The following is a 522,450-nucleotide window of genomic DNA, read 5'->3' on the forward strand; positions in this document are numbered from 1 at the left end:
GACTATTACACTATGCCAAAAAGCCAAAGACCACTTCTTTCCCCAGACTGTTAAGAATTAGAGAGATGTACTATTTAGCGACAGATTTTGAAGAACCATTTACTTAATTAAAGTTTTCTTGAAAAGAGTACTTTTCCCCCCAGTTTTTTTGAAATATAATCACACATAATATTGTATTAGTTTAATGTGTACAATGAAACAATTTTATATATGTATATATATGGCAAAATAATTACCACAATGTTAGTTAAAATGCATCACCTCACATTGTTACACCTTTTTTCTTGTGAAGAGAACTTTTAAGATCTACTCTTTTAACAATGTTCAAATACACAAAACTGGCATTGTTAACTATATATAGTCACCATTCATTGAGAGAAGATGGTACGAAGACACACAGGGAGAATGCCCTGTGAAGATGGAAGATAGGAGGGCTGCATCTGATAGCCAAAGAGTGTCAAAGATTGCTGGCAAACCACCAGAAGCTAGGAAGAGGCAAGGAAGGATTCCCCTACAGGCTTCAGATGGAGCACAGCCCTGTCCATACCTTGATTTTAGATTTCTACCTCCAGAAATGTGAGGCAATACATTTCCATGTTTTTAAGTCTCCCTGTTTGTGGTACTTTATTATAGCAGCCCTAGGAAACTAATATAACTTTCTAGTATTTAACCAAAGTTAATTATTGTTTTTTGAAGGGCAGTTAAGCATTCATCTAATTTTATCTTTTACCCATATGGATAGTTATTTATCTTGTTGAATTGCCCATCCTGCCCACTGATTTTTTTTTTTTTAACATCTTTATTGGAGTATAATTGCTTTACAGTGTTGTGTTAGTTTCTGCTGTATAACAAAGTGAATCACCTATATGTATACATATATCCCCATATCCCTTCCCTCTTATGTCTTCCTCCCACCTCCTCTATCCCACCCCTCTAAGTGGTCACAAAGCATGGAGCTGATCTCCCCGTGCTATGCAGCTCCTTCCCACTAGCTATCTATTTTATATTTAGTAGTGTACGTATGTCCATGCCACTCTCTCACTTCGTCCCAGCTTACCTTCCCCCCTCCCCGTGTCCTTAAGTCCATTCTCTGTGTCTGCATCTTTATTCCTGTCCTGCGGCTAGGATCATCAGAACCATTTTTTTTTTCTTTTAGATTCCATATATATGTGTTAGCATAGGGTATTTGTTTTTCTCTTTCTGACTTACTTCACTCTGTATGACAGTCTCTAGGTCCATCCACCTCACTTCAAATAACTCAATTTCATTTCTTTTTATGGCTGAGTAATAGTCCATTGTATATATGTGCCACACCTTCTTTATCCATTCATCTGTCAATGGACACTTAGGTTGCTTCCATGTCCTGGCTATCGTAAATAGTGCTGCAATGAACATTGTGGTACATGACTCTTTTTTTTACATTTTATTATTTTTTTAACGTCTTTATTGGAGTATAATTACTTTACAATGGTGTGTTAGTTTCTGCTTTATAACAATGTGAATCAGCTGTAAATATAAATATATCCCCATATCTCCTTCCTCTTGCGTCTCCCTCCTACCCTCTCTATCCCACCCCTCTAGGTGGTCACAGAGCATGGAGCTGATCTCCCTGTGCTATGTGGCTGCTTCCTACTAGCTATCTATTTTACATTTGGTAGTGTATATATGTTCATGCCACTCTCTCACTTCATCCCAACTTACCCTTCCTCCTCCCTGTGTCCTCAAGTCCATTCTCTACGTCTGCATCTTTATTCCTGTACATGACTCTTTTTGAATTATGGTTTTCTCAGGGTATATGCCCAGTAGTGGGATTGCTGGGTCGTAATGGTAGTTCTATTTTTAATTTTTTAAGGAACCTCCATACTGTTCTCCATAGTGGCTATATCAATTTACATTCCCACCAACAGTGCAAGAGGGTTCCCTTTTCTCCACACCCTCTCCAGCATTTATTGTTTGTAGATTTTTTGAAGATGGCCATTCTGACTGGTGTGAGTTGATACCTCATTGTAGTTTTGATTTGCATTTCTCTAATGATTAGTGATGTTGAGCATCCTTTCATGTGTTAGTTGGTAATCTGTATATCTTCTTTGGAAAAATGTCTATTTAGATCTGCCCATTTTTGGATTGGGTTGTTTGTTTTTTTTGATATTGAGCTGCATGAGCTGCTTGTATATTTTGGAGATTAATCCTTTGTCAGTTGCTTCATTTACAAATATTTTCTCCCATTCTGAGGGTTGTCTTTTCGTCTTATTTATAGTTTCCTTTGCTGTGCAAAAACTTTTAAGTTTCATTAGGTCCCATTTGTTTATTTTTGTTTTTATTTCCATTTCTCTAGGAGGTGGGTCAAAAAGGATCTTGCTGTGATTTATGTCAAAGAGTGTTCTGCCTATGTTTCCTCTAAGAGTTTGATAGTGTCTGGCCTTACATTTAGGTCTGTAATCCATTTTGAGTTTATTTTTGTGTATGGTGTTAGGAAGTGTTCTAATTTCATTCTTTTACATGTAGCTGTCCAGTTTTCCCAGCACCACTTATTGAAGAGGCTGCCTTTTCTCCATTGTATTTTCTTGCCTCCTTTTTCAAATATATGGTGACCATATGTGCGTGGGTTTATCTCTGGGCTTTCTATCCTGTTCCATTGGTCTATATTTCTGTTTTTGTGCCAGTATCATGCTGTCTTGATTACTGTAGGTTGGTAGTATAGTCTGAAGTCAGGGAGCCTGATTCCTCCAGCTCTGTTGTTTTTCTTTCTCAAGATTGCTTTTGCTATTCAGAGTGTTTTGTATTTCCAGACAAATTGTGCAATTTTTTTTCTAGTTCTGTGAAAAAAGCCATTGGTAGTTTGATAGGGACTGCGCTGAATCTGTAGATTGCTTCTGCCCACTGATTTTTAATGCTTCCTTTGTCATATTCCAAGAGCTTCTTTTGAGAATTTCTCTTTCAGGTTATCAGTTCTGGTCCATTGATGTATTCTTCTATTGCTGCATTAATATCAAAGGGAAGGTTCAAATATGGAAGGACACATCCTCTTTTATTCTTCACATTCTTCCTAATTTTCTTGTACCTTCATGGCTGTTTATTTTTGCATAAAATTTTTAAACTCATCTTTAAGTTTCTCAAATGTGGTGGGGATTTTTATTTGAAACACTGAATTTACCAATTAATTCTGGCAGATTGTCGTCTTTGTAAGCGTGGGTCTTCCAATATATGAGCACATTGACTCTATAAGTCCTCATTTATGTTCCACAGTAAAGTTTTATACATATTCCTATACAGATCTTATTCATTTTTTTTCAGGAAAATATTATACAGATCACATTTATTTAACAGTGTCAGTGGGCACACACAATTTTGATATATTACAAAATCTCCAGCATATTGTAAAGCATCAGAACAACATCTTTTTCTCAGTGTCTCCATCCTCTCCAGCAATCATGTAACATGAATTCATATAGGCAAATGGAATGCCTTTGAGAGTTAATAATTGCAGAAATTACTTACAAAAGTCTCCCTTGTTAAATTTAATATAGGTCTTATGTGATTTGAGGAGGACATTTAAATTCAGCTGGAACCCTTGGAAATCTAACCACATTTTTTTAATATTTGTTTTTCAAGTGAATTTCATTTACCTTTTTTTTTTTCTTTAAACATCTTTATTGGAGTATAATTGCTTTACAATGGTGTGTTAGTTTCTGCTTTATAACAAAGTGAATCAGTTATACAAATACATATGTTCCCATATCTCTTCCCTCTTGCATCTCCCTCCCTCCCACCCTCCCCATCCCACCCCTCTAGGTGGTCACAAAGCACGGAGCTGATCTCCCTGTGCTATGCGGCTGCTTCCCACTAGCTATCTGTTTTACATTTGGTAGTGTATATATGTCCATGACACTCTCTCACCCTGTCACATCTCACCCCTCCCCCTCCCCATATCCTCAAGTCCATTCTCTAGTAGGTCTGTGTCTTTATTCCCGTCTTGCCACTAGGTTCTTCATGGCCTTTTTTTTTTTTTTCCTTAGATTCCGTATATATGTGTTAGCATACTGTATTTGTTTTTCTCTTTCTGACTTACTTCACTCTGTATGACAGACTCTAACTCCATCCACCTCATTACAAATACCTCCATTTCATTTCTTTTTATGGCTGAGTAATATTCCCTTGTATATATGTGCCACATCTTCTTTATTCATTCATCTGTCGATGGACACTTAGGTTGCTTCCATGTCCTGGCTATTGTAAATAGAGCTGCAATGAACATTTTGGTACATGACTCTTTTTGAATTATGGTTTTCTCAGGGTATATGCCCAGTAGTGGGATTGCTGGGTCGTATGGTAGTTCTATTTTTAGTTTTTTAAGGAACCTCCATACTGTTCTCCATAGTGGCTGTATCAATTTACATTCCCACCAACAGTGCAAGAGTGTTCCCTTTTCTCCACACCCTCTCCAGCATTTATTGTTTGTAGATTTTTTGATGATGGCCATTCTGACCGGTGTGAGATGATACCTCATTGTAGTTTTGATTTGCATTTCTCTAATGATTAGTGATGTTGAGCATTCTTTCATGTGTCTATTGACCATCTGTATATCTTCTTTGGAGAAATGTCTATTTAGGTCTTCTGCCCATTTTTGGATTGGGTTGTTTGTTTTTTTGTTATTGAGCTGCATGAGCTGCTTGTAAATCTTGGAGATTGATCCTTTGTCAGTTGCTTCATTTGCAAATATTTTCTCCCATTCTGAGTGTTGTCTTTTCATCTTGTTTATGGTTTCCTTTGCTGTGCCAAAGCTTTTAACTTTCATTAGGTCCCATTTGTTTATTTGTGTTTTTATTTCCATTTCTCTAGGGGCTGGGTCAAAAAGGATCTTGCTGTGATTTATGTCATAGAGTGTTCTACCTATGTTTTCCTCTAAGAGTTTGATAGTGTCTGGCCTTACACTTAGGTCTTTAATACATTTTGAGTTTATTTTTGTGTATGGTGTCAGGGAGTGTTCTAATTTCATACTTTTACATGTACCTGTCCAATTTTCCCAGCAGCACTTATTGCAGAGGCTGTCTTTTCTCCACTGTATATGCTTGCCTCCTTTATCAAAGATAAGGTGACCATATGTGCGTGGGTTTATCTCTGGGCTTTCTATCCTGTTCCATTGATCTATATTTCTGTTTTTGTGCCAGTACCAAACTGTCTTGATTACTGTAGCTTTGTAATATAGTCTGAATTCAGGGAGCCTGATTCCTCCAGCTCCATTTTTCGTTCTCAAGATTGCTTTGGCTATTCAGGGTCTTTTGTGTCTCCATACAAATTGTGAAATTTTTTGTTCTAGTTCTGTGAAAAATGCCAGTGGTAGTTTGATAGGGATTGCATTGAATCTGTAGATTGCTTTGGTAGTAGAGTCATTTTCACAATGTTGATTCTTCCAATCCAAGAACATGGTATATCTCTCCATCTATTTGCATCATCTTTAATTTCTTTCATCAGTGTCTTATAATTTTCTGCATACAGACCTTTTGTCTCCTTAGGTAGGTTTATTCCTATATATTTTATTCTTTTTGTTGCAATGGTAAACGGGAGTGTTTTCTTAATTTCACTTTCAGATTTTTCATCATTAGTGTATAGGAATGCAAGAGATTTCTGTGAATTAATTTTGTATCCTGCTACTTTACCAAATTCATTGATTAGCTCTAGTAGTTTTCTGGTGGCATCTTTAGGATTCTCTATGTATAGTATCATGTCATCTGCAAACAGTGACAGCTTTACTTCTTCTTTTCCGATTTGGATTCCTTTTATTTCTTTGTCTTCTCTGATTGCTGTGGCTAACACTTCCAAAACTATGTTGAATAATAGTGGTGAGAGTGGGCAACCTTGTCTTGTTCCTGATCTTAGTGGAAATGGTTTCAGTTTTTCACCATTGAGGATGATGTTGGCTGTGGGTTTGTCATATATGGCCTTTATTATGTTGAGGAAAGTTCCCTCTATGCCTACTTTCTGCAGGGCTTTTATCATAAATGGGTGTTGAATTTTGTCGAAAGCTTTCTCTGCATCTATTGAGATGATCATATGGTTTTTCTCCTTCAGTTTGTTAATATGATGTATCACATTGAAGAGGATAAAATAAAATAAAACTATTACAATAAAAAATAAGAAAAAAAATTAAGAATAAATTTATTAAGAAAAAAATTTTTTTAATTTTTAAAAATAGATTTATTAATTTTTTATAATAAAACTTAAGAAAAAAATTAAGAAAAAATTTATTAAGGAAAAAAATTTTAATTTTTAAAAATAAAAAATATGAAAAAACTTATTAAAAATTTTTTTTTTAATTTCTAAAAATAGGAAATAAGGAAAACATTATTAAGAAAACATTTATTAGGAAAATAAATTTTTTTTAAGTAAAAAAACAAAAAACAAAAAACGGATGGACCTAACCCTAGGACTAATGGTGAAAGCAAAGCTATACAGACAAAATCTCACCCAGAAGCATACACATATACACTCACAAAAAAAGGAAAAGGGGAAAAATTAATATATACTGCTCCCAAAGTCCACCTCTTGAATTTGGGATGATTTGTTGTCTATTCAGGTATTCAACAGATGCAGGCACATAAAGTTGTTTGTGGAGCTTTAATCCGCTGCTTTTGAGGCTGCTGGGAGAGATTTCCCTTTCTCTTCTTTGTTCGCACAGCTCCCGGGGTTCAGCTTTGGATTTGGACCCGCCTCTGCATGTAGGTCGCCTGAGGGCGTCCATTCCCCACCCAGACACAATGGGGTTAAAGGAGCAGCTGCTTCAGGGGCTCTGGCTCACTCAGGACAGTGGGAGGGAGCGGTACGGAGGAGGCGGGGCGAGCCTGCGGCGGCAGAGGCCGGCGTGACGTTGCAGCAGCCTGAGACGTGCCGTGCGTTCTCCCGGGGAAGTTGTGCCCGGATCAAGGGAGCCTGGCAGTGGCGGGCTGCACAGGCTCCCGGGAGGGGCGGTGTGGAGAGTGACCTGTGCTCGCACACAGGCTTCCTGGTATGACAGCAGCAGCCCTAGCATCTCCTGCCCGTCTCTGGGGTCTGAGCTGATAGCCGCGGCTCGCGCCCACCTCTGGGGTCCGCGCTGATAACCGTGGCTCGCGCCAGTCTCTGGAGCTCGTTTAGGCGGCGCTCTGAATCCCCTCTCCTTGCGCGCCACGAAACAAAGCGGCAAGAAAAAGTCTCTTGCCTCTTTGGCAGCTGCAGACTTTTTCCCGGACTCCCTCCCGGCTAGCACAGAAGCCCGAGCCTCAGCTCCCAGCCCCGCCCGCCCCAGCGGCTGAGCAGACAAGCCTCTCGCGCTGGTGAGTGCTGGTCGGCACCCATCCTCTGTGCGGGAACCTCTCCGCTTTGCCCTCCGCATCCCTGTGGCTGTGCTCTCCTCCGTGGCTCTGAAGCTTCCCCCCTCTGCCACCTGCAGTCTCCGTCCGCGAAGGGGCCTCCTAGTGCGTGGAAATCTTTCCTCCTTCACAGCTCCCTCCCACTGGTGCAGGTGCCGTCCCTATTCTTTTGTCTCTGTTATTTCTTTTTTCTTTTGCCCTACCCAAGTACGTGGGGATTTTCTTGCCTTTTGGGAGGTCTGACGTCTTCTGCCAGCGTTCAGTGGGTGTTCTGTAGGAGCAGTTCCACGTGTAGATGTATTTCTACTGTATCTGTGGGAAGGAAGGTGATCTCCACGTCTTACTCTTCCGCCATCTTGCCTCGTCACCTGATCTTATTCATTTTTAATTAGACGTTCATAGACACTGACTTGGCTCTGTTCCTCTGTTAATGTTCTTTTTTTTTTTTAATTACATGTTCTTTATAAATTGTCTAAATATTTGCTGCTATTGGATTTTTATTTTTTGGTCTTCTATCTGGCACTTAACAATAGTGTTAATTTATCTGTGGAATCTCTTGGGTTTTCTATGAAGGCAATCAGATTGTCAGTAAATAATAACCTTTTCTTTCTTTCCAATACTTTTATATTTCTTTGTCTTGTCTTTTTGCACTTGAAAGGACTACCGATATGTGTTGAATAAAGTCTTAATAGTGAGTATTTTTTTCTTTTGAGAATTTTAGAGGAATAATTTGGTTTATTATGGTTTTATTTTTCTGTGTTATAAATGTTTAAGTATGCTATTTACTGTAGGTCTACTGGACATCATTTGTCATATTAAATAAGCTGCCTTCTATTTCTAGCTAAGTTTGGATCATAAAAGGGTGTTATATTTTCTTCCGCATCTATTAATGACTTAGAGATTCTAACGTTATACTGTTTGCTTTCCTGTGAAACACAAAGTTTTCAATACATTCTATGATTTCATACATTGCTTTAGTGTTTTGATACAGATTTTTGTATCTATATTAATTTTTAAGAAGTGAACTGTACTCTAAATTTCCTTTTTCTAAAGACTTCTCTGATTTGAGTGCCAAAATTTCACTGGCCTAATAAAATGAGTTTGAGGGATATTGCCTATTTTTCAATTCTCTGAAAATTCTCTGTTCCTTGAAGATTTAGTAGAACTTGCTTTTAAAATTTTTATGGGCCTAGAACATTACAGTGTGTTCATGAGGGTGGTAGGTTTTCTCAGTACTGATTCAATTTCTTTAATGATTATAGGTTTATGGTTTTAAAAAATGTGTTCCTGAGCCAGTTTTAACAAGTTGTATTTTTTATAAAAACAGTTAGTTTTGAAATTATCGATTAAAATTTTTCATTTTATGCTGTATTTTTAATCAATTATGTATTCCTCATTTCTTTAATGTTAATTTGAGTGGTTCATTTTTCTAGATTTAATGTGCAAGAGACTTTGTTTTAATTTTTATTATTCTTTTCAAGAAGTAGCTTGGCTTTTGTGATCTTCTGTAACATTTATGTGTCCTGTCTCATTAATTGTTTTTCCCTTGTCATAAATATTCCTTTCATCATTTATTTGGCTTTTTCTGGTTTTCTTTTTCTGTCTTAAGATGGAGGCTTACCTCAAAATTTAACCTTTCTTCTTTATAGTCTGTACTTTAAAGTCTATACTTTCCCCTCAAGTTAATACTTTGGCTGTGGGGTAGGCAGAATAGTGCTCCCTGCCCCCCACCAAAGGTGGTGCATCCACATTCTAGTCCCTAGAACCTGTGAATATATTATATTACAGAGCAAGGGGAAGTTTACATGGCAGATGGAATTAAGTTTGCTAATTAACTGACCCTGAGTTGTGAAGATTACTCTAGATTAGCCAAGTGGCTAATCCCAACATAATTGCAAAGCTCCTCGTAAGTGAAAGAGAGAGAAAGTCAGAATCAGGTTATGCAATATGAAAATGACTCAACCGGCCATTTCTGGCTTTGAGGGTGGAAGGGGGTCATGAATGAATGAATGCAGGTGACCTCCAGGAACTGGACAAAGCAAGGGAACAGAGTCTCTCCTAGAGCCTCCAGGAGGGAATGCAGCCCTCTGACACAGATTTTAGCTAAGACCCATTTCAGACTTCTGACATACAAAATAGTAAGATAATAATTCATGCTGTTTTAAGCCACCAAGCTTTTTCAATTTGTTACAGCAGCAATAGGAAACTAACAAAGGCAGTATTCTATGAATTATTCAGTTTTGAATATTATGACTCATCTATTATGACTCATCTTTGAACCATGAATTTCTTAGAATTATGTTTTTAATTTCTTAGGTATGAGTTTTTAAATTTATCTCTTTGTAATTGGTTTCTATCATTATTACATTAAGATCAGAATACATGGCCTGTATAATACCTATTTTTGAAACATATTGAGAATTGCTTTTTGTCCAAAAATATGATCAATTTTCAGAATGTTCCATGTGTGCAAGAGAAAAATGTGTATTAATTGTAGGAAGCAGAATTTTTGCAGCTTTATTGAAGTAATTGAAATATTAATACAATGAACTGCACGTATTTAAAATGTATAATGTGTTCTTTTTTTATTGAAGTATAGTTGATTTACAATGTTGTGTTAATTTCAGGTGTACAGCAAAGTGATTCAGTTACACACACACATATATATATATATTTTTTTTTTTCAGATTCTTTTCCCTTTTAGGTTATTACAAAATATTGAGTATAGTTCCCTGTGCTATACAGTAGGTCCTTGTTGGATATCTATTTTACATAGAGTAGTGTGTATATGTCAATCCCAAACTCTCATAGATATGTTCATTTCTGTCATATTTTAGGTTCCACATATAAGTGATATTATATGATATTTGTCTTTCACTGTCTGACTTATTTCACCTAATATTATAATCTCTAGGTCCATCTACATTGCTACAAATGACATTATTTTATTCTTTTTTTTAATGGCTGAGTAGTATTCTATTGTGTGTGTGTGTGTGTGTGTATATATATATATATATACACATATATACACACCACTTCTTCTTTATCCGTTCATCTGTCGATGGACACTTAGGTGGCTTCCATGTCTTGACTATTGTGAACAGTGCTGCAGTGAACACTAGGGTGCATGTATCTTTTTGAAATATGGTTTTCTCCGGGTTTATGCCCAGGGGTGGGATTGCAGAGTCATGGTAGCTCTATGGAACATTAATCTCATCTTGCTTTATAACCACCTGCCTCCCCACACATCAACATGCATATAAAATTTCACTATTATCTTCTTCTGGCTCCTTCTTTCCATGTGGACAGAATGACACTATGGGGGTGTTTCTTGCCTTACCCCCTCACTCATTCCTCCTTTGGTAGGATTTGTATTTGTTCAGATCAAGTTTGGCTGTGTGAAATTTTAGCCAATGGAATATAAATAGGTATGACTTGTGCAGCTTCTCAGTGGAAGAGCAATCATGCGGTTTGCATTTATTTGCCTTCTCAGCCGAAGAGGCACCTCTCCATCAGCCAGTAGTGAGACCAGGCGTGAAGTCATTGAGTAGGTCTACAGCTGAAAAACAGTGGGTTTTATAAGATCAAAAAAAATAGAGCCTTCTTACTGTAATCCAATGAGATTTCTGCATTATTTGTTACAGCCACATAACTTCTATTTATCTTGCTGATATACCTTCCGAGAGAAGTGGTAAGTCATCTGATTAGTGAATTTGGGAGAAGGAGTTGAGAATGGTCTGATATGCTCCTTGTTCTTCTTTTTGGCTTTAGGCTGCTTGAAAATGTACAGTTGCTCTTGGCTGATTGTAAATCTTGGAGTGGCTACCATTTTGAGGAGTAAGTTTGTTTCAGAGTAGATTTTCAAGCTGGTCTAGTTCTACACCTAAACCATATATTCCAAGATATACTGGTTAATGAAAACTGTTGTTTTGATCTCCATCTGCCCAAATCTTTAAAATATTTGTCAACGTATTTCAATTCAGATGGAGAAGAAGGATATTATATAACTCCTTCTGTAACAAGTATTGTTATGCTACACAGTTAATGCTTGTTTATCTCCTTGTTTACCCATGTGTCTGGCATTTCTCTCCCTCACTCTGGATTCAAATGCCTTCTTCATGAAGTCTATCCATTATTTATTCTTTCAGTGAGGATCAAAAAGGGTAAATTATCTCCATCTATATTTGTCTATATACCCTTACTCTTGGATGATGATTTAGTTGGATATTTAGTTTTTGTTGGACAATTTTCTCTCAGCACATAAGAGAGAGTGTCTTCTCTCATATGTTTTTGCTACTATGAAGCTTGTATTCAATGAAAGTATCATTCCTTTTTGGATAAATTTTTCTTTTAATTTAGTTCCTTTTAAAGAATTTTTTTCTTACTTTTGCTTTTCCTCACTCTCCTTACTTTTATCTTACTTGATATTGATAGTTTTGAATCTGAGGATTCTTTTCTTTCATGAATTTTCTGAAAAAAAACCTTTTTCTTATCAAATATCTCTCTCCCTTTTTTGCTCTCACTCTTAGTCATAGACTCTACTTTTTCATTAAAAAGCTACTATTAATGGGTTAAAACCTATCATCCAGGCTTCTGGATGATATTTTTTAAAATATTTTCTATATTTTAAAAATCTTTTTGATTCATTGCACATCATTCTGTTAATTTTTCTCAAGTCTAACTTCCAGTTCAATAGCTACCTCCTCAGCTGGTGTCCAATTTCATATATCACCCATTTCTTAGGGTTTTGACTCTTCAATAATTTTTTAACATGAATTTTTATTCTTTTACAACGATGCCCCTTTAGTGCTTCAAGTTCCAGGATTTGATTTTGCTAGTGTTTCATATGTGGATTGGTTCTTCATTTTTTTATTTTGGGTTCATTTTCAGTGAACTTTTTTTTTTCATTTGTGAATTCCTTGTGGTCTTAGTTATGAGTATTTTACTTCAGAGGGGTTTTGAAAGTAGTTCTTCTAGGAACCCTTGGGCTATCAGCAACTCAGGAAAAAATATTTAAATTATTCCTTGGTATGGGGCTTTCCATTCTACTTATCTATAAGAAATTTGAGTTTAGACCCATATGAGACATGGGCCTCGAGTTCTGTATTTCCTCAGGGCACTAATCTTTCTCACCAAGAGCCCTCACAGAGACAAAGGAGCTTCTTGTTATCACCCTGTGTGAAGACTAGAGTTCTTCCTAGTGAACATTTTACTGAGTGTCAAGCCCTTTAAAGTCCTAACTTTATTGAAGGTGGCCCAGCTTCAAATCTTGACCTCATGTGCGCTCAAGATCTATTCCTAAAGAAAGTTAAAATCCATGCCCTTGGTTTCCCAAGCTGGATAAAGACCACGGCTGCTACATTATCACTTCATTTTACTTTCCACATTTCTTTATTTCTTCTTAATTTCTGTCATCTTTGTGTTTTCCTTTCTTTCTTGCAAGCTCAGCTATGCATTAATTTTCACATGATATCCAGCATTTCTTAGGTTTGGGGTGTGTTTTCAGTTATTGTACTAGGTCATTTTGATAAAACTATAGTTTCTACTGTTTTCCTGTTTACCCTTTGTTATGAATCTAACTTCTTTCCTCACTATTGTCTCCTCTGTGCCAAATTTGTGACACTTTCTCTCTCTTTTTTTTTTTCATTGATCTTACATTCTCTGGGTGATATCCACTGAATACCTCCTTGGATGTGAGAGGCCAAAGGATGATTGAGGAAACATAAGCCTTGGCTTCAGGCTGATATAGGTCTCCAAACAGTTCTATCACTTACAGATGCTGACTGTGTGGTACTTATATAGATGCAAGACAATACATATCTAAAGTATTACACCCTCCACATGCCATTTCTTAATTATCCTGTTCTGACCTTTTCCTTTCCATGTCATAGGAGTTGCGTTTTCCAGACATCCTCTTTTTCTCTTGGGGCTAACCAGTAAAATTCCAGTTCTTAGTCTTGAAATATAAGCCTTTCTAATTGCTGGTTTAAAAAAAAAAAAGACTATTAAAAAAAAAAAGGCTATAAAAAGTAAGACAAAATATTACCTCTGCAAGAAAAACAGATAATATTCTGCGTCAAAACATTGTTCTTAAGAAGTTTAAATCCAGTAAGGAGACTTTGTAAAACCCCCAAACTTCTGATATTGTTGTTGTGTCTTATTAAATTAACCCTTAAACTCTAAGAGGTGTATAATTCCAACTGATTGCTTTACTTAATAACATAGTGTCCTGAAATAACATTTAAATGGATATCTCTGTTTTCTCAAAGGTATAAATACTTGAGGCTTTTCTTTGAAAAGCCAGAACTTGATTATTGGTGTTTCCTTTTTTCTCACATGAATGGAAGGAATAAATGAAATGACACATTATATTTTTTATTTAAACAGATTTTGAGAGTCTTATCGAAACCCAAATTTTAATCTCTATATGTTGAAAAAAATTACCTTCCACACAGGGCAGTTAGATAACATAATGATAAATTGATAGAATACATAGGAAACACCTCGGCTGTAGCCGACTTGTGGTGGATGCTGTTTCATTCTCACCCCGATGCTTGTTTGTTGATGGTACTCTTGTGACTTCTGAGCCGTTTCTCTTTCTCAGTTCTCCTTTTATTCTGACAATTTATCTTTTATCAATAGTTGTTGTTATTGTTGTTATTGTCTTTGTTCTGTGGAAACTTCTTTCTTTTCCTTCCCCTAAATTATATGTGTCTCCCAAAGGAGGATATTGGCTTTACATGCTTCTTTTTCCCCATCTCGCCTTTGGAAAGATGTTCAAAACTATAGTTCAGAGTTATTAGGAGGAACGGATGACACCTCGCCCCCAATTCGTGTTGGATGTGTGTCATCTCACCTGCTGTCATTTTGCATTTGATGTCACTAAGGGCCCATGTACAATGCCTCCCAAAGAAACATTGTTTAAACATATAACTATTCAGCAATAAAAAATTAACTGACAAGATAAGACTTTCGGTGAAGAGGATTTTTTGCTCTTAAAACACAGAACATCAAACAGGACTAAAGGAGAATTTTTTTTTTTTTTTTTTAGGCTGAAGTGCAACTAGGTACAAACTTCCATCACCTTTATGGTGAAACCGCTTCTGGGCTGAATGTGAGTAAGTAGCTGTTCTTTTGAAAGTCTATGAACTTAGTTAAGAAAAGGATAATGGGTTTTGTCCCTCTAGTGACTCTACATGATTAACATGAAGCTAAAATGCGTTATTTTCTATTCCTTAATTTTTTACTTGGCTGGGAAAGTGAACTAAGTTTTCTGAGGTTTAAATGTATTCACCTTGTGGAGAGGTTACCGATTATTTTTTCACCATAAATTATATATCAGTGCTTTATTACTGGCCCTGAAATTACAATTCATAAAATTAGAAAAACAAAGTCATCAATCACTACTAAAAATGACAAATAAAAGGTCAATAAATCAATAGTTGTATTTTCAGAATGAGATATTAATTGCCAAAAACTCTAATTCTAAAGCACACTTGTTCTTAGGGTGAATTGTCTCTGAAGTATATTCTATGCATACTTTGCTGTGTAAAAAGGGCACTGAAGTGCAGGAAAAAGAACAAAAGCATACATAGAGTATGTTGATTTCTCTAGGCTGGTCTTTCTATGTATGGCCCTTAACATAATCATGGTGTTGCGTCCAGCAAAAAGCTTTCTTCAAATACACACAAAGATGATTTTAAGTACAGGTAATTTAACTTTGCATAATTGGATGTTGATCACATTAATCAGTTGTTCACAATTGGGATTCCACCTTGGAGACACCTGGGGAATATGTTTTTCAACATATTTATAGCAAGAATCCATCCCTGGGTTTTTTACTTGACAGGCCTCCTGTGAGGTTTAGCCAAGGGTATTTTGAAAAATTTCCCATATGTTTGGCTATACACTAGAGATTAATAGCATGGGTATAAAATTATTCTTTCAGAACATATATCACTACTCTTCTCTTTTGGATAAAATGGTTTATTTTGAAAGGGAGCAGTGAATTTTGCATTGGATAACCTTGGGTATGTTCTGTTTTTTTTCAAGGGCAACATTAATATCCATCTGTATTAGGAAGAGAAAAGAAAAAGGAAAACAAATTTGAGGGGAAATCCACTATTTTATAAGTTTAAAATACCATGACATATTTTAGACATTCAACATGTGTAGAGAATGATATAAATTATACATGTATATAAGTATAAATATACATTCCTATTACTCAGATTAAGAAACAAAATTTTAAAAATCACATGAAACCTCTTTAATTCACTACTTCAGTTGGATTTACCTTCCTCTTTCAAACGAAAAACACTGTCATAATTTGGAGTTTGTCATACTTTTTTATATATTTACTAAATATGTATGAATTCATAATCAATATAGAATAATGTTTTACATGTTTTTAAATTCACAAAATAGAACCTGAATGCATCTTCTTCCAGTTTATATCTTTGTGCTAAATTATGTTTGTGAGAGTTATCTTTGTTGATAGAAAGAGTGCCAGGCCATTCAATGATCATTGCTACCTATTTTTCATTAGATGAATTGAGTATAATGTATATATCTATCTTTCTTTTTTTTTTTTTAACATCTTCATTGGAGTATAATTGCTTTACAATGTTGTGCTAGTTTCTGCTGTATAACAAAGTGAATCAGCTATACATATACATATATCCCCATATCCCCTCCCTCTTGCGTCTCCCTGCCTCCCACCCTCCCTATCCCACCCCTCTAGGTGGACACAAAGCACCAAGCTGATCTCCCTGTGCTATGCAGCTGCTTCCCACTAGCTATCTACTTTACACTTGGTAGTGTATATATGTCCATGCCACTCTCTCACTTCGTCCTAGCTCACCCTTCCCCCTCTCCGTGTCCTCATGTCCAGTCTCTACGTCTGTGTCTTTATTCCTGTCCTGCCCCTAGGTTCTTCAGAACCAAATTTTTTTTTTTTTTTTAGATTCCGTATATATGTGTTAGCATATGGAATTTGTTTTTCTCTTACTGACTTACTTCGGTCTGTATGACAGTCTCTTAGTCCATCCACCTCACTACAAATAACTCAATTTCATTTCTTTTTATGGCTAAGTAATAGTCCATTGTATATATGTGCCACATCTTCTTTATCCATTCATCTGTCGATGGACACTTAGGTTGCTTCCATGTCCTAGCTATTGTAAATAGAACTGCAATGAATATTTTGGTACATGACTCTTTTTGAATTATGGTTTTCTCAGGGTATATGCCCAGTAGTGGGATTGCTGGGTCGTATGGTAGTTCTATTTTTAGTTTTTTAAGGAACCTCCATACTGTTCTCCATAGTGGCTGTATCAGTTTACATTCCCACCAACAGTGCAAGAGGGTTCCCTTTTCTCCACACTCTCTCCAGCATTTACTGTTTACAGATATTTTGATGATGGCCATTCCGACTGGTGTGAGGTGATACCTCATTGTAGTTTTGATTTGCATTTCTCTAATCATTAGTGATGTTGAGCATCCTTTCGTGTGTTTGTTGACAATCTGTATATCTTCTTTGGAAAAATGTCTATTTAGATCTTTTGCCCATTTTTGAATTGGGTTGTTTGTTTTTTTGATATTGAGCTGCATGAGCTACTTGTATATTTTGGAGATTAATCCTTTGTCACTTGCTTTGTTTGCAAATATTTTCTCCCATTCTGAGGGTTGTCTTTTTGTCTTGTTTATGGTTTCCTTTTTTGTGCAAAAGCTTTTAAGTTTCATTAGGTCCCATTTGTTTCTTTTTGTTTTTATTTCCATTTCTCTAGGAGGTGGGTCAAAAAAGGATCTTGCTGTGATTTATGTCATAGAGTGTTCTGCCTATGTTTTCCTCTAAGAGTTTTATAGTGTCTGGCCTTACTTTTAGGTCTTTAATCCATTTTGAGTTTATTTTTGTGTATGGTGTTAGGGAGTGTTCTAATTTCATTCTTTTACATGGAGCTGTCCAGTTTTCCCAGCACCACTTATGGAAGAGGCTGTCTTTTCTCCATTGGATATTCTTGCCTCCTTTATCAAAGACAATGTGACCATACGTGCGTGGGTTTATCCCTGGGCTTTCTATCCTGGTCCATTGATCTATATTTCTGTTTTTGTGCCAGTACCATACTGTCTATCTTTCTTTTAATGGACAGTTAAGTTGCTCTTTTTTCCAGTTTTTCCTATTATAAACAGTGTTACAATGAGCATTTATGTACATGTCTCTGGCTATACATGTAGAATTGGATGTGTTGGACCATAAGATACAGGTGGCTACAGCTTTATTAGATATTAGCCATCTACTCTCTCCCAAGGATGATGTGTAATTTGCACTCTCATCAGTGTGTAAGAATTCATATTGCTCCACATCTTCTCCAACGTTTGAATTGTCTGACTTTACGTTTTACCAACTGAATGAGTAAGAATTAATATCCCATTTTGCTTTGAATATCAAGTTACCTGACTACTAGTGAGATAAGTATGTTTTATATTTAATGATCATTTATATTTTCTCTTTATAAGTCAATTGTCTATTCCTGTAGTTTGCATATTTTTCTATTGTTTTTTTCTTACTGATTTACAGGAGTTTCTGATACATTTCTATCTCTATATATTACAAGATTGGTTATTTTCTGGAAAGGTTGACTTCTTTCAAGATTACTTTTATTTTAAAGAATTCATCATAGCATGAGCTTGCTCTCTGTAAGTTCAGATTTTGTTCTAAGAGTGTGGATCCAATGGTCAGGGATGAACCCATATTAACCAAGCTCACAATATTTATAAAGTAATGTAGAAACGTTCAATGTCAGTGTATTTATTATTTCATAAGGCGTGACCTTTAGAGTTGGCAGAAATACGTTCAAATCCTGATTTTACATCACACCAACTATAGGACTAGAAGTTCAGCTCCATGAGGACAAGAATTTTTGTCCCTTTTGTTAACTGCTCTGTACCTAGAACTCTGCATATGCCTGGCACATAATAGACACTCAACAATAATAATTCTCTGTATGGATCTGGTGTGCAGGTACCTTTTCTCATTTGTTTCACTCATGGAGCCTCTTGTGCATGGATACAGAGAAATTCTACATTTTAATATAAAAAGTTAACTTTCTCTTTCATGTGGATTATATTTTCCAACATCCTTTAAAAAAACCTTCCTTAGACCAAGTTCATAAAGATATTGTTCTGTATTTTCTTCTATCAATTTCACTTTTCTCACAATTAGCTCTTTCATCCATCTGGAATTAATTATTAATTTATGGCAAAATAGGTTTCCAACTAGTCTTTTCCATATGCTAACAGTTACCCCAGTATCATTTTTTGATTGGTTTATTCTTTTCCACTCCCATTAACCATATTGCTGGAATTTCTTCTGCTATAATAAGACAAAAGGAATAAATCAAAATTGTAAGGAATAGAAGCAAACCAGAAAAACAAAAAATCAAGAATGTCATTGTTTGCAAATGACAATACAAAAGTTCTGGAGACTCTACACACTACTTATGAGAAATAAAAATAAAGTTTATCATGGCTGATGGCTAAAAAAGTCAGTGTACTGAAATCATTGTATTTCTATATCCTGACAAACATTTAACATTAATGAATTTGTTTAAGGATATCATTTATAAATAGACATATCACAGAAAGAAAAGCGGCCCTTAACTAGATGAAAAGATGCTCGGCTCCACTCACAAATAAGAGAAATGCAAAAAACAATGGCAAATTAAGGTGTTTGAGAAGTTTTTAAGAAATGCTTAAACAAAATGGTAAATATCTATATTTAATATCTATAACAATATTAGATGGATACTATAATTTCTGAGTCTTTTCATTTGAAAATTAAATAAAGAAAAAACTATTACACAATATTAAATATCTGTTCATTTAGAGAAAAAATATTTACACTCAGGATGTTTCCTTGTGATTCACTGACCTACTATGTGAGATTGACTTCACACAAAACCTAGGAAAATTGTCTTTATTGATCATAGTTATGTATGGGTTTAACTAAAAATAGCATATAAATCAAGACCAGTTTGATAGTGAATCAATATTTTACCCAACAACTAAGCTGAGCTAAAATCTGAAAAGAAATTTTCAGAAATATTTGGCACCATACAGAGAATTGCCCTCTTGTAATCTCTAGATAAAAATGGATGCTGTAATAGATTTTATCATAATGGGGTTTTCCCCAAGCACTGCAATACCTGGCATTTTTCTATGAGCAAAATCAGATTAAAGTAGACATGTGGTCAGCTTTAGAAAGGGATTTGTATGGGAGTACAGAGTGGGAGGACAGGAAAAGGACATTTCCTCCAGGTTATGCCTTTGGAAGCCTTAAGAATATTAGGGCTTGCTTGTGTTCCTTTCTCCCTAGTTTTTGTGTATCTAGTGTAGGTTTTTAAAGTATGGTTACCACGTGGTTTATATATGATGACCTACAACTATATCTATTTTTTTTTTTAACATCTGTATTGGAGTATAATTGCTTTATAATGTTGTGTTAGTTTCTGCTGTACAACTGTGTGTGTGTGTGTGTGTGTGTGTGTATACACAAGTTGATCCTTGAACAACAAGAGGGTTAGGGGCTCCGACCCTTTGCATAGTCAAAAATCCTCCTATAACTTTACAGTCATTTTTCCATATCACTGATTCAACCAACCTTAATAAAAATAATATAAATTGTAAGAAAAAAAAAAAGAATATTAGGGCTGATTTTATGACTCTGAGGCCCAGACTGGCTGACTCTTATAACTTGAGTCACCACTCAGATTCCTGGGCCCTATGGTAGTGCAAATTCCTTAGTGCATATAACTTTGGCTGGTCATTTTTTATGATTCACCATTCCCTAAAAATAGCATTATTTCAGAAACTTTTAGGCACAGGTATTTGTACCATTTGGGATTGCACCATGAGTATTCTATATATTGTTGGCTTCAGCTACTGGCAAGCAAATTACTTATTCTCCAGTTCTTATGTGAACAACATCGTATAAGCTCCCCCTAATTGGATTAGAAAATAAAGCTCATTTTCACATCTTGGAACAAGGCAATTTGATTAAATTAAATTGTGCATGGCAAAAATCGATAAAACTCATCAATTCAAATCAATCAGTTCTAATAAACAGACAATCTGGTTAAAGGAAAAAAATAGGAAAGCAGTTAAAACCATAGCAATTTTTAACCTGTCCTCTGCTGATTCATTCAAAGTTTCAAAATCCAAAATGTATGTAGAGGAAAACACAAGGTAGTTTAATTGTGGTTCTTTCATAGTCATGATGTCTAGCTTTGCTTCTGCGATTATTAAAAGAAAGTTACTGTCTTTCACAAGTAGCTATAACAAATATGTGCAGGAACAGAATTAAATAGAGAAATCCCAAACTGTAACTGTATAGGATATATACATTAATATATATTATATGTATCATATATATTATATAATATATTATTAATATATATATTTTTACTAGAACCTCATAATCAGTCAACTAAGTAATTAATGTCAACCCACCTTGTTACACCAGCTTTACTACATAAGTGGTCCTTTATTAATTAATTGTTTTAAAATTATCTAACATGGACAGAGACAGTTTGGGTGTATACATTAAATCATGACCTAACCTCCACAAGTTACATATGTGTTCCATTCAGGCAGAGTAATAACAAAAAGCCTTCACAGGTACATGTTGTTGGAAATAACTATTATTCTTCTATGCTGTTGTGTTTTCAGAAGCTGGCAAAGGATTGATGTCAAAGGTTTGATAGTTGGTGGGGTCAGCATGGCAGGGCCTGAGGACGAACTGAGTAGACTGAGGCAAGCAAAGCAGTTACTAATGTTGAAACCAATATCCCTACAAGCCCATATTCCTCTATTTGGCTACCTGCTTAGGTCTATAGGAGCCATCAATTTTTCTTTTCTGAAACTGATCGTTTATCTAAATTGATATATGTCAACTTTCAACTATGCCTGTCATTGCAAAGATCCTTTACTTGGATAAAAATTGACAAGACAAAATAGACCCTGTGCCAAAGATCCCTGAAAGGCACCTGGTAGAGATGGTAAGATTTCGCTGACAGTCTGGCCAGACCCAAGACATCAGGTGGGCACAAGGCATTTTGCCGAAACCCATCTGCAGCCTGCCCTGCTCGTGGCAGGTATCGCCCTAGCAAATGCTTCAGTCAGCCATCCCCTCCACACCCCCATCCCCGTCCAGCTCCTGCTTGTCCTTTCCTGCTGCCTCCTCCTCCTGGGACACAGATCATTTCTCTACGAAGAGTACCCGGTTCACCAAAAGCCATGTCTTTTTAACAGTGTTTCAAAGGAGGCTTGATCTAGCTGCTTTTCCAAACAGCAATGCAGATATGAAACTCTGCAGCTGAGAAAGGATTTCGCCCCAGGAGAAGCTCACCTCCAGAGCACTTAGTGTGGCTCTTTTCTTATCATTTTCTCAGCTCCCAACTGTAAGAGACTTAAACCCCTCAAGTTGCTTTGGGATTGAAGAAAACAAGCATGAATCAAAGCCATGTCTTTTGAAGAGAAGGCTGAAAACTAAAATAAAATTTCTTAAGAGGAAGAAAAAGTAATCTGGAAATGAAAGTCAGAGGATTAAGAGCCAGAAGAAAAAGATTAAGAGCCAGAATGACTTGACTTGAAAAGTCAAGTCATTCATTGTCCTGCTGTCAGTAGAGACTTTCCAGACAGAAGGAAGAGAATTCACATTTATGAACGACCTACTATGTAGCCCATTGGCTCTCTCTGTGTGATTTCATTTAATGCTCTCTACCAGGTATTTATTAATATCCCTCAGATGAGTACAAAATCACAGGCTTAGAGAGGTTAAGTACCTCGCTCAAAAATCATGCAACTGCAAGATATTGGTTCCATTAAAATGCATCTTTCTTCTATTTTACACGATGAGAATAGAGCTCATTTATCAAATGTTAACTTGCTATAGTATATTAACAATTTATTGCATGTAGGGCTCCTATTAATATCTGTGATAATAAACTATTAATACTATTACACCCTTATTTATCAGCTCTAAATGGAGATTGTCACAAATGACTATACTATAAACTAAAGGACATAATATTCAGTTCCAAAATGCCTATCATAATAAGTAAAAGTGGCAAAAAATCACAAATCAGGTAATAAAAATTCCTTATAAAATGTGGAGGAACAAGGAATCTACTTTTGGTAGAAGTGTCCAATAGCGTATTTAGAGCATAATTTAACAAGACTTAGAGAATTTACATATGCATATACCTAACATGACCATATAATATATTGTTAAAACTGAAACACTGTTTCAGAGGGAATAGTAAATATAATACAAAGTAAAAGCTGTTATGGACTGAATGTTTGTGTACCCACTAAATTCATAATGTTGAAGCCTTAACCCACAGTGTGTTTGTATCTACAGATGGGACCTCTAAGGAAGTGATTAGGGTTAGATGTGGTCATAAGTGTCGGGCCCTGATCTGATAGGATTAGTGTCCTTATAAGAAAAGACACAGAGAGCTCCCTCACTTTCTCTGTGCACACATAAAGGAGAGGTCATGTGAGCACAGAGAAAACAAATGTCTGCTACCCAAAGGGGAGAGTTCTCACTAGACACTAATTCTGTCAGCACCTTGATTTTGGACTTCCAGTCTCCAGAATGGTGAGAAGATAAATTTCTCTTGTTTAAGCCACCCGATCTATGGTATTTTATCATGGTGGCCTGAGCAGACCAAGAGTGAAAAATAGAAGAGAACATAACTGCCCCACATGTACCTCAGTACCTAGCAATCATGGCCCTGGGTATCCATTTCTGTTAAATTTTCACTCTCCATTAGGAGAGTGAGGTTGATTACTCATCACAGCATTGTTTGGGGTAAGGTATGAGAATTTCTGAGTTAAATTTATACACAAAAACATGACTAGATCTCAAAAAACAAAATGATGAGTAAAAAAAGAAGGAAACAATAGAATTTATACTATGGTATCATATTTATAAATTGAAAAATATACAGCCAGAAAATCACTAGGAATATAATATTGATCTATCTACCTACCTACCTATCTATCTATCTACACATGCACATGCACATGCACACACAATATTATATTATAGGAAGAGATGGGAACAATGGATGAAAAATAATAAAATAATTCCCTAAAGAGTCTGACATTAGTATGACCTGAACAGATAATGATTCACTCAATTTCATGCACCTTAGCTCCACCTCCACATACAAAAAACAATAAACTATTAGTTTTTCACAGTGTTCAATGTTATTAGAGACACGAAAAATGAACTAAAAGAAAAAGCTTTAAGTAAAATTTGTTGATTTATTGATAAAGTATCTATAACCCCCTTGTAATGCAGTACAGAGTATAGGAGGTCAATACATTAATAATTGTTTTTGATTTTCTGTTGTAATTTTCAATTTTCAGTGAGATATATCACCAATGACAATTCATTTCTGCAAAAGTTTTATGAAAAATGCAAGTAGCAAGCAGAATAGATTCTTGAAAAATTTTTCATAAAACCAAGATAGCTAAGTCTCAAAACATATTTGGGGTTTGGAATTGTCTCAATTATGGGCAATGTAAGTACATAAGCCATAATCACAGACAGTTTATTTGTTTGTTTGTTAACCTGGAAAGGTACTATCTAAATTGATGGGCTATCTTATTCATCACACATGCCTTTAAATGATGTTTTGATAATTACCAAAATCAAAACCTCTTTTGTTGATTGATTGCAAAATTGCCCCGATTCTTCAACTCCTCCTTATCCATGGCCTTTGAAACGTGACTTTGCAGCTTTCTCCCATCAAGATGTGGACTCTTTTCCCTAACCCTTGAGATGGAGTGATGTTATGACATCTTTAACCAACAGAAAGCAATGGAAGAGGCAATATGACAGTTTCAAGCCAGCTGTGACTCTCAGAATCCCGCCGCTATAATAGCAACAAGTTCGGGCTAGCTTGCTGGAAAATGTTAAGACCGCATGGCACAGAGACTAGCCATCCCAGGTGGAGCCAGACAGACCCCCATTTTCATACGATTTAGACTCTTGATGACAGGACACAACACAATGACACTCAGAAGAAAAGCAAGTTTTTTGTTGTTGTTGTTACTTACAGCTCCAAACAAGAGAAGGCAGCCATGCAGAGCTTAATCATAGACAGCTAGAGGAAGCATTTGGCACTTTAAATAGTCTGCCTGAAAATTTCTAGCCAGATCCATGATTTCTTTCAATTTTTCACGTTATCTGCAGGTGTTGGTGTAGCCAAACTTTCTATTACAACATAGCAAGTATTGCTTTCTCACCAGCCTCCAAAAATTATAACCTCCCTTTCTTCCATTTTACACCAACATCTTCAGCTTCTGCTTACTGCTAGCTTCCAAGACAAGAACATGGTTTAGGTATGAGTTATGACTGCAACCCACGTCTAAGTATAAATTTCTGTCCAATTATCTGATGCCACTCAACAGCCTTATTATTAGGCTAGTATACCATTTCGTTTAAGATATTTAAACTTTGAAGATAGTTGATGGAGATACTTTGAGACCACTATGGTCTGGAAAAGTAGTTTGGGAAATACTATTTATTATACACCTAGATTAGTAGATGGAAAGTAGATATTTCATTGTTTCCTGTTAAACTGCCTTCTGTTCAGAAATATCATAGCTGAGGTTGCATCTGTGTAAGAGGAGCAGTATTCTTCTTTATTTTCATTCCTTTCCCTGAAATTTATCACAGAATTTTTTAAAAATATGCTTTACAAAAAGAAATAAGATGTTCTTTCTTGTCTGATGAGTAATTTCTAGAAACCCTCTCAATGACATTTGATCAATAGAAAGAGTTTTAAAGAAGATATTTTCCTAACATAATAAGATCAAATAAGCTTCAACTGTGAGATGGCACATCTACTAAATTCTATTTCTCTTAGTTTGATAATATATGCCCCTGGTATCAAGCAAGGCCAGAATACACCAGGTGGTCGTTAATGTAATTTCTGTCATTTATTTCTCTTGATAGTCAGTCTATGAGGAGCACTGGGAATTTCACATTGGAACTGAAAATTGGTTGTTTTATTTTTAAATCATTAACTTTTTAGTGTCAGTCAGAACTTAACAGATGGCCTCTATAAATTAGTCTAGGGATGTAACAAAAAAATACTTTAGTATAAAGCCAGATGGTTTTGACCTCCACAGCCATGAGTTGGGCTAAAATAACAGAAAAGAAATCTAGAAACAAGAAAGCAAATGCATATTCAGCTGCAATCTGTGGGTATTTTTTGTGTGTTTGTTTATGTAACAGTTTATATGGAGCTGTCATCTGAATGAACAAGGGACAGCAGATGATTTTATAGAGTTGGAGCCATACTGAAACATTTTTTGATGATTTAATGATTTTTAGGGAAATTAGAGTGTTCTTTTTCAGTGTACTAAAAGGAAATATCATACTAAATTTAGGGACCACATGTCAAAGAGTATGGAACTCCAGATCAACCCTTAAATGGCACAGGATGAATAGCGACCATGTATGTGCACTTAAAGTGTGCTTGAAACTGTGCTAAGAATATTACATAGTACCTCATTTAATCCTCACCTGATTTCATGTATATTTATTTTACAATTGAAGAAACTGAGACCACAGAAGCAAAGCATGTGCCAAAAGTTACACAGTTAGTTAACAGCGATGCCAAGATTTGAAACCAAGTTTGTCTAACCTCAAACCTAGTGCTTTAACCATTATTTCATAGTTATTGTCTTTGTAGATCCTTCGCAACCTCATTAAAATATTGACACTTGTTGAGTTTGCTGTCAATTATATTTGTCTATTTCACAAGTGTTGTACTTGCCTCTTTTCTATGCAATTATTTTGTTTTGTTAAAATTTAACTTGAACGATACTGAGAAAATGGACTGAATCCATTTACTGCCACTTCCCTTGCTCTGAGAACTTTGATTTACAGAGTATCTCTTACTTTGTCTCTCCATTCAAAAAATGGGAATGACAGTATCGATACTCACCTCTAGGCCTGTAGAAGGGCCAAGATGTTTATCTGCTTTGTTCACTGATGTATTTTAAGCACATAGTGTAGAGCTTGGTTCATAGTAAGTGCCAGTAAATAACTGTTGAGGGGGTTACTATGATTAAAAGAGATGTTTTATGTGTGTACTTAGCACTCTACCTTGGATTAGCATAATACCTTTTACTCTCAATAAATGGTAGATATTGTTATTAACATGAATTATCAAAATGTAAAGAACAACACGTATGTTTGTTGTTATTTTTAGATTATTCCTGTAATTCAGCATATTGAGATAATGTGATTTTTGATGTTCTCCTGCAGCATATTTATCAGTGTTTCTATTTCCATGTTACCTGAACATGCCTCTTATATTTTTTTCTAAATTACTTATAAAAACATAAAACTGGACTGGTTTTAGAAACAGAAGTTTGTAATAGAATAGAAACGCTACTCCAGGCTAGGAGTAGACTCTGAATTTAGGCTTCTATCTAGAAGGCTGTTTATTCTTTTGGACTCCTAGAGATTTATAACTAACAAGTGACTGATAAGATAAATCATCGATATCGTAAACCAAGCAGCCAAACAACTTTTAGCAAGTGGTGACCCTTTCCTCACTGTCTCCCTCCTGACTATTCTCACCAGGCCCCTGAGTGTCAAAGAGCACCTGGTAGAAGACAGAAGATGTGTCTCCTGGGATGTCTTTTGACCTCATTTGCCATTTGCAGTAAAGATTTACCAGCTCTAAATTGAAAGAAATAGGAATTGATTGTAAAGGCAAACATCAGGCTTTCATTCTGAAAGAGAAGCAAAACATCCCTAACTTCAAGAGAAAGTTTTGTCCAAATATTATAAAACACAAAGACAAAGACCCAGATGGTTTTCTTCTTATGTTGCTCATTCCAGATCACTGATAAAATTGAAAATTCTTTTCTTTTTTTCCTACTTAACTGACTTTAGTGATGCCTATCCTAGTCAAAACATATAATAGTTTTAAAATTTATCTTCCTTTTCAAACATCCTATTATAAAAAAATTTTTTTTGAAACTTTAGAAATGGCACTAGAATCTCATTTTGAAAAACCAGTGAAGAGACATGGTTAAATAAGGTAGACCGACTGTATGAATTTATCTTCTCTCTTCTATAAACCCATTAAAATAGCATAAATGAATGACCAAGAAAATCAACTACCCAGGACAAAGACAGTGAGAGATGAGGCAAGAGCACAGGAAGATTTCGAATAATTTTCAGAAGACAGAGAATGGGAAGAGTAGTCATAAAAAAGTCAGAGAGAAGAGGAAGTTAAAGGCTGCGTCAGGGATTTCCAGTGAAAATCAAGTTCTCAGAATCCCTGAAAAAAGAGGTGAAGAAAGGTGCTGGAAAACCAGTGGACCTGATTGATAATTCATATACAAAAGGCTGAGACATTCAGATTCCCACCCACATTCTAAGGAGCCAGGCAATTATGACTCTCCCATCTGTAGATCTCCCATCCCTACAAATTCTTTGTACAAATTAAATCAGCACATCTCTTGATGCTGAGAAATCAGGTTTCATGGAATACAGATGTAAGGGGCTGGATTATACACTAGAGAATTTAGGAGTGAGGTTACCCTAGACCAGGTTGCATGGTCCTGTGGTGGCTCATTGTTAAATGCTCAGTCTAAGTTCTAGAAGCAACCAAAAGTTTTTTCTAAAAAGAGTAGTTATCCACAGGGAATAGCAGGGATTTGCTCCCAAATCCCAAGTCTTCACTGTGATTCACCTCTAGGGGCCTGTCAAAGTCTCCAAATATTGTCTCTAGGTGCCACTGACACTTCAAGCACCATTGAATCCACTAGGTCATGTGGCAGAGCCTTCTCTTGTTCTGGACTCCACTCAAAACTAGCAGCTTTTTGGATCAGTTGGTAATGGGCCAGAGTATGACACTCAACGAGGAATAAGTCACCTCCAAAATCCAAACAGCCCCACTAGGCATTGTGACATTTTTTTTTTCTTTGTATGTTGTGTGAGGGGCCAGATACTACAACTTTGACTTCACTTCATTTATTTATTTATTTATTTATTTAATTTATTTTTTTACTGTTCTCAAAATTTTATTTTGTTTTGTACAATATTTTAAATTTTTAGAGTGTGTTTTTACGTTAATATGTAGTGAATGAATTATTTTATATATATTTAATTTTTATTGGAGTATAGTTGATTTACAATGTTGTGTTAGTTTCTGCTGTACAGCAAAGTGAATGTGTTATACATATACATATATCCACTCTTTTTTAGATCCTTTTCCCATTTAGGTCATTACAGAGTATTGAGTAGAGTTCCCTGTGCTATATAGTAAGTCCTTATTTGTTACCTATTTTATACATAGTAGTGTGTATATGTCAATCCTAATCTACCAATTTATCCCCCCCCCACTTTCCCCCCTGGTAACCATAAGATTGTTTTCTACATCTGTGACTCTATTTCTGTTTTGTAAATAAGTTCATTTGTTCCATTTTTTTAGAGTCCACATATAAGCAATATCATATGATACTTGTCTTTCTCTGTCTGACTTCACTCAGTATGACAATCTCTAGGTCCATCCTTGTTGCTGCAAATGGCATTATTTTGTTCTTTTTTTATGGCTGAATAATATTCTATTGTATATATGTACCACATCTTCTTTATCCATTCATCTGTCAATGGACATTTAGGTTACTTCCATGTCCTGGCTATTGTAAATAGTGCTGCAGTGAACATTGGGGTGCATGTGTCTTTTCAAATTATGGTTTTCTTCAGATATATGCCCAGGAGTGGGATTACTGGATTATATGGCAGCTCTATTTTTAGTTTTTTAAGGAACCTCCGTACTGTTCTCCCTAATGGTTGTACTGATTTACATTTCCACCAGCAGTGTAGGAGGGTCCCCTTTTCTTCACACCCTCTCCAGCATTTGCTGTTTGTAGATTTTTTGATGATGGCCATTCTGACCAGTGTGAGGTGAAACCTCATTGTAGTTTTGATTTGCATTTCTCTAATAATTAGTGATGTTGAACATTTTTTCATGTGCCTCTTGGCCTTCTGTATGTCTTTTTGGAGAAAAGTCTATTTAGATCTTCCACCCATTTTTTGATTTTTTTTTTCTCTTTTGATGTTGAGCTGCATGAGCTGTTTGTATATTTTGGAGATTAATCCCTTGTTGATTGCATCATTTGCAAATATTTTCTCCCATTCTGTGGGTTGTCTGTTTGTTTTGTTTATGGTTTCCTTTGCTGTGAAAAAGCTTTTGAGTTTAATTGGGCCCCATTTGTTTATTTTTGTTTTTATTTTCATTACTCTAGGAGGTGGATCTGAAAAGATCTTGCTGCGATTTATGTCAGAGAGTGTTCTTCCTGTGTTTTCCTCTAAGAGTTTTATAGTATCCAGCTTTACATTTAGATCTTTAATCCATTTTGAATTTATTTTTGTGTAGAGTGTTAGGGAATGTTCTAATTTCATTCTTTTACATGTAGCTGTGCAGTTTTCCCAGTACCACTTACCACTCAACCGCCAGGGAATTCCTTGCCTTCACTTTAGAAGGAATATCTTTATATGCTCTATACCACGGGGACCCTAGAAATTTCACTGAGGTGGAAGTTCCCCAATTTTTTGTTTGTTTTCCAGCCTCTGACACACAAATATCTTCCCAATAATCTAGAGTAGTTACTTCTTGCTCACTAGGTCCAATCCATATAATATAATCAATGTAATTGATTTAATGGAAGGGAAAAAAATAATCAAGTTCCCTGAGCACTAAATTATGACATAGGGTTGAAAAGTTGATATACCCATGATGATGGTTACATTGCTGGCCTTGCCAGTTGAAAGCAAACTGTTCTGGTGGTCTTTACTAATAAGTATCAGGAAAAATTATCTTGCCAGATCAATAGCTGCGTAACAGGTACAGGGCATGTATTCATTTGTTCAAGAAATGAGACCACATTTGGAATAGAAACTGCAATTAGAGTCATCGTCTAGTTAAATTTATGATAATCCATTGTCATTCTCCAAGATGTGTCTGTTTTCTAGACAGACCAAATCGGTGAGTTGAGTAGGGATTGGTGGTAATCACCACACCATTATAGCTCTAACTCCACAGGTCAGAAAACTACTGCAGGAATTCTGCTAGTTCCTGAGTATGTCTATTTTAATTAGGCATTCTAGAACTTACTCATCATCTTCAGGTTTTTGCTGTAATATCACAGTATTAGTGAGTCCTTCCATAATAACTTTACTTAAAAACACACTTTATCCCCGATTTTACCAAGCCCAGGCACTCTCACCTTTCCAAACTTTATTTTTTCATTTTAACTTATCTCCATTTATTATGTTATATATTTATTTAATATATTGTCTCCACACAATAGAAGCTTCATAAAGACAAGAATTTTTGTCTGTTTTATTCATTATTATAGCCTAGAAGTGTTTAAACTTTTAAGTAATTGAAATAATTACCTGGCACAATCAGAAATAAAAGGGTAATATATTCAATATTAATGATAATAATTATAATAGAAACTACATATTGAATACTTTATATGTGACAGGTCCTTGTACCAAGAACTTTTCCATGTATTTTATCATTTAATTCTCAAAATAACCCAATGAGGTAAGGGTCATGCCAGATGGGGCCTCTCAGTGCAATTCCATGTCACATGACATGGCTACAGAATAGCTTTTATAAGGGTAAGTTTAGCTGACATAACCAAGGGTCACCAGGCAGAGCACCCATAGTTACCCAGTCTTCCCATTACCTTATGTCACAGCCAGGAGGTCTGTAATAGGCTCTGATTTGGAGAACCCTCTACCCCCATCGAGTGTTTTCCTTCTAAAAATATGAGGAAGTGACCTCATCAGTGGAGAAATATATAGGGTGTTTAGTACAGCAACGTCTGGATTCGGGATGCCAACACTTTATAGAGTTTTCTAGGAAAGATAGCTGTCCTCTAGCCGGGACTTTGAAGCCAGTAGGGATCTTGGAGACTATAGACAGTCTTGGATCTCCTTGCCAGGGGAAGAAGCCTGGAGAAGCTGAGGTCCAGTGCCACCCTTCAGGCTGGGAAAGGAATACTCATGCCTCATTCCTAAGGGCAGATTTATTGAGATGTGGTTTGGGGAGCAGAGGGAGAATTGTGACACAGTTGCAAGAGGGCTCTCAGAACAACCATGGCAAGCTCTGGAGCTGGGAAGGCCCTTCAGAAATGTCTCGAATGGAGACTGGTTCTGGGCTTTTGTACTCTCAAAATGACCAGTTTGGGATGCAGCTTACCCCAGGAATAGGCATAGACTTGGGTAAGGACGCTCCTTTGGTTGAGAGCAAGGGTTGCTGATCTGAGGGTTGCCAGCAGCATAACTTGCAGATGGAGAAATAAATTCCTCAGTGATAAAGCTGGGAGATTTGGCCAATGCACCAAGCATACACTACAGTCTCTGTTGCTCTTGTTAATCAAAATGTGTCACTAGGATTTATGATCCTAACAACCTACAGTTGATTCTCTAATCCCTTGGTGCGGTGAGTACTTAAATACTGAACAACCAGAAACACGATTACACAGAAAAAAAAAAACAACACTGTAGGTCTATCTTTGTTGAACAATAAACAATGAAATCATTTGGGAACACTTTTATAATACAGTGCTCCCAATAACTCTAAGCACATAAAATTTTATTGAGAATTATAAATATTTAGAGCTGAAAAGTAACACCAAAAACTCAAAAGTGATATGCAAATAGTAATTTATTCATTGCTTAAGGTAGCAGGTGAATTATTATAATCTATTGTATTAATTTGTCATTAGAAAGTGATTAGTTAGGAAATTGCTATTAAACAATCTCTTCAGTTACACAAACTAAATTATTGCTGTGTGATAAATTTGTGTAGCCAAGAATCTTAAGCAGAACTCTGTGGGAATTGAACCACTGAGTTATATGTCAAAAGGACTGAATTCTTACAATGAAAAAGTATGTGAAGCTGGTTTATTACTATCACTACTACTAATTCATGGAACACTAAATTATACTTGCAAGGTATTGGATTTAGTGACATTAAGCAGGTGACTTAATTCTCTCCTCTTTGCTTCACTTTCTTCATCTCTACCACTAAAATAATGATCATACCAACCTCTCTTCTATTGGACAATCAAAATGAGAATATAAATGTAAAGACTTTGAAAATGGAATAACAATAAAGAAATGTAAAGTGATAGTAGGAGTAATATTTTTAGATAATTCATAATGTTGACAGCTTGGAAACTCTCTAAGTGTGATGTAAAGCCAGAAACTAATCTTTAAAGACTATTTTTAAAGAGCATTTTAGGTTCACAGAAAAATTAAGAAGAAAGTACCGACAGTTGCCATATAGCCCCTTAGCTCACACATGCATGGCCTCCCTTATTATCAACGCCACCCCCCCCAATCAGAGCAGTACACTCGTTACAACTGACCAACCTACACTGATGTATAATAATCACCCCCAAAACTAATTTTTCCTTTAAAAAATTTGAGTCATGTCTGAAGCTGGGTGAATTATTTAATCTTTTTGAACTTTGTTTTCTTCATATGTAAATGGGGATGAATATCTATCTCACAGAACTATGATGAAGAGCTAATACCAATATGAACACTTATTCTAAAAATATTACACAGTTGTATTGAGATCATTACCATTACTGTTTCCATCACATCATCACACAATCACCATCATCATCACCATTCAACACGATGGTGTCATATCACCCTTACTATGGCCCATCAAATGTGTAAGAAACAGAGGGAGTGTCATATTTAATTTATGCAACTGAATTGTAAATTTCCTTTTGTCCAGTTTGAGACAAGGAATTTGAGGCAGTTGCTTACAAGTTAAGGAAGAAATAACCATCACAGAAATGTTCTGAGTGAAACAAATTAGTTATAGAACAGAAGTTTGTGAATAAGGCAAAGTGAGCCTGACCTGGATTTTTAAAATTTAAGAAAAAACCTGATAAACAGTAATTCTATTCTTATTTTAAGATAATCACCAATTATCTAGAGTAATTAAAATTTTCAGGATAAATCCACACAAATCTTGATAAATAAAGATTTAACAGATTAAACCTTACTTTTATGATGACAAGTCAGTAGAACTTACTATTTATAACCCCTAAGTCATTCAAGAAAAACATCTAGTTTTGTTATTTATAAAACGAGATATCTTTGCTCTCAAGGACATTTCAGTGATGGCCTCAGTAAGATTTCTCAGGATGCCCAGAAATGTTTTGCAACATTTGATGTGTCAAGAGTCCTTTTTATAAACAAACTTTTTGCTAATATCTGAAGTCCTTGTTTCAAATGAAGTTCATAAACACATTGGTCCCAGTATTTCTGAGAGTTGCTAAGCCCAAAAGATGATTAATGCCCTCTTCCTACATCTAGTAGCTAATCCCCAAGGTGGCCCCCGTTGATTCATGCTCTGGCAAATGCCATATAGAATCAGTGTTGTCTCAGCCTCTGTGTAACCCATGGAATACAGCATAAGTGAAGATGTGTGGTTTCTGAAAGTAAGTTATAAAAGGCATCGCATTGTAGCTTTGCTTTGGTCTCTTGGATCGCTCATGCTGGGGGCAGCCTGCTATGAGGCCATGAGGAAACTGAAGCAGTCTCTTGGAGGGACCAAGCTGGAGAAGAGCTGATATCCCTTCTCACAGCCAGGACCAATTTGCCTGCCATAGGAGTGAGGCAGCTCACAAGTGGATCTTGCAGACTCATTCAAGCCTTCAGATGATGCAGCTCCAGCTAACATCTAACTGCAATTGCTGAAGAGAACTGCAAGTAATAAAATTCCCACTGTGCCTTTTCTGCATTCTTGACCCATCAAATCCATAACCGCAATAAATTATTGTGTTATGCCACTAACTGGGGGGAGGGTGTAATTTCTTGTGTAGCGTTCGATAACTGAGACACTATACTTTTTTCAATTCCAAAAGAAAATATTCCATCATTTTATTGCTTTGCTTGAGAGGTTAACAACTATTCTGTGTGTGTGTGTGTGTGTGTGTGTGTGTGTGTGTGTGTGTGTGTTTGAAAGATATAAGAGAAAGAACACAGTTTATGAGGGATGTTGCGAAGAATTTTTGAGGAGGATGTCTCCTCAAAAATAATTAAAAACCAAAAACAACACCTTAAAGAGATTAGAGCATTTGATGAAGCAGAAATATCTACTTGTCCACCAAAACCTGTTTTCCCCTTTCATAGAATATGATTTCAGTTAGAAATTGGCTTTGGATTCAGATACTACATGTCAAACAACTATCCGCTCCCACCCCGCCCCCATGCCTTATGGCTCACTGTCATCACTGCCACTCCTCTGAATTACCCCAGAGGAGACAGACACTCAGGAAGCAGGAATAACCATTTTGGACTTAGGACAGTGAGACAAGAGTTTCACTGGGTGGATTTCATTACATATTTGGAGAGACTATTTGTTTCATAAACTTAGTATACCAGAAAAAATATATTTGAATTTGTAAAAATACTTGACTTTCTGGTTTACCTTCTATGCTCTTATACCACTTTCTATTTTCATATACCTTGCAGGTTTCTTAAGAAACCCATCCCATTAATAAAGCCCAATGCTTGTTATTTACTGATGACTCACTATAGATTTTTTAAGAGTAAGATGAGCTCATTTTGATAATAGAGCAAATAGTGGTTTAAAATGCAAATAAATTATATTTTAAAAGCCTAAAAACTAGGATATAAAACAAACATCAAATCCTTAAGATTTTAATCCTTAAGATTGATTTTGTGCATCAATATAAAAAATTCATACTGGAAATCGAGAGCTGTATACTCTGTATGTTCATCTGCCCATGATTAAAAAGGTAGATATTTATTCCATAAGAAGAACTTGCATATCAAATCTTTTGAAAATTTTTTAAAAAACATCTTTATTGGAGTATAATTGCTTTACAATGGTGTGTTAGTTTCTGCTTTATAACAAAGTGAATCAGTTATACGTATACGTATGTCCCCATATTTCTTCCCTCTTGCGTCTCCCCCCCTTCCACCCTCCCTATGACACACCTGTAGGTGGTCACAAAGCACCGAGTTGATCTCCCTGTGCTATGCGGCTACTTCCCACTAGCTATCTATTTTATGTTTGGAAGTGTATATACGTCCATGCCACTCTCTCACGTTGTCCCAGCTTACCCTTCCCCCTCCCAGTATCCACAGGTCCATTCTCTAGTAGGTCTGTGTCTTTATTACCGTCTTGCCCCTAGGTTCTTCATGACCTTTTTTTTTTTTTTTTTAGATTCCATATATATGTGTTAGCATATGGTATTTGTTTATCTCTTTCTGACTTACTTCACTCTGTATGACACACTCTAGGTCCATCCACCTCACTACAAATAACTCAATTTCATTTCTTTTTATGGCTGACTAATATTCCATTGTATATATGTGCCACATCTTCTTTATCCATTCATCTGTCGATGGACACTTAGGTTGCGTCCATGTCCTGGCTATTGTAAATAGAGCTGCAATGAACATTTTGGTACATGAATCTTTTTGAATTATGCTTTTCTCAGATTATATGCCCAGTAGTGGGATTGCTGGGTCATACGGTAGTTCTATTTTTAGTTTTTTAAGGAACTTCCATACTGTTCTCGATAGTGGCTGTATCAATTTACATTCCCACCAACAGTGCAAGAGGGTCCCCTTTTCTCCACACCCTCTCCAGCATTTATTGTTTGTAGATTTTCTGATGATGGCCATTCTGACTGGTGTGACATGATATCTCATTGTAGTTTTGACTTGCATTTCTCTAATGATTAATGATGTTGAGCATTCCTTCATGTGTTTGTTGACCATCTGTATATCTTCTTTGGAGAAATGTCTACTTAGGTCTTTGGCCCATTTTTGGATTGGGTTGTTTGTTTTTTGATATTGAGCTGCATGAGCTGCTTGTAAATTTTGGAGATTAATCCTCTGTCAGTTGCTACACTTGCAAATATTTTCTCCCATTCTGAGGGTTGTCTTTTTGTCCGTTTATGGTTTCCTTTGTTGTGTAAAAGCTTTTAAGTTTCATTAGGTCTCATTTGTTTATTTTTGTTTTTATTTCCATTTCTCTAGGAGGTGGGTCAAAAAGGATCTTGCTGTGATTTATGTCATAGAGTGTTCTGCCTATGTTTTCCTCTGAGAGTTTGATAGTGTCTGGACTTACATTTAGGTCTGTAATCCATTTTGAGTTTATTTTTGTGTATGGTGTTAGGGAGTGTTCTAATTTCATTCTTTTACATGGAGCTGTCCAGTTTTCCCAGCACCACTTATTGAAGAGGCTGTCTCTTCTCCACTGTATATTCTTGCCTCCTTTATCAAAGATAAAGTGACCATATGTGCGTGGGTTTTTCTCTGGGCTTTCTATCCTGTTCTATTCTGTTTTTGTGCCAGTACCGTACTGTCTTGGTTATTGAAGCTTTGGACTATAGTCTAAAGTCAGGGAGCCTGATTCATCCAGCTCCGTTTTTCTTTCTCAAGATTGCCTTGGCAATCGGGGTCTTTAGTGTTTCCATACAAATTGTGCAATTTTTTATTCTAGTTCTGTGAAAAATGCCAGTGGTAGTTTGATAGGGATTGCATTGAATCTGTAGATTGCTTTGGGTAGTACAGTCATTTTCACAATGTTGATTCTTCCAATCCAAGAGCATGGTATATCTCTCCATCTATTTGTATCATTTTTAATTTCTTTCATCAGTGTCTTATAGTTTTCTGCATACAGGTCTTTTGTCTCCTTAGGTAGGTTTATTCCTATATATTTTATTCTTTTTGTTGCAATGGTAAATGGGAGTGTTTTCTTAATTTCAGTTTCACATTTTTCATCATTAGTGTATAGGAATGCAAAAGATTTCTGTGCATTAATTTTGTATCCTACTACTTTACCAAATTCATTGATTAGCTCTAGGAGTTTTCTGGTAGCATCTTTAGGATTCTCTATGTATAGTATCATGTCATCTGCAAACAGTGACAGCTTTACTTCTTCTTTTCCGATTTGGATTCCTTTTATTTCTTTTTCTTCTCTGATTGCTGTGGCTGAAACTTCCAAAACTATGTTGAATGATAGTGTTGAGAGTGGGCAACCTTGTCTTGTTCCTGATCTTAGTGGAAATGGTTTCAGTTTTTCACCATTGAGGATGATGTTGGCTGTGGGTTTGTCATATATGGTCTTTATTATGTTGAGGAAAGTTCCCTCTATGCCTACTTTCTGCAGGGCTTTTTATCATAAATGGGTGTTGAATTTTGTCAAAAGCTTTCTCTGCATCTATTGAGATGATCATATGGTTTTTCGCCTTCAATTTGTTAATATGCTGTATCACATTGATTGATTTGCGTATATTGAAGAATCCTTGCAGTCCTGGGATAAACCCCACTTGATCATGGTGTATGATCCTTTTCGTGTGCTGTTGGATTCTGTTTGCTAGTATTTTGTTGAGGATTTTTGCATCTATGTTCATCAGTGATATTGGCCTGTAGTTTTCTTTCTTTGTGACATCTTTGTCTGGTTTTGGTATCACGGTGATGGTGGCCTCGTAGAATGAATTTGGGAGTGTTCGTCCCTCTGCTATATTTTGGAAGAGTTTGAGAAGGATAGGGTGTTAGCTCTTCTTTAAATGTTTGATAGAATTCGCCTGTGAAGCTGTCTGGTCCTGGGCTTTTGTTTGTTGGAAGATTTTTAATCACAGTTTCAATTTCAATGCTTGTGATTGGTCTGTTTATATTTTCTATTTCTTCCTGGTTCAGTCTCGGAAGGTGCATTTCTAAGAATTTGTCCATTTCTTCCAGGTTATCCATTTTATTGGCATATAGTTGCTTATAGTAATCTCTCAGGATCCTTTGTATTTCTGCAGTATCAGTTGTTACTTCCCCTTTTTCATTTCTAATTCTATTGATTTCAGTCTTCTCCCTTTTTTTCTTGATGAGTCTGGCTAATCGTTTATCAATTTTGTTTATCTTCTCAAAGGCCCAGCTTTTAGTTTTATTGATCTTTGCTATTGTTTCCTTCATTTCTTTTTCATTTATTTCTGATCTGATCTTTATGACTTCTTTCCTTCTGCTAACTTTGGGGATTTTTGTTCTACTTTCTCTAATAGCTTTAGGTGTAAGTTTAGGTTGTTTATTTGAGATGTTTCTTGTTTCTTAAGTTAGGATTGTATTGCTATAAACTTCCCTCTTAGAACTGCTTTTGCTGCATCCCATAGGTTTTGGGTCGTCGTGTATTCATTGTCATTTGTTTCTCAGTATTTTTTGATTTCCTCTTATTAAGTAGTGTATTGTTTAGCCTCTATGTATTTGTATTTTTTACAGATTTTTTTCCTGTAATTGATATCTAGTCTCATAGCATTGTGGTCGGAAAAGATACTTGATATGATTTCAATTTTCTTAAATTTACCAAGGCTTGATTTGTGACGCAAGATATGATTTATCCTGGAGAATGTTCCATGAGCACTTGAGAAGAATGTGTATTCTGTTGTTTTTGGATGGAATGTCCTATGAATATCAATTAAGTCCATCTTGTTTAATGTATCATTTAAAGCTTGTGTTTCCTTATTTATTTTCATTTTGGATGATCTGTCCATTGGTGAAAGTGGGGTGTTAAAGTCCCCTACTATGATTGTGTTACTGTCGATTTGCCCTTTTATGGCTGTTAGTATCTGCCTTATGTATTGAGGTGCTCCTATGTTGGGTTCATAAATATTTACAATTGTTATATCTTCTTCTTGGATTGATCCCTTGATCATTAGGTAGTGTCCTTCTTTGTCTCTTGTAATAGTTTTTGTTTTAAAGTCTATTTTTTCTGATATGAGAATTGCTACTCCAGCTTTCTTTTGATTTCCATTTGCATGGAATATCTTTTTCTATCCCCTCACTATCAGTCTGTATGCGTCCCTTGGTCTGAAGTGGGTCTCTTGTAGACAGCATATATATGGGTCTTGTTTTTATATCCATTCAGCCAGTCTATGTCTTTTGGTTGGAGCATTTAATCCATTTACATTTAAGGTAGTTATTGGTATGTGTGTTCCTATTACCGTTTTCTTAATTGTTTTGGGTTTGATATTGTAGGTCTTTTCCTTCTCTTGTGTTTCCTGCCTAGAGAAGTTCCTTTAGCATTTGTTGTAAAGCTGGTTTGGTGGTGCTGAATTCTCTTAGCTTTTGCTTGTCTGTAAAGGTTTTAATTTCTCCATCAAATCTGAAAGAGATCCTTGCTGGATAGAGTAACCTTGGTTGTATGTTTTTCTCCTTCATCACTTTAAGTATGTCCTGCCACTCCCTTCTGGCTTGCAGAGTTTCTGCTGAAAGATCAGCTGTTAACCTTATTTGGATTCCCTTATGTGTTATTTGTTGTTTTTCCCTTGCTGCTTTTAATATTTGCTGTTTGTATTTAATTTTTGATAGTTTGATTAATATGTGTCTTGGTTTGTTTCTCCTTGGATTTATCCTGTATGGGACTCTCTGTGCTTCCTGGGCTTGATTAACTATTTCCTTTCCCGTATTAGGGAAGTTTTCAACTATAATCTCTTCAAATATTTTTTCAGTCCGTTTTTTTTTCTCTTCTTCTTCTGGGACCCCTATTTTTCGAATGTTGGTGTGTTTGATGTTGTCCCAGAGGTCTCTGAGACTGTCCTCATTTCTTTTCTTTCTTTTTTCTTTATTCTGCTCTGCAGTAGTTATTTCCACTATTTTATCTTTCAGGTCGCTTATCCGTTCTTCTGCCTCAGTTATTCTGCTCTTCATCCCTTCTAGAGAATTTTTCATTTCATTTATTGTGTTGTTCATCACTGTTTGTTTGCTCTTAGTTCTTCTAGGTCCTTGTTAAACGTTTCTTGTATTTTCTCTATTCTATTTCCAAGATTTTGGATCATCCTTGCTATCATTATTCTGAATTCTTTTTCAGGTAGACTGCCTATTTCCTTTTCATTTGTTAGGTCTGGTGGGTTTTTGCCTTGCTCCTTCATCTGCTGTGTTTTTCTTTGTTTTGTCATTTTGCTTAACTTACTGTGTTTGGGGGTCTCCTTTTCGCAGGCCACAGGTTTGTCGTTCCCGTTGTTTTTGGCGTCTGCCCCCAGTGGCTAAGGTTGTTTCAGTGGGTTGTGTAGGTTTCCTGGTGGAGGAGACTAGTGTCTGTGTTCTGGTGGATGAGCCTGGATCTTGTCTTTCTGATGGGTAAGTCCACGTCTGGTGGTGTGTTTTGTGGTGTCTGTGGCCTTATTATGATTTTAGGCGCCTCTCTGCTAGTGCATGGGGTGTGTTCCTGTCTTGCTAGTTGTTTGGCATAGGGTGTCCTGCATTGTAGCTTGCTGGTCGTTGAGTGGAGCTGGGTCTTAGCCTTGAGATAGAGATCTCTGGGAGATTTTTGCCGTTTGATATTACATGGAGCTGGGAGGTGTCTTGTGGACCAGTGTCCTGAACTTGGCTCTTCCACCTCAGAGGCACAGCCCTGATGCCTGGCTGGAGCACCAAGAGCCTGTCATCCACCCGGCTCAGAATAAAAGGGTGAGAAAAAAAAAGAACGACAGAAAGAAGAATATAAAATAAAATAAAGTAAAGTAAAATAAAATAAAGTTATTAAAATAAAAAATAATTATTAAAACATTTTTTTGTAAGTAATAAAAAAAAAAGAAGAGAGCAACCAAACCAATAAACAACTCCACCAATGATAACAAGTGCTAAAAACTATACTAAAAAAAACCTGGCCAGACAGAACCCTAGCACAAATGGTAAAAGCAAAGCTATATAGACAAATCACACACAGAAACATACGTACACACACTCACAAAAAGAGAAAAAGGGAAAAAAATAATATATCGTTGCTCCCAATGTCCACTTCCTCAATTTGGGATGATTCGTTGTCTGTTCAGATATTCCACAGATGCAGTGTACATCAAGTTGATTGTGGAGATTTAATCCGCTGTTCCTGAGGCTGCTGGGACAAATTTCCCTTTCTCTTCTTTGTTCGCACAGCTCCCAGGGTTCAGCTTTGGAATTGGCCCTGCCTCTGCGTGTAGGTCTCCTGAGGGTGTCTGTTCCTGCCCAGACAGGACAGGGTTAAAAGAGCAGCTGAGGGACTTCCCTGGTGGCACAGTGGTTGGGAATCTGCCTGCCAATGCAGGGGACATGGGTTCGAGTCCTTGTCCGGGAAGATCCCACATTCGGCAGAGCAACTAGGCCCATGTGCCACAACTACTCATCCTGCGCTCCAGAGCCCACGAGCCACAACTGCTGAGCCCGCGTGCTGCAGCTACTGAGGCCCACGCACCTCGAGCCTGTGCTCCGCAACAAGAGAAGCCACCTCAATGAGAAGCCCACCCACCGCAGCGAAGAGTGGCCCCCACTTGCCGCAATTAGAGGAAGCCTGTGTGCAGCAACCAAGACCAAATGCAGCCCCCAAAATAATAATAATTAAAAAAAAAAAAAAAAGAGCAGCTGATTCGGGGGCTCTGGCTCACTCAGGCCAGGTGGAGGGAGGGGTACGGAGTGCGGGGCAAGCCTGCGGCAGCAGAGGTCAGTGTGATGTTGCAACAGCCTGAGGTGCGCCATGTGTTCTCCTGGGGAAGTTGTCTCTGGATCACGGGACCCTGGCAGTGGCGGGCTGCACAGGCTCCCGGGAGGGCAGGTGTGGATAGTGACCTGGGCTTGCACACAGGCTTCTTGGTGGCGGCAGCAGCAGTCTTAGCATCTCATGCTCGTCTCTGGGGTCCGCGCTGATAGCCGCGGCTCGCGCCCGTCTCTGGAGCTCGCTCTTAATCCCCTCTCCTCCCACACCATGAAACAAAGAGGCAAGAAGAAGTGTCTTGCCTCTTCGGCAGCTCCAGAGTTTTCCCTGGACTCCCTCCCGGCTAGCTGTGGTGCACCAGCCCCCTTCAGGCTGTGTTCATGCAGCCAACCCCAGTCCTCTCCCTGGGATCCACCGAAGCCCGAGCCTCAGCTCCCAGCCCCCACCCATCCCAGCAGCTGAGCAGACAAGCCTCTCAGGCTGGTGAGTGCTGGTGAGCACTGCTCCTCTGTGCGGGAATCTCTCCGCTTTGCCCTCCACACCCCTGTGGCTGTGCTCTCCTCCGCGGCCCCGAAGCTTCCCCCACCGCCACCTGCAGTCTCCGCCTGCAAAGGGGCTTCCTAGTGTGTGGAAACCTTTCCTCCTTCACGGCTCCCTCCCACTGGTGCAGGTCCCGTCCCTATTCTTTTGTCTCTGTTTTTCCTTTTTTCTTTTGCCCTACCCAGGTACGTGGGGAGTTTCTTGCCTTTTGGGAGATCTGAGGTCTTCTGCCAGCGTTCAGTAGGTGTTCTGTAGGAGTTGTTCCACATGTAGATGCATTTCTGATGTATTTGTGGGGAGGAAGGTGATCTCCACGTTTTAACTCTTCTGCCATCTTGAAGCTCCTCTTGGAAGTTTGTATACCAGATTTTGTACCAGTGCAAAATTTGTGTGTCAGATTTATAAAGCATTATAAGATCCAACACAACTCAACAAATGAGAACCCCCCCACCATGGTATAAGCACAAAAAGAAAACTTAAGAAAAATGTAAAACATCCCCATAGACTTAATTAAATATACTCAAACAAACACTCAGAGTTTTGAAAAATCACCTTGAAGCAGAAATTCAGGAACTAAGAATGGGAAAAATATAAAGAGAATAAGAGTGAACTCAGGAAAGAAATGGAAGAAAAACAAAATTGTCTCAATAATGAAGACTGTGAGTTGCCCTAGGGAAAATATATTCAACTATTAAGTTAATATTGGACATTAAAGAAAGGAAAGGAAATAAGCAAAAGAACAATAACAACAACAACAACAAAAATAGAAGTCAAAACAGTCAGGGAAAATATGGTGAAACTGAAGACAGCAAAGAAGGAATAACATTCATAATTGCTATCCCAGAAGAAGGAAAACAAAGAAAGCCACAGCACTAATATCCAAAATTATAAATCAAGACACATTTCTAGAAATTAAAAAAGACCTGTATCTATGTATTGAAAGGATATGTCTGAAACTTAGAAAAATGAACTGGGAAAGATCAACTCCAAGACATGATCTAGTAAAATTATTAGACTTCAAAGATAAAGAAAAGATACTCAAGGCCTCCAAGCTAAAAAAGAAAAAAAAAAAAAATGTAATAACTTACAAAGGCTAAAGGCGACATTAGAGCAGCTTTAAAAAAATACTCAATGAAAGAAAATGTGAACCAAGGCAGAGATGTTATATCCAGGCAAGTTATCCCTTAAGTACCAAGGCTGTAGAAAACATTATTTAACATACAAGGACTTGTGCCTTTCTTGAGGAATCTATTAGAGCATAAGCTTCACCCAACCAGTAGTTGACTGGGAGAACTTCAGCAAATAAACTAATTATGAGCATTTTAATGTATATAGATGGAAAACCAAGAATTAAATCGGGATGGGGACAAGAGTGGAAGACTAAAGTGTAAAATTACTGATGATGGGGTGCAGCAGAAATAATGGAACTAAAATGAGGAGAGAGGTCAGGGAGAAAGATGAGAATCTCTGACTTCACTGTTTTATAGCCAGTAGTGGAGGCTAAAGGATACCATTCAACAAGACAAACAAGACAGCTAAATACTGAATAAGAAATCAAGGGACTAAAATTTTTTTAAAAGTATAAGTACAAAGGAATAATATTACTAATCTTTTCAAATACCAAAATAGATAAAGCAAAAAGAATAAACACTTATAGGCAAATCCTATGGCAAATATAACAGAATAAATATAATTATAAAATGATATGATGGAGCTATGACCAAACATATCAGTCGTATTAATAAATGAATGATCTTAACTCACCTATTTAAAGAAAATGATTTTTAATTTGGCTCACAAAGCAAGACCGAAATCTTTGCTCTGAAAAAGAGATATTCTAAAACAAGTGAATCCTAAAGACTATAAATAAAGAGATGGGCAAAGCATAGCAGTCAAATGGAAACAAGAAATCTACGGTAGTGATCTTGATATCTGACAAATTAAAATTTAAGTAAAATGCATGAAATGTTAAAAAGAAATATGCTTTTAAGCTAAAAGTCATAATTCAAATTAAATACAGCATATAGGTATTCATATATAAAAATAAAATAACACATCAACCACCTCCATAAAGCAAAAACTACAAGAAAGGCAAGGAGATAATAGGTAGAAGAACACTAATATACAAGACAGCAAATGGACAAAAAAAAGAAAGTTGAGGAAAACATTTCTGTAATCAAAAAGACAGACATGTATCAAAATTTATACTATAGTAGTAGAGCATTTAACATCTTCTCATGTGCTAAGGGAATATTTTCAAAAATTGATTTTATGTAAGATTACAAAGAAACCATCAGTAACTTCCATAACATACCGATATTGCAAATATTGTGGTCCCTCAGATCACAATGCAATAAAGCTATAAATTATTTTAAAACAGCAATATAAAAGACATTTCCACCTGGCAATTTTAAAACTTTCTATTAAACAAAGGGTAAGCATAAACTAAAAGAAAGTTTCCAAATAAACAAAATACAGAATGAAAGAGGAATAATTCACAACAGTGAACTGATAAATAATACAGAAGTATTATAAATAACAGTAGGCTAATATTTGAAAGCCTAGGTAAACTAGACACATTTTCTCCAATATATAAAATGATAATATTTGCACATATTTTCCTCAATAAAGAAGATATTAGATAAAGTCTAATCTACATATAAAGAAAATACCTTACAGCAAGTTTTACTTGTACAATAAAAATCTATAGCAAATCATATCTTTAATGAAGAAGTTTTTGAAATATTCACTTTAAGTTTTGGAGCAAGATGAAGGTCTACCCTAACACTAATGCTGGAGCTTCTATCGAATGCTATAAGGAAAGAAAGGGAAAAAATGAAAGATGTAAGGATGAGAAAAAAAAAGAAGAAACTACCAGTATTTAGAAGTACTATAATTATCTCCAAAAATTATTATTTCTACTTGTATAGAAATAATAAATATTATTAGAACTCACAAAAAATTAGGTAAGTTTACAGGGTATAAAATCAATTTACAAAAATTAATATTGTTTCTCAATAATCACAATAACTATCTAGATAATAAACATATACCATTTATAATGGCAACAAAACCCATAGCATATCTAAGAGTGTACTTAACAAAAATCACTTCAGCTTTCTGTGAAAGCTTTCAGCTTTCTGTGAAAAAATATTTAAATTCTATTAATGGATAAAAAAATATCTGAATACATTGAGAGAAATTACATGTTTTGGAATGGGAACCATTTAATAAATAAAATATTGGATCTCCCCAAATTAACTGAAAATTCAATGTAACCCCAAATAAAAATATGTCTATTTTTTCGGGAATTTTTGAAACTCATGCTAAAATTTATATGGAAGAAAACTCAAATAACAAAGCCACAGTAAATATGAAACTGTATACTTGGGGAAAAACAGACACATATTCCAATGGAACATAATAGATTCCACAAAAGTATATGTGAATCTAATATATAAAAAGCATAGCATCTGAATCAGTAGGGAAATAAATAATTTTGAGTATAAGTTGCTAGGAATATGGGTTCCCTGCATGGAGAAAAATAAAACTTCATCCTAACTACACTGCACAGAAAAGTGTATCCAGACAGATTAAAGACCTAATTGACTCATATAGAGGAATATCTTTCAACACAGGAGTTCCCCCCCCCCCAAAAAAACACCAGAATACAAATCATATGGCAAAAATGACTAAGGTTAAAAATCATAATATTTAGGAGTTTCTTTTCAATAAGTGATACAATGGGCAAAATTTAATAGAAACGATAGAAAAGATATTTATCATTGATAAAACAAACAAGGAATAATATTTAGGATATAGAAGAAATACCTAGAAATCAAGAAGTAAAGACAAGAACACCCCCCCAAAAGAAGCAAATGATATCAATAGGCAATTCATAAATGTTGAACCCCAGAAGGTGAACAAACATGATATTTAAACACAGTAATTAGAGAAATGTAAATTGAAACAATAATGAGACATTAGTTTGCACCCATCTGATTGGGGAAAATGAAATTTTATAATGCCAAACATTGACAGTCCAAAGGAATATTAAATATGCATAGACTCTATGATGTAGCTTTCCACTCCTGAATTTACATCCTTGAAATATTCTCACACCAGTTGAAAGGGATAAGGGTTGTTTGTGACAGTGAGCGGTTGGAGGCAATCTCGTTACCATCACTAGTGAATGCAGAAAAGTACATCTTAGTGGATGCCATTGTGGAGAACTGGGTAGGTTTTATAGGCAATGTACTAAACATACAATATATATAAATCTTCAGATACATTCCTGAGTTAAGTAAGAAAAACAATGAACTCTATAACACAATTATATTCACATGAATTAGTCATTTAAAAGTTCAATGGAAATTTCACAATAATACATAAAAATAATACATATCAAATATATTACAGTGGTCGCCTATAGAAGGCAAAAGAATGGACTTGGCGAAGGGAATAAAAGGGAATACATTTGTGCACACATCCATGCATTCACACATTTGTGCATATACACATACTCATAAGCAAATATACATGCACACATGCACAAAATAAGAACGAGAGAAGATACACAGACTAATGACAGTGTACTACAAACTGAGGAGCTGATAAGCACAACAATCCACATCTGAGTGTTAAAACTAACAAATAAATCATCCAAATCCAAAGTAATATAATCATATGAAAAAAGGAAAAGAACAATCTAAAATGTTTTACATTCATTCTACACTCAGACAAAATTTGCTTTTGATCATTTTTTAAGTGATCAAAATAAAATATTGACATCTGCCTTTAATTTAGTTAACTTGCCAAACCATCTTGCAGTTTCTTGGCAGGCTGACAGTCATAGTAAAGCAGATATCTTTTTACTTTAAGAGAAAGATATTCTGGAATTCAAAGCACTGGAAGAATATTTACAGCATGGGCAAATTTTCATAAGACTCACACTTAAATATGTTACATCTCATTCACACATCAATAACCATTAATAGAATTGTTTGCCCCATTTTGTGTATGACCATGAGGCTGCATCATAATGTGTGTGGGTTTTTTGTTTTTTGTTTTTTTTGTAAAGGTAGGTTTTCTTCAATGTCTTATTCAATCACTTCATTTATTGATTTATCAGTTAAGTACATCATCACCTACCTAAATGTAAAGAGATATATTTATGTATATTAGGAATTACTATGGGGTAAACAACACACTTCCTTTAGTGATTATATAACAAAAACATATCACATGATAAGAGAGTATATATTCATCTCTTGTTAAAAGAAAATACACATACTCCTACAGGGTTCTGCTCCTTGGTCTTCATTTCACTGGGTTCTTCTCAGATCTCAACACCGAAGCCGTATCCTTACCTTAGTGAGTTCTTCTCTGATCACCAAATCCAGAATAAACCCTCACCATGCTAATCTTAATTAGTTTCCTTGCTAGCATGTATTATTTGAAATTTTCTTTTTCCTTCTCTCTCTCTCTCTGTCTCTCCCTCTCCCCCTCTTCCCCCGCCTTCTTGCTTATAGTATCTAGAACGTAAGCCCTGCAGGAGCAGAAACCTCACCTGTCTTATTTTCGCTATATTCTCAGCCCCTAAAATACTTACTACATAGCAACTGTTGAATGAACGATGGAATAGTAAAGGAAAAACTAAATAAATTAGATTTAACACAATTTCAAAAATTGACCCCTTTGGGGCTGTTGTCAACTAACATATACATTTTACAGCTTTTAAAATTAAAATAGTAGATGCACTTGATTAAAAACCAGCAGATTTTATAATAAGAAATAGTCCTCTGCCTTACTCCTCTCCTCTCCTAGTCCCAAGTCCCAAAGACAATGATTTTCAGCATTTCTGTTTTTAATTTTTCCAGTAGGTATTTTCATATCTTCCATATTATGCTTGCACTGGTATATATGGGTGAGACTTCAAAATTATTTACTGATTTGCTTCTGAGATAGATAAAGATCTAGATCACTTACACCATTATACCTTTGCTCTTTGAACCCCATCTTTAGTAAAATTCCATCACAATTATTATTTTCAACACCAGTGAAACCTGCAGTTTTTAAAAAAAAATTATTAAACCTCAATGTATTTTCCCATCTCCTCTGAAGAGCACCTTCCATTTGCTAATCTTCCTTCCCTGTCTTCCACCATCTCTTGCACTTCCAACTCATCATCTGTACATTTACTTTGATTTGACATGGTTGATAACACTGCATTTTGTGATTTAACCATAGGTTGATTCTAAGAAAAAAAACAATAAATAGTGTTTACATTTTTATGATGAATTTACCACAGAGCCAAGCTTTGTATACAAATATTACAACCTTTTCTACAGATTCAATGTCACACAATGTCAAGTTGGAAAACAGTCATATATTTATTAACCCTCCAACTAACGTGTTCAACACTCCATCATGTTTTCAATAGTTTTGTATATTCTAGCGCCTCCTTTTATTTACCGAATACTTTCCACCCAGAGGCGTCCGCCCTCCACTGCTGGCTTAAATTGGATGCTCCTAGTTCTACTGCCCACTTGTCTCACTGCAGTAGGAACTAATTACCCTCTCTGGTTCATCTAGTGGTTTTTTTGGATATCATGACTGTCTTCTTTCTTGATTTATTCCTTCTTTTTTCCAAGAGTTTATTCTCAATTAAATGATTAAGACAATGTCTATGGAAGAAATTTAGTTTGGTTTAGCTTTAGCTTTTCCATGTCTGAAATGCCATTTCCGCCCTCACATTTCTTTTAATAGATCTTTATTGGAGTATAATTGCTTCACAATACTGTGTTAGTTTCTGTTGTACAACAAAGTGAATCAGCCATATGCATACATATGTCCCCATGTCCCCTCCCTCTTGAGCCTGCCTCCCACCCTCCCTATCCTACCTCTCTAGGTCATCGCAAAGCACCAAGCTGATCTCCCCAAATTCCAGACCCACATATCCAACTCTCTGCCACATTTCTATTTGAGTAACAAGTAGGCATCTCAAACACAATAATTCATCCCTCCAAAGCTGCTACTCTGAATCCAAGAGTTGCTGAACTTCACTCAGGAGCATAATTTTTTTAATCAGATATCTGTGGGGCATTTTTGCTTGTAGTTCTGCAGAAAACTCAGGTTGAACATAACCAAAACGGAAGTCATCTGCCTTTAAAATGAGGTTTTCCTCTTTTATTTCGCAATTCCATCAGTGACATCATCGTCTCGATCCTCTGTACCATATACTTGGGGATTGCCCCATACCTCTCCCTCTCCCTGCATCCCCTACCCAATCAGCAAATGTATTGGATTAATATTTTTAGACTTCATTCTAATTGATTTCCTTCTATCCCTGACCCTTCTCTATTACCTGGCAAGAATCCTAACTCTTTAGTGTGTTATTAAAGGTCCTTTCCTTCTGCGGCTCTGCCCCTCCCCTCCCAATCTCTCCATCCTGTCATGATTAGGCAAAAGTAACTCAATAATTAAGACTCATGTTAATCATTATTATTGAATACCAGACTAACATTTCCTAATGGGTAAGAAATGTATATTGCTCTTTTTGCATATTCCAGCACCTAGGGTGAGGTCTGACACGTTTGTATATTAAAGATTTAACTAATTGATTATTCACTTTAACACAGAGAACACCAAAAAAGCCAGGACAGCATATACATGTAAGCTTCCAAACTTCCATCCTGGCTAAGCAATGATAGTAAGAGGTTACAATTAGAAGAAAATTTCTGTATTCTAAAAAATAAAAAAGGAAGTAGTTATATGCATGTTTGTGGAATTTTCAGGTGAAATTATGTTTGTGGTCTAAACTGATTGCATAGAGTAAACCATTTTTCTGTTTCATCATGTATCCAAGCATTTAATATTTAAAATCAGGAAATATGGAGTGATAAAAGTGTGCAAACATCAACATAAACAAACATAATTTGAAACAAAAAAGACGGAGTAGTTGCTGGTGAATGTTTTGAAGCAAAGAAAGGCTAAGTAGAAAAACAATGGGACTTCTGTGCTCCCAGGAAGTCTGATGATTTGTGAGAATTATTAGGTAACTAATCCTCGTACCAGTTCACATGATGGATCCAATGTGGTCACTGTTCTGTTGTGCAAGGACCAAGAGGAGAAAAAAAAAGAATAATTATATTCATTACTTATGGTGAAAAATGAATTATTCTGTTTATTTATTACTCATGAATCATTAGAATAGAATGAAATGAGAGCTACATAGGAATAGTTTTAAATGATTCAATTTCTCCACTTCCAAAAACTGTTATTTATGTTCACTTTTTAACTGAAAACTTTCCTGCACTGCTATTTAATAACTCTTCTGCAACGTCCTTTTTGTCAAGTTTGATCATTTCATCCTCTTCTGACTTCAAAAGCATACCAAAGTAACCTCCCCAGCACTATGCTCACACTTTTAGGTGAGAAAAAAGATTAGAAAGGTTTGGGTGGGATGAATGTTTAAAAGGTTCTAATAAGAATATCTGTTTTCAGATAGCTATTTGCCTGATACTGACACATTTTTTTTTTCTTATTCTGTGCTGTCCCTCAATATTTGCTCTACAAAACTTTTCTTCTTTTCTTCCTCTCTAAGGTTCCCAGCACAATGAGACTTGAGCTGATTAACTCCTTAAGCAGAAAAACGGTCATAAGACGTGGTACAGAAAGGTCAGTCTTGAATTTCATTGAAATATTTTGTTAAATCAGTAACAGCAAAGGTCAGTTGGGCTCCGAGAGAGGTTTTTGCATTTATTTTTCTGCCAGCCTCAAGATAGTTCATGTTTGTAGACTTCTATATTTGAAATGATCTGATTTCAATTTTAAGTATTGTGTGTGTTCAACACATAGACACAAAAGATAGGAGATTACTGAGCAATCATTAGTTAATACCAGTTTTGTTTAGTATATGATGGTAAAGTTCAGTGAAGAAATAGTTGTTATATCCTCTAACATTTTAATATAAATATTTTGTGAAATTATGTGGTACTAAGAAATTGGGCAGAATGGACTTACAATAAAGAACACCGTTTATTGATGCAAACATTAAAAAGTACTCAGTGGTCAATTGGCCTAATTCATTCACTTTGCTGATAAAATAATCCATCCACTGATGTTAAGTAACTCTATTTACGCAACTTTCTCATGGTCTACAGAAGCAGCAGTACTCTGTCTAGTACATTAGCAGTAAACCTCCTGACTCTTTAAGAGGCCATTGCCTGACCACATTTATTGTTTACAATAAATGTAAACAATACACTTGTTTACAAATAAGATCTTATTTGCCTTGAAGTGTTTAACCCATCTTATTTCCTTATATTATTTAAAAGTCCTGCTTGCTTAGAAGGAAACTTCTACTGTGGCCAAGATGGGATAACAGAGTCTGAATTTTTCCTCCTATTAAAAACAAGCCAGAGAGAGAGGTAGGGAGAGATTGAGAAAGAGACAGAGATAGAGAGATGGAGAGAAACATACAAACCAATGGTTTTCAAGATACTGAACATTAGGCAACAAAGGGCAGTGAACCCTGAAAGATGGGAAACAAAGGAAGTGAGCCGCATGATTGCTACTGCTTAATGCCTGGAGTCTGTAGACCATGGCAGAGTGAGGAAGAACCCAGGCAGAACCCAGCGGACTCCCTGATTAAAGGAGGTGAACCCGACAGTACAGGGGGGCAAGGCATCTATGGTTTACAACCCACAGTAATGAAGAGGAAAGACCTGTACAAAGAGCTGACTCTGGAGCTCTTCAGAAGGTACTCGTTGGTATTCAGCAGAGTACTGATGGGCCTATGCATGTGTAGAAACAAACTAAGGCTAAGGAAAGAACCATCTAAGGCGATTAGAGGTGGAAGTACCCAGCACCCACACAGTGCCTCAAAAAGTACCAAGTCCCACCAGACAGAATGGAAAACCTCATAATTCACAAGGTATTGAGTAGATAATTCAGAAAGATCTTACCTTAGCCAGAGGGAAAAATTATCCCTAAACTAAATGCTGCTCTGAGCCACACTAACAAACCTTAAAAGCAAGACAGGAATTGCTTTCTAAGTAATTACACTTAGAAAAAGTTTAATCTGAAAAGCTTAAGAATATTTAGAGAAATTCAAAAATATCTAGTAACCAAAAAGGTAAAATTTGTAATGTCTGGCATCCAATGAAAGATGCCAGGCATCTAAAGACCCATAATGAGGAGGAAAATCAACCAATCAAAACTGATCCAGTACTGACACCAATATTAGAATTAACAAACATTAAAAAAAGTATTATACCTGTTCAAGATGTTTAAAAAGTTGAATATAGACATGTAAAATATAACAAAGACTTAAATAAAATGTCTAGAAATTTAAACTACAATGAAATGAAAAGTACATTGAAAGGAATTAGCAGAAAATTAGACATGGTAGAAGAAAAGATAAGTAAACTTGAATACATCACTCTAGAAACTATCCAAAATGAATACAGAGGACAAAAAAACCAAAAGAATGAAACAAAATTACATCAGTGAACTGTGGGAAAACGTGAAGTGGCCTAACGTGAATGTAATTGGATTTTGCAAAGAAAAGGAGAGAGATGAAGGAACAAAAATGTTTGAAGAAAAAAATGAACAAATAATAGAATATTTACCAAGATATGCCACAATATAGGCCAGAAAACAGGTCTCATTAAAGTTCAAAGGATTCAAGTCATATATAATATGTTCTCTGACCAAAATGAAATTAAATTAAAAATAAATAAGAAAGATGTCCCTGGAGAATCTCCAACTATATGGGATATATGTAAAATATTTTACTTCTATTGATTTCTTCTTTGACCCATGGGTTATTTCATTTTGACTTGAATGAAAATGAACATTCTTTTATCAAAATTTGTGGAATGCCACTAAAGTCAGAATTTAGAAAGAAATTTATAATTTTAATCATCTATATTAGAGAAGGAAGGTCTCAAATTATAGATCTCAGCTTCTACCTTAGTAAATTAGAAAAAGAAGAGAAAAGTTAAACCCAAACTAAGCATAAAAAAAATAAATAATATCAAAATGGAAATTAGTTACAAAGGAAACCAAAGAGAGAGAGAGAGAGAGAATGAATGAATGAATGAATCATGGATTTTATTTTATTTTTTTGCTCTTTTCCAAGTAAAAATAATTAAGATAATTTTTAGAGTGAGAAAGACTTTGCAAAGATACACAAGTTCTTGTATAATATAAATCTATTTTCTCAACACGTCATTATTAAGTGTTGTTCTTTGTCCGGCTAAGTGTTAATGACAAACTGAAGCACTGAGACAGAGTCACAGACCTCACGGAGATCACAATACAATAGCTGGGAAAGGAAGAGTGCCCAACTGCTAGCAGCCAGATGAGTCCAAGTCTCCATCAGTCTTAGTTAAATGACAGCAGAAAAAAGCTGCGAGTACTCAGCTGGGATTTCTGGAGTTTGGCGATATTTGAAGGATATGTCAAAAAGAAAAAAGGTACAGAAGTTCTGTTCAAAATAAAATGGGAAACTAGAGCTAAATTAAGCAGGGATGAATGACTCACATTAGTCTTAGAAATAAGCATTATTTAGACCAACAAGCTCATGAAAATCGATATATTATAGAAAGCTAACTTACTGTGGGTTCTTGTGTTACCCTCAGTAATTCATGCCTTGTATAGTTCTAGCCTTTTCACCTAGCAAATCAAAGTCAGATACCTGTTGGCGGGTTGGTACTAAATAGTCATGAATTCCTCATTCAAATTAGCATAACTCAAAATCTTCTAAAGTAAAGCAGTTTTTAAATTTTTTATTCATTTTTATTGGAGTATAGTTGCTTTACAATGTTGTGTTAGTTTCAGCAAAGTGAATCAGTTATACATATACATATATCCACTCTTTTTACTCACTGCTCTTTGGTGACCTAAATGGGGAGGAAATCCAAAAAAGCAGTTTTCATTAAAATTCCTTCTCCTTTGTCTTGTCCATTGTCATTTGACTTTCATGTAAGTCTGTAGAACGACTACCCCTTTTTCAGTACTGTGGAGAACAGTAGCAGGTAGAATATTTACTAATAAAAAATATTTAAAGAGAAAATATTTTAACACGTATGTGAGTTCAATGAAAGTCTTTGTGATCAAATGGAATTTCAGTTGACCTAAATGCTTTCAATTTAGAAAATTATAAACTTGGTTATTTATTGTGTCTTGCATTTTCAAGTATTATTCTAATATTTGCTCTTGATAGCGTCTTGTATTTTGTAACCTATATCTACTATGGCTAAGTGTAATCTGGATGTACTAATCTACAAACTTGAGATGCAAATGCTTAAATTTTTGAAAAATAGTTCCAATTATTGACTCAAGACTTCACCTACCTCATTAACCAAAATGTCTCTAATATTCTCCTTTGATGATTCCATGGTCCTGAGTTTTTAAGAAGTCTGAGGACTAAGGTGTTCTCTCAACATGGGTTCAGCTTCCATGTCTGAGCTAAGAGAACGCAGTTGGGTACCCAGCTGCATTTGAACTGGTTCACTCACCTTCCCATACTGTCCTTTCCTAAGGCTGGCATTCTTCGATCCAAATCTTGACACTAATGACAATATGTCTCTGTAAAAGCAAACCTACATTCTCTGGGTGCTAATTTTGGCCACAGGCCTCCATGCTTGAACTCTAGTCCTTATGTGCTGCCACCTTGCAGGGTGGCGCTCTAGCAGCTTACCAGTCAGGGCTGGTTTCAGATGTGATTCCCTGTCAAGACATCCACCACTAGGGGTCAAGAACATTTCCCTTCTAAAGCATCGCCTATTAAGGTTCTGATTACTTCCCCCTTACTCGGAAGGTGAGGCTTCCAAAGGACTCTCTGAAAGAAAGCAAATTCAGTGTCTCTGGAAAAACTCGTGTTCATCACTCAGGGGGATTCCAAGGTGATTATTTTTTAGCATATTTCATTCTGGCAAATTAAAAAAGAAAATATTCTGTCAGAGCATCCTGCGTCATGAAGAAATTGCAGTCAACTGCATTGATTGGTGATCTAACAATTCAATTTCACTGTGAAATAACCCAAGCAAAATATATTTACTATGATTAATACAATGGAGCCACTAATCATTAAAATGGTAGTAAATATATTAATTTAACTACATTAAAATAAAATGTCATAATATGCATATACTATTCTGAAATTAGATGCCTATTGCTTGATTTCAGGGGCTGAATGGACATTTATCATTCTATATTTTGCATATTGACCTAGTATACATTAACTTTGATTTTCACATGTTGGATGAATCTTAGTCTTGATGTGATGTAATGTATTTTTGAAAATATTTTTGAAGTGTTAACTATGTGCTGTGCATTTGAGAAGCAGTAAAATAATTCTTGTTTAGGTGTTAGGGATATGATGGGGAACAAAAAAGACAAAAATCCGTGCCCTCATGGAGCTTACACTATAGTCATTTATACTTTTGCTTGAACGGTGTCCTTTTATAGTTTCTTCTGTGGTCTCTTATGTGACCCTAAGTAAGTCATAACTCCCCATCCATAGATGGTGAGATTCTACTCATTGCTTTGTAAGAGTATGTTCTGAAGTGTAAGTCCTAAGTAGCTTCCTATAGGTAGAATTTAAGACTAATATCTTACTTAAATTTTAGAACATCAGTTACACAGGAACAACACTACTGTTCAAAAAAACTCATCTCCAGCTATTTCCTTATCCCTTTTGATGTGGTTCCACATCTGAGAGGAGACTATAGCTTCATCTTCTTCTGAGGAAAGCTGAGGGAACGAAAATATGGAAATGCCACCAAGTAGGTAACTGAAGGTGTCAAACACACAGTAATACCGTTTGCAACCATTTTAAAACATTCTCATTAAAGAATGATAAAATCTCTTATAAATGTTAATATCTTCCACAGCAAGTAGCTCTTAGGAATTAAAAATAAAATGTTTGCTAGAGAAATCCTGGTGAATGAATGAGGTGAAGGAGACCACAGGTTTCAAAAGTGTATATTCCATTGCAAGCAACTCATACTCACTTCTTTGGTCCATTGAGAAACAGTCAAATAATTCTTGTCGATAGGAAGCTCAACTAGTTCTAACTTATTCCTTATGTTGTTTGTTAGAGATCTGTCTTCAGCCTTCTGACTAAATATAAATGCAGAATACGGAATTTATTCTAACAAGTTCTCAAACACATTTTGCTAGAGCTGTGATTCTTATAGCAGCATTAAGATCCAAGAAAATAAAACACGAGTCTGTGGCCTTTCAATAGTATTTGTTTCCAGAAGGATGACTATTTATATTTGAAAGGTTCTGTACTAGAGATAAATGAACATATTAATATAATTTTCAGAAAGGATATCTGAGGTCAAAGTTATGAAGCTTTATAAATCACTGTGAGAAAAATTATCTGGAACTTGAAAATAGGGAAAGTTTACTAGGTATTCTCTCAGTGAGGGGCTTGTACTTTCGATTAATTTTATACTATCTGGACTATTTTACAACTTCACTGGAGCAGAGGTAAATTTGAACATTTTTGTCTGGTGGTGAGGCAAATATTTTCACTTTGGTATGACAGATAAACCCCCAAATTATAGTTTATTGTAACCTGTGTTCTATCAAACTCAGCTATCTTATTTTAACATTCCCTTCCTAATCTGCCTTTAAATAGCTTCTCAAATGCTCTTTAGACTGGTTTAACCATTTTAATGGCTCATTAATGTAATGAATTCAATACAATCTTGGACATACGCTCATGTTATAGTTGTATGAAAATTATGTTTTTCAATCTTTTGAAAAATTTTGCTTTAACAATAGTTACATTTTACTTACTACCCTTTTTATTTCAGTGGGTCTTGCAATCCTTTTTTAAGAGGCTCTAAATGGATAGGATGGCATGAATTCTATAATACAAGACTAGTCCTATCTCTGACTACTTGTGTAACCCTGAGTAACTCATTAACTCCTCATTCATAAATGGTGAGAGATTGTACTGGTTGGCATATAAGTGTGAATTCTAAAGAGTGAGTGATAAGTAGGTACGATTTGAGACCTATTTCTTACTTAAATTTTAGAACATCCACTGCAGAGGACAGACATGACCATTCATTGGATATTAAGGCTTCACTTCCTCAGCACATGTACTGAAACTGGAGCAACACTAAATATATTGGCATGAGCCCGACATAAATAATTTTATGAATCAGTCCATATTTCATGCTACCTTCCCCACAAAGCTTACCCTGATTCCTCCAGCCCGAAGCAGTATCTCCCTCCCTCAAAACTACAAGTGTACTTTATATATATCCCTTCCATGTTATATGACTTTGTGTGTGTGTTTACCCCCATCTACTCAATTACAAATAGGAAGCGGTGGGACCACGTGGTTCTACCAAGGCTGCACTTCTCAGTGAGGGGAACTTGGGACCTACCATTATCTACTTTTCTATATAAATTAATATAAATACTGGGAGGGTATAAATTGTATCAGCAGTGGCTATCTTTCTGGGATATAATGCATGTAAGTTGCTCTCATAATCATTAGAAAAAAACAATTTTGATTTGGGTTAAAACAAAATAAAAATAAAACAAGCAAATAAAACTTCAGAGGCCTCCCTTATTACACAAGGTAACATCTGAACTTCTTGGATGTCCTATAATGTCCTTCACCATTTGGCTCCAACCTGTATGTCGAGACCGAGCTCTCATTATCTTTTCCAATAAATTCTATTCCACAGCCATGCTGGAATTTTGTGGTTTCCTGAGCATGTCATATACTTTCATACCTTTGTGACTTTAATCATATTGTTCTCTTGGCATCAAAAACATTTCTCACCATCCTCACTTGAAAAAAGTAAAATAAGCCAACATGAAAGTCTAAGCCAAACTAAAATGTCTTCTTTGTGAAGCTATTTTCTGTTTCCAACTTCTAAAACATAGCACAGACTAAAGGTTAATTGTGTATTTCTTCTCAACCATATAGCTTATGCAGAGTAAGGAATGTCTTATTCCTTCATACCCTCTGGAATTAAATAATAATAATAACAATAATAATAATGATATGTGAATGAGTGGATGTATGTAAAACATGGCATATACTTTTCCACTAAGGATTGGCTACCTACTTACAGTTTACTATTGCCTGTTTATACAATAATCTTCTGTCCATTTCTCATCTCTAATTTCTTATTAAATTAGGTACACATTCTAAAGTGTACATGGTCACATACTTTCTTCTCCTTCGTTCATGGTTTCAGCCTTGTTTAATAATTCACAAATTTTCCACCAAATCATTCTGTTCCCTAGTTAGTACTCTGGTTCCTTTACGAGAATTCTGATTCTCTGAGGTCTCCACCATCTCCCACTTCTCTCTATCCCAAGAGCAACCCTCCTCTGTAGTACTTCCTCTCCCAGACACCATTTGCCTTATTGTGAAATGCACAGCATCCTGGATGTAAGAGATCTTCAAGTCTTGGTTCCACACAGCTGTAGAAGCCTATTCAATCAAGTACTTTCCTCCCACCCAACTTCCCAATAGCACATATCTATCTGTGAAGCTTCCTTCTGTGTAAGAGCAATGGTTCTCAATGGCCCAGAGAGATGGAGGGAGTATATAAGATGGTATTTTTCAAGGGTAGACATATCAATAGTTGCTAACCCACTACCTACCAAATTCAATCCTTAGGTTGATACATCTCTGTTTTTCCCTTCTCCTGGGGAAGACGTGGTCCCTAGTAACTATTAGAGACATATTATGAGAGGAGGTGCAGATATATACAGTACTTGGGAAAAAAGGAATGACTCTTTAGGGAAAAAAATGGGAAGTGAATCAGAACTGATGTGGCCACTCATCAGCCACAGAAAGGTTGAGATCAGGTCTACAGGTCTTCTTATGTAATTGGATCACAGTTAGAGAGTATTCAATCTGAGTTACAAATATTAGTGTGAAGAGTGAGTATTATATAGAGAAGAATAAGGAGCACACTAAGCCCAGCTTTCTCAAATGTTAAAAATAATAAATGGAGTTAATAAAGTATCTGCTACTTACTAGGAGCTTTATTTTCACAACAAGCAAGAGAGGTATGATTTTCGTTGTATGGATAAGTGAACTGAACTTTAGGAAGGGTGACTCTCCAGGCCAAGGTCACACAGAGAGAGAGAAGCAGAGCCATGATGCAGACCCAGGTCCATTTCTGCTCTTCGCCTTTCACTCTGTGTTTTTTATAGCACTAACTAAATTCATGCTAAGACTGAAGGGGCCCCTAACCTTCAGAAATCATGACTTTAGTCTTGGTCACAGAAACCACAGGAAAAGAAAGTGGAGTCTGTGTACTTAGATTGTGCTACTACTAAAATTTCCTCAAACATTTTGTTGAGAATGAATGGCTCATTAGCCAAAATTAACTAATTAGTGACAGGAGAAATATTGAAGTCAGATGACTAATATTTAAGGCCATAAACATAGACATCTCTGACTATTTCAAGGGCTGACTTAACTATTTCATATCCACAGTCACTGATGAATTTCCTTGGCTTGCCTGAAAGTGTTACAGAGTTGATTATCAACAGTTCGTTCCATACTAATAGTTGGCAGTTATTGAAATTTGCCCTGGGCCAGGGACTGTGTTCAGCTCTCGCATGGATTATCTCATTTAATGCTCACAAAACATGTATGAGTTGGGAATGTTATTATCCCTGCCTTACGTATTGTGTAAAGTAGGCTCAGAGACTAAGTAATTTGTTTAAGACTCTACAGGTAAAACTATATTGATTCACAGTAATAATTGGGCTAAATCACACACTTAGCATTTCAAACATTAAGAGGATGTCATCTCCTTGAGAAGAAATGCCATTTATAAAACAAATACATTGAAACCACCATTCTATGAGCAAAATTCAAACAAAATGAAGAATAGTTCAGCAAATATTACATGCTTAGAAGGCTGCTTTTGGTAGATTTTTTAAATTCTACATTACAAAAGCCAGAGTGATAGAAACCCCTAGCTATTTAATTTAACGTATTTTTACATAAAGCCAAATCATGTATGTGGAACAGTATAAATTACAAACACTGTATAGGTAGGTAGTGGTCGGTAACAGTGTTTAGTCTCTCAGCATGATTGGGCCATTTTTACAGTTCCCATCAGGGACAATGATTATATCCATGGCAACAGGTACTGCAAATGCATTGCATTGTTATAAACTCTCCAGGCTTAACGATTTCATTCATGCAGATTAAAAAAAGTCATATAAACAAATAAATACACATATGCCTCTACATCAATATGAAAGTGGTTCAGTATCTTAAGGTTTGTTTTGGGTTGGCTCTCTCTCTCTCCTCTCTCTCTCTCTCTCTCTCTCTCTCTCTCTCTCTATATATATATAGTATTTTTAGGATTTTTGAGTAAAAGTGTTTTTCCTTTATACAAAAATTCACTTCATCCTACCTCAAATTTTGTTTAGTTAATTTTAGATATGCATGATTGTGTTTGACTTTTAAAACATGAATGTGGATTCAATTTCTGACATCAATTAGTTTCACTGGTTCTTGTGTAAATTAAAAGTACACCACAAAAATGTAATTTAAATGCTATTGCCAATTAGCCTTTAGTACTTACTTACAAACCCCAACTTAGAATATTTTCTTCAATTTTAATAGTCTTGTTTTGAAAATCGCATTTCTCAAATGATAGTACTTAGTTACTGAAAATGTTATCCATCGTGATGCCGGTAACACATGCTGGTTTCTCCTTTCTGTCTTTCATATCCTGTCCACTTATGAGCACACAGGGGCACATAAGGACATCCGGGTGCTGGAATATGCTGGGTTCCTCCCCCTCACCTTCTTAGAGGAAAATCTCATCAGCGGTGTTTTTCTTGAGAATCTGGTGATGTCAGAGCCCCACTTGCAGCACCCCCAGAAATTCTTGTATTCCAGTGCTGACTGCCTCCTTATCTACCTCTCGCCATTATGTTTTCTTTCTAAAGGTCTGGGTGAGGAGGAGGGCTGCAGAAGATTGGGGAGAGAGAGGGAAAAGCATGTCTTCACATCCATGTGATTAATTTTTCTATGCAGGGGCAAAACAGCGTTTAAAATTTTTGTCTGTAAAGCCACGGCTTGTACAAACTTCTAACTAGCTTCCTTCTCATTATGTGTATGTTTTAGTTTCTTGTGGTAGGAAATGACTTAATATCACTTCGTGTACAAACTTCTAACTAGCTTCCTTCTCATTATGTGTATGTTTTAGTTTCTTGCGATAGGAAATGACTTAATATCACTTCGATTATGGTTTTTTTAATGAGAATTTCAGAGAAAGGAATGAAGAGAGTGAAGGAGGGAGGCGGGGAGAGAACGTGTTCTCTACCCTCGGGTAGCTGAATAGAGAGCGAGCATGTGGAGGAATCCTAACCCTTTCCTGCACTCCGCCCACGTCAAACTCATCCAAGCCTTAGGTCAGTGTCCCTGGTTACCTTGTGGCCGTCAGGGACCTGAGGCCATCAGAGTGTGGGAATTGGAGGGACCGTCCTACAGCAAGCGATTTCAGCAGCTATTCAAGAGGCCAGCACCAAAGAGAAAATTCTCAGCCCGGCCAAGCCCTCCTTTTCTACCAATGTGCTTTCTTTCTATCAATTTGCAATGATTCCTCTTCTGTTTGACGAGGGCTGTGATTATCCTGTTTTTAAGTATGGGTTGATGGGTATGAAAACTATGAATTAGAAAATAGCTGTATTAGTGAATGAGCTATAGGTTAACCAAACAACTTGAGCAAAACTGGGGACTGAAATAAAGCTCAGGGGGGAAATGATCCAAACACAGAAGTACAGGGTGCAGAGGGGAAGGGCGGGCACACCCTGAGAGGGAAGGGACTGCCCGGAAGCCCCATCTGCGTGGCGGATGGAGAGTTCAGGTTCTAGTTCACAGTTCACATGTCAAACTCTCTCCAGGCTCCCAGCACCCTGAGGACCAGGGCAGCACAACCCACACCCAGTTATAAGCACATCTCATGAGTTTTAGGAGATCCTGACTGCTCAGCGCTTTTCAGACTTCTAGGGAGGCCTTCCCAGACTCTTGTTCAGGTCAACATCTTAATCGGTACAAAAACCTTGCAAGTTATACCTACTGTCCACGTTTAACGAGAGAAGAAACTGAGGCTCCGGAGAAGTGCGGCACAAGCCAGGACTGACGCGAGTCCAGGGCGGAGGCTTCCCCGCGCTGTGCGGCCGCTTGACGACGCTGCTAGCGCTTCTGAAGCTGGTGGCGGGGACTCTCGGATGCTTTCTCACCTGGAAGAGGAATTCATTTTCAAAGAGAAAGACATTCCATGAACGTATTTATTCACCTTATTCTACGTACGGCTGATTTCTTAAAAAACCAACTGCGCAACCCCCTACACACACGACTTTCTTCACTGTGGCTGTTGATACAGCTTATAAGCCACACAGTGGAACTGAACGTCGAAAATTCATGCCAGATACAAGTTAATGCTAAATGCCAGATACAAGTTAGATAAAATATTTGCATAACTCTAATGATATATGCTATCTTGAGATACAGTGATTTTTTTATGTTGGAAGACGTGTATAAGTGTGTACATATACATATATGTATATATGTATGAGGGATGAATGAAGTTGCAGCACATACAGGGTCATGAGTAGATCTCACTGATATTTAAGAAAAAAATTAAAACTAACTGTGTCCATAGTGTTCAAATGATCACCTGTTGTACACTTACAATACCTTACAATTTTATTTATCAATTATACCACAATAAAGCTGAAAAAGCGTGGTAAAATGAAACAGTGATATAAACTATGAAGAAAATGAGTGTTAGCAACATAAAAAAGAACAGCCAAGAAATGTGAAAGACTTAAACTTTATACTAGGCTGTTATTGGCCTATTGATTTCAGCAATAGATGGTGAGTTCATGAGAGTCATGAATGAAATAGGTCTTTTTTATTTTACGCCCCTCTTCCCCCATCTTCACCCCTAGCACAGTGACTGACAAAAAGGCACCTGATAAATGCTTAATGCGTAATTGGTTGATGTGAACCAAGTAATTTAGATTTATCCATCTAAAGTGGGATGGGCTCTGTCAGACCTCCACTGTCTAACTGTAAACACACGCCCAGAGGTGAAGGATGGCTATCAGGTGGTAGAGAAATGTCACTAGCCGGAACTTATTCAATATAGTCTAAGATGCCTAGGAAGGATTTGAAGTTCTTGAACATCTGAAATATCAGAGAATGTAAAAGAACACCTATATATAAATATATATGTTTGCAGGAGGCAATAGAACAAGAACTAGTTTAAGTATTTAAACTAGTCTGAACAGTAAGGTTAATGCTAGGAGGAAGAATTTAGTCAAGATCAGTATGGAGAAAAATGGTTAATAGCATCTTTACTTTTTTGAACCAAACATGAATAAAAGCAGAAATATAATTTTTCCTTGGAGTATTTTTTCTAAAGCGGTCATAGATTCTATCAGTCTTGTCACGGTCCCTTGCAAACGCAGAGCTGTTAACTGGGCAAATTCTTGGCGGCCTCAGGGGCCTCTCTCAAACCTGGACTCTAATCCTCCCTTTCAGCTAAGCCTTTACTTCAGATGCCATGGTTCTCTCACTGCTGTTGGGAAAAGAGAAACGTGTACACACAGAGAAAGGCAGCTGAGGTGTTGCATGGCTTGCTGTTCTCCAGTGTTTTCTTAATCCACTAGGGTCTGCTGCTTTTCCTTTCAAAAGAGAAAAAAAGTCAGCTGGGAATAAACCCACAAGCTATCTAACTTTCTTTTCACAACATTGGAGATTTTAAAGTAACCAGTGGCTGGCAAGCAAGCAAGCACTGTGTTCCTTAACTATAGATTTTGGGGACCCTGACGGTCTCACGGGGTGCAAAAGTTCCTTGACCCTGACCCCTAGCTCTGCAGAGTGGTTCATTGATCCAATATAACACTTTTCTGCAACCACAAGGAGAGTACTGGGCTTCTCTTATGTGCAGTGACAATTTCTTTCTCTGAGTGCAGGTGGTGTGAGGTGCTGAAGATGGAGAAATGCCTCTACAATTTTCACAAATGAAGGAGCAGCAGGTCAAGAAGAGGGAGCCCCCAGTTCTTGTCACCAGTGCTATCGCAGGTGACAGCCTGTTCCTATGAGAGTCTGGCAGTTTGGAGGTAGCTGTTGGTGGGAAGAAAGGGATAAATAAGGTGACTTTTGAAATTCCTATCTAGCAGAAATTTTTCCTTAGCCAAATGAAATGATGGGAAACACCAATTCCTGCCAAATGTAGTGGCCATCTTGGAACAATGAGATAAAGCTGTGCATTCATTAATACCTAGGTTTTGTCATTGTCGAGGCCAGGTCCTCAGCTCCACATCTCCAAGGGGTTGGGAGGGTAGAGGCACCTGAGACAGGTGCTAGATACCAGGCTGGAGAGGACAATCAGGCAAGCTAATGTGTTACGGTTACTAGTCTGGTCCATAGACAAGCAGCAGAGTTATTAACTGAGTGTGTGTTAGACGTGCAAAATCTCGTCCCCTGCCACCCACCGCAGGCCTTAGGGAATTATAATCTTCATTTTAACAAACATAATTCCCATTGACTTGCATGTACACTGAAGTTTGATATGCAATAATTCATGGTATTCAAAGAACTGGGCAAGCTTATACATGGTTTTAGAGAGCACGACCATGTAGAGAGGAGATCCAGCAGGCAGAATGCAGTGAAGGAAGAGGTGTAAAGGGCGACAGTAATCCTGGAAGCCAGGCAGCCATTCTGATTGGCCGATGGCAGTAGGACGCCTGCCCCCTAAGGCCTGAGGGAGTCAGGGTTAGGGATAGGGGTTGAGGGGAGGCTAAGAAGAGCAGAATTGGGCCTTTTTCCCTCAGTAGGTGGTCAAGTTCTTGGCAGGATTGGTTCTCAGGAAGGCTAGACTTCAAGTCAAGACTCCATTACTAAGCAGGGCATCAGGAAGCTAGTGAGAGGAAATGCATCTTTATTGCAAACCTGTGGTTTTGAATATGTGAGCTTGAGAGGATTCTGAATTTGAGAATTTTGAAACTCAGAGTCAATTCAAACACCTCCAAGAACCCATCTTTGTCAGACCTGACAGATTTGCAGCAACTCTTAGTCATCAGAGGGTGTCTCTGCATCTCCTGCTATACTTCTTTCTCTAATCAGGGTTGCCACTCCAACCTGAAGGCAGGGGCCATCGGCAAGGCTCACAGGATCTGTAGAAGAAAAGGGAAGGAGAAGTAAGGTGGGCAGGAAATAATAAAATTCTAGGTGTTTATAAGGTAAGCATCATCATGTGTTTAGAACCATTCCTTCCATCATAAGTACTTATTTTACTATGAGAATTTTCGAAGTATAAAGTTTTAGACAAGTCTTGTGAGAACAATTTGCCAATGATTGCTGGAAACTCAGAGAGCAAAGACGGTACCCTTAAAAGTCCTTTATGGTTGTTAATTCTGGACACACAACAGAAAGACCAAAGGAGCTTTTAAAAACGGCAAAGTCAGTGTCCCACCCACAGAGGTAAGTATAAGGTACAACCAGAGTTGACAACCACTGTCTTGTGAGATGCTTGGCTCTCTTGGGCGGGCAGAGTAGTTGAGCATAAAAAACATTTTTTAAAAGTATCTATCTATGCACACACACTTGAATTTCCTTAAAGGACTCCTGACTGTGCAAATCAATAATAATAATATATTGTGGGTTTATGACATAAGTAGAAGTGAAATATATAACAATAAGAACACAGAGGAAGGTAGAGGGTAAAGAGAATTATATTGTTGTGACGTTTGCTACATTGTTCAACTAATATTATTTGCAGATAAGCTATAGATATACACATAGTAATCTCTATGACAACCACCAAAAAATAACACAAAACGTAATAGCTAAAATTTCAGCAGAGTAAATAAAAGAAGACAGGAAAGGAGATACAAAAAAAAAACAGTGACAAACTGAGATATACAAATAATTATATTAAATGTTAATAGACTAAATGTTCCAATTTAAGGCAGAGTTTTCAGACTAGATATAAAAGAGCTACATTCAGCTATACACTGTTTTTTAAAAAAACACTATAAATATAAGGCACTGACAAGTTGAAAATAAAAGGGTGGAAAAAAATTTTCCACTTAAACACTACACATAAGAATTTGGTGTGGCTATATTAGTATCAGACCAAGTAGATGGACCAGAATTGTTAGAAATAAAGGGAATAAAAAGACAACAAAGAAATAAAGAGGAACATTTCATCATGGTAGAGGGGTCAAGTCATCGAGAAGATGTAACAATCCCAAACGCTTTTGCATGAAAAACAGAGCTTCAGGACTTCCCTGGCAGTCCCGTAGTTAGGACTCCATGGTGCGACCCGGCATGGCCAAAAAATAAAAATAAAAAAAAAAAGAGCTTCAAAATACATAAAACGAAAATTGGTAGGATTAAAGGAAGACACAGACAAAACCACAATGGTAGTTAGGGACTTTAACAACTCTCTCTCAGTAATTGATAAAACAAGGAAATAAAATCAGTGAGTATGTAAAAGACTGAAGCAACATATCCACCAACTTGCCCCAGTTGTCTTGGTTGATACAGTAAACGCAACGACTGCAGAGTATGCATTCTTTTTGAGTAAAATATTCATCAAGTTAGACTATACACAGGCCCGAAAACAAGTCTCAATAAAATTTAAAACACTAAAATTTTAAAAAATATCTATAAGAGAACAGACAGATATATTAAACTTGGAGGGAGAAGATACCTCTAGATATTTGAGATAAGATGATTACCACAACTGCATCCTGAACTAGCTAATATTCCTAAGAGTGAACACGGAAAGAACTATATAACTAATTTTTCTTACATAACTTTTTAACAATAAAGAATATACAACTTGATTTGTAGAACAGATTTTTGATAACTAATTATAGAAATGTTTATTACATAGTAATTCATAAAAAGTAATTTGTAAAACACAGAAAACACATTTTCAAACGTATCTTTACAAAATTCTACAATCTTAAACTATACCTGTTATAAAATTGGAGAAAAATCATGTAATTAAACTGTTGATTTCTTTATGTTAATTTAATAGTCCAAATAAAGGGAGAGATATAAGTGTGTATTTTAAGTTAATGCATTAAGACAAGGTCATCACACTGAAGTTGTATTTCAGGATTGTGTGTGGAGTGTGTGTATATGTGTGTACCTGTGTGTGTTTTCAGTTGCGTTCCCATGCCTTTAGGAGTATTAACACCCCTATAGCTTTATACGTATCATTTGTCTGACCTTGAAGGCATCCAGTATGGTTTCCTCACATTTAGAAAGATGTGCTTTTAGTTCATTTGTGTAAGAGAAGGCACATGGTTAGCTCTCAAGTCACAGCCCAGAGATAGGTTCAGGCATCAACTCTGCTCGCCAAGCCGTGAGACTTCAGCAAGCTTTGGACACAGTTTTGTCAGAGGGAAAAAATAAATGTCTGTATTTGGTAGGATGACATTAACATTTAAATAACATAGATATAAACAAAAAAGCACTTTTTAAGTCATTAAATATATAAATGTCACTTACATAACTGGAAACAGTGAAATCAAGATCAAATCTAATAACCAAGATTAAGAGAATTGTACATCCATACAATTGAATATTATGTAACCAGCAAAAATCATGCTTTTGGAAAACAGATAATGATAATGGGAAATGTCAATAATAAAAATAGCATGGAAAATGGTCAAATTTTAATTTGAAACACACAGATCTATGGAGTCCAGAGGTGTCACAAACTTCCCCTGCACCCACAGCTGAACACGTTACCCCAATTAGTTTCCATTACAATTAGCACATCCTTTTTCTGTTCCAGTTCCCACCAGCTTATGTGGAATCCTCAGCCTCCTGTGAAGAGACCCCCTCTCACATGTAGACCCCACGGGGGCCTCATATGTGATCACAGCCCATCAATTCAGTCTGTCATTTCAAGTGACCACACTATCTACCTTTTGTTTTTTCTGCTACAGATTCACCTTGATGCTATTCTGTTCTCAGGAAGCTCCTTGAGAGACTTCCCTGTTGCCAGCACAAGCTCCTTAGGGGGCATTGTTTCCAGACCCTCCATGAGAGGACAGCCTTGGGGGTGGAGAACGGCTCCAGGGTCCAGTGGGAAGTGGGTGGAGTCAAGTCTGTGCCCACATTGTCGTCTGGCCCCAGGGGAGCACTAACGTTTCCTGAAACAGTTTCTCCAGCTTTTGATCCACACCAACTCTCCTCAGTGGGGCCCAAAACCAACTCAAAAAGCCAGACAGAGCACAAATTCCAATCTCCTCCAGCCATATATATCTTCACTTAATGCCATGCACCAAAAGTACATAACCTAAGCCCTCTGTCCCTCTAATTCCACCTTTGCAGAAAACCTTAAAGCCCTCATGTTCATTAGCTTTGCAAAAAGACATGAGGCTTTTCCACAACCCTTTAACCCTTCCAGGTGGATTACAGCCTACCATTTCTCCTAGAATATACGTGCGTCTGTTACACCAGTCCTGGGAGTTTCTTCTTCATCATGTTCTTATTTTCTGACATATCTAGAAGGAACATTCAAATTTAATTCTATGATAACATTCCAGGAAAAAAAGGGAGTGAACTCACAGAAAAGAGAGAGAAAATCCAAGTTGATTTAATTTTTTACTACCATAGTTTTCTGTTTATTGTTGGAAATCTATATATAAAATCAATATATTTGTCTGTTTGTTTTAAACAAAGAACCAAGGACATTTCAATCCCTAAAATTTGGCCATGTAAGAAATACAAAAGAAGGCGCATACCTGAATTTCTATTTATACCTCTCAGATGGCTATGTTTTGTTTTGTTTTTTTAATATATAAGACAGAATAATTCCTCACTCCTCGTGGATTTATTTGTTTTATAAAATAATTCACCTGGGGAAATTCCAATTCCATGGGAACATGACCAAACAAAATCATTCTTCATTCTAGTTTAGAGATGGCGTTCTGAATTAAATTTGCTCTAAATGTCATTTCAAAAGTCACTAAAAAAAATATACATTTCCCTTTGCCATTTTAAATGTTGCAATTGACTCTTTAAAATACATACTTTCTTTTGGGATTACATTCTCATAAATGGTAGATTTTAAAAGCCTCAGAGTTAGAGTCTATAATGTGCTGGCTCATACAAAGGAAGAAATTTTAAATACAGGCTGAAAAGGAAGTGAGAGCATTTGAAGATTGGGTGGTGGAGTTACTGGATACAGTTTGCAAAAATCTGCACAACTTCTAACACTTAGTAGCCACCTACTCACCACAACAAACACACACACACACACACACACACACACACACACACACACACACCCTTTACATTTGCCTTCATACATCTCTGATCTTTACAAGGTTAAAAATGCCTTAACTATTTTTTTTCAAAGGGAATATTAATGTGGACAAGGTTAAAAATGCCTTAACTATTTTTTTCAAAGGGAATATTAAGGCTAACTCCTTTATTAGTGTGGAATGTGAATTTGAGAAAAGTATCACTAGCATGAGGGGGACAGTTCAGTATATTAAATGCATTAACTGCAGAATCAGACTAGTGAAGTTTGATTCTACATCTGCTTCTCCGATTTTGTGTGTGTCCTTTGGCAGTTTTCTTAGTTTCTGTCAACATCAATTTCCTAAACTATAAAATAGAGGTAATGTTGGTACCTGCCTCGCAGGATCATAGTAAAGATTAAAAAAAAGAATGCATGTAAAGTATCTAACACATAGTAAATACACTAGAAATGGTCATTGCTATTATATAAAGTACAATATAATTAAGGTTTAATATTTACACCACATAAAATCTGTGTGGCTTTTATACTGATAAAAGGTAAGCAATCATTTTATAAGTGGGGATTGGTAATGTGTGGATATTTTTAATATATCAGAGTTTAATAAGGAAGAACAATAAGAAAGAACATTTTATTAACAATCATCAAAAATTATCTTCCAGTATTTCTGCAATTGAAGTGCTTCGTTGTTTAAATTATCAGCAAAAGGGTGATTTTTTTCCTAAACAAATGAAATTTCTACAATATTAAAAAGCCTATCATACATGTTATTATTATTCACAGTTTAATCTACAATTTATTATGGGTTTACTTTCTAAGAGGTTTATACATGATTCCTTCCCTTTTATTTAAAAAAGGGGACTTCCTGGCGGTCCAGTGGCTAAGACTCTGTACTTCCACTGCAGGGGGCATGGGTTCGATCCCTACTCAGGGAACTAAGATCCCGCATGCCGTGCAGCACAGCCAAATAAATAAAATTTAAAAAATAAATTTTTAATAAAATAAAATAAAATGCTATCAGTTACAGCATATGCAATACGTCAGAACTGTTCTTCAGAGGCAACTCAAACACCAAAATGTTGCTCAACTTTTTAAAAATTAACACTGCTTATTTCACAGTTCTATAGGGAAAGGCACTGTTTTCTAGTGTATTTGCATAAACTGTCCCTATGACTTAGCTATGCATTTTAGAAAATGTATTCTCCACTCATCATCCTGGCAAGATAATTGAGAGTATACAGTGAGTTTTCAAATAAATTTTGGGATCGAAATAAAATGATAGCCATTTAAAGCCTCATTTGAGTCTTCACTGCTTATGTATGGTTTAAAATGTTGATTAGACGAGACCGTGTCGTTCCCCACCTGGCTGAGTTGCAGCCGAGTGTGGTCCACTTAAATAGAGCTTTGGCCAAACGTCAGAAACCATTTTGCACGTTAATTAAAATATGAGTGGCTTATTTGAAGACAATGTTAGGACTGTCTCCAGAATGGATAATTAATGATTCTTTACAACCATGGAGTATGCCATTTGAACAATAGCATCAAGAATCATTTGTTTGTCTACCTGCCTCATTGTACAGGCTGGAACAGACACTTCTAATATGACGTTCAGTTTAAGGTCAGAAGAACAATCTTAATCTTAGCAGAGCTTCCCAATTCCTACTTATTATGTTAAGAAGCAAGTGGTAAAGAAAGCTAATGTGTAAAGAAAACAGGAAAGGGCTGAAGAGATGTTAATTAACATGCTTCTTGGCCCATGATATTATTCCTATTATTCCATTCTTAAAATCCTATTAAGAGGAAATAATGGTTCATGGCAGTTTTTCTATTTCCCTCTAGTTGACTGAGTAAACTCCTTGACTGTGCTCAGTTGACCAGTCTCAAATCTCATTCTTTACCAGCTTAGTCACCACATCCATTTTGCTTCCTTCCTAATGTCTCTCAAACCTGTCTGCTATTTCTCTCAGCAGCACTCCAGCTCCCCTGGATTTATTACCTCCAACCCAGCCTTTTGTGTAGCTCTATAATAATTTATCTTATAGACCTAAAGTCGCTTTCATTCATCATCCATCTTCTGTTTTCAACAACTTTCACCAGTTCTCTATTATCTATAGGCTTATGTTCAAGAGCACCTATAAATTGATGTCTATAAACTACTTGCCAAGCCCTGCCATTCCATCATATGCCAGACCATTCTTACTGTGCATTCTCACTCCCCTATTTCTACCCTAACTTGACCGTCCTCAAAATCTACCAAGTTAATTCTTACCCAGCTCTTATAGGTCAAATTACATTTCATGTCTTCAGTGAGCTATCACATGACCACAGTAACCCAATGTAATTGGCACTAATCATCTTTTCTACTGTCACAGAACATCTGGGGTCTTATATCTTTACAGCCACCCTATCTCAGTTCTCTCAGCAGATTAAGGATGTCTTGAGGACAGGTATGTCTTCTGTCATTCTACTGAGTAATTGAAATGAACATCATGAGACTAATCGATAACTGTGGTATTATTATCATTTTTTTAATTTATTAGCTTATTTGCCTAAAAGACTCCCTTAATACTTTACACAGAAGCAGGAACATTGTTCAAAAATATAGACTCAAAAAGTGTTGTAAAAGAGGAAAGTAATGAGTCTTTCATCACACGAGATAATTAAAAACTGAACATGAATGGACTTTTGTCAGATATCCTGCACTGGTGTTAGACTCAACCTCAAAGTTCCCTCTAAGATAAAGAATCGTATCCTCAAGAATTAGAAGGAGGGAGGGTCTTTTTTCTTAGAAAGGTCTTAACAGTAGCCCTGATTACCAGGAATTTAAAGCAGAGGCCAATGAAAGCACACTCATCATTAGCACACCTTGCTATTAAGTTCATTGTAAATATGACTGGGTTTTTCTTATTCCTTCTTTTCTGCAGACTTTTTTCTAATTTCTCAGATCCAGAAGAAATACTCTTCTGAACAATACAAAGGAAAACCCCTCTTGGTGCGGAGAGGGATTACAAGCGTGAAATAAAATTCATATTTTATGGCAAGACAAGAAAAATTTAAACAAAAAATTTTCTCTGCCCTTTGGCCTCCTCTGTCCCCCCGCTGCATGGTGTATGTGCATTAGGCATCGACCAAACGTCCCCCATGGGCAGAAATACCTGCCCAACCATAAAGAACAACATTCTCCTAGCATCCATAAGACAACTCCTTAAAGATAACAGTCTTTCTTGATCTTGTAAGGGGTCACATGGCGCTTAGATCTGGATTATGTAAACTATTTGATGTACAGCCCTCTGTCTCAAAAAACTTCTATAACTGTGTCTTTACTTCTAATGGGTGGAACAGTTCTCAGAGCTTTCTTTTTTTTTTTTTTTTTTTTTAGATTCCATATATATGTGTTAGCATACGGTATTTGTTTTTCTCTTTCTGACTTACTTTACTTTGTATGACAGATTCTAGGTCTATCCACCTCACTATAAATAACTCAATTTCATTTGTTTTTATGGCTGAGTAATATTCCATTGTATATATGTGCCACATCTTCTTTATCCATTCATTTGTTGATGGACACTTAGGTTGCTTCAATGTCCTGGCTATTGTAAATAGAGCTGCAATGAACATTTTGGTACATGACTCTTTTTGAATTGTGGTTTTCTGAGGGTATATGCCCAGCAGTGGGACTGCTGGGTTGTATGGTAGTTCTATTTTTAGTTTTTTAAGGAACCTCCATACTGTTCTCTATAGTGGCTGTATCAATTTACATTCCCACCAACAGTGCAAGAAGATTCCCTTTTCTCCACACCCTCTCCAGGATTTATTGTTTGTAGATTTTTTGATGATGGCCATTCTGACTGGTGTGAAATGATATCTATCTCATTGTAGTTTTGATTTGCATTTCTCTAATGATTAATGATGTTGAGCATTCTTCCATGTGTTTGTTGGCAATCTGTATATCTTCTTTGGAGAAATGCCTATTTAGGTCTTCTGCCCATTTTTGGATTGGGTTGTTTGTTTTTTGATATTGAGCTGCATGAGCTACTTGTAAATTTTGGAGATTAATCCTTTGTCAGTTGCTTCAATTGCAAATACTTTCTCCCATTCTGAGGGTTGTCTTTTCATCTTGTTTATGGTTTCCTTTGTTGTGCAAAAGCTTTTAAGTTTCATTAGGTCCCATTTGTTTATTTTTGTTTTATTTCCATTTCTCTAGGAGGTGGGTCAAAAAGGATCTTGCTGTGATTTATGTCATAAAGTGTTCTGCCTATGTTTTCCTCTAAGAGTTTGATAGTGTCTGGACTTACATTTAGGTCCTTAATCCATTTTGAGTTTATTTTTGTGTATGGTGTTAGGCTGTGTTCTAATTTCATTCTTTTACATGTAGCTGTCCAGTTTTCCCAGCACCACTTATTGAAGAGGCTGTCTTTTCTCCACTGTATATTCTTGCCTCCTTTATAAAAGATAAGGTGACCATATGTGCGTGGGTTTATCACTGGGCTTTCTAGCCTGTTCCATTGATCTATATTTCTGTTTTTGTGCCAGTACCATACTGTCTGGATTGCTGTAGCTTTCTAGTATAGTCTGAAGTCAGGGAGCCTGATTCCTTCCTGACTTCAGACTATACTACAGGTAACACCTATCCTTCTCAAACTCTTCCAAAATATAGCAGAGGGACGAACACTCCCAAACTCATTCTACGAGGCCACCATCACCCTGATACCAAAACCAGACAAAGATGTCACAAAGAAAGAAAACTACAGGCCTATATCACTGATGAACATAGATGCAAAAATCCTCAACAAAATACTAGCAAACAGAATCCAACAGCACACTAAAAGGGTCATACACCATGTTCAAGTGGGGTTTATCCCAGGAATGCAAGGATTCTTCAATATATGCAAATCAATCAATGAGATACAGCATATTAACAAATTGAAGGAGAAAAACCATATGATCATCTCAATAGATGCAGAGAAAGCTTTCGACAAAATTCAACACCCATTTATGATAAAAACCATCCAGAAAGTAGGCATAGAGGGAACTTTCCTCAACATAATAAAGGCCAGATATGACAAACCCACAGCCAACATCATCCTCAATGGTGAAAAACTGAAACCATTTCCACTAAGATCAGGAACAAGACAAGGTTGCCCACTCTCACTGCTATTATTCAACATAGTTTTGGAAGTTTTACCCACAGCAATCAGAGAAGAAAAAGAAGTAAAAGGAATCCAAATCGGAAAAGAAGAAGTAAAGCTGCCACTGTTTGCAGATGACATGATACTATACATAGAGAATCCTAAAGATGCTACCAGAAAACTACTAGAGCTAATCAATGAATTCGGTAAAGTAGCAGGATACAAAATTAATGCACAGAAATCTCTTGCATTCCTATACACTAATGATGAAAAATCTTAAAGTGAAATTAAGAAAACACTCCCATTTACCACTGTAACAAAAAGAATAAAATATCTAGGAATAAACCTACCTAAGGAGACAAAAGACCTGTATGAAGAAAATTATATGACACTGATGAAAGAAATTAAAAATGATACAAATAGATGGAGAGATATACCATGTTCTTGGATTGGAAGAATCAACACTGTGAAAATGACTGTACTACCCAAAGCAATCTACAGATTCAATGCAATCCCTATCAAACTACCACTGGCATTTTTCACAGAACTAGAACAAAAAATTTCACAATTTGTATGGAAACACAAAAGACTCAGAGATTTCTGAAATGCTCTTCCTAGGTTGTAATCCTCAAATTTGGCTCGAATAAAATTTTCCATTGCTTTCTTAGATCAACTGATTAATTTTTCATCAACACAAGAGATCATTGAAAAATCATAGATAATTAAATTAGATGCAGGTCAATGTTCTCTTTAAATCTTAGATTCCAGGTATCTTTAGACATACAACTGTGAAAACCTAAATACTGACAAAGGCATGGAAATCAACATATAATCTGAAACATAGCTGTACTCTAAGCTCTGTAAGGTCAGGGACTTTGTTCATCTAACTCTGCACTTTATACTCAATACCTAAGACAATTTCTGACACATAGCAGGCATTCTTAGGCATTTGTTAATTGAATGAAGGAAGGATTATGAATGCATTTTACTTAGGTTGCAATTATTTTTATGATACTTTGATAAGCTTATGATAAGTTTCAGTGTCATTTATCATGATTTTAGTGACATATATAGTATTAATTTTTCTTATTTTTGTAGTGGAAAACTAGCCATGAGAAAATTTCCATTTCATATGATAGAGTTTTCTCTTCTCCTCTGTCAATCACACCAATTGCTTACCAGTTACAGCTGGATGATGCTGGACTTCTGAGTATCCTCTGTGTGCAACTCTCATATGTTTTTCATAGGCCCTTTGGCCTATGTGATTAATAATAATTTTTTATTAATTTTCCTTTCTTCCTAAGACATAGCTATTCTTGCTTGGCAGTCACTTGAGAAAACAGGGAGACGGGAGGGGAAGAAAAAAGAAAAGAAAACAGTCCTTTGTTCAAATCATCAAATTCTTAAAACCACCTCGCATCAACAGGAAGATGGTACATGCTAAAGAATTATATAAAGAATTATTATATAAAGAATTATATAATTGAAAGAAAGGGGACAAAGGCATTAAGAGAAAGGGCTCCATAATGAATCTTCTGGCAGGTTTCAGAGAAAGAGCAGCTGGGTCCTCATGGCAATAAAACATAGTGGAACCTATTGATAAAATATGGTGACGAGTGCTTTCAATATGTTAAAAAATATGGTCGTTCAACAAACATATGTTTCAAAGTGCTAGAAGATGTTTAACTGGAGAATATAATGATCTGAAAGACTACATTTATGAGTCAACAATAATAGCTATATTTTAAATACTATCTTTCTTAGGATTTAAGAAATGAGGAAAGTTGTTTCTGTACTTGTAAATTATGCTGAAACCTTTTTTTTGTTTGTTTGTTTTGAATGACTTTAGGATTTTTTAAGTAAAGGGTAAAATTTTTAGGAGCTTGATACCATTTCACTTAATGCTATGATTTGAACATTTCGGCACTATTATAAAAAATGACCAAAACAAGGGCAGGGTTACAAATGTAAATGCCAGAGCTAATGACTGTGATACAAATATACTGTGGAAACAGCATGGCTCAGCATGGCTCTCTAAGCCACAGATTAGAAACAGATTTACCATTTAATTCTGATTTTTCTTTTGGGCAAGTTAGCTTTATTTCTTATCAGCAAACTATATAATACCACATTAATTTATCCAGGTGAAGAGTAAAAATGGTGCAAACAAGCCAAAATAGCTAATAACTTCTCATTATATTTAATTTTTAAATTGAAAACTGTTCAATTTTACATCAGAATAAGTTGAATATAGTTGCTATCTTAGAGTATCGCAACACCTCACAAATACATGATGAAATTACGCATAAGACATCTGAAAAGCTGTTTTTCTCTTTCTACTACCCAGTTCAACCCATCTCTGCAACAGCACCACCTACCCAACTAAGTGCCAACCTACATGGAAGAAGCTGCCTTTTTCTGTGTTGTCTGGCTCTTTGGTTCAAACACCCCCAAGTTGAAAGAAAACATAATTTTAAACTGAGAAAATATTTCAAACTTTCTACCTTTCATATTCTAGTCAGAATAAAATGGTGATAAAGGAATTAAAATCAGGGTCTCACAGAGACAGCTGACCCCCATGTTCACTACAGCATTATTCACTACAGCCAAGATGTGGGAACAACTTAAATGTCCACAGACAGATAAACAGATTTTAAAAATGTGGTATATACATGCAATGGAATATTATTCAGCCTTTAAAAAAAAGAAGGAAATACTGCCATTTGTAACAACATGAATGGACCTGGAAGCCATGCTGATTGAAACAATCCAGACACAGAAAGACAAACACTGGATGATCTCACTTACATGTGGAATATGAAACAGTTAAACCCATAGAAGTGGAGAGTACAGTGGTGGATGGGTGCCAGGGACCAGGGGGACGGGAAATGAGGAGGTGATGGTCAAAGGGCATAAAGTTTCAGCTACGCAAAATAAGTTGTAAAGATCTACTATACAGCATAGTGCCCATAGCTAACAATACTGTTTTGTATGCTTAAAATTTTCTAAGAAGGTAGATCTTATGGCATAGTCTTACCACCCACACACACAAATCATGATAATAATAATAATAATAAAGGAGGTGGGAGGAAATTTTGGGAGGTGATGGATATGTCTATAACCCTGGGGGTGACAGTTTTATGGGCGTATACTTATCCCCAGACTCATCAAGTTGTATATGTTAAATACATACAGATACATACAGCCCTTTACATGTCAATCATGCCTCCATTAAGTGTCTTCCTTTATTTTTTATTTATTTACTTTTGGCCACACCACGTGGCTTGTGGGATCTCAGTTCCCCGACCATGGATTGAACCCAGGCCCTCAGCAGTGAAATCGTGGAGTCCTAACCTCTGGACCGCCAGGGAAGTCCCTAATTTTAAAATTTATTTTTTTAAGTTTTTAAGTGTTTTTCCTAAAGAATGAAATGGTGATAACAGCAAAATACTTATAATAGAGAATATGGGATAGGGAGGGTGGGAGGGAGACGCCAGAGGGAGGAGATATGGGGATGTATGTTTATGTACAGCTGATTCACTTTGTTATACAGCAGAAACTAACACACCATTGTAAAGCATTTATACTCCAACAAAGATGTTTAAAAAAATGTTAATAACTGTTGTTACAGATGAACACATGTACATCCCTGTTTCTTCAGTTTCCCCATTTGAAAAATGAAAAAGATAACGAGGTTAAAAAACCTACCTATGAGCTAATTGTGGAGAATAACCAAGGGTATTGTCATTCAGATGCTAGCAGAATGCCCCCAAACACTAACTGTTGTACTCCACCTCCAAAACTTCCATTTTTCCATAAAAACTGGAATGCAGTGGTATGATATTTGTCATCAAGCTTTCTGGATGCAACAGTGGTATTTCACAGTTTCTGCAAATGTCACTATTGTCTGCTGATAACTGGAGTCATTGAACCATTTGGTGGATCTGGGCATTATCTAGTGAGTGTGTAACAATTTTAACTTAATGTTATGTAAACTGACGTAATATAAACTAACGTCGGTTCAGTATGTATCTTATGCTGATGTATAGAGTCAGCAAGAGGGAGATTTTTAACTCTAGCTCCTGTCCTCTAGTACATTATAGATGTAAAGTAGTACATTACTCTAAAGGAACAAAACAGTAAGGTTATAAAGAGTGGTTTCTTTGTTAAATCTTATGCCTTATTGTTCATTCATTTTAATAAACTTATCTGTATTGATACCAACTTCTGAGCTTAAAACAGAAGATGCCAGGATAAATGAGATGTAGCCACTTCAATCAAGGAACTCTCAGGGAAGTGCAGAGATAGACATTTAAACAAGTAGGTACAATATAAGGAGTTAAACACTGTAACGGAATCATTGTTTTAAGTGTAATGGAAACGGAGAGGGAGTTCATAACTAGATGTTAGGACATTAAGTAAAGCTTCACTGAAGATGAGGCATTTTAACTCTTCCAGCATCAAAATAGTCAGGACCAAGAAGGTAAAGTTAGTAAAGGGGAGAAAATTCTAGACAAGAGGAGCAGGGAGTGTGTGGGAAGAGGCTGATAGTGAGTTTTGATGCTGTTTTAATTTTTCTTTGCTCGTAGGAGAAGAAACAGAGAAAGCAATAGAGCCAAGAGATGTGAACTACAAGAGCTAAGATATAAGTTCAGAAAGGGAGTAACTTAAGGAAAGACTAAAGGGCACATCTGAGGCTGCCTAGGGATACTTTGTTCCAGCAAACTGGCCACGTACAGAAATAGAGGCTGAGGAGGTGGGGAAACTGCTTATGACAGAGACAAAATAATTAAGACATGAATCCCAACAGAATGAGTTGATCCAGAAACTTCATCCTAACTTACAGATGCTTCAAGCCGAGTGGTTCTGCAAAACACTAGGTAAATAACAAAGACTCCAGAAATGCAAAAGGATATAGGAATAGGAATAGAATAGGAATCTAAATATCATATAGAAAAAGACTATAAGGAACATCAAGAAAAATGAGTCTGTCAAACATGTATATTCTAAAATTACATAATTTCAATGTTACTATTTCTGATGGAACCTAAATTCCTTTAGTTCGCACTTTGACATTTAGAGTGCTTTAAAATTTTCACCAAGGCCCTAGTGATTCAGTCTCGAAAGCCCTAATTCTACAGAATGTATAGCCTTAATTCTTGGCTGTATTCTGGAGCTGCCTTGCTTCACCCGTCTGACCTTCTGTGTCTGAGTTCAACCATGTGTAAGCTAGGGGCAAATCTCAGTGCGAACGCCTAATGTGGCTCAAGACGGGCCGCTGGAGTCCAATAAATATTGATTGACGGTAATAGAGACAGTACCACTCTTCTTAGATATGTTGTCACTCTGCCTTCAGGAAATCACCGACAGTCTGTGCTCTTCAGGACAGTTTCCATGGCAGCAGAAATTAAACACCAGAAAACTCGAAGCTACACAAAAGTCATGGGACAACATCACTCAGAACCTTGCATCATTCATGACTTTCTGTATTGTCTTGGCACAAAGAACAGACTGAGAATTTTCAACATGTCTGTGCTGTGAGCAGTAAAACTCTGGTGGCCAGGCCATGGCTCTCAGGGGATGACAGTCTTTCAAAGCTAAGTTACAAATTCTTGGAGTAGAGGATGGTGAGGCTCATGGTCCCTTCTCAAGTTTCAGCCTCAGTCCAAGAGGGGAGAACTTTTCTGGACTCCTTGAAGCCGTACTGGAGAGAGGATGTCCAGACTCTCAGTACACTTCTTTGCACCTTCCCAGGGTTAGAATGGCCGATCTTATTGGGCAAAATTTGACATATTCATTGGGCTACATTATTACTAGTTGCGATACCATTCTCCAAAAGGCATCTCTCATGCGCAGTTTCCTCCTGAACTTTCTGTCTCTTTCATCATGGACATTGCACTTGTGACTGCTTGTGTGCCATCCTCACTACTGTATCGATGGCCTTGACTCTGCTCTGAAAAGGGCCAGTTTTCTCTCCCTGTTTGTCTTCACATCCTCCTAAAAATGTGAGGACAAAGACAGATCTATTCCAAGTTTCACTTCATCTTTAAACCTAAGCCAAGACTTTTTTAAGTCAGCTTTTGCCAGTACTTTCCTGTCGTATATGATACTTACATTAATAAAATGAGCAGTTGATGATTCTTATGGGAGGGGTAAGTGTAATATCTGTATTTTCTGTTTAAAATTATTGATCCAGTATATGACAATAGCAATAACAGCTAATACGCCAGGTATTCCTTTCAGCACTTTACACATATTAAGTAATCCACTCCTCCAAACAATCCTATGTAGCCAATTGCTATTATTAGAGCCACTCTATTGAGGCACAGAAAAGCTCAGTAACTCGCCCAAGATCCACAACAAGTAAGTGTCTAAGTCAGGAGTGTAAACCCAGGCAGGACTCAAGAGCCTGAGTTTTCAAATACAATACTATTGTATCTCTTCAAATACTACAGCATGAGTAAACTAAAATATACGGGGACTTCCCTGGTGGTCCAGTGGTTAAGAATCCGCCTTCCAATGCAGGAGATGTGGGTTCAATCCCTGGTCAGAGAACTAAGATCCCACATGCCCTGGAGCAACTAAACACACGCACCACAACTACTGAGCCCGGGGGCTCTGGAGCCCGTGAGCCACAACTAGAGAGAAGCCTGCATGCTGCAGCGAAGAACCTGCATGCCTCATCTAAGACCAAATGCAGCCAAATAAACAAATAAATAAAAAATTAAAACAAAGCCAGAATCAGAATCTACCATCTCCATAAAAAAATAAATAAATAAAATATATGGAGATGGTGAACCTTATATAAAAATCACAGTATACGCCAAACATTTCAAACTTTTCATTTCAAACATTGCTGAAGTCCAGGCAAATGTATAGGATGGATGAAGACTTTAAAACAATGGTTAATACATTTGAAGAGTACCCACAGGAAGCATGAAGGAATCTGGGGAGAGTTAAAAAGATGAGCACTGTACTTTCAAGTACCTTAAAAAGGTAACTGTGCCTCATGAAGGGTTCTTTGAACCTTTGGAGGCAATATTATGAAATAAGTTGGAAACTGCGGCCACAGTTTGTTGTTCTGGTAAATTACGAAAATAATGTACCTCGATAATAATTCCTACGCTCGCCTGGATCCGGCTTGAGGAAGTTGAGGGGCCGTTAAGCGGCTGCGCCTTAGCTGCGCGGGGCCGGGCCGGACCTCGAGGGGTCCCCTCCCTTTGCCCCCAAAGTCAGCGGGGAACAGCCGCTGCCCGGCAGGAGCCTGGCCCCGGTGGATGAGGTCCTGACCCCCGGAAACTCCAACCAAAGAGCATCGGCAAGAACGGAGCTGGTCCCCACAAACCTCCCAGCGTCCAGGGGAGGGTCACACAGCGGCTCTGGAAGGATTCCTGCGAGTCCCTCTGGTTCCCACCCCACTCTTTGACCCTCTCCTCTTCTGGTTGGACAATCGTTAAAGCCTCACGTCGAGGAGACAAAGCCGCAGCTGGGCCGTGGTGGGTCCACTGAACCTTGTTACTAAGGGAAAATGCAGCCATGCTGTGTGAAGAGGGGGGTTTGTTGTTTGTTTTTAGTTTAAGAACCTCTTTTCACAAAAGAATGATCGATACTGGCCCAAAGTAAACTTGATAAATAAACTGGGCATAGCGTTCCCACAGAGGTATTTGTTCTTTCAATACACAAATAAAGAGATTCAAAAGTAATAATAATAATTTCCACAGTTGGTTTACTAGAGAGGAAATTTTTAGCCCTAATATCCATTGTTATTAGTATGTAAGGAAATGTGAATTCTACACTTATGGGGAATATTAACAGGTACAACATTTCAAAACCTTAAAATTCTCTTTGACCCAGGAATTCCACGTCTGAGTATTTACCCTAAAGAAATAGAGATGCGTAAATTATTTAAATACAAAAGTGAGTATTGCATCAGTAATATCTGAAACACTGAATAATTGGAAACCATATAAATCTCCAACAAGACGAATGTGGTTAAAAGAATCAAAGTATTGCATACATGTAATAGAAGACTATGCAACCATTAAACCAGGACTGGAAAGAATATTCAATAACATTGTACAGTTAGGTTTAAAAAAAAAAGGCAAACAGAAAACAGTGTGTACAAAATGATCTCAACTTTCAAAATGCAAATTTGTTTAAAAATAAGAAACACATAAAACAAAAAATCAGTAATACTCTGAGTCTTATGGGATATTTTTATTCTTTCTTAATGTTAATCTTGATTCTATAAATTTGCATCAAGTACACTTATTTTCCTTGACTTAAATAAAAATGAATATAACTTGGTAATGAGTTGCCTCTAAACATAATATTATATTTCAAAGCAAAAAATGTGATTGTAAAATTTGTCATAGTTTGTTTGCTCTTATAGGCTATTCATAAACTATGACATAAACCAAAAGTAATGTGAATTAAAATTGTGTGAGTTGCTATGGATTTACTGCTGAAAAGTAAGGCAAGAGTAATAGACCAATAATGATCCAATAATGATCTTTAAGTATTTTAAAACAGAAGTCAATTCACTGAATAATATTCTTCAAAAGTGGAGGGAGGGCTTCCCTGGTGGCGCAGTGGTTGAGAATCTGCCTGCCAATGCAGGGGACACGGGTTCGAGCCCTGGTCTGGGAAGATCCCACATGCCACGGAGCAACTGGGCCCGTGAGCCACAATTACTGAGCCTGTGCGTCTGGAGCCCGTGCTCCGCAACAAGAGAGGCCGCGATAGTGAGAGGCCCGCGCACCGCGATGAAGAGTGGCCCCCGCTCGCCGCAACTAGAGAAAGCCCTCGCACAGAAACAAAGACCCAACACAGCCAAAAATAAATAAATTAATTAAGAAAAAAAAAAAAAGAAAAAAAAGTGGAGGGATATACCATGGACTAAAACTCAACCTTTAGTAAAAGAAAAGAACGAGAGAGAGAAAATAGAAAGGATAAGGTGATATAGAAAGGGTAAAGATCTTATTTTCCTTCCTTTTACACCCATAATGGCGATGTTGTTAATAAGTGTACCATAAAACTTCCCTTAATTCTACTCATTGAATCAAATGAGTTGTTTGTTTCCAAAACCTGTATCTGCAAAACATGTCCTCTGTGAATAAATACAAGGGACATCCAGAATTAATAGGCAAAATATCCATTTTCAGCAACCCAGAAATCCAGACATCTCCTTTTAATTACATATATCCATATTGATAGCAATATCGATATCGATACAGGTATAAAATGCTAGAGAAATATTTGTAAACAAGTCTTTTTGAATGCATTTGTGAGCTGAAAGAAGTAATGAGCTTAAACTAAAAACAAGTATATAATAATGGTGGGAACACAGAATTAAGTGGAAGAGTAGAGTCATGCACACTTGAAGCCTTTTGTTGAACCAGAGAAAGTCACGTTTAGTTTTTTTCTCATCTTGTGGGTCTTGAAAGTACAGAAGACAAAACAGAGACACCCTCTGCCTGGAAAATAATAGAAGCAACTCCTCCCTCTTGGCCCCCCTTCCCCTTAAAGCAAGAAACACAAAGGGGGTTTGTGTGAGTTTGCAGGAGAGGAGGGAGGAAAGACCACTACCCCACCAGGAAAACTCAAGTCTTGGTGTTGATTCCAGAGTAAAAACACCTTCCCTGAGAATGAAAACCTTCAGTAGGTCTCACGTGGGTTTGCAGCCAAACTTCAAATTTATTTGGATTTTCTGAAAAATTTCAGGCCAGGAACTAAGTGTAAAGTGGCCTCCAAGGATATACAAGGTTCTGATCTAGTAGCGGTGCTCACATTGGGAAACGTGGATTGGACAGAGAATTTCTAAGATTGACCCCTTGTGCGATTTGAATTTTGAAACGTCTGTTTATAAAATTTTTGAAATTAAGTGATCCTAGACTGAGAGTGTCTGTAGTATGTTCCTGGTTAAGAATTGCTAATAGATATATTCCCAGAATCTATGGATTTATGAAGAATGACTCTTTAGAAAATGTCACAAAAACTAGAGTCTAAAATAAAGACATTTCATAAACTAAATGCTCCCTACTTTGTAAAATAATCACACAGCAGCTCACTTGAAGACCTCATCTATTATGCTGAACCAGAGTGGCTGTTTTTTATAGTGATATGACCAATTTTCTTCTCATGCCATTCTTAATTTCTTTGGTCTCTGAAAGATAGCTTGGAATCAGAACTGCCTCTAAAAATTAGGAATGAAGGACCAAACACTTCAGAGGCCTATGTATTTACTTGTTTTCTTATTTTTAAAGAGCTCACTAGTTTCAGAAACAAAGCAAAACAAAAAACCTAAGGATGGAAAAGAAACATTCAGGCATGAAAGTACGTAATATTTCTGGATGCAAGAAGGATGTTGATACCTTTGCTTCAAGTTTAAAGTCCAATAAAGGATGCCTTATAATAATGAATTTTAATTTCAAGCTAACTGTAATGGCTTTACACATGCACACACACACACATACACACACACCTTTGATTCGCAGAAGGTGCCAGAGTATGCGTAAGACAGAGGAAAACATTTGGAACTTTACATATACTGAGTGATGGGTCTTGGGGAAGCCAGGATATATGAAGCAAAGGGTCTTAAATGAAAAAAAAAAAAAAAAAGAGTATCCACATGAGACAGCTGAGGTAGAAGCCTGCAATCCTAGCTGATGTAAAGAACAATGGCAGTTGAACTAGAGCAGCGTGTCCAGTCTTCTATCTGTGACTCTGTCAATTATATTTATTACCAGAACCCCTGAGTAAAAAGCTGGTTGTACATTTCTAATGCTAATTTGTCTGTCCACACTTTGGGGAAGAGATAGCAAGGTGATATCTGGAATTGAAAGATCTGTGTGGTTATCAGAAGACTCAGAAACACTTTTCTGGTGGACACTGGGTCAGGAAGAGGCCACATATGCTCAGCTATAGCAATAGTCCCTGCCCCACTTCACAGCTAGAAACATACTCTGTGGAGAGGAGCATGGAAAACAGCCCTACTCACATATAACGTATGCATGTCAACTGAAATATTATCCTCTTCAAATTGTACTCTTTTCAATTATTATATTTCTCAAAGCACAACTAAAAAACAAGGGTAGGCAGAAAAAGACAATTAACATTAATACAATGCTTACTGCTTACCAGATACTATATTGGATATGTTTATTGTGTCATCACACTTAATAACACACTAGTGTCAGATTTGTATTCTTATTCCCATTTTGCATACAGGGCAAAGTGAGATAAATTGCCTAAGGTTTTTTTAAAGCTATAAATAGAAATGTAGAGATTTGAGTCCATTCCTCTTTGACTATAAATGAAGTGCGCTGTACAAACACAACAGCTGTCACTCATTGCGTGTATCATGTGCCGAGCCTACAGTAAATCAGTTGCATTGTATCCTTATAACAATGCTGTAAGTGTTTTTATTTCCCACTTTTATGGAGAAGAAAAACACTGTTTAAGAGATTAAGTAACAACCAAGGGCACAGAATTTCAATAGCTGGAGCCAAGATAAAAATACATATCTGTGTATCCAAACTCTAAGTATTTATCGCTGCACTCTCCTTCCTCTGTATTTACAATTCTTGCCTGGAAACTTCTACTCACACTGGGACTTGCCAGATTATTAGCTTTGATCCCTTGGGGCCTTAGGCTAACTAAGTAAAATAAGCTCACAAAATCTACGACATCTCATTGACCTCAGGATTTCAGCACCATGGTAGGGCTTATAACAGCCTGTCTGATAATAACTCCTGAGACCAACCTGTAGTTTTAAAAATTAGGGATTATTGGCTTCTTGCCATAAGGCAGGACACTCTAAGAAAAATCTGGAATGCCTCTCCCCAAACAAAGAACTAGATAAGGTTATTATAGAATTTGGGCATGGGGGTAGGGAAGTGAGAAGTTTAGATAATTTTATTAAGCAATGTTTGGCTCAAGGTAAAGCAGATCTGTGTGTAAATACCAGTCCTGGGCTACAAAGTAGATTTGGGCTATGTTTCCTTGGAAGATACAATGTTAAGGTAAATAAGGAACGCCTTGTCTGGAAATCCCTTCTCTGGAATCTGCAGGACTGCTTCTATGCATCTGAGACTCAGATAATTCACGTAAGAGTAGGCTGTTCCGTTCTTAGTGAAATGGTATCAAGCAGCAAAGTTTCTGAGGGAAACAGTTTTAGTCTTCACAAAACTAAGTCCTGTCCTTCTGTTAAAGAACAAAATGAAGTTTTTACAGGTTTACAGGGTTGAGCAGGCAACTTTTCAAGACTAGTTAAAAAAATGCATATCTCTCAAGATAAGTCACGTCTCTTCTCCAAACTGCATCATTTCCCAGCACCTTCCTAGTTTAACACCGTTGCCACGGCCTCAATGTCTGAGATCCCATGACAAGCAAAAGGACACTCCAGGCAGGATGTGGAGTGGAGAGCAGGAAAGGGAGTCACTGAGGAAGGTAGAAGGCTCCCTGGGGGGGCGGGCGGGGGAGCGGTGCCCAGCAATGGGCTCGGGGCGACTGGGAACCGATGGTATAGCAGATAGTCATCTGATAGGACAAAAGGAATAAATGCAAAGAAGGAATATGCCGACTTCCCTTCTCTCTGTGAATTAGTGGGAAGAGAAGAAGGAACGGTCCTTCACTGGAAAGTTCTTTAAGGGATGTTTTGGTGCCAAGGCAATGTTAGCTTCAGGTAAAAAGCAAAGGCAGAAAACACTGAAAAAGAAGATGAAAGTTTTCCTCATTTACAAAATTCTCCTAATGGAAAAAACTTCAATTCCCTGGAAGACTGTAAAAGGCACCTGGAACAGTTCTTTGCTCATGGGAAGATAGAATTATGAAGTTGCCTGAAAAATGGCAGAACGTAGTGGAAAAAATGGTGACTACATTGTTCAATGAAGTTATTGGTGAAAATGAAAAAAAAACACATAGCAGAAAAAAAACTGGCAGGAAAAATAACAGGAGTCCAGTAGTCTTTGAGAGGGAAAATGAGAGTAATGGCGGTTAGGGTTTGTGCCTTGGATTATCTTTCAACTGCACAAGGGTTTAAGACTTAGGGTGTTGGAGATGTAACCAGAGGAAACAATTGCATGTAAGAGGAGAGATTGCTAAGGTAATGAAATTTAGTTATTAGAGAAGTTTGTAGAATTCACCATTTCCCAAGTTACAAATGGAAACTCAAGAGTTATGCCCTGGATGTGACAGAAACCACTAGATGTCTCTTAACACTTGCTCTCCACTCACCCTTTCTCTCCTGTAATAGAACCTTCAATTTCAGTGGGGCACAAGGCTGTATAAATAAATACTACATTTCCCAGCCTCCCTTGAAGCTAGATGTGTCCATGTGACCAACATATGGACAAAAAGACACAAGTAGAAGTGGACTGTAGAGCTTCTAGGAAATGTCCATTCTGGGCCATTTTTTTCAATATTTTTGCCTGTGATGGCTGGAACCTGAGCCACATCCTGGATCATAAGGTAGAAGTCACGTGCCGAGGAAGGCAAGTCAGCAAACTAGAAGGAGCCCTGATGATTCTGTGAAGCCATCGTACCAGAGCTGGACTGCCAATCATTTTTCATGAGTGAGAAATAAGCATCTTATTTAATCCACTGTCATTTGTGGCTCTTTGTCACTCACAGCCCCATGCAATCCTAGATGACACATCGGTCCTTGGCTTTAATAGCAAAGCCCTAGGATTGGACATTGGCTTTGTTATATTGTGCCCCCCACTAAGATGCCATGTCACAAAACTGTGCATCGGTTACAGAGGCAATTTGAGATTAAAACATAATAAAATAATATTCTTGGACAAAAACATGGCACTATATTTAAAACACATGAAGATTGAATAAAACTGTCATGAGGCTAATTTTTTTTTAATTGGAGTCAATGAAGTATAGTGGTCAAGAGTGCACATTCTGGAAATCAAATCCTTTCTCTGCCACCTACTGTGTAAATGGGGCCAAATTACTTTCCTTCTCTTTGCCTCAGTTTCCACATCTGTAAAATGAGAATAATTACAGAACCTCTTCTCTAGGGCTGTTGTGAGAACCAAATGACTTAATATTTGTGAGATGCTTAGAGTAATGCTTGGCAAATAGTAAATTGCATTAACCAACCTACCTAACCTAAAAAAATATTTCATTTCCATGAATAGCTAAATTTAAGGTTAGACAATAGAATGCACTCTTTGATGAGGAGAACAAAGTTAATAGGAGATGGCACTTGATGTTACTCCATACAGTAATGGAAAGAGAATTTATCACCCAAGAGCTATCCTTCCCATGGACCATTCCAAATATGTAAGCAGAACTGGCATAATTCAATTTTAGGGTTTGCAAATGTCACTACAACTGTCAATGAAATGGAAAACTCTGTAATATATTTAAAGAAATAACCTGAAGTATACTGAAGTATCTTTATTTCCATTAATTTTCTTGCCTCCCAATGCTGACTGCTCTAATTAAATAAGGAATAACTCTTAGTAATTATCTGATATAATTTTTCTATCTATTTTTTGATATATAACTAGGTCATAAAATAAGTCTGGAAGTAATAGACTAAAATTTTAAAAGATCTTCATGCATTATTTTTAATTTCCTGCAAGAGGAAAAATTGCAATTTTCTATGGAACTTTCACAGAAAGTTAAAAATGTTACAGATATGGAAACCTTTCAACAGTTCTTTTAGCCTATAAATTTTTGGATAAACCAAACAGAGATACGAGAACCTCTTTTCAGTAAAGTAAGTAGGTTAAAACATTATAATTGATGTAATTGTCATCCACGGTCAAGGATGCTCCTTTTCCCTCACCTTCCCTTATTGTCAGGTTTTATCTTTTTCCCTTGATATGTTATCTCAGTCTTTAAATGGCTTCTCTGCATACTGAATGAAAGTATGCCGGCCAGTTCGAATCTTTGTCACCACTCAGCATACTGAAAATAAATTTATAAATAGCAAGCTTGAAAGGTCTAGCTGGGAAAATACAAAAGCTCAAGGAGGAATCATGCAGGATGAGCAGCTGGCCTTTCTTCTCCTCGTAGAATTGCAGTTTATAAACTTCCTCTCTCTCTGAGGCTTTTGCACCATACTGGGAAACTTCCAAATATAACTCCATTACAGAGCCATCTGAAGAAGCTAAAAATCATCCATGCTGATCCACAGTGTAAAACGTATGACGTCCAGTATTTGTCAAAACATTTCACCTCTGCAGCCACTGAACCTGTAATGACAAGGACTAAGAATGGGTTGACAACAAGAGCACAATTAGTACTCGCTGGAGAAAACTGAAGGGATGTTTGAAATAAACCTTTAAGAGTAGAAGACATACTTTAAAAAAAACAGTGTTTTTTTGACATTTAAAAATATACTATAAAATTTCCCATCATTAAATGCCTTAAGTATTCTAAAGTTTTGATTTTCTTTTTCCTTAGCCCACAGATCTTGACAACCAACAACACTTATTAAGATCCTCTTGTACTTGGAACTTTACTGGGCATCATCTTGTATTTTATTTTTGCTCAGAGATATATTCTATCAAATTTTGCCCATTCCAAGTCTACAAACACAGACTTGTAGACGCTGAATGAGCACCATCGTTCCTGGTCTGGGCAGACAAGATTTGGAAAGATTTAATGTTGTGCTGTTTAAGGTCAAAAATGAGTATGGGGCAATTAACTGAAGGAGTTCTTTTAAAAATCAATATAAGATAACTCAATTAGAAATCACCAGCGTATACCTGAAACTGTTTTTCTCCCTGTTTGTTTTGAAAATTTCATCGGATGAGATTTTATTTTTACATTCTGTTTCCATCTGTTCTCATCAGAGTTCTGCCTAAGTTACTTTGGTAACTAAAGAATACCAGAAATCTCACAGACTCAGTACCAAGGCTGAAGAAGCAAGTTTGAAAATGGACCAAAAGCAATGGAAGCCAAGTAACTGAAACTTCAGTTGAAATCATGCCATCTGATGAATCTGGTGAAAATGCCACTTCCTCTACCACTGGTATGGCTGCCACTAACAACACAGGGGATGTTGATGATGGGGGAGGCTATGCACGTGAGGGGGCAAAGGGCATACGGGAGATCTCTGTGCTGTCTGTGCAGCACTGCTGTGAACCTATCACTACTCTATGAAGTCTATTTAAAAACAGGAGTAAAGTATGGAAAGGGAAAAACAGTTTAACTTTACAGTGGCGAAACCTGGCAGACACCATCTTAACTAAGTGATCAAGTGACTTTTAAAAAATTTTTTATTGAGATATAACTGACTTATATAGTGTATTAGTTTCAGGTGTACAACATATTGATTTGATACATGTATATACTGGAAAGTGATCACCACAATAAGTCTAGTCAACGTCCATCAACCATTACACATAGTTGTAATTTTTTTTCTTAGGATAAGAACTTTTAAGATCTACTCTCTTAGCAACTTTTAAATATACAATAAGTATTATTAACTACAGTCACTATGCTGTACATTACATCCCCAGGACTTATTTTTTTACAATGGAGGTTTGTATCTTTTGACCACCTTCACCCATTTTGCTCACCCCTGCTCCCATCCCCCACCTTGGGCAATGACAAATCTGTTCTCTGTATCTATAAGTTCTGTTTGGTTTGTTTATTTTTTAAGATTCCACAAATCAGTGAGATCATATGGTATTTGTCTTTCTCTGTCTGACATTTCACTTAGCATAATGCCCTCAATGTTCATCCATATTGTCACAAGTGACAAGAGTTTCCTTCTTTTTATGGCTGAATAATATTCCATTGTGTATATATACCACATCTTCTTCATCCATTCATGCATCAGTGGACACGTAGGTTGTTTCCATGTCTTGATTCTTGTAAGTAATGCCGCAATGAACATGGGAGGTATCTTTTCCAATAAGTGTTCTTATTTCATTCAAATAAATACTCAGAAATGGAATTGCTAGATAATGTAATAGTTCTATTTTTAATTTTTTGAGGAACCTCCATACTGTTCTCAATAATGGCTGCACCAGTTTACATTTCCAGCAACAGTGCAAAAGGGTTTGCTTTTCTCATATCCTTGCTAACACTAATTTCTTGCCTTTTTTTTTTCTTTAGCATCTTTATTGGAGTATGTGTTAGTTGCTGATGTATAACAAAGTGAATCAGCTATATGTATACATATATCCCCATATCACCTCCCTTTTGCGTCTCCCTCCCACACTCCCTATCCCACCCCTCTAGGTGGTCAAAAAGCACCGAGCTGATCTCCCTGTGCTATGCGGCTCCTTGCCACTAGCTATCTATTTTACATTTGGTAGTATATATATGTCTATGCCACTCTCTCACTTTGTCGCAGCTTACCCTTCCCCATCCCCATGTCCTCAAGTCCATTCTCTACGTCTGCGTCTTTATTCCTCTCCTGCCCCTAGGTTCTTCAGAACCATTTTTTGTTTTTTTTAGATTCCACATACATGTGTTAGCATACGGTATTTGTTTTTCTCTTTCTGGCTTACTTCACTCTGTATGACAGACTCTAGGTCCATCCACCTCACTACAAATAACTCAATTTCGTTTCTTTTAATGGCTGAGTAATATTCCATTGTATATATGTGCCACGTCTTCTTTATCCATTCATGTGCCGATGGACACTTAGGTTGATTCCATGTCCTGGCTTTTGTAAATAGTGCTGCAATGAACATTGTGGTAAATGACTCTTTTTGAATTCTGGTTTTCTCAGGGTATATGCCCAGTAGTGGGATTGCTGGGTCACATGGTAGTGCTATTTTTAGTTTTTTAAGGCACTTCAATACTGTTCTCCATAGTGGCTGTATCAATTTACATTCCCACCAACAATGCAAGAGGGTTCCCTTTTCTCCACACCCTCTCCAGCATTTATTGTTTGTAGATTTTTTGATGATGGCCATTCTGACTGGTGTGAGGTGATACCTCATTGTAGTTTTATTTTGCATTTCTCTAAAGATTAGTGATTTTGAGCATCCTTACATGTGTTTGTTGGCAATCTGTACATCTTCTTTGGAGAAATGTTTATTTAGGTCTTCTGCCCATTTTTGGATTGACTTGTTTGATAGTGTCTGGCCTTACATTTAGGTCTTTAATCCATTTTGAGTTTGTTTTTGTGTATGGTGTTAGGGAGTGTTCTAATATCATTCTTTTAAGTGGAGCTATCCAGTTTTCCCAGCACCACTTATTGAAGATGCTGTCTTTTCTCCATTGTATATTCTTGCCTCCTTTATCAAAGAAAAGATGAGCATATGTGCATGGGTTTATCTCTGGGCTTTCTATCCTGTTCCATTGATCTATATTTCTGTTTTTGTGCCAGTACCATACTGTCTTGATGACTGTAGCTTTGTAGTATACTCTGAAGCCAGGGAGCCTGATTCCTCCAGCTCCATTTTTCTTTCTCAAGATTGCTTTGGCTATCGGGGTCTTTTGTGTTTCCATACAAATTGTGAAATTTTTTGTTCTAGTTCTGTGAAAAATGCCAGTGGTAGTTTGATAGGGATTGCATTGAATCTGTAGATTGTTTTCGGTAGTAGAGTCATTTTCACAATGTTGATTCTTCCAATCAAAGAACATGGTATCTCCATCTGTTCATTTCATCTTTAATTTCTTTCATCAGTGTCTTATAGTTTTCTGCATACAGGTCTTTTTTCTCCTTAGGTAGGTTTATTCCTAGGTATTTTATTCTTTTTGTTGCAGTGGTAAATGGGAGTGTTTTCTTAATTTCTCTTTCAGAGTTTTCATCATTAGTGTATAGGAATATGAGAGATTTCTGTGCATTAATTTTGTATCCTGCTACCTTACCAAATTCATTGATTAGCTCTAGTAGTTTTCTTGTAGCATTTTTAGGATTCTCTATGTATAGTATCATGTCATCTGCAAACAGTGACAGATTTACTTCTTCTTTTCTTATTTGGATTCCTTTTATTTCTTTTCCATCTCTGATTGCTGTGGATAAACTTCCAAAACTATGTTGAATAATAGTAGTGAGAGTGGGCAACTTGTCTTGTTCCTGATCTTAGTGGAAATGTTTTCAGTTTTTTACCATTGAGAACGATGTTGCCTGTGGGTGTGTCATATATGGCCTTTATTATGTTGAGGTAAGTTTCCTCTTTGCCTACTTTCTGGAATGTTTTTTATCATAAATTGGTGTTGAATTTTGTCAATAGCTTTTTCTGCATCTATTGAGATTATCATATGGTTTTTATCCTTCAGTTTGTTAATATGGTGTATCACATTGATTGATTTGCATATATTGAAGAATCCTTGCATTCCTGGGATAAACCCCACTTGATCATGGTGTATGACCCTTTTAATGTGCTGTTGGATTCTGTTTGCTAGTATTTTGTTGAGGATTTTTGCATCTATATTCATCAGTGATATAGGCCTGTAGTTTTCTTTTTTTGTAACATTTGTGTCTGGTTTTGGTATCAGGATGATGGTGGCCTTGTAGAATGAGTTTGGGACTGTTCCTCTCTCTGCTATATTTTGGAAGAGTTTGCGAAGGATGAGTGTTAGCTCTTCTCTAAATGTTTGATAGAATTCGCCTGTGAAGCCATCTGGTCCTGGGCTTTTGTTTGTTGTAAGATTTTTAATCACAGTTTCAATTTCAGTGCTTGTGATTGGTCTTTTCATATTTTCTATCTCTTCCTGGTTCAGTCTCGGATGGCTGTACTTTTCTAAGAATGTGTCAATTTCTTCCAGGTTATCCATTTTATTGGCATATAGTTGCTTGTAGTAATCGCTCTTGATCCTTTGTATTTCTGCAGTGTCAGTTGATACTTCTCCTTTTTCGTTTCTAATTCTATTGATTTGAGTCTTCTCCCTTTTTTTCTTGATGAGTCTGGCTAATGGTTTATCAGTTTTGTTTACCTTCTCAAAGAACCACTAAAAAGTAAACTAAGATAATCATATAAATCGAAACTAGTCAGTCACATACAGCAAACCCCAAGTCTACAGTTGGTCCCAAATTCCACCACCTCAATTTTGGGATGATTCGTTGTCTATTCAGGTGTTCCACGTATTCAGGGTACATGTAGTTGATTGTGGAAATTTAATCCACTGCTCCTGAGGCTGCACGGAGAAATTTCCTTTCTCTTTTTTTTTCACACATCTCTTGGGTTTCAGCTTTGGATTTGGCTCTGCCTCTGCATGTAGAGGTCGCCCTCTGGTGTCTGTTCTTTGCCCAGACACGAGGGGTTTAAAGGAGTGGCTGATTAGGGGACTGTGGCTCACTTAGACCAGGGAGAGAGAGGGGTACAGCATGCGGGGCAATGCTGCGGTGGTAGAGGCCGGCATGATGTTGCAACAGCCTGAGGCATGCCATGTGTTCTCCTGGGGAAGTTGTCCCTGGATCACAGGACCCTGGCAGTGGTGGGCTGCACAGGCTCCTGCAAGGGGAAGTGTGGATAGTGACCTGAGCTTGCACACAGGATTCTTGGTGGCTGCATCAGCAGTGTTAGCGTTTCATGCCCATATCTATTGTCTGCACTGATAGCCGCAGCTCGTGCCTGTCTCTGGAGCTCGTTTAGGCAGTGCTCTGAATCCCCTCTCCTCATGCACCCTGAAACAATGGTCTCTTGACTCTTAGGTAGTTCCAGACTTTTCCCCAGACTCCCTCCTGGCTAGCTGTGGCGCACTAGCCCCCTTCAGGCTGTGTTCATGCAGCCAACCCCAGTCCTCTCCCTGGGATCTGACCTCTGAAGCCTGAGCCTAAGGTCCCAGCCCTCACCCGCTCTGGCAGGTGAGCAGACAAGCCTCTTAGGCTGTTGAGTTCTGGTCGGCACCAATCCTCTGTGTGGGAATCTCTCCACTTTGCCCTCTGCACCCCTGTTGCTGTACTCTCCTCCATGGCTCCAAAGTTTCCCCCGACCCCGCCCACCCCCCTCCCCACCAGTGAAGGGACTTCCTAGTATGTGGAAACTTTTCCTCCTTCACAGCTCCCTCCCAGACGTGCAGGTCCCGTCCCTATTCTTTTGTCTCTGTTTTTTCTTTTTTCTTTTGTCCTACCCAGGTACGTAGGGAGTTTCTTGCCTTTTGGGAAGTCTGAGGTCTTCTGCCAGCATTCAGTAGGTGTTCTGTAGGAGTTGTTCCACATGTAGATGTATTTTTGATGTATTTGTGGGGAGGAAGGTGATCTCCACATCTTACTCCTCTGCCATCTTGAAGGTCTCCTCTAATTTCTTGTCTTTTTGATAATAGTCATTCTAAGTCTTCACACTTCTAGGTGTGAAGTGATGTCTCATTATGGTTTTGATTTGCATTTCCCTGATGATTAGTGATGCTGAGCACCTTTTCATGTGCCTGTTTGCCATCTGTATGTCTTCTTTGGAAAAATGTCTATTTAGAATTCCTGCCCATTTTTTAATCAGATTGCTTGGGGCCTTTTTTGCTATTGAGTTGTAGAAGGTCTTTATATATTTTGGATATTAGCCCCTTATCAGATATATGATTTGCAAATATTTTCTCCCATTTGGTACATTGTCTTTTCACTCTGTTGATGGTCTTTAAGGTTTGATATAGTCTCAATTATTTATTTTTGCTTTCGTTGCCTTCGCTTTCAGTGTCAAATCAAAAAAATCATCACCAAGACTGACATCAAGACACTTATTATCCATGTTTTCTTCTACTTTTGTGGTTCCAGGTCTTACATTACGTCTTTATCCATTTTGTGTATGGTATAAGATAGTGGTCCAGTTTCATTCATTTTGCATGATGCTGTCTAGCTTTCCCAACACCATTTATTGAAGAGACCATCTTTTCTACATTGTATATTCCTGGTTCTTTTATCATAAATTAACTGATCATATATGCAGGGGTTTATTTCTGGGCTCTCTATCCTGTTATATTGATCTATGTGTCTGTTGTCATGCCAGTACCATACTGTTTTGATTACTATAGCTTTGCAATATAGTTTGAAATCACAGTGCATGATGCCTCCAGCTTTGTTCTTCTTTCTTAAGATTGTTTTGTCTATTTGTCTTTGGTGGTTCCATACAAATTTTAGGATTGTTTGTTCCATTTCTGTGAAAAATGCCATTGGAATATTGATAGAGATTGAATTGAATCTGTAGATTGCTTTGGATTGTATGGACATTTTAACAATATTAATTCTTCCAATCAATGAGCAAAGATTATCTTGCCATTTATTTGTGTCTTATTCAATTTCTTTCATCATTTCTTATAGTTTTCAACGTCCAGGACTTTCATCTCTTTGGTTAATTTTTTTCTAAGTATTTATTTTTTTGGTGCAGTTGTAAATGGGATTGTTTTCTTAATTTCTCTTTCTGATAGTTCATTATTAGTGTATGCAAATTCAAATGATTTTGTATACTGATTTTAGAGAGTTTTACTTTACAGTAAAGAAACGTGGAACATACCACCTTAATTAAGTGATCAAGTTAAATATTAGTGATGTCATGTGGATCTTATTGCGGCCCCTAATATGATGAGATGAGGGGGCACGTCATCTATGTGATGTTCTCTGTAGAAACCCGTAGCCCAGTCTATCATGAGGAAACATCAACCAATCCCAAGTTGAGGAATGTCCTACAGAATACCTGACCAGTAATCTTCAGAATTGTCAATGTCTCGAAAAACAAGAAAAGACTGAAAACCTGTCATAGATTGGAGGAGACTAAGGAGACAGAAAAACTAAATGCAATATGATATCCTAGATTAGATCCTGAAACAGAAAAGACATTAACTTAAAATTTAGTATAATTCAACTAAAGTGTGCAGTTTAGTTAATATGATTGTACCAATGGTAATACCTTAGTTTTGACAAATGTACCATGTTATATAAGGTTCCATCATTAAGTAAGGTCTTCCATTAGGTGAAACAAGGGGAAGGGAATATGGAAATCCTCTGTACTATCTTTGCAAATTTAAAAATTATCCCCAAATAAAGTTCGTTTTTAAAGAATAAAACATAAATTCCATTGGTATAAAAAATTTAAAACATAAGACATTAAAATTAAAGATTAACTTTATGAAATGAAATTTTAAGACTGTATAAGTAGAGAAAGTTTGGAATTACTAGGAATTAAGAATTTTTAAAGGTTAATGTGTATATATAAATATTTATATATGTGCATAATATATATGTATATTTATATACTACATATAAATGAAAGATTAGAGGAAATATTTTAAAGGAAATAGTAGATGAAGTATTTTAAAATTTAAATATTTTAAATATCTAGAGATGAGAGAGAATTGAATGAATAAAAAAAATTAAAGAACCACCCAAAAGTAAAAGCCATCAACTAATATTATTTGAAAAAAACTTTAAAAACCTTCAATGGTTTTTGAATATCTGCAAACAAAGCAACCAACAAAGGACTGATCTCCAAAATATACAAACACCTCATGCAGCTCAATATCAAAAAACCAAAACACCCAATCAAAAAATGGGCAGAAGATTTAAATAGACATTTCTCCAAGGAAGACATACAGATGGCCAAAAAGCACATGAAAAATGCTCAACATCACTAATTATTAGAGAAATGCAAATCAAAACTACAATGAGGTATCATCTCACACTGGTCAGAATGGCCATCATCAAAAAACCTACAAACAATAAATGCTGGAGAGGGTGTGGAGAAAAGGGAACCCTCCTACACTGTTGGTGGGAATGTAAATTTGTACAATCACTGTGGATAGCAGTATGGAGGTTCCTTAAAAAAACTAAACATAGAGCTACCATATGATCCAGCAATCCCACTCCTGGGCATATATCCGGAGAAAACCATAATTTCAAAAGATACATGCACCCCAGTGTTCACTGGAGCACTATTTACAATAGCCAAGACATGGAAGTCACCTAAATGTCCATCGACAGAGAAATGGATAAAGAAGATGTGGTACATATATACAGTGGAATATTACTCAGCCATAGAAGAATGAAATAAAGCCATTTGCAGCAACATGGATAGACTGGAGATTATCATACTAAGTGAGCGAAGACAGAGAAAGACAAATATCTTATGTTATCGCTTATATGTGGAATCTAAAAAAATGATACAAATGAACGTATTTGCAAAACAGAAATGACTTAACAGATATCGAAAACAAACTTATGGTTACCAAAGGGGAAAGGTGGGGGGGAGTGATAAATTAGGAGTTTGGGATTAACATACATACTACTACATATAAAATATATAGTCAACAAGGACCTACTGTATAGCACAGGGAAGTCTACTCAATATTCTGTAATAACGTATATGGGAAAAGAATCTGAAAAATAATGGATATATTTATATCCATTTTATATATATATATATATACGTGTATATATATATATACACACATATATATATATATATATATACACGTATATATATATATATATACATATATATATATATATATATATATATATAAAACTGAATCACTTTGCTGTACACCTGAAACTAACACAACATTAAATCAACTATACTCCAATATAAAATAAAAATTAAATTAAAAAAATCTAGAGATGAGAGAGAATTGAATGAACAACAACAACAAAATATTAAAGAACCAACCAAAAGTAAAATCCATCAACTAAAATTATTTGAAGAAAACGTCCAAAACCTTCAATGGCTTTTCATATTCTACAGAATAAGCCACACGTACATCATTAACATCATGAAATTCTGAATCATTTTTTAATTAGAAATTACAGGAAGATCATTCTTCTGGTTTGAAATAGAGTCATATTAGTTGCTCTTAATGCAACTATCCCAAATTCTTACCCGAAAGATAAAAAATTAAGTAAGGTAAACTAAGATCAGGAATCAACATTTTGACAAAAAAAAAAAAAGGATTATGTGTAAAGCAAATGAAACAGACTTAAAATATCTAACTTTGGACTCTTTTATTGGGCTTGTGAGGCAGCTCACTAAATGTAAGGTCTTAATCCATCTCCCCAGTCTGTTCTTGGATCAGCAAACAGAAAATGACATTCTGATTCTTCTTCTCTGGGAGGGCTGCTTTTGAAGTTGCCTCCTCTCTATCCCACGACTTTTCTCTTTATTCACCTTCCCAAGTATTAGAACTTCAGAAATCAATTCATGGTAAGCATCAGCTCCAGCAGAGGTGACTTAGGAGGGGATGGTGATGGATGTGTAGTTCAGGAAGTAGTTGCAGTGGTAGAACATTGAACTCTGGGAACTATAGCTCCTCCAAGGCAAGCATCCTCAGGGGAGGAAGGGGAAGAGTTAGAGAATGAGAGATCTGTTAGCAATTCTATTAATATTAGATTCCGAGATTGTAATTCTTTCATATATTCATCTGCTCAAAACTTCAGAAAGAGATAAGTAGAAGTAGAAGATAATTCCAAAGATATGCATTATCTAGACTGTTCTGGAATACATCAACTTTTGGTTCAGTTCTCAATATGGAAAGAATAACAAAACAGAAGCCGATTGAATTTAAAAATGGACCTAAGGCAATATATAGAAGTTTATCTGTTTGAAAACACTTGACGATGGATAAACAGGGGGAAAAAAATATGAGGTCTATCAAATATACTGTAAATAAAGAGAAATAAGCATCATTTGAGTTCCCCAAGGAAGAGTACACTTCTGAGATTAACCACCTATTTTCAACACAAGAAATTCTTAGAAAATGTGTACTCTAAAGGCCAAACACATAAAAAGTAAGAGATTTAGAATAATAAAAAAGCAGAAGGAGATTCTTTTTAAAATTTTATAGTAGATGTCTGCTGTTTTGCTTGCTCAGTGTCACTTTCCTTTTTCTGTGATAACAAAGGCCATTTTTGTATCTGGAGATGCTCTTCTTCCACATGGCAAGACTGTGAATCACATGCTGGTTTCCATGCCTTCTGAAACGAGACTGAGTCATCTAAGTGTCCCCATAACCTTGAGATGCACTGATGGGTCCAGGGGTGGCCATGTCCAGAGCAAAAGTCCTTTTTTCAGGCACAAGTAGAATCCTGGAGAGAAGGAATCTCTCTCTTTCTGAGACCATGGGTTGCCAGGAATCACATGAGCCAGGCAGTGCTTATGCACTCATAATTTATCTCACAATATGAGATTTAGGCATGTAAGCTGCAGTTCACAGATGAGATGAGGACTCAGACTAAGAGCCTCTTCAAGTTCAATCAGGAATTAAGCAGAACCTTGGGAGCTTTCAGAAGATATCATTAACTTTTGATTAGTAAGAAAAGGACACAAGATTCTTTTTTTTTTGATTGAAGTATAGTTGACTTACAATATCATGTTAATTTCAGGTGTACAACCTAGTGATTCGACATTTTTATAGATCACACTCTATTAACAAAATTCTTTATTTTTACTCTCTTAACCGATAGCTCAACTTTTGAAGATCGTATACTTCTTAACACTTTATCATAGAAAAAATAAAAGGTCAACTATTCCCCATTCAGTCTTGCTCAGACTCACTTTTCTAGAGTCTAGAAAAAGACTCATGAGAAGAGAATAAAATAATTCCCAATTATCATGTACCATTTTGAGTAAGCGCAAGAATGCGTATGCCTTAGATTTAAATAGCGCCTCTGTATCAACCACATTGTCTCACACTTTCCAAAGGAAAACAGATGTCTTCATTTCAAGCCCATCAGAGATGGTACTTGCAGTATTGTTACTACTGCCATGCACTCTGTCACAGCATATGTCAGTGGCAGAGCAGTTACCTAAGCAACACCTGCCTTGAATGTGAGCAACAATATTGGAAAAATCCCTCTACTGCTTTTGCCTTGATTTATTCCACCGACTTATTCTGTGTTCACTCTCCAGGCTGGGATGATATGTGAAAATGTGGCATTGACCCCAATTTATGCAATCCGCGTCAGTGGTATGCCAGCCCCTAAATAAGCCGAGAATTCAGATTCTCTGTCCAGGTCAATAATATTAGCCATAAAAACAAAGTTGTCTCCAGCAGCCCACCTGTCATTAAAATGTATGTGACAGACTCATACTGATTTGCCATCTGTCAATGAATCATTTGGCAGGAAATTTTCTCCAATGTTATAATGTAATTTTCACATACACCCACAACACCCAGGGTCTAAGCAAAACAAAGGTCTGTATTAAGAACTAATACGTGCCAGAAATATTCATTAAAAATAACTCTGTTGGATTTAGTCTTGCCAGATATCCTATATATCTTCTCCCTTTTCAAATGAGAAACTATTCAGAGAGATTAATAAATTGACCAACGTCACCAACTAGCAAGGGACAGAGGTGGGAATCAAACCCAAGCCTTATAAACCCAGGGCAAACCTCTCTCTGTATTACAACTACTTATTAGAGGTTTATGATGTATGTCCTAACTCATCTTTGTTGTTGTTATTAATGTACAAAAGACGTTTAAAAATATATGCAGGTTCTATAGGACTACGAAATTTACAGGCTCTCCAAACATGTTAGACCATAGAGCTCATCCGTTTCACCTCCAATTCAGTGCAATAAGCTCTTCCATGATGGCCTGACTGGTGGTTGCCCAATCTCTGAGCACTCCTGGGGGCACAGTGACAAAGAACACACTGAGTTATAAAATAAGTCATTCAATGTTTGGAAATTCCCAAACATAAGAAAGTTTTAAAATCTACATTGAGCAAAAATTTCCCTGTGTTAGATGTCTATCTTTCATAGTCTCAAGACACACTGAATAAAGTGAGTACTTATTTCACATAATGATCCTTTCAAAATCAAAAGACAGTGCTAATTCCTCTGAAAGTCTGCCTCTGGGTGGGATTAACACTGCATCTTTAAATGGTTCCCCCACGACATGGTTCCCAGTCCCTGCTTCTCTGGCATCCATGAAAGAGCATAATATGTCAGCTATGGACTGACTAACATAACAGGGTAAGGGGGGAAATGTCTCACAAATTGCTCTAGGCACTATATTTATGTTTACATAGGCTAACATTAAATCTGTTATTGTTCTATATGTCAATCATGCCACATTGTTGACTCATAATGAGTTCAGGCTCATTTAAAACCCTTGATCTCATATAAATAGCTAACAAGTCAGAGCAGTGCATGACAGTTAATATTTAAACTAAGATTTAGGAGTTAATTGCCTATATATTGTTAGTTTCAGGATTAACTTAACATTTTTTAAAGATTATAATTCTTTAAAATCATAATCCTTAATAATAACTAAGAGATATCTTTTAATGTGTCTACAATTTTTCAGGTATTACAAGTCTTATCTAATGAACGCTCACAACCACTCTATGAATTAGATATTATTATTCCCTTTTTATGTATAAGGGAAGCTAGAGTCAGACAGATTAAGGTCCCACAAAACAGGGACATGTTGCAATGAGATTTAAACCCAAGTGTGTCTGATTCTAAAGTCTTTGTTCTTTCCAGTATCGTACAGTCCTTCTACAGCTTTATGTCACTCCACAAATGTGATACATTTGTCTTCTATAACTTTATTCATTAATGATAAAAGTGTAAAATAACAAAATCAGACTAATATGCAAGTAAAGACTCCCTACAAGGATTAAAAAATGTAGACATCAAAATCTTCACAGGATAGAGAATTGAATCATCTATGAATCCACTTAGCATTATTATTTCATCCAGCTTTATCTTTCTTATTTGCAAGGGTATCACAATAGTCTTGGCCAAATGCTTTACAGACTCTCAATTCTCTCTACTTATTTTGTAGCTCTATGAAATCATTAACTTTATTAAAAGAGTAAATGTCAGCAGGTGTTATTCTGATTTATTTTAATAAATTCATGTTGTAGTCCAATTATTATTTACTTCCATTTAAAAATATTTAGAAACATGTATTTAATAACCTGCTCTAAAATTTTGCCATTTCAACATTAAGAACATTGTTTTATATTTCCAGAATGCAATTCTTTCCTTCCCTTCTTCCTTCCTTCCTTTCTTCCTTCCACACATAAAAATCACATTAAATACCTGCTGTATACTAGGCAATATGCTTGGTGCAGAAAAAACATACACACAAACAAATCAGAGTTTATCAGATTAGTGTAAGAGAGACACGTTAACAAGTAAGTATAGGAAGTTAGCTTACACTGTAATAAAAATACATACAAAGTGTTATGGAAATACAAGAGAAGAAATGCATAGTCCAGTATGGAGAACATGAAATATATATTTAAGCAAGTCTTTGAAAATAAGGAAATGCTCTCGAAGTGGACACACCAGAGAAAGGACAACTCAGACAGAGACAACGACAAAAGTAAAATAACAGAAGCAAATATCAGTGGGCTGTCAGCTGAGGATAAGACATGACAGTAAGTGACATATTTTGAAGGATCTGGTAACCCATGTTAAATATCTGGTACTTTATCATAGGTCATAAGAAGCCATTGAAAGATTTTAATGAGATCCTATTTATCTTCTAGAAAGATAACTCTGGTAGCCATGTGGAGGATAGATTGGAAGGAGATGAATATAGAGTTAAGAGGACCAATTAGAAGAGTACTGTACTAGATCAGGTGAGAAAAAATGAAACCCTAGTTTAAGAAATTGGCAGAGAGACTCATGAACTATTGTGCCATGGGTGTTATGGTTAAGAACATGGGCCCAGGAGCCAAACATTCACTTACTAGCCACACAATCTTGGGTAAACTATTTAACGTTTTTCTGTCTCACTGTGCTCAGAAAATGAAGTTAATAGTGATCAAGTATATTAAGCAGGATAGTCCTCAAGAGAGCTTAACTATTTACATTATTAATATTATTAAGATGAAGGATCAATTTTGAGGCTCAGATGCAAGACAACGAATTCCCAGACTGAATTTGAAATTTACAGAATATTCACTGGAGCTCCCTAGAAGGCTGGAGACATTTGAGTCTCAGGAAAGTACACAGTTATATCTCTATGGCTCTCAAAACCATCAAGATAGAAGAGATAATCCAGTAAAGATTAGGAGGAGGACAAGGTTAAGCTTGGCACTTGGAGGGACACTATCACTCAGAGGCAGATGCAAGAAGAGGAACCTGCACAGGAGGCTTAAACAGAGGATTGGGAAAAGAAACTGGAAAGAACACTCCATAACTCTCAGGGAGTAAAAAGGTTGAAGAACAGAGAATGGCTCAACACGACCAAAGGTGAGAAAGAGGACAGATAAAATGAACACAGTCAGGGATGTTGTTGGTAGAATAATGTTGACAGAATGTATTGTGTTAAGGAATCAGTGGGATGAAGGAACTGAAGAAAATGGACATCGGTGATGCTTTTAGGAAGCACGGCTACGAACGAGTAGTGGCTGGAGGGAGAGTACTTTTACAACAGAAAATGGGAAGAAGACAGTGAAGAAGAAGTTAATGCCTTAGGAAAGAGAAGATGATTTTAAGTTGCATAAGAGATTAGAGGTATGAGGATCCAAGACACCAGGGCAGAGGATAGCTCGATAGGAAGAAAGGTACATGTTTTCACCAAGAAGGAAGGAAATGATATAAAGACAAATAAAACTGCAATTTGGTAATGTGGGCAGACCCTCTATTTTCTCCATGATGTAAAAGGTATAGTCACCTCCTGATAGTAAGACGAATAGGAACAATTTGCGGACCATGTGAAGGATTGTTATACATTAGGAGTTGTCCATGTAGGAAGAAGAAAGCAAACGGAATAGAAATCTATAAAAGGCTGCCATGTTGCATGGTGGACCAGATCGAGATTGGAAACCATAAATTTGTACACATATCTGTACTGTTATGTCATTTTCTTTCTTTTTTTTCTTAAAGGAATTTCCCAGTCATGTCTTTTTTTTTTTTTTTTTTTAATTTATTTTTGGCTGCATTGGGTCTTCGTTGCTGTGTGTGGGCTTTCTCTAGTTGTGGCGAGCAGGGCTACTCTTTGTTGCGGTGTGTGGACTTCTCATTGCAGTGGCTTCTCTTGTTGTGGAGCACCATGGGCTCTAGGCGCACGGGCTTCAGTAATTGTGGCACGTGGGCTCAGTAGTTGTGGCTCACGGGCTCAGTAGTTGTGGCTCATGGGCTCTAGAGCGCAGGCTCTGTAGTTGTGGCGCACGGGCTTAGTTGCTCCGCGGCATGTGGGATCTTCCCAGACCAGGGCTTGAGCCCGTGTCCCCTGCATTGGCAGGCAGATTCTTAACCACTGCGCCTCCAGGGAAGCCCATGTCATGGGCTTTAGTAATGTTTGGCCACCAGAATATAGCAACATGTACCATGCATTTTAACTTAATTTTTCTCCTGAGATGCCTAAAAATGTGCCTTGCATATATTTGTTCAAGTCATGGTCATAGATGACTCTACAGCCTTCATGCTTGAATATTTAATTTCGAAGAGACAATCTAGTGCCATTTGTTTCTCTAAATCCTGGCTGTTAGATATGCCTTAAAGCCCTCATGAGAGAATGATGCTGATGCATGGAAATGAAAGTGAATCTCAAATTCCTGAAGTGTTATTCTTATAGCATCAATGATTATTGAAATGTATTCTCTGGTAGTTTTGCTGTGCCATCTGGAATGGCTTCCAGCATATGGAGTTACACTCCTGTTCCCAAGTCATGGTGGTCTCAGCCTACTAGAGATAAGGCCATCTGTAAATTAATAATTACCATTTTCCTTGTATTACTTCTGCTCAATATTTGCTATTATGTCATTAGCTGATTTAGAGATTTTATATTTTTAAACAAATATAGACTTTTTGTAGACATTTTTTTGCATATTTCTATATATTTTTGCTATCACCCCCCCAAAAAATGTTCTATTTCTAGTAGTGTTCTCATTATAACTAGCTTTGCTGAGTCTATTTTTCTCATTTTCTACTCATGTTCATGCAAGTAGCTAAGAGGCTAAATGTAATTGGGAACCACCTATTACTTTTTTTCCATCAGGGATGAGAAATTAACAATTTTTGTCTCCATAAGAAGGAAGTTTTTGCCGAGTCAATTTTATAATATCTGGGAGTTTTTATCTTTTATGACTGTAAAATATAGTCTGCAACCTTTCTGTGATCTTAAAATAAAGTTAATAGGATTGTTTATAACTAGAGAGAATGGGCTCATAGGATAATTTCACCCAAGGTAGGTGCTCAATATATTTGAATGAGTGGCTAAACGCTTTATCACAAAACAATTTGCAATTATCAAAGGATTGAATATTTACAATACTTTCCATAGGGAAAAGAAAATTATAGTTGGGGTAAAAATTTATCTACAATTTAATATTTGAAGTTATATTTACAACTCATCAGTATTGTCCAGTTGTTAATTCAAAGCTCTATTTTTTTTTTTTAAACATCTTTATTGAAGTATAATTGCCTTACAATGGTGTGTTAGCTTCTGCTTTATAACAAAGTTAATCAGTTATACATATACAATATGTTCCCATATCTCTTCCCTCTTGCATCTCCCTCCCTCCCACCCTCCCCATCCCACCCCTCTAGGTGGTCACAAAGCACCGAGCTGATCTCCCTGTGCTATGCGGCTGCTTCCCACTAGCTATCTATTTTACATTTGGTAGTGTATATATGTCCATGACACTCTCTTACCCTGTCACATCTCACCCCACCCCCTCCCCATATTCTCAAGTCCATTCTCTAGTAGGTCTTCTATTTTTTTTATTACTCTGACTTTTCCAGAGTAAGAGAAAACATAAATGTAAGTAGTTCATTCAATAAGCAGAAAAGGCACACCTTTCAAACTAAGGCTTTCTAATTCATCTCTTCCAAATTGTTAATTAGTTCATCTTGGCTATCTTTTCCCCTTGATATGAAGATTAGGAAAAATTCCTGTCAAAAAAAGATGCCCTATAATGATGGTATTGGTCTTCCTTAAGGCTAAGACGTTATCTGATAGAGGCTTGAATCAGCTTGGATCAGACCCAGACCCACTGCTACCACAGACAGTGCTAAATAAATACTTCATGATTGCTATGGATTATGTTAAAAAATAAAATTCAACTCAGTAAACTTGAGGATCTAACTGGCTTTATTCAATGATTCATGAATAGGGAAGCATCCCATGTAGAAAATAGAAAGGAGCTCCAAAGAACTGTACAAAATATGAGAGTTTCATAGTCAGAAGTGGACAGCAATGAGGAAAGAGTGGACTATCTCATCTTCCTTTGGGTGATAGAAAGAGTCTATCAGGCAGATTGCCTCACTATGGCTGACTAGGAAATTTCAGATTAACTGGTTTAAGATAACATTCCTGGGAGAGGTTGAAAATGCAATTAGTTTGGGTATTAAGTCTTGGTTCACTTACATGGGGCTTAGAACAAGTAACTCCATTTGGGGCCTGTTTTCTCTTTTGTTTTGTTTTGTTTTGTTTTTTGTTTTGTTTTCTCTTTTTTAATGATTGTATTTCTAGTCTCAGTTCTGCCAACAACTACCAGTGTGACCTTGACAGATAAAGGAAATTTGTAAAAAGATCTATTCAGTAGGAAGATAAATGTTTGTGTGTATCTACATGTATAGCATCAAACTGCATAGAGCAAACATTTTAAAGAGGTAAAGATAAATTGCCAAATACAGAAGGGAATCTTGGCACAGATTTCTCAGTAACTGATATAATGAACAGGCAAAAATATCAAGAAAGATATAGAATATTTAAACATTAAATAATTTATACATAAAATACAGAATCCAACAGCTGCACAATATATATTACTATCAAGCACACATGGAACACTTGCAGGAACTTTTCATATACAAAACTATAAAGCAAGTATCAATAAATTTCAAAGGAGTGAAATAAAACAGATATCTCTGATGTCAGTGGATTTAAGCTAAAAATTAATAATATAAAGGAAACTAGAAAACCCACAAATGTATGGAAATTATGTAATATATTCAAAATAACCCATAGGTCAGAGAACAAATCAAAATGAAATTTCAAATGTTTGAACTTAGGGAAAATTAATATATAGCAAGTCAAAATGTGTGGAATGCAGCTAATGTTGTCTTTAGAGAAAAATTTATTGTATTAAATAACAAAAACTGAAAATCAACCATCTGACGATTAATTTCAAGGAGCTAGAAAGAGATTGGAAAGTTCTATCCAAAGAAAGTTAAGAAGGAAAATAAAAGAAATATAATAAATCAATAAAATGGAAATCAATAAAAAATAAATCAACAGAGCCAATAATTGGCTTCTTAATAAACAGGTCACAAGACTGATCAAGGGAAAAAAATAAGGCACAAATATTCAATGCCAAAAGTTTAAAAAGAGAATATCACTAAAGATTGTACAGATATCTTCTAAAATTCTACATACATATATATATGAAATTACGAAAAAATTATGTCAATAAATTTGAAAATTTAGATGAAATATGAAAAAATCATAGTTAAACATATTTTCAACTGACACTAGGTAAAAATAGAAGAGTCTTATATCTAGTAAAGATATTGAACCTGTAATCAACCTTTAAAAAGAAAACCTCAGGCCCACATACTGGTAAATTCTCCCAAATATTTAAGACAGAAAAAACACAATGTAACACAAGATCTCCTGCACTGTGTAAAAAGAGAAAATACCGTCCACCTCATGTTATGAAGCCAGTATTACCTAGATGCCAAAGTCTGACAAAGACACTACAAGAAAGGGAAAACACATACCAAACTCTTCTTAATACGGACTCAAAATTCTCTAAATAAAACACTAGCAAATGGAATATAGTTAAATATAAAAATGATCATATATAATGACCGAGTTTGGTTTTGGTTTGTTTTTGTTTTTTGTTTCTTTCCTTGGCCAGGGCTGAAAACTTCTGGTAATATTCAAAAATCACTGTGATTTATGCCATTAAAAAAATAAAATATCAATATCTTATGATAATGTCAATATGCTTATAGAAAACATGTGACAAATTCAACATTCACTAATAATCTTTTAAAATCTTTTACTAAACTAAAAATACAAGAGCACAGCCCTAATCTGACAGTAAGTATCTTCCAAAAAAACTATGGAAAACATACCTATTGAAATTTTGAAACCATTCCACTGTGATCAGTAAGACCATTAAGGATGTCTGCTACCATGACTTCCATTCAAACTCTCTGAATTAAGGGGTGAGATTAGGAAGGATGCTTGGATATTAGTTCCGTATGCAAAAATAAATCAAACTCTTATTTACCAGCTACAAATAAATAGAAAAATAAATACTAAAATTATACCATTTGCAGTTGAATCCAAAAAGTCAAATACCTTGAAATAAATCGAACAAAAGATGAGAATTACCTTTACAGAAAAAACTACATAAAGTTACTAAGATAAAGTAAAGAAGACCTAGATTAATGGATAAATATACTTTATTCATAGATTATAAAGATATTCATTCTTCCCAAGTTCTTCTGTAGATTTAACACAGTCAAAATCAATACTCCTAAAGGCTTTTTATTTTGTTGTTGGAAATTTACATTCTGATTCAAAAATTTATTTTAATTAAAAGGTTCAAGAATAGCCAATACAATTTAGAAAAATAAGAACATCTTGACAAAACACATGTCAAATTGACCTTATAATCATTCTCAATTAAGTGCTATTAAACCAATTAGATTTTAGACAAGGTGTGAGATATATTAGAATAGTTTTACGAAATAATAGAAGATGCCCAAAAAAAGAAAAGTTGTGGGGTTTGGCAAAAAATGAAATGATTGAATGTGTGTTATCCAGAGTTATTTTTATAAAATATTTCTTGCTGTTAATATGTTTATAAAACATACCAAAAAAAGCCAAGCAGATTCAAGTTTTACTCTAACTTTTAATATGATTTTTAAAATACCAGTTAAAAGTTTTTGACACAAAAATTTCCTAACTGGAAAGAGACTACATAACTATGCAACAAAAGTGCCATCCCAATCAAATTTAAATAAATTAGAAAAATAAAACAAAGTAATTTTCACAACTATAAAGTAAAAGACTTATGTGCAAATTACTTGGAATCGATAAAGATTATTTTCCAGCTATATAGACAAATATAGTTTCAATTTTTAAAAAAGATTTAAATTTAAAAAAAAGATTTGAACAAGTGAAGCTACAAAATGCTATTTTTGTTTTATTTTTATTATCTCAGCATTGTAATTTTTTAAAGAATAAAAACTTGAAGAATGCTTTATGGATCTATATATTGCTTTAAAAATAGTAAAAATCACAACATAGGTAATAGAAATTTATGCAATAAAATTAAAATAATTTGTAGTAATTTCTTTGGTTAGGATGATATGTCATGTTTGACCCTGTTGCAATGTTTTGAACTATGTAAAATAATGGTTTATTTCCAAACCTAAAAATTGTTTTAGAAATCTTATTGAGAATTCCAGTTGCTACTATCTTAGCAGATCAGTTTCTTCACATTTTGCTGAAATATAGTCAAGGAAAAACACTTCAGGAAATAAGTGTATAATAATTAATGATATGTATACTTTTATTTTACTACTCATCCTAAATCACCTTTCTGTAGAAACTTTAGACATAGGCAAGGGTAAATAGACTCAGTAATTTTTTATAATTTCCTGATTTTCAATTATATTCAAACCATGGATTTTCACAAATATTTTTATAAATTCATAGGGAAGGTATATTTATCAACTTATGAGAACAGAACTATACAGTTTGCTAACATGATTGATGATTTTTAAAATATTTAAACATCAGAAGCCTCGGCCTCTGTACTCTTACCTGCTGGGCCCCAAAATGTTAGTAGTGATCCTGCCTCCAGTTTTCAAACTTTTCTCCACAAAGGAATCATGCCCCTCTCTTTCCATCCTTGAATGTCACTGCTGCTGGAAGCCGACTGTTCTTCAGAATGATTTAGAAACCTTTGGTATTCTGGGATACCATTAGCTTAAAATCCTACTTACAAGTGTGATGTTTTTGATATTATATAGTGAAAAGTGTCAGCTTGTAGAACATCTGCATAACTTAGTGAGCCAATATTTTCCAAATGACCAAAACATTTTGACACAAAATCTCACACGGGTAGGAGAGCCATTCAACATATAAAATAACTCAGGGGATTTTAATGTAACAGAGAACAAAAATTTCATTGATAAGATATCAGATTCCATAGCACACCTTTCCTTTAAGAAAAAAAAAGAAGATGAGTTTTGGTGTAAAATCCAAGAATATTCACACCTTTTCAAAAAAGCCATTAAAATACTCCTCACTTTTCCAACTATAAGTGTGGGTGAGTCTGGATTTTCTCTGTATAATTAAATGAAAACAACATATTGCAAATGATTGAATGCTGAAGCAGATATAAGAACCCAACTGTATTATAAGGTAGACATTGTAGAGATTTGCAAAAATGTAAAACAATATCACTCTTCTAAGTTTATTTGTTTAGGAAAATATAGTTCTCATAAAAATATAGTGTAAATATATTATTCATTTTAACTTGTACTAAATGTAGAGCTTCTTATTTTAAAATAAATTCATAAATAAATATTTTTTAAAATTTCCTAGTTTAATTTTTAATATAGCAAATATAGATATATGTAAAACCACATAAAAACCTTTGCGGGTTTTCAATACTTTTTAAGAGTGTAAAGAGGTATCTATATTAAAAAAATACAGAAATGTTGATTCAACACATTCCTTCATTTTTTCACTGAGGAAACTATAAAAAAACACAGAGACAATGATCCACATTATCCAAATCACAGAATTAGTAGAAATGCTGAGACAAAAATCAAGGTTTTCTGAATTCTAATTATACTGGTCTCCTGAGGCTGTCCTAACAAAGTACCAAAAACTGGTGGCATAAACAACAGAAATGCATTGTTTCACAATTTCAGAGACTAGAAGTCTGAGATCAAGGTGTCAGTAGAGTGGGTTCCTTCAGAGGTCTGTGAGGGAGAATGCCTCTCTCCTAGCTTCTGATGGTTTGCTGTCAATCTTTGATGTTCCTTGGCTTTTAGATGCCTCATCCTGATTTCTGCCTTCATGTTCACACGGTGTTCTCTCTGTGTGCATATCTGTGTCCAAATTTCCCCCTAGTCATATTGGATTGAGGATCCACCCCACTCCAGTCTGACCTCATCTTTACTAATGACATCTGCAATGACCCTATTTCCAAATAAGGTCACATTCTGGAGTGCTAGGGGTTAGGACTTCAGCAAATGAACTTTGGGGGACACCATTCAACCCATAATACAAGCCCAGTGTGTTCTTCCCCCAATCCTCCTATATATCAAGAAGTATTCTCTTTCCTAATTTCCTTTCTTTTCTCCCTACTGCATTCCAGTCTCACATTCTCTCGATATACCGACAGAAATACTCATATGAAATGCCTATAGGGAAAATTGATTCTCGGGAAAGCAACCATTATAATGGAAATAGAAGTTCAAAGTCAAGTTGGCTACAAAGAGGAAGTGCAACTTAAGATCAGCCTCAGATGATTTCAATAAACAGAGGTAAGACAGGTAACATCTCAGGAAATTAAAGAGATGTCTCAGAAAGCTAACACATTTATGAATGAAGATCACAAAATGTTATCTCGTGCATTTACAGAATGTATTAAAACCTCACATGTAAGGAAAATGTGATTTATCAAAAATTCTTGAGTAGCTAGAATGAAGCTTGAATTCCAGCCATGTGCCTTTTCTCTCCATTGACTATGATTTTGGATATTGGTGAAATGTATTCTTCATCTGAAGTGATGGATATACTGGTGGAAAAAGTGATATGTCCTATTCCCAATTCTGATAGAACTTGGTCCTCATCTGCATGACAGTGTGTAAGCCTTGCTCTCCTACTTTTATAACTGCCTTCTTCTCCTTTCCCCCAAATTCCCAACAGCTGTTCTACTGTGAAGTAAAGGAATCAGAGCAGTCCCCAAAAGATTGTGCAAAGTATTAAGAATACAGTAAATTCAACAAAAAGACTTTATGGAATTGAAATCACTTAATAAGACACACTATCAGTCTGAATTCTCCAGAGAAACAGAACCTATAGGAATAGGAAGTTTTATATATTTATATTTAAAGAGATATCTTATAAGGAACTAGCTCACATGATTATGGAGGCTGAGAGTCCCAAGACCTGCAGTTAACACGCTGGAGACCCCGGAGAGCTGATTGTATGGTTCCAAGTCCGAGTGCAAAGGCAGGAGATGCCTGATGTCCCCGCAGGAAGACAGTCAAGCAGAGAGAGAGTAAATTTGCCCTGACTCAGCCTTTCTGTTCTATCAAGGCCTTCAATGAATTGTTTGTGGTGCCCAACATTGAGGAGGGCAATTTGCTTTATTGTCTACTGATTCAAATGTTAATCTAATTCAGAAAAGTCCCTCACAGACACACCCAGAATAATATTTAAACAAATACCTGGGCATCTTCTGGCACAGTCAACTTGACACATAAAATTAATTATGACAGGCGCATAATAGTCAACAATGTTCTGTGCTGAGAGAGATTAAATTACTAATGCAGTAATTACAGAGTTTTTAGCCAGAATACTTTATTAAAATCTCAATTTAGATTTTTCTCCCTTTATATGGCCCTCTGCCAATAGACACATGTGCGCACACACACACACACACACACGCAGAGGCAATTTTGAAAGACCTTTACTCAGCAATTTTTTGGACAGATAGCAGGGACAGTTTGAAATAAGTTGGTGCTCTTTCCCTCTTTTGTAAAAGACTGAGCACATTGAGGAGGCTAGTTAGCTTGCCCAGGATGGGAGGAGAGAAGAAGACAGGAGGACAAGATGGGAGTGAGAGGAAAGGTGCCCTAGACCATGAGCAGCATGCAGAGGTGGAAAGGCCTCAGCAGCGATATAACTGGATACACAAACTGCTAGAAAACAGGATAAAATACATAATTTTTATATAAAAATAAATCTATGACATAATAATACAAATAGATAAACCAACTATTTTCAGACACTTTACCACAGGTAAGACAGGATTGTGTTCCCTAAAAGAAGAGAAAGAAATCGGCTGAGCCAGGAATAGCTTTCTGCCTGGAGGCATTTTCCAGTGGGAGCACAGGACAGGAGCCCAAGCAGAGGGAGCTGCCGTCCTGAACTGAGGAAAGAGAGGTCAGCGGCTGTTCCGGTGGCTGAAGCATCTAGGCAGCTGCCCAGGAAGAAAGCTCTAGAAATCATCATGAGGATATTTAAATGTATGCTGTGCTTGCAACACTGAGGCCATGCTAGAAATGCCCTCCCAAGCTTAAAAGCAAGCCCTTAGACTTGAGGAAATGTGACAGAAACTAAAATAGATTTGGAGCTAGCAAAAAAAAAAAAATTCCCAGTATGATTTCTTCTTTGATCTGTTATTGAGATGCCTATTTATAAATTTCCAAACATATGGACTCTTTTGTTATCTTTGCCTTGTTGATCTCTAACTTAATAACACTGTACTGAGATAACGTGGTCGGTATAATATTTGATTTACTGAAATATGTTGCAACTTGTCCTACGGCTTAATATATTATCATTTTTGGCAACTGATTAATGCGTGTTTGAGAAGAATGTAGACTAATTGTAGTCTGAACTACAGATATACATCTGCCAGTATATCTGGTTACCTTTAAGAATAAAAGATGCATACTTGGATTTTTTTAATGTCAATAAAAAGCAGTAACCTTACCCTTTAGGAATGGTCTCACCTTCAGCTGTGGGTAGCTTAAGTTGGAAACACGAGAGAAGAGCATATACTAGCTGGCAAGGTCACATGTCCACATCTGTGGCTGCCTGGTCTCCCAAATGCTGCTGATGTTATTTCCAGTTGTATCTAGACCTCAGAAAACACACAAAAAAGTCAAGAGAATTAGAAAACCCTTCAACAGAGGGGAAGGTAGCTGTGACAAATAGACATTTCAATAGGGGGAAGAAAAAGCTATTAAGATAAACTGAAGATCAAAGTGTCTGAAAGTTTCCTTAATACTAAGTTGACTAAAATAGTTTAGAAGAGATAAAGATTTACATAAAGAAGCATACATCTCCAAAGAGAATTGACTCAGTTTTGCAATTGAGTGGCGGGTGTGCTAATATTTGGTGGATGAGATTCAGAGGAGCAAAGGAAAGGCATTGTCCTGGGAGATGCCCTAACTTTCCTACAGTCCTGGGATCATCAGTGTAAAGAATGAGACCGTGAAGTAGTCCTGACAACAAGCTCCTTCTGCCCCTCAGGACTTAGACCACAGTCTAAGCCACATTGTCCAGTACGATAGCAGGGAGGCCACATGTGGCTATTTAATTTAATTTAAATTTTAACTTTAATTAAAATTAAAGTTTAATAAAAATTAAATTTCAAAAAAATTAAATTTTCCTTTAGTTATTTCTTAAATTAAAAATGGAATAAAATTTAAAATTCATTTATTCTGTCACATGAACCTACTTGAAATGCTCAATAGCCACATACATATTAAAGAACACATCCTCCATCACAGAATGTTCTTCTGGACAGTACTGGCCTAGAGGGCACCTATGGCCTCCAGGGGGCTCTCTGTCTCCAGAGCAGGCTCAGCAGATTCTGGACAGACAGCGGGGCATCAGAAACTCTGTGCTTATTCTCCTGAGTGAAGTTTGAGGGGGATGGAAATGAGGAACGGGTCTAAGAGGATGCTGCTGTGTGAGAAGATGATTGCCTGAGGGAGAACTAGCTAAATTATGAGGGATGAAAACAAAGGAAAAGTAGAGACCTCGGCAACTGAATGTCCCCCTGAGGGAAGATAAAGGAGTCAATGAGGATAAAAGTATTCCTTTTTCTACCACTGGAGCCCCATTGGGCTATGTGGTTAATCCCTAGCACAAAAGAGGTTATCAGACAATGTCAACAGACAGAGGGTGAAGGGAGAGAGGGGTATGGAGAACCTTGCTTTTATACGGTCAGAGGGTTAACTGTTCATGACTTAGACGGGGGGATTGGAAGATGATTAAACTTTTGGCACAGAAGACTCATCTTTAAAATTTTTAATTTATCTTATGAAGCAGCTATTTGGGGATTATGGCAATCGACATGATGGTCTAAGGTAGAAACTAAAATGTAAAATGAGAACTGTCATTTACATATTCTTTCATGATAGTTAAGTACATTAAGGAAAATTATGACAGGCATTGCTGGCAAAAGCATGCTGGTGATTTTTGCAGTTTCCACACAAAAATGAAATTATGCTTTCAGTAATGTTTTTCTGGTTATTGCTTTCTCTCTTTCTGAGATTCCAATTTGGTTCAGATGAATTTAAGAATATCCCACCAGTTGGGATTGACATATACAACTACTATGTATAAAATAGATAACTAATAACGACTTACTGTACAGCACAGGGGACTCTACTCAATACTTTGTAATGGCCTATGAGGGAAAAGAATCTAAAAAAAAAAGTGGATATATGTATAACTGATTCACTCTGCTGTACACCTGAAACTAACACAACATTGTAAATCAACTATACTCCAACAAAAATTTTTTTAAAAAGATTAAAAAAGAAAAAAAGAATATCCCACCAAACAAGAAGACTTGAAGAGTTCTGTGCTTTGTTTTCAGTTAAGAGCAGTGGGCATGATCCAAGATCCTGAAGAGCAAAACGAGCTTCGACTTTTGGCAAAACCATCAGGAAACGCTTTCTACCAAGACCCATTCCTGCCTCTCCTGAGCAGTGAATCTTGCCTGATCCTTCCTGCAGAGCTGCTTTAGATATCCTGGATTTTCCCTTTTTGTGACTGTGATAATTTTTGAAATCTCAGATATTTATGATAAATGCATCCAGAAATTCCTTTTGATTCCCCAAGATTTGAGTATATCACCTCTTAAGGGATATATATATATATATATATACTTATTTATCACAGGGAAAAAGTACAGTGCATTCTGATAATGTGTTTCATCCTTCACAATTTATCCATTTGGAAACCTCTGTTGGGGAAAATCGCATAAACAAGGTTATATATGATGAATATAAACTCAAAGAAATATTAAACTTTTCTATAAAGATGAGATGTTGTGATTGATACCCTCTAAGGGGATCTTTCTGGATAAACTGACATGACTTTGTTATCAGAATTGATTTCCATTTAGGAGGACACGAGCTTTGGCCTGATGACTTGCTATAGATGAATCATCATTCCACTACCTGCCGGAAAAAAAAAATGCCAAATTTCTTGTTCAGCTTAAGAGCATAAGAACTTAATTTATTGCTAAATCCATAAGAACAAAAGTAGTTTTCTATAGCAAGCTTTATTGTCAAAGATTGCCTGTCTCTTTTCCTTCTATTTTTTATGCTCTTCACGTTCAAGGCAATACAATTGACAGTTAATCAAGGGGCTTAAGAGCTGGATGCCCCCTATGGTGCCTGGGGCACCTGGCAAACATCTTTCTTGGGACCCTTGTCTACATGCATAATTTGAGTCACCCCAAATCTAGAAGCCAGAACCATTCTGGTGGCCTAGACTCATATGCCCCAGGAAATAAATATTGTCCTGCCTAGTGGGAGAGATACATTTGCCTGGGAGCCGTCCTGGAAATGGGAAGACCAAAATAATGCCATAGATGCAGAGCTAAGAGCTGCTCGGGGTATCTGGTGGACCCCATGCCTGGGATAGAAGGTAAGAGAGAAAGAAAGAGCCACAAGGGAGAAACCAGGACTAGAGGACCCCATAGATTCTGGACCAGGCCCAGGTAGCCCTTCTTAAACAGCACTGACACCTAGCAGTTTCCAGGCACCCAAAGTGGACTTAAGACAATTTCCAAATGTTATATTAAAAATAATAATATATTTGATATCTGTCATAAATGTACATAACGGATGATGTATCAATGAGAATATTTAAATAGAAACAATGAGAAAATATAATAGAAATCTACAGAAATATTATGTAAAATGAAATATTCAGTTACATCTGTCAGAAGAGATTGAGTAACCAAAATATAAGGATTTTGAGAGACAAACAAAATAATGATATATATCAACCTATGTATACTAATAAGAAAAATTAACTTCTTTTCAATTATTGTGAAAATTTAAGAAATTGATCTGATATCACAAACACATGGACAAGCTCCAAAAAGTAGAATAGTACATAAAGTATTCTCTGACAACAGAACAATAAACTAGATGTTATCAAAAGGAAGTAGGAAGATAAAGGAAGGACTAATTTAATTACTTAAAGGGGTAAATGTAATTATTAAAAAATCTTGAGTAAAATAGAAAATCAAAATAGAAAGTACAGAATAATTTTAACATACTGGTAACAAAACAGGTTATATTAAAATATCTAGAAGTTTCACTTCTGGTTATGGTTAAGATCCTACTGGACAGACCTTCTTTCAAATAACAGCTGTAAGTCCTGGTCATTATAAAAAGATAGCTTCCTGATGACACAGCAGAGTTAAATGGATCAGGGACAATTCTGGTAAGGAGTACATAAATAAAGGAGAGAAGTTCCATGTTGTGCATTCACAACTTTTTTTTTCCCAGACATGTGGGCTAATGAGATCACTGGTGGAAAATTGACCGGGGTTCCAGAAGAATAAATCCAGGAAAACAAGGGCATTTGAGAAAGAGTAATCCCCAAAGGGAAAGAGCCAGACTGTGGTCACCAAATTTGATCTACCTAAATCTATGTGTGACCCCAGAATAATAAACATCCAGAGTGAACTCAAAGCCACCAGCTAACAGATCTAAACTCAGATCAGAGCTGCTATCTGAAAAGCAGAGTTTACAGTTTAAGTCTTATCAATAATTGCCCGATAAGACAAATGAAATAGCATTCATCACAGAAAAATAACAGAATCCAGTGCCCTCGTAACTTAAGTATCATAATATCCAACATGCAATTCAAAATTAGTTGACAGCTGACAAATCAATAAAATGATATACAGAAAATAAAAATCAATGGTGTGAGTGAATCATATATTGGACTTAACAGGATTTTAAAAGAGCTACTATAACCATTCCCAAAGATGTAAAAAAAATAAAGGTTTGTGATGAATCAAAAGATATAAAATATCTTTAGTTAAATAAAAATCATTTTAAAAAGACCAAATGGGAAGTCTAGAAATGAAAAATACAATGTTTGAAATAAAATATTCACTGGAGAGACTTAGCAGATTAGAGGTAGCAGAGGTAAGAGTAAATGAATCTGAAGATAGAGTAATAGAAATATATAATATGGAGAACAGAGAAAAAATGAGCCTGAGGGACCCATTATAGATAATATCAAAGTGTCTAACATATAAGTAATTGGAGCCCAAGAGTAAGATAAAAGATAGAATGGACCAAAAAAAGTATACATATATATTGAAAAAACAATGGCCAAAATTTTCCAATTTTGATACACATATATAAAATTTAAGATACCCAGTTAACACCAAGCAGGAAAAACATGTAGAAGATCACATAAAGACACATTATATTCAAACTAATGACAACTCAAACTAAACAGCAAATGAGAAATGAGGAATTCAGTCAGATCATTTTGTTTTTTTTGTTTTTTTTTGTTTTTTTTTCAGTCTTCAAATATTTTTTATTGGAAGGCCATGCATTGCCTTCATTTATTGTATTTCAAATCACTGTACATTTACTTTTGTGAAAACACTGCCTGCATTTTCTAGTACAAAAAAAACCTAAAATTTGTTTCAGGAATGTAGAGAAATATCCAACTTAAATAGCGAAAAAGTGCACCATAATTACTGCTGCACTGCAGTCATTTCTGCATTTCCCATGTTTCTTAAATAACTATCTTGTCTGATAACACACGATATAAAGAGCAATTATGAAAAACAGACATTTACATATACTTCTAAAGTCTTATTGAGAATATCCTGTTGGCATTGGATAACCAATCATAGGCGCAGCTGCAGTAGCAGGATATGCATATGCCTGTTGGTTCATACCATTGTGCATATTTGGAACATTACTTCCATATTGCTGAGTGCTGTCATAACCATTCTGGTAAGTCCCTGTTGGATTACCAGTCCTAAAACTGGTCTGTATACCAGCAGACACAAAATTACTTCCAAAGCTCCCATTGGTGTAATTTGCAGCACTGTAAACACCATTTTGAGTTTTTGCCCCAAAATCTCTCTTAAGCAGACTAGAGTAACCTCGGTCATAATTTTCCCTGTCTCTAAATGTATTAAATCCACCCCTTTTGCCCGCAGAGTATCTGTCCCGACGGTCATCCTTCATGCCTCCTCTACCCCTGGAACGACCTGAACCTCTGTCTTCGACCAACTGAAGCAATTTGGGATTAATTGCTTGATTAGCTTCACGAAGCACAGAGATAAGGTCACTCACTTGCTTTATGTTATTAGGTGTAAAGAAAGTGTATGCTGTGCCTGTTTTGGTACTGTGAGCAGTTCTTCCAATTCGATGAATATAATCCTCTGAGGAGTTAGGGTAGTCATAATTGATGCCAAATTTCACATCTTCCACATCTAGCCCTCTGGAGGCCACATCTGTAGCAATCAGAATAGGAGCCTTTCCATGTTTGAATTCATTTAGAACCCAGTCACGCTCCTGCTGACTCTTGTCACCATGGATACCCATGGCAGGCCACCCATCTCTCCTCATTTTTCTAGTGAGTTCATCACATCTTCTTTTGGTTTCAACGAAAACAATGGTTTTATTCTCCTTCTCACTCATGATCTCTTCCATTAAACAAATAAGCTTTTCATCCTTTTCTACGTCATGACACACATCCACAATCTGAAGAATGTTGTGATTTGCACTCAGTTCTAGTGCACCAATGTTTATATGAATATAGCCTTTCAAGAAATCTTCAGCAAGCTGTCTTACTTCTTTTGGCCAAGTAGCACTCCACATTAGGGTTTGCCTATCAGGTCTTATCTGATCCACAATCTTCCTTATTTGGGGTTCGAATCCCGAATCCCATATCAAGCATTCTATCTGCTTCATCAAGGACAAGGTAGGTGGTTCTTCTTAGATTGGTTTTCCCACATTCTAAGAAGTCAATCAGTCTTCCAGGTGTTGCAATACAGATCTCCACACCTCTCTCCAAATCACGTATCTGTGGTCCCTTGGGAGCACCACCATAAATACAAGTGGACTTCAAGCGACATGCTCTACAGTATTCAGCAGCTACTTGCTGTACCTGTTGGGCCAGTTCCCGAGTTGGTGCCAGCACCAAGCAAATAGGCCCATCACCTCTCTCTAGAAATGGCTGATGATTGATGTGGACAATGGCAGGCAGCAAATAAGACAATGTCTTCCCAGATCCAGTTTGTGCTACCCCAACCATATCCAATCCACTTAGAGCAACTGGCCATCCCTGAGCTTGAATAGCTGTAGGTTCAGTGAAGTTCTGCCTTGCAATCACATCCATGACGTTTGCAGGGAAGTTCGCTTCATAAAAATTCAGTACTGGCTTTGGACAGTTGTGACCTCTGACTGTAATTTCCTTGCTTCTTCTGTATGTCTCTACCTCTTGTGCTGTACGCCTAGCCAAATCAGGGTGTTCCTGATAAAAATTCTTCTCAAATTTGGGCAGCTCATCAAGATTCCACTTCTTTTTAACCAGTTTCTCCCCAGGGTTTCCAAACTTCTTTCCAGATAAGGGCCCTGCCCTACTTCCTCCAAATCGAGGGGCACCAAACCCTCGATCCCGGCCGCGGTCTCGGTCACTCGAATAACCCGACATGGCGTCAATGGTTGCGGTTGGCGGGGAGCGAAGCGAAGAGAATCGAGTGCGGCGAGTCGCTGGAAGTGGCTCCGGCGACGGCGAAGCCTTGCGGGGGCGGCAGCAGCGGACGGACGGCGATGACAAGAACCGGTGCTGCCGACAAAAGACCGGTGGAAATGAATGAGGTCCAGATCATTTTGAATTCCCTTCCAGAAGAAGTGGTCAGAATCCATAATTTGACCAACATCTCTCCTTCTTAATTCTATCTTGGCAGATTTTTCTTTGCTTTTTTCTTTCTTCTTCTTTTATTTTTTTTTTTCCTTTTTTCCTTTTTTTTTTTTTTTTTTTTTGTACAGGGTTGGAATCAGGAAATTGTGGATGAGAACATATGTAATTTACTAAATTAGAAATTTGGCATGCTGAGGTAAAAGCATAACAAAAAATTACACTTGATCCAAAAAAAAGGAAGGAGGTTATCACCAAGAGTCAGGTGAAACAGCCAATCTCCTGCACTGCATATTTTAAAGCTCTTTCTTAAAAATTTACTTACTTACTTACTTACTTATTTGCTTATTTATTTACTTATGGCTGCGTTGGGTCTACATTGCTGCAAGGGGGCTTTCTCTAGTTGCGGTGAGTGGGGGCTACTCTTCGTTGCGGTGCGCAGGCTTCTCATTGCAGTGGCTTCTCTTGTTGTGGAGCATGGGCTCTAGGTGCGCAGGCTTCAGTAGTTGTGGCTCATGGGCTCTAGAGCACAGACTCAGTAGTTGTGGCATGTGGGCTTCAGTAGTTGTGGCTCGTGGGCTCTAGAGCGCAGGCTCAGTAGTTGTGGAGCACAGGCTTAGTTGCTCCGTGGCATGTGGGGTCTTCTGGGACCAGGTCTCGAACCCATGTCCCCTGCATTGGCAGGATGATTCTTAACCACTGCACCACCAGGGAAGTCCCCCATTGCATTTTTTAAAAATCTCTTCTTATTAAGTAGAGACATTGGAGGTAGGGTGGTAGAGCTAAGAAAAAATGTCAGTAGCCCCACAGTTTTCTTTCCATTTCTCAATTCATTATCTCAAGCCTCTTGCAAATTAGACTTTAAAATGTCTCTCTGTGATCGAAAATCCAACTGTCTTTATTTAGCCAAGGTAAAGGCAGCGAAATTTGATTTTTTACTATAGAATATTATAACAAATCCTGTTCCATTATACTTTATGAAATCTGCTTTATAGAAACCTCTACCAGAAATTTAAATGTTTCTAGTCTCATACATAATTTCTTTCTCTCAACATTATTCTCAGGTAAAAATGGATGCAAGTATAAGTCACAATGACATCCATAAAAAATGTCTCCTGCTCATTCCTATAAAAGATCAGCCTTTGGTAGCTTCCATCTTAGAGACAAATTCAATAGTTTACTTTTATAGGCACTGCAAATTGCAGTGGTAACATTTTTCAATTTATTTTATTTGTTTGCCCTTAATAGATGTTGCTTTTATTTTTTATTTGTACCTGTGATCTGACATTTCCTCTGCATCCATTTCCAGAACTTCTGAACCATAAAGCAATCCATGAGCTGATCCCAATCAAATTGCTGACCACATCTGCCTGCAATCAATGATAGTTTCATGTCACTTGAATTCTACAGAAGCAAAAACAAACAAACAAAAACAACCAAAATTTGTTAAGTCAAGAAATTCTTAAGTTGGTATTAGCTATTTCTGAAAATTCATTTTCCTATGGGCTTTTGACTCCAAGCTCTCTGTGGAGACAACATAGGCAAAATGTCATGCCGGCGAAGTCCGTTTTGCACTAGTCCCTACTTCCTAATTCTGTGTTTCTCTCATCTAGTGGTGCCTCCTGGCCTCACCTGCTCGTCACCGATTCTAGTTCTGCCTTAGAAGGTTTAAAAATTTTTGATTGTAGACATTTTCCATATTTAGTTGGAAATAATGAAGAAACTTTGTACAAATATGTTGCGTACAATCTAAAAGAGAGTAAAACTTTCAACCACAGATCCAGCTCCAAATGGATAATTTCGGGTATCAAATTGAATGATGTCTCTTGATTCCCCTGATATCAATCTGGCAGTGCAGCTGAACTGTGGGTTATGCTGCCACACTTTTGTGGATGCTAGGAGAAGACACAGGTTTCCTGAGTCAGAGATGAAGTAACTTTTATTATTCAGTAGCAAGAGTAACATGATTTTTTCCACCAATTTTGCAAGCTCCAATTTCTCCCAGGGTACGCGAGGGAGACTGGGTGGTATCTGCACACACAGTGGGTTGCGCTATAAGAAAGAAATCCGGAGCATAGGTAAACCAAATGTTTATAGTAGTAAGAGGAAGACATTATCATTAACTTGATTGCATTAGACAGTAAGCATGCCTACCCATTGCTCCAGAGGGAGAGACACTACTTCTAATTTCTAGGGCTATTAGCTAAACATCCTTGAAAAAATAATCAATAATTAAAGGCAGTTAGTGCCTTGCTCATAAACCGGATAGAAACAAGAGAGATCTGTGGATAATTATCTTCCAACAAATACTTAGAGGCTTTTATTTTACAAAACCTTTTAAAATTTTTGACAAAATACCATCAAAATAAATCCATAAAAAATTTTGAACACATTCAGGTTTCAGGCTATTTTTTAAGTCATTGAAATTAAGAAGGTTTGAGAGAAGAGTAGTTTGCTTGGCATACATGATGGGATTGTTTCCAAATAATACCAAGTTCTCTTGTCAAGTCCATCAGAGAGTCAGTGACTTCAGCGAGACAGGAAAATGTAGAAATACCTGCTGATGAGTCAACTAGGTTAAAGTTAGCAGGGAAGACCCAGATGTAATAGATGCCATTGTTCTCTGAGAGAAGAGACCTTTTAAATCACGATAATGGGAAATGGGGCCTGAAAGACAGCAATACCAAATCCTAATTGGTATTAGGTATCCAATCAAAATTGGTCCTAAAACCATGGGACATATTTTCCTGTAAAAATATGTAATGTTTGTTTCAAGTCTCCAACAGAACAGGAAGTATATTACATAATTTCAGTAGCACTGAAGTATTAAGAAAAGTGACTATGGGGCTTCCCTGGTGGCGCAGTGGTTGAGAGTCTGCCTGCTAATGCAGGGGACACGGGTTCGAGCCCTGGTCTGGGAAGATCCCACATGCCGCGGAGCAACTAGGCCCGTGAGCCACAACTACTGAGCCTGCGCGTCTGGAGCCTGTGCTCCGCAACAAGAGAGGCCGCGATAGTGAGAGGCCCGCGCACCACGATGAAGAGTGGCCCCCACTTGCCGCAAGTAGAGAAAGCCCTCGCACAGAAACGAAGACCCAACACAGCCAAAAATAAATAAATAAATTAAAGTATTTAAAAAAAAAAAAAAAGAAAAGTGACTATGTACATTCATAACAAAAGGCCCAAATTAAAGCTTTTTTATAAGAAACCATTTGGGTAAAATTGATTTTCAGCATTATCTCTAAATTGCAAGAAAACTAACTTGCAGTGGGGAGGATAAAAAGATAAGTAAATGTGCAAATACTTAGCTTTGTTTTTCAAATACCTGAAAAGTTGAGTTTTCCTATTTTATATGAAAGTGTGTCTTTAAAATGTGGAGCCTAATTAGCAAGCAATAAAACTGTCTTGCCAAGTGGTTCTAAAGGTCTAGCTCATTAATAATATAAGAAGAATCTTCATCAAGCTAGAAGACATTGCTACTTTAAATATATTACACATGATCTTATAATTTTGGGTTTTATAGTTTTAATTGAATGTTTGCACCACTTATAATGTCACAGCCTTTAAGATTTCACTTAACAATTGCCATCTGAAACTTTTCACATTATCCTGTAAGACTTAACAAAATTTTTGTGTGTGTGTGTGTGTGTGTTCACCTAGGTTTCCTTTTTAAATGAAAAGATTAGGCTTTTAGACAGGCACAACAAAAAACATTATTTTCTGGTTTTAATTTTCCTGCGATGACATTAATTATTTATTCCACAGTTACTGAACACTGGATATATATAAAATATCATGTTTGTCACTGGCATACTTAGATAAATATGTCACAATCTTGCACTAGTGAAATTTACAAGCAAGTAATTGATTCAGATATGCAAACAATATTTTCCTAAGAACAATTTTTCCTAGCTTGAGCTACATAACTCCGAAATACTTTTTTATCAGATAATTTTCATTTTTAGAGCTAAATGGGTCTTTAAAACTCATTTAATATAACTCCTTCAGCTTTTAAATAAGGATAAAGAAGTCCAGGAAGATTGTTATTTCTCCAAGTGTCCCTATAACCCTGGAATTAGAAATAAATCTCCAAATTCAAGTCTAAAGCTTTTTCTGTTGGTAAAAATATCTGAAGCACAATACTTATGGTAGATCACCAAACCTTGAAATATTTGTGGTAAGTAGCAAAGACACCTCCTAAGAATGATTTTCTCATTTTTATATAAAATATGATTTTAAATAAATATGAACAAATTTGATATTATTAAAAATTGTGGTTTGTTAATAACATTTTATTTTTAAATTATCATTTGTTATAGTTACCAGTTTGCCAAACTACTTTAAAATAATTTTAATTAATTTACGCTCTATAGAGTTCAACTTAATTATACATATTTATACTCACTGTATACTTATTTATATTTATATATTATACTTATTTATACTTATTTATCAGTATACATACTTATACTTATTCCTGTTTTGTACTCCCCTGAAAAAGTATTAAAGGACACATACTAGAAAAGTACTTCAGATATTTAGACGAGGGGAAAAAAGTCATGAAACTCAAATTTGCTTACATTTGTATCAATAATTATAAAAACATTTAGCCTGGGGCTTCCCTGGTGGCGCAGTGGTTGAGAGTCTGCCTGCTAATGCAGGGGACACGGGTTCGAGCCCTGGTCTGGGAAGATCCCACATGCTGCGGAGCAACTAGGCCCGTGAGCCACAACTACTGAGCCTGCGCGTCTGGAGCCTGTGCTCCACAGCAGGAGAGGCCACGATAGTGAGAGGCCCGCGCACCGCGATGAAGAGTGGCCCCTGCTTGCCGCAACTAGAGAAAGCCCTAGCACAGAAACGAAGACCCAACATAGCAATCAATCAATTAATCAATAAATCTTAAAAAAAAAAAAAATTTAGCCTAATGCACACAAGTTAAGGGGATGTTACCTGCCTAAAAGACATCAGTGCTTTAAAAAAGGGCCAATGTCATGTCAAATATACCTTTTGTCTGCTCTATGTATCAAACACTACTACTAAATAATAGCTCTTTTGTCTCTATGGTCCGTATGAATAGAACATGTGTATTGAGAGTTTTTGTATTTTTGCTTTCATCTCTAGTTGTAAGAGGCACAGAATGTCTCCCCATTACCAAGGGAAATGTCAGAAGCCAAAATATACTTGATCAGTATAAAACGGCTACCTGTCTAGACCATTAAGGCCCCCAAAGGTCCACATCCAGTAATATGTTTGACTGTGTACTTTGAGATTTCATATACTTATATTGATCAATTATCAACTATATATTACATATAATATGTTTAAATATGCACATACATAACATTATTAATTATAATTATCAATTATATTATCAACTGATCAAATATATATCAATACATAATTGATCAAATATGTATTAATTATAAAGAAATACATATACACCTACACACACATATATGTATTCAGTATTTATTTGAAATATTTACATCTAGGTCCAGAGAGAACTCTAGCAGAGAATATCTGAATTTACCTTGCAAAGGAGTGGTTTAATTATTCTTTTGGTTGCTAAAATGGATCAGAGACCAATTCTAATGTGCGTGGGGGGTGGCTTTCCCCCCACACCACCAAGAAATGCTTAGGACACCAGCTGGGTTTCCTACAATTCAACACAGTGCTGACACTATCTACCAAGAAATAGCATCTGTTCCACAGGTTACGGGCTCAGTCTCACAAGATCACCCTCTATCTCAGGGGCCAGTCGCAAGCCTAAGTGAACACGTGTTCATCTGACCAATAGGCTATACGCTGAAGGTTGCAAGGATCCCCCTCCTTGGATTTCAGATGCTAGTTTCAAGTCCAGGCTGTAAACTGTACTTCTGACCAACTGGCTCTAAAACAGAGGTTCCCATGACCTCCTCCCACTTTGGATTCATTTAATTAGCTAAAGCAACTCAAACTCAAGGACGCATTTACTTACATTTACCAGTTTATAATAAAAGGATATGATAAAGGACACAGATGAACATCCAGATGGAAGACATGTGTAGGGCAAGGTATGCGGGGAGGCGCGTGGAGCTCCCCTGTCTTGCCAGGGCTCATCACTCTCCTGGCACCTCCATGAGTTCACCAACACAGAATCTCTGAACCCTATCCTTTTGGGTTTTCATGGAGGCTTTATTACAGTCATGACTAACTAAATCATTGGCCATTGGTGATTGATTGCACCTCAGCCCCTCTCCCCCTCCCAGAGGTTATGTGCGGGGTGGGTAAGGAATTCTGAAAGTTCCAGCTGTCTGATTACAGGGTTGGTTTCCCTGGCAACAAGGCAGCATTCTTAGGTTACCTAAGGGCTTTCCAAAAGTCACCTCATTAACAACATAAGATACCTTTATGGCTCCCATCACAGGAGATTACAAGGTTTTAGAGCTCTATGCTCTAAAATAGAATGGGGTCAAAGTCCAAGTATAAATTTTTCTTGTTATAAATCACAACATCCCAGTTGCAAAGTACAGTCCAGCACCAATTATATGAAAAATTCTTTCCAGGATAAAAAAATATATGCCAATCAGAGGATTAAGATTTTGGAACTAATGTTGTTTCCTCTGTCACCTGAACTGAACAACATGCTGAAAACAATACAGAGCAGTGATGATTCAGATGGAGGCGTTTCCTAGGCTTGGACAGCAAGCTGGATGGCATCTGACATCAGTAACGTATTGATCCCACAGGAAATACTCTGTTATAGTCAATATCACAAACTGAAGGTTTAAAAGCTTACATTCTCTACTCAGCCAGCAACTACTGTGTACCTATGTGCTAGGCACATTTCATTTATCATGAGTGTAGGCATTATTTACCTAATTTTGAGTATAAATAAATTGACATTGACCCCAGAGTGGTTCAGTGAATTGCTTAAGGAGACAAAGCGAGTCACAAAAAGAAGTTCTTTCTAGACATAAAATTTAATGTCTTTCCCTATGTTTGTTTGCCCAGGTAATTTGAGGTAGTAACACATTCCCTTGGCACTTTCTCTGCTATGATATAGACCCCTTGATCAGCAGCAATACTCTATGGAACACTCGGATGGTGGCCAGGGCCTTCTGTGAGCACATGGATGTGGTGCTAGCAGAAGCATTACGGCAGGGAAGACAGATCCATCTGCAGGATATGTGTCTCTCTCAGTGAGGATGGATGAATCAGTGTAATCAATCACCCACCAGGGGGATGGCTGGTACCCCTGGGAACAGTGCCACATTAGGGGCTCAATAGCATTTACTGTTAGCAAGTTAGACACTCATCAGTAGTGGTAGCCAGGTCAGTTAAAGGAAAAGGAAGACCGTGCTGTAGATCTCATGCATCACTGCCACCATGACACTTCATTCATGAGCCTATTATGCAAACACTGGGTTGGCTGATGAAAGTGGTTGACTGACATCCTGAGAGTGCTTCATTTTGTCCTTTTAATTATTAACAGCTTTCTTAAGATGCCCTTTTTTGGTATTCACGAGACACAAATATCTTCACACTGTGCCAACTCCAAGTGACCCATCTACCTGCTTCTCCCCCAGACTTCCTTTTTACCCATCTTACAATCCTGTTCCTTCCAAGTCCCCGACCATCCAGTGCAAAAGGAAAATCAAAATGCTAAGAGAGTGCTCTGAAATGGAGCCTGGAGACCACTGAGGAAGTGTGACTTATGCACATCTCAGCAGGATGGAATCTGACCTTCTGATCACTTATCTTCTTATGGCAGACATCCAGAACATCTGCACAATGTTCCAGAAACTCAAGATACTCATCAGACCCTTATACTAAAATAACTCAAGGTAGCTTATCTACTTATCAGACCCCTACCCTAAAACAACACAGGACAGGCACCCCTTAAGGACAAATATTTCCTTTCTTGTGTCAGAGTAGAGCCTCATGGTTTTTGCAATTTACAAGCCCTGACTCTATCTCTTCCCTGGAACACCTTTTCATTTTTACCTGGATCTGTGTCTCCCAAATTGCAATTCTTAAGACTCCAAATAAACTCTTTTCTTACTTGCAGCCTTCTGTTTTTCTTTCTTTTTCTTTGGTTGACATCAGTCAAACTCTTAGCGACTTCCCTCAAAACATTGTAGATATATATTCTGGCAACTCACTCCAGATAATCTAACCAAACAAATTTTGGCCAATGGGAAAACGTTTCCTTTACTGCTATCCTTCAGCATCATGTCTGAGTCGAGCTATAATGCTGCAGTCACCCATTTTCAGTTGGTATCAGCATTTCTTGCAGGCCTACTTATTTTCAAACTATACCAAGTTTTTTCTTCTTCTGTTACCTGGTCATAAGCTACTTCCTATGACAGACTGAGAGAGAGGAGGCAATGTAACAGGAATGGTACTGAAGGAGTCTGAGGCACCCATCACATAATGTAGTTCTGAGTTCATTGCCTTTCATACAGCCTTTCCAGTTGGTGATAGATTGCTACTGCTTATACCCACCTGTATGGCTTACTGAGTAAGAAAACGTCCAGTTCATGACAGAAAACTTAGGCTGCATGGTCAACTGCATGGTGCTCCACAGTTAAGCATTCACTCTCTAACAATGCCCAGTAGCGAACGCGGTAGCTTTTACCAAGCCCTGTAGCAAACACAGCACAAGGCCCAAATACAAGGAATTTGTGTATATCTGTGCACACAGAACAAATACCAGAAATTTAAAACAGTAATATTAAATACATTTAATGATTTAAAGGAGTAGGCATAATAGGAAAAGCATCATGAATAATTCCACTCTTATACAATTTTCCCCAAATTGATCTATAGATTTCACACAATGCCAATCAAAACTTCATGAAGCTTTTCATAGAGATTAACAAACTAATTCTAAAATTTAAACTGAAATGCAAAGAACATAAAATAGCTAAATAAACTTTGAAAAAGAGGAACAAATTAGGAATCAGCAGCGATTAGGAATCTACCTATGGAGAAATATGAAATTAGACTCCTACCTCTTAAAATAGATAAAATTTAATTCCAGTGTAATGAAGATCTAAATATGAAAGGCAAAATTATAAAATATTATAAGACAATAGAAGAAAAAATGCTATGACCGTGGGAAACAAAAGGATTTCTTAAACAGGACACCATATCATATATTGAGGAGGTCACAAAACGTTGAAGTTATAGCATTAGAAGGATCTTCCACGTGGACTTTCAAATATCCCAGGATATATGGAGGACATGGAGTAGAGAAAAAGAGAGCAGTGGCTAGAAGAAGGAAAGCAAAGAAGCAAAGGCCAAAAGCCTCTATGATTTATGAAAGTAGCCATTAAATTCGAAGATGACAAAAATAGAGTGGAAGATGGAAGTATGGTGCATGGCATGGGCCTCATAAGAGGATAAGATTTTGCACACAGGAGGAGGTATAGAACCTAAGAGCAACAATGGAGTGCTAAGACAATGGCTGCCTCTTTGTGGTACATTGAGTATGGGGAGAAATAATAAACCAGAACTCAGGAGTGCTGGCTCCCTAGGAGATTGTACCTTGGGGGAGCATTGGACTTCCTTTCTGCCAAAGGGTTAAAGAGGACAGAGGAGGACTAAGAAAATAAGTGTATTTATTTATAATGGTTTGCTCATCACAGAGGCCATAGTAAAATGGAAATATAAATGGGAAGAAGATAGCAGTGGAGGAAGTACATAGTATAAAGACAACTATAGGGACTTCCCTGGCAGTCCAGTGGTTAAGACTCCATGCTTCCACTGCAGGGGGCATAAGTTGGATCCCTGGCTGGGGAACTAAGATCCCACATGCTGCGCGGTGCCAAAAAATAAAATGTATTTTTTTAATTTATAGAAAAAATAAAGACAACTATAACTGAAATCATTGCAGACCTTAAATAATAATAATTATTGCTAGTATAACATGACAAGATGAGAAGCACTGCAGAGTTAATTGACCCAGTTCATAGTCACAGGCAAATCCCATGTGTTGTGTGAAGTATAACAAGGCCAACAGTGGGAGCACTTGTTTAGATGTTCCCAAACAGGTAGCCACTATGGACAGTGAAACGACAGGAAAACTGGGCTCTGAAGAGGACTCAGCTCAAATGAGGGAAGAGGTGTGCATGAAAGCAGAGCATTGCCCTGTCAGACGCATGCATCTGGCATCTTAAATTTTTCACCACTCTGTGCATGTTCACAAATGACCATGAAAGTGTTGCAGTATTTATTTTAGGTTACAAATAAATTTTAGCAAGTAAATGAATTATCAAATATGAAATGTATGGAATATTTCCACAAACAATGAGGATAGACTGTATATACTAATGGTCTGCAAGATTTGGTCTGCAGATGTCCTTTGTTGTTCCTAATAATGATTATCTACAATATGCTAAAAACAGATCACATTCTTTACTTGTTTAAATACTTTTATATTTAAATATTTATATATAAATCTCTTTATATATTTTAAAATTGGAGATTTAATACTTTTTAAATGATGGGTTTTAGCTGCTCTTTAAAATTTGGAGGATGTGGCAACAATTAGGTCCCAGCTCCAGTATGTCAGTAAAAACCACTAGACCCAAATAGTGGCTGAACATTTTGGAGGGGCAGGGCCTGTGCTCTCCAGTTCCATCTTTTGAAACACCTGCCTGCTACGTTAACTGACATTGGCCAATGTTGGTGTTGAGTTTGAAATCCCTGCTTTAGAGGTCTTTAGCACAGTCTTGTTTTTCTCCACAAGCAAACGACCCATACCAGTAATTCCAAATCATGCTTGCCTTAGAATTTCCCAGGAGTTGCCATTTCCTGAGGATTCACGCACTGATGGCTGAGCAAGTAAAACTCTTCAACTGAAACACTGCCCTTTACTCTTTGTTCAGGAAGACTTGATTTCCTAGGAAATGTGTCTAATATTATTGGATAAAAAACACTTTTCAACTTACAACTTTACATATAAATTTCTTAGGCTCCCTTAATTTAGTGAGTTGATACAATTCTGAATAAATTTAGTTCTGCCTCTAGGACAGCCAAGTCTTGAAGAGAAAATTCTTCCATTATTATAATTCTAATCCCAGAGAATCCTATGTCATTTCCATTGGTTTGGGTTATTTCAAATACTAACTACACCTCTTATCCTGTTAATACCCAACCCCTTGCACTGTAATTCCAACATTTGAGTGGCCATTGCAAAGCTGTGCTTCGAGCTCAGTTTCTAGGGTAATGATTTTATTTAAAATGTCACTGAGTCTTTGCCTGATGTCTAAAATCCAATATGGTGTTCCCTAAAATGAACACCAATTAGAGCTAAGTCTAAAGTGGCCAATCTGAGCATAGGAAACATTCAAAAGAAATACAAGTCCAACACAAGAAGCCTTAAAAAATAATTTAGATATTTATTGTATTTTTTTAGGAGGAAGCATCATGAAGTAAAACTATCTTAAAATCCTCTTTAGATATCTCTCCATCTTACTAGAGGTTCATACAAAGCACTGCTTTTAAATACTGCCATCTTCTTTCTTCAGTCTCCCTTTTCAATGCTGTGAGGCTCTTTCGTTGACATCCTTCCTTTTCTAAGCAGTAGACAAGAACTACTTCAAAGTCTCACCAACCAATGTACAACATCACTCTGAGCCTCACTCCTTTGAGTCTCATCACACTAATTTTGAAATTTAAAAAATGTACTATGGTTGAATGCCTATCTATTTCCTCCACTACACTGGGAATTATTTTAAGTCAGAGACTATGCCTTTAGCATCTCTTGGGACAAGCTGATAGCAGGTACTCAACATATGTTAAAATTGAATGTCCACTAGTACCAGGTTATTGCCAGTGGAACACATGTATGTGTTCAGTAGAGATTTTCAACACTTACATGTTGCTTCAATTTATTAGGCAATGGCATGGAAGATTCAGAGAAAGTGGTATCAACTTGAAGACTTGGATTGAAGAGGCTTAAAACTTTTGCAGCCCAGGCAGTTAACCTTGAAGATTGATGGAATATTATTTTTAGATCATGAAAAAAATATAGGCAGTTGCTTTATTTTTTTAATAGTTATTAATGGTAGCTGTCAGGCATACAATTATTGACTGAAGATGAGTCAGATTGGCCATAAAAAACATTTGTGTCCTGAACACAAACGGAAGAAAAAAGGTCCTGTAATTGTTATAAGCTCAGCAAAGAGAGTCTACTAATTAAATAGTAGAGTGTTTACCTGCGACAGCCATTATAGGAAACTAATGAACTTGTTCAAAGGATGCAAACAAGTTCTCACCTGCTCTGTCAGTCAATAATACTGGAAAGAAGCAATTTCCATCACTGTAGGGACCCACAAGTTAATTCAGAAACCACCAGATTTTAATGAGCCTCAAAGCCAACGTACTGGGTGGTAAAGTTCAGCCATCCACCTTTTTGTCATATAAAAGTCATTTTTTAAATATAAAATACAGCACAAAATTGTACAAGTCTCTACATCATTCATTCTATCTAGAAAAGGAAGGGGAGAAAAGAGAAAAAACAGAGAGAAAGGTGGTCTGTTTTGCTAGGGCTATACTGCATTCAACAAAAAGCAGAAGAAACTGATTAAAAATGAATGAGTTAATCAAAATCTCATTGTTTACTGTATATTCAATAGTCTTATCAGAAAACATTAACCATGGCACATAATGAGAACAGAGTAAGCAAGAAAGGTCCCTCTGCCCCATGTATACTAGTACATGATATATTAGTACTCTCAAATGTATAGCTGTTTCTATAAAAATGTATTGTTTTAGAATAGAAAACTATAAAATTACATTCAAAACAAGTATTTAACACTGAATTATATGAATAGTTGTGATTACTGTAAAATGAAGTGATGTAGAACAATTGATTTATAGTTAATTAATATTATGTTATTAAGGAGAATAAATTTATTATATTGTTACAGGGAGGAAAGAAAAAATTACACACCTAAAAGTGCAATTGGGAAGGAAAACTTGGAAGCTAAATAAGATATTTGTCTTGGGATCCAAAGCAATGAAAGAAGTTTCCTCCAAAGCAAATTAAGAAATTGATTCTTGGATACATTTCTTTCCCATGCATCCAAAAAGTATCAATACGAACATCTACAAAACAGTCACAAAATCATGAATAAGATTCCTTAACTTTAGATTGAGCTTCTATTTCAGAAAGATTTTTTTTTTTTAATGCAGGAGTGGATATTTGGATTATTTCTAGTCTTTGGCCATTAAAAATAAAGCTGCTATGAACATTCATATACATGATATTTTCGGGTTTTTAAATTTTTTTTGGATTATTCATAGTTATTTCATAGAAACACAACTGGTTGTGTTTGAGTGTTGATTTTGTGCCCTTTAATGTTGCTTAATTTAGTTATTAATTTCACAGGATTTTTTGTGGAACCTTTAGGGTTTTCTATGTATAGGAGTACGTCACGTGTAAACAAAAAAATTTTTACTTCTTTCTTTCCAAATTAGATGTCTCTTGTTTCTTTTTCTTACCTAAGCTCTGGCTAAAACTTCCAATACTGTGTTGAATGGAAGTGGTAAAACTGGGCATGTTTGTCTTGCTCCTGATCTTAGGGAAAAAGCTTTCAGTGCTTCAAGACTAAGAATGATATTAGTGGAACTTCCTTGGCGGTCCAGTGGTTAAGACTCCGCACTTCCACTGCAGGGGGCATGGGTTCAATCCCTGGTTCCTCATGCCACGCAGTGCGGCCAAAAACAAAAGAATGCTGTTAGCTATAGGATTTTTATATATGTCCTTTATTATTAAAGGAGGGATGTCTTGTGCAGCCATGATGCTTATATCATTCACGTGGCCTTTATTATTTTGAGAAAGTTCCCATCTATTCCCAGTTTGTTGAGTGTTTTTATCATGAAGGATGTTGAATTTTCTCAAATGCTTTTTCTGCATCAATTGAAAAGTTAATTTGTGGTTTTTTACTCTATAACATATCTTTAATTAATTTTTTGTAATATGATGTGAGGCACTGGTCAAAGTTTGTCTATTTGCATATGGATATCCAATTGTACCAACACTATTTGTTGGAAAGAGTATCCTTTGTCTATAATTGCCTTTGTAACTATTTCAGAGATCATCTGTCCATGTGTGTGAATCTATTACTGGATTTTCTATTTCATTGATTGATTGATTGATTTTTATACCATTACTTCACTCATTCCTAGGACTGAGAGCAGGAACGAAGGGCTGGGAACTAATGGAGTCCCAGGAGGGTGAAGGAAGGGAGTTAGTGTGGGGTACTTGCCCCAGTTTAAATAAAATTATTATTGTAGCTTTTTAATAAGTCTTGAAATCAGATAGTTTTAGTCTTCCAACTTTGCCCTTTTTCACAATTATTTGGGCTATTAGTGGTCCTTTTTATTTCCATATGACTTTTATAAGTCAATTTCTAGTAAAAAAAGAAAAAGCTTCCAAGATTTTGACCAGGATTGTATTGATTCCTTAGATCAACTGGGGGATACTTGACTTTTTTTTTAAAATTGAGTCTTCCTACCCATGATCATGTTATAGCTTTCCTTTTATCTAGGCTTTTTCAGATTCTTTCAACAATGCTTTGAACTTTACAGTATATAAGTATTACATATCTTTTAATGGTAAATCATATATTTTATTTTATTTTTTTGATTGTTGCTTGTACGTAAAAATACAGTTAATTTTCATATAGCAATCCTTTATCCTGCAACTTTGTTAACTCACTTATTTTTAGTCGAAGTACTTGGGATTTTTTTTTTTTTTGTACATTCCATTGGATTTGCTACATGGATGATCATGTCATCTGTGACTAAAAAAGAGTTTTCCTTCTTCCTTCCAATATTGTAACAGAGAAAAACAAACCTGACTCCATATTGAATCCATTCCTTTACTTCTGACCTTTGTGCTCTGTTGTCTGTGCCTGAATTCTAACTCGGGTATGATGGTTCTCTGAGACACTAGTCCACCATCTTCTTGGTCTGCTGGCTTTTCAAATAAAGTCACTATTCCTTTTCCCAACTACTTTTCTTTCGATTTATTGGCCTGTGGTGCAGGGAGCAGTACTAGCTTGGACTCAGTAACAATATGAATTCTTTTTATTTTTTTTTTCCTGAGTTTTTGCACTAGCTAGAACCTCCAGTAAAATGATGGATAAAAGTGGTGAGAGAGGACTTCTTTACCTTCTTTCTGATTTTAGAGAGAAAACATTTGGACTTTACCCATTAAATTAAATGTTAGTTGTGAATTTTCATAGATGTTCTTTATCAGGCTGAGAAAGTTCCCTTCTATTCCTAGTTTCCTGACAGTTTTTGATCATAGTAGATGTTGGATTTTGTTAAATTATTTTAGAAAACAACATGAAATAATCATATTAATTTTCTTTTGTAGTTTCTCATTATGCTGAGTTACACTGATTTATTTTCAAATGTTAAACTAACCTTGCAATCCTGGATAAAACCCATTTGGTTATGATGTATTCTTTATATAATGTTGGATTTGATTTGCTAAGTGTTTGTTAGGAAATTTTTCATCTATATTCATGAGGAAAATTGTTCTGTAGTTTTCTTTTCCAATCTCTCTCTTTATGGTTTTGGTATCAGGGTAATTCTGTCCTCATGGAATGAGTTGAGAAGTATTTCACCTTCCTTAATTTTCTGCAAGACTTAGGGCAGAATTAATATTATTTTCACTTGAATGTTTGATTTACTAACGAAGTCTTCTGAGCCTAGAGAGATCGTTTGTTTGTTTTTGTGGGAAGGATTTTAACTATAAACAATTCTATTAATAGGTACAGGGCAGCTAAGATTATTCATTTTTTCTTGAATTAATGTTGGTAAATTTCTATAGTTCATCTAAGTTGTTTAATTGCATTTATCAACAAACAGTTGCTCATAATATTCCTTTACTATCCTTTTAATACCTGTAGAATCTGTACCAATGTCACCTCTCTCATTTCTGATTTTGGGAATTTGTCTCCTCCTTCTCCCTCTCCCTTTCTCTCCATCTCCCCCTCCCCCATCTTCTGTCCTCTGTCTCTTCTTCTTCTCCTCCTCCTTTTCCTACTCCTCCTCCTCCTTCTCCCCCTTCCCCTCCTCCTTCCCTCCCTCCCTCTTCCCCTCTTTTTCTTCTTCTTCTTCTCCTTCCTCTTCCTCTCCCCCTTCTCCTCCCCTTCCTCCTCCTTCTTCTCCTCCCCCTCCTCCCCCTCCTCCTCTTCCTCCTCCTTCTTCTTCTTCTTCTTCTTCTTCCTTCTTCTTTCCCTCTCTCTCTCTCTCTCTCTTGTCTGCCTGGGGTCTTTGCAGAGGTTTATCAATTCGAACTTCTCAAAGAACCAGTTTTGGGTTTCATTGGTTTTCTCTCTTTTGGCTTTTTCCCCCCTATTTTATATTTCATTGATTTCTTCTCTCATCTTTGTTATTTCTTTCTGCTTGCCTTGGGCTTAATTGACTCTTATCTTCCTCCCTTTTTCAGATAGAAGTTGAGGTCCTTGATATATATTTTTGTTTTTTTTTTCCCTGAAGTTCTGTAGGTTTGACGTACTCATCTCTCTTTGTTTCACTTGCATACATCTATTTAATTAAATATCTTGAACATCAAAAATGACTTTAGAGAAGAATGCAACATTTGCCCTTCCTGGTTAACCCAGAAATAACTTAAACCATTTTTTCTCTAGTTTTGAATATTTTCCAGGAGTTTTCTTAATGAGGGGGATGCTATAAATAGGTAACAAAGATGATCCAATCACCCAGAATTCTCAAAAAAAAAAACCTTTAAAATTTCTCCTTTGTCTATATCAAGATATAAATAAACTTAAGGTAATCCTCTTGATCACTTTCCTAATATTGTTTCTTAGATGGTCCTTAAACTTCTTTAAGTTGATTTTCTCATGATTTTGAATAAATTTTGTCAATGCTTCCCCATCTTTTATCATTTTTCTCTTTCTCCTTAGACTTCTTGGACTTATGTTGTATCAGTTTTATAAGTATATACTGAAGTTAGATTGCTTGGATTTATATGGTATCTCTATCATTATTCATGGCTGGACCTTAACCTCTTTAGCTAATGCTACATAACACATCACTCAAAGCTTAGTTCTTTAAATAACAATTTATTATTATTTTATCTCTTGATTTCATAAGTCAGGAATTCATTCAGTGTTTCTCTCTGTTCCATGATTTCTGGGGCTTCATCTGGGATGACTTGAGTGACCGGGGGCTGCAATAGCTGGGTGATAGCTGGGGGTCTTCCTTTTCCTCCATGTGTTCTCTATAGATAACTAGCACATGATGGCCTCAGCAGCTCAAGATAACAAGGAAGACATTGCAGTCCTGTTAAAGGCAAGCTTGAAATTGGCATAGTATCACTTCTATCATACTCCATCATCAAAAAAGTCACAGGTTCAAGGAGAAGGGAAACAGACCCCATTACTCTAGGAGTGTCAAAGAATTTGCAGCCCTTTTTAATGCATCTCTATGTATATCAATAGATACTAGTATTCCTAGACAACTCCGTAATTATGTAACATTGTCATAGTCATTAAATTAAGATGGCTTTTCCTTATAAGCTATCTGGACACCACTACTTTTTTTTTTTTTTTTTTTTTTTTTTTTAAAGTTTTTATTTATTTATTTATGGCTATGTTGGGTCTTCGTTTCTGTGCGAGGGCTTTCTCTAGTTGCAGCAAGTGGGGGCCACTCTTCATCGCGGTGCGCGGGCCTCTCACTATCGCGACCTCTCTTGTTGCAGAGCACAGGCTCCAGACGCGCAGGCTCAGTAGTTGTGGCGCACGGGCTTAGTCGCTCCGCGGCATGTGGGATCTTCCCAGACCAGGGCTCAAACCCGTGTCCCCTGCATTGGCAGGCAGACTCTGAACCACTGCGCCACCAGGGAAGCCCCGACACCACTACTTTTTAATAAAGGTTAATTGTTGACTGATTATAAAATTTAGCCATGCATTCTGTTGGAGATTTGAAAAGCATAGCAAAAATTGAAGAGGAAGAAAAATTTGACCATAATCCATCCAGAGGAAGCCACTCTTAATAGTTTGTAAAGTTTCTGCCAGTGTTTTAGTTTCTTTTTAAAGTTTATTATTATTATTATTATTATAGAGATAAATGTTAAAGTTTTGTTGATAAATGTAAAAGAAAAAAACCCTACCTTAGAAATAATCAAGGATAACATTTTATTATATTCCTTCTTAACCTTTTTTTACTACACGTATACTATTATGCCTCATTGAAATAATACACAATATTTATATCGTGCTTCTTTTTGTAGTATCTCTAAGCATTTTTCTCCTAACTGAAATACAATTAAACTCTTTCACTTATCAAACATATGTTGAGAGCCTCATATTTCAGAGAGTCTTCTAGGTTGTTGGGAAACTTATATTCTAGTGATGGAAGACAAACAACAAACAAATTAATGAGAAAATACAGGAAGTGATGATTGCTGTAAAACTAAACAGGGTGCTGAGACTGGAATTGGCTGCTTTGGCTGGACAGTCAGGAAAGCTGTCATTTATGAGATGCTATAGAAGTTGTGATCTGAATGATAAGGAGCCAACCATGAAAAGATATAAGAAAAGAGAATCCCAGGAAGAGGAGGCAGCAGATGGAAGTGCCCCAAGGCATTAATGAACTTGGTCTGTTTGAGGAGAAGAAAGAAAGCTATTATGGCTGGAACATGCTGAGCAAGGAGAAGAGAAATACATCATGTAGCTGAAGAGTCAGAAAGAGCCAAGACCACATAGGACCTTGGAGACAGGGTAAGCAGACTTAGAATTTTATCACAAGTGCCATAGGGATCCCGAAAGGATTTTAAACAGGGTTTTAATATAACCCAATTTATTTTTTTAACATCTCTCTGGCTACTGTATGAAGAATGAAATATCGGAGGTCCATTGAAGAAGGCAGGAGACTAGTTCAAAGACTATGATAGTAGCCTAGCTGTTGAGTGTTGGAAATAGGGCAACAAGCATTTAGGAAAAGTAGTCATACTTCAAATATGATTGGACAATTGACAATACTCCCCTATGCATTGGATCCGGCAGGAGCAGGAGGGAAGGAAATGTAAATGTAATGATTACGAGAACTAGATTACCATAGCATATTTCCATTCTAAATGAATTATCTGTGCATAATATATTTCTATTTTTTCTAGAGCTATATGAATAATAAAGTCATATATTTAAATATCATCTATCTTTAAGGTTCATATGCTCTCATTATTGGTATTTTTTAATTAATTCAACTTCAACTGCTCTGTTGAGGAAGCCGGGAAAGTTAATGTCTTGCAGATGAATGGACTGTCAATGCAGAAACTCTCTACCACATAATATTAAAATATATTGATTTCTTTTAAAAGAGAAAGACACCAGACTTGGTAAAATGTGACAAATTACAAGCTACTAAAGTAGTGATATTTAGATTTTAGTGTCATGTGGAAAAAAAAGAGTCAATAATATTTTGCATTTACTATATAATGAGCTCGGGTACTTTTTTGTTAGTAGTTGAAGGTTCAAAAGCACTAAGCAGGGGTTTCAGCTTGATCTAGAGAGACATGGTTTGCACAAGAGGAGAGAGTCCTGAACTCTGTTCACCTGGATTTTACACAATTCTTCATGTCTATGTGGAATCTCTTAGCTACAGAGCTATGACTTAGAAAAGAAGCTCAGAAATCTTTTTTATCAAATCAATTTTTACTGGAGTAGTGTTGCTTTACAATGTTGTGTTAGTTTCTTTCAGAAATCATTTTGAGGGCTTCCCTGGTGGCGCAGTGGTTGAGGGTCTGCCTGCCAATGCAGAGGACACGGGTTCGAGCCCTGGTCTGGGAAGATCCCATATGCCGCGGAGCAACTGGGCCCGTGAGCCACAGCTACTGAGCCTGCGTATCTGGAGCCTGTGCTCTGCAATAGGAGAGGCCGCGATAGTGAGAGGCCCGCGCACCGCGATGAAGGTGGCCCCCGCTTGCCGCAACTGGAGAAAGCCCTCGCACGGAAAAGAAGATCCAACACAGCCAAATAAATAAATAAATAAATATTTTTAAAAATCATTTTTATCTATGAACAATTAGCACTCTTTCTCATTCCCAAGCAAATCACAATGGTTAAGCACCTGTTGTTAGTCTTTAGGTGTTCATAAATTGCTAGTAGGTCATGATCAAAAAGCCAACCGTTATGCATTTCATTGCAAGAGGCAGAGCAAACAAATAATAAGAAATTTTCTTTGGCTTTCTCAGCGACAGAGACAAGAAGGCAGGACTGTAAAATTAAAAAGTAAAATGTTGATTTAAATGGCCTCTTTGAACTCTTATGTAAACCTCCTCTAAAGAGTAACTGAACTTTGCATTCCCACCTAAATTTTTTTGTAATCTACCCCCACAAACATGAAATTCCATAATTAACATCAGATTTGATAGGTAAAGAGCTGCAGAATCATCATGTACTTAGTTTTATTTTGATTTTTAAAATTCAAGTGAAAATAGAAACAGTATTCAATGATTTCTAAGAAATGTGGCAAAGTGGGGTGCGAATCCTGGGCCTGCTAGGAATAGCATTATGAACTCAATATTGTCAATAACCCTGTTTTTTTTTTCTCTTGCAAAATTAAGATAATAATGGAGTCAGCCTCACATACATGGTAAAGATTAAATTTAAAAATATATTTCAGGTGCTTAGCAGGACACCGTGAGTTGTGCTTTCTTTGTGTTGGTGATCCCTGTCAGGCACCATTCTTTGCTGAGTGGTGGCGAAATGTCTGCCAGCAGCTTACATTTTACATCTTAGTCTTCATGAATCCCACCGAAAAATAAGAACGATTCTTCCCGAATGTCTTCATCAAAGGCCCTAGAATTGATCTCACATGCATGGATTGAGTCACTGAGAACCAGAGACCCTATGTTCTGACTGAGCCGGACAGGACTACATGCTCACCCCTGGATTTAGGAAGGAAATCCAGAGGCTTCCAAACCCCATGGACTGAGGAGGCTGGGAAGTTGTTTCCTCAGAGAATCATGGGTGTCTGACACAGAACCCGAATTCTACAACTCTAACTCAGTATTCCCTAACTATGCATATTACCTTGAAGAATTTCTAAAGTTCTCTGCATCTCAGGATTCTCAATTGTAAGATACTCTACTTCATAAAGTTACTGTGAAATTTTAATGAAATTGTATACATGTACATTAAACTAACTCACATTGGGCACACGGTAGGTACTAAATATATGTTAATTCTTTCTCCCTGTCTTCTCTCAGGAGCGATACAGAATAAGCATAGCATGGATTGATGTTTGAAGACAGCTATAATGTCTTCGCTAATTTTTTTTCACTATTGCAAGCTCAGAGCCATCCGTTGTTTTTCTAATATCTTGGTTTTAAGCTAGTTCATCATCCTGGTCTCTTTGGCCTTTCATCATCCCACTTGAAGTGTAGTGCCCAGATCAGAACACAGTATTCTAACTCTTCCATCACGAACTTGGTTGTAATCTCCTTTGAGATTGAAAGTGAAAATACTTTCATTTATGACATGAGATTGTGTCATGATAGTGAGTGCAGCATTTTATTTCCGCAGGTATTTGAGCCAACTAGAGCCCTAGGCTTTCTCCACAAGCTCTGCTGGTAACCTATACTTCTTCTGACCTGTGTCTGTGTAATTGCCCTTTGGAGCATAGCCTAGGAAATTTATTCCTATCCAGTGTTATCCTCTTAGACTTTGACAATTATTTATGCTTATTTATTTGATTAGTGACAGCATCCTTTTCGGTATGGATCAACCACTCATCAAAGCTTCATGGCATATACAAATTTGACCAGTGTTCCCTGGTATCTTTATTCTCAATTTGAACAAAGTCAGGACCAGCAGGTGATGGAGTCCTTCAGCACAGCACACATTTCCTTCTATGTTGGCAGTGGTCTCATCAACAGCATCCTAGTCATCCAATCCATTTTGAATCCTACTCAAGTACTATTACTAGCCAATATGTATATACGTGTTTATACAGGATTGTGGCAATTAAAATAAGCACAGAAAGTTCTATCCAGTTGCTGAAAACATACAATTTTGTTAATTTTATCATTCAACCAGCATTGCCTTATGCCTTTGTTTGTCACTAATTTCTTAATATTTCTTTCATAATAGGAGCTTCTTCATGTAGGAATTCATAATGTTAATCAAAGTAGATAGCATCTAGGCTGTGGAAACAGAGGCACATCTAAGCAACTAAATGTCAGGAAATAAAGGTTATGGCCACTAAGACAGTATGTCAAATAGATTTCAGATAAAATCAATAAAAATCACATGTAGACAAGAGGGCTGAAGAAATTTTGAGTTTCCAGTGATGGCTGTTAATTGATTCTGTTCCCAGTGGAACAACCTGCTGGCCTCACTGTCATGGGGAAGAAAAGGTCATTTATCAAATCTGCCCTCTCCCACAAATAAAGAGGGTTGACTCACCTGTGTAATATATTGCAATGCAAAGAACTCTGCTGTGAGACCTTTCCAGAATGATGGTACCTTCAACAGTTGAAGGTGTTGAGCATAATGACATGGGGACATGTACCCAAAGACTCCCACACAAAATCCAGAGCAGTGACGGCAGTGAATCACTCAGAGCACATGAAATCTGCCCTCTATAAGCATACTAGAAAGCATACTAGAGCATACTAGAAAGGGAAGCATACTAGAGCATACTAGAAAGGGAAGACTTGCTGGATAGAGGGCTTGGTCCCTAAAGCTGTACAGGTGGGAAAGATGCCACAAAAACTGAGCATAACTGATAATATGACCTTACTTGTACCTCTTAGCCAGGGAGGACTTGGGGAAGTTTGGAGATATACACATTATCTATCTATCTATCTATCTATCTATCTATCTAATCTATAGATATATAGATATAGATATGTATATCTATATATGTATATTTGATTAGTATAACCAAAATGCCAACAATGACTATGGCTAAGGCTATTTATGGGCACTGAGATTGTGAATAATGAGTAATTTTTTATTTTATGTATCTATTATCTATATCCTTTTAAAATTTCCTATAATCAGCAGGATTTTTTAATCACAAAAATACTCATAAAATGAAATATATGACTTACAAAAATATGGTAGGATTCCCACATGCTGCATTATTTTACATGCTTCATTATCAATCTGCCTATCCAATAGGCAGAATGGTTTAGTCTTGAAGATTCTGCTCAGTGCAGAAGAAACAATCTTTTGAAACAAAGTTGGAAGTAAGGTGTTTTATTTTAGAAGAAGAACAACAACAATAAGCAACAGCTAATAAGGACACTAAGCTATCCTTGCCCATGTCCAAATGCACTGTCTTATTCCCTCTCAAATACCTACTTGCTGTCATGAGCATGCAGTAACTTTCTGACAACATGCTATGAGTCAACTGCTATTGTATACATATAGAAGTGTAATTACAGCAATATAAAACAGGAAGGGACAAGTAGTAACTAAGTCACACTGGAGTCTTGCCTGTGTGGGAGACTATATGAGGATTATAGATGTGATGAACCCAAAATAATTTCTATTTCTATGAATGCTAATTCCTCAAGACTGGTTCTGAGTTCTATACAAAGCAGCAAATTGTAGAACAGCACAAATTAATAATTTAGGCAACATGTATGAAATTTCTTCTATGAAGAAACAGGAGTGAGCAGGGCCACTGGCCAAAGGATTTATGAAATAACAAATAGTAGAGTAGGCAGTATTAGAGTGTGAGGGATTTTAAATGGAAGTTTAAGGAGTTTGATATAAAACAGTGTGTTATTTTGTTTTTTTAGGAAAAGGGTCTGGAATCAAAATCAAGATCTAGGAAGTTAATTTGCATTTCATGATGAATTGAAGTGGAGAGCAATTAGAAGTCACATGACCCTCTAGGAACAGGACTACAAAGAGGAGTGAGGAAAGTTGGAACTAGACTTGGGCAGCAAGAATGGATGGGGGAGTGAGGTACAAGAAACTGATTGAGGAGGATCATAGGCCAAAAATGAGAGAATATGAAAAAAAAAATCAGAGGCCTGAATTCTTTGGAGTAATAGTTGGAGCTAATCAGATAAATGACAACTTATAGAGAAAACATGTAGTAAGACTGGAAAAAGGAAGTTGAGGGAAATTTTGGGGGAGGTTGGGAAGGCAGAGATGAAGTCAATGATGGGGAAGTCAGAAAAATAGAAGCATCACAGTCATAGAGTTTGAGAGAAGGCAAAAGTCAAGAAGCAGGTAGTCAATAACATCCAATAAGGCAGAGAAGGCAAGAAGGGTGAATAGAGAAAAATACAGCCATCAGATTTCATGAATAGATAATCGCTAACTGTTGAGTAAAGAGTTTTGTATGAATTGTGCTTTGTGGGGGAGGGGAAAGCCCAGAACTCCAGGCAACACTGGTCAAGCCAGGTGTGGGTTCTGAGACTGGCCCAGTGATTACAGCACAGGTAACCTGACAAGGTCCTGTGAGAGGAAAGGGAAATATGCTGAAGAGAATTGGGATTTCAGAGGCTAAAATGCAGCCAAGCATAGGCAGCAATATGGAAAATGGACCACGGGGACTAGAGGTGGACGTCTAGCAGAGACCAAAGGAGATGTTGATAGAGATCAATTGTGCAAAATTCAGATTGCAGTTGCATTACTCCTTTTGCATGTGGTTTAACATTTTCATTCTGGAATATGAGTTTGACCTGAATCTAGGGTGGAGGATGAGGGAGCGTAAGCAGTATGTATAGGGTACAGTTCTGTGAAGTTTTAGAGTGCAGGAAGGGAGAGAGTGAATGATTTGCAATGGCCAAGAATTTTCTTAAGGCTATCTTTTTTATTAAGGTTTTACTTTTAAAAAGAGAGAAAATTTAGTTGAAAGGAAATTATCATATATGCAAACAAGAGAGGAAATTAATTTCTGAAGCAAAATTTAGATGAGGTCAAAAAAAATACGGATTATGATCTAGCACAGAGAGCAGAACTCACCTTGAAAAGGAAAAGGGATTAAAAAGAAAGAATACTGACCAGAGTGTTCTTTGTGGGGAAGGCAGGTGGGAGCAAACATTTTGAAGCTGAGAGAAAAGAAGTTCAGGTAGCCTTATGTTTCTCAGTGGAAGTGGATTTTACATCTGCTAAGATTAATAAGAGACAGGATGGAGCTTTTGGCTTGAGGTGAATGGTAAATATGAGGAACAACTTGTCAGGAAAGAGAAGTGATGTGAGATGAATAAAATGAGGTGAAGTAAGGTAGCAGGAATTTCAGTGGATGTAGCCAGAAGCACACTGGTTTTTCCCCTCAATGCCTGACAGCCCAGAAATAGCACTGAGTTTGCTCCCGTTTAGTGTTTAATTCTTCTGGATTCACCATTTGACCCTCTTGTGTCTGAACTGTAATCTGCATGACTGCTGCCACTTGGTTTTCTTTTGTGCTTTCCTTTTTATAGTCACATGCTGTGGTTTTATTTTATCAAAAAAAAAAAAAAAAAAAGCGTTTGACTCAAGGAAACATAAGATTAGAGTGTAAACAAATTGCCCTCCAGAGAGGTAGGGGCTCTCTTTCTGTGACCAGTAGCACAGGAGCAGGCAGGGACTTAAAGGCACTGAGTAAAGCTGATTCTCAGCGTCTGGCTGGAGTTTTGGGTGAAGTCTTCAGGTATTGGGGAAAGACTCTATAGGCTTGGGTTTAGCAGACCAGGCAGAACCTTATTCTTTTTATGTCAGCTTTGACTGTTGCATGGAATTTCTTTCAGGAATTTCATCCACACCTTTTAATAAGGCTTATGGTTAGACAACCTCACTTGTGTTTTTAAATCTTCACCAATAGAGTTTCTTTGGTTCTTGGGGGAATGCCCATTGAAGGCCATCGGGGCCCTGAGGTTCTGTCAACTGTTCTCTTCTCATGAGTACAAATGTGTAAACCCATGTGATGTGGCTTTATTAGCATGAGGAAATTAGCTCCAGCTTGGTAATGAGCTACCATCTTCCCTGAGACACAAGGGAATACAGATTCATTGGAGAATCATTTGCATTTTTGAGCCATTATTAGGAAAGTTATACAAAGAGAAAAATAAATCTCGGAAGAGACAACAATGAAGGTCAGCTATAAGGCCCTTGGATAAAATTTCTGAGACGATCTTAAATTTGTATTTTCAAATAAAATGTAGGCTGGAACTCCAGTTATGACAACAGAAGTATCTTTTGAGTCATGGTACCCCCACCAAACAACAACTTACATTTTATAGTGCCCTTAAAAATGTGGAACATTTCACAAATATTTTTAGATTTTATTTTTCAGGAAGGTATTATTATATATATTTTACTGGTGAAAAGTTGAAATCTGGAATGGCTAAGTGGCTTGCCCAAGTTTCCATGACTCCTAAGTTGTAGAGCCAGCATGAGGAAGGGACAGTCGAATTTCCACACGAATCTATAACAAAGTCACGGGTACAATTCTGCAATCACCTTACTGGCCACTATCCAGGCAGAGTGGGTCACAGGTCAGAGATGTGGATTCTAGCTTCAGTTACGTTCCTAGTGAGGTATGTGATCTTAGGAAAGTCATTTTTTCTCCCTAGACACCAACTTCAGTTTCAGTTAAAGAAAGAAGGAAAGGAAGGAAGGAAGGAAGGAAGGGAGGGAGGGAGGGAAAGAAAGAGAGAGAGAGAGAGAAAGAGAGAGAAAGAAAGAAAGAAAGAAACAAAGGAAGAAAGAAAGAGAGAGAGGGAGGGAGGAAAGAAGGAAGAAGGAAAGAAGGAGGGAGGAAGAAAGAAGAAAAAAAAGAGACTAAACTAAAAGCTACTTCATTTAAGAACAAAAAAAGGAAAAAGGAAATTAACTTGCCCTCCAATTACCTAGAACCCTCCTCCAAAGGACCAGTCACTTCTGATTTCTTCTTCGCTGACAGTGGATTTGAAATGAAAGGACAATGAAGCTGGATGCCTTCCACCTCACTTCCAAGATGTTCCAAATGGAAGATCACATCCATGGTTGGGTTGGCACACGCAGCCAACAGTCCACAATAAAATTCTCCACTTGCTCTTAATGATCACTCACGCTCTGTGGCTGTCACCAGTGGCCTTAGAAAGAATACCCCAGGATGGGAAAACCTTCTCTGACAGAAAGGAAAAAAATGAGAATTCTTGATGAAATTCCTCAGGATCTGCTGTTCAGGGATCCACCACGAACAAGAGGCTTGCAGGAAGGAGATGGGACAAGAGATTGTCACCTGGGAAAATATCTCTGGTTATTAACAAGCTTGGAGGAAGTTGCCCAGGAGGGGACAGATTTCACTAAGGGAGAAGATAAGCCAGCACCCAGGAGAGTAGAAAGTAGCTCAGAACAACGAACACCTTACAGCGGAAATATTAGATGATTTTATCCAAGTAAGGCCATTTCCCTGACTCTCTTCCTGAGACAGAATGGTGAGTTCAGGGTGACACAGAACCACTACCTGCCCAGTTACGTAGAGCAAAGAGTGTGGGAGGCTAAGACATGTTTTCCATGTGACAATCGTCTTCCCTGGGAAAGAAATCGTAGCCAAGGGGAACAAAAAGAACGGATAGAACTATCCTGTGAGCCTCCACAAGGAACCACCTCTTGTAGGCTTATGTGGTCACAGGTTTTAAAATGAAAAGTCGGATGTAACATGATTGATGATGTCCTCAGCCCAGTTTTATTAAAAAATAAAATGAGAGGATATGAGAGGTGCTTTCCATGACCAGTGAGGAAACAGAAACAGACTAACCTCATAGTGTGTAAGATAAATAATATCCAGAAGATGAGGGTGAGGAGGACCCAGATTACAAAATTGTATATTCTTCACATGATACCAAGGTCGCAAAGTGGTCAAGCAGTACGGGATTGCTTCCTGGGGGGTGATAGTTAAGGAAGACATTTTGACTGAAAATGCACAATTCAAGAGTTAAAGGGATGATGAAACTTACTGTTGGGATATCCATCCATCAGCCAATTAACCAATGAAATGTCCTTCATTCTAGATATCCCTTCCACACTTTTCTTTATTTCCTTACTATGATGTTCTCAGCAGTTGGGGAATCTTAACACAACGTCCATCAGCTTGCAGATGGACTCCAATCTTCAGGCTTTTCTTTTCTGGGTAGCAATTGATTGCCCAAAAGTCCAGAGCTGAAAATATTACCTTCACCCTGTCTCATATAATTCGTCTGCCCTGTTGTGTTCCTGACCTCATGCTGCAGCTGCAGAGCCAAACTTGTCCACAGAACTCTGTTGCTACCACCTGGCCAGCCCCACAGCCAGATGGACATTTTCCAGCCTGCACCATGTGCTCCTTGAGCTTAGGGGTGCGGACTAACAGGTAAAGGTCAACTTGTTCCACTTGATTCTCTGATTTCCTGACGTGGACATACCAGAAAGGGAGTCAGCAACTGGCAGAGATCCAGAGAAATCTGTGACAGCCATGTGCAGGCCAGCAGTCAAGGCAGATTGCTGAGGTTATGACCACAAGACCTGGACTCAGCCCCTGATCAGACCAGGGAGGAACTGCTGCTTCTCCAATCATCCACCCCTAGTCAGATCCTTCTCCCAAGGTCTGACGTCTGGCCCTGCTAGATCCCTGTGCACCGTCTGGGAAACAATGAGCAGCAGAAAAGCAGACACTTCTTCCCCGTGCGTTTCTCCTAATAAACACTCTTCCAGAAAGCCTGGTGCATGCCTTCAGGTCATTAGCTTCAGTTTCTTCAACAAAACTCTCTCTGTTTTAATTAGTTCCAAGGATTTTGAAATATTTTTAGGTTATGACATAAAGTCAAAATAACAATGGATAGCAACAAAATAATTAATGATGGGTCAAACTCTAGAACCAACACTCCATATATTTTTTCTACCTAGAGATTCAATTGGTCCCCAAGCCTGGTGGGATGCTGAACAGAAGGTTTGGGAATTAGTGGAACCATAGGCAAAAACCAACTTAGTCATCTCAATACTCGGAGTGTTCCTTTACACTCATTCATTCATTTCCTCATCCTCTATTCATTCATTGAACAAACAGTGAGCCAGGCTGCTAAGTGCTGGGCCTGAATAAGCTAAGAATAAGATGGCTAAGGTTTCTGACCTCCAGGAGCTGTGAGTCATGTCCCATAGAGTAGTGTGACACCTTTCTCTGGGAGGGATGTTCTCCTCACCCTTTTCTTCTTGGGAATTGTATACACATGCCAAAACAGCAAAACAGAGATGCCCTGTAGACACCAAACATGCACGCGAGAAAGGCAGATTAAATACAGTGATGAAAGCAGAATTTCATGACCTGAGTACTGATTCCTGAAATTCCCACCATGAAAAAAAAAATGAGGAAGGGCTATAAAATAATGTGAGTGAAAAGCAAAATAACATGGACACTCAGACTTTAAAAAAATTTTCTCCTTCAGAGGCCCTGGCATCAACAAGAATCCCCTGTTGGGAGGTTGCAAAGTAAAATATACTGTTTGTAGCCTTAGGGAAAAACTATAGGACTGTATCAGGGACTTTACCAAGCAGATTGAAAGAGGGCAACTGTGAAACTTGAACTATCTTGAGCAGAATGGAGATTCTCAAAGTAGCTGGAGAATCATCCAGGAAGAATATTCAACCTCCAACTATAGGCTGGATATTAGGATCCAACATGAAAGAATGCAAAGGAAGAAATAAAAGCACGTTTTCTCCAAAAGGCTCTAAAGGAAGAGGACAGGAGGGCAGGGCTAGGCAAACTTTCTGGAAGGGCTAAATAGTAAATATTTTAGTGTTTGCAAGCCACAATATCTCTGTCACAACTACTCACTTCCACCATTGTGGTGGGAAAGCAACTCCAGATAATATATAAGTGAATGGGTGTGGCTGTGGACCAATAAAATTTTATTTCCAAAACTAGGCAACAGGCCACATTTGGCTCACTGGCTGTAGTTTACCAACCCCTGCAATAGATATAGCTCTTTTTGCAATAAATTTAAAACTCAAAGATCAACTCAAATGCATGACGTGTGCTACTATCCCTTGCTGCCATATTTATGGCAAAATTTCTCTATGATGTTGAGCAAGTAAGTTAACTTTAGTCAGCCTCTGTTTTCTCATCTTGTAATAGTAGCTACACCATAAGATTATTGTGAAGATTGAATGAAGTGGTGTATTAAAAGAGGACCATGCCTGACTCATACTAAATAAATAACAGATGGCAGCTATTGTTGTTGCCCTGGTCATTACCAACAATTAATTATTACACTCTGCTAATCAATAATTGTGCTCTTTCCACTGCTACAGGTGTCATTATCAATTGATCTACTCTGGTACTAAAATTCAAGCCCTGTATCAGTTCTGTTCTTTGTCTTTTTTTTGCGAACTATTCAAAATTCTACACCTCCTCCTTCTTGTGTCACACCAGCTTGTTTTCTTGCCTTTTTAGCTAACTTTAAAAGCTTTGAAAAGCCAAGGTAGTTATATAATAGCTTGAAGGACACAGCAGGCTATAACCAGTGTTCTAAGAGTTTTGTTCTGATTTAAAAATAAGCCTGAGGTGGGAAATAAAGACCTCAACAGAAATAGTCTGTGAGGACAGGGAGAAGGTAAACAAGCTATTTCCAGTAGCTAGAGAGCAAACCAACGGCTACAGAAACAGGCCCAGGGACTCCAGGCCCAGGGCATTTCTGATGGTAATCATGACATCACAGGAATGCCGTCCTCCTTTTACATTTTCTGTAAGCCTCCGTATAGACTCTGATAAACCATTACAGATAGGACACAGGCATGCAGGGGGAGGCAGATGCTGCCTTTTGAAGTTATTAGTCTTTCTGGCACAGAAAAAGAGAATGACAGGAATTTCTTCTCATTACATATATAAAATTCTTTTCAGGCCTTTGGATTCCATCTTCTTAAAACCCAAGACTGGGTGTAGAAAACCAAGGAATAAACCTAATTTGGGAAGTCAATGTTCACCTAGTGTGTGTGCCCAGAAGCTCCTCCTCTTCTGTTTCCCCCACATGGGCCACCCACTCCACCAACAGGGGACATTCCAGGGGTGGGGTTAGAGCTGACTGACCGCTGGAGGGAAAAGCTCGAGCTTCATCTCTGGGGGTGTCTAGATGTCTGATGTTTGATTCTTGGCCAAGATGAGAGCAATGGGATTTATAATGTGCTGTTTAGGATTTCTCACCACAAAAAAGAAATGGTAATTATGTGATGGGATAAACATGTTAGCTAACACTAAGGTCCTACTCATTTTGCAATGTACAAGTGTGTCATATCAACACATCATACACCTTAAACTTATTCAATGTTATATGTCAATTATATCCCAATAAAGCTGGAAACCACTACCACCACCAACAAAAATATATACAAGGAGCAGGAAAACAATATCCCAAACTCTCTTGGAGACCACCTCATTCCAGCCCCACATTCAGCACACTACAGGCTTCCTGGACCACGTGGGTATCCTGTGAACTTGAATTCATGTGAGGCACAGAACTGCGAGTAGAATACGCAGGGGAGAATCTCTTTGTCCACCCAGAGCTAAAGCAGAAAAGGTATCTTTCTTTGGTACTTTCACTGAGTCCAACATATTTTAATGCTTTCATTGGTGATCAGTTCTAACATTTTCCAATTTACAATGTGGTACATTTTGACCCATGAATTATTTCATAAATATATGAAGATGTTCCACTTCTCTCAAAATCAAGGAGAAAATAAAAATGAGATATCATCTAATTTCCTTCTAATGGGTAAAAAATAGCTTGGGTGGCATGTGGAGCTGAAGAGATTCATACACAGCTGGTGAAAAGGTAAATTTATGCAACCATTTTCAAGAACAATTTTGAAATACCTAGTAAAGCCAAAGATGAGAGGCACAAAATCTATGTATTTACAGTTCCAATTCTAGAATGTTTCCAGAAAACATGCTCACTCAGGTGCACAAAGATGTTTCCCTCAATCTTTGTAATCACAGAAAATAGTACACAACTGAATATGGACGACAACTTATTCTTGCAACAGATACTACAGATTACTTAAAATGAATCAACTATAGCTGTGAATGTCAACAAACGACTCAAAAATAATTTCAAGTGGGGATAAAATAGAAAATTGGAAAATGTGTGCATCCTATGATACAATTTATGTAATATTTAAGTGCCCCCAAATACAGATAGGAACATTAAAAATGATATGAGAGGATTCAATCTCGCTTCCAACTTAGAACCATCTAGACTGAGCCAACTCTGCACCCCCAACTAATCACATAGAATACTCACTTCTAGTTAGTCTGCATATATGTAGCTTCCCCAGCCAACAGCCTTCAATCAGAGCATGGCTGAAGCTTTCTTTTTTTTTTTCCACTATAAAGTTTGCCTACTGCTCTGCCTGCATTTGAGTCTCTGACAAAACACAAGTGATGGAGGCTGACTCCTTAGCAATCTCTGAATAAATAACTTTTGCAAGTTTTCAAAAAAATTCAGAATAGTTATTATTCAACATAGAGGTGCAGAAGGGCTTTAGACAAGTATCACGAAATGTTAATATAAGCTAAATCATATATATTGAACGAAGTTGATACACTGATAACCAATGAGGCATTAAGGCAAAAGATGTAGACAGCAGTAGCCATTCCTGGGCCCACACATTGCTTCAGTTCCTTCTTGTGGTCTCATCCTGGAACCTGGATTACAGAATATACTCCTGTTATCACTCTAAAAACTCCTCTTTGTTTTTTAAGCTAGGTTGAGTTGAATTTCTGTCATTGGCAACCAAAATAGTTCTAAGTAATCTTGAAAGCACTGGAGGTTTTAGAAAATTCTCCTTTCCTGCAACCAACATGCATTCTGACCATGCTGGTATGCCTGTTTGGGGTGTAGGGGAAGCATATTTGGGAGTGGCGTATTCTGCTACTCTTCATTGGCATACAACCTCTGAGTTGTCCTATTGCTTCAGGATTCCTGTGCAAGTTTCTAAGGAGGATGAAGGATGTCAGAGACTTGAAGATCTAAACTCAATTTAGAAGCAGACAAGATCCAGCTTGACCAAAAGCAGAAGTAAGACATGTCAGCTTGTGAGGGGTCTATGGGCACGATTGTCTCCCCTTCCTGGGAGAAGAGTCAAATGCCTGCCTGGCTAAGGCCCCCTCCAGTCACCACATCATTGGTGTGTCCCCAGGTCCAAGGCAAAAATAAGCCCCCTGCAGTTTCCAATGAAACCAAGTCCTAAAGAGTGTCTGGAATTCTGTATAAGCTTCTGCTCCAGGTGATGGAGCAGCCTCTGAACTATTCTTATCAACCAGACCTTTATTTGGGCAGTCACCCCAGGTAAAACAAAACTGTCTGAGTGAGGGTATGTCCCCCTTCATTCTCTAATGTCCCTTTGGTCAGACGGTCCTCTTAAAACACCCACCTTCACCTCCTAAGTACCACTGTATTGTAACCCTGCTTGCTTATGTTTCCGTCCAATAACACCATAACAACAGATAATGTTTAGTTACACCTTTGAATTGGGTATTTCTGCTCCCAGTACAGGTAATGAACATAAGATTCCCAAAGTAGCTTTTATTGTCTCTCTATATCCAGTATTTTACAACTCTCATCTCAGGATGATTTTGCAGATGTGATGGTGAATTTTATGTGTCTACCTGACTGGGCGAGGGGATGCCCAGATTGCTGGTAAAACGTTATTTCTGGGTGGGTCTCTGTGGGTGTTTCCAGAGGGATTAGCATTTGACTGAGCAGACTGTGTCAAGGAGCTCACCCTCCCCAGTGTGGGTGGGCATCATCCAGTCCATTGAGGGTCCAAATAGAACAAACAAGGCAGAGGAAGGACGAATTTGCTCTGTCGCTTGAACTGGGACATCAACCTTCTCTTGCCCTCATACGTAGGAGCTCCTGGCTCTCGGGCTTTCAGACTCAACTCAGGATTATACAGCTGTCTCCCCACATCCCCCATTCTCACGCCCTACAACTCAGACTGAATTTAACTACTGACTTTCCTGCAGACAGCAGATCATGAGACTTCTCAGCCTCCATAACCACGTGAGCCAATTCCTATAATAAGTCATATATATACATATTCCTATAATAAGTCATTTATGTTGGTTCTGTTTCTCTGGAAAACCCTGATTAATACAGCATAAAAATCTTCATTTTTAAGAAGAAAGTACTATTTTAGAGTACTTTTGTCATGGTTTCTTTATTTGTAATCCATTTAGTCTCATTGTTTTGCTCTGTCTTTTACTGGGTTCAAGCAAATTTGTCACGTCATTTGCATGTACTTTTATCTGAAAACGCACTCCTCTTTGTTTCATATTTTTCTATTGTTTTCAACGTATTTGCAGAGTCGATTGCTTTTCCCAAAAACAACGTGGGATTTTTAGAAACCTTATCATTCAATTTTTCTCAAGCACATCGCCCATATTTCATGTAAGTTATTTCAAATGGCTTTTACAATATGCACAAAATAATTCATGCAGAATGTTTTCCTAAGTAGGTTCTCAGCGAATTGGAGGATAGGGAAAATGAAAGCACGAACATACATTACAGATAAGACTACAACTTTATCATTGCACATCATTTAGGGGAAATTCTTGGCCAAAAATCAGGGAAAGGGGTTGTTCTTCTCCTTCCTGGCCCTAAATTGATTAATTGGTTAATTTTGAAAAGCAGGGAATGAAAAAAAAAACTCGAAGAGTTAAGCATGAGTCACAGGGTTTTTGACAAAGTTTTTTTTTTTTTTTTTTTTTGAAAGGAACTTGATTAGATACAAAGGGTGGGGGAATTCTTTTTTTTTTAGACACCAATTGTACTTGAACATTTGTTATTTTATTTTATTTTATTTTTAATTAATTTATTCATTTTTGGCTGTGTTGGGTCCTCGTTTCCGCGCGAGGGCCTTCTCTAGTTGCGGCAAACGGGGGCCACTCTTCATCGCGGTGCGCGGGCCTCTCACTATCGCGGCCTCTCTTTTTGCGGAGCACAGGCTCCAGATGCGCAGGCTCAGTAGTTGTGGGTCACGGGCCCAGTTGCTCCGTGGCATGTGGGATCTTCCCAGACCAGGGCTCGGACCCGTGTCCCCTGCATTAGCAGGCAGATTCTCAACCACTGCGCCACCAGGGAAGCCCCCCAAAGTTTTTTTTTTAATTGAAGATAATATTGACTAATAATCAGGTATTGGCCACACTGTTTTCTCAGCCCTCTGCTCATGTGGTTTCATTCCCTGATTATTCTGCACATCTGGGTAGATCTGGAGGCCCTTCCCACACTCCAGTGCACGTGTCTCCACGCGGAGGGAGGACAGAAGAGGTCTGCGTGCCGTCAGCCTCAAGGTCACAATTAGGACTGTGCTTCTTCCTTACAAAATGGCCTCTCTCCCTCTTCCACACCCTCAGTCATTCAGGGTAATGACACCCACTTACAAATTTCCCTTCCTATTTAGGATGCTGAAAAACTATCTATACCAGTTCTCTAGTTCAAAATTACTACGAAATAGTAAGTATACAGAAATTCTCACTATACAGTAGGAGATATACAGAATGATAACTATTTCATTCTTTTAATTCTTTGCTTTAGTTAAATTAATTGAACTAAAGCCAAAGACCTGGCACACCCCTGACCTCAGTCCTTCCTCTCAATGGCTGCGGTAGTCTTCAGGTTACATTAAATTCCTGCATTTGACCAAGTCAACTGTCTATCGGGTTTGACAAAACTCACAGTCCCAGTAAAATAATGGCATTCAGCTTGAAAATGACAAAGATCCCAGTTTTCAGCCATGGTACATCACCCTAATAGCTCAGAGAATACCATTCACAAGTTGTATTTCAACAGGTTACTAATTTGTATACAATTTCTGCTTTGGGGTTGTTTGTTAAATGTCCAACGCTACAGCCTCCCCAGTTTTAATTAACTTTTTAACTTATTGCCAGAAAAGAATGTTTAATTTCAGAATAAAATTATCTAAAGTGAAGTGAATCCAAGTTTATCTCCACTCATAGGGTCCAAGAATGATGTTCTTGGCTCTAACCATCTATGACCCAAACACCGAGGAGTTGTAGAAAGTTACTTCTTTCTTCAGCCAATAATAAAGTGAGTACTACTAATCAGGACCCCTATATCTTAAGAGATGTGGCCCTAAAAAGGCACTGACAGTAATAGTTGCTTAAATTAAATTTCCATACACAAGTTTTGATGCATTGTTAGAATTTTCTAGCCTTTTCCTTCACTGTCAGTGATGCATGAAAAGTCATATATTCTTACAGTCTGCAATGATTAAGGCTATAAATTTAATAAAATAAGTTAGAAGGATAAAAAGTCACCTGACATTTCCGACAGTCCTACCTTGACATTATAAATTTTCATCCAGTTCTCACTACTGTACGCACATTTGCATCTCTGTGAATGGTATGATAAATTTCGTAGGCAGAATTTTGTTCACACTTCTGTTCTTCCTCTGTATACCTGAAAATTAATTTAAATGACTCATTTTAAAATATTGCTTTCCCCTTTTCTAAGCCTCCAAAATAAAGTTTTATTATTATTATTATTATTATTATTATTATTATTATTATTACTGTGTATATAATATACAGTTTCAGCTGAGGTGGCTTTTTGACAACTAATTATTATAGTATTATTATAATCTGATTATTAATTAATATGATATTTTTGAATAGCCTTCTCCACCACTGTAACAAAATGTTATCTGGCCTTGGCGTTGTAAACCATGGCTGTAGTTATACCATTGTTTTTATTCCCCTCGCCATCTTCAGTATCCTGAATATTGTACCCTGCTAATAGAAAGATTAAATTTACACTCACATTCATATTTTGCTAGAGGCACCTAATATACTTAATTAATATGTTCACACACCAATCACCCAAAATACATTGCAGTAAATATTGTTGATGCCTTACCTACATCCCCTTGAGACTTATGTAAAGGTCTGTTAACTGCCTAAGTGCTTTCCCTTGAAGAGGAGGGCTCTCTTCCCCTTTCCAGAGTAAGTCAGAAGTGCCAGAAAATTTAAGCTTCCTCCACCACTCAGGAACAACCCTCAACAATACTTGATGGAGATGGGTGTATAAAAATCCCAACTCCCTACTTCATGGATGGAGAAAAAACTGAGGCACATGTTATACACAGAATCGCAGAGTTCTGCCATAGGATTAAGCTCCAATTAAAAAACAGTTGTACTGGGCCTTCCCTGGCTGTCCATTTAGGGCTCTGTGCTTCCACTGCAAGGGGCATGGGTTCCATCCCTGGTTGGGGAACTAAGATCCTGCATGCCGCATGGCATGGCCAAATAAAATAAAATAAAATACCTGTTTGAGTCTTTGTCTAAAAAAAACTCACTTGTCAGTGCACCTTTTTTGGCTGCCCTAGCTTCCTTGGCTCACTTCCCAGTCCCCTACAGCTGTCTTGGGATTATCTGCCAGATAAATGCTTTAATTTAAATTTGTGTCTCAAGGGTTGATTCTGGGGAACCCAAACTGACACAAATGGCCTAGAGTGGCAACTGTTGTTAACATTTGTGGGAAGGATGAGGGGATATACACCGCCATAAATCTTTCATTAAAAACATAATTTCAAAAGATTCTATCTGCAGAGCCAATTCAAACTACCATAAGTTTTCCAGAGAGAACTTAAGCTGAAATTCACAATGTCTAGACTCTGTATTGATTTAGTGTAGTGAGAAAAATCAGACAATCAATCACTTGAATTGGTTGATAAATTCGGGGAAAACAATGTAACTGGAGACCTAAGAAGACACATTGTAAGAATAAAGATAGAGGTCCAGTATATAGCAAGAGATCTCATTTTAAAAATCTGGATCTGCTAATTAATCTTGAAGATTTTACCTGCTAGAAGTTCTGGAAAAAAAAATGTATTTATCTATTCTTACACACTAATTTTTAGCTTTACTATATGCAGAAATTTTTCTCACAATCTTTTTTGCCCTAAAAAATTGTATAGACATTGCATCATCTTCATCTGATTATGTATATAAATATATTTTAACAGAGAAATATGATGCTCCAATTTTTATATTTCCATGGTAAATAAGCTATTTATTTCTGTTTATATTCTTGGGTTTTTTAATCCTAAGGGATGGATGGATGGTAAAACTGTCAGTCAATGCATATATTTTAATGATTTTTAGCTTTATATTTGGGGATTCTCTTCAATGTGAAAGCTTAAGTTGTTGAGAATTTTCTTGCATAACTTATTTGACCATTGCTTCTTTGCATCACATCATTTATTATTTCATCATCTTCTCTTTATATCATGTATTTTAGATCTCCTGTTCTTTTTATATGTATATAAAAATCTTAATGTATGTATATAAAAAATTTGTATATGCATTTTAGTTTTCTATTCTCCAAGTCTTTTATCCTTTTATTCATGATTTCATTACTTTACCATTTTCTTCTGAATTCTTGAAGAAGTTATTAATCCCAACTTGAAAATTGCTAATGTGGATTTCTGAAGTCAGAGACCTCTGATTTAATTCTGTGTTGTCTCTTCTTCAACCCAAGAGGGGAAATGCAGGGCAAAAGAAGGGAATCAGAGACAGACAGGCTGTTCAAACACGGGCTCTTAACCCTAAGGTTGTCCATGGTTTGAATTCAGGATTGTCCATGAACAGGGGAAAAGTTTACTGCTAATAAAACTTAACAATCTTTCCATCATTTATAACCAGAGTACAGTTAGCAATGCCTGTGAGTTTTTTCAACAATAGAAAGTTAGCTATGTTAATGTCAAATACCTCTTGTTACATATCAAAAAATCATTTCCGCTTTCACTACTTTGAAATTATAGGCATCATTTATCAACTCTCCACATTAATGTAATTCTAATCAACATGTCAGAAAGGTTGCTTGTGGAATATGAAAACTGATGCTGAAATACATATAGTAGACTGAGGGCGAAGAGTAGTCACAAATATTTTGAATAAGAAAAATAAAGAGCGTAAATCCTCTCCTAGATTCTAAAAATATTTTTGTAGTTTTGTGGCTTCATTTGCCTGCCTAACTGGATCAAACCAGAACCATTAATTCAATCTGGTTAATCTTTTCTATTCTCTTGGGTGTTGGAAAAACTAAATTTTTTCTAGATCACAAAAGGCAAAATTCATGCTTCCAGAACCAATTGTAAAGCTACCACCAGCTCCCAAAAGTACGAATGTGAAATACTAAAAAGTCTCAGAAAACTAATTACTGGGCATGCTTGACTAAAGTAGAATTTTTTTCTCATTTGAAATAATTGTCCTCCATGTCTCCATTTTATATTAAGTAATCCAAGAACTAGAGGATATGTCAACACTTCCTGTCAAGGTTAACCAGTAAGGTGTCAATTTTTTCTCTTAAAGAGGGCCTAATATTTTAGGCTATGCCTATATTATACTTGGTTTTTCAAGAATCCTAGGAATTACAGAGTTTATGTTAAAATACACACATATACACACAAACACAAATGCACATATTCAAAATGTTTAAATGATCACTTTTGTATATATGTATCCTTTTATGTAACCCAATTATTAGCAAACCCCTGCTTGCATTGAGCCCCCAATTACACAGCTTGTGAATTATTCTCCCCTAATTGTAACTCCTCTAATCATAACTCTCCCCAAGGAATTTCAATACCACGGATATGCTGCATCTTGTACACACTCTCTGCAACGTCCCCAGAACTTGCTTTCTCCTCATCTCTCTCCAACTTCCATGTATGTGTGCTGTCTCAATTTTGCCCATATCAACTTGCACGGGGAAACAAATCTTCACTGTCCTCTACCAAACAAACAAACTTGGATAAAACATTTTAAAGGTTTAGTAATTTTACCATTTATTCACACACATTACTATGGGTAGGAACCCATCAAATACCACACGACCTCCTACCACCTCAACTCTTTCAAGCCCTTCTCAAAAGCTTTGACCCCGGCATACAGCCACTCTATTTCAAGTGAACTGATCAAGTCATCTTCCTAAAAAGGGTGATTTTCTCACTGTGAGAAACTCTTATACCACCTGGTAAAAAATATAATATTCTTCACTTTTTGTACACAAATATCAGGTCATAGAAAGAGAGAGAAATACATAGCACGTAACATTTCACTCATAAATCATAATACTGGTAACTTTAAATGTTACAGTGATTTGACCAAAACCACTCAGTACCAAAGTGAGCAACCAGGACTGAACATCAGCATTTGTATTCTTTAGCCCTGATTCTCTACATTATATCACACTATATTTTTGTATGTATTATTGAAATATTTTTAAGTGAAATGCAAACTTGAAGTGCTAAAAGAAACAAAATTCATCAGTGTTCATTAGTCCTCCTGAATCTTTCCGTGATCAATAAGTAAAATAGTTTCTCAAATACCAAAATGGTTTGCTTCATAAATGATTTATAATTGGAAGTGAGCAAGGTAGTGTTAGATACCAACTCCACTAGGTATAGTCCTAAACATGTTTATAATCTCTTTTTTCCAAGAGATAGGAAATAATAATGTGTGAATAAAGGATAAAAACTACGAAACGATGCATTGATTACCGCCAGCAGGAGTCCAAGGAGCAGTGCATAGGCTCAAATACTCACACACGGAAACAAGTCAAGCTGTGAGGCTATAGGGACAGGATTCTGAGGCACCACACCAAAACGCTCAGAATAAAATTTCGGCTAACCACTCAATTATTTTATACAATGTACTCAAACATCTGGCTATTTGATATTTTTTTGTCTTGTTTTGTCTTAATAAACCGTATTTAATAGGTTTTATTTTTTAGAACAGTCTTAGGTTCACAGCAACATTGAGAGGAGAGCACAGGGATTCCCTATACACCCTCTGCGTACATATATGAACAGCCTTCCCTGTTATCAACATCACCCACCAGAAAATGATGAACCTACACTACTAACACATCATTATCATCCAAAGGCCATAGTTTACATGACAGTTCACTTGGGGTACTATACATTCTATGGGTTTTGACAAATGTATAATGACATGTATTCACCATTATAGTATCATACAGAATAGTTTCACTGCCCCCAAAAATCTTCTGTGCTCCATCTTATTCATTCCCCCTCCTTCCTCCCCAGAAATCCCTGGAAACCACTGATCTTTTTACTGTCCCCAGAGTTTTGCCTTTTTCAGAATGTCATATAGTTGGAATCACACAGTATGTAGCCTTTTCAGATTGGCTTCTTTCACTTAGTAACATGTATTTAAGTTTCCTCCATGTCTTTTCAAGGATTGATAGCTCTTTTTTTGTGTGCTGAATAATATTCTATGGTTTGGAGATATCCGTTTATATATCCATTCATCTACTGAAGGACATCTTTGTTGCTTCCAAGTTTGGGCAATTATGAATAAAGAACTATGAATAAAGCAATTATAAACATTCGTGTACAGGTTTTACGTGGCTTCAGTGGCTTAAGTTTCAACTCATTTGAATAAATACCAAGGAATATGCTGAATAGTATGATAAGAATATGATTGGTTTTGTACAAAACTGCCAAATTGTCTTCCAAAGTGGCCGTACCATTTTGTATTCCCACCAGCAATAAATGAGGGTTCCTGTTGTTCCCCATCCTTACCAGCACTTGGTGGTGTCAGTGTTCTGGATTTTGGCCATTCTAATAAGTGTGTAGTGGCATCTCATTGTTTTAATTTGTATTTCCCTAATTACATACGATGTGGACCATTTTTTCTTTTTTTTTTTTTTTTTGCCATCTCTGTATCTTCTTTGGTGAGGTGTCTGTTCAGGTCTTTTGCCCATTTTTTAGTCAGGTTGTTCATTTTCTTATGTTGAATTTTAAGAGTTCTTTGTATATATTTCATAACAGTCCTTTATCAGATATGTTTTTGCAAATATTGTCTTCCGGTCTGTGGCTTGTCTTTCTCATTCTCTTGATGCTACTTGACACTGTCAAAATAAAACATCTGGATGATTGACTAACATTTTTCTTTCTCAAATATCTGGGTGTGTTTACCTGTTGGCACTGACTATATTACAGATAAGCTAAACTAACTTTAGGTTCTTTTTTCTTATTGCATATTCAAAGAATACAATGCATTTGGGGGTAGGAGAGGAAGAAGAGGCTTTGGTGTAAGACAGCTTCTGCCAACCTTTACTTCATTATTGGCTCCCTATAGAGCACTTTTTTATTTTCTTCCCCTAATCATAACATGAAACGAAATTTTAATATCATAGGTATGCTATACATCTATTTATGTACTGTACATATATCTGTGTTTTATACATAAAAAGAGCAAGCTTTTTTTTTTTTGCCTTTGCATGAAAAAAAATTGTTACCACCCTGAGAATAACACTATTCCTATTGAAAATGTACAGTTCCATGTTTTTAGAGAAAGTTTTTTTAGCTGTTATATGTGGTTCTAATACACATGTGTGATAATAAATAAAATTTTGAGGTGTTTATGGATAAATTTATAAAGATGTTTTACTTGTCATTTAAAAGATGTTTTAAATATCATTCTTAAATTTTGGCCACTGTGAGTATAAGCAGTCTATCTAATCCACTCTACTAGGGGAGAAAAATAATTGACAAGTTTATAGTACCAATTTGTGGAACCTAGTTTTCTCTCTTACTTGATTTTCCACCAATACCTTAACAGACTCAAAAGCAAGGAAATAAACCAAACTCTATGTGATTTGCCCATGGAAGGAAGGGTCATATCCCTAACACAGAAAAGTTAGCCCCTGATGCAAGGAGAGATGTCAAAACCTAAAGAAGTTCAAGAAGAGATGGAGTCCTGGACTCTGCTGCCTATGGAGTCAGGGAAGCTGACAGATCACTTAAGAGAGAAGGAGAGGCCCATCCAAGTGAAGCCCCTGGATGTAAATCAGTCAGATTTTGAATCCAAGATTTCTTGATATTCAGTCTACAGACCTAAATCATTTTGATACTATGCAATTACACATAGCAGCATGGAGATAGAAAAATATTACAACTCATGTGCATATTTTTACCTCTTCATCTCACTTAGAACAGACAGCAAAATTCCTAAGCATATTACAAATTATTAGAGTTTCACTTGCATTTGCCATTTGGTTAAAACTCACAGCTGGTTTTGTTGTTGCTGCTGTTGTTTATTTCTTTTTAATTTCTGGAAATAAAACACCAGATATTATTAAGAGGCACTTTAATTTTTACAGATAAATGTTATGAATCTGTCTAATAATCCTTCTGTGTTATGAATAGATCAACTTCTACCTCTGAAGATTCTATAAGAGATTTTGCAATATCTCTGACTCTTCATTGATTTCCTTGGCATGTGACAGAAAATTTTCTGGGAATGCATTACTTTTGAATTTTTATGCAGTCTCATTGGTATAATTTTAAGACTTTTTGAAAATAAAGATAAAATTTAATTAAAAATTCCACCATATGTGGTCTAACAGTGCAGATAATCCAACTGATATTTAACCAGGACTTTGCACAGTTCACGTGGCATTTGTGAAGGTAATGACAATTACGTTGGAACACACCCCTCTCTCTGACTAGAAAATTTCTGTGGAAACTGATTGTAAGATGCAACCAAATACCAGAAACATTACAATGTCTTAGATTCAAAGAACTGCAACATATCTTTGAACATTGACTCTATTTCAATTGTTATGAGCTCTCTTGCAGGAACATATAGTTTATTCATTCCTGGGCCTCTGCTCTTTGTCCTCCTTACCTGTTATCTTCTGTTATTATTATCTTTTCTCTTTATCCTCTATTTTGTGGTGGTGGGAGTGTGGGAGATGCTCAACAAAATCCTTGAGCATGGTTCATCTCTTCTAGTTTTATTGAATCATCTTATTAGATACAGAACAGATATGGGTGAAAGAGATTCTCACAGGCAATATTCAAAATAATAGTATATTTTTATGCTTTATGTCCTCCAGCTAAAGAGAAAAATAAATAAAAGGAAAACAAAACAAAACAAAGACACAAACAAACAAAAAACCAGCCCAACAACAGTAGTAGTCTAGAGCAACAATGGAAGACAGTGCGCCATATACAAGCTGGAGAGCCAGTCCAAGTTTCCTTTTCCTTCTTTTCTAAGAGTTGTTACTGGTTTCATATTTTGTATGGTTCTATTTAATTAATTTCCTGTCTTGGAAAATCATGTATACTTTTTTGTTTAATTCTTTTAGCAGTTGCCACAGGATTTACAATATATATTATTAAATAATCTAAGTGTACCTTCAAAGTACACTCCACAGTTTCTTGTTTGGTACGGTTACCTTAAAACAGAGTATTCTGGAATCTTCCCTCCTGTCTCTTGTGATACTGCTTTTGTTTGCTTCACTCATCCACATGCTTTAATCCCCTAAAGCACTGTTACTAGTGTCATTGCAAACAAACTGCTATATTTTAGACCAATTAAGAAGAAAAAAAATATTTTTAACCTTCATCAATTCCTTCTTTGATGCCCTTCCTCTTTTTTTAAATAGTCAAGTTTCCAAGCTATATTATTTATCTCCTGCCTGAAGAACTTCTTTTAACATTTCTCATAAGGTTGGTCTCCTAGTAATGAATTTGTTTGCCAGAGAAACTCTTTATTTGTCCTTTACTTTTTAAAGACAGTATCACTGGGCATAGATTTCTAGGTTGGCAAGTTTTTTGTTTTTTTCTTTCAACACTTTAAAGATTTTACTCCACTCTTCTCTCACTTGCATGGTTTCTGATGAGAAGTCTGCTGTAATCCTTACCCTTGTCCTCTATAGAGAAGGTATTTTTCCCCTTTTGCTTCCTTCAAGACTTCATCTTTGATTCTCTACAATTTGAACCTGATATGCCAAGGTGGGGATTTTTCTTTTGTGTTTACCTTGCTTATTGTTCTCTGAGCTTCCTGGATTTGTGGTTTTATGTGTGTCATTAATTTGTAAAGTTCTCAGTTTTTATTACCTCAAATATTTCTTCTGCCCAATTCTCTCTTTTTTCTCCTGTTGGTATCCCAATTAGGTATATTTCATATACATATATCTGATAATATCCCATTGTTCTTAAATGTTTTGTTCTGGGATTTTTTTCCTTCTCTTTTTCTCTTTGCATTTCACAGTTTGAGAAGTTTCTATTGACCTATTTTCAATCCTTTCCTGAGTCTACTGATAATTCGAACATCTACCTAGGTCTGTTTGATTTCTTTTTCTCTTCAGATTGTATTTTTTTCTTGCCTTTTGAAATCCTTTGTAATTTTTTGTTGAAAGCAGGACATTTGTGTCTTTAATAGCTACTGAGGTTAAACAGGCCTTTTGTGTGAGGATTTAGTTAATCTGGTCAGGAATTGGGCTGTGTTTGATGTTTGTTTGACTATAGGCTTGAAATTCCTCTAATGACCTTGTTTTTTTCTCCCACATTGGCTGTGGGGCTTCCCTTCATTCTACTCCTCTGAGAGAGCCTTTGTTTTGCAGCTCTTTCAGCTAGACTCCACTGTTATTACACTGGAGACTGTTTGCATGGTGGTGGAGTGTAACAGAAGGGAAGCTTTCTATAATCTGATTAAGTCTCAGTATTTAAGTGGGCCTGTGTCTCGGAGTGAGGCCTTTGCAAGTGTTTCTGTCCCTCTCTAGAACTATACCTCTTTCCTGCTGGCCTGCTTCTCCATTCCCTGGTTACCACTGTTCCAAATCTATTTTTTTGAAATCCTGTACCCTGTTGATGTTGTTTGTAACCATTTAGGTGAGGCAAGAAGTCTGGAACCACCTCCAGCAGGGCAGTAATCTCTCCCTTTATACACTCCCCTAGCTGGGATAAAGTTTCTTTATTGCCCCCTGGTGAATTAGTTTTCCCTATAGAATAAGCCTTGGTTATGGAGAAGAAACGGGGAAGATTACACAGTGGCTACTTTTCCTTTCCTTGTGCCAAGACCGTGAGGGGATTTTTTCTTGAATCCTCAGCCTGAGAACCTGGTAGCCTTTATGGTGAAAAAGCACATCAAAGTGTGAGGTACCCCCAGGATTGTCTTCAGTGGTGCCTCACTTTCCAAGAGGTCCACACTCTGCCTCCAGCAGTTGTCCAAATAACTAGTGCTTCTACCATTTATAACAAGGAGGATCACCTTCTGCTCAAGGGAAACAGATGTGTCTCACTGGATATGCCTGTCCCTCCAGATTTCAGTGTGGTGGTTTGTCCTGAAAATTCACTTCTCTGATGGGTCCAAGAAAAGGCATTGATGGTCCATTTTTCCAGCTTTCCTTTGTTGTGAGGATGGGCGTGATGAACTCCAAGATCTCTACCTGTTGGAGCTGAAACTGGAATTGGAATGATTGGTTTCATATCGTTTGGCAAATTTTACAGCTTTATTTCACTTTTTCTAGGATTGCAGGTTTCCCAGCATCAGTAAACAGTACAATGAAGTACAATCTGGAAATATGAATGTTCCACAAAACAAAACATTTGACTACCAAAAAGTATCAAAATTGTCCAGAAAATTAAGCTGTCTCAACCATTTTAAGAACTGATAAGAGAAAGGGAATTTTTATTTTGTTTTTTATGGATCATACATACTGGAAGTAATGCTTGAAAGCACAGTATTTAGTTAAGAGAGTTGATTCCATTTTAGCACTGTAGATTCTGTAAGAAATTGTCAACTTCCATCATTAATTCAATTTTTTGCAGAAACAATTAGGCTCCTAATTGACTGAAATAAGGGTTTAAATTCCAGTTTGAGATTTTAGTTTTCATTTCGATACTTCTTTATTTCATCCAACTCATTTTCAATTTTTAAATCTTCATTCATTTTCTTCTTTCACATCGTGAAGGATACCAGTCTTCTGAAATGCTTCCTTAACCCTTCATCCTTCATTAGATCCTTCTTAGGAGTATATTCTTCTTGAGTTTTCCAGATGGTATGTCCAGATTCTTTGGTTGTACTCTTTTGCTTTGTTTCATAGTCTCTATGTTTCTTTCTTTGTTTTTGCTATTGTTTTCTTTAATTAGCTTCAAACAAAGCAAGATTCATTTAGATACAGAGGGCACTTATTCCACAGAGGGTTTTGGAACACTTTGTCCTTGCCCTCTGCCCACTTATAGAATAGTAGGATCATTGTTTCACACCTCAGCTCTGAGAATATGTCTGGGGTCAGACTGAATGAATCTGAGTCCTAGATGCTGTAGTGTGTCCTGGGTAAGTTCCATAATGCACGTGTGCCTCACTTTCCTCAACTGTAAAAGGAAGAAAATAATTGGCCCTACACCTAAGGTTGTTTACAGGATGATGTGAGATAATGTATGCTAAACACTTAGAACCATGCCTGGTACATAGTAAGTACTCAAAAAATGTTAGCTATTATTATTATCTAGCAACCAAAGCCAGGACTGTTGGAGCAGACTGCGCCAGATATGCAGGTGATAAGAGGTGTCTGCACCCTGTGCTGACCACCCCTACTCCTGGTGTGACCCACTCATGCATGAAATGGATAGAGGGATGAGTCTAATTCTCTCTTTCTAACAAGCTTTCACCTTCTACATCTGTGTTGCACTAAGGGGGTACGCCTCCTTCCCTGTTACCTGGCTTTGACTGATACTCCCCACATATGGAATAACTAAAAAACTGGTATTTTCACATTTACAGCTACCAAAAATATTGCTATCTCTGTCTCATGTATGAAGGTTTTACTGTGCAGGCTATAACTGTCTATCTTCTCCCGATTTTCCCACTTCTATGATTTTAAAAGTAGTTTCCTTTCTTCCTTTCCTCAGATGTTCTCAGACTTGTCAGATGAAGGCTGGCTTTTTTTCATTTTTTTCTCAAGTCAGTTCAGTTCAGATCTATCTGCTTCATAGCAAGTAGGAATTTTGCCCATATTCTGCAATAAACTTATACTTGGGCCCTTGATCTAGGTGTGGTTATGTGTTTTCACTTTGTTGTTATGGTTATTCATTTGGAGATATTTTAGTGGAAGTTGGAAAAGCCTGCACTGCCATATGCCTTTAAAAGCAGAATTTGAACTTAAATTTTTAAAAAACAGTATAAAGAAAATATAAAAATTTAAAGTAATTTCTCTGTACTTGCTCTTAACATATTTCAATAATTCAGGTATTGGAAATGAAAGAATTCTTTTTTTCCAGAACTTTTATGTGATCTGTTAAAAAGTAATTTCTAGAACTCAATCAGTTATGGCACTAAGACTACTCCTATACATTTTTCATTGTGTTATAAGGGTTTCCAGTGTTTATTTGTATCTTTTTAAGCCTAAAAGACCTTGTATTTTATTCTCAAATGATTCTACAGAAGAGAAATATAGGAGGTTAAGTAACCTTTCTAAAGGTTACACATAACCAGTTAAAGGCAAAGTCAGAACTAAAACCCAGGTCTCCTTGAGTCACTTTTATTAGAACAACTTGCTGAAATCCAATTACATATACTAATTTTAATTTAATATTTTCTTTTGATCTTAAATCACTCTATGAGTCCCATAAAAGGAAAATTAGCATTTGTTCTATGTAGTTTGAATTCTCAACTTCTTCATGCTCAATGTTAAATTCTGATTTCACACTGAAAGACCTAATTTGTGCTAAAATGGTTCTGTTTGCAGGACAAGCTAACCTAACCGTGGAAACCATCTGGTTCTAATGGTATCACCTGCCTGGTTTATCCCAGATAAGATTCAGGATTTCCAGCTATCAAGTGTAGACCCTCTACCCCCACCTTCCTCTCAGATGAGAACCTGAAGGCCGGTACCAGTCTCGACATGACTGGTATGGAATGAAATTTCTGCTCATTATATTTTATTTCTCCCCTCATTTTAATGTAAATTACCCTGCATTCAGAATGAACTCCCAAAAGATGCTTCCTTGTGACTATATTCTTATAATGGATCCTAAGTTATCATCCACTAATGCATTGAGCTTTGAGGATGGAGACAAGAGTGCATATATCCAATAATAAGTTGGAAAAAAACTCTATTGCCCTTTTGAGAGATAAGTTTAAAGCTCACAAGTGCAAGAGTAAGAATATACAAAGGTAAAATATGTCCTCCCACCAGCTAGTTGAAATGCAAGGGCCCATTAAACTCAGAGCCATAAGAAGGAAAATGCAAAGCGTCCTTCCTCTCTTCTTTTATTGTGGCAGCTTCAGCAACATGATGTTTGCTGGCATATTTAGTACCAGCTGATTCATTCTCATGCAAACTTCCTCTTTATGTCTTACTTTTAACTGACACCTACTCCAATTTCCTGGTAAGAAACGTTTTGTTGTGTTTAGAGTAAATTAATAAGATGATTAACTTACTAATGAAATAAAACTACAAATATCAGTAGTTTCTGAGATCGGGCTTTGAAATCACATTTTTGAGGGATTAGACTGTTCTAATAGAGTGTGAAATGGAATAAAAATAATGTATGTCATAAAAACTGTTAGCTTCAACCATAGAAAGAGGCTGTTGGATTGATTTGTTGGGGCTGTAGTTACCTCAAGCTGGGAAATGAAACCAAATGGGTCAGTACCACTCAGGCACACTGGGCCAAACAACTGGCAATGACAAAAACAGGTCCTTCATATTCAGAGAGCCATTTAAATCAGGTAAAAAAATATGGTGGTGAAAGAACAATGCCCTTGGATTGGGTGTGGAAAATAAGATAAAGATTCAAAAACCAAAGCCCAGAGATGCTATGTGTCTAACTGCTTAAGAAACTGGCCATTCTCCATGACTAAGGCAATTTTTCACTTGCACCATCTCCTTCTGTTATTTGACCATCTCATCTCTAATTTGTCATCCTGTATATGGGAACCAAACAACCCAACTTAGGCAAAGCTCCATTTACTTATTCAAAATCATGAGGCCACGCATGGCTTTTGTTCTTATGGAGGTGTCAGTCTAACTGTATGATCCATACAAAGTACCACGTACTTAGTAGCTTTAAAAATAATACTTGGGGACTTCCCTGGTGGTGCAGTGGTTAGGACTCCATGTTCCCAATGCAAGGGGCCCGGGTTCGATCCCTGGTTGGGGAACTGGATCCCACATGCATGCTGCAACTGAGAGTTCACGTGCCACAACTGGGGAGCCCGTGAGCTGCAACCAAAGAGCTGTTGAGCTGCAACCAAGGGGCCTGCCTACCGCAACTAAGACCTGGTGCAACCAAATAAATAAATAAATATTAGAAAAACTAATAATAACCATGTATTAACTCACATTTCCATAGACAGAAGTCTGGGTGGGCTTAGGTTGGGTTCTGTGCTCAGGGTATCACAAAACCAAAATCAAGGTGTTAGCTGGGCTGAGTTCTTACCTGGAGGCTCTGGAGAAGAATCCACTTCCAGGCTCATTCAGGTTGTTGGCAGAATTCAATTCCTTGTAGTTGTAGGACTGAGGGCCCTGTTTCGTCACTGGCTATTGGTTGGAATTTGTTCACAGCTCCTAGATTCTCTCTCTGGTCCTTATATGTGGCCCCCTCCATCCTCAAGATGACAGTGTGCCGAGTCCTTACCATGCTTCAAATCCCTCTGACTTCCCTTCTGCCTTCCCCCTTGCCACAGGCCAGAGAAAGCGTTCTGCTTCAAAGGGCTCATGTATCAAATCAGGCCCACCCAGATAAGCTCCCTATCTTAAGGTCAACCATGCCATATAACATAACAGAATCCAAGGTTCATAACAGAATCATATTCACAGGTTCTAGGGATTAGGGCATGGAGTATTTCCATATTATACAAGAACATATATATTCAGCATCTTGTAAAATATTGGAATTTAATCACTATTGGGTAGCAAGTTGCTGAAGTCAATAAAATCTAGGCAGAGGTGAAAACTAAGCCAGAAGACATGAAGAGTCAGTTCATTAGGAATAGTCAGGAGCCAAAGTAGATGTGATCTTGCTCCAAGAACAGAATCTGCAGGACGTCGCAAGAGCTGTCACTAGTATTTCATGAGTGGGTGAGTTGAAGAGAAACTACCAGAGACATTCTGAGAGGAGCGATCCAAGGAGGGGACCGAAATCAGAAGCTATGGAAGGCTGCGATGGTTGCCAAGAAGGAGCCTTTCCCCATGCCTGGCTCTGTGTTTGCAGGTGTGCCCATAGCTTACACGTGACACAACATGGGATAAAGAGGCCCTGACTATCCTAGGCTCAGACAAATATTTTATGAAACATGTACGTATTTGCCTTTTATTCTGGAAACCAACCCATCATGTGAAATGTTCCATGCTATTGGGTTGGCCAAAAAGTGCCTTCAGTTTTTAAATAAAAATAAAAGACGCATTTTTCATTTTCACCAAGAAATTTATTGAAAAACATATTCACCCTTTTGTTCCACTACCTTCTGCCATTTTTCAGGCAACTTCATAATTCCACCTTCCCAAAACTTTTTATCTTTTTGAGCAAAGAACTGTTCCAGGTGCCTTTTACAGTCTTCCAGGAATTGAAATTTTTTCCATTAAGAGAATTTTGTAAAGACCGAAGTAAATGGAAATCTGAAGATGCAATGTCTGGTGAATACGGCCGATGAATCAGAACTTCCCAGCCAAGTTGTAACAGTTTTTGCCTGGCCATCAAAGAAACATGCGGTCTTGCATTATCCTGATGGAAGAGTATGCATTTTCTGTTTACTAATTCTGGACGCTTTTCGTCGAGTGCTGCTTTCAGTTGGTCTAATTGGGAGCAGTACTTGCTGGAATTAATGGTTTGGTCTTCCGGAAGGAGCTCATAATAGAGGACTCCCTTCCAATCCCACCATATACACAACATCACCTTCTTTGGATGACGACTGGCCTTTGGTGTGTTTGGTGGTGGTTCATTTCACTTGCCCCATGACCTCTTCCATTCCACATTATTGTACAGTATCCACTTTTCATCGTGCATCACAATTTGTTTTAAAAATGTAACTTTTTCATTACGTTTAAGTAGAGAGTCACATGTGGAAATACGGTCAAGAAGGTTTTGTCCCTTAACTTATGTGGAACCCAAACATCAAAGTGATTAACATAACCAAGCTGGTGCAAATGAGTTTCAACGCTTGATTTAGATATTTTGAGTATGTAGGATATCTCCCGCGTCGTATAACATTGATTGTTCTCAATTAATGTCTTGATTTGATCTCTATCAACTTCAGCTGGTCAACCAGACTGTGGAGCATCGTCCAGCAAGAAATCTCCAGCATGAAACTTCGCAAACAACTTTTGACACATTCAATCAGTCACAGCACCTTCTCCATACACTGCACAAATATTGTTGTGTGTTTCAGTTGCATTTTTACCTTTCTTGAAATAATAAAGTATAATATGCCAAAAATGTTGCTTTTCTTCTTCCATCTTCAATACTAAAAGGGCTACACAACAATTCACCAATTTTGATAAGTCTTTTTTAAAATGTACCCTGATATGACAGCTGTCACATAGAGTCTAACAAAATTGTTTTGAATGAAGTTAAAGACAACTGAGTGCTCCTAGAGCCATCTTACGGAAAAAAACGAACAAAACTTTTGGCCAACCCAATAGTATTTTATCTAACTGAAAGAAAATTTCTTGACCCTAAAAAGTACTATCAATAGGTGTAATATTCATTGCACAAGCAATATCTATCCCCTCCTCTCCCTTCCCAGCAAACCCCAGACTGTTGCTTTGGAAAGCCATCTCTCTCCATAGGAACTGCAGCTATGTGGTCTGACGGGATATTTACCCTACCCCTTTCTCCAGATGTAAACGAATCCTCCTTGTCACAGTGATAGGATCAGAGACAGGAACTTAACCAGGCCTGGGTTAATTAGCACAATGCATTATCCTAGGTTAGCAGACACAAAAATCTCTTGTCCCATGTTTGTAAGAAGAAAAGATTTTTTTTCTCTTGCTTTTTATAGATTAGTATACATAAGGTAGGGACATTTTGCTACCAAGAGGGTAAAGCCATCACATGGAGAAAGTAATTGATAAACTACAGCAGAAAAATGGAACTGAAGTCCTTATCAAACTATACTTGAAGCCTGTCCTTCCAGTGGAGTCCTTCCAATTACATTTCCATATAATTTAAGGTAGTTTGTATTTGGTTTTCTCTTATTTGTAACTAAAAACTTCTTACCTGATACAATGAGGCAAATAAAAATGAAAAAAAAATAAAGAATGAAGTTAAATATATGAGATCTGGTTATTTAGTGTCTCTTTGTACCATGATTATAAAAGAAAGTAATCTGGTGTCTAATAGCATTTTCAATGGAAACCATTACATTTGAAGTGAAGAGTATTTTGTTAATGCAGAGAAAGACCACTATAAAATTAAGTTTAAGAAAGCAGTAAGGGAGTAAGAAAACTTTCAGTTTCTAAGCTCACTGAAGGGAAAGTAATTTCCATTTCCATTTTCTCAATTTTTCTTCATTACATTTGATTTGTTAGCAATGGAGGAGGCTCCATTTTTCAACCGCTGTGCAAGCTTTATGCCACTACATGGCGTATATGGAAGTTAGTATTTTGATGTTGGTAATAAAGTGTTTGAAACCCACAAGAACACCTACGTAATAGTTAAATTGCCCTGACATTGTGAAATTTCATTTCTGCTGGGTGCTAAGTTCAGGTATCACATTTGTCAAATGGTATAATCATCTTCTCACCTGAAGACAAGAGCCCGGGGAACTTCACAAATGCCATCCAGCACTTAGCCAGCAAAACCTGCTGAAGGTTAAGGTGGCCAAAAGTCACGTCCCATGAAAGAAATGTGAGCAATCATTCTTTTTTAAAATTAGCTGAAAAACTCAAATGTTTTGGCTCATCAGCATAAAGAGACAGTTGGATTTATAGCCTAATTTGAAAACTTCCTCAAAATGAAGAAAGCAGAGTCTTGGATTGAAATGTGTGAGCCTTTCAAACTTGAGCAAGTAGTTAATCTCCTTAGGCCTCAGGTCTTTTTTTTTTATCTGTAAAACTGGGATATTAGTATCTACCCAATAGAGTAGTTATGAGGATAAAATAAAATCTTATAATGTGTTTCTAAAATAAGGAAAGCTTACCTGAAACTTCAATATAGATCTATGGTTAAAACATTTCATATGAACAGGAAACTACATTTATTACAACTCTTCTAGATAGAACATAATGTTCTAGGAAGAAGGTAGATTGTTCATTGTTTATTCTCAGTATTGTCAAGACTCTTGGGTTTTTTGTTTGTTTGCTTTTTGAGGTCCATCTTTTGCATCTTTTGGACATTTTGTTGCCTGTGAGAAGGAAGTTCAGAGAGAGAAGTTAAGGCAGCAACAGCTACCTCTATCCAAGCCCCAGGCCCCTGGCTGAGGCCTGATATGTGCTGAATGTCATCTCTGTTGCTGACAACCTGAGCTCCTAAGTCTATGAACATTAGGCCTATATTTCTAGTAATCAGCTCTGTCGACCTGTGCTGGAGAACCACTTGGGATTATCCACAGCTAAACCCCAAATCGCCTCTGAACACAGACTGACTGACTCACCAAGTTTTCCTTTTTCCCACAGGTCCCTCAGACTCAGCCAATAATCCTTTCCTCTTTCATGCTTCCAGTACTCACTCTACTCCTTGGAGCTTATGGAAGATATGGCAGTGCTCACCAAAGATTCCTCCACTATCCTACATTCCCAGACCTTGTGGCTGGGTAGGGTCATGTGATTAGTTCTGATCGCTGGCTCAGGGGAGGTGATGACATGTGTCACTTCCAGTTCAGAGCACTGAACTGATGGTACATGACTCCTACATTCCCATTCCTCCACTGTGGCTGCCAGCTACATTCCAGATGGTACAATCTCCACCAGCCTGGGCTCCTAAGTGACTACATAGAGCAGAGCCCCCAACAAACTTACAACAGGCATGCAGCCTAAGTGAGAAAAAAATGTTTATGTTTTAGATGAGTGGCATATTGAGATTTATTTGTTATTCCAGCATAATCTAACCTATTGTAATTAAATCAGGGCTCTTCATTTGAAATGTGAGTAACTATTATCCAAGACATCCTCTTCTTAACTGCTCCCAAAAGCAGATACAGAGGCTATTTTCATTTTAGGGAATATAATACTAATCATTATATAAGTAATAATTAAATATTGGTTAAGTTGAACTGCAGAGATAGAAAAGCATTGGATGAATATAGGAAATCTAAAATAATAGATATAATTTGTGAGAAGAGGAATAGATGTTTCTCTCTGGGGTTCAATGAAGAGAACCACAAAAAAGGGAGGGAAGTTGGAAGAAGCAGGGAAGTGCTGGAGGAGATAACTAAACTAAGACCAGATTATGATTAGCCTTGAGTGTCAGAGTAAAGAGTTAGCCTTGGTAATGGAAATACATGCATGAATTATGAGGCCATTTGACATTAAGCAACAGAAGACTGAGGCTACAATGGATTAAAGAAATAGGAATGTATTATTTTTCTTATGATAAGAATTCTTCAAGCAGTTAGTTCATGTCTTGTGCAGTTAGTTCATGTCTAGCTTCTCAAAGATATCAGTAAGGACCCAAGCTCCTTTTGTTTTTCTGTTCTGTCATCCTGACCATGTATCTTTTGTCCTCATGCTCTCAAGATAGCTGCTACTCTCCAGACAGCCAATCCTCAAGCCAGCCTGAGGCTTTATTGTTTTTGTTTTATAAATCAATATTCACTTGTATTTACCTAAATATTTATATTTTCTGTTGCTCTTCATTATTTCCTGCATTCCTGTGGATTCATCAGCTTACAGTCATCCTGAATGAAAGATTCCTTTTAGTATTTCTTTTAGTATAGGTCTCTTTACAATGATTTCTCTCAATTTTGGTCTGTGTAAAGATTTCAACTAAATTTTTAAAGGCTATTTTTTTTCTGGGTAGAAAATTCTGAGTTGCCATAATTTTCCTTTAGTACTTTAAATATTTAATTCCATTTTCTTTTGGCTTCCACAGTTTCTGCTGAAAAATCAACTATCAATCTTATTTTTGTTTCATCAAAGTGTTTTTTTTTTTTTTTTAATCTCCAACTGCCTTGTCTACTTATAAAACTTTTTTCTTTGTTTTTGGTTTTCAGCAGTTCGACTATGATATGCCTAAGTGTGATGGCATTCTTTGTGTTTCTCTTGTTTGAGGTTTGCAGCACTTCTTGAATCTATAATCTCAGCCATTTCTAATATTACTTCTGTAACATTTTTTTCCTCTCTTCTGAGACTCCACTAACTGTGTTAGATCTTTTTACAGTGTCTCATAAGACTCTTACACATTTTCTGTATTGTTCATCCTTTTTGTTCTCCATATTTCTATTAACCTGCCTTCGGGTTCACTTATCCCATCTTATTCTGTGTCAAAGTCTGATCATAAACCCATATATTGAGTTCTTGAGTTATTGCATTACTCATTTCTAAAATTTCAAACTGATTTTTTTAAAAAATACCAATTCTTTGGTGAATTCTTCATCCTTACCTCTCTACATATTTCCCCACAAATTAATCATAAGAATTTTAAAATCCTTGACCAATATCTGGATCACCTTTGGGTACTTTCTATGTGTTGTTTTTTTCTCTTAGTTTCTGGTCATGTGATCTTGTCACTTTGCATACCCGGAAATTTTTTAACTAAATAAAAAATGATATGTATGAAAAATTATTGTTGTGGACCATGTTATCTTCCTCTAGAGAAGGTTTAACTTTTCCTTTGATAGTGTAAAGCTGATCACCTTAATCCTGTTGGGAATTTAGCTGTCTTGAGGTGTGATTGCTACTACCTTGAGTTCATTTCCTACTCATAGGATGTGGCCTTCTAATGTTTGCCATATGGAGTCTGGGGTATTAACAGTGTCTCTTTCTCTGGGATGTCCTGAACTCTAACCCTTGTTACCACAACTGCTGTCAACTCTGCCCTGCATGTCAAGGGCTTTCTGCTTATTAGTTTCTCACTCTGCTTAGCTATCACACACAGCTTTAGAATTACACAGAATGTCTTTAGGGAAAAATTGGTATTGTTGTTGCCAGTCTCTTCTCATTGAAATCCTAGAATCTCAAGACTCTACTTTTTTCCTCTGTATCTTGCCAGCATCTCTGTTTGTTTTTCTGCCTTTCACTAGTAGTCCTCTGCATAAGCCCTTTAGTTGGATGCTCAGCCTAGGCTTGCACTGAATATCAGCAATATCCTAAAAAGAAAAGTGACTACAGAATATCAACTCATCTCTTTGCGTGGATTCTACTTTCCCAAGATTTTGTCCCCTGAAGTCTTGAGGGAGCTCCTCGAAGCTCTCTTATGCCTTCAAAGAAAAGTTATTTTTTGTATTTATTTAGCTTTCTTAGTTGATCTTGGCAGGACTTACTACAAACACCTCTATCAGAACCAGAAATGAAAATCCCAACATTGCTTTTCAAATTTACAGAAGTCTTCTGAGTTTTGGATGATGCTTTATAATATTAAAAGACATTTTAAATCATGGGTATGTTTTTCCTTAGAGATGACATAATTTTCTTCTATGTCCGTGGTAAGCATTTTTGTTCTGGCTGTTCTTTCAAGACAACTCAAGTCTATGTCCACAAATCACAAATCAGCTTGTGGGAAAAGTAAAATTCAAACAATGGCATTTTAAAATGTTTTAAATGAAATTATATCAGTGAAAAATCAACAAAGTGGTTGTTTTGCATTAAAATATTTAAACAGTTTGGGGACTCCTTTTTCTCTCTTTGATGAGTTATTCTAACACTATAAAAACTGAACACTAAATATATCTTCATATAATATCAAATTTCTACCATGTAATAACTTAAATTCATATTTCTTAAGAATCAGAAATAAGAGATCATTCTTCTTGAAAATCTCCATTGTTAAACCCATATCTAATAGGTTATATTTCTTTTTTAATGCTTAAATCAATACTTTTCCTTTCCTTTTATTCTTTTTACAAAGAAGATAGCTTTTATTAAACTATAAGAGTCTCTGCAGCAACAGGGAAGAATAAAAAGCAGTAGTTTAGAGGATCATTTAACAAAAGCATTCCAACTTTTAAAATAATCCATATAAAACTGACATAAATGTCAAGGAAGTTGACATCAGTTCTTTTAAGGCAGACTTAGAGCATTTAAACTAAACCTTAATATATACAATTTTATTTTCTCTGTTAATACAATGTTTAAGTATCTATGACACAATTTGTGGTTTTCATAGTGCAATCTGTATATTTTACAAGTTTTCTGAGTGTAGAAAAAGCCCAAATACTAAAAAATAAAGAAGAAAATAAGGGTTCAGGTAAAGATTGACTTGGTATTTGAAAAAAAGATTTTAGTTTCTTTATTACCTCCAATAATTTTTTAACTGATTAGTAAAAATGAATCATTTTCACATTTCAAGTAACTGAAAATGAATCACCAACTAAAAGGAGAACAGCAAAGATTTTCCTTTCCATCATGACTTCAAGGACACAAGTTCCTGCCCACTGAGATTCTAGTGAGACCTCCAAAGATCTGAGAGGGGTGCTCATCAAGGTTAATTACTACTCTGCAACCAAATAATATATGCACAAAGCACGAATAAGCTATTCTATTAGTGTAATTTGGCACTCAGCCCTATCATCAGTTTAGCACAAACAAGTAGTTCTTTTAAGTCAATCATACAGTCAGATTCCCTGGGACAGTAATAAGAAAGAATAGTTCTAATTCCAAATGACCACTGGGTAATCGAAAAAGAAATAACAAGCCCAAATGGAGTCATCTGTCCCCCACAACAGCACACCAAGACTTAATTGCAGTTTCAACCTCTCCCAGAAATGTGACCTTTGAAACAGTCAATCAGAAATATCCTGATCCACACTAATGAGGTAATTTGTATGATAAAGACCGCCCCCCCCTTCCCTTCCCTCAAAAGATGGCCTGGCCTGAAACAACCCTTTCTTTTCTTTTGCTGATACGTTCTTGCCCTACCCTTTTACTGCCTATAAAACCCTTCCATTTTGTACAACCCCTCAGAGTGCCCTTCTAGTAGCTAGATCAGACACTGCCTTAATCATGAATCTTTCAATAAACCAATTAGATCTTCAAATTTCCTCCACTGAATTTTGGTTTTTAATATAACTTACCATCCTCTCTATTGCTTCATCTACAGAAATCTTTGGTAACTAGAATAAATAATTGTGTTATATTTATGATGTTTTAAAATGCTTTTAAAATGACTATGAATCAAAAGAAATGTGATTTTGAAATGTTTCACTAAATTCTTTTCAAAGTGTTTTCCATTGTGTTACTGCTAAACAGAGACCATGAAATGATTCAATATTATCTCACAGAGGATTCTGTGCATTATTGAAAAACATAACTTGAAACATGTTCAGTATAAGAAACCAAAAATTAACACAATTACTTTAATTGTATATAATGTCTTTTCAGGTTCAGTCTCACAATTATAATATTTATGTATTTTGAGTTCTGCTTTATTTTACTTAACAATTTATCATAATTACTTCCACTGTCATCATAATCATTCTTTTTAGTGAATGGGTAACTCCATTGAATTGATGTACCAGATTGACATTAGCAGTTCCCCTTGTTGGAATCAAAATTATTCACATATTTGTATAAATGCTCTTCCGATGCTTATTTTCATGTACAGAGCTTCCCTCAAACCTGTAGGGTAGAGTTCCCAAAGGATCAGTCTTTAGTTTTCTCTTTTCTATTTACATTTACTCCCTTGATGAGCTCATCTCATCTCACGGCTTTTAATGCCAAATGTGTGTCAATAACTTCCAAATTTGCATCACCAGCCAAAGATCCGACTCCCAAACTCCATGCTTTTATACCCAACTGCCATTCATGTCTCCATTTAGATATCTAAAAAAGTCTCAAACCCAGTGTATCCAAAACAGAACTCCTGGTTGCTGCTTGAAAAAACTTCTCCACATGCAAATTTTTTCATCTCAGCTGGTGCAAAATCATTTCAGACAACAATTTTGGAGCTATCCTTGACTCTTTCCTTTATTTCACATCCCACTTTTGATCTGACTGAAAATCCTATTTATTCTACATTTTAAAACTTATTCAAAAATGCAGTTCTTCTTACCATCTCCATTTTATCATCCTTATGTGAACTAACATCATCTCTTTCCTGGAAAACAGCAATAGCCTCCTATACTAGTTTCCTCAGTCTGCTGTAACAAATTACCACAAACTTGGTGGCTTAGAACAACAGAAGTGTACTTGAGGCAGCAGACAGATGGGGCTCCAGGGCAAATGGTTTGAGTTCATTCCTTGTGGACTGATACTCTGAGACAAAAATAATGAGACAGTTGAGAGAGGAGGCCGGGCCCTGCCCAGATAGAAGATAAGAGACAACATATTCCTCATTCTCGAAGTCAGGAGACCTTCCCGACTACACATGTGCAGAAAGGCTTCTTGGAGGTCAAAAGGGGAGGGACGCCAAGTGGCCAAACCTACCCATAGGCCTCTTCGGTAGAATCCATGTTGGCTAAGACATGCGCGCACACATGGGAAAATCCTGAGATACACCAAATATGGACTCTGAACCAGGCAAATCAAAATGATTGGTCAAAGGAAACACAGAAGAAATGCCCCATGTAAGTGATTTAAACTGCCACGAGGGCGCGACTCTCTCTCTGAGCCCGCCCATGTGTCTACCCACATGTACTCTTTTTCCTCCTAATAAACAATTTACTTGTTTCATGACTTTCCGTCTTTGTGGGAATTCTTTTTTCTGCAAAGCCGTAGGGCCAGGACCTTGTCACTGACCACTGGTGTAGTGGCTAGGATTCAGCGCTCTCACCGCCACAACCTGACCTCAATCACTGGCCGGGAACCAAAACCCTGCTTCAAGCCGCTGCAGGCCGAGGCCACCCGAGATCACATTCTCTTTTTTTTTTTTTTTTCACATTCTCTTATAGTTCTGGAGGCCATTCGTCCAAAATCAAGGCATTGGCAGGGCGGTACTCTCTCCAGAGGCTGTAGGGAAGAACCCATTTCCTTACCTTTCCTGTTTCCTTGCCATTTCCAGCAACTAGAGCTGCACACCTTATATTCCTTAGCCCATGGCTTCTTCTTCCATCTTCGAAGCCAGTGTTGTAGCATCTTTCTCTGACTGTGTTTCCATCACATGGACTTCTTCTTGTCTGTGGTCAAGTCTCCCCGCTGCCTGCCTCTCAGAAGAATATATGTGGTTGCATTTAAAGGTCCTGCCAGAATAATCCAGACAATCTCCCCATCACAAGATGCTTAATTTCATCACATCTGCAGTATGTTTTTGCCATACAAGGCAACATTTGCAGGTTTCAGGGATTAGGATCTTTGCGGGAGTCATTATTCAGCCCACCACTCTTCCTAACTGGTCACTTGCCATCAATCATTTCCTCCTTATGGGCTATTCTCAGCACAAGCAACAAGAATGATCCTTTTAAATGTTAGATCATGCCATAATTTTTTTCTCAGAACCTTGCAATGGATCTTCATTTCATTCAGCGTAAGAGCCAAATTCCTTACAAGGTCAGCACAGCTCTACATGATCTGGCCTCCCATTTCTGCCAAACTTCACCTTCCACTCTTTTCTTCTTTACTCACTCCACTGCCTCCAACTGGCCTCTCAGCTCTTTCCAGAACATGCTAAGCACTTCTCTACCTTAGGACTATTGCATATGCTGCTCTATCATCCTCCCACAGATAATCGTGTGGTAACCCTCTCTCTTCAATGCTTATACAGGACTTTCTCAATAAGGTCTACCCCAAAGCCCCATTTAAATTTTTTTACCTGAATCCCATATTCTTAATCCTTACTCTGTTCTTCTTTTTTTTTTCCAAAGCACTCATGCACCTAATATCCTGTATAACTTAATCATTTATAATTACTATATTTATTATTAATCTGTCATTCTTTTTTAGAAAATAAGTTCCATTTTGTTCAGTGATATAGGTCAAGTGTCTACATCAGTGCCCAGCATATAGAAAGTACCCGGTAACTGTTCGTTGAATAAATGAATAGCATTTTCTGTTGAGAAACTATTTTCTTAGAATAAAACTTTTATTAGTATAGTGGTAAGGCCAGAAAGCTTAAATACTTTTATGGATCCTGAAAGATCTTCATTTCACTCAGCATAAGAGCCAAATTCCTTACAAAGAGCCATATTGCTGTAAATGACAGAACAAAATGTTCACATTATCTTATATTTTCCCTAGTAATATGAGTTTACCTGTTTCACCATCATCTCATCAGAACTAAATCTGTATTACTTCTCTTTGAAACAAATTGCAAATGCAATGCTTTGGACCAATATGGTACAGATCTACTTCCAAGATAGTCAACAGACATATACTGAGCATCTACTAATATGACGGATTAGTCTATGTATTCATAAGGGAGGTATAGGGTAATAATATTTTTAAAAGCATCATCTCTGTCTTCAACAAGGTCACAATTAATCCGGAAGAGAGGGGACACATAAATGAGTAACTAACTGGCATGGCAAAGGGTGAATAAACATTATCAAAAATTTCACAGAGGTTACTATTAAAGTTCAAGTTGAACTATTGTATGTTGTAATTTGATACACTTAGATAAAGCTCAACTGAGAAAAGAGGTCCTTCTTCTTATTCTGTTTCTACAGGGGCATTTTATTCTGCTATTAATTTCCTGACATAAGACAGAAGTGGTGCTTCAAGGAACCTCTCTAGTCCCTAAGGGTATAATTAAATAACATAGAGTAACGTGTAGTAACTGCACTTTTATTCAAAAGAGAAATATTTATTTTTTAACTGCAAAGACTCATGCACTATTTCTCCAAGATTTCAAATTCAATAAAAACAGACCCAGAGTTTGAAGTGAGCATGGGAAGATCCCAGTCAGACTTGTCTAGCTTTGCCACGACTCCAGCCAGATCTTCCTGGGAGAAAATCGGGTCTATAAACAGCAAATAGAGCTCATGAGGGTGACAATTCCCTGATGAGCTGAATTGTATCAAAAACATTTGGAATTGAAAAATCAAACACTGCAATAGAAAAAAAATGATCTTAAATATATAAACTTCCAGGTATAAAATAAATATGTCCTGGGGATGTAATGTACAGAATGGTGACTATAATTAGTGATACTGTATTGCATATTTGAAGTCATCTAAAATTGTAGATCTTAAACATTCTCATCACAAGAAAAAAAAATTTTGTAATTATGTATAGGAGATGGGTGGTAATTAGATTTATTGTGGTGATCATTTTGCAAGGTACACAAATATCAAATCATTATGTTGTAGACCTGAAACTAATACAATGTTATATGTCAATTGTATCTCAATTTTTAAAAATCAGCAACAATAAAAGCAACAATTCCAAATACTTCTTTGGCAATTCCACTAAAAGGATGTATTTGTTTTGCTTTGTTTTGTTTTTTTAATTTATTTCTGATGTTTTCTTTCTCTAAAAAAAAAAAAAGGGGGGGCTTCCCTGGTGGTACAGTGGTTGAGAGTCTGCCTGCCAGTGCAGGGGACACGGGTTTGAGCCCTGGTCTGGGAGGATCCCACATGCCGTGGAGCAGCTAGGCCCGTGAGGCACAGTTACTGAGCCTGCAAGTCTGGAACCTGTGCTCCGCAACAAGAGAGGCCACGATACTGAGAGGCCCGCGCACCACGATGAAGAGTGGCCCCCACTTGCCACAACTAGAGAAAGCCCTCGCACAGAAACGAAGACCCAACACAGCCATAAATAAATAAATAAAATTAAACATCATTTAAAAATATATATATATAAAAAAAGAGACAGAGATTCAAATTTAAAAAAATAAAAATAAATTGCACTATCCGAAAGTCATGACATCAGTGACCTAGAAAACAAGGCCTTTATTCAAGGCCATAATAGCACCAAGGCTTATAGTACACTTGATGTGAGACCAAAAAGTAAATTTGAAATTTACTAAAGGAATTTCCTATTTCTAATAAACTATCTTTTATCTAAGATTGACTAGAGTCACTTTTAAAAAGACAATTTTTGAGAATTTTACTTTAAAGAAAACATGGAGCATTTTAAAGCAATCCTCTCTTTCCTATCATTCTACTCCATTAATTTCTAAATTTCACATTTATACATAAGAAACCTGAAAGAACACACTGCTCATCTCTTAAAAACTACAAAAATGTAAAATATACTGTGAGTCTTTGAAGCGTACTGGTAGTAGTTAAAAATGTAAAAGTATCTTGGCAAAAGCCTTCAAGTTGGAGTCAGAAAGCCTGAGTTTGTGTACAAGACACTCATGCTTTGTATAACTCTGAAAACACTTAATTCCTTAAAAATAAAGGGTTTAAATAGTAGCTACTTCAATACTTATTATAAAGATTAAGCAAGATAGTATATGCAAATAGGTTTTGCAACTATAAACAGCCATTCACAGATAAGAACTGCCATTATTGATAGCTTACCTTATTCATTTATTTAGTTTAGTTTACTACATAACTAAACAAATACGTAGCAGCCATCTAACAAACTATTTCAAATATTCGATTGTACGTTAAGACTGTTCTGGTTTTCAAAGACACAAAATCCAATTCAAGCTTAAGCAGAAAAAAAGAAAACATAACGGCTGGCATAGTCTGAAAAGCTCAAGGGACAGAGGGATGCTTTCTGATGGCTTAATCAAGGCATTAAAATATACCTCGCACCCACGTGCTCTGACTGCGCATGGAAGCCCCATGTAGGCTTTCCTCTCAGTCTAGCCACCCTATCGTAGAAAGACAGCTCAGCACGTCCAGCCTCACTCCGTCACTCCGCTCAATCCAGAAGTGAAAGCTTCCTGGTCGTTAATGGGGTTGTGTGTTTCCCATAGGGAAAAGAAGTCACTGAGACGACAGAAGAGTAGAAACGCTGACTGTCATAAGACCCCAGAGCTGGGGATGGGAGTCAGTGCCGCCCAAATCACATGGATAAACCTGCGGGAGAGTTGATAACCCCAGCGGGGCGCTGGGGATGCAGTTACTAAGAGAAGGGTAAATGAATACTAGATGCCAAAAACAGTGGCCACTGACAGAGCCCTCTTCAAACTTTTTGTTTCATCAAGCAAGTTTAATGATAGCCATCCTTGTTGGACCCTAAGAAAATATGGCAGTGCCTAGAACGTCTCAGGATTCCTATAGTACCTGCCGACCATATTTCCCCTGAAGGGTATCCTATATCTGGTTTTTATCTCACCTTCCTTTGTCCTCAGTTCTCTAAGCTCCTAGGGTCTTATGTTTCAATCCTCTTCTATACATGTTCAGTGCTATTTGCATTCTTAAACTGCTTTTCTTTATTTGTCGAAGCAAGCACTTTCCTTCCTGAATATTCACCACTCTTCAATGCTCGCTGTGACTAAATGTTGATGAGCAGCATCCTCTATACGAAATCCTCCTTTAGACTAGAAAACAAGGAAAAGGAAAATGATATATACCAAGAGCCCTTTAAATACAAGTACAGGAGGAGTATTAATCTGTGGTACGTCGATCTTCCTATGTGCCCATTTTTCCAGCCTCCTTTCCTGCCATTGACCTCACGCCATGTCACACACGGCAACACCGAACTGCCTGGAGTCCCCATGCTCACCACGTGTGGGGTGAGGCCAAGGACTCCTCTCCCACCTTTCTTTACCTGGCTAAATATTCTTGTTTCTTCCACTTGGCTCACGTTCCAGTACCTCAAGGTAGCTTATCTTGAACTCATCTCTTTGCTTCCCTGTCCCCTTATGCAAATCTCTCTCAGCAATTACCTATTCTGTTGACATTTTTGGTTCGTAGGTCAGTCTCTACTACTGGTCCACACAATCCTTGAGAACAGGAACTGTCATATGTATCTCTTAGCACAATGACTGACAGGGAGCAAGCAGTCATTAGTGTCACTGGTTGAAATATGTATTTATTGATTAATTTGCTGTTGCCATTTTAGCCTATAAACTTCGTGAAGGTACAGTTACATTCTCCCTGAGTCTAGCATTGCAGACTCTACCTATAACCTATCAATGTATAGTAAATAACTGCTGGTGATGTTTTCTTCTTGGAAAACACATTCATGAGTGATTTACAGAGAGAAGATTTAATAATAAACATAGGCTTTTTAATATTCAGCCTTATCTTTAAAATATATTAAGAGAAAGAGGAAAAGAGTGAGATAGAGGAAGATGCAACCAGAGAAAGAGGAAATAAGGTAAAGGGGGAGAAAGGATGAAAAAGGAAATGATATGAGAGGAGGCAAAAAATCTGAGATAGGATTATTTGAAAAATTGATTTTTAGAATGGTTGTACACATTTTTAATGCTGTTTACTTGAAAGAAAAACTGAAATGAAATTATCTCAAAAATGACAAATGAGAACCATAAATTATCGACATTTCCAACAGTCAGAACATCATCCTGAGTGTCTGCAAGTGATTTGTATGCCGTATGGCAAGCATGCTCCATTGGGTACAATTATATGATTGTTTATTGAATAATTGCTTTCCTTGTCAAATGTTTGATTGAATATTTGCCTGCTCCCTGTAATATTTTCACTGAGTAATTGTCTGCTGTGGGTAATACCTTCACTCAGTAATTGCTTGTTCTGAATAATATTTTCACTGAATCATTTCCCATTCAGCATATTTTATCAAACGATTTTCTTGTTGTGAGTCATGTTACTATAAGTTCACTGAGAATTACTTGCTGAATTACATATTTCCTTTGCATTACTTGGCAATTACATCTGAGTCCTTGCCCTGCACCTTCCCCAGGCTGTTGAGAGATTTTATAACAACTTTCTAAGTTGTTTTCCTGTGGTGCAGAACTCTGGAACTCAACTCTGTGCCTCAAGTCAAATACAATAAAAGTTCTGCTTTTGTGGGAGCAAATAACTTATTTTAGGGAAAAAAATAGAGAAAGTTAATGAATCTTAGTGAGATAGGTAAAGATTGATATGAAATATGGGTAAGCTGTCTCAGAGACTCATGTGGAGGTTTCTGGAATCAATTTTAATGAGACTTACGTAATAGTGACCAATTTAACAAAGTACCAACAGATCTATATAACTCCAAATTCAATGTTTTTTGTACTAAACCCTGCTTTCTCATGTCAGTTATACTTATTTCTAGTTAACATTCAGTCATATAGATATTTTTCCTATTGGTACCACTTTGGATTTTTTAAAACACATTCTTGTATCTTTACCTTGTACCATGCGTGAGTTCAAGATTATATGGGTGGAGCACATCATCACTGATTCTTCTTTTAAGTAGATTAAAATATAGATAGTCCCATTAAGATAGCCATACATTTTGATGGTATAGAAACCCAAACTTATGCCCTCAAGAGTATCATAATTCCTCTAGTTTCGATTGGTGCCTGGGTTTGGTTCAAGATGAAGCTCATCCTAGACTTCCATTAACTACTGCAGTGTGGTAGTCATGAGTGCTATTTACCAAATACTTCTGATTCTCCTTCAAGGCAGATAGTAGTGTTCCTCTTTGAAGATAGGTGTGGCCATTTGACTTCCTCTGTCCAATAAAATGTGAATAGAAGTAACGTGACTTTTTCTGGGTAAAAGCTTTAAAAGCCAGTATCAGATCCAGTAGCAGGTAAGATGGAGTAAGCATGCTGCACCCAGCTCCCACACCTCATACAATTATAAAACCAGACAGAAATCATGGAGCAGCTATTTGAGGTCTCGGCAAAGTTAACTGCAGCAGGCACATTGGGGTAAAACACAAGAATCTGAAGTACCATTAAACTAGCAATGAACCTACCATTTTTTCCCTCCAATACCAGCCAGCCTAGATAAGACAGAAGTAAGCACTGTGTCACAAAGGGAGCTCCAGAAGAAACCCTCTAGTTTTGGCTTGAAGAACAAAAAGGGGGAACTCCTAAAACTCAGAGACAACAAAGAAATCCCCCTTTTACTCCTCTCTCCCTTTTTCCATTCTTTCACAGTCCACCCCTCTCCCTACCACCAAACAGGTAATCCTCCTGCGGTGGTGGCAGTGACCAGTAAGGGGACCAGCAGGAGCCAAATCAGCATAACCTAACCTATCTTAGCCAATAGAGCTCAGTATTCTGAATTTTATGACATAATAATATCCTTTATGTGTTCGTACCCCGGAAGTGGAAAGTTGGGACCAAAATTGGGACCAAGATTTACTCCTTGTTAAATCTTCAGATAAATTCCATAACTCTTCCAAGATAATCATCTAATTGCTGATCAAGCCTCTCCTTAAGAGATACCTCCAATACATACTGCTTCTAGATCTCTTATTTAAGTAGATAACTTTTTCCTTTGGTGGTGTCTACAGTGAAAGGAAACCAAGAGTTGTCTGAATTTCCAGCTTTAGTAATAATAATGATGTGCCAACCAAGATTATTTTGAACCTTGGTAAAGAATCTGTAAAAAAAATTATGTAATATTATACATTTAAAATAAATTCAATTAACTACAGTTTAATGTAGTGCATTCTCTCCTTGCCAGGTAAAATTGCACTTTTTGTTTTTAGACACCTGATAAGTATATTATATTTTAAAGCCATTAATGAATCTTTACTGTTAGACATTCACCCAAAAAATTAACTTAAAGTGTGGTTATCACTGCAAGAAAGCAGTAACAAGGTAGACTACATGAAAAACAGCAGATAACATATTTTTGCGTACTGTTTTCCAGGTTCCAGAAACATGTACTCTATAAAACAAAGTGGAGTTTTAACCTAACTGAACTTACATTGTACTTATACAATAAACTCAAAGCATAATCTTACTTGCTTTACCCAAAGCTTTAATTGAGTTTTAAAAAGACTTGGGTATGATATTTAACCTAATTATCCATGTCCACTTATTTACTTAAATACTGTTTCTAAAAATTCTGAAAATTCAATGGCCAAGAGTTGCTGCAACCCAGCTTATGTAATATCTGGAATGACTGCTTTCAAGCATGTCAATGCAATGTCTATTTTAAGTCACATGATAACCAGGTTAGAGTTATGTTTTAAAATTAGTGGCCCGATTATTCATCCCTTTGTTATGTATTTTAATAACTTTATAGCAGAATGAAGTTGACTCATGAATTACTTAAACCAAAAGAGTATAATGTAATTGTCATACACCATCAGTAAGTTCTATTTTCCCTCTCAGGCAGATTAGGCTTTATTTATGAATTCTCCCTCTTAAGCAGGGAAGACAAATTATTCTTTCTCCACCCTCCACATCCTCTACTAATGTTTCCAATACTTATTCCAATAAGATTTACATGGGGATATTAACAATGGGAAGTCTTATAAGAGTTCTTTTAAAAATTCCTCACTTCATTATTATCATGAATGGGTAGGAAAATAGAGCTGTTTGGGACATTACTCACTACACTTTACATCTTTAAGTTGTTTACGCCAGAAGTATGTATCATCATCGCATCTCTCAATAACCTTTATTTTAATCCATACAGCTTAAATCAGGTTGATCAATTAAGCTTTCATTTTAAAATATTCATTTTATACTATTCATCAGTAAAAATAATCATAACTTTTCAAAAATAGTTTTATCAATGGAAGTCACATGCTGTTAGGGAGTTACGAAGGAAAATCATGGTTTGCAAATGGAATTTATTCAGTTATCTGATAAAAGTCACCATGATTTCTTCCCCTCTCTGTGCTTCCTGGTCTGTAAGTAAGGTGTTACTGAAGATGTGAGGAATTTTGAAAAACTCCTTAAAAAGAAAATGGATTGGTGCAAAAAGCAAGGAGTTATTCAACCAGAAAGAAGCCTTCTAGGATTGAAATGAACTGGTCACATGGAATTATGTCTGAGAGGAGAGACAAGGTTCTAAGACCAGGTCTATCTATTCCAACCAAATGCACAAAACAGGGAAGACAGAAGTACCTAACAAGAAGATTAGAAGGAACAATTAATGCCATCATAATTACCATGAAATGGAGTTTAAGCATATAAAAGGAATAAATAGTAAACTATTGGGAACAAAACCAGGGAGGGATAATTCCTACCTGACTTGCAATACCAGATCCTGGGCATTTAGATGAGCCCACCTTGAAAAGGACGCTTCTATAAACTCGAAGATCCCACAGAAGAACAAAGCCATGCACCCCAGCTGTTCCAAACAATTGATAGATTTCAAATGGATATTTTTCACTCAGTGATTTTTTATGTTTGGTAAATTTCATGTGCCATAAAATGGTCTCTGAACTTTGTTTACAGTTTTAAGAATTTTCATGTTTTTTTTTCAAAAACTCTATTACTTTGTTATTTGAATATTTGTACACTCTTTTTTTTTCACTTTTCAGACAGTTTTTTAAATTTATAACCTGTTCTTCAACAGTTATGTATGCTCCACTCATTTGGCAATGACTTCACGAATTTTAATTTTTTTTCTTCACATTTTAGTCAATGTTAATGTATTGGTAACTCTGGACTTTGGATTGCTTTTATAATTTATAAAACATTTTTAGAATGTAGTTTACTTTCTATTTTACATTTTCATTTTAAATTCATTTTCATCCAGTAACGCCAAATTTAACTATTTAGCAATGTTTTTGCCATTTTTGAGTATGTTTCATTTATATCTAAACAGCATTCCTCATAAAAAAGCTAACACTTGTAGTAAGGAAATTTTTTATTGGATTTTCCTAAAAGGGTAATAAGATTTTAAATGCTACTAATTTACATGAGAATGTTAAATAAAATGATGAGAATCTGTCCAGATCCTCAAAATTCTTCTACTCAGATGCATCATTATATCTTACATCTTATTTACACTAACATGTGGTCAGTGTTATTTCCAAAATTTGACAGAGAATACTATATGAAGTGAACAAGGGATCACAGACTGAGAGGATGCAAAATGAATGACTTAAAATACAACCCATGTGTTGTTTTATCAATTGAATTTTTACAAATCTACTTTTTAACCTTTCAGCAATTTTCTTCAGACTGCCATTGTCCCATAATCAGCAATGTTCATACAGGGTTTAATGATTTTAAAAAATTGCAGAAAGAAGAAGCTTGCATGATCACAGCAGTGAAGCCACAATGACAAGGCAGCATGTTATAAACAAAAGTATAAAGGCTTTATGTTAGACAGCCTTGGGTCTGATCTCTGCTCTGTTCCATACCAGCTACATGGCCTTGGATAAATTTCCTTCCTCTATAAAATGAGAGAAAAGGATATCTGTTAGCATTGATTAAATAATATATGTAAAAATACTAATACACAGTATCCTATTAATGCCAATTTCTTTTCCTTCTCTTACTCACATTCAAGAAATACATATATTAAGCACTACACAGTTAAAACACCGTGGTGGGTACCCTGAGAGATACAAATGTGAATGAATAAGATGTGATTGAAAGAAGTTTACAGACCAAATGAGGAAGTTAAAAATATACACCATCTTTTTAAAAGACAAATAAACCATTTGGTTTAAAGACATGCAATAAATGCTTGTTCCCTGCTGAATTGGTCAAGTTGGCCAGCTAGTTAATGGAAAGGTCTTACTTTCCACTTTACAGCAGCTCTGCCCTGTAGGTGGAAGGCAGGCCAGGACTGGGCCCGGCAGGCGGCAGGGATGGGAGTGAAGGGCAAAAGGGACCTGGTGGGATCACCTAGGTGAAGGAGGTGAGGGAAGCTGAACATCAAGTCTCTGTGAACAAATGTACACAAAACCAGAAATTAGAAGGAAGGATTGGTACCAGAAAGCTAGCCCCAATGAACTAGCTCTGAGGGGATCCTGGAACAAATTCAAGGACAAAGGAGTCCCTGAATGAAGACTAATGAGCCCATGGTTCAGGAGTAGTTGCCCTTAAAGGTGCAAGGATCTTTGGATGAATTCATTCATGAATTGCAGCGAAGCAATTCCCCAAATTAACTAGAAGTGATTGACTCTGAGAACCCTGATGTGTTACTGCTGTTCAGCTTGTTCCATTTTGTGAGAGGATTTACTCACTGATAGAAAAGAGAGGTCTGACAAAAGCTCTAAAATACATCCCCACCAACTTACATGCTGAATGTCACTGGAGGACGGGGTTGGGCAAAGTTTTACTCAGAAGAGCCCAATTTTCTTTCTTTTTTTTTTTTTTTTTGTGGGATTTTTTTTTTTTTTTTAATTCAGACAGAAAGTCACAAAAATTATACTCATCCTCATCAGTTCACTCAGTCCCGTGTAATTAATTTTTTTTTTCATCTTGATCTTTTGTTAGCACTTTTATGAGTTCATCAGTTTTTCATTAGAGTTCTGAAAATGCTTATTCATTCAGTTCAGCAGTACAGTCAGTTACCAGAAACCTGTACTTGTCAGAGTCTTTTCCATGAATTTCTTGAAGATGAAACCCTTTTATAGGAACATATTTGCAAAATCATCAGAGTACACCCAGAACTGTCTGTAAATGACAAAAGACTTAAAAATGACCACGGTTAAAGATTTGATGAAAGTTCATAATAATGCAGTTGACAAGAAAATTAGTTATTTCTGAGATATACATTTTAAAGTAATAACTAGGATTATTACTTATAACATTATACCAGAACATATAAGATTTTTAGAAATTTCATGTAATGTCTGAAACATTTATATTAACATATTTCCATGCAAATAACCCAATGAAAGTTTAGTATTAGTTGTTTTGTTTGTTTTTTTATACTGCAGGTTCTTATTAGGCATCAATTTTATACACATCAGTGTATACATGTCAATCCCAATCGCCCAATTCAGCACACCACCATCCCCACCCCACCGCAGTTTTCCCCCCTTGGTGTCCATATGTCCATTCTCTACATCTGTGTCTCAACTTCTGCCCTGCAAACTGGCTCATCTGTACCATTTTTCTAGGTTCCACAAACATGCATTAATATACGATATTTGTTTTTCTCTTTCTGACTTACTTCACTCTGTATGACAGTCTCTAGATCCATCCACGTCTCAACAAATGACTCAATTTCATTCCTTTTTATGGCTGAGTAATATTCCATTGTATATATGTACCAAATGTTCTTTATCCATTCGTCTATTGATGGGCATTTAGGTTGCTTCCATATCCTGGCTATTGTAAATAGTGCCACAATGAACATTCGGGTGCGTGTGTCTTTTTGAATTACAGTTTTCTCTGGGTATATGCCCAGTAGTGGGATTGCTGGGTCATATGGTAATTCTATTTTTAGTTTTTTAAGGAACCTCCATATTGTTCTCCATAGTGGCTGTATCAATTTACATTCCCACCAACAGTGCAAGAGGGTTCCCTTTTCTCCACACCCTCTCCAGCATTTGTTGTTTGTAGATTTTCTGATGATGCCCATTCTAACAGGAGTGAGGTGATACCTCATTGTAGTTTTGATTTGCATTTCTCTAATAATTAGGGATGTTGAGCAGCTTTTCATGTGCTTCGTGGCCGTCTGTATGTTTTCTTTGCAGAAATGTCTATTTAGGTCTTCTGCCCATTTTTGGATTGGGGTGTTTGTTTCTTTAATATTGAGCTGAATGAGCTGTTTATATATTTTGGAGATTAATCCTTTGTCCGTTGATTCATTTGCAAATATTTTCTCCCATTCTGAGGGTTGTCTTTTCGTCTTGTTTATGGTTTCCTTTGCTGTGCAAAAGCTTTGAAGTTTCATTAGGTCCCACTTGTTTATTTTTGTTTTTATTTCCATTACTCTAGGAGGTGGATCAAAAAAGATCTTGCTGTGATTTATGTCAAAGAGTGTTCTTCCTATGTTTTCCTCTAAGAGTTTTATAGTGTCCAGTCTTATATTTAGGTCTCTAATCCATTTTGAGTTTATTTTTGTGTATGGTGTTAGGGAGTATTCTAATTTCATTCTTTTACATGTAGCTGTCCAGTTTTCCCAGCACCACTTATTGAAGAGACTGTCTTTTCTCCATTGTATATCTTTGCCTCCTTTGTCATAGATTAGTTGACCATAGGTGCGTGGGTTAATCTCTGGGCTTTCTATCTTGTTCCATTGATCTATGTTTCTGTTTTTGTGCCAGTACCATATTATCTTGATTACTGTAGCTTTGTAGTATAGTCTGAAGTCAGGGAGTCTGATTCCTCCAGCTCCATTTTTTTGCCTCAAGACTGCTTTGGCTATTCGGGGTCTTTTGTGTCTCCATACAAATTTTAAGATGATTTGTTCTAGAAAGAGCCCAATTTTCAAATCTACTCATAAATACTAGGGCTGGCATGATATTAGCAAGACGTAACTGGGAGAAAGCTCCTTTATCCAAGCTAAACACTGTTCCCACCAGAATACATTAAAGCTTGCTTGCCCTTAATCATAGCTCTATTCCAGATAGATAGCGTTAGTGTTCAGCATAGCTGAAACAGACAAAGCTACATTAGCTTTTCTATATGTCTACCTTTCCTCTGAGATACAAGGATACAGCAGGTGAGGGAGGTGCCAAATATAGCCAAAAAAAAAAAAAAAACTGATGGAGATTATATAAATTTTATATGCTAAGGGGATGAACATAGTTGTCTTCCTAAAATCAAATGTGGTTTATAATTTCTATCCATTGGAGATTCCAGTGTATGCAAAATCCATTAACTACTAGATCAGGCTGAACTGAGATGTGAGAAACTAGAGGTGAGCTTCAGAATCCACATGAAAAAGAGCACGGTACAAGATTGCTAAAGGAAAGAATGTCAGTAGATGAAGAGACAGTTTCTCCTACTTTCGTGTTTGCCCTGCATCACTACAAGAAAGAAAAACATAGACACTACAAACTGTGTGTCCCCCAAGTGCTGGGCAATCAACATTAATTTATTGATTCCCTGTTCATTTAAATGAGGAAAATAGAGGGCTTCAAAGGCTAAATAATTTCCTCCTAAATTACAGACCTTACACATAGCACATTGTGTGCTGAAACCCTGATTTTCCAAACTCCAAAACTTCCATTTTTCATCATTTTACCAATCTTTTTTCCCATTTCCCTACTTCTTACTGGTCCCTTTCACTACCTCTCCTAATATTTGTTAGACAGTACGTAGGCATGCCATGTACCTAGAACAATTCACAGAGGGTAAACAGGAATGTCACATACCTAGAACCTTTAAAACCACAAAACTCATTTCGCAAATGTGGAGGTCTTCTTCTACATAAATTCTCAATTATTTAAGTTCTTATTTTTGACTGTAAAGATGAGCCACTGGCTTTCAACTGGACAGAGGATAGGAACAAGAGAGGTGATTACATCAAGATCTCCTAAGGAATATGGTCAAATGTTTCAAAATCCAAGGCACAATGCCAAGTTACTGGGATAGAGGGTGGGCAGGGAGTATGTTTATGAGAGTAATTTTAAGAGATCCTGCATTCATTACATATTGCTATATAACTCAGTTACTTAAAAAAACATGCATTTATTATCCTATAATTTATGCAGGTTATGTATTGGGGCACAGCTTACCTGAGTTCTCTGCTTCAGGGTTTCTCTCAGGGCTGTGATTAAGATGCCAGCCAGGGCTGGTCCAGATCGCATCCAAGGGGAGGGGTTCACAGAGATGTGGGTACCAGGAGGTGGGAATCACTGTGAGCCACACCAGAAGCTGCCTATCACATCCCCCAAGGACCCTCTTTCTGGTCCCCTTCCTTATCTTTGGTTTCTTTTCTTTCTAAATGACAGGCTGGTTCATTGCCTGCTTAAACCTTGATTGAAACCACTTGGGAATACCTGTACGCAGAAAACTATAAGACACTGATGAAAGAAATCAAAGATGACACAAACAGTTGGAGAGATATACCATGTTCTTGGATTGGAAGAATCAATATTATGAAAATGACTATACTACCCAAAGCAATCTACAGATTCAATGCAGTCCCTATCAAATTACCAGTAGCATTTTTCAGAGAACTAGAACAGAAAATGTTACAATTTGTATGGAAACACAAAAGACCCCGAATAGCCAAAGCAAACATGAGAAAGAAAAACGGAGCTGGAGGAATCAGGTTCCCTGACTTCAGACTATACTACAAAGCTACAGTAATCAAAACAGTATGGTACTGGCAGAAAAACAGACATATAGACCAATGGAACAGGATAGAAAGCCCAGAGATAAATCACACACCTATGGTCACCTAATCTATGACAAAGGAGGCAAGAATATACAATGGAGAAAAGACAGCTTCTTCAATAACTGGTGCTGGGAAAACCAGACAGCTCCATGTAAAAGAATGAAATTAGAACACTCCCTAACACCATACACAAAAATAAACTCAAAATGGATTAAAGACCTAAATGTAAGACCAGACAATATAAAACTCTAGAGGAAAACATAGGCAGAACACTCTATGACATAAATCACAGCAAGATCCTTTTTGACCCACCTCCTAGAGAAATGGAAATAAAAACAAAAGGAAACAAATGGGACCTAATGAAACTTCAAAGCTTTTGCACAGCAAAGGAAACCATAAACACTACCAAAAGACAACCCTCAGAATGGGAGAAAATATTTGCAAATGAAGCAACTGACAAAGGATTAATCACAAAAATATAAAAACAGCTCATGCAGCTCAATATCCAAAAAACAAACAACACAATCCAAAACTGGGCAGAAGACCTAAATAAACATTTCTCCAAAGAAGACATACAGATGGCCAACAAACACATCAAAAGATGCTCAGCATCACTAATTATTAGACAAATGCAAATCAAAACTACAATGAGGTATCACCTCACATGGGTCAGAATGGCTATCATTAAAAAATCTACAAACAATAAATGCTGGAGAGGGTGTGGAGAAAAGGGAACCCTCTTGCACTGTTGGTGGGAATGTAAATTGATATAGTCACCATGGAGAATAGCATGGAGGTTCCTTAAAAAACTAAAAATAGAACTACCATATGACCCAGCAATCCCACTACTGGGCATATACCCTGAGAAAACCATAATTCAAAAAGACACATACACCCCAATGTTCCTTGCAGCTCTATTTACAATAGCCAGGACATGGAAGCAACCTAAATGTCCATTGACAGACGAATGGATAAAGAACATTTGGTACATATATACAATGGAATATTACTCAGCCATGAAAAGGAACGAAATTGGGTCATTTGCAGAGACGTGGATGAGACTGTCATACAGAGTAAAGTAAGTCAGAAAGAGGAAAACAAATATTGTATATTAAAGCATATATGTAGAATCTAGAAAAATGGTATAGATGATCTTACTTGCAAAGCAGAAATAGAGACACAGACGTAGATAACAAATGTATGGACACCAAGGCAGGAAAGGGGGATGGGATATGATTGGGAGATTGGGATTGACATATATACACTATTGATACTATGTGTGAAATAGATAACTGAGAACCTACTTTATAGCTCAGGGAACTCTACTCAATGCTCTGTGGTGACCTAAATGGGAAGGAAATCCAAAAAAAGGAGATATATGTATACGTATAGCTGATTCACTTTGCTGTACAGTAGAAACCAATACAACATTGTAAAGCAACTAAAATTAATTAAAAAAAAAAAAAGAAAACTTGAATCAGCCAGTCTAGGATTGGTTTGTGCAGAAGGCAAAAGGTTTGGAGCTTTTGCTTATGTTCTTTGTTTTGAGGATGGGAAGAAATAACAGGAGGGAAGGGAATTTGAATGATGAGTGAAGATGTGGTTTTAATTCATTTATCCATGCCATTCCATTTGTCTATTGACAGAGCTTATTAAGAGTTGGACATGTACTAAATAAATCTGAATATACCTGGTCATTAACAGAAACTCATGGTCATTCTGTTCGATTGACCTTTCAGCAGAGACTACAAAAAGCCATACAGTGTCCTGGCCAGTTAGACTGTGCGTGTAAATCACCTGAAGTCAGTATGAATAATACCTGAGCTACTTTTTTTAAATGCCCACTAATTATTTTTGTATTTTGGTTTCCATAGTTACAAATCTTTACTTGAGCTGTTCATAATAAACTGATGCATAAGGGAGTTTTTGCACTGGTGTATACATTGTGAGCAATTCTGGAATCTGGATGATTATGGGCAATCTGAAAAAGAAATGCCTTTCTTCAGGGTTAGCAGGTCGTGGCTGCTGCCATTGTTCCCAAACCACCTTTAATATCTGAGTAATTTTTTATTAAAAACCTCAACAGAAATGTGTGGCGAATCAGATGTTAACACAGAAGAAATACTTCTCACAAACACCAGAATAATTTTTAATACCATTTGACTCAGCACCCAGCTTTTATCAATGTTGCTTTGCTTATAGTGACACTACAGATTCTGAAGGAGAAATTCCACAAGCCAGCTAATTGTTAAAGTTTTTATATATTCCTTGCTGGAACCAAATGAATGAAGTTCCTTCTTTGATCTCCATGCCCAGCAGGGAGTAACATAGGGCACTGGACTCAAGCTCACAGAATTCTGTGGTGGCAGAGGACTGGAGACCTCACTCGGCCAGGCAATCCTGCTAAGGATTCTACAAACTCAGAAAGCCCCAGGCACTTGAGGAGAGCCTGGGCCAGCCCAGTGCCAGTTCCTGGAACTTGCTGGGCTTCTGGGAGCTCACCTCAGGCTATAATCAACACCACGATTCTAAATATCCTACGAGTGCTTCCACAGATTCAACCACACTTCAAACCCAATGTCTTACCCCAGCTCAGAGGGCTCTGCCTGCCTCTCAAACCCCCTCCCTGCCACTCCCAGTAAGTACCTGACCTGCTGGTTTCTTTTGTTCTCCGGATGCCAGCCCTTGCCTGACTCAGAGTCTCACACTGTTGTTCTCTCCACCTGGAATCTCTTTCCTAGAACTTTTGACATTCCTTCTTTCAGGCCCCAACTTAACTGCCATCCACTTAAGGGGAAGTTCCCTGAACACCCAATATCAAACTCCTTATTTTCTATTACAGAAACCAGTTTATTTCATTCATAACTCTAAATCTATTTTTTAAATTATTTGCTCATTTAGTGTCTGACTTCCTCAGTAGAACATAAGCTCAAGGACAGCGGCACGTCTGTCTTGTTCAATATTTTTCTATCTGCATTGCCCAGCACAGAGCCTGGTGCATAGGAGTCACTCAGTAACTGTGTACTGAATCTTGGGTCATTCTAACATTCACAGTGATTCTAACTCATTTTGAAAGTTCAATATAGTCTGAATGTGTGTATTTTATATGAAAATTTCAAAGACAGAAAGTACTGAGGTTGAATCTGAAAGGAATATATTTATGTAATCATGAAAAGGTTTAAAGTGTATTAAATGACAATGTGTACATAGTATAGTCTTATTTATTTGTTCAAACTGGCATGAATCGACCTACCATGTAGGAGGAGAGTATGGATAAGGAAGGGGCTTGTTTGTGTTTTAATGGTGTGTGTATGAAAGTCTGTGTAAATTACAAAACACATTTTAAGGAAATATCATTACTGCTATGAGTGTAATCCAAGGCTGGCATCTAGGCGATATTGCTGGAATTCCTGGTCCTCTGGAGAAAGAATCCAAAGAAGCCATGTAATTGCTGTGCAGTACAGGGAGCGCACAGAAATGCAATTTCACTTACAGTAAATCCCTGAATCCTATTAAATGGGACACATACTAACGAAGTAGAAACAATTTCATGGACTGCTAATATTGATATTTATCATTTATTTCTCCTTTTATCTAGCACTTCCTGAGAACAAAAAAAGGATTTATGGGGGAGCAGGGAGACAGTGAATCAAACTCAAGATGTTCTGAGTTCAAATTCTGGCTTAGCCACTTAGTAGCCATATGAACTTTTCTGGACCCACAGTTTCCTTACACACAAAACGTTTTGGTAAAGATCATATAAGATAAAGAATGGAAAGAGTTTTGTAAATTACAGAGTGATGTAGAGAAATAAGGTGTTTTGTTTCTTTGGGGACAATGGAAAAAACCTTTGTCACTTTTATTAAAGGTCTTGTCAAAAATGTTCATTTGTTTGGCCCTTTTAGATTTAACAAATTCCATTTGCTTCAGTACTATATCTATTCTTTCTCTATATATAGGATTTATGAGGTGCTATTAAGTAGATTTAGATCTGCCTGTCTTGGCTCACTCTGAAATAGAACATTTGCATTTCAGAATCTTCTTGGTTTATTTTATGTAGATGAAACTTATATTTACTTTTGGCTTTGTACTAAATACTGTTTAGAATCTTATAAATTGATCATGGATGTTGTCCTTTTTTCCCCAAATTTAGCATCATCTCAGTCTATCCAGGAACATTTATTTTGTCATAAACTTTTGTTTATCACGGCTTTCACATAGTACAGAATAGAAGAGCATGTAAACTTCAATTCTCAGATTTTTCTTTTAGTTCTTATTTCTAGAATGCATAAAACTTTTTAAAAGGCTCTGTTCAGAAATTTTTCTGGAAGAAAGAAAGATGTGAGAAAACTCAAAATTACTTAGCAACCAAACCCTATCAAGTCTTCTTTATAATGTTTCTCATACATATCACTTTGAAACCACTTGCCTGTGGGCTGCCACTGCCATCTCGTGTATGGATTTTTGGAACCTTTGGTCAACATCCCATCAGCCTGCCAGTTGCCACTGTCTTGTCTTCTGCTCCTCTTTTAATGTATTAGAGGAATCCAGTATGACTCTTAATGTCTGCTACCTTCACTGTCCTTGGTAAGGGGAATCACCAATCACCAAGTAATCCAGTCCAATCACCAAGACCACCACTGGCTTGACCAGTGATGGCATCTGACCTAAGAACAGCTAGGTCATCGACCCATTGAGTGTATTTACCAGACAGTCCTGCCAACTTTCTATAATATTGACTGTGCAAACTGGAGTCTTTCATAGGCATTCAGAAGAGCTAAGAAGCAACCCTTCCTGAGGCAACAACTATTACAGTTCTTATTGAGTGCCTAGTATTGCTGTCAGCCTAGTAAAGGTATGGCTGTATTCCTGTTTTCCTCTCTATCTATCTTTAAAAGAAGACTCCCATTGCCAGAGGTTACCAAATGTGTCTCCTTCCTTGCATTGGATAAAAACAAACTTTCCAATCTAATGTCGCCTATTACTATTACTATTACACTCACACCTTGTAAACTGATTTCGGTAACTGACCCCCTGTCTTGGTGCTTTACACAGTAATAGAGTCTTAGAGTACTACACCCCTATCTTGTTCTCTCCAGTATCCCAAGGACTGAATTCTATCTCCTAAATCCTGATATTATGGCTGGCTTCTCATTACTTTTGCCAGATTTTTCTACTGCCAGTGGCTTGCTGGACTCTACCTACTATCTGCTTCCAAGTTCTCTGAATTCTTGTTCCATCCACTTGAAAGCAGACCTCCCAGATGGTGATGTGTAGGATAGCCTGCAGGTGGATCACCACAAGATGATGCATCTATCACATGTCACTTATTCGTTACCTTCCCACATCGCCTGCTGCACCCTACCATCTTCCATTTCTGACCCACCCTGGGTTTGACCTACCTAAATAATCAGCATAACCCTACACTGTCTGTCAGTGATACTGTCTGTTATACTGCTTATTCGAGGTGAGTTCTCTTCCACCTTATGCCAAGTAATTGTAATAACTGCTTAACTGGTCTGATATCCCAGATCACTCATCCCTTCAATACACCCTATAAATTACCTTTTTAATCTTTAAATGAAACTTTGGGGATTTACCCATATAATAAAATTACTAAGTAAAATGCTAAGTGTGGATTTCTTTTCCAGGTGTTCAAGATCCTTTCCAATCTGGCAATCATCTAACTCCCCCTCAGCCTATGTGAACCCTCTGGCCCAGCTAGGAGTCTTGCTAACCACTTTCTAAAACTGCTTTAGATATTCCTTTTGCTTTGCCCTTGAGTATTATGTTCTGCTAAATTACATAATCCCCTGAATCCTTTCTAACAATTGGAATCCTACCTAAGTATCATGTAATTCATTAATGCAACCAAAAGACAGTTTTGAGTGACCACCACTTGCTAGACACAATATCAGTTGATAGTTATTCAAAGAGATACATGACTGCTTGCTCTTAACGAGTTTACAGTCTGGGCGGGAGAAGGGTCAAACATGAAGCAGAGAAATTATTGGAGCATATACAATAGGGAGACCACCAAAATGTCTACCCAGCATCAGGAAGAAAGTAAGCAGGAATATCTTTAAGGGCAAACACTTCATCTAAATCTTTATTTAATGATAAATAAATGTTTGAAAATTCATAGGGATGGAGAAGACACTGTAGGCAAAAGAAGCTACAGGAGCAAAAGTGTAGATGTTAAGAAGCATGTTGTGTGAATACAGAAAAGCAAATGTCAGAAAGAAAGTCACAGTGCAACATGGAGATGGAAGGACAAAAATCATGTCATTGTGTCTTATAAATAGAAAATGAGTCTGGAGCACTGGAAGGGCTGCCCAAGTCCCTCCTACCTGCCTCCTTGTTGCTACAATTCTTGCTTCTTCCTCTGATGTCAATTACGTGGATATCAGAAAATTCAAACTTTTCCATATTATCATCAAGCTGCTTCCTCATCCTTATCCCTATTTTCCAACCATATATTTTAGTATTTCATTATTTCTTATCCTTATTTTGTTGGAAGCAACTCTCTTTAAAAATTGTAACAGTTAAGGGCTTCCCTGGTGGCACAGTGGTTAAAAATCCGCCTGCCAATGCAGGGGATAAGGGTTTAAGCCCTGGTCTGGGAAGATCCCACATGCCGCGGAGCAACTAAGCCCGTGCACCACAAGTACTGAGCCTGCGCTTTAGAGCCCGTGAGCCACAACTACTGAGCCCATGCTTCACAACTACTGAAACCCGTGCGCCTGGAGCCCGTGCTCCGCAACAAGAGAAGCCACCACAATGAGAAGTCCGTGCACCGGAACAAAGAGTAGCCTCCGATCGCCGCAACTAGAGAAAGCCCACGCACAGCAACGAAGACCCACTGCAGCCATAAATTAGTTAATTAATTAATTTTAAAAAACTGTAACGGTTAATACATTCAACAAATGTTTATCAGTAGTGGATGCTGTGGTACAAATGTTCAGTTGCGGTAGATAGTGTAGAGTGCCACCAGATCTCCCTTTAGGACCTAGGCACCCATTCCCCTAGCTTCCAGAAATGCTGGCAGCTGAGGACTCACAACTGTTACCTGTCTAGAAATCTAATTCTGCAGAAGGAAGCTGCCTTTCCCAACATTTGCTTCCTTTCCAGGAGCAGCTGGCATCACTGCTCGTCTGCACTCAGGACAAGGCTGAAGACCCATGCCAGCTCCAGAGCAGCCTGGAGAATCAGTTACGATGCAGTTTACAACTGCATCTCAGTTTACCTTCTCCTTCTGCCCAATTATGCTTTCCTAATCTCTCACAGGTATTAACTCCAATAAACAAACTCCCAAATAAACTTCCTGGATGCAAATCTATGAATCTCAGAGGCTATTTTGCAGAGAATCCAACCAACAGCATTATTCAATGCCAGCCATCGGTCCGGAAGGAGAGCTCTGAAGAAATTTTATTTATTATTAAGATCTACTAGGCACATCCAATATGCCGAGAGCAGTATCATGTCTGGAGATGTTGCAAAAAACAGGACACGACCTGGGTAAGGGCAGCTCATCCTCCCAGTTCTGGAGGGAGGAGAGCCTGCCAAGGAGGAGGTCTGCTGGTTCTCCATTCTGCTGAACCACTGACCCCAGGATTAAGATGGAATGATCTTGTTTTACCCAGTCCAGTAATTTATAGATTCAGAAAATTGTAAAATCTCTTTTTCTCTGATGCTTTAAAAACAGAATTAATTTCCTGGTACCAGAGTGGTGACTGTGATCCTTTATAGAAGTAAAAGAACAGACAAGATGATATCTCAAAGTTCTCTCCAGGCAAAAATTAATGTCAATATTAAAATTGATGCACAGTTTGAAATAGATGCCATTTCAGTCTTGATCAAGAATGCATTAAGGTTCTAAAAATTTGCTTGGGGCATTTCCCAGTATGAGGACTATTTATTGTGGGCAGGCGTCATCTCCCATATATCTTAAACCTACATCTTGGCACTATTTTTAATACTGTTTTCTGTCTAATTAGACCGTGTAGTGCAATAATCAATTATAACCCTGTGTTGAAGCTACAGATCTGTTACTTAAGAAGAAGGGTTACTTAGAAATGGCCATCAGCATTTGTATTAAAAGAGATGATAATGGTTTTTCCCCTGACAAAAAAGCCTGCTGTATCATCCTGGACTACTTTTAAATGGATGTGGGTTTGCAACTCCAAGGGATAAAATTAAAACATGCACATTCTCTTGCACCAGCATTATTTATCAAAGTGACAGTGTGGCCATTTTTCTTACAGTTTAAAATGGCACATCGATGATAATTACTTTAATCTATTTTTTAGTACACCATAAGATGCTTGAATTGCTGATGTAATTTTGAAGTCAATCTTTATTTATAGCCATAAGTCTTCCGTGGTGTAAGGATTGGTCATTCATAAAAAGTCATGTAGAATATCTATTCATAGACTGTGCCAATGAGGAGTAAACAGTCAATTTAGAAGGTAGAAGTGAAATAGTAAATAGAATTTGTTAATTCCTTCTCAAGCTTTTCATGCTATGTCTTAGATTAACCTTCATGTAAATAGAGTCATTCTTTCTATTAGCCTAGAAGAGTAATTAAGTCTCCAGACTTACTAACTCTATCTGGGTACAAGAAAAAGTCATTCAATCCGGTCAACAAATATTTATCTTGTATGTTTTACGAGCCAGCATTGCTGGAAAGACTATAAAAAATATAAAGAACATAAAAGTAAAGAACCTACAGTATAGATTCCATTTGAGCAATGACCTTGGCTGCTCTCTTCACTGCTCTATGCCAGTGATAGAAAAGTAGGCATTCCACAATTATTTATTGAGTGAATAAGCAAGACGTCGTCTCTGACTTCAGCAAATTTATGACCTGATAGGAAAGTTGCCACTTACTGAGTTTTTAATATGTGAAGGAGCCTGATTTCCAAGTTGTCACTTAGAAGGTGACACAAGACTCCTGTGTGATCTTAGGTCAATAAACCTATGTTTGAGTTCTCTCATTCTCTCCAACTCCACCCAAGGTGGGGTGAGAGCAGATCCTCTTCTCTGGGACACTGACCAGTGTCCACTTAAAAGTCTACCTCTCTGACTTGCCTCTGTTTTTTTCTAAGCCAGGAAATGGGTAACTATCCTGAACAAGAGTAGAGAATATTGGCTCAGAAAATTTCTTTCAAAGCTATTGTAAATTCAGGGACCACTGCCTGAATGGACTCTTTTCTCTCTTTCTTTGCATTTTTGCTGTAACAACTCTACTCTGAGGCACTGGAAGCCTAATATCTAGGAGGAAGAATGATGTGATTAAAAAAATGAATTTGTATTTGCACAGGAAAAAAAACCAAATCCCTTATTACTTCAAGTGCTAATCCAGACACTGTACTATTTCCATTTCATAGATGAGAACATTGAGTCCTACTGAGGCTAAGCAACTTGTTCATATTTACACAGTTCGTTAAGAGTAGATTCAGTACTCAAATCTATGTTTACCTTCCCCAAATTCTTGCTCTTAATTGTCACATTTATCCCCATTTTTAGAGATAAGAGACCTTAGCTTAGAGAGAGAAACTGATTTGTTCAAAATCATACCATTAACATACTGCAGAACCAGGATTACAACCCAGATTTTCTACACTACAGTGTATTTTATACTCCACTGGTATTTCCACACTGCCTACCCATTTTTTCACACCTTAGATTTCCCATTCACCCAAAGAAAATGGCAGTCTTGGAACTGAGTCATGGAATCAATGGAGTTACTATTTCCAGTTAGAGAAAACTTTCGTTATTTGATATTGCCATGGAACAGTAATTGTATTTCCACAGAAATCACGCATATTCACTTACAATTTTATCCTACCAGTTTCAAAACAGATTTAAGGGTTAGGCATTAATAATACAATAACAATAGTGATTATATAATGTAATCTCAAACAATGCTACATGTAAATTTGAAGGTTAATGAATATTTCTATGGCTATCACAAGAGAAAAACAATGTGTCAACATAGAAAATGTCCTAACACTGATATTATGAAAGAGCTAGCAAACGTCCCAAAGTGCTTACCAGTTTTCTGGGAATATTTCTCTCCGTAGCTGGGTCTGGCCCCTGGAGCTACCAGAGAAAATCTCTTGTAGATTCTCTGTATGAAAATAATTAACCTAAGGAGAGTAAACAAGGAAAAGGGAGATTTCCCTTGGCAGACACAAACATTCACATTTGACTCATGCTAACGAGGTAGTAGCAATAGTCTAACTCTATTGAAAGAAAATCTTTTATATTTGCAGCTCATATGCACCTGCTGCTTATTTCCCAACCCCATTCAAAATTCACCGTTTAGTTTTGAAAGAAAAAAAAAAAACCCAGAAATCTCCACAGCAACAACCATAGTATCAAAACAATGTTATAGCTTTGAGTTTGGGAATTTGTAGGGTGAGCTCTCCAGTTTTCTTGGGCTTTAGTTTCATGTGAAAATACTGCATGGGCAATATTATATAAGCCTAGTCATGGCTGAAAGCTACATGTTAAATCTTTTTTTGATGACCCATAAGCAAATGTGTATACAAATAATATTTTAACTCAAATAATTTCTCATATGTAAAAAACAAAACTAAAAGCAGCAAAGGGTGCAGTTCCACAAACTAGATTGAGCAATTTGTATTGAGGCTATGATCTTCTTGTCAATGTCAGAATTTCACTCTTGCAGTCTTCTAATGTCCTCCTTGAGGGTATTTTTGCTCCAATTAAATAAAAATCTGTAACACTACTGAATTGATTTTCAAGAATATCAGCCAATAAGTTAATGTTTTGTCTTCACCCTCTCATGGGATATCAGAGTGGTATCTAAGGCACTTAGTCAAAGAATACTTCTCTCAGAGACTTCAGAAAAGAAATTTCAATTCCAGTGACAAACAGCCCATATACCCAAAATATAAAAATAACTTAACATGCTTAATAATATATTGAAAACATATTTTTAAGAGACTTCCTGGGAGAACAACAAAGTAAAGAATATTCAGAAGCTGAAAACAGAGAAAGAAGACACTTGGGAAATTTATAAAGGCCTGAAGCCAGTGTTTTCCAGGAAGCATCTGCTTAACCATGATAATTTCAGTTTCTGTTTTGACAGCAGTAGAGACCATGGGAAGTAGGTAACAAAATCAAGGACTATCCAAAGTGAATGGTCTAATAGAAGATCCCCACATAAAATTGAGTTTTGGAGGGTAACCGGGAATAAATCTACCAAACTGAAGGGTCAGCAAGTAAGCCTGCTTCTCTAAGGATCCCGGATAATCTGTAAGCACAATTTTGCTCTAAAAATCTGCATTTTTCAGCCTGGATTCATGTTATCTATATGGTCAACAAAGATTTTCAAGTAGTCCCAAATTGGCAATGATATCAGGTAACTAGTAGAAGCCAACAAAAATGCTCTCCAGAAGAATGCAATCATATCCAGGCTTCAAAGAATTCCCACAGCTGAAGTTCTAAGGGCTATGAACTCATCATGAACAGCCATGAACTATGTGAACAAATAAAGTGAAATTAGTGACAGCCAGCAAAAACAAGATACTAGCAAATATTTCAGACATTGGAATTTATCAGAAAGAGAATATGAAATGAGTACTTTTCATATGTTTGAATAAATAAAGCATTTCTTAAAGTTATAAGCAAAGGACAAGAGAGTATATAAGTTAAACAGCAAGAATTGAAATAAATGAAATATATTTTCAAATGAAAAATAAAATAAAATTTTAAAATTGGTTGATAGACTGAAGGGAAAATTAGATGCAGCTGAAGAAAAATTTAGTAAACTAGAAGATAGATACAAAGATGTTATCCTGAAAGCAGCCCAAAGATACAAAATACAGAAAATAGAAAAGAGGTTAGGAAGGAGTAAGAAGGTCTAACATGTGTCTAATCAGAGAACCAAAAAGATACTGATACAAAAATCAGAATAAGGCAATAATTAAAGGAATAAAAACAAATAATTTTACTGAATTATAAAAAGACACAAAACTTCAGATCCTCAAAACTCACTAGTTATCTTAAATAACAAATATATATATAATCTATATTTATATAATTAGTCATCAGTATTTTTGATGAAACTGTAGAACACTAAATACAAGTGTGATATATAAAGAAGCCTGAATTAAACTGAAAGCTATAATAGAAAACAGAAGCAATGGAAGATTATTGAATGTCTTCCGTTCAATAAGTATTAATAAGTATTAGAAAAAAATAAGTATTAATCTAGAATTTTAAACAAGCAAAGCTATATTTCAAGTATAATAATCAAATTTTGTTTTCAGCTAAACAAAAACTGAAAGTTTATTACAGACTTTCACTAAAGAAAATTCTAAAAGTTCTGCTTCTCTCAAAAAGAAAACTATCATAGAGCTTGAGATGCAAATAAGAAACTGTGGGCAGTGGTCTTGGTAAATCTATAAAACATTGTTTTAAAATAGTAATAATGATAATGTCTAATATACGGCATTAAAACATAGAGTAGGTAAAAACAATAGCCAAAGATAGATTTTAGTTTATTGGAGGAGTTGTAATTAGAGTTAAAGCATTTTAAGGTCCAATATATTTCAAGTAGTGGATAAAGATATTAATCAACTTCAGACATTGTTTAAATATGCCTTTGAAACTATCCAGGATAGTCATTTTAAAAAAAAATAGACAGTGTAATTTCCACAACAGTGGGTATAATAATGAAGAGCCTATGAGAAAAATAAATCAACAAAAATGCAACACATTTTTTAAAAAGCAAATAAAACAAACCAAATGAAGACAAGAAAGGAAGCAAAACATGAAACCAAAAAAGTCAAAAAACAGAAAGTAAAAATTAAGAGGTACTTTAAGATCCAAATGTATCAATAGTAATTTTAAAAGAGATAAACTTTTCTGTTAAAAAACAAAGATGTTTCACCATGTTTTTTAAAAATCTAGCTATCGGTCATTTACAAAGGACCCTGTTGAACACATATATATAGACACAGAAAGTTTATATAAAAAAGGATGGAAAATATATGTACCAGGTTCAAACCAAAAGAACCTGGTGTCGCATTATAAATATTGTATAAAATAGATTTTGATATAAAGTATTACTAGATCTAAGAAAAATAACTGCTTAAAGTTCAATTCATTAGGAAAAATTTTAAAACAATTCTAAATCTTTATGCGTTTAATAACAAAACCTCAAATTATATCATTCCAAATTGAAAGCTCTGCAAGAGAGAGACAAATTCCAATGTCATAATGGAAAGTGGTTACACACGTCTCAGGAATTGCTAGATTAGGCTGACAAAAAAATAGCAGTAAAATCTGTAACAATTGAACACTATAACTGACAGTTACAAGCAAGGGACAGTGTTAATCTAACGTTACTCTAAGAAATATATAGTACATTACATCCAACAAATAGAGAGTACAATTCTTTTCTTCTTAATTTATTTTATTTATTTATTTTGGCTGTGCCGGGTCTTATTTGCAGCATGAGGGATCTTCAGTTGCAGCATGCGGACTTCTTAGTTGCGGCATGCGTGAGGGATCTAGTTCCCTGACCGGGGATCGAACCCGGGCCCCCTGCATTGGGAGCACAGAGCCTTACCCACTGGACCACCAGGGAAGTCCCTGAGACTACAATTCTTTTCTAATCACACATCAATTATTTATGAAAATTTACCAAATGCCAGGCCAGAAAACAAGCCTCAACAAATTAGTGATAGGCACCATCACAATACAATTAAATTAGAAATCAATAAAAAAGAAAAAAAACTAGAAAATTTTCTTACATATGAATTTTCAAAGCTTACTTTTATAAATTAATGTGCCAAAATATACCATAACTATTAGCAAACTGAAACAATGTATAAAAAATATCCAATAAAGCATGAATAACTTAAGTTTGTCTAGAAATGCAAAGTTGGTTTTAACATGAAAAAATCAACTAATGAATGTCACCACAATAGTCAATTCCAGATTAGAAAGTCAATTGTAATCTCAACAGATGCAAGAAATGCATCCTATAAAATTCAATAGCAATTCATGATACTAAACAAATCTAATGAATTAAGAATAGAAGGAAACTTCCTTAGCATAACAAACCCTCAGCAAACATTATCTTAAATGGAGACACTGGAAGCATTTCCATTATAATGCAGAACCAGCGAAGAATGCATACCATCACCATTTGTTTTCAATAGTGTACTGACATTTCTACACTGCAGTAGAACAAGAAAAGAAATGAGGTATAAGGATTTAAAAGGAAGAAATCAGGCTGTGATTTTAGCAGGAAACAAGAGTGTCTACTATCCAAAAGACTATCCAATAGGATCTACAGATTATCATTACAACAGTTATGCACAAATTTTTACGTTTATGACACATTTGGCATTATAAAGAGTGCTGCAGGATGCAAAAACCTGGTCGTTTAACCAAATCAATGAAAGCAGAGGAGGCACTGGGGGATATTAGTTTCATCTCTTTAAATAGTGTAATGGTCCCCATGTATATATACTCTTCTACAAATGTTCCAAATAATTTTCCTGGAACATTACCTTTGTTATCAGAGTCCCCAGATCTCCCCTCCTAAAATCTCTATAAACGTCAGAAATATTGGTGTTATTCTGCTCAGTCCTCTATCCTTCCAGTCATTCATTCAAACCCTGTGACAGACAACATGGAAAGCATCGATGAATAAGATGAAGCTCCTGCCTTCACAAGGTTCACAGTCTAGTGGGACAGTCAGTAACATAAATAAAGCAATGGGATGATAAAAATGTTCCTGAATATCCCAAGGTTATTGGTCTAGATGTATTAGTGATGTGAAATGATGAGACGTATCACAAACGCTACAAATACAAGTGTAAAGAAACAAACCCCCAATGCCTCCAGAAGCCCAGCCATTTAATAACACTAAAAGGTTCTTTAAAATGTTGCCTTACTTCCCTTATTCTAATTTGTGCATTCTAATAAATGTGGAATTTTAATTTTTTACTAGACTTGCTTTAATATATTATTTTTAAAAATACAAGTATTTTTAAGAAGTAACAGGGGGAGTACACATCTTCCAGCTTACCATTCAACTAATACTGCCTGTGGGCTCAGACCTCTATGAACATGACTCTCCTTTGTTTAGAATGAGAAAAGGTGGATGGTATCTCACCAGAACACGGTGTGTGAAATGGCTGATTGAATAATCTTCAGTCTCAGGATGCTGGTGTTCATAAACTCTTGTGGGGATTTTCCAGAAGCTTCCCCGGACACTAAGGGCAGGTTGCCATTATGCAGAACCATAGTTCTGTGCTCTTCCTGGCTTCTGAAACCTGGACACTCAACATAGCCAATGTTGTCTCAGCCCGGTCATCACTCCTGTGGTCCCTGCAGCTCTTGCTCCCAGTGTCTCTTAACAGCAGCTCAGCTAGATCCACCTCAAGGAGACGTGATACCCCTGTCTTACAGCAATGTAGACTGAACAGCCCTGAGCACATCCTAAGTGGCTTCTTGGTATCCAGGATAGGCCCAAGTACATCGTAATTGTCATATACAAAAATAAGAGAAGGTAGAAATAGGCTTCTTCAAGGTCACCTACCTTGTGAATGGTCAGTGTAAGAACTAGAATATTCAGCCATATTGCCATCATTCTCTACCCGAACAGCTCAGGGATGGGTGAGGTATAAGAACAGAGGTGGAAGAGGGCAGTCAGCCACAGGGAAATGAAAAGCATCACAGGCTAGTGCTTGAGATCTTGGCCACAGAAGCCAGACTGCCTGAGTTCAGAATCCTGTTTTTTGCCACTAATAGCCCTGTGACCTTTGATAAGTTATTTATTCTTTCTGGGCCTTGGCATCCTCATCTGTCAAATGGGGAGAACCTTACATCATAGGGTTGTGAAAACTGCAGTTCTTGAGACAATGGTAGAACTTTAATAAATATTAGCCATTTGCTAGATTTCCTAAATACAGTCAGCCCTCCATATCTGTAGGTTCTGCATCCACAGATTTGACCAACCTCAGATGGAAAACTTTTGGGAAAAAAATTCCAGAAAGTTTCCAAAAGCAAAACTTGAATTTGCCGTACACAGGCAGCTATCTACATATCACTTATGCTTACAACCCTTTACATAGCATTTACATTGTATTAGGTATTATAAGTAATCTAGAGATGATTTAAATTATACAGGAGGATGTGTGTAGCTTATATGCAAATACTACACCATTTTATATAAAGGACTTGAGCACCCATGGATTTTAGTATCACAGGGGTCCTGGAACAAATCTCCCTCAGATACCAAGAGATGACTGTATCTAATATTTTCAAGAGTACGATTATACCTCTGTCTGAAATAAACACAATTCCCAAAAAAAAGTTCTAAGTTCTACATAACAAAAGAAGTGGAAACATGAAAAGTTCTGTCAACCAACTATTTTAACCGAATGCTTTTTCCAGAGAACAGATGGACTTTTCTAAGACCAACTTGAAGGTGAATAAATAGACTCACTATTTTGGCAAGAGGCAATAAAGTCTTGGACACAAAAGGGTCTTATGCTCCTTTTTCGTTTTTTTTAAGGATTGTTATTTATATTATCCATGGAGTAATCTCTGCAATAAAATAATGAAGTGCTGTCTCAACTTGAAGACAATACATAGTTCAGAAATACATTTATGACGAGCATCTTTCTAGTTCTGCACTGTACAATACAGTAGCCAGTAAGCTATTTAAATGTGGCTACTTAAATTTAAATTAATTAAAATTAAATGAATTTAAAATTCTGTTCCTAGTCACACGGATCACATATCAAGTGCTCAATAGCCATATGCAACTAATGGATATAGAACATTCATTTCACCACAAAAGTTTCTCCTGGCTAGTATTGCAGATTATAAACTGGAGTATCTGGTACCACTTCCCAGCTAATCTTATCTGATTAGTATAGACCATTATAAAGTCACTGGTGAAATCAATCTTCAATTTAGAGTCTAGTGTAATAATTAAGAAACCTTATTTTACAATTATTTGTGTTCATTATTCCCAGGCAAATTTTATAGGCTAGCACATCTGTATTTTTCAATTCTAGTATCAGGAAATTACATAGTACCGTATGTTTTAAGGACAGTTGGTAATTTGAAATGCACAGAAGAGATTTCCCAAGCCATCATTTCTTAGCATAATCATTTATTAACTGTGCAAATGACACTGTCCAGACTCCCCAAGTAAAGTCTACACAGCAAAAATGGCATTAAGTCAAACTGTTGTTCAGGAGATTTCTGCTGTGAACGCAGCTAATCTAAACCGGTAAAACTGTAAAACCAATACCTTATTCTAGATTTTTAATATGTTTTCCTGATGTCTAAATTTACTACTTTAATATATAATTCTTTCCTTGACTTCAGCTCATTGTACCTGAGTTACCTGCTCTTTCAATATTTTAGTTTCATTACAAATATTCTGGCTACAAATCAGGCAGCTGCAGGTGACACCCATCTCCCAGGTCTGGCCCTCTGGAGGACTTGCTGGATTAGCACATCAGCTTTCACAGCCTCTAAGGAATCCAACTTGCTCCCAGGATCTGCCCTAACACTATTTATATCTCCTAATTTCATTGTGAATTCCTTGGAGATGGGGAGGTGGTCACATGAGTTATAATGAGCCCTATGTAATTTGGCATGAAAAAGAATATCAAGAAAATTAAAATGTCTCCTGTTAAAAAGAACGGGGATGGGGAGGAAGGATGGTGGTCATTTTCAGGGTTTGAGATATCCTAAGGGTTATTGTGGGGTAGTGGTAGGGAAGTTGGAAGAAATTTAAGAATTAGAATTTGGAGTTGAAAGAAGCTGTTTAGAGATTGTCTAGATCAGCTTTCCATTTAACAGATGAATAAAATGAAGCTCAGAGAGGGCAAGTGACAGTACAGGATAGTGATTAAGACCATGGACTTTTGAAGTCAGGTGATCAAATGCTGGCTCTGCTACTTAGTGGTTAAGTGAAGTTGAACCAGTTATTCAATCTGAGTCTCAATTTCCTCATTTATAAAACAGAGATTATAATACCGATAACTACCGCATAGTCATTTGCAAAAATTAAATGAAATAATATGTTTCAAGTGTTAGAGCAGAGACTGACAAACCTAAGTTCTCGATTCATGGGGCAACAATGATGATGGTGATGATCATGATCATCATAATGTGGTTGCCCCAAGCCTACCTGCAAGGTAATAGAAACACGAAAATGAATGCAAGTTTGTGACTTCTAGTCTGATGCTCTAATCCATGTTCCCTGCACTAGTTTAACAATAAATACAACGTGCTACCAGTTTACTTTTTAAATCAGTAGCCATGAATCTCATCAAAGACTCCAGAAACGAACTTCTCTAAGACTGTCAGAAGGTACACAGGATGAAGTCACCAGACTTCGTAATTTCTCCTTGCTATGGATCTATTATTATGTACTAATTTATCAACAGCTTGTTTTCAAGATGAGGTTATAAAGAACATGGTTCTTTATTCTGGCTGAAGCCGAAGTCCCCAAAGGCTACTTGGCTTGTGCCAGGGGCACACACCTTGTTTTTCTGTTCGAAGCTATTATTTCCCTGTTTTATTTGGTTTTGAGTTCTGCTATACTATGTCCATATGTTGCTTCCTCTGCCCTCTCAGAGTCCTGCCATCCCAGCTCACCAGACAGCAGCTGCTTGTCTCCTGCAGGTATTCATTTTGGCATGTGCTCAAACTAGTGCCACAGCAACTCATTTCCATGTAGGATACTGGCTATTTCCCAGGGCTTCATTGTTTTAAGTGTCCTTCAGTGTCTGGACTTTCTACCTCAATAGATCCCAGTTTCTAGCCTGGAGAATTTGCAGTGAATATCCTGAAGTGCCAATGTGAAAAAAGCAAGGACACCTGGGGTAAGGTATTTCTTTTCCCACTTTTATAGTCATTCCACATATAAGGTCATCAACCTAATGTATCCACTAAATGGAACTTATGCCTCCATTCACACTTACGTGGAAATTTACACTTTTCTTGAATTTTGAGATATTCTCTTGGAAAGCTTCTTCTTTTAAACAAAACAAAACAAAACAAAAAAACTATCCATTTCTCTATTCCCCATTCTTGTTCAGGAATCTGGATTTACAATGTCACATGCAATATTGGAAAAGTACTCTACTAACTGATCATATGCCATATGCTTATGAACAGTAATTAGCAGCTCCCTTTTCCACCCCAAGAACATCTGTCTCAGTTTACTGCCAGTCTGTTTAGAGTCATAGCATCATTATTACTTAGATCTTGATCCTCTCTTTCACCATTAACATTTATTTAAAACCTAGTATTTAAAATGTACAGATAAAGCTCTGAACATTTCTGCAGAGACAGCTAAGAAGAAAAGTCTAGATGCCCATGCTGATTCTAGATTATTTTACTGGTCAGTCTACTCAAATGTCAGATTGCTAGATTTTCACACTGTCCCTCCCATGGCAACTTGATTTACAGAAAGTTCCTAGCTTGCAAGAAGCTAGGAGCATCAGCATCTTAAAAAAAAACACACTTTCTATTCAAGAGAGAATGAGTAAAGAGAAAGCAGAATTGGGGTTATTTTTGCCAGTTTATCTACCTTTGATGTCCAAGGAGGAATGTCCATTTTCCCTAGAAGTCATGAGGCATGTCTTCTTATCATGATTCTTGTGAACAGAAGCAGGCCATTTTGGAACAATGGAGCTAATTCTTCATCCTGATGATGTTAAAATAAATAAACCGTTTTTGTGCTTTTCAGATTATAAAGACCTCAGCATACTTAAAGGATTCACATAGACTCTGAACATGAAAGGTAAAAGCTCTTATAGAATTCAAGAAATTGTGTTTCACAAATTGGAAACTGGATAGAAATTGTCAATTGCCAAAAACAAGTTTTGCTTCAAGAAAGACAGTAAATAATGCATTGGTTCATGTTTATACTTAGTACATCCTTGGACAAGAAAGAGACAATTTGTTGTTTATACCAATAAAAATGTTTCAACAAAAAGCTCCCTTCACCTCTGTAACGTCTATGCATCCGAGGCCATTCCTCATGCACCACTAATTATTCAGAATTACTAATTATTCAGAATGCTCTGAATTTAGCCATGTATCTATTACCTATGATATGTTTTGGTTCCTTCAAATCATTCAAGGAATTGTATACCTACATAAAATTTTTTACTGCCACTTGGCACTCCTGTGAAACTCAGTCAACTATTATTAGAATTCATTTCCTAAAAGATCCATGGAAGCCTTGGAGTGAATAGTACTTTGAAATAAGAAAGAAAAATTCATTTGTGCGACCTCTAACTTATTACATGATCCTTAATGAAGACCATGGCTTAATTTTATCACTAGTGATCAAGATTGTTTTCCACCATATATCATGACAAAAGTACTTTCCTATATAGTACTCACTGTATAGTAGTTTCACACACAAATCTATACAAAACGCAGAGTGAGAAATGGAAAATAATGAGTGGTAAGATAGCATCATAGTGGTACATGTCTATCCCACCTGCCAACAGCTGCAACTTCAATATCTATTCCACTACATTGTCCTGCAATTTTCACTCTTTTTCACATCATATGATTTGTTGCAGCTATGTGAGAATAGAAAAATTAATCATGAACATTTCTAATTTTTTATCAGAAAGAAAATATCATTGAAATAAATATTTCCTGACTTAGAGCCCAAGCTCTCCTATACTATTGGATTCAATATTTATACTGGCTGCTAGGTTGTGAAGTTTATCAACTGAAGCTCCTACTTACCAAGCAACTGGGTAAAGGCAAGTCCAATAGGTTAATTTCTGTTTTCATAAAGCAAGTCAACTACTTTGATTTCTAATTTGTTTTCAAAAGTATCAACCACGTTGAAGTATAGGAACATAAAGCAAATAGAAATTCAACCCAACACATGAACTGTCCATGAATCGATGCTTAAATCTGAAGACTAGAAAGGACTGTATAAGGTAATGGTTTTCCAGTTTGGTCCAAGGAGCAGAAGGGATTCTAAAGAAGTGTCTCGAGGACTGCCTTTGCTGTGTGCAGTGGTAAGTGAAACATTTCAACCAGATTCAGGCACAATCTCTCAGCTCTAATCTGAGCTACATATTAGGCTTCAGTGCATTCATTAAAGAAAGGTGTTTTGCAGATATTTCACTCTGGACCTACATCGTGCATCAGTTTAGACTGGTCAGAGCTAAAGGCAAAAGGCAGGAAGGCAAAGGTTTTGGTCTTGCTCTTCAGCTCATGGTTATTAAAATGTATGCTTTAAGGGTCTTCTCAGGGGAGTACCATCCATCTTTCAGAGAAGACTACTGGTTGGCATATCTGCTAAATATTTTCACCACTTCCTTGAAAACACCACAGTGTGTAACAGACTATGATTTATGAAATGTCAGTACATATGCCAGTCAGTGACAATAAACTTACAATAAACTTACATTGACAATAAACTTAAAAGGTAGATATTATTATCCTGGGATTCAGAGAGGTCGAGTAACCTCCCCATATGCTCAGAAACAGATTCAGGCCTTATGTGGCTTTCAAGCCATATTCACTCTAAAATGCTGCTTTCCATAAAGCATGCATTTTTAACAGAATCATTATCTCCCCCAATGGGGCAAAAATTGGTTTGGGAGGCAAAAATATCTTAGCTATTACAGTAGTTCATGGCCCTGCAAAGGGTCACAGCACATGAACAGAATATAGTATATCTGTGGTTTTACGACTTCACGGGGAGTGGGGACAAACAGAAAAAAATGTCTAAAAAGGTTCCTTGGTTGGGGTTGGAGGGTAATAATAAAAAAGAGCCTGAGCTATATTTACGTAAAGACACTACATTTAATATTTCCCTTTTAGCCCATTTGGATTTTATTTACTAATGTCATTGTTTACTTTCATAAATCTCTATTGAACTATCAAGGATACAATGGTGACTTAAAGGAATATAATCTCTGCCGCACAGCACTACATCCTATTACTTACCTGTCTGACTTTTGTCTATATTTGGTTTATTTAATTATATTCTCCCTCTAGCAATTTCATGTCATGTTTAATTTCATTAATTAGAATTTTTCTTATCCCCTATCTTTTTCCTACTAATTTTATTGCCTTTTGTTACTTTATTTGCCCTCTTTCTTATCACAGGAACAAATGAAGCTCATAGATTTTTATCACCATGCTTAAGCAAGGTAGGCCAAGGTCAATGTTTAAATTGGGAAAAATTCAGAATCACATACATATCACCTACTTAAATTACCTTTTATTCAGGAATCCTACTGGCTTGGTCTTTTGAGACACAGTCCATATAAACATATTTGGAAGTGGCTTCTTTTTGTGTTCCAAATAAGGCAAATGAAAGATATAAGTAGATTTCCTTATTGATACACAGCTTTCCCTTGGGGAATATCCCCCATCTTCTGTCTTAAAAGTATCTCAACAGTCTTCACAGAGGTTTGGCTCAAGGGTATGAAAAAAACCCTTCCACTATTTGCTTTTTAATCCATGAAAAAAACAATGCCAGCTCTGGGGCCCATATCAGGCATAAGGAAGGCTAGAAGCTTTAGAGATAATAACTACAATGGGAGTGGAAAGGATATTACATTTAATAGGAACTGTAAGTTTTGCAAAACTCTTTTTATTATTATTATTATTATTATTATTATTATTTTATGTCTTCATTGGAGTATAATTGTTTTACAATGTTGTGTTAGTTTCTGCTGTACAACAAAGTGAATCAGCTATACATATACATATATCCCCATATCCCCTCCCTCTTGAGCCTCCCTACTACCCTCCCTATCCCACTCCTCTAGGTCAACACAAAGGATCGAGCTGATCTCCCCATGTTATGCAGCTGCTTCCCACTAGCCATCCATTTTATATTTGGTAGTGTATATATGTCAATGCTACTCTCTCACTTTGTCCCAGCTTCCCCATCCCCGCCGTGTCCTCAAGTCCGTTCTCTACGTCTGCGTCTTTATTCCTGCCCTGCCACTAGGTTCATCAGTACCATGAAAAACTCTTTTAATTGATTCTGTCTCTAAATATCCTAAAATATCAGTCTCTTTGCAATTAAGAAATTCAAAATATGTTCTAGCCAAAACATGGGATTGAAAGGATCGGTAGACTCAAGAATTGACAAAGTGTAAAATATTATTATGCCATCAATTTATCCGTCTATGAAGTACATACATCCTTTTTAATTTGCCTTCGCAGAACAGAACATGTAGTGTTTGGCCATCCCTTGGGAAGATAAGCCATGGCCTAATCAGGCAAGGATTTTCCCTCCATTTGTTCTACAAAGATCCTCCATTTACTCAGAAGATGATTTCCTGATACTTACACAATCCAGTGGTACCACAGGCCAAAGTTCTCCTGAAGAGTAACAGGAAATTCACTTTTTGCATCAATCGATTTGAATTATTGGAATGATGCTATCATCTCATCCCTCATGAATTATATCTATTTATCATATCCAAGTCAGTCACTTCTTTCAACAAAACATTACTGAATGCCTACTGCATAGGCTATGTGAACAGCCCCCTACACCACAAGATACAGAAGATGATCTCCTTCAAATATTTAACTTTAACAATTGTTCATGAATTTTCCAAATGCCCTCAGTGAGAATTCTTAGGAGACACAATGGCTGGTCCTTAATTGGGCAAATGAAGTCTATTTTCTCAGACTATTTGCAAAAAAAAAAAAAATCCTTTTAATGTAAAGACATGATTTTAGGAGCATTCTGTTTAGAGGGCAGGTCTTTCTATCTCTTTTCTCAGATAATAACCATCTATTATGGTTATTTTTCTAATAACCAATTATTTTTCTATAATAACCAAGTTTAGGTTGACTGGGCTCACTTCAAGAATGAGTCTTAGACTGGAAGTTACTCTTCTTTTGTTGAATGGCAGAACCTTATTCATTAGCTCTGGTCTATCTAATATTTCAGAGCTGAATTTAAAAAAGAAAGAAAGAAAAAAAGGCAAAAGCCTCATTCTTGGATTTTACAGAGAGAAATCCAGCAAAGGAATTTTCTACTGTACTGAAGATAGCTAATCCCTGCTTCCCTTCTGTAAAGGCTTGAGTCTTTGTAGTGAAATCTAAATAGCACAGAAGAGGCTAGCTCACCAATAAACTGAAGGTAGGATTCATGGGGTATGCAAATCCCTCTTCCAGAGAGAGCCTGGTGAATGCACTTCTGCTCTATTGTGACAGCCTTCTGCCCTCCTACAGTCTGGGTGCCTCACAATTAGTCCTAATGACCCAACCACCTGGTGTGGTAATGGTCTTGTCACAGATTTAGCTACAGACAATGTGGTCAGGAAGAAGTCTTTCTCCACAGACCAGTTTTCTAGGACGTTCTGTGTGAAACCAAGAAGAAAACATTTTGTCAAATTTATGTGCCGATATAATCAAGTAATGCTGAATGCCCATGGGATGTTAACTGATTTATAAATACCTGGAGCATTTCCATGAAACCTAGGTCTCGTTTTGGATCTATAATGAAAACCCAAATCACATCCTTTCAAATTCTCTAGGAATTCTTTTTATGTCCTAGATTTTAGGATGCCAAAAAAAAAAACAAAACAGATTTGTGTTATTTTATTTCAATTGTCCTTCAACTGATCCTGATACATATTTTCAATATATTCTTTTAAAAAGAGTACCTAGCATAATTTTCAGGATGAGAAGACATACAACATTTGTCTCATGTTCACTTTATAGCCTTTTTTACAAAAATTTATTTATGGCTGCATTGGGTCTTCATTGTTGTGCGCAGGCTTTCTCTAGTTGTGGGGAGCGGGGGCTACTCCTCGTTGTGGTGCGCAGGCTTCTCATTGCGGTGGCTTCTCTTGTTGCAGAGCACGGGCTCTAGGCATGCGGGGTTCAGTAGTTGTGGCTCGCAGGCTTTAGAGTGCAGCCTCAGTAGTTGTGGCTCCCAGGCTCTAGAGCACAGGCTCAGTAGTTGTGGCGCAAGGGCTTAGTTGCTTCGCGGCATGTGGGATCTTCCAGACCAGGGATTGAACCCATGTCCCCTGCATTGCAAGTGGATTCTTAACCACTGAGCCACCAGGGAAGTCCCTGTAGCCTTAATAAATATATTTATCATTACAATAAAACTAAAATATATCAACAGTGTATATGACAATGCAAGTATAATTTTAGGAACTAATGAATTCATTTCACCTTTCATATAGCACTAGCTACATAATTCAAAGCATCTGAGAAGATAAAAATAGTTTCTTTTCCTCTCTAAGTGACATTGAGTTCATTTAGGAGAAAAAGAGTTAAATTCTTTGCCTACATAAGCAGCAGCAATTTAGGTGCATTTAGAATCTAAAGAAGAAAACACTTTATAGCTATTAACTTAACAATGATAAACTTGTTCCTAAAACTGATTGAATAGAAATCACTGGCCCATAGGAAATAAAGAAACAGCCGACCTTGGTTGCCTTCCCACTTCCTCCTTCCTCATAGACCTAAAGTCACCTGTAGCTCTTCAGCCCTCCCCCTTCCCCAGAAACCCCACATGCCTGGAGAAGCCTCCTCTCACCCAGCTCTTGAGTGGGTTTAATAGCTACAGGTAATCCCAGACCTCTTGCCAATAATCTAGTCAGGAATGGGGATGTAACTTACATTGAACAAGTGGTACCTGAGGAGTGGCTTAAAGGGATCGACTAGGAAAATTCTGACCCTTCAAGACATTTTCTAAAACAACCTCTGCTCTCTCTTCCTGACCACTGCTATGCATAGATGGGAAGCCATGATGTCTACAGACATTTTACCAGCCTGAGGAGGAACGCACAGAGGAGAATTGAGAAAAGAGACTTCTAGGAAACAGAAATGAAGCCAAGATTATGGGAAGCCTGACCAATACCCTATACCCAGACATCCCATTAAGTGAGCTAATACTTTTTGTATTATTTAATTTGAGTTGGGTTTCTGTTACAACTGAAAGAATGCTATCAGATATGAAAGTCTAAGGCAAGGTCCGTTTTCTCACAACTACTGAAATACGCACTATGAAATCATTGCTTTTTGTTAAAATATTGACTTCAAAGAGCCCATGTTTAAATTGAATACTTAGGCATATTAAGGCCTATCTCTTAGACTAAAATCTTAGTATGTTACCATTGGCACCTACTAGCAAGAACTCACTTATCAGATTAGTTAGTTATCGCCTAGAGGAAGGGATAATTTCATTACTTAAACATAAATATATTGAGTGCCTACAGTGTGCCAATACTACTCCAGGCAATGGAGATACAGTAGTGAACCACAAAGACAAAAATCTCTGCACTCATGGAGCTTATATTCTGGAGGGGGAAACAAATGATAAAGCAATACATTTGTAAAATATGTAGTATGCCAGATGGTGATAAGTGTTAAGAAGTAAAATCATACATGCACAGAAATAGAGTCTGAGGATGAAAAAGATGTTATAATTTTGAAAAGAAAGTAGGGAAAGCCTCACTTCTCATTAACGTTTGAACAGAAACCTAACGAAGTAAGGGAGCAATAGGGTGGCCAGGGGAGGTGAGGAGGGAGACAGCTACAAGCAAAGGAAAGAGTTTGTACAAAATCCTGGAGGTGTAAACCTTCCTGCCTTTCCGTGTTCCAGGAATAGTAAGGAATGCAACATGGCTAGGCTGCAGTGAGGAGGGGAGGGGAGAAAGCAGATCAGAGAGGGAACGTGAGGCCACTTGGACTTGCAAGAGTCTAAGCCAGGGTCAAGAGCAGTAATATGAAAGTTGTTAGGAGAAGTCTGGTTATAGGTATATTTAGAAGAGCCAACAAGATAGTTGATGGATTGGATGTGAGTAGGAGTCAAAGATGGCTCTCAGGTCTTTGGCCTGAGCAGCTAGAAGGACAGAGGTGGCATTAACTGAGATGAAGATTATGGCAGAACAAATTTCTCTGGAGGGGTGGGGGAGTCAGAGTTGTTTTGGGACTTACTGAATATGAGCTGCCTATTAGAAGCCCAAGTGGAGACGTCAGGAAATCAGCTGATTCTAGGAGACAGGATCTGGATTTCATCTCCAGCCTGGAGATGTAAATTTAGAAATTGTCAGTGTATAGTTAGTACTTAAAGTCATGAAATTATCTGGAGAGTAGTGGTAAATTGTAAAAATAAGAGATCCAGGAACTGAGCCCTGAGAAGATGTGACAAGTATATTAGAAAAGAGGAGCTTAGAAAAAGCTGTTGTAACAAAGAAAGGATCTCGATTTCCAACCAGCCCAAAGACTGGGAAACAGGGATAAAAGAGATCGGACGCATGCCTAAATGATTGTCTTTATGACTTTAATTCTCCTACCCATAGAGCATCTTAACACGGAGTGAAGATTCAATGAGATTTTGATTTTTGTGGATGGATCCATTAGCCACAAGTATCAGAAAGCCTAGATTCAAATTGGAATAAATGGTAAGAGGGCTATCTCATATGACAATAAACCTACAGGAAGAGCAGACCCAGGGCAGGGAACAGGGCTCACCGCAGCCTCCCTATGGTTCTCTTTCCTCTGCTTTCTCTCCCCAGCATTGATTTAGACTTCGGGAAACTACCAAGATGGTCACAGCTGCTCCTGACCTCACAGCCAGACTATATCCAGGAACAGAAAAACAGATCACCTCTTCTAGTGTCTCAGAATATAAAATAGTGAGGAGCCAGAGAGATTTATTTCAGTGAATGGGTGACACAGAAATTGATAACATAATCAAGAAGGAAGTGATTTAGAAGAGATGTCCAGTGATGCCCTTGAGCTCTTAAACAAAGAAAAATTTTCAAGTACTTCCTAATTGCCTTCTTTTTTCTTCTACTGTTTGCCTTAATACAACCAATCTTTCAATGACATTACCAAATTCCTTCAAATATTTTTCCTTAGTTTCCTCCCTATGGACTTCCATTGCTTTCTCAAATTTATACCAATTATTTTCTGAGCCTACTGCACAGCTACCATTATGGGAATGTACTTTATTATTCCCCTGGGCATATTTTCTGGATCCCATAAGGAGATCTTTCCTAGAAAGCTCCAATAAGACATCCCTTCTTATTTCATTGGCCAAAACTAGATCCTATGCCCACTCCAAAACCAACCAATGGCAAACAGATAGTAAAATCATCATTAGACTAATAAGGGTTATTTATGATCTAGAGATAGGTTGCCTCTCTGAGGAGCTAATGTTTGAGAAAATCAATATTTGGTTGTCAGGAAGGAGAGAATTGGATGCTAGGTAGGCAGTCAACAGTATCTGATATGATAAGGATTAAAAAGCCCTATTTAAAGCCAAACAAAGGATTAATGAATTATATAAAGAAGAAAGTATAATTACAAAAATTAAACAGCCATCTATTTTATTCCAAAAGTTCTAACCTCATGAAATATGAAGATGGAAGATTTATTTGGATTTTTAAAATCACTTCTAGCACTAACATTTTCACTTCAATACTATTTTGATAAAAGAAAAAAAATAAACCTTGTGAATTGCTATAAAACACCATAAAATATAACTGCTCTACTTTAGAGAAATCTTAGTATTTAATGGTAATAATTTTAGGACATAAGCTGATTGAAGTACTATTTTAAACATTACACCGCTGATTCCAGGTAAATGTAAGATCAAGTTTCAACTGATAGCAATCTGATAGGTTTCAGGCCATAAATTATTACTAAATTCCTTTTTAGATTTATACCAGAAAACAGTGACCACCTGACTCTTAAAATGCAATTTAATGGAGCTACTGTTGAAGTTAGAGTATAGACAAAGCCAGATTAATAGTAGATTAGATAAATGTTGGTGATGTCAGTCCCAAAAGTTTGCGATTTATCTTGCCTATTTTTCTCTCTTTCAGTGTGATAACTCTAAATTGGTGCTTATAAAAGCCGTAACTCATCCTTACAAATCTCTTCTATTTTCTCATCAACCATGTTATCCTAGGTCCTGTAGATTCTGACCTTCACTTTACTTCATTTGCTTCTAATTGGGTCTCTGTCACATTAATTGCATTTAAGAAGGTTATTTGAAGAAGGTGAAAAAACACCACATTATACATGTGCAGAATTGTCATCTGAATAGGAAAACTCTTCTCTCATAGAAAAATCGTATTTCTAAAAAGAAATATATGGAACAATTTACTCTTTCTGTCTCTGGCTAAATGATGACTAAATATGATCCCTCATCCTTTTATAACTGATAGACATTCGGCCTAAATATATCACTGCCATCAATTTTCTTTTGTACAAGGGTAATAGTGTGTTTGTTCTTATGTGCTTTCAATTTCTATATGGTGTTTATTTCTCTGTTTTTTATTAGTGTTGTTCCTGTTAATGAAAAACCATTCAGTAAATAAGATTATCACTATTTATGCCAGCGATCAGGTTTCTCTAGTAACGAGGCTATTAGGTAATATAGGAGAGTTCTTTCTCTCATACAAAATATCTCTCACTCATTTTAACTTAGATTTGAAATATTAATCTTTCCTCAATTCTTTAAAGATAATTCCAAATTAATCATTAGGCTGCACCAAGTAGAAGTAATGCAAATCCTTTAAAGGGAGAAAATGGAAAAACTAATTGATACTTCATGAACTAGTCACCTGAACCTTTTCTTTCAGATTTAAAATAGCCTTCTCAAAGTCAGAGTTGATATACTTCATAAGAATTATTATATCATTTTTCTTTGGAGGTTTAAGATATAGAGAATGAAACCAGTATCTGAGAGAAGGTGTTATCACCTGACAAAATAACTTACGGGGCAATGATGAAGAAAATACTAATTAAAGTTCCCAGATTATGCATATCTAGCCATCTTTCCTGAACCTTCCTGAGTTCAAACAGGTTATATATTATTGATTGTCTGATAATGGAGGAGTCATCATTAGACCCTATGATGTTCCCATGTGGAGAGCTCCACTTTTGGCATCCCACACTGGATGTGTTCTTCGATATGATGATTCACTTTCCATTTATGAAGAGATACTTTATCATTATTTAGAGCCCAAATCCACTGGCACACACATAGTCCAAAATTTTTAGCTCAATGAAAATTTAATCAAACTACAGGTTTAAAATAATGCATGCGGCTAACGAGATCACAGTGTGATAGTAGAAGTGTCTGCTGGTTGCAGGAGATACGGTATCCTGTCTAGACACAGCACATGCAAAAACACTCGTCTAAAAAAAGACTCACCTCGTTATGATGACAGATTCTGCCCTTTGTGATGCAAACAGTTGCCTGGTGTGGGTTAGAAAAGTTGCTCCTTCCTGAACAAACATTAACCAGTTTGTCACTTGTAAATGCCTGTTAACTGGCATTTCTCTTCACCATCCCGTCAGTTTTGTTTTGTCTTACCTCTCAGGCTGTCGGCTGCTGCAGCTGCACACAGTGACCTTGGCCCATCTCAGTTTGAGTGTGGGGCAACGCACGTAGATATGAACAACGCACCCCCAGCCCATTCCCAGAGTGCACAAAAGTGAAGAGCTGGAGAGCTTTATTTCAGGGAATGTGCCAGAGAGAACTTGACAACATAATCAAGAGAGAACTGATAGACAAGAAAAAGACCCAGTGTTGGCCTTGGACCAACAGGGCACTGAGTATGTTTTTCAAGTTTTTCCTAATTGCCTTTCCTTTTTCCTTATATCATCTGCCTTAACACATCCAGTCTCTCAAGAGCATTACCAAACATCTCTAAACTCTTTTTCTTAGTTTCTTCCCTTCTGGTCCTCTGTCCTCTTGCTCAGCCTGAACTGATGGCTCTCGGGGTCTACAGCCCCGCTGTCACCATGGGACTGTGCTTCATTATCCTCCTGAGCGAGATCAACTGGCTGCCATATGTTGTTCTTGATTTGCTCCTTATTTTGCTCTTATCCATCTTTAAATAACTTCTTAAGTACAATTTAGGATGTATGGAAGGTAAACTTTCTAAGTCTTTAACTACCTGAAAGTGTTGTTATCTTATTACAGACATACCTCGTTTTATTGTGCTTTGCTTCATTGTTCTTTGCAGATATTGAATTTTTTTTAACAAACTGAAGGTATGTGGCAACCTGCGTTGAGCAAGTCTGTCGGTGCCATTTTTTCAACAGCATTTGCTCACTTCATATCCCTGTGCCACATTTTGGTAATTCTCACAATATTTTAGACTTTTTCACTATTATTATATTTGTTGGGGATCTTTGATGTTACTACTATGACTCACTAAAGGCTCAGATGATGGTTAGCATTTTTTGCCAATAAAGTATTTTTTAATTAAGGTAGGTACATTGTTTTTTAAGACACCATGCTACTGCACACTCCATAAACTACTATAGTGTAAACATAAATTTGATATGCACTGGGAACCAAAAAATTTGTGTGACTTCACTTTATTGCAATATTCACTTTATTGTGGTGCTCTGGAATGGAACCTGCGGTATCTCTAAGGTACAGGTCTGCCTATACAGAGCTTGATTTAAAATTTGACTGGGCATAGAATTCTACTTACCTCCTCCTTGCATAAGAATCACAAGCTGAGATGAAAAACTAACTTCAAACAATCCTAACAATTTCTAATCCCCTTTCCAAGACTGTATTAGAATGAGTTAGCTTCTGATTTACACAATGATACCATCACAGAAACTTATCATGGCACCTCCCTGGCACTAAAGAAATTCAAGAAATTGCTGAATTTCATTCTCACAATAATGTGTTGTGAGCAGAATTGTTGTTCACCCAAGTATCCGGCTTTATATGGTGTTTCCTAAAACAAGTATCAAACACTTAACATAACACTCACTATATATTAAAAAGTGTTCTAAAGGCTTTACAAATATTCACACATGGGATCCTCATAAGAAGCCTGTGAGAACGGTACTATTATTATCTTCATTGTAAAGATGAGAAGACTGAGACATAGAGGCATTAAACTATCCATAAAGAACACACAACTGGTAAGTGGTTGATTCAGGATTTCAGGATTTGCACCCAGGAAATCTTGTTCGGGAGATCATGAGCACTAAGCTATGTTGCCTCTCAAGAGCGAAACATGTCAGACTCCTTAAACATTCCCTTGCACAATTAGCATTTGAACATTACAGATGAATAAAGAGCCCTACAGGAAAATGTGTTGCTGTTTATACTCCCACCTCGCTCAAACTGTTCCTTCCTAAATTGTCTAAGTTCTTACCTACTTACCATTCGACACATTTGGAGCCTTCAGTAAGTGTTAAGCTGATGCTGTGCTGCTGACACTGCTATAATCATTGAAGAGTAATGAGGCCCTCAGAAGAAAATGAACCACTTATTTCATTAGTTAACTCAAAACATCTCTCCCTCTGTTTTACAGATAGATCAAATAAGTGTAAATGCTCAAAACTATAAAATTTCCAAAAATTCAAGATGCTGGGTGTCCTTTTCAATCATAATAGTGTATGGATTGATTAATATTTTATTCTGAACCTTCCCCCTTTTTACTGAATTTTCATTTTAAATAATGAAAGACAAACTTAACCGAGGGAATACTTTGAAGTATCACTTTTTAAATCTTCATGTCCACTTTCACTGTCATTCAATGCAGTTGCACCTTTTTTTTTAATTAAATTATTATTACAAATTTATTTTATTTATTTATTTTTAGCTGCATTGGGTCTTCATTGCTGTGCACGGGCTTTCTCTAGTTGCATCGAGCTGGGGCTACTCTTAATTGCAGCATGCGGGCTTCTCATTGCGGTGGCTTCTCTTGTTGCGGAGCACGGGCTGTAGGCGTGCAGGCTCCAGTAGTTGCAGCACGTGGGCTCAGTAGTCGTGGCTCACAGGCTCTAGAGTGCAGGCTCAGTAGTTGTGGCGCACGGGCTTAGATGCTCCGCGGCATGTGGGAGCTTCCCGGACCAGGGCTCAAACCTGTGTCCCCTGCCTTGGCAGGTGGATTCTTAACCACTGCGCCACGAGGGAAGCCCTGCAGTTGCACCTTTTATTTTTTGTCTGCTCCATCCCAGAGCCAATGCCTACCCTAGGCCCATGTGGTGGTGACTTTAGCCCATATGACCTAAGTTCTAATCCTACTTCTGACACTTAGTAGCCAGGAGACCTGACACTAATGTCCACCCTCTCTGAAACTCAGTTTCCTCATTTATAAAGGAGTAATAATAATTCCACCCTTGAGCTTCCCTGGTGGCACAGTGGTTAGGAATCCACTTGCCAATGCAGGGGGCACAGGTTTGAGCCCTGGTTGGGGAAGATCTCACATGCTGTGGAGCAAATAAGCCTGTGCACCACAACTACTGAGCCTGCACTTTAGAGCCCGCGAGCCACAACTACTGAAGCCCGGGTGCCTAGAGCCTGAGCTCTGCAACAAGAGAAGCCACTGCAATGAGAAGCCCACGCAAGGCAACAAAGAGTAGCCCCCGCTCGCCTCAACTAGAGAAAGCCCACCCCACGTGCAACAAGGAAGACCCAACGCAGCCAAAAATGAATAAATTCATTAAAAAAAAAAATTCCACTCTTGCATATTTGCTGTGAAAATAAGAAGCAACACACATTAAGAATTTGATCCGTAATATGTATCCAATAAATAGAACTTCTATCTCAGTAGTGTCTTAAGAAAAAGAAAGTGTAAGCTGTCTTTAAATGCAAATGGCCTAAGTGAAATTTTGCTATAAAGTACTTCTTCCAAAGTTTGAAAAAAATTAAGAGATGATTCCTGGAGTAACGGTTTTATTTTCCAAGCTACGAAAATGAGTTTAACTTTTCAAAAATGAGATTTGTTAAATTGCTCATTTGGGATAAAATCGAGCAAAGTGAAATATTAAGCAAATTTTAATGATTTCTTCCCAAAAGCGGATCTCTCATCATAGTTATTGACCATGTCTTTTTCTCCCCTTGTCCATACTAACAACCACATCTTAAAAAATTCCCTCAAACCCTTGCTAGTCAACTATACACATTCAGAATTCTCTTTTTAGAAAGACCTTCAGGGCTCCAGTCCTTCTATGAACAGTTAAACTATTCTGAAGGTCTCTGGGTGATTAGCTTTTTCCAAGTTGTTAATTAAGAAAATGTATAAGATATACCAAAAACTATTTAAGTACACTACTGTGAAAGATCTGATTTTTCTAAGTTTGGTCTTGCTTTCAAGTATCTTAAGAGAGAGAGTCTGAATTGTTATAAATGAGGTGTTCTGGGCTTTGAGATTCTTAACGCAATCAACATGAAGCTAATGGCACCTATAGGTCTGAATTCAAGACAGAAAAATGGTGTCTTCTCACATGGTAAAAACGATGCCCAGCAAATGAGTCTTTTTCCCCTACGCAGTCATACACTTGTGTCCCATGCTTTCTGCAGCATTACTGGTAAGCCACCATTCCCAGTTAGGTCAATGGGACCAAAGACTCATGAATTGAACGTATTCAAGTCTTCCTACCAATGAACCCTCCCTACTCCTGCGCACACACATAAATACATTCTGTAATTACTTTCACATGAAAGAAAGAAAATGTCTGATTTAATGCTAACATCGAAAAGGAATATTAGCAGACAGCATTCAGGTCTCAATACACATGTTATGAAAGGTAGTGATGCTAGAAGTGTCTGTTGCATGTCATCTTTTTTTCTGTGTGTGTGTGTGGTGGTAGTGTTGGTATTGTGGTGTTATAAGACAAATTTATAAACACTAATACTCTAAACTAGCCTTTATATATGTGTACATATAGCTGATTCACTTCATTGTACAGCAGAAACTAACACAACGTTGTAAAGCAATTATACTCCAATAAAAAAATAATAAAAAATAAAGTAGCCTTTAAAAATTGCCTGTATAAACTCCTTTAGTTTCACAACATATTGCCTAATTTAGAGTTTGCTTTAGATTTAGTTTTACTAAATACTCTCAATTGTAAAATTATCTAAATATAAACATATATGTGAGATACATAATATTGAATCATCAAAATATAAAACCTTTGACCAAATATTTCTTTTTGTAACAATTACACTAAGGGATTAATCCAAACTGAGCCCAAACAAATAAAAACACAATGTTCATCATCACATAAAATATAATATTGAAAACTCAGGTATATTTACTTATGCATATCATTTAAATTAGTCAAGGTAAACCTTTGATATGATGGAATATTATACAGCAATAAAAAATTTAAAATACTGTTTCCAAAAAATATTATTGATATAAGGAAATGTTAATAACAAGTAATATATATATATAACAATATTATAGTATGGTCCAAATTAAATATATATTTTATGTAAATGTGTATTTGTACATATCTACAGTATACAATATATATACTTATTTATGTATATAAATATATAAGTGCATAAATACATGTGATATTCCAAAAGGATATATACCAATGTCAGTAGTGTTACTTCTAGACAGTGCAATTAGAGAACATGTTTAATGTTCTTCTTTTTATGTCACTGTACATTCCATGAGCTGTACAATGAATCTGCAAATTTTTAATACAAAAATATTGTTTCATTTAAGAAAAAACCCTCAATTGGACATGGAAATCATAAATCCTCAGAAGCACTTGTGCCAGTGACTTTGGTAGTTATGATAAAGATAGCTACTTGCTTCCTGACCTCCTTTCTCTGTCTTTGCTAGCAGCAGAGTAGTAGAGGGTCCTGCCTGCTGCCTGGAATTAAGTTCTGCATCTCCTAGCTCCCCTTGTTGCTGGGCAGAGCCATGTGGCTAAGTCTACGCCAATGAAATGTGAGTAGAAACGCTGTATGCAGCCTCTTGGAAACCTCTTTAATGGAAGCCAATGGGTTGGGAGAAGCCTATTTTTGTCTTTCTGCATTTCCTCCTGCTCATGGCCCACAACAACATGACCTTGAAGATGGAGGCCGACTAAAATGACAGAGCTTAGCCCCAGAGGAAAGCTAGATCCCTATCGGCCATGAAGCCACTGTACCAGCCCTAGATTACTTTTATGAGAGAGAGAAATAAACCTGTATCTTGTTTTGGCTTTCTTATTTGGGGATTTTTCTCTTCTGTGCACCTGCTGTAAACTCACCCACCAACACTGGCCCATGGAGACATCAGCAATTACACCAAAGGGCAGTAGCAATAGCAAAAATTTCTTTAGCAAACATCAGAAAAATCGATGTCTTATTTGGCCATAAAGAACTAGAGCAGAAAAGAAAAAAAGCAGCAGGGCCCACATTGCAGCAAGACCTGGAGCTACTTGTAAGAAATTTGAAGGCAGCTGGCATTCCCACCTAGCAGGTAGCCATTATTAACTGGTAATATTCTTGCTACAGCTCACTAAACTTTTAAATGGCATGGTTCCATCCATCAGTTTATTCTTCCTGACAGACAAGTAAAAATCCCTAAGGATTCTTTTCCTTCAAACTTTCTGCATAACTGTAATATAAAATTAATAGTTTTTGTGACCTGATCATTTCTTGGCAGAGTTCAGTTTCCTTCTTGCAAGCTATACTATTTCATGTTTAATTACTGCTTTACAGTATTTTTAAATTACTAAAATTTTATTAAGCCCTAATGAAATTTCAGAACTGAAATCTATACTAGATTTAATTTTTAATTATTTAATTGTATGACTATTTCCTCTGGGACTTTGGGTTTCATTTGTCTGATAGTTTGAGTCTAAAGTTTTTAAAACACAATGCAACATTTTTAGTATCTTATTCCAAATGATAGTACAAGTCAGCATTTTCTCCTATTTCCATTCTATCAAACTTTGCCCCTCTGTCCCAAACTTACCATATTTATCAAGTTAAATAGCTGGGTTTCTGCCTCATTTTTCTAATATGCATTCTGGTTCACCCTCTGGGGATGAACCTATTTGTCAAATTCCTTTCTATAGGTGGTTAAATCTTGAAGGCTTGTCCTTTCCAGGAGCTGGACCTCTTCTTTACACCGCCTGTGACTGGATAGTGTTCCTGATAAAACTGGGACAGTCGCTCTGCCTGACCTTCCTCTATGCCACTCTTTGCTATGAGAGCCAGCTCAGCCAAAGCATGTGGTTACCACAGCCCTTTGGGTATTACATTGAAACCACTCACTGCCCACCCCTAGAGTTAGTTCCTCTGGTCACTGCTGAGATTCTAACTTTCCTTGCAGGCAAGCTCATGGAAGAAACAATCACCTACGATACCAATTTTTCCTTCACTGAGTTTGTGAATCAGTCACAGTAAGATAATTATGCTTTGGTAATAATACCGAAATCTTAATGGCTTAAACTTTTCAGGACTGCAGTCCTCCGTGTGTTGGCCCACATTTTTCAGTAAATGATTCTGCAATAACCAAGGCAGGGAGAGAAAGAGATGGGAGAATAATGAGGAGTGACACACCAGCACTTAAATGTTTCATTAACCAAAAGTAAATCATGGACACGTTTAACTCCAAGGGTCTGAGGACATTAATCCTCCAGTACACCCAGAATGAGAGGAGAACCAAATATTAGTGGATAGTACTAATGTTTACCACACTCTGATAGTTACAATATTTACATCACTAATTCCCATTATCATAATATCATCATCATAACATCCTTTATTAAAAACTACCATAACAAAAATAATAATAATTGCTAACATACTTACTGAGCATTACTGTGTGCCTTATGTATCAGACACTGTGATGAGCACTTTATGTAAATAGCTTACTTAATCCTCATAACAATCTTATGCACAAATAAAATGTTTTCAGGAGATGAAATTGAGGCTCGGAGAATGTTAGCAACTTGCCTAAGGTCACATAACTAGTAAGTGACAGATTCAGAATTTAACCCAGATCTGTATGGATCTAAAGAGTTTGCAATTAATATGATTAAATATTTATGGATACCAATCTGAAAGAAATTTTGTACCCACATTCAAAATCCTAGTAGTCATGCCTCTGGGTATGTAACTTCTAGGAGAGGTTGTCGGTGTACTACCTAAAGAAAGCCACACTGGGCCAATACAAATGAAGAGATTTAAGTTTATCAAAGATTGAGTGAGAGGATGAGGTGAGTTGTAACATGTGCATTTGAACAGCTGAACAAAGACTAATCCATGGTGACATAGAGGAGCCAGGCAGAGCACAGAGACCAAGCCAGAGAAAGGAGTCAACTATAATGTGTAGAAGGTAAGACCTGAGGTGCCCAAGGACAAGGTTTTGGTACATTTCAGCAGAAACAATAATAATTTCATGGTTTAGATACTTTCTATCCCAGACAAGGACATACTTGTGAGCATCAAGTACCAGTAGATCTAGAAATCAATTTTATAATGTGATCTATCATTGGGTATGGCTACCGGGCAGGGGCCTCAAGTAAAAGTGAATGTTAGGAAGGAAAACACCGTGCATGCGAGATATATGCATTATCATATTAAAAAGTAGAAAGGGCTTCAAGAAGGAAAGGTTTTAGAGCTCTCCACTGTCTTAGTTTGGGCTGCTATTAGAGAATACCACAGACTAGGGGGCTTAAACAGCAATTTACTTCTCACAGTTCTGGAGGCTGGAAGTCCAAGATCAGGGTGTCAGCATGCTCAGGATTCTTGGCGAAGACCCTCTTCCTGGTTTACAGGCAGCCGTCTTCTCATGGTATCCTCATACGGCAGAGAGAGAGACAGAGAGCTCTCTTCCTCTTCTTGTAAGACACTATTCCATCATGGGGGCTCTACACTCATGACCTGATTACCTCCCAAAGGCCCCACCTCCAAATACCATCATATTAGGGTTCAAACATATGAATTTTGTAGAGACCCAAACACTCAATCCACAGTCTCCACCCTGAAGAGTAATGAAGTATGAACACAAACTGCTAACACCAAAAGTAGCTTTAGGAGACAAGTGGCTGAATTAAGCTGCCCACCAGTGAAGAAATAACAGAGCATGAGATGTAGAAATTTAGCATGAGGTTGGGGTGTGGAGATCAGTCTATAGAGTGATGTTCTGTGTTACTCACTGAGGGGCTCATGAGATTAAGTCATGGTGGAACTCAGTCATGATGCAAAGATCACTATAATTCAAATGTTTGCTGATGTTTTAAAATTTTGACTCTTTGTACAAATTATTTTTTCAAAAGTGTTTGCATGTTAAAAGAACTGAGCTGTTGAGCTGTGTACAGTTGTTCTAGGTTTTGTCAAACTTGGTATTATCCATTCCCCTTGTCTGCAAAAGACCTGACTTTGATTTCTTTTTCAAAGCCGTAAGGTGAAAATTCCAGGTCAATAAGAGGAAGAAATAATCAAAAGTTTTCTCAGTCCCTTTTCTCCTACCAAATAAAATGTTAAGCAATATCCAGGCATTTGTTTGAACATGGTTATCTTTAATTGTACAAACCATGGCCAGAATTGTTCACTTGATACCTAGGAGTAGAATGACAGAGGAGTGTTCCCACACATACTTACACACAAGCCCACAGCTCAAAACTTTAGAGAGCACTAAGTGAATGTTCTGGGAGTATTCTGATCTTTTTTATTACTTTCTCTGTGTCAAAGTTTTGGGCCCATAGTAAAATCCAATTATAGGATTCACTTGTCTAAGAATCAAAGAGACAAATTCCACTCCTCTGATCAATCTACTTAGAGACACTGGATTCCCAAAAACTAATTAGAATAAGCAAGTAGAATTTCTAAACAGAAGGCCTTTGAGTAAAGAATATGCAGATGTTACTCTTTCTCCTTCAATGTAGATGTGCATTTTTGTATACTAGAAAAGGGCACATTGATCTTGTCATACTTTGCTTATGAAAACTGGTTAAAATCTATCGTAACCTTGGGTTCCTATAAGAGTAAAAAATTGCTACAGTGTGGTTCCGAAAGTGTCAAATCCATCTGAGGAATTTGCTAAAGATTTCCCACAACAGTAGTTAAGTATATTTTTTGGAAATGCCAGGAAGAGGTTCAAGCCAATGAACCATAATCATTGCCTGCTTCTTTATGCATCAGATAAAATGTCCCAGTGGTGCCAGAGGAATTTGTCATACTTGGACAACACTTACACCACATAAAATTAGCCAGAATCGTGAACATCTCTGTAGTTTTTTCTTTATGGTGCCAAATAAGCAGATAATTTACTTTTGTCTTAAACATTTCTATTGCTTGGGTAAGTATTTCATAGTATAAAAAGAAGTGACTGCAAAGTAATGAAATATATTTCTGTGCCAGGATAACACATGGAAGATCACAAAGAAATAAGGAAAAGTTTTGCTGCTGTTGTTGTTTCTGCTTAGTTTTCTCTTTCGATTGTAGGAAATAATCTGTTCTCAAATTTTAGTCCATTCTCATTCCTAATATCTTAGATTACTCATTTCCACCTTTGTAGCTGTTCTCAAACCTTCAACACTTCTTCCCCCATTCTCACTCTCACATGATATCTGGTTACCTCAGGCACTCAGAATATGAAAGCAAATCACAAAAGAACTTCCACAAGTTCACAGCATCACATCTTCCAGTGTCAGTGCCTCAACACTCTGCTTTCCCTCCTGTTTCTAGAGATAAATTCTCCATGCTCCAAGCAAAGGCCAGTCCCTTCACATGAGCACTAGATCCCAACCCTTTGGCCCTTTACTGGGAAAAGTCCTCAAGAGTTATCTAAACTCACAGCCTCCAACTTCTCTTCTCCCTTCTTTCTCTCTTGAACCCACTCCCCAGTCAAGCATTGGCCACCATTATTCCAATGAAACTGCACTTCTTGAGTCACCAATGACACCATGTTGAAAATCCAATGGTGAATTTCTACAGGACTTTCTTTCTTCTAAGACTATATAGAAAGGTAGGAAACCCTAATGTATGTGAAGAGACAATGGACAGCCAAATCAGATAGAGAAAGTCACAAGACAGCATTGCTCACACACACCAACAATAAGGAAAAGCTGGATAATCTATAAAATCATTAACTTTACTGCAGCCCATTAGAGAGCTGACATTGCAGGGCAAACGAGGTGAACTGAGTTCCAGAGTGAAGAGCCTCTGTGAAGACAGACGAGATTATGAAGTGGTGCACAAGAGGAGAGCTGCCATCATCAGAGCAGGCTAGAAGAAAAAGCTAAAATTATAGCAAATTCTTAAAGACTGAGTACAGGCTAGCATCACTCATATCCTCAGGCACAAGTTGAGACCACCCTCACTGCAAGCTCTTTTCCTCTGGCCTCCACTGATGCTCACAGGAAAAATTAGAGGCAGAGAGATCTCCTGGTGATGCACAGAAAAAACCCCACCTTCTTTCCTAGACCTTTCTTTCTTAGGTGCTAATAGCTTTAAATTGCTGGAGGAAGGGCAGAAAACTCTCCCACTCCAAGGGCCCATGCAAAGGTAAACTGCAATTAGTCAAGGAATGGAAACAAAAACTATCTGGCCCTTGTGGGGGAAAGAGGGTGGAAATCCCCCAGCTCATCACCCACCACCTGCCATGCACCTGGTCACAAGCAAAAGCAGTGGGGAAACAGAAAACTCTTTAGCCACCTGTCCCAAGCAAAGGTACATTGCTTCTGAGGGAAGAGTAGAAGCAAAGCACATTATTCCTAAGGAGGAGGCGGGAAATCTGCTTGGGCCCAGGTTCTTGCAGAGGTCTGCTCGAGCTCTTTCCTGCCTAAGACCAAGATCCACCCCCTCCAACACCATAGATACAAGCAGGGTGTCATTGTCATGGTGAGGAAGCACAGAAATACTGAGAAACTTTCACGTGTGAAGCAAAGGAGCACATAGCCTGCCTAAGGGTAATGCTGGAACAAGGGAATCAAAAGCATCTACTTGCTTCCATGACAAGCCTAATACTGAGCAGCGTGCAAATCAGGATACTGCTGGGCAAAGGGCAAGAGTGTGGAGAGTCCTCCTCTGCTTCTCAGGAATTTAAGAACTACTGAAACAATGGAGCTGAAAGAACACTGAGAAAATCCATCCAGCACCTTAGGCTGTTCTTCTCACACACCATATCCAGTAGCCAATCAAAATGTAGGAACACACAAAAAAGAAGAGAAAATGACCCATTGTCAAGACATAAGGTAGTCAACAGAAATGGACATAGAGATGACCTCTATGTTGGAACTGGAAGACAGAAACATTAAAATGGTGATGATAAATATGTCAAAGGATCTAGTGGAAAAGATGGACAATGTGCATGAACAGAGGGAAAAGACAGAAATTATTAAACAGAATCAAATTTAAAACTAAAAACACCCATCATAATAGAGATGAAGAATTTGTTGGATGGACTTATAAGTAGACTAGACACAGCAGAAGCAAGACTCAGTTAACTTAAACAGTAATACAAAATAAAAACCTGAAGTATTAAGTGAGAAAAAGAATGAAGAAAGCAGAATAGAATATACAACTGCCATGAGACTGTCAAATACTCTAACATATTATAATTTAAAACTCATAAACAGAAAAAAGAGAAAAGAGAGCAGCAGAAATAAGTGAAAGATAATAGCAGAGAAAATTAACTACAAATTTGGGATAAGCTTATCAAATGATGATAAGTTGGATAAATAATAATGTACACATGAGCAAGCACAAACACACTTTCCAAGACACATCATAATCAAACTGTTGAAAACAAAGAGAAAATCTTGAAAAGAGCCATGGGGTGAGGGACAACAGTACATGCAAGGAAACAAACACAAGTTTTAGAAAATACTTTTCTACAGAAATTATACAAGCTAAAAGAGAAATCACTGACACCTTAAAAGACTAAAAGAAGATTTTCAGTCTAGAATTCTACACCAAGCAAAAATATATTTCAAAAATGAAGGTTAAAAATAGATGTACAGACCAGCAAAAGCTTAGATCTGCAATAAAAGGTAGTTTAAAGGAATTTCTTCAGACAGGAGTATGACCTTAGATGGAAATTTGGATCTACACAAAGAAATAAAGAGCGCCAGAATAGTAAAAGTGGGAGTGAACAGAAAAGATTTATTTTTCTTTTTAAAAAAATCTCTTTATAAGGTAGTTGACAATTAAGAGCAAAAAAACCAAAAGTTCATTTCAGGATTAATAACATATGTGGAGGTAAAGTACATGACAATGATAATACAAAGGATAGAAGGAAGGAAATGGAAATATACAACTATAAGTCTCCCACACTAACTGTGAGGTAGTAGAATATTATTTGAAGGTAGACTATTAAAAGTTGAAGATGTATATCAAAACCTGAGAGCAACCATTAAATAAAATAAAAAGAAGGGGGGCTTCCCTGGTGGCGTAGTGGTTGAGAATCTGCCTGCCAATGCAGGGGATGCAGGTTCGAGCCCTGGTCTGGGAAGATCCCACATGCCGCGGAGCAACTAAGCCCGTGAGCCACAACTACTGAGCCTGCGTGTCTGGAGCCTGTGCTCCGCAACAAGAGAGGCCGCGATAGTGAGAAGCGCGCGCATCGCGATGAAGAGTGGCCCCCACTTGCCGCAACTAGAGAAAGCCCTCGCACAGAAACGAAGACCCAACACAGCCAAAAATAAGTAAATAAATAAATAAATAATAATAAATAAAAAATTAAAAAATTAAAAAATAAAAATAAAAAGAAGGGATGGCTAATAAGCTAGCAATGGAGGTAAATTGGAATCATAGAAATCCACAAATATAAAAGGAGAATTCAGTATTCCTCTTTCAGTAAGTGATAGAACAAATAGGAGAAACACTCAGTATGAATGTAGATCTGAGCAATATTATCATCTAACTTTACCTAACAATCTCCTAATCAACAGCAGAGTATACATTTTTTGCAAGTACACACACACCAATATAAACCATACTTTGAGCCATAAAACAAATTTCAGCAAATTTTAAAAATTTAAAGTTATACAAAGTAGGCTCATTGAAAACATGGAATTAAAAAACTTGAAATCAATAACAGAATAATACCTCAAAAATCCATAAATGTTTGGAAACATGCTTTTAACTAACCCATGGATCTAAGAAAACAATCACAAGGAAAATATAAAATGTTTTGAAAGAATTTTAAATGATAATATAGCATATCAAGATATGATGACTCGAACTAAGCTAGTGCTTAGAAAGAAATGTTCATATTATATATAAAAAAAAGGTCTTAAATCAATGATCTAAGCTTCCTAAGAAACTGTAAAAAGAAGAGCAATCTAAACCTAAAGCAAGAAGAATAAATAAAAATAAATCAGAAGTCACTTAAATAGAAAATAGAGGACTCCAGAGAAAAATCAAAGAAAATAAAAGCTGATTCTTTGATATAAATATAATTGATAAATCTATAGTGAGACTGTTCAAGTTAAACAAAGGACACAAATTACCAATATATGTAGTGGAAAAATGAATAACACTACAGATAAAACAGATATTACAAGAATAATAAGGAATTTTACAAATAATATTCCATGCCAATAAATTTTATAAATTAGATTAAATGGACTAATTCACTGAAATATGCAAACTACCAAAACTTGAACAAAAAACAGATTACCTTGATATTCCTATATGTGTTAAAAAATTTATTTCATAGTTTAAATCTTTCCACAAAGAAAACACTAAGATGGCTTTGCTGGTGAATTCTAATAGACAGTTAAAGATGACATGACAAAATATTAATTCTACATGTATAGTTTCAAAAAAAAGAAGAGGACAAAATACTTCCCAACTTATCTACTGAGGTAAGCAATAACCTGACACCAAACCCAAACAAATACATTGCTAATGAACAAATGAAAGAAAGAAAGGGAGGGAGGAAGGGAGGAAGGAAGGAAGGAAGGAAAGAAGGACGGAAGGAAGGAAAGGAGAAAGAAAGAAAGAGGAAAGAAAGGAGGGAGGAAGGAAAGAAGGGAAAGAAAGAAAGAAAGAAAAATCTACAGATCATCTGTCATGAAAATAGATGCAAACATCTCAACTAATTACCTCATATAATCCAACAATATACAAAAAGTATAATACATAGTCACCAGGTAATTTTATCCTAAGATGCAAGGTTCAACATTAAAAAATCAATCAATGTGGTACACCATGTCAACAGAATAAAAAATTAAAAACTATATGATCGTCTCAGTAGATGCAGAAAAAGCTTTTGAAAAAATACAACACTTATTCATGATAAAATCTCTTAGCAAGCTAGAAATAAAAGAGAACTGCCTCCACCTGATAAGGACATCTTTGAATAAACTACAGCTAACATAATACTTAATGATATAAATCTGAATACTCCCACCTTGTACAAAGTTAGGCATAAGACAAGGATATCTGACAAAGATATTCTGTTCCAACCATTTCTATTCAACATAGGACTGGAGGTCCTAGTCAGTGCAATTAGGAAAGAAAGAGGAATTTAAAGGCATACAAATTGGAAAGAACAAAACAAAATCAGCTTTTTCACAGACTATAATATTGTCTACTTAGAAAATCTCAAAGTTAACAAAAAATAACATATATAGCAACAAATAATTGGAAGTTGAAAAAGTACACTATTCATAATAGCTTCAAAAACATGAAATAATTAGGTATAAATCTGACAAAATATGTGTAAGATCTGTATTCTGAAAACTAGAAAACACTGACGTAAGAAATAAAAATAGATCTAAATAAATGGTGAAATATACCATGTTCATGGTGTGATATACTCAATAAAATTAGATGTCAGTTCTCTCCTAACTTATCTAGAGATAAAATACAATTCTAATCCAAATCTGAGCAGATTTCTAGAAGAAAATTAAAAGCTAATTGTATTACATATTATGAAAGAGAGAAATGCAAATCAAAACTACAATGAGGTATCACCTCACACCAGTTAGAATGGGCATCATCAGAAAATCTACAAACAACAAATGCTGGAGAGGGTGTGGAGAAAAGGGAACCCTCTTGCACTGTTGGTGGGAATGTAAATTGATACAGCCACTATGGAGAACAATATGGAGGTTCCTTAAAAAACTAAAAATAGAATTACCATATGATCCAGCAATCCCACTACTGGGCATATACCCAAAGAAAACTGTAATTCAAAAAGACACATGCACCCCAATGTTCATTGCAGCACTATTTACAATAGCTAGGTCATGGAAGCAACCTAAATGCCCATCGACAGACAAATGGATAAAGAAGTTGTGGCACATATATACAATGGAATATTACTCAGCCATAAAAAGGAACAAAATTGAGTCATTTGTTGAGACGTGGATGGATCTAGAGACTGTCATACAGAGTGAAGTAAGTCAGAAAGAGAAAAACAAATATCATATATTAACGCATGTATGTGGAACCTAGAAAAATGGTACAGATGAACCGGTTTGCAGGGCAGAAGTTGAGACACAGATGTAGAGAACAAACGTATGGACACCAAGGGGGGAAAACCACGGTGGGGTGGGGATGGTGGTGTGCTGAATTGGGCGATTGGGATTTGCACGTATACACTGATGTGTATAAAATTGATGACTGATTAAAAAAAAAAAAGATAAAAGATAAATAAATAAATAAATAAAAGAGAGTGAGTAAAACTTACCTCTTCATGCTATCTTCTTGAAAAATAAATAAATAAATAAATAAATAAATTCATTGTGATTCTCTCTTGCCCACTCCCCAGCTGGTTTGCTTCTTCCTTACTTTGAGCTCAGATGCTAAAAACATACTGAACCTGCACATGCACACACAAACCTACACATACATACACACACACACATAGTTCCCAAAATGACTCAATACAAACGCAGGGGGTAGCTTTCAAGTCAAAGATTTTGGGCTCTAGATATCAGGTAAGTTTTCATTGTGACAAATAATAAAGGACATAATTTATCGTGCTAAAATAGAAATAATCTGTCCTATAAGTTGATATAGGCTCATCTGTTTACTTGATTAAACAATATTTTTCTATATTCTCTATTCCTGATGACTTCCAGAAAGACTTGAGGGACTAACCTATCTGCACTAGGGAATTTTCACAGCAGTAAAGCTCCAACTACTATAACTTGTAAGGGCACTATAATATGAACAATAACAGTAATAGTCTGTACCATGAAGATTTTGACCTGGGTTAAGATGTAATTACACTGTTTAGCTTTTTCGTATATTCTCTGCATATTTTAAAAATTTATTTATTTATTATTTATTTATTTATTTATTTTTAGCTGCGTTGGGTCTTCGTTGCTGCGCACCGGCTTTCTCTAGTTGCGGCGAGCGGGGGCTACTCTCCATTTCAGTGCACGGCTTTCTCATTGTGGTGGCTTCTCTTGTTGTGGAGCACTGGACCTAAGCTCGCGGGCTTCAGTAGTTGTGGCACGTGGGCTCAGTAGTTGTGGCTTGTGGGCTCTAGAGCACAGGTTCAGTATTTGTGGCACACGGGCTTAGTTGCTCTGCGACATATGTGATCTTCCCAGACCAGGGCTCGAACCTGTGTCCCCTGCATTGGCAGGCAGATTCTTAACCACTGAGCCACCAGGGAAGTCCATAGCAAGGACTTTAAAAGGAATCAAAAATATAATCCAAATGTAGACATCTACTGAGTTGACCTCTATCATTGATAAGGGGTTAATATCCAAATATATCCAAAATATATAAAGCACTCATACAACTCAATAACAAAATTCAAACAATCTGATTTAAAATGGGCAGAGGAATGAAATAGATTTTTTCCGAAGAAGACATGCAAATGGCCAACCGGCACACAAAAAGGTGCTTAATGTCACTAACCATCAGGGAAATGAAATGAAAAAACCACAATGAGATATCACCTCACACCTGTCAGAATGGTTGCATCAAAAAGACAAGAGACAACAAGAGTTGGTGAGGATGTGGAGGAAAGAGAACCCTTGGGCACTGCTGGTGGGAATGTACACTGATGCAGGCACCATGGAAAACATTATAGGTCCCTTAAAAAATTAAAAATAGAACTGTCTTTTCCTTTACTTCTCTAAGAGCAGAAACCGGACCAAAATCCTGTATCTCTTCTATGCATTTATGGAGTATGGGTCTTGATTATTAACATCCTAGATTAGCTGAATTACCTTAGATATAATGTATAATTTAAAATTAAAAATAAATTTAAAAGAAGATAAAGTGGAAAAAAATAGTCATTCTCTCTAACTTTAGAGGGGAAAACATCTCTCAAACAAATGAAGGCAAATATTGTATTCACGGTCTCTCATCCTCTGGGCCCAGCCTCACCTCCTCCGACTTCACCCTAGACTCCAGCTGAGTAGGTTCCTTAACAGGGGTCTGAACCCTCTGCAGAAGGAGCGCTTACTCTTCGACTCAGGTTACCTCTGTCCACAGGTAGCATTCTCATCATCCTTCATGGCAAAGCCTCTGGGAAGGCTTCCCTACTGCTTCATTGGAATCAACTTATTTTACTACTCCTTTGTCTTTGCTCCCACAGTGTCTGTTCATACCACTTTTACAACAAGCCTCCCATTGTTTTAGGGTCTGCTATGTATACCCATCTCTTCTACTAAGCAGACCTCTGCAGAGACCTAACTACCCCTCTCTCTCTCACAGTGGGACACGGTTGGCACTTTTGAATGTGACTTGCATTAAACAAGAGTCATATTCCGAGGAGCTAGTTCTGATTTTGATCACTTTTGAAAATGTTTTATGAGATATAGGACGGCATTCCTATTCAGTGGAAGTAACGTGTGAAGCAGCCATACCATGACTTCCTTTTCTACTGGAATCCTGCACCAACGAAGGATCATGGCACTTAGTGCAAGACTAGGACTGGGTGACCTCCAGAACCCAGGTCAGTGAATGCCATTCTATCAGGCCACCAAGTTTCATTCTTAGGCTGCTGTCACAGAGGCAAACAGGTCAGGATGGACCCCAGAGGTCCCCAGAAGATGCTACTCACTCCCTAGAACAATCTGTCACTGAGCCTTGCTAGGTCCTCTATATTCATGGAGGATTTCCTCTTTCTCCAATAACTAGTTTCCCTGTGTCCCGAGTTAGGGTAGCCTTCAGATTTACACTGTCAGCTATAATGTAAATGCTGGCTAAAATGGAACCAAATAAGATTAATGTACAGGCAAACTTGGAAGAAAGAAAAGGAAATCTCAAGGTGCCAGAAATAAAAGGAGAACTCAAAGACAGAACAATCAGTTTGTGTCCTGATCCTGTGTAGGCCTTGACTCCTGGGTAAAACGCATGGCCCGGAGGCCTTGGGAGGCAGGTAGCTGGCACTTAGACCCCCACATATAGTCAGGGCCCTGGAGTGGGTCACCCACTCTGTGAACAGGGCTTAGAAGCCCTCTTACTCATCATTCTCCAGGGAAACATCAAAAATTGCTCCTCGGGGCTCTGAGTATCAACTCTATTATCAGAAACAGAACTCCAAAACTGCAATTTATGTAAGTATCAGGGAATATTTAGCTATGTAGGTGGCATAAGATTCCCAAGTTCAAATATTAACACAAATACTGCTACTAATTTAATGAGAACTCCTTGAAACCTTAGCAGAAGCAAAGGCCATACTATTCTTGAGAAGTAGTTCCATAATCCAGGACACACTGAGTCCTACAGTTAAGCAAATGACACTAAAGAGCTGTTTTCAATTTAAAAAAAAAAAAAAAAGGTATAAAGCACACAGGAAAATGAACAATGAAGAGAATATCACAGACAACAACAACAAAAAGATTACAATCCTCAACAATTTGATACAATAGGGCAATCTGAAAGTTTAAAATGTTTAAAAAATTAACAACACTATAAAAAATTGATTAAACAATAACATAAAAAATGGAATGATATGGGCTTCCCTGGTGGCGCAGTGGATAAGAATCTGCCTGCCAATGCAAGGGACACAGGTTCGATCCCTGGTCCAGGAAGATCCCACATGCCACGGAGCAACTAAGCCCGTGCGCCACAACTACTGAAGCCTGGGTGCCTAGAGCCCATGCTCCACGACAAGAGAAGCCACTGCAATGAGAAGCCTGCACATCGCAACGAAGAGTAGCCCCCGCTCGCTGCAACTAGAGAAAGCCCGTGCACAGCAATGAAGACCCAATGCAGCCAAAAATAAATAAATTAATTACAATTTTTCAAAAAATGGAATGATAATAAGAGGTAGCCAAAACTTCCATATGTTTAAAAATGAAAAACACATCTTGAAGTAATTTGTAGATCAAAGAAAAAAATCATAATATAAACTAGAATCTACTGAGAATTAAATAACCATGAGAACACTATGTATCAAAATTGTGGAGTGCAGCAAAAGTAGTACTTAGAATAAGATGTGTTGCTTAAATGCATATATTAGGGGAAAAAATGAACTAAGCATTCAACTCAAAAAGTCAGATAATAACAACAAAATAAACCTTAAGGAGATGGAAGTAAGAAAATTAGCAGGTTTTAATGAAATAGAAATGATTTGGAATTTTAAGTTTTGAAATAAAAAGACTAAGAAAAATAGACAAACTTTTAAGATGTCTACCAACATAAAGGGAGAGGAGGAACAAATAAATAATATTAGCAGTGAACCTGGGGACAGATAAAATTTAAATAAAAATTCATTACACACTATAAGGAAAAACTTTATTCTAATAAATATGAAAAGTCAGAAATCTAGAGATTTTTTCCAAAAAAAAATTATAAAAATAGCAAAATTATCTCACGCAGAAATAGAAAGTGAAAATAGTTGTGACCACTAAGAAATCTGAAGCTCTCCCAAACAATTCAAAATGAATTTGAATTTTACCCACCAGAAGATCACTGGTCAAGGCAGTTTGACAGAAGAGATTGTATGAATAATCCAGGAAAAGATAATGCTAATACTATGCATAAACTGTTCTGGGAAATATAAACTGAGAGATGACTCACAACTCAATCTTGAAGTAATTTGGACTTCAGCCAAAAAAAAACCAGACAACCCAATCATGAAAAAGAAAAAATATAGGCCAAATCCACTTTTAAACATAAATGCAAAAATCTTAAATAAAACATTAGCAAATCAAATCAAGCAATATATGTGAGAAGCAGTTTACAGTAACTAACTAGAGTTTATCCCAGAAGTGAAAGAATATATTAGAAAGATAAGACATTAGGAAAACTTATTAGTGTAAATCACCACGTTAGTAGATAAAAAGGGATAACCTATTTCATCATTTGATATAATACAGAAAAAGCAGTCAGTAAAATTCAACAAACATTCATGATAAAAATGCTTAGATAACTAGGAATAAAAAGAACACATGTTTAAAAAGGTGTCTACAAAAGACGTATAGCAAACAACAAACTTAATAGTAAAAACTGGAAGCATTTTCCCCTAAATTAAAAAAAAAGACAATACTTGCTATTATTTCTCCTATCAAATGCTACTGAAGACATGGTACTATGTTTATAAATGATTAAATTTGACTGTGTATTACAGAAAACATAAATAATAGTGTCTTAAACAAGATAGTTTTTTTTTTCCTTGCTTAAAAGAAATCCTGCCGTCATCAGTGTTGACCTAAAATTGCAATTCCATGAATACATCAGAGCCCAAGTTCTGTCTTTCATTCTGTTCCACCATTCTCAACATTTGCTTGCATTCTCAGAGGTACTTCATTATCCCAAAATGGAGACTGCAGCTCTAAACATCATATCCATTTTCCAAGCATCAGAAAGGAAAACAAGATAAAAGCAGAGGATGCACTTATAATAGGAGTCATTTTGTCCCTTAAAGAACTTTCTTGAAGTCCAACCTAACTACTTCTATTTACATATCAATGGTCATGCCTATATATAAGATAGGCTGCAAAATGTAGTGTTTTAGCTAGGAATATTCTATCCTCATTTTTAAGAAAAAAGGGATGAATGCATTGTGCAGATAGCAGTTTCTGATAGACCAATAAACAACAACAACAACAAAAAGAAAATTAGAAGTGGAAAAGAAGAAATATATTTGTTATAATTTGTCAAGGACATGGTTTTCTACAAAGAAAACCCAAGAGAATCTGTAGGTAAACCTATAATTAGTAAAAGAAATCAACAAGGTTGATGAACATTAACAAAAGAAAACTGAAGAGTTCCTATAGACCAGACACTTTCATCTAGAAAATGTAGTTTCACAGCAGTATTATGCACATACACACACATAGTAATAGGAAAAATCCAATAAAAGATGTATAAAGTATTATAAAATGTTAAAGACATAAAAGACCTAATTAAATAATGAAGTAAACTATTCCTAGATGGAAAAACTCAATATTTTAAACATATCAATCCTCCCAAAAATTAATCTATAAAATCCATAAAAATCCAATCAAAATTCTAAAATCATTGTTTAAAGAACTTTATATGGTGATAATAAAATGTATTTGGAAGAACAAAATGCCCATTACAGGCAAGAAAGTTATTAAGAAGGAAACTAAGATAGACAAACCTGCTGTAACAAATACCAACATATTATAAAGCTGTAGTCATTATGATAGTGTTGTAGGAGTACAAGAATAACCAAATAGAGAAATAAAACAGAGGGTCCAGAAACAAACCGCACTCATATTTGAAAAGTTGACTTAAGATAGAGACAGCATTGAATAGTGTGGAAGCAATGGACCATTTAATAAATCATGTCAGGATAATGGTTAGCTACACAAGGAATAAATAAACTTAGATTTCTACATCACAGCATGAAAAAATAAATTCTTTTAAAAGAAAATATTGAATATAGTTATTACCTCAGGATAGTGAAATATATTTTAAACAAGACACAAAAGACATAAACTTATAAAGAAAATGTTAATACATTTACTGCACTAAATTTTAAAACTCTGTTCATCAAAAGAAACTTTTAAAATATAAAGACAATCTACAGACTGAAAAAATACATTTGCAATGCATATAACTGACAAAGAATTGGTATCCCAACTATATCATGAAGTTTAAAAACCAACAGGATAAGAGCAAATGACCTAACAGAATAATGGGCAAGGTGACAATTCACATCAAAGTAAATCTTAAAGTCTCATAAACAGGGAAAAGCAAATAAAAACACATAAAAGATTTTTAAAATATTTATCCAATTTGGCAAATATTTAAAAGTCTAATATCAAGAGTTAACAAGAATGTAGGGAAATAGTAATTCATGTATTCAGCTGTTGGGAGTCTAAATTGGAGAATAATTTGGTAAAATGAAAGATGTAGATATCTTCAACCCAGTGATGCCACTTCTAGGTTTATCGTAGAGAGATTCTCCAATGTGTAATCCAGGAAAAGAGAAATCAAATGCTTTATCTCCAAAGAATAACTGAAAATATCTAAGCAAATGAGACAAAAAGTTAGCATGCAAAGTGTCATACAGATACAAAAATGTCTGTTATTTTATATCATTCTCTATACTTCTGTATGTTTTAAATATTTATTTTAAAGAGAAAGTGAGTGAAAAAGAAAAACACTCGCTACTGGTAAAAACTTGGAAATACATGAAATAACCATTAAGAAGAAAATGATCACTTGGTGTTTTGCTATATTTCCTTCCAGACAATTTCTATGACTCTTTTACACAGTTAAGAATATATTTTATGATCACTTTTCTATTCTGTGTTTTGTTTACATAATACAATAGCACAAGCATTCTGCATGCTGTCGTAATGGTGGCACAACCTGCACTGAATGGTTGTGCGGTAATTTGACCAGCCAGTCTATATTTTGGAGCATTTAACTTCTCTAATTTCTCTTGATTATGAAAAAAATCAATGTTAAAAATGTCTTTGTAGTAGCTTTCCTGTATTTCTGATTACTCTGAAGGATTTTCTAACTTTACAAGAAGCTTTAAAACCTGTGAGAACTTAAAAGTTAACCTTGGTAAACATGGCAGAGCTTCAAAACAAAGCTTAATTTAAACAAGTATGGAAATGTACAATTCTGGACAAAAATCAAAGTAGCTCCTTGCAAAAGGAACAATTTGTGGGCTGTAGGACCTGTATCTGCTTTGTCACTTCTGAAACTCACTCTAAGTAGTGCAGTGATTACCAGCTGATTAAAAATAAACAGCTGGAAAATCTTTTGTCTCCATAGGGGAATCCGGCAATGACGTGGGTCCCCCTGGACACCACTTCCCTCTGCAGGACCAACTGCACATACCCCAGGAGGGATTCCCCAGGGGAGCTGTGATGCCAGGCAGGTGAACCAATGTTGTGACTATGAAATGCTAACATGAAAGATTAGAAGAGATCCAGGAAATGCAAGAAATAGATCTTACAAAAAGCAGGCACATAGGCCAACGAGAAGAAAATCAGTATTATCATTTAATATTATTTAGTACGTAGTATTTAAAAACAAAAAAAATCTCCAGCATGAAAATCATATAATGCATTGAAACTCTAAATGTTGTTCCTATGCGCTGAAAGAAAATTCAGTAACTACTTTAGCTAAATAAATAAATAAATAAATAACATTTAAAAAAACTCTTTTCCCTTTGAATATAGGTCTGTTGTAGATATGGCTGGAAATTTTTATCGGTTCACAATTACATTTTTCTTAGCCACCTTATTAACAAATATACGTCCTACAATTCAATACATGAATATAAATAAAAATGTGGCTCTCTTTAAGCTTATAGTACAGAAAATAAAGATAAAATAATAAAACACAGGCCCCTAATTTTTAAGAGCAACATATTTTTGGACTTTTTATGTATTTCTATTATTATTATGGTTTCTTTTGTAATGAAATACAGATGCTGTCCAAATGCATTAGAGCAAACTCTAGTGGTAAGTGGGTAAAAGTCTTTGAAGAATCTTCCTTTTATAGCTTTGCAGGTTTTTATTATGTCCAAAGACTGACCTAGCAAAGCCAAGAGAATCGAATGGAAAAGTCTTTGGGGAGCAGGGATATAGAACTCTTCAGGGGTTCCTCATTATCCCAGAGCCACAGGCAAGCCCTCGAAGTCAAACCCCAGCAGACACCTCAGCAGGCTGTCACGGCAGTCACCCACGCCCTCCTACGGTAAGGTGATCGTTAGCTTTTCATCTCAAGAGCACTTTACAAACATTAACCAATTAACAGGAGTTCACAGACATAAATACCAATAAGTAAGCAGATCAGGAATACAGTTACATAAAAGCCCTAGCTCAGACGTGTTTACATATTTGGAATTTACAATCTAAATTCAGTAAATGCCATACTCTGGAACAAAATTTAAAGGTCATAGCTATTAATGACATTAAGTTCCTTTATTATTAAAGAGTAGGTACTTGATGGAACTTACTACGTACTAGACGGAACTTATAGGAAATTCATTCTCTGCCCTCCTCAAAAGGAAAGAAAGAAAATAAAAAACATTGTTTATGTGAACCCTGTTTTTTAGCCCTAAACAGGTGGAAATCCTTGAAAGAGCATTCTTCTAAAACCTCAGAGTCTTCCCAGCTAAGATCTATGGAAGCAATGCGGTAGGGAATAAACTAGCGGTTCATTTTTATCCTGTTATGTATGATGTATATTGTAACTGGGTTCATTCATTTTGCACTGTTATTTATTTTTAGCAAGGTAATTTATACTTAATAGATGCCATGAATAGAGACAATACTACCTGCTTGGTTACTATGGGCAAAATTAGTTTGATCATCAGCCTGAGAAGAAAATAAACCTCAAACGAAAAAATTATGCATCTTAAAATATTTTAACTCCTCTGCATCTATTTATCAAGATGAAATTTTGGTACTTTCCATTGCCACAGTAACCAGACATTCTGAGTGATACATAAGGTAAATGTACAAGAAAAAAAGGTGAAACACCTTACCTAAGTCTTTCACTCCTACTTTCTAAAGCACCTGGGTACTCTTCTAGGAGGATGTTACTGAAATGGAGCTTTAACTGATTTTAGAGTAAGCATATTATCATTAAAATCAGTTTAATGTGCTAATTATGCTGTATATGGAAAAATAGGCATTGCTACTCCAGACTTATCTGCACTGCTTTTCTCAAAACTCTCACAGAATAAGAATAAGAAAAGGGGCATGCGACTATACAATCCATCTGAAACAGGAGGAAAATTTATCTTTAGCATCTCCTGCCAGGTATGTACCTTTACTTGCCTGTACTGAGTAGATTTTCTTCTTAGTGTATCACATTTCTCATAACCAGTATTGGAAAAGACGAAGATTAACTTGCAAATATTCTGGAGAGATAGTTACAGGGATGATCTGAAAAAACCTTAAAACAGCAATAACCTAGTTTAATAAGTAGAATATCTAGCCCCAAAGTAAAAGACTTAGCATAAGAACTATGTGGTAAAGGGAAAGGATATATACTTTGGGATCAGATAAATTTGACTGCAAATCTTGGCTTCAGGTTTGAGAACCTGAATCCAACTCTTTCTTAGACTCAGTTTCTTCATCTGTAAGGTAGTGGTATTACAAGCCTTTAAGAATTAATTATGTGAAAGAGTTAAATAATGTATATGGCACACAGACGCCAGGGAATATATAGGAGTGGAGGGATGGTTGGATGGATGGTTAAAAGATAAATAATGGACAGATGGATAGATAGATTAGATAGATAGATAGATAGATAGATAGATAGATAGATAGATAGATAGATAACCTCCCTATATTAACCACCTTCTTGTGAGAAGTTAACACCATCAGATCCTCACAGTTGTTTATCATCATCAACAATCGTGGGTAACTTTATCCGAAATAGGTCCCCAATACCAGTAACCTTAGAAGATTTGAGGCTGGGAACAAGGAGGAATAAAGGCAACCATAGAAAACCACTTCCCTCCCCACTGCTGGTTATGGCAGGTAGAACATTACCAGTCTCCAAAGGCCCTGACTTACAAGTGCTATTCTCATCTCTGACTAGTAGATAAACATCATGTCATTTCTCTAGCATAAGAAATTCACCCTCCCTGGCTATTACAGTATGCTGCTAGTATTGAGAGATGACATAGTGGAGTAGTTAAGTCTGGGCCCATAGTCACACAGCCTGGGTTTAAATCTTGGTTCTGCTACCTGTGAACTCACCTTAGGCACATTGCCACTTACCAGCTGTGTGACTTTATGTAATTTACATAACCTCTCTGTGCCCCAGTTTCCTCATTTGTACAATGGGGTTTGCCATAGTCTTATTTCATAGGATTGTTAGGACAGCTCAAGACCAAGTAAGTCAATATATTTAAAACCCTATAAAAAATAAAACCCTATAAAACATAAAACCCTATAAATAATAAAAGTTATTATTATCCTTTCCTACATGTTTTCAAGCTCAGTAGAAAGGTATAGATTGAGTACTTTTAGACTTTTCCAGGGATGTTACAGAAAAATTTTATTTTATTGCCCATAAAATTTCAGCAAAATTAGAAATATCTTACCCCATCTTCAAAAAAAAATTGGCCTCTAGGTCTCACAAATCTTGCACAGGGTCAATGGGAATATCTATGGTATTCACAGGTGTTAGGGGAAAGAAAGCAAAGGAACTAGTTGCTGGAAAAATACAAAAAGCATGAGGCTATTATACTCAGGGTTCTGTACAAGAAGAGGGGGTTTAGAAAGGTAATAAAAAGAAAGACTCAGGGATCAAACCTCTTCTGCACTTGACCTGAGTCTCTAGTCCTTAGACCAGTGGTGGGGCCATCCTTGGAGTCCTGCTGGACTCCTCTTTCTACTCGCTTGCTTCAGCTACCAAATCTCTTTCAAATTTCTGTCCATCAGCCATTGCCCTTGCTTTGTTTAGACCCTCATCGTTTCTCTTCTCAGTTATGACATCTTGACTGGTCTTTTTCGTAGTCTCTCTCTCTCCAATCCACCATCCACAAAGCTACTAAACAGATCTTTTTTTAAGAGGTATTCTGGTCATGCTGCTCCTCTGTCTAGTATCCATCAGTTATGCCTCGTGGTTCTTATAATAAGTCTAAACTTCCCAGCAAGAAATATAAAGTCATCATCACCTCCCCCACCCCGCCCCTGGGACTTATCCAGCCTAATCCCTCACCCACCTCCTCCTCTCAGCATGAACTTCCGCTCTCATCCTCCAAGTGATTTCTAGTCTACTGAACATGCCATGCATTTTCTGGCCCATTATTCCAAAGTATCTGGAGTTCCAATCCTCTTGCAGGGTGGTGTGGTGACAGATAAGGTAAATTTTCTCTTACCTTGAAAATTGCAATTTGTCTTCTCCATGTAATTCCCTTATTTTAGGCAATAAAAGAACAGCTTGTGGGAAAATTTCACAGCAGCGAAATGTTCACTGAATTACTCTGAGGTTTATTTAGACATGTTCTTATGTATCCCTAGGACTATCTTCTAATCATTCCTGAAAGTTATTTCCTAAACTATGACACTCCTTTTGAGTTAAATGGAGTGTGTATATTTGTATAAATGGCAATGTACGGAATCTACATTTTATGCTATTGAGATGACTATAATAGCTGTCTCCAGCACTGAAACAAAATGTTCTTACAATTATGATACAAAAGAACTGGTAGAAAGAACTTGAGAACTGTAATGGAGGGCTCACCATGCCTTTAATTATGTGCTCAGTTATCTAGTGCATTATCTCACAGTTTAAAAAGTTAATTTCCTTTCTCTATAAGTGCTCTGAATAGAATAGTGTTATTTTGCCTTGATTTTCTGCTTACTTTATGCTAAAAATTTAATAAAATGTAGCTTTCACTTTGGGCCCAAGAGAAGGGACTTAGGTTATTTTTCAAAGAACAGACACGTACCAGAAGCAACTCTTGCTGACTTTTCCAGCTCCCAAACAAGTGACAGGTCTGCTAAAGAAAACTAGGGTTATGACTAAAGCCAACAAGTGTATTCACTCTAACTTTGGGGTTGGCACTCAGTGGAGAGCACTGGACAGTTCTCACATACACACACACACACACACACACACACACACACACACACTCACACCCACAAACTCGCTCACCGAAGGACGCTTCTTGCTTGACCCTTGTCACCACTTGGCTTTACACTGACTGCAACTCTGTACATCCTCTCTATTCCTCTGTTCAAGACTCTCTCCCCTTCCGAGATCCACTCTGTGACCAACGATCCCTCACATCTTCCACCTCCTCCCCACATCCCTCTTGGCTTAATCGAATCTTAGCTGCCCCTGGGTGCACTGCTTCCCCTAGACCTTCTGAAACGGAGGTTGTTTTTTCTCGCCACATTCATGATTGGGAGGGGAGTCAGTGTCTCCTTTTCTCCCCGTCGCTTCTTCCAGACCATTACTCGCCCCCTCCAGTGCAAAATCTCTGCAATACTGAACTCACCATTTGGCAACATCATCTCTTGGTTTTCAAAGCAGTTTATTGAGCTCCTGGCCATGCTCCCTCATTCACTGAAGGCTTCAGCTCTTTCCATCATCCTAGGCAACTTCATGTCCACATAGATGACATTCCTAACACTCTTACCTCAATTCTTTAACCTCTGTTTCCAGTTACATGTTCTTCTGCTTTACCTCAGCAACCCACTACCAAGCAAAATCCCAACAGGAACTCATCACAGCCACACCCCGTCCACAACGAATAGTCTGACCAGCGCCTCCTTTTTTTCCTGCCTCTCCCTCAGCAGTCCTCAGCCACATGGACACCTTCACTTTCTCTCAGCAGCCCCTCCAGCCTTCCTTTCTCTCCTTATTCAGCGTGGATGGCAGGCATCCTTTCAGTCTCTCACCTTCTTGCCCTTTCCTCCATCGTTTCAGCAGTAGGCCCCTCCTGCCTTGTTCAGAAGTTGACTTCTTTAGTCTGCATTTTCTTCTTCTCTTGCTGGTACCCCCTTCTCAATCTTCCCTGCCAATCTCTCCTTCTTTAGCTTGCTACCCAATTCCAACTCATTCTCCACACAGTAGCCAGAGTGATTATATACTACATCTACTCCCCTGGCTCAAAAGCCAACAGTGTCCTTTCAATGTCTATTACATTTATAATAACATATAAAATCCTTAACATGGGCTTCTACGGCCCCGCATCACATGGTCCCTGCCTGTATCTGAAGCCTCACCTTTCCTCTATGCTATGACCCCCTTCCTCCAACACATCTTTGCTCAGATATCAACATTATAAAGACGACTTTCCCTCCTCTCCACCCAAATGTCATCTCTGTTATCCTTTCATGCCTCCCTGACTTTTTTTTAGAACAGTTATCTCCATGTTTAATTATAGGTTTTATTGCTATGATAATTTGCTTAATATCTCTAAACTCTCTGAGGCAGAGGCTATGACTATTTTGTTTATTGCTATATCTTCAGTACCTAGAACACAGTAGATACTCAATTATGCCATGAATGAAGGAACAGTAGTGATGTTTAGATACATGGTCAGTGACACTGGGAGTAGCCAAACCACTTCCACAGTTTAAGGAACATGAAAACAGTTTGCATTAAAATAGTTTACATTAAAACAATTATTGATGTTTTCTCCTCTATACATGACAAGAAAAAAAAAGCTCAGAAATTTTAATAGGTTGTGTATAGCAGGGTGTTAAATACAGACTTTGAAGTCAAACACATCTATTTAGTATTCCTGTTTCCAGAGACACTAGTTATGTGACCCCAGGCAAATTCCATAACATCTCTGAGGCCCAGTTTCCTCATTTGAAAAATTAGGGGCAACGATATTAGTTTCAAGAGTTTTTATATAGAAAATGAGAAATAATTCATATAATAGCCCACTGCCTAGCATTTAATAGGTGCCCTACAGAGGTTAGTTTCTGCCTGATCCCAGTTTCTACATCGTTTATGTTAATATTGCCATTTGTATGTGCCATGAGATTGTTCCATTAAGCTAATGAAATAAACTCATATCCACTATTACAGGGCTTCAAAATAATTTCAAACATTCTTCATCTTCCAGGTATTTTAGGGAGTTTCCAGGAGGTGTCTCATATGTGTTCAGGAAGAGTAATCAATTCTTCATTACTCATGTTCTCCTCTCTCTCTTGGGTTTGGGTCCCTGTTTCTGATGGTGACAACCAAGGCTTCCCCTGTGGCAGCCATCCCACTGGTTCTGGTTGATCTCCAGCTGGTACCAACAGAAGATGCACTGTGCTAAGCTCAAGTGCATGGAGGAGATTCCAATGTACCAAGACATGATGCTGTGCCATTCCCTGGTGCTGCCCCTGGTGCCCTCCCACCACTGACCCTTGGGGTCATTTTTGGTTCCAAAGCTGCTCTGACTAGACAGTGAGTAATTCATCACATCCCAATTGTCATGCTACTCTCTGTTAGCATATGTTAGAGATTTCTGTAAATATAGCTCTTTTCTTTTACAAAAACTCCTTTTTCTCTAGGGTTTAATCACAAACCAGTTAGAGCCTTTGTTATGAACTGAATGCTTATGTCCCCCCAAAATTCATGTGCTGAGATCCTAACTCCCAAAGTGATGGTATTATGAAGTGAGACACTTGGAAGGTGATTAGATCATGAGGGTAGAGTTCTCATGAATGGGATTAGAAACCCCAGACAGCCCTCTCATCCCTTCTGTTACATGAGGACACAGCAAGATGACTGCCATCTATAACCCAGGAAGCAAGTCCTCGTAAGACTTCAAATATACTGATACCTTGATTTTGGACTTCCCAGTCTTCAGATCTATGAGAAATAAATGCTTGCTAATTAAGCCACCCAGTCTGTGATAATTCTGTAATAGCAGCCTGAATGGACCAAGACAGCCTTTTATTAGTCTGCTGGGGCTGCCAAAATAAAATGTTCAGACTGGGTGGTTTGAACAACAGAAATTTATTTTTCCATAGTTCTGGAGTCTAGAAGTCCAAGATCAAGGTGCCAGCAGAGTTGGTTTCTGTTGAGATCTCTTGTCTCACTATATCCTCCCATGGCCCTATCTCTGTTTGCACCACTCTTATAAGAATACCAGTCCTGTGGGATTAGGGTCCCACCCTTATGACCTCATTTAACCTTAATTACCTCCTTAAATGCATTTTGTGCATTCAGTATCACAAAAATAAACACCCAAGGTGAAAATAATCCAGGGTCTCTCTGGCTCTTGAATATCTCCTAGGTGCCATTGAAAATGAGAGCATTACAAAGAATCAATAGCTATTTGAATTTTTAGATGTTCATTTTGTGCATTTACTCCATCAAGTGGCCTAAAAAGATTAGCAATTCACTACCCAAAGACCTAATTTTTACAGAAGAACAATTTAAGCCATGGGAAAAGTGAAACATGTCAACTGCCAACCCCTCTGATAACATAAAACAGTTATTTTTCTCTACTGGTTATTTGGCTCTTAAATTAGGAGTACTCACTGCATAAAAAGGAAAGATGTAGCTTTACACACATATAAATTTGTGTCTGATCCTGTTAGCTGAAGTTGTTAGATTCTGGTGCTAATGAGGGAAAATACAGAACTTTAATCCTCAGAGATCAGTTATACTCACACAAAGAAAAGCTTTGTTCTCTAGCTTACCACCTTGTTTTCACATAAATCTGTGGTACTGGTCATAAAGGGGACTAAGATAAAACATCTAGATGGTGATTTATTCAGCAATCATGATTGAGCTTCTTCTGTGTCCCAAGCTCAGTGCTACATAGGGGAGATACAAATATAAATAAACCATAACTCCTATCCTCAAAAGTTTTGCAGTCTACTCAATAGTCACTGAAATTTATTAGCATTACTGAAAAATAATGATCCTCCTAATATGGCTTGTCCTGAACATGATACACTTATTTTGTATAGAATTTTTCAACTTAGCAAGCATTTTCATGTATCTCACTTCATCCTCCCAGTAATACCCATTTATAGGTGGTATTAACCCCCATTTGGAGATTTTAAAAAACTCAGCATTAAAAAGTTTAAATGAATTATCCAAGGTCACACAGCAAATGTGTAAACTCAGGCCTTCTCTCAAAGTCAAGTCCTGTGTCATCAAAAAATGTATAAGCCCGTGGCTAACTTATATTCAGAATGGTCTTTAAGGCTTCTATTGCTTCATCTAACTATATTTTTTTCTTTATAATTTTATAAACTAAAATTGTCTGCCAATAATTATAACTGTCAAAGGGTTTTTTTAATGACAAAGCTTCTAATCACTTCAACAATGACAAAGAAATAGAAACATAGTGCTGATACTTAAATAAATTCAAGTTATAACAAGTTTGCCCATACTATTGATAGCACGGTTCTCCATAAAATAGTCTAAATATTCACAGAAGTTTATTTTGGGGTCCTGGGTCATATCATAATGTTTCAACATAAACCAAAAAGACATTTTTGAAAATAAGAGTATTTTTTTACTTCTTCGTTACACCAGTGTGCAAATTCAGCTCCAATAATTAATTTTTAGGTTTGCACTAAGTGACACATGGAGAAATTTCTATTCTTTGTTAAACTCACATGCATCAAAATGTCTGTTGAAAGTCTGATGATGAGAGATCTATATGTGCACAGTGCTTTATTTCTCATTTCACACAAGCAAGGGTTTGCTTCCAGGAAAGGGTTAAAGGAGATCTGGTGGAAACCAGCCCAAGTGCCCAGGCAGCTTATCAGGATCATTGTATCAAGTGCATCCAGCCGCCAGTCAGAAGACTTTGAAGACAGGGGTTCTCGCATTTGGCTGTTTAATGGAATCTCCTGGGAAGCTTTAAAAATTCTGATGCCAGGTCCCACCCTCCAGAATTGTGATTTAACTACTCTGGGATGCAGTCAGTTATTTGGGATTTCTGAAAGTTCTCCAAGTGGTTGAAGGTGCAGTCAAGCTTGAAAACCATTGCCTACACAGTCAAAGGATGGTTCCTGGACCCACACATACTGGGAACTTATCAAAAGTATAAATCAGAGTCCCTACTCCAAACTTATTGTAGCAGAACTCTGGGAGTGGACCCAAGGTAAAGTTTGGGAAGCACTGTCCTTAAGGGAAAACAAGAGGATAGTAACAGGTTATTTATAGACTGTAGGGATCAAAGTACTTCTTTAAACAAACAGTAGGTTTTAGTGAATCTCAGGGATTGGAGAAGAGTAACTATTTGTGATAAATGTTATATTATTTGCCATCCCTTAGCAATAAGCAACACTCTGAAAGAGGAGTCCCCCTGCCCTGATCCCTTTCCATTTCAAGTGCAGTAGGGAAGCAGAAGTTGGGTACTGGAGGGCAAGCCCTGGAAAATGTGGGTAAGAGAATCAATGTTTCCTGAATGTCTTTAGAAAAGGGTGGACACTGCACACACCTCACGAATAGAAGTTGTCTATCTGCTACCATGCCCACAGTTTTCCTCGGTTAACATTTTTGGCCAACGACTGAAATGGCTTTCTCAAACAGAGAGGAAGTGAATATCATGGGAGTAATAATCTTCTTGCTATATCCACCTTAGGTTGTAAGTATCAATTGTCTTGAATTTTTCAAGACAAATGCTACAAAAGATTTTGAAGGTTTTATTTCCATATTGGGTAGTGCCTTCATTATGGTCTATTGACCCAAACCACTTGGTCTCCTCAGACACAGTTTCCAAGCAATTACATCACAATAAATACAATAAGCCCTTGTTGCCATTTTGCTGATTCATGTGAAAGAACTCTGTTATCTAATGAAAGAAAGTCTTTTAAAATACTCAGAATTTTTTCCTTCTGCTGAAAGAAAAGAAAAATAAAATACCTATATCTGTTATGCCAATAGTTGAGATGAAAATCCCACCTGTATATTTTTCCAGATAGTTACATCTTTGCCAGGAAGTGCCTGAGGAATTAAGAATCCCTCTCACCAGATACCTACCCGCTGTTGTCCTGACCCATTTGTGCTGAGTATATCCTTAGCAGCTCCTCAAAAGGATCTAACAATTCAGCTCTCTGAGAGACTTTCTTTAAAGAGCTTGGACTTTCCAAAACGTCTAAGGATGCACAACAACACAACTTTTAAAGATACATTTTAACAAAGGATAGCATTTTAAAACTCATTTCATTGGCTTCCAGTCTTGGAATATGGTTACCTGAAGTTAACACAGACCTACCCTCCTCCTAAGATCAGAGAGAAACACTAGATTTAAGAAAATAATGATAATGAATATTATACACACATAGCTGAGCTGAAAGGAAGAAAGAGAGGACTTGTCTTTAATTATTTTTTTTCTCATAGCCCATATCGAACCCATCAGGAAACCACACTGCCTGTGCCTTCTTGCCTCTTCCACTGCCCCCATGCTGGCTGGGTTCCATCATCCTGTTCCTGGATTACCACAGTACCCTTCCAGCATATCTCCCTACAGCCTCTTCTCAACACATGGCCAAAGTGATCTTTTTGAACATAGGTCAGATAATGTCACTACTCTCTTCAAAGCTCAGACTAAAGCCAAAGTCTTCACAGCTACCCTCTCCCTTTGTCTCTCTGGTCTTAAGTAATCAGCTCCAGCCACACTGGCCTCCCTGCTACTTCTAGGATGCATGAAGCACATTCACATATAGGAGTCTTTTCTTTGCTTTTTATCTGTCTGCAACACTTTTCCCCTAGAAAGCTGCTTGGCTCACACCTTCCTTTCTTTTAAGCCTTTGCTCAAATTTCACCTTTCCATGAAGCTTACCCTGTAAACACTACTTCATACTCCAGCTTGCCTGCCTTCCTCCACTATTCCTGATCCTTTTATTTGGTTCTCCTTCTCCACCCCCCACCCCATATCACTTATTGCTTTTTAGGACTCTATGTAATTTACTTTTTTATTATATATTTACTTTTTATCTGTCTGCTGCTGGAATATAAACTGCTAAAGATGGAAATATCGGTCTATTTATTCATAGATATAACCCAAGAACAGTACCTGATGTATTGTAGGTGATCAATAAAAATCTGTTAAATAAGTGAATAAAATCCCCAAGTACCAGAAATGAAGAGTAACTTAAAGTCAGAGTTGTAAAGTTTTGAGAGAGAACTTGGATAGCTTGGAAGGGATATCAGATCATGACATAGGCCTTAGTGGGCTTTTTAACACCACACTAAGAAAAGAAGACAATTGCCTTGAAGCTATAAAATAAGCTGTGACTGATATCCTCCACCAAAAGCCTGTACTTCTGAAAAGCTAGCCCCTCAGAGGAGACTAGAAAACCCTATCACCCAAAGAAATGAAACTCTTCCAAGACTCTAGGCAAACACAAGATTGCTCTGGAGAAACACTTTCACAACCCTCAGGATCTGATTAAAATAATAACCCCAGTTGGAAAATTCACAATGCATAAACTACTCAAGAAAATGATTTACTATGAGAGAGACTTAGCAGATACAACAAACAAGAGGATTAATACAACCAAGAAGCTGACATCATATACTAATCTTGGAAACATTATAAAATAATTATGTTTAAAATAAAATAATGACATTAAAGATAGAATCAAAATATAATTAAAGAGGCATGCTCTTTAAAAAGTGTATAGATTTTAGAAAATTTGTCATTAAAACTAAATAGAGTGGTTAAAGAGCAGATACTACTTAAAAGGAATCAGATTGATAAAGCACATCAAGTCATGGTAGAATAAATTTAATAAATCTGTACCTAAAGAAAGCCCTACATAGAGGAGGTAAAACTATAAGCCTCTTAGAAGAAAATATAGGGTAAATCTTTACAATCTTGGATTTGACAATAGATTCTTGGATATGACACCAAAAGTGCAAGAAACAAACAAAAAAATCAGTAAACTGTATTTCATCAAAATTTTAAAACTTTGTGCATCAAAGGACACTGTTAATGAAGTGAAAAGACAACCTACAGAATGGGAGAAAATATTTGCAAATCATATATCTGATTAGGGTCTAGTATCCAGAATATATCAAGACAAACAACCCAAATGAAAACTGGGCAAAGAACTTGAAAAGACATTTCTCCAAAGACATACAAATGGCCAAGCACATGAAAAGATGCTCAACATCATTAGCCACTAGGGAAATGCAAATCAAAACCACAATGAGATATCATTTTACATCCACTAGGTACAGTGGTATTTTTTTTGGAAACTAACAAGTGTTAATGAGAACGTAAAAAAATTGGAAGCTGCCTACATTGCTGTCAGAAATGTATAATAGTGTAGCCACTGTTCAAAATAGTTTGGTAGCTCCTCAAAAACTCAAACATAGAATTATCATATGACCCTGCAATTCCACTCCTAGGTATATACTCAAAAGAACTGAAAACAGATCTCAAAAAAATGCTCTTACACAAATGTTCATAACATCACTATTCACAATACCCAAAAGGTGGAAACATGCCAAATGTCAATCAGGGGATGAGTGGACAAGCAAAATGTGGTATATATATATAAAAAGGAATATTATCCAGCCATAAAAAGAAACACAGTGCTGATACATGCTACGACATGGATGAACCTAAAAATATGCTAAGTGAAAGCAGCAAAACACAAAAGTCACATATTGTATGATTCCATTTACATGAAATACCTAGAATAGGTAAACCCATAGAGACAGAAAACAGATATGTGGTTGCCAGGGCATGGGGTGGTGAGAAAATGGAGGGTGATTTCTTAATGGATATGGGGTTTTCCTTCAGGGCAATGAAAATGTCTTAGAACTTAATAAAGGCAATACTTGCACAACATTGTGAAAGTACACTTTTAAATGGTTAATTTTATGTCAGGTGATTTGCATCCCAATTTAAAAAAATCAGCACACCAAAATAAACAGAATTGTTGTATATTAGAGACATGTAATTAGAAAATATAATTTTTAAAAATTCCTATTAACAAATATTGTCAGACAATTATAAATAAATTCTACAAAAGATATTCCAGACCTTTATGGAACACAAAAATATTATAAAATTTTATTAAAGGGAAAAAACCAAATAAATAAATAAATGGATAAATAAACCAAGGTCATAGGTATGAAGATTCTATATAATAATTCCTCCAGAATTAAATAATAAAATTAGTATAATTCCTTTCCAGACCATGGCAGGGTTTTTCATTGATTTTGAAAAGATTATCCTGAAATTCATATTAAAAATAAGATGCCAAGAATAGTCAAGATAATTTTAAAGACAATAAGGAAGGAAACTTGCCTTACCAGATAGCATAACACATTGAAAAGTTAAAATTATTGAAAAACAAAACGGCTTTGGTGGATAGATCTATAAATAAACCAACAGAACTGAATCAAGAGCTGAAAGTCAGAACCACATTTATATGGAAACTTGGTGTATGACATGTGGCTTTCAAATTAGTGAGAGGAGCATGGCATTATTTAAAAAAAAAATGCTATCTGTATGGGAAAAAATTAAAGTAGATCTTTACTTCATTCCATGCTGAAAATTAGTTTCAGATTAATAAAAGGCACAAGTATGTAAAGCAAAATTTTAGAAGTTCTGGAAGACAATATGCAGTGTCTCTGTGTTTGAAGTGTCAAAGGATGTCTTAAATCACAAAAATCCGACAGAGTAAAGAAAAACACTGAGAAATTTAGCTACATTAAATCTCTATTGGACAAAGGACCTATTAAAGCTAAAATACAAACTACAGACTGGTAAATATGTTTCCAACTCATGTAACTGACAATAGATTTGGATCAAGAATATATAAATAGATAAATACCTAGAACTCAATAGAAAAATGGACAAAGGTTATGAACAGGCAATTCACAGAGAAGGAAGCATGAATGTATAATAAGCAAATGAAAAGATTTTCAGTCTCACTAGTTATCAAGAAGATGTTTCACACCTGTCACACTGACAAAAATTTAGTCTGACAACACCAAAAATAGGTGAGATGGAAAAATAGGAATGTTATACACTCCTCGTGGTGGTGTAACTTGTACATCACATTGGGGAAATAATGATATAATTAGATGTAAACAATCCAGAAATTCCCACTTATATTAATATATCCTAGAAAAACTTACATATGTACTCAACAAGATTTGTACCAGGATGTTTACTGCTGCCTGGTTCATAACTGGGAAAATTTTAAAACAACCTTAATATGTCTGTCAGTAATGGAATGGATGAGCCATGAGGGACTCACACAATGGAATACAGCAATTAACATGAATGAATTAGATCCACATGCATCAATAGAGATGAATACTGAAAACAAAATATTAATAAAGTAAGTTGTGAAAGGACTTAAAGAATTTCACACATAAAATTTTAAATCACTTTGAACAATATTATTTATATGTGTACACCCAGGCATGTGAGTAAAGTTGTAAAAGTATGTGTCAGGAATGGCACAACCTAGTTCAGGATAGTGGTTATCTCTGTGGAGTGAGTAAGTGGAATTGGGATGCAGGGGAGATCCTTAGTTATAGCTGTAAAGTTTTGATTCTTTAAAAATAAAATCACCTGAAGCAAATATGAGAAACTAATATTTAGTAAATATGAGTAGTAGACGTCTGTCATATCATTTTTGGACTTTTCTTTTTGAAAGTTTGCTACTTAAAAATTGTCAGATAAATGGATAAAACACATTTTCCCCTGTATTCAAGACAGACCCTGTGCACAAGTAAATAAGGCACTGTCCTTGCTACTGTAGAATTCAAAGTTGATGGGTGATGGATAAATAAACAAATACTTGAATGTGTGCTGGTGTCAGATATAGATAATAGACACATAGAGAAGAGTCAGCAAGTACACAAAGGGGGGATGATCAATTCTACCCAAGGTTGGGGGAGTTCTGAAGGTCTTTGGAAAGTGATTACAAGTGGTTTCTCCATGAGTGGAAAGAATTCAACTCAAATGCATTGTTTCACATTTTAGCACATCCACAATTATATTAGCATCTGGACAAGGAAACTGAGCCATGATGCTTGGAGTCAGGATCTGCCTCTGTAATTTTAAAGCCCTGTGCCTTGAAAAAACTTGGGTAAATAAATCCTTGTGGAAGGGCCTGACTCTGGCCCCCTAGATATAACAATAGGACCTAAACGAGTTACTTGAGTATAAATTGGTGAAAGAGGTCATGGAAAGTCAGATTCAGGTTGATACTTAAGCTGCATACTTGTCCCAGCTGGACAAACCAAGGTCAATTGCTCTGAACTTTGAGAATCCCAGCCAACTCTATGGTTGTATCAGGACACTACTTTCTCATGTTGTATAACTGATTATTTCTTAAAAGTTCAATCTGCATAAAGCTCCTGGGGGAAGATTTCTTTCCTTCATAATTGTTCCAGGAACACTCCAAGCTACAGGCTCAAATTTTCCCCCGTATATTCCCCATATATATATATGATCTAGCAGTACCCAGGATGTAATTTATTGTTTTAAAGAGCCACCCCTTTTGTCCACAAATTAAGGACATAATGGTTATTTCAAATGTATGGCAAGTGTCATCAATAAATTGGGAGCTTGGTCTCTCAGGTTAGTATTTGACACAAGGCACAAGCACGTCACTGTTTACCAATGGCCATTGTTAAAAATAGTATATGATTGCAGCTTCTATCAACTTCTTGGCATTGACTCCAAAGAATCAGATAAGAGTAGTGTGATCATATAATATATCATTCAAGCCAGGACACTTTGTTGTGTGTGTGTGTGCCAGAAGTTATACTTTTACTCAACATTTAGAGGATTAACATACAATTATCAATATAAGCCTTCTCATGGAAGTATCTTATTTGGTTTAATTTCACCTTCAGAAATAAATGGACAATTCCAGGACTTTTACAATGGCAAAGGCTCTACACAATACTTTGAAATGCCATCAAAGTTTAAAATTGATGCAAAACATGCACACACATACATTAAAATGTTCAACATCATGTTAAAATTAAAATTTGGGTTTTTTTTCTTTGGGACCAACGGGGGAAGCACCACAAGTGCCTGCATGTGGTCACGTCTGCCGGAGACAAGCACTCCCGGTCTGCGCTCCAACGTCTGAGGAGGGGCTGTGGGGTGCTCATCCAGGATGGTTTTTTCTTAAATAGCACAGAGCCTTGCTTTTCTGGATGCTCCCCTGGTGGTTTACTCCCTACTTTTCAGTCTGCAGGATATCAGAAACACCCACCAGAGGACACCTGGAGTCTACCCCAAACCAGTGCTTGGTACAAGCAGGGACCCTTTGAGCCTCACCTATTTCTTGGTATCCTTCAGGTGCTTTGGACAGGCTCTTGGTGCTCCAGTGAGGCATCAGGGCTGTGTCACTGAGGTGGGAGAGCCAAGTTCAGGACACTGGTCCACAAGAGACCTCCCAGCTCCACGTAATATCAAATGGAGAAAATCTCCCAGAGATCTCCATCTAAATGCCAAAACCCAGCTCCACTCAACGACCAGCAAGCTACAGTGCTGGACACCCTATGCCAAACAACTAGCAAGACAGGAAAACAAACCCATCCATTAGCACAGAGGCTGCCTAAAATCATAATACGGCCACAGACACCCCAAAACACACCACCAAACGTGGACCTGCCTACCAGAAAGACAAGATCCAGCCTCATCCACCAGAACACAGGCACTAGTCCCCTCCACCAGGAAGACTACACAACCCACTGAACCAACCTTAGCCACTGGGGACAGACACCAAAAACAACGGAATCTACGAACCAGCAGCCTGCAAAAAGTAGACCCCAAACACAGTAACTTAACCAAAATGAGAAGACAGAGAAGCACACAGCAGATGAAGGAGCAAGGCAAAAATCCACCAGACCTAACAAATGAAGAAGAAATAGGCAGTCTACCTGAAAAAGAATTCAGAATAATGATAGTAAATGTGATCCAAAATCTTGGAAATAGAATGGAGAAAATACAAGAAACGTTAAACAAGGACCTAGAAGACCTAAAGAGCAAACAAACAGTGATGAACAACACAATAAATGAAATTAAAAATTCTCTAGAAGGGATCAATATCAGAATAACTGAGGCAGAAGAACAGATAAGTGACCTGGAAGATAAAATAGTGGAAATAACTATTGCAGAGCAAAATAAAGAAAAAACAATGAAAAGAATTGAGGACACTCTCAGAGACCTCTGGGACAACATTAAATGCACCAACATTCGAATTATAGGGGTCCCAGAAGAAGAAGAGAAAAAGAAAGGGACTGAGAAAATATTTGAAGAGATTATAGTTGAAAACTTCCCTGACATGGGAAAGGAAATAGTGAATCAAGCCCAGGAAGCACAGAGTCCCATACAGGATAAATCCAAGGAGAAACAAACCAACACACATATTAATCAAACTATCAAAAATTAAATACAAACAACAAATATTAAAAGCAGCAAGGGAAAAACAACAAATAACACATAAGGGAATCCAAATAAGGTTAACAGCTGATCTTTCAGCAGAAACTCTGCAAGCCAGAAGGGAGTGGCAGGACATATTTAAAGTGATGAAAGAGAAAAACCTACAACCAAGATTACTCTATCCAGCAAGGATCTCATTCAGATGTGACAGAGAAATTGAAAGCTTTACAGACAAGCAAAAGCTAAGAGAATTCAGCAGCACCAAACCAGCTTTACAACAAATGCTAAAGCAACTTCTCTAGGCAAAAAACACAAGAGAAGGAAAAGACCTACAATAACAAACCCAAAACAATTGAGAAAATGGAATAGGAACATACATATCGATAATTACCTTAAATGTAAATGGATTAAAAGCTCCAATCAAAAGACATAGACTGGCTGAATGGGTACAAAAACAAGAACTGTATATATGCTGTCTACAAGAGACCCACTTCAGACCTAGGGACACATACAGACTGAAAGTAAGGAGATGGAAAAAGATATTCCATGCAAATGGAAATCAAAAGAAAGCTGGAGTAGCAATTCTCATATCAGACAAAATAGACTTTAAAACAAAGACTATTAAAAGAGACAATGAAGGACACTACATAATGATCAAGGGATCAATCCAAGAAGAAGATATAACAATTGTAAATATTTATGCACCCAACATAGGAGCACCTCAATACATAAGGAAAATACTAACAGCCATAACAGGGGAAATTGACAGTAACACAATCATATTAGGAGACTTTAACACCCCACTTTCACCAATGGACAGATCATCCAAAATGAAAATCAATAAGGAAACACAAGCTTTAAGTGATACATTAAACAAGATGGACTTAATTGATATTTATAGGACATTCCATCCAAAAACAACAGAATACACATTTTTCTCAAGTGCTCATGGAACATTCTCCAGGATAGATCATATCTTGGGTCACAAATCAAGACTTGGTAAATTTCAGAAAATTGAAATCGTATCAAGTATCTTTTCCGACCACAACGCTATGAGACTAGATATCAATTACAGGAAAAGATCTGTAAGAAATACAAACACATGGAGGCTAAACAACACACTACTTAATAACCAAGAGATCACTGAAGAAATCAAAGAGGAAATCAAAAAATACCTAGAAACAAATGACAATGAAAACACAACAACCCAAAACCTCTGGGATGCAGCAAAAGCAGTTCTAAGAGGGAAGTTTATAGCTATACAAGCCTACCTTAAGAAACAAGAAACATCTCATATAAACAACCTAACCGGGCTTCCCTGGTGGTGCAGTGGTTGGGAATCAGCCTGCCAATGCAGGGGACACGGGTTCGAGCCCTGGTTTGGGAAGATCCCACATGCCGCGGAGCAGCTGGGCCCGTGAGCCACAACTACTGAGCCTGCGCATTTGGAGCCTGTGCTCCGCAACAAGAGAGGCCGCGATGGTGAGAGGCCCGTGCACCGCGATGAAGAGTGGCCCCCACTTGCCGCAACCAGAGAAAGCCCTCACACAGAAACGAAGACCCAACTCAGCCATAAATAAATAAATAAAAATTTTAAAAAGGAGATAAAAAAAAAAGGGCTCCTGCTTTAAAAAAAAAAAAAAAAAAACCAACCTAACCTTACACCTAAAGCAATTAGAGAAAGAAGAAAAAGAAAACCCCAAAATTAGCAGAAGGAAAGAAATCATATAGATCAGAGCAGAAATAAATGAAAAAGAAATGAAGGAAATGAGAGCAAAGATCAATAAAACAAAAAGCTGGTTCTTTGAGAAGATAAAAAAATTGATAAAGCATTAGCCAGACTTATCAAGAAAAAAAGGGAGAAGACTCAAATCAATAGAATCAGAAATGAAAAAGGAGAAGCAACAAATGACACTGCAGAAATACAAAGGATCAAGAGAGATTACTACAAGCAACTATATGCCAACAAAATGGACAACCTGGAAGAAATGGACAAATTCTTAGAAATGCACAACCTTCCGAAACTGAACCAGGAAGAAATAGAAAATATGAAGAGACCAATCACAAGCACTGAAATTGAAACTGACTAAAAATCTTCAAACAAATCTTCAAATCTTTTGTTTGTTCAAACAAACAAAAGCCCAGGACTAGATGGCTTCACAGTTGAATTTTATCAAACATTTAGAGAAGAGCTAACACCTATCCTTCTCAAACTCTTCCAATACATAGCAGAAGGAGGAACACTCCCAAACTCATTCTGCAAGGTCACCATCACTCTGATACCAAAACCAGACAAACATGTCACAAAGAACGAAAACTACAGGCCAATATCACTGATGAACATAGATGGAAAAATCCTCAACAAAATACTAGCAAACAGAATCCAACAGCACATTAAAAGGATCATACACTAAGATCAAGTGGGGTTTATCTCAGGAATGCAAGGATTCTTCAATATACGCAAATCAATCAACGTGATACACCATATTAACAAATTGAAGGAGAAAAACCATATGATCAGCTCAATAGATGCAGAGAAAGCTTTCGACAAAATTCAACACCCATTTATGATAAAAACCCTCCAGAAAGTAGGCATAGAGGGAACTTTCCTCAACATAATAAAGGCCATATATGACAAACTCACAGCCAACATCATCCTCAATGGTGAAAAACTGAAACCATTTCCACTAAGATCAGGAACAAGACAAGGTTGCCCACTCTCACCGTTATTATTCAACATAGTTTTGGAAGTTTTAGCCACAGCAATCAGAGAAGAAAAAGAAATAAAAGGAATCCAGATAGGAAAAGAAGAAGTAAAGCTGTCACTGTTTGCAGATGACATGAGAATGATGACATAGAGAATCCTAAAGATGCTACCAGAAAACTACTAGAGCTAATCAATGAATTTGGTAAAGTAGCAGGATACAAAATTAATGCACAGAAATCTCTTGCATTCCTATACACTAATGATGAAAAATCTGAAAGTGAAATTAAGAAAACACTCCCATTTACCATTGCAACAAAAAGAATAAAATATCTAGGAATAAACCTACCTAAGGAGAAAAAAGACCTGTATGCAGAAAATTATAAGACACTGATGAAAGAAATTAAAGATGATACAAATAGATGGAGAGATATACCATGTTCTTGGATTGGAAGAATCAACATTGTGAAAATGACTCTACTACCCAAAGCAATCTACTGATTCAGTGCAATCCCTATCAAACTACCACTGGCAATTTTCACAGAACTAGAAGAAAATATTTCACAATTTGTATGGAAACACAAAAGACCCCGAATGGCAAAAGCAATCTTGAGAAAGAAAAACAGAGCTGGAGGAATCAGGCTCCCTGACTTCAGACTATACTACAAAGCTACAGTAATCAAGACAGTATGGTACTGGCACAAAAACAGAAATATAGATCAATGGAACAGGATAGAAAGCCCAGAGGTAAACCCGCGTACATATGGTCACCTTATCTTTGGTAAAGGAGGCAAGAATATACAGTGGAGAAAAGACAGCCTCTTCAATAAGTGGTGCTGGGAAAACTGGACAGCTACATGTCAAAGAATGAAATTAGAACACTCCCTAACACCATACACAAAAGTAAACTCAAAATGGATTAAAGACCTAAATGTAAGGCCAGACACCATCAAACCCTTGGAGGAAAACATAGGCAGAACACTCTATGACATAAATCACAGCAAGATCCTTTTTAACTCACCTCCTAGAGAAATGGAAATAAAAACAAAAATAAACAAATGGGACCTAATGAAACTTAAAAGCTTTTGCACAGCAAAGGAAACCATAAACAAGACCAAAAGACAACCCTCAGAATGGGAGAAAATATTTGCAAATGAATAACTGACAAAAGATTAATCTCCAAAACATAGAAGCAAATCATGCAGCTCAATATCAAAAAAACAAACCACCCATTCCAAAAATGGGCAGAAGACCTAAATAGACATTCCTCCAAAGAAGATATACAGATTGCCAACAAACACATGAAAGAATGCTCAACATCATTAATCATTAGAGAAATGCAAATCAAAACTACAATGAGATATCATCTCACACTGGTCAGAATGGCATCATCAAAAAATCTACAAACATTAAATGCTGGAGAGGGTGTGGAGAAAAGGGAACCCCCTTGCACTGTTGGTGGGAATGTAAATTGATACAGCCACTATGGAGAACAGTATGGAGGTTCCTTAAAAAACTAAAAATAGAACTACCATATGACCCAGGAATCCCACTCCTGGGCATATACCCAGAGAAAACCATAATTCAAAAAGAGTCATGTACCAAAATGTTCATTGCAGCTCTATTTACAATAGCCAGGACATGGAAGCAACCTAAGTGTCCATCAACAGATGAATGGATAAAGAAGATGTGGCACATATATGCAATGGAATATTTTTCAGCCATAAAAAGGAATGAAACTGAGTTATTTGTAGTGAGGTGGATGGACCTAGAGACTGTCATACAGAGTGAAGTAAGTCAGAAAGAGAAAAACAAATAGTGTATGCTAACATATATATGGAATCTAAAAAAAGAAAAAAAAAAATCGTCAGAAGAACCTAGGGGCAAGAAGGGAATAAAGATGCAGACCTACTAGAGAATGGACTTGAGGATACCGGGAGGGGGAAGGGTAAGCTGGGACAAAGTGAGAGAGTGGCATGGACATATACACACTACCAATCGTAGATAGCTAGTGGGAATCAGCTGCATAGCACAGGGAGATCAGCTCGGTGCTTTGTGACCACCTAGAGGGGTGGGATAGGGAGGGTCGGAGGGAGGGAGATGCAAGAGGGAAGAGATATGGGGACATATGTATATGTATAACTGATTCACTTTGTTATGAAGCAGAAACTAACACACCATTGTAAAGCAATTATACTCTAATAAAGATGTTAAAAAAATAGAAAAAAATTTGCATCATTTTTTAAGATTTTTTTAATGTTCATATTTGTTTCTTCATGTCCTCAAATGCAGGAGGCAGAACCAATAAGAAGCATGAAAGCAAAATGCCTGGAAAAATTACTTCACATTAGCGTAACATTTTCAGTAATCATCTTCTACAATTAGAAATGTTTCCAAAAGGTATTAGAGGAGCTGAACACTTAATGACAATAAAGGAGGTACTATTAACAATCATGCCACGACAACAGGTATTATCTAGGACTATTCAAGCCACCAGGACACACAGTCGTCATAGGTACATCCCGTGTGGATCTATACATGGTTATATATGGTTGCACCTCATTCAGGCATTAAGAACTATTTTGTAATCATTTTACCTTCGAGCATTCTGTAGGAAATTACATTGCTTAGAGTTCAATGTTCTGTGGACCCCTTCCTGAAGTTTATTTTTATGGCCATGGTGGGCATTTGTTAACACCCACTTTGAAATTGTTCCAAACTAAAATTCTTGTGGCCATGCTTTGGGGGCCTCGGTCACCCATCTGTTCCTGTGCTGGAATAAACTTGAAATTATTTTTAGGGAAAATCTTGGCTTACTCCTCAGTACTTGCTCAGCCCATCACTCTGTGGAGCTGGAGTGGCCTCCTACATAATTCTACATGGAAAAATACATTATCAAAAAAGACAAAGTATAATTATTAGACTGGAGAAAACACGTGCAAAGGAAAATACAAGAGCTCCCACAAAAAGTGTGGCAAGCCTTTCCCCAGTTCAGAGAACTTCAATGAGTATGGGTGTGTAGGTCTGCATTTAACCAGACCACAGACTACCTGCTTCCCCAAACACTTATTTGAGAGGATAATGTCAAACTCACTGCTACTCGACACTTTTAGTTAAAAGCTTGATTGAGAGAAAAATGCATTTTACAGAATTGCCTGAACTATATGTTGTCTATTTACTCCTATAAAATTTGATTCATCCTTAAGTTAAGAAGACCACGGGACACCCTCACACCTGGCCTGCATTGCTGCAGCTGCTCATATAATTCTCCTACTCAACTGTGCTGATGAGGTATGTTCTACCAACAGCCTGCACAGAGTGATGGTAAAGATGAAGCTTGTGGTATTTATTTGTTGAAGATATTGTTTATTTTATTAACAGACCCTTCACTATGAGGTCCTTTAGAATAAATTTTCTCAGGGCTCACAACCACGAGTAATTGTGCATGTTTTGAAAAATCGGTGTTACATCTCATGGGCACTGTGGCTCATGTTTCCCTCTTAGTGTCAGCTGCTAGAAATCTGAGACCCACATCTGTGGTCCTCTAACGGTGTGTGGGAACTCAGACGTGCATTGTGTGTTCTAACTTCACCTGTCCTTATAGCCAATTATTCCATCCTTTATTTTTTCTTCACCATAATTCCCTCACTGATAAAAGCCCTATGATACTGTACTTGTGTTTGTGGGTTTCAGGAAACAAGGTAAGGTATATATAGTTACACAAATACATACATTCAAAAGAAAGAAAGAAAGTTTATAAAACCACCTGGCCTCCTTTTCTCATCTGTGAAATAAGATGAGTAGGTACTGTCTCTCCTGATCTCTCCAGTGCTAATGGCACGTAATTCTAGATTTTGGTTTCTCAAACTGGCTCAGCCACTGATTTCTCTGAACGCCTTGAAGCAGATCCTACTCCTCAATTTCCCCATCTGTGAAATCGCAGTCATATTTTATTTTATCCATATTCCTTACAGCTGCATAAAACAATATGGTCTCTAAAACAGACCTACTTACTTTTCCATAACACTTATTACAGGTGCCAGGAGCACATATGAATCGTACTGCAATGCTCTAGAACATCGCTTTGAATCATTTCCTTTCTGACAGGCTGCCATCCTCCCCATCACATGCACACACACAACACACACACACACACACACACACTGCCATCCTCCCCATCTCACACACACACACACACACACACACAAACACAGCTCTGACTTCATAGTAACCTAAAGAAACCTATTTCTTACAAGACAGCTTCCAAACCAGCCATAAAATTTTCATTCTGGTGTTCTTCACATCAAAAGCATAACAGAAGGAAAACATCTTTACTTTTTAATAGATGAACCAATACTACTTCAGTTTTGCTATACTAATTCAGTTGAAAAGACTATGAGACAAAATGAAAAATTGCCACATTCCAGGCAGTGTCTGAGAAGCAGTACAGCCTAGTGGTTACAAGCACAGACTGGGGAGTCAGACCACCTGTATTCCAATCCCAGCTCTGCCACTTACTAGTCCTTACTTCAGCCAAGTTACCCAACATCTCTGTGCCTCTATTTCCTCATCTATGAAATGGGAGTAAGCTGATACAGGATCAAATGAATTAATACAAGCAAGCAATGGAAGATGCCTAGCACCTAGAAGCACACAATATTGACTATTATCATCACTCAGTCACAAATACTATAGAATTTAATAGATTAATAAGTATCATCCACAATGAATTGAGCTATGATTGTTCATAATAGAAATACAAATGCATCAGATTTCTTTTTAAATAGGCGTTTTGTTTCCTTTTTGGACAGTAATCAGTAAGGAATATAGAATATAAGATTGTGAAAAAGTCATTTCACTTACATGCCCGTTTTCTCCTGGTAAAATAGAAAGGACCACAAGTCACCAATATATTAAAAGATTTATGGAAATATATGCATAACAATTATGTTAGGATTTTCCTATCTTCATTTTTTAAATATTTGCACTGTCTCTTGGAGGTTAAATAAAACAAATGCAATGAATGGAGGAAGAGCAAGGTTTTTAAGACACTCTGAGGACAGTAAATAAACAAATATGTCTAAAGTGGCCATGTGGTAAATCAATTCCCAATTCTTGGCCCAATTCACCGACATTTACATTTCACCAGTGCATACCCAGACTGCAGCAGTAGTGACACACGTGGAGCTTCTTATGAACTATGCTTCATAACCGACATAACTTGTATATATTTTTTAAAAATTAACTTAATTCATTAAGTAAAGCTAACCATAACCTTTTGACGTTGAATAGCACTTAACTTCCCTTTTCTCAGGAATGTTGAACTGGCTATTGTGTTTAGAGGGAGTGATTCTTCCCTTTATTTTAGGCTCGTGTTACAGCTTTAGTTCTATGTGCCAATTTTGGAAAACAATTCTAAAAGTCACATCATGAACCGTGAGATATGTGCCCACGGAGAATTGTTTAAATTTCCTGAAGGAGCTTAGAGTCACCCACGCCATCTGGAGAGCAGTTCCCCGTCCCAACCGCGGCACACCTACCTGCATAGATTTCGTTTGGGTCTAACTTCAGCCTCCTCAACTGGTTTCAAAGCTGATAACTGCTCAGTGATATCACTTTTTAGTCTTTGTACCGTTCATTAAAGTGTTAAATCTGTTACATCATCCAGGCTTAACTCTTTCTTTTGCAAGTCAGAATGACTAATATAAAAAACAGACATCAAACGCTTGACTAAAGGAGGCTATATTTGGAGGCATCTCCCAACTAGTCACCATCTCCCTATGGAACAGTTCATTTCCTCTAAGTCACTTCCAAAATCTCTTGGGGTGTCATGCTATAACAGCAGGACCTCGTTTTATGGCATACTTTCAATATACTATGTACTATAGCTAACTATTGTATAGATTTATTTTCCTTAATACCTCAACAGCATCTGAAGAGGTCAATCTTTGCTTTAGGGTTCCTAGAAAGGTCTAGATACCTTACCTTTCTGCTATAACTAACAAAATAATTTTTCTTATTGAAAAAATAATTCAATTTTTAAAAAATTTTTTAAATAAAATAACTTTTCTTTCGTGATTTATTTTGACCTATTTAGTTATTTCAACCAGTGTAACTCTTGGAGGCCATCCAGTCATTACTCAAATTCTTCCAAGTTGTATCGTATCACACTGGAGCCACCCCCAGGGACCAGCTCACCTCTGTGAGATGGCACTCCTCTGCCTATCTGCAGACTTCGTTATCAGATTTGCAGCCAGGAAAAATATCGTTCAATAACATGCAGCTCATCACAATTGCTTTTTTACCATTTGCCATTCTGGCTTTTCCTGGTCTGGGTTAAACTCAGGTAATTGTCTTATGAGGTTAATATATCATCTATTTTATTTGCATTACCCTCTCTGACCATTCTCTTTCTCCTCCCTGAAGAGTAAACCAGAATAGCTACACAGAATATCTCAAGTAACTGAAGCAAAAGCATTTCCCTTTTCACTAGCTTTAAAATGAAACATTTCTATCATTTACTCAGTCACTCAAAACTATTGCATGTCTACTTCATGCCAAACACTATTCTAGGTGCTGGGAATGTAGCTGTGAACAGCTCAAGCTGTGTACATATGTATGGTCCTATGTATGGTCCATTCGAGTGTGTGAGGTTGAGGGGTGGAGATAGACACTAAACAATCATGGACACAGCACAAAACACATCAGGTGGTTACAGGGCTTGGGAGGAAAATAAAGCAGAGTGAAGAAAAAGTCCGTGCAGAGTGTGTCACAGGTGTGGGAGAGTTGTTGTTTGAACTAAGCACAACGTTCTGGGTAACATATACATTGTATAGAATACTTGCTAAACACATCACTCCAGAGCCAGGCCACTTGGGTCAAATCCACTTGGATTGTACATGTAACAGCTGTGTGAATGTTCTGCTTATCTGTTGCTGCATAACAAACTACCCCAACACTCTGTGGCTTAAAACAATAATGATTTATTTCACTCATGAATCTGTGAATCGGGAATTCTGACAGTACAGAAGAAAATGCTCATCTGTGTACATGATGTCTGGGGCCTTGCCCAGGTGACCTGATCAGCTGGGAGCTATAGCCATGACAACTGGGGCTCGTTGAGCATCAGTCCTTCTACATGTGGCCCCTCCACCTGGCTCCCTTCAGCCTCCTCCCAGCATGATGACCTCAAGGTGTCTCAGAGCTCTAAGAGCAAGCATTTTAAGAGACAGGAAATGGAAGTTGCCAAACCCTTGAGGACTGGATCTAAACACCGGCAAAGCATCACTTCTGCCATATTCTATTAGTCAAAGTAGACAGGTCTATTGGGAGATGACTCCTTTCACTGGGATAGTGTCAAAGAATCTGTGGGCATTTTTACTCTGCCAGAGTGTCCTTCGACCAGCTCCATGATTTCTCCACACCTCCATTTCCTCAACTGTTAATATGGATAATAACAGGATCTACCTCATAGATTTGTTAGAAAACTTAATTAGTTAATAAAAGTAAAGAGTCTGGAAAACAACTAGCATTCAATAAGTATTCACTGTTTTATTGTTTTCAAGCTATTTTTAATATTCCTTTAGTATGGGCACTGAATTTAAAACAGCATTTTCCTCTTAGACATAGATCAACTGGACTTTTAAAAATATGTGATGGCAAAGAACCTGCCATCAGATATTTCTTTTGGAAATGTTCAAACTTTGTCTAGTTTTATAATGAATGACAATGGCTACTGCCCCCTCAAGTTCCCCATTCCCCCAAACACACACACACCAAGTCCCATACTTTTTCACTCTCTACCCCAGGAATGAGTTGGCAAACAAAGGTTCTTGGTCAGTTGGAAAGGGGTTGGAGGAAAGAAAATGAGGACCATGGTGTTTTGTTATTAGTAATGGGGTTCTCACTTTGGTTGCAGGAGGTGAGCTTATGAAAGAATAGATGTACCATAGGAAAGGTAGTTTTACATGGTCCTGAGTGATTCTGTAAGAACATCCAAACAATGCCAGGCTGCAGTGGAACACAGCCCAAGCACCAGGGAAGCTGGGAGGCCAGCGTTCAAGCCTTCTCACCTACAGCAGACTGGGACCTAAGCCAAGACCACATTCCTTCCCACTTGCTCCTTTGTCAGTCCTACACATCTTCAGCTGCAGCCTTCTAGTTTGGCCACACCTCCACCCCCTGTGCTCTGTTAGTGACCCCTTGGAGTCTCTTGATGCCAATATTGAGTGCATGGGACAATGTCACCACTGTCCCTCACTAACATATGAGGAAAGAAGCCAGCTTCCTCTTGTCTCATTTCAACAGTTTGCTCCTCACACTTCCCCTTGAAATGCGTTATAATGTGCTTCTTCGGTTTACCCAACCGAGTGCCCTTCAAATTTGAAACAGAGCCTACGAATTTAGTTACCCATCAAGAAGCAGCAACGACTATGTCTGAGACATCCTTGGTCACTCATCTTGTGTCCTTTGAGACGACAGGTGCTCCACGTGTGAGGTGAGATTAGAGTTATGGGTCCAGCTGAAAGTCAGGAACTAGTGGACACTGACTTGCTCATAGGGCTGAACTCAGGACCTTGTCCATGTCAGCTGTGAGTTAACTGAACACAGGCACTACTTTTATCAGTATTTTTAAGGCCAGTTTGTAGCATAACCTTCGAGGAACCCCAAAACACGGACTAACCGAGCTACAGAAAGTACTAATCACCTGACCTTAGGCAAATAAATAACAACAAAAATAAATATATCTTCTCACTACAGCCCAAAAGTAAATAAACGAAGGTACATTATACAAGGTAATTGCAATGTGTGGATCTTACATTTATCATGGTCTTATATATCAGCATCATAAAAATCTTCTTAAAGACTAAGCTAAAATAAAACTGCTGCTCTGATCTGTGAATTTGCCAACATGGAAAATAAATCAAACACAAGATCTGTGTCTCTCTCTTATACTGATGGTTTGTTACTCTAGTGAGAAGGACAAAAAATGAAGTTTGATTAGCAAGAATTTCTTGAAAAGGAAGAGCAAACAAAAGTTATTTCAAAACAAAAAGTAAGGCAAGTATAAAATCCAGTCAAATTTGTTTTTAAATGGACACATTGATTTATATTCTGTTTAACTTTGCCTTTTTTTCCCCCACTGACTGTGGAAACCTCATTTGATATATGAGAAAACAGTGTGTTGAATCAATCAATGTTGATTAAATTACATTTAACATCTGCTGAAGATTCAGAAATGTGAAGATTTGAGGGAGATTTTGTTATCTTCATTCTCATCTCAACTTGGAGCCAGGATGTGCACACAATCTGCCAGACGGTCAGGATTAGTCAGCACAGAAGGATGGATGAGGTGTTCTTTTGGTGGGAGGTAGTTATGTACTTGTCAGATTGTCGTGAAATAGAGATAGCTTAAATGTGCCTTTCCCCAAAGTGAAAGCATTATTTCAGAGGGTGGCTTGTCGCCATATGCTTTCTCGCCTATTCAAGTTCTTTCCCCCCACTATTTACAATTAACTGGAGAACAAAAGATTGGGGAGGATCCCAGAGATGATGTCATTCAGTATGTCCATTATGTGCTACTGCATAATAAACCACCTCAAATTCAGTGGCTTACAACAACGATGTATTATGCTCCTGATTCTGCGCTCATGTGGGCAGTTCCTCTGCTCTCTGTGGTATGGCTGAAGTCACTCAGGAGGTTTATTCAACTGGGAGCTTAGCCTCTCTCCAATAGCCTGTCATCACTGAGTCATCTAGACCAAGCTTCTTTTTAGCACAACACCTTGCTTCCAAGAGGGAGAGTTCCCAACATACAAGCACTCATCAAGCCTCCACTTGGGTGATGCTTGCTAATGAACCATTGGCTGCAGCAAGTCACATGGTTGAGCTCAGTGTCAAAAAGCAAGATGATTGCCAAAACTACAATGAGGTATCACCTCACACGGGTCAGAATGGCTATCATCAAAAAAATCTACAAACAATAAATGCTAGAGAGGGTGTGGAGAAAAGGGAACCCTCTTACACTGTTGGTGGGAATGTAAATTGATACAGCCACTATGGAGAATAGTATGGAGGTTCCTTAAAAAACTAAAAATAGAACGACCATATGACCCAGGAATCCCACTCCTGGGCATATACCCAGAGAAAACCATAATGCAAAAAGATACATGCAAAAAAAAAAAAAAAAAAGATACATGCACCCCAATGTTCATTGCAGCACTATTTACAGTAGCCAGGACATGGAAGCAACCTAAATGTCCATCAACAGAGGAACGGATAAAGAAGATGTGGTACATATATATTGTGCAATGGAATATTACTCAGCCATAAAAAGGAACGAAATAGTGCCATTTGCAGAGACGTGGAGGGACCCAGAGACTGTCATACAGAGTGATGTAAGTCAGAAAGAGAAAAACAAATATTGCATAATATTTCTTATATGTGGAACCTAGAAAAACGGTATAGATGAACTTATTTGCAAAGCAGAAATAAAGACACAGACGTAGAGAACAAACATATGGATACCAGTGGGGGGGTGGGATGAATTGGGAGATTGGGATTGACATATATACACTACTATGTATAAAATAGATAGCTAATGAGAACCTGCTGTGTAGCACAGGGAACTCTGCTCAGTGCTCTGTAGTAAGCTAGATGGGAGGGAAATCCAGGAAAGAGGGGATATGTGTGTATACATGTGACTGATTCACTTTGCTGTACAGCAGAGGCTAATGCAACATTATAAGGCAACTATTCTCCAATAAAATTAATTTTTTAAGAAAGCAATATGATTGCACAGGGTGTAAACACCGGGAGGGGTGGTGTTACCCCCATTGGATGGGGAACACCAATGTAGCAATCTACCCCATCCAGTTCTCCATCCAAGGGAAAGTATCTTAAGTACATACCTCAGTTATCGTTGAACATTTTAATAAGGTGGAACTCATTACCTAGCAAGACGGACCATTTCAATTTGAGACAATATTTATTAGAATTATTTATTTAATATCTATTACAGGCTTCCTCTGCCTCCCTCTAACTTCCACTTCCTTTAATCCTATCCTTGCTCTCTTGAGAAACATAGAAAAAACACATTTGCTCTTTCTAAAGATAACACCTAAAAAAAGAATGTAAAGAAGGTACCATGTTTCTCCAAGTTCTTCCAAGTCTCCATATCTTTACCTTTCTGGACCCAGCATTCTCAGTTCCTTTTTATCAGTCTGGTCAAATTCGCAATGACAATGGTAAATTAGATCTATTTAAGATAAACTTGAATATTCTCTTAAATTTCTCACAGTAGGATTGCTAGCTCATTCAGAACAGGTGGACTAATTTTTAAAGCAATGACTAATAAGAGTCTTCCAAGACAATTATAAAAGACTCAAATTAAAACAAAGAGAAAAGGAAAAAGAGAGGGAGCTCAAAATGGGAAGTTGGCAATGAAAGGTACATTGCTACCTTACGTAAGTTTGAGAACAAAACTAGCCTTGAACCCTTGCTCTACATCATGTGGAGGTCATTCAAATGACCTTTTTACAGGATATAAGAACCCTTCAATGGTCCAGTTGGTCATATATTATCTTGAGGCAAACCACAAAAACAAGCCTAGGGAACTGGAACTTTCTAGTGATGGATCCAGAGGACTCCAGCCTGCAAGAAATGGTCTAAGTATGATTCTGATCCTATTCAGACATTCCTCCCAGGAACACTCTAGAATAATTTCAAGTCTTTTGTAACAAACTCCAAAGGAGCAAACTACAACCACTCCTACCCACCTCAGAATATCTCAGGATATCCTCAAACTCAAATATGGACATAACTTCTTGAGAACTTTCTGGATCTGGGTAATCACTCAATTGAATTGATTTGCCAGAGCAATTACAGGTCAGATATTTAGGTACCCTCACACTGAAACCAGAGAAACAAGAACACAAAGGACAGGCAGAACTTCTAATCCACTCTACAGCCAAAACAGTAAGGCTCTGCCCATGAAGTCAAGTCCCTGCTGTGGTATTAGCAACTATGGGCAATTTACTGATGGCAACTGGGCCTCTTCATCAATGGTAAGGAAGGACTTGGTAATCTGCAAGTTGTCTTTAGCCTCAAGTCTTGTTCAAGTCTCTGTCAGTTCAGAACATCTCTCCTCTCTTCTACTTTGCTATTGTCATAAATTGGGCTCCATGAAAATGGACTCTGAGACAAACATAAACATATAAGAAATTTATTGGGAAAATTATTCAGCTCAAGGGAAGAGGAGGGAACAAAGCAGGATTTGGTGAAGGCAGAAGTTGGCTTCAACAAAGCCAAAGTCAACTCAGCTGATCCCCCAGGGAACTTGGAAGCTGGAATGACCCTTGTCCTGAGTTGAAATGAGAAGGCCAGGTCTTTATGCCCCTGCCTTGACATTCACAGGATGCAGGCTTCTCCAGAAAGGGACGTGACAAGGGCAGGCAGATCTCCTCTGCCAAGGCACTTCCCAAAGAGAGCTAAGAGGCATCTGCTGGTAACACTTCCAGCAGTTGGGGAATAAGTCCTTCATTCCTGAAGGAAAATTTGGGCAACTTATCCAGAGCCCATTCTTTATATTTAATGCAATATTCTTTCCATGGCCACACGATGTGATGCCTAGCTGCCCAAGACAAAGTTTGAACTTTATCTTACACAGTTTGACTCATATTCTGTTCAGCTACGGTTTGAGACCAAGGTCTAATTGAGAATTCAGAGACCTTGAATTTCAAACTGACTAGGTTGCTTCATATCAAAAATTTATGTCAGATTCACCAATCCATAAGATGCTTTTTCCTTCCTTCCTTCCTTCCTTCTGAATTCATAATGCAATTGTCCTTGACGCAGATATGTAACAGAAATATCATTGTCACATCCAGTTGCATCTACTGAACAGGTCTATACTGAAAAATTAACAAATTCAAAGAATAGTTTATTGATTTTGAAACTGCCTAACTGCCTGGTTTTTATCAAAATTTCATTAAATCGCAACATAAAAATAGGGTATAAGGATAATATACCGGTTTCCCTATTGTGTCCTTATCACATATAAACAAATAAACAAAAAAAATTTTCATTGTCAGCTTAGTCTGCCAAACCAATCAAAACAATTGTTTTGACACCAAGGAGATTTTGTCTTCTTATCAGTTTATTTAAATATTTCACCCCAAATTGTATCTACTGAAAAAACAGAAATTAAAATAGTACATGCACACACACACACACCCCTCACTCACTGGCAATACAATAGCTTCCCTGCTTAAAATTAGCATTATCTAAAATCTGGAATTTAATTATTTCAAACTACCTTGACATCCTGTACTTAACATATCAGAGCACCAGATTAAAGTCTCTCAATTTCTTTGAAATTCAAAACCTGCAATACACAGGCAATCTGTGAGTTATCTGGGGAGAAGAGTTGACTTATATGATTCTGTTTCTCCAACATGCGTTCCATTTTTATTTCATTCAGTTCAATTCAGCAAATCCTTATTGAAGAGCTACTGTGGCCAAGTTGTGAGAGATTCAGAAGTTAACCCAATACAGATTCTACTTCGCAGATGTACATGAATGTGTGTGTATTCAGAATTTTATAAATTAATTATAGTAAGTTGAAGCACCTGAAAGTGAACTTTTTTATGTACAAAAAAACAGCAATCACATTTGGTTCAACCTAATAGAACTTAGAGGACAATGCAATTTTTTATAACAGAATGACAAACAAAGTATTATAGGAACCAGGAGAAGAAAATGTTAATTCTAATTAGGGGAATTAGAGAAGATTCATGAAAGATTAAAAACTTGTCTTGATGGGTCAGTTTCAGCAGGTGACCAGAGATGCTTGGTGATAGCACAAAGGACCAGCTCGTGTAAACACTTAGAGATAGTAGAGTTTGGAGCTTAGTCTGGAAGGACTGGAAAACAACAGGCTCTTATTTTACCTGGAAGTTCCAAAAGCTCTCTCTCTGGAAGTTTGTTTCAACAAAAGTATTTGAGGTTTGTTTGTTTTATTTTCGTTTCAGTTTTGTTTTTTGGGGTTTTTTTTTTAAATTTTATTTATTTAATTTATTTATCTTTGGCTGCATTGGGTCTTCCTAGCTGCGGCGAGCGGGGGCTACTCCCCGCCGCAGTGTGCGGGCTTCTCATCTCAGTGGCCTCTCCTGTTGCAGAGCACGGACTCCAGGCGCACAGGCTTCAGTAGTTGTGGCACACGGGCTCAGCAGTTGTGGCTTGCGGGCTCTAGAGCGCGGGCTTAGTTGCTCCACAGCATGTGGGATCCTCCCAGACCAGGGCTCAAACCCATGTCCCCTTCACTGGCAGGCGGATTCTCAACCACTGCGCCACCAGGGAAGCCCTGGGTTTTTTTTGATGGGAAAGAGTGGAGCCTCCTAGAATCAGGCGTACATGTATATGTGCTCTCTGCCATTATGGAGGGAAGAGTTTTAGACCTTTGAACAGCTATGGAAATAAAATCCTGCAGCAGCTGTCTAGAGGACTGAGATTTTTCCTTTTAGCTACCTGGAAAATGTAGAGTTGCTATTTCAGAAAAACAGATGATGAATCTCATGAAGTATATCTTTCATTTAGTCAATAAAAATGCCCACTCACCTATTCCACCCACACTAAACAATTGATAGGAATGAAATTTTGGCCTACATAGACTGAAAATAGGGCCAAAGCAAAGAAAGATACTAGAGAAGGATTAGTTGTAAACTCTTAATTTCATTTAGAAAGTTTTCCTTATGCAAAAGCATTTGTATAAGCATTTTCAGACAAAATTAAGATGACTGGGTATGCCCATTCATTCCTAAAATATAAAGCTGAACTTACTCATTACTAACTCTTTACTTAAGGAATGAATGTTGGTCAGAGCTCCTTGCTCATTATTTGTGGGTTTATGCTCAGTCCCTCCACTAGGGAATGTTCCTCCAGGCATCACAGACCACATCTGTGGGGATATAATCAAGTGTTGCAAAGATATATGATGTTGTTCTCAGGGAAAACAAGAAAAGCATGTGCATATGAAGTTGTTTAGATTCATCACAACTCTTGAGAATACAGCCCCACTCTATTACCCAAACTAATAGTGGGTCAATATAATGCACAGTAGAAAAGGTGGCAGTGCAGGTTTAGGTCTATACTGTCCAATATGGTAGTCGCTAACCACAAACGGCTATTAAGCATCTGAAACGTGCATAGTCTGAGTTGTAAATTACACACTGGATTTTGAAGGCTTAGTAAGAAAGTAGAATGTTAAATATCTCATTAATAATTTTTAAATTAATTACATGCAGAAATGCTAACATTTTGACATATTGGGTTAAATGAAATATATTGTTAAAATTAATCTCACTTGTTTCTTTTTACTTTGTTTACTGTGGCAACTAGAATATTTAAAATTACATATGTGGTTTGAATTACATTTCTATGGGACAACACTGGTCTAACAGTCACAACTCACCTTCTCTAAGCCTCAGTTTCCACTGCTGTAAAAAGGAGAAAATAACTATTGCCCTGTCTCATTGATTTGTTGTCAAGATAAAAGAATTAATGTATAGGAAAGCCTTTTGTAAACTATTACACACTATATAAATATAAGTGACTATCAAGAAGAACAATTCCTTATGAAAAAGGCTGCATATTAAATAAAGGTGGTAAATTCAAGTTGCAGCTACTCTGGCATAGCATTTTCATGTGCCAAAGAAAACTAAGAAATGTGGATTTGTCCTCCAAACCTTTCAATTCTTTCAGTTTACATAAATTTGAAACACTAAGCACACCAAACCATCTGACAGGCACCATGATGGATGAACCCCTCCAAGAGCAGGATGATATTCCATGAGCACACTCAAGGGATGAAGTAAACTATCATCCTACTCTCAGAAGTCAGCCTGGCTTGGAATTCGAAGGCTGTGGTATTAGCATCCTCCTAGGTAGTAGGCTTATCAATGCAGCATTGGCAGTAAACAGCCAGCCATCTGGACCCAGGGCTTGTGACCACTGTTGATTGTCAAAACATTGGAATTTTCTAACCTATCATAAAAATATAAAAACTGAGCCTAAATTGGAAGGCTAGAAATTGCTTCCTATTTTCAACCTTTTTTTTAGAATTGCATCTGACTTTCCTGGAAGTACAAGGTAAGGGTATAAGAAATCTCAGGGACTGTGAGGCTGAGATAAATGAAGAATGAAAGCATGAAGTCCACCTACACTTAAAATAAAGGTGCCTTGAGATTCTCTCACCAGGCAGCACAATGTTCAGTCGATGGGCAGAGCTCCAAGCGAACAAATTCAAAGTCCCCAAATACAGACGCAGGGAACAAGAAGTCAACCAATTTTATCTACCATCCAGCTTCATATGCTGACATATTATCTCACCTTTGACAGTTTGCACTGATAATATCAAAACAGTTGTAATTCTCCAAGCACATCAAGCCTCAGAACCTGTATATGTGCTAATCTTCTGCTGGAATGTGCTAGCACTGCCCCCAGTGCTGTTTCCCTGGCAACCTCCTACTCCTTCCTTAAGAGTCAGCTAGTGTAACCTCCTTTGGGAATCTACCTCTGACACAAGCTACAACACTCGGACCTGCATTATAAACCTAACCTCCCTAAAATGCAAGCTAGTACATATGAAAAACAGCATGAAGGTTCCTCAAGAAGTTACAAATTGAACTACCCCCATGATCCAGCAATCCTACCTCTGGGTATACACCCAAAGGAAACAAAATCGTTACCTTGAAAAGATATCTGCACTCCCATATTCATTGCAGCATCACTCACAATTGCCAAGATATGGAAACAACCCAAGTGTTCATCAACAGATGAATGGATAAAGATGTGGTATGCATACACAATGGAATATTACTTAGACTTTAAAAAGAAGGAAATCCTGTCATTTTTGACAACATGAATGAACCCGAAGGGCATTATGCTAAGTCGAAATAAGCCAGATAGAGAACGACAAATGCCACATGGTAACATGGTATCACTTACATGTGGAATCGGAAAAAAAAAAAAAACTCACAGAAACAGAGAGTAGAAAAGTGGTTGCTAAGGGATTGGGCAGGGGTGAGAAGTTAGTAAAAGGGTACAAACTTTCAGCTATAAGGTGAATAAGCTCTAAGGATCTAATGTATAACATGGTGACTATAGTTGATAACACTGTACTGTATAGTTGAAATTTGCTGAAAGTAGAACCTAAAGGTTCTTACTAAATAAATAAATAAATAAGCTGAGGCACATGTTAACTTGATGGGGGAAATCCTTTCATAATGTATATGAATATAAAATCATCACATTGTACATTTTAAATATCTTACAATTTTGTCAATTATACCCCAATAAAACTGGGGGAAAAACCTATCCTCCCTATGTTTCTGTATGCAGCTTTCTATTTTACTGAGATCTTTTAACCACATCTTGTAATCTAGTCTAATGCATTGCCAAGAACCTTTGTTCCTTGCTCCTTATGTGTCCGTGCAGGGGGACATCCATGAGAGCGACAACTCTTGGTCCCCCTCCACCACTCCTCACCCCTCTGCTCTTGACTGGCAGGTGAGTTAGAATAAACCAGCCATGCTCAGCCCTAGTTTCCTGGGGATGCCTGTTGCACTGGTGTCTTAGCACTGACCTTGGCCACAGTCTCCATATAACTTTATAGTTGTTATAAAACATTATTTTATCTCCCACTATCAGACCCAGACCCCCATGTCCATATCAGTTGGTTCCAAACACAGGTGGGGAAAAGGAGTATTATTTATTAGTCTCCTAAAACTCCTAATAGTCCTTGTACATTTAATAAATAAATGAATCTTGATGCTATACTACAGCCATAGGTGAAAAAAAAGTCAAGCTAGGAAAGCACAAGCAGCTTAACACAGAACACCTGGAAAATACAGGAAGCCTGATGTCATGCCAACAAAGTCCTCCTTGAAGACAAGAGGTTAAACAGTGACAATAACTTTTGTTATTGATTATAGGCCTGTCCCCTCACCTCCCTCTCTTTATGGCAAGGGCTGGGTGTTACCCATTTTTTGTGTCCCCAAAATTAGTACCTAAATAGCAGACATGCAAATAGTTGTTTAATTAATAGTTAAACTAAAGCAAATCATTATGTTGTACACCTGAAACTGATATAATGTTACAAGTCAATTACATTTCAAAGTTAAAAAGTAAAAAAGTATAATAATAAGTGCTAGCCTACACACATTTATGGGTTCATCCTGGGAGGAGGAGAGCATAGATAAAGTTAGAGTCTGCTCATGATAGCCAGGCTCCGAGCTCAGGTATAAGATCATGTATGGAACAAGCCAGGCAAAATGGCATCCTATGAAAGAAGGTCCTGACTAAGCCTTGACAACGGTGGTGAGAAAGGGGCTTCTAAACTTTTAAAACCCTCAAGGCAAATGGGTCATTAATATTTGAGATATTATAGAACAGTAATTAAGATGTGGGTTGAGCAGTTGAACTGACTGCCTCAAATCCTTCTAAGCCTTGGTTTCCTCATTTATGAAAGGAGAATAATGAAACTACTGACTTCCCAGGATTTTTGCGAGAATCAAAGAACTTAATTCATGTCAAGGCATTCATTAGTTCCCACGTGTGACACAGGAAGTGCTGAACTCCTTGTAGGAGCTAGAGCAGCAACAGCAGCGGTGACAACAGAAGTAGCTTAATTTGGACATTCACACTTAGGAGAACACAGATGTAGCATGAAAAAAGATTGCAAGGGAAAGAGAAGGAAGAGATAATTTAATGTGATAGAGGTAGATCTCTCAATTAGCTAGATGGAAAAGTTGTCATTTTTACCATACCACAGAGTAAGTTGATACGTTTCACAATTTACGTAGCTTGTTTGTATATTTCTGATATATCTATCACAATTCTGACAATTTCAGTTCTCCCCCATCAGGAACACTTGACATTAAATTAGGAGCATCCTAGAGCCACCATCTTCCATAATGTACCCTTTCCTCCTGATTCTAACCTCAGGTCAGAAATGTGCAGGTCTGCTAAGTTGGGTTGTCTTGCGCTGACTGTAACTAAATATTAAATTTTAATTCTCACTCATCCCCATTATCTATTTACAAAAAACGAGACTCACAAACTAAGATTTTCCTAACTTTCTCCTCTCTTTCACATTCCACACATAATTATCAAATTGACTTAGGGTTCCCACAAAAAGAATTCCACATGCAGGGTTCTGTTATTCTTAAACTCAAAATGAAGAATGCTCAGTTTTTAAATCTATCCCGGACTAAATGTATCTAAACATTTTTAGATTTGCTGGAAGGAAAATCACAATTCCCTTTCCCGAAGCCAATATTTGAGTTGGTAGCCTGTAGCTTGCAAAGCAGTCACCCACACTTAAAAGTTCTGCAAGCTGCTATCCTTAAGCTGTTTCCTTAAATTGTAAACACCTGTTTTCTTAATCCCCCCCCTCCTCATATCCCCTAGGCAACTTGTAGAGAAAAAATTTAAGGGATTTAGTAAAATAAACACTTGCTTCCAAATTTACATTCTATCTTCCCACACATCTAAGATAAAAGTAATAAAGGTTTCGTGTTTGATGAGCTAAAGCTGGCATCTTAACCAAATACTTTCCCATCTACACTCTAAAAGAGAGAAGATGCCAAAATTTCAAGTTCTTAAACATTTCAAACTATTCTGAAAGATCGACCAATGTATGCAATATCTCTACACTAACACAAGCTTAGTAAAATTACTGAAAAAGAAGTAGTGTAATAGAAACTAGTTCACATAGGATTGCTCTCCTCTGACCATTTTCAAAGTTTGGGATGACTTCCTCTATCCTGATCAGTTTCCTACTGCTATTTGCCAATGTTCACACATAACTAAAACTTTTAAGGACACCTCATAAATGGGCCAAAACATCTGTGCTTAGTGTAGCAAACTATTGTTGCAATTCAGTATAGTTTCTACTACATTTCTCTAATTTGCCATTAAGAATCCATTAGAGTAAACTGCACTGTCACTGATTGAAATCTCTTATCACACACTGAAAATCTAAAGGCATAACCAAGTTTACTAATAATTCCTCTACAAACCCAAAAACTTAAAGGTCAGGTGTATTTTATTTTCTCCAACCTGGTCTCCTAAAAATAAATCACAGATATATTCCCCTTCTGCAATTTAATTACCCTCTGGAGATGGCGGGTTAGAGTTGGAGGGTGTCATTTAGCAGCCTCTGGGGAATTGGAACCTCTTTCATTTGCATTGCTTCTTTGTAACAAGAATTCAGACAGACTGCCTTTTTTTCTCAGAAAAAGGTCACAGTCTATCATTAGGAGCTTGACTGAGAAATGGTAACATGGATACTTTTAATGATAAAAGTTAGAGGCATTGAAAACCAATAACTATTGACATTTAAAGTATTCATTTTTAAAACAGAGGGCACTATGGTGTGTCATTAGCACGTTCCTCATTATTGGGTTTTCATCCATTTACAGAATCTCTGGGTCAGAAGGGGCAATAAAGGTCATTGTGTCCAACTACCACCTGATGCCTCGAAAATTTTCCTTCCTCTGTGGTACAGTCTGATCTGTATTCTAATAAATTACTTTTATAATCAGTGAAGAGCCAAGTCTTTACAATTTATATCAAATCTTCAACTTTATGCATTGGCTTTATCACCTTTGTTTTATTTAAACCCTAGAAAATAGTATTTTTAAAACTTCATAATTTTCACTTTGAATTCCTTCAACTCATTTCTCCACTGGGCATTAATTTCTGGTTATTTTTAAAATGTCCTTAATATCTTGAAATGCAATTAAGTCAAATAAGCATGTGTTTTATTTCCTTGTTTATTAGAGAACTGATTAAAATATGCACCATTCAGATCTTTCATTAACATGTTTTCAAGAATAAATGTTTTCTTTGTATCCACAAAAAAGAATATCTCAATAACATGTATATAAAATGTAACATTCTGATGACAATAATTACTGTGAAATTCACTGCAGTGATGATTACAGATTCAGTTCATATAAAGTCTTACCCTGAGTTCACCTGCCTTTCTTCTTCTGTTATCTTTAATCATGTTTCTCTTCTCTTTATGGTTCTCCATTTACCTCCAGATGTAAACAGTTGATTAGTGTGGTGAGTGATTTTAAACAGAAACCATTTTTGCCAGGGGATGAAATGGCAATAATTCTAGGATTAGAGAGGTTTTCCTACACTTAAAATGCACCTAAATAATCCAGAGCCTCCCAGACACTGACCACTTATGCCTTAGTGTGAGCTCATCATCACCAGTATCCTCAGAAGCCGAGAGCATCTTAGGTTTTTCATTGATTTGACAAATATTTGCTTTGATTCCACTCAGTTCCAGATGCTGTGCTAGGTATTTGGTTTACCAAGATAAATTAAACATAGAATCCAACATCAAAGAGCTCTTTCAAATGGAGGAAGACAGACATGCTTACTAAAAAAAATAATAGTGGTGTGCACAGGTGACTACAGGGGCAGCGAGCAGCTGTACCCACCCCCAACGGGGAGTAATTAGAGGAGCCAACCCCACTGAGTTTGAAAGGACAAACTTGAGTCAGCAAAGATAAGTGAGGGAGAAGAGTGGGTCTCATCTTATCTGGTAACTGTGGGTCCCTTTTAAAGCTGGCAATAACATTTGACATCATCTAGTTCAACCAACCTCTTCATTTTGCAGATGAGAAATTCAGTATTTTGGGGAGCCATTAATCTTTACAATGTTTTTTAGAGACTGTTAGAAGGCAAACATTATGTCAATTTTTACAGAAAAGAATATTAAGGTAAGTGTATAGGAAGTGTCACCTACAAACTGCCACTTGCCATCTACCTCTACAAGGATCAAATTATGAGCCACTGTGGCTGCTGACCTTCAAACTCCCTGAAAGGAGTTCAGGGTGGAGATCAGGAGTGAGGCACTCTGTGCTCTGGAAAAAATGGCAGAACAGGCCACCAGATAGTTAGATATTTTCAGGAGCCGATTTTATGAGCCCAAATCTTGCATCTTCTCATATCTAGAAAAGCATTAAAATCCTTCATGGTGACATCTGCTCCTCGTGACTAGCAGTAACCTTCACAAGACAAGCAGAAACTTTCTGCAAAAAAATATGTGCTTGATTGCATGTACTCCCCCTTCACCAAAATCACATATATACTGACCTTCCCCCCTACCTCTTTAGAGCAGTTTCTCAGAGCTATCTGAAATGCTGTCCCCCAGGCTATAGTGCTCATTTTGCCCCAAAGAAAATTTAACTTATGACTCTCACATTATGCTTTTTTTTCAGTAGACAGAAATAACTTACCAAAAGGCCCCACAAAAATATCTGATGAATGTGAACAGATATCTCAAGTCAGATATCTCTCACTCAACTAGTCATGCTAGGAGAAAGGACATTATTTCTATACCAAAAAAAACCAGAGCACTGGGCTGAGAATTGAGAGCCCTGACACTAATAGTTCTGTGACTTTGAACAGGCTATTTACGTTTCCTCACTTATGAAATGAGTTGGTGGCATGAAACCTCCTAAAATTCTAGGGCCATGTTGTCAGATTGCCCCAGTTCACAACACTGTGCACCAAAATATCTGTTGCTTGAAAATATAAAGGTTCTAGAGTCTCCCCCAAATCATCTGAGATTAAATGTCTCCTTTCATTAAGTTTTTGGTCCCTAAAATTTTTAATCCCATGCTTCCTCTTTATCCAGACTTCTATGTATTTCCTTCTTCTTGTTTTTTTTCAAAATCTCCTAAATTGCCTGAGCTATGATTAAGCATTTAGAAGATTCTCAACAAACTTATCCCATAATGAAAAAGCACTCTGAACAAACTTGTAGCTGTGGAACTTAAAAGCACTAAAACTGCAATATTTACAATGTTTCAAACTCGAAGCCATAACAATCCACCGTCAGAGGGAAGTAAAAGCAGCCCAAATGTGAAGGAAAATGGTTAAATAGTAATATGATGAGGTTTAAATTACAGGTCTGAAAATTCACCTGAGAAATTTTTCTTCTCGGTTCATAGGAAAGTCAAAGCCATGTTAAGACAGATCATCTCTATCAAACCCTAATTTCACACATTATTTCCTGTTTTTTAACTACCTCTTCCTTTTCCTATTTATTTACTAATATCCTTTAAGTTTCCATGTTCAAAACCCAATGGCAAAATAAAACAGAAAAAGTCAACAAAGTTACTTGTTTGTTTTGTTGTTTATTTATTTGATTGGTTGGGTGGGTAGGTAGGAGGTTTTGGGTTGTTTGTTCATATATAGAAATCTTTTTCTCTAATATTATAATAGAGGGCTCAAGATACAAGAAAAGGCTATCATTTGATGAGATCTTTAATTCCTCCTGGTATGCCAGCATTAAATTAATGCCCAGTTCTTTAATATGTTTAATGTTTTCTCAGTCAATTCAGTTTTCAATATAGTGATTGATATTGACTTAAAGTACTAAACTTTTCTGTATTTGTTTCACCTACTTTATAAGACCTTATTTTCCTTGGAGTATCTTTGAGATTGTGTCCCACAAAAATCAATACTGTAATGAAATTATTCTATAAATTTATTTATTTTACGTTCATGTTATCCCTGAAAACAATTACATTCAAGTCTATGGAAGGTTTAATATGGGTATAAAACCAATCCCTGAAAACCTTAATAGTAAAGAGATTTCCATATAGTGAATCACTGCTATAAGAAGCTTATTCATTAGAACTAGTATTACAATATTATGTATCGATTGCATTTGTGTTATTTAGTTCCATTTATATAATCTTCACCATCCATCAAGATAAAAATGTCTGTTTCAACTTCCCTTTTAATTCCTTCTGCTTTAGAAATCTCTGCTCATCCCACTATTCCACATTTTACCAAATAGAACCTACACATTTTTCACCCATTTCACTATTTACATTCACTTACATTTATTTCCAAAATATTTCAATACCACTTCACTATGTATTATGTTTAAAAAAAATAGTAAAAGCAATGCACCACAAGCTCACTGTCCTTCAAGAATATACAAAGTACCTGAAGAGGTAGGGCATAAATTAATGAGATAGTTACTGAATTAAAAAGTAGCAAATGAAAACCTTTAAAAGGAATGTGACAGGAGTTCTGGTTCCCGATAGTGACATAGGAGACTTGTGAACTTACCTCCTCCCATGGACCCACCGAATCTTCAGCTGCATATGGAACAATTCCCTCTGAAAGAAATCGAAAAACCCATTAAGTGTCATCTACACATGGGGCAAATGAGAAAACAACGCATAGTGAAACACGTAGGAGGGGCTGAAACACAATCTTGCCACAAACCTCACCCCAGCACAGCGACACACAACAGGGACGGAACTCCCCACTACCAGCTGCCCCCTGAGGAGCGGAGGGTTTGGACCCCACACCTGGTACCCCAACTTTTACGTCCTGTTCTCCCTGCTTCTACGATCACCAATTTAGATTCAGGACACTGTAGCCTCCTTGTTCACTGTCACTACTTCTAGTCTCTGCTCCTCTGCTATCACTGTTATTTCTCTTGTTTTGAAGCCTATATTGTCATCTTGAGTCCTTCTGTACCCTGGCTTAATCAGTGGACCCTAGAAATCTTTCCTCACATCCTGAATTAGATACCTTTATTGGATTCTTGAAGGACTTTATGTTTACCATTATTTTGCACTTAAAAGACCTCTTAATCATTGTCTATTCACCTGTATGACTCCTCCTTCAGTCTCTCAATGACCTGAAGGTAAGGACTGTGTCTTCTTCTCCTCTGTATTCTTGACACATAATATATTTCCTGACTTAGGACATTGAAGACACTCATAAATATTTGCTAAATCAATGAGTCACTGAATCCTGTACCACTGTCTTCCCATTCTCATCACAGGTGATAGGGTTCAGGACAAACTGCCCCAAAATATGGCACCTTGGCATATTGAACATTTCAAGCTGAAAGAATTTGAGAAACAACCAGTGCAGGAAGGATTCTCTGACCTTCTCCTGAGGCAGGTCATAAGACCCTCAAGTGAGAAGTGCCCTCCCTACACCCAGAGGAAAGGAATGTCCTTATCTCTGGAGACAGAGGGACACCAAGAGCAATCGGAACAAACAGGCCTTGCTGTTCCCCCTGTTCACTGCCTTTAGCTCGTACCCTTTTTCAGCCCGTCACATTTTCCCACAGCTCTTCATCAAACCTCACACAAAAACACTCAGATTTAGCGACTTATTTGGTTCCTCATTTTCTTATGAAGGCTCCCAGGTCACATAAAACTTATACTAAATAAATGTGTATGCTTTCCTCTTGTTAATCAGGGGCCTCAGCCGAGAATTCAGAAGGGTAAAGGAAAGATATTTCCACACATACACACAGGCATTCTCCAACTTCCCTCCTTCCTCAGGAACTTGAGCACCTGAATATCAATGCTCTTTACTCCACCCATTCCCTCATCACTTTGCCTTTACAAAACACCACCTTTTCTTACCTGGATTTATTCAAACCTCTCTTAATTTTCTCCACTACGTCCCTTCTTCTCCAAAGCACCTGGCCCAGCGTCATGAACTTAAGAGGCGCTTGAGAAGTACATATGTTAATGAGCAGAATAGCATCAGGCTCACAGACAGTCTCCAGAGGTCTGGGGCTGACCTGGCTGTGCATCACACCTCAGTAAGTCATCTCTGCTGCCATGAATGCAAGTCTCTTCACCAGTTAGAACTCTCTCATTGAATATCCATTCTTTCTTCTCACTTCTTATACCCGTTTTCCTTGGGATTTCCAGGGAACTAAGCAAACAACAGCCAAATCCCAGTATCACTAGAAACAGCACTGATGCACAGTTATAAACTTTGTGGCTTCACTTTCTTTGTGTTTTCAGAAAGCTTAACACTCAGTCACTACATGTGCTGGATTGCATTATTTGCTCAAGTTTCCATCCCTCCATATCCTTATCATGGTTCACTGTTGGGTAAACCATAGCAAATGCTACAATGCCCCAGTGCAGTTGGGCTTGGCCATGTGACTTGCTTTCACTGAGAGAATGTGAGTGGAAGTAAAACTATGTCAATTCTCAGCTACAAGCATCACGTGTTTCTGTTTTTCCCTGTGAATTTATGGCATCCTCCACAAGAAGAACAAGCTTCAGATAGCCACTGACCTCAAAACAAAAGACCTTTGCAGCCTACCTGAGCTCAACACGCAGCCTGAGACAGAACCACATTAGCTGACCAGCAGAGCAATGACCCAGAAATAAATCACTGCTATTTTAAACCAATGAGATTTTGGGTTTGGTTGTTAGGTTGCATTACTGCTAAACAAGACTGATACACCTTGCTTGAGGTATGTTCTGATTTATAAACCATTGGGCTTTAGCCAGTGAACTACAGTATAAGAGCAGAATCCTGTTTTTAAAACACATGTTCAATCTGATAAATATATTAGAAATATCTCAAAAAAGGAGAGGTCCATATTTTACAATTCACTGGAGTTTTATGATGCTTTGGATTGGTTATTGTTCCTGCTACTTACCCGGGTTGGTACTGATCATTCTCTTCTATTAATTGATATGGCTAAGGTCCTATCTGTCATCTTTCTCTTCCTGAATGCATTTAGGCATAGTCATGATTAGAGCCTTTTTTATGTGGATGCTCAGCTCAAATGGTACCCATAAACTTCAGCTGCATTATATCTTCACTGTTGAAGTAAAGCTTTTTAAGATTTATGAAGAGCCATAAAGAATACAATTGGCATTAAAAATACATGATGTATAGTGATGAATTGAATATGGAAAAATACCCACATTTTTAGGCAAAGAAGGTATAAAATTGAGTAAAAGCATTTTGAGGTTACAGAAAAAGCTTAAGGTCCTAATCCCTGACATCATTAAAGCTGTTTTTTTCTTTCTTATTTTTATTCCAAATATAGGTTCACATTCCACATAAAATTAGGACTCAGGTAGCCTGGGAATTAAGAAACAGATGGAAAACTCAGAGTCCAAAATTGGAATCCTTATTCAGCCTCTGCTACTGTATCATACTTAAAATTTTGCTCTTTCATCTCTACAACGAGTTGATTTGGCAAAACATTCCAGTCAGCAATGTTTAAGCTATTTTAGAGCCAGCTTTTAGATATCTCAGAGGTAGTTGAAAAACTCTCAAAATATTGAAAAAAAAGCTATCTTTAGTTCAATTTAATTTATGATTTAAGCATTAAAACATATAAAAATTTTAGGGACTTCCCTGGTGGCACAATAGATAAGACTCCACACTCCCAATGCAGGGGGCCCAGGTTCAATCCCCCGTCAGGGAACTAGATCCCACATGCATGCCGCAACTAAGAGTTTGCATGCCACAGCTAAAATTTCGCATGCCACAACTAAGGCGCCCGCCTGCCATAACTAACACCCAGTGCAACCAAATAAATAAATAAATATTTTTTAAAAAACATATAAAAATTTTTGAAAGGTTGATTCTATGTGATACAGTAAATCTTAGTAGGAACAACCCAAATTTTAGAAACAGTCATGAATTTCCTCCTACTTTGAAGCTGAATAACATTTGGAAAGGTACTCAACATTTTCAAGCCTTGGTTTCTTCATCTGGGAAACATAATAACAAAAGTACCTGAGGACTTTGTGAAGATGGAAGCAGAAGACACACATGTACATTGTTTAAAAGCACCAGTTTCTGGCACAGCTACAGCTCAACAAATGAAAACTAGTATTTATTAATAGTGGAGCAAAATCACAAAACAACAATAAGGTATCCAAAATTTGAAGCTTAGGTGTTGTGAGAAATGGAGCTACTCAAAGAGGTAAATAAATAAGATTTATGTGGCTTCTGGGATTGATTGCTCTCACACAATTATTGAGTTTATCTTTGTGACAGCTGGGGAACAGGAGAGCAGATAGACAGAAGGGCCCTGTTTGAAACACCTTCTTAAGGAATCAAGAAGAACAAAATAAAACACACAGGGTCTCCAATTCCAAATGCATTACAAGCACTGGTGTCATCACAAACCAAAGTTATCAGGATCATCTGACCTGTTCAACAATCACCTTCTTATTCAACCACATGCTCCAAGCCCAGCTCCACCTAATTCTCATCGCCAAACTGAAAGAACAGTCATCTTTCTCATAACATTAATAATCGCAACCTTCAACATTGAACACCTACTCTGTGCCAGGTACCATGCTACCTACCTGACATATTTTTAGATCTCTCAACCAATCTGAAGCTAGAATTCCAATTTTAAAGGGGAAGAAATAGGCCATCAGAAAGGTAAAGGTTCCTCAGTGTTACACAGAAAATAAGGAACAGAGCAGGGATTAAAACCCAAGTTAATCTGACTCCCCAATTCATGTTTGTTCTAAAGTCTGTGACATTAATGGTACAGTCACAGTATGCTAAAGTCTGGGGTTGGAAGGAAGCTGAGACCTCATCTGATCCAAGCTGCTTTTTATAGATGAGGAAACTAAATTCCAGATCAGAACACCCAAGTGACTTATCCAAGTTCACAAAATAGGAAGGGACAAAACCAAGGTTAGAATTCTTTCCACATTATCCTTCTGCCTCCTTCAGTAAAATTCTACTATAAAGGCATACATTCGCAAGCCAAGCTATGCTATGTTTCCATGACTCCCAGGCTTCAGGTCTGCCTCTGTCTCTCCCTCTCTTTCTTTCTCTCTGTCGTGCGCGCGCGCACACACACACACACACACACACACACACACACACACACACAATGTGGGGAGAACTGAACTCTGCTACTGCCAGGTTACGCCACTGAAACCTCGTGAATAAAGTCAAAAATTGGCTATAAAATTTCTCATATGGTACTGCGATGACTATTTTTTAAAAACCTGCATTTACTTATTCAGTGGACTGTGACGAAATTTCAGGCAGTTAGCATAGTTTTTATAAACTCCTGCTTGGAAGACAGGAGGACAAGCTTAATGAGGTGCAAAGAGCCAGGGTATAGTCTCATCTTGAACACGTGCTATTGTGAGGGAGCAGCGCTCTGAGAGGGTGGCAGGCACATTGTTTAAGGGAAAAGAACCAGCCTCCACCAGCTTTCCTTTATCACGCAGGAAGTCAGCTAGAAGGGGCTTCACCGAGTGTCACGATCCTGGTGACTGTTCCCACAGTCACCTCTTGCAGACAAGCTTTCTGACGTCATGCTGATAGCTTCAATTTGCCAACATGACTCTCAGGTTGAACTCTCGGGCTAGGGGCCAGTACGGAAGCTTTTTTTTTTTTTTTGGTTGTTGTACTGCTCTGGATACATTGTTCTGCAAATAATAGCTGAGGTAGAAAGCCTTGTCTCCAGGGTGGGCCATAACAAAACATATTTTGAAGGTTGCTTGAGTTTGACTCCTTAACATTTCAATGCCAACATCCACAAAGCCTATACTCCATCCTTTTACTATGTCCAATTCAACTTTTTCAGGAACTTTGCACGTGCTCACTCCACCTCATTTTGTTTCGTTTCATTTTAGTTTCTAGTTGCTATGGATTGAATGTTTGTGTCTCAACTTCCAAATTCATATCTTAAAGCCCTAATCCCCAGTGCATGGTATTTGGAGGTGGGGTGATTAGGGTTAAATTCGATCATGAAGTTGGGACCCTCATCATGGATTAATGACCTTATATAAAGAGGATGAGACACGACAGTGCCTCTCTCTCTCTCTCTCTCTCTCTCCCCCTGCCCCAAGCACACACTGAGGAAAGGCCATGTGAGGACACAGCAAGAAAGCAGCCATTTGAAACAGGAAGGGGGTTCTCACCAGACACAGAATCTGCAGGCATCTTGATCTTGGACTTCCAGCCTCCAGAACAGTGAGAAATAAATGTCTGCTGTTTAAGCCGCCCAGCCTGTGGTATTTTGTGACAGCAGCCTGGACAAAGATACTAGTCAAATCTGCAAAAGAGAGAATTGAAGAAGATTCCAAATTCCAGATTGTTACTGAGTATAATTTTTACAGATTAGGAAATAATTTCCAGGAATAAGAGTCCCATGAACTATTTTAACCCTTTGGGGATATGGGTGCCACTATTCCATTAACACGTTCAGGTACCACTTTGCCCTGGCTCGTGGCGATGGTCAAATGATGCAGAGTGTATGGGGATTTGTGAACAGGTTCAGACAGTTTTCAGGTCACGTGACAGTTACAAGATGGCTCAATTAGCTAGGTTCTTTATACGAAGTCTACCAAAAAGGGAGAGCAAGCTTTCAGCTTTTTTGCGTGATGTTTCAAAAGACATTTTTCCCCAACAGGATGAGCACATACCATGAATTCTAGACTAAAACCCAGATATTGAGTGAACTGAAACAAAGGCAACATGAAAAAGTGGTTCTAATGGTAAAGGCTTAATGTACCTTCAAACAAATTTGTTCTGAATAATATATCAAGTATCTAAGAACTCATATCTTAAGCTATTTTTTAAAATACATTGTAAAGTGCAAAGCATCAAGAAAAGCAGTGATGTTCCCTGACATTTGAAGAGGCTAACTATCAAAAAAAAAAGTTTCAAAATTTTTGGACAAATACAGAAGAGAATCCCTGAGCCATTGGTTGACCATCACAAGAACTTTCTTGCTGTCAGATGTCTGAAGTTCAAAGACATAAGCCTGTGCCAGTAGTACCATGGCTGAGATGGCCGCCACAAAAGTACCTCTGAGAGAACTGTACCCAGAAGTAAGTTTGTAAAAGAAAAATGAAAGCACAGTCAACTGACAGACTATAGGCCCTGACATATACATCAATAGCTCCAACCATCCCTCTGAGCAATGGTAGAGACATATCAATATTGTAACTGTGGATTTTTAGAAAGAGCTGCCTGTTGCTTGAAGGAAGTTATTCACTGGTCTTAAAACAGCTCGGAAAAAGAATCAAAAGAATTTACAGCTTCTAAAGCAGAAATTGGTAGCTCAGAATACAAAGAGCTGAAGGGACTTTAGCCCATGATTTGACAGAGATTTATAAAGTTCCATAAAATGGTCTGGGTATACAGGAATATATACTCTTAAGGAAATATGCAATATCAAATGAAATCATTTTTAACATTATAAGAAGACAGCATCCATTAAAGATTCAGTCGTGAGCAAGAGACCCTTTCTAGGGTCCCTTCAAATGATGCACACCTTACCAAAGTTTTTCTTAATATACCTTTGCCTGCCAGTATACTCCCATGTCACAAAGTGCTCCTTGTGTGCTTTTGGTCTCCTGTCTCTTATTATAGTTGTCTAAGGGTAAAACTACACTATGAACTTCTTGAGTGAAGAGAATGTGTCTTAGACATCTCTCTCTCCCCAAGGCTAAATAATGCTCCTGGCACATAATATATGGTAATTAACATTTGCTAAAATTTAAAAATGGCTCTCACATAGCAAAGTCTGTTGAAAACATCAATAGATCTTTGATTTTCTTCTCACACTATCAAATGAAATCACAAGTTGAGTCTACAGAGCTCATGGAATGGGTAGCACCATGAAAGGGGCCAAGATTCCTTTTCAGACACCTATAATTTATTCCCAAGAATGGTTGAGTGCTACAAAATGTCTCTGTGTTATTGACTTCAAGTGACTAATTAGAGGCAATTGCTTATGAGGTCATCTGTATAGAGTAATTCCCATAAATTCAATTCTATCACTCTCTATTCATGTGGCACTAAGTGCCTGGATAGAGCTAGCACAGACAATGATGATTCAGAGGCACCATCAAAATAAATCCCTGCAAGAAAGGTAATTTCCCAGGGCCTCTATCAAACCAAACGCCAAAAAAATCACTAAACATTAAAGGGGAAAACTGACAAATTGGGCTACATCAAAAGCGCCACTAAGAGAGTAAAAGGGCAAGCCACAGGGTGGGGGAAAATATTTGCAACATATATAATATAAAAATAATTCTATAAATAGTTTCCATAAGTCAATAAAAAAAACAAGCAGCCAAGTAGAAAAATGAAAAATGAGCAAAAGACTTGAATGGGAGATTAACGATAGATAGATAGATAGATAGATAGATAGATAGATAGATAGATAGATCCAAATGACCAATAAGCATATAAACAGGTACATTAGTCATCAACCAAATTGAAATTAAAATCACAAAGAGATACTACCACAACCCGAAAGAATGGCTAAAATGAAAAGGATAGGCAATTCCAAAGACTGGGGGGATGTGGAGCAGATGAATTTCACATATACTTCTGGTAAACCATGACGGAAAACAACTTGACGATATCTACTAAGATGGAAGGTACATATAACCCAGATGCAGCAATTTCTCTCCTAGGTATATATATCTTCTGCATTCCAGTTTAAACTACATCAATATTCCTGGTTGTTTGCAAAGATATAAAAGTGAGTTCTTCTAACATAAAAATTTCCAGGGTAGGGGCACTGAGGTTGAGGACCTTCTAAAGCAACAACTTCGTTCGCCAATATTCAACATCACTCTTAAAGAGACAAGCAGCCTCTACGGTTTCAGATGTGGTGAGAGTGACTTAGGTACAGGCTTGACCTGAGATGAGAACAAACTAAATCCGTGGTCAAGAAGCAGGTGTGGAATCCTTTGATTCTGATAAGTGCAAAGATTTGTTGGTTAGGGCATTTTTCATTCTTCAGATGGCTTTGTTGTTAACTAAGAGGAGTCTTGCAGCTAAACACAGTTCTGTTCCTAAAAAATGAGGGTCAACGATCAGAAACAGTGGAGGACATAAGCCACTGACTAGCCTGCACTAGCACATATCAATGACTGCTACTAGCAAGTCTAACTGCAAAGAACACCACGGTCGGAAATTCTGCTAAACCTGTTCAAAGAAAGACGTAGGTGAGTGATACAACCTGGTGTGTGCTCACCCCTGGTTAAAGGCTACAAAGTAAATAAGTTCTATTAATGAAATTTTAGGCATCAGTAACCTAAGCAGCTGCAACCCTCAAATACTTTGGACGGGGGCTAGAATATATCGAGGTACCACTGAAATCACCACTACACCCGTACTTTGCTGAATCTCAGCAACCATTGTCTGTAAACCACACCATTATTTTATGTCCTGCTAGAAAAGAGGGGAAAATATTGCCAGTTAGACAATAACAGACCATCTGTTTTCAGACCTATTCCAATTTAGAGATGATAAAATGTAGAGGGGAAATGTGTTTTAGAATCATGAAACATGGTAAGTTTCCCAGTTTACCAGGTTCCAGCAGGTCCCCTACCTCACCTCCTAAGAGCTGGGAATTCTGTTTGCCTTTCCAGTGTCTGCATAAAACAAGGATTTAGCTACATCTGTTTCTTTGAAACCACTATTGTTAATTTTCTGTATTGCTTTTCCCTGAAGAAACTTATTCTCTCCTTTTTTGTTGTTGTTCCCCATGTTCCCAATTATTCTAAACTCCCTTACAGATATCATATTGTGTTCTTTGAACAAAGAGATTATTATGTAAAAACAACAAGGTAAATAACATGTGTATCATTTTAAGTTAAATATTTTAACTTATTTAAATACTTTTGAGAAAAGTTTTTTAAATGGCTGCCAAATAGTAAGAGTACAGAGATAATATTAATCTTGAGCGTGATAAACCAGCTACAATTCAGAAATGTGGGTTGCTCCTTAGAGCCTTCTCTTAATCCTCAGAAATATCATACACAGAACTTAAAAATGCAAAACACAAAATTCATTCTTTGGGAATGTCCTCAGGATTGATTTCACCCAATTCAGATTTTATGTATGCTGAACGATAAAAGTATCATTATTAGTCACCTAGAAACCAAGATGAAGTATTCATTAGTTGCTTTATGTTGTACCTATGCTATGCTTTCTGCAGCTTTTACTTAGAAAGGAAAAACTGAGCATGATAAAAATGAAAAGCAAAGAAGGAAAGAGAGGCAGAGAAAGAAAGGAAGTGGAAAGGAGAAAATGGAAAAGGAAAGGAAAGAAAGAAAAAGAGAGAAGAGGAAAGGAGAGGAAATAAAACCAAAAACAAAAAAGAGAGAAGAGACTGTTTTGGTGAAATAGCTTGATAGATTTTCCTGGAACTATAATTTTTCAGGGTTTGCATTTCTACTTGTATATAATAAAAGAATTTTACAGTTTATACATCTGAAATCCCCACTGGATTGCCGGCAGAGGCTGTCTTCTTATCTGTGTTTGCCCAGCCTTGGCACTGTGCACAAGGGGACATTTGGGCTCATTAGTGATGATTCATTGGTAAGTGCATACAATTTCTGTTAGGCTTCTTCTTATGTCTTATTTATGAAAAAGAAACTTGTTAAATGTTTGTTTAGTCATTATCGGGGTTTATTTGTTTAGTGTTTTTCAAATATTCATGAACATTTTTGTTTTTGAAAACAGGAATAAAATCGTAAAATAGACAGAGAACATTTGAAGAAAGAATATTTGAAAAGAAAAGGAGAAATGAGCTCTGAACTGCAAGAGGGATGGCGTTAATATGAAGGAATTAGTCCTCACAGTGTGCAAAGAAAGGTATCAAATCAGCAATTCAGGCTTTATTCTGAAAAGAAGGTAGGTATAAGCTGAAGGAGACTACAGCAATGAAAAGTGCTTGGGAAAATAAGTAAGTTGAAGAAAGATAAAGGAACCAATATTAGGTGAAATTGATATTAGAACAACTTTTAAAATCTAAGAATTCCAGAGCTGGAAGGGCTCGGATCATTGATCAAACCTTTCATTTCTAGGAAAGGAAATGAACTGCCTGCTCTCCCTGCACAGGTGCCATCAGACGCTCTGCAGCTGGGGGGTTGTAGCCCCTATGTCAGAAGAATGTCCCTGAGGAGTGGAGAAGTATCTGGAGCAGAGCTTCCCAACCTTTACTGTGTGTACAAACCACTGGAGATATTTTTAAAATGCAGGTTCTGGCTCAGTAGGTCTGAGATGGAGCCTGAGATTCTGCATTTCTAACAAGCTGCCATGGGAGGCTGAGGCTGCTGGTCCACGGACCACAGTTTAAGTAGCAAAGTCTAGGACAGTGTTTCTCAGAGTGTGGTCCAAGGACATATGAGTTACAATTATTGCAGCGCTTGTAAAATTCCATATTCCTGAGCTCCACCACAAGCCTGTAGAAATGCTGAAGCAATTAACGGCTATATTCCAAATGCTCTTAAAATATCATGTATTACATTAAAAGCACCTCCAACACATAACCTATTTATTTTTTATAAATAAATAAAATCTATTCTTATTCCTTTTTTTAGCCTGAAACTTATTTACATTTTTATCAATTTTTCTTTGAATAATCACTCTGAGAAGTTTAAAGCTAAAAAACAAATGATAATAACAAAAATAAAAATACACTCTCCCCTTGTCAGTTAACGACTTAAGTCCTTGTAATTCTTCCACGTGTCCCATCCTTGCCACTTTCACCATTTGTCAGAAGCAAGCCACCTTGTTTTCTGTCTCAAAATGCACTATCCCCAGGATGGTGATGAATGGTGAAATTCCAGCTTCTAAGATACCCAGTCTCAAATTCTCCACCAGATTTCATTTCCCTGAATCACTAATAGCCATCTTACCTTGGTATCTTGATACTCCTATAAATCTTGCTGCACCGTGAAACAAAGTACTTCTCCCACCCTTTTATGTTCCTTATGATCACTAGTGTTTTTATTACTGTTGTTCATAGCATTTTAGCTAATATTGAATTCTTGCTGTGTGCCAAGCACAGTGCTAAAAAGTTTATGTGCATTGTCTTAGTTCTTGACCCACGATGGAAGAAAAAAAAAACTTAATCTATTTTTATTTTATAGATGAAGAAAGAAAGTTAAGTAGCTTACTCAAGGATCACACAGCTAGTAGTCAGATAAGCCTAGCTTTGAACTCAGATTTGTTTGACCCAAAAGTATCAACTAGTCACTTCTGTTATAATTGCCATCATTACCCCAACACTGAATTAAATTTCTTAAAGCATTTATTTTTTTAATTTATATTTAAAAGGATTGCTTGTTTTCAGAAGCTTATCACTCTAGTCTCAGCAGCCCTCTAAATGTTATCTACTATTTATATTCTTCTTTGTTACTATGTTATATTTAAATGAACATGTAGATTAAAAACAAAAGTCCTCATGTCTCTGCACACTGATGCAGAGCTCAGAGGGCATGCTCATACTGATTTGTTCAGATTGGGAGGTCAGTAAGCCACTCCAATGTGTTTCAGTTTTCAAATATTTCCAAAAATAATGTAAAAGAGTGATACAATATTGTCACTGTTTCAAGGAGAAAAAATACAGATGCTTAGTGTACGGGTGTGGGTGTGTAATAATGTTCACTATTAACCTACCACCTGATAAGTTGGTCTTGAATAGTTCTCCAGATGGGCCCGTGCATTAAATGGATGTTTGAACTCTGTTGGTGGTTTTTATTAGTACCCATCCAGCAAACACGAGATCTTTATGTTTCTTAGATTGTCAGCTCTGATTACAGGATGAAAGCTGAACAGCCCCTTTGACCAAATTGCATCTTAGCAGTTACAGCTGTGATCCACTTTCCACTGATTATTTCAAAATCCATTAAAATGAAGAAAATCAAGAGGGTGATGTTCATCTGAGACTGTGGACACAAAAGCATTTCTTGCTCTTAGATATACTGACACTTATGTTTACAAAGACAAATGTACGGTAATAAGTTTCATGCTCTGAACAAGACAGTATGTTTCCCAAATAAATGGTAACTTTGTTCATGACTTGCATGAAATCGAAGTTCTTTCATCTGTATTTTCTTATTTTCAGTTGAAAATGTAACTAGCTAACAAAGGATTTGTCAAGCTTTAATTTCCCTTGGGTAGGGAACTAGATTGATCAATTCTTGCATTATATTTGCCTTTGAAATATTTTTTCCATCTTTAAAAGTAAATCCTGCACAGATACCTCAAAAGATGTAAAGTCTATTTGCCACCCTTTCAAGAATGATAAAGGCCTCTGGTTAACTGAGTAATGAAACACATTCTTTTAAAAACTACTTGCACCCTATGTAAAGAAACACTTTTAAAAATTTGAAGAAGCAAATTCAGAAATTAAATATTTCTGCAATTGGGTACCTGCTGTCCATAATTTCAATAGAAAAAAAAGACAAAAAATATCAACTTACATTTGGTCACTAGATTTTACTTAAATTTATTTTTCATTATTTTCTCCTGGATCAAATAAATTCATGAGTTTTTATTTATTAATACAAGACTATTCCTACACTTTCATTTAAAGGCAATAAATTATAAATTAGGGGTCATGAAAACAGGTAATTATAAAATATATTGAAATGTGATACCTAAAAAATATGCTCGAGGGAAGATACAATCTTAGACTGCAGTATCCCCCAAAGAGTAGTGAATGAGAGAGAATTAGAAGTGCCTTTTAGCAACTTTTTAAATTCTCTTGAACATGAAAATCTAATGGTGTGATCTTTCTTCAATATGAAAAAAAATGACCTGCTTTCTTGTTTCCTTGTTGAAAGGAAACAAGAAGCTACAAAAGAGCATTAAGAACTATAGTCATATATATTTTATGTGGAGTTTCTTATGTATAAAGTTTGGATGCAGACATCCTTTAAAGTAAGAAAAGTTGATCAAAAACAAACTAAAAAGCAGTAACCTCAGCATGTGGGCAGATTCCTAGGATGGGTTTAGATTAGAGATACAAGAATTTACAACCACACGGTTGCTAAAATTAAATCCAAAGTTCCTTTACTCCATCTATATGACACAAAACTTTTGGATAAAAAGTGAAACAAACAGGTAAATGTTTTATCTACACAATGGCTAATACCTGAGTGGTTGCAAATCCATCTTATCAAAATTTGTTTCATCCATTTACATGAGCCAAATACGTTGTTCCACCTTACTGTTAATATTTCCTAAGTAATTTTTGCTAAATTGCGTTTCAGATAAGAAGAGTACAGCCATGTCTACATTATTGATACTAGGATGGTTATAAGGACAATTGGCAGATGATATACTGTAGGAAAAAATTATCAAGTTGCAGGCAGTAGATCAAGTTAGGAAATCAAGCCAGAAGACCAGGGCTCAGTAAAGTCAAGGTTTAAAGTTGGCATCTCAATGTGTCCAATATATAACACCTCTCTCTTTCTTGCACAAATTCTAAACCCATTAAGAGGTAAACAAATGCAAATCAAAATATCACTTTTATCACAGACACAAATATTTGGAGAATGTGGTTTAGGGCTGAGAACAAAAATGCCTCGCCAACACTCTCTGCAAATCTAAAACTTGAGAAAGCCACTAGAGTGGAAAGTTTGGGTGCACAGACCACAAAGGCCTGGACTGGGGAAGAAACAGAAGAGAAAACAGGATCCACAGTAACAGATCAGCTATGTCCAATCAAGAATGTTACACCCATGATTGTTAGTCACTTATCAGGAACCTCCCTCCTGTTCCATGAGGCAAAATGTCAGGAGAGTTACCCTAGAGAAGTCCCTCCACATGAGACCTACGAAGTTGAGCAGTTTTTCCCCTTAATAATCCACAGCTGTTTATTCTATTAACCCATTTGGTTTAACTATCAAGCTTATGGTCAACCAGGAGAGTATTATTCCGTTCTGACAGGAGAGCAGAAATCTGTCTTGGCAGTTCTGGTCCACCTTCATGAGCCCTCTCCCCTAATATGAGCTATGGTTGTTTTGTGGATTCTCCAGATAATGCTGGCAAATAGCATTGAATTTGTCCCTGAAAGGTTCTGAAAATAGCCACCAAATAAATTAACGCTAAGGCCATGTCTAAATTTCTTATTCTGAGTTATGTCTGGCCACATCCAACATAGGTCATTAAACGTTTTGCAAAGAAATTGAATAACAACATCAAGATATGCCATTTTAAAAAATGCCAACACATATAGGAGCCATAAATTTGAATACAAATTACCTTCCATTGTAATTTCCTAAAGAGACATTAATGTCCCCAAATTAAATTCCCTTACGAGTCCACAGGATTTAAAGTCTAAAGTAATTCAATCCAAAATCAAATTGCCTTGCGTCTATGAGTTTAATGTCCAAAGTCATTATATTACAAAATAAAATTTTCTTGTCCTTGCTAGTAAAAGTTCAAAGAAACTAAAATCCAAAATTCTAAAGTTAAAGCCCTGTAATCATTATTATCATTATTTCAAAAGCTTTTCTCCTTCTCAGTCGCAGATAGAGATGTCTTATTCTGAGCCTGAGTATATTTGGGTTTCTTCAGCAGCTACTGCCTGGGTTATTATCTTCCTTGAGAATGTGTGTAGTTTCTTAGGACCTCAGAATTAAAATCAGTTTCTTGTGTGTCCCACTTTTTAAAAAATCCAAAAAGTTGATAGACATAGAAGATTATATGCTCCACACAGAATATCCACTAAATTTAGAAAATACAGCAATCTCTACCCTCTGAGAGTAGTTAACCTAGGCAGAATTATGTTCCCAGAACCCAACCTTTGATGTTGCAAAACCCACTGCTGACACTCATTGGACCTGAGGGCAGGAAGGTAAATGGAGAACATTTCTCCTTTCAGTCTCACCAGGATGCCAGACTTCTCTAGAATCCATGAGCTGAGGGCAAACTCACTTAGAAGAAAGTGCCAGCAGGAGGTTATGATGATGCCATGATTTCTTTATTTGGGAGGAACATGCACCTATGCCTGCAATCTGCTCTGTCAGATCACTTCATTAAGACATCTCTGCTTTTTTTTGCAAACTACACAAATTTACAATATTAGCAGCACCACTCTCCCAGGCATATTTGTGATCATCTTTCCATCTGCCATTTTTAAAACCTCTTAAAACACAGTTCCCCTTTGAGTCTGGTGTTCCTGGCACCTGAGTACTGTATTTACGATGGACTCCACCATGTCTTTTGAAAAGGTATTTTCAGTTTTGCACCACTCAGGCTGCTTCCACGGCTTCTTATGATGGAGACGCTCAGGCCTACAAAACACACCTCCTAGGGGAGGTTTCACTTTCATTCCCACATTTACTTCAAATGGAAAATCACCCTTAGAAGACTCCTGAACCAAAACCTCTATTGATGTTTCTGAATCTAGTGCTTCTAGGGGCCTTGTGAGGATCCACAATTCTGCAATGTGATCAAGACAACACCCTCCCTCAGGATTGAATGTTCTGGGTTGTGCATAGCATTTCTTTTTTGCTATATATTTTCCACAGCAGTGGGATATATCTCCAGTGTTTTGTCTTCTTCATTCAGCAACTTCTTTTAGGTAGATTTAGTTTCACCTCCTGCTCAGATAATCCCTTTCTGTCTCTACTAGATGTGGGGCTAGTACTGTTCTCTGGATCCAAGAGCCTCCTTTCTCTTACCTTCCCTTTTCTTTCATGTCCAGGCATTTGGTCGTTTGTGTATGTGTTTTTGTCCTCGTTTTTTTTAAAATATTGTCTTAGGTTAGGTTATCCCAGAAAAATCCTGAGTCAAGTGTTTGAACACAAGTGATTTATGAATCAAGTGCTCCCAGGACAGAGAGGATAAGGAAAGTAGGATAGAGAAGGGGGAAAAGGCCAAGAAAAGATATGATAAAGTTTCAGATAGAGTTCCAGCCTCAGCCTGAACCCTCAGACAGTTTGCAAGTATAAATTGCACCTTGGTGTTTGGCAAAAGAGGACTGGGCAGTGGACTTCTGTAACTCCCAGGCATTGCCAGTTCCCCCTCCAGGTAAGGCAGCCCGAGCAGTCCCAGGGCAGTCCTCCAAGGAAGGTGGCAGCTGCAAGCCTGGAAGCTGATTGAGCACAACCTGCAAAGTATGCTTTTCAGTTTAATATCCTGGCCTGTAAATCTGGCCGAAAAACTGAGTAAAAGCAGTAAAATTTGTTCTGTATCCTAATACTCAAAAAGCCTATTTACAGAAAGATTCTTTTTGCCCTTTAGTTGAAATGTTACTTCAGGTTTGCAAGCTTACCAAAATGTCCGATTGACAGCATTTGTTAGGGGCCCTGTAACAAGAGTTTACTAAACTCCACACCATTAAGAAACAGCCACTTTCCTGACAAAGCCTCCATAAGCTGCCATGTTAGTTCTCAAAGCTATTAGCTGATGCATCAAAATTTGAGGTTTTATTAAGGCTTGATTTTTCCCCACCTAAGCTTGGAACCAGTTGAAAGACAGATGAAGGGATCAGCCAGATAAGATTAAAGTATCTCCGTTCATAGTCATAATGCCCTTTGGAGAATGCATATGCACCAGTTTGATTGAACTTGCTCCCCAAACTTCAGACCTTTGCTGCAGCAACGGTGTCTTGTCCACTAAGCTTCCTACAGGGTGAAGAGCCAGTCAAGAATGACCTCTCCACAGGCAGGCAGATCCAAAAGAAGCAAAGAGAAGGGGCTAAGCCACTCATGTCCAGGTGCTTCCTCCACACTTGCCAGTCAGGGAGGTCATTCACTGTCCCTGGGAAGGATCAGAGAGGAGACAGGGAAGTCAGGGGTATTAAATCTAGGAGTTCTTCCATGCTCATGAAACATCAGGAGGGGGAATAGTGTTCTCTTCTAACAGCAGAACAAGCAATAGGGAGATACAGGCTCACAGAGTGAGAACTCAGAACTCAAAAGCCTGCAGTCAATGATCTAGAATAGATTGCGATTGACAAACTCTCTTAAAGGGACAGATAGTAAATATTTTAGGCTTGTGGTTCTTATGGTTTCTGTTGCAACTACTCAACTCTGCTGGTATAGCCTGAAAGCAGTCACAGATAAGATCTAAACAAATGGGCATGGCCGTGGACCTACAAACTTTATTTTTAAAAACAAGTGGCTACTTAGGCTGTAGTTTGTTGAACCTGTGAGGGCTCTGGATGTTACCTCCATGCTGACTTAGAACACATGGAAGATTTTCTCATTAAGAACACAGACAGCAGAAGATCATACATATGCAATGCAAAACCGAGACAAGAGATGCTGGACCAGATTGGGAATTTAACCTAATGGCGAGATCCAGAATCGTACTTTAAGGTCAGTGACCACAAGTTGTTAAGAATGATCTTTAATTAGTATAAGTTTTGTGAGTATGGGGACTATTGTCTGTTTGGTTCACTGCTATGTCCCCACCGTATCACCAGTACCTAGAAATATGTCCAGCATATTGAAAATGCTCAGGTTCTATTGTACCAATGAATTAGGAGTCATTTCAAACAACCAAAGTGAATAAGACAAAGCACCTAGGATGGTGCCATGGGTTAAAGTAAAAACATGCATCTAAATGGCAAATCAGAGAGACCTTCAAGATGGTGGAGGAGTAAGACTTGGAGATCACCTTCCTCCCAACAAATACATCAGAAATACATCTACCTGTGGAACAACTCCTACAGAACACCTGCTGAACGCTGGCAGAAGACCTCAGACTTCCCAAAAGGCAAGAAACTCCCCATGTACCTGGGTAGGGCAAAAGAAAAAAGAAAAAACAGAGACAAAAGAATAGGGATGGGACCGGCACCACTGGGAGGGAGCTGTGAAGGAGGAAAAGTTTCCACACACTAGGAAGCCCCTTCACTGGGGAGATGGGTGGTGGCAGGGGGAAAGCTTGGGAGCCACGGAGGAGAGCGCAGCAACAGGGGTGCAGAGGGCAAATCGGAGAGATTCTGCACAGAGGATCGGTGCTGACCAGCACTCACCAGCCTGAGACGCTTCTCTGCTCACCTGCCAGGGCAGGTGGGGGCTGGGAGCTGAGGCTTGGGCTTCAGTTGGATCTCAGGGAGAGGACTGGGGTTGCCTGCATGAACACAGCGTGAAGGGGGCTAGTGCACCACAGATAGCCGGGAGGGAGTCCGGACCTGCCTAAGAGGCAAGAGACCATTGTTTCAGGGTGCACAAGGAGAGGGGATTCAGAGCACCGCCTAAACGAGCTCCAGAGATGGGCATGAGCCGTGGCTATCAGCACAGACCCCAGAGACGGGCATGGGACGCTAAGGCTGCTGCTGCAGCCACCAAGAAGCCTGTGAGCAAACACAGGTCATTATCCACACTTCCCCTCCCAGGAGCCTGTGCAGCCCGCCATTGCCAGGGTCCCGTGATCCAGGGAAAACTTCCCCGGGAGAACACACAGCGTGCCTCAGGCTGGTGCAACATCACGCTGGCCTCTGCAGCCGTAGGCTAGCCCTGCATTCCATACCCCTCCCTCCCCCCGGCCTGAGTGAGCCAGAGCCCCCGAATCAGCTGCTACTTTAACCCTGTCCTGTCTGGGCGGGGAACAGACACCAGAGGGCGACCTACAGGCAGAGGTGGGGCCAAATCCAAAGCTGAACCCCAGGAGCTGTGCAAACAAAGAAGAGAAAGGGAAATCCCTCCCAGCAGCCTCAGGAGCAGAGGATTAAATCTCCACAATCAATTTGATGTACCCTGCATCTGTGGAATACCTGAATAGACAATAAATCCTCCCAAAATTGACGCAGTGGACTTTGGGAGCAACAATATATATATGTTTTTCCTTTTTCACTTTTCTGTGAGTGTGTGTGTGTATGCTTCTTTGTGTGATTTTGTCTGTATAGCTTTGCTTTTACCATTTGTCCTAGCGTTCAGTCTGTCCTTTTTGTTTGTTTGTTTTTTTAGTATAGTTTTTAGTGCTTCTTATCATTGGTGGATTTGTTTTTTGGTATGGTTGCTCTCTTCTTTCTTTCCTTTTTATTACTACTTTTTATTTTTTTATTTTTAATAATTATTTTTTATTTTAATAACTTTATTTTATTTTATTTTTTCTTTCCTTCATTCTTTTTTTCTCCCTTTTCTTCTGACCCATGTGGCTGACAGTGTCTTGGTGCTCTGGCCGAGTGTCAGACCTGTGCCTCTGAGATGGGAGAGCCAAGTTCACGACATTGGTCCACCAGAGACCTCCCGGCCCCATGTAATATCAAACGGAGAAAGCTCTCCCAGAAATCTGCGTCTCAATGCTAAGAACCAGCCTCACGGAAGGACGAGCAAGCTACAGTGCTGGACACCCTATGCCAAACAACTAGCAAGACAGGAACACAACCCCACCCATTAGCAGAGAGGCTGTCTAAAATCATAATAAGGTCACAGACACCTCAAAGCACACCACCCGACGCGGTCCTGCCCACCAGAAAGACAATAATCAGCCTCATCCACCAGAACACAGGTACTACCAGGAAGCTTACACAACCCACTGAACCAACCTTAGCCACTGGGGGCAGGCACCAAAGAAAACGGAAACTACAAACATGCAGCCTGCAAAAAGGATACCACAAACACAGTAAGTTAACCAAACTGAGAAGACAGAGAAACACACAGCAGATGAAGGAGCAAGGTAGAAACCCACCAGACCAAACAAATGAATAGGAAATAGGCAGTCTACCTGAAAAAGAATTCAGAGTAATGATAATAAAGATGATCCAAAATCTTGGAAATAGAATGGAGAAAATACAAGAAAAATTTAACAAGGACCTAGTAGAACTAAAGAGCAAACAAACAATGATGAACAACACAATAAATGAAATTAAAAATTCTCTAGAAGGGATCAATAGCAGAATAACTGAGGCAGAAGAAGGGATAAGTGACCTGGAAGATAAAATAGTGGAAATAACTACTGCAGAGCAGAATAAAGAAAAAAGAATGAAAAGAATTGAGGAAAGTCTCGGAAACCTCTGGGACAGCATTAAACGTGCCAACATTCGAATTATAGGGGTCCCAGAAGAGGAAGAGAAAAAGAAATGGACTGAGAAAATACTTGAAGAGATTATAGTTGAAAACCTCCCTAATATGGGAAAGGAAATACTTAAGTCCAGGAAGCACAGAGAGTCCCATACAGGATAAATCCAAGGAGAAACACACCAAGACACATATTAATCAAACTATTAAAAATGAAACACAAAGAAAAAATATTAAAAGCAGCAAGGGAAAACAACAAATAACATACAAGGGAATCCCCATAAGGTTAACAGCTGATTTTTCAGCAGAAACTCCGCAAGCCAGAAGGGAGTGGCAGGACATATTTAAAGTGATGAAAAGGAAAAACCTAGAACCAATATTATTCTACCCAGCAAGGATCTCATTCAGATTCGACAGAGAAATTAAAACTTTACAGATAAGTAAAAGCTAAGAGAATTCAGCACCACCAAACCAGTTTTACAACAAATGCTAAAGGAATTTCTCTAAGCAGGAAACACAAGAGAAGGAAAAAACCTACAAAAACAAACCCAAAACAATTACGAAAATGGTAATAGGAACAAACATATCGATAATTACCTTAAATGTAAATGGATTAAATGCTCCAACCAAAAGACATAGACTGCCTGAATGGATACAAAAAACAAGACCCATATATATGCAGTTTACAAGAGACCCACTTCAGACCCAGGAACACATACAGACTGAAAGTGAGTGGATGGAAAAAGATATTCCATGCAAATGGAAATCAAAAGGAAGCTGGAGTAGCAATTCTCATATCAGACAATATAGACTTTAAAATAAAGAGTATTACAAGAGACAAAGAAGGGCACTACATAATGATCAAGGGATCAATACAAGAAGAAGATATAACAATTGTAAATATTTATGCACCCAACATAGGAGTACCTCCATACATAAGGCAAATGCTAACAGCCATAAAAGGGGAAATCAACAGTAACACAATCATGGTAGGGGACTTTAACACTCCACTTTCACCAATGGAAGGATCAACCAAAGTGAAAATAAATAAGGAAACACAAGCTTTAAATGATACATTAAACAAGATGAACTTAATTGATATTTATAGGACATTCCATCCAAATACAACAGAATACACTTTCTTCTCAAGTGCTCATGGAACATTCTCCAGGATAGATCATATCTTGGGTCACAAATCAAATCTTGGTAAATTTAAGAAAATTGAAATCATATCAAGTATCTTTTCTGACCACAACGCTATGAGACTAGATATCAATTACAGGAAAAAAACTGTAAAAAATACAAACACATGGAGGTCAAACAACACACTACTTAATAACCAAGAGATCACTGAAGAAATCAAAGAGGAAATCAAAAAATACCTAGAAACAAATGACAATGAAAACACGACAACCCAAAACCTAAGGGATGCAGCAAAAGCAGTTCTAAAAGGGAAGTTTATAGCAATACAATCCTAACTGAAGAAACAAAAAACGTCTCAAATAAACAACCTAACCTTACGCCTAAAGCAATTAGAGAAAGAAGAACAAAAAACCCCCAAATTTAGCAGAAGGAAAGAAGTCATAAAGATCGGATCAGAAATAAATGAAAAAGAAATGAAGAAACAATAGCAAAGATCAATAAAACTAAAAGCTGGTTCTTTGAGAAGATAAAAAAAATTGATAAACCATTAGCCAGACTCATCAAGAAAAAAAGGGAGAAGATTCAAATCAACAGAATTAGAAATGGAAAAGGAGGAGTACCAACTAACACTGCAGAAATACAAAGGATCATGAGAGATTACTATAAGCAACTATATGCCAATAAAATGGACAACCTGGAAGAAATGGACAAATTCTTAGAAAAGCACAACCTCCTGAGACTGAACCAGGAAGAAAGAGAAAATATAAACAGACGATTCACAAGCACTGAAATTAAGAATGTGATTAAAAATCTTCCAACAAACAAAAGCCCAGGACCAGACGGCTTCACAGGCGAATTCTAACAATCATTTAGAGAACAGCTAACACCTATGGTTCTCAAACTCTTCTAAAATATAGCAGAGGGAAGAACACTCCCAAACTCATTCTACGAGACCACCATCACCCTGATACCAAAACCAGACAAAGATGTCGCAAAATAAGAAAGCTACAGGCCAATATCACTGATGAACATAGATGCAAAAATCCTCAACAAAATACTAGCAAACAGAATCCAACAGCACACTAAAAGGATCATACACCATGATCAAGTGGGGTTTATCCCAGGAATGCAAGGATTCTTCAATATATGCAAATCAATCAATGAGATACAGCATATTAACAAATTGAAGGATAAAAACCATATGATCATCTCAATACACGCAGAAAAAGCTTTGGACAAAATTCAACACCCATTTATGATAAAAACCCTCCAGAAAGTAGGCATAGAGGGAACTTACCTCAACATAATAAAGGCCATATATGACAAACCCACAGCCAACATTGTTCTCAATGGTGAAAAACTGAAAGCATTTCCACTAAGATCAGGAACAAGACAGGGTTGCCCACTCTCACCACTATTATTCAACATAGTTTGGGAAGTTTTAGCCACAGCAATCAGAGAAGAAAAAGAAATAAAAGGAATCCAAATCGGAAAGAAGAAGTAAAGCTGTCACTGTTTGCAGATGACATGATAATATACATACAGAATCCTAAAGATGCTACCAGAAAACTACTAGAGCTAATCAATGAATTTGGTAAAGTAGCAGGATACAAAATTAATGCACAGAAATCTCTTGCATTCCTATACACTAATGATGAAAAATCTGAAAGAGAAATTAAGGAAACACTCCCATTTACCACTGCAACAAAAAGAATAAAATACATAGGAATAAACCTACCTAAGGAGACAAAAGACCTGTATGTAGAAAACTATAAGACACTGATGAAAGACATTAAGGATGTTACAAACAGATGGTGAGATATACCATGTTCTTGGATGACAAAGCAATCTACAGATTCAGTGCAATCCCTATCAAACTACCACTGGCATTTTTCACAGAACTAGAACAAAAAATTTCACAAGTTGTATGGAAACACAAAAGACCCCGAATAGCCAAAGCAATCTTGAGAAAGAAAAATGGAGCTGGAGGAATCAGGCTCCCTGACTTCAGACTACACTACAAAACTACAGTAATCAAGACTGTATGGTACTGGCACAAAAACAGAAATATAGATCAATGCAACAGGATAGAAAGCTCAGAGATAAACCCATGCACATATAGTCACCTTATCTTTGATAAAAGAGGCAAGACTATACAATGGAGAAAAGACAGCCTCTCCAATAAGTGGTGCTGGGAAAACTGGACAGCTACATGTAAAAGAATGAAATTAGATCACTCCCTAACACCACACACAAAAATAAACTCAAAATGGATTAAGGACCTAAATGTAAGTCCAGACACTATCAAACTCTTAGAGGAAAACATAGGCAGAACACTTTATGACATAAGGATCACAGCAAGATCCTTTTTGACCCACCTCCTAGAGAAATGGAAATAAAAACAAAAATAAACAAATGGGACCTAATGAAACTTAAAAGCTTTTGCACAGAAAAGGAAACCATAAAAAAGATGAAAAGACAACCCTCAGAATGGAGAAACTATTTGCAAATGAAGCAACTGACAAAGGATTAATCTCCGAAATTTACAAGCAGCTCATGCAGCTCAATATCAAAAAAAACAAACAACCCAATCCAAAAATGGGCAGAAGACCTAAATAGACATTTCTCCAAAGAAGATATACAGATTGCCAACAAACACATGAAAGAATGCTCAACATCACTAATCATTAGAGAAATGCAAATCAAAACTACAATGAGGTATCACCTCACACTGGTCAGAATGGCCATCAAAGAATCTACAAACAATAAATGCTGGAGAGGGTGTGGAGAAAAGGGAACCCTCCTGCACTGTTGGTGTGAATGTAAATTGATACAGCCACTATGGAGAACAGTATGGAGGTTCCTTAAAAAACTAAAAATAGAACTACCATACGACCCAGCAATCCCACTACTGGGCATATACCCTGAGAAAACCATAATTCAAAAAGAGCCATGTACCACAATGTTCATTGCAGCTCTATTTACAATAGCCATGACATGGAATCAACCTAAATATCCATCGACCGATGAATGGATAAAGACGATGTGGCACATATATACAATGGAATATTACTCAGTCATAAAAAGAAACGAAACTGAACTATGTGTAGTGAGGTGGATGTATGTAGAGTCTGTCATACAGAGTGAAGTAAGTCAGAGAGAGAAAAACAAATACCGTATGCTGACAAATATATATATAGAATCTAAAAAAAAAAGTTCTGATGAACCTAGGGGCAGGACAGGAATAAAGACGTGGACATAGAGAATGGACTTGAGGGAGGGGGAAGGGTAAGCTGGGACAAAGTGAGAGAGTAGCATTGACATATATACACTACCAAATGTAAAATAGATAGCTAGTGGGAAGCAGCTGCATAGCACAGGGAGATCAGCTTGGCGCTTTGTGACCACCTAAAGAGGTGGGAAAGGGAGGGTGGGAGGGAGACACAAGAGGGAGGGGATATAGGGATAAAGGTATACATATAGCTGATTCACTTTTTTACACAGCAGAAACTAACACAACATTGTAAAGCAATTATACTCCAATAAAGATGTTTAAAAAAATAATGCAATAAATTTGTTTCACTTTCACATTTTTCAATAAAAATAATTGTAGTTTCTTCAAAAAAAAAGAAAAAAGAAAATAGGTCAGTTGAGAATACATAAGCAGAAACAAAAAGAGCAAAGACAATGAAAAATACCGGAAAGGGTATAAGTGATATACGGACTTTTTTAACTAAAAAAAATCCATCATATACATAACTGAAGGCCCAGAAGGGGAAGAAAACAGGGCAGAAACAACATTTGAAGTTATAATGGTCGCAGATTGTCCAAGAAAAGGTTTTGATAGGGTTAGAGCTGCATGGTTTTTAAAAAAGTTTGAAAACAGTCAGAAAGGTACACGTGAAATGGCACATCTCAGGGAATAGAGGGAAAATGAAATTTTCTGGAAGCTGTTATGGAGCTGATATTGGGTTTGTAAGATCAAATCTCTCTGGAGTCCCCAGAGAAGGGCCATGATAAAACATTCATAGATGTGCCCTCACATCCACACATGGAAGTCCTGGTGTTTCAGTGTCTTTTTTTCACTCTGTTGGCCTAGAGTGGATGGCTCACTTTCAGTCATAATGCCAAGCTGGTGAGCAATGATTTCCAGTCTACTTTAAAGATTCTATCCCTGCACCTGATACATGGACCATGCAGATTCAACTCCTTTCAAAACTAGAGAGTCCTATCTCATTTCTGACGCCTAGAAATCTCCCTATCTTGCTTTTAAACCTCTCTATGTCATTTATGGCTTAAATACATGTTCTAAAATATTTTACCCAGTATTTCTGTTTTTAGTGTGGGCAATCAGAATCAGGTAAGATCAATCTGCTATACTGATCAAAAGTCCAATTAGTGCTATAGCAATCTGATGTATAAAGATTTCTGAATGACTCTAAAGTGGCAAAGGATTGTGAAACCAGATAGGAAAATTACCAATGGGTCAGACATCCTTTTTAAGTGAAAATAGAGACATAGGAAACATGAATGAATGACTGAGATAATGTAGCATTTCTCCAGCCAACGTGGAACATTAGATAAAGTGGCAAAGTTTCGTGAAGCAGTTGTGCGGACACAACAGGATAAGGCTGGGTTTCATTCCACTTAATTTCAGGAGGGACTGCAAACATTTCATTCTACTCTCCCTCACCCTGAAACTACAAGCCATGGTTGGTTCCCAGATTGATTCTGAATTCTGCAGTCTCCTCTAAGGGGAAATATCCTATTTAGAAAGATGGAATCAGGCTTTTTACTCTTCTAGTCCCTTCTGAAGATTTGGAAGGGATGTTAATTTTGAGTGGCTAATGGCTTTTATAGGGTATGTCACTTCTGAGTCCAGCTCTCAGTCCAGCTCTAACAGGTATATTTGGTCACTAAAATACTTAGTCATTAGCTGCTGTCCTCTTTCCACTATTACGAGTACCCATTGCCCATTCTCCCATCTTAAATGTAAAAATCTGCTTTTTGTTCATCAGGAGACATGATATATCTCATATCACTGTCCTTAGTGAGAGGTTTTTGCTTTCAGTGACTGAACATTAGCTGGAGTGTTTTCTACAACCTAGGTCTTATTTCCAGGAAAAAAAAAGAAAGAAAGAAAATTTTTCTAAGAGCATTTTAAATAGAATCGCTAGTTCTAAGTGAAGCAAAAGTGTGAAATTTTTACATTTATTGATTAGACTCTCAGGTCCTCACAGAGGTGGGACTACCAATTTCTGATCTTTCTACTCTGAAAGGCCAATTTATGCAACCCTAAAAAATATAAAGTTTAATTTTGCAAGATATTCTTTGTTAACTGGTATCTTCACATTTTTCTTACTTTAAAATGATAGTTTCAAATTTTTCATAAACTCTTATATAGTATTAAAAGTGGATAAAAGCATGAAGGTTGGATATACATTTAGCCTTGGTGCAAATAATTTATTATAATGCACATCGATAATATTATATCAATGCTGGTTATTCCTGTCAAAACCCTGAAACTGAAATCATATTTAGGACAGCAGGGACATCAGATATGTAAGAGCAGCATTTTGCTTTGTCTGCTTCGGGCTGAGTACACAATGACAATTTTGCAATTAGCACTGCTTCTGTACAAAAAATATATGGGGGGGCAGAGAGAAGATGGCGGAAGAGTAAGAAACGGAGATCACCTTCCTTCCCACAGATACATTAGAAATACATCTACACGTGGAACTGCCCCTACAGAACACCCACTGAACGCTGGCACAAAACGTCAGACCTCCCAAAAGGCAAGAAACTCCCCACGTACTTGGGTAGGACAAAAGAAAAAAGAAAAAACAGAGACAAAAGAATAGGGACGGGACCTGCACCAGTGGGAGGGAGCCATGAAGGAGGAAAGGTGTCCACACACTAGGAGCCCCTTCACGGGCGGAGACTGCGGGTGGCGGAGGGGGGAAGCTTCGGAGCCACGGAGGAGAGCGCAGCCACAGGTGTGCGGAGGGCAAAGCGGAGAGATTCCCGCAGGGAGGGTCGATGCCGAACAGCACTCACCAGCCCGAGAGGCTTGTCTGCTCCCACGCCAGGGCAGGCGGGGCTGGGAGTTGAGGCTCGGGCTTCGGTCGGATCGCAGGGAGAGGACTGGGGTTGGCAGCGTGAACACAGCCTGAAGGGGCTAGTGAGCCACGGCGAGCCGGGAGGGAGTCCGGGAAAAGGTCTGCAGCTGCCGAACAGGCAAGAGACTTTTTCTTACCTCTCTGTTTCCTGGTGCGCGAGGAGAGGGGATTCAGAGCGCCGCCTAAACGAGCTCCAGAGACTGGCGCGAGCCACAGCTATCAGCGCGGATCCCACAGCAACAGGGGCGCAGAGGAAAAAACGGAGAGATTCCCACACAGAGGCTCGGCGCCGAGCAGCATTCAGCAGCCTGAGAGGCTTGTCTGCTCACCGCCCGGGGCGGGCGGGGCTGGGAGCTGAGGCTCAGGCTTCCGTTGGATTGCAGGGAGAGGACTGGGGTTGGCAGCGTAAACACAGCCTGAAGGGGTTAGCGCACCACAGCTGGCTGGGAGGGAGTCCGGGAAAAAGTCTGCAGCTGCCGAAGAGGCAAGAGACTTTTTCTTGCCTCTTTGTTTCCTGGTGCGCGAGGAGAGGGGATTCAGAGCGCCGCCTAAACGAACTCCAGACAGGCACAAGCCGCGGCTATCAGCGCGGACCCCAGAGGGGGGCTTGAGACGCTAAGGCTGCTGCTGCCGCCACCAAGAAGCCTGTGTGCGAGCACAGGTCACTCTCCACACCGCCCCTCCCGGGAGCCGGTGCAGCCCGCCACTGCCAGGGTCCCGTGATCCGGGGACAACTTCCCCGGGAGAACGCACGGCGTGCCTCGGGGTGGTGCAACGTCATGACGCCTCTGACGCCGCAGGCTCGCCCCGCCTCCTCCGTACCCCTCCCCCCCCCCCCCGCCTCAGTGAGCCAGAGCCCCCGAAGCAGCGGCTCCTTTAACCCCATCCTGTCTGGGCGGGAACAGACGCCCTCAGGCGACCTACATGCAGGGGCGGGTCCAAATCCAAAGCTGAACCCCGGGAGCTGTGCAAACAAAGAAAAGAAAGGGAAATCTCTCCCAGCAGCCTCAGAAGCAGCGGATTAAAACTCCACAAACAACTTGATGTGCCTGCATCTGTTGAATACCTGAATAGACAACGAATCATCCCAAATTCAGGAGGTGGACTTTGGGAACAGGATATATTAATTTTTCCCCTGTTCCTTTTTTTGTGAGTATATATGTATATGCTTCTGGGTGAGATCTTGTCTGTATAGCTTTGCTTTATAATAGCTTTATTTTACTTCACTATATTATATCCTCTTTCTTTCTTTCTTTCTATTTTTTCTCCCTTTTACTCTGAGCCGTGTGGATGAAAGGCTCTTGGTGCTGCAGCCAGGCATCAGGGCCGTGCCTCTGAGGTGGGAGAGCCAACTTCAGGACACTGGTCCACAAGAGACCTCCCAGCTCCACGTAATACCAAACGGCAAAAATCTCTCAGAGATCTCCATCTCAACATCAAGACCCAGCTTCACTCAACGACCAGTAAGCTACAGTGCTGGACACCCTATGCCAAACAACTAGCAAGACAGGAACACAGCCCCATCCATTAGCAGAGAGGCTGCCTAAAATCATAATAAGGCCACAGACACCCCAAAACACACCACCAGACGTGGACGTGCCCACCAGAAAGACAAGATCCAGCCTCATCCACCAGAACTCAGGCACTAGTTCCCTCCACCAGGAAGCCTACACAACCCACTGAACCAATCTTAGCCACTGGGGACAGATACCAAAAACAATGGGAACTACGAACTTGCAGCCTGTGAAAAGGAGACCCCAAACACAGTAAGATAAGCAAAATGAGACGACAGAAAAACACACAGCAGATGAAGGAGCAGGGTCAAAACACACCAGACCTAACAAATGAAGAGGAAATAGGCAGTCTACCTGAAAAAGAATTCAGAATAATGATAGTAAAGATGATCCAAAATCTTGGAAATAGAAAAGACAAAATGCAAGAAACATTTAACAAGGACGTAGAAGAACTAAAGAGGAACCAAGCAACGATGAAAAACACAATACATGAAATTAAAAATACTCTAGATGGGATCAATAGCAGAATAACTGAGGCAGAAGAACGGATAAGTGACCTGGAAGATAAAATGGTGGAAATAACTACTGCAGAGCAGGATAAAGAAAAAAGAATGAAAAGAACTGAGGACAGTCTCAGAGACCTCTGGGACAACATTAAACGCACCAACATTCGAATTATAGGGGTCCCAGAAGAAGAAGAGAAAAAGAAAGGGACTGAGAAAATATTTGAAGAGATTATAGTTGAAAACTTACCTAATATGGGAAAGGAAATAGTTAATCAACTGCAGGAAGCACAGAGAGTCCCATACAGGATAAATCCAAGGAGAAACATGCCAAGACACATGTTAATCAAACTGTCAAAAATTAAATATAAAGAAAACATATTAAAAGCAGCAAGGGAAAAACAACAAATAACACACAAGGGAATCCCCATAAGGTTAACATCTGATCTTTCAGCAGAAACTCTGCAAGCCAGAAGGGAGTGGCAGGATATACTTAAAGTGATAAAGGAGAAAAACCTACAACCAAGATTACTCTACCCAGCAAGGATCTCATTCAGATTTGATGGAGAAATTAAAACCTTTACAGACAAGCAAAAGCTGAGAGAGTTCAGCACCACCAAACCAGCTTTACAACAAATGCTAAAGGAACTTCTCTAGGCAAGAAACACAAGAGAAGGAAAACACCTACAATAACAAACCCAAAACATTTAAGAAAATGGGAATAGGAACATACATATAGATAATTACCTAGATTGTAAATGGATTAAATGCTCCCACCAAAAGACACAGACTGGCTGAATGGATACAAAAACAAGACCCATATATATGCTGTCTACATGAGACCCACTTCAGACCTAGAGACACATACAGACTGAAAGTGAGGGGATGGAAAAAGATATTCCATGCAAATGGAAATCAAAAGAAAGCTGGAGTAGCAATTCTCATATCAGACAAAATAGACTTTAAAATAAAGACTATTACAAGAGACAAAGAGGGACACTATATAATGATCAAGGGATCGATCCAAGAGGAAGGTATAACAATTGTAAATATTTATGCACCCAACATAGGAGCACCTCAATACATAAGGCAAATACTAACAGCCATAAAAGGGGACATCGACAGCAACACAATCATAGTAGGGGACTTTAACACCCCCCACTTTCACCAATGGACAGATCATCCAAAATGAAAATAAATAAGGAAACACAAGCTTTAAATGATACATTAAACAAGATGGACTTAATTGATATTTATAGGACATTCCACCCAAAAACAACAGAATACACATTTTCCTCAAGTGCTCATGGAACATTCTCCAGGATAGATCATATCTTGGGTCACAAATCAAGCCTTGGTAAATTTAAGAAAATTGAAATCGTATCAAGTATCTTTTCCGACCACAACACTATGAGACTAGATATCAATTACAGGAAAAGATCTGTAAAAAATACAAACACATGGAGGCTACACAATACACTACTTAATAACGAAGTGATCACTGAAGAAATCAAAGGGGAAATCAAAAAATACCTAGAAACAAATGACAATGGAGACACGACGACCCAAAACCTATGGGACGCAGCAAAAGCAGCGCTAAGAGGGACGTTTATAGCAATACAAGCCTACCTCAAGAAACAGGAAACATCTCGAATAAACAACCTAACCTTGCACCTGAAGCAATTAGAGAAAGAAGAACAAAAAAACCCCAAAGCTAGCAGAAGGAAAGAAATCATAAAGATCAGATCAGAAATAAATGAAAAAGAAATGAAGGAAACAATAGCAAAAATCAATGAAACTAAAAGCTGGTTCTTTGAGAAGATAAACAAAATTGATAAACCATTAGCCAGACTCATCAAGAGAAAAAGGGAGAAGATTCAAATCAATAGAATTAGAAATGAAAAAGGAGAAGTAACCACTGACACTGCAGAAATACAAAAGATCATGAGAGATTACTACAAGCAACTCTATGCCAATAAAAAGGACAACCTGGAAGAAATGGACAGATTCTTAGAAATGCACCACCTGCCGAGACTGAACCAGGAAGAAATAGAAAATATGAACAGACCAATCACAAGCACTGAAATTGAAACTGTGATTAAAAACCTTCCAACAAACAAAAGCCCAGGACCAGATGGCTTCACAGGTGAATTCTATCAAACATTTAGAGAAGAGCTAACACCTATCCTTCTCAAACTCTTCCAAAATATTGCAGTGGGAGGAATACTCCCCAACTCATTCTATGAGGCCACCATCACCCTGATACCAAAACCAGACAAAGATGTCACAAAGAAAGAAAACTACAGGCCAATATCACTGATGAACATAGATGCAAAAATCCTCAACAAAATACTAGCAAACAGAATCCAACAGCACATTAAAAGGATCATACACCATGATCAAGTGGGGTTTATCCCAGGCATGCAAGGATTCTTCAATATACGCAAATCAATCAACGTGATACACCATATTAACAAATTGAAGGAGAAAAACCATATGATCATCTCAATAGATGCAGAGAAAGCTTTTGACAAAATTCAACACCCATTTATGATAAAAGCCCTGCAGAAAGTAGGCATAGAGGGAACTTTCCTCAACATAATAAAGGCCATATATGACAAACCCACAGCCAACATTGTCCTCAATGGTGAAAAACTGAAACTATTTCCACTAAGATCAGGAACAAGACAAGGTTGCCCACTCTCAGCACTATTATTCAACATAGTTTTGGAAGTGTTAGCCACAGCAATCAGAGAAGAAAAAGAAATAAAAGGAATCCAAATTGGAAAAGAAGAAGTAAAGCTGTCACTGTTTGCAGATGACATGATACTATACATAGAGAATCCTAAAGATGCTACCAGAAAACTACTAGAACTAATCAATGAATTTGGTAAAGTAGCAGGATACAAAATTAATGCACAGAAATCTCTTGCATTTCTATACACTAATGACGAAAAATCTGAAAGTGAAATTAAGAAAACACTCCCATTTACCATTGCAACAAAAAGAATAAAATATCTAGGAATAAACCTACCTAAGGAGACAAAAGACCTGTATGCAGAAAATTATAAGACACTGATGAAAGAAATTAAAGATGATACAAATAGATGGAGAGATATACCATGTTCTTGGATTGGAAGAATCAACATTGTGAAAATGACTCTACTACCCAAAGCAATCTACAGATTCAATGCAATCCCTATCAAACTACCACTGGCATTTTTCACAGAACTAGAACAAAAAATTTCACAATTTGTATGGAAACACAAAAGACCCCGAATAGCCAAAGCAATCTTGGGAACAAAAAATGGAGCTGGGGGAATCAGGCTCCCTGACTTCAGACTATATTACAAAGCTACAGTAATCAAGACAGTTTGGTACTGGCACAAAAACAGAAATATAGATCAATGGAACAGGATAGAAAGCCCAGAGATAAACCCACGCACATATGGTCACCTTATCTTTGATAAAGGAGGCAAGCATATACGGTGGAGAAAAGACAGCCTCTTCAATAAGTGGTGCTGGGAAAATTGAACAGATACATGTAAAAGTATGAAATTAGAACACTCCTTGACACCATGCACAAAAATAAACTCAAAATGGATTAAAGACCTAAGTGTAAGGCCAGACACTATCAAACTCTTAGAGGAAAACATAGGCAGAAAACTCTATGACATACATCACAGTAAGATTCTTTTTGACCCAGCTCCTAGAGAAATGGAAATAAGAACACAAATAAACAAATAGGACCTAATGAAACTTAAAAGCTTTTGCACAGCAAAGGAAACCATAAACAAGACCAAAAGACAACCATCAGAATGGGAGAAAATATTTGCAAATGAAGCAACTGACAAAGGATTAATCTCCAAGATTTACAAGCAGCTCATGCAGCTCAATAACAAAAAAACGAACAACCCAATCCAAAAATGGGCAGAAGACCTAAATAGACTTTTCTCCAAAGAAGATATACAGATTTCCAACAGACACATGAAAGAATGTTCAACATCATTAATCATTAGAGAAATGAAAATCAAAACTACAATGAGATATCATCTCACACTGGTCAGAATGGCCATCATCAAAAAATCCAGAAACAATAAATGCTGGAGAGGGTGTGGAGGAAAGGGAACACTCTTGCACTGTTGGTGGGAATGTAAATTGATACAGCCACTATGGAGAACAGTATGGAGGGTCCTTAAAAAACTAAAAATAGAACTACCATACGACCCAGCAATCCCACTACTGGCCATATACCCTGAGAAAACCATAGTTCAAAAAGAGTCATGTACCAAAATGTTCATTGCAGCTCTGTTTACAATAGCCAGGACATGGAAGCAACCTAAGTGTCCATCATCGGATGAATTGATAAAGAAGATGTGGCACATATATACAATGGAATATTACTCAGCCATAAAAAGAAATGAAATGGAGGTATTTGTAATGAGGTGGATGGAGTTAGAGTCTGTCATACAGAGTGAAGTAAGTCAGAAAGAGAAAAACAAATACAGTATGCTAACACATATATATGGAATCTAAGGAAGAAAAAAAAAAAAAGGCCATGAAGAACCTAGTGGCAAGACGGGAATAAAGACACAGACCTACTAGAGAATGGACTTGAGGATATGGGGAGGGGGAGGGGTGAGTTGTGACAGGGTAAGAGAGTGTCATGGACATATATACACTACCAAATGTAAAATAGATAGCTAGTGGGAAGCAGCCGCATAGCACAGGGAGATCAGCTCGGTGCTTTGTGACCACCTAGAGGGGTGGGATGGGGAGGCTGGGAGGGAGGGAGATGCAAGAGGGAAGAGATATGGGAACATATGTATATGTATAACTGATTCACTTTGTTATAAAGCAGAAACTAACACACCATTGTAAAGCAATTATACTTCAATAAAGATGTTTAAAAAAAAAAAAAAAGCTGCTGCCTGAGGGTCAGGCTTTGAATGTGAGAGCTGAAGTGCATTTTCAAGACACAAAACAAGAATTGATATATGATTAAATATTTTTAAATGGCAAAAATGGCAAATATAAAAATATTGAAGATTATATGGCAAAAGATTTATTAAATTTAGGGGCTTGAGCGAAGGAGTATATTCTGTATTATCTACTGTGGGACCTTAAATGCAATCACTTGTATCCTTATAAAAAAAGAATTAACACCAATTCTTCTCAGTCAATCCCAATAAACGCAAGAGGAGAAAAAAAAAAATATATATATATGGAAGAATTTTGGAGTCTTGCTAATTACCTGTGTGGAATCATCCCTTGGATGTTCCATTAGGTACTTGTGACATTTGGAAGTGATGGAAAGATCTCTTTCTCTCATGTTCTCTTTTCAATTCCCATCAAGAACAGTCTCGTTCAGGATAGGATTGCATTTCTCTTGGGCCAGCATTTCCCAACTTTTTGAATTATAAACACTTTACATTCTAAATAATTTGTCTATCCCCATAAGAACTTTAAATAACCACTTTTGCTTTGCATATTTTTATTTTAGATAAATATATTGATTTTAATGCACTTAAAATTTCAAAATATGAAGACAAAACTTTACTTCTTACCATTTAACAAATGACCACTAAATTTATTTTAAGCTAATTTTTTAGGAGAGAGCATGATTCAACCCAAATGTTTTTAAAAGACATTATAATGCTCAACTGCTATACTGGTTATGTTGATAGTAGTCTAAGACGGACAGAAAGGTTTGACCCAGCTACGACACGGATAAGTCAAACAGGGTTTCTATAGCAAAGGATATTGAAGGAAGCCAGGACAGTCAAGACACACAGTAGAGTAATCACCAACACCCCCTAGCATAGGGTAGGGTCCCCACCTGGGAGCTCAGGTTTGCCGATATTTGATTGAGAGTCATATCACACCTTCTGGAAGATAACTATTTCCTCCAGGAAGATGAAGTCTGGCAGCATAGTCTACCACAGGTAGACTCACTGAGTGTGAACCTGGCCCACAGTGACCCCATCTCTCTCAAGGTTATCAACATACTGCATAAGACCACAAAGCACAGGACATAAAGTACTCTCAACCTAGTCTAATTTGGGCTGATCCAAGGGCATTTCTGAACTCAGTTCAGGGGAACTGAATCAAAAGTTAGTTTATCATTCATCTCTAGGAGTCCTGCTAACATTTCGGTTGGGAGCATATATTAAAATTGCATTGAAATTTGACTATGTGTTTCAATATTAACAATGGATTCTAAAATGCTTTCACTATTTGAATTCCTTGCCTTTATAAAATTCAGCTGGATTACTTTTATATTTTTGAGTTTTGATTGTAAATAACAAGATGAAAGGTAAAGTCTCAGGATGCAGTGGGCAAGTAACACACTTTGGCTGGAAATAGGCTCCATTCCCAACCAAGGAAATCATAAGAGGAATATGATCATTGCTATCTTTTTTTTTTTTTTACAAGATCTTGCTTCGCTATATAAGAATTTTCATTAGATGGTTGCCAAATTACAGATTTGTCACAAATTGTTTTAAACTAAATTGGAGATTTATTAAAATTTCATCCTCTTCATTAGATTCTTAAATGTCAATGTCAACATTCCTAATGCTTCATGACTGTAACCAATGGGCACATTATGTGTATAGATTAAACAGTATATGATTAAATATGTACCAATTTTAAATTAAGTGATAAATTCCCATCCAACTTATAACTTCCACACATGTATACTGGATAAACAGTAGGAGGCTTTCAAACTGATGCACTTTAAAAGGGAAAAATTCAAATAATTAGTTTATTCAGTGGAATATGAAAACACACTTCATTATCATCTTTAAGGATGAGTCCCTGTCCATCCTCTAATCAGTTGTCCTAAACTATCCCAACTGGCTCCTGACCTAGTAACTCGTTTCCAATCCTTTCTCTGCGAAGCTCAATCTATATGACACAACCAGCCAACAACTCTGCTCATATCACTCTCTTTTCCAAAAACCTTCAATAGTTGTCCTTTATCCTCCCCAGTTCCCTCATTCTTCTAATCCTCTCATGTAGAAACTATGTCCTACCCTAACTGGTCTACTGGCTGTTTCTTACAGTAGTTTTAAATGCACAATTCTTTGATTCTTTATTTCTTTTACTCTGTATAAATGCTGTCCTAAACATTGTTTACCCTGACTGTCCACTGTGCCTTTGTTCTTTTGCTGGGTTCTCTATTTGGAATACCTTTTTCTAATCATCTCTGACTTTTGAACACCATGTGCTAAGGCACAGAGGTAAGAAACAAGAGGTACATGTAGGGGGCTGCCAAGTAGCTCAATATGCAGGCAAAGTGGATGCTTACGAAGAGGGTACAGTGATGCCAGAATTGCAGACAGGGGTCAAAGGTGAGGAGCCTTGACACCATTCTAAGGACTTCCATCAGAAAACTGTGAGCCATGGAAGGTTTTTAAGCAGAGGAGTGGTATGATCAGATATGTGTTTTAGAAAAGTCATTTTGGCTGCATTTAGCAAATAAGACTAGAGTTAGGAAGACAATCAGGGAGATCAGTTTCAGTAGTGCAGGAAATAAATAGCAAGGACCTGAATCTAGGAGTGGCAGCATGGATGGATGGAAGGGTGGAGTCCAGAGATATCTGGGAGGTGGGGTCATTGACACCCATTAGCAGAGTTCTGACCTGTGAGACTAGAAGTGAAGAACAGCAGTTTGGGGTGGAGAGCAAGTTCATTTTGGATGCATTGAATCTAATACATGTATATTTAAAGAGATATGTGGTGTGGGCAGTGGAATAGGAAGAACCAAGGAAGATGGGGGAAAATATAAACATGAAACAAGAGACATTTTGTGCTCTGATGATGACAATGCTGATAAATGTGGAGCATGATTAACACTTAACTCTGATTTCTGGCATTAAAGGGGAAAGAAAAACTTCAATAAGAGAGCAAGTTGTTTTGCAGCTGTTGAGCAAACAATGAGCAAGACAGGTGTTCCTAAGGAAGTAAGAATTATTCCTATGGAACATTTCTGAAACACTTTGGAAAAGCAAAACGTATCGACCTTTCTCACAAAGCTATTTACGGTATCCCAGGTAGCATTGTAAAGATATTTATACCCCAGCACATCCATTAAAAGTGCTGAGTAGCTCTTGGTGCCAATTTTGTCCCTAACATAGCTTTGTATCTTCAGAGGTACATTTAGAGGATATAATTTCTACATTTAACTATCTGCACATTCCCAATTACTAGCTAAATGTATATTTTAGGGGTTTTTTTTTTCTTCCCCAAATTAGTCTCTGTGTAATACGTGGATAAGGTCTTTTCAGAATGCCTCCCTCCCCTTTGCTATTCATTCATTTTTTTCCTCAGGGAAGCCTGTTTTGAACCCCCCAACTAGGTCAGCACCCCATTGATACACTCTGATAAAACTGGGCACCTCTTCTTAGCACTTGACACAGACTTGTCATTGACTTTTATCGTATTGTATTTGATTAATACTGTTTTCCTGCTAATCTATAACCTCCAAAAGGCAGGGATCATGTTAGTTTTGCTTGTTATTTTATCTTTCAGGGCCTAGAATAGTATCCAGCACACAGTAGGTATTCATTAAAGAGTTGTAGAATTAATGTATAAAATAAAGAAAGAAGGATAAAAGAAATTAATATTAAAACTAGGCCTTTGACTAAGTAGAGCCTTCCCTTCACTAATAAAAAATTCAGACAGGACCTCCAAGTCTGATGAAGGCATTCCTTAACAAGGCCCAGCAGAGAGTACTAGCACTTTCAATGGCAAAGCAAGGATAAAATTGAATAATTTTTAAATTTAAAATACATTTCGCTGTCATGTCTTTGCATATTATGTTCTGCCTGGAGGTCTGCATTGTGAGATTTTCATAAAGAAAAAGGAGGAAATAGGTGTAATAGAATATGCAGTGGCACATGAACTCTTCACATTTGGCAGGTTGTGGAAGGAGTCTACGGTGAGTATAGCGGTGGGGGATAAATCTATAAGTTACACCTGAAATCAAGTTGGAGAGAGCCTTGAAGCCCACAAATCTGATTTTAATCAGAACATGCTGGGGCGGGGCGAGGTTGCAGGGGGCAGTGGCGCTGAGGATTCTGAATGCAAAATTTATACCAGTTACAGCTAGGCTTTAGAAAGCTGATTCTGGAAACAAAGTAGGGAATGGCTAAAAATCACAGAGAGGAAAATCTGTTAGGAAATTACTAATATAGTTTATATCAGAGGCATTTAGGGTTTGAAATAAGGTAGTGCCCACGACAAAGAAAGAGAAAGAGCTTATATTATTCTTCTGAATGTTGGGTCATTAACTGTGATGCTGATTAAGGAGACAGAAGAGATCTAGAGAGTGGGTAATGAGTTCAGTCTCATTACTCAGGGTTGTCCGTGTGAAAGATGTCTAGCAAGCAGCTAGAAACCACAGCCGGAGTCCTGAAGGGGGTTTGCCCAGGAGATGAAGATTGAGAAGGTGTGGATATGGAGGAGATGGTCAAGGAAGGTAGTCCAGAAAGCAAGAAAAATAAAACTTAGGAGAGTATACTGAAGAAAACCTACATTTAGAAGGGAGAGGAAGAAGAGAAGGACATAACATGCTTGTGAGAGAAACAGGAGTAATGACACAGAAGTTAGACAGAGGGGTGTTTCAAGAAGCCAGTCTCTGTAAATGCTGCACAAAGGCAGAGAAAGGGATGAGTAATGACTTCAGGTTTGTGATCAGAAATGTGATGAAGGCTGAGTAATGACTCCCAGAGAGTCCAGGTGTGATTATGTTAAGGATCTGGGGGTGAGAAGATTCTCCTGGATCATTTGGGTGGGCCCTAAATGTAATCACAAGTATCACTAGAGAAGGGAGGTGGAAGGAGAGTTAGCACAGAAAGTGACACAATGACCTCAGCAGAAGATGCTACGATGTGGGCTTTGAAGATGAAAGAAGGAGCCAGATGGCCACTAGGAGCTGAAAAAGGTAAGGAAACGGATTCTTCCCTGCATTCTCAGAGGGAGTGCGGTCCTGCCAACCCCTTGGTTTTAGCCCAGTTAACCTGATTTGAATGCCAGCCTCAAGAATTATAAGAGAATAAATTTACATTGTTTTAAATCACCAAGTTTGTGGTTATTTGTTACAGCAGCCATAGGAAACTAATATAGAAGTGAGGGTAAAAACAATTTTTAAATGCTTGAAAAGTGAGTAAAACATAAAGTGAAGGTAGACAGTATATATCATGATCTCAAAAAGGTTGTCAGTTAAACAAATAAGAGTGTTGAGACAACCTGAAGAGAAAACAGTTTCAAAAGAATTTGTGTGTGTGTGTACGTATCCCCCAATATCCCCAAAATATAGGCTTAGAAGAAAGAATCAATGGAAAGTAGACAAAGAAGATGCAAGAGCAATGAGAAGATGGTTGATGGTCAAGGTCTTGTGGGAAGGGTGAGGAAACGGTAAGGGGCTAGACTTGGGGAAAAGCAAGGGCCCCTCATGGATTAGGAATATAAAACACCTGCACATCATTTACCTTAGCACTCATAAATATATGTTCAAGGATTATAAATTGCTCTTAATGTTAGCCCAACCAAAACATAAATAAATAGGTTAGGTCTGCTACATTACAAGATAGAAAGCATCTCATTGATTTAAAAATTATTCATATTTTGGGTTGTCCATATTACTATCTATCCTCCCCAGTGTTGGTATTATAGACTTAAACCCACTTCCAAGTGAGTAAAGGATAATACAATCCATAAAAATATTAATATTAGTTAAAATAAAATGTGTTATGATTATATTTTTTGAATTCTAAGAGCTTCAAGACTTAGAATTCATAATCAGTCATGCCTCAGAAGTGCTTTCTGTTCAAGACAATTATTTAAATCATCACTCTGAGTATTAAAAGGTATATCACTACAATTTTTAAGAGCCAGACATGATCAAGAGTTGTGTCATCCTCAGGGGAGAACTCTGGCCCAGCAATTTGCAAACTTACAAATTCAGAAGAACCTATCTCTTCAGCCTTACCTTCTCCTAAGGTTTCAGACCATTCCTAACAAGTTCTTTATTAGAAAATTCATTTCTTCGTATTAAAAAAATCAGAAGTTATTGAGTTAAGTTGTAAAAGGATTAATGCTACCAAGAAGTTGATGAGTTAAACTCTCTATCCCATACCTGTAACTCATTGTTCAGGGATTGAGGGGGCTGTGTTACAAATGGCCTCTGGTGACCCATGCCTGGGAGCCTGAGAGCATAAGACAGGGCTAAACATAGGAGAAATGAGGATTTCCCTATTTCTAATGGCGAGGCTGTTAAGATGACAGGGAAAAATGGGTACACACTGTGGCTTTCTGGAGAGCAGTTGCCCAAAGACAATTTGGCTGATGTCTTTCCCCACGGAGAAGGCTTGGGAGCCAGGGAATTGAGGGGACACTGTCCTCTGCATGTCTTTGTAGACAGACAGGTGGCTCCTCTTAGCTGTCACCTGCCTGAGTAGATGGACAAAGGGAATAACCCAGTGTGGGAAATAGGAAGACCATGACACTCGTGGGTTGTCCTCTAAGTTCATTATAAACCTGAGAAAGGGAGACAGCTGGCAGAACCCAGGTGCCTATATACCATGAACAGAATTTTTTTCTTTTCTAATAAATAAGAAGAGTCCTTAGCATCTCTAGAAAGATCCACATCAGGAGGAGCATTTATTATGGTGGAAAATGAACCCCAGTGCAACCTGGAAAGGAAGGCATCTATGAATGGCAGTAGACCAAGTGGTGTACAGGTGATGCTGTAGGGGGAACCCACAGCTGATCTAACCAAGGCCCTGCCTTCAGCAACGTTAGACAGATAAGCACCCAGGAAGAGCAGCAGAGATGGTGAAAAAGATGGGTAGCTCGGTAGCACTCTGAGTAAGTAATGAAGACCATGAACGCTGCCCAGGTCCTAAAGAGGAGGCTCCTTGGTTGTACTCATATGTGCGGGGCTAAGGCCAAAGGAGCAAGAGGCCTAGAATATTCTACATAAAGACCTACCAGATCATATTTGCCTTGAGCTGGCAATGCCAGCCACTTAAAAAGAACTCTTTTCATGAGGTAAGGATGTAATTTGATAAATTAACTAAAGGGCAGGAGCAATGGTACTTCCTTTGTAATTATCCTCTCCTCCTCACTTCCATTCCCCTAAATTTATGATTTTCTTTCATTTACTCATTTTTACAACAAATATCTGTTGAACATCTACCATATGCCTCACACTGTGCAAGCACTGAGGAGACAATGAATAGAGTGAACAATGCCCGTACCTTGAGGAAGCATATAGCCTAGCAGACGTTAAGCAAATAAATATAGACTTTCAAATGGAATATAGACTTTCAAATGTTCTAGTTACTACCTATAGGGGAAAATGCAAAAACAAACAGGAAGATATAATTTAGCTTGGGGGGTCAGAAAAGGCAAAGAAATTTTATTTAAGCTAAAGCACAGGAAGGAATTAGCAAGGTAAAGAGAAGGGAAGAGCTTTCCAAACACTGTGAACAGCCTGTGCAAAGGGCCTGAGAATGGAAAGAGCCTGGCATGTTCAAGGACTTGAAAGATGACCAGTGAGTCTGGACCACAGTCATCAAGGACAGGAGTGGCATGAGGCCAGACTGGAAGGGTGTGCATGGGCGTCTCAAGGTAACAATGATGGACGCAGACACAACATCAGACCTAAGTGAAGCACCTCCTTTGAGAAGTTAACCTTGAGGCCTTCTCAGAGGGTCTTTATTCTCCTACTCAATTGTTCTGGCTATTTGCTGGTCTCCAGCCTGGTGCAGCCAGACCAGGTCAACAATCCATCATCCAACATGATGCCAGATGACTGGACTAAGTCAAGGTTATGGAGCAGGGACGATTGGGGAAGTATCAGGCCTGGGAGAAGAACACAAGTTCAGTTTTGACACATTATTTTGAGATGACTCTAATGCGAGACATCCAAGTTGAAAGTTTAAGTTAGCATTTGATTTTAAAGCTCAGAAGAGAAGTCTGGACTAATTTTATGAACCCCATCATCATGGCAATCAACAAATAATAGGAATAACTCTTGCTGGTTTAAGTATAAAAGAAATGTATTGGAAAGATGTTGGATAGCTCATAGAATTTCCAAGAAGTTTGGAGAAACACACGCAGAAAATAAGCAGAAACCACAGAACACTGGTCAGCAAAGAACACAGTGAAAATTATGCCATTGTTCCTCTGCTGAGGCCATGGCAGCCACCATGGCTGGCCCTAGACACTGAACGTGGCCACTGGTACCACGGGTCAGGCTGCCCCCAGGATATGGACTTGGATGCTGCTTGTTCTCACCGAGATGAACTCTCTACTGTCCCTGATTCTTTGGGTCACCAACCTTCAGTTCAAACCCAGGCACCAGCATCTTATTTGCCAAGCCCACCAGCCCACTCTAATTGCCACTCCAATTGCCAATAAAGAGAATAAAGTCAAGTACCGGGGATATTTATCTTGGGTGGAGGGAAAGAGGACAGTCTATAGAAATGGATAAGATCATTTAGGGAGCAAGTGAGAAAGGGGAAGAAGGAAAGGAAAAGAAAGGGACAGGACAGGGAGGAAAGACATGGGGGAAGGGATGATAGTGGGGGGAGCCTAGGACAAAGCTTTGAGACTCCAGCATCAAGTTTTGCCTGAATCAGGACTGTCAAGACCTACTCTGTGATAATACATTACACATCAAATCTACATAGCATCTTAACTTGAAAAGAAGTCAGAAATAAAAATGGTGTCCCTCATTTGGGAGCACAATTGATTTTAACAGATGATTCTCAGAGTGAATTCTGAGAATCACAGTACAAATCTGGCCTCTCGTGATGGCATTTTCCATGTAACCTTGCCCACTCTGAAGCCAGCTATAATTAAGTATGCTCATACAGATGTTAAATTATCCAACAATGACAACAGTGCAAAGAAAAGAAATGATAGAAATCCACATGAAAATTAATTGAAATACCATATGTATTGTCTGGTTGTACTTCAGTATTCTTAACTGACCTATGACTCTTTGAGTAATTATTTGCAGATCTTCAAAACTGGTGAGAATTTAATCAAACAGCGAATAAAAAGGTATGCTACATCTTTTGTGCTGGGAATAAAATAGGGTCTAATTCCCTATGGAAAAAAAAATAACTTGGGCGTTATAGAGAGAGTTACAGCAAAATAAAAGGGGGGGGGGGCGGGGTGGGGGAGGGGGTATGTAGGACTCCCTCCTTGCCAAGTTAATATACTTTTCCCAGACACTCGCTGCTAGAAATATATCCCATTAATATTCATTTCTTTAGAAAAAATTGTCTCATACCTTTAAATTCTCTCATACTCACCGAGTACTTAGAATGCTTGATCCCAAACACAGTGGGGAGGGATTTTTTTTTTAATGACTCATCTGATCTTTTCAGCTAATTCTTGATACTAAAGCAGTACTTTTCCAAATGAGTAGCAAGGAGTCCCAGGTTTCCACAGACATGCTTTAGAACCCACCACAGAAGATAGAGAGACCCAGTAGGTGTGGTTCAAGACTCCTAGCACTGCTCTGATTTTATACTTCCTGCATCGATGTTGTGGTGTGAAAAGTTAAATGCTGCTTTAGGGCCATACAATTCATCACTAACCAGTTATTCACACCACTGCTGTGAATAGTAGAGTTTTCTAAAAAGTACATAATATCCATTTTAGGACCCCAGATTTAGAGGATGCTAATATTTCTAAACAACAAATGCTGCTAAAGAGGAAGGAGGTCTCAGCTTCTATCACACACCCCAAAGCCTGGCCTATAAAGGATTTGGACCTCCAGATGAGCTTCAAATCTAGGGTTGCCAGATTTAGCAAATAAAAACATAGAATGCTCAGTTAAATCTGAATTTCAGAAAATAATAAATATATTTAGTATAAGTATACTTATTATAGTATACCCCAAGTAATATTTGGGACATACTTACACTAAAAGGCTTTTCATTGTTTATCTGAAATTCAAATTTATCAGGACACCCTGTTCCTTATCTGGTAACCCTAGTCAGGTCAGACTCAACCATGTGGATCTGCCGTGAGAGGAGATTATATAACCCATGAATGTCAAAATTTACCTTAAATATGTGAGTATTTTACCATCCAGGAAGTCCTACCTAGTGAGTAGAGCCAACAGATCAGCCTGGATAGTACTTCAGAAGTTCAGCACAGGAAGCTATCCCTGCAGATGCCCTATTACCCATTTTGCTTCTGGCCTCCTGATTTAGCCATCCCCTCATCCCAGTAGCTGATTTAACCTTACCGATCTGCCTAGTGTAGCCTTTTTCCAGGTCCTTCTGTTCCGAGGGATATCAGCTCCCAACCTGGCCAGGTGCAGAGCCTCAAATGAACTCCTAAGTCCTTTGACTTCTTCATGGTTATTGCCTAGATATAAATAGGACTTCTCAACTCCACGAACCAGAGTTCCTAATCTTCAAAGCTAGAACCACTTAAGAACCCCAAAAGAAGCTCAGCCTGATTGCCTAAAGGCTGGTCACTCTCTAACATTGTACCCTTCTCAAACATCAACTTCTCAGGGAGGTCACCCCTAACCACAGTATTGAAAGTTGCACATATATCTCTCCCATGACACTCCAAACAAATTCATCTTGTTTAATTTCTGACTCTCTTCACTAGAAGGTCAGCTCCAAGGGGGGCAATCTTTTTCCCTATCTTATTCAGTAACTGAAGCCAGACAGACACTTAAAAATATGCTTTTGGAATATCATGCCTTTATTCTAGTAGCTGGATTACTAGAAGTTATTATCTTGTTATTCTGTGCTAGGTCTATGTCTCCTTTTCTTTCCCAATACCTCTGCAAGTCCAACACTAGGGTCTTACCTTCCTTCCCTGGCCAAAGATTTTCCAGAAATGTCTATCCTACCCTAGTCCTCAAAACCACACAGGCAGCTTGCTGGTACTTGCCATCAAAGCTTCTAGACCCGATCTTCCTGTCTTCTTGAACCTCCCTCTAATGTCAACGTCCATATTAACCTGCTCATTTTTCCCCATTATAAAAAGAGGACTGCAGGGCCTTTTCAATCTTGAGATCAAAGAGGCAGTATAGCAATGTGGAAGAGATCTTCACTCTCACGTGGTGTAAAACCATCTCCAGCTTTCTAGTCTCTTCTCTGTGTACAGTCAGCCCTCCATACCCATGGGTTCCACATCCACAGATTCAACCAATTGCAGATAAATATATTCCTGCCAAATTCAAGAAAGTTCCAAAAAACAAGACTTGATTTGCTGTGTGCAACAACTATTTACACAGCATTTACACTGTATTAGGTATTCTAAGTAATCTACAGATGATTTAAGGTATGCAGGAGGATGTGTGTAGGATATGCAAACACTACACCATTTTATTTAGGGGACTTAAGCATCCACAGGTTTTGGTATCCACAGTGGTCCTAGAACCAATCCCCCATGGATATGGAAGGACGGCTGTATACATATCAGCAGGCTGTCTTTCCATGTCAGAATTTAGTGAATGAGGCAAACTTCTGAACATCACATGATTCACAACTGTCATACTAGAGGAATAAACTGACTTCAAAATATAGATATCCTGACAGAACAATATATTGCACTTGCATTTTTAGGGACTGTTATTGTCCTAAGAGCCTGAAGACAATCACCGCTAGATGGTGTGATTTTGTGATTTATAATAAGACATGTATGTTTCATCTTCATCCCTGTTTCTAGCACAGAGCTTCTAAAAATTCTTGGAATTTCCTAAGTCGTGAGAGAAATAAATATTTCTGTTATGTTAAGGAGGTGACTTTTAGAAGACTCTAGGTCACCTAAGGATAGGGGTTGGTTGCAAGGGGAACCAACCCTGTTACTGGAGGGTGGAGCTTTTGACCCATCCCTTGACGTCCGGGGATGGGGGAGGGGCTGGAAGATGAAGCAATGGCCTATGGTCAATGATTTAATCAATCATGCCTAAATGGAGCCTCCATAAAAAGTTCTTGAGTTATATCTTTTATAATAAACTGGTGATCTAGTAAGTAAAATGTTTCTTTGGGTTGTGGGCTGTTCCAGTAAATTAATCAAGCCTGAGGAGGAGGTTGTGGGAACCTCTGATTTATAGCCAGTTGGCCAGAAGTACAGGTGACAACCTGGGCTTGCAACTGGCATCTGAAGTGGGGTTGGGGGAGGAACAGTCTTGTGAAACTGAACTCTTTTTTTTTTTTTTTTTTTTAATTTATTTATTTTTATTTTTGGCTGTGTTGGGTCTTCGTTTCTGTGAGAGGGCCTTCTCTAGTTGCGGCAAGCGGGGGCCACTCTTCATCGCGGTGCACGGGCCTCTCACTATCGGGGCCTCTCTTGTTGCGGAGCACAGGCTCCAGACGCGCAGGCTCAGCAGTTGTGGCTCACGGGCCCAGTTGCTCCGCGGCATGCGGGATCCTCCCAGACCAGGGCTCAAACCCGTGTCCCCTGCACCGGCAGGCGGACTCTCAACCACCGCACCACCAGGGAAGCCCGAAACTGAACTCTTAACCTGTGGAATCTGATTCTATCTCCAAGTATATGGTGTCAGAACTGAGTTGATATAGGACACCCAACTGGTGTCCGGAGAAGTAGTGGATGTGTGGTGAAACCTCCTCCCCATTAGACACTGGGGTCAGAATGACCTTTTGGATGGATTAAAAAGCAAAATGATTATAGTATAATATCTCATGCTCCTTTCTGATCCTTCTGGATTTCTTATTTCTGGGAACCATTTTCTTGAGTATTTTATATTGATTAATAGGACCTCTCTTGTCCTGCATCTGTGTATTTATATACACAGTATTTGTGTAGTATTAGGCAAAAAAAACAACAACTTATGAACGGGTTTTCATGAGCTTCATCACCAACAGAAAGCTCATTGGCTATTAGCTAGACTAAGAATCACATTGGGTCATTCTGTAAAGTGATATGTTATAAAATAAAACAAAATATATTCTACAACATCTATATCAAGATGATCTAGAAATTTTAGTAAGGAACAGGTGCTTAATCTTCAAAAGCTGTGATAAATGAATACGGGTGGCAATTTTTCCCAGATCGTTAGTATTGACGGTACCCAGTTCAATCAGGTTCAACAATCAATCTCAGAATGCCCAAAGGCATAAATTGCAGAGAAAGTAGAGTGTGAGTTTCATGAAAACAAAATTTTGTCAGGTTTTGTTTACTGCCATATCTCCAGTGTCTACAAGAGAGTAGTCGCTCAGTAAATACTTGTAGAACAGAAGAATACTGCTCTTGGTAGATAGGCATATTTTGGTTACAGGTGATTTCAGGTTTGCAAAGCTCCAAACCTTGGACAGTTCTTCAAACATTACCAAAAAAAGTCTCTGAGTGTGACTTATGTTGCTCAGGAGCATCTTTGTCTCAATACAGTCATTCCTTTATGTGCATTATGTGGGTTTCCATAATCGTCAAGACCACTTATATAACTACAACATAAATTTTGATTAATAGAGAATTACCAGGAAACCAAACTTCTAGAGACATTAACATTTACCTGAGGTTCTCTGCATTCTTATTACTTCTACCAAACTCTCTATACAAAATTAAATTAGACAACTGGAAAGGAAAATGGGAACATGTTTTCAATATCAAAATGAATGAATATCCAAGAGACAACTTTTATTCCTCCTAGATTTACCTAAATCATTGACAGTGGAAACTGTATTTGAAAACCACCAACTTTATTTATTTTAACATCTTTATTGGAGTATAATTGCTTTACAATGGTGTGTTAGTTTCTGCTGTATAACAAAGTGAATCAGCTATATGTATACATATATCCCCATATCTCCTCCCTCTTGCGTCTCCTTCCCACCCTCCCTATCCCACCCCTCTAGGTGGACACAAAGTACCGAGCTGATCTCCCTGTGCTATGTGGCTGCTTCCCACTAGCTATCTATTTTACATTTGGTAGTGTATATATGTCCATGTCACTCTCTCACTTCGTCCCAGCTTCCCTTTCCCCTTCCCCGTGTCCGCAAGTCCATTCTCTATGTCTGCGTCTTTATTCCTATCCTGCCCCTAGGTTCTTCAGAACCTTTTTTTTTTTTTTTGAGATTCCATATATATGTGTTAGCATACAGTATTTGTTTTTCTCTTTCTGACTTACTTCACTCTATATGACAGTCTCTAGGTCTATCCACCTCGTAACAAATAACTCAATTTCATTTCTTTTTATGGCTGAGTAATATTCCATTGTATATATGTGCCACATCGTCTTTATCCATTCCTCTGTCAACAAACACTTAGATTGATGCCATGTCCTGGCTATTGTAAATAGAGCTGCAATGAACATTTTGGTACGTGACTCTTTTTGAATTATGGTTTTCTCAGGGTTTATGCCCAGTAGTGGGATTGCTGGGTCATACGGTAGATCTATTTTTAGTTTTTTGAGGGACCTCCATACTGTTCTCCATAGTGGCTGTATCAGTTTACTTTCCCACCAACAGTGCAAGAAAACCACCAACTTTAAATACATATTTGATCCCATTTGGATAACAGAAAAATAAATATGACAATAAGACATGTCTAGAGTTAAAGAACATACATATAGCCATAAATATAATACTAAAGCTCTCCCAGCATGCCTGGAATTATAGCCTGAAATTCAGCTTAATTGGGTTTACCATCAATTCCCAAGGAGGTTAACTACTGAGAATATACCACTGTCATTATAAAAAGAGTTATCCTTCAGTCTTAATCTTCAACATAACATGGTAGCAAGGTTCTAACACATAATACTGGAAAAAGCATTTTAGTGATATCCTAAAAATAAAGATGATCTCCATCATCCATCATGTTTTCTGGTCATCTTACAGTTGGCTAGGGAAAATAATGATTTTATAAGAAATATGGGTTTAGGAGCCAGAATTGTGACAGCATCTGCATTTGATCACCAATTCCCTTTGTAAGTAAAGTTTCTATGTGAAACAAAGCTGAAGCTCAAAATTAGGGCACATAAAAACTCATTGCCTATTTTATTTTTTACTTACAGATTTGTGCAACAGATGAAACAACCAGGAAACTACTGAAATCTTATCCATTAAAATACTGAATGGTTTCTTCTGCTCCAAGTTTCATCAAAATCTAGTCATTTAGATGGCTGCCTTATTAGCAAATTTCCAAATGAACATTATTCTCTGGTAATGTAAATGAATAATTCAAACTTTCCTGCTTTTTTCCTATGGTTTATATACTCTTAAAAGTTAAAAATAACAGAGATTTTAGTGTCTCTATTTATAAACATAATATTATGAAAATCATGGAGTTTGTTTTATGCTTTTAGATCTTTTATGCTTTTAGATCTTCTGTTTTATAAAGAATTTCCATCATCTCCTGGTAGAATTTGATTAATAATTTAACCACTAAGCATATTCTACCTTTCCAGAGAATTCATATCGTAAAGTCTAATGACTTTGAGAAACACACAGTTGCTTTTACATCATTCATTCTAAAACTGTGCCATCCAATATGATAACCATTAGCCATAGTGACTATTTAAATCTAAGTTAATTAAAAATAAATAAAATTATAACTTCAGCTCATGGTTGTCCTTCCAGGTGAAAGGCAGTAAGCATGCTTCACCCTTTCTTTCACACTGAACACAACTATAAAGCCCAGAAAGAATGCATGGTGCAACTATTTCAAATCTCTGAAAATTAAATAGCAGCAGGCACATCAGGAAGGACACCAGAATTTGAATTACCACAGCATCAGTAGTGAACTTACCATTCTTCATCACCAGTAGCCTCTGACTTGAATCCAATGCAGCCCGAAACCCGGAAGTAAGCACTGTGGCTCAGACAGACTCCAGGAGGAGCACTCTAGACCTGCCTCAGGACTAGGGAAGGACACTCAATGTTCAGGAAGGGGAAAAGGTTATTTTCTCTTTTCTGCATGGCCCAGCCCCCAGGCAATCCATGGCAGAATTGACAGTAATAGTTATGAGACCCTGCAAGAGCCAAAATTCCTAGGGAAAGGAACCCTCTTCCCTGATCCTCAAAGCTGCAGCTGAAAGAAGGTAGGACAAAACTGTATTGCTTTTTTTCTCTCTAGAATGTAAGCCCAAACACAGCATTGCAAGAGAGGGATCACTAAAGCCCAAAGTGTCTGGATAGAGGACCAAAGAGTTTCTTACCTAGGAAATGATTGAAATGGAAGGGCTTGGGAAAGCAACTCCATAAACTTGTTTATGAACTCCTGGGCTCACTCTGGACCTGCATCTGTGTGATTCTGATCCTAATTAGTATACCAAAGACTTTGCGAACTGAACTAACTACAAACCACTGCCTAGGCCTCAGACTGACAGCTGAGTGGTACTCACCCAGGATATATCCAAAGAGCATTACAAAGGCTTTGAAAACTGAACAGATATTGAAATTATAACCCATAGAAGGCAGGTAGGAATTTGTGGACTGTCTGGATTAATTGCTTGCTAAAATAAAAATAGTTACATCCTCTATAGAATTTAAATAAGACTCAGACTCTCATAATGTAATATTCAAAATGTCCATTCCTTCCTTCCTTCTTTCCTTCCTCCTTTCTTTCTTTCTTTCCTTCCTTCCTTCCTTCCACCCTCCCTCCCTCCCTCCCTCCCTCCTTTCTTTCTCTCTCTTTCTTTCTTTGTTTCTTTGTTTCTTTCTTTGTTTCTTTCTTTCTTCCTTTTTTTCTCCCTTTTCTTCTGACCGTGTGGCTGACAGACTCTTGGTGCTACAGCCGGGTGTCAGACCTGTGCCTCTGAGGTGGGAGAGCCGAGTTCAGGACATTGGTCTATCAGAGACCTCCCAGCTCCACATAATATCAAAGGGAAAAAGATCTCCCAGACATCTGGGTCTCAATGTCAAGGAACAGCTAGCTTCATGCAATGACCAGCAAGCTACAGTGCTGGACAACCTATGCCAAACAACTAGCAAGACAGGAACACAACCCCACCCATTAGCAGAGAGGCTGCCTAAAATCATAATACAGTCACAGACACCCAAAAACACACAACTGGACACGGTCCTGCTAACCAGAAAGACAAGATCCAGCTTAATCCACCAGAAAACAAACACTAGTCCCCTCCATCAGGAAACCTACACAACCCACTGAACCAACCTTAGCCACTGGAGGCAGACACCTAAAACAATGGGAACTACGAACCTGCAGCTTGTGAAAAGGTGACCGCAACCACAGTAAGTTAAGCAAAATAAGAAGACAGAGAAACACACAGCAGATGAAGGAGCAAGGTAAAAACCCACCAGACCAAACAAATGAATAGGAAATAGGCAGTCTACCTGAAGAATTCAGAGTAATGATAGTAAAGAGGATCCAAAATCTTGGAAATAGAATGGAGAAAATACAAGAAACGTTTAACAAGGACCTAGAAGAACTAAAGAGCAAAGAACCAATGATGAGCAACACAATAAATGAAATTTTAAATTCTCTAGAAGGAATCAATAGCAGAATAACTGAGGCAAAAGAATGGAAAAGTGACCTGGAAGATAAAGTAGTGGAAATAACTACCGCAGAGCAGAATAAACAAAAAACAATGAAAAGCATTGAGGACAGTTTCAGAGACCTCTGGGACAACATTAAATGCTCCAGCATTCAAATTATAGGGGTCTCAGAAGAAAAAGAGAAAAAGAAAGGGACTGAGAAAATATTTGAAGAGATTATAGTTGAAAACTTACCTAATATGGGAAAGGAAATAGTTAATCAACTGCAGGAAGCACAGAGAGTCCCATACAGGATAAATCCAAGGAGAAACATGCCAAGACACATACTAAGCAAACTCTCAAAAATTAAATACAAAGAAAAAATATAAAAAGCAGCAAGGGAAAAGGAACAAATAACATACAAGGGAATCCCCATAAGGATAACAGCTGATCTTTCAGCAGAAACTCTGCAAGCCAGAAGGGAGTGGCAGGACATATTTAAAGTGACAAAAGGGAAAAACCTACAACCAAGATTATACTACCCAGCAAGGATCTCATTCACATTCGACGGAGAAGTTAAAACCTTTACAGACAAGCAAAAGCTAAGAGAATTCAGCAGCACCAAACCAGCTTTACAACAAATGCTAAAGCAACTTCTCTAGGCAAAAAACACAAGAGAAGGAAAAGACCTACAATAACAAACCCAAAACAATTAAGAAAGTGGTAATAGGAACATACATATCGATAAGTATCTTAAATGTAAATGGATTAAATGCTCCAACCAAAAGACATAGACTGGCTGAATGGATATAAAAACAAGACCCGTATATATGCTGTTTACAAGAGACCCACTTCAGACCTAGGGACACATACAGACTGAAAGTGAGGGGATGGTAAAAGATATTCCATGCAAATGGAAATCAAAAGAAAGCTGGAGAAGCAATTCTCATATCAGACAAAATAGACTTTAAAATAAAAACTATCACAAGAGACAAAGAAGAACACTGCATAATGATCAAGGGATCAATCCAAGAAGAAGATATAACAATTGTAAGTATTTATGCACCCAATATAGGAGCAGCTCAATACATAAGGCAAATGCTGACAGCCATAAAAGGGGAAATCAACAGTAACACAATCATAGTAGGGGATTTTAACACCCCACTTTCACCAATGGACAGATCATCCAAAATGAAAATAAATAAGGAAACACAAGCTTTAAATGATACATTAAACAAGATGGACTTAATTGATATTTATAGGACATTCCATCCAAATACAACAGAATACACTTTCTTCTCAAGTGCTCATGGAACATTCTCCAGGATAGATCATATCTTGGGTCACAAATCAAATCTTGGCAAATTTAAGAAAATTGAAATCATATCAAGTATCTTTTCTGACCACAACGCTATGAGACTAGATATCAATTACAGGAAAAAAACTGTAAAAAATACAAACACATGGAGGTTAAACAATACACTACTTAATAACCAAGAGATCACTGAAGAAATCAAAGAGGAAATCAAAAAATACCTAGAAACAAATGACAATGAAAACACGACAACCCAAAACCTAAGGGATGCAGCAAAAGCAGTTCTAAAAGGGAAGTTTATAGCAATACAATCCTAACTGAAGAAACAAAAAACGTCTCAAATAAACAACCTAACCTTACGCCTAAAGCAATTAGAGTAAGAAGAACAAAAAACTCCCAAATTTAGCAGAAGGAAAGAAATCATAAAGATCAGATCAGAAATAAATGAAAAAGAAATGAAGAAACAATAGCAAAGATCAATAAAACTAAAAGCTGGTTCTTTGAGAAGATAAAAAAAATTGATAAACCATTAGCCAGACTCATGAAGAAAAAAAGGGAGAAGACTCAAATCAACAGAATTAGAAATGGAAAAGGAGGAGTACCAACTAACACTGCAGAAATACAAAGGATCATGAGAGATTACTATAAGCAACTATATGCCAATAAAATGGACAACCTGGAAGAAATGGACAAATTCTTAGAAAAGTACAACCTCCCGAGACTGAACCAGGAAGAAACAGAAAATATAAACAGACGGTTCACAAGCACTGAAATTAAGACTGTGATTAAAAATCTTCCAACAAACAAAAGCCCAGGACCAGACGGCTTCACAGGCGAATTCTAACAATCATTTAGAGAACAGCTAACACTTATCCTTCTCAAACTCTTCCAAAATATAGCAGAGGGAAGAACACTCCCAAACTCATTCTACGAGGCCACCATCACCCTGATACCAAAACCAGACAAAGACGTCACAAAGGAAGAAAACTACATGCCAATATCACTAATGAACATTGATGCAAAATTCTCAACAAAGTACTAGCAAACAGATTCCAACAGCACATTAAAAGGATCATACACCATGATCAAGTGGGGTTTATCCCAGGAATGCAAGGATTCTTCAGTATATGCAAATCAAGCAATGTGATACACCATATTAACAAACTGAAGGATAAAAACCATATGATCATCTCAATAGATGCAGAAAAAGCTTTGGACAAAATTCAACACCCATTTATGATAAAAACCCTCCAGAAAGTAGGCATTGAGGGAACTTACTTCAACAAAATAAAAGCTGTATATGACAAACCCACAGCCAACATCTTTTTCAATGCTGAAAAACTGAAATCATTTCTACTAAGATCACCAACAAGACACCGTTGCCCTCTCTCACCCCTGTTATTCAACATAGTTTTGGAAGTGTTAGCCACAGCAATCAGAGATGAAAAAGAAATAAAAGGAATCCAAATAGGAAAAGAAGAAATAAAACTGACTGTTGGCAGATGACATGATACTATACATAGAGAATCCTAAAGATGCTACCAGAAAACTACTAGAGCTAATCAATGAATTTGGTAAAGGATACAAAATTAATGCACAGAAATCTCTTGCATTTCTATACAGTGATGATGAAAAATCTTAAAGAGAAATCAAGGAAACACTCCCATCTACCATTGCAACAAAAAGAATAAAATACCTAGGAATAAACCTAAGGAGACAAAAGACCTGTATGCAGAAAGCTATAAGACACTGATGAAAGATATTAAAGATGTTAAGACAAACAGATGGTGAGATATACCATGTTCTTGGATTAGAAGAATCAATATTGTGAAAATGATGATACTACCCAAAGCAATCTACAGATTCAATGCAATCCCTATCAAACTACCAATGGCATTTTTCACAGAACTAGAACAAAAAAATTCACAATTTGTATGGAAACACGAAAGACCCCGAATAGCCAAAGCAATCTTGAGAAAGAAAAACGGAGCTGGAGGAATCAGGCTTCCTGACTTCAGACTATACTACAAAGCTACAGTCATCAAGACAGTATGGTACTGGCACAAAAACAGAAATATAGATCAATGCAACAGGATAGAAAGCCCAGAGATAAACCCATGCACATATGGTCACCTTATTTTTGATAAAGGAGGCAAGAATATCCAACGGAGAAAAGACAGCCTCTTCAATAAGTGGTGCTGGGAAAACTGGACAGCTACATGTCAAAGAATGAAATTAGAACACTCCCTAACACCATACACGAAAATAAACTCAAAATGGATTAGAAACCTAAATGTAAGGCCAGACACTATAAAACTCTTAGAGGTAAATATAGGCAGAACACTCTATGACATAAATCACAGCAAGATCCTTTTTGACTCACCTCCTAGAGAAATGGAAATAAAAACAAAAATAAACAAATGGGACCTAATGAAACTTAAAGGCTTTTGCACAGCAAAGGAAACAATAAACAAGATGAAAAGGCAACCCTCAGAATGGGAGAAAATATTTGCAAATGAAGCAATGGACAGAGGATTAATCTCCAAAATTTACAAGTAGCTCATGTAGCTCAATATCAAAAAAACAAACAACCCATTCCAAAAATGGGCAGAAGACCTAAAGAGACATTTCTCCAAAGAAGATATACAGATTGCCAGCAAACACATTAAAGGATGTTCAACATCACTAATCATTAGAGAAATGCAAATCAAAACTACAATGAGGTATCACCTCACACCTGTCAGAATGGCCATCATCAAAATATTTACAAATAATAAATGCTGGAGAGGGTGTAGAGAAAAGGGAACCCTCTTGCACTGTTAGTGGGAATGTAAATTGATACAGCCACTATGGAGGACAGTATGGAGGTTCCTGAGAAAACTAAAAATAGAACTACCATATGACCAAGTAATCCCACTACTGGGCATATACCCAGAGAAAACCATAATTCAAAAAGAGTCATGTACCACAATGTTCACTGCAGCACTATTTACAATAGCCAGGACATGGAAGTAACCTAAATGTCCATCGTGAGATGAATGGATAAAGAAGATGTGGCACATATATACAATGGAATATTACTCCACCATATAAAGAAAGAAAATTGTGTTATTTGTAGTGAGGTGGTTGGACACAGAGTCTGTCATACAGAGTGAAGTAAGTCAGAAAGAGAAACACAAATACCGTATGCTAACACATACATATGGCATCTAAAAAAAAAAAGGTTATGGAAAATCTAAGGGCAGGATAGGAATAAAGATGCAGACATAGAGAATGGACTTGAGGACACAGGGAGGGGGAAGGGTAAGCTGGGACGAAGTGAGTGAGTGGCATGGACTTATATATACTTCGAAATGTAAAATAGCTAGCTAGTTAGAAGCAGCGCATAGCATAGGGAAATCAGCTCAGTGCTTTGTGTCCACCTAGAGGGGTGGGATAGGGAGGGTGGGAGGGAGAAGCAAGAGGGAGGAGATATAGTGATATATGTATATGTATAGCTGATTCACTTTGTTATAAAGCAGAAACTAACACACCACTGTAAAGCAGTTATACTCTAATAAAGATGTTAAAAAAAAAGAGAGAGAGAATTAGGTAATTTTGCAATATTTCTTAAGAAAAAGATCTAGACAAATAAATACAAGATATAAAGAAGAGCAAATTGAGAAACAAACTAACTAATATAAAAATGTATTGAATGGACTCAATAGCAGAATCAAGATGATAGAGTGAACAGTCAGTGAACTTAAAGATGGAGCAAGAGAAACTATCCAATCTGAACAACAGAAAGAACCAAGGAAAAAAACTAATGGAGCCTCAGGGACCAGTAGGACAGTAGCCAAAGATCTCATGTCATGTCATCAGTGTCAGAGACAGGAAAATAAGTGCGGTGATGAAAAAATATTTGAGAAAATAATGGCTGAAATTTCCCCAAGTTTGGTACAGACATAAATCTACAGATACAAGAGCAAATCCCAAGGAGGATAAGTTCAAAAAATACATGCCCACACACAGAAAAATCAAACTGGTGTAAAGAAAAAATTCTTGAAACCAGCCAGAGGAAAAAAAACAGATTAACTATACAGAAACAATGACTCATAGAGGCCAGAAAGAAGAGGCACAATACTTTTACAGTACTGAATGACTGTAAACACTGAATTTTATATTTAGTGAAAATATTTTTCAGAAATGAAGGTGATATAAAGACGTTCTCAGATGAAGAAATACTGAGACAATTCTTATCAAGCAGAATGGAGTGGCATGGACTTATATATACACTACCAAATGTAAAATAGATAGCTAGTGAGAAGCAGCCGCATAGTGCAAGGGGATCAGCTTGGTGCTTTGTGACCACCTAGAAGGGTGGGATAGGGACGGTGGAAGGGAGATGCAAGAGGGAGGAGATATGGGGATATATGTAAATGTATAGCTGATTCACTATGTTATAAAGCAGTGTTATAAACTAACATTGATGTTATAACTAACATCAATGGTGTGTTATAAACTAACACATAACTAATTGATGTTAGTTATAACATCAATTGCTTTATATGGAGCAATTATACTCCCATAAGGATGTTAAAAAAGTAAGTAAATAAAATAAAATAAATAAAATAAATAAAATAAAATCTTGCTTTAAAAAATGCTAAAGGAAGCTCTCATACGGAAGGAAAATGACACTAGAAGGAAACTTGGAACAAGAAAAAAAGAATAACTAGATAAAAAGGATAAATACCTTGATAAACTTAATAGACCATTCTCTTCTTGAATTCTTTAAAATATGTTTGACAATTGAAAACAAAAATTTTAATTTGAAATTGATGGGGTTTAAAGTGTAGATATAATATATATGACAACTATAGCATAAAGGGTGAGGGCAAAGGGAACTAAAAGGTGGTGAGATTTTTACATTCCAATTGTAGTGGCAAAATATCAATTGAATTATACTGTTAAAAGTGAATTATGCATTTTGGAAGCCCTAGACCTATCACCAAAAAAAATTATACAAAATGATATACTAAAAAGTCACAATAGATAAATTAACACAGAACACTAAAAAATATTGAAATAACCCAAAGAAGTCCAGAAAGGGGCAAAGAGGGAAACAAGCCAACAAACAAACAAACAAAAACAAAGGGAACAAGCATAAAATGTTATGGTAAACTTAAATCCAAACATATCAATAAATGCATTAAATGTAAATGGTCTAAGCACACTAGTTAAAAGACAGATTGTCACCATGGTCAAAAAATAATGAATCAACTCTAGGTTGTCCATGGTAAACTCACTTCAAATATAATGATATACTGGGACTTCCCTGGTGGCCCAGTGGTTAAGACTCTGTGCTTCCAATGCAGGGGACACGGGTTTTATCCCTGGTCATGGAACAAAGATCCCACATGCCACGCAGCATGGCCAGAAATAATAATAATAGTAGTAATGATATATGTAGGTTACAAACACTAATCAACAGTAAGTTGTAGTGGCCACATTAATATCAAACAAAGTAAACTTCAGAGCAAAGAAAGTTCTCAGGGATAAAGAAGGATATCACCTCTTGATAAAAGGATCAATTCACAATAAGGCATAGCAATTCAAAGTGTTTATCCATATTACTGGAGTTTCAGATTACATGAAACAAAAATTGAAAGAACTGAAAAAAGATACATGCAAATCCACGATTATGTTTAGAGAATTTGACATTCCTCTCAGTAACAATAGAACTAGTAGACAGGAACTCAGTAAGGATAAATAAGAACTGAACAATGCCATTGACCAATTGGATGTAATAGACATTAATAGAACATTCCACCCAACAACACAGTCTTTTCCAGTGTACATAGAACTTTCACTAAGATATGTCCTGGATCATAAAACAAACCTTAGGATATTTAAAAGAATTGAAATTATGGAAAATATATTCTCAGACCATAACAGAATTATACTGAAAATCAAAAACAGAGAGATAACAGAAAAAGCTACTAACACATGGAAATTAAACAGCACTTCTAAATAATCCATGGGTCAAAAAAGAATTCTCAAGGGAAATTTTAAAATATTTTTTACTGAATGAAAATGGAAAAATAGCATAATAAAATTTGTGAGATGCTGCAAATATCTTTTAGAACAAAGTATTATATCTTTATAAGAGAAAAGAAGAAATGTCTCAAATCAGCATAAGATTCTACCTTAAGAAACAAGAAAAAGAAAAGCAAAATAAAAGCAAATTAAGTTGAAGGAAATAATAAAGATAAGAGCAAAAAATCAATGAAATTGAAAAGAGGAAAGCAATAGAAAAAATTAATGAGGCCAAAGGCTGGTTCTTTGCAACGGTCAATAAGACTGATGAACCTCTAGCAAGAATGAAAGTAAGAAAAGAGACAACAGGATTTGCCAATATCATAAAGGAAATGAAAGTGAAAAATATGATTACTACACACAGAAATGTAATTTCCTGTTCTATTTGTTGAATGAACATCAGGCTAATTTTTAGTCTTTTCATGGACCTATGTGCCTTACAAGGAAAAGGGCAAGGATGCAAATGTTAGAAAGATTCGTTTCCATGGTATATTGTATATGGTTACTGAATGGAGTTTACCTGTGTCAATAATTTTTCATGTTAGAAACTTTTCCCTGGATTTTGACAGGAAACTTAAACCAAGCATTAGCCAAAGTTCACCTATTCAACGGGAACAACTCACTTTGGCTATTTCAGACCTTTACAAAGACATGGAGAAAGTTACAGGATAATTTAGAAGATTCTCAAAGATTTTTCTTTCTCTATAATACCTCTCATCCCATTGACTTACCATAATTTATCAAAAAACACTGGTAAAATTTATATGATTTAAAACATTTTGTCCATAATTATCCTATTAAAATGCAAGTATGTTACCCAGGAATTCATGTAATACCATCTCTTTTTCAGATAAGCAAAGAAAGAAGAGAACTCTGAGTAAATAAGACACAGAAAAGATCATTTTAAGTCAGGCAATACCATGATGGGATGCCCTAAGAATCAAACATGAGCATGAGGTTTCCCAATATAAAATTTAAAGACAATAAAGCCATTAGAACAGGAGCTGGAGGTACATTAGGGACAACCAAACCTGCTTTACAACTTGACTAGTTTATTTTGCTAATGGGTCTATGCTGAACACTGCCATGTAGAAAAAGCACAATCAACTGGCCTCATTTATGATTTGAAGTTTATGAACAATCTACATGACTGATATAAATTATCTTGGATTCTATTTTTGTATCTCGTGATATTATGATTTATAATAAGAAATATATATTTGGACTTCATCCCCATTTCTGGCACAGGGCTACTAAAACCCTCAGAATTTAACTGATGAGAGCAATAAAGCTTTCATTTTTTATGCTAATGAAGAGACTTTTGGAAAACACCTAAGGATGGGGGCTCATTGCCAGAACAACCAACCTTGTGATTAGAGGGTTAGTTGGAACATCCAGTTCCAACCCCTGACCCCTGGAGAGGAGAAAGGAGCTGGAGATTGAGTTCAATCACCAATGGCCAATGATTTACTCAATCATGCCTATGTAATTAAGCCTCCATAAAAACCCAAAAGGATGGTGTTTGGAGAACTTCCGAACTGGTGAACACATAGAAATTTGGGGAGAGTGGTGCACCTGGAGAGGGCATGGAAACTCCTCATCTTTTCCCACACCTTGTGTTTTATGCATCTCTTCCATCTGGCTGTTCCTGAGTTATATTCCCTTATAACAAACTGCTAACCTAGTAAGTAAAATGTTCCTTGAGTTTTGTGAGTCACTCTAGCAAGGATGGGATTGCCAGTCAGAAGTACAAGTAACAACCTGGGCTTGTGATTAACATCTTATAGGACTGAGCCCTTAACCTGGGGAATCTAATACTATCTCTACATAGACAGTGTCAGAATTGAATTGAATTTTCAGACACACTGCTGGTATCTGGTCAGTGTTTGTTCATGGTGTGGGAAAAACCCCACGCACAGGTTGAAATTGGTTCAGAGACATTTTATTAATGTTCTAATATATCCTTCAGAAATACCTGTAGATCTATTCTGGCAATGGAGAAAATGATCACGAAAATGGAACAAAAGCAAGATTTAATTATGAAAGTGGTGAATATCAAATATAAAGTCTGAATTGAATTCTGACAGCAAGAAAGAACCATTACATAACCCTAACACCAGAAGCAACAGGAGTCTTTAAGAAAAGTGGCCATGTTCTCTTCAAATTCATAAAAGCCAAGGAGGCAATAATGAGAAGGACTCTCTATGCACTATCTATGCAGTTATCAACGACAACAAAGCAACAACAAAAACACAGAAAAGATTAATATAAGCCCATGTACACAGACTAAAAAAGAAAGGAAGGTGTAAATGAATTAAGAAGATCTGATAACTATAAATCTAACAATACAATTACAAATGATCCTGGAGAAGAAGAAAAGGGCAAAAGCAACCAGTGAAATTAATTTGTCTGTAAGGAAGCTGTCTAATTAATGGAAAGATGTCTGCATAGCCAAGGAAAATACAAAAGAAGAATACAAATCTCTGAAATGACTCAAGAAGGAGGAACTGTAGAATAAGCAAAGACTTGAAAAACCTGGTACAAATAAGAGTGGGGGGAATGCATTTGCAGTAAGTTCAAAACTGAAGAAAAACAATGAAGGAATTGAACCAGTGCTTGGGGCAGATGGCAAAATGTTAACAGATGCAGAAAGAAGGCAAAACTCTCCATTTTTTAAAACATCTTTATTGGAGTATAATTGCTTTACAATGTTGTATTAGTTTCTGCTATATAGCAAAGTGAATCAGCTATACGTATACATATATCCCCATATCTCCTCCCTCTTCTATCCACTCTTTTATTTTCCAGGTCACTTATCCGTTCTTCTGCCTCAGTTATTCTGCTTTGGTTCCTTCTAGAGAATTTAAAATTTCATTTATTGTGTTGTTCATCATTGTTTGTTTGCTCTTTAGTTCTTCTAGGTCCTTGTTAAACGTTTCTTGTATTTTCTCCATTCTATTTCCAAGATTTTGGATCATCTTTACTATCATTACTCTGAATTCTTTTTCAGGTAGACTGCCAGTTTCCTATTCATTTATTTGGTCTGGTGGGTTTTTACCTTGCTCCTTCAACTTTTGTGTGTTTCTCTGTCTTCTTATTTTGCTTAACTTACTGTGTTTGAGGTCTCCTTTTTGCAGGTTGCAGGTTCGTAGTTCCCATTGTTTTTGGTGTCTGTCCCCAGTGGCTAAGGTTGGTTCAGTGGGTTGCATAGGCTTCCTGGTGCAGGGGACTAGTGCCTGTGTTCTGGTGGATGAGGCTGGATCTTGTCTTTCTGGTGGCAGGACTGCATCCAGTTGTGTGTTTTGGGGTGTCTGTGACCTTATTATGATTTTAGACAGCCTGTCTGCTAATGGGTGGGGTTGTGTTCCTGTCTTGCTAGTTGTTTGGCATAGAGTGTCCAGCACTGTAGCTTGCTGGTCGTTGAGTGGAGCTGGGTCTTAGCGTTGAGATGGAGATCTCTGGGAGAGCTTTCACCATTTGATATTACATGGAGCTGGGAGGTCTCTGCTGGACCAATGTCCTGAATTGGCTCTCCCACCTCAGAGGCACAGGCCTGACATCCAGCCAGAGTACCAAGACCCTGTCAGCCACACAGCTCAGAAGAAAAGGGAGAAAGAAAGAAAGAAAGAAAAGAAAGAAAGAAAGAAAGAAAGAAGGAAGGAAGGAAGGAAAGAAAGAAAGAAAGAAAGAAAGAAAGAGAAAATAAAAAGAAATAGTTATTAAAATAAAAAATAAGAAAAATTATTAAAAATTAAAAAATTAAAATGTAATAAAAAGAAAGAAAGAAGAGAGCAATCATACCAAAAAACAAATCCACCAATGATAACAAGCGCTAAAAACTATACTAAAAAAAAAAAAAAAGGACAGACAGAACCCTAGGACAAATGGTAAAATCAAAGCTATACAGACAAAAGTCACACAAAGAAGTATACACATACACACTCACAAAAAGAGAAAAAGGAAAAAATATATATATATCTATATATATAAAAAAAAAGGAAGAGAGCAACCAAATCAATAAACAAATCTACCAATGATAGTAAACTCTAATTATTAAACTAAGATAAACATAAAACCAGAAACCAGTCAGTGGCATACCACAAACCCCAAGTCTACACTTGCTCCCAAAGTCCACTGCCTCAATTTTGGGATGATTCACTGTCTGTTCAGGTATTCCACAGATGCAGGGTACATCAAGTTGATTGTGGAGATTTAATCTGCTGCTCCTGAGGCTGCTGGGAGAAATTTCCCTTTCTCTTCTTTGTTTGCACAGCTCCTGGGGTTCAGCTTTGGATTTGGACTCACCTCTGTGTGTAGGTTGCCTGAGGGTGCCTGTTCCCACCCAGACAGGACAGAGTTAAAGGAGCAGCTGATTCGGAGGCTCTGGCTCACTCAGGCGGTGGGGGGGGGGGTGGGGGGTGAGGGTGGGGGGAGGGAGGGGTTGCAACAGCCTGAAGCGCGCGCCGTGTGTTCTCCCGGGGAAGTTGTTCCTGGATCACGGGACCCTGGCAGTGGCGGGCTGCACAGGCTCCCGCGAGGGTAGGTGTGGATAGCGACCTGTGCTTGCACGCAGGCTTCTTGGTGGCTGCAGCAGCAGTCTTAGCGTTTCATGCCTGTCTCTGGTGTCCGTGCTGATAGCCACAGCTCGCACCCATCTCTGAAGCTTGTTTAGGCAGTGTTCTGAATCTCCTCTCCTCGCACACTCTGAAACAATGGTTTCTTGACTCTTAGGCAGGTCCAGACTTTCTCCCAGACTCCCTCTCAGCTAGCTGTGGCGCACTAGCCCCCTTCAGGCTGTGCTCATGCAGCCAACCCCAGTCATCTCCCTGGGATCTGACCTCCGAAGCCTGAGCCTCAGCTCCCAGCCCCCACTGGCCCAGGCTGGAGAGTGCTGGTCAGCACCCATCCTCTGTGCAGGAATCTCTCCGCTTTGCCCTCTGCACCCCTGTTGCTGCGCTCTCCTCCGTGGCTGTGAAGCTTCCCCCCGACCCAACCCCCGTCCCTGCCAGTGAAGGGGTTTCCTAGTGTGTGGAAGCTTTTCCTCCTTAACAGCTCCCTCCCAGAGGGGCAGATCCCATCCTTATTCTTTTGTCTCTCTTTTTCTTCTTCCCTACCCAGATACGCGGGGAGTTTCTTGCCTTTTGGGAGGTCTGAGGTCTTCTGCCAGCGTTCAGCAGGTGTTCTGTGGGAGTTGTTCCACATGTAGATGTATTTCTGATGTATTTGTGGGGAGGAAGGTGATCTCTACGTCTTACTCCTCCGCCATCTTGAAGGTCTCCTCTCCATTTATTTTTCTCTAAAATTTTAAATTCTATTTCTCTCATTATTTCTAGCATGGAAAATTACCTTAAAACTGAGAAACAGAAAGAAAATCTGAGGGAATTAAAGCCAAGGTAGACAATGAATTGAGTAGAAGAGAATATAGCTATTTTCAAGGAGCTTCTGCCTCTAGCCCAAATGAAATATGTTCCAACATGCTCAAAGAACATGCGGATTTGACTGCATACCATGGAAAATGAGAAAGGTGAAAAAAAGACTGGCAAAACTCATTGCCATTTTCAAAATGAGAATAAAATTAATTGTGGAAATATAATTTGGTGAGATAGTGATTAACTTCCAAGAAATTTCTAGAATAGTTTATTATACCAGAGGAAAGTTGTAGACTAAAGGAGCCAGCATGAGTTTCCTCAAGAGCAGATTAATGAACTAATTTCATTCATTTGTGCAAAAAATACTAAAGTTTTTTTAAGATATTAAAGTTTTCCCTCAGAAGTCTATAGAAATGCCTACTTCTAATAATTCAATTCTCAATTCACTTGCTGCTTCTTCACAGACGCTTTCATGGACCACCCACCTAAAGCATCCTTCCTTCCTGCACTCAGCATTCTATTTTCATTCATGCTGTTTAATTTTCTACATAGCATTTATCTAAAATTACTTTGTTTGTTTACTTGTTTACATTTCTGGCTCCCCACCCCAATGAGACTTTAGGAGCCTATGAGAACAAGGACTTTATCTATTATTCCCCCACTGTATCCCCTTTTCTTAGAAAAAACTGTCTGTCATCAAATAGGCACTCAGTAAGTATTTTTGAATGAATGAATGAACAGATTATCTGAACTAAAGGGACATAAAAGTCATCTAGGCCACACACAACCCCTACCCCTACCTTCAAAAAGCAATAACTGGATTGTTTTTCTTTAAACCTCCAATGGCAGTTACTTGCCTCACTTCAGGTACTTTATTTCATCTCAAAACAGCTCCAATTGTGGGAAAACTCTACTTATATATTAAACTGAACTCTATCTACTCTTTGTTTCCATCCATGAATGTCATCAGAACACAGCTTTCCCCATAAGTCAACATGTAACAACAGATTTAATCTCTCTTTTACATGACAGTCGTTCAACATTTGCTTCTCCAAACTGAGCAGCTCCAATTCATGCAATCTTTCCACCTCAGGCAGAATTCAGAGACCTCTCACCATGATCAGCCACTCTCTTATGAGCATGTTTTAAGCCTAATCTCTAGACATTTGGACTGTCACAATGTAAATTTTCACTACCACCCCTTATACTCTCAATCAAAGAAGCAAACACAGACACACGGCCAGATACTATCTTCTCCCACCCCCACAGCAGATATAACGAATCACTCCTAGAATTCTCTCTGCTTAAATGAGAGTCATGTGCAAATAATATCAATACAACCTTCTAGGCCACCACTACCACCTGATCAGAGTTGGCACTAAAGAGAAAATCAAACTGCCATCCTTGTACTAGATGTTAATACATCCTAAGGTGACATAAATTTTTGGCAAATATTTGATATGCTAACTTTTGGGAGCCTAGTAAAGTCATTAAGTCATTTCTCCATGTGCTGCTGCTAAGCAACATCACCTCCATCCCTTATTTATGCAGTTTTTCATTTTTGGTTTTGATTTTGTTTCTGAAGCAGATGCATAGACCTATGTTCAATTATACTCAACAAGGATGCCATTTAATAGATAAAAATGTAAAATCCATTATTTGGTCAAATGTTCCATAATTATGTTAAAAACAATATAATCTATTATCATAATATGGAATAGAGAAATAAGTAGCAAAAAGCCATCAAAAGCTATGACTGTATATGGAGACACCTAAGGATTTTGGTCTCAAGCAAAGGGGGCAGAAAACTTATTTAAAGAAATAATGGCTGAAAACTACCCAATCTTCAAAGGTATATGGACATCTAGATACATGAAGGTCAGTGGTCCCCAAACAGGATCAACCCAAAGAAGATTACACCAAGACACATTATAACAAATTCTCAAAAGTCAAAGACAGAGAGAATTCTGAAAGCAACAAAACAAAAGCAACTCATCACATACAAGGGAACACCCATAAGGTCAGGAAGAAATTTCTCACAGAAACCCTGCTGGTCAAGAGGGAGTGATATATCTCACAATTCTGATGATATATTCAATGTGCTAAAAGTTAAAAAAAAAAAAATGGCCAAGAATACTATACCTGGCAAAACTATCCTTCAGTATTAAAGGAGAAATAAAAATTTTCTCAGACAAACAAAATCTCAGGGAGTTCATCATCACTAGAATTGCTTTAAAGAAATATTAAAGGGAGTTCTTCAAGTTGATGTGAAATGATGCTAATTAGTAACATGAAAACATATGATAGTGTAAAACTCAATGGAAAACATAAGCATATACTCAAATTCAGAATACTCTAATATTGTACTGATGGTGTATAAATAACTTTTAATTCTTATATAAAAGTCAAAATACAAAAGTATTAAAAATAACTATAGGTATAATAATTTGTTAATGAATAAACAATGTAAATTGCTACATAACAAAATGCGGAGGGGAGTAAGAGTGTTGACTTCTTGTATGTGATTGAAGTTAAGCTGTTAAAAGCTTAAAAGAGACTTTATAACTATAAAAATTTTTATGTAGTCCTCATTGAAACCACAAAGAAAAAATATCAGGTGGATACAAAAAACGATAAAGTGAAAGGAATGAAAGCATACCACTACAAAAAATCATCACCACAAAGGAAGATAGCAAGTGAGTTTGAAAGGAACAGAAGAACTACAAAATAGAAAACAAGTAACAAAAAGACAATAGTAAGTCCTTACTTATCAATAGTTACTTTAACTGTAAATGGATGAAATTCTTCAATCAAAAGACAGAGTGGCTAAATAGAATAATTTTTTTAAAAGAAGCTCCTACAACATGCTACCTACAGGACACTTACTTTAGCTTTAAGGATACACGTAGGTCAAAAAGAAAAGATCGCAAAAGATACTCCATGCAAATGGTAACTAAAAGAGAGCAGTGGTGATTATACGTATATTAGAAAAAAAAAATAGACTTTAGGTCAAAAACTGTAACAAGAGACAAATAAGGTCATTATATCATGATAAAAGTGTCAATTCATCCAAAGGGTATAATTGTAAATATACATGCACCCAACATTGGAACTCCTAAATATAAAAGGCAAATATTAATAGACAAAAAGGTAGAAATTGACAGCAATACAATAATAGTAGAGGAATTTAATATTCCACTTTCATCAATGGAGAGACCATCCATACAGGAAAACGATAAGGAAACAGCAGACATGAATAACACTATAGACCAGCTGTACCAAAGAGACATATACATTCCATCCAACAGCTACAGAATATGCATTCTTCTCAAGTGCATAAGAAACATTCTCCAAGACAGATCAAATGTTAGGCCACAAAAAAGTCTTAATAAATGTAAGAAGATGGAAATCATATCAAGCATCATTTCCAACTACATATCAAGAAATCAATAACAAGAAGACTGGAAATTCACAAATATATGAAGATTAAACAACATGCTAGTGAACAACCACTGAGTCAAAGAAGATATCAAAAGAGAAATAAAAAAATATTGTGATACAAATGAAAATGAAAACACAACATACCAAAACTTGCAGGATGCAGCAAAAGCAGTTCTAAGAAGGAAGTTCATAGCAATAAATGCCTACATCAAGAAACAAGGAAGAAACAAGGAAGATCTCAAATAAATAACCTAATAAGGAAGATCTCAAATAAATAACATAACTTTACACCTCAAGGAACTAGAAAAAGAACGAACTAACCCTAAAGTTAGTAGAAGAAAGAAATAAATATCAAAATTGAAATAAATGAAATAGAGATTAAAAAGACAATAGAAAAGATCAATGAAACTAAAAACTGCCTTTTTGAAAAGAAAACAAAATAGACAAACTCTTAGCTAAACTTACCAAGAAAAAAAGTGAGAGGACTCAAATAAATAAAATTAGAAATGAAAGAGGAGACATTCCAACTAATACCACATAAATTAAAAGGATCAGAAGAGACTACTATGAGAAATTATATACCAACAAATTGGATTACCTAAAAGAAAAAGATAAATTATTAGAAACACACAACCTATCAAGACTGAACCATAGAAATAGAAAATCTGAACACACCAATTACTAGTAAGAAGATTGAATCAGTAATAAAAAAAACCCAGCCCTCCAACAGACAAAAGTCCAGGACCAGACAGCTTCACTGGTTAATCCTACCAAACATTCAAAGAATTAATACCAACTTTCTCAAATTCTTCCCCAAAAAGTGAAGAAGAGAGAATACTTCCAAACTCATCTTACAAGGCCAGTATTATCTTGATACCAACAACTTTAGAACTTAAAGCACAGTTTCTGGTTTCAGTATTCTAGCTATATTTCAGATATGCTTATGAAATTTTTTTATTCGTATTTTCCACAAAAATAAACAATACTTTTACTTGATCATTAAAAGAAAGAGGAGGTGTGGCCAGGATGGCAGAGTAGGAAGTCCCTGAGCTCACCTCCTCCCCCAGGCACAACAAAGTTACAACTATTAACAGAGCAACCATCTATAAGAATGGTCTGAAGACCAGCAAAAAAAAACTTTCCACAATTGAAGATATAATGAAGGAACCAAAAACAGATGGTGGGGAGGGGTAGAGATGTGGTATAGTTAAGACTCACACCCCAGCATAAGCAACCCACAAGCAAGAAGATAATCATAATTGCAGAGGTTCTCCCCAAGGAGTAAAGGATCCAAACCCCTCATTGGCTCCCCAGCCCACAGGTTCAGCACCCACCGGAAGACTAGCCCCCAGCCCCATCAGGGCTTGTGTAAGGGAAAGCCAAGGCCTGTAGGAAACAGAGACTTCACTCTTAAAGGGCACATGCAAAATCACATGGTCTGAGTCCCAGTGCAGAGGCAGTAATTTGAAAAGAGCCTGGGTCAGACCTACTTGCTGATCTTGGAGAGCGTCCGCAGAGGCAGGAGACAACTGAGACACCCCTGGGGACACAGATGCTGGTGGCTTGTTCTACAACGAGGACATTGGTGCTAAGTTCCATTTTGTAATCCTCCCTACAGCCTATTAGTGGGGGGGGGGGGGTGCTTACCTGCCCACCAGAGAGCTACCACCTGTCCTGGGAACCCTAGGGCCAAACAGTCAGCCACACTAGGACCCAGCCACACCCACCAGCATATCGGCACCAGCCCTGGGACCCCCGGGCCCTGTAGACAGCCATGCCACGACCTGGGCCTGCCCACCAGCAGGCTGACAGCTAGTACACGTGGCAGAGCCTGGCAGCCAACCTGGCCGGGGTCAGCCCCATCTACCAGTAGGCCCACGGTAGTCAGTCCCACCACAACAGAAGGGCCCATGCACTCCACATACGGGGCGTGCCTAGAGCTTTGGTAACACAAGGGCCGCATGCTGCTGGGCCCCATAGCATGTCTCCTACATAAGGCCACTTCTCCAAGATCAGGAAACGTAACCAATCTACCTAATAAATAGAAATAAACACAGAGAACCAGGCAAAATGAGGAGAGAGAGGAATATGTCCCAAACGAAAGAACAAGAAAATACCTAGAAGAAGAACTAAGCAGAGATAAGCAATCTACCCAGTAAAGACTTCAAGGTAATGATCATAAAGATGCTCAATGAACTCAGAAGAATGGATGAACACAGTGAGAAATTTAATAAAGAGTTAGAAAATATAAGAAAACACCAAACAGAGCTGAAGAATACAATAACCGAAAATTTTAAATATACTAAACGGAATCAACAGTAAATTAGATGACACAGAGGAATGAATCAGTGAATGGGAAGACAGTAGTGGAAATCACCCAAGCTGAACAGAAAAAAGAAAAAAAAATTTTTTTTAATGAGGATAGTTTAAGAGACTTCTGGGACAAAATGAAGCATAGTAACATTCATATTATAGGGGCCTCGGAAGGAAAAGAGAGAGAGAAAGGGGCAGAACACTTATTTGAAGAAATAATAGAATTACTACAAATGGTATTTCTGAATAGTCCTGAGGGGTGTATGTGTCTGCATGTCTAGTGTAGTGTAGTATATCTTTTTAAAATTTTAAAATACTTTGCTTGTAAAGAAATTCTGTTATGAACCTTATTGTAAAGGAAAGTGTTATTGTACAATCAATGTTTATTACATGTTTTAACCTACTGTCTACTATTTATTTTCATGATATGATTTATTTAATGTCACTTTGTAACTGTGCAGGAGCTTCAAAGATGACTGTTGTAATGTTTGTCTGAACCCTCCAACTGGAGCACAACCCTCTCCTAGAACAGGAAGGGCATCTATCTTATTCCCATTGCATCCCAAGCTCTTAGCATAGTACCTGGCTGGTAGGCACTCCATAAATATTTGTTGAATTGAAAAATAAAGGAGGCTCCATTTCCGGGAATGTTGGGCTGGGTAATACAAACTGACCCTTCTACTAAAGAAAACTTGCACACATTTTAAAGATATCTGCTAAAGGCACTGGACAGCAGCAAGACTGGGAAGAATTACAGGACAAGGATGCCTGGAAGGGCATGCTTAGGAAGGACAGCTAGGAAGAAGAGCAAGGCAGTGGTTGCTAGGATATTGGTTACAGGTATTGGTTACATTTGGGGGAGGAGGAGGAGTCAGTGGTTTGGAAGATGCACTCTTGAGGAAGACTTACAGGATACGGATAGTGCTCTTTTTTTTTAACCTAGTTGTTTGCTTTGTGATAAACCATTGCTTTATATCTTTTTATTGTGTGTTTGTTTGCACATTTGTTATATTTCACACCAAAAAAGTTTTTGAAAAAATACTGTTGAAGTATAAACAAATGAGCCCTGATAGTGTTAATCATTTGAAGTCAGAAGCACTTCAGAAAGTACACAGAAATTGAAGTAGGAGACAGCATTCCATTTCAGTAAATGGCTTCTCCTTTCTGCTACAGAGTGTAGAATTAGTGGACTCCAAATGGGAAGTTCCGGCCAATGTGAGCCAGCGTAATAAGGCATTGTGAGAAGGGAATATAAGGACACAGAGGCATCTGGAGGGGCTGCCTATACAAAGTCCATTTTTCTTACTGCCTCATGCCAAAGAGGCTGAAAGAGAAAATATATTTGTCTCAGACAAAGGCCAAAAAACAAGCTTTCCAGACTGATCATTAGAGCTTCCCACACATACTCAGAATAGCCCTGGCTGGACAGTGATATTCCTCAGAAAAGCAAAAGTTTCCCAGTTAATGCAGCAGAGAGTTTTCCGCTCACATTCCAATCAAAGGAGTGAGATAAAGACAAGCACATGTGCAGAGAACTGTATACTTCTAATAAGCAAATCATGACGATGGGGAATGCCTAAAAATCCATTAGCTGTTCTTAAGGCAGTTCTTTGGGGAGACTTCATTATCTCTGTTTTGACTGCATTAAGAAAGAGCTTGGGAAAGCCTATTAGAGAGCTTTACAAAATAATCTTTCGACAAGCAGCTCTGGTACTGGACTGTGGAAAACCTGACAAAATTTGATTTTTCATTTTGATCCCTTCTCCGTTTTGTTCATAAGCAAGCTGCCATTTCAGAGCCAGTAAAGTCACCAGCAGCCTTTGGCAGCCTTTCCTAGGCACTGTACCGTGTTTCTCACTTCAACTTACTTTTCTCCCGTGTTAAAGACTGAGACTCCTTCTGAGACAGAAAGGCACACACTGCCCTCATCAGGTCAAATCACCTTGCAAAACTGGATTCTTTGGAACAAAAATAATAAACTGAGTGTAGCAGGTATGCACAGAAAAGCAGACGTATTGCAAACCCCTGTATCCCACTTAAGGTTATTTCCAGTGAATGAAACCTGCCTCTAAAGAAGCTTATTTTAAATGAATCACTCTTTAAATAGATCCTTATTTAAATATTCACTTGTCAGCATTGATTCTTTAATTCTAGCACCATGAACCTAGTTGTCTTATACCCTCACTTCCAACCAAAGAAAGCAACCTGAGGAAATAACTATCCTATTTGTTCTATCTCCATTCCTCAGAATCAATTCTTTAATTCTTAATAAAATCAAGTTAATTCAGAACCATAAATAGGTTCCATAATAGGATCTATCCTGTTACATGATGTTAATCTTCCTCTGCAATTTTTAAACCAGAGCTACATGCTTTATTACTTTACTTCTTTTTTAAATTGTCTTGGGGAAATCTGGATTTTATTAATAAGTCATTGCAAGTGAAGTAAACATTTGATGATGCTGATGGTAAAATTTATTCATTAGGGATATGTTGGAATCCTTCTGGAGAAAAAGCTAATGATGGTAAATGCTATTTTAATATTTGGAAATGCCTGTTTATGTGTGGAAAAACACCTGGCACTATAGGAATTCATCCTTGTTGTAAACTAAACTGGCCATACCCCATATGGTGTGATTTTAAAGAGATTCTTGTCAGAAAAAAAAAAATTCCCCACCTGCCTGCCTAGATATCAGAAACTTCCATATCAATTACTTTTTAGAATAAGGTATTAAGTCTATAACTCAATCTAACTGTGAATGATAACATATCAAACTTACTAAACTATCTAGTGGTAGACAGCCTCTGAAGAAAACATATCCAAGGCAGGTAAGTTTTAATGGGAGGAAGGAGTGCAGAAATGGGGCAGAGAAAGAGGAGCAATATGGTGTGGCAGCAGCGAAATGATGTTGAGTTTTGCCTGGAGGAATCTGCCTGGAGAACTCAAGACGATTCTTCAAATTGTAACAACTGTCAAATCTTTATTGAAATCATTTCTCTCTGTTAAAATGGCACTTATTTATAACCTATTTTAAAATATATTTTTCTTGAAGTACAACATACATAACAAAAGTACCTAATTTTAAATTTAACCACCCAGTGATTTTTCACAAAGTGAAGATACTCATAGCCAGCACCCAGATCAAGACTTAGAATATTATCAATAGCTCAAAGCCTTCCTTATACCCCCTCCAAATCACTACCAGCCGAAAGATCACTAACTTCTAACAATAGTTAGTTTTGCCCATTTTTGAATTTTATTTAAATAGAAGCCAGCTTTAGGAGATACTACCAGTTTTCCCAAATGATTTTACCAGTTTATATTCCAACCAGCAGAGTTCAAGAGTTCCAGTTGCTCCATATCTTTGTCAACACTTGATGTTTTCCATCTTTTTCTTTTATTCTTGGGTACACAATGATATGTCATCATAATTTTAATTCAGATTTTTAAGGTTGACTAGTGAGGCAAAGCACTTTTCATATGTGTATCTGCAATTGGATATTCTCTTTTGTGAAGTGCCCATTCAAGTCAATTTATTCATTGAATTTTTTCTTTTTCTTATTGAGTTGTAAGACTTCTTTATATTCAAGAAAGAAATTTTGTGATTACAAATATCCATATGTATTCATTACAAACACCATCTCCTTTTTGGTGTATTTTGAGGTTCCTTATTTTAATGTAATTTATTTTATCATGTTTTCCCTTTATCATTAATGATGTTAATGCTTTGCTTTAAAAATCACTGCCTACTCCAGGGTGATGAAGAAATTTTTACACATTTTGTTCAAGACTTTTTATAGTTATAGCTATAAAAATTATGTCTACACTCTATCTCATATTGAATTTTTTGTGTGGTGAGAAGTAACTATCAACTTGTTTTCATTTCATCCAATTAACACTGCACCTTTTATGGAAGAAATCATCCTTTCCCAAATGTACTTCCATGACATCTTTGTCAGAAATCAAACTATTTTTGTGTATGAATCTGTTTCTGTACCCTATTTTGTTGCATTGTATTATTTGCCTAACCTTCTGCCAATATTATACTGTCTTATTTACTTTAGATTTGATCTTTTGCATTTCCATAATCTAACTTTGTTACAGAAAATATTTGAGGTTTTCTGTAGCAGAGAACATTAACAAACTAAAAACTTGATTCTTTGAAAAGAATAAAACAATTTATAAGTTCCTAATATTAGTTAAAAGTAAAGATTAGAAAAAACATAAATAACCAATAAGAGAAAGGAAACTTAAATACATTGAAAAGATAAGAAAAGGATTATGCAATATATGAGTTATGGTCTGAATATCTGTGTACCCCAAAAACCTATATGCTGAAATCCTAACCCCCAAATATGATGGTATTAGGAAGTGAGGCCTTTGGGAGGTGCTTAAGTCATGAGGGTAGAGCCCTCATGAATGGGATTAGTGCCTTATAAAAGAGATCCGTCTCCCCTTTTGCCGTGTGAGGATATAAAGATCCAGGCTGGAACAGAGCCAACCCTCCTTCCATCACCAACATGTTGGCACCCTGATCTCAGACATCCAGCCTCCAAAATCACAAGAAATAAATTCCTGTTGTTTATAAGCTACCCAGTCTTTGGTATTTTATCATAGCAGCCTGAAAAGTCTAAGACAATATATAAAATTGTAGATATACTGGACAAATTCCTAGAAAAACACAACATAATGGATACAAGAAAAAGAAAATTTGAATAATTTCATACCCAATAAAGAAACTATATTTGTAATTAAAACCTTCCCACCCAGTATTTTATAACAGTAATCCTCTAATTGTCTCTCTCTCTCTCTCTTTAGATGCAAGTAAAAGACAAACAAATGTGAATGTATTCAGTGAGCCAAGACCAACATAGATATAGATATATGATAGCTGATAGATGATAGATAGATGGACAGATATACAAATTACCTATACACTGTGCTCAGCTTTTGCTAAATAGAAAAGGTAGCACTGTCAGTTACCATATTTTCATTGTCCATAAGATAAAATTTTACCAATTATTCAGGAGAAGTGCAACTGTTCTTGGTATTAAGAGCAGATGGGAATATCTTCTGGGGATTCTCATACAAAGTACAACGAGAAAGGCAATTAGCAGCAACCCCGACAATTTGCATTTTGTCTCATTTTGTTAGACTATTTTTCTGTCAATTGTCAGGAGAAGTGAATGGAATTACACCAAAGTGCAAATGAAAACCAACTTTGTGAGAATTATAGGCAAGTTAGTTTCTTCCTCCTTCATGCTTTCCTGCACTTGCTGTATAACATCTATCATACCATTTACTTTACTCAATTTGCATCTCCCTCTACAATCAACACAGTACCTTTCACATAGTCATAATCAATAAATTTTTATGACTGAATAAATAAGTGAATGAATGAGGCACTTGGCACCCAAAAGAGGGTGAGGAAGAAATGGTGGCAACAACAAAAAACTGTCTGCTTCACAATTTGCCAGGACTCAAAATCTCTGACATATAATTTTCAACCTAAGACAGGTATTATTGATAAAGACAGATATAAATGACCTACAGTGACACTGAGCTAGTATAGAGATTAAATGTCATGTATTAATCCTGTTCAGAAGCAAACAATATAACTTTACAACACTTTTCTATATTTTTCATCCTTTTTTAAAAATTTCTTATTTTAACCTGAAAATAGCTATTTGACAATAAGTCAGTATAAAAGGCAAGATGCTATTATATGCTATACCAAAGTTAGAAACAATTAAGGGAGTAACTGCTAGTCCAAGACTTTATTGCTTGAACTAACTTCAGATTTTGTTATGCAAACCTCTTTTTTTCTGGTAGCGCTTTCAATTCTTTACTCTTTCCTACATTTTAGCCAAGTCATTGGCTTAGTTGGCAGATGACAGAGCTTTCTTATAGCTGAAATTACATCTGTCACTTTGGTATCAATGTGTCCTGTCTCTTCGGATTGGTGTAGTCTAAGTGAAACTATCTGTCTTATATTTCCCTTCTGAATGAGATTTATGAGGGAGAGCATTTGAATTGCTCATCTCTCTCTAATTCAGCCATCGTTCTGACACTAAAATGTCTCAGAATTTTCTCTTTATTGCAAAAAAAAAAAAAGTTCTCTCCTTTTTGCTCTTCAACTAGCTTGTCCTGTTTTCCCTATAAAATAGACAGCACAAGATGGGGAGCACCTGGGCCCTCTGGGGGCAAGCATCTTCCCAGCAGGTTTAACAACAACACTTCATTCATAGTTGATTCATAATCTTTATCTCTCTTCTCAGTCCTCAAATCTTATTTAGGCATCGAACTAAAGTCTGAATGCTCTTAAGAGCAGTACGTTTAGTCTAATATCTTGCAAATAGTAAGTAGCAATTAAACATTTGGCTAATTATTTATATAGAGAGGAATGGCTCAAATATACAGGTTTCATAGGGCAGACCCATTTCATGACAACTACAAATGTACAGTTAACAAATAAGATAAATGTCATATATTCTTATTTCCAAGACTGACTGAAATGGCTTGAGAAATTGGATAGATGCTGGTAGTGTATTAAGATGGGAAAGGAGTGGGCTTTGGAGAGCATGGGAAAAAATCAAGAATTCTGTTTTGGTTATGTTAATTTTGAGATACCCATGAGACCTCTATGTGGAAATGTAAAGCAGAAAGTTAATCTTTGATCTGGCAACCTGTGCTACTTCTCTGTCATTGAGGGAATTCACAAGAGAATAACTGAATTTCAGAACTTGCAAAGATTCTTAGAAGTCACATAGTTCATTTAACCTGGATTCAGATTGGTGCAGGCCTCATTGAGTTCAGCCAGTGTTGCTAAGATTATGACCTGGGTTGTTTGGTATGTAGATCCTGATATAAGTACTTTTTAGTGTTACTGACAAATCTGATGCTTTGGTTTACTTGTACCTGATTCCTGCATCTTGGTCCCAACTTGGGGTGGGGGCAGGGTGGGGGTGGGGCACCAAAGAAGCCATTTATTTATTCACCACCACCACAACCATACCAAATCCTAACAAGTTTCACCACCAGCCTACTTTCCTGCCCTGTGTTTCTGCAATCTCCATGGCAAGAACTATTTAATTCTACCTATAGCCTAGCACTGGCCCAGATTCTGGAGCATATTCAGCCACAAAGAAAGGAAAATATAAAGCATTATGCCATTAGCCATCGTTAATGTAGTCTACCACCTGACCTAGAATTATGGTTCCAAAGTCCAAAGAATTTTTATACAGTTCTTGAAAAAAACCTTTGCCCTGAACCTAGCTAAGACTGAAGACAACACAGGTTTCTTGCAGAACCCTGAAAGCTAAAACATTGTACAACTAATGTTTGGGTTATACAAATAGTTGGCCTAGCCCTTTTGTATGCTTTATCTATCTTTATGAAAATTCAACCATTGTTCATATCCAGATCATGAGTAAAATATTTTATTCTTTATTCAAATGTCTCAAGGAGGGCTTCCCTGGTGGCGCAGTGGTTGAGAATCTGCCTGCCAATGCAGGGGACACGGGTTCGAGCCCTGGTCTGGGAAGATCCCACATGCCGCGGAGCGACTAGGCCCCTGAGCCACAATTGTTGAGCCTGCACATCTGGAGCCTGTGCTCTGCAACGGGGGAGGCCGCGATAGTGAGAGGCCCGTGCACCACGATGAAGAGTGGCCCCCACTTGCCGCAACTGGAGAAATCCCTCGCACAGAAACGAAGACCCAACACAGCCATAAATGAATAAATAAATAAATTAAAATAATAAAAAAAAAAAGTCTCAAGGATACAAGGATTTGTGGTTTGACAAGTTCTAAAACAGGAGATCCAGTTCATAATACCTGTTAAATTATACTTGTTGAGCCAATCCTTGGCGAAAGTTCTGAGATTGTATCTCTGTGAAGCATAGGGAGTGAGGATTTCTATCTTCTATGAATATTCTCAGTTAGCTCATATAACTCTGGGGCAGCTGCTGCAAAAAGAAACTATACAATTCAAATCTGGGACACTATAGTGGAAAGCCCTCCCTGCATAACAAAGTAGGCAATCACAGAGAACAAAACTCAATGCATTATTCATAATTGTAATTCTGGATCATATACAGCCAGCATAAAAGCCAAGGATGTTTTCAGTTTATATTACAAGTAATTTAGATATCATATGCCTATTTATAAAGTGCCATATCAGCTCTCAGATGTAGTATGGGAAGTTCCATAGTTTCATTTTCTGTAAAGATGCTTTAAAATATGTATTGTTCTAAACCTTGAAAGGCACAGATGATAAAATCACTGCAATAATCCTCACATGAAATAACAACTGGGACTACTTTCCTCAAAGCTGGTCATCCCTCTTGTTCATTAACTCTTGGTTCCAAACAGAACGCTCCAAAAGAAATAATGCATCCTGAATCCACTTCCCAAAGTACAGCTTTTCAAAGCACCAAAAGAACCATATGTGCAATATCTACATGAAAAGATTTCTTTTGATCCTCAAATAAAAGTTCTATTTTTTAAAAAAGGAGACACAATCAGAGATTCTGAGATGTGTTCATGCTGACAGAGCATCCTGGACTTTGACACTCACTATATAAAACAATAGAGAAAATTCAAAATGAGAAACTGGAACCATAAACGTTATCTTGGGGAAAGCTGAAACATAAGGACATTTAAAAGAAAAAGGAACTAAGGAACTAGCCCTTGGGTTTTAAAAAATCTGAATGAGATACACTATCATTGAGAGCTTGTAAGATCACATACCCTTGTATTCTTGCTTAATTTCTCCATCAATATTGTTCAAGTGTGTGTGCAAAAATTTGGATTTTAGCTTCCTGGAGAGTCACTTCTGAAAGAAAGCACAGATAGACTGACCTAGAGTCCATGCTATTATAACAGGAAGAGACATCATTTTTATATGTACAGGGTTTTAGGGGGTAGGAAGAAGTGAATGTTGAAGAGAGAAAACACATTGGCCTGTTTTTACTGTATATATTGTTTCCTAGAAGCTGGAAATAACTCTTTTTGTCTACAAAATAGCTCAAAAACAAGCCCGAACTATGACTCAGCCAGTGCAACTGAGGTCAACGGATTTGCGTATGGTCAATAAAGGACAGAGAAACCCAGTATTGCAGCTAGTTTTTCCTTTTGCTTTGTTTAAATGATGAGCTTAATTATTTAAAAAAATAAAATAAAATAAACAAACCAAAAACAAATAGAAACAAGAGAGCTGGTCTACTTTCCACATCCCTCAGTCCCTACACCCCATATCCAACCAAATAAAACCCAGTATTTTATAACAGTAATCCTCCAATTGTCTCTCAATTTTAAAGCTTTTCTGATCTTTCTATGGAATTGATTTCTGAAATAACCAGACTCCAGTTGACAGCCAGTTCATGCTTAGTGGCACTGCCTGCATATGCTGCTCATCCCCCCTGATCCCTTAAAGATACTTGAAAAATGGAAATATGCCCTTTGTCAATACCATAAGCTGTTGCCGCAATAAGTCTATAAACAGCAAGAAAAATAAACAGGAGCCATCCTATTTTATTAGAGCCTAATAATACATAGACACCAGGCCTTTCGCTTAAGCCCCAGAAATAAAGGCAAACCCACCACCCACCATGGCAAGAAGGAAAGAAATGCACACAGTAATACTTGTGCCTTTAACCAGACATACACTCTACAGGGTTCCTGCCAAGACTCACCTGACCTATAGCTACCTCCTCACTCTCCAGGTTTCCTGTGTGGGTTTTCCCCTCTCCTTCCTCCTCTCCCCAGTGTTACCTGCAAAGGGACTCCACCAGCACATCATTAAAATTGAATTTACCTTCCTAGAAAACTCATTCTTTCCAGCTCATTCAAAATCATCTACACCTGATTTTAGCCCTCCTATAGTTGGTTTCTGTTTCTAAAACAAAGATGTTTCTGGAGCTTTGAAAAAAATCTTTAAGGAATAAAATCTGCCTTTTGGTTTAAAGAATAATAATATTCTATGATTCCATTCAGCTGCACATAAGAAAAAGTGTGTGGGGGGGAAACAAATTAATAGCGGCTTAAATTATCTAGAAGTTTATTTCCTTCTCTAAGTTTGGATTGGTGTGGCGGCTGATTGAGGCAGTCCAGGTCCATGTTGCTTCTAAATCCCCATGCCATTATCTCCAAGTGTGGCCCTTGCCCTAACGGCCCAATACGGAAGGTGGGGGTTCCAGCCATCACACACATGTTTCAAATCAGCACAAAGAAGAAAATAAAGGATACTCTTCTACTTCCCTCTACTTAAAAAACCCATCTTATGTGCAAAGGAATTCAGGAAATATTTAATGCCAATGTGCCTGCTAAAAACCAGGGCTTGTTAGTCTAAAGGGAGGAATGGATATTGGAAAGCATGTAGCACTTCCTGCCACATGCTTCTCTCATTATTTTGTATGAGCATTATCTATGCAGTCATCTTCACACAACATCATAGACAGCATGTATTTTTTTCTCTGTGCTAAGTACTTCAAACACATTGTTTTATTTAATCCTCCCATCAAAACCATAAAGCTGGTACAATTTTTAATCCCATTTGACAATTTTTTAAAAAATAGGCTTAAGAAAGTGAATCAAGTTTCCCAAGGTCACATAGCACATATAAATGGCAATATAGGATTTAACCCTAGGTCCATGCAATTCCAGAGTCTGACCCCTTAATATGAAATGCCCCTCCTTCTTCAGGAGGTGCCCTCCATAAATCACAATCATGCTCAGGTCAGGTGAGACTGATGTCAGTAGCCAACCTCCTGCACTACGTCCAAAGTAAATAAATATTAACCTATCGTATTAACTAGTAACTGTGATGTTTTTTAACTATGAGCAGATAACCATGCTATACACAAAATAGTGAGGACTGAAAACACAGTTTAGTGTCATAATGAAATAAAGCTTATGACAAAAATAACATTTAAAATCAATGATTGGATAAAAATTGATTTTAAGCATTCATCTTTTCTTAATTATAAAATACTAGGAAGGCATTTAGATAATTTAGAAAAATGGTTTTAAGATTTCTCAAGGTCTCAAAAGTCTTGTTTTTAGGTAGTCATAGCATCCAGTTACATTGGTATTATGATATTTTTCTTTTTTTATTGAGGTATAATTGACATACATTATATTAGTTTCAGGTATGATATTTTCCTTTTTTGTTAATTTTATATATTAAGCATGGTAGATATGATAAAAAATGTTTGTACTCTATCCTTGGAAATAAGGCTTAAAATCTACTCATATTTGTGAAAGGTTACATATTAGTTTGAACAAGTTCTTATCTGAAAACTGAAAGTCATAGGAAGACACTGGAAACTTAAAGTAGGAGAGAAAAGGAATCTAAGGACTGGAGAAAATGCAAAAAATGCGTGGCTGGAGTCTCCAGAAACAAAACTTATCTGCTTCATTATTGTATACCTTTTACATTCAGCTGAATTATTGCTCATTATTGCCCATACTGTAAAATCCAAGATAAATTCAGTACTAAATCAGATTGTTCCAGATACTTTCTGAAAGCAGTTCAAGTGTACTAGGAAGCTCCATAGATTCACTAGCTATGAGTTTATAGGCAGCACAGCAAAAACATTTATAATCAGGGTCTTTTCTTTTATGGCTCATACTGGTTTTAGACAATAACTAAATACAATGTCTTTTTCTAAAGTACGGTATGTTGTAGGTAAAGCAATTTTCAAGGCATCTTCTGACCAGATAATCCTCAAAATAACTTTTTTATATAAGTAGGTAGAGCAAAAACTATTACCTCCATATTTAACCAAACTGATTATCAGCTGTATTAGGATAACCTAGGTTAGGCTATGGTAACAAATGCTCCCAAATCTCAATGGCTTAACCTAACAAAGGTTTATTATTTTTCACATATTCAAAGTCTGTGGCAAGACTGAACAAATCAACAAGTGTGATAGATTAAAAATGGCCACAAAATTTTCATAGGTCCTCCCATCAAGAAGCAGAATCTACTTTCCCATCCCTTGAATCTTGAATCTAGGATGTTCTCATCATTTGCTTTGACCAGGCTGTGGAAGTAAACCTGTATGAGTTCTGAGCTAAGCCTCTAGAAGCCATAGAACTTCTGTTCTTGCTCTCTTGGAATGCTGCTACCATGTGAACAAGCTCAGCTTCGCCTCCTGGAGGAGACATGACATGGAAAGAGAGGTTCAGGGCCCACAGCTGTTCTAGCTGAAGCCCCCAGTAAGGAGTAAGGCCATACTAGATGGTCCAGTCCCAGCTGAGCTGGCCTGGACCAGAAGAACCACCCAGCCAGCCATATTCATGAAAAGTAATAAATAATTTCTATTATAAGCCACTAAATTTTCGGGCATTTTTTATTCAGCAACAGCTAACTGCAGCTGCCCTCCACATGCAGGCTTAGAAATCCAGGCTACCTCAGTCTTTTGGCATCTCCATACCAACACATGTCTCCATGATGACCACAGCAGGGGAAGAAACCATTAACAGTCATGCCCTGGCAATTAAGTGCTTTTCCCCAGAAAGGACCCGTGTCACCTCTTCTCACAACCCATTAGCCTTAATCAGTCATATGACTCTGCCTAACTGCAAGAGATGGTGAGCAATTGTCATCTTCCTGTGAGCCCAGAGGAAGAGAACCAAATAATGAATAAGATGTAGAAGATTTATTACACAAGCAGATGTTTAAAATGGGCTATTATATTAGTATTTAATTATCCCTTAGAATTGATGGGTTAGGATTGGAACTTCTTTAGTACTAATCCCATTATGGTTATTTTTGGTGTTTTTCAATTGGCTTATAAATTAAGCTAACATTGTGCATGCTATTATACCAGGCTGGATTCAGTACTGAATTCAGATTATCCCAGAAGCTGCCTGGAAGCTAGTTAAGCTACATAGGAGCTTGCATTAACTTTCTTAAGCTGTCACCATTTAATAAATTACTGCTTTGTAAACAATGGTATAAGATTTCAGGCCACCAAGATTTGATTTCTAAATTGCCACTACACACATGTTGCACATATAAGTCCAGAAATTCTTACCTTCTTATCCTCATCTAAAACAGAAAGGTATGAATAAATCTCTGCCTTTAAAATGTTTTATAATAGATTACATTTCACCTTATAACAAACCAGTGAAAGAAACAAAGATTACAAGGATTTTTTCCACCCTCAGCATAATGTAAAGTCAGGGGCCTAGACTGTCTCTGTCGCTCAAGTAAGCCTTAATCAACAACCTTGTCTAGAACAATAAGTCATTGCAGAAATGACCTTGAGGAGCTCAAAAGATATTAGTTAGCTTGCTCTTCAAATGTCTTTAATAAATACGTTTATAGCTTCAGATTTGGGGAGTGAAGGTTGAGCTGTCCAGGAAGTCTTAGATGGAGGCTCTAAGAAGGAGAGGCACAATCATAAAGACCTTCAGCAGATTGTTTTTAATTATGATGATTGGCCACAATATTTGTTTCCTATTGCTGCTGTTGCAAGTCACAAATTTAGGGACTTAAAACAACACGAATGCATTATATTTACAGTTTAGGAGGTCAGAAGTCCAAAATGGATCTTATGGGGCTAAAATCAAGTCCTGGCATGGCTATGCTCCTTTCTGGAGGATCTGGGGAGAATTTGTTTTCTCACCTTTTCCTGCTTCTAGAGGCTGCTCACATTCCTTGGCTTGTGGCCCCCTTCCTCCATCTTCAAAACAAGAAATTTCCAGTTGAGTCCTTCTCACATCACATCATTGTGATGCTCCTTCTGCCTCCCTGTTCCTTATTTAATGACTCTTGTGATTACACTTGGTCAATCCAGGATAACTCAGCATCTTAAAGTCCTTAATTTAATCACATCTGTAAAATCTGTTTGCCATATAAAGTAACATTCGCAGGGTATCTTATTCCATTCAGACTGTTATTAAAAAAATATCATAGACTTGGCAGCTTAAACTTAAAAATATTTATTTCTCACAGTTTTGTAGGCTGGGAAGTCCAAGATCAAGGTGCCAGCAGATTTGTTGTCTGGTGACAGCCTGCTTCCTGGTTCATAGATGGCCATCTTCTCACTGTGTCCTCATATGGCAGAAGGGTGAGGGAGCTCTCTGAGGTCTCTTTTGTAAGGGCAGTAACCCCATTCATGAGGGCTCCACCCTCATGACCTAATCACTTCCCAAAAGCCCCACCTCCTAATACCATCATATTGGGAGTTAGGATTTCAACATATGAGTTTAGAGGGGACACAAACATTCAGCACAGTGATTAGCATCTTTGGAGGACCATTATTCTGCCTACCGTAGACACAACTCCCAGCAGCTCAGGATGGCTTATGTAACTAAGGTTCTTTTCCACATGCAAATAGAAAAAACAAAAGCTTTTTCAGAGGTTGTGGTCAGCCAAGAAGCTAATCACCTGAGCAGTGCCTACAGCCTTCAGTGTCAATCTGGTGCTCAGCCTTGTGGGTCCCGGTACTACCTTTGCCACCCAGTGAGGCTGAGTGATTTTGCTTCCGTCAGTAACATGCTCCTACTCTGCTAAATCGTTGCAATAACATGTCAGCCATCTTGGCCTGAATCAGTCGTTATAGAAAGTAGATTAAACTATACTTCAATGAAGCAATCTCCAGGAGGGAAATTACAGTGATACTAAAAAGTAAGGATAAAGTTATGTCTCTGATTTCAGCTTTATTACATTTTCCATTCTTGCTACTGCACTTTGTAAAAGAGGTTTTTAATCAACCTGAGTCTACTGGCTTCCTTGCAAATCAAACAGAACTGTTTTCCCCTGTAAAATCAAATCTAATAAAATTTGATGAATCTGCTCTATAGGGAAAAAATACTCCAGAGCCTTAAGAGACTAAATGAATGTAACAGACTAAGTAGAAGCTTGCGAGAGAAAATTATGGATCATCTTTTGAGCACAAATTTTTGAAATATTTAACTCAGGATGTAGTGTAGTAGCTGACCTACAGAGACATCCAAAAATGGGGCAGTAGATGATGAAAAAGGGAAGAAGATGAGTTAGGGGTCACAGAGAAGAAATAGGAGATTAGAGGTACAAGCCTATATGACCCAATGCAAATGGCCATATTTCATTCATTTCATTCAATTAATGTTTTTACCTATTTACTATGTGGCAGCCTTGGTGCTAGCAATTGGGGATATGATCGCATTCATCACTGGCTTTATGGAGCTCACAGTCTACTGATGGAGAGAGGCATACATCAAATAATTGAAGGAATGTACACCATAAATGGGAATAAGATCTATGAAGGAAAAATACAGGCTTCTGTGATAGCATAAGAAAGAGAACTAATAGTTTGCATCTGCTAATCCCAAACTATTATACATAGGATGGATAACCAACAAGGTTAAACTGTATAGCACAAGGAACTATATTCAATATCCTGTGATAAACCATAATGGAAAAGAATATCCTGTGGAAAACCATAATGGAAAAGAATAAGAATATATCTGTATAACTGAATCCCTTTGTTGTACAGCAGAAATTAACACAACATTGTAAATCAACTCTACTTCAATAAAATTTTTTTTAAAAAGAAAAAGAGAACTAAGCTTTGTCTGGGTGAGAGGGTATCTAGGCAAGAGAAATTTGAGCTTAGAGCCAAAGGAAGAGTTGGTGTTAGTGGGAGAGGTGGCTGGAAAAGCAACCTAATAGAGGGATCAGGATGTACAAAGGCTTTGCATCTGAAAACCTGACTGTTAAGTGGTCTCCATCACTGATGGTTTAGTAATCTCATTTCAGTCCATTAAGCTATCAAAGAGTTATGAGTCAGGAAAAATCATCATTCTAACCAGGTGATAATTCTAAGTGCAGAAGTCTACACATTTTCTGCAAATATTTTAACAGTAAAATACTGTCAACTCAGAGGTCAAGCTAAGAAAAATAGACAGTTTAGGATACTGCTTTTCAGCAGACACTGTAGTAGAGCACAATAACTGGGTAAAAATACACGTATTTTTAGTTTTTATTTGCTTTCCAACTTTGCTTTTTTCACACATTCCAAATTAAACATTTTAAGTATCATTCAATAATTTGATTTGACACTAATCATATGAAATTTGGTCTAATATATTTAAGAATGTTGAAGAAGTGCTTTGTTCATCTGAAATCTCAGCCACTGTAAAGAAGTTCCCTTCATTTTTTTTGAAGCAGCGTGTAGGTATTTTCCCATTTAGAAAAAGTACCGATGACAGCATTATAGCTCCTCACTCCTTCCCAAAGTTCAAATACTTACTCATCATTGTTCTCTGGCTCTGTATCCTTAGATCATTTTTTATCTCAGCACAACGTGGTTTTATATCTTGGAAACTGCAGAAGCATTTGAGATATCGTAAGAGAAAATATCTTAACATTTCTAGTCAATTTGTTTTGGCCCAGGAAGTTTGGTAGGTCTCTCAAATCTGTCAGAACTTTATGGATTTACCCTAATCTTGCTCTACTATGGGTCATTTCATGTATTCTCATCCCTAAAGTTTAGTTGACATTGTAAATCCCCTCTTCTTTTATGTGTCTTTGCCATTTTCTCTATTGCTTTTTCTTTCAGAGTATACCAGCTTGAAATCCTTCTGCTTTTTCCCCTCTCTATCTGAAGACTGACAGGAAACAATGACTAGGCTGTCTTTTGCCAGAGGGCTCAATATAAAACAAATAAAAGTAGACATCACATTACTTTTATAAAATGCCAGCAATAAAAGCTTTCCTTATATTTAACACTCAATAAAAGGAGAATGATTTTGGTACAACTCTATACACAAGAAAAAACAAACTGTCTTAGAGCACAAAATACATAATATCTTCCTATTATCACATTATATATTTGGTTAAGATACGAATGAGTATGTGTGGAAGACTGACCTCTGTTTTATTACCTATGTTTAATTTGTTTTTTGGTGTATTTGGAAATTCATGAACCCTCTAAGGGGAAGAGTTTGCAGAGATTCTATAATAGAAGGAAGCCATACTCAGGTTTTCCTCATTTTCATTCATCCTCTAAATATTGGAGTTCCCTGTGGATCAGCCCTCCACTCGCTTCTTTTCATTTTACACTCTCTCCCCAGGTGATCTCATCCAGTTCTGTAGGTTAAATGAAATCTGTCAACTTCAGGCCCTGGCAAGATAGACTCTGAAAACCCTCCCGCTTCAAACCTCCAGAAATACTGGACAGAATGTAAAAAATTCACTTTAAATATATGAACTGAGGTTCTAAGAGATAACGCCAGAAATGTAGAGGAAATGGAACAGCAGTTGCCTTCAAGTAAAATTATCAAAAACCCAGTAGGAGACCTAAAAAGAAAGCCTCAAACATACAAATGAAAACATGGCAGATTAATGAAAGATATCAACACATCCACAATCATATGGGGAAATATTAATGCATCTCTCTATGTCGCTGATAGATCAAGCCAACAAAAATTAGTACAGATATAAAAACTTGAGCACATGATTAACAAGCTTTGTGCATACATAATTCCATACCTAACAATTCAAAAATACATGTTTTTAAGTGAGTAATTAATTTTTTAATAAGAATTGACAGCACACTAGCTTAAACCATATCCATGAATACTGAATGGACTATTTGACATGAACCAAATTATGTTGTCACCATGCAATAAAAATGAAATGCAATTTTTAAAAGGCGGGGGAAGATCCTCACATGCTGAAAACGCCATCACACTGTGAACTACACTAAAGGAGAAATCATAATGGAAATAATAAAATATTTAGAAGTGGAAGATAGTATATATTAAGAATAGTAGGATAGACAGAAGTTTCTGGTAGTGAGACAGATGAGAATTATTGACACCTACTGCTACAAAACACTTTTACATGTTTGGAAGAAAATATTGAAAATAAAATAACATTTTAAATAAAAGCCTGAGATTGCAAAAAATGAAAGAAAAAATATGAGGCCAAGTACAAAGGCAGAACATCAGTCCAGGGAAGTAAATAAATATTGAAATCATCAGCTATCTTAAGAGTATATATATATATACACACACACACACACACACACACACACACACACACACACACGTGCATGCACACATACACACATACATATGTATGATCCCCAATTATATAAAGGCCTACTACCTGGTTGGAGACCATATCAGGTAAAATTGATATTTGGATGGAATATTCTCTCAGAGAAAAGGTAAGATGGAAAATTAATAAGATAAAATTAAGTCCAGAGGAAGACAGCAAGGTAAGTTCACCTATGTAGGCCGAACTCTCCACAGAGGCTTAAATAAACAAACACATAAATAAATAAACTAAAGGTTTCCCCTAGACTCCATAGCAAATGGTAAGACCAGTTACAAATTTTTTAGGCCTAAATCTTTGATATCTACTTAATCTAAAATCCACAAGCTAATAAGTGTAATAAAAGCATTTAAGGCTATACATTCTCCAAAAAGTGTCAATTTAACAACATCATACAAATGTTGATATGTAGCACTTTCATTTCTGTTCTGTACTATTTCCTAATTTCTGTTTAAATTGTGTGTAAGCATTTCTTAATTTTCAAACATAAGTGAACATAAGTTTCTTATTACCATTTTACTATTTATTTCAAATTCAATTGCACTGTCATCATAAAATGTATAATAGTAATTCTTTAAAATTATTATCTAAAACAAGGTCAATTTCATAAATGAGTTCTATATGTGTTTAAATGTGTATCCACCAATTATTTGCACAGCATGCTATAATATATCATGACCAAGAGGGTTTATCATGGAATACAGTGTTGGTTTAACATGAGAAAATTGTTCAAGGTACTCCAAAATTTGTCTAAAGAAAAGAAATAAAAATAATTTGTTTAGGAAGTTCATAAGAAACATTTAATAAACTTCAGCATCTACTTATGGTTCATAAAATATCACTCAGAAAAATAAAATGAAAGTTCTGTAATTTGATAAAGGTCATGTTATAAAAACCTACTGCATACATATTTAATGAAGAAACATTACATGAATTTCTTTTATTTTTAGGCAGAATGTCTGCTATCATCTTAACTGAATTTTTCCAAAACACATCCTGAATCTGTTTATTTCTATCTACCTCCACACCTACTGCCCAAGATAAGCCTTCTCCAGCTCTCATATAAACTTCTGGAATGACCTCATAACCGGTCTGTTTTTCTCCATGCAATTCACTTTTCATGTAGATCAAGAATAATTTGCTTTATTTTTTTCAGCTTTGTAGAGGTATTACTGACAAATAAAATTGGAAGATATTTAAAGTGTACATCATGATGTCTTGATATACGTACACTTTGTGAAAGGATTTCTCCCACCTAGTTAATTAACACATCCATCTCTTCACATACTTAATTTTATTTATTTTATTTTATGTGTGTGAGAATATTTAAGTTCTATCTCTTAGCAATTTTCAATTATAAAATACAGTGTTATCAACTATAGTCATCCTGTTATATATTAGATCCTCAGACCTTATTCATCTTATTGCTGAAAGTTTCTACCTTTTTACCAACATCTCTCTATTTCCCCCACCCCCCAACCCCTGGCAACCACTTTTCTACTCTCTCTTTCTATGAATTAGACTATTTTTAGATTCTACATGTAAGTGATACCATGCAGTATATATCTGGCTTATTTCACTTAGCCTAATGCCCTCAATGTTCTTTCATGTTGTCACAAATGGCAGGATTTTCTTCTTTCTTGTGGCTGATGTTGAGCAGAGAAATTTGCTTGAGATGTGGCTGATATATTCCTGTTTGTTCGTGTGTGTGTGTGTGTGTGTGTGTGTGTCTCACATCTTTATTGGATTCATCCATTGATGGACACTTAGGTTGTTTCCATATCTTGGCTATGGTGAATAATGCTGCAATGAACATGGGGGTACAGATATCTTTTCGAAATCCTGTTTTCATTTCCTTTGGATATATACCAGAAGTGAGATTGCTAGATCGTATGATAGCTGTATTTTTAATTTTTTGAGGAGCCTCCATACTGTTCTCCACAGTGGCTGCACCAATTTCCATTCCACCAACAGTCACAAAGGTTCCCTTTTCTCCACACCCTTGACAACATTTGCTTTCTCTTGTCTTTTTTTTTTTTAACATCTTTATTAGAGTATAATTGCTTTACAATGGTGTTCAGTTTCTGCTTTATAACAAAGTGAGTTATACATATACATATGTCCTTATATCTCTTCCCTCTTGCATCTCCCTTCCTCCCACCCTCCCTATCCCACTTGATGACAGCCATCCTAACAGGTGTGAGGTGATATCTCGTTGTGGTTTTCATTTGCATTTGCCTGACTAGAGATATTGAGCAGAGTAATTTGCTTGAGATGTAAATCAGACCATGAAGTATCTCTGCTCAAAATCTTTCAATGTCTTCCTTATGACGTTTAATAAAAGCAGAACATCTGACTATTGCCTACAAAGTCCTGTAGGATCTGCCCTTGGCCTGACTCTCAGGCTGCATCTCTGACACGATCCTCCATGTTTACTAAACATCAGTCACACCGGCCTTCTCTCAGTTCCTTGGCGGCTCCAACCTTGCTCCTCCTTCAGGACCCTAACATTTCCTGCTCTCTTTGCCTAGAATGCTCAGGTCTTTGCTCAAATGTCACCTTCTTGGACAAAGCATCTCTGAGCACCCTCATAAATACCACTCCCACCCAATCACTCTCTCTCTCATTTCCTTCTTTCACTTCCCTCAAAGCTAATACCTAATCATTATTCAAAATCACATCATTTATCAAGTTGTCTGCTCATTTATTGCCCATTTCTCCCACGAGCAGGTTGGCTTTTTGAGAGCAGGACATTTGTCTCTCTTGTTCATTGCTGAGTCCCCTGCACCTCAAACATTGCCTGGCATACAAGGGAACCCAGCAAATATCTTTGAATGAATTAAATGAATCTAAAATAGTGCTATCCAAAGTGTAGACAACCAACCACAAAGTGTTTGTTACTGGTTTGCAATGCAAAAATACAGAAATTGAGAGTAAGCGTTTAGAAACTTTGATAGAAATCTAACACGTGCTCATCCTTTTTCCAGTACTTTATCTTTATTCTCTTTTACAAAACTATTGATTTGTATCAAATGAGAAATTTTAAACATCGTCCTTCATCACAGATAGTTTGAGAATGCTAGTCTAAACAAGGACTAGGGTAGAAAGCAGCTTTCTCCATCTGTTTTCACATTATTGCATTTATTTAATATCCAATAAAATGTTGAATGCCGAATGTACGGCAGGCCCTGGGCTAGTGCTGGGGATCGGAGGTGAAGACATACACACAGTTCTTAAGAGTCTCAGAGTCTCTTGAGGGAAACAAATCCATTATGGTTACAAAGCAGTAGGACAGAATTGTGTACCAGGAGCCATGGCAGAGAGCGGAAGGAGTACTTCCCGCTCCTTACGAGGATTACGAGAGACCTTCCAGAAGGGATGATACTTAAAGGAGACGAAAGTCACCAGATGAATGAGGGAAGCGAGATTCTGGGCAGTGAAGAAGCAGATGGAGCATCGTGAGAACGCAGTGCACTCACAAAATGCAAGTAGCTATGTGGGACTGGAATCCCTAGCACATGAGAGTGAGGTGGCAGGTAAGGCTAGAGAAAGCTTGTGGTACTTGGTTTCATGGTGCAAATATTTGCTGCCCTATCAGCCTTTCTGTACAGAAGGTTCATAATTCTTCCCACATTGACCAAGTCAAGTTTGGCCTCTGAAATGAGGGAAAGTAACACGAACCACTTCTGAGCAGATGCTTTGAAAGCCAACATGGCTTTACCCCAGCCTCTCCCCCTCTGCCAAGATCCTGCCACATCCCAGATAGGAGTTGTCTGTCAGCTGGGGTCTTGGAATGGTGACTTCGAAAGCAAAGCTGCAGCCGATCATAAATGAACATGAAATGAGAGTGGGAAATAAACCATGGATGTTGTAAGCCACTGAAATTTACCACCATGGGGACAGCCTAAGCTGATTGGTCCCAGAGCCCAGTGCATAGTCCACCCTGGCAGATGGAAGGAGACTCACAGAGCAGAAATGTCACACCCATGTACATACATCAACCCCAAGCACCAGTTGCTGACCCCCACACCAAACAGCCTGTGAAGTAGCGGCCAGGTTCCTCAACTGACAGCCTCATGTTGAGTGGAGAATTAGGAAAGCACTGACCTCTAGGATTTTATAGGGTGCCCTGCTGTGTCATGCCAGGGAAGACTAGGAGAATGCCATTTGTCAGCTGTGTCATCCAGAATGAATCTTAAAGCACGTCATTGGGGATGAGATTATTACTGAGAAAATGAAAGTCAACATATTGTAAAACAAAAAAACAAAAAACACCTGTTTTGCAGTTCCAAATCTTTACCAGATAAAACTCAAGCCAATATGTTGGCAAAATCAATGAAGGAAAACCATGTTCTGCAAGATTGGTAGTGGACCAAGGGGAAGTCTTGGGAAACCTTAATCTGAGGATTTCTGGATGGCATGCAAAACTTCACGTCATTTCCCCACATCTCTGGAAATGAGGACTGTGTTGGTTTCCTAATCAACAATTAACAATTGTCAAAGATTTCAATACTGAGACCCACAAATGCACCAGTTACCATATCCTGCTGAGTATTAACCCTTTGAGTATCAGTGTCCCTGCAGACATCTCTGAAAGGGACACTGGTGTGGGAGGGAAAGAAACCTGGCCAAGTGAACAATGTGGCTCAGTGACTCTCCAGACCCTCTAGGAACCCTTGGGATATGTGTACCCTGCCTGCATTCTTTCCTCAGGGCAAGTACATAGTGCAAGAGAATGTTGTGGTTACTCAATTCATGGGATTCTCTTTAATGCACAATTTATTTTTATAAGTATATAATACTGTGTATTATGTTATGTTACATTAATTTCATATATATGTATATAAATTGTATGTATACAATATATATTATATATAAGATATATATGTACATTATTTATCTATATGTATATTATAGGTATACTTTTTTTAACATCTTTATTGAAGTATAATTGCTTTACAAGAGTGTGTTAGTTTCTGCTGTAAACAAAGTGAGTCAGCTATACGTATACATATATCCCCATATCCCTTCCCTCTTCCGTCTCCCTCCCACCCTCCCTATCCCAACCCCATAGGTGGTCACAAAGCACCGAGCTGATCTCCCTGTGCTATGCGGCTGCTTCCCACTAGTATAGGTATACTTTTGTAGATTAAGAGAATAACAATTTCAAACAGGACCCTAAAGCTGTGTTATAAAACTCTGATTGGCAGTATTAGCGATGTAATAAAATCCAGTCCCTCATACTCCAAAGGCTTTTTTTCCAGAAATTCAATTGTCATTCAAAAATGGTAGCATCTTAATACCTAAAGATTGTGTGTTTCTAGATTCTCCTATTCTTTCTATTCCTTCCCTGCACTAACTCCTGCATTTCTGTTACTGTCAGAAGGTAAACTACCTCTCCGAGCCGGGAAGTAACAAGGATCTCACAAGTTTTAAGTTGAAAGCAGAAAGATAACATCCCAGACACATGGAGGGAAAACCAATTAACATAAGGTAATGAGTGTAATTGGGTTACACAGACACTGTGTTTATCAATTTCATCACTGAATAAATTTTTAATGTAAACTATTATTTGTACACAGGAGACAAGACCATTACCTCTAACAAGACCAAGAATCCCACTTGTGCCCAGAATCTTGAGCCATATGACTGGAACCACTTAGAACCAGAGCCAAGATATGTGCTCTAATACACAAACAATTAAGTTCTTAATAGTTATTTTGTTAGCATTAGTGGTGATCAATGTTCAGTGGGAGGGTAAGTTTGTTGATAATAATCATCATCCCTGTTCAAGTGAAACTGTCATTTGCATCAAATAAAAATGTATTTGTATCCATTTTAAGATATTGGAATTAATATTGTTTTTTACCATTGTCTTCAAATATTTTAAAATAATATCTAGGTTAAATTTCATAAATCACAAGGCAGGGGCAATAATTCTTTCCTGTGTCTTTTTGGTATGTTCTGTTAAAAAAAAAAAAAAAAAAGAGAAGGGAGAAGGAGTGAAGAAAAGAGAAGAGACGAGAAAGAAAGGGAACGAAGTGAAGAGAAGTAATTCAGGTATTTTCATTGATAGAGTCCATACTTTTGTCTCTCTGCCCATCTCAGTGACACCACAGTGTCAGTCAACGTTTCCTGAGTTTAGGGCAGCCATCTGGTGGGAAGGAGGAGTAGGGGAATTGTCTTGAAGCTCTGTTTACAGTGTAAACACACTGTTTCTCCTTAGGTCTTATGATCACTGGGATGGATGGGATCATAGTGGGTTTTAACGCCTCTCTCCCAGCTAGCCTTGACACTGCTCTGCCTGCATTCAAATACCCTGCACGTCTGCCACACATCATGCACTATCCATCCTAGTTTCTGGGACGACAACAGTGAACAAGGACGTTATTACTTTTTCAATGAGCTAACAGGAGATGTGGGAAAATTAGCAAGTAATTACAATAGAATGTGAGGAAGGACTGTGACAATGGTAGACCAATAGAAGAGGTACCTAAACCAGCCTGGGGTAGGGGATGGGAGTGATCAAGGAACTTCTCTCTAAACCGAGATCTGAAGAAGAAGGAAGGGTTAGTCTGCCAGAGAGGGGGAAATAAAAAATGATATTCCAGGTTTGAAGGGACAAAGCCAGGAGGAAGAGCAATAAGGTGGCATGGCAAGTTTGCTTGTAGCAATCATCGCAATTCAGATCCTCATGTATCACACCACAGGTGCCTTCCCCATCATAAGGGAGACTGTGTGCTTGGTGACAATACCTGGAAGTGGAAGACCCATTCCTCTGCATTAGAGGAGACCCAGTTCCTGTCTTTGTACCTGGAAAGTATCACAGGATTAGAGAAGGGCAGCTCTAAAGCTCCCGGGGGTACTGTCCCAGAAAGACCAGGACTTACAAGTCAGAATCTAGTGTTGCCATTTACTAGCTGTGTGACCATGAGCAAGCTACTCAGTCCCTCTGGCTTCAGCTTCTTAAACAGCAAGATAGCACTTCCCGGGGTTATACTGAGGATTAAATGAGAATGTGCACATAAACACAGTGCCCTTTCTCTTAGTAGGTGCTCAATAATTGTTCCTTCCTCATCTTACCTCTTCCATCTTCAGTGCAAATGACCTGAGGGCAAATGTTTAGCTCCCCATCCCCCTACACACACACACGCACGCACACACACCCCCCCACACACACTCACCCCCAGCTCAGTTTCTATCCGAGAGTCTCTAAATAATCCCCCCAGTGCTGCTCGCAGTCATTTCTACTGGAACCACAGGTGCAGGAATGTGAAAAGCACCTTGGCTGTTTCTGAATCACCTTTCTCTGTGGAGAGTCCCAATGCAGGAAGTGTGCGTGCAGGGTCACGCACAGACCCTGCCAGGAGATGCAGTCAGGCCTGTCTACACTGCAGCTGCCTCTCTAATCTCCACTAAAAGAGGAAAACTTCAAAGCAACATGCTCACACTTGTGATTCTGTTTTGGTGTTGTTGAAATGGAATTCATTTGCAAAGTTCTCCAATCTAAAAACATCTAAGCAAATTGATCAAGCTTAAAAATCTAAAGAACATTTATGCAGTTGCATTCTAAAAACCTGAGCTTTCAAACACATTAAAATCAACTGGTCCCAGAGGCGGTTTCACCAACCTCTCCTTGACATAAATTATATATGCTCTGCTCCTTCAAAGTCTCTTTAGCTTTGGCACAATATTTCTTTCCTTTAAAAATGCAACAGATCAGAAGAGAGTTGGAAATATCATCTGAGGCTATATAAAACAAAAGAGATGCTGCTAAAGAAATAAAAGTGCACTCAACTAAAAGAGAGAATGTAAACCTTCAGAGAATGAGCTAGGACAACCTTATGAATCTCACCAGGAAACCAAATAATAAGCAAGGGAAGTTAATAATGAATGAACAAATAGACTGGAATTGGATACTCTAAACCTTACAGAAGCAAAGCCCTCCTCCTATCTGTTCTGACTTTAGCTCTATTTCTCATTTATTGAAATCAAGGGCAGTCTGTATCCTGGACTGACCTTCAAAAATATATGGTCTTCAGAAATTCCACTCTATGAGATGTTAAGACACATGACTCAGTACATAGAGGTTAGATTTTAATAAAGTAAAAATTAAGAGTTTATCCAAAAGCACACTTGAGTTTAGTACTTGAGTTTTCCTACAGCAGAATGACATCCCAGAAGCCAGAGCAGAATGGAGTATAATCTCCACCAAGAAAGAGTGAATTCGATCACCTGCTATTTGTACCGAAATTTTTAATTATTATAGTTTCTGCTGCTGACGCCCTATGCCTTCTGGCAACTGATCACCCACCTATGTTTGGGGAAATTTGGATAGAACATCATTCTGCCGGGGATGGGTAAATAGCATCCATTATAATAACTCCTTTGTAAATCATTCTTGGAAAAGCCCACCACCAATCCTTCAAAGTGTATAAAGCATTTATAATTATCCTTATTATCAGATGAAGAAAATTGAATCTCAGAGGCTAAGGAACTTGCTGAAGGCCATGCCCCTTAATCTAGTAAGTGACAGAATTAGAACTTGAACCCTGATCTTTGACCCCAAACCTTTGGACCTTGTCCTTACAGTGGCAACCTCCTCAACACTGTACACTTTTCCTTCATTTAAACCTAATTAGGCAATTGGATATAGCTTGAATAAAAATGTATGTCAAATAAATTAAGTCTCTGTTCACTAAAATTCAGAGTGCAGGCACTGCACACTGCCATTAACAGCACATTAGTATAAAACATTTCAACCTACACTACTTTCCAATATGTTATGTGGGTATAACATATTAGTATCCCAGTTTTGTAAACTGGACAACTGAGACTTAGAGTTCATCTTCTCCAAGTCACGCAGCTAGTGTGCAGCAGGTACAGGATCAGACCCAGGATTCCCGACTTCCCACCATGCTTCCTTTTCCAAGTGCCCCTGCTAGACTCTCTACAGCAGCACAGAGTTCAGGAACTAGCTCCTCTGTTTACAATGGCCACCTCATAATGCTCAAATTATATTCTGGAGAACCTGAGCTCTCCCTCGAATCAGGACAATATGTGTAGAGTCCTCTGGCTGGATCAGAAACCTGACTCAAGATCAGGGTGTTTTGGAACAACTGAACCATAATTGCTGACTACTACTCTCTTGCCTGTCCTAAATTTGTGATCTACTGTCTGTTCTGGTGGATGATACTTGTCATCTCTTTCATGGCTGCCCTGCTGTCTCCTGTGTCCCTTAAGATATGCTTTCTCCTAAATATGTGCATTTCCTGCTCTGTTTCCTAACTTGCTCCTCAACTTTAAGCCCCCACGTTAACTCCTCATTCTCTCAGTCTCAGCATCTCTACCAGGGCTGCAGAGATGCTGGCACCTGGCTCCTAGCAACTCCTGCTCTTTCTTCTATATAACAGAAGAGCAAAAAGAAAGAACCAAGTCTGCAGATATCTTGGCCTGGGCAGCTGAGTTTCCTTCAGGCTTTTCCCCCATTTAAACAGAGTTAATTTTCCCTTTGGCTCTCAGGAAACCTGAAACATCCCTCCTTCGATACCTAAAGTTGATATTTATTGCCATCGAATAACAAACAAGTTCACCTACAGAAGTTCAGCAAAATTGCCTTAATGAATACTCAGCAATATAAAACTTTTGTAAACAGTCTCAGGAAGAGTTTCTTCCCAGATTGATAATATATTCCTCAAGGTACAGACCAGAACATTTCAGACAAAATTTCCACAAGATTTAGGACAGCAACTTGACAACACCATTCTACAAATCTGTGACACTTTCTATTTATTCTTTCCCATCTTTATCTGGAATGCATAATATGAGACAACTGTTGACTTTTTTTTTTTTTTTTTGGTTTTTGGTTCAGTTTCCATGACAACTACCCTATAGACTGCTTTCACCTTCCAAATACTCACTTAAAAATGGTAGCATGTCTTTTCTCTATTTACCAATACCCAATAAGATTTTTAACAAAAAATATTCTACATTCTTTCCTCTATCTGTCTAGGTCATATGGTACCCCATATTATTCCTAAACTATCAAATTCCACTACGAAATACTGTGATTCTTCTACTCCCCATGGAATCTTTGATTTTAAATTCTCCTACTGGAAAAAAGCACACAAAACATGATAATGCAGTAGAAGCACAAATACATGGAAGAAGTTAAGGGTGGATATAAAAATCGAAATAAAACAACTTTGTTTATTTTCTCACAAAGTTTCCAAGTCTTTTCTTCCAAATCCTTGAAACTTTTTCCTTCTATCTAAAAGACTTACTTAAAGTCCAATCTTCCAAAAGTTCCCATGGATGTTAATCCACAAAGATTGATTAGAAAGACATGGTTTGCTTCCCATTTACTTGTAAATAAGATTTCAAGAATTCCTTTGCACTCCATATTCCCTATTGAGAAACTGACCTTCAACAGCTGGCAAAGGGCTTCATTATGAAAATGAAAGATCTTCCTTTATTTAAATGAAACGAGTGTCAAGGACCTAACCATTTTCATTTTCTCCAAAGTGATGTTTGGGGAAAATTTTAATAGAAAAAAAAGTTTTAATATAAATCAAAAAGGTATAATTTTTCATAAACCTTAAAAATGGGTTTTTCAAATAAAACCCAGTTGGGTAAAAATTCAGTGAAATTCATATCCTCATACATTACTGGTGCCAGGATAAAAATTTTTCTAAGCACTTTTCATATACTAACACACTTCATCCTCACAAATCTATAAAATCATACAGATGAGGAAACTGAGGTGAGGTTAATTAATGTACCTAATGTACTTTTAACCATGATGATGCTATAGCACTTCCTTTAGTAAAGTCATTTGACAAAATAAATCAAGAGGAATAAAAATATCCATGCAAATCAAAACAACTAAATAAATGGAGAGATGTTCCATGTTCATGGATAAGAATACTCAATATTGTCCAGATGTTAGTTCTTCCCAACTTAATCTATAGATTCAATGCAACCTAAATCAAAATCCTAGCATTTTGTGGATATTGACAAATACTTCTCGGTCTGTATAGAGAAGCAAACAATCCATAATAGCCAATTCAATATTGAAGGAGAAGAATGAAGTCAGTTGATCAACACCACCCAAATTCAAGACTTACTACAAAACTAAATAATCAAAGCAGAGTGATACTGGTGAAAGAATAGGCAAATAGATCAATGGAACAGAACAGATGGCCCAAAATTAGACCCAAAGAAATATAGTCAACTGATTTTTGACAAAGGAGCAAAGGCAATACAATGAAGCAAAAACAGTCTTTTCAACAAATGGTACTCGAACAACTGGACATCCACATGTCAAGAAAAAAAAAAGTAATCTACATACAGACCTTAAACCCTTCACAAAAATTAACTCAAAGTAGATTATAGACATAACTGTAAAACACAAAATTATAAAATTTCTAGAACATAGGAGAGAACCTAGTTGACCTTGTGCATGGTGACAACTTTTTAGGTACAACACTCAAGGCATGATACTTAAAGAAATAATGGATAAACTGGACTACATTAAAATTTAAAACTTCTGTTCTGTGAAAGATAATATCAAGAGAAAGAGGGGAGAGCAAAAAAAAGAGAGAGAATGAGAAGACAAGTCATGAACTAGAGAAAATAGTTGCAAAATAAACATCTGATAAAGGACTGTTATCCAAAATAAACAAAGAACTCTTAAAATTGAACAATTAAAAACAAGCAAACAACCCCATTAAAAAATGGGCCACAGACCTGAACAAACTCCTTACAAAAGAAGATATATAGATGGCAAATAAGTATATGAAAAGAAGTTCTTCATCATATGTAATCAGGGAAATGCAAATTAAAATAACTGAAATACTTCTACACATCTATTAAAATGTTCAAAATCTGGAATACTGACAACACCAAATGCTGTTGAGATTTGGAGACAACAAGAACTCTCATTCATTGCTGGTGGGAATGAAATATAGTCACATCGGAAGGCAGTTTGGCAGTTTCTTACAAAAGTAAACATACTCCTGAGGACCGGGGAGGGGGAAGGGTAAGCTGGGACAAAGTGAGAGAGTGGCATGGACATATATACACTACCAAATGTAAAACCGATAGCTCGTGAGAAGCAGCCGCATAGCACAGGGAGATCAGCTCGGTGCTTTGTGACCACGTAGAGGGGTGGGATAGGGAGGGTGGGAGGGAGGGAGATGCAAGAGGGAAGAGATATGGGGATATATGTATATGTATAGCTGATTCACTTTGTTGTAAAGCAGAAACTAACACACCATTGTAAAGAACTTATACTCCAATAAACATGTTAAAAAAATTAAAAAATTTTAAAAAATAAAATAAAATTCACCAGGAAGTGTTCAGCAGAGGAAAAAAAAAAGTTAACATACTCTTACCATACAATCCAGCAATCACACTTCTTGGTATTTATCCAATGGAGTCGAAATTTTATGAATAAATAAACTGTGGTACACCTAGACAATGCAATATTATTTTAGTGCTAAAAAGAAATAACATGTCAAGACATGGAACAGCACAGTGAAACCTTAAGTGCATATTACTAAGTGAAAGAAGCCAATCAGGAAAGGCTATATACTGCATGATTCCAACTACATGAAATTCTGGAAAAGGCGAAACTATAGAGACAATCAAAGATCTGTGTTGGCCATATGGTCACCTTATCTTTGATAAAGGAGGCAAGAATATACAATGGAGAAATGACAGCCTCTTCAATAAGTGGTGCTGGGAAACTGGACAGCTCCAGGGAAAAGAATGAAATTAGAACACTCCCTAACACCATACCTGAAAACAAACTCAAATGGATTAAAGACCTAAATGTAAGGTCAGACACCATCAAACTCTTAGAGGAAAACATAGGCAGAACACTCTATGACATAATGACAGCAAGATCCTTTTTGACCCAACTCCTAGAGAAAGGGAAATAAAAAAACAGATGGGACCTAATGAAACTTAAAAGCTTTTGCACAGCAAAAGAAACCATAAACAAGACCAAAAGACAACCCTCAGAATGGGAGAAAATATTTGCAAATGAAGAAACTGACAAAGGATTAATCTCCAAAATTTACAAGCAGCTCATGCAGCTCAATATCAAAAAAACAAACAACCCAATCCAAAAATGGGCAGAAGACCTAAATAGACATTTCTCCAAAGAAGATATACAGATTGCCAACAAACACATGAAAGAATGCTCAACATCATTAATCATTAGAGAAATGCAAATCAAAACTACAATACGATATCATCTCACACCGGTCAGAATGGCCATCATCAAAAAATCTACAAACAATTAATGCTGGAGAGGGTGTGGAGAAAAGGGAACCCTCATACACTGTTGGTGGGAATGTAAATTAATACAGCCACTATGGAGAACAGTATGGAGGGTCCTTAAATAACTAAAAATAGAACTATCATACAACCCAGCAATCCCACTACTGGGCATATACCCTGAGAAAACCATAATTCAAAAAGAGTCATGTACCACTATGTTCATTGCAGCTCTATTTACAATAGCCAGGAAATGGAAGCAACCTAAGTGTCCATCGACAGATGAATGGATAAAGAAGATGTGGCACATATATACAATGGAATATTACTCAGCCATAAAAAGAAATGAAATTGAGTTATTTGTAGTGAGGTGGATGGACCTAGAGTCTATCATACAGAGTGAAGTAAGTCAGAAAGAGAAAAACAAATACCGTATGCTAACACATATATATGGAATCTAAAAAAAAAAAATGGTCATGAAGAACCTAGGGGCAAGATGGGAATAAAGACACAGACGTACTAGAGAATGGACTTGAGGACAGGGGGAGGGGGAAGTGTAAGCTGGAAAAAAGTGAGAGAGTGGTAGTGTATATATGGATATATATACACTGCCAAATGTAAAACAGATAGCTAGTGGGAAGCAGTCGCATAGCACAGGGAGATCAGCTCGGTGCTTTTTGACCAGCTAGAAGGGTGGGATAAGGAGTGGGAGAGGGAGGGAGACACAAGAGGGAAAAGATATGGGGATATATGTATATGTATAACTCATTCACTTTGTTATAAAGGAGAAACTAACACACCATTGTAAAGCAATTGTATTCCAATAAAAACGTTAAAAAAAAAAAAAAGATCAGTGTTGGCCAGGGGTTAGGGAAGTAGAGGGTGATGAATAGGCAGAGCACAGAGGATTTTTAGGGTAGTGTAAATGCTCTATACATTATTGTAATGATGGCTGTATGTCATACATTTCTCCAAACCCATAAAATATATAACACCAAAAGTGAACAGTAATATAAACTAGAAACTTTGGATGTTAATGATGTGTCAATATAGGTTCAGCAACTGTAAAAAATATACCACTTTGGTGTGGGATGTTGATTGTAGGCAAAGCTGTGGAGGGACAAGGGATATATATATATCCCTTGTATCTGTACTTTTTGTTCAATTTTGCTGAGAACCTAAAACTCTCCAAATGAAATAAATTTTATTAATTAAAAAATTTTAAGAAAATTTTGAAAATATAGAAAATCATAAAGATCATATGGTAGTTCTATTTTTTTTAAGGAACATCCATACTGTTTTCCACAGTATCTGCACCAATTTACATTCCCACCAACAGTGTTTTAGGGTTCCCTTTTCTCCACATCCCGGCCAACATTTGTTATTTATAGACTTTTTTTATGATAGCCATTCTGACATGTGTGAGGTGATATACCACTGTGGTTTTTTTTTTTTTTAATAAATTTATTTATTTATTTTTGGCTGTGTTGGGTCTTCGTTTCTGTGCGAGGGCTTTCTCCAGTTGCGGCGAGCGGGGGCCACTCTTCATCACGGTGCGCGGGCCTCTCACTGTCGCAGCCTCTCCCGTTGCAGAGCACAGGCTCCAGACGCACAGGCTCAGTAGTTGTGGCTCACGGGCCTAGCCGCTCCGCGGCATGTGGGATCTTCCCGGACCGGGGCACGAACCCGTGTGCCCTGCATTGGCAGGCGGATTCTTAACCACTGCGCCACCAGGGAAGCCCACCACTGTGGTTTAGATTTGCATTTCTCTGATGATTAGTGATGCTGAGCATCTTTTCATGTGCCTGCTGGTCATCTGTATATCCTCCTTGGAAAAATGTCTATTCAGGTTTTCTGTGCCTTTTTCAAACAGGTTGTTTGTTTTTTTTTAATTGAGTTGTATGAGCTGTTTATATATTTTGAATATTAACCCATTATTGGTCATATCATTTGCAAATATTTTCTCCCATTCAGTAGGTTGTGTTTTTGTTTTGTCAATTGAATCACTATGTTGTACACCTGAAATTAATATAATATAGTAAATCAACTATACTTCAATTTTAAAAAGTGAAAAAAGAAGAGAAAAGCATGAAGAAAATAAAAATCACATGTAACTTCATTACCCAGAGAAATCTGTCTCTCTCTCTCTCTCTGTCTTTGTCTCTGTATCTCTCTCTATCTCTCTGTGTGTATATGTGTCTCTCTCTGTGTGTGTACAGCCTTGTACAACTTTTTCTATGCAAACATACATATTTTTTCACAAAATTGGAATCACGCTCTCCATTCTGTTTTGTATTTACCTTTAAAATATATTTTAAACATTTCCCCCATGACATTAAGCATTCTATTATAATATGCCTTTTAATGGATAAACTCAGCTTGCCTGAAAATGAAGGAAAAGAACCTGAAAAGGCATTAGGGTCAAATAAAGATTTTGTTCAATTTAGAAGTAACCAGAACATGTTTATGGGTCAAGGAGAAAAACTCCATTGGGTGACCGAAGAGGACTATTTATTGAATGAACTGAAGGTGGATATGGGAGGAGAAGGCAGAGAGAGCTAGGTTATAGGACAGTGGGATTTAGCCTTGGGAAGCAGCAAGCATATTTTCATATGGAAACAGATGTACTTTGAGTTGCATAGTTGGGGAGATGAAGAAGAGATTGCTGGCTGCCTTTGATATTTGCAGTAAACTAAAGGTGTAGTCATCTTTTAACATATAGGAAAAAGAGAAGTTAATTTCAACTGATAGTTGAAAGCTGTCATTTTTCCTGACAGCAGAGGACTAGGAAATTAAAAAGGAGGTGAAGCCATCACAAATAGGTGCATATTGTATTACTTAACGTGAACTTAGAGCACATGGAAATATAAATAACTCCATAGATATTGCTGAGATCTAATGGCCACACAGATTTTATCCGAATAAATTATTTGAATCTGCTTGGTCCTTCTGTTCTCACACTGCAGGTTCGTTAAATACTCTTTAAAATCTACCAAAAGGAGCCCTTTATTGGCTGGTATGGTTGTGGGGAAGAAGAGATAAATGTATCTTATCCTTGTGTAACTTTGCATTTTTATTTTCTTCATAGACGTGTGACACTCTGGCCTCTTACCTCTAGGTAGAGTAATAAAGCTCAGACTTTTCAAAGAAATTATGTTATTCAACTCAAAAATCCTAATTTCTTATTTCTAAACTACATAGCAACAGACTTAAATACTAGCCGTTTAATCTTTGTTTCTTCAGTTTACTTGGTCTATAGAAATTACTAGTGAAACATTTCTGTATCTATATAATAAAAATATAAGCTGATAAGAAATAAAGATGAAAATGAGAATTTCCCACTCTTGTTTCTCTGTGATTTAAAATTTGTATGTTTGTTTTTGTTATATACTCAACAAAAGTATAAAAAAAAGTTCTATAGTCATGGTAGCAGAAGGCTTCCAGTACAATTTATTCAGTAAGTGTCGCCAAAGCCATCAATTAGGCTCCATCCAGTGCTGACCTTGGAAATAGGAGACCCTTGTTCTATAATCAGTTCTTCCACAGCCGTGTGGTTTGGGGAAAGTCTTTTGTCTTTACTTGCTCTTTCTAAATAAAATGATTTAACTTGTTTACTTTTATGGTCCCATTCAAGGTCCTGAATTCCATATCTATATTTAAATTTGCATAGCAGGACATCAAAATAATTAATAATTATGGTGTAGATTAATAATTATGGTGTGGATTACATCAATGGGTGTAATGGAAAACCACCACTGAAATGAACCCATAAGTGGCTTCAAGAATAAAATTGCCGCTGGCAGTGTTGGTATCTTACAAAGACAACCAGCAGGTTTAAAGGTCAGCTACGCAAAGTTGTTTATATTACAACTATGCTTCTATCAGATAATCTTCATATGATGCTACTGAATGTAAGTGAAAAATATCACATAGTACCCAGCAATCTTAGGAAATGGTCACAGTGTACTAAAGGAAATTAATGTAACAAGAGCAATTATTAGAGTCAAGCAGTGAGGTGGAGAAGCTTGAAATGACATTTTGAATTTAGAAATTCTATTTATAGTCACTGGAACTTTCCAAGATGGTTTAGTTTTGGGCTTACATGTTTTGGACATATTCTCAACTTCAAAGCAAATTTACCTGAAGAGCATTATGTGATTCTATTCATTCATTTGAGCTTACATAGTATGTGAGGGGAAATAACCTGATATTTTGGGGAGGAAACCCAAAGATAGTTTCCCCATATTCAGGAATAGCTGGATGTTTAACATACATGTAGTGACTTACTGCCAACATGATTCATTTCAAATAAACAATTAAGCAACTCCAATTAAGTAATTCTAGTAAACAATCTATATTTTAATCTCTCAATACTTCTATCTAGAATTTCTCTGGACAAATGCTGTTTCTGCTGTTAGTATGAAAACAGATGCCCCTTTTATTCCAGAAAGACAGTCTTGTAGAGAAAAGACTCTACAAATGATCTGTACAGATGATACAGATACAGTCTTTAATCAGATGATTAAAGACTTGTTTTCTAATATACCATTGTAATAAGGAAATTCATGTAATCAATCAGGGAAATATACTGGGAATTCTTACATCTGTTAAGGAACAGGGGACCAGCTGCATATTCTCCCAGATTACTTCATAAATACTTAATAACATATTATATCATCTGGCTATTTAGTTTACAACTAGTTGGTTTGTCACATCTGTCAGAACAAAGTGTCTTTGTCTTGTAAAAAATAAATGCAAGGAGTCCACCAGAAATGAATGTTTTACCATTTTATAATTTTAGAGTGTAGGATAACAAGGAAAGCTCCTCTTTAGAAAAAAATGAAATAAGATGTACAGAATAATTTGCTTATCAAGTTATTATAATACATGCTTGCAGGAAATTCCATAACTAAATGGGTAAATAAATGAAAGCAACTAATTTTTTTTTCATTTTGTCAGTATAGCTGCTCTGGAGGGATTGCCCTCTAAGTAGTCGGCTTGTCAGGAAATAGAAATGGAGCAAGGATAGAAAGATTTACAGGCTTCCTGTCCATTTCCACATCAGAGAATGTGGGCCTTCTTGTTATTATTAATATTTGATCTCTGCAAACTGAGGAAATGTCTGGCCTCTTAATACCTTGCTGAAATGCCAGAAAAACTCACAAAGTCACTATCATTTGTCTCACAGACTCTCATTTGATTCTTTGGGTTAAAAAGCTCAGTGGAAGCAAAAGTCAGAACCTTCTACACTTCCTGGGATTTAAACCATTTAACAATCCACAGATTAAATTATTAAATAGTAATATAGGCAGGGTTCCCAGAGTAATGATGCATCTTTGTCACTCATTTAGTTTGTCCCATCCAGCTAAGTCTAACCAATTAGAAAACCCGGACTAAAACAATAGTAGGAAATTACTGTAAACTAACCAGATGGCTTCATATATTTTCCTGCATGGGTCCAAAATATTTTTCTAACCACTTGGTAAGGCCTGAGATAGGCTCTCCATTAGTCTCTACATGTTTCTCAACCATTTGGCTATTATCTGAGGATATACACATTAAAAAAAATTTGGTGCATATTGCCAAATAATTTCAGAAATATGGTACACATTTATACCCCTAAAGTAATAAATTTACAGCTTTAATTTTTTTCTCAAATTGTAGCTAAAAACTGGTGTTTTTTTTAGCTTACAGTTCATTGTGTATGAGGGTAAAAATATTTTTTGGTTTATTTATCAAACTTATTCTTTGTTAAATTTTTATTTCCTCCCTTATAAAATTTTATTAATCTCATTTTTCTATGTAGTCATTGCCTTTTTTTAATTGGTTAATTAGAACTCTTAACATACTATGGAGGTTAGCATTTGTCATTGATGATGATTATAATGATGATTGCATTTTAGAGTTATTGGCCCTTTTTCTTTCATACATGTTAAAAATTTTTGTTCAGTATTTTGTCTGCATTTTAATTTTTGGTAAGGTATATTTAGAAAAGCAGTCTACTTTTTTATTGAAGTATAGTTGATATATAGCAATAGTATATAAGTTACAGGTGTACAATATAGTGTTTCACAATTTTTAAAGGTTATACTCTATTTACAGTTATTAGAAAATATTGGCTATATTGCCCTGTTGTGCAGTATATCCTTGTAGCTTATTTTATCCCTAATAGTTTGTACCTCTTAATCCTATATTCTCCCTTCCCTCTTCCTTTTCCCCACTGGTAACCACTAGTTTGTTCTCTATATCTGAGTCAGACTCCACATTTTAACAAGTCTGCAAGATGATCCGTATGTTCACTGTAAAGCTCTTTGCTTATTTGTACCACAGTGCCCCCTCATTTAAAGGGCCTTCTCTTCTCTAATCAAACTCCCAAGCTCAGAACTGTTCTCCATGTGGCTGCCTTGTACCACTCTCCCTCACCATGCTCTCTCTTTTGTAGAATTCCTACTGCAAGTTTCCACTCATTTTGACATTTAATAATCTATCTTTCTCAAAACATGTTGGCCTTTCCTAACTAGATAGATTATAATTGCCTGAGCAAAGGCTTGATTTGTTTTCCCCAATACACCTGGATAGATGATAAATGTTTATAGCTCAAATATATTTGTTCAATACTTTCTAAGCTGAAAATCATTTCAGTGTTTTCACATTTTAGAAATATTTGATTTTATTGTGTAACATATCCTACTGACTCTTTAAAGTTTATTCTATGCCTCAGAAGAATTCAAATATATATTTGTCTCCCTAAATAAGCTGGTGAAACATTTCTACCTGTACCAGGTTTCCCTAAAATATAATAACTAACATTCATTGATTTATTTCTATGTTCCAAACACTTCTTATTGTATTTAAACCTTGATACTCAGCAAGGAAATATGTTCTATTGTTTCCCAGACCCATCTTACAGATGGAGAAAAGTTAATGATCTTGCCTAAGGTCACACAGTGGTAAGTGGTGGAACCAGGCTGGGAACTCATAATGATTCTTAACCATTAGGTACACAGCCTACTTCATTTGCCTGCATAATTAATATGCACTGTTAATTCACATTAATCAGAATTACAGAGAAATGTCAAGATATGTGAAGATTAATTATAGGATGCCTCTAAGATATTTTATTCCTTGAGAAAAATATTAAATAGGTATGGAAAAGACTCCACTTTTAGAGTGTTAGTTGATTCTTTGCCATCACTACTTATGAATAGATATGAATCTGTAACAGCATTTCTAGTTTCTTTTAATGTAAAGCTGGAGGAGTTACATGGTAATCGTTTATTTACAATCATCAGAATTTGCTCTAATTTGGATATGTGTCAAGCTTATTGCCTGCAGGTAACTAATTTTTAAAGAAAATCTTTTTTTCTGAGAAGTCTATAACAGAATAGTGATGTGTTGACTGAAGTTAATACCCTATGGCAATGTTGTGATTACTAGAAAAATCTAAAGTAACCCCAATTTTTAAAAACAAAATTAACCTTGTTAAGAAAAAGGTGCAAAGTTCAGGGAATAACCCAACCAATATATTCTTCGCATCTAAAGCATTACTAACACAGCAATTTATACTGGTAGTTACATTCAGTAGTATTTCAGAAGTAATATATACAACAAGCCTCTCCATGACTACTATATTTCAATAATGTGTGTTTTTTCCCAATAGACCACCCCGCAGCAGAAAATGGTGGAATAGGAAAAGCAGGGGCTTGGGAGCCAGGCAGGTCTGAGGTTGAATCCCAACTTATTGTTAACCTTGGGCAAGTTTAACTTCTTAGAAAACCTGTTTCCTAAACTGGAACATAAGAATAAAATGTCTCTCTTGCAAGGCTTTCTAAGAATAAATATAACGTCTGTAAATTTCCTTAAGATGTTTAAAATAGTATAGCTAGCATTACTACTTTAGGCACATTAGTTCCCAGTCATATTGCAAAGATTACAAATAAGGGAAATGGATGTACTTTTAAAATGTTCCTACAGGGTGACTTTAGCAAGATAGTGAAATAAAAAGCCTCAGACTTTGTTCCCCATAGAAACACCAACTTAACAACAATATACCATCTAAAAAGCCTTTAAGAGGACTCCAGACTCTAGTTAAGAAACCACAGTATCCCAGACAAGTGCAAAGCCAAGCCCAGCCTCATTGAAATGGATAAGAAAAGCCATTGCATTTCACCCATAATAGTTCTTCCCCCAAACCAGCACAGAAACACACCTTAATGAAATAGAGACCTAAGAATTATATGACAAAGAGTCAAAATAATCATCTTAAAGAAGCTCAATGAACTTTAAGAGAAAACTGACAACCAAATGAAATCAGGAAAATTACGCATGAACAAAATGAGAATATCAACAAAGAGATAGCGTTTTAAAAAATAGAATTTCTGGAATTGAAGAATACAATAACCAAATTGAAAAATACAGTAGCAGGGTTCAACAGTTCTCATCAAACCAAAGAAATATCAGCAAACTCAAAGATAGGCCATTTGAAATTATCAAGTCAGTGAAACAAAAAGGAAAAAGAATGAATATAAGTGGAAAAAGAGTCTAAGGGGTTAATGAGACACCATTAAGTGGACCAATATACACATTATGAAAGTCCTAGAAGAGAGAGAGATAGAAGCAGAGAGTGTACTTGAAGAAAGGATGGCCAAATATTCCCAAATTTGAGGAAGAAAATGGACAACCAAATTTAAGAAACTCAAAAGATTCCAACTAGGATGAACCCAAAGCGACCCACACTGAGAAACATTATAATCAAACTGTCAAAAATCAAAGACAAAGAGAGGATTTATGAAAGAAGCAAGAAGAACGCAACTCATCACATTCAAGGGCACTCCCATAAGATTATCAATGGATTTCTCAGCAGAAACATTACAAGTCAGAAGGGAGTGGAATGATATATTCAAAGTGCTGAAAGAAAAAAATAATGCCAACCAAGAATGCTTTACCTGAAAAAACTATCCTTCAAAAATGATGGAGAAATAAAGACCTTTCCGTATAAACAAAAGCTGAGAGATTTCATCACCACTAGACCTGCCTTATGAGAAATACTAAAGTCCTTAGAACTGTAATGAAAGGATGATAGAACCTGAAAATAAAGCTCTCTGGTACAGGTAAATATATAGGAAAATACAGAATTCGGAAATACTGTAATTGTGTGTAAATCTATTTTAATTCTAATATAGAACTTAAGATATAAAAGCATAAAAATAACTATAAAACTATGATAATGTACACAAAATATAAAAGGTATATTTTGTGACACTGATAGCATAAGTGGGGGGGATGTAAAGGAGTAGAGATTTTTATGCAATTGAAGTTAATCTGCTATCAGTTTCAAATCGATTGTTACAAGATGTTTTAATAATCCTCTATGGTAACCGCATAGGAAATATTGATAGAAGACACACAAAAGAAAATAAGAAAGGAATCGAGGACTTCCCTGGTGGCACAGTGGTCAAGAATCTGCCTGCCAATGCAGAGGACATGGGTTCGAGCCCTGGTCCGGGAAGATCCCACATGCTGCAGAGCAACTAAGCCCGTGCACCACAACTACTGAGCCTGCACTCTACAGCCCACGAGCCACAACTACTGAGCTCGTGTGCCACAGCTACTGAAGGCTGCACAGCTAAAGGCCATGCTCCACAACAAAGACAAGCAACCGCAATGAGAAGCCCACGCACCACAACGAAGAGTAGCCCCCACTCACCACAACTAGAGAAAGCCCACGCACAGCAACAAAGACCCAACACAAAAATAAATAAATAAATAAATAAATGTATTTAAAGAAAAAAAAAGAAAGAAAGGAATCAAGGCATGCCACTACAAAAAAAATCAATCAAAGAAGGCAGCAAACGAAGAAAAGGAGGACAAAATAATTACAAGATATACAGAAAACATTTTTAATGGCATAGAGTGGCTGAGTTGATTAAAAAACAAAACAAACAAAAAACAAAAACAAGATCCATCTATATGCTGTCTATTGCTGTCTATAGGAGTCTCACTTTAAATGTAACACATGGGCTGAAAGTGACAGGATGAAAAAAGATATTGCATGCAAATGGCAACCAAAACAGAGAAGTGGTGGTCATACTTTTATCATGCAAAATGTATTTTAAGTCAAAAACTTAAGTAACAAAAGACAAAGAAGGACATTATGTAAAGACAAAAGGATGAATTCACCAGAAAGATATAACAATTATAAATATATATGCACCTAACAGCAGAGCACCCAACTACATGAAGCAAACTGACAAAAACTGAAGGCAGAAATAGACAGTAACACAATAATAATAAGAAACTTCAATATCCCAATTTCAATAGTGTATAGAACAATGAGACAGAAGATCAGTAGGAAGGAGAGGATATAAACAACACCATAGCCCAGGGGACCTAACAAACATATATAGAACATTCCCTCTAACTGCAGCAGTATACATATTGTTTTCAAGTGCACACAGATATTTCTCCAGGACAAATCACAAGTTAGGCCACAAAATAAGTTTTAACAAATTTTAAAAGATTGAAATCATACCAAGAATCTTTTCTGACCACAATAGAATGAAACTAGAAATCAATAGCAAGGGAAAGCAGGAAAATTCACAAATATGTAGATTAAGAAACACACTCTTGGGGCTTCCCTGGTGGCGCAGTGGTTAGGAATCCGCCTGCCAATGCAGGGGACATGGGTTCATGCCCCGGTCCGGGAAGATCCCACATGCCACAGAGCGGCTAAGCCCATGAGCCACAACTACTGAGCCTGCGTGTCCGGAGCCTGCGCTCCGCAACGGGAGAGGCCGCGACAGTGAAAGGCCCGTGCACCGCCATGAAGAGTGGCCCCCGCTCGCCGCAACTGGAGAAAGCCCTCGCACAGAAACGAGGACCCAATGCAGCCAAAAATAAATAAATACATTTATTTAAAACAAAGCAAAACAAAAAAACACACTCTTGAACAACCAATGCATCAAAGAATAATTCACAAGGGAAATTAAATTAGAAAATATCTTCAGAGAAATGAAAATGAGAACACAACATACCAAACTTATAGGATGTAGCAAAAGCAGTATTGTGAAGGAAGTATATAATAATAAATGCGAATATTAAAAAAGAAAAAAGATATCAAATCAACAACCTAACTTTACACCTCAAGTAACCAGAAAAATAACAAAATAAACCCAAAGTTAGCAGAAGGAAACAAACAAACTCATACAAAAAAGAGATCAGATTTGTGGCAACCAGATACATGGGATAGGGGAGGGGGAATTAGATGAAGGTGGTCAAAAGTTACAATCTTCCAGTTATAAGATAAATAAGTACTAGGGATGTTTGTTTCTTTAGAATTTAAACTGTCCTATAGTTAAATGTAGTTAAATGTAAACTGTTCTATAGCATATAGAGGACATTTGTGTGTTTCTTCCTAGAAAAAACATTAGGAACAGCCAGGGAGAAGAGCGCAGACTGCTAGCAACATCACAGGAATTGCCTGTGGCCTTCATCTTATTTCCCTTGCTGGTGGGCTGGCAGAGAAGCTTTCTCTATTTTGTCACAATATTAATAATCCAATATGAAAAGAATCTTGTAGTTACATTTCTGGTGGGTGGGAAAGTTTCCTGTTTTGCTAGTCTCATTTCTCAAGTGTTGGGGCTTATAGTTAGAACCTAAACTTACTTATATATTATGACAATAGTGAAAGTGTAATGTGAAATTAATAGTGAGGCTCCTATGTAAATCTTCATCCCAGAAGTCTGATACAGGTTTTGTGGTTTCAGTTAAAGCTGACGGTTATTATTTATACTAACTCCTTCACTGAGGCAAATGCTACTGAATTGCTAAATTATAGCTATTTCCAGTGTCACTGCAGAGGCTTCCAACAGAGAATCAGTTCATAAACAGTAATTTTGTGTTGGTGTTGATTGTCAAGCCAATTTAAGATAGCTAGAGTAGCTAGACAGGTATATTTGAAAGATTCAGTGAAACTCATACCTTCCCTACAAAATTGTCTTGAACATGAACCCTGCACTGAAGGAAAACTAACAAAAACAAATGTGGTGCAACATACAATTGCCAAATAACAGATTTTATTCATGCACGTGACAAATATTTCCTGAATGCCACTGTGTGCCTGACCCCATGGAGGCACCAGAACTATAAGCATGAAAGACACTGTCCCTACCCTCAGATAGTATAGTGTCCAGAGGAGGAGTTCGAAAGGAAATTTTTTTTTTAAAGTGTGGGAAGCAGAGTGCTATGTAAAACTTTACTCTTCCTGGTAGGATCAGAGAAGTCTTCTGAATAGAGAGTGGTTTTCATTGAATTTTGAGGGCCTATAGTTTAAATAGGTTCTTTCCCATCCAGTGGAAATAGTGACCAACTGGGCAACCAGCCACTTAGAGTCTATCTAATTTAACTCCATGAGGTAAGTACTATTCCATCCCTCTTTGGCGAATAGAGAAACTGAGACTTGGAGAAGTAAAGTAACTTGCCCAGAGTCACAAGGCTGGTAAGAGATAGAGCTCAGATGAAAGTCCAGACAAGCCAGTTCTCTGAGCTTGCTTTCTCCCTATCTGCACATGGCTATTTATTCCAGTTCGTAAGGGGGGAAGGACAATGCAGGCAGATGAAGCAGTCCGTACAGAGCTCTGATCACCTGAAACTTAAGAGTGCCTCTAGCAGAGCGCTGGCAGCTGAAACCAGCCAAAGCACAGGTCTGGTAATGTGAGCCAGGCCTTTATCTTGTAGATACTGTAAGAAGGCTGGTCTTGCTTTTTCCTAACTTCTATGTGTCACCTCGCAGAACTGGGGGATGGAGCCACCTGACCTCCGTCTGCAGGCTGGTATCAACCATCACAGGCAGAAGAATTAATCTTGACATTTGCTAAAAGGGATGGATACAGGCAGATGTATGGTCCCAATCCTGAGGTGGATCACATTCTCCATGCCTCACCATGTACCCCACTTCTGCAAACAGAACCTAATATATTCTCTGTTCCAGCAATCTAGACTCAGAAATGTGTCAATGACTCTGCTCACCCCAGCACAGGAAGCCCCTCTGCCCACCTGCTAGCCTAGTTCATGCCCCAGATCTCCCAGGGTGCTCTATTCCACCAAAATGAACTGCTTCATACTCATCCCATTTAAATTCAGAATCATTTAACTTAAGCAAAAGTAATCCACTTTTAATTATGATACAGATAGGAAACCCAATATTGGTGAGAGAGAACGTAATGAGTTTGAAGCACTAAATCTGGTATATTGTGACACCTAAACAAATTTATAGTGATGATACAGACATGATTTAAAAAGTAATAATTACAGAACTATACAAACCTTTATATCAAGTTCAAGAACAGGTAAAGCTAATTTATCATGATAGAAGTCAGAAAAATAGTTACATCTTAGGAGAGAGTCATATTAATTAGAAAGGGGCAATAAGGAGCTTGTGGAGTAATGGAAATGCTCTTCATCTCATCTTGATCTGGTTGGTAGTTATACTTAAGATTCAAACATTTTACTAGCATGCACATTATACCTGAATTTTCTAAATGCAAAAACAAAAGAGGATAGACTTTTGAGAACTGATCAGTTTGAGAACTGATTCATTTTCTCTGTCCCTGGTTTTCAAATATGTTTTCCCTTAACCCCTCAAGAAAATGAATGTCTGTACTGAAATATTTTTTCTCCTACAAAAGAAGATATTTCCACCTCTCACCATCAAATTCTACTAATTTTATTTGGTGAAAAACAGAATTTTTTAGTTAGGGTCTAAAAAAGACTGAATTTTCAAAACATTTTTTCTTCTGCAATCTATAAAAGGAAGCATGCTTAGAAAGAATTGGCAACTGGCAAGGACAAATTAAATTCACCTAGGTTTTTTTTTTTAATTGAAAGTTTGATTACATTAACTTGGCTACATTAAGGCGATTTACTTTTGCTTGGCTGGCTGTAGCTAAGCATTAGTAACAGAATGTTTTTGAAACAGTTACAAATTGTTATGGCCTCTTTATGTTCTTTTAATTTTTCTCTCCATTATACTTTTGTCCTCTACCTCAGGTTTTAAATGTTGTTCACTCCTTATATTGAAAATTAAATGTTGCATTTTAATCTCTAAAACACAAATTATTTTGAGAATTTCTGTAAGTCAGTAAGAACAATTACCAGTCATGAATTATATTAACTATCAGACAACTACCATATAGAATCACTCTTTGAGGCATAAGGTCAGTGAATTAAATTTCTTTCTCGGTGATATTCAGAAATGACTTAGGGGTGAAATCATGTTAAGCTAAAGTAAGTGGAGACAATGCATTATTTAACAGCATCTGAACTGAATTCTGATTGCCTGCATAAGCAATTCATCAATCTCACCATCTTCTATGGACACAGAGGATATAATTCCCTATCACCTGACACAAAATAAATATGAAAGGGCCACCGTAAATTTTTGGTTTCCAAGTATACTAAACAATTGAAAATTAAAATGAATTTTCACTTATTCTCAAAATTGGATTTTGTCATAAGATGACAAGTTATATTTAGAGTATAACAATTTACTGGTTGGGCTTGGTACAGATTGTTCCAGCAATTACTAGATTTAATTTTTAAGGGCTTTATGTCTCTCTTCCCATCTTTCTCACAAACAAAGTAAGATTTGGTCCCAAAATTAAAATTTGGCATTGCATGTATTTTTTTTAAATTAGGAAATAAATTTAATCATAGAAATTATATTTCAGCGTTAAAAATTTGGTGTGTGAATAACTCATCAAAGAAACTGTGAAGTGGGAGACCTTCAAGACAGCAGAGGAGTAAGACATAGAGATCACCTTCCTCCCCCAAAATACATCAGATATACATCTACATGTTGAACAACTCCGACAGAACACCTACTGAATGCTGGCAGAAGACCTCAGACTTCCCAAAAGATATATATATTTTTTCCTTTTGCTCTTTTTGTGAGTGTGTACGTGTATGCTTATTTGTGTGATTATTTTCTGTATAGCTTTGCTTTTACCATTTGTCCTAGAGTTCTGTCTGTCCATTTTTTTTAAAATATAGTTTTTAGCACTTGTTAAAATGGGTGGATTTGTTTTTTGGTTTGGTTGCTCACTTCTTTTTTTCTTTCCTTTCTCTTTTTTTAATATTACTTTTAACTTTTTTTCTTTTTAATAATTTTTTAAACTTTTTATTTCAATAACTTTTTCTTTTTCTTTTATTTTTTTCTTTCTTTTTTTCCCCCTTCTCTTCTGAGGCGTGTGGCTGACAGGGTCTTGGTGCTCCATCCAGGTGTCAGGCCTGTGCCTCTGATGTGGGAGAGCCAAGTTCAGGACATTGGTCTGCCAAAGACCTCCCAGTTCCACGTAATATCAAATGGCGAAAGCTCTCCCAGAGATCTCCATCTCAACGCTAAGATCCAGCTCCACTCAACGACCAGCAAGCTACGGTGCTGGACACCCTATGCCAAACAATTAGCAGGACAGGAACACAACCCCACCCATTAGCAGAGAGGCTGCCTAAAATCATAATAAGGTCACAGACACCACAAAACACACCACCGGACAGCGTCCTGCCCACCAGAAAGACAAGATCCAGCCTCATCCACCAGAACACAGGCACTAGTCCCCTCCACCAGGAAGCCTACACAACCCACTGAACCAAGATTAGCCACGGGGGGCAGACACCAAAAACAACGGGAACTACGAAACTGCAGTCTGTGAAAAGGAGACACCAAACACAGTAAGTTAAGCAAAATGAGAAGACAGAGAAATATGCAGCAGATGAAGGAGCAAGGTAAAAACCCACCAGACCAAACAAATGAAGAGGAAATAGGCAGTCTACCTGAAAAAGAATTCAGAGTAATGATAGTAAAGATGATGCAAAAACTTGGAAATAGAATGGAGAAAAAACAACAATCATTTAACAAGGACCTAGAAGAACTAAAGAGGAAACGAACAAAGATGAACAACACAATAAATGAAATTTAAAATTCTCTAGAAGGAATCAATAGTAGAATAACTAAAGCAGAAGAACGGATAAGTGACCTGGAAGATAAAGTAGTGGAAATAACTACTGCAGAGCAGAATAAAGAAAAAAGAATGAAAAGAATTGAGGGCAGTCTTAGAGACCTCTGGGACAACATTAAATGCACCAACATTCGAGTTACACGGGTCCCAGGAGAAAAAGAAAGGGACTGAGAAAATATTTGAAGAGATTATAGCTGAAAACTTCCCTAATATGGAAAAGGAATAGTCAAGCCCAGGAAGCACAGAGAGTCCCGTATAGGATAAATCCAAGGAGAAACACGCCAAGACACATATTAATCAAACTATCAAAAAATAAAAACAAAGAAAAAACATTAAAAGCAGCAAGGGAAACACAACAAATAACATACAAGGGGATCCCCATAAGGTTAACAGCTGGTCTTTCAGCAGAAATTGGAAGCCAGAAGGGAGTGGCAGGACATATTTAAAGTGATGAAACGGAAAAACCTAAAACCAAGATTGCTCTACCCAGCAAGGATCTCATTCAGATTCGACAGAGAAATTAAAGCATTTACAGACAAGCAAGGCTAAGAGAATTGAGCACCACCAAACCAGCTTTACAACAAATGCTAAAGGAAATTCTCTAGGCAGTAAACACAAGAGAAGGAGAAGACCTACAATAACAAACCCAAAACAATTAGGAAAATGGTAATAGGAACATACATATCCATAATTACCTTAAATGTAAGTGGATTAAATGCTCTAAACAAAAGACATAGACTGGCTGAATGGGTACAAAAACAAAACCTGTATATATGCTGTCTACAAGAGACCCACTTCAGACCTAGGGACACATACAGACTGAAAGTAAGAGGATGGAAAAAGATATTCCATGCAAATGGAAATCAAAAGAAAGCTGGAGAAGCAATTCTTATATCAGAAAAAATAGACTTCAAAATAAAGACTATTATAAGAGACAAAGAGACAAATGCTAACAGCAATAAAAGGGGAATTTGACAGTAACACAATCATAGTAGGAGACTTTAACACCCCACTTTCATCAATGGACAGATCATCCAAAATGAAAATCAATAAGGAAACACAAGCTTTAAATGATATATTAAATAAGATGGACTAAATTGATATTTATACGACATTCCATACAAAAACAACAGAATACACTTTCTTCTCAAGTGCTCATGGAACATTCTCCAGGATAGATCATATCTTGGGTCACAAACCAAGCCTTGGTAAATTTTAAAAGATTGAAATCATATCAAGTATCTTTTCCAACCACAATGCTATGAGACTAGATATCAATTACAGGAGAAAATCTGTAAAAAATTCAAACACATGGAGGCTAAACAATACACTACTTAATAACCAAGAGATCACTGAAGAAATCAAAGAGGAAATCAAAAAATACCTAGAAACAAATGACAATGAAAACACAATGACCCAAAACCTATGGGATGCAGCAAAAGCAGTTCTAAAAGGGAAGTTCATAGCAATACAGTCCAACCTCAAGAAACAAGAAACATCTCAAAAACACAACCCAACCTTACAACTAAAGCAATTAGAGAAAGAAGAACAAAAAAACCCCAAAGCCAGCAGAAGGAAAGAAATCATAAAGATCAGATCAGAAATAAATGAAGGAAACAATAAGAAAGATCAATAAAACTAAAAGCTGGTTCTTTGAGAAGATAAACAAAATTGATAAACCATTAGCCAGACTCATCAAGAAAAAAACGGAGAAGACTCAAATCAATAGAATTAGAAATGAAAAAGGAGAAGTAACAACTGACACTGCAGAAATACAAAGGATCATGAGGGATTACTACAAGCAACTATATGCCAATAAAATGGACAACCTGGAAGAAATGGACAAGTTCTTAGAAAAGCACAACTTCCTGAGACTGAAACAGGAAGAAATAGAAAATATAAACTGAAGCATGTCACAAGCACTGAAATTGAAACTGTGATTTAAGATATTCAAATAAACAAAAGTCCAGGACCAGATGGCTTCACAGGTGAATTCTATTAAACATTTAGAGAAGCGCTAACACCTATCCTTCTCAAACTCTTCCAAAATACAGCAGAGGGAGGAACACTCCCAAACTCATTCTATGAGGCCACCATCACCCTGATACCAAACCAGACAAAGGTGTCACACAGAAAGAAAACTACAGGCCAATTACACTGATGAACAGAGATGCAAATACCCTCAACAGAATACTAGCAAACAGAATCCAAAAGCACATTAAAAGGCTCATACACCATGATCAAGTGGGGTTTATCCCGGTAATGCAAGGATTCTTCAATATATGCAAATCAATCAATGTGATAAACCATATTAACAAATGGAAGGAGAAAAACCATATGATCATCTCAATAGATGCAGAAAAAGCTTTTAACAAAATTCAAGACCCATTTATGATAACAACCCTCCAGAAAGTAGGCATAGAGGGAACTTAACTCAACATGATAAAGGCCATATATGACAAACCCACAGCCAACATCATTCTCAATGGTGAAAAACTGAAAGCATTTCCACTAAGATCAGGAACAAGCAAGGTTGTCCACTCTCACCACTAATATTCAACATAGTTTTGGAAGTTTTAGCCACAGCAATCAGAGAAGAAAAAGAAGTCAAAGGAATCCAAATCAGAAAAGAAGAAGTAAAGCTGTCACTGTTTGCAGATGACATGAAACTACACATACAGAATCCTAAAGACACTACCAGAAAACTACTAGAGCTAATCAATGAATTTGGTAAAGTAGCAGGATAAAAAATTAATGCACAGAAATCTCTTGAATTCCTATACAGTAATGATGAAAAATCTGAAATAGAAATTAAGGAAACACTTCCATTTTCCACTGCAACAAAAAGAATAAAATACCTAGGAATAAACCTACCTAAGGAGACAGAAGACCTGTATGCAGAAAACTATAAGACACTGATGAAAGAAATCAAATATGACACAAACAGATGGAGAGATATACCATGTTTTTGGATTGGAGGAATCAACATTGTGAAATTGAGTATACTAACCAAAGCAATCTACAGATTCAATGCAATCCCTATCAACCTGCCAATGGCATTTTTCACAGAACTAGAACAAAAAATTTCACAATTTGTATGGAAAAACAAAAGATCCCGAATAACCAAAGCAATCTTGAGAAAGAAAAATGGAGCTGGAGAAATCAGGCTCCCTGACTTCAGACTATACTACAAAGCTACAGTCATCAAGACAGTATGGTACTGGCACAAAAACAGAAATATAGATCAATGGAACAGGATAGAAAGCCCAGAGATAAACCCACGCACATATGGTCACCTTATTTTTGATAAAGGAGGCAAGAATATCCAATGGAGAAAAGACAGCCTCTTCAATAAGTGGTGCTGGGAAAACTGGACAGCTACATGTAAAAGAATGAAATTAGAACACTCCCTAACACCATACACAAAAATAAACTCAAAATGGATTAAAGACCTAAATGTAAGGCCAGACACTATCAAACTCTTAGAGGAAAACATAGGCCGAACACTCTATGACATAAATCACAGCAAGATCCTTTTTGACCCACCTCCTAGAGAAATGGAAATAAAAACAAAAATAAACAAATGGGACCTAATGAAACTTAAAAGCTTTTGCACAACAAAGGAAACCATGAACAACATGAAATGATAACCTTCAGAATGGGAGAAAATATTTGCAAATGAAGCAACGACAAAAGATTAATCTCCAAAATTTACAAGCAGCTCATGCAGCTCAATATCAAAAAAACAAACAACCCAATCCAAAAATGGGCAGAAGACCTAAATAGACATTTCTCCAAAGAAGATATGCAGATTGCCAACAAACACATGAAAGGATGCTCAACATCATTAATCACTAGAGAAATGCAAATCAAAACTACAATGAGGTATCACCTCACACCAGTCAGAATGGCCATCATCAAAATATCTACAAACAATAAATGCTGGAGAGGGTGTGGAGAAAAGGGAACCCTCTTGCACTGTTGGTGGGAATGTAAATTGACCCATCCACTATGGAGAACAGTATGGAGGTTCCTTAAAAAACTAAAAATAGAACTACCATACGACCCAGTAATTCCACTACCGGGCATATACCCAGAGAAAACCTTAATTCAAAAAGAGTCATGTACCACTATGTTCATTGCAGCTCTATTTACAATAGCTAGGACATGGAAGCAACCTAAGTATCCATCGACAGATGAATGGATAAAGAATATGTGGCACATGTATACAATGAAATATTACTCAGCCATAAAAAGAAACGAAATTGAGTTATTTGTAGTGAGGTGGATGGACCTAGAGTCTGTCATACAGAGTGAAGTAAGTCAGAAAGAGAAAAAAATAAACACCGTATGCTAACACATATGTAGGATCAAAAAAAAAAAAAAAAAAAAAAGAGGTTCTGAAGAACCTAAGGGTAGGACACGAATAAAGACACAGACGTAGAAAATGGACTTGAAGACACGGCGGGGGAGGAAGGGTAAGCGGGGACGAAGTGGGAGAGTGGCATGGACTTATATATACTACCAAATGTAAAATAGATAGCTAGTGGGAAGCAGCCGCATAGCACAGGGAGATCAGCTCGGTGCTTTGTGACCATCTAGAGGGGTGGGATAGGGAGGGTGGGATGGAGACACAAGAGGGAGGAGATGCGGGGATGTACGTATATATATAGCTGATTCTCTTTGTTATAAAGCAGAAACTAACACACCATTGTAAAGCAATTATACTCCAATAAATATGTTAAAAAAATAAAAAAGAAACTGTGAAGTCTAGTTATAGAGTTCAAAAAGAGAGTTTCTTCGATACAAACTCCTCTAGAAATCTGCCACATTATAAGATCATTTTGACCATGTAATGACACAGCATTTGTGACTTCTCTATTCCAAAGAAGCATGTGTTAGACTCTGGCATTTATTTGTCAGTATGTCTCCACAATTAGATTACTGGCTACTCAGAGAAAGGGATAATGTCTTTTATATATGTGTATCCCTAAGGCCTACTGGTGTGACATTCAAAGGATTCCCAGTACGTATCTGATGGAATAAATGAATTAATTTTCTTACTTCCTCTATTTCTCTATTGTAATATCTGATTCTCTCCAAATATATTATCACCTCATTCCTCATTTTTCCCACGCTGTCTCTAATTCTGGCTTCCTCTTGCAAGTATATTCTGTAATATTCTTGGGCCCTGGAATCCACTTTTAATTGATTCTTCTTTTAATTCCTTACTAGTTTCATTAACTCTCATCTTGCTAAACTGTATTGTATCCTTCCAAAGTGACCTTGAAATTAAAATCATTAAGTCAAAATTGTTTACACAACATATTAGAATCTAAGGGCTGGAAGGACCTTAGACATCATCCGGACCCACCCCTCATTTGCCAAGAAATGAAACTGAGACCCACAGAAAATAAGTGACTTGACTCAAGTCTTACATTACCTTTTCTCAGTTCTGCTTTTTTTAGTTGATATTAAATGCTTCTGTCAAAGAATTTGTCTCATTGGAGAGATATGAAATTAAGGGCTAGACAAAATGAAAGAGGATATGGAAATAGAGGTGCCCTCATGAATAAGACAAATGGGCAGCAGCCCTCTGAATGGTAGGCTTAAAACTAGCACACTTTGTAAGGTAGTGAAGCCAACTGCATGCCTGAGAGCCTGAAATACTCCATTAGGAATACTCCAATTTTTCTCTGGCTCAATCCTTCTTTTTCCCTTTTCCTCTCACTAGTATTTTTCCTCAGCAGCACTTTACTCCTGTCTCAGCAGAGCTTGATGCTGGAGCTCTAACAATGTCACCAGGATCTGAGTCCTCTCTTTCCATTTCTTGGCTCCAAAGTCCTCAGTACTGATGCACTGATCAAAACTAGAGCAAGGTGGCTGCAACTCTTCTTCACATATTCTCTTATTCGAGTCTAGCAGAAAAGAGTACCTTTCTTCCTGAAGCCTCGTAAAAGTCTCATAGTTTGGCTCCTATTTTCATCCCTAAACCATGACCAAGGGGATAGCATGTTGTCCCTGATGTTGCCCAGTAAGGGCTCATCCCAGGAACTAATAGTGAGATCTACTCACCTAAAGCACACGGGCTGAGAGTGGGACTTCTCCAAACAAAAACTGGGGCTATTCAGTTACAGTCCCCTCCATCTGTGTAGTCATCTTGCCCCTACCCCTGTGTGACCTGGGACCTGGAATACCACTAACATTCTTCCCAGAACGTGCGGTTCCACCCCACAACCTCAGATAAGAGACTGAGAACTTTGCTTCTGCAAGGAAAGACCTATTTTACCAACTACCTGCCTCCACCAGGGACCCATTCCACACTCCTCTGCATGGAGTTTGGTCACATGTTTGAGAAATTCTTCTGCTATGTCATTATCGACCTTCTGCAGCCAATGTACTTGTCCCAATTCCCCCAAATTCTTTTCTTTAAGTATGCTAGTTTTTTTAAATTGAACTATAGTCGATTTACAATATTGTGTAGTTTCAGGTGTATAGCAAAATGATTCATATATATATATATATATAATATATATATATTTATATATATTTTTTTTTTTCAATTCTTTTCCATTATAGGTTATTACAAGATATTGAATATAGTTCCCTATGCTATATAGTAAGTCCTTATTGTTTAATCCCCCAAAATTCTTTATGGAACAAATTAGGATAAATTCTGTGGTTCCATTTGGTCTGCTGTGAGGAAGGTCATGTGTTCCCTACACAACTGTAATATGAGTGCCCACTAGTGTCTGCCTCAGTTTTGACAAACATAAGTAAGAAAGTTGAAATAGGCCCATCTGGGAATCAGTTGCATTATTTATCACTTCCCTGATATGAAAAGCAATCAATAAAAATATATAAATTTATTAATTTCAACTTGTTTGAATTGAGCTTCGGGATTTCTACCTTTTAAAAGAAACTCTGAATCTTGACCAAAAATGAGATATTTTTTAGGCTTTGAAGCCATTTTCCCCACATGTTTGGAAATGTGATTTTATTGTTTCAGTAATAACCAAAGTTCTACAAACAAACTTAGGTCCAAAAGAAAAATGTACACTCTTAGAAACTAATCAAACTACAAAATTGAATTGTATTGCTTACTATGGTCTAGGTTACCAGTCCCATTGTCAGAATATATTGATAGTGAATTAGTCATTCCTACCCATTTCCCAATTAACAAACTTTTCTATCAAAAGTTAAAAAGAAACAAAAGCTCAACCGGAAATGTACACCACACCACTCAATGCTTCCTTCACCCTGGGCTTGATGTAGAAAGGGAGAAAGAGTGAGAAACAAAACAAGAAATAGAGTGATTTTTCTTTACCATCTTAGTGAAAGAGAATGTGCTTTTTAAATGAAATTTGCTAGAGGACAAAAGATACAGTATTCTTACTTAGAATGCTTGTGTATTAAGGTGACATTCTTCTCTCTATTGCGTTTTTCTGCATTTTGTTTGCTTGCTGACCAACTTGTTTGCCTGTTAGTTAACAAAATGAGAGCATGAAGTAGGTAATGGTTAGATTTGCATTATATCTCATCCAACTGAAGAAAGGTGATGTGAAAAATACGTATTTTGAGCTTGGAAAAACATCATTTTTTACTATGACTTTATTTTTTGACTTTCAATTTTGAAATCAATTTATGGGTTATTCCTGTAAAACAGGTTTTTCCAAACGCAAAAGGGAGATTATTTCATTCAAAACTAGGCAACCCAAGAAAGTTTTTTATGATTGTGACTAAATGAAGTTTTGAACAACACTCACATAATTCTTTTCTTATACTAGAACATATTTTTTTAATTGAAGTGTAGTTGATATATACTCTATTATATGTGACAGGTGTACAATGTAGTGATTCACAATTTTTAAATGTTATACTCCACTTATAATTATTATAGAATATTGGTTATATTCCCTGTGTTGTACAATATATCTTGTAGCTGATTTTGTAAATAATGGCTTGTACCTCTTACTCCCCTCCTCCTACCTTGCCCCTCCTCCCCTTTCCGTCTCCCCCCTGGTAACCACTAACTTGTTCTGTATATCTGTGAAGACTCACATAATTCTTAAACTTTAGCTGTAAGTATGTATGAATACTGTATGTATTCTCCTTGTTTGTATTTTACTCTCTCATACAACATCCCTCCCAACAGGGTATGTTTATGGCTAAATAGCTGTTCCACAGTTTCAAACTCCTTAGACATTTCTGCTATTGTTTTGTAATATCACCCTTTGCTCCAAGGGAATCATGCATTTGTTATGGGGACCTTAACAGTCTGCAATTGGCAAGTGATGGCAGATCCCATGTCAGATGACTGCTGACATTTCCAAACTCTAATTGTCATGATAGCATTACTTCAGCCTCTCTGGACTACATGCATTTCTAATTCCTTCTCTTTGTCCTGCATCCCACCTCCCCATCTCCCAAAGGATTGTTTTCCTCTAATAACAGTCTTGGAATTATCATCTACTATTCTCTCATGACCTGTGCAGCAATATATGACAGTTATGATTTATGAATTGAAACAACTCCAAAGACTGAATGGAACCCAGGGTATAATCCTGGCCTCACATCTGTACAGCAGGTTAGAAAATCCCATCCCCTTCTGTTCCTCCCATTGGTGCATGCAAGCAGCCACTCCTGCCACTCTGCCAAGTGACACTCTGACTTTGCTGATCATTTGACAGTTCAGTGCCAAGGCAGGAAAATCCATTCAAAGCTTTCAAAAGGTCTGAGCATCCACATAGGATTTCGGAAGAGCAAGGTTATTTGTTATACGAACTCACCTGTCTTTAAGGTGATTGACAGCCCAGAAAATTGAGTTTCCTCCACAACCCATTCATAATCCACCACTCATCTTTTGCTACAGTCAGATAAAGTCGTCAGCACATAGTAATTCATAAGTGGCTGTCTCAAATACTTTGTAAGAGGCTATATAAAGCACTTTTCTTCCAAGAATCTCAAGGAACTGCTCAGAGGATCTGAAATATATCCTAACATTAGCATTCAGGTCGGATATTACCTCTTCACTTGCAGGAGAACATAAAATAAATTGGGGGGAATTTTTGCCTCATTTCACAGCCATGATTCACATGATTAATGATGGGAAATTGATCATACTAGAAATGACAAATGTCAAATCCCCTTCCATGTTATTCTTAGACAATCTCTAAATGCAGATAAAAATAAATAAACTGTAAAAAGTAAGATTTTTTGCCAGTCCCAGTTCTTAAAATTCAATGAAGTTAGAAAGAAAATTGTACAAGATTGGGATTCATCTAATAATGAGAATTTTGGAATTCTTAAGAAAGTACCCATTTGTCACAAGTTAAATAGCTTTATAATCCATCTTGAGATTATTTTCTACCAATATTTTATCCATTAATTGTTGGTGGTATGTGAAGGCAATAATGAGAAGCATGTTTTACCATATTCTTAAGAATTTAAAAGTAACAGGAAATAGGTTGCTGTAAAGCTAGTTAAATATTAGGTGGGAATGAGCTTCAAGACTCTCAGTCCCTCTGATAGTAATTCAAACATTGTGTAAATGGATGACCAGAGAATTTGCAAACACCTAACACTCAATTCAAATGGACTGGATGAAATCTCAGAGTGAAAGGACTAAAATGTGAGTGTAAGTTAGTAAACAGTAACAACCCCTATGCCCATAATTTGTCTGGAGGAAGCCTAAGAACAAAATCGCAATGGAGAGCTTGGAACATAGAAATGGAGAGTGGAAAAATTGAGAATTTTCAGCACTATCCTGAGAGAAGAAACACCGAATCCAGGACAAAAAAAAACTAATCCTAGAGAGATAAATAGTGTGGCTCTTAAGAATGTTGGCTTTGGACTCCAACCTCTGAAATTTGCCAGCCCTGTAACCTTAGGAGAGTTACTTAAACTCTGGTTCCTCCACTTTCATATCTACTTATTGGGGAGGACACCTTCTTGGAGGTTACCTCATGGGGTTGCTGGGAGTATTAATGAATTGATATAAGTTAAGGTATTTATAATGTGCCTGACAAGGTGATTAATAAATATTACCATATATTACTCTAACTCCACTGCAGCTCAGGGATGATTCAATAGGCCCTACCATCAGCTGCTTGAAATCACCAAGATCACCCACTTCTCTTTGCTTTAATTACATGCTTACCAAACAACCTTTACGTTATTAATTTGGTCTCTGAGGTATGCTGATGCAACAAAGAGAGTGTCCTGGATGAGGTTATAATATTCCTCCTCATCTTCTCCTACTCCGTTGTGATTTGATAAATTGGCAGTCTGCTTTGTGTATTTTAGTCTCGTATGGAATGAACTGCATGAGGTCAGCCCTTCTCAGTCTGCTCAACTCCAGGGCTCCAACAAAGCCAGGTCCTGGGTTGTACAAAAGGAACCAACATAATGCCACCATGCAGGGTCTCTTAGTGAGAATTTTACATCTTCACACCTTCTCCTGAAGACATTCAGACTGCCAAACTTCCCACTTTCCTACTTGCAATGTCAATTAGAACACCCATGCTCTGGAATGAATACAACATTGTTCATCCACGACTGTGAGTTTATTTAGTTACAATTTAAATATGATGACTCTTTGCCTTATTATAATATATTTTAATCTTGCAAAATTGCTCTTCTGATATCACATTATTGGGATGAATAATTCCATTGGCATTCACTGACCCTTAGCAATTCAGCAATATCTTTATGTGCTTTGGTATTCAGAAAAAATACTACCAAATGTAAAACAGATAGCTAGTGGGAAGCAGCCGCGTAGCACAGGGAGATCAGCTTGGTGCTTTGTGACCACCTAGAGGGGTGGGATAGGGAGGGTGGGAGGGAGACGCAAGAGGGAGGAGATATGGGGATATATGTATATGTATAGCTGATTCACTTTGTTATAAAGCAGAAACTAACACAACATTGTAAAGCAATTATACTCCAATAAAGATGTTTAAAAAAAATTATTAAAAATAAATAAATAAATCTGATGAGCCTGAAGCCCAAGGTTCAGCTTAATTTAAATCCAAATGGATGCTTTACATCTTTTGCTTAAAAAACAAGATCTACCATGTTAAAAACAGGCACTTTAGAGCTGATTTTACCAATTAATGTAAAACTTCAAAAATTAATCCTGATTAGTTATATTGAATGAGAATAGGAAAATGCAGATGCTGTGGTAAAAATCTTTAATTTTAAAGATAATGTATGCTTAAGAAGTTATCCTCAACAATCCCTTCTGCTTTTCTATATTTAAGTATTTTCACAATAGTATTCTTTAGAGAGTCCAGCAAATATAAGTGATATTTCCTTTATCAAAAGAATAAATCTTTCTAAAATATATTCCACATTCTTCCCCAGCTTAGGTAAAGAAAAGTAAGTCTGCTGAACATAATTTAATTTTTCTTGATGGATCAAGGATTATCATCATGAGCGTTAATTATTGTGCTATGCTGTGTACTCTGGGATTTTGATATATGGAGTTGATTATTCCTCCTATGAATTTTTCCCAACAGCTGAGCTGTTGTATCTTTTTTTCTTTCTCTTTCCAGCTTCATGTCTGCTACTTACAGTCTTCTTTTTATCTTCTGTCCATTTTATGTTTAATTTTCTTTTTTAGCTTTATATAGGGAAAGGAACATAGTATGGAGTTGAAATATAAGCCCCAACTTACTTCTGAACTAAACTGATTAGAAAAACTATAGATAAATGAAAAACCAAGTATCACTTTCACTATTGTTATCACGAATATCCATGAATTTGATTTAGATTCTGAAAACCAAGGGATTCTTGAACCAAACCCCCAAATATGACAGACTTATTCACGAATACCAGGCTGTGTTCTAGGTGCTGGCTCTGTAAAAGGTATAGCATAGAGGCACAGACCAGAATTCTGCTTCCTGTAAGCAGTTAGTTTCCAAAAGAAAAAGGAAGGAAGAATCTGAAATCCTGCTCCTAAATTAGCCAATAACTTCTAGAGGGGTGAAGAGTGTAGAGAGGCCAGGAACATAACACCAGTGGATATTCTCACATATGGATCAATTAACAACGGGGAAGGTATAAAACATGGTCCTTACTTTTCCAGGAGCTTTAAACCTAATTTAAAATAACTATTATGAGTGTTTCAAACCCAAAATGTTTGTAGTGGACAGTGCAGCTAGGAGAGTCAAACTAACTGAACAAAAGCAGCAACAGAATTTGTTGTCCTGCATGTGGAATGGCAGGGTGTGAGAAAGAGTCTAAGGCCAGTATTGAAATTCAAAAAGTGTGCAGGGCAGGGGGGCATATCAAGTACAAAAACACTAACGGAAGTCCTTATTCACTGGATAAAAATGGATAAGGAAACAATACCAACATTTCAGGATGACTGAGTTTCTTAACCTCAGATAGATCATTAGATTTGAAATCTATTAATTTAAAGAAAGTTCATGGAATCTAGAAACTGGACAACAGTCTCCTACGAAGAGGCTGGCATGACCCAGGTGAAGAGGTCAAGTTCCCCAACCTGGGGACTAAGATTCAGAGCCAGGTTCCAGGTTTCATGTAACTATTAACAGGTGGGATTTGGGCAACAACTGTCACTTGAACACACCAGCCACACCGAGAGCGAGTTAGGTTTGGGACTACGGTCCAATTCCAGGGTGAACCCAGGAACAACCAATCACCTGAATGCTGGTTAGCTGAGTATTTCCGAGGCAAACTTGAGTTAAGAAAGAAGCTATTCATGGGCTTCCCTGGTGGCGCAGTGGTTGAGAATCTGCCTGCCAATGCAGGGGACACGGGTTCAAGCTCTGGTTTGGGAAGATCCCACATGCCGCGGAGCAACTAGACCCGTGAGCCACAATTACTGAGCCTGTGCGTCTGGAGCCTGTGCTCCGCAACAAGAGAGGCTGCGATAGTGAGAGGCCCGTGCACCGCGATGAAGAGTGGCCCCCGCTTGCCGCAACTAGAGAAAGCCCTCGCACAGAAACGAAGACCCAACACATCAAAAATTAATTAATTAATTAATTAATTATTTTTAAAAGGAAGCTATTCATACATCCATAATTCATTATGAATGCATATATTCATTTGTTCACACTAATACTCTCTATTGAGCACCCACTTACAAAGAAGATTTCTTCTTCCTCACTCCTGGTTCTCATGAAGAGAGATTTTCCCAAAGCACATTCCTAGATTCCCTCTGGTCCTTTACTCACTCCATCCCTGGCAAGTAGAGTGACTTATCTGATTAAATAATTTGGGAAGAATAAATGAGCATACTTGGTTCAGTTCTGCCTATTTTTCTTTCGAGAATGCAATTAGCAGGACCATATGCTTCTCTCACTGCACTGTAACCTACAACTTAGCCTCTATTAGTAATAAAGTTTTCTTCTTTTATTTACTCTTTATTTCTCAACTTGGTCAGAATTCTTGAAGGGAACAGATATATTAAATGTGTGATAAATGTTCCAAACTGCCAGATACTGAATATGTGGTTTATCCACTCCATGGTCCTGCGTGGAGTTTATAATCCAATGAGTTTGAGCTACATTCTGAAAAGTCTGAAATATGAACTAGTGAAAAGATTAGCATTCCATAAAGAAGAAGGATGAGAGCCAAAAGCAACGTTCTTAATTTGGCAGGAAAGATGGGAGTTGATCAATAAGATTTACTAGGGAAGCAACAGAACACTTCTCCCCACTTTCTGTTCTCCTTTCTTGAAAGGAGTGGATTAGGAGATTAGAAGAACTTCTGTCTCCATCCATGTAAATGTGTACCCATTCTTTTTTACTTTGGATATTCTCAGCAATGGCTACTATGTCGAATTTGAACCTCAAGTGTAAATGTAATATCCCAATTCTCTAGGATCTCATCCCCTTCATATCTCTTCATGGGGCAACCCAAATTGCCCATAATCTCTTGAGACTCTTTTCTATAAATAGAATTATTTTGTACAGAGAATGCTATTAAATGATTTGCCAATGGCCTTAGGTATTTACAAATTGTCTATGCTCAAAAAATACTTCCCCTTGAGACTAAACAGACATCCTAACTCTTCTTGTTATGATTTCTCTCATTCAGCCCGACCATGATCATGGCTTTTCAGTCTATTCCAACTGAAGAGTCCCACAGGCTTCTAACTCGAAGACAGCTATAACAGTTTTCTCTGACTCTGACTCAAGTCCTTCCTGATCAAAAAGTTCCATCATGGGGACTTCCCTGGCAGCACAGTGGTTAAGAATCCACCTGCCAATGCAGGTGACATGGATTTGAGCCCTGGTCCAGGAAGATCCCACATGCCACAGAGCAACTAAGCCCGTGCGCCACAACTACTGAGCCTGCGTTCTAGAGCCCACGAGCCACAACAATTGAAGCCCACGTGCCTAGAGCCCGTGCTCCACAACAAGAGAAGCCACCAAAATGAGAAGCCTGTGTACCGCAACCAAGAGTAGCCCCTGCCTCACTGCAACTAGAGAAAGCCCGCACGCAGCAACGAAGACCCAACACAGCCAAAAATTAATTAATTAATTAATTAATTAATTAATTATTTTAAAAGTTCCCTCTTACATACCAGAAATTAATACAAATCATCCCCAGGGTTACCTGAGTAAATTTTATATCGATTCCAAATCAACTTCTGTGGTACAGAAAGAACCCAGGGCTTTAAATTTAGACTATTCTGAGTCTAAATAATAGCTCCCCACTGGTGATAGGTAAAGTCATCTAATGCACATTTGTTCTACCTTCCTTTCAGTTTGACTTCTCCCAGGTTCCCTTGCAACTAAGGTTCAGGATGTGTTTTAGATTCCACTAATATGAAGTACTCATGGGAGATCTGGAAAACAGAAGTCTCCAGAAGCCACTTCTGCAGCTCCTATTATTTCTGCTGGTGTGCAAGGATACAGGGATTATGGGGACATGGTTTTCCCAAAGCGGCATCAGCAAAGATTGGAGTGTCCAGGAACTGGCTTAGTGAATGTTGAGAGGCAAGCAGATTATCCATTTTGTTACATATTTGTTGTAGTCTCAGCTTGGCTCTGGAGTGCCTAGTTCTGATGCCAGCATCTAAATCCCAGATCATAGCCAAGACAGTGTGGTCTTGGAGCAGAAGTTGGCATGAAGCTTCATGATTCCCCATTACCCAAATGCAGTAGAGATAGAAGTTCCTTTGGCCAGATAGTTCTGTGGTGGCGTTCTGGGAGTCATTCCAGGAGGCCCAGGGTAGGGGTTGCTGCTTCACCACTTTCCATAATTTTGTAAGCGCTACAATTTTTGAATTAAATTCCTTTTCATTCAAAATAGCTCGAGTGATTTCTGTCCTTTGCAAATGAACCTTCATAAGTTGTTTCCTGTCTCTAACATCCAGTTTCCTCATGTAAAAATAAATAAAATGCCTCTTATTTTGCAGGCCAATTGTAATGATTAGTGGTGATTTATTTCATGTTGTGAGTACTGAGTCAGTAAATGTAACTGAGAAATGCTAAACGGAAGCCTTCGCACAGGTCTTCAGCACCATGGACAGTTCTAGCTTTTGCCAAAGCGGGTGTACCACATCCCCAAATGCAACTCACTGGCTCCCCTCCCTCCTAGAAATCTTACAACTTTCTTCAAGATTAAGGATTGTCCTTCTCAGATCACTTTAGATCAACCAAACAGAGACCACTTCTTCCCCAGGTAGCTGACATGAAAGATTTCACCCCTCTGATGAGAACAGCTTCTACAACACCAATCAGCAAAATACCAAAGCAAAATACAATAAGCACAATATTCTAACAAGAGTTATAAAAATACAGTAACAGAAGGGCCATTTCCCTGCAAGGTGTGTTACCCAATGATTGAGCTGATCCTGACATATGCTAAGTATTGAATAAATATTTTTTTTGATAAATAAATGAACACATGCATGAATGAGTCAACTATGTTAAAAATTATTTTGAATCTTTACATTATTGCTTTCTATTACTAATTTAGCAGGAATTCTAGTAAATTTTTCCCAACTCATAGAAAAATATAAATAGTTCTTTGTCACGCATTAGAATTAAAGCCATATTGCTTATCTTCTTTCTTTGGGGTATTTAGTCCTTTCAGTAAAAAAATGTGATGGTTTATCTCAGTCACAGCATCTTGAACATAGGAAAGTTTTAGGGTGTGTGTATAGTGCTGGTTCATCTCATTCATGGCTCCTCAAAGCAATAAGGGGCCATCTTAAAGGAGATCCTGAGTTAGGTGCCCTACTCAATATGCCTTGTATATCATAATCCAGAGAACTTTATTAAACTACCTTATATATTAAAAAAAAAACTACCTTATATAATGCATTGTCCAGAAGTTCTCAAATCCTTATTTCTCATCTTATGAAGGAAGGACAATATAGGAGAAGCTTCTGGGTAAAAGGTTTGTTACTTCTATGTTGTGAGTGTAAGTATGCCCGAGAACCAGTGCTACGAATTTTAAATCACAAGTCCCAAGTAAAAATCCAGACCACTATCCTCAAAAATATCTCTCATAGAACCACTTTACAGTTATATCATCATCATAAAATCTCTTAGGTGTCTGGCACCAAAGTAGGATCTTGATAGGAACTAAACAGTTTAAGGTATTTTACAAATCAAGTTTTTATATGTGATATTTGGTTCCAGTGACCCTAAGTAATCTAGTTTAAAGATTAAAGATTGAACTAGATTTAAAGAACATGCTGTACTTAATTACTTGAAAATATATTCATGGTATTATAGGTGGAAAAGATGGATTATAAAACAGGAAGACTTTATGTTTGTTTATACATATTATTTAAATATATAGAAAACAGCCTAGGGAGTGCTACATACTAAATTGGTAGTTTTTAATCTCTGAATAACAGGATTGCAGGGGGGTTTTTTCCTCTTTTTTCTGTGTGGTTATTGGTATCTTCTAAATGTTCTAAAATGAGCATATTTTTCTTTAAGACCATTATTTTAAAAGGTATATGTGAAGAATGTGCTTAATTCTTCTTTTTTCTTTTTCTATTTCTATCCAATCTCTTTGAGCACTCATCTGCTAACTCACCTGATGGTCAGTGCCCACTCACACCATCCACACTGCAAAGATTGCTTTGTAACAATGAACACCAGTGCTAATCATCTGTTGGTAAATGGTAAATTTTGAAAATTCACGTCATCCTAAAGACATATCCACACACAACATGAACACCTTTATAGCATGTTCCTGAGCTCATAGAATCTCTCCTGGGCCCTATGAACTAAGAAATTTGCAAGCATTTCACTTAAAAGCTGCATTTATAACAAGTAAATATGTTTCAATTTCAATTTCTCAGTGATTAAGCTGAAAATATACATTGGTATGTGAGGCAAATTGAGGGCCTGGCCCGCTACTACCAAGTCAAGAGATGTTCTGCATATATGAAAACTAACTCGGTGAGGGTAAATAAATGTAGCTTCTGCCCAAAGTCTCCCAGACAAAAGCAAAAGTCAGCATCTAAATGAGAAGAGTAAAGCTATTCCTACATTTAGGCTCATATTTCTACTGTTTAGGGGGACACCTGATTTACAGTGTAGTGTCCTTGTGGAAAATGACCATTACTTATTGAAATCTTGAAGGGCAAATATAGCAATGGTCACCATTAGAGTGTTATATTGGTGTACGTAAACTTTTTTCCCTTATGTTGCTTTATTCTCTCTTATAAATTTTAATATTAACTAATCAAAAACTGTAGGTTCATGAATTCAGAATCATGACACTGCTTTCTGTTATCTTTCAGACACCAGCAACCTTACTGAGTACTCACTTTATCTGTATAACCCACTTCCTCCACTGTAAGTGACTTGGTTGTACTAGATGTCACATTTTCTTCCACCTCTGAAGTTCTCAAAAACCAAAGAAATATTCTCAGTCTATCATTAGTTCCTTCATTTTACAACTTCACTGTACATTAAAAAAAAAAAAACCCACACACAAAAAACAAAAAAACCCTTTGCAGCTCTCTAAGCACTTGTAAATACATCACCTTACTTGTCCCTCACCACAACTCTGCTACAGATTCTTTCTGCAGGTACAATGGATAGAACCTAGAATACTGGCCAGGCATTGGGTTAATACTGAGGATCCAAGGACTAGTAACTGAAGTTCCTCATCTAGCAAGGTGTTTGCAGTCTGGTAGTAAGCTTACGATTTCTACCTAAACAGCATGGACATGGCATAGCTTAGCGCGGTAGAGCTCACCCTGTTTGATCTGGAAAGCTCCTTTAAAATGATCTAGTCCAACCACCTTGCTCTATAGGTGAAAACCCAGAGGTCTAGACTCTTTCTCATAAACACAGCTAAAAGCATTGTCTGTTTTCAACCTGACTCTTCCTTCCTCAATCAGCTTTGCCTTTCGAGAATGAATAATTTCCTCCAGAGGCCAGGGGAATAGATGGAGCAAATTCCCCTGAATCCTTCTGTAAATGGTGCGTAGTTTATCTGATTGTCAGGTCTTTTCTTTAAAGGTCACTCTCCCATGGTAAGAAACTTTCTGACGTTCTTGTTAGAAATAAACTGAGTTGTTTGGGGAATGAAGATGTGATTGTGCATGGATGCTTTTCCTCTGGAGTTTTTCTCAGTTTTTGATATCTTATATACATATATACAAATTGATCACAAAACTTAAAAGCATGAAAAGTATGAGAAAACAGATATAACCTCTGACAAGTTGTAAGTAACATTTATTTATCAATATTTTATTGTATAAAATATGCTTGTCCTATGCAGAACTTTGTAGTTTCTTACCTAATAAAGGTCATTTGCAATGTTGTTTTTAATCCTAATACCAAGACTTTTATCCTTGCTCTGATCTTTCTCATACTCCTCACAGACAGCAAGGGATCTTCTTGTCCAGAAAGCACCTGAACAGAAGGTGACTGACCCAGTAGAACAAGCCCCAGCCCACGGGGAATGGGCAGATAACAGTAACTAAAATCTATTGAGCACTTAATGCCAAGCACTGTTCTAAGTGCTTTAATGTATTAATTCATTTACCCTCACAGCAGCCTCTGAGCTCAGTATTACCTCAGAGGCTATGGCGTGAGCCATACATAGTATGGAAAAAGCATACACAGGATGCTGAGAATACACCATAGCAGACAGACACAAGGTACAAGCTCCAGATGAGATAATGAGGAGGTGCTAGTACACTGTGGGGGCAAGAAGGCAAGGCAGAAAAGAGGCAAATGCATTCCCCATAAGCTCCCACGCCCCCTGTATACTTACAAAGACACGATAGAGTATCTAACACATAGTAAATACCAATAAAATGGAATTGAATGAAAAACATTGTAATGACAAAGGTCCATTTATGAACAATTGGTCAGAGAAACTAAGGTTAGATATGACTTTCAAGGTCACCTGGAAGTCATCCACTACACCCATGGTCTGAATTGTCCTGTCTATGCTTAAACATTTCTAGAAACCGAAAAAAGAAAGAAATGTGTGCAGAGTACCTACCATGTATTAACACTAGTCTAGTGGCTTTCAAATGCCATCTCCATAATAACCTGGTGAGGTAGCTATTATTGTTCTTATTTTACAGATGAGGATACTGAGATCTGAAAAAATTAAATAACCTACCCCATGTAAGTTTACACAGTTAATAGGTGGAGCCATCTGGATTCAAACCCAAATATTCCAACTTCAATACCAGGACCCCTTCCACTAAACCAAACTTGCTCTTACTATACAGAGTGTCAGTGTACATAAATTTGTACAGGGTTCATTGAAAATGGTCGGAATTTCATTATGTTTATCTTAAAATTAACAATTTCAATTGCAAATTGCAAAATATGAATGTCTGGACAAATTTAACAATACTGATTTGAGAGTTGACAATGTAAAACTCTATATCTGAATGTTTTTCATCATTCAATGCTAATTAAGTATCGGCATTTAATTTACTTAACAACAATAAATGTATTATTACAGACTATAATCATATTCTCTTTCCTCCTCTGCCCCTCATCTTAAAGACTTTACCACTAAAATAGAATAGAATAGCAAAATATGTACAAGTACAAATCCAACAAACTTGGTCTAAATAGCACTTCCTAGATTCAGGTACCTCCAGTGGATAGCATACCTCCCTTTAATATATCTTCACGACTATCATTTTAGGGAAGAAATATAAATTGTTTTCATATAAGCCTCTTCAAGTGAGGCAATGGTAACTGTTCAGACCTTCTGACTAAATCTATTAAAAGATTACAAATGTTGATTAACACTTCCACTAAATATCGGCAAACAGAATTAAACACAGTTCATGCTTTTTCCATTGCCATACCTTTAGCGCTTCCAGACTGCCATACCTTTAGCGATTCCAGAATGTTGTTGTAAAGAACTATAACCCAGGAAAAAACTTCTTGCATTGTGTTTCCAAAATTGACCAATAGGGAAACTGTTGATAGAAAATAATGCAGTAAAAGTGGTCATTTAAATTGAATATTACATTATTTGCAATAAATAAGCTCATTTTCATACTTAAAGATGGGGCAACAAATACAGCACTTTGCCTACAGTACGCCCTCATCGTCATTAGTACAACTTGCTCAGCCTCTAGGTGTGTTAAGATCTCTCTTTTATTTTTAATTTAATTTTATTTATTTTTTTATACAGCAGGTTCTTATTAGTTATCCATTTTATACATAGTAGTGTATACTGTCAATCCCAATCTCCCAATTCATCTCACCACCACCACCACACTTGCCACTTTCCCCCCCTTGGTGTCCATACGTTTGTTCTCTACATCTGTGTCTCTATTTCTGCCCTGCAAACCAGTTCATCTGTACCATTTTTCTAGGTTCCACATGTATGCGTTAATATATGATATTTGTTTTTCTCTTTCTGACTTATTTCACTCTGTACGACAGTCTCTAGATCCATCCACGTCTCTACAAATGACCCACTTTCTTTCCTTTTTATGGTTGAGAAATATTCCATTGTATATATGTACCACATCTTCTTTATCCATTCGTCTGTCGATGGGCATTTAGATTGCTTCCATAACCTGGTTATTGTAAATAGTGCTGCAGTGAACATTGGAGTGCATGTGTCTTTTTGAATTATGGTTTTCTCTGGGTATATGCCCAGGAGTGGGATTGCTGGGTCATATGGTAATTCTATTTTTAGTTTTTTAAGGAACCTCCATACTGTTCTCCATAGTGGCTGGATCAATTTACTTTCTCACCAACAGTGCAAGAGGGTTCCCTTTTCTCCACACCCTCTCCAACATTTGTCGTTTGTAGATTTTCTGATGATGCCCATTCTAACAGGTGTGAGGGGATGCCTCATTGTAGTTTTGATTTGCATTTCTCTAATAATTAGTGACATTGAGCATCTTTTCATGTGCTGCTTGGCCATCTGTATGTCTCCTTTGGAGAAATGTCTGTTTAGGTCTTCTGCCCATTTATTGATTGGGTTGTTTTTTTTTTAATATTGAGCTGCATGAGCTGTTTATGTATTTTGGAGATTAATCTTTTGTCTGTTGATTCATTTGCAAATATTTTCTCCCATTCTGAGGGTTGTCTTCTTGTCTTGTTTGTAGTTTCCTCTGCTTTGCAAAAGCTTTTAAGTTTCATTAGGTCCCATTTGTTTATTTTTGTTTTTATTTCCATTACTCTAGGAGATGGATCCAAAAAAATCTTGCTGTGATTTATGTCAAAGAGTGTTCTTCCTATGTTTTCCTCTAAGAGTTTTATAGTGTCTGGTCTTACATTTAGGTCTCTAATCCATTTTGAGTTTATTTTTGTGTATGGTGTTAGGGAGTGTTCTAATTTCATTCTTTTACATGTAGCTGTCCAGTTTTCCCAGCACCACTTATTGAAGAGGCTGTCTTTTCTCCATTGTATATCTTTGCCTCCTTTGTCATAGATTAGTTGACCATAGGTGGGTGGGTTTATCTCTGGGCTTTCTACTCTGTTCCATTGATCTATATTTCTGTTTTTGTACCACTACCATATTATCTTGATTACTGTAGCTTTGTAGTATAGCCTGAAGTCAGGGACCCTGATTCCTCCAGCTCTGGTTTTTTCCCTCAAGACTGCTTTGGCTATTCGGGGTCTTTTGTGTCTCCATATAAATTTTAAGATTTTTTTGTTCTAGTTCTGTAAAAAATGTCACTGGTTATTTGATAGGGATTGCATTGAATCTGTAGACTGCTTTGGGTAGTATACTCATTTTCACAATATTGATTCTTCCAATCCAAGAACATGGTATATCTCTCCATCTGTTTGTGTCATCTTTGATTTCTTTCATCAGTGTCTTATAGTTTTCTGAGTACAGGTCTTTTACCTCCTTATGTAGGTTTATTCCTAGGTATTTTATTCTTTTTGTTGCAATGGTGAATGGGATTGTTTCCTTAATTTCTCTTTCTGATCTTTTGTTGTTAGTGTATAGGAATGCAAGCGATTTCTGTGCATTAATTTTGTATCCTGCAACTTTCCCAAATTCATTGATTAGCTCTAGTAGTTTTCTGGTAGCATCTTTAGGATTCTCTGTGTATAGTATCATGTCATCTGCAAACAGTGACAGTTTTACTTCTTCTTTTCCAATTTGTAATCCTTTTATTTCTTTTTCTTCTCTGATTGCCATGGCTAGGACTTTGAAAACTATGTTGAATAATAATGGCGAGAGTTGACATCCTTGTCTTGTTCCTGACCTTAGAGGAAATGCTTTCAGTTTTTCACTATTGAGAGCGATGTTTGCTGTGGGTTTGTCGTATATGGCCTTTATTATGTTGAGGTAGGTTCCCTCTATGCCCACTTTCTGGAGAGTTTTTATCATAAATCGGTGTTGAACTTTGTCAAAAGCTTTTTCTGCATCTATTACGTGTGTTAAGATCTTAAAAGCAAACAGGAGAGATGAGAATATATTAGGAGGGGAGGGGCAAAGGCCAGGAGGAAACTGTAAACATCTTTATGGTCTCTCAGCAGATACAAATCAACTTGGTGCTCTGGGTCCAATATAGGCAAAAGTCAATATTCAAAAAGACTAATATGGTGAATGAAGATCAGAGCAGCAGGAAACCATACAACACCTAAGAAGCAGGTTGTAAGGGGTAAGTTCTGGATAAAAGGTAATGTGCCCAGATGATGCAAGACACAATCCACAGCTAAAAATGTAGAATAAGGAGAAGTGTCTGTCAGGGGAGGTTCCTAGGTCCCCAGTCAAACAGAATTCAAGTTCCAGCCCAGTTATACAGCGTGGATATACTCGGGGGTGTTGAGGATACTGGGAGTGCTGAGACTATAGCTTCTCAAGGAATTCAAACTGCAGACATTAGACTAATTCCTCACCTCACCCCCTAGAGAACGTAAGGTGCTAAATATCCTTACAGATTTGGTTAGTATTGACACAAACACTGAATGTGGCTACTTTTTCCAGCTGAAATTCTTTAGGGCTTGATGCTGAGCAGTGCTTAGGGAAGCTGAGATTGACACACCCTCTGTGTAAGTATGATAAAAATGACATATATGTGGCCCCAGGTTGCCTTTTGGTTTGCAGATATAGCTGATATTTACAGCGCCCCTTCCTGTCTGCCATTTAGGTTATTTCTACACAGAAAAATATGCCTGAAAAACAGTCAATCCAAAACTTAACATTCTGAAAACAGAATTGAATCAACTGCAATCAAAAGGATACACTAAGTCTAAACCAACCCTAAAATGATCCTCCCCTACAACAACAACAACAAAAAGAATCATTCTGAAAAAGGTCAATTCTATAACACTGTGTGGTCAAGGTCTGAAATATTTGCCTCTTAAAATCTCTGCTCCAAAGAATAATTTACAGTCATAGTTACTAGGAAAACCCGCCTCCTCCTGTTGCTTCCACATGAGTCAGAACCATTATACTATGATAACATATAACCCACAACTGCAAAATATTGCCCCATGATTTTTAGGAAGCTTTCCAAACCACATCCTCTTTAGCCCTCCAGTCCATCGTGAACACTACATTCAGTTGCTTTATCACCGGGAAAAGCACACCCTTTCTTCAGTCTTAAATCCACTCTCCTAATATGAAGTGAATTTCTTTAAAAGCTCTCTTTACAGCCGTAACCCTGATTGTGTTATTCCCTGGGTTGTATTAACAACGCCCTTCTCTGAGGTGTGATATCCAGCTCTGATCGTTAGAGTTCTCCCTGCTTCAAGAGCGTTTCCATTGTTTTTCTTAATTCTTTGTTGTTTCTAAAATCAAGTTCTTTAAAAGTTTCAGGTTTATTCAAAACTTTTCTGCCCTAAAGTTGCTGTGACTCTTCACTCATCAATTTCACTACTAGGATTCCATTCTAAGGAAGGACTCATAGAGGAGCACAGAAATTCAGCTATAAATACATTTACAACAGGGTTATTAGAAGAATGGAAATGACCTAAACAGCCAACTATAGAGTTTGGTTAAATAAACTATGGTATATCCACATTCCAGAATCTATACAACCTTTAAGAATATTGTGAAAGAATATGCAATAACATGAAATTATTCATAGTATACTGCTAAGTAAAATAAATCTATTAACAAAACAGTATGTATAATATCTTTTTGTTTTTAAAAAATCATATATATAAAATTATTTTATATAACCTATTTTTTATACATATATTAATATATAAATCACTTCTTGTATAAAATATGGAATAACATTTCTGTACTGGCTTTATAACATTTTCATGACAAAATTTATAAGTGCCTTTAAATTTAGAGTGTAAAGTAATATAATTTTTAAATAATGATTAACAACTTACTGAAAAAGATGATGTAATATCTGTCAGTCAGAATGACAAAATGGCAAGACTAATCTGCATATTCTTCATCAACCATTCAAATGAACAGGAATGTCCCAGCTTTAATACTGTCCAATTGAGTGGTGCAAATAAAAGTGCATCAGTAAAAGGTTCTCTAATACAATATACATGGAAAGAGTGTTTATTACATTTCTCATAGCAATAACATTGTGAATCATTCATCCTCCTTTTTTGAAACTCTAAAAGCCTTTTCCCCTCATTTGTTTCCTCCATCTCTTTTGCTGTTCGATGGCAGGCCAGGAAATTTAATGTCTTCTCTGTTCAGCAAGAAATGGCAGAAATGGGAGCTGCCTCAAGCCTCTGCCTCCTACGGCCATGTTCTCTGTAGCCCTTCTAACTGCCAAGACACTGGCCCTATACATTTAGCAGGGTGTGACAGAGGGATAGAGGTCAACATAACATGTTCATTAAGACAAGTATTTGTGCTTTCACTATGTAAGCATGATATATAGCTCCCAAGCTCTGAGGCAGCTACGTGATATATGTATATTCACCTACAGCCTCAGCTTTATGAACTGTATCCCTTGGAGATAGCAGCAGCTCCAATAACTAGGTACACAGCCAATAATTACTTTCATCTTTCTCCTTTTATTTACTCTTTAAGAGATTCATTAAGATGAAGAATGACAGCATTGCTTTGCTAAGCCATTTTTATTACTTTCCTAATTCATTTATCATGACCTTTGGAACTATTAGTTTGGTTTTCACCTTACAGAATCTTATTTTATTAAAACTAGGTTCTGCATCCTCAGTGGTTGTTTTCAGATGGGCCTTTTGGCTTACTCACTATTTAATAGAAGTGACATATGGCAGAATTTTTCTTTTATAAAGACACACAAATGTATAATATATATGGTCACTGAGAGTCACTATATATGCTTAAAACTGGTATTGGATCACTCATAAATTGTTTTTATGGCTATTCATTTTGTAGCCTTGAATCCCTCCACAAAAAAGGAGTGCTAAGGAAAGAAGGAAAGGTGAGCAGTGGTTAATGTAGGGAGCACATATCACAAACAAGACACTGTACTAGGTGCTATGCTGTGTCACTGAGTCCTCACAGAAACTCTACAAGTTGGCAATATTCCACCTATTTTAGAGATAAAGAAGTTTTGGCTCAAAAAGGATAAGTGACTTGCTCAAGGTTACACAGTAAGGTCACACGGTAAAGTCACACAATAAATACTGGGATTGAACCAACTATACCAGTGGCCCATGCCTTGTTCTGTTGACCTGTTCCTTCTCTTTTCTCAATCCTAAGTACTAAAAAGATATGTGCCAGATATATGTCACTTACATGACATAAAGGTAAAAGTCCACATCACTATTCTCTCTTCCTTTAGCTCTTCCTCAGAGGAGACCTACCAGGCATCTCTTAATCCTTTACAGAGAATATCAATCTTTGAAAGGCTAAATGTGCAGAAAACTTACTCTATCTTGTGGCTGTCTTAAAGTAGAGCTCCAAAACACACTGTAAAAGAAACTGTCGATGGAATGAGGAAACAAGACACATATTTGGAGAAAATATTTGCAAAAGATGTATTTGATAAAGGACTGTGATCCAAAATATACAAACAACTCTTAAAACTCAACAATGTTTAAAAACTCAATTTAAAAATGGACAAAAAAGATCTGAATAGACACCTTGCCAAAGGGGAGTATGTATATATATATATATATATATATATATACACATACATATATATACATATGTATATATACATATGTATATATATGTCAAATAAGCATTTTAAAAGATATTCTACATTATATATCATTAGGGAATTGCAAATTAAAACAAGACATCACTACACACCTATTAGAATTTCCAAAATCCAAAACACTGATAACACTAAATGCTGGTAAGGATGTGGAGCGACAAGAACTTTCATTTATTGCTGGTGGGAATGCAAAATGGTACAGGCATTTTAGAAGACATTTTAGCATTTTTTTTAACAAAACCAAACATACTTTTACCACATGATCCAGCAATATGCTCCTTGGTATTTACTCATAGAAGCTGAAATCTTAAATCCGCTCAGAGACCTGAACAGGGATGCTTATAGCAGCTTTATTCATAATTGCCTAAACTTGGAAGCAACCAAGATGTTCTTCAGTAAATGAATGGATTGATCAACTGAATGGATTAATACACCCAGACACTGGAATTTATTAAGTACTAAAAAGAAATGAGATGTCAAGACATGGGAAGACACAGAAGAACCTTAAATGCATATTATTAAGTGAAAGAAGACATTAAAATGTTACACACTGTATGATTCCAACTATATGACATTCTTGAAAAGGCAAAATTATGAAGGAAAAAATTAGTGGTTGCTGGAGGTGACATTAGAAAGATGGTAGACTAGGAGGTCCCAACACTCATCACTCCCACAAAAACAACAAAAACAATAAATAAACAACTACAAACTGATGAAAATAGCTCTGGGAGAGCTCTAAACTACAATGGAGAAACAGCAGAAACCCTGTGGAGCTCAAAAACAAAGGATGGCCATCTAGAAGAGCATAGGGAGCATTTTACCTGCATTGCCCCATAGCCCAGTCCAGGGCAGCTCAGCAACAAGAAGGATCCCCTCAGAGGGGTTTTACCCCACAGGAAAAAGGAGAGTAGGAGGACCCCAGCAAGCCTTGCCACGGTGGATGTTTGCAGCCTGTGCTACTGAGGACCCCCACAGTCTTTATCAACACTGAATCTGAATGACAGAGCTGCCCAGAGTCCCCACTGCTGAATCTCCCCCTCAAGGATGGAGCTGTCTCTGCACTGAGACCTGCCCCTACTGCTGTGCCAAGCTCTACAAGATCAGGATGCCACAGCACCTTGCCATATAGGGCACTGGAGCTGCCACTGCTCTGCATCCCCCCTCCCCAGCCAGGGTCTTAAGTCAAGGTTGCTGCACTGTGCCCCACCCCTGGGTCCCAAGTCATGCTTTGACCTGCCATTACTGGTGCTGAGCTGCCACTGCTCTGCACTGCACCAGCTGGGTCCCAAGTCGTGGTTTCAACCCACTATAGCTGGGCTGCACTACTGTTGTTCAGTACCCCCACCCCCAGTCCTCAGTCACAGCTTTGCTCCATAATCACCAGGGAGTGCTGATATTGCCCTGGGCCCCACCCCCTGGGCCCTTAGTCAGGGATTTGGCCCAGCATAACTAGGGCCAAGATGCTGCTGCTCTGCACCCTACCCCCTGGGGACAAAGTCAGGATGCAGGAGCACCTCTCACCAAGGTAGTACTCAAAGCCTTAGTAATTGGTGTGTTGGTTTCTCTCAGCAGACAGAGTTAGGGTGAGGATGAATCAAGGGAGGAGGAACATGATTTTAGATAGGGCTGAACTTGTTGATATAGGTGAATATAAAGAAGAGCCTGGATTCAACATGTTAGCTAGAGCAGCTGGGAGTGGCTCTAATTGTTTTGCTGTTGATAGATTAAAAAACAAGACTCATCAACCAATGTGATGCACCACAACAACAACAACAAAAAGACAAAAACCACATGATCATCTCAGATGCAGAAAAAGCATTTGATAAAATTCAACATCCATTTATGATAAAAACTCTTACCAAAATGGGTATAGAAGGAACATATCTCAACATAATAAAAGATATTTATGACAAACTCACAGCCAACATAATACTCAATGGTGAAAAGCTGAAAGCCTTCCCACTAAAATCTGGAACAAGACAAGGATGCTCACTCTCACCACTTCTATTCAATATTGTATTGGAAGTCCTAAACACAGCAATCAGATAAGAAAAAGAAATAAAAGTTATACAAATTGGAAGGGAAGAGATAAAACTGTCATTATATGCAGATTACATGATACTATATATAGAAAACCCTAGATACGCCACACAAAATCTACTAGAACTGATAAACAAATTCAGCAAGGTAACAGAATACAAGATTAACATACAAAAATCTGTTGCATTTCTTTACACTAACAATAAAATATCAAAAAGGGAAAGTAAAAAAAATTCTTTTAAAATTGAATACAAAAAATAAAATACTTAGTAATAAACCTAACCAAGGAGGTAAAAGACCTATATGCTGAGAATTATAAAACACTGGTAAAGGAAATTGAAGATGATTCAAAGAAATGGAAAGATATCCCACACTCTTGGATTGGAGGTATTAAAATTGTTAAAATGGCCATACTACCAAACGCAATCTACAGATTTAATGTGATCCCTGGCAAATTACCCATGACATTTTTCACAGAACTAGAACAAATAGTTTGAAAATTTATATGGAACCACAAAAGACCCAGAATTGTCAAAACAATCCTGAGGAAAAAGAACAAAACTGGAGACATAACCCTCCCTGACTTCAGACTATATACAAAGCTACAGTAATCAAAACAGCATGGTATTGTCACAAAAACAAATATATAGATCAGTGGAGCAGAATAGGTAGCCCAGAAATAAATCCACACACCTATGGTCAATTAATCTTAGACAAAGAAGGTAAGAATATACAATGGAGAAAAGACTGTCTCTTCAGCAGCTGATGTTGGGAAGGCTGGACAGCTGCATGTAAATCAATGAAGCTAGAACACTCCCTCACACCATACACAAAATAAACTCAAAGTGGCTTAAAGACTTAAATATGAGACATGACACCATAAAACTCCTAGAAGGGAACATAAGCAAAAAATTCTCTGACATAAATCGTAGCAACGTTTTCTTAGGCCAGTCTCCCAAGGCAATAGAAATAAAAGCAAAAATAAACAAATGGGACCTAATCAAACTTATAACCTTTTGCATAGCAAAGGAAACCATAAAAAAAAACAAAAACCAACCTACAGGCTGGAAGAAAATATTTGCAAATGATGTGACTGACAACGGATTAATTTCCAAAATACACAAACAGTCCACACAACTCAGTAACAAAAAACAAACAACCCAATCACAAAATGGGCAGAAGACCTAAACAGACATTTCTCCAAAGAAGACAAACAGATGGTCAGTAGGCACATGAAAAGATGCTCAACATTGCTAATTATTAAAGAAATTCAAATCAAAACTACAACGAGGTACCACCTCACACTGGTCAAAATGGCCATCATTAAAAAGTCTACAAATAATAAATGCTAGGGAGGGTGCAGAGAAAAGAGAACCCTCCTACATTGTTGGTGGGAATGTAAATTGGTGCAGCCACTATGGAAAACAGTATGGAGGTTCCTTAAAAAACTAAAAATAGAGTTGCCATGTGATCCAGCAATCCCACTCTAATGCATATATCCAGAGAAAACTCTATTTCAAAAAGACACATGCACCCCAATGTTCATAGCAGCACTATTTACAAAAGCCAAGACATGGAAGCAACCTAAATGTCCATTGATAGATGAAGGGATAAAGACATGGTATATATATACAATGGAATACTACTCAGCCATTAAAAAAGAATGAAATAATGCTATTTGCAGCAACATGGATAGACCCCAAGCTGTTTTCCTCTTTCCACTATATTTCTTTTCAAGAGAAGCAATTCCCTACTTTTTCCCATAGGCACACTGTTGAATAAACGAATTAAAATTTTATTATCTTGGCTGTCCGTTTTGTACATTCTTGCCTTCACAGAAAACCTTCCTAGAATTACACAGCTTCATTTTCTCTAAAAGTAAAAGGTAAGCACTCTCTCCATCACTAAAGCATTCCTTTTTTCCATAAGCAGCAGCATCTCAGAACCTGTACTCAGCCAGAAGTGTATAAGGGAAATATCTAATGATTTCTACATTAGTGATTATATTTCATTTAGTTTCCAATAAAAATGACTTTATGCCTACTATTGAGACTGCCATTCAAAAATATTTAATGAATTAATGCTACATGTAGAACTCTATCCTAAATCCACTTAAGAAGCAAACACAGTAAAAGAATGTAATATAAACTAGGGAATGCAGGACCCAGTAGACCAACAGGTAGCCAATCTGGGATGTAGTCACAGAGCCATGATGTGATTTGGGCCAAGTCATATCATCCCTATGCCTTTCAATTCCCTTTTCCAAAAAAGGATTGTCTATCTCAGATGGCAAAGAAGTTTCATCTCAAGTGCCAAATCCAGGTGATTGGTAATGGTGCCTTGAGTACTGAGAAAAAATGTGAGGCTCAGTACAGGCCCAGTGAAGAGTGCTATGATCAGTTCATGGTGTCTGTCAAGGTCATTAGTGAGAGAAGTTTTGGAAAGAGGACATTAGCAGTCTGCCCTCTCTAAATGATTTAAATATAAAGACTCCTCAATATTTTTAATAAAACATGATCTGATTCACCATGCTCTACATTCTAATGTAGTACTGTATTCTCAATGATAAAATAATATTTACTTTCCTATACTTTAGCTCATCATTAATTATTTATTTTATAGTGTACAACATTTTTTGCAAATGACTAAGAATATCTTGCATATTATTTTAAAAATATATTCAGTGTTTAATTTTTAAAAGATCAGTTGAATTTAACTATCCAAGTGAGTGAAAAATTAGGGCAAAGTTGTAAAAAGTGTTGAATGAAAATACTAGTGGATATGAATGCTCATGGCCTGAATTCATAACATGATTTTGTGTCTTACCTTAAAACATTAAATTTCCCTGTTTTTTTCCTGAAATTTTTATTTGGGATTCATTTTCACAGAACACAATTTGCTATTAATATCAACAGCAAATATTTTATGCCTAGTTTTTTAAAATGTGATATACATATATATATCCCACAAAATATATATGTACATTTATATTTAAAAGCTTTGATTTGAATGCTAACTAAATGATTTTTTGTTAATCAAGTTGCAAAACTGTAAAAAAATAGGTGGAATTTTGTAGTTTAAAGAAGTAATTATTTAGTTTCTATTTTAATATTTAAGACATTTATCAATGCTTGGTCAAATGTGATCCACCTTGGATCGTAAGCCACCTGAATTCCAATACATTGCTCTCTTATAGAGCAATATGAATGGAGTTCAGGTTCCACTGGTTGAGCAAGACATTAGTAATTTCTCATTTTCTAAAGTAAAATCATATTTATTCTTTTAAAAATGTATTCCATTATTTTTCCAGAAATCTAAGCATTATAAATGTTATAGTATTGCTCTTTTTTCTCTCAAGAGGACATTTTAAAACTGGTATCAGTAAGTTTTCCATTTTTAAATGGGAAAGGATATCTACATACAGTTTTTCTAATGATAAGTTAATTATTGACATAAACAGATGGAATGCATTTAAAATGATTCTTGTTTATTTTACATGAAGATTCAGTAGGTACATTTATCTGACAAATTGGGGGATTTTGGTATAACAAAAATTTTTCATTTTTACTTTACAATTCCTCAGTTGTCCTCCCCTTTTCATTTCCTTGGCTCTTCTACTAGGTTTTATAAATATATAATTTACAGGCCATTCACTGCAACTCTAGTAAAGATGACTATGGATAGAGATTTCATTTTGCTCACCTCACACACACACAAAAAAAGTCATAACTCAGAAATAAACTTCTTGCAACCCCACTGATACTCCTAAGACTCTAATGGGCCTATTCAGATTTATCTCCAAATTGGTGCAAATTACTTGATTAAAAATTTATAATAAAGAATATTAGAAATATCTATAATGACTATAACCCTAAATGACAATGGAAACTTCCTGTTGTCAAAGTATAAAAGACAACAACTTTTACTATATTACCTTTTGCTCAATGAGCTTAAGATTCATTTTGCAACCCTTTAGATCCCCACTTGGTACTAATTTCACAACAGCATTAGAGGCAAATACGATGATTTATTACTGTGGTCATTTACCCTGTGTTTTTACAGCATTAGTTCCTGTTTCCAAGATGTACAGCATTTGTGCCAAGAGACAGTCAGAAGATGTTAGCAGTCAACAAAGAGGCAATGTCTACAAAATGGATTGAGAATTCAGGGAATCAGCAAGCCAGGAAGGAATTAACACTTCATTTTTTTTAACATGTTTATTGGAGTATAATTGCTTTACAATGGTGTGTTAGTTTCTGCTGTATAACAAAGTGAATCAGCCATACAAATACAAATATCCCCATATCTCCTCCCTCTTGCATCTCCCTCCCACCCTCCCTATCCCACCCCTCTAGGTGGACACAAAGCAACAAGCTGATCTCCCTGTGCTATGCAGCTGCTTCCTACTAGCCATCTATTTTACATTTGGTAGTGTATATATGTCAATGCCACTCTCTCACTTCATCCCAGCATACCCTTGCCCCTCCCAGTGTCCTCAAGTCCATTCTCTATGTCTGTCTTTATTCCTGTCCTGCCCCTAGGTTCTTCAGAACCATTTTTTTTTTGTTTTAGATTCCATATATATGTGTTAGCATACAGTATTTATTTTTCTCTTTCTGACTTACTTCACTCTGTATGACACTCTCTAGGTCCATCTACCTCACTACAAATAACTCAATTTCTTTTTTTTATGGCTGAGTAATATTCCATTGTATATATGTGCCACATCTTCTTTATGCAATCATCTGTCGATGGAAACTTAGGTTGCTTCCATGTCCTGGCTATTGTAAATAGAGCTGCAGTGAACATTGTGGTACATGACTCTTTTTGAATTATGGTTTTCTCAGAGTATATGCCCAGTTGTGGGATTGCTGGGTCGTATGGTAGTTCTAGTTTTCGTTTTTTAAGGAACCTCCATACTGTTCTCCATAGTGTCTGTATTAATTTACATTCACACCAACAGTGCAAGAGGGTTCCCTTTTCTCCACACCCACTCCAGCATTTATTGTTTGTAGATTTTTTGATGATGGCCATTCTGACTGGTGTGAGGTGATACCTCATTGTAGTTTTATTTTGCATTTCTCTAGTGATTAATGATGTTGAGCGTCCTTTCATGTGTTTGTGGGCAATCTGTATGTCTTCTTTGGAGAAATGTCTATTTAGGTCTTCTCCCCATTTTTGGATTGACTTCTTTGTTTTGTTGATACTGAGCTGCTTGTATATTTTGGAGATTAATTTTTTGTCCACTGCTTCATTTGCAAATATTTTCTCCAATTCTAAGCATTGTCTTTTTATCTTGTTTATGATTTCCTTTGCTGTGCAAAAGCTTTTAAGTTTCATTAGGTCCCATTTGTTCATTTTTGTTTTTATTTCTATTTCTCTAGGAGGTGGGTCAAAAAGGATCTTACTGTGATTTATGTCATAGAGTGTTCTGCCTATGTTTTCCTCTAAGAGTTTTACATGTCTGGCCTTACATTTAGGTCTTTAATCCATTTTGAGTTTATTTTTGTGTATGGTGTTAGGGAGTGTTCTAATTTCATTCTTTTATATGTAGCTGTCCTGTTTTCCCAGCACCACTTATTGAAGAGGCTGTTTTTCTCAATTATATATCCTTGCCTCCTTTATCAAAGATAAGGTGACCATATGTGTGTGGGTTTATCTCTGGGCTTTCTATCGTGTTCCATGGATCTATATTTCTGTTTTTGTACCAGTACCATACTGTCTTGATGACTGTAGCTTTGTAGTATAGGCAGAAGTCCAGGAGCCTGATTCCTCCAGCTCCATTTTTCTTTCTCAAGATTCCTTTGGCTATTCGGGGTCTTTTGTGTTTCCATACAAATTGTGAAATTTTTTGTTCTAGTTCTGTGAAAAATACCATTGGCAGTTTGATAGGGATTGCATTGAATCTGTAGATTGCTCTGCATAATATAGTCATTTTCACAATGTTGATTTCTCCAATCCAAGAACATGGTATATCTCTCCATCTGTTTCTATCATCTTTAATTTCTTTCATCAGTGTCGTATAGTTTTCTGCATAAGTGTCTTTTGTCTCCTTAGGTAGGTTTATTCCTAGGTATTTTATTCTTTTTGTTGCAGTGGTAAATAGGAGTGTTTCCTTGATTTCTATTTAAGATTTTTCATCATCACTGTATAGAAATGCAAGAGATTTCTGGGCATTAATTTTGTATCCTGCTGCTTTACCAAGTTCATTGATTAGCTCTAGTAGTTTTCTGGTAGCGTCTTCAGGATTCTCTATGTATAGTATCATGTCATCTGCAAACAGTAACAGTTTTACTTCTTCTTTCCAATTTGGATTCCTTTTATTTCTTTTTCATCTCTGATTGCTGTGGCTAAAACTTCCAAAACTCTGTTGAATAACAGCGGTGAGAGTGGGCAACCATGTCTTGTTCCTGTTCTTAGTGGAAATGGTTTCAGTTTTTTCATCCCTGAGGACGATGTTGGCTGTGGGTTTGTCATGTATGGCCTTTATTATGTTGAGGTAAGTACCCTCTATGCCTACTTTCTGGAGGGTTTTTATCATAAATGGGTGTTGAACTTTGTTGAAAGCTTTTTCTGCATCTATTGATGTTCATATGGTTTTTCTCCTTCAATTTATTAATATGGTGTATCACACTGATTGATTTGCATATATTGAAGAATCCTTGCATTCCTGGGATAAACCCCACTTGATCATGGTGTATGAGCCTTTTAATGTGCTGTTGGATTCTGTTTGCTAGTGTTTTGTTGAGGATTTTTGCATCTTTGTTCATCAGTGATATTGGCCTGTAGTTTTCTTTTTTTGCAACATCTTTGTCTGGTTTTGGTATCAGACTGATGGTGACCTCATACAAGGAGTTGGGGAGTGTTCCTCCCTCTGCTATATTTTGGAAGAGTTTGAGAAGGATAGGTGTTAGCTCTTCTCTAAATGTTTGATAGAATTCTCCTGTGAATCCATCTGGTCCTGGGCCTTTGTTTGTTGGAATATTTTTAATCACAGTTTCAATTTCAGTGCTTGTGATTGGTCTGTTTATATTTTCTATTTCATCCTGGTTCAGTCTCGGAAGGTTGTGCTTCTAAGAATTTGTCCATTTCTTCCAGGTTGTCCATTTTATTGGCATAGAGTTGCTTGTAGTAATCTCTCATGATCCTTTGTATCTCTGCAGTGTCAGTTGTTACTTCTCCTTTTTCATTTCTAATTCTATTGATTTGAGTCTTCTCCCTTTTTTCTTGATGAGTCTGGCTAATGGTTTATCAATTTTGTTTATCTTCTCAAAAAAACAGCTTTTAGTTTTATTGATCTTTCCTATTGTTTCTTTCATTTCTTTTTCATTTATTTCTGATCTGATCATCATGATTTCTTTCCTTCTGCTAACTTTGGGGTTTCTTTTGTTCTTCTTTCTCTAATTGCTTTAGGTGTAAGGTTAGGTTGTTTATTTGAGATGTTTCTTGTTTCTTCAGGCAGGATTGTATTGCTATAAACTTCCCTCTTAGAACTGCTTTTGCTGCATCCCAGAGGTTTTGGGTAGTCGTGTTTTCATTGTCATTTGTTTCTAGGTATTTTTTTATTTCCTCTTTGATTTCTTCAGTGATTTCTTGGTTATTTAGTAGTGTATTGTTTAGCCTCCATGTGTTTGAATTTTTTACAGATTTTCTCCTGTAATTGATATCTAGTCTCATAGTGCTGTGGTCGGAAAAGATATTTGATACAATTTCAATTTTCTTAAATTTACCAAGGCTTGATTTATAACCCAAGATATCTATCCTAGAGAATGTTCCATGAGCACTTGAGAAGAAAGTGTATTCTGTTGTTTTTGGATGGAATGTTCTATAAATATCAATTAAGTCCATCTTGTTTAATGTATTATTTAAAGCTTGTGGTTCCTTATTTATTTTCATTTTCAATGATCTGTCCATTGTTGAAAGTGGGGTGTTAAAGGCCCCTACTATGACTGTGTGACTGTCAATTTCCCCTTTTATGGCTTTAGCATTTGCCTTATATATTGAGGTGCTCCTATATTGGGTGCATAAATATTCTCCTATGTTGGGTGCATTAATATTTACATTGTTATATCTTCTTCGTGGATTGATCCCTTGATCATTATGTAGTGTCCTTCTTTGTCTCTTGTAAGAGTCTTTATTTTAAAGTCTATTTTTTCTGATATGAGAATTACTATTCCAGCTTTCTTTTGATTTCCATTTGCATGGAATATCTTTTTCCATCCCCTCACTTTCCATCTGTATGTGTCCCTAGGTCTGAAGTGAGTCTCTTGTAGATGGCACATATACAGGTCTTGTTTTTGCATCCATTCAGCCAGTCTACGTCTCTTGTTGGAACATTTAATCCATTTACATTTAAGGTAATTATTAGTATGTATGTTACTATTACCATTTTCTTAATTGTTTTGGGTTTGTTATTGTAGGTCTTTTCCTTCTCTTGTGTTTACTTCCTAGAGAAGTTCCTTCAGCGTTTGTTGTAAAGCTGGTTTGGTGTTGTTGAATTCTCTTAGCTTTTGCTTATCTGTAAAGGTTTTAATTTCTTGATCGAATCTGAATGAGATCCTTGCTGGGTAGATTAATCTTGGTTGTAGGTTTTTCCCTTTCATCACTTTAAATATGGCCTGCCACACCCTTCTGGCTTGCAGAGTTTCTGCTGAGAAATCAGCTGTTTACCTTATGAGGATTCCTTTGTATGTTATTTGTTGCTTTTCCCTTGCTGCTTTTAATATTTTTTTCTTTGTATTTAATTTTTGATAGTTTGATTAATAAGTGTCCTGGCCTGTTTCTCCTTGGATTTATCCTGTATGGGACTCTCTGCGCTTATTGGACTTGATTGACTATTTCCTTTTCCATATTAGGGAAGTTTTCGACTATAATCTCTTCAAATATTTTCTCAGTCCCTTTCTTTTTCTCTTTTTCTCCTGGGTCCCCTATAATAGAAATGTTGGTGCATTTAATGTTGTCCCAGAGGTCTCTGAGACTGTCCTCAATTCTTTTCATTCTTTTTTCTTTATTCTGCTCTGCGGTAGTTATTTCCACTATTTTATCTTCCAGGTCACTTATCCATTCTTCTGCCTCAGTTATTCTGCTATTGATTCCTTGTAGAGAATTTTTAATTTTATTTATTGTGTTGTTCATCATTGTTTGTTTGCTCTTTAGTTCCTCTAGGTCTTTGTTAAATGTTTCTTGTATTTTCACCATTCTATTTTGAAGATTTTTGATCATCATTACTGTCATTACTCTGAATTCTTTTTCAGGTAGACTGCCTAATTCCTCATTTGTTTGGTCTGGTGGGTTTTTACCTTGCTCCGTCATCTGCTGTGTATTTCTCTGTCTTCTCATTTTGCTTAACTTACTGCATTTGGGGTCTCCTTTTTGCAGGCTGAAGGTTCATAGTTCCCATTGTTTTTGGTGTCTGCCCCCAGTGGCTAAGGTTGGTTCAGAGGGTTGTGTGGGCTTCTGGTGGAGCGGTCTGGTGCCTGTGTTCTGGTGGATGAGGCTAGATCTTGTCTTTCTGGTGGGCAGGACCATGTCTGGTGGTGTGTTATGGGGTGTGTGTGAACTTATTATGATTTTAGGCAGCCTCTCTGCTAATGGGTCGGGTTGTATTCCTGTCTTACTAGTCGTTTGGCATGGGGTGTCCAGTACTGTAGCTTCCTGGTTGTTGAGTGAAGCTGGTTCTTAGCATTGAGATGCAGATGTCTGGGAGACCTTTCTCCGTTTGATATTATGTGGACGTGGGAGGTCTCTTGTGGTCCAATGTCCTGAACTCAACTCTCCCACCTAAGAGGCTCAGGCCTGACACTTGGCTGGAGCACCAAGACCCTGTGAGCAACATGGCTCAGAGTAAAAGGGAGAAAAAAAGAAAGAAAGGAAGAAAAAATAATAAATAATAATAATAAAAATAAAAAATAATAAATAAAATAAAATAAATTTATTAAAACAAAAAATATTATTTAAAACTTTTTTTAACATAATAAAAGAAAGAAGGAAAGAAGAGAGCAAGCAAACCAATACACAAATCCAGCATTAAAAACTATACAAAAAAACAAAACACAAAAAGCGGACAGACAGAACCTTAGGATAAATGGTAAAAGCAAAGCTATACAGACAAAATCACACAAAGAAGCATACACATACACTCACAAAAAGAGAAAAAGGAAAATATACATATATATAAAAGGAAGAGCGCAACCAAATCAATAAACAATCCTACCAAAGATAATAAGCTCTAAATACTAAACTAAGATAAGCATAAAACCAGAAACAAATTAGATGCAGAAAGCAAACCCCAAGTCTACAGTTGCTCCAAAGTCCACTGCCTCAATTTGGGGATGATTCATTGTCTATTCACGTATTCCAGAGATGTAGGGTACATCAAGTTGATTGTGGAGATTTATTCCGCTGCTCCTGAGGCTGCTGCGAGAAATTTCCCTTTCTCTTCTTTGTTTGCACAGCTCCTGGGGTTCAGCTTTGGATTTGGCCTCACCTCTGCATGTAGGTCACCTGAGGGTGTCTGTTCCCCACCTAGACAGGATGGGCTTAAAGGAGCAGCTGATTGGGGGCTCTGGCTCACTCAGGCCGGGGTGAGGGAGGGGTATGGAATGCAGGGCAAGCCTGCAGCGGCAGAGGCTGGCACACCATTGCAGCAGCCTGAGGCACACCGAGTGTTCTTCCGGGGAATTTGTCCCTGGATCGCAGGACCCTGGCAGTGGCGGGCTGCACAGTCTCCCAGGAGGGGAGGTGTGGATAGTGACATGTGCTTGCACACAGATTTCTTGGTGGCTGCACCAGCAGCTTTAGCATTTCATGCCCGTCTCTGGTGTCCACGCTGATAGCTACGGCTCGCGCCCATCTCTGGAGCTCATTTAGGCGGTGCTCTGAATCCCCTTTCCTCATGCACCCTGAAACAATGATCTCTTGCCTCTTAGGCAGTTCCAGACTTTTTCCCAGACTCCCTCCCAGCTAGCTGTGGTGCACTAGCCCCATTCAGGCTTTGTTCATGCAGCCAACCCCAGTCCTCTCCCTGGGATCTGACCTCCAAAGCCTGAGCCTCAGCTCCCAGCCCCCACCCGCCCTGTTGCGTGAGCAGACAAGCATCTCAGGCTGGTGAGTGCTGGTCGGCAGAGATCCTCTGTGTGGGAATCTCTCCACTTTGCCCTCTGCACCCCTGTTGCTGCACTCTCCTCCATGGCTCTGAAGCTTTCTCCCCAGCCACTGCTCCCCTCCTGTCTCCACCAGTGAAGGGGCTTCCTAGTGTGTAGAAACTTTTCCTCCTTCACAGCTCCCTCCCAGAGGTAGAGGTCCCATCCCTATTATTTTGTCTCTGTTTTTTCTTTTTTCTTTTGCCCTACCCAGGTACGTGGGGAGTTTCTTGCTTTTTGGGAAGTCTGAGGTCTTCTGCCAGCGTTCATCAGGTGTTCTGTAGCAGTTGTTCCACGTGAACATATATTTTTCATGTATTTGTGGGGAGGAAGATGATCTCCATGCATTACTCCTCTGCCATCTTGAATGTCCTCCCAGGCATTAACACTTTAGATATAACTGTAAATTATTTACAGCAAAGCACTACATTTAAAAATTAAAAGACATATATTTTAATGAATTTATTTAATTATTTTTAATCATAAAATTTTAAAATTCTATTTTAATTATCAAATACAAGTTAAGTATCAAGTACAAAGTCATTGATAACTAAACCTTAATAATTCATCAACTACATAGTTCGAACAAGGTAGAGTCCCTGACTTTAAGAATCTCACAATCTATTGGGGTAGGCAGATGGTAAGGTAATTATTTCAGTACTTGCTAGGGTAGCAAAAGGTATGTAAGTCAGATTAGTAGCCCCAGGACTCCTTTCAAGGGAGGTGATATTGAGCTGAGATTTGATGGTAGAGTAGATATTAATTAGAAAAACAGGTTGTGGGAAGACATTCCAAGCAAAAGGGAAAGCATTTGGGAAGACATGAAAGCATGACAGAGCATGACAATATCAACACTACATCTCAGACATGTAAAGATGAGGGAAAAGCAGGAACTAGGAGCCAGAGAATAAAGATGCTTACATGCTAAACTGAATAGACACTTTATCTTTAAAATGATGGGATGTTTTTGGATCATTTCAAAAGGAGAGTGTCATCTTCAGACGTATTTTAGCAGTGTGCAGGTTGGTTTGAGTGATGGGAAAGGAGAGGCATCAGAGAAAAGAGAAAGATACATTACAAAGCTATTTTAATAACCTCAATGAGAAGTAAATAAGGCCTAAACAAAGATCGTGGCAGAAGAATAGAGATAGTCAAATTCAAGAGATAATAAGGAGGTGGAATCTACAACACTGGTAGATATGGAGGGAGGTGATCGAGAGGACACAATCTAGGATAATTATCAGATTTCTGGAGTAGATGGTCAAGTGGGTGATAACGGATAGGAGATATGGGGAAAATAGGGTTGGGGTTAGTAGATGATCTTCAATTTTATACACACTGAATTTGAGATGCCAGATAGTTATCCAACATGAGATATTAAGTAGGCAGTTTAAGATAAAGCCATAAGACTCTGAAGAGACTACCCAGCTGAAGACAGATTTGTAGTTGTCTGAAAGCAAAGAATAACCTGTTTGATTTACCTCTGTGAACCCATAGCTTAGCATAGTGCATGACAAAAATGGTGATTTTCAGTGAAAAATTGGAGTCATTCACATATTTGTGATTCTTGATATTCTATATAGTTTTAAAGCATTGGTTTTCAGTCAAAACGTTTGCCAACTAAGACATCTGGTAAAAGTATTTGCACTGTTGGAGACTTTATTTCTTCATTTGTAAATAGAAAAATAACTACTTCACCAGGCTGTAGTACAACTTAATTAAAAGCACACATGAAAACACTCTATAAATCCATAAAACAACATAAAGACGCAAGATAAGATAATATTTTTAAAAATAGAAATTTAAAATATCACCATTTATTCTTCAATGTAAAGACTCCCAAACACCAGTTCTAATTTAGATTATAAATTGTTGGCTAAAGCTCTGGACCACAAAATGAACTAGAAATAGCTCCCTTTGCCATTAGGTACTCCCCAAATCTGTTATCCACAGACTTGCTCAATTTCCAATACTTTTTGGTATCAGGATGCTCACCAAGCACCTCAATTTCATCACAACCAAAATGAATGTATTAGCGTCACCCCAAATCTGTCTTCTCCCTCACTCTCACCCTCATATTTTCAGTCACCAAATCTTTTCCCCCTACTTACCACTGTTCACTTCTCTCCACACCCACTTACAGCAGTTGCCTGTGCCTTGACCATCCCTTACTTAGACTACTCCAGTAGCTTCCTATCAAATCTCACAGCCTCCATCTCCTACCCCTCAAACCATCCTCGTAGACACCAGAGTTAGCTTTCTCAAACATATTTCTAATCATTTTACACCCCTCCTTAAAACCTTTGAAAGACCACCACCACTTATAATATCTAAAAGCTTAGCATATTAGGTCCTGATCTGTCCCATCCTCTTCAACTCTTGTACCTCAGCTCACCCTATGTTACAGTTACCATGAAACAATTTGCCATTACTCAAACATGGAGCAATAATTTTCATATCTTCATGTTTTCTCTTTCTTCTACTTGGAGTTACCTAAGTTATGTTTCTCTCTTGAAATTCTACTGTTCTACTAAGGGCTAAATCAAATACTTCTGCTCCAGGAAGTCTTCACTGTCTCCTGCAGTTCATACTGCTGTGTCCACCTTCTGCATTGTTATAATACTTTGTTTATATATCTTAGAACACTTGCTGGAGAGAGCCTATCAAACCACAATTATATGTCTGTTCTCTCATTGGATCTATAAATTTCTCTAGCAGAGACTGTATCCATACTAGTCAACATTCTTGACAGAAACCTTATCTCAAACTGACTTTTGCCAAAAGGGGATTTATCAACAGATATAAATCCAAATGTCAGAGACAACTAGATCCAATGATCTAGGGCTCAAATGATATTGACTGAGATCTTGCTCTTTTTTTCCACCTTGACACTGTGTTTACCTTTGTAAACATGTTCACCTGTTGAAAGAGGCCATGTTCTCTTTCAACTATAGATGGGCCTCCTCCTTATAGTTGGAAAGAATGGCCAACAGCAGCTCAGACTTCTACCATCCAAGTTAACCAAACCAGTGGAAAGACAACTTCTCCTTTTCAATGTCTGTCCCAGGGAATACTCTGTTGAGGTAGAATTTAGGTCATGTGCTCACCACTGGGCCAGTTACTGTGTCCAGTGCAATGGGAATTGTGCTTACACTCCCTCTCACGTGTTCTCCAACTGCTGTGCTCCTAAACGCACATCCACAAATTCTTTCATACTCCCCCTCTAACAAGAAAGAATTTAATTCCCCTTCCCCTTTCTGTGGGCTGGACTTAGTCACTCACTTCTAGTGAACAGAATGTGGCTCAAGTGATGGGATGTCATTTCTGATATTAGGCCATAAAAAGACTGCGGCTTCTGTCTTGGGTGCGCTCCCTCCCCCCTCACACTCTGCCACATTGTGAGGACACTCAGGCATAGGGTTGGCAGATAAAATACAGAATTACCAGTTAAATTTGAACTTCAGATAAATAACAAATAATTTTTAGTATATGTATATAATAAATATGTTTTTTAAATCCACATGGGGAAGAGGTAGTCAAGACTAAAAAATTTTCCTTGATGTTATTTCTTGCATTGATTCTGTGCACTTTAGGAAATTTTTTTCTTCCTTTACCTATCTTCCTCTATCTTTTCCCATCTAAGAGCTACAAAACTGTTTTACAATAACCTCCTCAGGCCTTAAAAATGATGACACATTATCAAAATTCAGAAAGAAATACTCCCTGAAGAAGGGGTTTCTGAGACAAGCAGGTAAAAGAAAGATCAGATCAGTGTGTGTGGGTGTGTGTGTGTGTGTGTCCATGTGCACACTTGTGTTTACCTGAGCAAAATTACAGGCCAAAGAGGAAAGGAGTATCATGCATTCTCTGTGAGAATACAGAGAATACAGCTTGCTACTGTAAGTGGTGCTATTTTAATGAGTCCACCTGTGCCCATTCATTCGCAATAGGACACAGGCAAACTTGGCAAAGTTTTCTCTTACAGTGCCCCTGTTGTTACACATTGTAAGATAATTAGTGAAAAGCCAAGTCAGATTGCCTGGATGGGCTGGGTTGGGTTAGATGGGCTGGACTGGGCTAGATTTTAATTACATCTATGTGACAGTATTCTCTGCATTTGATTTCTATGGGGAAAAAAATAATATTCCTAAGTCAACATTCATGAGATACGTTTTAAAATAATTAGTTGAAGTACTGATTGAAAGAAAACTAAATAAGCCATCCCCTTCCCCAGCACTTCTCAACACACACACATACACAAATACCTACCCACTGACATTCCTCCAATTTGTGAATCTCAGGCCCTAAAAGAGGTACAAAAATGAATGGTACATGAAACCTGGCCTTTAGGGGCCTATACATCAAGAAACAAACATTCACAATGAAAAGCACAGTAAGGTAAACGTTGATTTGTAACAACAGAATGGGAGTTTATTATACTCATTTGTAGGTATCAGAAATGCTTTCACAGCAACTGTGGCATTTAAGAAATTTTAAAGGATATCAATTAATTAGAGACTGGAAGAGAATATTCCAGACACAGGGAAAAGCATGTGCAAAGACAATGAAGGAATGCTTGGTTTATTTTAAGAAGTGTTGGGGATCCACTGTAGCTGGGACATAAATGGGGAAGGAGTGAATTGGATTCAAAAGGTAAATGGTCAGAGCCATTCAGTGGTGAGCTATGAATTCTCATTGAGGTGTCTGTATTTAATCCCATTGAGGTGTCTGTATTTAATCCCATCAACCACAAGAAGCTATTGCCTCCTTTTAAGTTAGGCAGTGATGTATTGGGTTGGCCAAAAGGTTCATTCAGTTTTTTCCGTAAGATGGCTCTAGTAGCTCTTAGTTGTCTTTAACTTCATTTGAAACAATTTTGTTAGATTGTATTGTGACAGCTGTCATATCAGTGTTCATTTTTTAAAAAACTTATCAAAATTGGTGAATTTTTGTGTAGCTATCTTAATATTGAAGATGGAAGAAAAAAATCAACATTTTTGGCATGTTATGCTTTATTATTTCAAGAAAGGTAAAAACGCAACTGAAACACAAAAAAAGATTTGTGCAGTATATGGAGAAGGTGCTGTGATTGATCAAACGTGTCAAAAGTGGTTTGTGAAGTTTTGTGCTGGAGATTTCTCGCTGGACCATGCTCCATGGTCAGTAGACCAGTTGAAGTTGATAGTGATCAAATCGAGACATTAATTAAGAAAAATCAACGTTATACCACGCGGGAGATCGTCGACATACTCAAAATGTCCAAATCAAGCGCTGAAAATCATTTGCACCAGCTTGGTTATGTTAATCGCTTTGATGTTTGGGTTCCACATAAGTTAAGTGAAAAAAACCTTCTCGACAAGATTTCCTCATGCAATTCTCTACTGAAACGTAATGAAAACATTCTGTTTTAAAAACAAATTGTGACGGGCAATGAAAAGTGGACACTGCACAATAATGTGGAACGGAAGAGATCGTGGGGCAAGCAAAATGAACCACCACCAACCAAACCAAAGGCCAGTCATCATCCAAAGAAGGTGATGTTGTGTGTATGGTGGAATTGGAAGGGAGTCCTCTATTATGAGCTCCTTCCAGAAAACCAAACGATTAATTCCAACAAGTACTGCTCCCAATTAGACCAAAAGAAAGCAGCACTCAACGAAAAGCATCCGGAATTAGTTAACAGAAAATGCATAATCTTCCAGCAGGATAACACAAGACCGCATGTTTCTTTGATGACCAGGCAAGAACTGTTACAGCTTGGCTGGGAAGTTCTGATTCATCTGCCACATTCATCAGATGTTGCACCTTCGGATTTCAGAATTTTTTTTATTTATGTCTTTACAAAATTCTCTTAATGGAAAAAATTTCAATTCCCTGGAAGATTGTAAAAGGCACCTGGAACAGTTCTTTGCTTAAAAAGATAAAAAGCTTTGGGAAGATGGAATTATGAAGTTGCCTGGAAAATGGCAGAAGGTAGTGGAACAAAAGGGTGAATACGTTATTCAGTAAAGTTCTTGGTGAAAATTAAAAATGTGTCCTGGGCTTCCCTGGTGGCGCAGTGGTTGAGAGTCTGCCTGCCAGTGCAGGAGACGCGGGTTCGAGCCCTGGTCCGGGAAGATCCCACATGCCCCGGAGCAGCTGGGCCCGTGAGCCACAATTACTGAGCCTGCGTGTCTGGAGCCCATGCTCCACAACAGGAGAAGCCGCGATAGTGAGAGGCCCGCGCACCGCGATGAAGAGTGGCCCCCGCTTGCCGCAACTAGAGAAAGCCCTAGCACAGAAACAAAGACCCAACACAGCCAAAAATAAATAAATAAATTAATTAAAAAAAAAAAAAAACTGTCCTTTATTTTTACTTAAAAACCGAAGGCGGGAGATTAACCAAGATGGCGGAGTAGAAGGACGTGCTCTCACTCCCTTTTGCGAGAGCACCAGAATCACAACTGGCTGCTGGACAATCATTGACAGGAAGACCCTGGACTTCACCAAGGAGGATACCCCACGTCCAAGGACAGAGGAGAAGCCACAATGAGACGGTAGGAGGGGCGCAATCAGAGTAAAATCAAATCCCATAACTGCTGGGTGGGTGACTCACAGACTGGCGAACACTTATAACACAGAAGTCCACCCACTGGAGTAAAGGCTCTGAGCCCCACGTCAGGCTTCCCAACCTGGGGGACCGGCAACGGGAGGAGGAATTCCTAGAGAATCAGACTTTGAAGCCTAGTGGGAATTGATTGCAGGACTTTGACAGGACTGGGGGAAACAGAGACCCCACTCTTGGAGGGCACACACAAAGTAATGTGTGCATCGGGATCCAGGGGAAGGAGCAGTGACCCTGGGGGAGACTGAACCAGACCTACCTGCTGGTGTTGGGGGGTCTCCTGCAGAGGCGAGTGGTGGCTCTGTTTCACCGTGGGGATAAGGACACTGGCAGCAGAGGTTCTGGGAAGTTCTCCTTGGTGTGAGCCCTCCCAGAGTCTGCCATTAACCCCACCAAAGAGCACGGGTAGGCTCCAGTGTTGGGTTGCCTCAGGCAAAACAGCCAACAGGGAGGGAACCCAGCCCCACCCATCAACAGTCAAGTGGATTAAGGTTTTACTGAGCTCTGACCGCCACAGCAACAGGGAGGGAACCCAGCCCCACCCATCACCAGTCAAGTGGATTAAGGTTTTACTGAGCTCTGACCGCCACAGCAACAGTCAGCTCTACCCACCACCAGAGCCTCCCATCAAGCCTCTTAGATAGCCTCAACCACCAGAGGGCAGACAACAGAAGCAAGAAAAACTATAATCCTGCAGCCTGTGGACCAAAAACCACAGGTACAGAAAGATAGAGAAGATGAAAAGGCAGAGGGCTATGTATCAGATGAAGGAACAAGAAAAAACCCCAGAAAAACAACTAAATGAAGTGGAGATAGGCAACCTTCCAGAAAAAGAATTCAGAATAATGATAGTGAAGATGATCCAGGACCTTGGAATAAGAATGGAGGCAAAGATTGAGAAGATGCAAGAAATGATTAACAAAGACCTGGAAGAATTAAAGAACAAACAAACAGAGATGACCAATACAATAACTGAAATGAAAACTACACTAGAAGGAATCAATAGCAGAATAACTGAGGCAGAAGAACGGATAAGTGACCTGGAAGACAGAATGATGGAATTCACTGCTGTGGAACAGACTAAAGAAAAAAGAATGAAAAGAAATGAAGACAGCCTAAGAGACCTCTGGGACAACATTAAACGCAACAACATTCGCATTATAGGGGTCCCAGAAGGAGAAGAGAGAGAGAAAGGACCAGAGAAAATATTTGAAGAGATTATAGTCGAAAACTTCCCTAACATGGGAAAGGAAATAGCCACCCAAGTCCAGGAAGCACAGAGAGTCCCATACAGAATAAACCCAAGGAGAAACACGCCGAGACACATAGTAATCAAAGTGGCAAAAATTAAAGACAAAGAAAAATTATTGAAAGCAGCAAGGGAAAAACGACAAATAACATACAAGGGAACTCCCATAAGGTTAACAGCTGATTTCTCAGCAGAAGCTCTGCAAGCCAGAAGGGAGTGGCATGATATACTTAAAGTGATGAAAGGGAAGAACCTACAACCAAGATTACTCTACCCGGCAAGGATCTCATTTAGATTTGATGGAGAAATCAAAAGCTTTACAGACAAGCAAAAGCTACGAGAATTCAGCACCACCAAACCAGCTCTACAACAAATGCTAAAGGAACTTCTCTAAGTGGGAAACACAAGAGAAGAAAAGGACCTACAAAAACAAACCCAAAACAATTAAGAAAATGGTCATAGGAACATACATATCGATAATTACCTTAAACGTGAATGGATTAAAAGCCCCAACCAAAAGACATAGACTGGCTGAATGGATACAAAAACAAGACCCATATATATGCTGTCTACAAGAGACCCACTTTAGAACTAGGGACACATACAGACTGAAAGTGAGGGGATGGAAAAAGATATTCCATGCAAATGGAAATCAAAAGAAAGCTGGAGTAGCTATACTCATATCAGATAAAATAGACTTTAAAATAAAGAATGTTACAAGAGACAAGGAAGGACACTACATAATGATCCAGGGATCAATCCAAGAAGAAGATATAACAATTATAAATATATATGCACCCAACATAGGAGCACCTCAATACATAAGGCAACTGCTAACAGCTATAAAAGAGGAAATCGACAGTAACACAATAATAGTGGGGGACTTTAACACCTCACTTACACCAATGGACAGATCATCCAAAATGAAAATAAATAAGGAAACAGAAGCTTTAAATGACACAATAGACCAGATAGATTTAATTGATATATATAGGACATTCCATCCAAAAACAGCAGATTACACGTTCTTCTCAAGTGCGCACGGAACATTCTCCAAGATAGATCACATCTTGGGTCACAAATCAAGCCTCAGTAAATTTAAGAAAATTGAAATCATATCAAGCATCTTTTCTGACCACAACGCTATGAGATTAGAAATGAATTACAGGGAAAAAAACGTAAAAAGGACAAACACATGGAGGCTAAACAATACGTTACTAAATAACCAAGAGATCACTGAAGAAATCAAAGAGGAAATAAAAAAATACCTAGAGACAAATGACAATGAAGACACGACGACCCAAAACCTATGGGATGCAGCAAAAGTGGTTCTAAGAGGGAAGTTTATAGCTATACAAGCCTACCTAAAGAAACAAGAAAAATCTCAAGTAAACAATCTAACCTTACACCTAAAGAAACTAGAGAAAGAAGAACAAACAAAACCCAAAGTTAGCAGAAGGAAAGAAATCATAAAGATCAGAGCAGAAATAAATGAAATAGAAAAAAAGAAAACAATAGCAAAGATCAATAAAACTAAAAGTTGGTTCTTTGAGAAGATAAACAAAATTGATAAGCCATTAGCCAGACTCATCAAGAAAAAGAGGGAGAGGACTCAAATCAATAAAATCAGAAATGAAAAAGGAGAAGTTACAACAGACACTGCAGAAATACAAAGCATCCTAAGAGACTACTACAAGCAACTTTATGCCAATAAAATGGACAACCTGGAAGAAATGGACAAATTCTTAGAAAGGTATAACCTTCCAAGACTGAACCAGGAAGAAACAGAAAATATGAACAGACCAATCACAAGTAATGAAATTGAAACTGTGATTAAAAATCTTCCAACAAACAAAAGTCCAGGACCAGATGGCTTCACAGGTGAATTCTATCAAACATTTAGAGAAGAGCTAACACCCATCCTTCTCAAACTCTTCCAAAAAATTGCAGAGGAAGGAACACTCCCAAACTCATTCTATGAGGCCACCATCACCCTGATACCAAAACCAGACAAAGACACTACAAAAAAAGAAAATTACAGACCAATATCACTGATGAATATAGATGCAAAAATCCTCAACAAAATACTAGCAAACAGAATCCAACAACACATTAAAAGGATCATACACCACGATCAAGTGGGATTTATCCCAGGGATGCAAGGATTCTTCAATATACGCAAATCAATCAATGTGATACACCATATTAACAAATTGAAGAATAAAAACCATATGATCATCTCAATAGATGCAGAAAAAGCTTTTGACAAAATTCAACACCCATTTCTGATAAAAACTCTCCAGAAAGTGGGCATAGAGGGAACCTACCTCAACATAATAAAGGCCATATATGACAAACCCACAGCAAACATCATTCTCAATGGTGAAAAAGTGAAAGCATTTCCTCTAAGATCAGCAACAAGACAAGGATGTCCACTCTCACCACTATTATTCAACATAGTTTTGGAAGTCCTAGCCACGGCAATCAGAGAAGAAAAAGAAATAAAAGGAATACAAATTGGAAAAGAAGAAGTAAAACTGTCACTGTTTGCGGATGACATGATACTATACATAGAGAATCCTAAAACTGCCACCAGAAAACTGCTAGAGCTAATTAATGAATATGGTAAAGTTGCAGGATACAAAATTAATGCACAGAAATCTCTTGCATTCCTATACACTAATGATGAAAAATCTGAAAGAGAAATTATGGAAACACTCCCATTTACCATTGCAACAAAAAGAATAAAATACCTAGGAATAAACCTACCTAGGGAGACAAAAGACCTGTATGCAGAAAACTATAAGACACTGATGAAAGAAATTAAAGATGATACCAACAGATGGAGAGATATACCATGTTCTTGGATTGGAAGAATCAACATTGTGAAAATGAGTATACTACCCAAAGCAATCTACAGATTCAATGCAATCCCTATCAAATTACCAATGGCATTTTTTATGGAGCTAGAACAAATCATCTTAAAATTTGTATGGAGACACAAAAGACCCCGAATAGCCAAAGCAGTCTTGAGCCAAAAAAATGGAGCTGGAGGAATCAGACTCCCTGACTTCAGACTATACTACAAAGCTACAGTAATCAAGACAATATGGTACTGGCACAAAAACAGAAACATAGATCAATGGAACAAGATAGAAAGCCCAGAGATTAACCCACGCACCTATGGTCAACTAATCTATGACAAAGGAGGCAAAGATATACAATGGAGAAAAGACAGTCTCTTCAATAAGTGGTGCTGGGAAAACTGGACAGCTACATGTAAAAGAATGAAATTAGAATACTCCCTAACACCATACACAAAAATAAACTCAAAATGGATTAGAGACCTAAATATAAGACTGGACACTATAAAACTCTTAGAGGAAAACATAGGAAGAACACTCTTTGACATAAATCACAGCAAGATCTTTTTTGATCCACCTCCTAGAGTAATGGAAATAAAAACAAAAATAAACAAGTGGGACCTAATGAAACTTCAAAGCTTTTGCACAGCAAAGGAAACCATAAACAAGACGAAAAGACAACCCTCAGAATGGGAGAAAATATTTGCAAATGAATCAACGGACAAAGGATTAATCTCCAAAATATATAAACAGCTCATTCAGCTCAATATCAAAGAAACAAACACCCCAATCCAAAAATGGGCAGAAGACCTAAATAGACATTTCTCCAAAGAAGACATACAGACGGCCACGAAGCACATGAAAAGATGCTCAACATCACTAATTATTAGAGAAATGCAAATCAAAACTACAATGAGGTATCACCTCACTCCTGTTAGAATGGGCATCATCAGAAAATATACAAACAACAAATGCTGGAGAGGGTGTGGTGAAAAGGGAAACCTCTTGCACTGTTGGTGGGAATGTAAATTGATACAGCCACTATGGAGAACAATATGGAGGTTCCTTAAAAAACTAAAAATAGAATTACCATATGACCCAGCAATCCCACTACTGGGCATATACCCAGAGAAAACCGTAATTCAAAAAGACACATGCACCCGAATGTTCATTGCAGCACTATTTACAATAGCCAGGTCATGGAAGCAACCTAAATGCCCATCGACAGACGAATGGATAAAGAAGTTGTGGTACATATATACAATGGAATATTACTCAGCCATAAAAAGGAACGAAATTGAGTCATTTGTTGAGACGTGGATGGATCTAGAGACTGTCATACAGAGTGAAGTAAGTCAGAAAGAGAAAAACAAATATTGTATATTAATGCATGTATGTGGAACCTAGAAAAATGGTACAGATGAGCCAGTTTGCAGGGCAGAAGTTGAGACACAGATGTAGAGAATGGACATATGGACACCAAGGGGGGAAAACTGCGGTGGGGTGGGGATGGTGGTGTGCTGAATTGGGCGATTGGGATTGACATGTATACACTGATGTGTATAAAACTGATGCCTAATAAGAACCTGCAGTATAAAAAAACAAACAAAACAACTAATACTAAACTTTCATTGGGTTATTTGTATGGAAATATGTTAATATAAATGTTTCAGACATTACATGAAATTTCTAAAAATCTTATATTTGTATTTGTATGGAAATATGTATGGAAATATGTTAATATAAATGTTTCAGACATTACATGAAATTTCTAAAAATCTTATATTTGTATTTGTATGGAAATATGTATGGAAATATGTTAATATAAATGTTTCAGACATTACATGAAATTTCTAAAAATCTTATATTTGTATTTGTATGGAAATATGTATGGAAATATGTTAATATAAATGTTTCAGACATTACATGAAACTTCTAAAAATCTTATATGTTCTGGTATAATGTTATAAGTAATAATCCTAGTTATTACTTTAAAATGTATATCTCAGAAATAACTAATTTTCTTGTCAACTGCACTATTATGAACTTTCATCAAATCTTTAACCGTGGTCATTTTTAAGTCTTTTGTCATTTACAGACAGTTCTGGGTGTACTCTGATGATTTTGCAAATATGTTCCTATAAAAGGGTTTCATCTTCAAGAAATTCATGGAAAAGACTCTGACAAGTACAGGTTTCTGGTAACGGGCTGTACTGCTGAACTGAATGAATAAGCATTTTCAGAACTCTAATGAAAAACTGATGAACTCATAAAAGTGCTAACAAAAGATCAAGATGAAAAAAAAAAAAATTAATTACACGGGACTGAGTGAACTGATGAGGATGAGTATAATTTTTGTGACTTTCTGTCTGAATTAAAAAAAAAAAAAAAATTCCACAAGGACTCAGAGGCAAAGAATATACAAATCAATTTTCACTGCAAAGTAAAGGAGCTATTACAGTGGAGGATTACTGGACTGAATGTCAATATTATGACATAGTATGAGTGTGTTTCATGTTTGGTAATTGCAATCATTGTTGCTTTTGTTGTGGTCATCCATGTACAATGCTTGGTGTCAGTCTATTTATCTCTTGTAAAAATAAAATACAGTGTGTGTGTGTGAAAAAAAAAAAAAAAAAAACCGAAGGCACTTTTTGGCCAACCCAATAAAATGTGCTTCAGAAACTTAGTTTTTATTCTAACAAAAACAAAAACAAAAAAACTATCTAAACCTTCAGGTCACTATTTTATTTCCCCAGTGAGAAATGCAGGAGTCATTTTAGTGTGTATGCAGAGAATTGATTTTAAAAGTACATTTGCATACATTCTCCCATTTAGTCTTCATGGAAAACTGTGTAGCAGGTATTATCCTGGCTCTACCCCTTACTAGATGTATAACCTTGGATAAGACACTTATGCTCCTGTCCCCATCTGTAGCATGTTAATAGATAGAACCTACTTCGTGTGCTTTGAGGTTTTAATGACACAGTGCATGTGAAGCATGTAGCCCTGTACCTACTGCATAATAAGTTTTCAGTAAATATTAGCTTTCTGATTATTATTATTACTATTATTATTTTTTAATAAGGAAAATGAGACCGAGAGAAGTTAAGTGATTTGCCCAAGGTTACTACGTTAGGAAGTGGCAGAGTTAAGTTTGACTGCAAGCCACTGGCATGATCTTTCTAAAATGTGAAGCAGATCATGGTACCAGTGAAATATTAGGTAAGTTAAAGGTCCAAAATGGAGAGTGATTAAATAAATTATGGACCATCCCTATCGTGTGGAATTCTACAAACCAGTTATGGTGATGGTAAAGAATTTTTCTAACATAGAGAGTCAGAGTACATTATTACATTTTTTAAAAGCTTAAAGTGTACAGTAAGATATTTTTATTAAACAAAGATGAGAAATAGGAGGGGAAATCGCTCATTCTGTGAGAGAATGAGAGTGACTTTTTTATTACTAGGTTAATTTATCTGTATTTTAAATATATCCATATTTAACATGTTTTGTTTTAAAATATATATTTTAAACTTCCACTCCTCCCCCTTCCCAAAAAACCTTACTCTCCACAGCACACCTGTCATGGTATCTGACACACACATCTCCCTTTCTCAGGTGACACATCCTGACAAAGATCCTGTGAGAAGGAGCCCTTAGCAGAACATGTAACCTACCATTTAGTTGACCTCGTTACCCTCTGTTATTTGTTGAAAGGAGCTAATTTTAACCATAGAAAAGTTTAATATCCTATGGATCTTTAGTGTGAGCTATGTAGAATGGCAGGAAAAAAAAAATTTCCAACACTTACTTGTTCTCTGTGTCATAACTATGGGTCAAACAATTTTCCCTAAGCCTAAAAGATATTGAACTTTGTCTAATAACTTTTTTAATTGTGGTAAAATACATATAAAATTTACCATCTTAGCCATTTTTAAGTGTACAATTCAGTGGCATTAAGTATTTTCACACCGTTGTGCAACAATCACTACCATCCATCTACAGAACTCTTCTTATCTTGGAAAACTGAAACTCTATACCCATTAAACAATAACCCCAATTCCCCCCTCCCTCCAGCCCCTGGCAACCACCATTCTACTTCCTGTCTCTATGAATTTGACCACTCTAGGCACCTCATGTAATTGAAATCATTCATATTTGTCCTTCTGTGACTAGCTATTTCACTTAGCATAATGCCTTCAAGGTTTATCCATGTTGTAACACGTGTCAGAATTTCCTTCCTCTTTAATGCTGAGTACTAATCCATTGCATGTATCTTATCACAGTTTGGTTATCCATTCATCTGTGATGGACACTTGGCTTCCACATTTTAGCTATTGTGAATAATGCTGCTATGAACATGGGTGTACAAATACCTCTTAGAATTCCTGATTTCAATTCCTTTGTGTATATACCCAGAAGTGGGATTGTTAGATCATATATCAGTTGTTGAAAAGACTGTATTTTCCCCATTGAACAGTTTTGGCATCCTTGTAAAAATCATTTGACCATATATTCAAGGGTTTATTTCTGGGCTCTCTATTTTAGTTCATTGGTCTATATGTCTATATGTCATATTGTTTTGATTACTGTAGATTTGCAGTAAGTTTTGAAATCAGGAAGTGTGAAATCTCCAACTTTGTTCTTTCTCAAGGTTGTTTCTGCTACTTAGGGTCCCTTGAGACTCCATATGAACTTTATGATGGATTTTTCTACTTCTGCAAAAAAAATCATTAAGATTTCAATAAGGATTGCATTGAATCTGTAGATCACTTTGGGTAGTAATAATATTGTCTTCCAATCCACGAACATGGACTATGTTTCTATTTGTTAATGTCTTCTTTAATTTCTCTAATGATCTCCTTTTATTTTTCAAGCTCAGTGTCTTATAATACCTTTTACTAAATTTTGCATTTTTCCTCTGTAGTGTTTTTTTTTTACCATCTTTATTGGAGTATAATTACTTTACAATGTTGTGCTAGTTTCTGCTGTATAAGAAAGTGAATCAGCTATATGTATACATATATCCCCATATCTCCTCCCTCTTGCGTCTTCCTCCCACCCTCTCTATCCCACACCTCTAGGTAGTCACAAAGCACTAAGCTGATCTCCCTGTGCTATGTGGCTGCTTCCCACTAGCTATCTATTTTACATTTGGTAGTGTATATATGTCAATGCTACTCTCTCACTTCGTCCCAGCTTCTCTGTAGTGTTTTGAGGCCCTCTTGATTATTGCTTAGTTTAACCCTGCTTGATATACAAAATTTCAGCAATTTTATAACTCTTCAATATATAACATAAGAAGTAATATGTTCTGGTAGGTCCTAGGTTGTCTGGATTAACATCCAAGATAGCTGGTGACATCATGAATTTAACTGCTTAAATTGGTGAAATAATGCTTATATGATGATGAAAGAAAAAAAAAATCTAAGACATCTGAAAAGCAAGCATCAGAGTCTTCCCATCCTATGCCTTTTGATTTTGACAATTTCAAATATAACTGTTCATTACGGAATGTAATTGTTGTAGGGAAGACAGAGGGGATAATTAGGAGGACATGAGATAAGATATAACAGCCATAATTAGAGTAACATGTTAAAAATTTTGGAAGTTTCCTTAGTCAGACTTAATTTGGGGTATAGACTGTTTCCATAATATCACTAACCTTCCAAAAGCTTTTAGTTAAATGTCCTGAGATTCCACATGTCCTAATGTTCTCTCTCCTATATCCCCTAAGGAGTCATGAACACAGGGGTGAGCATCCAGTAACAGATTTTGCAAGTTATTGGAAACAGAGAGCCAGTACATATAAACCATCACGAATGCATGAGAATGTCTGGTGCCCTGTGAGATATCCTAATGACAAAAGCTCTGTTTTAATGAAGACAATTTGAATTAATCTGATTCTTGATATCTGGAATTGCAATTTGAAATTACAGAAATATTCAGGCAATTAGGAGCAGTAACTAAAAGGGAGAAGCTGCACTGAAAGAGGCTTTGAACAAACAAAAGTTAAAATTAAGTTGAGTTATGCAGTGAGAGAAACTAGTAGTAATCAGAGCTGTTAGGTAGAAGAGAAGTTACACAATACACACAGTGAGGAAGCCAATTAACAGAAGGAAGAGAAGCAAGAAGACACACAAGGAAATGCAGAAACCATGATAGTAGCTGAGTCCATTAACGACTGTGTCCAAATGACCATCCTAGATATTCTACTGCTCGGGTCTGTAAAAGCCCCAGAATCCAGGTCTAAACTCCATCTGGCCTTGATGGATCTTCTTTTCCCAGGAAGCTGTCTACATAGCTAAGAATCCCATTTTTCCTCATTCCAATAATAACCTCCCGGTACTTGAGACAACTTGAAGGGTCTTCTACTCTTTGCAACCAAAGTATCTTAAATTAAATATCCATATAAAAATATGAAAAAAAAAACAAATTAGGAAGGAAACATAATATAAAGTAAGATGATAGAAGACAAAAACAGAAGTGGTTGAGAATTCTTGACCCTTTCCTCTCTCTGCACCTGGGTGATTGCCTCCTCCTCCAAGAATTTAGCTCCAAGTTCTGAGTTACTGACCAGCAGCCCTATGGTTCCTCCTCAGAGTTCTATCCTGTGTTCCAGACTCTATAGCTAATTGCCTGTCAGACAACTCCACCCAGATATCCTCCAAGTGCTTCAAATGCAACCTCTCCAAAATTTCCAAAGTCAGTTTCTCCTACAGTACTTATCATGTCAATGAATGGAACCCATCATCCTTCCAGTTTCCGAAATTCGGGAAAACGGAATGGGTGAGTAAAGAGGAAGTTGGTATTAGCCTGGATGCAGTCTCCTTCGTCTCCCGTATCCAATCAATCATATAAAGTCCTGATGATTTTACTTTATTGGTATCTTTAGACTCAGTCCAATTTTTTTCATCTTAAATGCTACTCCATCATTCTCTCCTACTGAAATATTGTAACAACCTCTAATTGGTCCCTTTGCGTCTAGGCTAGCCCGGATCCTATCCATTCCTCCACGCTATCATCAAAGGAATCACTCAAAAGCAGATCCAGTCATATCACTCAACAGCTTAATATGGCTCTTGAGAATCTTCTGAATGGAGATGAACCTCTTTATAGGATCCGTCGTGACTGCCCCATCTGTCTCTCTAGCTCCGCCTCTCACAACTCCCACCACTTCCATCACCCCACAGCCTCAGTGACTCTATACTCAACTACTTGCACTTTCTAGAATGGATCATGCTCTCTCTCAGACCCTAGCCTTTACACATGTTATTTTCTGTCTGAGATGCCCATCCCTGTTTCCCTCCCTTAATAGATAACTCTTAGCTATCTTTCAGGACTCAAGACTATATCTAGATTGGGAAGCCCTCCTGTGGGCTCTGTTAGTGCTTTTTCAGTTTATATATTTGCCACTCCTGCAGTGAACTGCAAGCCCCTTGAGCATTGGTTGCCTTTGCCATTTTATCCCCAGGCTTAGCCCAGTACCTGGCACATAGTAGGAACTCAATATATGTCTGTTAAAGAGATTCAGTATCTCTTTTTCTAAAAGTCAGACTTTCAGATTGAATTTTAGAAGAAAGTCCTATTACAGCAGCTTACAAAAGAATGGAAATGTAGGAGTGGCACAATTATGAAATGAAGGAGAATTCAAGATGAAAGCATTAAGCAAGGCAGAGGATCACTTCATTTGACTAAATGATGCCCAGCTATCCTCCCTCCACCCAGTCTGGATTAGCTTTCTCCCCAACCCCCCTCAGCTCTCTTGCGACCCTCTCTAACTGTATTGTTGTCGTATCTCCTGCTGTGTTTATCCGCTACTCTGTGAGTTCTTTGAGAAGAGTGGCCACATTTTATTTATCTTTTTATCTCCAGCTCTTGATAAATGTTGAATGAATAAGACACAGTCACAAATCTTTTGCACTAATAATGACATCAAAATATATAATGTAAAAACTTTTATAAATGAAAGTAGAAATGACAGTCATGCAATCATGAGATATTTTAACCCACCACTATCAATCTATGACAAGTCAATTTAATAAAAAATAAATAAGGGCATAGAAGAATTGAACTATATAACAAGGTTACATTAATATATGCTGAAGTTTGGGCCCCAGAAATGTAAAATGCTTCTATAAATCAAACGTTTACTAAAGCGAATCATGACTGGGCCACAAAGAAAACTTCAATTTAGCCCACACAGCACAAACGATATAGACCAAGTTCCTGAAGGAGATACAAAAACAAAAAAGAAGGAAAAAGGAATGAGAGAAATAGCAGAAATTGTTAAATATCCAACCACGTGGAATATAATCATATTTTCCTAAAGGATTAAAATGCTGTACTAGAAGGAACATTTAAATTTAAAGGCAATGTAAGTCACATAAAAGGAAGTGGATAAATATGAGTAAATAAAATTTTAAACTTACGTAAATCAAAAAATGCAACAAAATTAAAAGGCAAGCAATAAGCTCTTTAAAAATATTTGCCAGAAACATAAAAAATTAACATCCTTAAACAGCTGTTACAAATTCGTGAGAGAAATACTCACTACAATTTTAATGGTAAATGATATTAATATCAATTCAATAAAGCAAATTGAAAGGGACTATTAAATATTTAAATGGTTTAACCTCACCAAGAAGGAATTGTAATTTTAAAACAAAATATCATTTTTGCCTATCAAACTAGCAAAAATCCTCGATTTTTTTTATTGCTTTATTTTTATTGTTTTGCTTCTTAAATGCTTGTGTTCAGTGCTGATAAGGTATAATGAAAGACATACTCTAAGCACTCTGTTTAAAGCAGTGTCAATTTGTTCAATGTTTATGGGAAAACAACTTAGAAATCTTCAATGATGGTTTTATAAATGTTCACATTATAGACGGTCTCCGACTTAAGATGGTTCAACTTATGATTTTTCGACTTTACAGTGGTTTAAAAGAGATACACGTCCAGTAGAAACTGTACTCCGAATTTTGAATTTGGATCTTTCCCAGGCTACTGATATGCAGTACGGACTCTCTTGTGATGTGGGACCGCGGCAGGAGCGCAGCTCCCACTTGGCCAGTTGATCACAAGGGTGAAAAACTCATATGCTTACAACCATTTGTACCCATGAAACCATTCTCTTTTTCACTTTCAGTACACTATTCAATAAATTACGTGAGATATTGAACACTTTATTATAAGATTGGCTTTGTGTTAGGTGATTTTGCCCAATCACAGGCTAATGTAAGTGTTCTGAGCACATTTAAGGTAGGCTAGGCTAAGCAATGATGTTCAGTAGGTGAGGTGTATTAAATGCATTTTTGGCTTATGATATTTTCAACTTATGATGGGGTTATTGGAACATATGTTCCAATGTGTTCCAATACAGATCGAGGAAGGTCTGTATTTGAAGAAACAATTCCCTGTCCAGAGATCCAGCTCAAGGAAATAATCCCAATTGCTTCCTCAGATTTATGTATTAAAATATCATTTCAAAGCATCACTTATAATAGAGAAGAATAAGAATCCCTTCAATGTGTAGCAACAGGGAAATGGTAAACTATAGTGCATATATGATGCAATATTATGGAGCCATCACAATTATGTTTATAAAGTTTTTAAAGACATGAAAATATTTATGATCATTTCAGTTAGGTTGCTATATAACAAACCACCCCAAAACTTAATGCCTTAAAACAATAGTTTATAATTCTCACAGTTCTATGAGTTAAATCTGGCTGGGATCCTAGGACAGCTGGAAGGGCCAAAGCAGCCTCTCTCATAAGTCTAGCCCTCCACATGACCCGCTCTGTAGAGTTCCTTGGACTTCCTCAGAGAATGGGGACTAGAATCTAAGAAGAAATGTTCCAGGCATCATAAGTGGAAGCTACAGGTCTCTAAGGCCTAGCCTCAGAAGTTACAGTGTCTCCTCTGCTGCATTTTACTGGTCAAAACATGTCCCAGGGCCAGTCTCCAATTCAAGGGAAGGGAAAATAGATTGCATCTCTCAGTGGGAGAAGCAGCAAAGAACCTGTGACCATTTTAATCAACCCCAGCAACATGACATTAAGTGAACAAAAAAGGATTAAAAAAAAATATATATATATATATAACAATATAAACTCAACTCTGATATGTCATATTCCTACATATTTATACATGTTCTGTGAGTAAAAAAGCATATTACACATAGATTTACTTTTTACATATGAATTTTTAAAACTAGGGGGTAAAATACTACAAAGATTATCTCTAGCTACTGGAAGGAGTGCAATCATAATTTTCTTCTTAAAGTTCTGGTTTTTCCAAATTTATGAGAATGTATTACTTTTTCAACTGGAACATAAATGTAATTTAAAAGACATTTTATTCCCATATAGAAACATTTAAAGCAATTTCCTACAAAAGCCTAGAAAGCACTAAAGGAAATTGAATCAGAAATGGAAGAAAACCAACATCAAATTGAAAAGCAAAATAGAGGGGGGGCTTATAATTCTTTTCTTGACTGTAAATAATATTGAGACATTTGAGTCATCAAACATTTCATAAGCAGGGTTATGACCATACTGAACAAATGTGTAAAAGTGGTTTTCCTCTTTCATTGTACGTACATGACACATTGAATATTTTTCTGCCTGCAAAAAGAAAGAATGAAGCAAACTTTCCTTGTGTTGCATATATGGATCTAAGCCAGGATAGAATAGATTCAGCAGAAGCCTTGAGTCAGAGATTAATAAAACCTGAAAAATCTTAATGGATGTATTATAACAAAACCTAAAAACAAAATAGACTTGCTCAAAAAAATAAAATTTCACTGTTGTCTCTCCTGACTGTATGGTTTTGTAAAGTAAAACAGGGGCTGGTGGTTTCACAAAGTCATTGCACTATTTCAATACAGCATAATAAGTTAATGTTGCATGATTCTGATGGCAACGTTAGATGATACAGAACAGAAACACTATGGAAGGGGAAAAAACATGTATTCGTCTTACACAGCTCTTTAGATAGACATTATTTTCAAGGACCCAGAGCTGCTATTTAATAGCTCTACTAGCCTTTCCAGAATTATCAGGAGAGCCGTTTTCATCTTTGCATCCTGACTGCCAGAAGGTCTGGAAATATTCTTGGCTCACACCAAAAATCATGTATTTGAGAAAAAATAATTCTCTCTCCCTCCAGAAAGCAACAAAGAAATCCATGGTGCAACAGTTTAAAAGGAGGAATACTGGAAAACGTTAGCCAAAAGAAGTGTGTGTGTGTGTGTGTGTGTGTGTGTGTGTGTGTGCATGCGTGTGCTGTTTACAGATGTCTATCTATTGAATTCTGAAATATCACCTCCTCCCAATTCAAGAATGACTTCTACTGATGTACACATGCCAGATGAAGCCTCACTTTCCTTGCCACCTGAGGTTTCTAACCCCAGTTATTGAGTGGCCCTCACCTCCACCCTACAGATGAATTCTTAGCAATCTTTCTCAAAACACTTGCATATGCTATGGCAATCCCTCTGGGCACTAACCAGTAATGATACATACCATGTAGAAAATATTTGTGATATGTGACATTATTCTGAAATGATGAAATGTAAAGTTCTTTCTCTGGGTCATCCTTTCAGCAAATAAGATCAATTAGATAGCAAGTCCTCCTTTGGATCCAGGTAAATACATATAACATTCTTAATATATTTCTATAAAAGTGAAAACAATCCCCCTAAAGCTTTGACAATACATATTTTAGACTCAGTTAAGCTGTTTCAAACTGTTACATAATTTCTGTAGTCTCAGAGGAATTTCAGACTCTTTAAACACTAATGAGATCTCAAGAGATTATTCTAAAATACTTCTAATCCTTCCCTACTGTTTCATCACTGGTTCATACACAGTTCTTTTACCTTCATTAAGCTTCAAAGTTTTTTTAAAATAATTATTTTAGTTGTCCATAGATTCTGAATGCTTTGTACTAGGAGATAAAACAACAGCTTAATTTGGTTTTGTTTGTTTGTTTTAGGATTTATTTTAGACTTTTGAGATATTTTCAGTTTTCATGACCTAATGCCTGATCAATCTCATTAGAGTTCAAATTTTTATCAACTTGCTACATCTTTGTAGGAGGAATTTAATGTGTGCTGGACACTGTTTTGTTTAGTGATTGGGTTCTGCTATACCTAAAAATAAAATGGAAAATTAATACTTTATGACACATTCAAAAAAATTCATTTATCACTAGGCTTCCAGGTTCCATATAGCACCACAGTTTTTTTCAGTCTAATTCTACATTTCTGATCTCATCCACATTTTTTTCCATATACCCTATATTTTTAAAAAAACAGTCAGAGAATAAAGGGCATCAAGACTTTCTGAAGCAACAGGATAAGAACAAACTGAAAAGCAGTGTCTTTGTCATATCACAAGGAACCTAGGTTTGTTGAAGGATAAGCCTGAGTATCAAACAGAAACCTCTGGAAATTTAACCTCAGGATACTCAGCTAAGTGTTAGGTCTTATCAATCTCTCTCTCCTCCTTCCCTCCTTCTTTTCTTCTATCAAAAATGCACAAGTAATTTTCCTTGCCCAAAATTTCAAATTTAGCTAACCCAAAACTTCAACTAATAAGAATATCCCATTCCCAAATCCAAGGATTAATATAGTTCCTGTTTTCAACACTTGGAGTGAGAGCTTTCTTTTTATAAATTTCTTAATAGCTAGAGCTTTTGATGTAGGAAAGACTATCATTTTCCATTATTGCAGATACTAAATTAAGAACATGATCAAAATGAGTTCATTTTAGTGTTACAGATAGTGAGAGAAATAAAAGTATTCCCACTTCCTATAACAATTTCACTGCCATATAATTTTTATACTTCTTTGTATGGGTTTTCATTTTTTAGACAAACCATCTTATTCCCACAGAAGGCGCAGTGCCTTACCTTTGGACAGAAAAATATAAAGTTACATTTAGAAGGTAGCATTTCTTCTGGATGTTCTCTAGTGAGTGTAAAGTTCTGCTTTTATATTTGATTAATAGCATCAAACTAACTTTAAGCATATGTAAATATATCTCTCTTACCTTGAAGTGCTAGAGTTTTACAAGATTAGGAGTGGAAATAGACATTTTTAAAACTGCCTTCATAGTTTATATAGGTTTCGTATTGGTTTCTTATCAAACCAATTTATATTGGTTTGATATAGTAAACTATATCAAAGTTCAAATTCTTAGCCAAAATTACTCCATAAAAAGTTATGTATTATTGTAAACTTGCTAAATAAAGTGTTTTTTCCTAGAGGAACTCAGACTAGTTCATAAAGATTAATCTTTTAATCTCCTAACTCTCTTTTGCAGTAGAGGCTATATTTACACTAGGAAGAATTTTATTCCAGGCTGTCAAAAAATATATACTTATTTATCTCTATTTCAGTGCTTTCCTACTGAAGAGGGTTTCATTATATTTAATCCCATCATGACCCAAGATAAGAGTTCTTCTCATTACTTTCATGCTGAAAGGTTTAAAGACACATACTTCATCAAATCAGAGGATGAAGCATCCTGCTGTAAGATCTCTAATTATCTCAAAGAAATTAAAAATTAAAAAATAAAGAAGCTTAACAAAGTTTAAGTCATTTGTTGCTTTGGTTTGTATTTCTTTTTTATCAGTTACATGCAATTTTAGCTGGTTAAACTTAATTGTTTCAAGGGGTATTATGAAATTATGAAAAATCACCTGCCCATGCTTTTATTCCTTAATACTTTATAATATTTTACAATTCAGTATCAAGCAATTTGACTCTTAAAGCAATCCTTTATTAAGCAGGGCAGAAATTGTCATATCTTTTTATAAATGAGAAAATCAAAGAAGAGGTTAAGTACTGCCCAAGGTCACATTACTAGCAACTGGCAATGTTGAGCCTGGAAACCTAAGCTGTGCCCCAGGGCTCTTGCTGCTATATCAATGATGCGTCGATAGGGAGGGTGGGAGGGAGACACAAGAGGGAGGGGATATGGAGATATATGTATACATATAGCTGATTCACTTTGTAATACAGCAGAAACTAACACAATATTGTAAAGCAGTTATACTCCAATAAAGATGTTAAAAAAAATGATGCATCGATAACACCATTTATACAAGAAGCACTTATCAAATGTCTCGTAAATAACTGTCTAGTGTGATTTTAAATTTTTTTAAGTATGAAGTACAAGAAAAATGCACAACCTTTGCCCATAAGAGTTTTCATTCTAGTGCTGAGAAGTATTAAAGGAAAAAGTAGAGAACAATCTCAAGATACGTACACAGTGTATGTTAATATGGTACAAGGCTGTTACTGTCTTACTGTCTACTTCCTTCCATATAAAGCACATGTCCAAGGATAAGTATTTCTTATATAGCCTTCTATTATTATTTTCTTTTTGGCCACATGGCATGCAGGATCTTAGTTCCCCGACCAGGGATTGAACCCATGACCCCTGCAGTGGAAGCACGGATTCCCAACCACTGGACCATCAGGGACTTCCTATATATAGTCTTCTTTATAATTGAAAGATAGATCTCACTTAAAAGAGATGTAGTCTCTACTCCAAATTAGAAGCTATAATGTCAACATGCTAGAAGTGTCTTAACGAATGGAGGCAGTTGACATTAATGGTAACAACAAAAGGGAACAACTTACCTTTATAATTCAGAAGTCAAAATTAATATTAATATTAATACACTATAACATGATAAAGACAATTTTGAAATATGTGGACCTAAACTTTTGCTTCCTTTAAGAAACATTACAGGACTCCTTGGAACCAGAGCTGGCACCACATGCAACACCTTTGAGGACTGTGTGCTCCTTGAGGACAAGGAAATCAAAGCAGAGGAAAGTGCCTGGAACATAGTATTTATGCCTTGTATCTTTTTCGCACATTAATTCACTAGCAAGCATCCACCCTACCAAGTTGAGCTGTGTGGCTGACAGGGTACTGATGCTCCGACCGGGTGTCAGGCCTGAGCTTCTGAGGTGGGACAGCCAAGTTCAGGACATTGGACCACCAGAAACCTCCTGGCCACAGGTAATATCAATCGGTGAGAGCTCTCCCACGGATCTCCATCTCAACACTAAGACCCAGCTACACTCAACAACCAGCAAGCTCCAGTACTGGATACCCCATGCCAAACAACTAGCAAGACAGGAACACAACCCCACCCATTAGCGGAGAGGCTGCCTAAAATCATAATAAGGTCACAGACACCCCAAAACACACCACCAGACACAGTTCTGCCCACCAGAAAGACAAGATCCAGCCTCATCTACCAGAAAACAGGCACCAGTCCCCTCCACCAGGAAGCCTACACAACCCACTGAACCAACCTTAGCCACTGGGGGCAGACACCAAAAACAATGGGAATTACAAACCTGCAGCCTGCGAAAAGGAGACCTCAAACACAGTAAGTCAAGCAAAATGAGAAGACAGAGAAATACACAGCAGATGAAGGAGCAAGGTAAAAACAAACCAGACTAAACAAATGAATAGGACATAGGCAGTCTACCTGAAAAAGAATTCAGAGTAATGATAGTAAAGATGATCCAAATGCTTGGAAATAGAATGAAGGAAACACAATAAACGTTTAACAAAGACTTCAAAGAACCAAATAGCAAACAAACAATGATGAACAACACAGTAAATGAAATTTAAAATTCTCTACAAGGAATCAATAGCAGAATAAGTGAGGCAGATGAACGGATAAGTGACGTGAAAGATAAAATAGTGGAAATAACTACTACAGAGCATAAAAAAGAAAAAAGAATGAAAAGAATTGAGGACAGTCTCAGAGACCTCTGGGACAACATTAAATGCACCAACATTTGAATTATAGGGGTCCCAGAAGAAAAAGAAAAAAAGAAAGGAACTGTGAAAATATTTGAAGAGATTATAGTTGAAAACTCCCCTAAAATGGGAAAGGAAATAGTCAATCAAGTCCAAGAAGCACAGAGAGTCCCATACAGGATAAATCCAAGGAGAAACAGGCCAGGACACATATTAATCAAACTATCAAAAATTAAATACAAAGAAAAAATATTAAAAGCAGCAAGGGAAAAGCAACAAATAACATACAAGGGAATCCCCATAAGGTTATCAGCTGATCTTTCAGCAGAAACCCTGCAAGCCAGAAGGGAGTGGCAGGACATATTTAAAGTGATGAAAGGGAAAAACCTACAACCAAGATTAATCTACCCAGCAAGGATCTCATTCAGATTCGATCGAGAAATTAAAACTTTTACAGACAAGCAAAATCTAAGAGAATTAAGCACCACCAAACCAGCTTTACAACAAACGTTAAAGGAACTTCTCTAGGCAGGAAACACAAGAGAAGGAAAAGACTTACAAAAACAAACACAAAACAATTAAGAAAATGGTAATAGGAACATACATTTTGATCCTTAAATGTAAATGGATTAAATGCTCCAACCAAAAGGCATAGACTGGCTGAATGGATACAAAAACAAGACCTGGGGCTTCCCTGGTGGTGCAGTGGTTGAGAATCTGCCTGCCAATGCAGGGGACACGGGTTCGAGCCCCGGTCTGGGAAGATCCCACGTGCCGCAGAGCAACTAGGCCCGTGGTCCACAACTACTGAGCCTGCGCGTCTGGAGCTTATGCTCCGCAACATGAGAGGCCGCAATAGTGAGAGGCCCGTGCACCACGATGAAGAGTGGCCCCCGCTTGCCGCAACTAGAGAAAGCCCTTGCACAGAAACAAAGACCCAATACAGCCAAAAATAAATAAATAATTTAAAAAAAACCCAAGACCTGTATATATGCTGTCTACAAGAGACCCTCGTCAGACCTAAGGACACAAACAGACTGAAAGAGAGGGGATGGAAAGAGATATTCCATGCAAATGGAAATCAAAAGAAGGCTGGAGTAGCAAATCATATCAGACAAAATAGACTTTAAAATAAAGACTATTACAAGAGACAAAGAAGGACACTACATAATGATCAAGGGATCAATCCAAGAAGAAGATATAACAATGGCAAATATTTATGCACCCAACATAGGAGCACCTCAATACATAAGACAAATGCTAAAAGCCATAAAAGGGGAAATTGACAGTAACACAATCATAGTAGGGGACTTTAACACCCCACTTTCACCAATGGACAGATCATCCAAAATGAAAATAAATAAGAAAACACAAGCTTTAAATAATACATTAAACAAGATGGACTTAATTGATATTTATAGGACATTCCATCCAAAAACAACAGAATACACTTTCTTCTCAAGTGCTCATGGAACATTCTCCAGAATAGATCATATCTTGGGTCACAAATCAAGCCTTGGTAAATTTAAGAAGATTGAAACTGCATCAAGTATCTTTTCCGACCACAATGCTATGAGACTAGATATCAATTATAGGAAAAAATCTGTAAAAAACACAAACACATGGAGGCTAAACAATACACTACTAAATAACCAAGAGATCACTGAAGAAATCAAAGAGGAAATTTAAAAATACCTAGAAACAAATGACAATGAAAACACGACTACCCAAAACCTATGGGATGCAGCAAAAGCAGTTCTAAGAAGGAAGTTTATAGCAATACAATCCTACCTCAGGAAACAAGAAACATCTCAAATAAACAACCTAATCTTACAACTGAAGCAATTAGAGAAAGAAGAACAAAAAAAACCCAAAGTTAGCAGAAGGAAAGAAATCATAAAGATCAGATCAGAAATAAATGAAAAAGAAATGAAGGAACCAATAGGAAAGATCAATAAAACTAAAAGCTGGTTCTTTGAGAAGATAAACAAAATTGATAAACCATTAGCCAGACTCATCAAGAAAAAAGGGGAGAAGACTCAAATCAATAGAATTAGAAATGAAAAAGGAGAAGTAACAACTGACACTGCAGAGATACAAAGGATCATGAGAGATTACTATAAGCAACTATATGCCAATAAAATGGATAACCTGGAAGAAATGGACAAATTCTTACAGAAGTACAACCTCCCAAGACTGAACCAGGAAGAAATAGAAAATGTAAACTGAAGCACATCACAAGCACTGAAATTGAAACTGTGATTAAAAATCTTCCAACAAACAAAAGCCCAGGACCAGATGGATTCACAGGAGAATTCTATCAAACGTTTAGAGAAGAGCTAACACCTATCCTTCTCAAACTCTTCCAAAATATAGTAGAAGGAGGAACACTCCCAAACTCCTTCTATGAGGCCACCATCACCCTGATACAAAAACCAGACAAAGATGTTGCAAAAGAAGAAAACTACAGGCCAATATCACTGATGAACATAGATGTAAAAATCCTCAACTAAATACTATTAAACAGAATCCAGCAGCACATTAAAAGGCTCATACACCATGATCAAGTGGGGTTTTTCCCAGGAATGCAAGGATTCTACAATATACGGAGATCAATCAATGTGATACACCATATTAACAAATTGAAGGAGAAAACCCACATGATCATCTCAATACATGCAGAAAAAGGTTTTGACAAAATTCAACACCGATTTATGATAAAAAAAAAAAAAACTCTCCAGAAAGTAGGGAACTTACCTCAACATAATAAAGGCCATATATGACAAACCCACAGCCAACATCGTTCTCAATGGTGAAAAACTGAAAGCATTTCCACTAAGATCAGGAACAAGACAGGGTTGCCCACTCTCACCACTATTATTCATCATAGTTTTGGAAGTTTAGCCACAGCAATCAGAGACGAAAAAAAATAAAAGGAATCCAAATCGGAAAAGAAGAAGTAAAACTGTTACTGTCTGCAGTAGACATAATACTGTATATACAGAATCCTAAAGATGCTACCAGAAAACTACTAGAGCTAATCAATGGATTTGATAAAGTAGCAGGATACAAAATTAATGCACAGAAATCTCTTGCATTCCTATACACTAATGATGAAAAATCTGAAAGGGAAATTAAGGAAACACTCCCATTTACCACTGCAAAAAAAGAATAAAATACTTAGGAATAAACCTACCTAAAGGGACAAAGACTTGTATGCAGAAAACTATCAGACACTGATGAAAGAAATTAAAGATGATACAAACAGATGGAGAGATATACCATGGACTTGGATTGGCAAAGCAATCTACAGATTCAACGCAATCCCTATCAAACTACCAATGGAATTTTTCACAGAACTAGAACAAAAAATTTCTCAATTTGTATGGAAACACAAAAGACCCCTAATAGCCAAAGCAATCTTGAGAAAGAAAAATGGAGCTGGAGGAATCAGGCTCCCTGACTTCAGACTACACTACAAAGCTACAGTAATCAAGACAGTATGGTACTGGCACAAAAACAGAAGTATAGATCAATGGAACAGAATAGAAAGCCCAGAGATAAACCCATGCACATATGGTCACCTTACCTTTGATAAAGGAGGCAAGAATACACAATGGAGAAAAGACAGCCTCTCCAATAAGTGGTGCTGGGAAAACTGGACAGCTACAGGTAAAAGAATGAAATTAGAATACTCCCTAACACCATGCACAAAAATAAACTCAAAATGGATTAAAGATCTAAATGTAGGGCCAGACACTATAAAACTCTTAGAGGAAAACATAGGCAGAACACTCTATGACATAAATCACAGCAAGATCCGTTTTGACCCACCTCCTAGAGAAATGGAAATAAAAACACAAATAAACAAATGGGACCTAATGAAATTTAAAAACTTTTTCACAGCAAAGGACACCATAAACAAGACAAAAAGACAATCCTCAGAATTGGAGAAAATATTTGCAAATGAAGCAACTGACAAAGGATTAATCTCCAAATTATACAAGCAGCTCATGCAGCTCAATATTAAAAAAGCAAACAACCCAATCCAAAAATGGGCAGAAGACCTAAATAGACATTTCTCCAAAGAAGATATACAGATTGTCAACAAACACATGAAAGGATGCTCAACATTACTAATCATTAGAGAAAGGCACATCAAATCTACAATGAGGTGTCACCTCACACCAGTCAGAATGGCCATCAACAAAAAATCTACAAACAATAAATGCTGGAGAGGGTGTGGAGAAAAGGGAACCCTCTTGCACTGTTGGTGGGAATGTAAATTGACACAGCCCTTATGGAGAACTGTATGGAGGTTACTTAAAAAGCTAAAAATAGAACTACCATACGACCCAGCTATCCCACTACTGGGCATATATCCTGAGAAAACCCATAATTCAAAAAGAGTCATGTACCAAAATGTTCATTGCAGCTCTATTTACAATAGCCAGGACATGGAAGCAACCTAAGTGTCCATTGACAGATGAATGGATAAAGAAGATGTGGCACATATATACAATGGAATATTACTCAGCCATAAAAAGAAACGAAATTGAGTTATTTGTAGTGAGGTGGATGGACCTAGGTTCTGTCAGACACAGTGAAGTAAGTCAGAAAGAGAAAAACAAATACCATATGCTAACACATATATATGGAATCTAAAAAAAGAAAAAAAAATGGTTCTGAAGAACCTAGGGGCAGGACAGGAATAAAGACACAGATGTAGAGAATGGACTTGAGGACACGGGGAGGGGAAAGGGTAAGCTGGGATGAAGTAAGAGAGTGACATGGACATATATACACTACCAAATGTAAAATAGATAGATAGTGGGAATCAGCCACATAGCACAGGGAGATCAGCTTGGTGTTTTGTGTCCACATAGAGGGGTGGGATAGGGAGGGTGGGTGGGAGACACAAGAGGGAGGAGATATGGGGATATATGTATATCTATAGCTGATTCACTTTGTTATACGGCAGAAACTAACACACCATTGTAAAGCAATTATACTCCAATAAAGATGTTTAAAAAAAAAGAAATTCCTAATGCCTATCCACAATATTGCTGTTAAGAAAAGAATGATAATATATAAAATAGTTAGCTCCATGCCTACCAAATATTAGTCATTCAAAAAATGTAAGTGTAATGCAGACAGTAACCAGATTGCAGAGGGTTGAAGAGAAAATGAAAGGTGAGGATAGAAATAGGTGTCGGTAATTTTTCAAGTATTTTTGCTATCAAGAGAGAGAAGGAAGGTAAAGCTGACAGAAGGAGATTTGGAATAAGAAAGTTTTAAGTGGAAATTCTCTTCTTGTGATATTCTATTAAGATTGTGGACAAAAATTTGTTTTATCACATTCAGTCAATATCATACCAAATTTAATTTTGGTTGCTTTCCTAGCACCTTCAGATTCTTACTTATTACTGCTCTGAGGCTTACTGGTCTTATAAAATCTTATCACAAACTTTAAGAGTATATATGAGAAAAGTACAACAAAATGTTTATGAACTAGACCTTTGGATTGAAGACTTTAATGAAACGTCCTTTCTTTATAGTTAATAAAATATTTTCTAGATACTGCTGCTATTGATCCACTTTTCTCTAATACCTGTTAAGATACAATTATATTAAGATGTTATGTATTATTCCTTGGTACCCAAAGTGATCATATTAGAATCATATCAAATTATCATTCTATTTTAATGAACCTGAAACTCAAAACTAGGACTTAGATTACTAAATGCTAAACAGGATGACAAACATGCCTCTAAATTATAAGGACAGTATCATCTTGAATCTTACTTCTTTTCTATACAATGTTAATTATCAACAAATCACAGGTTATTTTGTTATTCCTTCTAAAGATGCATTATTTGAATTTTAATACTGGACTCCTGTATATACAATGCCTCAATTCAAGGTGCTAATTCACTAATGGTGTAGCTTGTGACACTATATTAGAAACAAAAAACGTTGATTTGAACCAGACTAAATTAATGTTATGTGCTTCTCCAATTACCAATATGAAAATATCTTATTCTATCACTATAATTTTCCAGTGGGTATTGTTGGGGAAGTTGGGAGTATCAAAGTATGAACCAATTAAGCAGACCTATGATAACTAAAGTTTCATTCTCATATCACCAAGAATTATAGTAATACAACTGAAAAATATTGCCATCCACTTTTGAGCACAGTAACAGATAATTTATTCTACTTTCTACAAACCTTTAGTAAAACTCTCTAGATTGTATTAAGGATAACTAACATTTGTGCCTCTCATTGCTTACAGAATCTTTTTACATAAATATCTCACTTGATCTCACTCAACTCTGTGAAGTAAATAAGGCCTTTCGAAGGTGTAGAAAGCTCAAGTTCAGAGATATTTATTGACACCTAAAGTGCAGAGTTACTAAAAAATGAAACCAGAATTCAAGCTCATCATTCAAATCAAAATTTATTGTTTCTAGTACATCACACACATCTAGATAGATAGATGAAAGATTGATGGTAAATAGACAGATAGATAGATAGATAAACAGACAGACAGATATAGAGATACAGACATAGATATGATTTCTTCTACCAAGATACCGAATGAAGTTCTCTCCTACAAATTTTAAAATAATAAAAATGAGAACACCCTAACTTCCTCAGATCAGATCAAGCTTCATATTGATCTTCTGCCTCTCACAGTCAAAGCTGTTGTTTTACAAACTTCTTTTAAATTTTGATTCTCTATAAGAAAACCAAAGATGTCCAAGGGTATTAGTCTGACCCCATGGCTGCGGGCATCTTCCAGAGCATATCGACAGAACACATCCGTCTTTGACCTCAAGTGTCTGGGAACATGGAATGTGACTGCTTATCTCCTGCTAAGTACCTGAAACCCACTGGGCTACAACCTTTGCCACAACACAGCAGGTGCCTCTGCTTGTATTATTCCTTTAATGAACAGAGCCAGATGGTGGCCAGTGAGTTTGCCAGACAAAAGGAGCTTCCTTTTCTATGAAATCTGAGTTTTTCATAAAAGAAACACTGCCTCTTTTTTTCCAGACCTTCCAATTAACTCATGTTCCTAGTACTTTCAGCCCTTAAGAAATTTCCAAAAATGTTTTTCATCCAAAAAGACTCCTATATGGGTGTCAAGACTTCTATATTCTCATGTCATTGCATGTGTGTGTACTTTATCTCATCTAGATTATACAAAGTTTAAACTCTAGGGACTGAGACAGGACCAGGCTTGTCCCTTCTCTGCCCCCACTAAGCTGCCTCAGCCAACTTTACATACGCTCCCCTAGTACCTTCCTGGATAATGCACAAGCACTTAAGGATATTGGTGGATTGCACTAGTCATATTGCAGTTTGAGTTAATAGAAGACGACCTCTTTTCGAAGAATGTAAAATCTAAAACAGCACTGATTTTTTTTAATTATAAAAGAAATTCAGTAGATAAGATGCTTTACAAATGTACACAGCAGATTTATTTTAAAACATTAATATTATGTTCAAGTAAAGGTTTGAACTTTCTATTGAGATTGTAGATAAATTATTTAATTTATGGTTATGTATACCTAAGGAGACAAAGAGTATTTGTAGCAGGTCTAAGATAAGTTACATGTTAAAGATAGGAGTTTGAGAGAAAGATACAATGAAAAGTAAGCAAAGATAATGAAGGACATTCCAGTCTTTGACTGAGTCCTGGGAAAAGCTTAAAGACCCAAATAGGATTGGAGCTTGGTCATAATTAATATGTTCTAGGTTTAACTTTACAAAATTGACATTTTTGTAGGTCAAATGGTCAAATACTGGCAATTTTATATAGTTATTTCTACTAAATATAATCAAATACTCATCAATTATTCAATAAGCAAGATTGAGCATCTACCAATGGACAGAGAATACTGGTGAAAGAATTCAACAGTTGAATTGATAAAGTCATATAAAAAGGTTATGCCAACCCTAAAGAGAGTTGAGCAATAAGTTTCTGTGAAGATAATGTTTCTAAAATAAATATTGGAAAATGATATAAAGTCTTCCCATCAATCATTTGTAAATTAGGTACTTCTCTAAAAGTAAAAAAGGCACTGCCCAAATCATAAGAGCTGATACATTTCTTACAGAAAAATTAGACATGTAATAATAAGGTAGTAAGTGATGTTTAAGTTCAGGAAAAATAGAAATTATTAGGCTATCCTTTGGGTAACATTAAGTTCTCAATTAAACCTCACTAGGGATCACTTAAAATATTAATTAATTAATATTAATTAATATTAATCTAATGAGGACAAGAGATAAAATTATACTTTTTATTTTTAAATCTCTCCCTTTTCCCACAAGGATATGTGGGTATGTGTATGAGCAATTGCCCCATTATTCATCTCTGTCTTATCTTGTCCTATGCACATACACACACACGCACACATTCATCTAAAGACACTTCAGGACAATTTGATTCCTATTAACAAATGACATTCATTGTACTATATTTCTATAGCTGAGTAAATAAGATGTGTATTTTATTTATCTATTTTTAAATGACTAGACAGACTTTTTTATAGTCTGGTTCACTTTCACAAGTGTTTTACCTTTTTAACACTGACTCATAAATCATGTAGCCTAGTTTGGGAAAATGTTAATAGTTTGACCATTAGCAATTAGGCTTAAATTTAATGTGTATACACATCATTTATTTTTATTATTTAGTTAGGGTACAAGGAAATTACTGCCATCTTTTCCTCAGCAGCTTCTTATATCCCCTTATGCTTTCTGTTCATTCAATTTTAAGATTTCTAAGCTGAATTTATCTAAATTTCTCCTAAAATATGAATGAGAATAATCAAGAAAAAGAATGTGCCACCTCTCTTCGTATCATGTATGCTAAGGAGGGTTCCAATCTCTGTTTCTTTAAAAAATATTCTAAGAACTTATTAATTTTATCATTCTTAATTTGAAGCATAAGATCATCATTATGGCCTTTGTTTGAAATAAATTTCATGCTGTCAAAGTATATTCTAACCAAGTGACAGTTATAGAATTATTCCCCAAAGACTATTATGTTACTAGCTATAAAGAACCTTTAAAATTATTTTTAAAAGCTCTAAAGATAATTTTAAAGCATATTACTGTCTTTAAAAAGATAATATGTGGGCTTCCCTGGTGGCACAGTGGTTAAGAATACACCTGCCAATGCAGGGGACGCGGGTTCAAGCCCTGGTCCAGGAAGATCCCACATGCCACGGAGCAACTAAGCCCGCATGCCTAGAGCCCATGCTCTGCAACAAGAGAAGACACCGCAGTGAGAAGCCCGCTCACCACAATGAAGAGTAGCCCCTGCTTGCCACAACTAAAGAAAGCCCATGCACAGCAACGAAGACCCAATGCAGCCAAAAATAAATAAATAAATGTATTTTTTAAAAAAGATAATATGTAAGGGACTTCCAGATATAATGGTCTGAAGCAGTCACTGAATCCATTATAATAAGAAGAAAAAGGAGGAGGAGGAGGAGGAGGAGGCGGAGAAGAGGAAGGAGAAGGGGAAAGAGAAGAGGAGAAGGAGGAGACAAGTGAACAAATGCAAATATTTCAGGGCTTTGAAAATCAATCAGAAGGAGACAACAAATTGAGAAGATTTTATTCTTGAAAAACTACTTAAACTTTGCTTAAGAACACAGAAAGTCAGTGGTCTTCTTAGCTGGGGTTGCTTTCATTCACCCCCTCAGCCCCCACCCAGCTCAGTTAGCAAAAGCAATAGCTTTACCAATGAGGGGCTGGCCTCAAAAAATAGCAGCTTTATTGCCAAAGGGGATGCAATATCAACTTGGGAAACACAAAGAAAACCTGCAATTTTATCAACTAAAAGTGGCAAAGCTGAAGGGAAATGAACAAAGGAAACTTGCAACTTTGCTAGCCTGAAGTTGCAGTTCTAGCTTCAACAGGCTGTGGATCGGTCAGAGATCTAACTGGGAGAACCTGAAAATGAGAAAACTATAAAGGCAACATAAATCTCCCACAAAGCTTGCTGCTAGAGAACTACCATTTGTATGGAAAAGAGCCTAGCAATCTAGGCAGAAATTAAAAGCCAAAGGAGACTGGAGAACTAGATGAACTCTGAATAGGCTCCCTCAACCCCAATAAGATCAGTTGACAGAATGGACGCCTTATTGGATAGAAATGTTTGAACATATTTGTCCATATGTTTGTCTGACCTCTAGGCTGTGCAGACTTAGAGTTTCTAGGGCAGCCCTTACAAAGCCAGGGTAAATACTAAAAATGAAAGTTAAAAAACAGAGAAAAGACATCACTGTATGCCCCATGAAAGAGAAACCAATTAACTCCAAGTGCAATAAACACAAAGTATCCAAATTTAATCATATCACAGTAAAACTAGTGAAAAACAAATCAACTCATCATGTACCAGGAACAGTATGATTATCAGATGGTTTCTCATAAGAACAATGGAGGCCTGAAGGAAGTGGAAAAACATAATCAATCTTCTGAAAGGAAAATAAAATTGGCAATCAAGAATTCTATATATACCAAAACTATCCATTAAAAAAAAGAAAGTTAAAAAAAACAACCAACTGAACAAAAAAATGATGATTTGTTGGTAAAAAAAAAAAGTGACAAAAAATTCTAAACAAATTATTTCATATTGAAAGAAAAATGATACCATATAGTAACTTGAATGCAGAAAAAGGAATGAAGAGCACCAGAAATGATATCTATGCATAAATATAAAATAAAGTACCTTTTTATATTTAATTATCTTGACTTCTTTAAAAGTCATTAAAGTATTTAGAGGAAAAATTATAACAATGTTTTGTTGGGTTTTTAAAACACATATCAATATAACATATATGAAAGTAGTAGCACAAAGGAAAGGGGAGGAAAAGGAGCTATTGTATAGAAGAGTTAATATATTTTACTTGAATAAATTAGTGTATACCTAAAAGAAATTGTACTAAGTAAAACTGCATAAGGTAAACTCTAAACAAATATTTTTAATTGAAAATATATAGCTAAAAATCAACTGATAAAATATAATGGAATACCCAAAATCCTTTATTTAACACAAAAATGCATTTATTTAACACAAATAGCAAAGGATGAAACACATCCAAACTCACTTTACAAGGCCAGCATTAACCTGATACTAAAACCAGACAAGGATACTACAAGAAAAGAAAATTACAGGCTAATATCTCTGATAAACATAGATGTCAAAATCCTCAACAAAATGTTAGCAAACCAAATTCAACAATACATTAAAAGGATCATACACCATGATAAGATGTGATTTATTCAAGGGATGCAAGGATGGTTCAATATCCACAAATCAATCAATATGATATATCACATTAAAAATTAAGGATAAAAATCATATGATCATCCCAATAGATACAGAAAAAGCATTTGACAAATTTCAACATCCATTGATGATTAAAAAAATCTCAGTGAGGTGGGTATAGAAGAACATGCCTCAACACAATAAAGGCCATATATAACAAACCCATAGCTAATACCATACTCAATGATAAGAAGCTGAAACCTTTCTCTCTACAATCAGAAACAATACAAGGATGCTAACTCACCATTTTATTCAACACAGTGCAGGAAGTCCTAGTCAGAGCAATTAGGCAAGAAAAAGAAATAAGGCATCCAAGTCAGAACAAAAGAAGTAAAACTGTCTCTATTTTCAGGTGACATGATATTATATATAGAAAACCCTAAAGATTCCATCAAAAACTGTTAGAACTAATAAAGGAATTCAGTAAAGTTGCAGGATACAAAATCAATAAACAAGAATCAGTAACATTTCTGTAGACTAATAACAGACTATCAGAAAAAATATTTTTAATCCCATTTACAATTGTATCAATAAGAATAAAATACCTAGGAATAAATTTAACTAAGGAGGTGAAAGATCTGTACACTGAAAACTATAAGATATTGTTGAATGAAATTGAAGAAGACACAAATAAATGGATATTCCTTGTCATGGATTAGAAGAATTAATATTGCTAAAATGTCCATACTAACCAAAGCAATCTATAGATTCAATACAATCCCTATCAAAATTTCAGTGGCATTTTTCACAGATATAGAACAATCCCAAATTTTATATGAACCACAAAGACTCCACATAGTCAAAACAATCTTGAGAAAGAAGAATAAAACTGAAGGCATCACACTTCTGGGTTTCAAACTATATTACAAAGCTGTAGTAATCAAAACAGTATGGTACTTGCATATAAGATAGACACATAGATCAATGAAAAAGAATAGAGAGCCCAGAAATAAACCCACACGTATATGATCAATTAATTTAAAACAAAGAAGACAAGAATAATAAATGTGGGAAGGATAGTCTCTTCAATAAATGGTGTTGAGAAAAACGGATATCCACATGAAAAGAATGAAACTGGGCCAGTATCTTACACCATACACAAAAATCAATGCAAAATGATTAAAGACTTGAATGTAAGACCTAAAATCATAAAACTTCTGGAAGAAAACATAGGGGAAGCTCCCTGACACTGGTCTTGGCAATGATTTTTTTAGATTTGACACCAAAAGAAAAGGCAACAAAAGCAAAAATAAACAAGTGGGACTACAATCTAAAAAGCTTCTATACAACAAAGTAAGCCATCTACAAAATGAAAAAGAAAACTACAGAATGGGAGAAAAATATTTCAATTCATATATATGATAAGGGGTTAATAACAAAAATATATAAAGACCTCATGCAACTCAATAGAAAAATAATAATAATCCAATTTAAAAATGGACAGAGGATCTGAATAGACGTTTTCCAAAGAAGACATACAAATGGACAACGGGTACATGAAAAGATGTTCAACATCATTAAACATCAGGGAAATGCAAATCAAAACCACAATGAGAAATCACATCACAACTATTACAATGGCTATTATCAAAAAGACAAGAAATATGGTGTTGATGAGGATGTGGAGAAAAAGGAACCCTTGTGCGCTGTTGGTGGTAATGTAAATTGGTGCAAACACTGTGGAAAACATTATGAAGTTTCCTCAAAAAATTAAAAATAGAACTATCATATGACCCAGCAATTCCACTTCTGGGTATTTACCTGAGGGAAACAAAATCACTATGTAGAAAAGATATCTGCACCCCCATGTTTATTGCAGCATTGTTTACAATAGCCAAGACATGGAAGCAACCTAAATGTCCATCATTGGAGGAGTAGATAAAGAAAATGTGGGATATATACACAATGGAATATTATTCAGCCATGAGAAAGAAGGAAATCCTGCCATTTGCAATGACACGGATGAACTTTGAGGGCATTATGCTAAGTGAAATAAGCCAGAGAAAGACAAATAATGTATGATGTCACTTATATGTAAAATATTTATTTAAAAAAAGAATGGAACTCACAAACACAGAGAACAGATTGATAGCTGTCAGAGTCTGGGGTTGAGAGTTGGAAAATAGGTTAAGGTGGTCAAAAGCTACAAACTTTCAGTTATAAGATAAATAAGTCCTGGAAATGTAAGGTACAGCATGGTGGCTACAATTAACTGTACTGTATATTTGAAAGCTGCTAAGAGAATAAGTTTTAAAAGCTCTCATCACAAGAAAAACTATAGTAACTATGTGTGGTAAAGGATGCTAACTAAACTTATTGGGGTGATCATTTCACAATATATACATATATTAAATTATTATGTTGTACACTGAAAAAATTACATTTATCAAAGCATCAAAAAATGAAATATTTTTAAAAAATGAAATATTTAGGGATAAATTTAAAAGGCTGAGCTCTGAAAACTATAAAACATTGCTGAGAAAAATCTTAAAAGACCTAAATAAATGGAGAAATGTCCCATATGCATGGATTGAAGACTCGAGTGTTAATATCAAAAGAACAAAAGATATTTATACGCAAAATAAATGAACTCAGACTGTTACCTCATGCTATATCCTTTTCTCACGCACTCCCACACACCATGGACCAAAGTAACTTAAAATAAACCATAGACCTAAATGTAGAACTAAACTATAAAACTACTAGAAGAACACAGTTGAGTTAAGCAAAAATTTCTTAGGTATAACACTAAAAACATGATCTATGAAAGAAAAACTTGAAAACTGAAAAATTGTACCTCATCCAAATTTAAAACTCTCGTTCGTCAAATGACATCATTATGAAAATGAAAACACAATTTACAGACTAGGAGAAAATAACTGCAAATCATATATCAACAGAGTACTTACATCCAGAACATATAGATTTTTTAAAAATCTTACAACTCAATTACAAGAAAATAACCTAATTTCTTTTAACGGGCAAAAGATTTGAATAGACATTCACCAAAGAAGACATATGGATAGCTAATAAACATGAAAAAATGCTCATCATTAGTCACTGCACAGAAAAATGTAAATTAAAATCACAAAGGAAGTACCACTATATACACACTAGAATAGCTATGATCAGAAAAACTGGCAATATCAAGTGTTGGTAATGATGTGGATAAGCTGGAACCCTCATGTATCACTGGTGAGAATGCAAAATGGCACAACCTCTTAAGAAAACAGTTTGGTGATGTCTTCAAGAAGTTTTAAGCATAAGCATGCCAAATAACCCAAAAATTCCACTCCTAGGTATCTACTCAAAAGAAATAAAACCAGTTGTCCCCACAAAAACTTTTACATGAATATTCATAGCATCATTATTCATAATAGCCAAAAAATGGAAACAAACCAAATGTCTATCAACTAGCCCATGGATAAATAAAATGGAATAGTACTCAGCAACAAAAAGTAACAAACTACTGTGTGTGCTGCAATACAGATGAACCTTGAAAATATTATGCTTTTTTGAAAGAAACCAGACCCTAAAAACTACATGTTGTATGATTCTATTTGTAGCATAAATTTAATGGTTTCATTTTTTAAAAAATTAGAGAGACCAAAAGCACATCAGCACTTTTTTGTGGTTAGAGATAGGAGCAGTGATTGATTGCAAATGGGCACAAGGGAACTTTCTGAGAGGATAGTAGTCATCTTAAGACCAGATTTGAATGTGATTTGTACATTTACAATGACTGAATTTTACAGTATAGAAATTATATTTCAATAGGGCTCTTTAAAAAAAATTTTGCCTACTGGAAAAAATCTACTATCAGTAGAATAAAGAAGAAAAACTGTTTCTATGAATGTGTTTAATAGTATCACAAAATAACATTCAATACTCTTTGAAGACCATTATTAACCAGATATATACTTTACTAGTTACTCTAAGTAGTACGTTGGCTATTACATGGTTTTCCTCATTTTTTTCCTTTTGTAAGAACTAAACTAATTAATTGGTATATTCAACCATTAAAATGATATATCATTTTCTCTTACTGAAACAGACTGCCCATTTTTGAAGTTTTTATACACTGAAATGAATTGTAGTAAAAAAAATTGTAGAGTTTAATAGATGATTAAAAACAATTGAAATCGAAGAAACAACTTTGGAAATTATATGTGTAAAGCTGCCTCCATATGACAAATATTTCACCTTTTATTGATGGTAGTCAGAATCAAATTAATTTGACTCAAATATGTCTTTGTATCAGACACAACTCCTGATCCTTCTTCTTGTCAAATGTACAGAAATGCCATTTCCTAGCAACTAGAAAATGGAATTCCCTCACTCTGATTAAATTGCCTAGTATGTGCTAGGCATCCAAGAACTATTTTTATGCTTCAAATTTATTTCTCCCCTAGAATGCAAAGGAGAAATTGCTGCAGCTCAGACAGACGACTGCACAGAGATGTCACTTAAGTAGAAAACGTGGGATGCAGTTTTCCAAGCCTGTTCAAATTCTCTGTCACAGACCTTAGAGCCAGATGAGTACCAACATAAAAATGCATGGGGAAGGAGGAATTCGCTGGGATGTTAGCAATGTGGTTTTTTTAATTCAAGAAAATCCAGATAAGTCAAATATATTCTTATTATGTGTGTTATAAACTAATTTGGGGCTCTATGCATAACATGTTCTGGTAAAGATCTTAGTCACATTTGCAGAACCAAACTAAAATGGAGTCACTTATGTCATGGACAAAATGGAGAGAGTCAGCACAGGTGCATAAGGGAAACTTAACCTAACCTTACAGGAATGTACAGCTCTTCTCAGAAATCAGCAAAGGACACAAGCCAGTTCCCAAATGCCAAGTACATTCATGCCATCTCTGGACTTGCTTGTTCCTCTGACTTTGCTACCTTGATCCAAACAGGGAAGAAGACCACTAGGCAACCAATCAGCTGAAAAAGCCAAATAACTTCCCCATTTACTGCATAAAGACCCCTTAGTCTGTGAGCAGCTCAGAACTCACTGCTCCCGTAGCCTGGAGTTTCCCAGCTTGCAAGTCAAAAGCCTTGCAATATATTCATCTTTTTACTTTGTTTTATTCAATATGTAGAGTTTGGTTTTTGATATTTCACAACCTTGACAGTCTGAGATATCTGTAATCTGTGCTTAGTTCACATTATCACAAAGGGAGTTATTTCATAGAATAGAAAGACAAAAGGGAAAGAGAGGTAGAATTAAAATCTGGCTTTCACTGGCTTCTTTGGATGAAATCATTTATCTCTGACTAGAACCTCAAAATGACTGAGAAAGCGCCTTCATTTCACGGTAGAGAATACCCAACTCCTACAAGATAGCTGACGTAATTCACCTTGTCTTGGGATTTAAAGATAGAAAATGAAAGGTCATAAACAAGTTTCCCTAGTCATCACTATTATATTTCCATTGTCCCCCTAAAATATTTTGGGGAAATGATAATGAAGCTTGGGATTATTTCTTTTATCCTACTAGTGAGTACCAGCAAGAAGCAAAATGTCATCCCAATGACACTAGGAGAAAACTGTACCCACTATCACTTTGCTGCTTTAATTCCTGCAGCCACTGATTTATCCTATTACCCCTCTGTCTGAACTTAACAGGTCATCACTCTCAACCCAAGTAGCAGTGTTAGAGCCATTTTAGGATGCTGTGATTTGGGATTGTTTGCTACCAGAACATGACCTAAACTGATTCGCTCTCTCTGTGAAGAGACTACGTACATATTCTTCTTGTAAGTTAACCTGTTCTGAGGGACTCGCACATAGTACACTGTGAACAGCTGCCAAGTCTGTCACATCTTCCAAATAAACCCTGGTGATCAATGAAGCAGTAAATGTCACAGTTAAATCACCCTCACTCCAACACCCACACTATTATCCCCAACTCAGATTGTAAAAAGTTAGATTACTTTTTAAATATCCCCAGAAGCTCAAGGAAAGATTTAAGATTTGGATACAGCATTCCTAGTTTCTTGAAGAATAGCCTACATCTGCGCTGGCTGCTTTGTATGCCTTTGCATTAATGCACAATTCAGTATGTGATTCACACGTTCTACTTACTATCCTCCTCCTCAGTCCTCAAACTTCTCTTCAATCAGTGAAAGCCCTTTCAGAAAGTATTTATCTTTTTTTTTTTTTCCAATCCTTTTTGAAAGAAAACTCCCAAAGAAGTGGGAGTACATTTTCTAGGTTCTGTGAAGGCAGCTTTGGACATCATATAACAAAATTTATTCATCATTCTTACACACGCGTCCCTCAATTTAGTATAGAATCAATTGTAATTCAAAGTCCTAAATATGGAGTCAGAGCCTGAAAATAAAAGAATACAACAACAAAGAAGTATTTCCTCCTTTGTACTCATACAGACAAATCTGTTCAATATGGAATAGGCATTTCTTCATGGTTTTTGCCATTGTATGATTTAAAGAGCTTTGTGCATTAACAATAAAAAAAAATCCTGCTTTCAATTTACTTCATAATTAAAACTCTCTTTTTACTTTTTTCAAACCTACCTAAACCCAGCAAGTGAAAGACTTTATGCACTGAAGGCAAATGAGACCCATCTCACTGAAGGTCACATTTAGAACTTTGAACCTCCAATTGTTGAATGTTTCTTTCACTCTGAAAATACTGTGATCAAATAGAAGAATCTCAACATTATCATCTGAATGACAATCATTATTCTACTTGGAAAATTACATAAATTTCTGTGGATTGACAGTGAAGGTCAACAGCCTCTTTGCACAGTCCGAGACTAAAAATAAAACCCCAACATTTCAGTATTTTAGAAAATTTAAAAGACTTCCTGTAACATGCTTTTAAGTTTAGAAAACTGTACGTTTATAGACTGTAAAAACTCAATGAATTTGAAATATCCAGTTCTTTCTTAAAAATAATTCATCACATTTCTTTGAGGATTTTATATTATATGAAAGGATTACTTCTTGCTTTTTCATAAAATCCAGGAAAATCTTCCTAATTCCGATTGGAAAGCACTCTTCATTCCACTACCATTCAATTAAAAAGATATAATGACTTACAAAGTTGTGTTTGCTTTTATTTATACAAATTAACAATAAACCCAAGGAAGTTCTCGCTCTTCTAAGGTTTATACTTGATTTCACATATTGTTTTTCTTCTCTGATATTGATATTTATACCGATCTCATTTTCACATTGCATTTTACCCTTTTCCTACAGTTTAGGAATCTATAATTATTATTATTATTAGAAGAAGCTGGGTTTTTTTAAACCACCTCTTTTTATAACCTGCAATCAACACATTCATTTCTCAAGTTCCCTTTTAGCCTTTCTTAACAAAGAAAAATAACAACATTAGAAGTGAAATGATCCTCCTTTATTAATGTCATTTGTGATAATCAGTTAACACTCAATTTGAATTTCACAAATAATTGTATACTCACATATATTGCATTTTTCAGTAAAGATTCAGGGTCAGCATATATTTTCCTCTACTGAAGTAAACTAAAAAGAAATAGCAAATTCACTAGAACCCTGATTATTGGACATTAGTCAGAGTCTCCATATAGTCAGGCCTTCCTTACTCATTCTTTCCATATTTCCACATGCCTGTCTGTTTTTAATCCTACCTCATGATTAATTATAAGAGCCTAATAAAGAAGGAAAATTTGCATTAGGTCATATAGAACCAGAGAGGTCTTAAGAAAACAGTGTGATACAACTCTATAGGGGTTCTCAGATGATATCAAATATTGCCAAATAGTATTACTGTGTTAAAGACACAACAACAAAAATATCATTAAAAACCATTAATATATAGCAGAAATCTAAATCTAAGGTTTACCCATGTGTATGTTGGGAGGGGGAATGTCCGTCTATGTGCATGATGTCTGTGTATGGTATCTGTGTGTGTGTACATGGTGTTTGTGTCCGTGTGTGTGATGTCTACAAGTGTATGTGTGTGTGTGCATCATATTGTGTGTGCAGTGTCTGTGTGTGTGTGAATGTGTGTATGTCTGTGTGCATGTGTGATGTCTGTGTGTCTGTATGTGTGTGTGTATCTGTGTAGAGGAGAGACATGCAGGAGGACAAAGAAAGAGAAATGAGAGAAAAAAGAAAAGAAGATGAATGGTAGAAAGCCAAAACCATTTTCCTTCTTTCAGAGCTGATGTCTCCCATGGGATCAGGGAGGTTTTGAGGCTGGAAGGTGTGAAAAATAAACATTTCACAACCAGCCATGTCAGCCTAAGGAACGTTCTGACAATGAAGAAAGCTCAGGAACCCCAATCAGGCAGCTTTCATATCCCCGTTAAGGCTGGATGGTCACAGGTTATTTTTAATGGTTTGATTTTTTTAATTTAATTTTGTGGTGATGTGTATATGAGAAGGTATAGGTGACAGAATTTCCAGGTTTTTTAAAGCTTGAACCCCTGCTGAATAGAAACAAAAAGAATTCTGCAGTCCCATTGTAGTTCTCTGTGACTGAAAGGAATCAGCAGCAGAGGCATACTTTCCAGGAGACAAAAAGCAGGTTTGCTGCTGAACTGCCTTGATCCACTTTTAAATTAATATTTTATGTGGCAGGAAAGTGTCCTCTCCTCCCCAGCCCATATGAGGATTTATTAACAGCTCTCCCTCAAGAGACCAGCTGGAAGCAGGACCCAAAGATACAGGAAATTTCCCTGGCTATTATCTATCAAAGCTTTCTTTTACAACAGTAGCTATAAACTGGCAGAAGTGAAGCAAAATAAATTCAATTCAGATTATTTTTTCCCTAACCTATATATATATCCTTCTAAGAAAATAGCCTATGTTTCAGTAAATTCCAAGCTAGAAAATGTCCTATTGTTTCATCAGCCTCCAATTAACAAATCCAAACAGAGAAGGAAAAAAAACTAATTTCACCAGTGCTTAGCCCTGCACTGTCCCAGGGACCTGCCCTGAAGGACCCCCAGGGGGACCATGAGGGTGAGTTTCTATCTTTGAGCTGAAGTGTACGCATGTGGGTCAAGTGTCAGGAAATTTCCACTCCAAGTAGCACATGTCCACACTCCCGTCACCAGCCAGGCTGCAGGGTGGCCTTTGCCACTCTTCTCAAACCCTCAGGCCTGAATCTCCTTTTTCAAAAGCCCTGACTGCCTGATCAATGATTACTTAGGTCCACTTGTTATTTCCTTATGGAGACAAAATACAAAAGGGGGAAAATACAAAGGGGGAAACTTGCAGAATTCGAAAACTCATTTTGTTTCCTCAGCCTTCAAAGTATGACCACCAAGAATGAGGTAGAGTTGAGGAAGCAATAACAAAGAAGATTTTACTGGAAATGAGAGTGAGCAGGGGAAGAGAGAAGAAGGTTATGTCTAAAAGAAAATATATTGGTAATCATCTTTTCAAATACATCTATAAAAGATTACTAAACCCAGAAAAAAGTGAATACCAAGACCTCTTACAGTTTAATATTTAATGTTTGTTTAGCACCCTCCGTAAGCTCAATGCTGTCATGCAACATTTGAGGAAGGATTTATATTTCACAATTCTCATACTATATGGATTAATTACATTCATACCCTATTATAACTGAAAATAGAAAACATAACTGTGAATTTTTTAAAGCTGTTAGAAAATTGATTACACAGAGGCATGTGTCACTGCCTTTGACTTTTTTTTACTGTTAATATAATGTGGAGCCTTTAACAGATATGAACTAGAGAAAAGGACTTCTAATGTGACAAAGTCAGTTTTGAGGCAATAAAATTGGAATCTTCCAGAAGAGACTTTACTGAGATAAGAAAGGGAATAAAGGACCAGCTGGAACATAACAAAGATGATAGAAAGATGCAGAATTACAAAAAAGAACAAAAAAGTAGGTAGATGATGAAGAAGAAAAGGGGAAAGAAAACTGAAGTTGATGAAGAAATGAAAAAATAAAAATATTTGAAAAATAATTTTTATTCAAAAGGAGAAAAAGAAAGGTAGGATGTTACAGAAAAAGTCAAAGAGAAACTAAAAATGTAAGCAAGTCAAATTTTATGTGGAAAAAGGGTTGTGATTGTTTTTATGGTTTATTTTTCCTAATTACAATGTAAGATGCCTCTCGAAAAAATTTAGAAAATGCATCAAAGTTAATAGAAGAAAAAATAATATTCATTATCCCACAATCCAAAACCAAATGTTTCAAATATTCTAGTGCATTTCCTTCTATTTCTTAAATGCATTTTCTATAGCTGTGAAACTACTACATTTAAATTTGGATTCTACTTTTATCCCTTAACATGTTATTAGAAATGCTATGCAAATGTTTTTAATTGTAATATAATATTTATTGTATAGATATACCACAGTTTTATTACCTTTTTTTTATTTTGGGGTATTTAGTTTCCAGTTTTTCAGCACTATAAACTGTACTTCAGAAGGCATTTACACATCAGTTTTTTAATCTTTATTTAGATTTCTTCTTTTTTATTGTAGTAAGAACATTCAATGTGAGTACAGTAAGTCCCCTACATATGATCCTTCAAGTTGAAAGCTTTCAAAGATACGAACGTGCATTCACACGTCTAATCACATAAGTTAGTTCACATGTCTGGCGCACACTGCCACGTGCATGCATCCTCTACAAGTGGTTGTGCTTTTGTGTACTTTACTGTACTGTATAGAGTACAGTAGTACAGTGTCTTTATTTCAAGCCCAGGATGTCCAGAAGCAAGAGGGTAGATAGAATTGAATGCAGCAAGGAACTAGAACCTGTGCCCATCAACGTCAGGCATGAGTGAAATTGCAGCTTGCCCTCCATCCCTATTGCTGACGATCCTTCAGCTCTACCATCTCCCACCTCCTCTCCCTCCTCCAGTCAGTAACTCTTCTTATCTGTTCACTCGATGCCAGCCCCTGTATCACAGCTGTTGTACTGTACTTCTGTACTTTTCAAGGTACTGTACTATAAGATTAAAAATATTTTATTTTTTGTGTTTGTTATGTATATTTGTGTGAAAAGTATTATAAACCTATTACAGTACAGTACTGTATAGCCGACTGTGTTAATTGGGTACCTAGGCTAACTTTGTTGGACTTATGAATAATTTGGACTTAACGAACGCGCTCTCGGAACAGAACTCGTTCGTGTGTAGGTGACTTACTGTTCTGCTCTCTTAACAAATCTTTAAATGCACACTATAGTATTGTTAACTATAGGTGCGATGTTGTACAGCAGATGTCTAGAACTTATTCATGTTACATGACTGAAACTTGATACCTGTTGATCAGCAACTCCTCATTTCCTCCTCCCCTCAGTCCCTGGCAACCACCATTCCACTATGGGTTTCTATGGGCTTGACTCTTTCAGGTACCTCATATAAGTGGTATCAGGCAGTATATGTCCTTCTGTGACGGGCTTATTCCACTTAGCAAAATGTCCCCAGGTTCATCCATGTTGTTGCATATGGCAGGATTTCCTTATTTTTAAGGCTGAATAATACTCCATCGTACGTATATACCACATTTTCTTTATTCATCTGTCGATGGACATTTAAGTGTTTTCTATATCTTGGCTACTGTGAATAATTCTGCAGTGAACATGAGACTGCATATATCTCTTCAAGATACTGGTTTCAATTCTTTGGGATAAATACCCAGAAATGAGATTGATGGATCATATGGAGTTCTATTTTTAATTTTCAGAGAAACCTCCATCCTGTTTTCCATAGTGACTGCACCAATTTACATTCCCACCAACATTGTACAAGGATTCCAATTTCTTCACATCCTTGCCAACATGTACTGTCTTTTGCTTTTTTGCTACTATATACATCCTAACAGGCATGACGTGATATTTCATTGGGGTTTTGATTTGTATTTCCCTGATGATTAATGACGTTGAGCATCTTTTCATATACCTGTTGGCCATTTGTATGTTGTCTTTAAAGAAATGTCTATTCAAGTCCTTTGACCTTTATTTAATCTGGTTATTTGTTGGGGTTTTTTTGATTGAGTTGTAAGAGTTCCTTATGTTTTTTGGATATATTAACCCCTTATCATATATAGGGCTTGTAAATATTTTCTCCCATTCTGTAGGTTCCTTTTCATTGTGTTGACTGTTTCCTTTGCTGTGCAGAAGCTTTTTAGTTTGATGTAATCCTACTTGTCTACATTTGCTTTTGTTCCTTGTATTTTTGGTGTCAGGGTTATTTCTTTAGGCTGGATTTCCTTAAGCCATATTACTGCTTCTAAGGCTTTCTTTGTTAAAGCTCTTGTTGCATATTGCTAAACTGCATAAGTTTCTAGTTTATACTATCAGAGGCAATAACAAGTCCTCATTCTAGCACCAATTACCAATTTTTTGAAAACATAATAAAAATACAACTTTTCTTTCTTATTTCACTTTACATTTCTCTACCAGAGAGAATAAACATTTTCTCTACAGTAGTATTTTCTCACCCAGTCTCTTCCAGTACTTTGTAAATGGTCTTTTTCTTTGCCAATATATTTTAACAGATTTGTTGTTTTTTATTGATATCTATTGTTTTTTTATATATATAGTGAAGATATTCATTCTTTGTCATATATACATATATATAAAAAGCCCATTGTTTTATATAGTTTTTATTTGCCTTTTAAATATTTTAGGGTTTTAATTTTTCCTACATAAAAGGTTTTCTTTTTTAAATAAAACCTATTTAATTTTCTGTGTAATTTCTTCTATCAACTTAAGTCTAGAGAATTCTTATACATAGAGATATCAGCTATTTCTGTACATATTCATTTAACATTTTATAGTCTGATAGTTTTAATTTAACTCATCAGGACACCTAAATTTCTTTTTAAAATTATAAGAATCTGAAATAGATTTTAAAACTTTTCTAGCCAATTTTCCTTAATTGGTTATTCAAAACTTATAAATTTGATATTTATCATGATGCCTACTTAATCATCTATTAAGTTTATATATTAGAGTCTGTTTCTGGCCTAACCTTTTCCATTACTTTTTGTCTATTTTTGTATCAGAAACACATTTTAAGTACTATTATTTAATAATATATCCTATTATATGGCAATTATGGTAAATATAGATAATTCTTCTTTTTAAAAGTCTTTGCATATCTTGCCCGCTTATTCTTCCACACAAATTTCAGAAAAATAGTGTCCTACTTAAAAAACAAATCTTAATGTATTTAATTAGAACTGTATTCATCTAAATACTAAATTGGGAAAAAATTAATACCTCTATAATGTCAATCTTTCTATAGATATCAATTCTTCCCAAATTTATGTATAGATAGATTTAATTCTGTTTCAATCAAATACAACTAAGGTTACATATACTTTGTTGATATACTTCTCACACGTTTTTTTCTAAGTTTATTCATGGTTTTTATTATGAAGGAAATCATTTTATTAACATATTTTTATAATTAATTATCATTAGCATAAAGGAAAAGTCTTTTGGATTTGATAATATCTAGTCTTCTAAACTTTAATTAATTATAATCATTGTTTAATTTGTACTCTTAAGCTTTCTAACTATACAAGCAGTTTGTACATTAAAAAATTGATAATAGTTAAATCATTTCCAGTAGCATTATTTCTGATTCTTTTTTTATCCTGGTTTTTACCATTGCAATGAGAAGGAAAATGAGATTACATCAATTATATAAAGGATTTGCAAATATTGCTAGCTAAATAATACAGAATTTGATGAAAAACCCAACAGTTATCACAGATAGAATGAGGTTCAAACTAGAGCTAAATACTTCATCAGAAGAAAGATTTCCAGAAATGTCCCCTTTGGGAGAAGTGAGGAAGGATGTCCAGGGTGGTCTCACAAAGTAGCCAAAAATAGAAGATTAACTGAGGTGCCTCTGCAAAGAACTATTGTTGCAAAATAATCAGCCTACATAAAGTAATCAAGACATCTAAAATTTCATCATTAGAGTAACCTAAGAATGCCTCTTCTCATACCCTCTTTGAAAATGTAAATATTCCTGGAGAAGTAACATATATAAATTTTTTTACTGAAATATAGTTGATGTTCAACGTTATCTTAGTTTCAGGTATACTACATAGTGATTTGACATTTGTACACATTATGAAATTGATCACCATGATAAGCCTAGTAACCATCTGTCCCCGTACAAAGTTATTACAATATTATTGACCGTATTCCTTATGTTGTAGTATATTACATCCCTGTGGGTTATTTATTTTATAACTGGAGGCTTGTTTGCCTCTTAATCCCCTTCACCTATTTCACCCACTGTCCCACTCCCATCCAGGGAACACATATAATTAAAGTCAGTGTATGATTTATAAGAGCTGCCTTCCTTCTCATGAGAAAACTTGAACATGTTGGAAGCATTAGCTCTCTAATGAAGAGGGAGTTTAAAGAAGCATAAATGACACCAAAACCAGTCATACTTCAGTTAAGAGACAATTCTTCCTCAGGCTGGTATTTTACTGATTTTTTTTTTCCTAACCCATAACCTCCCTCTCCTCGCCTTTTCCATCATCATCACTCTTCCCTCAAAACATCTGGGCTGTAGTTTCATTTCTTCCAGAAACAGAAGGTACAGCTTCAAGATGCCACCTAATTCCCAGGCCTCAATTACTTAGAAATTAAATATTGAGCAAAATGATCATTTTGAAGTTGTATAAGTGTTGAGGTTTTAATAGTGTTTTTGAGGGGAAAGGGTGAAACGTTCTACCAACTATATTTATTTTACTGAAAGGCATAATGTCCACATTTTAAGACATTTTCTTTAGGACAAAAATAAACTACTTAAGTGTTTCACCGTCTAATCCAAAGCAAAAATGAAATGTCCTGAAACCTGACGTTTAGCTATGATATATTGATTTGTTATTTTTTGACCATCAAATTTGAGAAAATAAATAAAATGTACATCACTCTGGGTTTTTTTTGTTTGTTTTGAGGGGTTTTTTTGGGTTTTTTTCTCCTGCAAAGATGGGTTTATTTAGGATCAGCAGAGAATTGCAATTCCAGGTCTGCAACCATGGTGAGCCATGTGTAAGTCCTTGCCCAGCCACGGGGGAACTCTTTTATAGAGGGGAAAAGGAAGTTGGGAGGGCTATAGTAAACAAAGAGTCTATGGCTTTTCATTGGTTGAGTCCTTGCCAGGAAAGAAGAGGCGACTTCCTTCTTCTGTTGGGCTCTGCTATCATAGCAGAGAATGAGAGCTTCCCCTGATCATCTCCCAACTCTATTTAATGAGGTTTCTGTTTCTTAATTTTTTGTATTGTTTCCATTTCCAATTATTTCCTTAGAGTGAATTTCTGGAAATGAAATTATTGTACACCGCCCTGTTTTTAAAAATATTTTTTCAGGCTGGTTACCATGTGGCAGATTAAACACACACATTTGCCTCTTCTATATTGTAAATCCCCACTAACAAAACTGTAAAGGAGAACATTTGCCTTAAACTTACGAGATATTTTTAAAAGAAAGTACAAACATAAGCACAAGGAGACTTTGAAAAAACAATGGCAGGGATTGGGGGAGTGAAGAATGAATAAGCAGAACACAGAGGATTTTTAGGGCAGTGAAACTATCCTGTATGATACTATAATGGTGCATACATGTCATTACACATTTGTTCAAACCATATAATGTACAATACCAAGAGTAACCCTAATGTAAATTATGGACTTTGGGTGATAATGATGTGTCAGTGTAGGTTCATAACCTGTAACAAATGTACCACTCCAGTGAGGGAACATCAGTAATGGGGAAGGCTGTACATATGTGGGGCATGGGGTATATGGGAACTCTCTGTACTTTCCACTCAGTGTTGCTGTGAACCTAAAACTGCTCTAAAAATTAAAGTCTATTTTTTTAAATGGCAGGAATGTGTGGGGAGATACAAAGCAGAAGGATGAATGGATATTTACTTTGCAGAATAGAAAAGACTGAATCTTAAGTTGTCAATGGGAACAACTAAGCAGAAATCTAAATTACAAACCAGTATCTTCGAAGACCTCAGAAATCAGCATCTCTAGGAAATTCTGGTATTGGAAGTGAAGTTGCAGTTAAAACTATGAAGAAAGTTCAAAGTTTGATTAAGAAGACCCAAATGAACTTCCCTAATTTATTCAGCTGAGGGACTGCCACTTGTTCACCCCAAGGAGTGGGAAAATAGAGGTCCTCTGGACTGGGACACCCCACACAGTTGAAGCCAGGGGTACTATACTGAAGGAGGATTAAAGGGCTACAATACTGAAGGAGATTGGATGTTGAAACCCAGCCCCTTCCCTGACTTGGCTCACAGAACACTTGCAGGAGACTAGAAGATCCTTATCTGCAGAATCTGACCAACTTACAAAAAGAAACTAAAAATATTGATATTTGAGTGTGTCCTCAATGAAACAACTAAATCAGCTCAGCCTATTGTGAAGACCATGGTCAGCATGCCCTACACACACAATCAATCAGCCTCTTAGCAGACCACATTCAAATATTAATTCACAGACTAAGGCTAATAGACACTGGAAGAAAGACTTAGTTTTAGGAGCGAGACAAACCAAAGACAGATAAAGAAACTTGAAGGAAATAGAGACCATTCAATAAAAAAAATAGTTTTAATTGTATCATCAGTATTCTCAGAGAGAAATAAGATTTTGCATCAATGAAGCATGAATATAATACTGCAGAAAAGAAAATTTCAAAAAAGAGCTTTGAGAATTTTTTTAAATGGTAGTAGAAATGAAAATCTCAATAGAATGACTGAAGGATAAAGATGAGGATATCTCTCACAAAGTAGAACAAAAAAGACAAAGGTATGAAAAGATAGAAAATTAGAGGCTAAGTTCAAGAGGTCCAAGATCATAATGAAAGAGTTTCAGGAAAAAAAGAACGCAGAAAATAGAAAATTTTCCAAAACTGAAGAAAATATTCTCACATTGAAAGAATCCATGAGAACCCAGAACAGTGGATAAAAATGACCTAATCTAAGGCACTTCACCAAGAAATATCAGAATTCTGAGACAGAGAGATTGCTCTTAAAACTTTCAGAGAGTAAAAGAAAAATCAGTTTACACACAAAGGATCAACAACCAAATTGAATCACACTTCTCAATAGAAATACTGGAATCTGGAAGACAATGTCTTCAAAATTATGAAATAAAATTATTTGCAATCTAGACTTCTACATTTAACCAAAATATCAATTTTGGGTGAATTGAGAATAAAGGCATTTTCAAACATATCTCAAAAAATTGTCTCCCAGTTACCTCTACTCAAGAAGCCACTGGATAAGTAAACTAAGAAAGATGAAGACATGAGACCCTGGGAAAAGTGATCCAATCAACAGACTTGGAAAGAATTCCCATAATGAAGGAGAGTGCTACCGAGTCCAAACCATTCTGCTCACCACACAACAGGCCAATAAATCTGGAGACGAGTTGTTGGGGCAAGGAACAGTGACTTTATTCAGAAAGCCAGCAGACAGAGAAGATGGCAGACTAGTGTCTCTTACCCGTGTTAGAATCAGGCTTCTTTTTTACTAAAAGGGGAGGGGGTGTGGTTGGTTGTTGCAAACTTCTTGGTGTCAGAATCCTTTGTTCCTGCAGCTGTCCACATAGTTCAGTTCATGATGTTCCTGTAAACCTCTAACAAGACAAATGTTATTCTCTGTTCTGCAACTTTTTATTTCTATATGAACAGAAGAGTGTTATACCTTTAAAGGTCAGAGCCTTGAGAATGGGTTATCCTGTTTATTTCAGGCTATAAACAACACTCCTTTACAAAAGGTGCAGAGCCAGCATGACTAAGCATAGGCAAGAGAGAACAAAGGATAAAGTAAAAGAAACAGATCCAACATGGAGTCATATTTGTTCTTCCCTATTGTAAGAGGAGAGAGCTAAGATATCAGCTTTTCAGAAATCCTACCAAGCAACCAGTCTAGATAAGAGCAAGTCAAAAGCTCTAGCTGGGGAGGATCTGGGGAAGATGGTGGAGTAGAAAGCACCAGGAATCCCCCTCTCCACCCATATAAAAATTGCACTGGCAGAATCTGTATGATGTGACTATTTTGGACCTCTGGAGTTTATTGAAGGCTTACCACTTCAGGGAAAGACTTGGACAGTAAATTGCAGTTAATTTCAGTCAATTTCAGCTCTTAGCTCTGCAGCAGCTACTCAGCACCCATCCACCAGTCTCATGGCAGGCAGCTGTGCATGTGCTACTGGAACAGCTTGCACACAGCTTATGGGAGACAAGGTGAGCAATAAGGATGCTGTCCTCCAAATATCAAGAATCTGTGTTCAATACTATTGATGCTACAAAAATGAAAAGAATTATGAGTACTATGAAAAATTGTATGTCAACAAATTGGATACCAAGATTAAATGAACAATTTCCTAGAAACACAAAATCTACCAAGACTAACTCACAAAAAAATAGAAAAACCAAATAGACCTGTAAGTAGTAGGAAATTGAATCAGTAATCAAAAATTTCCTGACCAAAAAAACACCTGGACCTAATGGAGTCAGTGGTGAATTCTACCAAACTTTAAAAGAAGAACTAACACCAATCCTTCTTGAACTGCCAGAAAAAAAGTGAAGGGGGCGGGGGAACACTTCCTAACTCATTTTATGAGGCCAGCATTACTCTGATACCAAAGTCAGACAAATACACTATAAGAAAAGAAAACTACAGACCAATATCCCTTATAAATGTTGATTCAAAACTCGTCAACAAAATACTAGCAAACTGAGTTCAGTGGCATATTAGAAGGATTATATACCATGGCCAAATGGAGTTTATTCCTGGAATGCAAGGAGAGTTCAACATATGAAATGAAGGAAAAAACACATGATCACCTCAACTGATGAAGAAAAAGCATTTGACAAAATTCAACATGCTTTCATGATAAAAACACTCAACAAACTAGGAAAAGAAGTAAACTACCTCAACATAATAAAAGCCATATATGAGAAACCCTCAGAAAACATCATACTCAATGCTAAAAGACTGAAAGCTTTTCCTCTAAGATTAAGAATAAGGCGAGGATGCCTGCTTTCACCACTTCTATTCAACACAGTATAAGTAATTCTAGTGACAGCAGTTAGGCAAGAAAATTAAAGGCATCCAAATTGGAAAGGAAGAAGTTAACATATCTCTGTTTACAGATGATATGACCTTACGTGTAGAAAACCCTAAAGATTCCACACAAGAAAACTGTTAGAACTAATAAATAAATTGAGCAAAGCATCAGGATACAAAGTCAACACACAAAATTAGTTGCATTCCTATACAATGAAAAATGAACAGCAAGGAAAAAAATTAAGAATACAATCTATTTACAATAGAATATCTTATTCAAAAAGAATAAGAATATATATCTTATTCAATAAGAATAAGATACTTAGAAATTAAGCAAGCAGCTAAAAGACTTTTACTATAAAAACTACAAAACACTGCAGAAAGATATTAAAGACATAAGTAAATAGAAATACATCCTATGTTCATGGATTGGAAGATTTAATATTGTTAAGATGTCAATAGTACTCAAAGCAAACTACAGATTTAATGCAATCCCTATCAAAATCCCAATGATGTTTTTTGGCAAAAATAGAAAAATCTGACATAAAATTCATATCAAACCTCGGGGGACCCAAATAGCCAAAATAATCTTGAAAAAGAACAAAACTGGAGGACTCACACTTCCTGATTCAAAACTGAACACAAAGTTACAGTAATTGATGCAGTGTGCTCCTGGCATAAAAACAGACATATAGCCAATGGAATAGAATAGACACCCTGGAAATAAATCCCACCATTATATAGTTAAATGGCATTTAACAAAAGTGCCAAGACAATTCAATGGGAAAATGACAATCTTTTCAGCAAATAGTGCTGGGAAAAGTATAATAGATATCCATATGCAAAAGAATGAAGTTGGACCCTACCTAACACCATATATAAAAATTAACTCAAAATGGATCAAAGGCTTAAAGGTAAATCTAAAAGTATAAAACTCTTGGAAGAAAACAAAGGGCAAAACCTTCACAATATTGCATTTAACAATGATTTCTTGGACATGACACCAAAGACACAGGCAACAGAAGAAAATATAAGCAAATTATACTTTGTAAAAATTTAAAAATTTTATGCATCAAAGACAACAGAGTAGATCTATCAACAGAGTAAAAAGGCAACCCACAGAATGGGAGAAAATATTTGCAAATCATATATCTGATAAGAATCACAAGAGACAGAAAGTATAATGGTGATTGCCAGGGACTGGAGGCAGGGAGGAACAGGGAGTTATTGTTTAATGGGTATACAGTTTCAGCTTTTCAAAATGAAAAGATTTCTAGAGATGGATGGCAGTAATGGGTGCACAATATAAATGTACTTAATACTACTGAACTGTGCACCAAAAATGCTTAAGATGGTAAATTTTATGTGTATTTTACCACACTTTTTAAAATTGAAGAAACAAAATCTACAGTAGGGATTTCTCCAAAAGATGAAATGGATACATTACTTGACTTGTTAATGAATTAAGAAGAAATTTAAACTTTTGAGGGATAAACTAAGGATAAGAGATAAGTACAGAGAAAACAAAGCATATGCAAAACAAGATAATTATAAATGTCAGCAAAAGAAATTTTTAAATCTGTGCAGGTAAGGAAAATAATCACAGTATACTAAATATCTGGCTAAACTGGGCCCACTTCTAACATTTAGGAGGGTGGAGGAGAGGGGTTAAGATAAATGAAGGCCCAGGTATCATATGACTATACATTTTAAAAATATACATCAAACTAAAAAAGGATTAAATAAAATGTATTCTACCCTCCTACCTAAGTAAATGACCTAGAAGGCCAGGATTGAATTTAAAATCCTCATACTCCTCAGAGATCCACCCCAGAACTTGGCAGTAGAAGGAGTGGCAGCCAGCTGGCCTCAGACCAAGAGCCCAACTCCGTCTCTTCCAGCCTCAAGGTCCATCCCACACACTGAGGAGCCTTGTGGGCAAGTGTCTGGACACCCACCCACGTGTCCAAGCTCTGACCACAAGTCACAAACACTTGCCCCTTGGGTATGCACAGTGGTAGCACTATCCACTTTCAATAAGACACATGGGGATGGGACCTGCATGGGTCTTAGAAGCACCTTCAGGGTCATTTGGGCAGGGAGTTCTGGGGTCTCTGGATTCAGAGTAAGATCTGAAAAGGGAGCTGTCTTGGCCCCGTGAATTCATCTCCCAGGAAGAAGGGCAAGCAAGAAAGGGGCCCCTTTGCAAGTGTCTAAGAATAGTACTGGGCTCAGTCAAAAGTAGCATTTATATAATCATAGTAACAGAAATAATATTAATATTAAAATGTTAGTGTACAAAATTTTCAGGAGGATGAGAAGGATAGGAAACATGAAGCGCAGTGCTTGGTATAAAAACAAGTGGAGGGCTTCCCTGGTGGCGCAGCGGTTGAGAATCTGCCTGCCAAAGCAGGGGGCACGGGTTCGAGCCCTGGTCTGGGAAGATCCCACATGCCGCGGAGCAACTAGGCCCGTGAGCCACAGTTACTGAGCCTGCGCGTCTGGAGCCTGTGCTCCGCAACAAGAGAGGCCGCGATAGTGAGAGGCCCGCGCACCGCGATGAAGAGTGGCCCCCACTTGCCGCAATTAGAGAAAGCCCTCGCACAGAAATGAAGACCCAACACAGCCATAAATAAATAAATAAATAAAATTAAAAAAAAAAAAAAAAAAAAGAAATGGGTCATAACAATAATCAAAAGAAACATCTAATCTACCTCAGAAAGGCCAGACTGGCCTCTAGTCTATTCCAGTCCTCTCTTTTCTTAGACTGGGAGTTGGGCTACTTTACAGGGCTTTGTTTGCTTCTTTGTTTCCATTTCAAGACTTAGGGAAGAAATTTCTGGCAAAGTTCTTAGAGATGTATGACACCATGAGATTGAGGTAATTTGAGTCCATTAATTCTGTTCTTCAGCTGTGACATACCGTATCTATAAGAACCACTGATTTATGCTTTGTAACACAAACCAGCAGGATGACATCAATTTCATTGTTGTTTATTTTCTGAGAATCAATTATTTTATGAGAAAAGGGAAGATATTTCACCATTTTTGACAGCTGCAAAAAGACAGACTTCAATATCCTACCCTGTGAACTTTGCCACTACGTCATATTTCCATTTAACTTAAGTTGCAAGTTCAAACACAGACTTGATTTACAGAGTTGTCTGCTCTATTCTAAAGAACTCTAAATATCCAAGATGTTCTGAGTTCTTTTTTATAAGAGAAATGAATAAAATAGACACACAATAAATCAATATTTCTGACAAAAATGCTACTCTGCTCACTATATTTTCTCTTACCTCTTCTCTTTATTCTTTTAATTTACAAATTGAATTCCACCCTTTCTCACAACAGATTCAGCATTTCAGACTTAACCCCTGTAGTTATACTTCTTTTACTGTCCCCAGCAGTCTCTCAATGTATGTTTCACTTATTTTTTATTATCAACCCTGAAAAATCCATCCACCCTTTCTTCACTGGTGGTCAGTGATGATGTTAGGATTTCTTATACTCTCAATATTTCAGTAAGGAGACACTATACTCCTTTCTAACTAACTTGTTGACTTCTCTTTGTCACCCAAGTGCCCTATGGGCCCACCTATTAAATTTAAAACAAAGAAGTACTGAAACTATACTAATGCGTGAAAATATCAAAACATCATTTCTGACTGATCTTCAATTTATTCCAATGTTACCTTTTGAGAATAGGAAACAAGTAGTTGGAAAATAAACATTTCTTATAACTGAACAGTAGATCTGCAGTATGTTCTCATAAGGCAAAGAAAAAAAAAAGTCTAGAAAGCATAGAACCACTTCCGAGTGGCTAAAACTAGAGCATTCATTTTTTCAAGGAGAATCACATTATTAATGAAAAACGTTGCTCACATCTGCTACAAAAGCATTTAAAATATTCTCTCAGTTTGGTACCCTGGTTCCTAATTTATGTTCCAAAAACTGAAATATTTCTTCTCAGTATTTGTTCACATACCATAAAGTGACCTGGTGATTTACTTTCTACTAAAATGTTGACTGGTATACAAAACAATCTCAGTGGAATAAACTATAAGATATTTTCAAAATTTCCAGACTATCTGCCATAATAAACACTTAAATTTTGGCCCATGAATCATAGACATTTAACTCAGTTATTCTCTTTATTTGCCATGCTGCCCATCTCCTTCTGAAAGCTTTCTCATGATTAATCATCTCCTCCCTCCTGTGTATTCTTGGTGCATTTACTAAATCAGAATAGCAGAGCATAGTGCCTAATAGCTCTTTGGTTTTTTGCTACTGTTCTTTTTCCTTAACTACGATACAGCATTCTTGAAAGAATAGTACCTGCCTTTAAATTCTTTTCTGATACTCCAGTCATTAACCAAAAGAAGATCCCCTGCACGAGTGACACTTGCCTTTTTTACAGAATTACTTTACTCAGCCCCTACTGTTCTAGTCTGGAAGTTCTGCACCTGTGGATAGCTTCAAGACTTCTGCTTCTGTTAGAAATCTTTTAGTTGGAAGTAGGAAAAAAAAATCTCAAACTGGCTTAAACAAAAATGTACATACTGTTCATTTAAATGAAAGGTCATACCAGTAGGGACTACAGAGAAGGCTTTATTCAGGACTCAGATGATATCACCAGTGTTCTTTGCTTCCTCTGAGGTTTGCTTCCCCTTCTCAGGCTCCATGCAGTGTTTCCTGCAACTTCAGGCTCCTATTACCAGCAATTCCAAACCAGAGGGAGAGTCGAACAAAAGCTCAAACAGAAGTCTGGATTAAGTCTTCTTGGTTGAGATTGGCCAGGTTGGTGGTACTGACTGGCTTAGCTTAGGTAAGGACTCCAGCTCTGGAGCCCAGGGGTAGAGGCAGCTCCAACCCAAAGCCTGTGGGCCAAGAGGGGAGGCAGAGTGGCCTCCAGGCAAAACTGTGGTACGGGGAACATGGACAAAGCGGAACAAAACCAATCCATAGCCACTTGCAGTACTGCATCCACTTCTGATTTTCAGGTAATTTGTTATTATTTTTCTTAGCAATAAATTTCATCAGAATAGTAGCCCTCTGTGGGATCTTTATAATGCTACCATGATGTTCCCTAATGACAAACACATTCTACAGAACTATCAAATGCAATTCTTATGTGTTCTCCCAGAAACAATTTCTAAATTTGTATAACATAAAATAACAGATACTAACAGTGTACTTGGACCTCTACTGTCCTTTAGTGTGCTCTTCTCAAGATCTCAATATAACAAAATCACATGTGTTTTTTTTCATTGTCTGTTTTTTGGCATATGAAAAACTATAACACCATAAACAAATACTTTCTATTAATTTATGAAGTCTAATTTTTTTGTATTAATCATCTCCAATTCTTAATAGGGTCCTAAAAGATTTCCCTGAGTTAACAGGTCTTGACTCATGATTTTAGCTATTTTTACCCTTTTAACATGGCACTAAAAGCTCCCTGTGGCAAGAGGGAATGTGTTAAAAGTCTGTGGTTAATGTCTCTCCCCTGTTCCTTGATGCCTTCCCTAAGAGGCCCATTCCTTTTAGCACTTTCAAGCCAGGTAACCGTGTTCACCAGTGTCACTGCCTTTTTCTCTTTTGTAAACACTTGAGAAACATGTCAAATGTCATTCTATCATTTCCTCTCCCTCTTACTTCCCTTTAAATAATTTGGTAGAAAATAAAAAATTTTCCAGAAATGTATTTGGATTTATTCATCCATTAAAACCATATATTTGCATATTGTGGGATATTTTTAAGCAATGCCAAGTGTTTTTTGAGTTTAGTTTTTGTTGGGTTTTGTTGTTCTTGTTGTTGTTGTTTGCTTCTTGTCAATTTCATCCCGCACTTACTGCTTTTCATAAAGCTGACTTTTTTTCCGTTCAAACTTCTGTTAGATTTTTACCTGTCCTGTCTGCTTTCCCTTAAGGCACGTTAGTACCTTCTTAAAGATGCCTTCTCCAACAACTCTTCAAAGGACTAGGATACGTAATGCTTAAACCGAAAACCACCATCTTAAAATTATTTCTGTTCTTTTATCCACATGTCAAAAATGAAAACTGAAAGAAGAGTCATAAAATAAAATATTCTTAAACTTATTAATATTTTGTATTTACATATACAAACACTGTAAGTCCCAAAATAGTAATTTAAAGACTGGATATTTTTATCTATTGATTTTAATTAAATTCACTTTAAGGTGTCAGGATCACAAGTAAGAGAGAAAGGAGAAATAGATGAAAAAAACCATGAGCAAGCTTTTTATCCCAGCTCTTGGGGAAAAAAACTAATAAGCCACCTCCACAGTGAATTTCTAGTGAATCATTAACCAGGGATTTGTTGCCTTGGTTACTAAGCCAGGTAGAGATTCCAGGAAGAAAGCAATGTGACCTATGAGCTCAGGAAACTGAAGAAGTGAAATTTCTGCATGATGATATTTGCAGTTTCTACAGAAAGATACGAAAAGAGTAAAAAACGTATGTTAAAATAAAATGGAAAAAAGAATATCTTGATTTTTGTCCCATGTCAAGACATTTACATACACACACACACTTAATAACAGCACCTCAGTGTTAGTCTGCTTGTGAGATTTTACAAAATATAGACCATTTCCAATATATGAGACATCTCTCACCCTAGAAAACAAAGCACTTTGCTTACCAGTGGTCACTGGATATTCCATCAGTAAAGAATATTTTGATAACAATACATTTACAAAACAAGCATTCAGAAAGCAGAATAATTGAATAGATTTTCCAGGCAAAATATCTCTGTGGCTTTTTCATTGAGTTATGGGTCTATGGTTCTTTATATTATACTGTATCAAAACAAAAATTACATGAATATTCCTACCAAACCTAAAACCAAAAGGAAAAACAAGAGCCAGAATTTGAAGGCATGACCTCAAGTATTACCTTTATCTTTATTAGTAAACTCAGGGTCACAATGAAGACATCATTAGTTTACTAACCAACATCCAGTAATGGCAGAGACCGCAGTATCTATGATGGTTCATTTTGTTCCGTTTCTCTGGAGAACCCTGAATACTACAGTATCCAAGCCCTGCTTCTCACTCTTTCATGCCAATTCTCCAAGCCAGTCCAGTTTATGCTAAAACCAAGACCCGATGATAGAAAGTAAAAGGTTGGCAAATTCACAGCTGCCTTGTGATGAGAACAGGACATCTAATAAGAAAAAATAAGAATCTTAAATTCTGCCAATGGTTAGTGATAGACAGCATGACATAGCCAATAGATCAGGGGCTCTGGCATCAGCTGGCCTGTGTTTGTATTCTAGCTCGACCACTCACTGACTGGCTGGCCCTGAAAGTGAAATTGAACCTCAGTTTGCCAGCTATGCAATGGGAATAATCACACCTACCCCCAGAAGACTGATTGTTATCAAAATTCAGTGAGATAATACAGGCAAAGCTTCTCGCTCGATAAAAATTAATATCTTTATTTCCTCCTACTTCCCATGTAGACGTCTCTTACTTCCATTTTTCATTTAAAAAGTCAGATTTCCTGAAATGTTTAAACTTGAGATTCTAAAATTTAAAACATTTTCCATACACATTCTTTAAGTGCTATTTTTTCTTTAAGTGTAATATTACTATTGGCTCTCGTGGTCTGGAACCCTCCTTCAATACACATAAACAAATACTTTAAAGCAAAGCTGAAAATAAAAGTTAAAAGGGTATACTTGGGCTTCCCTGGTGGCGCAGTGGTTGAGAATCTGCCTGCCAATGCAGGGGACACGGGTTCGATCCCTGGTCCGGGAAGAGCCCACATGCCGTGGAGCAACTAAGCCCGTGCGCCACTACTACTGAGCCTGCACTCTAGAGCCCGTGAGCCACAACTACTGAGCCCACATGCCACAACTGCTGAAGCCCGCGTGCCTAGAGCCCGTGCTCCACGAGAGAAGCCAGCGAAGTGAGAAGCCCGCGCACCACAATGAAGAGTAGCCCCCGCTCGCCTCAACTAGAGAAAGCCCGTGTGCAGCAATGAAGACCCAACACAGCCAAAAAACTAAAATAAACAAATTAATTAATTTTTTAAAAAAGTATAAGTAGATCAGCAAAAAATTTAGATAATCAATGTCAGTTTTATCAATTGAGCACAAGTGGTTTCATTCTGCACATCTATCTACGTCTTCTCCCTGAAAATAGATGTCTTATTCCATTTTTTAAATCTCAATTTTATTTTTTTTCAGCAGTTAATACTATACTTATTAGGCATCTATGTGCTTTGTACTGTTCTAGACATTATAAGTGATTCCAAAAAATAAATCAATCCCTTTATAGAGCTTGCTATTTGGTTAAGGAGACAATCTAGAGTCAGAATCTCAAGGATGGAAGTTACTATGGAGATTTGTTAAGGCCAACACCTATGCCTGAAACAATAATGATAACTACCTCAGATAAAATAAACAAAACAGTTTTTGTAATAGTTCCAAAAGAGAGAAACAAATATGTTTGAGAACTTGAAGACTGATAGAGGAGGTAGTAGATGAGTTGCAACTTCCCAGAAGAATTCCCAGACCTTAAATATATACAGCAGAAAGGAAAACAACATCCCAGTTACAGGGAAGGAGCAGGAGCAAAGGAACATTCGTAGAAATGAGCACAGCAAGTCCTCAGGACAATGAGGGGAAAAAATAAGAAGCCCAGTAGAGCAGAGGGTACTGGTTGGGGAGGAACAGGAAATAAAACTGGTAGGATGGCAGATGGGAAAATCTGAACTTCCAAGACACCATGACATAGATTTTTAAATATACATTAAATCCTATAGCCTAATTCTGCAGCTAACTCTGTTCAACCTTGCTAACCTTCCAGAAGTCCAAACTAGAGTTACGAATGGTCTAGTGAGTGGCTAGACCAGAACAAAATGCCTGAAAACAGGAAAAACCTATATCATTCTAATGAGACAGCATGAATCACTCTGCATCATCTAGAATAGGCACTCCAGTGTATTTTAAGTAGCCCAAGAAAGGATGATTTATATGTTCAAAAAGCATAGATTTTTAAACAGAGGTCACCACTTCTCCTCCCCAAACACACACATACACGTCTTTTGAGAAAAAAAAACAAAAACAAAAGCACAATACCATTTCCTTAAATGTAAAATGTTCCCTCTCTCGCAGCATGTGGAAAATTCCATCTATCAGCCCTTCTTCATATTTCTACAGCTTTTATTAACAAAGCATCCAAAGAAACTTTCTGTAACCTCAACCTGAACTTTCATTTTTTTCTTGGGATTTTTATTTTCCTTTATAGTGTTCTCTTAGTTGCTAGGATCTAGGAGGTGATTTTAATTCTAGGTTTTTGTAACTTGAACATGATCTTAGCAAATTTTATATACATGGTAAATCTCATGAATAATGCTATGAAAATCTTTCGTAAAGTATCTGTGTGGTTTGTGGCAGACCTACAGCCACAGAGGACTTTGCACATAATTACTGCTTTTCAGATATTATTTGGTCTGGAACTTGATGACACACTGAGGCTACTTTCTGCCGGCATGTGAAAAGATATGTTGATGGTTGGGCCTTGGCCACACTGACAAATAAAACCCCAAAATGTATGTCTGTGGCAAAGAAAGAATTGCCATTTGTGGTGGTAGAGAGACCCCTGTGTGCTGATGTGGCCTCTTCCTCAGCCTCCTGGTGTCCAAGGCAAGGATCCCATTAGCTTCTAGCTTCTAGCCTGACCAGTGAACTTTGAGCAATTCTTTGAAGAACTGAAGAGATTATTGGGGTATTCAGAATCTGAAGAGGTATTGAGAACCTGAGAAAGTATATCAGAACCATTCATTCACCTGACTCCTTATTTCTTGCTTTCTTTGCACTGCTTGTTTGCCAATTTGGTAGTAAAACCACATAAGTGGAGATGAAACCAGATCTAAGTTATCATTCTTGCTAGACTTCAAAATTGGACTTTAATATGTGTTCTGTCACAACAAGTTCTGTTGGGCTTCTCAATATTGTTTGCTATTTTTTCAATGATAATATCATTTCAATTAAATAAATAAATATTTACTTCAGCTGCTATATATCAAGCAGTAAGCTAGATAATCCCAAAGATTATCTAAAATAATTAGATATTAATCTTTGGAAACTCAAAGATTAATAAAAAATAAACCCTCTGCCTTCAAGGAACTTGGAGTCTATTGGAGGAGACAGACAAATAAACAAATAAAATGTGTTTCACAGTGATCTGCACTGAGGTCAGTGGTAACTCAGAGGGGCACCTCACCCAACCAGATGAGAACAGAAGGCCTGATGGAGGTGGAAAAGAACAGGAAAAGACATTATCTTAAAAGACTTCCTAAAAGAGGAAACAGTTGAAAATCTTTAGTATGAATAGTCAGAAGGAAATGAGATGAAGATATTCCAGAGGGAAGAGCACAAACCGAGGGAAAAAAAGCAATGAACAGTGTGATGTGTTCAAGGAGCTGGAAGC

General features: G+C 37.1%; 1 protein-coding gene, 2 long non-coding RNA genes and 1 pseudogene across 10 annotated transcripts; 2 read left to right on the top strand and 2 right to left on the bottom strand.

Annotated features, from left to right (window-relative positions):
• Positions 1–5,510: 5,510 nt before the first annotated feature.
• LOC309610582 lies at positions 5,511–180,192 on the top strand. Of its 7 annotated transcripts, none has more exons than XR_014234049.1 (5): positions 5,511–7,310; positions 14,398–14,464; positions 51,066–51,139; positions 90,737–90,915; positions 142,379–157,753. It is a non-coding gene; the product is annotated as an uncharacterized lncRNA (long non-coding RNA). The 7 variants fall into 7 exon arrangements; XR_014234050.1 differs by having other exon boundaries at positions 14,398–14,460; XR_014234055.1 differs by lacking the exon at positions 5,511–7,310 and adding an exon at positions 7,322–7,643 and having other exon boundaries at positions 14,398–14,460.
• On the bottom strand, positions 63,244–449,861 carry LOC309610552 (uncharacterized protein). The gene is made up of 7 exons (XM_082353612.1): positions 435,633–449,861; positions 302,936–303,069; positions 297,318–297,367; positions 158,994–159,069; positions 123,932–124,027; positions 115,457–115,581; positions 63,244–65,674 (listed from the first exon to the last, which is right to left on the bottom strand). Exons 1-6 carry the CDS (start codon positions 435,715–435,717, stop codon positions 115,474–115,476), a joined length of 549 nt encoding a protein of 182 aa, XP_082209738.1. The 5' UTR covers positions 435,718–449,861; the 3' UTR covers positions 63,244–65,674; positions 115,457–115,473.
• LOC309610523 (putative ATP-dependent RNA helicase DDX5 pseudogene) lies at positions 120,522–122,833 on the bottom strand (annotated as a pseudogene). The gene has a single exon. The product of its transcript is annotated as a putative ATP-dependent RNA helicase DDX5 pseudogene (transcript).
• On the top strand, positions 241,981–467,785 carry LOC309610604. The gene is made up of 2 exons (XR_014234077.1): positions 241,981–244,472; positions 466,967–467,785. It is a non-coding gene; the product is annotated as an uncharacterized lncRNA (long non-coding RNA).
• Positions 467,786–522,450: the final 54,665 nt, after the last annotated feature.

Source organism: Balaenoptera borealis (assembly GCF_965194805.1).
Source record: "Balaenoptera borealis genome assembly, chromosome: 14".
Lineage (NCBI taxonomy): Eukaryota > Metazoa > Chordata > Mammalia > Artiodactyla > Balaenopteridae > Balaenoptera > Balaenoptera borealis.

Excerpts from the sequence above, each read along its gene's own strand:
- LOC309610552 (XM_082353612.1), bottom strand. The coding sequence starts at position 435,717 with ATGCAAGAAGTTTTTTCCTGGGTTATAGTTCTTTACAACAACATTCTG. Across the intron at positions 297,368-302,935 it reads GCCTGCAGATTCTGTGTCTG|AGGGAATTGTTCCATATGCA; the intron begins GTGAGAACCCCC and ends GATTTCTTTCAG. Across the intron at positions 159,070-297,317 it reads CGGTGGGTCCATGGGAGGAG|GTATACAGAGGAAGAACAGA; the intron begins GTAAGTTCACAA and ends ATTAATTTTCAG.